This window comes from Pteronotus mesoamericanus, unplaced genomic scaffold (assembly GCF_021234165.1).
Source record: "Pteronotus mesoamericanus isolate MK-2021 breed Mesoamerican mustached bat unplaced genomic scaffold, CSHL_Meso_final contig_347, whole genome shotgun sequence".
In the NCBI taxonomy this organism is placed as follows: Eukaryota; Metazoa; Chordata; class Mammalia; order Chiroptera; family Mormoopidae; genus Pteronotus; species Pteronotus mesoamericanus.
The window spans coordinates 18,902,181-19,474,636 of NW_026555137.1; the positions used below are offsets into that span (position 1 = coordinate 18,902,181).

A 572,456-nucleotide genomic window follows, 5' to 3' on the forward strand; every position below is an offset into this window, starting at 1 on the left:
GGTCCCTTTTGAAAGGGGTTAATAGCAGACCATCTGGTGGGTAATCACACAGAGCACCAGAGAGAACAACGCATCCCTAAGCGAACAGATAACATTAGGCAGTTATTATCCTCCATACATTCATTCGCCTCCCTCCTGGAGCATGATGTCGTCTCTGGGTGGCATTCTGGCTTCCTGGGTAGCCAGCCAGGCGTGAGGTCGCAGAGTTCAGCAGCCCCCGAGAGTTCAGCCTTTCCCGGGCGCCTTTGCAGCGGGAGCCGTACTGCATCACTAAAGGGAGTTTCCCTGCAACATAACTTGAGTGCAGCGATGCAAGCATAGAAGCATATAGTGTCTATTTTTTATTTTTATGATTAGGGATCCCTGTGTGTGCAGGTGAGATGCTCGGACACTGCTGTCCCCGGGCAGGTTGTTCTCCGTGTCATCCTGCTTGGACAGGCTGCTGAGACCGCGAGGAAGCTCACCGCCCTTGGCTTCGACTCAGCACCGGTTTTCCCTGGCTTCTGGGGTAGGAGCCACATGATAGGCTACGGGATAAAAGCCACAAATTACAGAGAAATAACTCCCTGTCGACTACCAGTTCCTGCCATTATATAAAGGGACCGCTGAGTGGCATTGGATGGCGTCGGGCAGCTCCGGCCAGTGAAGAATTTTCTTTACAGGCTTCTGGGCAATTTAGTGCCATTAACAACAATCTGCCCTTTCTTCGCTGTGGCCCGTCATTTTGTCACAGAGCCGTCATTTCAGGTGACCAGTTCTCTTCTCACAGCAATACCCTCTGTCCTCGAGATGCCTTCCTACTCAGTCATGCTGGGGCAGGGATGCCAGGGCAGTGACACGGTGACACGCTCACCCCAGGGCTCACTTCCTTTGTTTATAAAACCAGCCTAGCAGGGCGGGCTGCGGTGTCACGCAGGTAAAAGCAGTTAGCGGACCGCCTGCAGGGGAATGAGGATGGGCGGCGGGAATTTTCCACGGAGAGGTGACGTTCCGATATGATGGATTATCTGTTTCAGTTCCACGGAGGTCCGTGAACCGCTCACAGTCCAGGAAAGCTGGTCCTCTGCCCTTGGCAGTGAATGGCAGGTCTTTGCGGCAGCCACGATTGCAATGGTTAAGTGCCGCTCTATATTTAGCAGGCCACTTGCCTGCGGCGCGCTCTCCCTTTGTCCTTGCACCGACTAAAAAAGTTGACCTTCCAGGCAAGCTCTTGCCTGTGGGACCCATAATAACTGTAATATACAAAACGTTGCGCTGGAGAGGGCAACTGAAAAAATAAAATAAAGATGCTCTTTCATTCAACTCCGACAAATGCAGAGGCAGGAGAGAACTTTAGTGAGCTCAGGGCCCCTGAGGATTCCAAGTGGATGTGAGACCGGAGCGAAGTTTTAGGATCGGAGCCTCTGGCAAAGGGCCCTAGAACTCACACCTCATTTTCTCTATCTCCTTATTTTTGTCCTGTCGCTGTTTTCTTCTTTTGTTCTTCCTTTTCCTCCTCCCTCCCTCCCTGTTCTCACTCACGAGGTTCCGGTTGTACTTTGCGCAGTGCGCAAGGCGCCAGGATTAATTCCAAAGGCTGTTAAACCCAAACTCCCCATCCCTGTCAGAGGGCTGGGCTCACAAAGGGGCAGGCAGTCGTAACTCGGCATCGCGTGGGGCGCCGGGGAGGGCCGCGCAAGCGGGGGGCGCCGAGCTGAACCGTTGTCCTCCCCTGTGGGGGAAACTGCAGGGGCAGAGGGGCCATCTCCCTGCCTGCCCCTCTCCAAGGCGCCAGCGGCCACACGCGGTCCACTGAACCCTGCAGCCGGCGCGGCCCGGCCCTGTCCTGGCTTCCTCCGCGCGCCCGGCTCAGGCTGCGGTCATAGCGCCTGCACCTCCTCTTAGAGGTGGAGGGAAGGTCTAGGGCTTGGGAACCACAGGAAGAGAATAATCATACTCCATTATTTGAGGCAAATATTCTAAAACTTATTACCGCCATTTGCAAGGAGTGAGAGCTCTGAGAAATTAGGATGTGCCTCCCAGCTGCCAGAAATCAAGTAGAAACTGCTTATGGAGTGAGCAAAGAGATATCTAGAATTAAGTGCGCTTTGCTTGTCTAAAGTGAGTCTTCTAAATAAGGGAGTTTGCCCCTGTCCCAAAGCTGGCTAGGAAGTTAGAAGATGTTTTAGGGTATCTGTACACAGTCACGAATAAATCTGTCATTGGTAAAAATGACATGGCACCACGGTCCTCAGTATCTTGTGACTCTGCTAGTGCATTACCGTGTGATGGATTAGGTACGTAGAGATGTAATGTTCTTTTTTTAATGATTTTTTATTTTTCAATTACAGTTGATGTACTATGTTATGTTAATTTCAGATGTACAACCCAGTAATTAGACACTTATATAACTTACAAAGCGATCACCTTGATAGATCTAGTACCCATCTGACACCATCCATAGTTATTGGGTGCACCAAAAAAATCTGTTACATTTTTTTCTATACAATAAAAGACATTTTTTTCATTTGCACCAATAACTTTACTGATTTGGACATTTTGAGTATGTCAGCTCTCTCCTACTATTGGCTTCTAGTGGGTCGAGGCCAGGGGCGCTGCTAAACATCTTCCAATGCATGAGACAGCCCCACAGCAAAGAATTATTTGCCCAAAATGTCAATAGTACCAAGAAACTTCACAAACCACTTTTGACACCTTTGATCAATCTCAGCACTTTCTTCATACACTGCACTAATCTTTTTTATGTGTGTGTTTCAATTGCATTTTTATCTTTCTCGAAATAATAAAGCAGGATGTGCCAAAAGTGTTGTGCATCTTCTTCATCTCCAATATTAAAATGGCTGCACAAAAATTCACCAAGTTTGATGTTTTTTTAAAATGCACACTGATGTGACAGCTGTTACAATACAATCTAACAAAATTGTTTCAAAAATGAAGTTAAAAACAACTAAGCACCATAGAGCCATCCTTCGGAAAAAACATAATGGACTTTGTGGACCACCCAGAACCGCACTATCACTGACTATAGTCCCTAAGCTGAACTTCACATCGCATAACTCTTCTGTAGCTGCCACTTTGTACTTCTTAATCCCTTCACCTTTTCCATGTATCCCCCCAACTGCCCTCCCATCTGGCAACCATCAAAATGTTCTCTGTATCTGTGACTCTGTTTCTGTTCTGCTTGTTTGTTTTTTAGATGCCACATATAAGTGAAATAACGCAGCATTTGTCTTTTTCTGCCCAATTTATTTCACTCAGCACAGTACCCTCTGGGCCCATCCCTGATGCTGCAGATGGCAAGATTTCATTCTTTATTATGGCTGAGTCGTAGTCCATTGTATATATGCACCACTTCATCTTTATCCATTCATCTATTGAAGGACACTTAGGTGCTTCTGTATCTTAGCTATTGTAAATAATGCTGCCATGAACATAGGGATGTGTATGTCTTTTGATTTAGTATTTTTGGTTTCTATGGATAAAGACTCAGAAGTGGAATTGCTGGATCTTTCTTTGTTTATTGTTATATAGCCTTTGTTTCAAAGTCTGTTTTGTCTGGTATAAGTATTGCTAACCCAGCTTTTTTTGTTTGTTTGCTTTCCATTTTCATGAAATATCTTTTCCCATTCCTTCATTTTCAGTCTGTGTGTGCCTTTCAATCTGAAGTGAGCCTCTTGTAGACAGCATACGTAAGGGTATTGTTATGTTACCCATTCAGCCACGTTTTGTTTGTCTCCATGTATTGGGTAGAGCTGCTACTTTTCCTGGTCTTGTAGAGTGGCCCAATGTAGTAGGTGTCCTGTAGGGCCAGTGGTGCGGCTTCCCCCGTCACCCAAGCTGGGTGCTCCAGGTGCGCTCCGGCGTGATCTGTGTGCACCCTCCTGTTGTAGCCGAACCCTGATTGTTGTTCACATGTCAATGGGAGGGATTTACCCCCAGGCTGATAACTTCAAAGACGGGCCATGACCAGTGTGGAGAATGTGCTATGCAGGTGTCAAAGCCATGGAGCAGGGTCCCCCTTCAGCGGGGCTCTGGTGCCCACTGGGTCCGCCCTGGAGTACACTGCTGGCGGACATGTTTGGGTGGTGCTCCGATACGGTCTGGAACTGGCCACTGGGTGTGCTGGCTCTGGGACCTCCTGGAAGGTGCAGACCAAGGTCAGCCACCACCTGGGCCCTGTCTGGGGCCACCTGGCGTGATCTGCAGATGGCTGCTACCTGTGGAGTTTGGAGGTGCTCGGGAGATGCCCAGCTGTAAACCAAGGCTGGCTGCCTCTAGTGCCCGGCCCGGGGCCACCTATAGAAAGGCCACTTACATTAATGTTTCTCTCCCTCTCTTTCTCCCTCCCTTCCCCTCTCTAAAAATAAATAAATAGAATCTTTAAAAATAAAAGAAAGGCCACTTAGCTGAGGTCAGATGATGCTTGTTTGAGAGATTTTAGGCAAGTCTGCAGCATGAGCCACACACAGGCCTTTCAGAAGGAAAGGCCACTGGAAATGGCTTGGGTGGGCTCGTAAATTCAGTGAGGTGGGGCCTCAGGGGAGCAACAGGGCAGGCGCACAGCGATAGCCAGGTCGAGGAAAGCTCAGATATGGCGCCCACCCGCCGACTCTCGGGGGGTGCTCAGCAAAGGAGCAATGGCCTCTGCCGCACTTCTGTCTGGGAGAAAGCTCCCCTCGCAGCCTCACCCTGAAGTCAGACAGCCCAGCGCCTCCCTTCAGGCCCCGGCACCTGTCACGCTGCTGCCCCTGAGCTGACCCCACACTGGAGCTCAGAGTGTGTGAGTCTGAGTAAGTCTGTGTGTAGGCCCTTTAAAAGGAACGCCTGGGATTCTAGAAGCCTCTGTCTCACTCAGCCACAATCCCCACTGGGTTTCACAGTCAAGAGTTATGGGGACTTTATTCCCGGCACTGGAACCCTGGTTTGGGGGACCTGGTGTGAGCCTGGGACCCCTTTCTCCTGGGAGGGTCTTCCACACTGAGATACTCCTCCTGATTTTTAACTACCACATGAGGGTGTGGGACCAGCCCATTCCATGTCTCCGCCCCCACTACCAGCCTCTATATGGTTTCTTCTGTATATCTTTAGTTAGAGGACTTCTGTTCAGCTAGACGTCAGGCAGTTCTGAATGTTCTGAAGGTGATTGTTCTGTAGTTTAGTTGCAATTTTGATGCGGTTGTGGGAGGAAGAGACTACTGCTTTTATCTAGGCTGTCATCTTGACCAGAAGCCAAGGTATAACTTTCTTTTCTGAAAATGAATTTTCCCGAGCCCTGAAGTCGCCACGGAATTCTGCCTGGTCAAGAAGATTTGGTTTCTTTCACATTAGAAGCCCATCCTCCTTTGGTGAATCCAGGCTTCATGCTCGAGCAAATGGAAGTCCGCACTCTCTGTGGGTCCTGCCCTTCCTTTCCCATCTCCCAGGATGGGGCCTGAGTGCGGGGTCTCCTGCTTCAGTGCTGTCATCGGGGTCCTACTGACCCCACTGGCAGGATTATCACTCTTAATCTTTGTAAGGTGGCCTCTAGTCCCAGTGCACGTGCTGCATGTCTCCTGGGTCCCACCTGGTGGATGCCAGCACTTGCAACCCTGCCTGTGCCACGCACTGCAATGTCCTCTTGCCAACCCCAGGCCCTTCCAGTGACCAGCCCCCTCCACAGTCCTGGGACCCCCACGAGCCACACAGGGACATGTGTATGCCCCCCCCCGGCGCAGGCCTCGGGTGAGAGGGCTTTTCTCCTGGCAGCCTGCCCTGCTGCCATTTCTATGCCGCCCCGTGGCTGGACGCCTTTGGAGGTGGTTTCCTCCTGAGAGTTCCAAACAGGATGTACATGGCAAGTCCAATCAAGCCTCCCGTATCTGTCATCTGCCACCCCGTGCGCACCCACAGCTACCTGCACACACATGGGGGCCAGGGTGGGTCTCCGCTGCAATCCGTCCAGCATCCTTCCCAGGCCAGGAAGGGGGTCTGTCTGTGGCTTCCTTCAACCTACCCTGTGTTTGCTCCTCATCCTCATTACCTATGGGCTAGATTTCAAACTGAGGTTCCAAGAAGCCTGGATTCGCCGGGATTTGCGAATCCCTGTTTCCACCCAGAAAAGCCTGGTTCTAGCCTTTTGCACCTGTCGTCTCTGACAAAGGGCTTCCAGGTGCTTTGGAGTCGCGGGTGGCCATTATTCCCGCGACCTTTGCTTGGTGCCAGTCCTCCCCCGACGCCGCCGGGGAGATGGTCTCAGTCTCAGTGCGCGGGCAGTCAGAGCACAGCCAAAGAGTCAGGAATGGAACGGCTTTCGGGTCATTTTTCCAAATGCCAGTCAACCCTCCCAGCTCTCTGACCGACTAGATGTGCCCTCCCTGGGGCTTGCTGGCTCCTTCCTGTTGTCCCCAGACTCTTGCCGCCTGTTCTGTGGGGAGTGGCTGTGGTGGCAAGATGCCCATCCCTGTTCCCCGCAGCGGTTCTGCCACTAGAGGACACAAGGGAGCAGCAGAGTGACGTGCTGCCACCATCCCTGTTCTCGTCTGGGTCGGAGGAGACCTGTGCCTCCTATCTGTTAGGGCAGAATTCAAACACATAGATTCAATAGAAAGTACCGAAATCTGAGCTAACTGACCAACGGGTGAACCTAGAGGGAGAAAAAAGAGCTGTTCAGGATAATATCTGAGAAACAAGGATGTGTATATTCAGTTAAGAAAAGAATGCCTACGTGGGAGTGCTACGTTGGGTAAAAAGTTTTAAAGCCTCTGAGGGCAACGTCTCTAACAGGTTATTAACATGTCTTATCTTTTCCTGACTGACCAGTAGGCAGTTAGTACGTCTGTCAGCTGTGACTCCATAAGCAAGTACGTCGTGACAATACAACAAAGCGCCACAAGCCTGTCAGGCGAGAGTCACTAACAAGAGCAAAGCTCTGTGTCCTTCAACGATGGACACATGTTCTAGTGTGGTCTAAAACTTGGAGCAACATGCATTTTTTAAAATAAGTCTAGTAAATATTTATATACACACACATATATAAATATATGTAAATACAATGAAGGAGAGTATACCAAAACATATCTCTTTGGGATATGGTTATCTTAAAGGTTTTGTTCTTTGGGTTTTTTTTTAAGACACAAAAGCCCCAGGAAGAACCTTTGACTTTGCCCTAACTGCCTAAAAGAACCTAGGTAGAGGACCTGCTCCAGGAAGATAGATAGTATCGCGGGTGTTTGTGGTGCCATATGAACCTGTGGAGGCGGACAGGGAGCAGCCTAGCAAGGGCCCTCTGAGCTAAACCCCTCTGCCTCCCATTGTTAAAGACGGCCCAGAAAACGTGTGTTTACCAAATGTTTGCTTTCGCATCTCATCTCCCCTTTGAACTGCCTTCCTCCTCCTTGAAGTTCCAAACCCCTGCCCCGCTTCTCCTAAGCTCAAGGTGGCATGAAGCCTCAACTGCAATAGATTTGTCACCTGGTCCCTTGTCTTAGGGAACCCCCGTTCACACATACCTAATTAAATTTGGTTGTTTCTCCCTGTTAGCGTACCTTATGTCATTTTAATTATTTGACCAGCCAAAAGAACTAAGAGGGGAAAGGGAAAATTTTCCCACTCCCACAACATTATATATATGAAAACATGTAATATATGAAAACATATTACCTCTTTCTAGTTCCTTCCTTAGATTTGTAGGAGCTAAATCTCCAAAACATAGAGAAACGTACTGTTGAGAAGAAGCAAGCTCCAAGGGGCAGGAGTCACCACCCTCTGACGCGGCACTCCTCAAAAGGCGCCTTTCGATGGGCTCACCTTGAGACGGCCTTGTGGTGCACACGGACGGGCTTGTAGCCCCGCCGTCCTCCCGCTTCTGGGCATTGCTCCTTCTGCTCCAAGAGCGTTGGTGTAGCGGGAGCTGCCTTGGCCCTCGGCGGCCAAGGGCCCCAGACACACACCAGGTCCGGGTCCCGCTCCAGAGTTTTCCAACCTGGAGCCAGATCGAGAAATTCAGCGTCCCTGGGGCGAGGCGAGGAATCCCCATTTCATCACTTTCGTCTCTGTGACTTGGAGAAGTTATTCACCTTTCTGTGTCTCCGTTTGCTCGTCTGTGAAATAGGGACAGCGAGAGAATTTACCTGATTAGGGTGGTTGTGGAGCCGAATTAGCCGGTACACCTAAGGCGCTAAAAGTGTGCATTGCCCGTAATAAGCTTGCAGTTGTGAGACGCGGGAGCCACCTCCACTGCTGTGCCCTGCCTGCTGGGGAAAGATGGTCAGAGCCGGCGACAGCTGCAGCCGGCAGCAGCAGGGCCGGGGGAAGGGAGGGGTCCTCGGGTCCCCGCGCGTCTGGATTTGCTGCCTCTTAGGCCAGGCTCATTCCAGTTCCCGGGGTTGTTAGACCTCCCATAAAGTTCTGGTTTTGCCTTAGCTCTGTGCTCTTCATGCTTCTACTTTTAACTTCTGCCCTTTTAAATACGACAACATTTACAATGAGTTTCTTAACAACAGCATATAGTTGGATCTTGCTTTTCTACCCAGTGACAATAATGACAATGACCGTCTTTTATACTAAATTTACACTAAATTGTTATAGAAGCTTGCATACATGCTCCTTCGTTATATGAGGCTTAGAACACAAATTGGCTACTGAAGAGCTTGCACTTAGCTTAGTGCAGCTAAGACTAGAACCTCAGCGCTAGAAATCCCATTTGTTCCCAACAACACAGTTGTTCTAATAGAAAATGTGCCCAGGCCGTATAAAGCAAAAGTTAATAGGTAGGAACTGATGGCAAAGATTTTGCGAAGAGATCACTTCCACCAGGAAGAAAGTTTCCCTAGTTCGCTTCCCTAGTTCTGTTCCACCCTCGGGAGAGTAACCTTCCCCACTGGCTTCTACTTGATAACTTCCGTTTTATCCGGACCCAGCCTCTACGGGAAGCAAAGGTCAAGCCCTGTCCATTGCGGAGCCTGTGGCGGGTGGGTGAGGTGCAGTGTATGTTTCTGCCGCACCCGCCACAGCCCCTGCTTCCTGACCTCAGATGGGCCCCCAAGAATCCCACCAAAGGAGAAATTACGAAACCCCTCCTTGGACTCCTCAGGAAGTTAGCCACCATTGGAATGACCCTCGATGTGGGTATTGAAAGCATTCCAGGGAGATACTGGCTGGCATTCTGAGTTACAACTCTTGACCACGGTCTCATGCGTTTCCCCTCTGCCGTGTTAACTGAACACCTTCTCTGCACGCATCGCAGGCCTGGGGGCGCCGCGGTGAACAGGGCGGAGCGGGTGCCTGCTGCCCAGGCGAGCGTCTGATGAAGCACAGTGCACTCGGGTGGGTGCTGGGGGTCCATGTGGGGCCGGGCGCCAGCTTCAGGGCTGGGGACCCGGGAGTGAGCAGCTCAGCCCTTCCCCCACCAGGGACAGCAGCGGGGAACGGAAAGCGCCCTCAGAGCAGGCAGCGGGCGGCAGTTCTCTGTCCCCTGCTTTTCCGCGTTCCTCTCAGCGCCACCTCTCCACGCCCTCCTAGGATGTCCCAGCTATAGAGGCTGAAATAAAATAATCCCCTTCCAGGGCTTACACCGGCCCCAGGGGGTTTCCTGGAGGGAGGTGGGGAGAACCTCAGAGGATATTTAGTCCCACTCCTTCTGGACTCACTTGTAGAAAGCGAGGCTCCCCTAGGCTGTAACTCGGCTCCAGATCAGCAGGGCGTGGCGCAGGCAACACTGAAACCGGGCCCCCAATTCCCTTCCCCGGGTTCCTTCGGGCTGGTCCGTTGCACGTGCCGGGGTAGCTGATGATGGACGTATCCGACAGAGATGCTCAGTGACTGGCCTGTAAGTAAGAATGGACATTTTTTCATATGAAACAGTGTTTTTGACTAGAAATTAATTAAATGTAAAAAGACACACAGGAAGTTGGCATAAGAAATACGATCGTCTCCAGGGACCATTAATGATCAAAACTTAAATCTCGAAAACCATCACGATTTAGATTTGTTCCTTACAATTGATACTTGGTTTAGGGATTATATGTATATATTCTGGAGTTAAGTCATTGCCAATAAGCAGTCATACCTACTTAGGATTTAAAAATGCGTAACCCAATGATGTTGGGTTTGGAGGGAGGTTATTTATTATCTGTGTATTTATTTATAACTGTATCTTTTCCCCTTTTTATTGAATTTATTGGAGGGGCGCTGGTTAACAAAATTATGCAGGTTTCAGGCGCACGGTCCTACCACCCAGCCTCAGTACATCCTATTATTTGCTCACCGCCCCAAGTCAAGTCTCCTTCCGTCACCATCTGTCCCCCTTTTACCCTCTTCTATCTCGCCCCCACCCCCTCAGCTTGGCAGTCATCGCACTGTTGTCCCTATCCGTGAGTTTTCTTCCTTTTTTCCTTTTTTGCTCATTCCCTCCACCTTTCCCCCTCCCGCGCCCCTCCCCCCTCCTCTGAGCCTGCCCTCTATCTACAAGTCTGTCTCTAAGTTCATTTTGTTCATTTGATTCCACATGTGAGTTAAATCATATTATGTATTTGTTACTTACACTTTTACTTATTTTAAAAACTCTTCTCCACGACGGGCACGTGATGGACTGCAGAGTTAGGAAGGAAGCCTATGGAGCTTCCTCGGCGCCGGCGTCCCGCGGCCGCAACAGCGGCCGGCCGCTGAGCAGCCGGAGTCCAAGGGCGACTCGGATCTCCGGAGGGACGGAGGCGGGCCGGTGGGAGGCGGGCCGGTGGGCCCCGCACGCCTCGGCTCCCGGTTTGTGACTTGGGGAGCTGTTCTCTGCGGAGAGCAGCCCTTCCTGGCGGATGGACGGTCAGGGCCGCACACGGGGCCCGTGGACGGCCGAGCGAGCGTGTCCGCCGCTTGGCTGTGACGGGAGTGTAGCTTGTGAATGTCCGGGAGACACTGTCCTCCTCCCTGAGCACCGAAGGGTCCGTGCACTTCAGGGTCAGCACCCTGTTCCTCTCTCGCCATTAAGTCCGTTTGTGCTGCCAGACAGAGAATTCGGCAGAAGCAACAGCTTTGGGTAATTTAACTCATAAACATGAAACCTGTAAAGGCTGTTCAAACTAATGCAACGCGCCCCCCGAAATGTGCAGTCAGGGACACTTGATGCCTGCGCCCCTGTGCCTCCGCATCCCCGATGGAGGCTGGACCGTCTCCGCCGCCCCGGAGCCCCTCCCCGGTCAGTTGCTGTTCTGTTTTCCAATAACGTAGCTTAAATTCACCTGATCTAGAATTTTTTATAAATTAAATCATACATTATAGGCTCACCTTTTTACCTGTTTTTTTTTTTTTTCACATGATGTAATGATTTTGAGATTCATTCATGTTGTGTTTGTAGTTCATTCCTTTTTATCCTGGAGCAGGATTCACACGAAACGTGAAATATGTTCACTGCTTGATGTTCATTCAAGTTGTTTCTTTTTCTTTTTCTTTCTCTTTTTTTAATCCTCCTCAGAAGATCTTTTTTTCATTGCTTTCAGTGAGAGAAGGAAAGAAGAAAGAGAGAGAAGCATCAACTTGTTGCTCTCTGATACACCCTGACTGGGGATCAAACCCACAACCTTTCAGTCAATGAGATGATGCTCCAACCAACTGCCACCCAGGACCATTCAACTGGTTTCTTATTTGGAGCTATTATGAACTTTCTTTTACAAATCTTTTTGGGGACACGTCTTTTAATTTCTTTTGAAGTAATGCATAAGAGTGAAATTGCTGAGCCACAGGAGAGATATGTTTAACTTTTTCTGCAAATTGCCAAAATTTCTGAAGTGGTTGTATTATTTGATGCTCCAGCTAGCAGTATATAAGAATTCCATTTGCTTGTCATCCGACCAGCATTTGGTGTGATCAGATTTCTATCTGTTTCTTTTCTTTGCCTTTCTGGTGATTGGGCAGTGGTATCTCAAGATGGATTTACTTAGTATCTTCATGATAAATAATAATTCTGAGCATCTCCTTTCATGCTTATAGACATTTGTATATTTTTTTGTGAAGTATCTTTTTGCTCAATTTTTATTGGATTGTTTGTTTTTTTAATATCGATTTATGGGAGTTCTTTATATATTCTGGTTATATATATCAGATATGTGTGTTGCAAATGTTTTTAAAGTCTGTGTCTTACCTTTTATATTCTTAATGGTGTCTTTTGAGACAGTATTTTTAATTTGATGAAATTTAATTGACTAATATTTTTCTTTTATGGGTTGTACTTTTGAGGGCCTAAGAAATCTTAGTCTACTCCAAGTTCTCATAGATCTTCCATTTTATTTTTATAAGTTTTATGGCTTTATGTTTAAGCATATGATTCATACCAAATTAGTATTTGTGAAGAGTATAAAATAGGAGTCAAGGTTCATGTTTCCCTATATATGTATTCAGTTATTTCAGCCCCATTTGCTGAAGACTTATTTCTTTATTGAACTGTTTTGGTGTCTTTGTTGACAATTATTTTTTAATAAATGAATTTATTTTTGGACTTTATCTTTATACCAATACCACAAAATCTTAAATACTATACATTTATAATGAGTCTTAAAATCCGAGAAGCTGTTCTCCTGAATTCTTTTTCAAGATTGGTTTAGCTCACCTAGGACCTGGCATTGCTGTAGAAATTTTAGAACGAGCTTGTCAGTATCTGCAAAGATGCTGCTGGGAATCAGTTTGGGGTTGTGTTGCACCTGTAGATTCGGGAGACCGACATAGTAAAAAAGTTGTCTTCCAATCCATGAACACATTACATATGTACATATACTCAGAGCTTTTAAAAAATTCCTTTCTGTAATCCTTTGTAGTTTTATCACAGAGGGCTTGCGCTTCTTTTGTTAAATTTATTCCTAGGTGTTTGATATTTTTTATATTTTTATAAAAGCTATTGTTTTTACATTTAACTCTCTAATTGTGCCTATTATGTAAAAGTACAGTATTTTTGTGCATTGACCTTATGTAAGCTTATTGCACTCATTTATTATTTCTAGAGTTTGCTTTTTAGATTCCGTAGCACTACTGTGTACGCAATCATGTCCTCTGTAAATAAACAGTTTCACTCCTGTTTTCCAGTCTATACGCCCTTCAGTGGTTTCCCTTGCCTCTATTCCAACTTTGAGTACAAGTGGACAGATTCCATAGTCTTGCCTCTTCCTGACCTTCTAAGGAAAGCATTCAATAGTTTACCATTGAAGGCCAGCGAAATATACCGCCCAAAATATAGCGCTTTGGTACGTTATTTTGGGCAGTAGGCACTTGGAAACAGTGAATGCAGGGACAGGATCTCAACTTTCACCAGCCTCCCTGGGGAGCTGCTTCAACCAGAGAAGATCAACGCATCCCCGGCAAGGAGACTAGAGGTCAACGCCACACCAGGCAGACTTTGCCACGGACTCTCAGACCTCCCACCTAATTCTTCCAGGGACCCATTCGTCTCTCCTAGAAATCATTTCCTCTCTCCTAAGACGCCCATGTCTCCCTTTATGATGGTGTTTAAGCCTGAATTCTAAGCTGCCTAGGAAGTTACCCATTTTCCCCTGGGTACTTCCCGTGTATGCATAAGGCAGACGTGTATATAAACTTCTGTGTTTCTCTTGTGAACACCTTTTACGACAGGGATCTCAGCCCGGAGCTGAGAAGGGTAGAGGGGAAGCTCCTTTTCCTCCCCACACCTATCCAGCTAGAAGTGGGCATGAGGTGCCTTGTGCTTTGCTGTGCAAGTAGCAAAGCCTGCGGGGAGGCGGCCTGTCTTGACTTCTCACGCCGAGGGAGGGTGTAGGGAAGGACGGAGAGGAGAGGCTGGGGGACCTCACGGCCTGCACGTCCTGCACGTGGCAGGTGGGAAGCTGTGTGTTGAGTAAACGAATGTGTGGCCTGCAAAATTGGGAACTCACCTGTCTGGTGGAGAGTGTGGGCGGATGGACACAGCCCAGGCTGGACACTAGGAGGGAGTCCCTTCACTATGAACCTCAGGGCTGTTAAACTGACCTGCAGCGACCTCGGGACTGACAGTAGAAATGAACGGTTTTGCCAAATAACTTCGCACAGGATCTTTGTGAGGAAAAACTGAGGCCGCAGATGGAACAGGGAGGAAATGAAAGCAGAGGGCAAACATAAGACAATGTAGTTATTTTATGTGTGAAGCAGGCTTTTCCAGTTTAGGAATTAGGCTCGTTTCTCACCTTCATATCTTCACTGTCTTCCACTGTAAATCTATGTACAGCAGCAACCTCATATCTGGAAACATGTTAATTTCCCCGAGTCATATAAAAAATTTGTAATGGAATCCAATCTACCACCCGTGCCTCTTTGTAGTGTCTAATCCCTGAAACGAAATTACTGTTTTTCAGCACGTTCTCTCCTTTACGACAATACAGATTAGAGTCTCTCCCCTCTCGTCGCTCCACTGACTTCGTCCCTGTCTTCATTAAGACACTTTCCCGAGGCCTGGACTCTGCTTCTCTGTCTCTCCCCGCTCCTGTGGGGTTGCCAGATTCAACACAGGATCACTGCTGGAATGTGAAATTCAATAAACAGGGAGTAAATGTTTCGCCTTAGGATATCCTCGGCAGTATTTGGCCTTGGGTTTTATTTGCTCAACCTGGCAGCCCTGATCGAGACGAGGCGCCTAGGGATCCTGAACAGGTGAATGAAGAGCTTGAGCTCTGAGGCACAGGATGGAGCAGGCTGCATTTCCGTTACAACCAACATTCACTCTGTTGTTTTTTTTCCATGAAGACTTTTTTCTTTATGTGATTGTTGACAGTATCACAGATGTCACCATTTTCCCCTCCCTTTGCTGACCTCCGCCCAGCCCCCGCCCCCTTCCCTCCAGCCCTCACCACACTGCTCTCTGTGTCGTGGCGAGTCACCTCTGTGCGCCCTTTGGCTAATTCCTTTGCCTTCTTCCAGCCGGTTTCCCTTCCCCCTCCCCTCTGACAGCTGTCCGTATGTTCTGGGTGTCCATGCCTGTGTTTTATTCTAATTTTTTTTTAAGTGGAAAAGGACAATCAAGCTACGAGAGTAACAATATCTATAAACAGACTTTGATGTTTAAGTTAAATTAAATACCATTGCAGATGAGTGAATCTGGCATAGATGCTGGTGTTCTACAATCTAATAATTAGAGTCTAGTGATAAATTATTCATCACAAGTGGGAATTATTCATCTTGTATTTCTATAATTAAATAAAGCATTCATGCATGTAGTTGGCAGAGAGGACATCTCAGGGGGCGTAGGGAGCAGAGGCCCTTGCCCTCCAGGCCCTCATTGGTGGGCAACGGGGTACCTGCTGCGTGTCCCCCATTTCCAACACCGGAACCTGACGGAGACGTGCTTCTCTTGTCCCTTGAGCCACACCGGCCCTTAAGGTGTCTGTGGTTAACTTGCTAGAGTTCTAAATATTTGGAAATGAGCTGCCTTCAAAAGGTCCCCGTAGAAGACGCCGGGTCTCTGGAAAGGGGGAGGTAATTTGCCCCCTCCTCGCCCCTTGCAGAGGCCACTGCTGTTCCTTTCTCTGTACCCACGGCCTATTGCTGTGCGACTTTGCAGCCGGCACTACCGAGAGCTTACTTCTCTGCCCGTGACTCAGGGGGAGAGTTGTCTCTTGCTGTGAGCAGTAAAAATGCAGCAAAACTGATGCACCAGATCCCAGTTAGGTCTTGAAAGGTCTTGTGTGCGTTCTCTCCCTTCCTCCCTCTGTCTCTCCCCCCCCCCACCCCACCCCCACCTTCAGCCCAGCGGCCATGTGGACAATGGGTCTGGCCCCCTTGGAGGATCAGAGCATGCAGGACGCGGAGGCGCCCTCCGTAACACTCGCCTTGACCGGTCGCCTCCAGTGAACCTGCAGCTGACCAGAGATGGGGGAGCAAGTCCAGCCAAGGCCAGCGGGGCACAGCCCAGCCCCTCAGAACTGTCCAGTCCCCACACAGACGCGTGACTCCATCACTTCACTAATTTTGGTGGTGGTTTATTCCATAGAAATAGGTCATTGATATAAAAACCGGTACCTAGAAGTGAGGGGCTCCCGCAATAAAATCCTGAAATAGGAGGCATTGAGCTGGAGACGGAGCGATGGGCCAGTGACCATCTGTTGTAGTTCTCAGCGCTTGGAAACAGACTAAGTCGGGCCGGGAAGCCAGGGGGCTGTGCGGCGGCTTCTGCAGCCCTGCTTCCCTTCCGCGGGACCTTCTCCCAGAATTTACCACGACCACAGCCAGCTCCTGCTTCACGGGACTCAGCAGCTGCGGGGGAAGGGAGAAAGGAAAGGCCATCCGAGTCAGAAAGCTTAAAAATAACTATCCTTTCAGGGTTGCGTGACAATGAAGGTTAATTAGATTGGTTTCTTTACATGTGACCTGAAGGCACGAGGAGGCCGGGCCACACCTGGATGGGAAGCTGCAGGGGAAGGACGAGGAGGTTGAACAGCCTGAGAGCCCCAGTGTGGCAATGACCCCAGAGGGAGGAGGAGGGATGGGCGACACCAGGTCCCAAGGGACCCCGAATGGAGCGCGTGCACGATTGTGCACGGCCCAGGAGAGACAAGCCACGCACTCGGGCAGTTTTTGGATCCCACCTGCGCTCTCTGTCTGACCCAGCCTGGCTTATCCTGCCGAGGGATGAGGTGCAGCTATGTTGGGGTGTGACTGTCCCTGCAGAGCTGGCCCTGGGATGCCACTGCACTGGAAGTCAGGCGACGACACCAGAAACCATAGCCTGGGCACTTCGGGGGCAGATGTGCACTTGCCTGAGCTGACAGGACCTGGGGGCTCGCACGTCCTCTAAGAGCAAGAACTGCCGAGCTCTCTAGAAAGGACATCGTGGGAATCACTCTCTAAGCCACTTATTTGTCCTTTCTTCAAGTTCTCCAAAAAGTTTTTTAATTTATCTCTGTAATCTAGAAAAAAAGTATGACTCAACAATTTTGTCAAATGTGACCCAAATTGTGCATCTGTGGAATCTATTTCTGTGAGAGGTCCAGAAACAACCCCCACAGAGGAGCCCTGAATGACGGGCAATTTCCCGCGGCTGCGGCACCACTGCCCTTCGAGACGGGAGAGGAATTAAGATCTCGCACAGACACAGGGTCAGCTAATGTGCAAAACATCTGGTTCCAGTCGTTCACTTCGCGTTTCTGGCTCTGGCCACCGCTTTGCCGCAACCTCTGTTATGACTTCACTCGATCCGTTACTGACCCAGATAAAATTGGCCATTTCCGAGAGAGAAGCTTGAAGCGCGAGCCTGCACAGGTGCACCCGGCGCGGCTCAGCAAACGGGAGGCGTCCTGTGGTCGGCTTTTCAGTGACTGAGTTTCCCATCCCTTCCATCCTGCATCCAGTCCAGGCGGAGCGGGGGTGAACACAAAATGTAAATCACACTAGCATAGTTTTAGGAGTTAGAAGAAACAGCAGCAGGTCTCTGATTATAGCTCTGCATCTGTGGGAAGAAGAGCAGATTCTCCCAGGACAGAGGCATTGTGATGCCTTTGACGCTGGAAAATAATAAATGCAGAAAAACATAAAAGTGGAGGTTGACCATGTTTATGCTTATTAGAGGATCAGTGTATCAGAGTAAAAGATATGAAAAGAATTTAAAATCATAAAAAACCATGAAATGTAGTGTAGTGTTATTTTAAGTGTACTTCTTTTGCATCTGCATTACCGGAGTTTACCTTTTTGATATACGAATTCCTTTGTGAAGCCATGTAACTCTTTTCCATTCTGTAGGAGAAACGTACCGAAGCGTTGGCCCCAGGCGTGTGCAGCTTGAATCCTAGTCCCACACTGCGTGAGCCCGATGCTTCGCTTATCATTCCTGAGCCCGTTTCCTCAGTGAGGCAGTGCAGGTGATACTGACCACCAGAGGTGAACACACCTTGGGTGTTTAGAAATAGTAGCCATTGTGATAATGGCTCATTCATTTGACAATATTAAAAAGTCTTCTAAGAACCAAGTGCTGTTTAAGGCAAGGAAAATACAGCCCACTTCATAGAGTTCTAGCCTTTTACATTGTTGGCATCCGGGTTGGGTGGAGCTGGCAGAGTAGATGGGAGTTTGTTTCAAGATCCTGAGTTACCTCCTCGGCTTCCTCACGTTTCCTGACAAAGCGCTCTAATAAGGTCATGTATCCCAGCCTCTCTTGCCTTGTAACATCAAGACCAAGTGAAGGTGCCCTCAGTCTCCTGGCTGGAGACAGCCATAGGGCGGGAGAGGACCACTTTCGCCGTGGAACAGAGGCTACGTCCTGACGTGGGGGGGCGGTTCCTGCTGCGGCCGCTGTCGTTTTCTAACCACCTTGCCTGCTTGTGATGAAGGCATTTACCTTATGCCATGCTGACGTTCTGCCATGGAGAAGAATGTATTTTCAACACCTGTACCATTTTTATAAGTAGATAATCATCTCTTATACTTGCTGGCTTGGTGTGATGATAGAGCAAAACCTGTTTCCTCTCATTGAAAATTAGAACACAGCTCAGTCGGCCATGTTTTTTTCTTCCACAGTAGAAAGGTAAGTGTGCAAAGAGCTGGCAAGTGTGTGTCTCTGGCAAGTAAGAGAAGCAGGGGTTTAACTGCACAGTTTCCAAAAGGAAGCTTCATTCGTCTCATTATAATTGATCAGAGTTGTATGAAATTTTATTTAGTAAAGGTGTCTTAACTTACTGGATAAATATGGAGCTAAAAATTAAACTGTTAAGTACCCATGGGAAGGTTGGATACTTAAAGTCACCCTTTTTTTGGTTTTTAATGAACAAAACTATATCCCTTTTATTTGTTTTATTTAAATTCAGGTTACATATGTATTAACATTTTGAGATTCAAGTTATATTTTTAAAAATTCAGAATGAGACACAACTGACATATTAAATGTGTTCTTCCCTGAATTGTGTTATTCTGTGTTTTCTTTACTTTTTAAATATCTTTATGCCAATCTGTGTTTTCCAAGGTAATATTCCAGCAATAAGTATGCATAATCTTTATAATGAGAAAAAGATTATAAAAATAAAGGTAGCATATATACATGACATTTATTTTCATAAATTACTTTAATTTTATATGAATGTTTTCAAAACAATGTGAACACTCAAGATAAACTCAGAAACAAGGCTGGGAATCATGTGATTGAGTTTCCCAAACTTCACTCATTTGTACATCAACTTTATGCTTTTTTTTTTTGGCCAAAATCTGTGCATGTCCTTTATCATATGTATTTTAAACCCTGCCTTTTTGACTTCAAAAGATTAATTGAAAATGAAATGTTATATCTCAATCCCACCTGGAAAATGATCATAATTTGCCATGAAGAAAAGGAAAGCCTAAGATAAATACAATTAGCATAATAATGTTAAATTCCAGGCAAATACCATTTCTATTCCAAGGTTCTGATCATGAGGAGTGTTCACTTTTTGTTTAAAAAGGAAATTTATCAAGAGTTTGAGGGGGATAAAGACAGCCTAGCACCAAACTAAGGTTTTCTCTTGCTAATAATTAAAAATGCTCAAGGAGAACTGAAAAGGGAATTCCATTATGAAAGCATGAATCTGTATTACTTAATGTTCTTGCTACTTACAGACATTTCCCATGCAACTATAGCTCCCATGCCTTGGGAACTGTTGGTCTAAACCAGCTTGGGCAAATGGAATATTAGTGCCTTCTAAAAGGCCTCCAGAATTGGCAATTTCACTATTTGTTCAAAGGATATTCTCCACAACTTACTAGTTTGAAAGCGTCCATCAGATCATACTGCTTCCTTGCTAACCCTCCATGGGTTGATCCGGGTTGACCCTTGTTCCCAGAGTAAACCCACACCGGCCTACGAGCTGTCCTCCGTCTGCAGCCACAGCTCCTGCGGGTCTCACGCGAGCCCACTATGCTCTCGCCACCTACAAAACGCCAGCTTCTTTCCCACTTGAGCTCTTTTCCTGAGCTGTGCTGTTTGCTCTGCCTGGAGCGCTCTTCCTCCTGTACTTTAAAAGTCTGCTGGTATCAAGGGAGTGCCCACCTGAGACTGCCACAGCCCAGAGGGAAGGAAGCAAAGCGCAGAGGTCAGGCGAGGTGAGGACTGCTGTCCTAGAGCGCCCAGGCTCTGGGCTGTGTGACAATAGAGACCGCTGCCTGCTTCACCCCTTGCGGTGCCCTAGTGTCCGGAACCAACCGCCCGTCAGGCTGGGCGCTGGCCTTCTCTCTGCAAAACAGCATTCATTGCTGTTGGGAGTTCCCACAATGAAGTCCAAAATATGATACCCAGTGAAATGGTCACTTTAATACATTATTAAATAGGAAAATGGTTTTAAATGTTTGGAGGAAAATTTGGAACACCTTAAATATTTACACTAAAATATGGAAGACGCAAACTACGCTGTCCTCCAGGGTTCACCTGCGGTGGGGGAAGGGAGAGGAGAGGAACATTGAGGAAGGGGGTGTCGAGATTGTTGTAAGTCAAATAAAAAGGAAAAAAAATGGCTGAACTGAAATTTGTGTGCACGTACACATGTTTGTGTGTCTATACATACATTTATACATACACATACACACATATACGTGTATGTGTGCGAATGTGAGGGAGCAGGGAGGGAGCACTGGAACAGTTGGCTACAAACTGGGAAAGAAGAAAGTTCAACCTCTGTCTCACATTAAGAACAGTTTTTAAGTCCTCTGCACCTCTTTGACCCAGCAATTCCATTTCTGACGAAAACCAGAGATGTAAACAAAGGTTTGTTTGCAAGGATGTTAATTTGAAGGGGATGCATTCTGATTAAAACCACAACAAAACAAACGTGCAACGCGATGGCTTGAGTTCAGTAAAACGTGGCGCCTCGAGACGGCCGATCACCGCGCACCGCCGACAGCCTTCGTTTAACGAGTGTTCAGGTCCCTGGGGAAGGGCTCGGTACAGGGTGGTTTAAAGCAGAGTCAACACCCTACATGGTCTTATCAGTTTTATAAAAAATATCTGTGGCTTGAAGTATCGGCAAGAAGGGGGGAACAAGTCGACCTGGCTCTTCGCAGAGGTTGTGAAGAAGAGGCCACTCAGAGCTGTTTCAAGGTTCCCTCGGACGACAGTCTTTTCCCAGAACCACAGAGGCTGTGTGCTCTGCTCCTACTTTGCAGAGAAAGCTGAGTGTGAATGAGGAAGAAAAAGGAAAACCAGCAAAGCAGAGCTGGTTCTGTCTGCAAAGACATACCCCGGCCCGAGGGCATCCGTGTAAAGTCACCGAGGCCTCGAGTCAGGAAATTGAGGACAAACGGTGTCTTGGGTGTCACATGGCAGAGAAGCTTCATCTGCTTCTCCGTGGAGTGAACTGACCCAGACTCGGGTTTCCTCCATCGTAACCGCCTTGGAAGGCCCCGCCGACTCCCGCCTTCTCTCTCACTCTTGCCTGCGACTTGTCCGCATTTCCTGCCGGGCCCGAAGCCGCAGCTCACGTCTCACATCGCATAGCGCTCGCACTCGGCCTCCCAGACGTCTCTGTAAAGTGGCAGTGCCATTTCAAATTCTATTTTTACCCTGTGCTCTTTGCAAGTCCCAGGGCATTTTGTGTAGCAGCCACTCAAAAGAAGGCCCGCATTCCCCCTCGGGTGATGACTCACTGGCGGCCTAATGTGTCCCTGGTACCGGAGCCCGATGGCCAAGCCCGCATCTCCAGCTCACCCTCGGCTCCGGGAAAGCTTATTGCCTTGATGACGTCCGTGGTGTTCATAATTTATACGGAAGTTATTTCTAAAAGATATAGGACAGTGGTAACAATACGCATGTGTATTTATTTATTTATTGCATACCGTCAGTAGACCGTGCATTTTCAGTGGGTGTGTGATATCACCACTCACTGGGTGTAATAAGCAAGGGGATAATGTATCTTGATAGGGTTTTGAGGTTCAAATGATACATGTAAAAGACTTGTTCATTTTATATATTTTAATTTAACCAAAAAGAAAAATCTGTAAGCAAATATGAAATCCTAGTTAATGATATGCCTGCTGACTTTTTTTTTTTTGAGGAGGAGTGTCTGATGTCTTCAACTTACCTTTGAATGCATAAAAAGAAGATGAATCAATAGTTGGATAGAGTGATGGAGATGTGGATAGGCTTATCGTAAGTACATTCTAATTGTTGAATCTAAGTGGTTCAATGTAAAGTTATTTCATTTTTTGTGTATTTACAATTTTTTAAATAGCAAAATAGGGGACAGAAGCATCAGGAGATGTCACCAAACCACTTGTGTTGAGGTTTTAGCAGGGTGTGTCGGAAGAGGTCTCCGGACCTCTTGGGCGTCTTGGCGCCCCCTAGAGGTGAGGCCCAGCTTTCCCGGTGCCAGCCGGCCGTTGGCGCAAGTCGCCTGGGATCTTCACTTTTTACTGACATTGATTATTAGATCTAATAATGTTGCATGTTGCACACCCATTTTCTAGTTGTCCTTTTTTTAATTAACACTATTTGGATAGGCAATACCTCTACATGGCATGAGATTCAAAAGGTACCAAAAGGACATGAAAGAAGGTAAGACCCCCGCAACTCTCTGGGCCTCCAGCTGAGTGACTCTGCGGGGGCCCCAGGCCAGCAGTGTTTCGTGTATCCTGCCAGGTGTGTTGTGTGCGCATCTGTGTAACTGTTTTGCACAGATCATTGTAAATTATACATGCTGTTCTGCACTTGGGTTTTCTTTTTCGTTTATAAATATATTTCAACCCTGACTCTGTACTCGGATCTATGGAACTGACTAGCTCTTTGTAACAACTGCATGGAATTCCACTGCATCACTGAGCTGTGACGTTCTCAACCCATCCTCTTTAGATGGCTCTTTAGGTTGTTTCAAGTGTTTTTCTATCACAAGCAATGCTGTGATTAATGCTCACAGATTCCACATGTGCGTGTGTGTGCATGTGCGTGTGTGTGGTCATTTTGCACATGTATGAGTGTCTTGGAGAGCCGGTTCTGCTGAGCGGAATGACTAGGTCGAAGGACACGTGACTTCATACCTTTGAAAGCTTTTGCCAAATGTTCCTTCAGGAAGGTGGCCCTGCGACCCCATCCTCACCAGCGCACACACTATCAGGCGTTTTTATCTTTGCTCCCTGATAGGTGAAAAATGCTATCTCAACAAAACTACTTTGCATTTAAAGATACCATTAGAACCGTCCACCTCTCCGAATCCACATCACTATCTGTTAAGTGCAATTTTGTTCCTGTTGCCCACGTTACTGGTGAGAACAGCGAGGTCAGAGCTGGCTGGTGTGCAGAAGATCACACAGCCGGAAGGACAAGGCTCACTCTGCTGTATTTATGTGCCAACCCCCAGAATCGCTGGTAAAGGGTGCTTCCAGGGCAGGCAACGTCCCCCGCACTTAGGGCTCCCCCGGCAGGAGGGCAGAGAGGCTTCCTGTGCCCCAGAAGAGGGCCAGGACACGAGCGAGTGGACACGACCAAGGTGTGGGACAAGGGCAGGTCACGGGCAGGCCTGCAAAGGATGTGCTCCTCAGCCTAGTCACCGGACAGGGCCCAAGGCCGCAGCAGTGACAGGGGGGCAGGGAACCGCACCGCACTCTGTCCCCCCGTCCTGTCCAAGGCTGAGTTGAAGTGAGGTCCCCTACACCTCCCCTCTACTCTAGACTCACTGTCCCTAACAGTGCCATCGCTGAATGGTCACGCTGGAAACTTTGATGAAGTTTAAATTTCTCACAGGGATATAACACGTCAAATATAGTCTCAGAGGTTTCCCTGGAAGGTCACCGGCGGCCCCCAGGAGGTCCTCCGAAGCCCAGACCGGCCCCTCTGGCAGCCACGTGGGAGCCCAAGTCCCGGCTGTTAAGCACCCTCATTGTCCTGTCCCTAAGACTGACCTCCAGATGGGCTGAATTGCAGGGTGATCATTTCCAAAGGTTTAATTTTTTGGTTTCACAATATGATTTCCTATTTCCATGGTTTCCTTAGGAGAAAATTAGGAGCAGTTCCGCAAATGTCCAGACAGGAAACACGTGGCAGCAGATCATCAGATGTAGCCCTAACGGTCAGAGACTTGAATTTAGTGTCCTGTTATGGCTTTGCATCATGTGCATTCAGACACCTTTTTATTTTTGTTGTAAAAAATGTGTTATTGTTGATGCTATTACAGTTGCCCCAGTTTTCCCCCTTTGCCCACCTCCACCCTCCACCTTCTTTAACCAGTCCCTCTGGCAGCTGGCAGTCTGTCCAGGTTTCTGTGCCTCTGACTCTGTTTTGCTCTTTAGTTTGTTAGATTTCACATATAAGTGAAATCACATGGTACTTCTGTTTCACTGACTGGCTTGTATCACTTAGCATAATAGTCTCCAGGTCCCTCCATACTGATGCAAAAGATGAGAGTTCCTTTTTTTTCTTTTTTTTGCTGTTGCACATAATGAGCCATAGTTTTTTTATCCACTTGTCTATCGATGGGTACTTAGGCTGTTTCCAGATCCTGACTATTGTAAATAAAGCTGCTATGAACATAAGGGTACATATATTCTTTTCAGTTAGTGTTCCAGATTCTTAGGATATATTCCCAGAAGTTGAATTACTGGATCAAGAGGAGACCCTGAACAGCCTCTGCAATCTTGAGAAAGAAGAACAAAATTGGAGGAATCACAATACCTGATATCAAACTATACTAAAAGGCCACTGTAATCAAAACAGGCTTGTATTCACATTAAGAATAGATATATGGAGGAGAACAGAGAGCCCAGAAAGAAACCCATGCCTTTATGGTCAATATTTGACGAAGGAGGCAAGAGTATCTAATGGAGTAAGGACAGCCTCTTCAATGAAAGGTATTGGGAAAGGTAGACTGGTACTTGCAAAGAAACTGAAATTAGACCACTGCCTCACACCAACACCAGAATAAACTCAAAATGGATGAAAGACAAATACAAGCTGCTATACCATAAAAATCCTAGAGAAAAACATAGGCAGTAAAATTTCAGACATCTAGTGTAGCAATATTTTTGCTGCTATATCTCCTAAGGCAAGGGGAATAAAGGAAGGAATAAACAAATGGGTCAACATCAAACTAAAAAGTTTCTGCACAGCTAAAGAAACCACCATCAAATGAAAAAAGAACCAAGTGTATAGGGGAACATGTTTGTCAATGAGACATCAGACAAGGGTTTACTTTCCAAAATATATAAAGAACTTATGTGACTCAACACCAGAAACAAACAACCCAATTAAAAGATGGTCAAAGTACCTGACTAGACACTTTCCCAAAGAAGACATACAGATGACCCATAGACATATGAAAAAATGCTCAACATCAGTAGCTATCAGGGAGATGTGAATTAAAACCACAATGAGATATCACCTCACACCTACCAAAATGGCCGCCATTAATAAATCAACAAACGACACGTGCTAGTGAGGATATAGAGAAAAGGGAGCCCTCGTGCACCGTTGGTGGGAATGCAGGCAGCTGTAGCCATTTGGACACATTTTGAAAAACACCTATGCTCTAAGTTTGTGCTGCCTGTGTTGATTTTTCCTTAGTACCGACATCACTAGTATTATTAAATAGAAACATGCTTTAAGAATTTATTTACTGGAGTAATATATTAATGCAAGAGTGTTCCTGTGCTTGAATAATTACTAGATTACTAAATGTCCCTACCATGCAGGCTGTGCCTCTGTTCCTTCACTTGTGAGTCTAGATGAAGAATTCTGACTTAATGCTCGGGAGAGTTGATTAAGTCAGCGACTTGCAACCTTTTCCATCTCGTGCACATGAACTAATTACTAAATTTCTGCAGCACACCAAAACACATGTTATATTGTATGCCAATCTGACAAAACATGTAGATCTAATTTTGATTCATTCACACTGGCTACTGTGTTGGCTCTCGTCATGTTTAATTTGACAACCTAAGGGAAAAGAGGTCAGTGCCCCCACCTAAACAGCCAGGAATTGCACGTTTGAAAAATTCTTGCAGCTCCCTGGTTTGAAAATCGCTGGATTAAATCACGATTTAATTTCCAAACTGCCCTTTCTGGCAAGTCAAAGTCTAATTTAGAGGAAAAACTAAGTAATACAGAGTAAAACCGTAACCCATTTTCATGCTATACCTCTGTCCTGAAGCTGACCTCTGTTTTGCCTCTGCAGGGCACCTGCAAATCGCAGAGGAGGCGGGGACTGTGAGCGTCTGAAGGGCGGTGAGGTGGGCGGAGCCCCTGATGCTCGTCCCGGAGGAGCAGCGGCTCCGCAACGACCCTACCACTGACCCGGCCAGCCTGCCTCGGCGAGGACCTGAAGCTGGGCGGGGCGGGGCGGGGCGGGGCGGGGCAGACGCGGCAGGGACCAAGGTCCCCGCGGAGGCCCAAACTGTGTTGCAAGTCACACTGTCCACTCACTGCCACCCCTGCCCCAGGACCTGGAGGGTTTGGGGCAGGAAAGTCCAGCCCAGGGCTCACCAGAGCACTTCCTTTTGGAATACAGAATCCTAGATTTTCCTATAATTTGCATTCATTTTTAACTTTATATCCTTTCTGGTGCTATATAAAAAGCCTCAATTTCTCCATGTATTTGTATCGTCTAGGAATATCCCGATCAGTGATAGAACAAAAAGAAGAATTTACACCTTCTAGCAATTAATGCATCACTAATGACATCATTGGCCTCACTTACCTAGTGCAGTTGACTGGCTTTCCCTGTAAGGTTTGCATTTCTGAGCAGGTGGCTGTCCACCGTATTCCCTTATCGGCCTCTTAATGTGTCTGAAGTCTGCAGCGATGCCCCTTTTTCTCCATTATTGACAATTTGTGTGCTATTTTGTTATTATTTTTTGTGTGTGTGGCAAGTCTGGCCACAGATTTATCAAATGTATTGATCTTTAACCAACTCTCGGTTTCACTGATTCTCTTTATTATGTTTCTGTTTTCAGCTTTTTTGAATTCTGCTCTTTAATTCGTTTAAGAGTTTTTCCTCGTGTAATGTAAGCATACAGCTACAACTCTTTCCGAAGCACTGTTTCAGCAGCATGTCACAGATTTTGATGTTGTGTTCTCATTATCATTCAGATCAAAATGTTTTCTGATTTTTCTTGACAATTTCTCCTTGATTCTTGAGTTACTTAGGAGTTTGTTTTTTAACTTTTAAATATTTGAATATTTTCTAGAAATCTTGCAGTTATTAATTTCTAGTTTAATTTCATATGGCCAGAAAGTGTACTTTAAATTATTTTAATTCTTTTAAATTTATTAAGATTTGTTTTATTGTTCAGGATATGGCCTATGTTTGCACATGTCCCACATGCCTTGAAACATATGTGTTCTGCTACTGTGGGTGTGAGTGTTCCGTACTGTCGCTGAGACCAGTGAGGCTGACAGGCCGCTGTGGGTGTGAGTGTTCCGTACTGTCGCTGAGACCAGTGAGGCTCACAGGCCGCTGTGGGTGTGACTGTTCCGTACTGTCGCTGAGACCATGAGGCTCACAGGCCGCTGTGGGTGTGAGTGTTCCGTACTGTCGCTGAGACCAGTGAGGCTCACAGGCCGCTGTGGGTGTGAGTGTTCCGTACTGTCGCTGAGACCAGTGAGGCTGACAGGCCGCTGTGGGTGTGAGTGTTCCGTACTGTCGCTGAGACCAGTGAGGCTGACAGGCCGCTGTGGGTGTGAGTGTTCCGTACTGTCGCTGAGACCAGTGAGGCTGACAGGCCGCTGTGGGTGTGAGTGTTCCGTACTGTCGCTGAGACCAGTGAGGCTGACAGGCCGCTGTGGGTGTGAGTGTTCCGTACTGTCGCTGAGACCAGTGAGGCTCACAGGCCGCTGTGGGTGTGAGTGTTCCGTACTGTCGCTGAGACCAGTGAGGCTCACAGGCCGCTGTGGGTGTGAGTGTTCCGTACTGTCGCTGAGACCAGTGAGGCTCACAGGCCGCTGTGGGTGTGAGTGTTCCGTACTGTCGCTGAGACCATGAGGCTGACAGGCCGCTGTGGGTGTGAGTGTTCTGTACTGTCGCTGAGACCAGTGAGGCCAAGAATGTTGTTCACGTTTTTGTATCCTTGCCAATTTTCTGTCCACTTTCTCTATAATTACTGCAAGAAAAATGTATGCTCTTTCAAAATTCCAATTATTGTCACTGATATCCAACATTAAATTAGAAGTATTAGGCAGTACAATAAGATAAAAGTTATAATGGAAAAGTAATTAGGATAAAAGGGCCACAAATATCATTATTCACAGATAAAATGACTTTTTACATATAAAAGTCTAAAATCATCTATAGGCAAATTATTAGACTAAATAAAAAGCAATGTTGCTTAATGTTAGATCAATATACAAGAAAATTGCTTCCCATATACCAGTGACAATGAATTCAAAAAGGTAACTTTCAAAAGTCATAATCTATAAAAGGAAAAAAAATAAAAGACAATGAAGAAAAAAGCTAACAGAAAATACAGAGGAAATGATAAAACTTTATTAAAAGATAGTGAAGACCTAAATAAATGAAACTATTATGTTCATGGATGAAAAGCAAAATTCACAGAAATTAACTCTTTCCAAACAAATTAGTAAATTCCATAAAATACCAATCCCAATTCCTAAGAGATATCTACCAGGACAAATTTTTATCACCAGGTGTCTTTTTCTAAAAAGTCTTAACTGTTCTTAGTAATTTGGTCTTCCACATGTATTTTAAATAACTTGCTACATTCAATTACATGCAGAAACTTGCACACACATATACACAGTCTGTTGCCAAATCTGTGTGTGTGCACAGGATAAACTATATTATAGTTTTAATGTGTGCAAGTATTAGTATTATTGTGCAACTTGCTTGTCCCCCCCTTGGTAATTAAAGTTCACTCCTGCTTAGGCACTACCACTCCAGCTCGCTCGTTTCAGTTGCTAGATCGTATACGGAACCGCGATTTATGTGCTCATTCTCTTGACAGCTCCGTGTTTCTGCTAACAAACAAATGAGTGACGGGCATCCATTCGGTCATTTCTGTCAGCCCGTCCCTGAGCGCTGGCGCTGCTCCAAGGCGTGTGGCTGAGAACCAATGAAGGTCTGCCCAACGCGGGGCTTGTATTTGGGAGGAGGCAATAAACTTAATTTTTTAAAATTGTACGTTAAAGGTCAGTATCTAATGGTTAAAGTATATATGTGAGTATGTATTTATAATAAAACTATGTCTAAGGAATGGTAAATACTAACTCAAGAATATGGTTATTTCTGACACGTTGGGGAGAGTGGGATTGAGGAGGGGCGAGAACTCAACTATGACTATTCCAGATGTTCCCGTTTGGCAGAGATGAGTGTTGGGTGCGTGAGTGTTGGTTCTTTTACATCATGTTTCAAATATTCGTCCTTTAGCCCTGGCTGGTGTGGCTCAGCAGACTGAGTGGCAGCCTGCTAACCAAGAGGTCGCTGGTTCGATTCTCAGTCAGGGCACATGCCTGGGTGTGGGCCAGGTCCCCAGTAGGGGGTGGGCAACAGGTAACCACACACTGATATTTCTCTCCCTCCCTTCCTCCCCGCTTTTCCTTCTCTAAAAATAAATAAAGAAAATCTTTTTAAAAATAAAAAATTAAGTCTACATTTAAATTTTTTAAAAATTTAATTTCTTGATTATCAACATTTTTATACCTCAAAATTCAAAAAATACAATACATTATACAATAAAAACTTTATCTCTATTTATTGAATATGTGTATACCTACAAGATATAGCTCTAATAATGGAATGCCCTCCCTTAAGAGATGCATGCATTTTGAATTTATCATTTGTAATTCATAATTTCTATAGATCCACCAAATTGCCCTTCATAGAAGATACACCCATTTAGATTACCACAGGCAATAAATGACAGTGCCAGTTTCCCCATATTTTAGTTAACATAATATGTTATGCAACTTTAGAATTTAAAGAAAAATTAAAAGTAAAGATGACTTTGGTTGAATTGTGGGAAATGAACGTGAGGGGACATAGCCTGAGGGCAAAGAAACTATTTAGAAAGTTACTACTATTCTCGAGAGAAATATGAAGTAGCAATAAGAATGAAAAAAATGGATGGTTTTGAGAGGTGGTTAATAGCTATGTTTGACAAGATTTGGTCACTTATTTTAACACATAAATATTAATTTTGTCATGTATAAAATAAAAAAATGGAAACAATCTTATTTTCAAAAATAAGAGATGCTTTAATTCTATGCTTAAATTTCTATGATTGTAGGTTATGAAGCAATTAAAAATTAAACTTGGACATATCTGATGAGAAAGCATTCTTAATGTAACGCTAAATCAAATACAAAACTGAAAATAGAATATGATCTCCATTTTGCTGTTATGCCTCTGTTACTGTTTTTCAAGGAAATGCATCAAAATAGTAACATTACTTTCTTCTGAATGGATAGAGTATAGCTGATTTTAATTTTTGCTTTATGCTCTACCCTTGCTTCACAAACATACTATTTTGTATAAGACAAAAAGCAAATCCATTGCACTGCAAGAATTGTAATACAAGAAACCTTTCCAGTTTCATATCAGTGACTTCTAAGTCATGGCCATCTTTACTTACCTTTCTTAAGAGCTAGTTTATCTTTCAGAATTTCAAACTGTGGTTGAGTTAGGTTGCCTGTGGAGAGGAGATCATGGTGCCTGTGAGGTGCAAGGCCAGAGGGAGCCTGGCACGGCGTAAGTGGCGGGCATAAGTCCCCCAGTTACATGAAGGCGCTCTTACGGAGCTTTCCTGAAGCTCACAGTGTGAGCTCTTCTACCAATTGAACCAGGACACATTTTAAGTCCTATTAGGTCTATAATTGTACGGGTCTACCAAAAATCTGATTTATTATGTAAGACACATGAGGTGAAAGCATTCTGAAAAATTTGTGGGGTTTTTTATGGTTTCTGCACTTATTTCCCTGAAGTGATACAGTCTTTTTAGTAAATTTACATTTGAAATTTAGAAATGCAAATGAGACTCTTTTGCCAAGTGTGTCATTTTTGAGGTAGAAAATGTGCTTATGGACATTAATGGGTTAGGTTGTCTAACTTAGGTAATAATTGGCTGTGGGCTAGTGCTTCTTACCTCTTTGACCCACGGAAGTAAAGCATCATAAGGACATAAAATAAGGGGCTAAGGTCAGGAATAACTTGTCCTATTAATATTTTAAAACAAAATTTCTTTTTTAAAAGACTGTCCTAAACATTTGCCTTTATTATGTTCCCAAAATATGGACACTTCAGTTCCAGATTATTAACCACCTTCTTTGTTTCATTAAACATTAACCGTCTTCATTGTTTCATTAATCATGAAATCACAGGTTTTGTCCAACACCACACTGAGTTTTTTTAACAGCGAGAACCTAAGGTGCCTTTGCATATAAGCCTTTGTGAAGCACCCAAAACAAAATATACTCTCCCTTTTCCAATCGCTGTGGCCCAGTCCCTCTTTTCCGCTTCATCTCTGTTGTGACTTATGGGGTAACCGCCTTACCTTAGGAGCCGTCTTTGACTATAGAAGAGAACAACATAAAACAACCACATGTAGGGAGACAATCAAGGCCTTCAGTTTATTGACATCTTAGCTACAGTGGAGGCCAGAATGGCTTATGAACCTTGGTGCCTGGGGAGGTACATCTGTGTGTTTGTGGTTAGACAACAAGCCATTAACAAAAGAGCAGAGACATAAATCATCTCATTGGGACCTGAAAATGTTACCAAACCCAACTAGTAGGGGGCGTCCTACAGCTCAACGCCTACCAGGCAAAACTCCAAAGACAGAGTTCAGTGGAAAGGAAAGGTATGTTTTATTTAACAATCAAAAAAGGCTACTTAAATATTTGTCGTTGCAAGTACAACATAGGTTCAAGAACTGAAAATAATGCAAGAACAAAAATCTGTTTAAAGAGCTGACTATTATTACCAAGGTTTTTGGCAATAATGGCAAGTTTCTTCCTGAAAGCCCATCCCCTCTAGGACACCCAAAGCAAAATCACTCTGTCACCCCCTGCTCAGTTCAAGGTTGCTCCAGGAACCTCTTTTCCCACCCAAAGTACTATAAACGTAGGCGGCTTAGCTGGTCTCCAGGGCTGTCTAGCTCCAGGCATCCTGCAGAGCCTGGGTTCCCAGGCCTCTGCTCACAGGCCCACACTGGCCACTGCTGGCAGACCCACTGACGACCGTTGACACTTACTGCCCCCCACAGCTGGAGGAGGAGGAAGAGCCAACTGAGTTTTTGCTTCCCTGCACACTCCTTTAAAAAGTCCTCTCCCGGAATCCCATGTGTGCCAAAGGCCAGTGGGAGTGTCCAGCTTTCCAACCAGTGAGGACCAGCCGTGCTCCTCTTCTGGCCACTACATTTAGCAAGGGGCAAAGTCTCCAGTCACCTGGGCTCTGTGCAAGCTCTCTTCTCTGGCGGCCCCTCCCTTCACAGAGAGGACAAGCCACTTCTAACCTTCAATTTCCCCTTGGGGTTTTCTCCCTGTTCCCTGCCTTCTCTCGGCAATTTATCCTGACCCCTCTGTTAAAAAAGAGAGCTGTTTTTCTTAACAGGATGTGACACTTGCAACGAGCTGTTTGAACCAAGAGCTGAAGTCTATTACTAGGCCAGACTTCTGCAGGTGATGCCAGAATTGTTGCTATGCAATGCTCAACAGAAACAGGAAAGTGTTGAACATTCCATAGCAACAACGGAATGTTCTCCTTCCCTTCGGTAATACAAGATTTTTAAGAGTCATAGTAATAATATGCTTTTAAGGATATGGAGTAGATAATGATAATATTTCTAGAACTGAAATGTATCTTTCATATTAAAATAAAATAAAAGAATTCCCTTGTAGAATATACAAAGTATTATGGCATCCTAAGAATGCAATTGTAAACATCCATTAAACTTCCTTAGAACAGAATGAATCAATGGAAAAAATACAGTTGTTGTTAACGGTCACTTAAAATATAACCCTTAGAAGTATTAGCATTTAGGAAAAAGGCTTGGCTAGTTTTTACTTTCAAAGGAACAAAATTACCTCTTACTGTATAATATGAGTCTCAACAAAATTGTTAGTGAAAAAGATTCTTAAATTCAATTAGTTTCCATTCATGAATACTGTTGAATATGCGTTCTAAGTGCTAAAGTTTAAATGGAATAATACCAGATTAAGTGTTGGCCTTCATATAAGCACTTGGTACATGCATGGAGTACTCTCAGCCTATCAAGTATTTTCTTTGAAATGTTAATATTTTTAAAAGGTCTTACCTTTCAGTGATAGAGAGTGTAATATTGAAAGATGAATTAATATGACATCTGGGATTTGCCTCAAAATAACCTGAAGGGAAGGCAACCGAGAAGGGACTGGTAAGATGAGATCGGCCCGCGTGGGTAATGTCAAAGCTCAGGCATGTGTACGTGGGGGTTTGTCTCACTGCTTCCTCTACTTTTGCTTATGTTTGAGATTTTCTATAGAAAAAAGATTTTAAAAGTATGCCCTTTGAGGTTCATAACTAGAAACAACTCACAAAGCCCTTATGGAATGTCAAGCATGGCTCTAAGCCCTTGACCCATCTAATGCTTAGAGGAGCCTCAGTGAGATAAATTCTGTTATTACTCCAGTTTATATTTGGAGGACTGGAGGTGCAGGAAGTTCAGGAATGCGTCCAAGGCAGCGTAGTTATAAGGTGGCCGTGCAGGGACGGCATCCTGGGCAGGGTGGCTCCAGGGTGTGGCGCTTTAGCCCCGTGGCCAAGGGCGCCGCCCGGCTTGGCCCCGACAGGCAGGGCAGCGCCCCAGGCAGGCGCGGTGCTGCACGGCTCGCCGCCCCCGTCCTCCCGCCACATCCCCTCCCTGGACCCTCCTGGGATGACCCGCTCCAGTTTAAGAAGCATCTTTTAAAAAAAATTTTATTTATTATTTAGAGAGGGGTGAAGGGAAGGAGAAAGAGAGGGAGGGAAACATCAGTGTGTGGTTGCCTCTCATGTGCCCCCTAGTGGGGACCTGGCCCACATACCAGGTTTGTGCCCTGACTGGGGATTGAACCAGTGACCCTTAGCTTCGGCAGTCTGGTGCTCAATCCATGAGCCACTCCAGCTAGGCCAAGGAAGCATCTTGAAGGACTCATTTCCAGGGCTTTGGTATGTCTGTGGGTTTCCTGCTTGTTTTTTCCCACAAGCCCCGTGTCAAATGCATTGGCTATAGCCGCGGGCCAGGCGTCCACTGCCGGCCTGTGCTTCGCGCCGCTCTCCCTCCTGTCCTCGCGCAGCTCTGCGTCCGCCTCGGCTTCAGCAGTGCTCGGGTTTAAAGGATTTCACCGTTTTGGTGATCGTTTTCTTCTTTTGTCCTTTCATACCTTTAAAGCTTTTTGTAACATTTAAATTTAGTTTTTTCCTTATTTTATTATTTCCCATTTTTCCTATACTCATCTGTTCTGAACAGTTTTACCATTCTTTATTTTAAAATTCTATTTATGCAAATATATATTTTAAATTTCTTTATGTAAAATGATACTTAGTTTAAATTTTGCTTCCGTGAAATAATATTTATTTTAAATTTGATTTACTTTGGCAATTTAGAAGACTTTAAAAAATCCTCGCTTGAGGCTATGTTTATTGATTTTAGAGAGAGAGGAAGGGGGAGAGAGAGAGAGAAAGAGAGAAGCATTTATCAGTTGCCTCTTGCGTGTGCCCTGACCAGGGATTGAACCCACAGCCTTTTGGTGTACAGGACAGCACTCCAACCAACTGAGCCACCTGGCCAGGGCTAGGGCACTCAGTTGTGTAAGCTTCTATTTATGATTCTGCTTTCTTAGTCATGTCATTGTTCTGTACACAACGGCAAAAGGAAGCTGGCTGGCTTCTCCTGGCTCTCGACCCCAAACGCGACAGAAGCAACAGGCAGTTACCGCAGGCCTGGGGCACTGACGGAGGCACCGAGAGAGGAGGGACCCTGAGGGGCACCACGGGGCGGGGAGAACGTGTCGCTGGCCCTGCTCCCGGTGTGCTGCGGGGCGGGCCCAGCCTGGCTGTCACCGTCCCCGCCCCGCAGCTGCAGCAGCCTCGTGCCAGTGGGCAGCAGGGACACCTGAGAGCCGTGACCAGCCCAAAGCTGTTTCCATTGACACCCGAGCCAGCCCCAGAGCTGCAGCCTGGGCAGAAAGTGACCCTCGCGATTCGATCTGCAGTTTTCTTCTTTTCGAGTCCGTTTCGTACCTGAGGTATAACTCTCCTAGTCGTGGCTGCGTAAGGGCTCAGAGCTAAATCCCCAGGTGTTGGCCTTTTAGGTGTAGGGGATGGTGGAGAGTTGCCAGAGGGGGTTCTGAAGCCTGAAGTATGGATGATAAAAGAAACTGAAGATCTCTACGAAACCTGGGTTTGTTTGTTTGTTTGCTTATGGCAGGGGAGGCAGTAATGTACCATATTTTGCTGTGTATAATGAGCAAGTTTTTGCTTAAATTTTTTTAGAGAAAAATAAGGATGCACATTATACATGGGTATAATGATTACATATCATGGGTATAATAATCAAAAACATGGGTGTGCATTATATACGGCGAAACACGGCTATGAGCTCAGTGTCAGGTTTGGAGGAGATGAGGGCCTGTCGTGCGTGACCCCCAGGTGACAATGCAGTCTGGGAACTCAGAGGAGAGCGTGCCAGGCTGTGGACACAGGGAAGCAGACAGGGGGGTGGAAGTGAGAAAGGGTAACCACCCGCGCCAGGATGGCAGAAGGGCAGAGAAGACCAGGCGTGGAGACAGCGCACAGGCCCAGATCAAACGGGGCCAGAGTGTTTGCACACAGAGAGGCCGGTGGGAGGGAGGCGGGTGCTCGCCTCACTGGGCCTTAGTGATTTAGAAAACTGCGAGTGGAAATCGTCAGCCTTGAGGCCAAGTTGACACTGGGCTTGAAGGGCAAGGGAATCATTTGGAGAAATCACTGTGGCAACTGCAATTTGAACAGGAAACAAGTCTAAGAGAACCAAGCAGAATGAGAGGTCAAAAGATCAGCAGAGAAAGTAAGTTGGCTGAGAGAACGACTTCCTGAGTGTGGATAACAGCGGGGGCCGCCCTTCTTTTGCCTGGCGGATGCATCTAATCAGTGGTTCTGCTCCCCCTGCCCGGCATCTGATGAGATTTCACAGATGGTCGGCCTCCCGGGGCCCTTTCCTCCTGTGTGTGCTGTGGTTTGAGCCGATCCAGAAACTCTGGTCTGACGATACCCTCCGCGGCAGACAGGAGCACAGCCAGGGCTCCGGGCCCTCCCCACACGGTCTCTCCGGAGCTCGTCTCTCGGACGAGCCCCACCCCTTCCCTGGCCGCCATCCCAAGCTCCCAGCACCCTCGGCATTTGGTGCGACAGACTCCGGAGGAGCCCCACAGACACGGTTTCGAGAGATGCTGGTATTCCAGATGATACAGAGGAAGTGACATGCTCCACTGTGTCCTCAGTGGTTCTGCAGCCGTTACCTCTCTTGATCCAAATTAGCAGAAAGTGGCGATGCTGCTGAAAATGAAGACACCGAGTGTCATGAAGCCCAAAGTCACAACACCACTCAGCAACAGGGTAAAACCTAAAAACTCCGGTCTCCTGGCTTGTTGGGTTATGTCTTTTGTTTTTGTTGTTGTTGTTTGTTTTATTATTTTATTGTTACACAGAAAGGACCACTAGAATTAGAGGTAAAGTGAATGCTCTCCAAAATTGCTGCTTCCAGAGCTATTATTTAACATTTCTGAGAGCAGGCGCCCAAGAGAAGCTGGATGTTCCTACCCCGGCTGGAAGGGTCGGATGCCTGAGTCCCCATGGAGCATGAGCTCAGAGCTGCTAAAGGTGATAGCGCAGGACACAGCGCTGTTTCTCATGGATAGTGCTTCCCCATTCCCTGGGGACCTCGGAGCTTGTGGCAGACATCCACTCACCTGTTTCCATGAGGAGACAACGCCCCTCTTCCAAGTACCCCGGCCCCCATTACAGCTCTTGTGGCAGTTACAGAAGCTGGAGGGAAGGGGGACCCCCAACCTGCTCAAAGTCGGGGCCATCTGGCCTTAAGTACATGCACTCGCAGGCCAAGTGTGGTTAGATTTTCACAGAGGTGTTACCAAGACACATGTTATCATCCAGCTCGGTGTCCCTTGCAATGAGGCCAGGGTACCATGTGTCTCAGAGCCACCTGGGTGCCCAGTAAAAATGAAGTTCCCTTGTTGCCACTTCAGTGCTACTGAGTCAGACAGGATCTCTGAGCAGCAGGGACCCGGAACCTGAAGTTAGAGAAGCTCCTCTGACTGTTGTGCTGCTCAAATGAGAAAACCCAGGTCCAACTTATCGCTGCGATGGTGCTGACACCACCCAGAAAGGCAGGGAGACCTGCCTGAGGCCACACAGCCCCCTCCGGGCAGAGCTGCAGCTCAGTCGCAGGGCCCTGAGCCAGCTGCACGCTTTTTTTCATGCGAAACCCTCTGTGAGCTGCCGGGGCTGCGGTCTTCCTGAACCTCGGGTGTCATCACAGTAGCTGTCATCGGTGACCGTGCTCCGCCAGACAAACAGGTGTGCTGACTGTTCCAGGAAATTGAGCCTCACTATATGCCAAGTGAGGGAAAAGGAAAATTGGCAAGCAAGGCTATCAAAACTACTGGGAGTTACTAAGTTTATCATTGAGAGCTGCAGACAACATGGCCCACGCTGAGGCCATTCACATTACATGCATGATCTTACTTAGGGTTCGCAACAACCGTTCTGCAACACAGACGCCTCCTTCCACCCGTAGTTTCGTTAAGGAGGCACAGAGAGGTGGGGCGGCTTCTGTGCGCTGGTTGGGGGGCAGCAACGGCACTTCTGTCCTAAGGTTGTCAGCCGGTCCCACCGTGTAGAAGGAAGTTATTTCAAGAACTCACGTTCTAACTACATAAACAACCCTGGTAACAGACATCTTTGTATGTATTTTAAAATGTTTTAGAGGATATTTTTGCTTTAGCAGATTAAGCCATTTAGGGAGCATCATGGGGCTTTCTTTGCTTATCCACAGATTCCGTGATCCACCGTGCTGTTTGGAAGAAAAAGTAATTATCCAGAGACAGCCATATCCCTCTAACTGAGAGCCATGCTTGCTTTAGAATGTTAGTCTGGTGACTGATAGAGACGAAATAATCTGGTCCTCTTGGGAAATGTGCTGACGCTTTACTTACCACTGAAGAGGTTTGGGGGCTGGCAAAATATTCCCTGGCCCTTAGATTTACGATACCATAAGGACATCATAGTGTCTTTTAATTATTCTTCAGAAAAGTGAGACAAAAAGAAAGTTAAACAGAGGCTCACCCACACAAAGGTGATGATCTCTCTCCTGGGATTAATAATCTCCATCTTTCCCTGCCCAGCCCATACATGGGATCAATTCCTTCTTGGCCTCTCAGGAATAGCTGGTTGTTTCTCATATAATTTTCTTACGGCATTGGAAATGTGATTGATTTCCTAGTTAATATCGCACTTATTTGTAATTATCTCCAATAATGGTTACCCCTTTAAATATGTACAATCTCATCAACAGGAGTTTAAACATAACCATAATGATCAGCATCGATTCAGGACCAACAAAATAGGTAAAATTCTGTCACATTGACTTCTACCATCTTTTTTTCTGGATTTTGAGAAACAGGGCCAGGAGACCGACTGTGAGAAGTGACCACAGGAGACGCACGCGCAATTCATTTACGAGCCGACACTCTCCAGCTCGCGGTAGAGGGCTCTCTGGGATACTTGAATCCATTGAGCAGGTCGTACTTTCTCTATTTTATTTTTAGTAGTCTTATTGAAGCATGACTTCGTACAATAAAAAGCACCTACTTTAAGTGTTAAATTTGGTGAGTTTAGAATATATATAAAGTCATGTAAGACCACGATAATCCAAATATACAACATTTCACCACCCCTCCAAGTCCCCCATGCCCTGCTCTCCTGCTTTTGACAGGCCAGGTGACAGCTGCCACGCCAGCCCGTGTGGAGGTTAACAGGGGCCGCGGGCCTCCGCTGCGTTGTGTGGAGAGTGTTATGGACCAGGTCTTGCCAGCGAGAAAGGAAAGGTCACGTCTTCACACTTGAGACTTCTTTCTCTTCTCTGAGAAAATAAACACTAAATGCCAGAAAGCCAGTGTTTGGTTGTGTGTGGATGTCCAGGTTATTTTCAGTGCCTGAAACAGAACTTTCTTGAGGTATCTTGAAGCTGCACATGTCTGGTAGGAATCCTTATTCAATGTATGGATGCTTTACTGCTGGAAATAGAGCTTTTTACAGCACCTCGGCTCCATGCAGGGCACCCTGGGTGGGGGTGATGGCCCACAGGGGAGTGAGGCTGGGTGGCCAGCTGCACACAGGCCTTGGGCCCCGCAGATTTGGGTCCCAGCCCCAGCTTTGCTCTCCACGTGACCTTGAGAAAGTCATTTGAGCCGTCGTTATTCTCCTCTGTAAAATGGTAATGATATTGTCACCTCACAAGACGATTATGAGGGTTGGAAGGATCGACACCAAGGCCTGGAGCGCAAGAGGCCGGCTGTAGATAACACATGCGCGGCGGCATCGGGAGCGCGCCACCGTGCCGCGTGGGCAGCAGGGCTCGGAGCCCCATCATTGCTTCAGGGCGGGCAGGTGAGCAGCGCCCATGCTGCGTGTCCACCTGCCAGTCACGTGTGACCAGGCTGCCGCCACCCTGCCAAGCCGTCTCTTCCTCTGGTCTGCTCCCTCCTCCCATGAGGTGGACAACGTCACTTCGCCCCGGGGACCCTGGGAGGAAACCTGCTGTATGCATGGTCTGACCAGGAGTTTTTGACCTTAGTGTAAACTGTCCTCTTCTTTTGGAGCAACAAAACCCAATTTTCTTTATTTTTTATTTGAAAATGTATGTAGTTTCACAGTTGCCTATGTGGAAATGTGTAGAAAGCCATATGTTAAGCCACTTCTTAATCTCGAGACCCAAAGGAGCCATTTGTCTCAGGGCTCTCTCCTTGCAACGCTTTTTTCTTGTTGTTGGCAGGGGGTGGGGGGGAGGACTATTTTTTAAAAATATTTTTTTTTAATTTACAAAGGATTATACATTATTTTAAAGAAAACAGTGGTTAATCAATTTAATAATTTTTTTTCAGTCCCTGACTCTGTGTTAAAAACTGAGAGGGGTAGAAACAGCCACAAGGCCGGATCCTCCCTGCAAAGGAGCTGGGCTGGGGGGAGCGGGCCTGGCACCGGGGAACAAGCAGAGGGTGGCAGCGTGGGAACAGCGGGAAGGATGCAGGAAGCGACTTGGTAACCTCAAGTCGGTGACGGGGCGGGGGAATTGAGTAAGGACTCCTACAGGAGGTGGCATTGGAGTCAGACCTCAAAGGTGGGGTGGGGCTTCATCAGGGGACGATGGAGACAGGAGCGTGGTCCAAATGAAAGGAAAGACGACGGCAGTGTGCATGCGGCGCATGCGGGCTGGGCCTGGGGACGCTGCGCTGCCTCACGGTCGGACAAGTGCTTCGTGGGGGTCGACGACAGGCACAGCCACCGAAGAGAGCTGGTCATGTGGTAAGTTCTCTGGGAGTGTCACCCCCATGGCAGTCATGTGATTAAAAGAGTCACCTGAGGATGTGTGTATTTACCCGATGGCAATGCCAGAAAGACACCGCAAACCAGAGTGTGACCCGGCAGTACGGTGAGGATGCGTATGTGAGGGTGTTACGCTGTGAGCAGAATGCGGGCGATGCCGCACAGCTTGGCGCCCACTCCGTGCGCTCGGTGGGTGAGAGGTCCTGGAGGCAGACAGCGGGGGCCGCCGTGGGCAGGCCACAGGGAGGCACGTGTTCACTTGCGGCCCAGTAGTAACACGGAGCTCCAGGTGGTGGCTGCAGCACCCAGCCCCCACCGTGTCACCTCCTCTGTATTTTTAACGTCCCGTTGACCGATGGCCATGACTGTACTACCCTGTCGCCACCTCCACCATCATCTAGTCTTCATTTTCCTGTTCATGGTATGGCAGTGTTTCTCAGCCTTTCCCATCATTGCTCCTCCTAAGGGAAAAATTGAAATTAAATGTAATTTTTAAATTAAATTTAAATTTATGTGTAATGAGAGAAATTAAACACTAAAGAAAAAGACTTTCTTGGGTAGAGTGTCTCTGGAGGGCTACAAGCCAGTGTCCTATCTCAGATACTTTTAATCCACCCCCAGCATTAAGACTTGGATTTTACCCCTTGGTAGTGTTACTGTCCTTACTGAAGAAAATGCACCGTCTACTGAGCATATGTAATAAACAGATAAATACACGTGCACTTCGTTGCAAGCTGTCCGAAATTTTTCTAGAAATAACTTCCGTATAAATTATGAACACCACAGACGTCATCAATGCAATAAGCTTTCCCGGAGCTGAGGGTGAGCTGGAGATGCGGGCTTGGCCATCGGGCTCCGGTACCAGGGACACATTAGGCCGCCAGTGAGTCATCACCCGAGGGGGAATGCGGGCCTTCTTTTGAGTGGCTGCTACACAAAATGCCCTGGGACTTGCAAAGAGCACAGGGTAAAAATAGAATTTGAAATGGCACTGCCACTTTACAGAGACGTCTGGGAGGCCGAGTGCGAGCGCTCTGTGATATGAGACGTGAGCTGCGGCTTCGGGCCCGGCCGGAAATGTGGACAAGTCGCAGGCAAGAGTGAGAGAGAAGGCGGGAGTCGGCGGGGCCTTCCAAGGCGATTACGATGGAGGAAACCCGAGTCTGGGTCAGTTCACTCCACGGAGAAGCAGATGAAGCTTCTCTGCCATGTGACACCCAAGACACGGTTCGTCCTCAATTTCCTGACTCGAGGTCTCAGTGACTTTACACGGATGCCCTCGGGACGGGGTATGTCTTTGCAGACAGAACCAGCTCTGCTTTGCTGGTTTTCCTTTTTCTTCCTCATTCACACTCAGCTTTCTCTGCAAAGTAGGAGCAGAGCACACAGCCTCTGTGGTTCTGGGAAAAGACTGTCGTCCGAGGGAACCTTGAAACAGCTCTGAGTGGCCTCTTCTTCACAACCTCTGCGAAGAGCCAGGTCGACTTGTTCCCCCTTCTTGCTGATACTTCAAGGCACAGATATTTTTTATAAAACTGATAAGACCATGTAGGGTGTTGACTCTGCTTTAAACCACCCTGTACGGAGCCCTTCCCCAGGGACCTGAACACTCGTTAAACGAAGGCTGTCGGCGGCGCGCGGTGATCGCCCGTCTCGAGGCGCCACGTTTTACTGAACTCAAGCCATCGCGTTGCACGTTTCTTTTGTTGTGGTTTTAATCAGAATGCATCCCCTTCAAATTAACATCCTTGCAAACAAACCTTTGTTTACATCTCTGGTTTTCGTCAGAAATGGAATTGCTGGGTCAAAAAGGTGCAGAGGACTTAAAAACTGTTCTTAACGTGAGACAGAGGTTGAACTTTCTTCTTTCCCAGTTTGTAGCCAACTGATCCAGTGCTCCCTCCCTGCTCCCTCACATTCGCACACATACACGTATATGTGTGTATGTGTATGTATAAATGTATGTATAGACACACAAACATGTGTACGTGCACACAAATTTCAGTTCAGCCATTTTTTTCTTTTTGTTTTGCTTCTTGTCTCTTCATTAACATTCCTGCCTTGTCCCATCCCCCACCCCGGGCTAACCCTCGTGGACAGCAGAGTTTGCATCCTTCCATACTTTAATGTAAATGTTTTAAAATTCCAACTTTTTCAAACATTTAAAACCAACTTATTATTTTACTAATGATGTATTAAAGTGACTATTTCACTGGATATTATTTCTTATTTCTAGTGAGTTCAAGCTTTTTTAATATCATTAATTCTTTATATTACTCTTTTTTTAAGAACAGATTTTCTATTTTTGTTTTAGCCCAATTGCTTTGCATTTGGATGCATTTATTTTTTAATTAATTTTAAAGTGTCAAATAGATTGCAAATATTTTTTCTGTTTTTTGTGTACATTTAAAATTTGACCATTTTTTTCTTACTGTGGTAAAATATACATAACATAAAATTTACTCTCCAAACCATTTTTAAGTGTGCAGTTCATTGGCATTAAGTACCTTCGTATTGTTCGACCAACACCAACATCTGTCTCCAGAGCTCTTTTCATCTTGCGAAGCTAAAACCCTGTGCCTGGTAATCGATAACTCCCCCTTCAGCCTCCCTCAGCCCCTGGCAACCACCGTCCTGTTCTCTGTCTCTGTGAGTTCAACTTTACATATATATCTCACGTATAACTGAGATGACGCAGTATTTGTTTCCTATGTTAGCTTATTTTGCTTAGCATAAGTCCCTCCAGGTTCATCCATGTTGTCACAAATGGCAGGATTTCCTTTTTTTTTAAGGCTGAATATTACATTGTGTATATATACCACATTTTCTTTCTTTCCCCTCCCCTTCTTTCCTTCCTTCCTCCTTTCCTTCCTTCCCTCCCTCCTTCCTTCCTGCCTGCCTGCCTGTCTGCCTGCCTTCCTCCTCACACTAGGACATGCTTATTGATTTTCAGAGAGAGGGCAAGGGAGGGAGAGAGGGAGAGAAACATCGATGCAAGAGAGAAACGTTGATTGGTTGGTTACTTCTTGTTCATGCCCCGACAGGGGACCAAACCTACAACCTAGGTGTGTGCCCTGACTGGGAATCAAACTTGAGACCTTTCAGTTTGAAGGACATGCTCCAACCAACTGAGCCACACCGGCAGGGTCCACATTTCTTTATTCACTCCTCTGTCAGTAGACATTAGGATGTTTCCATGCCATGGCTACAATGAATAAAGCTGCAGTGAGTACTGGGATACAGGTATTACTTCAAGACAGTGATTTTATTTCCTTTTGATCTATACCCAGAAGTGGAATTGCTGATCTCATATTAGTTCTGCCTTTAATTTCTGGAGGAACTTTCGTATTGTGCCAATTTACACTTCCACCCACAGTACACAAGTTCCCTTTTCTCCACACCCTCACGAACACTTACCTTATATTTTTTTGATAACAGCCATTCTAACAGGTGTGAAATTATATTTCATCGTGGTTCCGATTTGCATTCCTCTGACGATTAGCGATCTTGAGCACCTGTTCAATGTACCTGCTGACATCCGAATGTCTTCTTTGGAAAAATTACCATTTAAAAAAATAATTCTCTATTTTTATTTTTACTTTTTAATTGAATATATTGAAGTAACACTGGTTAATATTTAGGTTTCAGGTATACAATTCTGTGACACATCATCTGTATACTGTACTGTGTGTTCATCCCTCAAGTCAAGTCTCCTGCCGACACCACTTATCCCTGCCTTTGCCTTCCTCTCCCTGCGCCCATTGCCCTGCCTCTGGTCGTCACCATGCTGTTGAAAATGACCATTTTTTAACCTAGAGAATTTCATTAATTTTCATTAATTTTATTCATCTTCACCTTTATGCTTTCTTTACTCTAAGATTATATAAATATTTATATTTACTTTTTCTGACATCGGGGGCATGGACAAAGATTTCTTTTTTATTATACTTATTGGGGCGACATTAGTTAAAACATTATATAAATTTCAGGGGCACAGCTTTATAATGCAGAATCTACATGTTCTGTTGCGTGCTCACCACGTGAGGTCTAGTTGCCTTCCATACCTTGTATTTGACACCATTTACCTTCTTTGTTTTCCCCCACCCCTTCCCTGCTGTAAACCACCATTCTGTGGTCTGTAAATATGAGGTTTTTTGTTTTGTTTTGTTCATTTGTTGCTTTTGTTATATATCCCACATATGAGTCAAATCATATGGTTATGTGTTAACACTTAAAACTTATTCAGAAATTAATATTTTAAATTATATGAGCTGGGGGTCTAATTTTATATAATAATGCATATATTTTTTTAAGAATTAAGAAGTCCTTCTGAGCATAAATATTCTCTTCTTCAGCTCTGCTCCTTCAACTTTGAGGTTTTATTTATATTATCTCTGAATCAATAATTAATACTCATAATTGAGTTAATGAAGTCTTGTGTAATGTGTTACCTCTCCCATTAAAGACTCAATTTCCAGAAAACAGTTTAACCAAGATGTGGAGGTATTTTTTAGTTGGAGCGACTTGCATATTTTTGTCCAAATAAATGCCAGTAGAGCCAGCCTTGGTCAAACCAGTGGCCCGTTCATCTCGTCTTTGACAATCTCTCCAAGGGGCAGGTTATGAAGGATGATAGGATCGTCTCTTCATGACACAGTCCTTCCAAGTTGTGGGGTTTCTTGAAACATCGTCCAGTACCAACTAGTAACCCATTGGATCCATGTGACTTGGTGCATGTTTCCTAAATTCTTTGCACCTCGGTTTCTTCACTTGTAAAGCAGGGATAATAAGACATACGAATGCCAGCTCTTTCTGTTGTGAGGACTGCCGATGTTATCTGCAGACAGCATGTAGTACTGGGCCTGCCTGTTAGCTGTTATTATTAACCCTTATCAGACTTCAAGTTTACCTGCACACTAATTTCTATACTTAAGGCCTTTGTACGCTCTCGCTCAACATTACGTTCCTGTTGCGCCAAGCTGCACCAAGCTCCGACACACTCATTCCCTCATGTCAGCATCTTTGAACACTGGTCCCTTGGCCTGGAATGGCCCACCTCACCCGCTGCCACCTCATCTTCCCTGTGCCCTTCCTTCCAGTTGTCCTTCAGGACCAGCGCAGGCCTCCTGTCCTCTGCGATGTTTTCCCCAACCACCCAGCCCCTTCTCTCCCCACCTGATAGTCCCCTGTGGTTCTGTGACCCCTTTCATGATTCCTCAGTACCCGGCACCGTCTTCTATCATAACATTCACTCACTCATTCACTCATTAATTCACTCATTTAAGAAACACTTACTGAGCAGCTCCATGTGCCAAACAATCCTCACACCACTGAACATCAGTCCCCGGGTTCGGGAGGGCGTGGAGAAATGGCAGCTAGATGAAGAGACTCCTGCCAACACCCTGCCCTTTGGCTTCACACTCTGGACTCCTCTTTGAAGCCCCCACAATCCTCCCGCGGATTCTAACTGCTCTGCAATCTACTTGGAGCCTAAAGGTGTAAGGATTCTCCTCACTGGAAAATAATGAGAAGGTGATAATGTACCTTGGACATATTATTCTCTTCCTGGGAGAAATACATTACTTATCAATTCACCAAATAAGTGCGAGACAGTATTTCCCATGAACCTAATTAAAATAAATTTTAAAAGGCTTTCCTGCTGCTATCCTCACAGGAAACCTTACTGATGGTTAGGATTCAGATGTTTCCTAGCCCCTGTCCCGATCTGGTAGAAGGCGTGGAAAGAATTTGACAAACCAAAGAGATTCCGTTCCCTGCCCTGACCCTCATGCACACACGACCACGCTCCTCTTGGGGGTGTGCCTGCACAGCCCCCCAGAGAGCCCCGCCCAGGGCTGGACGGCAGCGAATAGGGCCATGCCCTTCATAGGCCTTTGAGCTCCTTAACTAGGATCTGGTCCTGACCCCCCAGTGTGCTCCGGGGTTCTCGGAGTTTCCAGGAACAAAGGATTTTCAGCATTATGGCTGAGTCCACGTTGCTCAGTGTGTTTCCAGAACAGAAACCGAGAGAGAAGCATTTCTGTCCTAAATGTAACTGGGACCATGCTCAAAAGCGCCCTGGCTCTGGGTACAGGGCCTGTTGGCTTGTGCTCCCTCTAGTGGCTCTCAGGAGAACAACACAAATGTTTGGGCTGAAACATGGCAGCAGTTACTATTCTGAACTTTGTTTTCCTTGAGAGTTAGGGCTGGGCATGTTTTAAATGGTCAGTTATTTCAAATTTGAGGAAAAATAGTAGGAAAACCCTACCTTGCAGTTTAACATGAGAGAAAAGGTAAATTGGGAATTTAACTTTCCTTCTTGGATCTTTTTAAAAACAATTTCACATGCTTTTAACTTGAAAAAGTAAAAGTTACAATTTGAACATAACGTGCATATCAATGCAAAATTCTAATGCACAGCCTTCTCTCTGAATTTCCAGTCGATCCAGATACAGCACCATGCAACCGTGCTTCCGAATGCAGCGTGACGCGGGGAGGGGGCCGCCGCTGTGCACCTGCTCTCGTGGTGTGGTCGCCAGCGCCCCGCGCCCCGCTCCCCGCCCCGGCCCCTGATCTGCGGAGCTCTGCCTGCCGGCGCCGCACTAACGCAGTGCCTGGGGCCTCAGCGTGCTCGGTGCCTCTGCCCACGTCTCCTGCTGCAGAGTCTGCCGTTGAGCGGCAGCCCCTCCACAGTCCTTGGAACCGCCTGCAGGGAGGCAGGCAGTCGCCAGGCAGGCCAGCAAGGGCCCCACCGTGCGCCGCGCTCCTTTCATTACACAGCAGAGGTTTGAAAATGCATAAACAGTTCCCCACACCCTTTGCCACTAGACAGATGGCTGGCGCGGCCGGACGTCCTTTGATGCAGTTGGATCAGTGCTCACATCCACTATGTGATGGCTAATTGGATGTGTCACCTTGGCTGCGCTGAGGGACGCCCGCGTTGCCTGGAAAACAAGGTTTCTGGGTATGTCTCTGAGGGTGTCTCCGGGTGAGGTCAGCTTCCCTCCGCCACCGGGGTGGGCCCCACTCCGGGAGGGCCTTGATGGCGCAAGAGGGAGGTGGAAAGGAGAAGTCTCTCCCTCCCTCCATGGGCCGAGGAGGTCGTCAGCTCCTGCCCTGGTCGCCGGCATCCCTCGATCTCCAGCCTGTGGACTCAGGGGCAACTCACACCACTGGCTGCGCGGTTCTCAGGCCTTCGAATGGGACTGGGTTTGTCACCAGCTTGCCGGGGCCTCCAGCTTTCCCCCAGCAGATGGCGGGCCTTCTCAGCCTCCATAGTCGTGCGTGAGCCAGTTCCTATTTTACATATATGTAACTAATATGTCCTCAAGGGTGTATGTATATATACACGCATATATGTATATATGGGTTAGCCAAAAGGTTTAGTTTTTTCCATATGATGGCTCTAGTAGTGCTTAGTTGTCTTTAACGTCATTTGAAACAATTTTATTAGCTTGTACTGTGACAGCTGTCATGTCAGTGTGTATTTAAAAAAACTTATAAAAATTGGTGAATTTTTGTGCAGCCATTTTAATACTGATAGAAGAAGATAGGCAACATTTTCAGGTTTTTTTGCTTTATTATTTCAAGAAAAGTAAAGTGTGACTGAAATGCAAAAAAAGGTGGTGCAGTGTATGGAGAAGGTTCTGTGACTGATCAACGTGTCAAAAGTGGTTTGCAAAGTTCCTTGGTACTAGTGACATTCTGGGCAAATAATTCTTTGCTGTGGGGCTCTCTCATGCATTGGAAGATGTTTAGCAGCAGCCCTGGCCTCTACCCACTAGAAGCCAGTAGCGGGAGACAGCTGCATACCCTAAGTATCCAAATCAATAAAGCTATTGGTGAAAATGAAAAAAAATGTGTCTTTTATTTTACAGAAAAAAGTAAATGGACTTTTCGGCCAACTCAGTGTATCGTGTTGGTTCTGTGTCTCTGGAGACTCTAACACCCTGCACAGCGTCCGTATCTCCCTTGTGTCCCGAGTCCCCTCACACGCCTTGTGCTGGGGTCAGTCTTTCAAGGTACTTTGTAAAGACCTGAGTCATATACTTGTGGAAAGGCATCGGACTATGTGACCAATTTACCAAAAAAGCATCCAATAGAATTCAGCAAAAAAAAAAAAAAAAAAAAAAAAAAAAATCAATACCAACAACTGGGGTTTTGAGAAATTGGACCTGAGATAGTTGTGTCAGGGAGGGACAGCCAAGGCAGCTGAAAGGACATGGGGATGGAGAGGAGGGGACCTATCTCCACAAGTGCTGACATGTTAGAGCGATGCCCCTTCCTTCCGGGGCTCCTCCCCCGCCCTCAGCCTCTCTCTCAAACAGTGGGCCTTGGGCGTTGTTTTATCTAATTATCTTCATCAGTGCAATTTCGCTCTCAGTGATCTTCTCTTCTCCTTCAACACTCACCTCCAATGGGGCTGCTGCTTTTCCTGTGGACGCAGTGGGGACACTGGGGACTAAGAGAGCCCAGCCACAGTCTAGGGCGTCCTAAGTATATGGGGTTATTACAAGATTTGTGAAACGATTTTCTTTACAAAGCAGCAGTGACTTCGGTAAGTTATTCTAAGCCTTTTGGCAAAGACTGATGTCACTTGTGCAAGGGGAAGTCTTAGACTTGCCTGGTGGCACTCTGAGACGCGCTGGGGTTGGCCGTGTGGGGCGCCCGCACTCGAAGCCCCCTGTGGAGGGACGGGGTTCATCCGGACAAGAGCCGCGCTGGCAGCAGAGTGCTGGCAGCACACGGAGTGTTGCCACCTGCCAGCGGATGCTTGGCTGGCTCAGCTAATAGGCGTGAGCTGGACGCTGTGACTGCCATTCATTTCAGAGCCCCGAGCATGCAGAGGTTAGCCTCAAGGTCACACCGATGCTAGGTGACACCTGGGGAAGCCAGGGGAGGCCTCAGCCCCATCCGGATGCTTGTCACGGAAAAAGACAGGATTCAAGAGCGTGACAGAGGATTTAGCAAAACACAGCAAATTTGTTAAAGCCACAGCACACGCGCGAGAAGTGAGAACGGGTGACCTTGGAGAACAGGACGCACGATGGGGTCTGGATGGGAAGTTTTTACGCGGCTTGGGTAAGGTGAGGGGCAGGGTTGTGCTCGGCGTCTGAGGCTGGTGGGGTGATGCCTTTGCGGCTAGTCCTTGTCCCTCCTCTCCAGAGAGTGATTTTTTTGTCCTCCCAATTACAAGAAATTGAGGAGGGGAAGCGGGAGAACAGGAGGTCAGTGAAGGTCACATCTGTGATGTTCCAGCCAGAACAGAAAAGCGGGGGAGAGCTTGAGGCCTTTGCTCCCTGTTCTGACCTTCCTGCCTCAACACTGGTGGGGACCTCGGGTTGTGACTAGAAGCTGTTTGGTCCCAGATCCACGCTCTGACTCCCCAACATCCCCTCCCCCACCACACACGTCCTCACATGGGACAGGGCACAAGTCACTGGCTCTGGTGCCATCAGGGTGTCCACTTGCTCTCAGTTTGCTGCCTGAAGCTGTCAAGTCTTGTTTGATTGGCTCTATCATTTGGGCCTCTGCAATTTCTCTCGTGCTGGTATTTGGACAATCTTAAAGCATTTCTACTGATTGCGCCTTTTTCCCCCCATGTGTAGGACAGAGCATACGCAGCTGTTTAACTGCTTGTACAGGTCACATTGCCCAGAGGACTGAGACATCCTGTCCGTGCACAGCTGCCCTCCCAGGTTGGGACATGCCAGCCTGCAGGGCAGGGACACCGCAAGGTGAGGGGTCTGGGACCCCGAAGTGACTGGGGAGGGAGAGCTGTGGTGGGCATGCTTGGGGACAGAGGAGGCTGAGAGAGTGACAAGGACTCTGAAGTCAATCCGTCTTTGGTCTAAATCTCCGTTCTTCCGTTCACATAACCAGGTGGCACCAGCAAAGTCACTACCTTCTCTGAGCCTGGGCGTCCACAGAGCCAGGCTCTGCTGTGCCCGTAGCTGGCAGCTGCCCATGTAGCCCAGGCCTCACCTGGAGGGGGGGCGGGGTGCTCAGCGAATTCAGTACAATGAATGAATTAATGCGTGAATGAATGAGCAACACCAGAGGCCTGGCCAGCCTAGGGCACATTCAGTAGATGACAGCTGTCTTCTCTTTTCTTCCTCCCCCTCCTTTGGTGCTGTCTTCCCCGCGTACCTGAGGTTACCTGCGCTGTGCAGCGGTTCATGGAGCCTGTGCAGATGGTCGGAGATGACCTTTCTTACTGAAAGGGTCACAATGAGACACAGGGGCTCAGGGTCCTTGTTGAGGAGCCACGGTCCCCAGGCAAGGACAGGTGCTCCAGCCTGTAGCCTCCGGATGTCCCTCGGGCTCCCCTGTATCCCTGCTAGGATGCTTTTCCAACAAGGACACTAGGAGGCTCGCTATCTTACCCACAGCTGGAGGGACGAAGCCCCGGAAGGCAGGGCGCAGGGCCTAGGAGGCCACGCTGCACCCCGCTCCTACCTCCCTGGGCTCCCATCGGCAGCACCGCGAGCTTCGGTCCTTTTGCCAGCAGGAACCCCACACCAATGCCCACTCCCTCCTGCCAAGCGGGCTGGCTCCAAGGGCTGCTGCCGCCTGTGGAAAACGCAAGTCCTTTCTGTCCCCTTCCTAACGTGGGTCACTGCCACAGCCAGGCAGAACGTGGCCAGGCCCACAGCTGGCTGGAGAAAGCCCTGAGAAGGTGTAGAATGAATGGCCAGTGAGTCTGGACTCCTGATTGCCTCCCTCTTCACACCAAACTCACAGGACACGGTTTGCACAAAGAACAAAGGAAAATGGTAACAGTTGCTTCTTCTTGTTGGAAGGAATGTGAGAGGGATGCCACTTGCAAACTACCAAGGTTGCTTTAGAGAAGTGAGCTGGGACCCCCCTCCCCACCCCCCAATGTGTGCATCTGTGATTTGGGGAATTAATTTTAGCCAGAAATTTAAACTGGCCCCCACTCTGAAGCCATTAAAGAGTTCAAGGAGGTTCACACAAAATCATTAAAATGCAGAATAAAATGCCCGCCTGGCCCTTCTCAGAGTCCCATTGCCCCTTCCGGCCGCACACCTTTTCCACAGCCTCTCTGTAGGGCCGCGTCAGTCAGTGGTGGCTGCTCCTGCCGTAGCTTCAGCCACTGCAGGGCCCTGCGACTCAGTCCTGACTCGCTCCCTTCCCCCTCTCTTTCTCACCTGCATGAAAGAAAACTGCACTTTCTCAGCTTTTAAAATGCTTCTTTCCCTGATATGCAGGGTGGAGTGAAACAGGTTCACAGTTGTTCCTATGGAAAATAACACAATAATAAATAACAATGTAAGAACACACTGTTGTGTTTTGCACACTCACAACTGTAAGCCTACGTTTCCCACCCTGCATTCTCTCCTTCCCTTTTCTCCCTCTTTCCGGTTATACAGTCTCCCCAAAGGCAGGCCCAGCGATGGGTGGCTTTGCCAGCGCAGGCGCCATGAGCTTAGGGTAAAAGGGTTCAAGTCTAACAGTGTGATTCTGTGTTCCTACCAGGGCTGGGGAGAGGGACAGTATCCCGTCACGGGGACCACTGCTCCAGCCCTGTCCTTGCCACGCGTCCTGCACGGTGCCTGGACTCCTCAGAACCCGTGGTGTTTCACTCCAGGCCCCATGCTCTGGGTCATAACTGCTGTCCACTGTGGCATCACAGAGCCGCAATAGCCGTGGGTTTACCCCTTGAATGGCTCTATGCAATCTAGGGACACGGGTAAGATAAGAAAGAGACTTTTTAAAACCTCTGATAAAGAAGAACTCAGCAAGACATGTACTGAGCTCAGTGCAGCCCCATCTGCACCCAGAGGGGCCATGGCGGCTGTTTCTGCCCCAGCGGCATGTGTTGAGGTTTGGGGGCTGGCACCTGTTTTGTTGGAACAACAAAGACAGCCCACAGCCTTGGGTGTGGGAAGGGGTCACTGTTATGTGACAAAGTGAGGACTCAGGGGCCAGTCTTAAACTGAAGGAAAGTAAACCCCCTTCCTTTATGTGGCGCCAAGTCATGGAGATGCAAGGAGCCTCCCTGGATGGAAGAGGGTGAGCGAATGCAGAGCAGAGGGTTCAGCCCAGGGGGACCCTGTGCCTGCAGCCTTTTGTAGCAGGTGCAGACCCCTCTTTGTGCCGTATTTCCCCTCAGTCTATTCTTAGAGGCTGAAGTCCAATGGTCACAGTGAACGACAGGCGAGACCTTAGTCCTTGGAATGCTGGTAAACGTGCTCTCTTGGTGTGGGGGAGTGGGTATCAAAAGCTCTGAGTTGTAGCATTTGCCAATTTCTCTGGTGTAAATACTTCCATAGAGGCCTCTTTTAAGTTACCAATGATTTAACATCTTGCTTAAAAATCCTTCATTACTTAACAATGTGTCCTTGTGAGCTAGCACAAGCTGAGCAAGGCCACCTCCTCTTGACCTCCTGCCCTATCCCGGCCAAAGTGCACACTGCAGGCTGCAGGTAGGGATAGGTGTGTCGTGAGCAGCAGCCCCTCATCATCAGGGGAGGCCATCTGGGGCGAGGAGCTGGAGCAGATCAGGTTTCAGGTGCTAAGCTCGAGGGGGCTCAAGGCCCTGAGGTCTGGGCCACGCCCAGTGGTGGGTGTAGCTGGCTGGCTCAGGCTCCTTGAGGCTGCCTGAGACACACCCAGGAGCTCTGCCAGCAAGTGCATTCCCGCTGGAAGAGGGCAAGGGAATGCAGAGCAGGGGGTTTTCATCCCTCTCGAATTCAGCCTCCATTGGAATACTTAGACCAGGAAATTGGCAAAAGCTACACATCAAAGCCCTTTCTCCTAGAACCACGCCTAGTCCACCGGCAGGTGGAGACTGTCCCAGTGGGGGAAACAGAGGTGAGCAAAGCAGATCCTGCCCCAATTTCGTGTTCTCATTTTGTCCCCAAGCCGCCTTGTCAGCCACTTGCAGGAAGTTTTATTCTCCCCGTTTTCCTGTACCAATGACTAAGGAATTGGGAGAAGAAAATGAGGGATGAACACAAAGGCTCTTGAGAAGTCAGCTTCATAAAGAAGAGTCTGGAGCTCAGGTGATGAGAGGGAAATAATTCTTACAGAGTGGGTGACAGACGATCGGTGAGGACGGGAAGGGTCCCGGGTGTGGGCAGGTGGAGCAGGAAGCCGGTCGCCGGGAATCATGTCCACCTGGCCTGTCTGCTTGCGACATGCTAACACCTGGCTTGCGAGGGGCCGCGAGCAGGGCTCGGTGCCTGCACTTGAACTCTGCATTGCAACCGTGTGCTGGACACACACATGGCTGCCTGCGGTCTCATTTCGCTTTTTGTGTTTGCTTCAAGAGAGCTTTGCTTTGGTTTTCTGGATGCAAAATGTGTGTCCTCCAGCAAGCTCTGTGTGGCTTCAGGGCAGCTGGAGAGGCTTGGAGAAGTGGAAGTATGACTGCCCCGTGACTGGGGCTGAGAAAAACGCACCAGGCCACTGATTTTTGCAAATTGTCCTAAAGCCTCATTCATTCTGGAATTGATAACAATCTGGAACGGCTGGGCGATTCGGCCAGGCGAACTGCCGTCTGCTTGCCTTATTATCCCTTGTGACTAAGGAGGCCGCGGATCGTAATGGGAAACTTAACTCGGGAACACATTTTAAAGAGTGTCAGCAATTCACATTCCCATAGAAACTAGAATGTGCAAACTACACTTTCATGACAATAGGCTCAGCGGTCCAAGTCGAAACTCCTGATAGTACACGCTATGGGGAAGAAGCCTTCAGCGGAAACGGTGCGCAGTTCAAATTCTCACAACTTCTCACTGGCCTTTCCCATCTTGCTCGGACACGATTCAGTGTAATGACTGGAGACTACAGGCAAGAGCCCTACAAACGGGCCAACACACAAGGGCGTGTGCGTGAGCCCTTGACCACTACCGACCGCGAACACGCCTCAGCCTCTTTTCAGTCTTTGATCTGGGGTTCCTGTGTTCCCCCAATTTTTATTTTTTGTTTGTAAAATACGAAAAATGATTTGTTAAGAAAAAATTACAATTAAAGGAAAAAACTTGTACAGCTTAACTGGTATCAGAAGAGAGTTCTCGTCTGTGAAAGTGCTGATTAACTATAAATAATGGGGGGGGAACCAACCTCTCTCGCTGGGAGAAGCATTTCGGGACAATCACACACGGACGCCTGTGTGTGATTTCCTGAGGGAACTGAGGGAAAAGGGAGTTATTTATGAACTCCCTTCTCTGAGGAAAAGCTGCGGTGGCTTCTGTCTTTGAGGGACTCTTCGGTGAAATGAGTGGGGCCGGCAGCCGTTGCTTTGAGCACCAAGGCTCTGTGGCGTTAGAAGCACATCATCCTCACAGGAGGCACACGTGGGCTCTTCCTGAGGCAGCCCCCCCGCCCCCTCCCCCATCCCAGAAACTGTCCTGCACAGAAGGTGGGGGCCAGGGCCGAGGTTGGTCAGTGGGCGTGAGCACTGAGGACAAATCGGACAGTCAGCCCACGGTCAGGACCCACCTCACGCCCAGCCGTCCCGGTGGAGACGCCCTGACGGGGCGGCTGCCGTGGGGAGCGGAGTCCACGCTCTGCTGGCCTCAGCGCTGGGAGCGGCCAGAACCCACGGTCCCATCCCAGGCCGGGCTCACGCAGAGCAGCGCTCGTGGCTTCCTGCCCCAGGCATCTGTGGAGGGAACCGAGGCCGCCCTGGGTGGCCGCTGAGGGCAGGTGAAGCGTTCGCGCGCTTGTCTCCCCTGTGGCCGCGCAGCGCCTCCTGCTCAGCTGTCGAGAAGGAACTGATGAAACCGGCGGCTCTCAGCTTGCTTTCTGTCCCCACTTCTCCTGCAGATGAAGGATGTCACCGAGCGCTCGGGCTGAGGAATGGGGTCTCCAAACCCCTTCCTCTCTACTTTCCGCGGGGCGGGAACAAGATGGCGGCGCCCCATCGTCCGGAGAAGCGGAGCTGAGGCGGCCCGCGGGCGGGAGAGGAGGTAAGAACCGTGAGAACGAGGAGAGCAGCCCGTGTGGGTCTGAGTGCGCCGGCGCTCGGAGACCCTTGATAAGGGCCCCTGGGGTCCGTTCGGGCACCTTCGCAAGGTGTTTGGACGAGGATTTGAAAGAAACGAGGACTGTGTTTTTAAAGAAAGAGGTGGAAAGTGGGTTTTATGGCTGGGTGCACCTGACAGGAAGGCCTCGTGTCAAAGCAACCGTGGTCACAGTGACTGACATGCAGCAGGTCATTAAAAGAAATGAGGACCTGGTGACAGGTGGGTGCTGAGCATTCGGACCTGCACCTGCGGTTGTCCCAGGAGGGCGGCGAGAGCCACCAGGACCGGGACGAAGGAGGAGGCTTTCCAGGAGGGACTCTCGATAACTCACTGGGTCCGCTGCACAGTCAAGGGAGCTTCCGAAGTAAGCGTGTCACCTGCTCGGGTCACCTCAGAGGAAAAGGGCCCCTCCCTGCCCTAGCGTGTAACAGGGGTTCTTCCTATTCTGGGTTTCCTGACAAGCATTTGAAAAAGGAACGATGTTGACCGTGTACTTCACAGAGATGGGAGTGAGAGGTGGCTGGGGTGGCGGGTCGGGTGGGTAGTGGGGCGCGGGTTGGGCTGGGTGAGAAAGCCCAGAGGCCACTGAGACCCTGGCATTGCCGCAAGTTGCTCACACGTCTCCTCCGGGCTCTCTCTAGAATCTCAGTGTTGGCGCTGTGTGAACACTGCCACTGCTTTATAAAGACAATACGAATAGAAGATTGTTTAGATCATTTTTGTCAGTTTTTATTTTCTGTGCCACATTCTAATATGTAGCATATTTCAAGTATTGATAAGATGACTGATAATATTTGCATTTCATTGCATGTAAATACTTTTAGTTGTCATTATAAAAGATAATGGGATGGCCTATGGGTAAGGAAGAAGAAAAAAAGTATATTCTGGACACTAAAATAGAATCTGTGTGCGTGTGGTTTGTAAATGCAGACACAAGTCAGCAGACGCGTGGCCAGTTTTCAAGGACAAGTTTTATTGCTATAGTTGGAGTTGTCAGTTGCTGATTTTCCACTTCTTTCTACTTTCTTATTCCCTTACTGTCTGACAAGGGGTTAAACCCTTTCCCCTCAATGCGGTGTTTCTCTCCCCACCTCATCCTTTACACCAGTTAAAGAGAAAAAAATAAATCTGTATCTGCACCTACACCTGTATCTCTATCCTCGCTGTGATGATCACAAGAACTTTTTCAAAGATGAGAACGCTACATTTTCATGTCTCTAAAGAATTATCCAAAACTAATCACCATGCCCTGCCTCAGCCTTTCAAACAAATTTGTCTCTCTGTTGTTTATGCTCAAGAGCATGTGTAGAGAACTGAGGAGAGGCCTGCAGGCGAGAGCCCGGGGCTCTGATGTGGGTCTGAACAGCAGGGGGGTGCTAAGGGAAGCCCCACCCAATGAGAAAAGCAGAGGCTGGTGGTGCTCAGAGCCCTCGACAGCAGGAGAGTCTGCCACCGTCGCCTGCGTTTTGGTAGACTCAGTGGCAGGCAGAGGAGCGAGGGAGCTGTGCAGTGGACCGAAGGAAGCTTCCAGGTGTGCTGGTTGGAGGCTGCTGGCCCAGGGAAGCAGGAAGCCGCTAATGAGGGCATCCTATGTGGTTGAATGGGGAACGTGTCTGGCGCTCTTTGGCTCCTCCTCAGTTGGAAGCAGGGGGAAAAATTAAGGAGGCTGTCAGTTATCAATCAAGACTCGGCCATTGGGGCCCACTGTCACAGGGGTCACTGTCTGGCTCCCGGGAATGTCCCAGGAGACAGCAGTCTGCCTCACCGCAGGTTGGCTTCCTGGACTGGCGATTGTGCACAGAGCTTGTTTTCCTGGGCAGGGCACTGCAGGTGTGGGTCAGACGTTTGTTCTTCGTGCTCAGTCTGGCCAATGTCCGTTTGTCCATCCAGCTGCGAGAAGCTGGAAGCAGAGCTTTGCTCTAAAACTGGCCTCAGAGCTGAAATTTCTGACAGCACAGAGCTCAGACTGGACTCTCAGCCAGCGTGCCTCCACTCCGCCTGTGTCAGCTGCGAAGCCCCATGGAGGCTCCAGGGCTGGATCAAGCTCCTGCTCTGACTACCCAGCCCAGGCACTTGCTGGTTATTGTGGGGGGCAGGGTTGGGAGCGTTTCCTCTGAGCCCCACTTCCACTCTGTGGCCCAGGGGGAGCCCACAGCCACTGTGGTGCTCAGCGGGGAGAGAAAACACTCCCCTCTGGTAGGTGGCGGTAACTGCCCTGTAATTTACCCAGGAAGAGTGCTGTGCACTGGGCGCCAGGCAGAGGCACCTGAAAATCACCTGCAGCCTTGAGCACATTGAATGGGGCCCCAACCTCCCTCTCCATCAGAGTGAGGGGCAGATGTGCTCTTCCTCCCATTTTAGGTCAAACTCTGGGATTCCCAGCTTCTGAATAATCAGAGATTCTCTCGAAGCTAGAAACACAGTATCTGATTGGGTGGCTAATTAAAGAGCACTGGTGAAGCGATTGATTTAAAGATTCATTTCATGACTAAATGAAAACAAGGGAACAAATGATCTAGTTAAACAGCGTCCCTGTCTGAGTGGTGACCATGGTCCTCATCCCTGGTCCTCGAACCTCCTGTTTCCTGTCCTGTGAGGAGACAGGGCCAGGAGCGAGGTGCTGGCTGCGTTGGTGGAGGCGTGGCCTCTGCTGCCGCAGTGAGCGAGGAGGAGAGTGGGGGCGCACACCAGCATTCGGGCATTTTCTCCCCTGATAGCTTCTGTGTTCTCTGAAGTGGAAGGTGAGGTGATTTACTGAGAGTGGGGAAAAATGCACAGGGAGAATATAAAAGGTTTGAATTTTTTTGTTTCCTTTGTGTTTTGACGGAAGGAACAGAATGTTTACTGGGGAGGAGAGGATCTACCTCGTTAGTTTGGAGAGGCATCAGCCTTAGAATTTCCATTTCAGAACAAAGCTGTTCCAGTTCCTTCCATCTGACAGGTCTGGGTTTGATCTCCTCTGCTTGCAAATGATATTTCATGTGTGCATTTCTTTGTTTAAGGGTGGCCCTTCTGCCAGGGCACTGGTGGCTCAAAGGAGCTGGCTTCCTCCCGAGGGTTCATGGTGCTTCTCTGGTTTTGAGCACCTAGCCAGACATGTGGGTGACCCATCCAGCCACGCAGCCCGGGGCTCTCCTCTCGACGGAACCCTGGCTGACAACCCCTGTGACTGCGCCTATAATCTATAACCCACAAACACCACACCAACTGTCCACTCCTGCTTTGGGGGCCATCAGTTACGGTCATGATGTCCCCTCCCTGTACCCATGTTGTCTGCCATTTGTCTCCTTGTGCAGGGTACCCTGATGGGCTGCCGATGCATCAGGAGGAGTCCATATGCCATCATGTGCTCCTGCAAATGGCCTATCCATCCCCTCACCTTGATTTCCTTCTGAGGCTCAGTATTCCTGGGTCTCCTGGGATCTCTGGCGTCTTCTGCCTGGGGCACAGTGCTCAGGTCTGTTTTTGCTGATCCTGTCCTCCGTGACCCAGGGAATCCATCCTTCAAGTGCAGCAGGTCTCATCCATGGGACACACTTCTCCTTATTGTAAGGACTCTCTGTAGAGCTCCTTCCAGGTAGTACAGCTTAAGTTAACATCAATGCTCATCACCCATGTCACCTTGGTAAAAAGTCCTTTCTCCCCAAGCCGAGATGCCCATGTTGTCTGGAGACACAGCTCAGCCCTCTTCAGTGCTGCCCATCCTGTCTGCTACTGACCAGGCATGGAGGGCCGTGGCCCACTGTGGATTTTCCGTGTCTTCATTTGGGCCTGCTCAGAGGAGGGGCACATTCGTACATGGCACGTGACTAGCCTGTGCTCTGCCTTCAGTGACCTGGGGATGTCACCTCTAGTTGTCTCAGGCTTCTCCTTCTCCAGTGAGTGCGTGAGGCATTTTGTGCCAGCTGAGCTCTTGGGAAACAGCAGCAACCATGCCAAGGAAAACCCACAGCCGGCAAGGACCCAGTACCCACTCAGGTGTTGGTGGGCACAGTCTCTGGTTGCCCATTCATCTCATACACACGTCAAGCTTGCAGGGACACTGCAGCACGGGGAGGGAGAGGGATGACAGGCCTCTGTCCCTCGAGCTGCTCACAGGCTACGGGGGAGACACCATCTCAACTCTACGTGTACCATTTGGCAAGGGCCGGAGTAGCACAACTGTCCTTCACTTCTGAGTGACAGGACACTGTCACAATATGGTGGGGCTGGGCTTGGCCATGAAGAAATAAAGGGAGTCTGGGACAAAGGGAAGGACCGTGGGGTGACTCTGGGCTCCAGGGGCCTCGACCGTGTGGAGGGAGGCCCAGAGTGAGGGGTCAGGCAAGCTATGGGGTTACATTTCTGTGTGGCTTGAAGTTCATGTTAAGGAATTTGGTATTTTCTGTAAACAAACGAGCACCACTTCAACAGTTTTAAAGTAGCAAGTGATAACGATTAGACTTGTGTTGATAATGTTGAGTACTGTTGTGCGCCTTGTCGTGGTGTCCTCTGGTGGATCCTTCTGGAACCAGATGACTCTGAAGTGCCTTTCAGCCCTGAGATTCTGTGAGTCTAAGACATGAACTGTTCCCTACTGTATTAGTCAGCATTCTCCAGAAAAACAGAATCAGTGGGAGGTAAAGATAGATATAGACATATCTAGCTAGCTAGCTACCTACATGGGTGGTCAGGTAGATAGATAGATTTATTTTAAGGAACTGGCCCATAGGATTGTGGAGACTAGCATATCGCTTGCCATACCTGCCTAGAGACCAGTAGGTAAAGGCAGATGTGCGAATAAGATGAGGCTCCTGGCTCAAAGCCAGGATGATTTCGTGGTAGAAAGACCAGATTTTGGACCTGGCTTTGAATCTCAGCTCTGCTGTTGATTATTTGCATGGCCTTGGACAGTCACTTAATTTCCCTCTGCCTCAGTGATGTCTTAACTTCAAAATAGGAGTGATGATAATTATCATGACTTCACAGGGCTTCCCTGAGGACTGAGCGCTCACCAAGACTCCTGTATGTTCTTAGGTACAGCCCGTAAGTGCTTAGAGCTCTGCCTGGCACATGTAAAAACCAGGGTTGGCTGTTTTATTAAGGGTCTAAGTCAGTAAATATTATAGAATTGAAAAGAAAGTGTGGAATTAGGCACTGTAGTGACTTCCCAGTATTGACACAAAATTGTAGGGATGAGAGTCTGAATGTCCACCCCTTCCTGGACCCTGAAAATAGATCCAGATCACATGTACAGCCAATCGAGAAGACCAAATGCCCAGTCTTGGTCACAACTCTGTCTCGCATCCTAACTGAGCCATTGTCACTATGTGTTTTGTCTACTGAGCCCTCCCTGGACTTTGCAGCTTCCTCCCGACACAGCCTTTGCTCTTATTTTCTTTCTGGATGTGCCCCTCTGACATACTTACTGGTCTTTCTTTCTGGAGAACAAAGTCACGCATAAGCTGCTGCTGCTCCACGCATCACGGTGTCCAGTGAGCCGTACTTGGGTCCCATGGGACTGAGCATGCAGCCAGCTTCTCTCTGACAGTGGAAGAATGGACAGGTAGTGGCTCGAGACATCATTCATCTTTCAAAGTATCTGAAAGCCAACTTCCTATTGTCTTCCATTTTTTAAGGCATTGAAAGGCAACCTATATATAAATAAAAGGGAGGATGTTTTAAACACTTTCATAAAGATTACTGTGAAGAAAGTGTATGTGATGTTCATAAGCCAGTTTGAAAGTATGCCTGTTGGTTACTTTAGACCCTCTATTTTCTCCATCTTTTAAACTAGTGATGTCAAAAGCCAATAGTGGAAGGTCTGTCCTTACACTTTAACCCATGACTGAACTACAGGGCAAGCTTTTGCACAGCTCAAAGTCAAGACCAGCCCAGGACTCAGATCCTCCTAAGTATTTGAAATGTCACAGATCAAGAAAACTGTCAATATGTTTTGTGCTTTTGCATTGAGAAACATAGGTTTCTAATGGCTTGAGTGCTAGGTAGAACTCAGATGGACCTCCACACTGGAACGTGGCCATGTTGGAAAGCTTGTCCCCAACCCCGTCCCATCTGTGACTCAGAGGGACAGAGGGTTACAGTCACCTCTCCACATGTCTGAACGCCCTTCACCACTTCCCAGACAGCTGCCCTTCGGCCACCGCTCATCCTTGGATGCATGCGCTGACAGGAGGGCCTGTCCTTGGAAGAACAGACCCAGAGAAGAGGCCCACACACGTCTGGGAATATGCTTGGGGCTAGCTGAGTAGGGAATTCCCAGCTCCTGAGTCCCGGAGAGGGATCTAGGGCCAGGCCCCTTGGTCCAGCCGTCTCTTCACCCCAAGGCTGGGGCAGGGAGAGTCCATACAGTGTGAGGCGAGAGCAGAGCCCACCTAGAGGAAGCTGTGGGTGCAAGAACCCCCCTAGCCCAGGTGTAACTGTTCTCAAGTGGTATATTCTCAGTCCTGCATGATTCTCTTCTCAGTTTGTCCTTGCATTAAAAAAAAAAAAAAAGTTGCTTTATGTATTTTGAGCTACAGTTTTGAAACTTGAACATTTGTTTCACTTATGTCATACTTTTAATATGTAGTATCTATGTGACATGAGGAGACCAGCCCCTATCTCCCACGGTGAAGTCTGTTAGCAGCAGAAGCTGCATTTACATGGGCTAGCAGTAATGAGGCAGTATCCCTTCTCTTCCTACTGGGGTGGGGTCAGAAAAACAGCTGAAACAGAGGTCTAAATAAGATTCAGAGGCTCAGAGCATCGTGAGAAAGTGTCCAGGTTTCAACAGAAAGTTTCTCATCATACCAAGAGCCAGTAGGATCTTAAACTGAACAAGAGAAGACACCAATTACAAGGCAGAAATTGGCAGAGTGGATTTAGAAAACATAACCCAATTATATGCCGTTTACAAGAAATACTTCAAATATATCAGTACAGTAAAACAACAGAAAGAAGGTATATCACACAAACATGAACCAAGGCAAAGCAGGAGTGGCTATATTATCAGAAAAAGTCGGCCTCAGAGCACAGAGTGGTCCATTAACATACTGATAAAGGGTTAATTTACCATGAAAACATAACAATTCTAAGTGTGTATGCACCAAATCGCCAAGCTGCAAACTATGTGAAGTAGAAAGTGCTGGAAATTTCAAGGAGAAGTGGACTAATTCATAATTAGTCTCAACAGCTGACAGAGCAGAGCAGCTAGAAGAAAGTCAATGAGGATGGGGAAGAAGTGACAACACACTCACCCCACAGCATCTAACTGATGTTACAGAACATCCAGCAATAGCACGGTTTGCATCCTTTCAAGCACTCTGCCAGTAGGATGAAAAGAGAGGCTCCAGTCTAGAGAAAATATTTGCAAACTATACATTTAACAAAGGACTACATCTAGAAAATGATCTCAAAAATCAAGCCATCCCAAACAATCCAATTAGAAAATAGGCAAAAGTCTCCAAAAGACATTTCGCTGAGGAAATGGCAAACATGCACTGGAAAGGATGCTCAGAATCATTAGCCCTTAGGGTCAAAGGTGCTTAGGGCCACATGAGATAGCATGGCACTCTTGTTTAAATAGGTAAAATGAAAAATAGTAAGAACACCAAATGTTGGCAAGAATGCAGAGAAACTCAACTGCTCCTACTCGGTGGGCGGGGGTATAAAATGGTATAGCCACCCTAGAAAACAACTTGACAGTTTCTGAAGAAACACTGTAACTGTATACCATCCTGTAACTGTCCCTGGGAAATCATCCCAGAGAAAGGAAGGCACATTTACATAATAACCTGTGCACAGATATTTACAGCGATTTCATTTGTAGTAACAAAACACTGGGAACGACTCCAATATCCTTCAGTGGGTGAAGGTTAAATTGTGGCGCATCCAGACCATGAAACTCCCCCAGCGATAAAAAGGAATGAACTGTTGGTACATATGCAACCTGGATGGAGCTCCAGAGAATGATGCTGAGTGGAGAAAAAAAAAAAAAAAGGCCATTCCCAAAAAGTTATGTGCTGTACTTCCAGGAGGCGACAGCAGCACAGGAATGGAGAAAAGGTGGGCAGTGGCTGGGGCTGCGAGGGCGGCAGGAAGTGAACGGGTCCAGAAGCGGCACCAGGAGGGGCCCTGAGGTTCTGGGACAGCCCTGCATCTTGGCTGGAGTGAGGTTGGCGTCTAGAGTGAGGTGGACCGGTGCTCTGCGGGGTGTTGCCCTCAGGGGAACCGCCCAAGAGTCTGTGGGTCACCGCGGATGACCATTTACAACTGCATGTGTCTATACTGTTATCTTGGAATAACAGATGCAACGGTTAATTAAAAAAGGTCTGGTCCAGCAAAGTTTAGCCCAAATTCTGTAGGCCCTAGAAAAAATTCACCTCGGAGTATATAGGCAGGAGTTTGGAAGGAAAGAAGCAAAGGCTGTGTTTAGTAGCTATTTTTTTTTTGTACTTCTTTTTTCAACCATACACAATTGACTTTATTATTATGTTTATTTAATTTATTTAAACTAAAAAAAACAACAAAACTGTTCACTCATTTCTCCCCCCATCCCCCGCCTCTGGCAATTACCAATCTATTACCAATTTTCTGTATCTACAACCTTAATATATATATATATAAATACATGAGTGTGTGTGTGTATATATATACATACACATATATTGCACATATAAAAGAGATCTCGTGGTATTTGTTTTTCTCTGACTTATTTTGCTTAGCATAATACCTTCTAGGTCCATCTATGTTGTCACAAGTAGATTTCATTCTTTTATTTTTTCATTTGACCTTATTTTAAAAAATTTATTGCGATGACATTGGTTAATAAAATTCTATAATACATCATCTGTTTATTGTTTTGTGTGTTTACCACCCAAAGTCTAGTCTCGTACCATCACCCTATATCTCCCCCTCTGCCCTCTCCTACCTTCCCTTACCTCCCTTTCCTCTGGTGATCACCATACTGTTATCTAGTAAGGTTTTTTGTTTGTTTGTTTTGCTTAATCCCTTCACCTTTCATTCTTTTTAATGGCTGAATAAAATTTCATTAAATATACGCTCACTACAGTTTGTTTATTCATTCATCTACTGATGGGCATTTAGGTTTTTTTCATGTCTTGGCCATTATAAATAATGCTGCAATGCCTATCGGGGTCATATATCTTTTTCAAGTTACTGTTTTTATTTTCTTTGAAAAAATACCCGAAAGTGAAATTTTAGATCACATGATAGTTCTATTTTCTAATTTTTTTAGGCATCTCCCTACTGTTTTCCGCTCTGGCTGCACCAGTCTGCATTCCCACCAACAGTGTACAACGGTTCCCATTTCTCCACATCCTCGCCAACATGTTACTTCTTTTGATAGTAGCCTTTTAAAATAATAACCATTGATATTTTGATAACAGTCATTACCTTTATGATGATAGTCATCCTCACAGGCCAGAGGCGATGTCTCATTGTGGTTTTGATTTGCATTTCCCTGATTGTTAGTGATCTTGAGCATCATCACCTGTGCCTGTTGGCCATTTGCATGTCTTCTTTGGAAAAATGTCTATTCAGATGTGCTTTTTAAATCAGATTGGTTGGTGTTTTTGCTATACAATTGTATGAGTTCTTTACATGTCTTAGACATTAGCTCCTTAGCAGATGAATGATTTGCCCATATGTTCCCCCTCTCAGTATGTTGCCTTTTCATTTTGTTGACAGTTCCCTTTGCTCTGTAGAAGCCTTTTAGTTGGATGTGGTCCCGCTTGTTTTTGCTTGTGTTGCGTTCGTTTTTGGTGTCAGATCCATAAAATCATCACTGAGACCTGTGTCAGGGAGCCCCTGCCTGTTTCCTTCTAGGAGTTTCATGGTTCCAGGTCTTATATTCAAGTCTTTAACTCATTTTCAGTTGATTTTGGTGTGTGGTGTAAAATAGCGATCTAGCTTCCTTTTTTGGCATGACGCCGTCCAGCTTTCTGAGCACCACTTATTAAAGAGGCTGTCCTTTTCCCCCATTGTATATTCTAGGCTCCTTTGTACTAAATTAATTGCTCATATTGCTTGGGTTTCTTTCTGGACTCCCTTTTCTGTCCCACTGATCTCTGTGTCTGTCTTTATGAAAATACCACACTGTTTTGATTGCTATGGCTTTGTAGTATAATTCATAGAAGGTCACGTGATGTGTCCCGCTCTGTTCTTTTTTTCCTCAGGATTGTTTGGCTATTTGAGGTGTTTTTTTTTTTTTTTTAATTTAGTCATTATTTTAAATTATCTTAATGACTTTTTAAGTGATTTTTTTCCTAGTGGAACACAGAAACCTGTAAGTGATTTTTGAAAATCAAAAGATCTTTACAACTACAGATACCCCGCCACAAACCCCTTGTTAGAAAACCATTCTTGAAATCTTATCTTCATATCTTAAATAATATTTTGCATCCTATTGTTTTTTAGTCATGTAGCAATTTAAATGATGTGCAAACTATGTATGTATAGATGAAAAAACTCAAAGCTGGACATCTTTCTTCTTCTGACATTAATACCCTGGACATGAAAATAAATCCAGCTATTCCTAAAAGATATTAAATAATTCCTTAGGATGTGAATATTAAATGCATTCTTTCATCTTCTTTCATATTATGGTTATTTATAAAGACCATCAAAGGCAACATTCTCATTCCTTTTGCTCACTGAACATTTTAATACCTACACTTGACCTTGTGCTGACTCAGATTACATGATTTAGCTTGTTTCTTTTCCTCCCCGTTCAAAGCTCTGTTAAATTGCCTGTAGTTAATAAACCCACGATGGCAGAGAAATTGTATCTTGAACTGCGACGCTGGGCAGAAGCGATGCCGCCTACCCGCCGAGAGCTCGCCCTGGGTGTTCCGGGCCTTCGGTGACAACGCAGCTCCCCCCAGCCTGTACTGTTGTTTCACTGCCTGTTTGTGCTCCTCAAGACCCCGTCATGTGAGGACACTCAGGGTGGGACGATTTTTGGGCCGCACCTCTGTGACTTTGCAGGCAGCTACTAAAAAAAAAAAAGCATTGAAATATTGATGTCTTGTGTCTGGCAGAAAAGAATGTTCGTGTCCTCTAAGGTCATGAGCTTTTGATAGGCAGCTCTTTCATTTCTGCCTGAAACTCCAAACACAGGAGGCATCTTGAAAAGGTATATCATTGACTTAATATAAATTAAATGTAACCCCCCACCCTTCACCGCCAGATCCTTTACTTTATTCTCACAGGTAAAATGCTTACTTCATAATTGATTGATAAAGCTTTGGATCTTAAAATAGAGGCAGTTTTAGAGTTGGTATTTTCTTTGTTCAGAAATATGATCGATTATAAATAAAGGACAGTAAACATGTGATTGGCTTCCAAGACACTTCAGAATTTCCCCCCAATTTGTAATTTTTGACTTGGGTTTGGACAGATACATGTGTTCACACACATGCGTGTGTTAAATGTGTAGTCTTGAACAAAGCTCACCATGTGACTCTGACCCCCAAACTTGACAACCAATATTATGAAATGTATTTTAAAAATTCAGATGTGTTTCCTAAGAAGATAATTTGAGTATTAAGTATCAGTGACACACACCCTAATGTCCTTCAATAAATGGTTATTGCCTAAATTGCAGAGTAAAATATAGAAACATAGAAAATAATCTCAGGGGTCATGAAAACATTCAATGTTTATAGGCCCTCCTACCAGGAATTCCCATAATGCTCATCACAAATCTGACACTTTGTGACACAAGGGACTGGGTCTCTTCACCGACAAATAGGTACTCAGAGCCTGGCCCTGTGTCTGACCATCGTGGGTAAACATTTGCGGAGGTGGATAAGGTAAGTGCTCAGCATGGCTCCTGGGTTTCTGATTTGGGAGCCTGATTGGATGGTGATGACATTAACTAATAGAAAGTATGCAGTAGGGACTGAAAGGGTGAGGAAAAGATAATGAATCTGAGACAGCCATGGGAATGTAAAGAGGAATGAATATTCCACAGTGTTGAATGCTGCCAAGAAATAAATATAAAAAAGGCCAGAAAGTCAAGGTCATCACAGATGATCAGAAAGTTGCTGGTTACCCTGGGGAGTGAGGGAACAGAATCCAGCTCTGTATCCACCCCCTACTAGATTCTGGCATAACTGCGTGGCCTGCCAAGGTGTACTTTCCTCCGCAGCTTCGGTCACCTTTTAGCACGCTATCTGCCTTGTATTTTTTTATCTGTCCTTCTATGGAGTCCAGCAGCACTGCCCAGTGAGTGGCATGTGGGAAGCTCTGCATTGCCTGGCAGTGAGCCACTTGGGATCATGGGCTACTCATTCCCCCAGCTGGAGGGGCACAACTGAACTCAATTTCCTAAGATACAAGGGGTCCCAAGGTCTTGAAGTGCTGAGCAACTGGTGTGTCCTAGTCCTCACCTCAGCTGGTTTCTAAACTCAAGACACGGTGATGCAGGACCAGGGGTGTTTACTCTCCTGTGTGAGGTTACTCTCGTTTCTGCCTGCCAAACAGGAGACCAGCATGGGCTGCTGTCTCTGTGGCTCACCGTCCCATAGCGACCTGCCCAAACACACCTGTCTGCAGGGTACTAGGAGGACGAGGGACAAGGGTGACTAAGGTCCTTCCCTCTTTGAGCTCACCAGGAAATGGCTGAAGTCACTCTAGGACAAAAAGAATGCCGGAGTGAGGCCGAGGCGCCTGCCCGCGTCCCCCGCCCCACCGCCCCGGAGCCTGGCAACACACCTTGAAATAGAAGACATCATATTGGCAGTGAGAAAGGTCACTGGGAAGGCCAGTTATCAGAGGGGGTCTCATCATCCGTGTCCACACGCTCTCCTAAGCATGGCGACTTGGTTTCCATGGTGATTAGAACCTGGGAATGAAGAGGTCACTTGGGGACCAGAGTCCATAGTTACATGGATCAGAGGGGATGCTCACGAAATGAAGTGACTACTAAGCCAAGGAACTACTGAAGCCCCAGAGTAGGGGAGCTGGTGACCTAGTTCATAGGCCACTAACACCCCAAAGCAGTGGGGTCCCTCTCAAATGACGGAGCAACACATTCTCTATGGAAAGGGAATCTGACCAGTCAAGAGGGGCAGGAGTGCCCAGCCTATTCTTGAATTGGGTGCGGAGAGTTTGAGCTCAGCATGAACAAGGAGCAGAGACTCCAGCAGGTCCTAACCGCAAGGTGAAGCCCCCGCTCTGCTCCGTGGAGCCTGCACTGGGCCGTCCCACAGCCCACCCTGAACCCGCTGCCGGATGCTCAGGGGGAACATCAGCTCCATGACAACAGCAGCAGCTGTGTCTCGTCTCTCACTGCTGGATCTCGGTGACTACGTCAGCGCCTGCCCATGGTCATCGCCCAGCTAATATTCAATGGAATGAGTGAATGAATTTCTGAATTGAAAAATAAATAAGGATTAGGGAGGGGAAAGGACAGAGAACCTCTTCTCTTACACCAGGAGAGCAACACAACACTTTCTGATGACCACCGTTGTGGGTTTAGTGATTGGGTTGTAAAATGTGTGTATTACCACTTAACAACATTACATTGCAGCTTCTTACTAGAGTTTACCTTCTCCTCCTTTTATGACCTTGCCTTACAGAATTGAGCCGATGACCCTTTACTCCATGCAAGACCCTCACTTCCTTCTCTGTTACCTGCTCAGCTCTCACCCCCACGCCAGCAGCTTCACTCACTTTATTGCATGCACGGCCTCACCACTCACAGCCTAGGTGTTCGCCGGCGTGTGCATCCGCGGACACACAGGTGGCATGCGCGGGCACAGTGTGGGGTCGCACCCACGCCACACCAATTTTTAACTGTTGTAAATATTGCCCCTGTGTATGGCCTTGAAAAATACATAGGGCTCATTGACATATGTTTTAAGTTGTACTTATTAATGATATTGGAAAATACAGCTTTTTTCCTCATTTTTCTTCATTCTACTTTGTGTGGGGTTTTTTTGTTGTTGTTTTGGATTTTTTTTGTTTGTTTTGCAAACCATCCAAGCTGCCTTCACTGCTTCTGGCTGCTACGAAATGTCCCATTGTCTGCATGTAACATTGTACTTACCTGCTCCTCCGAGCCAGACCTCCCTCTGCTGCCATCAGCACTGCCAGCATAGTTAGGAATGTCCTCGTCTGTCCTTATGGAGCTGTGCACTGATTTCTGAGGGGCATACCAAGACGGAATTGCTAGGGAGAGCGGTACTCACCTCTGATTGCATTACGGGCTAATACTTATTTTCTGTTAAGGCTCCACCCATTTGCATGCTCCCCAGCAGCGATGAGGACTCCAACCCTCTGATTGTCTCTGGAACTTGGAATTACTTACCTTTAGAAAAATTGGGTAGAGTGGTTTTGCACTGTTACTTTAACTTCTGCATCTCTAATTTCTAGTGAATTTGAACCTGTCTTGAAACACTTGTTAGTTATTCAGCTTTTCAGTTCTATGGATTGTGTCTTTTTATCCTTTGTCAGTATTCTAAAGGGTTTCCCTTTATTTTCATGAATTTCTTAAGTATGCCAGATGTGAATCCCTTGTAAGTTTTTGGAGACGGAAACTGTTTTTCCATCCGCTAACATTGCTTTCTCAATATTTGTGCAAAGTGGGACCAGCTTTGTGTCCTGGTACTCGTAGAAACTCATGTCCAGGACAGCACCCATGCTGGTAACTGAAACTCCTGCCCCTCTGGAAAGGCGGCATCATAAAAGAGGGGACCCAGGGGTAACCGGCACTGAACACTCGTGACATTCCAGACATCCAGGTGCCTGCTTGGATCAGCGGATAGTCTGATGGGAGACACACACACAAGGAAAGACTCACCCAGACAATGAAAACATGATTACATGACATACTTCCTATTAGATAATAGGGCCACCCAGTAGGGCTCTGGAGCAAACACACCATTTACAGCACATCCCTCCCCTGAGTGCCGCCTGATGACCTGGTGGTGGGGGTGAAGGCTCTCAAGCCACGTTGCTTGCAACACGTCAGGCTGGGCCGGGTCCCGCAGGCCTTTATACCCAGGGCTGAAAACCACCCTTCAAGCCCAGGGCTGGACCTGTGCCCTGAGCCCCACCCCCTGAAAGGAGGCCTGTGTTCGAACCGCTCTGCCCCACGCAGCTCTGATGGAAGGAAGGAACCACCGGGGGACTCTGCGCAAAGTGGGCTCAGGAGGCCTCCCTGCCCGCAGCCTCCCAGCAGGAGCCTGGCCTGGGGGCTGTGTGCTTGTCTCATCCCGCAGAGCAGCTCACCGAGGCTCGTCACTTCAGCCCCCAGCCCGGCTGACCCAAAGGATGGGAGTGCCCTTGGGCTCACTCGCAGGGACAGGTGCTGCTTAGTTACACACAGCCACACTTCCTGAAACGCTTTACTTAAATGTTTGAAATGAAGGTAGCAGCTCAAAGAGAGCAGCTGTTCCCTCTCTGCAAGTCCCTCCGTACACTGCCTCCTGCCTCCCTCCCTCCCTCTTGGCCTTCCGTAAAGTCAGACGCTCAACTCTAATTTTTAAAGAAACAAACGCGTGAGCTTTCCAGGCTGCCTGCCTTTCCAGGCCCCTCTGTCCCAAGGCCTGTGCACTGCTTCTGGAGACACCAGAGGGGCGCGCGAGCAAACCGGTGGAGGCGGGTTCATTTCTTGACCTTTTTCTGTCTTTGGTTAAAAAACAAACGGGGCAAAAGGACAAGTTAGATCTGCACGTTTACGTAACGTTTGAGGTTATCTGTGGTTACAAACAGACCCGGCGTCATTCTCTCACATGTAAGACGGTCAGTGTAACACCCTCTCCTTTCTCTGTAGACGTGTGTCTGTCTAGCCCAGGCCAGTCAGTTGGAGCTATGCCCCATAAACCAAAAGGTCATGGGTTTGATCCCCAGTCAGGGCGTGCGTGGGAGGCAGCAGGTTGATGTTTCTCTCTCACTCTTCTCTCCCCCCATCCCCGCCCTTCCTCCTCTCTAAAAACAATGAAAAAATGTCCCTATCTGAGGATAAAAAAAAGAAAGTATCTGTCTAGGTCCTCTTTGGGAGACTGGCCTGGGGATGCCGGGCTGGAGCAAACTGCGAGAGCGATGCGTGGCTCATTGCTATGTGAACCACTAGGTGGTTCAGCTATGATGCCTGGGCTTAAGCGGGTCAGAGCCTCTCTCTCTCTCTCTCTATACACACACACATAGCCTATACATGACAAGGCTGAACTAGAACTGAGTTCTTGATAATTCCATCAAGGTCCTAAAGACATTTTGAGTTTTCAGCAGTGGCCATCAAAGGGGACTCACTTTCTCCAATCTGTGGCCTAAAGTCCCTTTGCTGTTTTAATGTGGCCATTGTCAGGGGACACTGATTAACAGGATGATGTAAGAGTCTTCAGCAGAGTCCGGGGAACCTGGGGCTGACAGCCAGTCACCATCTAAGGAGGAGTCCAGCTTCAGTTGCGGGGTAAGAAGAGTGGAATGTGTTGCGCCTGGGGACACAGCACAGGTTTTAGTGTTTACTTTTTCTCTGTGAGAAGGACTTCAGGGCCAGTGCAGTGAGGCAATGCTTTGCTGCTCCACAGTATGACAGACTCGTTCACTACCAAAAGTTTCCTTCTTGTTTTACTTGTTCAATGCATTGTATGAAGTTAGGACTCTGTTTCTCAACCCGGTACACACATTGCCTATCCTTGTTTGGCAGGTTGTGTGTGTGTGTCTTGACTAGTGCTTATTTAATTCTCTTCTTAATAATTCTCTTACTAAAGAAAACAGAGCGGTGCCGTGGTACTTTTTACCTTTGCTCAGTTAATGAGAATGTGGTAGAGTTACCAGTGTTCTCCAGATACGCTTTAGGTAAGGTTGCCAGATAAAATGCAGGACACCCAGTTAAATCTGAAGTTCAGAAAAGCAATGAATAATATTTTAAAATATAAAAGCATGCCCCAAAGACTGCAAAGGACACACTTAAACATATTTCTGAATAAATTTGAGTGAGTGTCCAGTGTCTTATTTGCTATGTCTGGAAACCTTACTCTAGGCCCATTAGTAAGGGCCTTACTAAGCTATGAGTTAGACTCACATTAGCCTTTGCATCACAGTTTGCAAGTGACTTTCTTATTGTCGGTGAGGAGTGACCGTTTCCACAGAGAGGGAGACGGGGGTGAGGGGGACGATGTGAAAGCCTGGGGCCGGGGCCAGGGAGGCCCTGCTGACTCGGGTCATGACCTGTTGGTTGTCCTCAGCTGGACGCTTGAGCTGGCCCAGCCGCATGTCTGTACCTCCGGTCCAGGGCTCGTGCTGTTTCTCAGCCTCTCTGGGACCCTGGGCTTCACACACGCCCCACAGGGCACTGGACAGAGGAGGATGGGCTCCCAGACCCTGGCCCCAGGGGCTGCCTCTGCTTCCACCCGGAGAGCAACGCCTCAGTCTCCGTGTCAGCGTGATATGCTGCAGGGATCCGGTGTTTGGGGACTTAAATTAAAAAACGAAGACCCTTAACCATCAGTGTATGTACTTCCAAGGGTTCTCGCTGTTCTGAGTGTTCAGGAGTCTTTAATGGACGCTGCAGAGAACAGAGAGGAGTGAGGCTCGATGTCCGAAGAAAGCTCAGAGACTTGAGCACGCGTGGACATTACCCCATTCTGCCAGCGAAAACTGACTTGCTCCTCTGTCCGTGAGCTTTATTTTCCTCGTGTGGGTGTGATAGGACATGCTTCCCTTCCACACAATGAAATACTGCACCAAAGGAAGTGTTCTGGGAGTGCTAATGAAGTTTTATGGTGGGCAGCTCGGGGTGGGAGCTGGACAGAGAGGAGAGATTCGTGGGCGCCTGGGGCAGCAGAACCAGAGACGGAGGCAGCTTCTAAGCAGCATTCCTGCGTCCGAGCCTTCGAATGCCTTGCTGCTCCCAATTATGAAACTCATCCACTGCCAACATTCCTTTCTTGTTGTATTCGTTCACTATGTTTTCAGGAGCTAGAACTCTGTTTCTCGGCCCTGGGTCCATATTACACTGGGGAGCTTTTAAATAACATGATGCCCGATGCCCGGGCCTCAGTCCTGGGGCCTGTGACTTGGCAGGGGTGAGGTGAGGCCCAGGCATGGGCACTATTTAAAAGCTTCCATTTCCTTCCAACATGCCCACAGCTGAGGACTATGCAGCATGTGATCCAGCATGAGGACCAGCCTGGGCGCGAGGAGAAATCTCCCACCTGCTCAGGTAGCTTCGTCTGCGCCATTGACAGGGCCTTCCCTCTGGAGACGGAGGGCAGTAGCCTAAGCTCCAGGCTAAGGCCAACTGCCACAGTGGGCAGTGGGTCCCCCCCGATCCCCACATGATGTCGCTGTCCCTTCAGTCTCTTTTGTCATCGCATGTTCTCTCCTCACTACTCCATCACACACACAAGCAGGCTGATAGGGCCCTGTCCTCACAGTAACCCCTGTTGAGGCCACGCCCACTTAGACCCCCGCCCGAGATCTCTGCTGTCTGTCAGCCCAGAGTTCGTGGGTTCTCTGCACTTGAGGTCCGTGTGTCTTCTATGTTACGATACATTTTTACACTGAAGAAAGAACCGATGCAATGTTTGTGTAATTTATGCAGCCTCATAATAAAATAAACATGTGTAATCCTGCTGTCAAACTTAAAATTGTAGTATTACTACCCCAGGTTTGCTTCCCAGTCACTTTTTTTTTATCTCTAAGTACTTTGAAACAAGTTGAATAGGTATACAAGACTGTCTATAGTATTTGTGCCTGGTAACCAGATGTAAAGAATAACAGGACACTGAATACCCATGGACGCTGTGTCAGTGGTACCTCATTCCCAGTCTATTCACGCTCCTCTGGGCCCCCGTCCCACCTGCTGCCCCCACCCAGGTGAGCACCTGTTGCATCCTGTGTTCGGCATGCGCTTGCTTTCTGCAGCCGCATCCTTCAGCAGTGTTTACTGTGCCAGATTTTTGACCTTTATCCAAGCTTCTCTTACCTGCCTCTAATCAAGCTTCCATTAAATCACCAGCCTGCCACCCCACGGCCACCCTCCAGTCTCCTGCTCTCAGCCTCCCAGCCCCGGGCCCCTGGGTTTTACTCTCCCTGAGAACACAGGGTGTGTCCTGTCCTGTGGAGTCAGAACAACTGGCCAGTTTTCCACCTTCTGCGCAAGAAAAGCCCAGTTCTTCCCTACTACGCTCCTCCTTTGCGTTCACACGGAACACCTTCTTTCTGACACATCTGGTCCCCAAATATGTGGTTTCCCCACGTCACACAATTCTGTGCGACCCCAGCTGGGTGTCCTGCAATGTAACTCAATTGTGACACTATCTACCTGGACAGAACATCGGATCCCACAGGTTGATAGCTCGGCCCCACAGAATTGCCCCTCCCTCCTTCGGAAGCCAGTCCAAGGCCAGGCGGTCCCCTGGGCTTCAGAACAGTTGGCTGTAAATCACGGTTCCCACTGAGCCCTCGTCAGGTTCACGGACTTTGCTAGAGTGGCTCACAGGACTCAGGAAAGCGGTTTACCTACACGCACCACTTTCTCCTAAAATGGCATGAGAAAGAATGCAGACAAACAGCCCGACGGCCGACAAGTGCAGGGCTGAAGACAAAATTTCTTCATCGATATTTTCATTACCGATACACGTTAACTTATTCCTCTCATTTTATTTTTTCCCTATATTATCTATTACCTCTTTTTTTTCTTCCTTTTCTATCTTTTAAAGGTTTTTCATTTAATTGTGGTTTTATTGTTTCATCTTGTCCCCCAATAGTTTGGAAGATATATTTTCTATTTCCAATCTTTTAAGCTTTTAAGTACATGTATTTAAACGTAACGCACGTTCCGTGGCTACGTAAACCGTCACCCACACCCCGCCTCTTGCAGCGTGACGTCACTCCCCTTGTCACTCTCTCTCCTGCTCTTGCTTCTCTGATGTCATCTGATTTTCAATCAGATTGTGATGATTGGTTTTTACTGAACAATCGGGACTCATGGTAACTCAACGTGGATGCTTTATTACTCTTTCTTGTGTCCCACAACTCCCTCTTTTGGGAAAACATTCATTTGACTAGAGTATTTTTTCTAGTAACTTTTCAGAGAGGATATGTTCTCAGTAACCTTTACTCTTTCCATGTGCAAGATTACCTTTATCTTGCTGGCTGAAGCCTCACATGTGACGAATGATTTAGTTGACTAGAGAATTCTGGGTTCCAGGTCTTCCTCCCAATGTCTCTGGATTGACCTCCCCTGTGTGGCCACGGCGCCGCACCCACGCGCTGGCCATCCTTCCGCAGGCGTGATGCGCCCTCCGCTGCCGGCCGGCCTCCGGCCAGCCCCCGTTCTCCCCTCCCTGCTTCCCGGCACCCGGGTTTCCCTTGGCGTACCCACTCTCCCCACCCCCTCCATGTGCTTTGGAGAAAGCTGAGGATCTCCCGGCCCCCGATCCCCATCACAGCTTCAGGGAGGAGGCCCCGGAGCCAGGGAACGCGCTGCCCTCCTTCAGGCCCCTCGCTGGTGCGGTGTGGACGCCTGTCCTAAAATACTGGACTAGGTTAGAATCCTGTTCTTGGTTAGGCTTCTGAGAGTCTGAAACAAAATGTTGCTCTCTCTCCCTTTTTATAAAGCAAAGGACATAGTTCCACCTGAGGCGGGCAATTTATAAGCCAGTTTTAGAAAAAAACCTAATTCTGTGAATAGCGTAACAGAAATGGAAAGAAAACATCTCCTTGGTGACATTTTTGGGCTACCAAATCCACAGCCCTTGGAAGTTGTCCCGTCACCGGACTTTTCTTAGGACCACCCCTGTACCCCCAAGACTGAGTTGTGTTCTGCATCACTTTTCAGGGGATGCGGCTAACAGCAGGCTCCAAGAAAGCAGCTTGTTCTTTTCTTCTTGGAAGTTTTAGAAATATCCCTTTATCTTTGCAGTTCTGAAATGCCTGCACGCAATGATTCGATCTCTTTCTTCCATCCAGCAAGTACCTGGTGAACCTTTTTATTCTCATGATTCATTCAGTCCTTTAGTCACTAACAAGCTTTTAGCAAACACTATGTACCAGGTAGCTGTGTACCGCACGAAGGATACAGCAGTGAATAGGCGAACGTCCCCGTTCTCATGGAGAGAGAGTACACAAATAAATGTGCAGTATAATGTGTGTGGTACAATCGCAGGTATTCACAAGGGCTTTGAGTTGAAATAAAGCAAGGTAAGGAAACAGACTGTGAGTGGAGGCAACGCATCGCCACTTGGGTGGTCAGAGAAGATGTTCCTCCAAGGTGGCATTTGAGCAAAGACCTAAATGACATGAGAAGGGGTCCTTTAAGATGTCTGGAAACGGTGGTCTTAGCAGAGTAATTGTAGAGTCGGGGAGCTGGAATCAGCTTTGTTTGTTCAAGGAAGACAAAGAGCACTGGAGTGACCAGAGCGGCGGGTGAAAGTGGGAGGAGGAGCCGGGCCTGCGGTCAGCACCGGGCGGCTCTGGGAGCGTGAGGCGGAGGAGGAGCTTCAATGTCAGCGCCAGCGTAAGGGGCAGCCAGGCAGCCGGGGAGTGGCACCCGCTAACTGCAGGGAAACAAAATGGCACGTTGCCCACATAGAGACCTGGCCGCGCTGGTGCTCCTGACTGGGGAGAGGGGAGCGTGGAGAAGCTAGGGGGCTCCTGGGGGCGGGTCGCGATGAGGGCCTGGGTCGGCACGGCGGGGCGGGGTCGCCGGAGAGCATTCTGGGCCCCCGTGAAGAGGGCTCGGGTGACTTGCTGCGGGCAGTCGACTTTGCCCGAGATGTGAATGTGCTCAATGTTTCTGGTTTACCCATCTGTGCACTTGCTTTTTTCTCTACCTTTTCAAAAATCATCCCTGTTAATGGTTTTCGTTTCCTTCTGTATGTCTCTTTTGTCCTTTTAAAGAACTCCAGATGGTACAGGTGACATGCACATCTCAGCCTGCCATTCTTATCCAATCTTAAGATCTATTTTTGGGGGGAAAAAACTCAAACAGAACACTTAGACTATGACTTAGTAAGACTGCTTTAAACTCTTTGCTTTTGCCTCAACCCCTGTTTTTCAAGGTATATACAGGGTGTGGCAAAAGTAGGTCTGCAGTTGTAAATATGGAAAATAATACATAATTAACAAATAATAATACAAGAAGAAACTCTGTGTTTTGTGCATGTACTCACAACTGTAAGTCTACTTTTGCCCCACCTGTGCACTGAGAAAGCATTTGGGAGGGGTGCTGAGGCTCTGATTAATATGTAAAATATTTGCACGAAGACTGGGGGTTTCGTGGTGCCATGGAAGCGTTGCCCTAAAAGCTATCGACGAGCAGTTGGCTGCACGGCTGTCCTGCCCTCACGGAGGCCTCCAAGGTGAGAAAGAAAAGCAGGAACCTCTCAACCCTTATCCGAGGAAAGGGGTGAGGATGGAGTCAGTTCATCATCTTCCTTTCTCAGGCCATGAGCAGAATCATCGGCTGACTTGACTTGGCTACGCGCATTCAAGTGAGATCAGGTCATTGGAACAATGAATTTGTCAGGCAGACGTGTGTGCACCGGGGAGGAAGGGACGATGCCGCATGTGTCTGCAGTAATGGGGGCTGCCCAGGAAGGACACTGCTTCATCGTAGCTTTCCAGACACACTGAGACGGCGTCAGGCCCTTACGCAGGAGTGGGCTGCAGCGTGCGCTCCTCATCCAAGGTCGAAGCAGACGGCACCCCTGGGTCCCCCTCCCTGCCCCCATTCCACCTGGTGCTTGGGGCCACGTGGGAGCTTTTCAGTCACCTATACAAGCAAAGAGACCCAATTCCACATGCGAGCCACATTTAAATGAGCTCTTCAGGTGGACAATGCTGTTGTTTTCCTGCTAAATCTGCTTTCATTGCAAGTACTAGACTGGGACACACAATGACGTCCTCTTGCACACGTTGGCGGGGTGTGGATAAATTTCAGCTGGGATCTTCCAAAATGGCACAGACTTGCACAGGGCGGGGAAAAGTGGCAGGCGCTGCATTGCCACCTGAGCGCGGCCTCAGTTTTGTCCATTTTTGTGCCAGGGAGGGGTGGGTACCAGAAGAAGCCGAGGAAATCACACAGAATACATGTCTGCAGGTGCCCGGAGTCAGAAGCAAGAACTTGTTTTCAACCAAATCCTTTTTTAATTACTTTTGCCCTTAAATGCCTGGGAGGCCCAGCGTCTGGCCAGGCCTGACAGGCGCTCAAGCTGACGAGACCCCGCAGTCCAGGTGCGGGACGCTGGGCAAGGGGAGGACCTTGGCCCTGGCGCTGCCTTTCTCTCAGGGACTGAGGTCCCTGTCCCTGCAGAGGGCAGGGGGCAGGGGACGGGGATGGTCTAGGGCTGGGTTGTCCATTAAATTTAGCAAATATTAATTAAATGCTTACCTTGTACCAGGCCTGATCTGAAACACTGAGGGTATAGCAGTGAACACAGCAGACTAAATCCCTATTCTCATGGAGCTTACATTCCATTATCTAAACAAAGCAAAGCAGAGGTCTTGGGCTGGGGGTTGGTGGGGGGATCTTCAGAGGGCAGCAAGGAGGCTAGTGTGGCTGCAGGTCAGTGAAGGTAAAGCAGATAAGAGTAGATAACGAGGTCAGAGAGAGCAGAGGGGCTGTCTTAGTCTTTGTTTTTTTTTAAGGTCTGAGACAATACCACTGGAGAATTCCAAGCAGGGGAGCAACCATCAGATTTGTATTTGAAGAGGATACTCTGGATGTTCCGTTAGAAGCAGACTCTGGGGGTGGAGGGCAAGGGTAAAGTCAGGGAGAGTAATTGGTAGATTATTGCAGTGACCTAGGAAGGAGGCAAGAGTGGCTTGGAGTGGGGCGGGAGGGGGCGGTAGAAGGCCTAAGAGCAGAGCTAGCGTGACTTTTCCATGGTTTGGCTATGGGGTGGGAGGGACACAGGCCTTTAAGAATGACTTCGAGGACTTGAGCCTGAGCCGCTGGGAGGATGAAGTGGCTGTCAATATAGTAAAGACTGTAGGAAGTGGCAGGGAAGGCTGCGAGTTTGATTTTTTTTCTGGACATGCTAAGCTTGTGATCCCCATTAGACGCTTGTAGAGATGGCCATTAGGGAGGTCGAGAATGTACTAGAATGTCAAATGGGTGAGAAAGGCCCTTCTACCCTATGTCCACTCCTTTCAGAAGGAAGATTACAGTTTTATGTTTCTCAAGTTCTTAAATCTATACACCATAACCCCCACCCCGCCCAATTTGCCAATGACCCCAGGCTTAAGGCTCAGTTTTTCTTTTTTTTTTTTAAAGATTTTATTTATTTATTTTTAGAGAGAGGGGAAGGGGGAGGAGAAAGAGAGGGAAAGAAACATCATTGTGTGGTTGTACCCACCTACTGGGGACCTGGCCCGTAACCCACACAGGTGCCCTGACTGGGAATCAAGCCGGTGACCCTTTGCTTTGCAGGCCGGCTCTCAATCCACTGAGCCACACCAGCCAGGACATAAGGTTCAACTTTTCTGTGACTCAGAAGAGTTAGCAAGTTTTATGTTATGATATTATCTTTTTCCATCCTAAGAATTGAGTGCCTGCATTTCTCACTTCCAGGAGGAGCATCTAATCAAGATATTTCCAGGTGCAGACCCTGTACAAATCCCCAAAGAGGGATTTGATCTGCATCTGCAGTCGCTGCAGACAGACAGCTGTTCCTCAGCAGCTTGGGAGGCAGAGAAGGAAGGGTGAGAGCAGAGCCATGGCAATGTTTAGTTGTAGACCTTTGGCTGATAGAAACCTTGACTTTACAGCATAGAAAACAAAGCCCACTTCACAGGGAACGTAATTAAGAGAGCTGAGTGAGGCAAGGTATGTGAGCATGTCTCATAAGCTATTGCCCAAATGTGAAGGATAACATGGGTCTTAAGATTGAACTTCTTTCCCTGACATTCTAAGAAATTAGAGGACTGGATCAAGGTTCCCACGCTATTTAGCTGTAGTGACATCCAGCGTCAGCACCTCCTACCTTTTGGGTCAGTGTTCCTTCTCCAACTTCAGATGAAAAATGCCGGCATTCACAGAAGCACTTGTGCCTCTAGGGCACCCCAGAGTGCAGGTGGCTGCACGGTGGGGTACCAGTGGGGTTCAGAACAAGGAGTTCACATCACATTTTGAGCGAAGTTAGAACAATTTGCCAAGTGGGCAGCTGGCATATTGAAATCAGTGCATACATAGAAATGTCAAATGGATGCTTTTGTTTGGCACAAAGAGGTTTGAAGACATTTGGGAAGATGCTGTGATGACACAGAGCTGCTCAAAGTCACTGGGTGTCCTCATTTTTACACAGTAACAAATGTCCAAGCTTTGATTGATATGAATATCCTGTGAACGGTAACATGATGCCCAATGCAGTAAAAGTGAGTCATGATGCAGATCCATCACACGGGACAACGTTGATGGTGTGAAAAGTCAACCAGGACGGGGTCACAGTTCAAACACTTGTTCTAGAACTAGGTTCCCTTCCTGAACAGCTGAGTGATTGGTCTTCTCTCACACTCTCTGCAAAGTAATGAGTTCAGTAAGGTGAGCACACAAAGCGTGAGCGCTCCCTGTTGCTGCAGGGAGAACAGCTGCCTATATATGCCCTTCTTTTTGGTGACGGTGAGAACATGGGAAGACAGAGTGTGGTGACAGTTCATTTTATGTGTCAACTTGACAGTACATGGGGTGCCCAGGTGTTTGGTCCAATATTTTTCTGGGTGTTTCTGTGAGTGTGTTTTTAGGTGACTCTAACATTTAGATCAGGACACTGAGTAAAGCAGATTATCCTCCATAATGTGGGTGGGCCTCATCCAGTCAGTTGAAGGACTGAGCAGAACAAAAGACTGGCCCTCCACCCAGCAAGGGAGAATTCTTCCACCTGCTGGCCTTCGGGACATCATCTCTGCAGATTTTGGACTTACCAGCTCCATCACTGTATGAGCCAATTCCTTATAAGTGTCTCATAAACTCTTGAGGAAATTCCCAGAGATGAAGCAAGAGGACTTTTTATTTATTGTACTATTTTGAATATGATCTGAAAGCTAAATCTAAACTAACAATAGAAAAGAAAGGACATAAGTGTCTTGGAGATTCCAGAATACATATATGGCAAATCTGTGAAATGATTAACTGTTGATTTGTTTCTTTGACATGAAGCATTGCTTATGTAGATTTACCCTCTGCCACCAAATGGTCCAGGAGAATTCTTATGTAAATCTGCACTGAAGGACTCTGCAAAGGAGGGAGGCTGGGCCATAGCCCACTGATTTGCTTCTGTCTTCTGACAATTCTCCGAGTGATTATTTGGGGAAAAAAAACACTGAATCGATTTTACTTCAGCTTAATCAATCACATTTTGGCCAGAGTTTGTTCCAAATGGCTTTTGACTGTTTTCCAAGCCCCAAGCCACTTTCCATGAATAGATGTTCCACACGAGATATGGAAGAGTTTGCGCTATGGGTTCTAAAAGCCACTTTAAAAGCAGAGTTCTAAAAATCTTTTTCTCAGCAGGAGCGGTAGGATTGAATTGAGGAAATAACCCCAGCTGGGCACTGAAGAGAGCAGAACGTTATGACCATGTATACTGGGTCAGATATAGGCATAGAAAAAAAAACACACAACAAAACTGGGTCAGATAAAGGAGTAGAAATAAATGAGAATCTAGAAACGCAGTGAACAACCAGAGGCTCCGTACTTGAAAATCTAAATTTCCGCGATTGCACAAAACCTCCCAGGAGCCTGTAGTAACAAGCACGTTGGCAATGGCACTTGAGTGGCCAGGTGGAGGTGGACTTGGGGGTGTTACCAGGAAACATGGGCTGCAGCAGGGTTCCAAACAGGACGCTGGAGCCAGGGGACAAAGAGGGGGAGGCTCGGGTGGGATCGTTTCCCTGGACCCTCTCGGCAGCGGGGTTCGTCACTTCCTGATAACACACAACAGGGGGTATAGCTTATACTATTTTAATTTGTTGCACAGACAAAAATACGTATTGATGTGTATTTATATGAACTGATATGCCATTCATATGATGAACCATTAACAAAAACCTCTTTGGCTATTATTAGATGTTCCAGACCCAGGTAGGCCCAAGGGGTGATGGCTGGAGGGTGGCGGTGCTGGGCCAACAGTGCCCCTTGTGGCCAAGCGCCTGAGCCCATGGGCAGGGTGCCTGGGGCCCTGCTAGGGCCTCCTGATTCACCCGGAGGGGCCCTCAGGGCTGCCGGAGGGGATTCAGCAGATACAGTGAGTGGGACCCAGCATGGGGACTAGGGTATCTTCTTTGCAACTCCATTAACTATTCCCTTTTCAGAAGTCAGAGCCAAGAATGGCAGGACCTCTGTGGCCTTGATTAGGTGCTTCCAATGCTTGGTGTCACTTCTGCTTGCGAAGCGACTTTAGTAACATGCGCTGGGATGGTTGTAACTGCCAAAGCTACTCAAGGGTCTCTTCCTTCCCAGCCTCCTCTGTCCTTGCACTCTTAGAAGGCGGCCTGCAGAGCTTTCTCCCTCTGCCCCCGGCACAAGGCGAAGCTTTTACGCCTGTTCTGTGCAACTCCAAGCAACTTAACAGAAGTTCCTTGACCTTTTATTAATTTTGAAATAAGATCTGATTACCACATTAGCTCCATAGCCAGAGTCACCCCAAGGGCCATGTCACTATTAGAAGGAAGCTGCTCAGAGAAAGACCACAGAGCGCTGCTGCCCGAAGCTGATGGCTGCGTGAACCAGCCTTTCCATTCCAGACCGTGGATGTAAGGATGCGCTGCAGAAAAATCAGTGCATGTTTGTGAAAACATTTAATGAGATAAGAGTTTGGGTTCAATGGCGTGATTGTCCCCAGCCAAGGCACTTTCCCTCCAGAAATGGGTCTCTTCCTTTCTAAGGATAATGGGTTGTTCTGTTTATCAAGAGGTCTTAATTATTCAGAAGCTACTTACTCTGCCTCTGCACTTCTTGGCTGTTCTTCCTCTCCACTGCCCACCTCTGGCAGTCTTTTCCCCGATGCCAAGTAGAGTAGGTCACAGGTTTTCCACTCTGCCCTTGGGCACAAAGAAAAATGGCTTTTGTAATCCTCTCCCCCACTTTCTAGTTTCAGGGTGGAATGTAAACTTCCCATTAGCAATATATCTGTCTCATCCAGTTTACACAGTCTCCTTTTGTGCTAAAACAATTGCTCCCCAAGTTCAAGACCTTCTCTGTCTCCTCTAAGGAAGAACCCTGGATGGTGTTGACAGTCACTGACAGCGTCCCTGTTCAGTGCAGGGCTCTCTGGCCCCATTGCACAATAGGGGGCTGGGCTGGGCTGGGCCGGGCTGGAACGAGCGTCCTCCAAGGTGCCACTGGCTCCATCTGGCCTTTTGGGTGTGATGGCATCCGTTGCCCCTAGTCGTCAAGAGTCCCATCCACAGGGGCCTCCTCCTGTGGACCTTGGGACCCTGGCAATGCCAGGGTCTTCTCGGCCTTGGGCTTGTGGCCGGCTCTGGGCAGGAAGGGGCTAATGCGCGTGTCTTCTCTCCGTGTCTCCGTCTCTGTCTCACCTGGAAGTCGCTAGGTGTTCTGTCCATCAGCATTCTCATCGGCTGCCAGACATGTGACCAAAGGAACTTCAGAAACCCCCAGCCTTTCTTTCTCGTGCCCAGGGAAACATGTCACGAGCCCTACTGTTCTTGATGTCCCCTCTACTCACGAGGGAGTTTCTGTAGCCCCTTGACCCCCGCCTTGGCCTCAAATCCAGGGAGCCTCAAATCTGGGGAGAAATGAAAACGTCGACCTTCACCTTCTTTGCTCTGCATTTGCTTCTCTTTGACCTCCCTCAGTCCAGGCCCAGGGGCGGCTGGGGGGCCCCCTCTCCTTCCTGTCTGGACAAGACCTCCCTGAGGGCACACGTGCCTCCACCTTTCCTAGAGCGACTGGCTTCACCAGAGCTCGGGCCCAGCTGCTGCAGGGGAAGAGTCGCTGAAGAGGAGGGAATGCAGACACGCTGGCTGAAAGGGTCAAAGGCTAATCTTTCCTGTATAATCTCTGGGAAGAGGAAAAAAGATAAGATTCAAACCATTCCCTTCCGTTATTTACCAGCAGTTCTGAATAATTGACAGAACATTAATTAAAACTTGTTTAGCCCTGGCTGGGTGGCTCCGTTAGTTGAAGTGTCATCCCACTAACCAAGGGGTTGAGGGTTTGATTCTCGGTCAGGGCACAGGCCTGGGTTGCGGGTCTGATGCCTGGTCGGGTTTCACAGGGTAGGCAACCAATCGGTGTGTCTCTCTTACATCAGTGTTTTTCTCTCTCTGTCTCTCTCTGTCTCCTCCCCTCCTTTCTTACTTCCTCTCTAAAATCAATTAAAAAAATAATAGTATCCTGGGATGAGGATTAAAAAAACGAAACTGTTGGTTTTAATGCAGTTTTAAATAATGTGAGAATCCCATTGTCTATACATTGTCTCCTCTCCTCCGGATCATCGAGAATTGGTTATAACTGCCATTTTAAACAAATCATTATTAAAGTAGCCCCTTGGAACCTCGTACCTGGAGGCAACTCATCAATCTCGGCAGCAGGAAGAGGAGGCAGCGGTGGAGGTGGAGGTATGCGTTTCCATCCCCGGGCTTCCCCGCATCCAGCCCCCAGGAGCGTGCAGCTGGGACGCAGGGAGCCTGGCCCTGACAAGGCTCACAAATCCTGGCATTTGCCCAGACACCCTCCTGCTTTTGTTCGAACCTTCTGAGAGCTGAGCCTTTGGGCTTGTGGTTCAGCATTCTGATTTCTGAAACCCGCTTCTGTTCTCATCGGAATGGAATCTGTCGTTTTGGCCTTTGACACCAAGTCTTAGACTCAGAACCGTTTCCCTTTGGGCGCGACTTTGCTTTCCTCCCCTAAAACTCTGCAAGAATAAGCGCCTCCTCTGGAGCGTGTGAGCTGGACATGCCTGCTTGGCCTGCCTACACTTGGGAGACTGGGAAGAACTGTAGGCCAAGGTACCCATCACGCCACAGTGACAGCTGTCTCCAGGGAAAGCACCTCACGCATTCTTGCCAGACTCCGAACCCCAGAAACTCTGAATGAGCACGTGGAAAACAAATGCAAGATCCAAGTGCCTGCATAGGATCATGAAAAGGACATCGGAAGAGATCTTGAAATCTTGCAGCACCACGCACTTTGTGGTTTAAAGAACCATAGCAAGGCGTTTTGGAAGTTCGTGGAATTACCGCCTAGGGTTTTCTGGCTATCTGTGACCATGTACGCACCTCAGAAATGCCATCCTGCGGCGGGTGGCGAGGCCGGGGTGACGAGGGGCGGGGCAGAGGAGACGCGCCCTCGCAGGAGGCTGTCCCAGTCGGCAGTGGTCACAGCAGCGTTCTCCAGCGGCAGCGCTTCGCGCCTCACCAGGAGCCCGCTGAGAGCCTGCACCGCTAAACGTAAGCTCATGCCCGTTTCCCCCAACGGCGTGTCGCTCTGTGTAGGGACTGTACAGGGACGGGTCTGACCAACGACCAGTGCTGTGTTTGACCAGAGTCGGGACCAATACATTCTTGGACAATGTAATTAAATGAACAGAGTCACTCAGTTCTGCAATAAGGCTCAGATTCTTAATTTGAGGTGCATAGCTCATCTTCAGACAGTCTGTGAACTTGAAACCATACTCAAAATTGAATGTATGTGTATTGTGTACACATAAAGGCCCCCAGGGCCCTGGGGGAATATTTTAGTTTTGGGCAGCAGACTCTCAAAGAGGTTTAAGGAACAGGGTATGAGGAGAAGCTGTGTGTGTACACTGCCTTTATCCCCGGTTCCCCCGGGGGATCCTGATGTCACTGGGCCTGAGCAGACACAGAAGCTGGAAATGCTCCAAACAGAAGCTTTGGCATCGCCGCAGAGAGAGAAATGGCACCGTGTGGTCATGATGGAGGGGCTGTGACTCTCCGGAACCTGCTGGATAACGAGACACACACCAGTCACCGCGAGGCCGAGGCCGAGGGCGCCGGGATCCGAGACCTCCCCACGCGTGCGGAGGAACTGGGAACAGACCTCTGGCCCTCTCCTTCCTCCTTCTCTATGTACTGGTTTGTCTCACTCAACTCCACGTGGCAGCCCTTTCTCAAGGAATCTGTGAAGAATTATCAGGGGAAATGGAGTTGAATAGATTTTCAAATGAAAGTGGTTTAATCTGCTTTAATGGACACAGATGGAGCTAGGTTTTGCCATCTGTCAGCAGAAGGGGCGTCTTCGGAGGGCAGGAGATCTGGGACGCTGGGGGCATTTAAGCGGATACGAACTTTCCCCCTCCCAGAGCTGCCACAGGGGCGGGCCCTCGTGGGAAAGGCAGCACGTGACTCCGCAAGTCCTTCGGGGAAACAGATTTATGTCATTGTTAGGTGCCTTACATTGACTCCTGGTGCACGTGGAGGGCAAAGTCACGAAGTGAGTAATACTTAGAGAATATATGTTTGTTTGCGGCGTTGTTTTTGAAGCCAGCTTTCTGCACCTCCCAATACGTGTTTTGGTTAAAACTGGGAGCGGTGTATTTCGCGGAGCCCCCATGCACTGACCCAAGTTGACAAGTCTGAGATGCGCGGGGCGGGGCAGGCAGGGGCCAGCCTCGAATTTCAGGCCTAAGGTAGGTGTTTCACAGGACAGATGAAGTGCGTGTCCAGGTGAGAAATAACCTCTCAGGAATGGAAGGAGCATTATACTCACAATTTTTTAAGAAATTAAGGCTGTGGCTGTATTCGCATTTAATTTGCAACATAGAAGGCAACCACTTCCTCCTCTAAGTTCTTACAGAATGTTCTTTGTGTGTAATTTATGCACCCTGTACTTTGTACCTTTTATTTTAGTCATTTGAGCACGTCACTTGTCTCCTACCGCTTTGCAAATGCTTTGAGGCCTAACTTTCAGCTCTTGATCATTCAGAGTGCCTGAAAAATCTTGCAAAATCTTGCAAAGGTACAAGGGAATTATGTTTCTCCTGAAACTGACTTTTTTTTTTTGTTTTAGTTTTATGTGATTATACAAAGATGCCAGATGCTAGAATTATACAGCAAGGAGGAGAGACAGAGCCAGGTAGGGGCGGGAGGGAGCATGAAGAGAGTGCGCGCACTGTATTGGGGCGGCGGGTCCGCGCCTGGCCGCTGGCTGTGGGCACAAACAGATGGAAACGCCAGGGGCCTCGCACACACACAACGTTTGTATTTATGTATGTATGTATGTATGTATGTATGTATGTATTCCTCAGCCAAGGACATGTTTATTGATTTTGGGGAGAGAGGAAGGGGAGGGGGAGGAGAGAGAGAAACATCGATGTGAGACAGAAACATTGACCAGTTTCCTCCTGCACACATCCTGCTGGGGATGGAACACGCAACCTAGGCATGTGCTCTGACGGGGGGTTCACACCTGCCAACTTTTTGATGTACGGGAGGATGCTTCAGTCAACTGAGCCACCTGGCCAAGGCTTGTTTTTTTTTAATATAATTAAAAGTTTGCTTTTTGCTCCTGAAATACCCAAAGAGATGTTCCCTGTAGGGTAGCTGTTCTCCAAGTGGAGACTCAAGGACCCCTGCTCCCCTGCCTGTGACATCATCAGTCCCTAGCCCCAGAGCAAAGGGAGGGCATGCTAAGGGTTTTTCAGAAGTTTTAGGGACAAGCCTCGAGTAGCACACACAACTACTACTCTCATTCCATTGACAAGGATGCATTAGGTGGCTTCCCATTTAAGGGAGACGGAGATGATGTGACCTCTCTCTGCCACAGGGACCAAATACCCCTCTTCTCACCGTAGGCAGGACATGCCCACCCTTTCCCTTAAGACAACTACTCAAGAGTTGCACCAAGTCACTGCATCCAGCTCAAAGTCCAGGACTTCCCAGGGACATGCTAATTTTTCAAGTTTCTTTTTCCTCAAATTCGAATGTGATTGTTTAAAGCAATCGTTGACTAAAAAGCCAAGTTATCTGGGTCCCTGCACACACTCAAGGTCCTGTCGTGGATTAGGGACAGGATGGCAGCGACGCTACTTCCTGGAAAAAGAAAGTAGCGTGATCGGCGCCACTGGCCCAGAGCAATGCTGAAATCCTGCAGGGCGGGCACTGGGAGGGCTCCCCACCCTGTGTGTGGGGGGCGGGGCGGGGAATCTTTGCCTAAACCCGGTTCTGCGCTTTGGGTGGGAGCCCCTTGTCCACTGTTGCCCTGACCCTTGGCCCACCCCTGCCGGAGGTTCGCCCTTTCGATGTCCTCCCTGGCTACAGCTGGAGTCCGTGTTGCGGAGGATGTTTCCCGGAAGTCTGTAAGGCTTTTCCAGCCCGCTTCCTGTTCTCTAGTCTGGGCCCAAAGACTGTAGGAAGTGTCGTGTTTTCTTTGAGTACATTTTGTCCTAAAAATTGATCTGTTGGCTTCCAACTGGTACAGTGTGCCACGGACTACGCGCAGAATTCTTTCTTAAACACGGCTTTCAGGTCTCCCTTGCTGTTTTGCTTCCTCATCCACATCCTTCTATCAATTTAATGGCAGCTACTCTGAGTCTATTAGGTAGGGAATTCCATGTATATTAATCTGAAAAGATTCCCTTGATCCTCCTTTTTCAGAGCCCTTAAAGTCTAATTTCTTACTCTTTGGGGTCTAGAAGCAACTGGTTTTCCCAATCCTGCAAGGCTCCAAATTTCTAGACTCTGTTTTGTTTCTTTTTTTCCTTGCAAAGACATTCTCTCTTTAGTTTTTCACATTATGCCTTACCAAACAGGGATGGTGGCCACTAACACGGAGGAATACTTTGAAGCACATAGCTGCAGCCCAAATGTCATAACCGTCTCAGAGGTCTTAGCTGATCGGATCAATCATCTGCAGGGTCACAGTGAGGGCTTTTATACTGCATGTTATACAGTGTCCGAGATCTACTCGTCTGCCTGCTGTTGGTTAATCCAGCAACAGAGTTCATGTAGTTACTGAACGCCGGGGGAGACAGAAAAATGGAGGATGTGGACTCGGAATGATGGAGGTTACTATCTATTGGGGTAAGATAGAACAAATGCAGTGCGTGGGGGTGCCTCTCTGTCCATTCATTTATCTATCTATCTATCTATCTATCTATCTGTCAGTTGTGACCCAGGTGTCTTCCATAAGCATGTTGGAGACATATATCACAGTGACTAAATTTTCCGAACCCAAAATTAGGGCGTCTTTTTTTAACAATAGGAGTATATCTTTTTAGAACAATAGAACAGGGTATTCAAAGTCAAGACTAACTCAGAAGATCCAGGACGTTTTGTTGCTGCACACACTGCCTGCGCTGAAATGCTGGGGTTGCGGGAAGGCCGCACATTGGAGCCCTTGAGAGACCGACTGAGGGGACTTGTCATGGAAGTCACTCCCCCGGCAGCCTTGTAACCTCATCTGAGCCCGAAATGGGAACCACTGGGAACAAAAAGTGAAAACAGATTTTTAAAATTGTGTGCAGGACATTCCTTACATATCTTATTGTTCAATTCTAGTCTTATTCGTTCACTTGTTCCTTTATTTTCTTATTCATTTATAAAATCTGTTTTTTAGAAAGACCCCCTTGAGCATTATTTGGGGTGTGAAGGTCAGAATGAGAACAAAAATGTCTACCTCACACACCTTTTAGCCTAGTCGGGGGACAGGTTTTACTCAAATAATCTTATAAATTAACGTGTAAGAAAGCGCTGGTAAGGGTTATAGGGGCAATTAGAGAGCACTGTAGGGTTGTGCAGAAAGACCCGATCCAGTTTGGGGAGGGTCACAAAAGGCTTCCTGGAAGGAGAGCGTCTCGGCAGGGCAGGGGGTGCGAGGCAGCTGAAGGCATTGACAAGGTCACAGAGGTCAGAGGAGGCACGGCCTCCCAGGCAGGCAGGTGTCTTCGGCAACATCCTGTGGACAAAAGCAAGTGAAACGCACTCCACGGGCTCTGTGAGGCTGATGTGGATGAAGAACGGATGCAGAGAGCGAGCAGGAAGCAGCCGGGTGCGCGAGGGGCAGGCCTGGGCCTCTGACTTACAGAAGGGAGACGCCACTCCCTGGAGGGTGTACACAGGAGGGAGAGCAAGAGGATCGGCTCCCCAGGAAGGGCCGCGCTCGCTGAGGGGGCAGAAAGGGGTAAGCTTGGGGAGGCCAGTGGGACGCTGCCTCAGCAGTGACAGTGGCAGCTGTTGACAAGGCCCCGCACGACCTGGCCCCGTCTGCCTCCCCTCTTCCTGCCACAGCGCCCCCCCCCGCCCCCGCCCCGCGCAGGCTGCAGCAGCCCACCTCTGGGCCCTTGCGCCAGGGCTTCTTTCTCGTTTCTTCTCCTCCTCCACACCTGCTCCTCCTCCTCCTTTTCCTCCTTATTTCTATTCATTTTTTCAAAACGAGTGTGTGAGTTATCAAATCTAAGAAGCCTTCCCTGACACCTCCCTGAAGCTCCACCACCTTCTTGACGCTTCCCCGGCGTGGACTTGGGATTGCCTTCCACATGCTTCCCCGAGTCATCGGGATACACTGCTCAGGGCCCACATTACTCTGTATGGCCATTGTTTGCTTATTTCTTGTTTGTTTATTACACAGTGGGTTTGCTAAGGGTAGAAAGTATAGCTTACTTGTATTACTGGATTCCATCACAAACCTAGCACATGTGTGCACTCAGTAAATGTTTACTTAATTAATTGTAAAATAGACAAATATCTTAATATCCTAAATATGTCAAGGTACTTGGAACTTTTGTGAAGAATACATCCTTTTTATTTCAAAAAAACATGTTTTTAGTAAAGTAATAATTAAAAGTTAATGAAGTAAAAAATAATCCTTAGAAAAAGATGAAGGATATATTCCTTATTAAGAAGCAGCAGTTGATTAGCTTGGCTTGCCATGCAGAATCCATTTTAATGAACTTACTCATTGAGGTTTTATTATGGGTAGAAAATGAAAAATACATAGCCTCATTTAGGCAATGAGTCACCTTCTGACACAGCATGAAGATACACCGGCTGATGCTGCAGTTACCCTAGTCTCAGAATTAAAATCACTCAAAAATGAAGAAAATGCCAACTAAGCACCATGAAGCCAGTGCATGATCATTTCCATCACTGACCTCTTTCTTCCACGTTGACCCGGGAACCCAAGGGAAGCCAGCTGAAAAAACTAATCCAACATAGTGAATTTCTAAGGGTAGCTTGATAGATGCGTAGAATGTAGCAGGTCTTAGCAAATTAATGAAAAACTTGAAAAGCCAGGTAGGTAATATCTGTAAAGGTATCAGAGAGCTGTAGAAGAAAGAATGATTAGGTGAATTTATATTCCAGAGGAACCAAACTGTTCTAAGGTGAGCTGATAGTTGCCAGCTGTTCCCCACCCCCTGAGTAAGGTCTGGGGGCATTTGCTAGTTCTAGGTGCAAGTAGATGATTGGAAATGGCAGGAGGAGAGGGCCTCTGCCCAAGATCGGTGAGATCAGTGAAGCATTCAGGGACCGAGCAGAGCCAGAGGAGGGCACGTAAGAACCTGGAAGAGCCCCCGGTTCCCCCCGGGAGATTTGCTGGGTTCTGGCTTTGGATGGGAGGCTGGGGAGCCCGGTGAAAAGCTTCTAAAGACAGAAGGAGCCCTTACGCAGTCTCTGGGGGATTAGGCACCAAAGCCCGACTGGCAGAGAGGTCCTGTCTAAAGAACAGGGTCTCTTAAGATATTTAGCAGCTTTAAAAACCGTGTGTGGGGGAGGCATAAGGCCTACGCTGGGGAGCTCCGAAGGGCAGAGGTGGATTTCCTGCAGCCTTTAAAACTCGGGGGACCAGCGCCTGCGAAGCTTCCAGTGAAAGGCCAGGAGGATATAACCAAGGAAACGGGGAAAACAGATGGAGAATTTTGCTAATACTGCAACATAGTCCCAAATCAGTTTACTCCCTGACTGGATTACAGCAATCAATTAATTCCTCACTCTATCTGCCTAATAACAACAACAACAGGAAAAAAAAAAAAAAAAAAGGGAAAACCCTTCCCTGCTGGAGATATGATCATCTGGAGGTTCTGTAATGTTTCAAATCACAGTGTCTGGGATACAATAAAAAAATTATTAGATGTGTACATAAGCAGGACAATGTGCTGGGCCATCAGGAGAAAAAACGGATGATGGAAGCATATCCATAGTCGACCTGGATATCAGAGCCGATCAACAGGGACTTTCCGTAGCTCTGATTAATATGTTAATAATCACCAGAGAAGCACTTTCAAAAATGTTGATACTCAGTTCACACAGAGGAGTTTCTCATTGGGGGATGTGGAGAGAAGCTCAGAAATCAGTTTTTTAAAAATGGTTCCATGGGCTTTTAAGGCACACCTGTCTTTAAGGAATGTAGCTCACTGAGATTCTGCATCAACCTCATTAAGAGTGTTCACTACAATGTAGATTCCCAGGCTCACTGTCAGGGAACCCCTTAGTGTGAATAGAATATGAGAGTCTGCATTTTATTTTAATTTTTTTCTTTCAGTTTGGGGATGTGATTGACATGCAATACTGTATAGAAGTTCAACGTGTACAGAATAATGACTTGACATTTGTATATATCGTGAAATGAATACCACGAGCTTAGTTAACATCCATCACCTCATGTAATTACAAATTACATTTTCTTGTGACAAGTACTTTTAAAATTTACTCTCTTAGCATGCTTTCAAATATACCAGAGAGCACTGTTAACTGTAGTCATCATATTGCACATCATGTCCTCAGTACATATTTATCTTATAACTGGAAGATCATACTTTTGACCACCTTTACCAATTCTCGTACTCCCCACTCTCATCCCCAGCCCTACCTCTGGCAACCACAGCCCTGATCGCTTTTTCTATGAGATTTCTTTTTTAGATTCCATGTATAGGTCAGACCACACAGTAATTGACTTTCTCTAACTTCTTTCACTTAGTATAATGCCCTCAAGTTTCTTTCTTGGTCTTGCAAATGGCAAGATTTCCTTCTTCATGGTGGAATTGTATTCCTTTGTGTGTGTGTGTATCACTTTTTAATTATTCAATCATCTATCAATAGATATTGTCATGCCCAGAAGTGGAATTGCTGGATTATGTCCTAGCTCTAGTTTTAATTTTTTTTGTGGAAACTTCATACTATTTTCCATAGTGGCTGCACCAATTTACATTCCCACTAACAGTGCACGAGGATTCTCTTTTCTCCTCAACAGTATTTGACATCTCTTGTCTTTTTGATGGTAGCCATTGTAACAGGCGTGAGGTGATGTCTCACTATGGGTTTGATTTGCATTTGATCAGTGCCATTGAGCACTTTTTATGTACTTGTGGGCCATTTGAATATCTTCTTTGGAAAAGAAGGTCTATTCAGATCCTTTGCCCATTTCAAAATTGGATTATTTTTTTTCTGTTGAGTCGTATGAGCTCTTTACATATTTTGCATATTAACTCCTTGTCAAATACATGGTTTGCAAATATTTTATTTGATTCCATGGGTGCCTTTTCATTTTATTGATCATTTCTTTTGCTGTGCAGAAACGTTTTTAGTTTGATGTGTCCTACTTGTTTATTTTTTATTTTGTTGCTTGTGCTTTAAGCGCCATATCCAAGAAATCATCATCAAGTTCCACGTCAAGAAACTTGTTCCCTTCGTGTTTCAGGAGTTTTATGTTTTTAGGTCTTATATATAAGTCTTTAAATCTGAAGACTTACAAAGTTTGCGAATCACCAGTACAGAGGATTTTTGAATGAAATGTTTCCACTATTGCTTTGGTGATTCTGGATATTTTGAAATTTTCCAGACAGAACTTGCATCTGGGTCTCACTTAAATGCTGGGGGTAGCCACCGCTCCTACATTCTCTGCTTCGTAAACTACGTGCTGCAGGCTGATAGGAGCCAATGTGTTCATGCACAACCTGTGGGCTCTTTGAGTGACAGTGTTTGCCAATGAAAACTTTTGCATAAATAAACGGAAAAGTAGTGCCCCTGCTTTTGCTATTAGGTTATACTGAAAGTAGCACCACACATGCACAGAGTCATGCAAACAACATTTACTAGCATGTGCTGCAAAACATGTATATGGCCTACTCTCCAAGTTAGATGAAACTTCCAGCAATCTGTTTTTTCAGGTGCTCCCAGCACATCTAACACTCACTCCTGGCAGAAGCGTAATAATCTAGAGCAGGATTCCATTATCCATGGCAACTATACATCCTTATACCCACTGGCTAGAAATAAACTGGCAAACCTTGGATACTATCTCTAAGGAGAAAGGCTACCAGTTCTGTATAACCAGTTTATGCAAAGGTGAGAGGATCTCTGAAATATTGTATCCAATCCACACATCTTCAATTTTTATAATTCCTCCATGGGGGTACATTCCTAACACTCATCATGCTATTGAACAACAAACAATTTCACCTATAGCAGCCCACTTCTGATATTCACTGGGCCAGAAATCAGAGCCTCTGATGTTGATTGGCACGTGGTGGCAGGAGAGCCTGTGACCCCCGTATGCATGTGGCCTTTGTGCTGCCATGCTGGCTGATCACAGCTGACTGCGAGGGGAGATGGCTGGCCCTAGGGTCCCCCAGGAAGTGCGCATGCGCATCACAGCTGAAATGTTTAATGTGAGTCACAGCCATCGGAACAAGATTTAAAGAGGTGCTTGTAGACTCAGGAGTGCTGGGTGGCAGGGAGGGAAGGGAGAAGATAAAAGTGGTCCTCATAGCATCTGGTGAAGTGGGGCTGTGATTGTGACAGCTAAGTGCCACCATCCAAAAACACCCTGAGACCTTAGGGCAGTGTTACATTGGACAAGTGGAAACTTCATGGAAGTGACAATAATTGCTATTGCTGATATTTACTGAGCACTAAACCCAGTCTCTTCACTGTGCTAAATTCTAGCATGCTCGAACTTACTTAATCTTTATATAACTATAACGTTGATGTGAAAACAATTAAGGCTGGGAAAAGTTAAATAACGTCCTCAAGGTTATCTAGCTTGTGAGTGAAGAAGCCAGTATTTAAAGCATTTTATCTGATTGCAAACCCCATGCTATTTATTTAAGATATTTTTAAAGGGGAGTGATATGGTTTAACAACTGCATGTATAGAAGTTATGTAGAGATTTTAGGTAACATGAATCTCGATATGTGTCAGCAGTTTAATGTTGTTGTTGAGAGAAAGCGGGGGAGGGGAAAGAAGGAAGGAAGGAAGGAAATACAAAGCAAATGGATTCCACCTTTAGCTACATTGCTAATAATAGCTCATATCTGTTAAGTACTGGCCTTGGCCATGTCCTAGGCCCAAATCTATGTACTTTACATGTATTAACTCATTTTATCTTCACAACTATCTTACAAGCCATCCCCTTGGTACAGATGAGGAAACCGAGGCTCAGAAAGGTGAGAGACCCGGCCTAGGGTTACAGCGGCCAGAATGCAGTGCGTAAACGGGAGAGGCGTCTATTCACTTCTGCCTGGACCTTCCCTTGGGCTCAGTAAATATGTCTGCAACAGCAAAGGGGAGGAACCCGAGTTCATGACTCGTCCATCATTATGCACAGGAGTGGTCCTCAACGGTGTGCGTGAAGTCCGCCCAGGGGGAGACGGGGGCGCTCCCAGGCCCCCACTCCACTCTCAGGATGAGTCAGATGGTCATTTCATAAACCGCCGTCCTGGACGATGAGGACGCCAGGTGCTCGTCTGAGGATGCTCTGAGGGCACCAGGTGGAGGGGTCCCCATGGCCGTCCAAGACCGGCTTAAGGTAGGGTATTTCAAAACCACTTGTCCCAGAGCCTCAGAACAAGGGATTAAGAAAAAAGCTTTCAGAGAGAGAGAGAGAGAGAGAAAGAGAGAGAGAGAGATGCACCTTGTCTCACAGGCTCTCACAAAAAACAGGTGAAGAATATTAATTTTTATTTATACACTTAGATATTACTTGTTACCATTTCTTTACAATGGCTTTGTTGCTTTTATGATCATACCAGCTAGAAATAATAATACATCCAGCAGAAGATACTTTAGAGGGATATTGCAACACCGGAAAGCTACATAATAGACTTTGTTTTTAGGTTCACAGCAAAACTGAAGGGAAAGTCCCTGCCGCCCCTGCCCCCGCCCCCACCGACGGCCTCCCTGCCCACCTCAATGCCCTGCATTAGGAGTATGTGTCTTGCAACTAATGAGCTAACACTCGCACATCAATCATTGTCAACCGAAGTGCATAGTTTACACTAGGGTTTACTCTCGGGATTGCACAAGCTGATGACATGTATCCAGCATTATAGTATCATACAGAGTAGTTTCACTGCGCTAAAAATGCCCTGTGCTCACTCATTGATTTCACCTCCCTGCCACTCACCCCGCCCCGCCGCGGAATCCCTGGTGTCCACTGATCTGGCAGTAAAAACTGTCTCCAGAGCTTTGCCTCTTCCACAATGTCATATAGTAGCAACCAATAGTATATAATCTTTCAGGTTGGCATTTTTCACTTGGAAATATACATTTAAAATTTCTCCACGTGTTTTCCTGACTTGGTAGTTTATTAATTTTTATCACCGAATAATATACCACTGTCTGGATGTATCACAGTTTGTTTATCCATTCACCTATGGAAGGATATCTTGGTTGGTTCCATGTTTTGTCAATTATGAGTAAAGCCGCTGTAAATATTTTTATGCAGGTCTTTGGGTGGACATGGTTTTCAGCTCAATTTAGAGAAACAGAAAGGCATGCAATTGTTGGATCATGTGGCAAAATACGTTTGTTTTTTGTAAGAAATTGCAAGACTGTCTTCCAAAGTGGCTGCACCGTTTTGCATCTATACCAGCCACGAAGGAGCGTTCCTGTTGCTCCGCATTTCTGCGTTGAATTCATTCCAGCAGGTGTGCAGTGAGCAGTGCCTCACTCATTGTTTTAATTTGCAATTCCCTGATAGCATATGGTGTTGAGCATCATTTCATATGCTCATTGGCCATCTGTATATCATCTTTGAACATATTCATTTGGATATTTTGCCAATTTTTAAATTGGGTGGTTCATTTTCTTATTGCTGAGTGTTTAGTGTTCTTATTTTGGATAATAGTCCTTTATCAGATGTCTTTTGCACATGTTTTCTCAGTTTGTGGTTTGTCATATCATTGTTTTGACAGGGTCTTTTCCAGGGGCAGTGTTTAATTTTAATGAAGTCCAACTTACCAACTTTTTCTTTCATGGATCTAAAACATCATCAGGAAACATAAGGTTGCCTAGATTTTCTCCTATGTTATATCTTCTAAGACTTTTATAGTTTTGCATTTTATACTTAGGCTTATGATCATTGTTTTGTATTTGATGTCCAGTTGTTCCAGCACCATTTGTTGATAAGACTATCCCTTCTCCATTGCATGGACTTTGCTCTCTTTTTTAGACATCACTTGACTTTATTTGTGTGGGTCTCTTTCTGGGCTCTGTTTTGTTGCACTGATCTATTTGTTTGTTTTTCCACACTACCGACCGCACTGTATTGTTTATTGTAGCTTTACAGTAAGTCTTGAAGTTGGGTAGTTTCAGTCCTCCAACTTTGTTCTTCAATATTTGTTGGCTTTTTAGGGTCTTTTGCTTCTCCTATAAAAGTTAGAATTAGTTGCTTGATATAAACAAAATAACTTGTTGAAATTTTGATTGAGATTACGTCGAATCTATACATCAAGTTGGAAAGAATTGATATCTTAACAATATTATCTTCCTACCAAAGAACATGAAATATCTCTTCATTCATCTTCTTTTATTCATCAGAATTTTGTAACGTTCCTCACTTGGATCTTGCACATATATTTACACCTAAATATTTCATTTTTTGGTGTAATGTAGGTGGTATTATGTTTTAAATTTCAAATTACAATTGTTCATTGCTGGTATGTAGGAAGTTGCTTGACTTTGGTGCACTGACCTGCAAACTTGCTGTAATCAATATTTGTTCCTGGTCGGTTTTTAGTTGATTGAGGTTTTCTACATAATCGTGTTATCTGTGAACAAAGGAAATTTTACTTCTTTCTTCCCGATATACAATTTCAATTCCCTTTTCTTATCCGATTGCAGCTGCTGGGACTTGCAGCACACTCCTGAAAGGAGTAGTGAGAGAACATGACCTTGCATTGCTCCTGATCCTAGCAAGGAAGCTTCTCGTTTCTTTCCATCATGTTAGAGTTTTGTAGATGTCTGTTATTAATTTGAGAAAGTTCTCTTCTATCCCTAGTTTATTTTAACATTAAAAAGTACACAAATTGCTTGTACAATTTGATTCTAATTTTTGTGAAAAATATACATTGGAAAAAAGGCACAGAAGGGAGTACATTTATAATTTGTAGTAGTCATTTTTGGCCGGATAATGGGTATTTTTTCTTTACACATTTCTGTATTTCCTAAACTTTCCCTAATGAACCTATACGTATTTTTTTACAACAGAAAAATAACTATGTAAAGCGATTAGGTGTTCTAGAGAGATGGCTTATGGACAGGAAAAAAAAAAAAAAGATTAAAGCCCTACTTAAATGGAATTTAAGAAGAGAGGTCTGCTTTAGCAAATGTGTCCTCAATGAGAATGTAAGTTCTCGGAGGGCCAGGCCTGACCCCAGATCCCCACAGCGTACATAACAGGTCAATTCACCTGTGTCTCAGCTTTGCCTGCCAACTGCCATTTATTTATTTGATATTCTGAGCGTGGTTCTCGTGGATAGGGAACCAGGTTTCCGTCTTTCCAAGTAGTTTTGCTTGGAGAGTATTTTACCGTATTTTAGAATGAGGAGAGAGAGGCAGATGGAGAAGTCGCAAGGGAACTGAACTGCTGAACCGGGAGCAGTAGGACCTGACAAGTCTTGGCCCAGGGTAGGAGGAGCGCGGGCGCCTGGTGCCGCTCCGGAGCCGGAGCCGAGCGCACGGGCAGCAGCGCCCCCGCCTGGCTCTTGAGCGCCCGGCCGGCGCACACGGCCCGCCCAGGTGCCTCGAGAGCGCACGCAGCTGCCAGCGCTCTCCTGGTCCGCGGCTCCCGCGCCCGCGGCGTGCTGGGGCGGCGGCGAAGGTGAGGGGCGCGGCGGCCGCACGGCCCTGCCGCCGCCTGGCTGCAGGGCGCCGGGACGGGCCGGAGCCGGGCTGAGCCGCGCCCACGCCGCGCGCCGCGGAGGGGAGGCGCTGGGGACGGCGGCGCGGGCGCGCACAGGCGGCGCGGGGCGGCGCGGACCCTCGGCGGGCAGCGCGCCCTCCTCTCCCGGGTCCGCGGCTGTCGGCAGGTCGGGCCGGCGGCCCCTCTGCCTCAAGTCTGGGCGCTCCCGGCTGCACTCTGCCGCTGCCTATGGGGATCCGAGAGTTTCCCGGCGGCGCGCCCCGGGGCAAAAGCATCGCCCTGTGAGTAGCGCCTGGTGCGGGTGCGCGGGCGGGTGGCCCTTCGCAGCCGGGACGCCGGGAGGTCTGGGGCTCGGGAAGGGAAGGCGCGCGGAGGGGCTTCTAGGGAAGTTCAAGACATCCTGTCCCTGACCACTCGCCCCAACCTGCCTTGCCCCGAGGCGCCCGGGGCTGGACACCAGAGACGGCACCCGACGCCGAGGCTGCCGCGAGCTGGGTGGGCGGCGAGCGGCGGGAGGGAAGCGCTGGCCCTGCGGTGGTACCTGCCCCAGGAGGCCGAGCCGCGCCCTTGCTCTTCTTCAGGTCGCTTCTCACCGAAATCCCCCCTCTCTTCCTCCCGGCCCACCTGCCGGGCCTCAGTGGCATGAGGAGGTCACCGGACGTCAGCCCCCGGAGACTGTCCGACATCAGCCCCCAGCTCCGGCAGCTCAAGTACTTGGTGGTGGACGAGGCGATCAAGGAGGACCTGAAATGGTCGCGCTCAGTGGAGGACCTCACCAGCGGGCCCGCGGGGCTCACGTCCATCGAGGAGCGGATCCTGCGCATCACTGGCTACTATGGCTACCAGCCCTGGGCGGCGAGCTACAAAAGTAAGACCCCTCACATCACTTCCCCCGACGCCGGTGCGCCTCCCCTTCGGTGGTCCCCCCAGCCCCCGGAGCGCACGCAGCGACGCGTGCGGCCGCCCTTCCCCCCACGACTGCCCGGCCCCAAGTTTCCCTCGCCTCTCCAGCCTTGCCCCCTGCTCTGTCACAGTCCGGGAGACATTGGAAACAGTGTGTCCTGCACTGTAGGCTTCCCTGCAGAGCTGGAAGTGTCACTGGGGAGTCAGGCTCAGCGAGGCTGCAGATGTAGCTGGCCTGGATTTTAACTCTTCCCTGGGTCCTCCAGGCCCTGCTGGTGGAGGGCAATTCTTGGGCCTGCCTTTTAGCTCAGTCACTCCCTTTGCCCCAGGTCTTCATCTGCCCTCCGTGCTGAGCTTCTGTTGGGAGCTTTCTAGATTTGGGAGGTGGTGAGTGGCTGGGGCCAGGTGGAGCAGCTGAAACTTTCCTCGGCCAGCGAGCCCCAGGTGATGGTTTTGGCAGTGCCACGGTCAGTTGTCCAGGCGTTACCTGTGTGATCCCGGCTCACGGGGCCACTTCCTTCGCTCGCCCTGGGAGAAGCCGACTACAAGGAACTCCAGATGTCCGTGGCTGTAAACCGTAAATAGGTGGTTGTGTCCCGATTGTTTGTTTTATGGGCTAATGGAGGCTGCCTAGAGCCAGTCAGTGGAAGGAATGAGCCTCACTTGGTTCTATTTGTAAAAAAGCCTAGCAGCTTAATGATTCCGAGATTTGTTTTTACCCTTTGTCCCCTGGAATTGGAACATACTTTGTTGGTCCTTAGGGGGAAAAGAAACCCAGCTTTTGTAAATCAATCATATTCAGCTCTAAAAATACGTCTACCTTTAGTTTGTTTTCCTAAAACCCTGGATTGCAAGCCAAAGGTCAATGGCATGCTAGCCGCTAGCTGGCGACGTTCAAGTTATTTGCAGGAAGAAACATAGGATTTCAAATGTTTTCTTTTCATGCCCTTATTTGTTGGGAGAGGTCTGTGGCGATTGCATTTAACTCTGTGTAAACCTTTAAAGGTTACCTGGGCCTCCTGCTTCTGCTGCTGGAGGGGTAGCTGCCACAGTGGTTTGGGACTGCAGGAGGAAGGCAAGCCCCAAGGTCCCTTGTCAACTGAAAAACCCTAGCACGAAACGACAGGAGTGCCCCAGAAACCCACGGGAAGCCATTTCTCTTGGAGATGGGGATGGGACACTCAAAGTATTCTTCTGCTTTTAAAATTTCTGTTGGGAATTTCCTATCTCTCATTTCTGGTCTCTGCTTTCTGAATGACGGCAGACGGTGGTATAAATTACAGCCTCCAGGAACTTAAGGTTTACCGTTGTGAGTCCATTTGTGGCTGGCCCCTTGTGCTCCGCAGAGATGCTCACCGAGGTGGGTGACTTGGGGGGCATACAGCGGCGACGGCTGTGTTTGGTGCATGCGTATTCTGTCACCGAGACAGGGACAGGCCTTTTGGGAATAAGTCCCTTGTGCCACCGGCGGTCTTCTTCAGGTCCCCCTGCTGAGGCTTCCCTGGAGCAAACATCAGCAGGCGGCAGCGGGGGTCGCTGCGCTGGGGTAAAATCACCTCGCTCTGCTCTCTGTGCCTGTGAGGAGTCTTCTTTATTCCCAGGCATTCCCTTTTTACTAAAATGCTTTCGACGACAACTGACATTTTGATGAATTAATTGGATTTTAAGTTTAAATTTAGAGAAACTAATGTTTTATTAATACAGCCAAAGACTTTTTAAGAGCAGTACTCCAGCTTTTTTGTCATTTTACCCAAGTAGGAGAAAAATAATGAAGATGCTTCTCTGTATATTGGTATCAGTTAGTTATTTTGTGTGTTGGTCAACATTCACACCTAAGGAGCAGGGAGAAATGATGATTACAAAATACCTGTTATTGTCATGGTCTCCAGAGCCATCCATGGGACGCTGTAAGGCTTCCTCCTGGGCATTATGTCACCTTCTAGTCATCTTTCAGTGTGGCCTGTCTCTGTTCCCACTAAAGTAGTTGCCGGTGACAGTTTCTAGACTCTTTGACAGGTATGAGTGAGTTGCCCTTGTAGCAGCAGAAATTATTTGAATGACCAAGTATGCATCCCTCTCCATTTACCTTTTAGACCTTGTGCTGGGCAGTAAAGATAAACAAGGTCATTGTGAACAGTGCAGACATTTCTTTGCTCGGTATTCTCAGCCCAGTCCATGAGATTAGCAAGTCGCACTATGGACCAGGGACTATGTGTCTGAAAGCCTCTGGGTCTGAGAGGGATGGTCTGTGTGGAACATTCTACCGAGAGTTAAACTATTAACAAGCTGGTTGGAAGGGTCGAGTTCCTCTTCTCAATGGCTGACGTGCTCTGAGCACCAAACGCCTGGGCACGTTCTGGGCGGTTCCTCAGGGTCCCAGCCACGGGCGCACCCAGAGCGCAGGGAGCAGGCCTGGTCAGGGCCAGGTGCCTGTCGCTGAGAGGGTGGGGCCTGCAGGCGGGAGGGCCTCTCAGCCCCCGGCAGTGGTCAGCGGACTTCTGTTTCGAAGCGCTTCACCCCGTCCTTTCTCTTCCCCGGCACGTGTCGCCCTTGACGGTCTGAACCACAGACTAGACCAGAATTCTGGATGGCGCGCTTTGGTGGGGCCCATGGGTGTTCAGCCTCAGCACTGTTGGCGATTGGTACTGAATAGTTCCTTGCTGTGGGGGGCTGCCCTGGGCATGGCAGGGTGCTGAGCGGCATCCCCGGCCCCTGGCGTCCCCCCACCGTGACAACCAAAAATGTTTCCAGCCTGTGCCCAGAGTCCCCTGGGCGCGTGCCTCTGCGTGAGGGCCCCTCCCGAGGCTCCCCCGGCTTGGGCTCCCGGCGGCCCTCTTCCTGTGGGGCCCAGGGGGCCTGGCAGGCCCGCCCTGTGGAATCCCGGCCTCTCTCCCTCCTGGGCCACTTAGGGTTTCCTGGCCTGCCCGTTAGAATAAAGAGTTTCTGAAAGGGCCTGTCTGTCTCTTCCACACCCACTCACCATAAATTGATACTTGAGAGGAAGTGCTTTAGAATCAGGACAATTTGGTTCGTTTTTCTTAATGACTTCCTTTCCCCTCCCACCTTGTAGCAGAGCGGAAGGGAAAGGACTGGGCTGCCTTCTGGTACAGCCCCCAAGGAGGTGGCGGCTGTGGAAGGGAGGGCAGGGGGCAGAGATCGGGGGCAGGCCTCCCGGTGGTGGACGGCCCGGCGGAAGCTGAAGCGTGGGGACTGGCGGATTTTGCCACAGGGGCGATGGCAGTGGCGTATCTGGGAGATGCTGCAGACAGCCTCCTAAGTGGGATGAAGGAGAATCTGTAAACGCTCCTTTATTTTCACACATTCATTTAGCAAACTTTTCTGGAGCATTGACTCTGTGCTGGAACACAGGCGGGAGACGGGGAGGCGGAGACGGGGAGGCGGAGACGGGGAGGCGGGTGCTGCCCAGGGGTGCCTTGGTCAAGAGCCAGCGCGACAGACGCCTGCATCTAGGAAATGGATGCCTCATGCCCGCTTAGGAGACATGTGTTGTTACATTGCAAAAAGTTTCCCTAAAGGGTGTTTTCAAGAAGTGAGCTCGCAGACATTTTTCTAGCAAAGAAACCTTTTAGGAGCAGCTTTGGGAGGTCATGTTTAGTGCTTAAAATGAGGTATTACTGTCGTTAGTGGTACTGATACAATGCAGTGCTGTATGTTCAGATAAAAATGACTTCAAAAATGCTGGTGTGTTTAGTTTTCAGTCATTTGGAGAGTGCAGGGTGGGCAGGTCTCAAGTGACCGCCACCCCCTCTCTAGCTGGGCGGTCACCTCCACCTGCCATTGGAGACTTGAACCTCGGCTGGGAGCATGCGGGTGACTGAGCTCTGAGTAACTCACCTGGTGAGAGGAGATCTCAGGATTCAAGATCCTCTAGGTTTAAAATGTTAGAAAGCATTCACAGAGGGCGTGGGAGCGGGTTGTGGAGAAAGACCCTCTTCCAGCGCTCGGTGCACCTGCGACAGCGCGGCGCTGAGTGCGGGGCGCCAAGTGTCCTCACCGGTGGCAACTGGAACGGCAGCACATAACATACTTGATTTCATGGTGCGCAGCTTCTGTCTGCTCCTCCCAAGAGGTAAAGGTCAGGTCAGCAATTCAGAATGATCCAGTTGTCAGAGACCCAGTTTATAATTTGGTTGTAAAAGTTTATTTTAGAATGGAGGCTGGCATATGAAATACTAGATTGAAAAGATTTTAAAACAAAAAAATTGGAGGGACTGTGGGCGGGGTGGCATGACCATAAAGCCTAACAGTTTCTCTTGTCTCAGGGAGTAAGTTTTATTCCTGAATATAAATACATGCTGATGACGTAAAAAATAGTTTTCTGAGACAGCCACATATTGAAATGCAGAACAGTTAGTTTTTAAAGGAAACTCAGGGCTCCTCAGTACACGCTGATGACCCGCAGGTGCTGGAAAGCCTTTGCGCCTGGTCGTGCAGGGCGGCTGGTCCGCGTTCTCACCTTTAGGAAGCCTGGTGTTCCCGTCCTGAACAATGGCCAGGCAGGGAGCGGTCTCATTGTTTTCAGGAGCCTATCCTGGGTCTCTACAAAGCAGGGAGTCTGAAACCCTCGTGCTGGGAGCCTGCCCTCTCTTGAGGCAGCTGGAAGAATACGGGTGGGTTGCACTAACAAATGAATCCACACGTGGGTGAGCCGAGCCATTGGACTCTGTTAGGCGTCTTACTGAGTGTCGATAAGGAGCCTCATTGGAATTCCGTCCCTGACTGAAGGGAGGGAGGACCTCAGTGCCTTCAGCGCCGTGCGGAGAAGCAGAGGAAAGGGACCCACGGGGTGCCGCATTCGCAGCCGAGCTTCGCCCCTTGTACAGAGGTCCCGAGACCTGGCCCGGGTCAGCCTCTGTCATCTATGAAATGGGGGGCAACGCCGGCCCGTTGCAGGACTGTCGTGAGGAGTAAATGAAGTAAATTGTATATATATATATAGTATCTAGCCTTTTGCCCGGCGTCTGTACATGTGCCTTTATTTTCATTTATTCATTTAGCAAACTCTCGGTGCCCGAACCCGGAGGTTGGTGATGGAAAACACAGCCTTTGTCCTCCAATCCCACAGGCTAGCGGGAGAGAAAGGACATTTGAAGTGACAGTACGGGGGATCGGGGCCGGCTGGGCTGCTGGGAGAGCGCTTTCTGAGGGCCCCGAGCCCAGCGCAGCCGCTGGAGAGGAATAAGCCTCGGGTGGGGGCGGGCAGGGCTCACGCCCCAGGCGGACGAACTGAGTGTGCACAGCGGTGGCGTCCGCGACTCCTGGATGGTGATTCAGCTTGAGTGCAGCACGGTGGCACGGGTGTCACAGAGGAAGCTGTGAGCAGAAACCGCCTCTGCCGGTAGGTTGTGCCTTAGTCACCTGACGTGCCACCCAGAGGAGCACTGGGGCTGTCACGTCCCTCATGCGGGTCCCGGGGCAGGTGCTGCATCCTCCCGGGCACTGCCCTGCACGTGTTAGGTCTGGTGAGTGTCCTTGCTGGGCTGCCGTAGAGCGGTCACTTCTCATGTGTATTGTCACAGCTAGTGTGAGTGTGTGGCTGACACTCGCAGGTGACAGGGCCCTCTACTGTGCCTGCAGCCTTCAGTGGGACACTTGGCACAGGGTGATTCTCTCCCCAGTCACCCGATGTCTCTGGCGCCTGAGTCAATCAACACTTGTTAAATGTGATAATGAAAGTCGATTCACACACACACACGCACACCCGCTTCCAGCATCCATGGTTCTGCGGGGTCTCCCAGTGTTATCCTGCATGGATCACTTCTGGCTGCTATTCTCAGTCACAAGCTGGGACGCCCAGGTGTTGCTCGGTCCCCTCTCTTCCCCTGCACTCTGCCTAAAGCCCCCACCAGCGGTCTCCCTGCCAGTGTGCACGCCGGCCAGCCTCCTAGACAGTGTTGTGTCTAGTTTTGATATCCTCTCTTGAAAAGGGGTGTGGAAAAATGAACAGGGCCCAGGGAAGAAGAGGAATTGGCCAGCGGGCCTTGAGAAGGTGTTCTACAGGCAAGAGCAGAGTACTGGGGGGATGGGGAGGGGGCGGAAGGGAAACAAGCGAAGGCCTTGTCTTTATGAGATGACGGGAGCCATGCTTTGGGATCGCCTTCCCAGCCCACCAGGCCCCTTCACCCCCTGCACCGTGTGCTCAGGGTGGGCCCCGGACCCACCTCCGCAAATTGGAGAGCAGGGTCTAGCCTGGGGTGGTCTGTGAGTGTAGGAGATGCTGGCTGGTGGCTGTTCTGGCTTCCATGTGGGTGGAGAAACAGGGAAAGTGGGTCTAAATAGAAGAATAAGGCAGTTTGTGAAGCTGCCCACGGGAGCCTGGACCACTTCCAGGGCCCCCGCAGGTCCTGTCTCGCTCCCGGCCAGCGTCTTGCTGCAGCTCCTCCGAGTGCCCGAGCCTGCGCGGCGGCGGCACAGCTGTCCTGTGCACAGGGAGCAGGGCCCAGTTCCTTCCCGGGGCAATGGGGTACCCCTGTTGGGGCAGGCTTTCCGAGCCGCTCTCCTCAGGCCCGCGCAGACCAAGACAAGGACGAGCATACCTAGGAATTTTCTGTTGGAAATAGGACAGGGCTTCCTGCTGCTGAGATGCAGATGACCCAGAACCTCGCCGCCGGGGGGCACCCAGAAACCCGTGGGACCAGGTGTCTACTCCTCCGGGTCAGGCGGGGAGGCGGGTTTTTTTCTTAACATGATGTCTTTGTATCAGTTCAGTGGTGAGTGAGCCTTGATCAGTAGGATGATAGACCAGTTATATCGCCTCATTGCAGAGCCTAGAGAGGGACTGTAGTATCTAGGAACCTGGTCACTTCTGGTTAATGATGGTGACAGGCCCTCGGACAGTTGTCCGGGACATGGGCACATGTTTTTCTCTTGCAGCTTGAGTTGGCCTTGATTTATGATGGCACTGGGATTGCGGGAAGGCAATCGCTCCTCTCGGGTGATTTACTGCGCAGGAGGCTGGAGGTCATTTTGGACACCCAGGACTTCTCAGAACAGTTGTCTGGTTTGACAAATGTTCTCTGTGACATTCAGATTTTCTCCTTGTAAGTCTGCAGTGTCTCATCTACTTGACGAGGTAAGACTCTGTTAGGAAATTATTTTTACACTTCTTCACCATCCGCTTCATAACAGTGTAGAGTTATAAAAATCTGAGTACGTCCTCCAAGTTTTATTCCAAAGGGTCAGAAGAACAGTGTATCTTACTGAATGTCGACTTTGATTCCTTATTTTTCTATTTACAAGGTGAACCTGCTTTTTTACGGCAAATGTATATTAAGATGTTCTCTTCTTAAAAAAAGGAATAGACTTATGATCGTAGGTATGAAACAGTGCTGGCATGTGACGCCTAGGAAGGACTTGAGGTCCCTCCTCTATGCATTTTAAAAGAGCCGGATTGGCTGTTGAGATAGTTTGAAGACCATTTAAATGCTATGACCTGGAACAACAGATTTCAAGAGTTTATCCAAACTCTTTTACTTTTAAGTCAGCATTTTGTTTTATTAAATATTCACCCTACAATTCTTTTGTAGGTTTATCCGATTTTATGCATTGGGTGTGTTTACAAAGTTACAAGTAAATAAAATTGATTTAATTGGAGTTTATTGTAAACACACAAGGAGAACTGGGCCTTGCTCTGTGCGTGTGTGTGTGTGTGTGTGTGTGTGTGTATAGTTGTGTTTGTTCCCCTTGCGAGCTGCACTGCACCTTGTGATTCTCCCTGAATCTATCCAGCGACTTCACTGCGGTGGCTGGAAGGTGGCAGGAGGAACCGGTGCACCAGGCAGGGGCTTCAGAAAATCAGCGCATGAAATTTCAGACACTACTCATGAAAAGGTTCATTTGTCAATATTGGGACAAAGTGAACAGTGAAAACTACTGTGAATGCGTCATATTGATTCGCCCACCCAGCAGCTTACCCACCCACCCATCCGTCCATCCATCCATCCATCCATCCGTCTATCCATCCAGTCAGCCAGCAAGTTGTTCACTGCTTCTAAGAGGCAGTAAATATATTCACGTCTAAGACAACGTATACGGAGTATGTAGCACAGTTACTATTTCCTAGAAAATTATATAGTGGGGAGACAAGGCAGACACATGCTGGGCCAACTCCATGTTTCTTGTTGGCCCTGCCCTAACCGAGTAACTCGGGCTGTGTTGCTCAGCCTCACACCAAACGCTGTATTGTGCACATTATTGCATGGCAGCTTATTGGAGGGTACCGCCGGCCGCTCGCTAGCAACAGGACAGAGTGTTGGGCCCCTGAGAGCGTCTCTTTCCCTTCCTTTTCCTCTAAAAACTTGAGCTCTGCTGCTTTAATCAGAGTTCTAATTTGTTCATTTGATGTATCCTAGCCAGTCAGCCCTTCTTTCTCTTTCATGAAATCATGTGACAACAAAGCCCTTTGACTGGATTGATGAGATTAAGCTGCTAGCCCAGAACTATCTCCCTCCCGTTTCTGCTGCCTGTGCTGTTTCTTCCCCGCTCTGAGCAAGCCAGCCTGAGTCCCAGCGTTTTTCTCCCTCTAACAAGGGGCCTAGCAGAAATAGCGGTGCATTTCAACGGAGCGGGGGTTTGCTCCCAGCTCTACCTGTTCTTCCCCGCACTGCTGCACATTCTGTTCCGAGCTTTTCCCCCGCATTCCTTTAGGAGGAGATGCCCACATCCATAGACACTCTCCTTTAAAGCTGTTCTCTTGGCTGTTCAGCTCGGGAACTACGTGAACCATCCAACTGACACAGAGGAGAAAGGCGCAGTGGCCCTAAGAGGCATCTCTGCCTTAATGTAGTAATACAACTCACAACATCCAGCTCCGTGTGTCTGCCACTTTCCAAGGCCTGGCGTTCTGCTCTGCAGTTTCTTCCCTGTGTGTGGGAGTGTCTGAGACTCAGAGACCTGGCGGAGCTAAACTGCAGGATGAGGCTGGGTTGTTGGAGCACAGGTCTCACCGAGCCCTCTCCCCCACACCCCTGGCTCACCTCTTTCCTTGACCCCTAGCTTTCCTGTGGCCTGACCCCGTGGAAGTCCATGCACAGACAGAAGGCTATGCATCTTTGGAACTGATGGTCCCTAATGGCCCCAGAGCAACCCAGAGTCACTGGAATCAATCCCCAGGGTCCTGGATTGCTCTGCTGCTTTCTGGTTGATGTGGCTCCTTTAGGGGAGGGAGGAAGCTTGAGACGCCAGGGTTCCCCAGCCACCTTGTACCTGATCACGGGCCAGGAGGTGATAATAGTTTTCTTCCAGTGACTTGGATTTCTTGTCCCAGTGCTGGAGCAGCCTCATCGTCTATGTAGAGGCATCTGTGTTGCTTTGGGGAAAACATCGTATAAAGAAAAACCGCTAACCCCGTTCCTTTCTGTGACACCTGGTGCTCTCTGTATAGCACGTTACTTCTCACATGTCTGGCCACCAGCACGGGTCCTCCCTCAGCTCTGCATGTGGACCAGGACCACCAGGCATCTCCATGTGACTTCAGCTGCTTGGGATGCTTGGCAGAATTCCCTTGTGGGGACCCTGGGAAGACATTATTGTCGCTGTTTCTGGATAGAGAAACAAGACGCTGAGTGATAAAGAGACCGCATGAGGATGATGTTATTTTGTCTCAAAGTGAATACTTGAGACTTGGGGACCATGTTAGAAGTTACGGGGGTTCCTATGTTAAAAGGGAAGGTATTCTCTTTAATAATAAGCAAAAGGAGACCTCTCGGGACCTGCCGTGGACGGGAGACGCAGGAGAGCTGCGGTGAGGAACAATCGATCGGTTTCAGAATGAAGTATGTTCAAGGTCAGAGGCGTGCCCGGTGGAGGGCACGAGTGGGGGTCCGAATGGCGACAGTTTTCGTGAGACGCAACTGTGAAGGTGCTAAATCTGAGGCAGGAGAGGTGACAGCTACTTTATAGGGCTGCGAGGGACAGGGGGTAGCCGTCCCAGGTGAACACTGGCACTCAGCTCTGCTGGGTGGATGCCCAGGAGGGACGTTCCTGGGTCAGCGTTGCAGTGGACAGACTTCAGTGGGGCCTCCAGCGACCCCACTTCTGATGGCCCGCGAACATTCCCTCTTCATGCGTGTGGGCGGGGCCTGGAACCGCCACTAGCCCAGGGGGCGCGGCACGTGATGGGACAGCCCTAACCTGAGACCGTGCTGGGTCGCGTGGACTCCATCCTGCCAGCAGACCCTCTGTCCGTCTCCCCTCTCCCTTGCCAGCCTGGACCAGACAGCTGACAGGGTCCGGCCCGTGTGGCAGAGAACTGCAGGTGGCGTGTAACAGTTGAGAGTGGCCTCTGGCCAACAGCCAGCAGAACAATGAAAGCTTTCAGTCCTCCGACCCTGGGGACCTGGAGGCCACCCGACAGCCACCCAGGCGGAGAACAAGGCCTTCCCTGGCCGGGCCCGTGACGAGCTCCAGCGCGGCCGACACCAGGGTCTCAGCTCCGTGTCTGGGGGGAGCGGGCAGCAGGCCAGGGACCTGTCTACCCCGGTGGCTGGGGACGGCATCAGGCATCGGGCTACCTGAACTCTGGTCCCGGTTCTGCTGTTAACTGGGCGTCCTTGACCAGGTCCCTTAGTCCAGCCTGGTCATACCTTTTGGTGAAGAGATTTGGCAAGATCACATTCTGAGGCCCCACCAGCACATTTTAATGAGTCTACGATTTATCTACATCTGAGAATATCGTTTGTTCTGTACCTGAGGGTTGAGAGGTTAAAAATAATTAGGAGGCTAAACAAACCTGTGTTTTATCTAGAGAATTAACGCAATCTGAGTCGCTGCTTCAGTCTGTAGGAGACAAAGCCCACAGCTGGACTCCCTGGTATTAAGTCAGCAGAAAGGGAAAAACCTGGATAAAAGGGTTCCTTTTAATCCCACCACTTTTATTCTCGGTTTCTTTTGCTATGTTGACCAAAAATCTATCAACTGCATCTTTGATTAATTATGTTGGACACTAAAACATGGTAGATTTCTTGGTTGCATTTCAGAGCTTTGAAGATAACAGATAACAGTTTGGGTTTATAGAGCAACCCTCAAAGAACACGTGGGTTTCCGTGGGGTGGCTGGGTCTCCACCTTTGGGGACAGAAGGGGCGACGGGGAGGCCTAACTCCGGCCTCGCGGGCTGGCTCAGTGAGACACTCACTGGGCTCTGACTGCATTGTTTGAAAAGCTGCATCACGGTGGCAGCCACCTGAGAGCCCGGGTGCAGCGCTGGGCGGCGGGTGCCAACAGAGTCAGCCGGGCGGGCGCTGCCCTCGCAGGTGAGAGGTGACAGCAGAGAAACGTTGAAAGGTGGCCAAGGGGCCCCGCTTCAGGAGTTGCTCCTTTGAGAACAATTGCAAAAGGGAGCTCCTGCCATCCCCAGCCTGGCTACGCAGTGCTTTCCACCCTGGGCAGGCCCTAGTGAGCGGCGTGTCGGACGGGAGCGACTCAGCAGGCCTGGGCTTCGTCCCTCTCTGCTGCGGCAGCAGGAGCTTCCTTTGATGTCTTGGGGGAAGTGGCTGATGCTGGCGTCTGGCTTTTCTTCCTCACCGCAGACAGGTGCTGTAACTTCCCGCCGGGCCAGCTGTGGATGGTAGAAGGCTGGGGCGAGGACTGTCGAACGGTCCATTCATAGAAGCCCGGTGTATTCCCGTGGTTCTCAGAGCCCCGGTGATGTTCGCAAGCTTTGTACACTTAGTCTGGATTTGGAACACTGTCGTGTAAGTTGTTTGCCATTCTGCACCTGCTGCTGAGAAGGAGGGGTAGGATGTTCTGTGTGCCCGGGCTGTGAAATGGATACACGTTTTATGCTTCCGACTAAATGTGGGCTCTGTCCATGGGCCTCCTAAGTAAGGTTCCAGGAAAGCCGCAGGCCCTGGATCGCTCTCCAGTTCCTCATTTCCGAGACACTTTCGCTGCTTGTGTTTCTTTTACATTTGCTACTAGATCTTTTCTATGCATTTGAGTTCCTTATTCTGAAAAGAAATATTCACAGATCCACTCATATAATCTAGATAATTCCCTGATAATAACCAATCAGCAAAACGGGTTATACTGTTGAGTTGTCTAAACCCGTGTATGTTTACCTTGCTTTAGAAGCAACCATTAGATAAGAAGAAAACAGATTTTACTGGAAATATTTTAATGAGCCATTTTCAAAAATACATTCTTACTGAAATAAAAATCCATCATGAAATGTATGCTGTAAGTGTACAGCCAGATGAATTTTTACCAAATGGATGATTCCCATATCCAGGCCAAGAAACCGAGTGCTACGGGTGTGCAAGCTGTTTATTTGTGGCCCCTGGGTCGGAGCCCTCCCTGCTCAATCTTAAAGCGATCAAAAAAGCCATAAGTTTTCACTCTGATACAAAGGCAGCTGCCTGCAGGGGTGGGAGATCCCCTCCTGAAAATCTGGCCCCTGCTCTGTGTGAGGAAGCTGTGTCTAGAACTGGTACTTCATTCCAATGACCAAGATATCTTCCAGACATCCTAACATGGGACCTCATCAGGCTTCGTGGGAGCTTTAGGTTTGCTTCATCATCTTAACGTCCCTCTCAGAGAACTATCTTCCGGGCAGACCTCTGTGCTGAGATCCCTTCCATTCACACGTGTTTGTCCGCCTGTGTCGGAGATGCCGCCACACTTGCATCAGAGTTACTCTAAAGTTCTGCTCGGACGGGGCCAAGTCTGGCCGTCTCTGTATCTGGTCTCTGGATTGCTTTATTTCTTGACAGAGTGGTTTCTCCCTGCTTTTTGTGAATCCTGTAACATTGGATTGGATACTGGCTATTGGGTGTACATAACCAGAAGAGACCGTGTTATACCTTATCGGTGCTCAGAAATGGACCCACATCTTCTGTGTCAGGCTGTGAGTGTGTGCGTGTGGTGGGGGCGGGGTGGGGGGTGGTGAGTCAGCCTGGCTGGCAGTTGACTGAGCTGGGGGCAGTTTAACCCTCCCCAGCAGCACTGGGTCTTTGCTTGTGTCCTGGGGAAGAGGTTTGTCCCTTCACCCCAGAGAGAGCTGGCTTTGCTGCCCTTCCTGCCCCAGAGGCAGTAGGTTGCTTTCCTCGGCCCAGGGTAAGTGGGCGCACTGCCCTGTGGCACCACTTGTAAGAGAGAAGGGTTGGGGACGAGGGCAGGGCAGCCCCCGGTCACCTCCCCCAAGCCTGAGCCACCCTGACCAGCTCTCCCTGTGCCCTGCCCCGCCCACACTCCTTCAAGTGAGCCGCCTGCTGGAGGCCCCGGGTGGGGGCGGCTCCACTGTGCCTGAGACTCCCAGCTCTCCCAAGCCGGTCACCAGTCCGCACTCTGCCTTGAAGAATTCATTAGAAGGGCAGCTGGTTTCTCCCTGCCCACGGGTACGGAAGCCGCCCCTTCCTCCCTTGCTCTGCCAGCGGTGACTCGGGGGGCGTGCTTCGCCTCAGCTCGGGCACTCGTCACTCTGGGTTCCACTTTTCTCTCTTTCCTGGTGACTTCTGGTCTCTGATGGGCTCCGTAAATATTGTAGTTTTGTAGATTATCCACCTCTTTCTTGTTTGGGTAATGGTCTTCTTGATCCTAAGGAGAAGTAGAACTGGTTCTAAGTTTTAAATTAATACTAATTATGTGTGTGTGTTGGTGTTGGGAAACTCTGTCAGCTTACCGAGACGTAGGAGGTAGTCCGCACCGCCACGCACTGCGATCCTCCCTCAGCTGCGGCGGCCTCTCTGGGCTCCCAGGCTGGCCTCGGGCAGACAAGCGCTCCGGTTTTAGGAAACATCTTTTCTCTTTTGCTAATTGTTTGCAAAGTGGGAGCAAAGTGACACCTCCAGCTCAGTTCAAGGGAGGAAGTATTTACTGGTTAAGTTTTTCTAAGGTACTGCCCCGTCCGTATCATAGCACCTTTGTTAAATGCCTCGCAGCCCACGCCTGTCATTCTTAAAACTCACCTGTCAAAGCAAGAGAGGAGGGTGTGGGGGCGTTCAGGGCACACCTTCTTGAGTGCCATCCAGTGCCAATGTCTCCTTGCAGACTGGCGTTTTGTCACGACAATACCTGCCCCTTAGTATTTAGTAATCTCGGCCTCTACGCCCATCTGCCCAGGAATCCAGCCGCTCACACATTGGGCACCAAATACCTTCGCCCCGTCAGCACAAGGCGCTCCCCTGGTTTCCTAGGTGGAGGGAGCGTGCAGACCCTGCCCCGATGGGACAGGAGGCAGGAATGGGAATGTCCCCGGGACAACCCGGCCCCAGCAAAGGAGATGCAGGCGGTGTAGGCAGTGACGCCTCTGATAAGGGCTGGGGCCTGGTCACACAAAGCAGCTGAACACAAGCCGAATGGAAGGGCTGAGATGTCCACTCCGCCAAAAATCCAGGATCTTTGTGATTTTAGAAAAAAGGTGAGGAGAAAGCTCGTCCGTGGCTGTGCGTCCGCGGCTGTCTGCCCCTGCCAAGCCCCGGCCCATCAGACTGGCCCTCCACTCACGCCTGCCCAGTGGTAGGAAGACTAAGGCTTTTCCTGTGCATGTGAAGCATCATTTACTTTGTATCAGCACTGAATGTCCCTGCTGGAGTTGTCCAAGGTTTGGAAGAGCTAGTTTGAGATTCTCTCTCAGAGGCAGAGCAGGGCTTCTGACGTGTTCAGAAAAGGGACGAGACGGGACCAGATTTTCGTTCTGGAGAATCCACTCTGAAGCAGAACGGAGGCTGGGCTGAAAGACGGCCCAGTGAGGAAGCTAAATTCTACACTTTAGGCAGAAGAAAAGAAAGGTCCCAGTGAAGGCTCGGTGTGTGGGGGTGTGGGAGGTGGGCCGGACGTGCGCCGGGCCGGGTGGGAGCGACAGCACGCAGTGAGCGCGGGACGGGGATGGGGCCGTCTGTCGTGGGCGAGGGCGGGCCCTCAGGGCAGGACCGCCCGTAGTTAGCTGAGGCAGTTTTCAGAATTCAGCGGAGAGGTGTGGGTTAATTGCAGTTTTCAAGCTCTAGGTGAACCAGTGCCATTGATCTCATTGATTACTTGGGGTCATTGGTGACAAGTAACAGGTACTGAATCTGTGAATCACAGGCAAAAAGGTAATTTCTGCGCAAGCGCTGCAGACACACATAAACATGGGGAGACCGAGTGGCCAGGCCTGGGAGATGCACCCGATGCTGGGGCTCCAGGTGCTCAGAGGCCGAGACCCCAGCAAGGTTCACACCTGAGAAGCAGGCCTGCAGCTGGCGAATCTGACCTCCAGTGGGCCCCGCTGTCTTGGCTTCAGTATTTACAGGCATTGGAGTGGCTGATCCCGGGTCACGTGACCTTCCTCTGGCTACACCAGGAAGAAGGACGTTGACTCTCGTGCCTCTGGCTCAGGTGGTTGGAAGCCGAACTGGGGGCAAGCTCAGAATGTCACCTTCTGTCAGGGCTGTACACAGTGGGAATCCTCTCCCCCCAGCCCCAACCCCACAGGTGGATTTGGGGATATACTAGAGGGGATGGATGCTGGGAAATAACAAAAGGGTCCCTATGCCTAAGGAAGGTCAGTGGGGAGCAAATGACTAAAAAATGGATTAATGCACAGATGGACAGATGGACAGATATACGGGCATAAAGGAACTAGTGTAGGAAAATGAAGAGTCAAAACACAAGAGGAGGACAGAGAAAAGAATGCAGGGTCACAGAAGCAAGGAAAGGGAAGAAGGATGAGCAGCAATGGTTACTGACAGCATTCGATGCCACGGAGCCGTCAGGGAAGATGAGGGGTAGAAAGCATCTGTTTGGTTTACCAGGGGGCGGTTGGCGGCCTGAGCCCCCAGGCCCCCTCACCCATGTAGAATGTGGCACAGCAAGTACCTCCGTCTGGGTCTTTGTTACAAGGCTTCCCTTTCTTTCAAGTTGCTAGGGCCTAAAAGTAGAAGCTGGTGCTTTGTGCATCGAGCTAAATAATTAAATACAGCTTCCTGCCTAATTGGCGTAGACACCGGAGTAACGAAGTGTTGCTGGGAGCGTTGTGGATCCCTGCTGCACAGAAGAGGTGAGGTCCCAGCGGGTGTTGGTACCGTCTTCACATGGCGTGATGCAGCCTGTGTGTCACGGACAGTTGCAGGTGGCCCTCGCCATGGCTGAGGTGTCACAGTGCCTGGGTCGTCACGGTCGCTTAGCTCCCACTCCTGATACCTACAGGGTCCCCTGTGGGAGAACCATCTACAGAAATCAGCGTGAATCCTGATTCATTCTAGAAGGCTGGTTCACTGAAGCTTTCTTGCGACTGAACTTTTTTTTGAAGGCAGAGTGTGATAAACTCAGGGAGGAAGGAGGACCTGAGAAGCTGTGGAAACCACCAAAACTCAGAGGTCAAAGGCCACAATAGGCCTGGTTTCTATATTTAAAACTATTTTTTAAACTGTCAAAGTATTCCCTGGCCAGGTGGCCCAATTGGTTGGAGCGTCATTCTATACACCAAAAGGCTGTGGGATCCTCAGTCAGGGCACAGACAGGAAGCGACTGATCGATGTTTCTCTCTCTCTCTTTGTCCCCGCTTCCTCTCTCTCTGAAATCAGCAAATGTGTCCTAGTGAGGATTAAAAAAAATTGTCCAAGTAGCATGTTAAATTTAAGCAATGCATACAAGTGGTAACATAAAATAACTACCCTCTCCCAGTTTTCTGAAGCTACGCCCTAAAGGTAACCACTATTTATATTCTATATTTTGATGCCGAATTGATTTTATCATGGACATCCACACCCAGACACATTCACACCTATGCGTTTTCCTAGAATGGGATCATAATTGGCAGCGGTCTGCAGCTTGCTCTTTATTACACACCATGCATCTGTTTCAATGTCAGTACCTGTCAGTCATACAGCGAAACAGCAGTAGGTGAACACGGAACTCACTTCCTCTAACTGGGCGTGAAGGAGACACAGAGAAAGGCCAAGAGATGCAGAGACACAGGCACAGAGAACGGGAAGGAAACATGGTTTAAGGGTCCGGCTGATCCTGCTTGTCCTCATCCCCGCGTGTGCACGGAGCGTGCGCTGAGCCAGCCGCACTGAGAAGGGTTCTGCCACCCCAGGATTCCCAAGCACAAGCCGTCTCCTTCATCTGCGACTCCTCTGAGAAGATAGCAATCCGATACAGTTTTGACCAAATCAAACCGAACTCCCACATGAGCTGTCTTGCCATGGGTCCCCTGTTTGCACAGTATCATTTATTCAAGGCGCTCTCTGTTGAGACAGGGACAGTTAAGTTTTTCCAGTCTTTACTATTATTAAAATTTCAGTAACCATCCCTGTACACTTACCTTATATATTTGCCTGGTTTTTCTGTGAGACAGGTACTTAGAAATACAATTGCCGGGTCAAAGGGAATGCACGTTAATATTACTGGTAGGATAAGATCCTGTCACTACAAAATGCTTTTGTACCAACTCGACATGAGGATGCGGATCAGCCATCAGCTCATCCTCATTGTCTCTCTCCTGTGGACCACCCCCGTCGCGTGTGCTTGCACTAAGCCTTGGCAGCCGGAGCGTTGGGCCGCGCACTGTTCTCTCCCGCACAGCTCGTGGGGCGGTAGCCCGGGACCGGCCCGCGAGCATCCCTTCCTGCCTCTCTGTCACTGTGGTATTTCTACCTCTGGGTGACCCACGGCTATTTCAGTTATACTCACAGCACATCGGGGCCTTTGTCTAGAAAACAAATTGACCTTGCATTGTAACTTTGTTACTGGAATAAGTGACCAGGCTTAAAATCTTGTAAGCAAACTTGCTGGGAAGAACTAAGAGATGTGTGTTGAGAGCCGCTACATAACAACCACCATGGAATAATGATTTATTTAAGGGGACTCTCTCTATTGGACCAGCCCTGTTCAGGGAGCCCCAGGAAGGCGAGGGTCACTGAGCAAATGGACCAGGGCCTCACCCATGGTCTGGGCTCACAACACAGTTGTGGAATAAATTAATCAATTAAAGCCTTGTGGGTTTTAAAACCCCAGTTGTACCACAACTTGGACACTCAAACGATTATGAGAGCCATGCTGTGGCCAGCTTGAGCCCCATCCCTGAGGGCACCGGCGCAACCATTGCTCCGCCTGTTTTTCGATCTCTAAGGGAATTTCCTTTATAAATTGCATCAAAAGAATACTTTTTTATTTGTTCTTTTTTTTAAATCCTCACCCAAGGATATGTTTTTATTGATTTTTGAGAGAGAGAGAGAGAGAGAGAGTCAGTGATGTGAGAGAAACATTGGTTGTCTCTCCAACAGGGACTGAACCCACAACCTAGGCATGTGCCTGGACCGGGAACTGAACCTACAACCTTTTCTGGTGTATGGGGTGGTGCTCCAACCAACTGAGCCACCCAGCCAGAATGACAAATCATTAACCTTTGAGCCTAGGTTTTTTTGACAACATTATTGATGTATAGTTCATACATAAAAACTTCTGTGTACAGTTGGGTGAGTGTGGACACAGGCACACACCTGTGTGACCCTCACTGCAGTCCAGGTACCAGACATGGCCGTGACCTCCAAGAGTTTTGTTGCACCCTTTGTTTTGTTTTCTGGTGAGGACGCATGAACCCCTCTCAGCAACTTCTAAGCGCTCCCTGCTGCAGTGTTAACTGCGGGCACCGTGCTGTGCAGCTGATTTCCAGACCTCGGTTGTCTTGTGTAGCCGGAACGTACGCCTGCTGAGCGCACCGCCCCATCTCCCTCTCCCCGAGCCCCCGGGAACCGCGACTGTGCGCTCTGCGTCCGAGCCGCACGCGTTTAGGCACCTCGCGGGAGTGGAGTCCTGCGGGGTCTGCCGCCGGGGCTGGCTTGCCTCATGGGGCACCATGTCCTCCGGGCTCACCCACGTCATGAATGGCAGGGTTCCCGCCTTTCATAAAGCACAAAATGGAAGCAAACCAGATGTCCATGGATAGTACGTAGAGGCTAGGTTTTTATAAATATATATTTTTTAAAGATTTTATTTAGAGGGGAACGTAGGGGAAAAAGGAAAGAAACATCAACGCAAGAGAGAAGCATCGATCGGTTGCCTCTCACATGCACCCCAACCAGGGACCAGGCCCGCAGCCAGGCGTGTGCCCTGACTGGGAATCGAACCAGGGACCTTTTGGTTTGTGGGATAATGCTCAATGCACTGAGCTGTATTGACCAGAGCAGGCTAGAGTTGTTTTTGTTTTAAAGAAAATAGCCACACATGAGTCTAAGGTATTACTTCTGGCGATGAAAATGGGGACTGTAATGATGTGCTCTGGAACATTCAAACCAAACCTGCCTACGCAACAGGAAGGCAGCAAATCCCCTTTGGCTCATAAACTGATTCTAAGGGCGGTCGATAGATCTCCATCCGTGGTCAGTGGTCCAAAGGGAAGTCAGTAGTTCTCTGAGTGAAAAGTGCCATAATCTTGTTCACAGGTATTTCCCCCAATTTTCAAAGGAAGATTCCACATTATTTTTTCATAGTCTCATTACATTCTTAATTATTTTGTCCTTTAAAGCTCAGTTAGCCAATACACAAATAATGTTTAGTTGAAATGACAGTAGATGTGGCCATTGTGTCTATAGGTCATTTTCCATTTATTGTTTCTACTAGGTTTTTGTTTTTTCAATTGTGTAGTATTATATCCCTGATATAAAAAAATGGCTGCATGATGCACCTGTGATTCATCAAAATGTGGGAGCAGGGATAAGAGACCAGCATAAATGCTACAGTGTAGGGTAACAATGTCTTAGTGTAAAGAATGCGGGGGACTCTATTACAAATACAGAATAAGTCTGTGTGGGCTGGGCCTGTATATTTGTTAATGTGATAACTCTGCATAAGCAAATGAAAGGAAGAGTATGAAAAAGATGAATCTCAATGAATAGCTAAAATTGAAATTTATAGAACTATTTCATTGGCCTCTGGGCACAAATGTGTCATAATGAAACTTTACAAATATTGAGAGAGAGATTTCTTAAGTTCAGGTTCAGTTTTTAAAGTGTTTCCTTATTTTTCTTTGGGGTTTCCTCCATAGTCTTTTTTTTTTTTTTTTAATTCCTCCAGGGAACTGTCAAGTACAGGTCAAGACTACTAGGAAAATTACATGATTTTTTTTTAAAGACACTTCAGAGAATTTTTTTTTAGGATTTTTTTTTTTTTTTTTTTTTTTTTTTTTTAGAGAGAGGGGAAGGGAAGGAGAAAGGGAGAGAAACATCAGTGTGTGGTTGCCTCTCACACACACCCCACTGGGGACCTGGCCTGCAACCCAGACCTGTGTCCTGACTGGGAATCGAACTGGTGACCCTTAGGTTCACAGGCTGGCACTCAATCCACTGAGCCATACCAGCCAGGGTTTTTTTGTTTGTTTGTTTGTTTGTTTGTTTGTTTTAAAGTTTCCTGAATTTAATACATCATTCATGTGTCTCTACACTCCATTCTGTTTTACAATATGTAAAAGTCTCTAAGTACTAGTCTAATTACATGCCATGTTTTACTATGTAGTGCTTACATCTAGAGATAAATATCTTTTATGTATTCACATCTAAATCAGCAGCAAGTACAAAACTGTCCTTTCACAGTGACATCTCTGGCCACTAAAGGAAATTTTTTTTCTTTTTGAGATAATGCTTGATTTTTTCCCCAGATTTATTGGGATAAAATCAACATATAACATTGTGTAAGTTGAAGGCATACAGCGTGATGATTTCATACTCACGTATGTTGTGAAATGATTACCACAATCGGGTTCGTCAGCACACCCATCACCTCACATAATTACGCCTTTTTGTGTGTCGTGGGAACGTTTAAGATCTCGTCTCTCAGCAGCGTTCAGGTCCATGATGCAGTGTCGTTACCTCCGTCACAGCCCACACACGAGATGCGTAGAGCTTATTCCCCTCGTCCGTGGGCGTCGGCGCCCCGAGCGGCGTCCCCAAGGGGGATGAGGTGAAAGGCCGCTCCGTGAAGCCACTGGGCCTGGGACAAGGCCCTGCGATTTCGCGTGGGCGGCCCCGCGTGCGCATCTCAGGGACGGGGCCAGCGTGCTGAGCTGCCCGGGCCTGCCGCCTTGGGGGCCACCGTCGCTGGCACCTTCTGTGGAAGGTGGGCCTTCAGACTCCGTAAGCAGACGAGCTGCGGTGCAGACGGCCCGGCGGTCAGATGTCCCGCTTCCCAGCGGCCACTCGTTTTCCTCCACAGCTGGAGTGGGAAATCGGTGACTCGGCGAGCGGTGACGCAGACGGGCGTGCTCCAGGGCAGCGAGGAGGGGACGGGGTCCGTGGCCCGATCCCGAACTTGGGCTGGTGAGGGACACTGGCTGTCCTTCGAGGTTCCTTCAGTGAGATGTGTCTCCACAAAATGCAGAACCCCCTTCAGGGTGAAGGAGGTTTGGAAGCAGCGATGCGCACGGGACGGCGCTGTGTGAGCGCAGCAGGTGGGGGCGCAGGCCAGGGTGGGGGCGCGCCTGCCCCGGCCCCCAGCGGGCTCAGTTGCCACGCGGGGGCAGCACGCAGGCTCCTGGTCACCCAGGCTGGGGCGGGTTTGGAGGGGTAGGTCCTGCCGTGACCTGGCTTCACCATGGCTACTGGATCCACTCTCCGGCTGCTGAGAATCCTCCAGGGCCTAGGTGCCCGCAGAGAGAGGCCAGTGCCGAACGTTCCAGGCCTCGGTGTCCTCCTCCAGTGCTCACGGGGTCTCATCACTCAGGATCTTTGCGCAGCTTAAGTAGGGGGTGTCACTGGCAGCTTGATTGGGCCACTGATAGGACATTGGATGTTTAGACCATCTGTTGCATCCCTGAATTGGATGGGCACTGAGATCGTGTGGTATAAGGGAACCCAAGCTGCTGATCCTGGTGAGGTAGGAGACAGCCCAACCCAGATACAGGGGTCCACAAGAGACCCCGAGGGCACTGAACAGGCCCAGGCAGAGGTGCCCTGGGTCCTGCCGGCTGCAAAGGTGTTCGTTAAAACCATGGTGGCCTCACATGAGGCCTGGAGGGGACAGTGTGTTAGTCCCAGCGCCCTCTCTCGGTCCACACACAGGTGAGAAAGCTGGGCAGCGTTAGCGTCCGGGGCACGAGGAACAGCCACCCAGTTCCGCCACACTGACCGGTCCGCAGCAGGCACACCCCGTGGAGGGAGAGGAAAAGGACGACTTGGAAAATGGCATCAGCCAAGAAATGGTCCCCTCCCACGCCCTTCCTGCCTTAAATGACACCACCAACCAAAAACCTCACAGAAAACAGACTCTTGGACAAATTTATCTAGAAGAGCATCTGCTATCATGCCCTATCCCTCTGCCTCACATCACGGTTGCTCATGGGGACAGTTGCCTCCCGGGACATCCCCTATTTCTATTTGTCTGTCTGTCTGTGCTCTGTCTTCCCTCACTGAAAAGGAAGCTTGGGTTTTCCCCGTCGTATCTCCAGTATCTAGAATGTTGTCTGACTTTAAGGATCGCCTGAACAGACCCAGCAAGCTTCTGACGATGGCAGCCCCCAAATAAGGAAGTAGGAAAGATTTCTAATGGACACACTTGTCCCTGGACAGTTTGCGGTGCGGAGTGGACACAGGTCTCTTGGTGAGACATGTCCCCATGGATCTCCGCCCTCGCCCAGTGCAATGCTACGCCTCTCAGATCGAGGGTCCTGGCTGCAGTGGGCCGGGGTTTAGACAGGAGGCGACACGCTGACGAGCTAAAGGCCCACGGGGTGCGGTCCCACGCTGCGGCGCGCCCCAGGAGTCAGCGGAGGCTTCAGGAGGGCTGCCCTTCCCAGGAAGGGGCCCCGTTGTGAGTGACAGGGACCCCCTGTGTCCTGGAAACGGTGAGTTCTCAAAGTGCAGAGACTGGGGTGGTAGGGTCATCACTTTAAAGTGGGCTGACAAGCACATCAGAACAGCGGGCCTTGCTTCTACCGTCTGTCCTCGGGGGGTTCCAGGACTGGGCACCGTAAGAGCGGGAGGCAAACGGAGTCGTGGAGGTGAGCGTCCGAGAGCGGCCCCGCCCCGTCTGTGCTGACTCGGTGTCTGGCCCGGAGCAGGTGGCCCGGCTTCACAACTCCTGTGACCCTACCGTCCCATCACTGTCCCTTAATTGTGCCATCATTTATTGCTGTGTGTATTAGTTTTCTGGGGCTGCCATAACTTATTACCACAAATGTGGTGGCATAGGATTTATTGCAGCAAACAGAAATCGATTCTCTCGCAGTTCTGGAGGCCTGAAGGTCAGTGTCAGTTTTGCTGGGCTGAAGTCGGTGTCCACCCAGCAGTGCTCACTGGAGGTTCTGGGCAACATCCACTGTCTGCCCTGTCCAGCTCCCAGAGGCCACTGGCAACCTCTGCCTCTGTGGTCCCACTGCCATCTCCCTGCGCAGCCTCTGGCCTTCCCCCCTTCTGAGGACACTTGAGACAACATGTAGGCTCGCCCAGATAATCAAGGATGACCTCCTCATCCTAAGGATTTTAATTGGAACCCTTAAATGCAAAAACTTTGAAAGAGGACATTTCACAGATTCTGCAAATTAGGACAGCGCAGCGGCGCGTCTGAGGCAGCTATTACCGGCCCGCCCTCCCAGGGCGCCCCAGTCTCAAGGTGGGGAACGTGCTGCTTGGTGTCCTGCTCTGTGCAAGGTACTGCGCTAGGTTTAACAGAGAAACAAAGCTATATAAATACAGTCAGAGCCTCGAGGAACGTACAGTTTAGTTGGAGAACAGAGACACGCAGGCATGAAGGACACAGCTAACAAGAGGGAAGAATGAAAAAATGGTGGTGTCAGGTGCGGGAACGGAGCCGCCAGGTGGACTTGAGGGGTGGGTGGGTGAGAGAGCCGGGACCGGAGGCGCTCAGAGAAAGCCTCGGGGATCGTGAAGGTGAACCGTGGAGGCTGGGGCGCTTCTGGTGGACAGACGGCGGGGGATTGTAGGTTAGGGAAAGATGCCTACACAAGAGCTTACACGCCAGGTTGTAGGAAGGAGACTCTTCTGAAGGCAAGTGTGCTGGGAAGGAGGCTGGGGTGAAGTCACACCGGGAGGGAATCGGCAGACAGACGGAGGGGGCTTTACAGTTCGCACTGGGCACTTGGAAAACTTCATTTGTTGAATAGGTCATTCATTCACATAGCTCAGAGTTCGCAAAGCTCAGGAGAGCACACAGTATTGTTAATGGTATATGGTCCTTATTTATCCTGCTAGAGACAAATATTGTGCCTCTCTCTCCCCCCCCTTACACACACATGCACACACGCACACTCACGATGGCATATTTTGGGTTGGTCAAAAAGTCTGTTTAGTTTTTTCTGTACAGTGACTCTGGTAGTGCTCACTTGTCTTTGACTTCATTTGAGACCATTTTGTTAGACTGTATTGTGACAGCTGTCATTATCAGCGTGCATTAAACGAAAACTTAACAGAATTGGTGAATTTTTGTGCAGCCATTTCCATATTGAAGGTGGAAGAAAATACACAACATTTTCAGCATATTATGCTTTATTATTTCAAAAATGGTAAAAACACAACTAAAATGAAGAAAACGATTTGTAAAGTGTATGGGGAAGGTGCTGTGACTGATCGAACATGTCAAAAGTGGTTTGTGAAGTTTCTTGGTACTATTGGCATTTTAGCCGAATGATTCTTTGCTGTGATGCTGCCTTATGCACTGGAAGATGTTTAGGAACACCTTTGGCCTCTACCCACTAGAAGCCAATAGCAGGAGAGAGCCGACGTACTGAAAAGATCCAAATCAATAAAGTTATTGGTGAAAATGAAAAATGTATCCTTTAATTTATGGAAAAAAAATAAACTGACTTTCTGGCCAACCCAATACATCCACACATAATGGATCTCTTTATTCATTTTTTTTAAAAAATTATTTTTATATTTTTATCCTTACCCAAGGACATGCCCATTCACTTTAGAGAGAAGGGAAGGGAGGGGGAGAGAGGGGGAGAAAAGCATCGATCAGTTGCCTCTCATGCATGCCCCAGCTGGAGAGTAAACCTGCAACCTGGGTATATGCCCTGACTGAGAATCGAACCCTCATTCTTTTGGTTTACAGGATGACGCCCAACCCACTGAGCCACAGCGGCCAGGATTCTTATCCGTTTTATAGCTGCATGATATTCTATTGTGTGGCAGAACCGTAATCTCTTAAGCAGCCCATATGGATGAATAGTTAGACTGCTTCTCATCTTCTGAGATCACAAACAATGCTGGAAAGAATAGCCAGTTCATGTTGCATTCTGTGTTTATGAGTTACTGTATCTGTACAATATATTCCTAGAAGTGAAATTCCTGGTCAAAGAATGTCCATGTAATATCGATACAGTTATTGCCAAATTGTCCTTGATAAGAGTTTTATCAGTTGGTACTCCCAACAGCAAAGAATGAAAGTACCTTGTCCCCATTACGTTATAAACATGGTGAAATCTAACCAATCTTTGCTAATCTAATTGGTAAAAAGTAGAATCCTTTGATGGACTTCTAATCTGCATTTCTCCTTTTATGAGTGAGTTTAAGTATCTTTTCATATATTTATGAGCTATTTGAATTTCCTTTTCTGTGAGTTCTTTGTATTCAGTTGATAGCCTCTGAAAATTGATTTCCCACCATTATTTAAAATATACATCCCAAATGTGTGACAGCATTGGGCATGCCCCCAGATTCCATACAGCCTCCCCTGCCGAGGCGTGGAGCTTGTCCCTCGGTGCCTGGGACTTGGATCTGGCTTTGTGACTTGCTTTGGCCAGTAGACTGGAGGCGGTGACGAGTGAGCGAGGCTTCGGGAGGGCCTGTAGCTGTCTCTCCCATCCCCCGCCGCCTCGGAAGGGCCGTGCACAGAAACCAGGCCGGCCTCTTCAAGGGCGGGAGATTACAAACTTGAGGCTTGCGGGTTTCGTCCTCCTGGGCCTCCGGGCGACAGCGGTGGCAGGACTGCACCCGGCAGGCGCGGCAGCGCAAGACCCGCGAGGCCGAGCCAGCCTGAGTCGCCGGCTCAGAGCGTGGGAGCCAGTCGCGGCTCTTGTTTTAAGCCCTTCATAGGTAGGGGTTTCCCCCCCCCTGAACTAGATAACTGAAATAAAAATAAAATTATTAATTTGTGATGAAAATTACGTATAATTTTCTCAGTAGGTATTATCTTTTGACTATCCATTGGTGCTTTGGCCAAAGAGAAAATTTTTTTAATAATCACATTTTATGAGTCCTCTTTTGTTGTTCTTGCTCTTGGTGTCTGGTTTTTGTGCTAGTTAGAAAAGCTTCTTTCACACAATGTTCGAAAAAGCAGGTACCTGTGCCTTCTTCTGGTTATTTGCTTATTACCTGTAAATGTTGGACCCATTTTGCCTGCGTGGCCTGTGGGCCACGGGTCTGACCTGATGGACGTTTTCTGCGGCGTCAGTGGCAGGTGACAGCGGCAGTCGGTTTTGTTTCCTTCGTTCCCCAAGTTTGGCTTGGCCTTGCTGTTGCTGTTAAACACATTGAGGCTCACGGCCATGCTTAGCGGCTGAAGTTTGTCCTCCGGAATTTCCCTCGAGAAGGGACGATGGGCCTGCAGCCTCCCCGGTAGGATGGGCCATCTCTCCTTTCCTTGAGGACCGTGTAGTTGTTGTCCCGCTCTGTTCTGACGTTGACTGTGGCCAGCCGGGGCTCTGTGTCGCTGTTATAAGTGGCTTGATTATTCCCCCTGACTGTCCCAAGGTTTTCTCCCCACTTTGAAATACAGTGATGCTGCTGGTGTGCTTTAGAGTTGACTTGTCTGTGTCGGCTTCTCCTGGGACGTACTGTAGCCTCTCAGAGTGATAGATCAAGCCTTCTTTCATATCAGATACACCTTTAAATATTTGCTCTGCCCCTTCCTTCAGTGTTCGTCCTCTGGGGCAGCAAGAGTATGCATGTTGACGCTCCTTTGCCACCTTTCACACCTGTCTTTTTCTCCCGAAGCCCACGGACTCTTCCTGGATTTTCTTTCATTTTGTTGGTGATTTTTCATGTCTGACCGAGTCCTGTGCTTTCGTCAGTAGTTCTTTTTCCTTGTGTTTTTTACCATTTTAAATATATTTCTGTGATGATTTTATTTCCTTCTACTTTTTTTCTGATCTCAAAAACAAAATTTCTCCAGAGGTGCTCTCACACCTCAGTGTGTTCTTTTAAATGCGTGGAACAACGGTCGCACCCTCCATCTGCCCCACCCAAGCACTGCTGTGTGACTGCTCCGTGCCTGCCTCTGCCTTCGCTGGGCCTTTCTTCCTTTTCGATGATGTATCGCTGAAGCAGGTGGGTCTCCTACAGCAGGGAGCTGGGGGCTAGGTGGCCACAGGCGATGTACCAGGAAAGCTAAGTGTTCCTTATGACCAGGGACTTATGTTTAAGTTCACTTGGGTTTTATTCCTCCCTACCTAGTGGGGCTGAGCAGTGTGGGTGTTCACTGTGTCAAGTCTCTCCCCGACCTTTGCCACAGAGGTCAGTGCTCCCCACACGCAGGTTCAGGCCCGCTCCCCCACCCCCATCCCCCCCCCCCCCGCCTGCCTCCTGCATCCACAGCTGGCCCGGGGCCTGCCACCCGCCACCCCTCTGCTGTGGCACAGAGTCCTGAAGGTGCTGCATCTCTGGAGACGCCTCCCAGCTTTGAGAATTACGCTTTGCTGGCTCTTTCTGATCCTCAGCCTCGGATTTCTCTCTCCCCTCCCTTCCCACGGGCGCCCCTGTTCACGGGCCGTTGACATATGGAGGCTTTCCACTGGTGCTTGCAATCGGGGACTTCAACTCTTAGGTTCACCAAAAATGGAGGGTTTTATTTCCCCTGATTCTTTTCATTGCTTTGGGACGGCTTCCAAGAAGATAAGGGGAAAATATTGACTTTATGCCATCTCAAGAGGAAAAAGAAAAAACAACAGTGAAAGACAGTGGCCGTCCCAAAGGGAAGGCTTTGACCTTTGGACATGAGTAATGGATGGCCACTGAAGGGCTTTGACACTGAAGGGCAGTGAAAACAAATGGAGGAGAATCTGGAGGATTGATCGCTGGTTGCGTTGTTAAGGATCAGTACAAAATAAAGACACACTGGAGCCTGGAGATAAGCCTGAGACCCGAGGTAACACCCACGCGCGAGACAGTAATGGCCTGGACTGAGCCTGCTCACAGGGTTGCCGAGGGAGGAAAAACTACAGGAAATACTGAGAAGGGAAAATCAATAATGCTAGAGGGTATATTAGATTTGATGGGGGAAGAGGAGTTAAGAATGATTTAAAGCTTGAAACTACGTGAGAAATAGGATAAATGAGGCTGCGGATGGGCGGCCAGGATTGCCCTGAGGCTTAATACTTCTGATAACAGAGGATAAGGTTACCCTCTGAGCCGGAGCTTAGAAGTCAACGCAGAAGTGCTCGCAGGGGATCTGTACAGCCTTTAAAGTGGCAGATCGGAGAGCCACGGTGTGAGGCGGCGCAATGTCCTTCCTGTCACGTTCCGAGGGGCAGCGAGCTGGCTCACTGCTCGTCGTGGCCCCTGTGCCTCCGTCCCCGGGGGAGGAGCAGGAAGCCCCGCTAGCCTGCTAGCGTGTCTGGTGGCCGGCGTCTGGCCAGCCGTTGTCTCAGCGGGAATGAGGTTTAGGAGGGAGGTGGCGCTGCTCACACACGGGTGTAGGGCATCCAAGGAGCTTCCGGGGCGGAGGGGAGCAGAAACTCCAGCCAAGGGGCGGAGCGGACAGGGTGGCAGGAGCAGGGCACTCGCTCAGAGGAGAGCCTGAGGGGCGGGAAGGGGATTGGAAAGGCGCAGCGACCAGAGAGGAAAGGCGCAGCTCCCGTGAGCACCCGGGGGCCGTGGCTGCCGAGAAAGCCCGGGCGCGCCCAAGCTGTGTCCCTGAGAACCGCACTCACCGACGTCGCGACGGTGACGAGCCCGCCGAACTTTCTCAGTATTAGGCTGCGTCCGAACACGGCTCCAAAGCAGAGTATCTTTGAAAGAAAGACTGAGTCTGACAAAACTGGGGGTGGGCCAGGAAGGGGCCGGGGCAGGGGCCGCGGCGAGCCATGCCCTGCCTCCCTCAGAAGTTGGTCCTGGAGAAGAGGGCGACAAGGAGAAACTGTTGCCAGGAGTCTCAGACAACTGAAGGGCCCTTGTGGCCGGTCTACTTCCCTCCCACCTGTGCCTGGGGCTTTCACGGGCCAGGCGCTCAATGCCTGAGTGCCTCTGTAGCCGGGGTGGCCACAGGCCATCGTTTTGGGCAATGCAGCACACATGGGCGTGCCTGGGAAAGGAGTCTCTTGCTGAATAGAAAAGAGAAGCCCCCCGAGAGAAAGTTCTGGATCATCTGCGCCCCCTCCCACCCTGCTGAGATTTGGACACGGCGCCACAGCCCTCCTGCGGCCAGGAGGGTGAGAAGCGCCCGGATCAGGGCGGCAGGGCAGGGAGGTGGCAGCAGCCTGCGTCCTGGCTGACACTTGCAGCAGCCGCAGTAGCCTGGGACCCTGTCTCTCCAGACCCCTTCGTGCCTAAGAAAAGCCACCGTGTCTGTCTCAGCCAGTGCCGGCTGGCTTCCTGTGATTGGCGGCTGAATTCATTCCTATCTGAGACACCTACACAATTCTGAGTTGCAGGAAGAAAGATTTAAGTTCAATCAAGAACTTTCTGCTGATCAGAGTAGTTCAGAATGGAATGGACTTCCTTTCTCTTGTTTTCTGGGACAGCTCTTCCTCCGCTCCACCCCCAGCTCGGGTCCCCGTTTGACACATGTCCCCGCCAGCTCTCCAGTCACCCAGGCCTAAAACTCCGAGTCACCTCCATTCATCCTCCGACTGCCTGCACGACTCATGGTTGGGCACTCGGGTTGGTTCTGTCCTGTAACATCGTGGGATGTGGATTGTGATCGAAAGCAAACAAACGATGACGGCATGCGTGATGTGCGTGATCGTGTGTTCGCGTCAGCCCTTCTCCCTCCCACTTCTCGCTGCTTTGGCTGAGGTTCTTGCCGTCTCTCACATGAGCTGCTAAGGGGCATTTCTCACTCATCTCCCGGCCCCCACCCTTCCTGTGAATGGTGAGTCATCCTTCTGACAGGCACATCTCTTCCTGTTTCTTCTCTGTTTAAAACCCTGCAAAGTGCCTCTCCACCACCCAAACTATTAAGTTTGTTTAAAAGTTAAAGGTGAATGTGACTGGTCCTATTGCCCTGGAATTGGCAACAAGAGTCTACATGTCAAAGTCAGCAAACGTTGGACCAGGACACCCCACCCATCCCTGCTCACCCCACATGCAGCTGCCGTGGGCAACCAGAGGCCCCGGAGCCGGTCCTGCAGGTGCCTGCCACCCCAGCCATGCAGGGGGCCAGGGTGTGACTGGAGGGGCAGCTGCCGCTGCTCTGGCGGTGGCCAGTGCGCGTGCCGAGACTGACCCCTGAGAGGGGGCATCTGTGTGGGCACTGGGCCTGTTTGAGCCGGACACGGGGGCAGAGGGATGGCAGTGGGGAGCAGCGCGCATGCCCTGAGAGTGACTGATGAGGAGTGAGATGTCCCAGAAAGTGAGTCGATGTGACACGTCTTGCCAGTGCGTCTCCAAGGAGACTGCCTGCCCGGGAGGGGGCTCCAGAGCAGCAGCTGTGGGCAGGCGCCTGGGGGGGAGGGCGGAAGAGCGGGAGCAGAAGCCGAGGCTTTCCCATCAGGATCTGTGTGGTGGGGACACTCGTAGGGCTCCCCGGGGACCGCAGCCAGGTGCCCCACACTGAGTTCACACTCAGAGGCATCCGCCACTTCCATTAACCGCGATGGCCAGCAAGGTGGATCTCAGCTGCCCCAGTTAAAAGTAGAGGCCTTTGTCCAGTCCCCGCCCTCTTCTTACCCTGAGGGGCCAAGATGCTAAGAAAGGCCGGTGGCAGGGGAGGGTAAAGCGACTCAGTCCCCACTCCAAGCCTTGCAGTCCAAGGTCCAGCTTTCTGAAGGGGAGGAGACTGTCTTGTATCAGACAGGAAACCGAGTTTAAACTGGGCTAGTTTACTGATGAGAGGAGGCTGAGTGGTCAAGGAAGGTGAGGTGTAACACAGGCGTGACAGGAAGAAGTGACACCCTTTATTCCGCTAACCTGCATGCTGAGTCCTGCTGGATGTGGCTTCTGTCACCTCTCTGGCCTCGATTGTCCCCTCCTTTCAGGATACCCTGGATTCTCGCCTCCCTAAATTGTGATGTTTTCTGAGTATCTCAGTTATCTATTGCTGCGTCACAAACCACATCAAAACTCAGTGGCAGAAAAACGACCCCTCCCTGGTGACTGCTCGTGGCTGCGGGTTGGCCGGCTGTGCTGGGGAGTCTGCTGCGGTCAGGTCGGGGCCGGGACTGGACACGTCTGGAGCTCAGCCAGGACGCCGAGGAGACTGGTCCCTTTCCCCAGTTGTAGGACCTCTTTAGGTAGCTTCTCCGCATGGCTGCTCTGAAGTGGGGGAAGGGGGGGCGGGGCGACTGGAACCTGCCCCTTAGGGGCCCGGCCGGTGATGGGATCGATCGCTACTGCTGAGCCATCGTGCTGAGGGCTCCACCATGTATGTTTCTGATTTCTTCCCTATAATGATCCTTCTGACTGACCCCTCGTACCTGGGCCCTAAGCCTTCTATAACAGCACTTGGCAACGCGCGCTAGGTCAGGTCCCTTTCTTCTGTGGGTCCTGAACATAGGTTTGGGTTTAGTTGCCACTTTCCTCCTCGTCAGACTGTCATCTCCCAAACAGTCATGCCGTCGTCACTCTCGTTTCTGTAACGCTGGCAGGAGGAACGGACAAGTGCACAGCAGGCTCGTAGTGAGTGTTCACCGAGGGAGGGCACAAAGGACCGAACGGACAAACGTCCCGGCTCCTGCCTGTGCAGCCTGTTCCAATGGGGCCGCAGGACTGTCGCGAGCATTTTTGTAGGACATGCTCCTGCGAGGTGACCAGGTGACACTCGAGGTCCTCTTCAACTTTTATGAATCTTGGTCAACCAAGGGGAGGGTTTCGAGGCAAGGCTGAGAGGGTGTATTGCAGGAGAAGGAGCATGTGGAAATATTCTTAGTATTGTAAAATACAAAAGCAAAATATTGTCAGGCTGTTGATTTCAACATACCGATCAAGAGAGGTACCACAGGACTTAAGATCAAGGCTACCCAAGAATTTCTGGAGGGGAGAGAGTTAAAAGTTAGTTCCAAGTTCCAGAATATAAAATAATAAAAATACAAGCAAGTTCTTTTGACCTCACTGGTTTGACTTGACCGTGGAACACTAAACACACATGGGAGCTGCTGCCCCAAGCTGGGCCCTTTTTGCTATGGGAGAAAATAGAAAAACATTTCAGACAACTGTATATATATATATTTTTTTAAATTTTTGAACTGTGGATATGACCAGGTACCTCCAAAATGAACAAAAATAATGAAAAAAACAAACAAACAAACAAAACACAGCCCTTGCTCCCTGAAGGAGGATGTTGCCTTTCCGTGGCCAGTCATCTCCGGAGGCTGTTACAAAATCACACTCGCCTGTGTAGCTGATTGACTAGTTTTTAATGGGATTTGCACGTGTGGCTAACCCGAAAACTTATTCTCATTTTCTGATCATCTAATTTATTTCCAAATATAAAGTAGCATGCAATAGCCATGCATTTCAAGTGGCTTCTCGCTGATTTAGGGGTTTTTTGTTTGTTTGTTTTTGTTTTTTAAAGAAGGAGGCTTAGTGTATTCTGTAGTTCCTTCATTCAGTAGTTTGATAGCCAGATACTTGAAAATACTTAGAGACTTTCTGCCTTAGCTGCAGCCACTGGCAGAGGAAGAAGAGCAGTAAGTACACAGGATGGAAGTCTCTCCCTGGTGGCTTTTGCATTCCCATGGCCCAGGGGGAAGCATCTCATTGGGGAGTGGGGAGCGGGGAGTGCTAGCAGCAACCAGTAGTAAAGGGGGAAAAAGAGAAAATTTTAAAAGATTTTTATTCTCACCTGAGCTTATGTTTATTGATTTTAGAGAGAGAGGAAGGGGGAGAGAGAGCCGCCTGTATGTGCTGACCGGGACTGATCCCCCAACCTTTCGGTGTGTGGGACAATGTGCTAATCAAATGAGCCACCCGGACAGGGCTAAAGATATAATTTTTTTCAGTAACAAGTAACACTGGGAAACTAATGCTGCAGTACCTCCTAGAGTACTGTGAACATCAGTCAAGTTTTAAGGCTAAATGGAGACAAATAACTACAAGTTTGAAAGTTCCATGGAGGAACAGAACTTTTATTGCTGGCAGAGACCTTCCAGATGGAGCCGTCTCATGTTCTGAGTCTCTGCTGAGTCCCACAGAGGGTGAGTGACGCAGGCAGAGGTGGGGGGGATGTTGAGTGGGTGCCAGGGCTGCGACGCGGTCCCTCCTTCTCAGCCGTGCCTGCCGCCCGGTGTCCCTTGGGAATTTTGAAAGCACTGATGCCTGGCCCACCCCAGAAAATCTGATATAGTCGCTCAGGGGTGACCCGGACACCGGTCAACGGATTGCCACACTTCCGTTGCAGTCTGCTTTCCACAGCGTCACACGTTTCACGTGGCACTTTTTAGGTGGCAGGATGCAGACGTTGTCACTGCAGTGTTTCCATTCAGCCCACGACTGCTGCCCTATTACGTCCTTGCCTCCTGCAGACTACTCTCTGGGGGCCTGAACGAGAAGGTCAGAGCCAAGAGCACAGCCGGCCTCCCTGCGAGGAGGCTGCAGGTGTGTCCTTGCACGGCTTGCTCATCGGCCCGCAGAGCTCCCCGGCCACGTGCCCTCGGCTCGCCTTCCTCCGCCAGTGTTTCCCTCGCTTCCTCCCACCCGTGGCCTGGCCAGGAGGTGACACGGTGAGAAAGCTGCTGCTTGGCCTTCATGCAAGGCACTTAAACACCTGTCCCTTCTTTCTTTATCCTCTAATACAGAGGATGACCTTTTCCCCCAGGCAGGTGGCCCGCTCACCGTAACACAGGACTGCGCATTGGAAAGGCCCTTGGAGGGCATCCGTCAGGCCCTTCTCTGCTGGCCTGGCGGAGGCTCTGCAGCTCGGATTTGATACCACAGCGGAAGGAGCCGGTTCCCTCCCCACCGCCATTCGGCTGTTGGGCGACGCTAGCCATTGACGGTCCCTTTGGGTTCCATCACTTCTCACGTCACCCCAGCAGGGCTCCCTCAGTATAGACGCCAGCGTTAGGTCCCAGGTCGCTTTGTGCTTCCGGGGAGGACAGGCTTAGAAGAGGGGCCAGAGCAGAGGCCCGCTGCTAGCGTCCCCTTGGGAGGGCTGGTGCGTAAGGCACACCTGGAATGGGATGCCTGACAAGCTGGAAGTTCTTCGACCTTGACCTTGGGTAATTCATTTTCTCCATCCGCCTGGGAACATCAAGTGCTTCCTGGGCGAGGGCAGGGTCGCTAGGTGACCAGAGGAAGCCTGTGCCCCTCCGGGACCCCACACACTAGCACCGCCTCCCCAGGGCCGAGCCCACAGAGGCGTGCACCTGCCCAGAGGACTCCGTGCCTTGCAGGTGGGAGAGAGACAAAGCCTGCCTGACCGTCCCTAAGTTCCCCGGGAGGCTGTTTGTGAGAGAAGACGCTGGGTAGAACCCTTCTTCAAAAGGAACCGAAGGCCAGCGGTGCTGTTCGATTAGCTTCAGCCAAGGACGAGGGGCCGCAATCCATCCAGTGCCGGGGCAGGCCTGGATCTGATGAAAACCGAGAGGAGTGGAATTTGACCTCTGAACCCAGCCCCCCCCCCCGCCCCCGCCTCGGTCGCCTGCCTCCGGGCGGTTGTGTCTGCCACGCCACCACCCTTCTTTCCCAGCCCAGGGACCGGGCGTCTCATGGCCCCCACTGTCTGAGCTTCTCTGAGCCCCTGCGTGCGCCTTGTTGCCCGGTGTGCGGAGGGCAGACCAGCGGGTGGCACATCTGCAGACTTGAGGATGCCCAGCTCACACCGTGCGGGGTGCTGCTGGGGAGGCCTTCCCCAGCGCCACCCCCGCCTCCCACACCCGATTCACGTCTTCCTCTCAGTCTCCTAGGGGCCACTTTCTGTCAGATGACAGCTCTGTAGCTGTTATAACGGTGTGTCACGACCCGGTGACGATGAAGTGCATTTGAGCCGGGACAGAGAGTGTCTTCGCCCTGCGCAGAGGTGCTGACAGCGTGAGAAGGAAGCAAGTGGCAGAGGGGGCAGAAGAGCCTTCCGGCCTGTTCCCGCCGGAACTGGGTGAGGCCACAGAGGGATTGTGCTGCAGATCCTCACGGGGCCGTTCGTTCGTTCGTTCGTTCTGGTTGTTGTAGGAACCTTGTTAAGTACAGAAATGTCTACGTTAGACCATTAAACCATCTGTCTGCCCACCACACAGAAAACCATTGTAACATTTTATTTTGGTGCATATCCTTACGAGTGTTTTTCTCTGAAAAGTCTACAGTTTATGTAATGTGGATTTGTATGTTTGTTTAATTTTAGCATATTATTCAGAGCACTTTCCAGTTATCCTTAACTAGTCCTCCAGAATGTGATTTTACATGGTTGCCTTGTATGTGTTTATCCATGTCCACATTGCTGGAAGTTTATTTTTTATTTCCAATTCTTGTATGAGAAGCATCTTGCTAGGCATTCATGTCCATGAACGTCTAGGCACACTTGTCACATTTACGGAGCCCCTGCTGTACCTGACGCTCCTAGTTGGTGATCAGGCAAAATTAAGGCAAGTGGAATCCTGGCCTTTGCAGGGTCTCATCGTAAAAGGCACTGAGTTCTTCGATGGTTTCTACACAAGGTCAGAGCTGGTGTGTTAGCATTTTGCCCTGTGCATTTTTCTCGTGTACTTCCAACCTTGAAAAGTGGCTTCTCTTGGCATGTCAGAGGTGACACATCCCTGGATTACTAAGGAAGGCCGCGCTGGTCATGATGCAGTCAGCAGCACAATTGTTGACACCTCAGGCAGAACCCAAACACTCGATTTTCAAGATGCTCTTGGAGCCCCACCGTGCGTCCCCTTTTATACCTGAGCCTGCAGCTGAGCGGGGACTGGAATAGGAATGTTGCGTTTTTTGGCGTGGCAGTGATGAATTAATCCCCGCGCCACGCGCTGGCCTCAAGACAGAGAACGCTGTGACTTGCATAGCAAACCGGCTTTGCATTCAAAAGAGTGACAGTGAATTTTGTGCGAAGCTGCAGTCTCTGTCAGCGGCACTGGGGTGTCGTCCCCAGGCCTCAGCAATGCACCTGCCAGCTCCTGCCAGAGCTCTGAGGCCACCTCCACATTTGCTGTTGTAAACATGCCTTGGTGTCATAGGGTCCGCTCTTTCTCTATCGTGACTATGGGCTACTCACAGGGTGCCTTTCACCTGCCTGAACTGCTCGGCCTCCTGCCTCTCCCCAGGGAGGGAGCCTTTTGGAAGGTGGGGCCCCTGCCAGCCCCTAGGGCCCCTTTAGGGCAGGTCCGCTCCGGCAGGGGAGGCCGGGGAGGCTGGGGGTGAGGGCAGAGTCCCGCAGGCTAGCGCGGCTGCCAGCGAGCTGTTTGGCCTTGCAGATTGGGAGGTGAAGGTCATGTTTGTCTCATGCCAGTGACTAGGTGCCGGGGTGTTTTAATTACATAGCTGTAGGTCGGTCATTCCTTGGAACCGCGTTACTACCCCACGTTCACACTTGAAATCTACTCGCAGGGCAGCTGGAGATGCTCAGTTAGCAGCCGCATCTCTTCCAGTGTCCAATGGGCTGATTCCTCTGTGGCCTGTACCCCAGATCTGACTTTCCCACCATGAGGAGGGTGTCGAGGAGGGTGTCGCCCACTCACAGCAGGTGGAAGGAATTGTCATTGTTTCTAAAGAGTTCGCACAAGCGAATGACACTCTTCATCAGCATGCTGTGAACTTTCCCAGTGGCCCGGCCATATCCGTGTCCTTGAAGCCTCTTACTGCCCTCAGGATCCGCCGCCCAGACGTCCAGAGAGGCCGGGCTCCAGCCCCCGGAGCTGAGGGCTTTGCTGTGGGCCACACTGGGCCCGCTTGGAACTCTTTCACGATTGTTGATCTCCCACAGGAGAAGCGCAGCCATCAGGAGGCACATGTGGGATGGGGCTCAAAGCAGGTGCCTTGCCACCCAGGAGCTGCCACCAGCAGTCCCTTCTGAAGTGGCCTGTGGTTGAATGAAGGCTGGGATCCACTTCTTTACCCATCCAGTCCGGCCAGTCAGAAGAAGTCTTATACCAGAAATTTTTTAAATTAAATTCATTGGGGTGACATTGGTTAATAGCGTAAGTTTCAGGTGTAGAATTCTGTAATATATCATCTTTGTATCACATTGTGTGCTTGCCACCAAAGCCCAGTCTCCCTCTGTCATCGTATATTTGACCCCTTTACCCTCTTCTCCCTCCCTCCTGCCTCTTCGCCTCTGGTCACTACGATACTGTTGTCTGTGTCTATGAGTTTTTGTTTGTTCCTTCATTGCTTCCTGTTTCATATCCGGCATGTGAGTGAAGTCATACGGTTCTTGACCTTTTCTATTTTGCTTCGCATGATACTCTCAGGATCCCTCCATGTTGTCACAAATGGCCGTGTTACATCTCTCCTTATGGCTGAGGAGGAGTCCACTGTCCGTACGACAAGTGCACCACACCCTCCTTATGTGGTCATCCATCAGAGGGTGCTCTGGTGTCTCCATGTCTTGGACACTGTGAAAAATGTTGTAGTGAACATAGGGGTGCATATATCTTTACAAATAAATGCTTTCAAAATTGTCAGGTAGGTCCCCAGGAGGGGGCTTGCTGAGTCATATGGTAGCCCTTTGTTAAGAATCTCTGAAAATCAGCTTTAATTTAGTCTGAATAACAGTGGCCCATGTCTCAACAAAATTTTTCACTCTAGAGTGTGCAAGGCATTTATTTATTCTGAAGCTTGAGATAGGTTCCATTCCTATTGAAAAAAAAATAATAAGTTCTTCGGTGTTTCCATATTAAATTGTGTTTTGGACTTGAAAAGAAAAAGAAAGCTAAACCTTGCCTCCAAACTGAAGCCTCCATTTCCGATGCTGAACGGCAAGTTCAGGGACACGGGGTGTGTTACTTCCCCAGGGCTGCCTAAGCACATACCACCAACCAGGCGCTTAGAACAGCAGAACATGCCGCCTCCCACCTTGGAGCCTAGAGATCAGGGAGCCGGCGGGCTGGCTCCTTCCAGAGACTGGGGAAAGGTCCGTGCCAGACCCGTCTTCTGGTTCTGGCAGTGCCGGCCGCCCTTGGTGTTTCTCAGCTGTGGACACATCGCTCAGTTCTGCCCTGTCCTCACTGTGTTCTCTCTGTGGTTTTGTGTCTTCTTATAGGGACGCCTGGCAGGCCGCCTTATGGGCCCATCGTGACCTCAGTTGAACTACTCACCTCTGCGAGAACCCTATTTCCAAATAAGGTCTCAACCTGAGGTGCTGGGGGTTAGGGCCTCAGCATGTCTTTCTCGGGGACACAATTCAGCCCACAGCCTAGAGCCTGCACGCTGTGGCCAATCTTACAAGAGGGTGTCTTACTTCCCCTCCTTTTTGCAGTTGTCATCTCTGGTTTCCAGGGGCTGTGTAAGGAATTCTGTGCATATGCGGGTAGTTTTAATGTCATTTCATTTGATAAGAATGATGTTTTTCGATGATCTGACCAGTGGACTATTACGGATGTGAACAGCCAAGCGTCTCGGTGCCTGCTCTTCAGCCTTCGTTTCCGTAAGAAGGAAATGTGTAAAACGGGGCGCTGAACATCAGGGTGTGCGGCCCCCCATCCTGTTCAATAGCTTAACCTTGCGTGAGTGGTTACGTTCATGCTGGTCGGTTAGGACCTGTATGTACTGTGCCCGGTTTGAGAGCCTTGCCCTGCTCTCTGCTCCTCCATGGACGCTTCAGTGCCCAGGGGCCGTATGAGGGCGCAGGGCTCCTCGTGGCGGGACGCGTGCACGCGTAGTTGGCCCGCGGTGGACGCCCGCCGTGGTTCCCCCCGGGAGGCCCGGCTCGGGCGGCAGGGCCCCTCCCGACCTGGGCACTGTCTCCGCTTGTCCTTCTGCCTTCCTTTCTTCTCCCCAGTGCCCTTCCTGCCTCTCCGCGGCCCCCTGCAGTCCCCCCTCCTGGCGCCCCCCACCCTGGTTGACAGTGGGAGGAGGCTCATTACCTGGGGCCGGTTTCTCCCTGCTTCTTCAAAGACAAGCTGCCACATGAAAGGCACAGCTCATTAAGTGCTGAGCATGGACTTCCCGCAGGACATGGCTGGTGTCAGAAGGCATGGCGCTCTACCAGCTCTGCTCACACCGGCTCGGACACAGCCACTGACAAAGGCCGGGGACTGTTTTCCTCTCACTGCACCTGAGTTCCAGAAACAGCCCGTTCAGGGCTGGGGAGGGGCCGTGACGGCATCAGACTCAGCCCCTCCCGTGGCTGCTCTGCTGCTGTCTGGGCTGGGGCGCCGGCTCGTCACGGTGTCTGCGCCCAGCAGGACTGGGTGGGGCGGGGAGGCATCTCTGCCCAGCGGTGGGCCCCCTGACAGGGCTGTCGGCGCCCCCTCGTGGCTTCTGCTGACCTTGATAGGTCACCCTCCCTCTAAGCGAGGCTTGGAGATATGTTTCCGGTGGGCCGGTTTGCTACCTCTCCAAACCCAGGGTCCTGTACATGGGGACGTGGGGAGAGGGGTGGCGGGCAGACACGGGTGGACTCTGCCGCAGCCTGGCCAGCCCGCGGTGACACCGGCACCAGGCTCAGCACCACAGACCCTCTGTCTCGTCCTGACCGCTGAGGGACATCGCGCCCGGCCACCCTCCAGGGCCGCCAGGGAAGGGATGCGGTCGGGACGCTCGGGGAGCTCTTTCGAAGAGGCCGCCACTTCAAGGGCCCAAAGGAAGAGAAGACCTCCCACCTCAGGTCCCGCCCACCTGGGATTTAGAGGAGGTTTAGATGAGGCTTTAGACTCCAGAATGGGTGAAGACTCTTAGGCTTCTGTGATGGGGTTGAGTCTACTTTGCATGTGAGAAGGACATGAAATTGGGAGGCGGGGGACAGAGTGTTCCAGGCTGAATGGAATCCCCCAAAATTTGTATATTGAAGTTCTAACCCCCAGTACCTCAGAATGTATTTTTAGACATGGGATTTTTAAAGAGGTGGTTAAATTAAAATGAGGCCTTTAGGGTGGAGCCTAATCCAGTCTGACGAGGGTCCTTGGGAGTCGAGAACTTGGAACACAGAGACAAGGAGGAAGCACTCGGGAGGACCCTGGGAGAGGTCCACGCCATCTACACGCGGAGGAGGGAGGGTCACGAGAAACCCGCCCCGCCGACCCCTTGGACTCAGACTTCCAGCCTCTGAACTGTGAGAAAATAAATTCATGTGTTTAAGCCACCCACCCATGGTTGTTATGGCAGCCCTAGCAAAGGAGTACAGGTTTTAGGTTTCTAAACTAGTGTTAATGTTTAGCTGGGCTTGTTCCATGACACTAAACAAGCAGAGTTGCTTTGTCATCCTTGTGGATGTGGCACCCTCTTCACGCATATCTAGACCCTCCTTCAGAGGCAGAACGTCTGAATCCAGCGCTGTCCCAGCCCGGCTTCCCGGTGCAGGGCACTGGGAGGAACGCGTGGGACTCCACGGCTTGTCACATGTGACACTGACGTCCCGCCCCTTGTCCTGACCCTGCAGACTCCTTAGGAGGAAGAGCAGGTACCCAGAGAGAAGGAGAGCCTCTTCCCACACTCGCCACCTCGGTTCTCTCTGACTACAACTGATCCTCTTTACAAAGAGGAAGAGCCGTTTCTGAGAGCTGGTGGCAAACAAAATACTGACGTGGCACTTGGTGACAGCCATAAATGAGAGGAGGAAACAGTCATAACTCAGGTCAAGTCCTATGATAACAAGTAGAGTTGTCAGAGGCGTCGGGTCCCCTCTGGGGCTCCCTGGTGTCAGCAAGGGGGCCACCGTCAGCCTCGCACTGGGCCTCACGAGTTTGGGTCCCAACTGCGTGAGAGGACACCTAGGGGCGTCCTGGGAAGGACCCACCACCCACGTATACCCTGGCTGTCCCGGGGCTGCCACCCGATGGGAAGGGACATCTCCCACTGCCCCAAGAGCTTGCTGGGGCCTATGGGTCACACACGGCCTCCGCGCATCAGTAGCATATGTGGCGCCATCACCCCAAGTCTGAGGCTCGCTGCGGCCATCGCCCCTCTCCCAGGCGTGGTGCCCCATCGGACGTGTTTGAGGCAGAGGGAAAAAACTGGTCGTTGAAGCCAGCGTTGCTGGCTCCAGACTTGCGACCGCATGCTTGACAGGGAGCTGTGTGGCGTGACGGTTGCCCATGAGCTTTGAGAGGCTGCCAGGGCCCCAGCCGCACCGCCATTTCCCCAGGGCCACACGGGCAGAGCGTGACACTGCATCGGGGGACTGGTCTGTGGGTCAGACAGCATCGTATGACCAAGAGCATTTCCCCTGGTGCCTGGCAGGTTATTAAAACACTTCACATGAGCTCTTGGTTTTTTAAAATGTCCCCCCTTCTCCAAGGCAGGTGTAAAAAGTAAAGGGATTGGGTGCATAGTCAGGTGTGAATCCCAGCTTCGCCACCTGTGGCCGTGTGACCTTCTCTCTGCCTCAGCTTACTCGTCTTGAAAATGTGAACAGTGCTACTGGCGACCTCACGTGGTTATTTCGGGAAAGGAATGGGCTAAACGTGACCAGAGTGATGAGCTCAGCAGTGGCCATCACCACCACCGTCGCCACCTTCATCATGACGATGGTCATCGCCCCCACCGTCGCCGCCTTCATCATGACGATGGCCATCGCCACCACCGTCGCCGCCTTCATCATGACGATGGCCATCGCCACCACCGTCACCGCCTTCATCATGACGATGGCCATCGCCACCACCGTCGCCGCCTTCATCATGACGATGGCCATCGCCACCACCGTCGCCGCCTTCATCATGACGATGGTCATCGCCGTCGCCGTCGCCATCTTCATCGTCATCACAACAGAAGGAGGGGAGGTCCGTGGCCAGGAAAGGTTTTCCGTGTTTCTCTGCTCAGAGGCATAACTTGGTGGGTGGATTAGTGAAAGGGGCATCCTGGTAACATACGTGATGAAATTTAATTGTCACTTAATGCTGATGATTAGCTGTGGCTCCCTTATTTTAGGGAGGAGGAAAGTAAGACTTAGGCAGCAGAGCCATTTAGCCATGTCACAGTGACAGAGGTGAGCCTCATCCCAGGTGGCCTGGCCCACTGCCCCCTGCCCCGCCCCCCAGAGTGAAAGAGGAACCTCAGACTCATCATAGCTCCACGTCCGAATGTCACCACCTTTGTCCCTGGCGAGGGACAAATGTGCCTTAGGGCCTAAAAAGACCATGTCACCTTAGTCACTATATAGCTAGGTGGCTCAGGGTCACATCTGCAGGCCCCTCGGTCATCAGAGAAATGTGACTGCCATGCCACCTGTGGTGCCTACGATCGTGCATGTGTTGGTGCTGAGATTGGCAGCCTGAGAGAGGCCCAGGCGAGGGCGGGGGCAGAGCCATGGGACTTGAGACCACCATCCGGGCTGCTGCAGCCAAGGGAAGGTGCTGCGGGGAACTGAGCAGGTCCCGGAGAGGTGGCAGTGCCCTGGGCCATCCGGAGCAGTGGCCTGAGATGGGGGGCGGTCTGCGCGTGCATGTGCAGTGGATGATCCGGTCCCACCCACCTGACCACTGCGGGTCGAGCCTGACACGCGGAGCAGGGCGTGCCCGCGCTGCCGCGGCTGCAGACGGACCTCGAGAAGTAAGACCCGATGTTCGCGACTCTTCGTTCACACCCCAGGCCCTCGGGAACTGGGCGTGCAGCGTCCTGTCACGTGCGGTTCCTGTTGTCCGGAGGTCGCTGTGGCCGCGGGGATGGGGCAGCGAGGGGCTGGCTTAGCGGCCGTGAGTGGCAGGTCCTGGTTTTGTCATTTCCTTTTTTCCCCCCAACCAGGGCAAACTGTCCTTTATGACGTGGCTGGTACACAATTTTCCCAGGCCCCATTGCAGACCTGGCTAGACCATTGACTGAAGGAACAATTCTAATCACTCTCCCATCGGCGTGTTGATTTTTAACCTTTTTCCAGGCCTCTGGCTAAGCCTAAGTCCTTGCTTGCACCTCAGTGTGTTTGCTCGTTAGAGGAACTTCCTCTGATGGCAGCGTTCTCTTCATTCTCCGAAGAAGTTAGTTTTTCAGGAAAGAGCGAGACCCATTCTACAGGCGGGTGATTATTACCTTGAGGGATATACTTCTTCCTGGTTACACTGAGCGGCCGCCCTGTGAACAGGCTGGGCTCCCCTCCTCACCCCCCGCCCCACACGGTGCCTGTCAGTGGCCCTGGGTGTGTTTCCGCACTTCGGATCCACCGTCTGCCTTCACTCGTGTTCAGTTCTCTCTCATAAAGGAGACAGCTTATTTCTTTCTTCTTATTTCTTTGCTTCTGTCAACTCTTGGAATTAATTTCTTCGCCTTTTGAGAAGGGGCTTGAACACACTGAGCCTCCAGCAGGGGCCCCTGAGTTCCCTTTGGTTCACAGCTCAGTGTATTCCGTGCCTCAGGTAAACCCTACAACACGGAGCTGGGCGTTTACCATGCATGGGAGGTGTAGGCCTGAGTCATTTTGAGATTATAGTATGTGAAGAGAAGTGCCACGTAGAACAGCACCGAGGGACATCTGTGTCATCAGGGCCTAATCTGTGTGTCACAGGTGCCAAAGCTAAAAGAGAGGAGGGCCCCCAGCATACGCCAGAGCGGGCGTGGGGGGGCCGCGGGGGCCGGCCGGGCGAGCCGGCTGCAGAGCGGAGGCCCCAAGCCTCTCCGGAGAGTGTCAGTCCTAGAAGAGCCAAACGGAAAATCCCAGACCCCACCCCCAGAGGTCCAGAGCCGGCCAGATGGGGCGGGGCCTAGGAGTCTACCTAGTAACAACTGCCCTGCCCCTGGCTGACAATGGTGGTCCACAAGCCCTATTTTGTGAAACGCTGCCTTAAACGGTCACTAAAGGATTTCTGTGCATGGAGGAGATAAAGGCAGGCCTTCTGGTGTTAAAAGCGAAGTGGCTGAGGCACGGTAGATGCTGGCAGTTTCCGGTGGCCTGTCTCTGTCATCGACGGAGGCGCTGCCCGCTGGAGCCGTCGGCCTGTGTGAGCTTGCAGGCGTCGGATGAAATTCGCTGCATTGCGTGGTGTCTGCGGCAGAGCGGTGTCTAAGGAGCTAAAATAACCTTTGCTAATCCCCGTCCCATCAGTGTGGAGGGTGGTGTGTTGGGAGGGAATGAAGATAAAAGTTTCTCTCCATTTGAGAAATGAGGAAATGCAATGCCAGTGGGGCCACTGTTACGGTCCGTTGGTGACGGAACGGGGACTCGCAGAGCTCACGGGAGGGGAAGGGCTGCGGGCTCTGCCGTCCGAGCTGCTGGGCTGGTGAGCGTCAAAGGGGAGCAACGCACCATCTGCTCGGGGAGCGGCCCGGTGCCTGGCTCAGGGCGCGTGGCTTTGGAATCCAGAGCAGACGCGGGCTGTGGGGGGAGCGGTGACAAGCTCCCGTGTGCCATTTGCAGGTACGGGCTGCCAGCCGGGGAGGACTGGGCACCTTTTCACGCTCTGGTGTACCGGCCTCTGCCTCGCGTGCGGCAGCCCTCCTCATTCCAAAGGGGGCGTGCGGCGTGTGGCACTAAATGGCGTGGACCGCGTGTGTGTGCTGTGAGCGTTTTCTACGTGTGCGAGACGGAGATCGGCTGTCAAAGCCGTGAGAAGGAGAAAGAAAAAGGCCACCACAGCAGCTGCCGTCGTTGCCATAATGAGCCAGGGCAAAAAAGAACATACTGGGTTACACAGTATTTCTTACTTGAAAAGAAGAAAGAAAAAGAGAAGGAGGGGGAGGAGGAAGGAAATATAACAATTCTTTAAGGAAATCTAAATTTTTAAGGCACAAATATTTTAAGTAGTTTGGCTTTTTATTACAAATATAGCAAAGCTTTCTTGTAGGGAAAAAAATCGAAACTGCATATTCAGATAAACAAGAAAAAATAGAAATCATCACTAATTGTATTACCCAGTGTTAAACACAGTTACCCTTTTACTGCATTTCTTAATAACTCTTACCGTGTTTTTCTTTTACACTTTTATTTTGGAAAATTTCAGTCTGAACACAAAAGTAGGGAGCAGAGTCACATTTGTCACATGTCTGGCATGAAGCACCTACTGGCGTTTGGCTGTCCTTTGAGTGTACATTGAGAGGCATTCCTTGTTCCACAATTAATGTCCTGCCGTGAGTTTATTGTGACTCCCATGTATTGGACATTATTTTTAACCTGAAATGCAGCACCGCGCATCATCGCATGGTATGGCAGTTGTTAAATTTTAAAGAGAAGTTACCATGCAGATGTGCTGCTGGCAGCATTTGGACCGTTGATCTGACAGCGGGTTTACAGCAGATACAGGAGCGGCTTTCTGGAAGCACCCTTGTTAACGGCACAGCAGGGCAACATCCAGGGTGCCTTTGTGAAAGGGACTCTGTGCGTGCCCGTGGCTGGCCCGGCAGTGTCCAGGCCACCTGCCTCCCCGCGGGCCCGAGAGCGGGCTTCCTCCCCGCGTCCCGGCACCTGGCTTCCCTCGGGCTGTGCTGTGGAATGGGGCCCTCGCCTTAAGTAGTTGCGAGGATTCTTTTCTCTTCCCACACCAGCTGCTTTGTGCAAGGAATGGTTTCGGACGGCTGAATAAATCATCCACCTCCACATGCCCATGGGGCTACAGAGCTGCCACTCTGGCTCTCAGAGGGAAGCAGACCGCTGTCGCAGCTCTGTCACCTTCTGACATACCCAACGTGCGCCTGGTTCTTTCGTCACCTGCAGGGGGGAGGGAAGAAGCTGCATTGGACAGTAGGGTCCTGCTGTTGTGTTGTCTTTTTCTGTGGCAATAATGAGGCACTTGCATTAAAAAAATTCACTGGGGGCTGCTCTGTACTGTGTATTTTGGACACTGTCACTATGTGCTGGTAAGTCACACTCCTGTTGCCATGATCCATGAAGCACAGTGGCCAATTGCTTGCAGAGATTGCGGCACCAAGTCCTTCCGGGGCTTAAGCGCTCAACGGCAGCCGATTCCGTGGTTGTTGGCGCCCATGGTGCGGCAGGCGCGGCTCCGAGCTCTGCGTGCGGGTACAGGTTTTACAGCACTTGGTAAAATACGTGATTGTCAAGCCAGGGTGTGTAGGGTCAGTGGATGCTTCTGGTGGGACATTGAACGTGAGAGGGGCTGGTGACCCCGGCGGGCGGAAGTGGGCAAGTGGGGAGGGGCTGCGCGGGTGCAGGTTCAGAGGCAGGAGGTGGTAGCGGCCCTCGGGGTTCCTTCTCAGCTCTGTGGCCAGGTGTCCCTCCCACAGGGTGTCCGTGCATCAGGGAAGTGCTTCTGCCCGTGGCTGGGAAGTGTCCCATGCTGGACGCCGGGGAGGCTGTTCCCGGTGCTGGAGGCCGGCGGGGTCTGCAGCCCAGCCAGCAAGCCTCCAGAAGGAGGGGCGTAGAAGAAGCTGCCAGGGCAAAGCGGAGATGCTGGATGTGGGAAGCCGGTCAGAGGGTCCGGCGCTCTCACAGCCCATTGGCCACTCGGTCCCCGTGGCCCCGCCCACACGGAGATGGGAGGTGGCTTTTGTATTTGGAGCCCCAGCTTCATTCATCGATGCAGACACTGCAGGTTCTTAGTTTGCAAAGAAGCCTTTCTAAGGAGATGTGTTATGGGGGGTGGAGGGGGGGGTCCTCTTTGGTGTGTGCAGAACAGGCTGGTCTTCCAAAGGACCTGGTTGTGACCGCGAGCCACCCCTCCGCGCAAGACAATGAAGCAGATGGTGACCCCAAAAGTGGCTGGTCTTCCCAGACAGAACCTCGGTAGCTCAGGGACTGCAGGGTCCCCGGGGGGCCGAGGGCTCCCAAGTGTGGGGCACGTGAATTGTTTACATCGCCAGGCTGAGCTACTGAAGTGTCACTTTCTCGTTCGTGATCACTGTGGCCTTTGTGATGGTTGTGGGTGATCCCCTCTGTTTGCTTCATCCAGGAAGTCGGACGGGTGGGGAGGGCCACTCTGTTGGTGGTTGTGAAGCCATAAACGAGGTAAATGGGGTCACTCTGGGCAAAGGTCCTAGAAGGTGGTCTCAGAAGTCTCGGCATTGAACCTGCTCTGCACGAGGACACTCGTGACTCAGCCTCGGTTTCCTAATCTGTGAAGTGAAAGAAGCAGCTCCGTGTGGACATCCAGTGTCCCTTCACATTGGGAGATTTTTAACTCCCCTGAATGGTGAGAAAAGTGATGTGAGGCTAAAGACCCAGGGGAGCAACAGAAGCAAGCACGCGGTGAGTTATTCAGGCCACCCCGAGCCCAAGCTGCCAGGCAGCGTGATGTGAAGAGAAAGGACGCTCTGTGCTGACGTCAGGCAGCCTTTGCCCCCTCACTGCGGCAGGTGGCGGCAGCAGCGGGCCCGTTATGGAGCCTTACCGAGGAGGACAGACGCGGAGGCACTGTGCTCTGTGCTCAGTCACGTTGCACATCGTGGGGGAGCGCAGGCGAGGTGACGCGGACAGCAGAGGGACACTGGGCTCCGTGCACTGCGAGTGACATTCAGTGGCTGGTGGTGCTGTTCACGCTGAGACTCGCCCTCTTTGCTCGCGGCGTTAACGCAGCTGGTTGGCGGCTCCTTGCGGGCGGCGGTTTCGGGTTTGAGCCAGGTGCAGGGACCGACAGGGGTGACAACTGGAAATCTGAAGGAATCCCATGGCCACTGTCTTGTTCTGTCCTTTGATTGGTGAGGAAACCAGTGGCCGCAGTGGCATCGGTCTCGTCACCTTCAACTTCAGGTGACCTGGTGTGGCTGAGGGGGGCTCACAGAGCAAACAGAACTGCCACCTTCCCACCAGGTCCCCAGCAGGTGTGGCTTCTGGCGGGGAGAAAGGCCCGTGGTCTGGGTGCCGCTTGGTGAGTCCTCACTCAGCCTCATGACCGCAGACGACCTGCTCTTCTTGATGGCTGGGTGGGGCTGGGCAGTTGGAAGGGGTGTGGAGGGCATTGCGCATTTATGCTGCACTTGCTGCAGGCCAGACGCCAGGTTGGGCCCTAGGGACCCCACCAGGGGCTGCCTGCTCCTCCAAAGCCCCTGGTGCAGCTTTGTGTGTGTTTCTGTTGAAGGACACCTTATTTAACCCGTGGGTAGACCTCACTATTGTGCTTCCTAGATGTTGCATTTCTCACAGACTGAACACCGGACCCTCGACCGGCAGAGAGACTAGGACGCGCGTTACTGTGGCGTTCCGGGCCTGAGCCCGCGGTCGGCCTGTGTGTGCTGATCCCTGGCACTGGACGCGTGGCCCGCAGCCCAGGGCTCATGCCCCAGCAGGCTTCTCTGCACGTGCAGCAGTGTCCCGGCCTCTTGGACGTGAGAGCACAGATGGCGGCTCAGAGCCAGGTTTGGGGGCCATTTAAACACCACAGGCACAAGGATGTGAAAAATGTGGCACCGACGAGACTGCAAAAAGGACGCTCCCCTGCAGTGTGAGAACTGAAATAGGCCGAGCCCACCTGAGCAGGTGGGTGAGTCGGGTTCCCCTGCTCTGCGACACCCGCCAACAACCAAGGAACCAGCGGGTGTTGATGTTGAGGCTACAGGTAGGTTGTAGTGAGTAGGTGGATTCACAAATACCTAATCTGCAAATAATGAAGACTGATTACATTTGAATGCAGTATTTTTAAAAACCCAAATTGATGCCCCCCAATCCGTAGTGCACAAGTTTGCCTCCTGCCCAGATGCCCACGGCCACTGGTGCAGCTCCCACTCGCTCGGCCCCTGACTGTCTCCGAGTCTCTGCCAGGCCCTTTTCAAGGGTCTTGATGGTGCCCCCACCCCCACCCCCCATAGCAGTTTATTTCTGCCCAAAAGAACCGTGGCGAGGTCACCTCTAAGGGTGCCCACCTCATTTACCACGCCACCTATGGCCCTCAGGAGTGTGGAAGGACTTGGCAACAATAATTCCAGGTGTTAATCCACCTCCCCTGGACATAAATCGAGATGCAGGGAGGGGTGGTCTCGCCTGACCTCCCCCAGAGAGTCTGGGCTCTGACCACCTGCCCAGAGGGGCTGCTGGGTGCGCTGGCTCAGCCCCGCTCAGCGCCCCCTCGGGAGCACGTTCATTCTGGTGACAAGGCCTGCGTCCCTGTCCCCATCCACAGCCTGCCATCCTCCTGCTAGAGCCGGTCCTCCGCAGCCCGGCTTGTGAGCACCTCACGGGAGGCCCCTGTTGCTCACCAGCGACGCTGCCTTCCCTCTGAGACCCCGCTCCTCCCACCGCCACAGCCACCGTGCTTGGCTGTTCTTGCCTTTGTATTTGGTAACAATTAAGGAAGGACAGGAAGCTGAGGAGGGAACAAGAGTAGAGCCCATGCGTCCTTCACCTCGTGTTGGCGCCGACATCATGCATAACTGGTGTCATAGCTGGAAAGTGGACACCAGCGTGATCCAGGACCCTATTCAGGCGTCACCAGCCTTGCCCGGACTCGGTGCCTGCGAAGCCACCACCAGTCTCGGTTCAGAACCCACCTCACCACAGCGGTCTGCCTCCCTCTTGCAGCCCCTGCCTCCTGCCGCCCCAGCCGCTGGCGGCCGCTGAGCTCCTCTCCGTCTGCGTGACTATGTCATTTCGAGGATGCTGTACGGGTGATGCCGTGTGGCTCATGGTCTCTGAGCCCGGCTGCTTCCCCTGAGTGGAGCTGTTACTGGGCCTCGAGTGTGGGGTTCTCGAGCCCCAGCGCCACAGGCAAGGACACTGACCGAGGACAAGGTCAGGCCTGCGGAGTCCACCGAGAAGGGCTTGGGCACATGGGAGCCGGCCGTTCAAGGGATGGCGAGCCCCCCAGGGAGCTTATCTGGGGGTCTTGCGGTGGGGGTGGGGCGCTCGGGAATGAGGGTGAGGTCAGGATCATCCGTGAAATAATGCTTGTGCAAATATTCTAGCGACCATTTAATTGACAAAACAAGTATTTTGCCAACATGATGGGAACGATGTTCCCATCATGCATCCTTTTTTTTTTTTAAGGATGCGGTGAGGTTGATTTCAACTGGGGAGTTTGACTGAGGGCAGGGAGCCGTGCTCAGGCCTCTGTGACGGAGCCCAGTGTTGCCCCCACGCGGACTCAGCGCCCAGGAGGCCCGGCCAGCTCTCCGTGTGTCACAGGCCCACTACTTTCCTTTTCCTTTTTTTTTATCGTCACCCACGGACTTTTTTTTTTCATGCTTTTGGAGAGAGGAAGGGAAGGAGAAACAAGGATGGGAGAAAGAAACACAGATTGGTTGCCACCTGCATGTGCCCGGGGCGGGGATCAAACCTGCAGCCTACGTACGTACGTGCCCTGCCTGGGACGCGAACTGCAGTCCCTCAGTTCCAGGACGAAGCTCCAACCCGCTGAGCCGCACCAGCCAGAGCCAGGCTCGTCACCTTCTGCCTCTGACTGGGATTCCGGGCCGTGGCCGCCTCGCAGTCGCTTGACCGTTCTCCCGTTCAGGAACACACGGGCTGTTACTCCACAAACAGTGTGGGGCTCTGACAGATAAAGCTGCTGTGAACCCCCACGCACAGGTTTTGTGTGGACAGAGCTCCCTTTTCTCTGGACCGAATGCTGAGAGTGCAGTTTCCGGGTTACGTGGCAAGGATGTGTTTTGTTGTTTAAGAAACAAACTCCCTCCCAGAGGGGCGTGGCCCTGGACGTCCCGCCAGCCGTGCATGAGTGGCCAGCGGCCCTGTCCTCGTCAGCGCTGGGTCGCCACTTTTCGCTCGGCTGTTCTAATGGGCGGTAGCAGCTTGTCGGGGTTTGCCGCTGCGCTCCCCCGGGCGGGTGACACCGGGCGGCCTCTCACGTGCGGGCGGCCACTCACGTTCTCGTGGATGAAGTGCGCGCGTCTCTTTTGTCCATTTTCTTTTTCAATATTTTAAACATATCATTTTATTCCTTTAATATTTATATACCAAGCTTTTATTTTAAAGGGGCATACAAAATATGTTTAAACTTTAAAATAATTTTACTAAACCTGTTGGGGTGACACTGGTTAATAGAAGTATGTAGGCGTCAAGGGTACGTCCCACAATACCTCGTCTGTACCCTGCAGTGTGTGCCGTGCTGGAGAGGCCGTGAGACAAGAAAACCCACGTCCCCTGCTGGTGGCAGTGTGACCTGGTGCGGCCACTGTGCAGAACAGTCTGAAGGCTCCTCAAAAAATTAAGAATAGAGTTACCATATGACCCAGCAGCCTCTCTTTGGGTATCTACCCCCAAAAATGGAAAACATTGACTTCTTGTGGATGGTTTTTTTACTGTTCAGCGTGAGAGTTGTTTTCTTCACTCTGGCTTTGAGTCCTTGGTCAGCTCCCCGCGTGCACCGAGGACCCTGGGCGAGGCCCTGACCAGGGCCGGGGCACCCAGCGATGAGCCATGCCGGGCCCTGATGTCCCTGCCTGCTCAGAGCCTACGCCCAGCGGGAGGCGACACTGCCTAGAGGTTTTAGGGCCGCAGAGGAGGACTGGGGGGCTCAGGGAGCACAGCTTGGTGAGAGGGACCTGACCTCGGAGCCAGGGGCTGCCGGGGCTGAGGCAGAGGTGGCTGGGGCGGGGAGGGGTGCTTCTGACAAAAGTACAATCAAGACAAAAGAAGCACTGGTTCTTCCTTTCTCTACCTGACCCTTGACTGAACTTGGAAACAAGTGCCTTATGACAGGGGTAAGGCAATAGTTTCATTTAGGACAGACTTGGGTTCATAAATATCCCTCATACAAATTTGATGTTTGGAAATGGAGTAATTTCACAAAATATGCACAACCTCATATTTGTTCAGGACCTCTGTAGAAGCATAGCAGGTTTCAAGAGTATACAACCTGGCCCTGACTGGTGTGGCTCAGTGGGTTGGGTGTTGTCCTGAAAACCAAAAGTTTGCTGGTTCGATTTCCGGTCAGGCACATGCCTGGGTTGCATGCCAGGTCCCTGGTTGGGGACCTGCAAGAGGCAACTGATCAGTGTTTCTCTCACGCATTGACATTTCTCTCCTTCTCTTTCTCCCTCCCTTCCCCTCTCTCTAAAAATAAATAAAATCTTTAAAAAAAGAAATATACGATCAGAAAGGCTTTGACTGCAATGCACTCTACTTCTTAACATGTATCCCTTCCTTCACAGATAGAATTACTCTCAACCTGTCCTTTCTCAACTGCATCTTAATTAACATCTCTGTGCGGGGTTGCTGACTTCATACTTCCCGTGCCAGCTGCTTCAGAAAGCACTTCATCAACAGAATGCGATGAGTCAGCGTCCAATATCCATAGCCTCAAATTAAAGTGAAAACTCCACTGGTGTCCTCAGTGATAAGCAATACATAAGGGCCATTTTTCTCAATTGAAATTTAGACGCCAAGAGAAGAGCCCCAGGAGGCGGGACAGCGGAGCCTGTGTGGCTTTCCTGGGACCTCTGCTCCCTGACCCTACGTCAGACCGCGTGGTCTGACACCAGGGCACGGTGTGATCGGGACTGTGACAGGAAGTTCAGGAAATAGGGTGACCGCGCCTAAGGCCTTGGCTTGCTCCTCGCTGTGGCCCCAGAGCGCCCCCTGCCTTTGCTCGGGCGGTTCGCCCCTCTGTGCTGCATTCAGGGGAAGTCAGGTCAGGGGCTGGGCCGCAGGGGCTGGTGGCAGGGACCGGCTCTTTGTCCAGCGGGCGGGCCCGAGGGCTGTGTAAGTCCTCTCTGTGCCCCTGAGCTCCCAGCACTGGCCATGTCTTTCTGCAGAGTGGAGCCCAAACCCGGGACGAGCAGCACGAATCCTGCAAAGTGCCGGGTGCCCCCGCGAGGCCGGGGATGACACGGTGGCCCTGGTGGCACCGGGAGAAGAGGAAGACTCCGCCGGGAATCCCTCTAACTCCCCGCCCGAGTGGAACAGTCAGACCCCTCCGTGACGATGGGACACCGAGTTTTCTGGTCCAGATGGGCCGCCCCTCTCGGAAATAAGACAAGTAGTGCCCAGCACGGGGGCGTGGTTTGCAGAGAGAAGTCGAGCCGCCAAGACTTTCCCGGCAGTTTCTCTCTGTTCCATGAGGGTTTTTTTTTTCTTTTTCCTTTTGTAATGGGAGTTAAAAATTACAGGAATCAGGCGATACTTTTTGCTTTTACCTGATCTTCCTACATTGATCGAATCTATTTTGGGAAACTCTCTCCACTGCTTCCCAGCTTAGAAATATAAAAGATCAATTTGTCCTTATTTTCTTAATAGTTTGTGTAGGCGTGTAGTACTTTTGGGACCATTAAGGAGAACATACTGCTTTGATTCTTAGACCTTTACCTTTCTCCTCCCGCTTCCCATCACACTGGCTGGGGCACGTGCAAGTTCACAGGGCACATTTCGGCACGCCCCTTCGGCGTCTGCCGGACGTTCTGGGGGTGCTTTGTGAAGACCTGTTAAATGGCGACATAGATAGTTCTCTCAGCTGAAGCCATCAACGTAAGAGTGGAAGGCAGAGGATATGGGATGCACCGCTGCCCGCCGAGCTGTGTGGCCACGTACCCGTAACTGGTCCGAGACAGCCCGTGGCCCTGCCACGGGGACTCCACAGGTGGGTGGGTGTTTCATCAGCTGCCCCCACCTGCCTTTTAAACTTCCCTTTCAGTATGGGCCAGTGGTTACAGAGGCAGGCTCTGGAGCCAGGCTGTGTGCGTTAGGCTCTGCCTTCACTGCTTCTAACTACGTGACCCTGGGCAAGTCGCCTACAACCTCTAAGCCTGGCGTCCTGGTCTCAGCTGGGTAGTGTGGCGATGGTGCTTCCCTGGAAAGGTTGGTGGGGACAGAAAATGTGTTTATGTAGGTAAAGCTCTGCAAATGCAATACGTGCGCATTGCATCTTAGCTACTACTCTTTCATACTGCCCTTAATATTATTTTTGTTTTTCTTATAACTTTTTACTTTTATCAAAACAGTATATGTACCTTAAAAGAAATGTCAGCAGTTCTTTGTGGCTTGTGTGTTTTAGCCAATTTCTCCCCACTCGCACCAGGAAAACATTGCCGCTTCCTACTCTTGTCTTTTGTTGTTGTTGTTGTTGTTGTGAGTCACTTCCATTCTGAATATTATTCCAGTTTTTTAAATAACTGTTTAATTTCCAAAGATAGAAAATAAGGACTTAGCTTTCACACTGTCCACATCCTCTAGATCAGGGGACCCCAACCCCCGGGCCGTGGACCGGTACGTCTGCGGCCTGTTGGAAACCAGACCATGCACAGCAGAGGTGAGCGGCGGCTGAGAGTGAGCCAAGCTCTGCTCCCATTACGGCCTGAGCTCCGCCTCCCAGGCCTGTTGCGCCGTCCTCCCCTCCCCCACTGTGGAAAAATTGCCTTCTGTGAAACCAGTCCCTGGTGCCAGAAAGGTTGGGGACCGCTGCTCTAGACAGGAAGTCAACCGCTAGATTTTGAATTAGCTGGGGTGTTTTACATACGTGTCTAAGCCCGAGTCATCTTGTGTTGTATTTTTTCTCGTTTAACTTTTTTCCCTTAAAGTTTGTAATGAGATAATTTTAGTTGTTGCTTATTTTTCTATTTGCTCATCACTAACTGAGCCCACACTCTCCAACAGACATGGGAGTCTCCCCTCGATGGATTCAAACTTCTAGCACATCTATTGGTTTTACTTGTTCCTTGGAGGCGCTGTGCCGGGAGCCCTCCGCTCTGCGCCGGTCAGGACGGCGGCCCTCAGGCCTCCGGGACGTCCCTCCGTCATCGCCATCACCATCGTCACCACCATACCGTCACCACCGTCACCACCCCCGTCCCGGGGGCCCCCTTTACCTCTCTGCTGTATCAGATCCCCTGTTTCCTGATCTCATCGTCCTTTGTTTGCTACCTTATTTTCTTGAACCACGCCCTCCAGTAGCTTCCCGAGGAGTCGTGTAAGGTTGGTACAATTTTTGTGAACCTGTATGTATGCAAATGCCTTTCTACCAACCTCTTCTTGACTAACAGGTTGGCTAAGTGTCGAATTCGAGGTAAGAAGCCACCTCCCCTCTGAGGAGGAAGGCAGGCTGCACTGAGCCCTGGGGAGCCGGAAGCTTCTCTGGGCTCCCACCTCCTGACCTTGTGGCCTTTCCCTCCGGGCAGCTCTTAGGGCAGTACTTTTGTCTTCGATATGTGACACTGCACAAATGTCCTTTCTCTTTTTGAGTCGCTTATTACTCAGATGTCAGACTGCTGTATTAATTTAATAAGTTTCTTACATTTTATCTGTTATTTTCCAAATGTCTATCTTTCAGGGAGATTTCTCCAAATGTATCTTTTAGCTTTTCTCTTAATTTCTTTCCTCCTGATAACATACTTCAGTTTTAAAAGCACTCTTTTATATTTTTGTTTCCATTTTTCTCATCTCTCAAAGCCTTGAAGTTTACTAATTGAGAAATATTTTTCAAGCTTTCTTCTGCTTTCCTGCATTGATCCTGTTTCTTCCAAACTCCTTTCTTTGTTGCTCTTTTGTGTTAGACATTTTCCTTCCAGCATCTGATGATGTTTGCTCTTCATTCACATTTAAGACAGAGGCACGGAAAGGCAATATGGGAGCTCCAGGTGCATTGGGGGCATTTATCAAACAGTGAGCTTCACGCCACGGTCACTGGCTGGGAGTCGGGGGTCTCCTGGAAGGACTCCACTTTCTCAGTGGCCAGAAATCTTTTCTTTTGTTTAGGTCACTCTCTCCAGAAAGCAGTCATCCAGCTCTCTGCCGGAAACATATGGACCTGGCTGCTACTTTTAAGGCAACGAGTGGGGAAGGAGGCTGAGAAGGGCTGTACCATTGGACGTGTAAACTTGCACTTGATCCCTCCCTTTCAGATGCGCGGCTGTACTTGGTGTCCCGGAGATCTTGTCTGGCTGCGCAATGGTCTAGAGTCTAGAATTCTTCTCTTTTTTTAATCCTCACCCAAGGACATGCTTACTGATTTTAGGGAGAAGGGGAGGGAGGGAGAAAGAGGGAGAGAAATGCGGATGTGAGAGAGAGACATGGGTCAGTTGCCTCTTGTACGTGCCGCAACCAGGGACCGAAGCCGCCAGTTCCGTGCGCTCTGCCCCATCTGTTCCTCGCCTTCAGAAGCACCCGGTGCTCATAACAACAGAGCGCCTCGGGTTCTCTCACAGCAGCGTACCTGCCCCCTGGCTCGCCCCCTTTCCAGTGCACGTCCTCACCCCGGGCAGACCTCCAGCTTTCTTCGGTCTGCTAAGCCAGTCACCATTTATCCATTGGTCTTTCTGCTTCTAAAATTACATGGGCAACTCCTGACTGTTGGGAGTTTCTCTCCTCTTCTCTCAGTCCTTGTGGGGTTTTGCCCTTGCTATGCTTCTGCTATCATTTAAGTGAGATTTCCAGAGAAATCGAGGTAAAACAAGGGTTTACCCTGCCCAGCCTTACCAGAAGCGCCCCCCCCCCGCCCCGCTTAGTGTCCCGAGGATGGCGTCACCGCTGCGGCATGCCTGGGGATTGTCAGAGCAGGACACTGGATGGGAGTCTGTGGGGCAGTGCCCTCCAAGGATGGAAGTCCCATCCTAGGGGTGTACAGAGTGTGTTAGGAAGATACTAGAATTTCTATTTATGTTTTTAATGTAAAAAAAAAAAAAGAATTAAGCCTTACTAATACTGTCACTATGATAAGCTTCATGGTGCTCCTGGCTGGATACAGCTGTCAAGGTGGCCATGGGTGATGCACGGTGCACAGGACGCACCGATACGGGGGGTCCAGGGGAACGAGTCCCGCACGGCAGGTGCGTGGGGGGCTCCTCCTCCTCCTCTCTCCCGGAGGGCTGATCGCATGCTTGGCGATGGTGCCACACGTTTCCTTTTCTGGCTGCCTTTATAAAAACAACACTGAAATAATGTATATACTTCACTTCATAAGGGGGTAGAGAATTTCTGTGGAAGTCTTTTGTTCCATGCTGACATTCTCTGGTTACTTTGTGACAAAGTACTTAGGAATGTTATTGAACTGAAGGATGTTATAACTGTGTGTATTTTTACTGAAAAGCAAGCAGTATAAACTGTGGCCTTTTCTGTTACAACAAGGGCTGTCAGAGTATCACACCAAGGAGCTTTTACAAATAAACACAATCTAATTAAGGCAAAGGTGATGTTTTGACAATGGCTAAGAAAGTAACTTCTTTTTTGCCCTGGCTGGTGTGGCTCAGTGGATTGAGCGCCAGCCTGTGAACCAAAGGGTTGCGGGTTTGATTCCCAGGCAGAGCACATGCCTGGGTTTCAGGCCAGGTCCCCAGTAGAGGGCGCACAATGAGGCAACCACACACTGATGTTTCTCCCTCTCTTTGTCTCTCCCTTTCCCTCTCTCTAAAAATAAATAAATAAAATCTCTAAGAAAGTATTTCAAAAAAGAAAATAACATTTTTAAAAAGAAAATGGTTGTCTATAGTGAACATTTTGAAACCAAATGTTTTCAAATGTTTCTGGTAATATGTGAATATTTAGATTGAAAATAATGTATGACATTAAATTCCTACCTACATACTTAAAAAAAGCTTGTAAACAAGTTTTCTAACTATTTGAAAATATTTCAAATGAGTTTCAGTAAGTTATGAACCACTTTGTGAAAATATAAAAATATCTTACCTTTTGATTATTTAGTAACTGACTTCAAGAAAAATGGAAATTTACTAACTGAATTATAACAAAATCTTTTCCTAAGTGGTGATCGAGATTGAAAAAATGAATATCATTATTTAATAAGAGCAAAGATACAGTGCATTTTTATCACCAAATTTTTGCATAATATATTTTTTCAGTCATGAGTAAGTGTCCAAGTAAACTTAATTTATAATCAGATCTTGGATTACTATGTCATAAGATAGTAAATTAAGATTTTAAAAAATAATGCTATATTCACAGTATTAAGGATAGCAATAGATTTTACTGGTAATAAAGAAAATAAAAGGTTTAAATATTGTTTATGTCCTCTTTAGTGCTTTAATTTTAAAAAATATGTATGTTTCAGTAGTTTTATGTTGGATGTATTAGCATTCTTTCATTAATACATTAATTAAAGTGATATGTATATACTGGACGCACATACTGAGATTTTAGTTTTAGTTTTTGGGTGTATGAGCTAAATAAAAAATGAAGACTGTGAGTTTAAATCTCAGCTTTGTCCCTTGTCAGCATTGCAAACATGGGAAACTTAGTATCCGTTTTGTTTCCTCAACCCAGGCAACATACACACAGTATCAAGTGCTTAATTAAATACCCAACGAGTAGCAACTGCTCTGTCAGTGGCATCAACTAATAATCGCAAAGTGACAGTGATGGTGACGACGACACCGCCTGTAGGGACAGGAAGGCCCGACACGTGCGCCGGCCTGTCCGGCAGAAACACGAGGGCCGCGCCCCGCGCTCTTTCTGAAGCCAGTGCCGTGCGCTCCCTCCTGCCTTCCTCCTATCACAGGCCAAGCTTTGTGTTAAATAGTGCGGAGCTGAAGAGAGATGGCAAACGTTGGGACAAAGTGCTGTCCCTGCCCCTGCTCTCACGTTGGTGGCTGTGCCCGGCTTTCCTGGGAGCAGCCCGCCATTGTCACCTCAGGTCCCTTCGCCAGGGAGCCGCTGACGGGGGCTGTGCCGTCGGAACCAGGCTGTCAGTCTGACCCAAAAGCGTTCCAGGCAGATAGCGCCCCGTTAGGCAGGCCCTCCTACGTAGAGTATCTTTAAGGACAAGCTGGGCTGAATTTTCTTTTTTAGACTCTACAAGTCTTTGAACTAATTATACTTTCTTCTTTGCTCTGGCCACCAGGAAGCTCAAGAACTAACCTGGCCTGTGTTTTCCAGCTCCGCAGGAACCTCTCCGTGTGCACTTGAGGCTGCCCCTCGCTGCAGCCCCTGCAAAAACATATTATTACTCTTTTCTCTTTGCCCTAATGCGTTTGTGTATTTACTTTTATGTTACCCTTTTACATATTTTTATGAAGTACCTCAAATTCTTGGGACCAGGTTGAATACAGTAAAGAAAACCTGTTAATCCCCCCAATATGAAGAAAAAGAACCTCTCTTCCCTTTGAGTGTTTCGCAGCTGACTGCTGCAGCTTTCATTGCGCTGTAAGACCGGCGTGCTGTGGAGACGTTTGTAAAGTCAGCAGCAGAGCAAGGTGGCCTTGACCCCCAGGACTGCGAGCGACCTTCCTGGCGCAGGAGCCCTGGGTGCTCCTTGGAAAAGAACGTGGGGAGGCTGGCCTGTGGGCCGAGCGCGGGAGGGACCCATCCTCCACTCGCTCCCCTCAAGGCCGCGTGCCCCGGCACACTCAGGAGTACAGTAAATAAATACCGTCGGATTTGGTGTCCGGGCCCGTCTCTGACAACCTACTTACGTAACTCCTCCTCCAAGGGTTCGTCCAGGTGGACACCAGCCCAGGGCCGGGAGTGGAAGGGGGTGACGAGCAGACAGGAGGGGACGTGAGAGGGCAGCCTCTGCGGGTCCCTATGGAGTGGCCTGAGAGCGGGTTTCCCCCTTCAGGGCTTGCTCTCTGTACCCTGGAGGCGTTCACTAATAGGCTTCATCACCCAGACGCACTGTGGCAAGCCTGTGTCTTGTCTGATGGGTCATTTGTTATTCACGTGGGGAATTCTTTGCTCATCAAAGCCCAGAACTAATTTCAAATGAAAGAAAAGGCAGGTCAAAGGGCATAGTTGATCTTTTCACCAAACCCACCAAACACATGGGTGTAACTCTCAGTCAGAATGGCTTGGGCGGTCCTTTTGGGCCATGGTAGAGGGTGGCTCGCCTTCAGAAGGGGAATAAGTGTGTTGGAGTTGAAATTTACCTTCTTTAACTTTGTGAGGAACTTACTTTGAAGCCCCAGCCCACTAGCTAAAGTCATGGATTTGTTCATAATATGTTGATTAGAAATCTTTTTTTAAATCTGCAAGGCATCCTGTAGCAGAGTTTTATCCCATGCAAATAGCCATTCCTACTTAATCATTGAGATTTAGGACTAAGAGGGCCTTTGAGAGGTTCTCTAATACCCTCTTTTCGCATATAAGGAAATGGAGACCCAGACTCTTAAGTAACTTGTGTAGGATCTCGCGGCTCAGGGCACAGAGTGGAAACCAGATTCAAAGTCTAGCCCATTGTTTATTTTCAACAACATGCCGCCTCCCACAAACCTCTGCTCCTGGGCCTCCAGCGTGAGGCTGTCCGCCCTGGGGATTCTGCACCTGCTGCAGGCGCAGCCTGCGACCACAGAAGGATTAGTGGCTCTACTGAAACCGTGGCCCCTAATCTTACCTCTCAGGAGCACAGATGACTCACCGCCCAACCTGCCGCTGGCTGCTGGCATGAATCAGAGCGAACCATTTAGAGCGTTCTCATTGTGCAAAAAGGCTGTCAGTTGCCTGGTTACCGGAGTGACAAATGTAAAGTAATTGTGCTTCTGTATGGCATGGGGGAGGGGCACTTCACTGTCACTGCCAAGTCTGAGGAGTGGAGTCCAAAGCCCCATCTCCCGCAACTGTGAAGCACGGGCCGCTTTCGGTGGGCTCGCCTCGCCACGGTGTCAGCCGCTGTGTGTGCCGTGCGCGCCATGCGGAGACCGCGGGGGAGCAGTGAGCAGTGATCTTGGTATCAAAAACAATGGTAGAGCGCCTTCCGCGAGCCCTTGCTGTGAATCAGACAGGGTGCCAAGTGCCTCTAGAAGAGCATTTGAGGCATCGCTCTCACTGCCCCCATTTTACATTTGAGGTAACGGGGGGTGAGGAGGGTTATCCAAGGTGGCAGACCCCAGAGGAGGTAGAGGATGAATTTCTACTCAGGTTGGTCTCACTCTAGAGTGGAAGCTCCAGCCACACCCTTCAGCCCCTCAGTAAAGATGCTGTGGCAGGCGGTGGCGTGTGTGAAGTAACCCTCCCGCGGAAGCACCTGGCCCGGATTCTGAACCACTGGGCGCTGGTGGAGTCGAGTCCAGAATAGAAGCCATCAGCTGACTCCTCCGCTCTCCTCGGAAGAGCCTGCTTAGCAAGGCAAGCTCACCCGGCCCTTGGCCCCGCTTCCTCCCCGTCCCACAGTTCCGTGCAGTCTTCTGTCGGGGGAGGCTTCCTGGTGTAGATCCGGAAGCACTTTATGGGAATGAAGTGACCGAGTCGGAGCCCCGACTCAACCGCCGGCCCCTATGAGACTTTGGAAAAGGTAGGTCACTGGACCTCAATTTCTTCATCTCAAAATTGGAAGATTTTCAAAGAGGTGATTTCTAAGGTTCTTCTAGTGCTTAAAACATAAGTCCCCAAATAATAAAATGCATCACAAGCTAATGGCAACAAGGTAGGCTCCGGAGACAGCTCACCTTGGTTCGAATCCCTGCACCGACATTTCTAGATGTATGTTCTTCTGCAAGCCTCAGGTGTCCCATTGTAAAGATAGAAAGGCCCACCTCGTACAGTCGTCGTAAATAGCCATGACCGTCACCACCATCGCCGCTGTCGTCATCACGGGTGGATGAGAGGGGATCACAACACTCTAGAACCCAACGCTAGGAATGCACCTAGAATGTGCCACGTGCGCATTCTGTCCATGGACAGAGCCCGACATAGCGACACAGAGGCCCGTGGCCTAAGGATTTACAGCCGTGTTTCTTATGAGAGCGGAGAGAGATTTGCTGAGGGAGCCGGAACCGGAGCCCTGTATGGAGGACCGGCGTGGTGGGAAGCTGCAGGGGCCGGGGGTGGGCGCCCCGTGAGACGTCCCAACCCCCGCCTGGCCGGAGAGTCGGCCTGCGCATCCCTGGGGCTGCCGCTTACTGTAAATGCAGTCTCAGCGGGCCCGACCCCTCCTCTTGTGTGAGACGATTGCTCATCTGTGATGGGGCAGTGGCTTTGATCTATGATAACTTAGCCCAGGGTCTCCCGCTCCGTAGTTTTTACGTACTTTCCAAAGCCTTGAGGATGGAGGTTTTTCTCTTAACAAGTCCCAGGGTCCCAGCCGCAGAAGTGGGGGAACATCAAGGTTCCTCGCTGATGATCTCTGGTAAAGAGCACAGGTCTGACAGCCAGCAGCCGGTCACCCCATTGCTGGTTAGCTCCCTGGCCTCCCCAAGCCCACGCGTCCTGGGAGGGGCTGTGCCTCTGACCTTACCCCTCCCCCGCCCAGGGGGCGGGACACAGTGCAGGGGCCGGCACCTGCCCAGCCTCTGCCTGTCCAGCGCCGGCAGCCTCTGGGTTGCACCCCCGGTGGGGCACGTTTTTCTCCCATTCCTTCCTGGGCACGTCAGGAACGGTACAGCCGGAGTGAAGCGGAGGCGAAATGAAGCCTTCCCATCTGCTCCCGGTTCTGAAGCCCCGCCTGGAGCTTCCGGCCGAGCTAAATTGAACCTCCTTCACCTGCGGGCGCTTCACTGTCCTGTAGGAGCAGATAGAGCACTTTATCAACAGTGCATGTGCAGGCACCCTTGCGCTCCCAGAACTGCAGCGCTTGGCCGTCTGCTGTGGGGTTGGAGATGTAGTCACTGCAGCTCAGGAATGGGGAGCCGGGAGGCCTCCTCAGGGGGGGCCTGGAGGGTTTGTGCCCCCCCGCCCCCCCGCCACGCACACTGTTGTCACAATGCTCCTTTTCTGTAGCATGCCGCTTCTGGCCCCTGCCTGTCCTCTTAGCCACACCGTTAGCCCCTGGTCCGTGCCTGGCGTGGGGGGTGGGGGAGAGCCCTCCCTCCTTCAGGCCTCGCAGCCCCACCCAAGGATGCGCCACGTGCTCACGCAGCAGGGGGTAACGAAATGTGTCCTTCCCTCCAGCATCCCCTCGGGCAGCGCGGTTTGGGGCCGAGAGGCACTGACTGGTGTAGCTGGAGGTTGATTGCAGGGACAGCTCTGCAGCGACGTTTGAGGGGAGCCCAGAAGACTTCGCTGGGCGCACTCCCCAGTCTTGCTCAGCTCTGCTGGCCTTGCCGTGTCTGCTCTGACTTTGACTTTGACTTTGACTTCGACGTGGCTGCTGTCAGAGGGCACAGGTGCACCATCTCCACGGTCTTCCCAGACCCTGTAGTGGACAATGTTTAACGTAACGGTCCTGCTGTCCTACAGCTTAAAATGCTCCAGTGGCTCCCCATTGCCTGCAGTGTCGGGGACCAAAGGTTTGGGCGGGGTACCTAAGGTCACCAGTGACCTCCGTGGCGTCCTCGGCCACACCCGCCTTGGCTTTGCTCCCCACCTGAGCTGCCTTGGCGTTTCCCAGACACCATGCTCCTCCTGGCCCTCATCTTTGCCTCCGTCCTGTCTTCTGCGATTCATCGCTAGTGTCACCGGCACGTCAAGGCCTTCCTGATCCCACTCCCAGAGGACGTCTTTCTGTCCTGGGCCCATTCCTTCCTCCTCCGTAACAGACCTGCGTCTGCCCTCTCTTTTCTTCGTGCCCTCCCTTCTGATCCTTTTATTTTGTGAAATGCAATCGTCTGAGATGGGAATGAACAACTGTTCACCTGTTCGTTGCTTTGTGTCCGTTTCAAATTACAAAGCTGAAGCATATGGATGATGCGTGTACCGATAAACAACATACCGGTTGTTCTGCGTCTTTAGGTTATAATGTATCACAGTGTAAACATTGCTCTGCAGTTTAATTTTCCCTCAATAGTTCAGTTTTGTGGTCTACCCATGCTGACCCATGTCGTTCTGGGTCAATGATTTGAGCTGCGTCTGTCATTTTTCATGCTATGAATACACACATTTCAGTCATCTTCCTGCAGATACTGTTTCAAATGCCTTGTGTCTTTCAGGTTTCACTGTTTTGTCATCTGTGTTGCAAATATGACAACCTTTAATTACAATTAACATATTTTTTTCTTCTGCCAGGCAGTAAACCCCTTCGAGGCAGACATCACGTTTGGCTTGGGTTTGTGTCCCCACACGTCATGGGTGTGACTCCACAAGTAGAGCAGACACAGAACAGTCATTCACTGAAATAATGTAACGTAACTGAGGGGTGTGGAGGGACCTCTGCAGGAGATGCTGCGTCTGACATCGGCACTGACTTTCTCCTCAGGACAGTGTTTCTGCCAGGAAATCACAGCAGGTGCCAGAGCCGTGCTGTCTAACAAAACTTGGTGCCAGAAGGAAAATGTTCTCCATCTGCACTGTTGGCCTCGGCCGCCTTAGTCCCACGTGACTACTGAGCACTAAAAAAGGGGCAAGTTGTATTGAGAAACTGAATTTTAAATTTGAACTTAGGTTAAAATAGCCCTCTATGGCTAGTGGCTGCTGTATTGGAGAGTTTTAGAGGCGGGTTTAAAGAAACGTCTAAGCACAGATACTGCGTGGCCTCTCTTATATGAGGACTCTAGAAAGTGGAAGTCACAGAGGCACAGAGCAGCGTGGTGGTTGTAGGGACTGGGGGGGGCAGGGGAGGTGGCAGAGGTTGGCCAGAGGGCGCAGGCTTCACTTATGCAGAATGAGTCTGTCTGGAGGCCTAATGTGTGCACAGCAGGGGGACCACAGTTAACGGGATGTGCACTTGAAGTGTGCACAGTAGATCGTAGCTGTTCTTGCCACATACAAAGAAGCGGTCGTGAGGTGAGGACAATGTTAATTAGCCACAATATGTATGCTCAGCCAAGCGTCATGTTGTACTTCTTAACGGTATGCGACATATTTGTCAATTACATCTCAATAAAGGAAACATAAAGGAAGAGAATAGATTTTTAAAATTTTACCAAAAAAAGGTCTAATATCTGCTGATATTAGAAAACACAATATTTTTTGTTGGTGTGGCTTTAAATGAATTCCCATACTTGGGAATCATGACTAACTTAGCAAATTATCAAGGGCCAGCCTTCCGGTTGCCACAGTTTGTTCTTCTGTCGGGAGCCCTGTGGGGCCTACTTTGCAGGACCATGGGCCGAGGAAAGATGCTCTGCAAAGCCTTCCAGCCTCCTGTCTGTTTTGTTAATGGTGATGTTAAACCTCGGTTCTTGAGTTTGGCTAAGAAAGAATTCAGAGTCAATAACTTTAACGTGGGAAGTTTATATAGAAAGTCACAGAGGTAAAGTGGTGAGCCAGCTGTCCTGCTCGAGATCAGCAGACAAGTTACAGAGGCAGAAGAAGGGCCCTTGGGGCTTTGGAGAGAGAAGGCAAAGGTGACGTGCCGACGGAAGAAGAGGGGAGATACGGGCATGCTCTAGAGAGCGCGCACCGTGTCCTTTGCCTTAAGGGTTTTTATCTGTTTTCTAAAGGCAGGGATTTTAGGGGAGGTCCCAGGGGAGGATCTCACGGACTGCTTCCAGGTGCGCCCTTTCAGGGCCGTGGCTTCCAGTGATTGGGTGGCACCAGACAGGGGGTCATTAGTCAGTGCAGTTGGTCCTGAGGTCAGCTGTGGCATCGCTTGTCTCTTTTGGCTGCTTTTCTGGGCCTGGAGCTGAAACACAGCTGAGATCTAAATGTCATCTCTAGTTGGACCAGAACTCAGTCTCTGTGGTCAGCAGACCCGGGGCTTTTGTTACAGAGACTCTTCGATGCGGGTCAGGGCCTCGTTGTGTCAAAGGCTTAATGCTTAAGGGAGTGGGCGTGCAAGGGCTCGTGCGGGAGTCGAATGAGGCTTCTCTCCCACCCCCTCGTTCCTCCTCTCAGGGGGTCTAAACCAGTGTGAAAGGCCAGCGGGGCTAGACTGCATGAGGGGTGACATGCTAGGGGAGGGAAGGCCACCCTCGGGGCCCGGTCCTCGCCTACAATCCTCGTTTCCTCTCGTGTCCCCTGTTGCTGGGTACCTGAGACTGCCTGCCCTGGTGACACTCCGTCCCTGGCCTGTCGCTCCTGCTCTGCTCGTGCCTGTTGAACGGCCTCCTCCGTCAGTTTAAGGCGGCAGCCATGGCCCTTCTCATCGACCCATTCGTACTGTGTCCTGGGCATCGGGGATTTGGGCCTGACTTCCGGCTCTTGGCTTCAGGTGCCAAGGAGAGAAGGCAGATGGGACAGATGCAACTCCGGGCACGCTGTGTGTCTGAGCTGTGTCCTGCGCACATTGGGGTGGCCCCGCCTTCCCCACTGAACCCTGTTTGCCCAGCGGCTTAGAGTGTGAGCTGCAGGATGTGGCGGCACCGATTCTCAACGCCCACCTGCAGCACAGCTCCTCAACACTTACTTTCCTCGGCTTTCTTTTTCAGGGACTTCTGGACTTGTCGCCCGGTGTCCCCCTCCGGCCGGCCCCATCCATGCTCCATCCGTTGGGCGTATTGTGAGGACAGTTTTCCAGAGTGGCGGGGATCCTGTTCCTTTGCCCTCCACGCCCGCCATGAGCCCCTTCATTCTTAGAGTCCCTGCTCTGACTGTGAGGCCACTCAGGCTTGCTCTGCACGCAGACTGCGTCCTGCTCGGCCGGGCGGCTCACTGGCGCTGCGGCCTGCACCCCGCGGCCTCTGCTTCCTGTGCGCAGTGCCTGCCCTGCTTCGGCGGCAGCCCCCGCCCTTCCACCCGCTGGGACCGTCCCCCAGCCCCTGGCTCAGAGGCTGCACCCACCGGGCCTCTGTCCCAAGCTCATTCAGACCTGGATTTTGTGTTTGTGCTGCCTTATGTCGTTTTTATCTGCAGCTATTTCCTTTCTAGACTTTAGAATTCATGAAGACAGGGCGGGCGTCTTCAGCTCTGTATCTCTCTGCACCAAACACGGCAGATGGCAAAGATTAGTTAAAATGAATGAATAAATTCATGGAGATGTGTCAGCATTTAGGATACGACTCTCTCTTTAAAGCAGACTCCTTTTATGAGAATAACCCCGCGGCACACACTCACAATGCGACAGTTTTGCTAGCAAAGCCCTTTGTTTTTAAAATCACAAAATGCATCCTCTTAGTCACCAAAAAACCCCTAATCCGTATATAACAAGTGTAGTTAAAGATTTTAAAAGTGAATATGAACCCTCGCAGGGAATAACAAGGGCTCTAACTCAGCAAATAATCGATGAGCGCAAGAGGACAGCACAGGCTGCTTTTCATTTTATTGGTGAAAAACAGCTTCCCATTTTGATTTAATAAGCACATATGTAGTTAATTAGGATTGCAGTCCAACTCAGAAGCTCAGAAGCTAACGATGGATTTTTTTAAGTCTTTGCCATTCACATTGGTTTTGCTGTAGATTTTGGTTTGGTGTTATCACGTATAGGAAGGGAGCCTACAACTCTTGTTCCCAATTTTAGGCAGTGGCAGGGGACGTCCGGCTGGTTGGCAAGGCTCTCTGAAATCAGAAATATATTTATTGACATCCTGCTGTGCGTGGCCCGGGACTAGGAGCCATAGAGAATTACCGAGAAGGACACAGGGACACCCATCACATCACACAGGAGGGGTTTTATAAGCCATTGCTGTGTGGGAGGAATGCTATTGATTTCCGGATTAGCCTGCAAAAGCTGTCGAGTGCCCCTCTGTGACCAAAAGCGGTAGTAGAGCAGAAGCTAAGAAAGATCTGAATTCACAGCAAATGGAAAGTTAAGAAGTCCAGCTGTTTCTGCTTTTTGTAGTGGGAAAGTGAATTAGCGCATTACGGAGCTTACGAATGAAGCGCGCAGTCAGACCTTCGTCACAGCCTGTGGGGGCCCGGCCGGAGGGGCGAGGGACTGGGGGAAGGCGATTTGCACACTCGCGGTGGCTGTTGTTGCGGTAATTGGTGCCCAGGGAGGACGGCTGCTACTGTGCCAGTGACAATGACCTTCCCCTCGAGGGGTGACACTGCAGGGGGAGGCGAAGAGAAGGGACAGGCCGTAAGCCAGGAGGCGGGCGCAGACAACAGGTCGCGCGCAGAGGCTGGCTCCTGGGAAATGGAGCCCAGCCCGGGGAGATGGGCCCTCAAGCCTGTGTGGCCACAGGACAAGCCTCGGATAAAACCGTTTTCTTGCACGGGGGTGCCTGCGAGGGGCCCCCTGGATCCGGGTGAGCAGCAAGGCAGAGGTCTGCCAGCCCCCGTGTGTGACCTCCAGGGGTTCAGTCCTGCCTCGTGACACCCGAGGGCTCTGAATGAGCCTGTGAGCCTGTTTCTTACCGCAGCAGGGCACAGCCGCGACGCAGGGGTGCCCCGGCCTCACAGGCTGCTGGCCGAGCCGGCCGCGCCGCCAGATGGGCCCTGCCCTGCCCGGAGACCAGCCCGGGCACCCCGCTCCTTCCTTCCTGCCGCCGTGCCGGAGCCTGCGCCTCCAACACGGAGTGGACGGCTCCTGACAGGACGGTCGCCGGTCCTGCCATCGCACGTCTCCACACGCACGCACGGCACGCTGTGTGGCCCCCACCCCTCGGCTTCCTGGCAGTGACCCTGAAGGGGGCTGGGCGGGCACCTCTCAGCAAGGCTGCGGCTCCCAGGGGCTACTGGGGCGGGGACAGAGGCTGTAGAGACGGCGCGACTGTTGACGGCCCATCATTTCTACATCCTAAAGTTTAAGGAAATGTTTCCCATTCAGTGGAAAAGAGTTTATCAAGCGAGATGGCAGCCCGTGGACTGACTCCACCGTGTCCTGCTGTATGTGGTCGGAACATACACTCCGCTGAGGCCCTGACTTGGGGGAATTGAGTGCCAAATGATGGTCCATTTGGGGGGTGTCCGTCGTGTGCCCCCCGGCTGTCACCATCACGCTGCCCCAAAGCTCTCCGGGCTTGGTACGGGCGGCGGACGGAGGGCCAGCCAGCCTGGATCCACGCGCCCTCCCGGCCCTGCGGAGCAGCCCTGTCCCTGCGGGAGGGGCGCCTCTGCCCGGGACGAGCTGCGCTCCCGGCCGCGGGGCGGCCCCCGTCAGCGAGGTCGCCGCATGGGCAGATAGCCTTGCACCTTCCTATTTTCAAAAGCAGGCTTTTCCTTTCAGAATAGTCCCTGATTTACAGTAAAAGTTGTGTGTTATACGGAGTTCCCGCACGCCCTACCCCGTTCCCCTGTTAATAACATGCCTGCGTACAGTCCCTCGGTCACAGTTGATGGCCTATATAGACACGTTATTATTAATACAAGCCTGTACGTTATTCGTGATTCCCCAGTCATTCCCTAAGGCCCTCGTCCTGCCCTGGGATCGCGCCCTGGGATCGCGCCCTGGGATCGCGCCCGGGACCCCGCGTGACCATTGGGCGCCGCGCCTCCTTCCTCTCGCCGGGGCTGTGACGGTCGCCCAGGCGTCCCTGGGTTGGATGCCGGCCCTCTCCGAGGGGACTGGGTGGGGACGCTGCAGCAGCCCCTCGGTCGGCCTCTGTCTGATGGTCTCCTCGGGGTCAGACCGGGTTGCGTGCGGGTTCGGACAGGGGGACCCCGACACCACTGTCATGCCCTTGCGTCAGGGTCCAGGCCCCCAGCGTGACCGCACAGCTGATGCTGGCCTTGCTGGCTGAGGGAATGCTCTCTCTGCAGAGCTCCCCTCCGCCCCTCTTGCTACGCTGCCCTCTTTGAAAGGACGTCCCCATGTGCAGCTCACCCTGAAGGAGTGGGGGGCTGCGGTCTCCCTCCCCGCAGGCCGTGCGTCTGCCTGAATCACTTGGAGTTCCACAGGGGAGAGTCGCCTCTGCCCCCCCTGAGCAACTCGGCCCTTACGTCGGCGGGACTCACTCACTGTGTGCTCTGAGTTGTCATCCAGCGAGCGCTCTGTCTGCACGCGCGACTGTCCCGGCTCCGTCCCTCCCTCCGCAGCCCCGTGTCACTTTGGCTCACCTCGGTCACGGTGTGGTGTTTCTGGTGCAGTGGTGGTTTTGTGTTGAGCATTTCTTTCTTCCCGGTATATTTTGTATATTTCCTGCCCCTGTCCAAGAATCAGCCATTTCTCTGAGGAGCCCTGGCTCCTTTGTTGGAGAAGGGTGCTAGAAACCCCAGTGCGTCTGCATTTATAACAATAAACTGTTCGTGGCAAATGAAAAATAAAGCAGATGAACTGTGACGACATTTACCTTTAGTCTGTGCAGGCTTTGGGGGCCGTGGAGAACGTTTAGTCCAGGCCGACCGTTTGTCGCAAGAGGACCCAAGGCCAGGCTGTCCCTCCTGCATGAGCTCCCATCTGAAGTCGGTGAGAGAGCCGGGGGCTTCTTTTGATTTTTTTCTGTGGGGGAAGAGATGGCATATGGCTGATGGCTTTTTCCACCTGTTAGGGGAAAAAAACAGACGATTCCATAATTGGGATTTTACAATGAGCCTTATGAAACTGAAGTTAGAGATTGTCTACCACCAATATACACCATCCAGCAAATTAAAGACCCAAACATAAAAAAACAAACAAACAAAAAAACCAAACTTTAAATTTATTAGAAGAAATGTGGCAGGATATCCACGCGATCTTGGCGTAGGAACATCTTCTTAAACAAAACACACGAAAGAGAAAAACCCATGAAGGGAAAACATTATTAAATATAACCATGTAAGCATTTAAAACCTCTGTATCACAAAAGACAACATGGACCTTGTTACAGCCCAGGAGACAGCACGATAGAAGACTGTATCGAGAACGCCTGCACATCAGTAAACCAAGAAGGGGAAAATTGAGAAATACACGCATTCAGTTCACAAAATCAGAGTGATCTCAGCCTCACTAATAGGTCAGGGAGTGCAGCGGGGACGTGCCGTGGAGCGCTGTGATTTCACAGTCATCAGACTCTCCACGAATTCGGCAGCACGAGGCCAGGAAGAGCCAGCGACGTCAGAGACAGTGGCGCCGGGCACCGTGACGGAGACCCGTGGCCGTGGCTGCTGGGGGGCGATCCGACAGAACCTCAGAGCGCGGCGACTGTGCTTCCTGCGACCTGGAAACCTCGGTGCTGGCGCCTGTCCTGGAGGATTGCAGACAGACTCCCATGGGGAGGACGAGGAAGAATGTTCTTACATCGTCGTCACGGCTACTGTCTGTCAGTAGAAGATGAGTCAGTGAGATATAGGTGCTTATAATGGAACATTTAAACAGCATTCAAAAGGGGTGGCGGAGGCCTGTGTTTTTATTTATTTTCTATCTGCATTTCAAGATGGATGTATCCCAGATATTTCTCAGTTAAAACAAGTTGCAGGATGAAACACAACAGTAACTATAATTGTAATGAAACACAGAACAATGCAATAACTTTTTGATGTGTATATTCATGTGGATAAAGTATCATTCAAAGGTGGGTAGTAACACTCAAAATATAATATTGGTTATCGTTGGGGGAACGGAGCAAAATATATTGAGATGGTCTGATTTTTAATAAGGAAAATGGCTTGCTATATTAATGATGAAATTAAAACAATTTTGAAAGGAAAGAAAAAATTGTTCAAAAAGATATTACAGAAAAGGAAAATAACAAATTTTAGCTCTTAAGAAATGGAGATATGTTATTCTCACCATATATGCCAAAATTCCACGAGCTGCCATTTAGTGCCAAAGGGAAAATTGCTGTCTCAGTGAGAAATCAGGTGATTTTCTGGTAAAAGTACCTATTTCGTGCCTGAGTCGCTGTGCCTCTCCCTTCTCGCCCTTGTTCTCAGGTGGCTTTTCTCTCATAGAGTTCCTGAATTATCCCTCACTTGCAAGTTTACAACTCACTCAATATGCAGTATGACAGAAATTTGTTAATCACAGAAGGAGTGATCTTTAAATTAAAGGACTTTATTTAAGAGGACTCAGAAGGAATTTTTAGCAGGAAATTTTTTTAGTCTTGATTAAAAGAATAAAATGGAAGAAGTAAAAATCCTTGAGACCTTTCAAAACAAGTTTAAAGACAGATCTGTCTTTCCCATTGATTCCTCCAAGCTGGAGTGGCACCTCAGGGTTTTGGGAACCCCAGGACACTTGGCAGGTCTCCAGGAACCAAGACTTAAGTCATCATCACGTTCTGAGACAAAACAGGGCGAATAACAAAGAAGCAGGTTTTTCCCTATTCTCCTCTGTATCTTGTGGCAAAGCCGTTTCCGTGAGTCCTGCCTCGGAGGGTGTATGGTGCAGGCTTCTGGGGACTTGAAGGACCCCCACGAGACCTCCGTGCCGACCCTGAAGCATGCGGAGCCTGAGCTGCTTGGGGCCTCTACTGGCCAGGGCAGTCCCGCCCCTGCCAGAGCTGCCTTCCTCACTGAAGCGCCCGTACCTGGAGGATTGTTCCAGCCTCCCACTGGTCTAATTCTTATTTATTCATCAGGGGGAGAGAAAATAAAGCAGCGGGTGCTGCGGTGACGACTCGATAATGGGGATGTTGGCAGCGGTGGTGGTTTGGAGAGCAGACAGCGTGTTTAAAAATCTCCTCTGTGACAGTATGGGAACATGAATGTTCATCTATAAGCAAATTCCAATGTGGATGCGTCGCTAAGCCCGTGCCACGTGCAACCAGATCTTAGGGGGCAGCGGGGGCCTCCTGGCTGGATTCTTGACGTGAGAGTTTCAGGAATGACCGTTTCCATCCTAGTCCCTGCGCCAGAAGGGTGGAGGGAGGCCCGGGTTGCTGAGCACGGCTCTGCAGCTCCTGTGGCCGAGTGACAGGAGACTGGGACCCTCAGCCCGACGGCCACCAACCACGTAGCTCTGAGCATGTGTTTGCAGCTCACTCCCTCGGGGAAGTGGTCACCCGCTGAGACGACCCCCATGGCTCCTCTCTGCTGCTCCGGTCTAGGACGATGGCCGGGTTCTGGGAGACTTGAGGAGGTGTTCTCAGCACTTCGGAAGAGGGAGAGTGGAAGCGTTTTCCTGGTGCTTGTCCGGGAGGCAAGATGCAGGAGAGGCTTGAACCTGCTGCGCCAGCCTCCTCTCTCCTCCACCTCAAGACGGGGACCCCAACATCCCTCTTCTGGAGGCCCCATTTCCTCCTGGGAAACATTTTCTGTGAACCATGCATTCAGACACAGAACCTTCTAAGTACAGCTGTCCTTATTTTGGTGACAAATGAAAATGGAGCCTCTGCTGAAAATGTGGGCGAGACGGCGCTTTCTGTGGCTTCAGCAGCTGCGTCACCGGGAGAATCCCCCAAACCTGCTCCGCGATCCAGCTCCCGGCCCTGTGCTTCCCCGACGTGAGGAGGGTGCAGGCCCCTTCAGAGGGGAAAGATTCTCATTCATGCCCCACGTTTTCTTAGTTGCTGTAAACCTGGAGGTGCCCACGGCCTCACCATAGGGCTGTTTGCTGTCCCCGTGTGGTCTAAGGTGTGCATGTGGTAACTCAGCGTCCCCCACTTTTCTCTGCTTAAGCTACTAAAACAAAGTAAATGCAAAAACAAAACCAAAACATCCCGTACCTCAAAGACGCCATTCATTCATTCCTTGTACAAGAATTTATTGAGCATGCGGCTACATGACCGGCAGTGGGATACATCCGTGAACAGATCAGTCGCCTCTCCTTGTAGAGCTTATGTTCTAGGCGTCGGGCTGGCAGGCTTTTTCTGTAAAGGGCCAGGGAGTAAATATTGTCATCTTCGTGTGCTATACAGTCTCTGTCACAGCTACTCTGCCGTTGTCACGTCAAAGCAGCCACAGACACGGTAGCCATCGAGGAATGGCTCTCGCTGGGTCCGGTAAAACTGTATAACAACAGGTGTTGGGCCAGATTTGCTTCAGCGGCTATAGTTTGCTGACACCGATTCTAGACAATAAACTGGAAAGCTGATAAAGAGGCGAGTAGGTTGTAGTTACACAGTAAATGCTAAGGAGAGAGGAAGTGCTGAGCAGGGGAAGGGCGGCTGGGAGTTGCTGAGGGGACGAGGGCTGCGATTTTGAGTGGACTGAGAAGGTGGTGGCTCAGCAAAGGCTTGAAAAGTGGGGGAGCCGGGTAGCACACGGAGGGAAGCGTGTGGTAGGCAGAGGGAACCGCCGGGCAAGGACGCTGCTGTAGGAGGCGTCCTGGTTCTGCCTGTGAGTGCGAGACAGGAGGGAGAGGAAGCCGGGACCAGAGCGGGGCCTGAGGGCAGGAAAGGAGGCCAGTGGGGGCTGTGCCCCTGCCCTGAGGGGAGCGGGGACCCTCTGCAGGTGCCATCTGGCCTTTGCCCATGGGGCTGTTCGCTGTGAGCCCCTCACGTGGGTTCCTCTGCTCCTTACAAACTGTCGAAGCAGCGGGGGACCCCCAGGGCTGGGGCCTGAGGCCTCACTGCACTCGGAAGGTTTGGGGCCATGGGTGGTCCTTGGGGCTCTCTGAACAGACTTTCCATGACATTTTAACATGACGAAAGATGAAAGTTTGAAAATATTGAGTCTCTCTAGAGGATTCACAGATTTCCTGGGAGTGCACAGAGGAGCCCATCTGACTGGCGTGGCCTGCAAGGCGCGCACCTCCTCACACGTGGGTTCGTGCGCAATTCCACCTGGGGGTGTGAGGTGCCTAGGTTCAGTCCCAGATTAGAACTGAAGAGACAAAGGTACTTAAGGAAAAACCAGACTTAATAATTAAGGATTGATGAGACGAGCTTTCTGCTCAGAGCAGGTGCCTGGGGCTCTGCGGTCGCCGGACACCCAGCATGTGCCGCCTGCACACGCCCTTTCTTCTCCTCCTTTCTCTCCCTTCGAGCCACTTTCTCCCCTAAAAGCAGCGTGTGGCCCCCAGGCTCCCTCTCTGGGGGGTCATTCAGCAAATGCCAGCAGAGGGCGGCGTCAGTCCAGGGGTTAAAGTCAGGGAAGAGGACACAGACTGTCAGGTGGTGATGTCCTGGAGCCAAAAGACCGATCTGGCACCTGTTCCTGAGTCACATGCAGTCGGGTTCCCTGGAAACCTGCCCCGGCCCTTCTGAGGCCGGCGGTGGGCGGGCGTTCCGCCCTGTCTTCCTCTTCCATCCTCTCCATCCTCTGGGTCAAATCTGTTGTTTTTTAAGACTGTCAGAAAGTCCCCGTTCCTCCTGGCTGCTTGCTGGCCCGGAGCTGAGGTCCTTCATCCTGCTCTGCCCCGTCCTTGCCCTCCCCGCTGCCTGGGCCCGGCCGTCCCCTCCCTCCTCCTCAGCCGCAGGCCCGCGCTGGGGGGCGCCCTGGAGCGGTCGCCGGTGGGCGCTCCTGCCTGCCTTCCCGGGGATGGCGCGTGCTGCCGCCGCTGCCACTGGCCGCCCCCGGCACCCTCAGGAGCCCTGCGCTCACACTGGAGCTCAGTCGCCTCCAAACCGTGACTCCAGGCCCCAGGAATGCCGCCTGCTTGATTTCTCTTCCCAGTTCCCAGGGACAAGGAGGGAGATTGGGAGCCAGGCCTTCGTGTAGTTCTGCGACCGAGTCCTGTTTTTCTCTTGCCCCTTTTTATGGAGGGAAAGGGTAAAAGTTCATTTTTGGATATCATATCCCTTGCCTACACAGTTTACATTGAAGTAAGTATTCTAAAAAGCATTTTTTTTCCTGCTTTATTTCACCTCTGTTTTGCATGGATCTATTTCTTTTTGATCCACCAAGTTCCTGCCTCTTGATCAAAAGCAGACCAGAATTCCTCCGTTTAATTTTTTAAGGAAAGAGGCATCTGAGTTAGAAATGGCTTTCTCTCCTGTATATTTCCGATGTGTGTTGCAAAACATTCCAGCCTCCACACTGGATGCCACCGGCAACTCTGCAGACCCTTGTGGAATTTAATTATCTTGGATTCTTGTTATCAATTTATTTCCTGTTCGAGCTGGCTCAAGTGCGGCACTGGTGATTTCATTACATCGGTGGTTGTTTCCACATCGGCTGGAAGGATGACATGCAGTCACACTGAGCTTCTCTAAACCGGCAATTCTTTTAATTTGCTTAGCCCAGTCTAAGGCTGTTGTCTGCCTCTTCGATGATGGCAAATAAGCCGGCACTCGCTGTGGCCCAGCCTCAGGCATGACGTTCGTCCCGCTGACTTCCTCAGCCTTGCGAGCTGCCACGTGCAGCCGAAGGTGCTGTTGGCTGAATGGGTTTCACTTTTCAGGGTTCAGGTGCATAAAGAACCCGTGCCGCTCAATTTGATATGGGAAGCCGTTCCTGGAGACTGCTGCCCTGTAAGGAGCTTAGTCTTCATTGTGAGACATTGGTAAGAGCCTAAAGTTACCGTGGTGAGGCCAAGACCGCTGCCTTGGTGTGTGTGTGTTCACTCAAGAGTTTGTTTGCAGGTCCTGTCGACCCTGTGAGGTGTGTGCGTGAGCGTGCACGGACCTGCATGTGTGCACACATGTGTGCACGTGTGGTCCGAAAAGGTTTCCTCGCCTCACATCTAGGAAAGAAGGAGTCCGCTACCTCCTAGCATTTCTTTCATTTTTGATTTCTGTGCATGCTGCAGTGATATGCACAGAATTATTGCCTTTGTCACCAGTAGAAATAGCATTTTCCTATCACGTCCCAGTAGTCAGAGATACTGGTTTATACAAGTCAATACTTCAGGGTCTGAGGACGTGTTAGGCCTCTGTGAGATCTTTTTCTGGAATGCACGCACTAAGCACGTGTGTTATCATGCCGCGGAACTCTTTAGTAATTTGATAAGTGTATTTCAATACAATTGATTAATTTTGTAATCCTAAGTGCTTTATATGAAGAGGTTGAAAACACGTTTCTGGAAAGGAGCCCAGAGGCTTCAGCAGTCTGCCAAAGAGGCCTGTGGCACTCGGCGGCTAAGGAGCCCTGGCCTGGGGCCCCTGCCGTGGCCTGCCAGCCTTTGTTGTCCCCTCACGTCCCTAACCCCTCCCCCATGGCCAGGAAAGAAGGTGGGCGGCAGGCGGCACAGCTCGGGGTACACAGGTGGGCTCCAGACTCAGATAGCCAGGCCCGACAATTGCTGGCTCCGTGGCACCTTAGGCAAGTCACCGAACCCCGTGACACCTCACTTCATCAACTCCCAGACTGTAGCAATGCCTGTCCGTGCCCTGCAGAGCTGCCAGTGAGGACTACGCAAAGCAGCCGGCGCGCGTGCATGCGGTCCTCAGGACGCTCCCCAGTCGCGTGGACGCTGCATTAGTGAACGCAGAACCGGGGCCGAGGAGGGGGCAGCGCGACTCGGAATCAAAATACGAGTGCAGCCAGGTCTCATCGTCTGCGATAGTTACGCTCTGCAATGTCACCGGGAGCGCCGGGTTGGGGAAGACAGAAGCAGAAGTGGAGGGTTAGAGTCCTGCCAGCTGCTGGTCTGGGCGCTGTCATTGACTGACAGTAACCTTGGTTCGCGTGACCTTCTGTTGAAAGACACCATATTTACATACAGTGGGGGCCTGTTAGCGCTGCACTGTAGCTCGTGCCTGTTCGTGGCTTCCCTAACACGTATTTTCCCCAGCAAGCACGTCACAGCCCCTTGGATCAGTAGACAGCCCTTCCTGGTGATGTTAAACAGCAGCGTCACCAACAAGATGCACAGAAATTCAAAAACCATAGCACTCGGTAGAGCACCACAGGGATTTTGTTGGCGGAACGAGAGCTGAGCCAGAAGGCCAGCATGGCCCGTGTGGGGCCTGGGCCGGGAGTGTGGGTGTTGGCACCTCAGCTGCCTCGCTTGCTCTGTGTTCACCCGCTAATGACCCAGAAGGACCTCCAGTACTGATTGAGGAGCCACGAGTAAATGCCAGCAAGTAGGTGAGCTTGCAGGTATGGAATCTGGGAAGTTCGCAGCAAGACAGCGAAGGGCCGGGACGCAGCCTGCCCCCTCCCCTGCCCCATTCAGCCCGCTCTGAGGAGAAACACGGGAGCGGTAGGGAGGCCGTCCCCAGGCCTCTCTGCTGATCATCGCCGTCCCTCCTGCCAACATGGTCTCCCTCTTCCCCTTCCTTCTTGCCTTCCACACGTCGTACCACGGGCCGGTCTGCTTGGTGTGCAGAGGTTGCAGTCCTTCAGCCATCGCCGCTCCCCAGCACCAGGTGCTGGGATACGAGTGAAACACTTGTCAGGAGCCGAGTCTGGTCGGAGGCCTCTGGACACGCGCTCTGACCTGCCCTCCCACGCTTGCAGGCAAGGCCATTCAGGAGACACGGGGGTGCAAGCATCTCTGCCAGAAACTCAGTTCAAGTTCACGTCCTGGACACAGAACTTGTCTTGGCAATGTGGTTCATGGGACATTCTTTAATTTTCCTAGAAATATCTTAAGGCTTCTATTTTTTTTTCTTTCTAATGTAATTTCACGTTGGTTTTCTCTGCTGATTACACGCTGCCTCTCTGGAGAGAAATCAGTGCCAGGCATCACTTGCTTTGATAATTCAAGAAGTAGCATCTACCTATTGGAAGGTGCAAGAAGACCAAAAGCACCTTCCATCCAGCATGTGTTCCCACCTGGCCAGGTGGAAGCCGGCTTCGATCTGGCTCAGAGCTTTGGCCTGGCACGTGTCTGCCAGAACCAGAACCAGGACCAAACCACAGAGGCGCATTGCAGCCAGGTCTGAGGGGGAGCTTTCTGACAGCTGCTGCTCCCTTCGCAAGGTGGGGCCCTCTCTGATTCTAGGATTTTCTGGCAGATGTCAAGATGGCCAGGAAGGATGCAGCCTTCTTAACTGTGTAGCTACAAGATTGACGGGGTAAGGTCTGGGGCTTACTTCCTGTGTTAGTCGGGGTTCTCCGAGAAACAGCCATTAGGATGTACATGTGTGTGTGTGTGTGTGCACACGTGCATATGTATATCATGTGTGTAGTGTACAGTCTTTTTTCTATTCAGTCCTTCAACTGATTGGATGAGGCCCACCCACACGATAGAGGGTCATCTGCTTTACTTGAAACCTGTAGATTTAAATGCTAACCACATCTAAAAACACAGCAGCATCTAGACTGGTGTTTGACTGAATAGCTGGGCACCAGGGCCTCTTCAGGTGGACACTTCACCACCACCCTGCCCCCCTCACTAAGTGTCTTCGGACCCAACACCCATGGCTCAGCCGCTGTGATTAGCATTCAAGCCGCACATTTCTACTGTCGGAAGGATTTAGGGGCTGGGTAAAATTGCAACTGTGAAATCTGTCAATGCCAAGAGCCAGGGGTTGGCCGGTGACACAGCCCAATGGCCCCGCCAAGGCTACGCTGAGTTGCATTGGGGCTGATGACCGTGCTCCAATCGGGTGCTTGCCCGGTGAGCGTGGCAACAGCAAGGCGGACACCGGGTTGACGGTGCAGCTCCCGTGGCGCCACAGCCCGAGCAGGAGAGGCTCGAAATCCCAGCTGTGAACATCAGGTACTTCATTCTTTACTGGGGGATTTCATTATGATTTGCCTCTGACCATCTGACCTCCAGTTTAATGTTTCGGGTGCCTATTCACTATGTATCGGCTTCAAAGATTTCCTTTTCTTCTGTAGTTGCTTATTTACCCTTGGACCGATTCTCTAGTCTATTTCCGTTTCCATCAGAGCAAAATGCTTTCTTTGTACTTAGAAATCCAGATAAAACCATAGGCAGAGGCTGGCTATTGTTACGAAGCCCTCGCTTTTTCTGAAGTTAAAAATCAAATATTCAGGCAGAACATTGCAGTTGGAGGGTTAGTTTGCTAAAAGTTTGTGAAATACCACCCTTTAGAAGTCCATTCTTCCTCCTTCACTGAGTACCAGGAACATTAGTTTTCAGAAGATTCTAATTAGCCGCAATTCCTCAGTGCTACAGAATTTTTTGTTGTGAATCATTTTCTTTCTTCTGAATAGAATAGGAGCCTGAGATTGTAGGCTGGGAAATGGCCTCAAAAGCTGGGCACAGCCTGACTCCTCCCAGCCCTGGGAACTCACTGCACCAGTGCTAGGCTTGTCCTGCTGAGAAAGGCATTCAGAGCTCACCTTTCAAAGGCACCACTCAGCAAATGGCCTAGCACATTCAATGGCTCCTCCAGGATCCTAGAGACTCACAATTGAAGGGGCAAATCAGCAGCTGGCTCTCAGGAAGCCTTGGAAAGGCACAGCCGTGGTGATTCTAGATTCTGGAAAGGACCTCTCTGCAGCTGCTCCTTTCACAGTGATGAAATTGAGGCTGAGGGGGCCCCTGGGATGCATCCGGCCACCTGATTGGCCTCCACGGCAGAACGGGTCCTCCACACAGGTCTTCTGATGCCAAGGCAGACTCACCCCGGCAACATTACCCTCGGGACCTTGGGCATCAAGGTCACCTTTGAGGCCAGCAGATCCCCAGGTGGTACTCTGGGAAGAGGTGCCCTAGTGCTGGCAGTGAGAGGAGGGAGCAGGCAGTGGGGGTGAGGAAGGGGTTCTGCTCTTGGGTTCTAACCTGTCCTCTGGATATGCTCCCCCACCGTCTCTAAGGAAAAGCCCCTAACCCACGTGTCACTCCTTCTTTGAAATGAAATATCTTATATCCCAACTGGATGTATTGAGTAATGAGTCGTTGCCCCATTGTTCGTTCACCCGAGCCACCTGGACGTTTATGTGACAGTGCCGAGCAGCATGATGACCGGGCCCGCCACCCGGAGTGTGACCCCGCCGGCCGCAGGCGCCCGATGGTGCCATTAGGCCACGATGTCTGTCGGGCTGTTGGAACCTCGGGGAGAGCTCGAGGCCTCTCGTGCTGCTTTGGGAGTCCGCTGGGCGTGGCGCCTCCCTTTGGTCAGCCCTGGCCTTGCCCTCCACACATACCTACTTCAGGCTGCGTGGTTGCGTTTCTCCCATCCTAGGGCCAGCTAGAACGTTCCTTTCCTCAAGCTTTCAACTGCCCCCACCCCCTCAAAATTGAAAGATGTTGCTGGTGAGATGTAATGTGACCAGCCTCCGATGTATACGGTCCTGCGAGTGTGTTTGTGCCCAGCTCCCCGTATATGCGATGGCCTCGGCGCGTGCAGGCCCACGCCCTCATGCAGACCCTGACCCTAACTGTAACCCTTGACCGCCGCCCCCCCCCCGCACCCCGACCCATCAGCCGCACGCTCAGGCCTTGCAGCGAAGTTCGTTGCCTAGTAACTCCGTCACCGAGGAGTGATGGTGGTCACTCTGCTCCACGGAGGACGTGAGAATGTTTCCCGCACAGGAATGTAGCTGGACATTTCTCAATGCACTTACCAGAAGAAATGCTCAGTGACTCTACACCCTCTGCTCGGCCCTTCTGAGTCTGACTCTTTCTCAGACGCTGAAAAGTCAGCCGCCGCCCGGAAGTAGCCCGGCCCCGTGGGGGCGTCAGAGACGCGAACGCACCGGCTCGACGCTGCGCCGCAGGGGCAGTGGGCCGCGGAGCGAGACTGCACGCTCGGGCTCCGGGGAAGTCTGAGAAGGTTGGCGGGGGGGGGGGGGGGGCCTGGGCTGAGATTCTAAGACAGTGAGGAAGTAGTTCAGCAGGGAGTCGGGGAGGGGCTGTGAGAGAGCCGCCCAGGAAGGAGGCCCAGGGGGAAAGGACAGGCCTGGGTGTGATGTCTCCTCCGCTCCTCCAACGAGAGGAGCCAGGGCCCCGGGAGACACGCCGCCGGCGCCACGGGCGGGCAGAAGAGCCCGCAGTGTCCCGGGTGAGGGCCGGTCCCGCCCCCGGAGAATCAGGGCCTTGATGGGGGTAGGTCGCAGGGCACAGGAGCCAATGGCAAGAGCTCCCAAGGGACAAAGGTGGAGCAATTTGAATAACAAAATGCGCAAGGCAGTATTCCATGATAACCCAAAGTACAAAAGAAATATGGAAATGTTCATACTGTTATAAATGACTAATTTAACAAATAAATGGGAGAGAGAGGCGTATCTCCCTCAGAGAACAATTCCAACTGATTTATGCAGACACTTTGCCTGCAGGGAGTGGAGCCTCGCCCACCACCCTCAAGTGGGGGCTGCACCTGGTGATGTCTTTGCAAAGAGGAGACTATATTAGGGGACAGGGGCGTGGAACGGTCGACTTTACAGTAGAGAAACCTGACACAGTCTCAGCCAAGTGCTCAGATCAACGTCACAGCGATAAGCCATGTTGGTGGCATGTGTCCCGGATATACAACGTGATGCGAAGGGCTCTTCCCTGTGGTCTTCCTTCCCCAAACCCATAACCCCCGCCTAGTCGTGACAGAGCCCCGATGAGGGACGTTCCGCACAGTACCTGGCCAGGACTTCTCCAGAGTGTCAAGGTCATCGAAATCCAGGAGAGCCTGAAAACTGACACAGCCAGGAGCAGCCTGAGGAGACATGAGGGCTCAGTGTGATGCGGTGTCCTGGGTGGGATTCTGGAAAGAAAGAGGACATGAGGTAAAGCTAAGGAAATCTGAGTAATATATGGGTGTCAGTGACTAATAATAAACCCGTATTAACTCAACAAGTGCGACAAACGTCTCAGAGTAATATAAAATGTTCACAGCTAGAGAAACTAGGTAAAGGGAACCCTCCGTATTTTCAATTTTTCTATAAATCAAAGCTATCTGAAAAATTTCCTTTTAAAAAGCATGAGACATTAGAGGCACGGCCCCTAGCTCAGTGTAGCTGGAGCAGAGAGAGTGAGGGGGAAAGTGCTGAGGGAGGTCGATGAGCAGGAGAGAAAAGAAGCGGCAGGTCTCAGAGGGCCTCCCGCACCCAGTTCAGGGCCTCAGGCGACTCGGCACACACACCAGCGGGGCACGGAAGGTTCTGAGAGACGCAGGGAGGGAGATGCTCGGTTTTGTTTCCATCCCGACAGGGTGTGACAGTGGAGGGCGGGGCACTCGGGCGGCCACAGCCGGACCGGATGGCTGCTCTCTGATCGAAGCAAGAAGAGCTGAGGGCCGACCGAATATGGTCCCAGGCGATGGGCAGGAAGCAACAAATGCGACCGATACTGAAGCAATAAAACTAATAAAACTTGGTAGCTAGTTGTTTGGACAAAGAAAGGGAAATTTTGTTTGTTTATTCATTTAACAAAAAGTTTGGGGGACCCTACCATGTTTTAGCTCTGGGAATTTAGCAGTGAAGAAAAAAGATAATGTTCCCCCACTCTGAGCTTGGATTCTAAGGCGGGGGTGGGGTGGGGAGACAAATGATGAAAGAATAAGCTGATGTGAAAGCAAGACGGTTCCAAGTGGTGGCGGCAAGCCCGTGGTGCAGCCAGCGTCATCAGGTGGCAGCTGAGAAGGTGCCCACAGGTGAGGCACAGCCAGGACACACAACCGCCCCAGCACTGGCCTAAGTGCACGCCAGGGCCACCGGCTGGAATTGCTCACTGCCTCCAGGCCAGCTCTAAATATCTGCCATCTTTTCTCTAGGGCCAGATAATTTCCCTTGCAAAAGCTCATCTCCAAAGCAGTAACTCCTCCTGGGCTCATTCTTATCTATAAAATGGATCCACATACCTAACTCTAATTTGGAGGAGAGAATAAAACTAGATTATTGCTTGACATCACCAACGTTTGGCTACTTTTTGACCTACGGAAATGGCAATTCCACAGAGATCACCTGATAGGTGTATAAACATGGTGTGGTACCATGCAATTGTAACAACTATAGCATCACATGTAAACATAGACTTTCTGCGTTTTAGAAGGGGGCGCTGGGAGACCCTGAGAAAAGCTGGCCCCTAACAGTTACTGCCCTAATAGACATTGCTTTTGGTCTGTGCCGCTGTGAGGTCTGAGATCTGCCAGGGAACAAGACCAACTAAATCTTATCACTCTGCCAGTTGTCTGCTTTTGTGAGAGGAGTAGATGATGTCAGCGTGTTGCTTTCCTAGCCTGTTGCCCTCATTTGTGCCAAGGGAGGCAGGATGGAAGAGGAAAGGCCAGAATGTGTGCAAGAACTTGCTGGGAGTCGACACCATTTGCGCCCTGAAGAGCCACAGCAAGACGGCCTCTGTGCTGGTCTCCTCTTTCCGATTATCTCCTTCCTACAAGCCCACCCACTTTCTCGGCCCCTCCTCCCCCACAGGATCCCATCCACATTCTCAATCATACAGCCAGTACTCGTTCAGACCTGCTGTGTTCAGAGGACCGTGGTCCCCACTCCATTTGTTTTTCTTTGTTCTTTGAAGAAGAGAACTTCGAAGAACATGTGGGGGTGGCGGTGACTCACATGTGGGCTCAGAAAGGACCCCGGCCTCCTCTGGGTCTGCTCCACCGCCTCGCGCGTTCCGGGCTGGGTGTCCATGAAGGGCCATGTGGCTGCTGATGTCACAGCTGTTCCTCAGGAAGAGTCCCAGGACAGCAGCCTCCAGAATGGCCCTTTCCTTCTCTAGCCGCTTGTTCGCTTCCTGTTTTTTAAATTGTAGGTGTCACGTATGAAAGCCCATGAGTCCAGCAGTTTTAGGACGTTTGTAGACAAGAATCCCCTCCGTCTATTTTCCCGTCCTTTAGGAGGCGACCCACTTCTTGTTGCTGACTCCTCTGGTCTTTCAATTTAATTTAATTAATTTAGTGATCCTCACCTAAGGACATTTTTTCATTGCTTTTAGAGAGAGAGCAGGTGGGGGCGGGGGGGACATCGATTTGCTGCCTCTTGGAGGCTCCCTGACTGGGAATCAAACCCGTCGCTTCTTGGCATGTGGGACGGCGCTCCAGCCAACAAGCCACACTGGCCAGGGCTCCTCTGGTGCTCAGTTCTGTGTGTCTGCACAGCACACCGCGCTCATCCTTCCCAAGGCTTCTGCCTACGGCGTCACCTGCCGAGTTCGTGCCACACGAGTGGAGCATGTAACTGCCTTTCCTCTGCGCGCCCCCGGTGCCCCAGGCAGCTCCCCAGGCACCCCTCCTCCTAAGTCATCCGTGTCATAATTTTTGAAGATCACTATCCCTGTGTATGTCATTGACATCTTACTTACTTTTAAATGATAAAAAAAATTACAGCGGCTATCCCTTCCCTGAGCAACTGTTGTTATCTTTTTCCTGAAATTAATCGTTGTATTTTTTGCCTTGCTTCATTTTCTGTGAACTGTCATATATTCAGCTTCGAACTCTTCACTAACTTTTTAAACTGGGTTCAAGAGTTTAGGACACAGAAACACCGCGACAGTTTTACGTTCCTAGAGAAATCCGTCTCGGAGCTCGCGCTCTGGCTGCGGCACGGAGCCACCCCGGTGTCTCGTTCCGGGTGTCACCCCTTCCCTCCTGACCTCTGCGCCCCCACCTCCCCCTCTCTTGGGCGCCCTCCTTTCCTCGTGGGACGTACAGAGACATCTTGTACATCTGAGCATGTCTTTAATCTGTTTTATTATCCACGGAGCATTTAGCTAGGGTTAGCAATAATGATCTTTGAGAACTTGGAAGGCCTTACTCTCATGTCTTTTAGCTTCAAGGTTGCTATTGGGAAGTTTGAAGCCAGTTTAATTCCTGAGACTTTTTTCCCTTTTTTTAAAAAATTGTTCTTCTCTGGAAGCTAACAGTATCTTCTGTAATTTCCAAATGATACGCCTTGGGGTGAGTTTATTTCCATTTCTCAACTTTATTTTTCAGTTACAGTTTACATTCAGTAGTATTTTGCATTAGCTTCAGGTACACCTCATGGTGAACCGGAAGTCGTATGCTTTTTACAAAGGATTTTCCAGGATTCCCAGGGCCCACCTGGCGCCATGCACAGCTGTTGCAACATTATTGACTCTCTTCCCCTGGGCTGCACTTCACATCCCTGTAGCTGGTTTTTAATTGCCGATTTGTGCTTCTCAGTCCCTTCGCCTCTTTCGCCCAGTCCCCCAAACGCCCTCCCCTCGGCAACCATCAAGTCGCCAAGTCTGTTCTCTTGTTCTCCGGTACCAAGGAGTGTGTTTCAGTTTTGTTTGCTTTGTTCTTTAGATTCCTATGTGGGTTTATTTTCATCCATTAGACTGAGCAGTTATAAATACCATGTTTCTGTTGTTGTAGTATATTTTCTTGAACTGTATCATAGGTTATTTCTTCCCTTCCATTTTCCTCTTTTGGAATATCTTTTATTTGAACGCTGGCTTTCCTAGCATTTGAATGCTGGTCCTGTAGTTATCTTTGCTTTTCTCTCTTTTTTTTTTTTTTTTTTTGCCACCTCTTTGTACTTCTAGTCTACTTTCTAGGCTCTTCAGCATATTTTCCAACACTTCCCCTGAGTTTTCACCTTCTGTCCTGTGGACCAGCCCTAGAGTAGAAGGCGCTTGGCTTTCAAGGAGCTGGAAGGAGGCCCCGTGTCTGGCAGGGGTGGCCAGGATGGGGACACAGAGCCAGGGGTCAGGTCATGCAGGGGCGCGTAGGCCAAGGTAAGGACAGTGTGTTTTTTATTCCAAATGTGATAGGAAGCCACTGAGGACTTGAGTAGGAAAGAGACAGGTTTGGATTCGAGTTTTAAAGGGACCGTGCTGGCTGCTTTCTTCTGCTCTGCTTTGCGGTTACCCGCGCGAGAGGCCACGGTGGCTCCAACTAGTGGAGGGGTGAGCAGGGGCCACCCACAGGATGTCCTCACGGGTTGGCACCGGAGTATGAAAGACGGGCCTTGGGGAAATGGAGGAAGAGTTTTAGATCTGAGATGGGAAGGTGAGGAAGGACCAGGCTGGGAGTGGGGGAAAGAGACTGGAGCTCAGCTCCGTTCCGAGTCACCGCCTGGACGTGTAAGTGGAGAGGCGCTCAGGGCGGGGGTCTGTGCTGGAGGCATAAGCCGGGGCCATCAGCTTGTAGCAGCTCTTGGAAGCTCAGGATGGACGAAGTCACCTGTGGAGAGAGTCAGAGAGGAAAGGGGACAGGCCAGGGAGGGACCCGGAGCCTGAGGAGGTGCCAGTGGCAGAGAGGAGACCCAGGAGCAGGTATCCTGGAAGTGAGGAATAAAGTCATTCAGGAAGGTACATAAGTCGCACCCCGGCTGGTAAGGAGCATGTGGTCTGCCCGGGAAGAGGGCTTCTAAGCAGATAAAAGACAGGCGGGCCGAGAAAGCGGCCTATGAACCACGTGGAGGCCAAGGAAGAAGCCCCACAGCCCCCGGGAAGCCTCCCAGAGCGACTCATGCTGTGTTCAGTGCTTCTAGAAACTTCGGAGTGAGAAAGCGGGCAGCAGGCACTGTCCCCAAGGTAGTGGAAGAGACAGCATGGTCACGAGACCTCTGACACGTCTCAAATGGAAGAGGCCGTGTAGCCGAAAGAACGCAGGCATCTGGCTTCCAGGCTTTTCCCGGGGCCGCAGTGGGGCTGCAGCCCTGGGGGGCGTGGCCCTCAGCTGGGGCATAGGTCGGTGCGCCAACCTTGGGGCCTTGCCGCTTCCAGGGCGTTGCAGGGCGGTTGGCAGCCACGGGGACCCCAGCAGGCTCAGGTGGCCTTGAAGATTCTAGGGAGCGCACTCTGTCCTGGGACCCGTTTGAAAAGAGACTCGAGGGCCGGCCGTGTAGGAGGCGCTCAGAGGTGACTCATTCAACCAGATGGGCAACTGTGGGCCGACGTGCACAGCCAGCGACCACCTGGAGTGGCCCCAGGGGCCTTTCAAGGTGTGACTAACCTCTCGTGGGTGGACACATACGTGCCATCTCTGTGGGGGTATGGGGCAGCTCAGTAAGACAGAATCGCCTCCTTTGGTGATGGCCTCGCCGCGTCATCAGCCAAAGAGCTAACTAACCCTCTGCAGTTAGTCATGAGGGGTCGGACAGGCTTCCCTACTGCGTAGCCAGCGGCCCCACCTCCTCCTCAGGGTCATCACTGTCCGATGTCGCTGCAGAGGTCCGTCGCCTCCACGCTGCTCTGTCTGAACGGCAGCTGCCGTGGCACCTGCCCCCACAATCTCCGTGGAAGGGAAGGAGGGGTGTGGAGGGATTTTTTTCAGCCTTGGGAATAGGGACCCCACGGCTGCTCAAGTCAACGGGCCAGAACCCAGCCGGGGGCTCCCAGCCTCAACTGCAGAAGAGACTGATAGGCCCCAGGGAGTCTTTGTGCCTCTTCAGGGACAGAAAATGCAACAGAGGGCATGCGTTCACCTATCTATCTAGTCGGTCTGTCTACCTATTGATTGCCTTTCTGTCTGTCTGTCTATCTATCTATTATCTGTCTATCTACATATACAACGATATGCACTCACTGCAGATCTACATGACAACCGCAAAATTATAGTGCCTTCGAGAATTGTTCTTATAAAACTCTTCTAATAAGTTGCCCATTTTGTAACAAAGGTTCTGTTTCTAAAGCAAAGTGGCCCTACACCTTACTTGAGGGTAATGAGATCATGTTCTACTATACTTAATGATTCTTGTGAAGCCTCAGTCTCCATTATAAGTACACAGTCCCCGGCACAATACAAAAACATGTAGGTATTCAGTAATCATATTGATGAGTAGGTCCTTGGATGGATGGATGATGGGTGGACAGAACAAATCGGAAATCATTTTTGTCGTTTTGGAAAACTTAAAAGGCTTCCTCTGTAGTCAGTATAGTGAATGTTGTTAAAATAAGAGTTTTCTCAAGTGTTTTTTCTTTAATCTGTTCTCCTTTACTTGCAACAAGAATTGTATTCAGTGGGCATGTACCTTTAATACTTTATTTTGCTTGGCCCCTTGTAGTGGATTGAACTGTGTACCCTCTGAACTCATGTCCACTTGGAATCTTAGAACGTGACCTTATTTGGAAATGTGGTCTTTACAGATACAGTTAATTAAGGGTCTCGAAGTGAACTCCTCTTGGGTTTAGGGTAGACCCTATATCTAGTAGCTCGTGCCCCTATAAGAGGGGGAGAGGACACAGAGAAGAAGGCCCCGTGAAGAAGGAGGCAGAGGGCGTGTGATGCGCCTACACGCCGGAGGCCGCCGAGGGCGGCCACAGCGGAAGCCGGGAGCAGCGCGTGGGGCAGGCAGCCCCGCTGAGGCAGCCGGAGGAGCCAGCCTGCTGCCCCGGGCGTGCGGCTTCTAGCCTCTTGAATTGTGAGAGAATAAATGTCTGTCATTTTAAGCCACATTTTTGTGGTGATTTATTTTGATGGTTCTAGGAAACTAATACATCCCTTGATCAGCCCCATTGAAATGTCCTTTTATTTTTTTTCTCAAAAATTCTTTACTTCTGATTTCTTACGCGGATAATACCTCTTTAGTTTTCCGTCTAGCCTGGCCTCAGCACAGGAAGGCCTGTCCATGCTTTGCCTAAACAAACCCTTTCCTCCCCCTCCCAGGGGCTTCCTTCCTTGGCCTACATTATGCTCTGGGGGTCACTCTTTACATGCTCCCCATTCAAGACAAGGCAAAGCTGAAACGTCCTAGGACTTCCCTTGGTCCCTGGGCTCCTCAGGACATGGCGGGGGGGTCCCAGTCAGTGTCCGCTGAGCTCAGTTCATCATCTTGTACGTGCACGTCTACCGCGACTGCTTCAGGTGGGCCCGGGACTGCAGAGCTAGGCCAGCTGCCCAGCAACCCCTTTTCCCCTTAATTTTTATTTATTGACTTTAGAAAGAGAAAGGGAGAGAAAGAGAGAGAGAGAGAAACATTGATCCATTGCTCCACCCATCCATGCACTCAGTGGTTGATTCTTGGATGTACTCTGAGTAGGGATCAAACCTGTAACCTTGGTTTATCAGGACGGCGCTCTAACCTATTGAGCAACCTGGCCAGGGCTAAATCCCCCTCCCTTATTGCCAGACTCTAGGCAGCTGTTACTGTCAGAGTCAGAGGAAAAGGTGCATAATAAAGGAAGGGTACAATAAACAGTCCATTTGGACCTCCAGTGTGTGGATCATTATTGAGTCATTTATGTCAAAATTAATTATTTGCTTGAGCGTGGTTGTAAGAGAACACTGAAGAAATGGTGGCGTGGGTTACATGCTCTGATGATACAGCACCAATTTTGTATTATTCTATGAAGTTAATTGCATCTCTGCAAAAAGGCTCCTACAACTACAAGATGAAAAAACATTGTGTTCATAGTTTTTAAGATATGAAGGTTGGCAACTACTGATGTAAAAAGAACCAAAAGAAGAAAAAGGTACAAAATGACAGTGGTGATCCCCTCCTTCTCCAGGAGAAAAAAAAAACTATGTGCCTTTTTTGATGTGTTGCTAATGTTAAAAACAATCAGACATTGTATAAGCAATGGCACCACGCTACCCATACATGGAAAAGAACAAAAACGTCCATAATCCCAACATGCTAACACTACTGTGACTTAATTTTACTTCACGTTCTCCCAGATTTTATTCTCATCTCTGTGTTTTTCATGGTTAACACATTCCCCCCTTTTTTCTGTGTTCATCTTTTTGGAGATTCTGTTTTTATGAAAGTAGTGGGCGTACTTAGTAACACGCACTGAAGAATTTGCTGCGAAGGGCGCTGCAGTTCTTCACCCGCCCTCCCGCCTCCGGTCTCACATCCCACTGGAACGATTTTGCTGGTTAGCGTCTCTGCTGGTTACTTCCATCCGTCTAAACAATATGCTTATGACTTCATTGATTGTCATCATGAACTATTTTAAATACACCAAAAGTTACAAAAATGTAGTATAACCACCATCCCTCTCTATTGAATTCTATTTTGCCTTCTCCCTTGCTTTGGTTTTTTTAAGGAAAAAAATGTTGCAGAGACTTTCCGCGCCCCCATCTCCACCCCAGTTCCCATCACTTTGCGTCTCCCTCCGCTCCACAGCGCAAACAGACCCTTGAACTTGAGGTTCGTTTTCCCACAGCTGTTCTCCAACACTGTGGTTTCAGATTCCTTTGACATGCTTAAAACTTATTAAGGACCCCCCCCAATCGTTTATATGGATTATAACTGTCCAGAGTTAGAGTGTTTGAAACAAAGACTGAGAAACTTTAGAAATATGTATGTATTTATTTGAAATTATAATAAACCCATTACACATTTATACTTTAAATAGCATTTTTATAAAGAAGTAAAAGAAGAATGACATTGTCTTAACATTTTGAAAATTTCTTTCTGTCTGGCTTAATAAAAGACAACTGGATGCTCATATCCGCATCCACACTGAACTAGTGTGATGTCTGTCATATGTCGTGTGCCTGTGGGAAACTGTTGTACATATACGGTGGCGCAGGAGTAGAGGAAAGGTCTTAGTGTTCTTATGAAAGTAGCTTTGCCCTCACAGAACCTGTGAAAAGGTCTCTTCGGGACCCTTTGATATCAGCTGTTTTGTGGCATCAGGAGGTACCTATCACCATAAACTATATAAAATTATTGTTTTCCTTCTGTACATATCCTTATGAAATTTGCTCTGTTCTCTCACCATTATTTTTTATGTTTATGAACTTGCAACACAAGTTCAAATTCATTTGTTTTAAAGTTGTATAGCACATCATTCTATGAATATATCATACTTTTCCTAGTCTCTTGTTGATAGATGTTTGGATTGCTTTTAGTTTTTCCATTACCAACAAATTTGCGATAAACATTCTTGTTCTTGTCTTTTTGTGAGACTTTGTAGGAAAGGGAGCTAAATAAGCAATCGTCCTACGGACAGGAGTAGATATCGCGGATTTGTCTGGATGTTGCCAAGGTGCTCTCCAGAGGGGCCGTGCACGTTCACACACCCCTGTGTGTGAGAGCGGCTGCCGTTCCCAAGGTTCACGTGCTGTATCATTCATTTCCCGTTCTGGTCAGTGTGATGGGTATACATTTACATTTCATTACTGTTTTAATTTGTACTTCCCAAGTACTACTAACACACTTATTAGTCATTTCTGTTCCTTGCCTTTGAATTTTCTGTACATTTCCTTTGCCCATTTTTGTCAGTTGGGTTTTATTATTTTCCTATGAGCTTGTCAGGCTCTTAACAAACATTTATTTCTAATCCTTTCTTGGCCATATGGATGACAAATATGTATGTTTGTAAGTGGAACATTTATTTACTTGAGAAGCATATGGAGCTTAAGAGCACAGACCGGCTCGATTCAAACCCCTGCCTGTAACGCTCTGTGTGCTGGCCCTGTTTCCCAGTTGCCTGCGTTGCAGACCGTACTCCTAAGTGGCCTTGTCCAGGTCACTTAACGCCTTTGTGCTTCAGAGTTGTTCTGAGTTTTAAATGAGTTACGTTAGGGAAAGCACTTAAACAGTGCCTGCCGCAGAGGAGGCGTTTTACGTGTGTCGCTGTCGTTACAGGGAGTGACGGTGCTCCTTGTCATCCTCCCCCGCCCCCTCTCCAGGGGCGGCCAGTGGGCTGCAGGCGCACAGCCTCTCGGTCCGTGCGTCCCTGTATTCACCTTACGGGTATACACTTATGAACACTACAGTTTGCATAAAGAGAATCAGGTTACACTGGTCGTTCTGTAACTTGTTTTTAGTCAATATTGCTAATGTATTTCAAATCTCACAATCATAATGTTGATTTGGACTGAAATATAGGCTACTCACTAAGGTAGTGATTTTGATATAGTAACTCATTTAATGTTCACAGAGGTCCTCTGAAGTAGGTGCTATTGTGCTCCTTGTTTATAGGTGGAGAAACTGAAGAACAGAGAGGTTAAGTAACTTGCCCAGATCACACAGCTATTACGCGCCAGAGCCAGGACTCTCAAGCAGGCGGCCTGGCTTGAGAACCTGCCCTCGTATCTGCCAGCTTGATACTCAGAACAAGGCACAGAGGAGAGGGGACCATGCCGTAATCAATGTGCAGCAGCGGACCACCCAGCTGAATCAAAACCTGCTGTTGTGCCCTTTACATTTCAAGTTTTTAAAAGAGAAATAGAGAATCATAGGGACACTTGAGGCCTTCCTACATCCCCAGAAATAATCACCATTACAAACCAAGTGTTTATTACTTCCTTGCATATTTTATGCTTTACCACATATCTCTGAGTCCTCACAAATTATATAACATCATTGTATATATGTATGTAAATACCATATGTAAATGTATGTAAATACCGTGAACTCTGCACTAGCATTCAGTGACCTCCTTGCTGACCTAACATTATTTTCTGTATTTACTTACATTGATACCTAGATATGTTCTTATCTGCTGCATGGCGTTTTGCTCCATTACAGCTCAATAATATGCTTAGTCTATCGTTTCCCCATTGGTAGCATTTGAGCTGTTTCCAGTGTTTGCTACTTAAAGTGCATTGCAGAAAACATTTTGTGTATGTTTCGTTGTGCAAGAGTTTCTTTGGTTGGTACTGGGAAGTGGAAATCAGGTCAGAAGTTATGAGTGAGCATATGCACCTCTGAAAAGATACTTCCAAATGGCTAATATCTAATTATCTATAGCAAATTAGATAATATCTAATAATATCTCCAAAGCGTCTGTGCCCCACTAACCGTACACTGGAAATGTACAAGCAGCGTGTGAGGGTTCTTTAGTCTGTATCCTTACTAACACTGGGTCCTGAAAATGAGATCATTTTGCCAATCTTATGTGTACAGAATGGATGCCATCATCAACAGTTTTAGTTAGCAATTCCCTGCTCACTAGTGAAGGTGACAGTATTTTCACAGCTTTGGTGACTATTTTAGATGTCCTCTGAAAAATTACTTCTCATTGTCTGCCTATCTTTCCAGTGAGTTGTTTTTCTATACTGATTTGTAATTTCGTATATAGCCTGGGTAAGTCCTTTGCCAGTTAGTTACCTGTATTACAAAGTCTCCCATGCTGTGGTTTTTATATGTACTTTGTTTATGGGTCTTTTTTTTAATTTGTTTAAGTTCCTATTTACAATACTTTTACTATAGTTTATGTATACATATTTCTTACCTAAGAAATACTTCTCTACGTAAAGGCTCTGGCCACAGTCTCCAGTGTGTGGGGGGGGTGGGTGGATTCCCACACCGCCCCCAATTCTCAGATGCCAGCGGGACGTCCTGCAACTCAGCCCAGCTCACACGTTATCTCCCAGAGGTGGCATCAGATCCCACAGGTTACGGGCTCTGTCCCACAAGACATCCTCCACAAGTCCAGGTTGTCCCCCATGCTTCCGTATGACTGGCTATAAACCAGTGTCTCAGGACCCCTCCTTGGGTTTGATTAATGGACTAAAGCAGCTCAAAGAACTCAGGAAAACCGTCTGCTCACTGGATTACCAGTTTATTACAAAGGATGTTAAAGGTATGAATCAACAGCCAGGTGAAGAGATACGTTGGGCAAGGTCCCAAACAAAGAAGCTCCTGCCCTTGTGTGGTTTGGGGCCGGCAGGGTGGCGCATGGGAGCATTCTGGTTCGTCAGTGTGAAAGTTTTTTGAACCCCTTCTTTTGGGTTTTTATGAAGGCTTCATTAAATAGATTTTGTCACTCCATATAAAGTTTAGAATAGGTTTGGCAGTATCTACGTAATAACTTGCTGGGAATGTGGCTTGGATTGCATGGAATCTATAAATCACGTTGGGGAGAGCTGGCATGTTGGTAAAATATTGTCTTCCTACCAGTGAACATGGAATATCTATTTATCTAAATTATTTATCTGTTTTTTTAGTGGATTTCTTAATTTTCTCTATACAAGCTCATATTGTATCATTTGTAAATAGGGGTAGTTTTACCTCTGTCTCACCAACTTGGGTGACTTTTATTTCTTTTTCTTGGACAGTTGCCCTGGCTAGAACCTCTAGTATAATCTTAGAAGTGTGATAATACATATCTATGTCTTGTTTCTGATCGTCACAGGAAAGTATTCAGTCTTCATTGTTAAATATGATGTTAGCTATAGGATTTCATGGATGCCCTTACCAGGCTGATGAAGTTCCCTTGTATTCCTGGTTCACCGAGGGCTTTTATTGTGAAATGGTATCAGATTCTGTGAAATTTGTTTTGCATCTATTGAGATGATCATTTTTTTGTTTTTTATTTTAGTGATATGGTATATTATATTAATTACTTTTAGATGTTAAACCAACCTTGCATTCCTGAGATAAAACCCACTTAGCAATGTTGTACAGTGCTTTTTATATATATTGCTGGTTTTTGTTTCCTAGTATTTCGTTGAGCCTTCTTACACTCATTTTCAATACCAGTATTGGTATGTACTTTTCTGTTCCTATGATTTCTTTGGTTTTGGTACCAGGGTAATGCTGGCCTCATAGAATAAGTTGGGAAGTGTTCCTCCTCTTTTTAAGGAACAATTTGTGAATGAGTGCATTGATTTTTCTTTAAATGTTTTCATAGAATTCAGCTGAAGCCATCTGGGCCTGAGCTTTTCTTTGTGGATAGTTTTGGGGATTTTTTGTTTGTTAATTTTTACTAAATGAATCTCTGTAGTCATTATTCTATTCAGAGGGTCTGTTTCTTCTTGATCAGTTTCAGTTGTTTTTGTCTTTTTAGTAATTTTTCATTTCATCTGCATTAATTTATTGACGTACAGTTGTTCATAGTATTCTTTTATAATCCTTTTTTCCCCTATAAAGTTAGTTGTACTGTCCCCTTTGTACATTTCTCCTTCTGCTGACGAGTTTTCTCTCTGTCTTCTTGGCCAATCTAGCTAAAGGTTTGTTCATTTGGTTAGCTTCTTAAAAGGAACAGCTTTCAATTTCTTCAATTTTTCTTTATTTTTATTCTCTATGTCATTAAATTTTACTTTAATCTTTATCTTTTCCTTCCTTCTTCTTGTTTTAAATTCAGTTTAGTTTAGTTTGTCCTTTGTGCCATGTCTTATGGTAAAAGATTAGATTATTGATGTGTCATCTGTTTTCTTTCTTAATACAGGCACTTTCAACTACGAACTCCCCTCTAAGCATGGCTTCAGCTGCACTCATTATGTTTGTATAAGCTGTGTCTTCCTTTTCAGTCATCTCAAAGAATTTTCTAATTTTTCTTTTGATTCCTTCTTTATTTAGGAGTATTTTGATTAATTTCCACATATTTGTGGCTTTCCCACCAAATTTTCTTTTTGTCATTGATTTTTAATTTTTAATTTCACGTCAGAGTCATTATAAAACATACTTTGTATTATTTCAATACTTTAGACTTGGTCAAGATTTGTTTTATGGCCTAGTATGTGGTCTCTATTGAACATGCTCCATGTGTACCTGAGAAGAATGTCTGTTCCATTGCTGTTGGATAGACGTATGTTAGGTGTAGCTGGTTTTTTAAAGTGTAATCCTTATTATATTTTTTCCATTGCCATTTAGCCCCTTTACACCCCTTCCCCCGAGCAGTCACCTCTCTGTTGTCCACGTCCATGAGTCCGTTTTCCTTTGTGCTCCACCCCTCCACCCCCCGAGCTCCCCCGCCACTAGCTGTCATCTGTTACCCATCTTCGAGTCTGTCTCTGTTCTTCTCGTTGTTCATTCTGTTCGTTAGATTCCACAAATGAGTGAAATCGTATGGTATTTGTCTTCCTCTGACTAGCTTATTTCATTTAGCATAATGTTCTCCAGGTCTATCCACACAGTTGCAAAGGATAAAATTTTCTTTTTTATGACCGACTAGAATTCCATTGTGTAAATGTCCCGTAGTTGTTTTATCCACCTATTGATGGACACTTGGGCTGCTTCCATATCGTGGCGATTTTAATGTTGTTCAAGTCTTCTATGTCTTGGCTGAGCTTATGCCTGGTTTCGCATCCCTTATTAAAAGCAGGGTATTGAAGTCTCTAATGATGACGTTGAACTCACTACTTCTTCCCTTGCGTCTGTTAGTTTCTGCATCATGCATTGTGGAGTTCTGTTATTAGGTGGGACATTTGGCTGAGAAATTGACTGTTGAGCCTTGGATCTGTAAATGCTACAATAAGAAGGGCTTTACCCAGGGGTTAATTTAATATTTAATAGACCAAAAACAGTCGCTTGCTTTAATTCCCATTTACAGAGCAGGGTTTGGGGAGCTCCTCAAAGGCCGTTCACAGCTCTTTATGCCCCGATTCAGTGGGGTCCCCACAGGCCTGCTCGAGCAGTGGGTCCGCCCGGCGGGGTGTGTCGCGTGCACAACCGCACACTCCCCACGGGACCTGAGCCGCACCCACCACAATCCCATTTAATAGCTTTTTCTATAGTAGTCGTGCTGTGGCTAGTTGTGTTCATTTTATGTGGTTAATTAGATGGGATTTTCATGTTTGCTATTTTCCTAAAGATTTTATTTACTTTTACAGAGAAGGTAAAGGGAGGGAGAAAGAGAGGAAGAGAATCATCAATGTGCAAGGGAAGCATAGATTGGTTGTCCCTCCCACACTCCCATCTGGGGACCCAGACACGTGCCCAGACCAGAATCGAACTGCCAGACCCTTCGTTTCACCGTTTGACGCCCAACCCACTGAGCCACACCGGTCAGGGCTCCATGTGTGCTATTAAATGGAGCTAAAACGTGAAAAGTGTTTGACTCAACTGCCTTAGAAACTGCGTCCAAACAGATCCCAGGGTAAATCGCACGCCATTTGGGCGCCCTGGCCTCGGGGACATGGGTCACCGGTTAGCAGGGTTCCCCCTCCATCCACAGTCAGGGATCGGGGTGCGTCTACCCCTACCAGTTGAGGGAGTAGATGCTCCAAACCGGAGTAGCCCATGAGGAGATTCAGTATCAAAGGACTGAAGGTTGTGTTTTAGCTTATTTGAGAAAAAATTAAAAAGTAGACCAGGAAAAATCGGACTGTGTCTCAAGCAACCAGAAGATGACACGCGAGTACCTGTGAGAGAGGAGGGACAGGAGGGATGCTGGCGCAGTGGCGCGTCTTGAGGGTTTATGATACAACTGAAGTGCTCACAGTCGCTGGGGTCGGGGGTGGGGTGCGGAAAAGGAGGATGTGAAAGAGGGTGTGGGATCTGCCGATAAAATGGGCTTGTTTTTAAAAAGAAATCGGTTTCCGGTTTGACATTTACGTTTTCAGGTCTAGGAAGAGTCAGGACTTGAGAATAGAAAATTGACTTTTATATATATATTCTTTCATTGCTTTTTTTTAGAATAAGGTTTATATATCATAATATATGATTCTGCTATGCATGCTATGAAAATAGATCATATTCTTCTTTGGTGGGATGTGAATGTTAACATAAAGGTTTAAGAACCTTTATGCTAACATGTGACCTTTTGCAAATAAAGATTTTCTGTCTTTTGGATCTAAGGACCACAGCTTAATAACAGTCATTTTGACAGTGCCATGTGAACATAATCTTTTAGCTTCAAAATTAACGGTTTCTCTAAAAGAATGAGAGTTTAGATAAGTGTGCTTCCATTTAAGCAAATCCAATGAATAAAAATGAAAATGAAAATGACGTTAACACATCTCAGTTGTGTAAAATGTGGAGTCACATGATCGTGAGGTCAATGACACGACCTCGGCCTCACCAGCCGGGCAGCAAGCCGGTGGGGGGGCAGCCAGAGGTCCCCTGAGGTGAGAGTCAAATCTGTCTTGTCCTGCTTCATCTGGGCACTGCCTGGGGGCCCTGTTCTGCTTTGGCTTAAATATTAATGGGTACAGTTTGGGGTCCTGGCTGGAAAAAATTAATTGTGTAAGTAATTAATCCCAAGGGGCTGGCCCTTCCACAGTGCCCTTTTTAAGGACATATAAAGAGAACCGCGGTGAGTTACTGGGACCATGGTTTTCTCTCTAACTTCCTGGTCCCCAAGCCTCTTCCCTCAGAGCAGCCCCAGTAGGAGGGGCCCCCATCGCAGTCCCTTAGGCCCCCCACCCCGGCCTCACACATGTGGGTGTGCGTGCAGGCGCTGCGCCCTCTCTGTTTTGGGGTCCCACACGCCCTCCGGCGGGGGCTCCACACAGCGGCAGCTGCCCCCTGTAGTCTTTTCCTTCCGGAGTCCTCAGAGGCAGGGACGGGAGGACACTGGGAATGCCCGGGGCCACCCTGCTGGGCCTTCCCGCCGAGGGAAGTCGGATGCTGACGCTGTCAGTTATGCGCTGGGCCTCCTCCCCCCTCTGCACTTCCTGCCACCTCCCCCAGGGACAGACCGGGTCGTCCCCGCCTCACTTCTCACAGGGAGCAGGACGGGGCCCAGAATGAGGCCAGGTGCCCTTACCCCTCCCCCCCAGCACACAGTGACATTTACGCCACCCCAGGGTCGCGCTGTGTGTGCCCCATCCATGCAGGTCACGAGGGGAGGCCTCATTCCATGAGTCAGTTTTCGTGCGAGACAAGCTGGCGCCTTAAAGCGCCATAGGTTTTACAAATAACGTATCATGAAAATCTTTTAAAATGCGTGCTGTTCGGCTCTGCTTCCTCGTAGTCTGGGTTGTGAACGCCAGGCCCAGGGATCGTCCTGGCTGCAGCCCGTTTCAGTAAGGCTGTGAGGACACCGCGGGCGCCGCTGGGGTTTCTTAGTCAACATCCTGCAGGCGGCTGCTGCCCCTCAGGCGCCTGGAACTCTGTATTTGTGGTTGTATATTTGCCTTGTTTATTTGTCTTGCTCTGAGGCTTCCACCTGGCTGTCGTTGCAATGCCCAGCCTACCTCCCTTTAGCAGACGATGTCTGTTGACAGTTCTGATCCGCTGTGGTAGAAGAAGATGCCAGGTGCTGAAAAGCCATGTAAGAATCTTACTAGAATTTTACCTAAACTGGTCAGTAGTGTCTGAATGAGGGTGTGGAACATGCTTTACGGTGGGGCCGCCACGTGGCTTCCCTGCACACCCCCGGGCTTCTCTGCACACTGATCGGGGTTTGATCGGGAGGCTTGCTTGGACTCACAGGACGAAAGCGACTTGGTGCAGTTTTTGAGGCTGGTCCTCACGGAGCCTCGCGGCTCCTGCTCTCACCCTCACAGAACCCTGAGGCCTCCACATGACGGAGTGTAGGCATCCTCGTGGAAGAAGGGGAATCTCATCGGCAGAGGGAGGGCCCAGCCAGTACCCCGCCCCGCCTGTCACGTAGGGAGGGGACATCCGCCCCAGATCTGCAAGAGGGCTGATGGCAAAACCCACCAAACCACTGCCCAAATGACTGGTCTACAGAATCATGAGCAAATAAAATGAGTGTAGTTTTAAGCCTCCGTGCTTTGGGGTGGTTTGATGCACAGCAATAAGTCACTCATACAGATGACCTGTGTCATGCGTCGGCAAATAAAGTACCTGTGTAATAGTGCAAGACCTTTGAAATGCCAGAGGCGGCCTTGCTTATTCCCAAACTTGAGAGCTGGGTTTCAGGTAACTGAGAGGCCTGACACATTAGAAAACTCTCATGGCTGTTATAGGGATGTTTAAGCATTTTAAAGATAATTAACAACTCGTTATGAGATTGAAAGGAGCGGGGAGATGAGCTTAAAAGCGTTAGTAGTCTTTGCCAACTGAAATCAACCAGAAATGAAAGTGCAGCCTTTATAAATGTGGAAGGAAGGCTGCTGTGAACGAGGGTTTCAAGGTGAAAAATTCCACACACACCAAACTTTCTGAAACAGTCATTGTCCTTGTGCCCCAGCCCCTGGTCAGTGGCTCCGTCTGGAAAGTCGTGTGATAAGACGACGTCCCCTGCTGTGGGCAGATGCCACGGAGGCGCCGCGAAGGGTGCGGGGCTGAGGAAGCCAGCCCTGCCCCGCCCCTCGTTCTGGGAGGCCCCCGTGTTAACACCAAAGCCGCCATCAGCCGCAACAGAAGCTATCCCAGGGCTCCTGACATGCACGTCAGCAGACAAAGGACCTGGAGTGAAAGCAGGAACTAAGTATCCCAGAAAAACGCAGACCCAGTAACCAGGTTCCCCAGGGAAGGTCACGGAAAGGTTCCAGCTCCCGATCCACCGCCTCCTCCCCTGCATCCTCCCAACACGGCCGGCCCGCGTGATCCCTCGGACGTCAGGCCAGAGCCTTGGGACTCAGGGAAGAGATGTTTTGACAAAGCTCTGAGGGAGGTGGCAGAGGGAACCCTGCCAGTCTTTTGGGTAAGAACATTCCAGGAGCAGAAGCAGAGGCACGAAGCTCCCGAGGCCAGAGTGTGTCTGAGACGCCATGGGGCCACTGAGGTCACACCAGGGACCGAGGGGGCCCACAGCAGAAAAGGAGTCAGAGAGGCGTGTGTGAGTGTGTGTGTCCCCGTGTTTGCGTGTGGGGAGCCGTCGTGCACTTGGGGCACCTGGGCTTCTGTCCTGAGTGAGATGCGGAAGCCCTGAGGGTTCCCTCAGAGCGAGAGGATCTGACCGGCATTGTCAGAGGCTCTCCCTGCCTGCTGTGCCCAGAGCCAGGCCGTGCGGAGCCAGCAGCCTTAGCCAAGAGTAGCGTCTCCCTGGCGGGCGTCGAGGAGCCCAGCCCAGCCCCCACAGTCCTGAAGGCGTTCAGCTCTTGGGCCCCACCAGCCCCACTTTAACCCAGCCTTGCATCTTCCTGCCATTTTCTCCTGCCTGGCTGGGATTTCACGGCGGACCAGTCGGCAGGGCGCACTGTGCCGGCCCGGCTGCCACTCTGTGCTCAGGGGCCACCACGTCCGCAGCGGACGCTGGCTGAAATGGCCGTTAGCGCAGCAACGCCCCCCTGCTGCCCACAGACGCCCCTCTCCTCCCACGCGGCGCTGGCCGGTTCCTGGGCCCCGTGGGCAGCTGCTGGCATCCGCCCGTGTGACCCAAACTTGCCCGTGTGTCCCCAGAGGCTCCGAGCCCCGTGCACACAGGTCCCTGGCAGGCTGCCCAGCCGCCTGCTCCAGCAGTGACATGCAAGCGCAGCCACCAAAATAGGAAACGACCCTGACGCCCTCATTTGCCAGTAGCCTTTGACCTTACGTCGTCTATGTCCCGAGGGATCTGTCCATGTGCACGCCAGCCAGGTAGCCCTGATTTTAAACCAGAAAGTTTGTATCCCAGTGTGTCCTGGTTTTGGAGCATGTTGGCTAATTTCAGGTTTAGAAAAATATGGGCAGCATATCCATGTCATTCCTCATCCCTGAGACAAATACAACAGAATGTTGGGCGTGGCCACAGTTCCTTTTTAATTAACATTATGGATAATTTCCATGTGTGTTTCATCTAATCAGGTCCACAGGATTGGTCTAACCATCCACGTTAGTTAACATCTTTTTCCGTTTTTAACATGGAAAGAACTTGTTTATTTTCTGTAGCATTCTTGTAATGTAACTGACATCTTTTTTATGTTATTGCATGACCGGCCTGTTCATTGTAGCAATTCCATGTGATGGCCACTTTTAAAAGGATGCTAACGCTCCTCTCAGCCTTCTGGGTTTGCGCATAGAGTCACCGAGGGAGACGGCAGTGCTGACAGGGACCCGCCGGCTTCCACTCAACCTTGCCTTTGGGAGATGACAAAAGAGATGCAGAGAACTTACCTGTCCCACCTGACGCCGTGCCCCAGCTTGCCGTCCTCTCCTGACTCGGCCAGAAAGTCCATTAAGTGCACGCTGACTAGACCGTACCCCTGGCAGTTCCTTCCCAAGTTGTCCTGCTCTGTCCTCGGTGCAGTGGGGACCGGCGAGCAGCAGGGCAGGGTCTAGGCTTTCATTGATAAACAGCCGCACGCGAGCACTGGCCGGTGCCAGGTGCTGGGCAAAGCCTTTTTTATTCACTCACCTGTCTCCTTTGAGAACCTACATGTCAGGCTCTGCTTAAGGCACCTGAGATTCCCTGTGAAACAAAATCACCCCAAATCTCTACCCTCACGATGCTTATTTTAGAACCGTGGTCACAGAGGCGGTCCCATCAGAGCCCCCGGGGCAGAGATCACGTCGCCTCTGTCTCTGTGGCGTCCATCAGAGAACCCGCAAGTGTGCAGGGCAGCGAGCGACCCTTTCGCTACAAAATTCACGCGTTTCCGAATGCTTGGCGTTTCCCTTACCTTTCGTAAGCAGAGAGCATTCATGGAGCAGATACTAGGAATGATCAGTGTGACACATCTGCCTCCCCGACTCTCACTGTGACGGCTGCAATAAACAATTTGGCAGGATATTTAATAATTTAGTAGGCATTTCATGCTACGCAGCGTTGTGTGTGTACCAGTGTTTCACTGAGCAGGTAACACCTTGAGAGGGAGAAAGCCGGATGCTTTAAAAGGCGTACAGCTTCTGAATGAAGTGTACAGGGCCCGCCATAGAATTTCCGAACCTGGTACCTCCCAAACCCGGTGCCTCCTGCTGGTGTTTCTCATTAGGGTGTAATCCGTGGCCCCAGGCCACCCGGTCCACTCCTGATGCCGTACTGCTGCCTACATGATGGGAACGACAATGAAAGATCCTGCTGTCCCGCGTCAGCCGAGTGTCCCTGCATTCAAAGGGCACGACGTCTGGCGCGGAGCAGAGAGATGAACCGGGGCGTGAACGCGAGTGAGGCCGTGCACGGGGGACGGAGAGAACTCACGGCAGCGCGTCGGAGCGGCCATCATTGTTTCTCAAGTCAGATTTATGTCAGTAACCCCTGCAATTAATTCAGCAGCCGTGGATATCGGAGGCCGTGTGTCTTCTGGGCTGTTGCAAACTCCAGGGATTTCTAGACTGACAGGACCATCTTCGTAGTGTTAGTTTATTTTGTACTTTTTTCTGCCTTTTCTGAGTAGCTGTGCTCTGAGTTTGCATTTATTTAGCTCCGAAGAAGGTTGCATTTGATAAAAGCAGCTTGCTGTGGCCGCACGCTTCCTTCTGTCTTTTTTTTTTTTTTCCAGATACATACAGAATTTCTGTTAGTGACAATTACCCATGCCAGCCACTCGGGTCCTTGATTCAATCAACAGGCATTTGGTGAGCCCCTGTCAGACACTGGTGGACCTAAGGCAGCAAAGCGCAGCGAGTCCCTGCCCTCATCGGGGGGCGAGGCACTAAGCTACCATCAGCCGATCGTGGACTGTGTCCGGCAGCGTTTAACACCGTGGGGAAAAATGAAGCCAGCTGAGGCACGGTGGGGAGGGAAGGGGACTTGCTGTGTATTGTGGGGGGGGCAGGGGAGGGAAGCTGATAAGATGATAATAGGACAGAGGCCTGAAGGAAGAGAAAAGGGCGGGGGCTGCAGGCACAGGGAGAAAGGCGTCCCCGGCAGAAGGGGAGCCAGTGCAGCTGCCGAGACCCGGCTGCGCCTGAAGGGTCTGAGGGGCAGCAGGAAGCCAGGTGGCAGGAGGGTGAGTCCAGACACAGGTGTGAGGGAGCACGCGGCCAGCCATGGGGCCTTGGAAGTTGCGGTGGGGCCCTTGGCTTGGTGGGGAGGGACAGAAGGTGCTAGAAGGCTTTAATTAGAAGAGGGGCATGAACGAACAGGTGTTATAAGAATCACTGCAGTTGTTATTGCAGGAGGACAAGACAGGGCACTGGGAGACATGGTGGCTCTTGTCACAGTCCAAGACAGACCACGTGCTGGCAAAGAGCGGGTGCGGAGCGACTCCATTCACTTACCTGTTTCACGGACACGCATTTGCACTCTTCCTACCAGGATGCAAATGCCAGAGGGGCAGGTGTGCTGACTGCTGCTTCTGCTGTCCCCCCATGAACCCCTGGAACCAATAGATAAACAAAAAGCCAGAACACGGTGACAAAGATGAGAAGGCAGGAGGCCAGAGACTGTAAAGAAGCAAACCTCCTAGCCCACGGTCACAGTAATACCTTCGCCAACTCCTGGTTCCTTTAAAGACACTAGAAAATTGTTCTGAAATCCTCTGACCTGGAGCAATTTAAATCACTTCATCTTGTCTGACAAACACATTACACACCACTTTTATTTCAGATGCTGAGAGTAAGCACAATAAAAATCCAAGAAATAGCAAAAACTCTTTGGGCTCACAATTTGTTTTTTCCCTCACCTTTAGTCTTGCATCCTGCATGCCCCAGGGAAGGAAAGTCCCATATGCCATCACTTGCTTTAATTTATGTTTATTAGCATTTCAATGAGGTGATACACACATAACCTAAGAGGCGTCTTCCTGACCGGGATTAGGTGCACCGTTCAGTGGCGGCAAGCTTGGCCGCGCTGCTGTGCGAGCTTTCGTTGCTCTTCCTGAGGAGCCTGCTGGGCCTGGAGGCCAGGCTGAGTCCCTGGTTAGCAGAACTCTCCGTCCGGCCGTCTGCTGTCTTCCTACCGATGCCGTTGGTGCTGTATTGTAAGAGACTCCCTTCCCCTCTCATGTTCTGGAGGTCACCCGCTCTCCACAGATATTCGTCATAACCCTGCTCTCTACAAATAAACATCCCCCCAGCCTTGGCTTCCTCTTTCTGGCATAGGTCAAGGTCACAAGGTCAGAGAACTGCTTAGTGGTAGAAGCAAATCCAGTTCTCTTTTCATTGCCCTGCGAGCTCCCGTCTGTCCCCGTGGCAAGCTCTTTTTCTTGGGCTTCACCACCAGTTGACAACGACTGAACTCCAGGCACTTCCTAAAGCAATGACAGAGGGAGTTCATCACTTAAGGGAAGGGGCCAGGCACACAGACGTGTGTACTTGAAACGCAAATGACAGATCTGTGGCCAGAGCCATGACAGCTCAACATGTGCAGAGTTGCATGTGGGGTCATCGCGTCCTGATTCGCGGAAGGACAGCTTGTGTAGGTGTGGGAGGCCAGCGGTTCTCGTCACAGTGGGCCAGCGAGGGAGGACGGGGTGGTGCTCCCGTGGAATTTTAGGAGTCGGGGCTCCCGCGTGGGAGGTGATCCTTCTCAGAGGAGTGGAGAAGACGCAGAGAGTGTGGAGAGAGCAAAGTGCAGGACCGGAGGCCACGCCTACTCATCTAATCCAAGCGGAGAGCAGAGCGCAGTCCCGGAACCGGGTGAGGTTGGGGCGCCGTCACGCAAGTTCATGATACAGGTTCGTGCAGTGGGAAAGGCCGCTGCCCGCCACTGTGGACATCTAAGAAGGGGAATACAGGGGACACTGGGGAGAACTTCCTTCACCACGTCTGGGCACTTTGGGGAGGAGCAGAGGCGGCAGAAAGAAAAGCCAAATGGGGTGTTGACCTAGAGTCTGGGCTGGCGCTGAAAAACCCGAGGCCGCTGACGCTCACTGGGGCCAGACGTCAGCCGTGGTGTTGAGACCGCGGGAGTCGCAGAAGTAATGAACTCCGCTTGAAGAATGTCATTTCACATGCCGGTGAGATACATGGATAGGAGACTATTTAATACATGGACATTAAGTGATGAGTGAGAAGCTGAGGTTAGTGATATAAATCTGAGATGTATGCTGCAATGTAAAACAATGGAGACACACAATTTAGGCAAAAGAGTGAACTAAAAGCAGAACTTGGGGAAAAGAAACATCTCAGGAAAGGGAACACACACACTGGTCAGAAGAAAATTTGTCAGCAGCAATGGCTCCCCGACAGGTAAGGTGACATAAGAAACATCCAAACCCGTAAAAATTTTTATGAGTTTATTTGAGCCAAACTGACAACAATTGACAATTGCCAAGAAGAAAATCTCAACGGATTGAGAAAATGCTCTGGCAAATGGTAGCTTTACCCCTTATTTTATACATCAGATTGAAAAAGGAAGACATAAGGGGGTTACACGAAATTCATTGGTGGTAGATTAGGGAGGCGGGAGAAAGCAAAGGCGGGGGCGCCACTCTGATTGGATAAAAAGTAACACAAATAGACAACATACTCCTTATACAGTGGTGGCCACAAGATAGCTAACAGGTAACAATTAACACCATAACAGTAACAATGAGCGGGTTTGTGGTCTCTGCTGCGGTGTGGTGGAGGGTCTAGAAAAAAAAGAAATTGCCCTGACAGTCCAAAGGTGTGCTATCGTGGATGCAGACAGACATAGACCGGCTCAGTTAAGGTAGAGATTGGCCCTCATCGAGAAAGATGCCCGCCTAGGTCATGGCTACCAGCCATGACTCGCTTTTAGTTAGAAAGTTTTAATCTCAGACCATCCTGGGTGGTTACGTTGGTCTTTGAGTTTGTAAGTCCGCCACACGAGCTTATCGGGTTAATATGTGGCCCCTTTTTTGTCCACAGGTGCAAAGGCTCATTCTGGGGAGAGCCACAGAAGTGGCTCCAAGAGTCTTGTTCTTAGAAAAAGCACACATTTTCATACACATACAAAAACGTGGGGATGTTTGCACAGAAACCAGACTTCAGTGCGAGTTAGCAGCAGCGTGCTGGGACGGCGCGGAGCGGTGAGGGTGGCGGCGTCCTCGGACGCGGGTGGACTGAGCGGGCACGCGGAGGCGTGGGCGGCGAGGGCCCGGCCCCCCACGTGGTGCAGCGGGAAGGGGGCCATGAAAGGGGCCCGTGCCTGGCAGCGCGAACTCGGAGAACAACGCGAAAGAAAGCAGCAAACGTCGTCATTTCAATAAGTTGCTCCTTGATTGTTTTCCTTTGATAAGCAAAATAAAAAAGCTGTGAAATTGTATGCGTCATGGGTTGCCAAGTGGTGCCAGGAGCCAGCTGTATTTTACATGCATTATCCGAGTGGCAGCGTTATCCGCCCTGACAGGGGGTGGGGGTGCTGCACACCCCCTTGTCCAGCCCCCTTCCCAGCAGAGGACCTGCCGGCTTCTGCTGAGAAGATGAGCGCTGGGGAGAGGAGACACTTCCGCTTCCTACCCGTAAATCTACAAACCCACCTGCCCCCCACCCCTCACCCACCACCCACCGTGCCCTCCCCACAGAGCAGGCGGCCCCCTCCCCTGTGGCTGGAAACCTGTCCCCTTTCCTCCTTCAGCATGTCTGCCTCAGCCTTCAAATTCAGCTCCTTTCATTAGCACTTAAAGGAGCCTCCAGGCTCTTAGGCTCAGAAACAGAAGCCCCCTTGACTCCTCCCTCTGCCCTATTCTCACCCTGTTCTCAAAGTAGCTCTGACCTCCTCCTGCATCTCCTCACCTCCATGCCTTCCTGCTTCCTGTCCCACCTGCCTCCTCCCCTACTCCTCCCCAAAATTAGTCCCTCAAACCACCAGAGACCACTGTGCTGATGAGTGTGACCAGGATCTGCATTGTCCCTCGGTCCCAGCAGTGCCCAGCCCTGTGGCCAGCAGCCTCCTCCGCCAGTGTCCACACTCTCCGTGGCCCTGGTCTTTCTGCCATCCCTCCCGAAGCTACTCCTCACCAGGAGCTGCTCCTCAGATTCCTGTGCAGGCTCACGGTTCTCAGTCTGACCGTGAAGTAGTCATATTCCTTGGGACTGGAGCTTAAGTGTTTTTCTTACTCTGTGCTGTCTCTGTGGCTAACTCTCAGAATAGGCTCTGACTTGTTTTTCTATAGCTAGTTAATTTACATTTTTTTCTTAGAAGGCTTAGAAGTGAGGATCCGGAGCTTAGAGATCACCTATTCCAAAACCTGACTTTGCACAAGAAAGGTCAGACCCCCGGAGGAGGCCATAATGGACCTACCAGCTCGGAATTGAGGTCCCGTCACTCTCATTTAAGAGTTTTTTCCCTCCTCCCCACCCTGAGATCTGCAAAGTGAGCTTAAAAACAGCTGCGATGCTGGCGGGTGTGGCTCAGCTGGTTGGAGTGTTGGCCCGTAGACCAAAAGGTCATGGGTTTGATTCCTGGTCAAGACACACATCCAGGTTGAGGGTACACTCCCTGATCAGGTACATACAAGAAGGCAACCAATCGATGTTTCTCCCTGTCTGTCTGTCTGTCTCTGTCCCTCTCCCCTGCCTTCCTCTCTCTCTAAAAGCAATGGGGGAAGAAAAAGTCCTCAGGTGAGGATAAAAAATAAAAGTAATAATTTTTAAAAAGCTCCAAATTCCAACTGCCCTTTTAGCAGAAAATAAATCACAAGCTGATCCTAAAATTCAAATGGAAACGCAAGGGGCTCTGTATAGCCTAAACAATCTTGGGGGCGCGGGCGAGAACAAAGCTGAAGGACTTACATGTTCCAGTTTTCAAACTAACTGCAAAGAAACAGTAACCAACACAGTGTGGTGTTGGCATAAGGGTAGACATATAGATCAAGGGTGTAGAACTGAAAATCCAGAAATAAAACCTTACGTCTATGGTCAACTGCTCTTCAATAAGCATGCCAAGAGGATTCAAAAGAGAAGGGATAGTGTCTTCTACAAATGAATGTCCACATGGGGAAAAATGAAACTGGACTCTTATGTCCCAACATATACAAGAATTAATTCAAGATGCTTGTGGGAGCTAAAACTATTAAGACTCTTAGAAGGAAACATAAGGGTGGAGCTTCATGATCTTGGATTGGGCAAGCCTTATTCAATACGCTACAGAGAGCACAAGCAACCAAAGGACCAATCGGACCATCAAAATTAAAGACTTTTCTCTATCAAAAGACACTGTCAAGAAAGGGAAAACACAGCCTAGAGAATAGGGAAAAATATTTGCAAACCGTATATCTGATAAGGGACTAGTATCTAGAATTTACACTCAACAGCATTCATCATTAGAGAAATGTAAATTAACATCTCTAGTTACCATTTCACACCCACTTGGAACCGCTAGAGTACAATGTCTTAATAAGCAGAAGAAAACAGGTGTTGGTGAGGATGTGGAGAAGTTGGAACCTTCACGTACTGCTAGCAGAAAGGTAAAATGGCACAGTCCCTGTGGAAGATAGCTTGGCAGCTCCTCAAAACTCTATATAGATTATATAGAGTGTATAGATAGATAGATTCAGATATATATACATGTATATATACATATATACATGTATATATACATATATACACATACACACACTTATATGTGAATTATATATATGAGTATATATTCAAGAGAGTTGAAAGCATATGTTCACACAAAAACCTATCAACTGATGTTCACAGCAGCATTATTCATAACAGTCAAAAAGCGAAACCACCTAAATGCCCCCCGGCAGATGAACGGAGCCACAGTCCACAGCTTATCTGCGGCGGCCCTCGCGTGTCCAGCCGCTGAAAGGATGGAGCGCAAGATACATGCGGCAGCACAGTGAGCCCTGAGAGCCCTCCGTGAACGGGAGAAATCAGACACAAAAGACCATGTTATATGATTAAATCTATATGAAATGTCTAAAACAGGCAAATCCACACAGAAAGGAAGCAGATTGGTGATCGCCCCGGCTAGGGACGGGGGCGCTGGGAGACAGGGCTCACAGGCTCGGGGGCTCTTTGGGGGCCGAGGAAATACTCTCAGAGAGCGGCGGCAAGAGTTGCCTGACACTGTGAATGCACCGCGAACCGCCGAACTGCATACTGTGAAATGGTGGCTTGTGTGTTACATGAATGTTAACTCAGTGAAAAAATACAGAAAAAGAAAAAGACCCGCAGAGCAGCATCGAGCCCTTCACTCCTCCATCCTCCTTACCCCACGGTGGTTCCACGCCAGTTCCAGGCTTCCTGGGCACCCCCTTACAAGTTCCTTTCCTTCCCACCCCGACTTCCCCATGTTTGGTCACCACCTCCTCACCGGTCCCCCTTCCTCTTGCCCCTCACCAAATAGTGTGGCACCTCAGAGCCAAATTTATTTTCATACAGTTTTCCCCTCAAAGTTCTCAAACTCTCCATGAACCTCCACGGGCACATGACAGGCCATGACCAATTCATAAACAACTTGCAGGCCAAGCACCCACCCGTACCTGGTTGGAATTCGGGACACATCTGTGCCCTAGAAGCCCCCTCACAGGAGGGGAGGGGGGGTCCCCAGGCAGCCCATAAAAACACATTTAATCTTCAGATAACGGAAAGTCCTAATAGCGCTACAGAGCCAAATCATCACACAACAGCGTTTTGTTGGGACCCGGAGCTCACGGTTCTAGCTCGTCGCCCGGCAGCAAACTGCAACCAAAGGACCACCGTGCATTGTAACCACAGCGCGTCTCTCTGGCTGCACTGACCTGTTCTTCAGCCCCAAGTCCCTGTTCTGTGCACCGCAGGTTCCTGGTGCTTTTAACCGGGCTCTGCTCCATTATAAGACAGGATACGCCATCAGCTCTGCAGCATCCAGGTCTGGCCCATGGACGGGCCGGGAATTCCACTCTCCATCAGTGTGGCGCCTTTCGTATTTGTTCCACACGGCCAGAGGCAGTCGATGTGTATGTGATTCACAGAATAAGTCACGCTTCCAGCAGAGGGGTCCTCGTAAAACCTGGTAAACTGTAGCTCGCGCTTCTGTAACTCTTGTTCCTCAGCTGCTTCTGTCACTTTTTGAACAAGACAATCTCTCAGGAAGTAACACTGAATGGCTTCACGTGTGCCTAGAAGCCCTGCAGAAACCCTGGCTTCCTGCGCTATTTAATGCTAAAGCTTCAGCTCACTGCCTGTCTCGGGCTGAGAGGAACGGCTGTGTCACAAAAGTCCCCAGCCAAGACGCTGCAGCGGGAGACAGTGTTCGCTTTGACGCTTTTTGTTTTGTTTCCTTTAGTTCCCAGTCAAAGGTGCTGCCCCGTTGTTATGTAGGTTTGTGCGTGGAAGCCTTTTGTCAAATTTGTTCAGTGATAGTTTAGTTTAGATACAGGTTTAGTTTAGATAGAGGTTTGCATCCAAGGGAGCTGCCCAATGGCCCCTTTGAACCCTTATCTCTCTCTTGATCCTGAACAGTCAAATAGCCTTTGGAAGAATATTAAAGTGTTTTTTGTTTTTTGTTTTTTTTAAAATTCAAATTACCTATTGGGTAGGAAGAAGAGAAGAGATAAGAAGACATTTTTCCTCGTTCTGTTTCCTCCTTAATTTTTCTTTCTTAGTCTACAGAAAAAGACAAAGATATGCTAATGGTAATGTTGGCTTGGGCAGAAGTCTGCTGTCCTGGGAGGCTCCCCCAGGGCTCTCTGGTGTCCAGAGATTTTAAATGCCGGTGTCCAGAGTGTGACTTCACACAGTGGGTCTCGGTGAAGGGGCCAGACGTGGCCTTGTTCTTGCTGAAGCTCTGCCACACTGGTGCCCCGTCCCCGGCTCCCCTTGGTGCTTCTCCAGTCTTCTGTGTGCTTGGCTTGGCGTGAGTTATGTGATGCTCATGGGCATTTGATCTGGCTGCTTTCTGCTGGTCTGTCCCATTCTCCTCCACCCACGTGCGCCCCCCCCCACAGTCTCTGACACAAAATTATACCCACACAGCCCTGGGAACGACTGAGTCTGCACTGTGTCCATGCGTCTCCTGCAGCCTCATCGTGAGGCAGAGCGGCCCCCAGATTTCCAGTTGCTTCTCATGAAGGTTGAATGAGCTGGGACTTCTTCCCAGGAATTTCTCATCGGAGTAGGCCCTTGGTCTGGCAGCTCTGCATTCTTGTCGTGAAGGGCTGCTGGCTCTGAGTTGCTGTAGGTTTATGTTTCAAAGGGAAATGCATTGTGAGGCAGGATGTGAAGTAGCTTTTCAGTACAGGCGACATTTTAAAGTACGTAAGTGATTATCACTCTGTAAGCCAATTTTCCTAATTGCTGGTCATAGTTATTGCTGAGGACTAGCCACTGCCCCCCCGCATAGAGGTGTGGGGGGTGGAGGGGAGAGCAGATGGTGCACGAAGAGTCTTTTGCGTCCTCGATCTTATGCGTACCTAGCGGTCCGGCCACCCACAGGGTCGCGTTCAGTTGTTTGCAGGACACCCAGTAAATGAGAGGCCCAGATTTGAGCTCAATTGTGGCATTCCAAAGGTCTAGTCTACTCAGTGAAAAACAACATACTTTTCCAGGCCTGGGACCAACTAACTTTTACAGTGTTATATACCTTAAGAAATGTATATATTTTTAAAGAAGCCACTCTAAGGACATTGTGCCTTATGAAAGCTTCCAGAGTCACCTCTGTTTGTGGGAGGAAAATTAGGAAAGATCACAGGGAACCTCCTGATGGCTGAACAGAACCCCCTGCTTCCAGTCTGGTCCCAGACCTCTCAGCTCCAGGTGTTCGGGTATTCTAGTCCAATGGAGCACAAAAGTTTCTAGAATATCAGTTAGGTGGGAAACGGATTTCAGAAATGATCTGGTGGTCCTTGAAACTGGTTGGACATATCGCAGCACCCTCAGATTGGAGCACCTCCCTGGATTTGTCCTGAGGATTTTCACCCTTTGAAGGACCAAGGGCCATACCAGAAGGGGACATTCTAGAACCAGCCCAGATTGGCAGGAGCTGCAAAGGGCGGAGTACAGACCACCAGGAGCCGGGTCTCTGGCTATGTCCTGAGGAAGAGCCAGTTCTCTGCTTGTAAGGAAGGTTTGCCCTGGCTGGGTCTGGGGAGGTTTTCCGCTCCGCTCTAAGTCTCTGGCAGAAGGATGCTCCCGTGTACATGAGATACATCTGCGTGGAAAGTGGGGGCCCACTGTGGAGATTCCCCATCTACGACAATAATAAGGAATCACCCAGGCCCAGATCTTTAGAATCAACATGAGAGCCTTCAACAATTGGCTTTTGTGTTCCAAGACTTTTTGGGGTTTTGGGCCAACCAGATTTGGAGATGGTGCTCTCGCAACAGCTCCTGTGCTGTGTCCCCTTTCCCTCTGATCTTCGTTGGAATGGGTGTCATCGTTTTGCCTTGAGTATGGGCCTAGGTGACAACCAGTTTTGAGGTGTAAGTTGTATCCAGGCCATCCTGGACCCAGACTTCGATGTCCCACATGACAAAGTTGCTTTTAATTGAAAGGTCGTTAACCTTGTACCCCCATTAATGACATTCCTTGAGCAGGACGCCTCCTGTCGGGGATTCTGTTACTCATGAGTCCTGTGCTGGTTTGAGTGTGATGTCTGGGCCGTCCTGTAGGGGCATGTCTGTGTGACAAGCGAGCCACCGTAGGCCCATTTGGGTTCAGACTCCTCTTCAGGGAGTTTCCGGTGCTCTCTGAGTCTGAGAAGGGACAATTTCTGCTCCTTAGCTGAGAAATTACCTGGGAAGAGTTGGTGTGTTAGCATAACTATTAGTTTGAAACCATATAGGAGCACCTGTTTTGTAGGTCAAAACCAGTCAACTATCAGCAATTTTATATGTTTTAAAAGACAGTGCCCTGGCTGGTGCGGCTCAGTGGATTGAGCACCAGCCTGCAAAGCAAAGGGTCGCCGGTTCGCTTCCCAATCAGGGCACAGGCCTGGGTTGCAGGCCAGCTCCCCAGTAGGGGGCGCATGAGAGGCAAGCACACATTGATGTTTCTCTCCCTCTCTTTCTTCCTCCTTTCCCCTCTAAAAATAAATAAATAAATAATATTTTTAAAAAAAACTTTAAATAAATAAATAAATAAATAAAAGAATATAAGCTCCTGGAGACCAGGAGGTGTCCTGTCCATCTTCTTTCATACCCTTCCGTCACTGCGTCCTAGCACAGTGCGCGGTCAGATCATTGGAGAAATGAGTGAATGAATGAGTGAATGAATGAATGAACGAATGAACAGAGGAAAGAAGAAAAGAGCTTGGTCCCTGTTTGAATCGCCCATGTCTAACTCTATGCTGCACCCATCTCCCGGAAATCAGATGGCCCTCCGTGACACCCGGACGGTGGCCTGGAGATGGCGAGGGGCCCTGCTCGTCTCCTCGGCTTACCACGTGTGGCGAGCGGGGAGAAGGAGCTGGGCGCATTGGGTTAGAGGGTGAGGGGCCGAGAGCTATGCGCAGAGTTAGACCTCGTTTTCTAGCCAGCTGGGAGTTTTCCAGGGTGTTGAAGCAGAAGAGTTAGCAGAATGTATCTGTATTTTAAAATAAAATGTGCTGTTAACTTGATGGTCAGAATGCTCATATTGAGAGGAGGGATACAGGGGCCTCTCGGGAAGGGGTAATTTATGGGCATTCAGCCCACACAGTCTTTCTCACCACGCAGCAGAAGCCCGGGCGCACGTGATAAGAATCGCAGGTTGTGGGAGTGCTGGTTTTCCCTGGCTGGGCGTGTGTGGAGGCAATGAGAGGTGCGTCTGGGTTGCGCCCACCTGTCCCGGCCGAGGGGTGGCCAGCTGCCATTCAGCGCCGTGGTTAGGTTTTAGGAGAGCCCGCGGGGGCTGCTAGGAATGGAAAGGCAGCGGACCGTGCGCGCGCAGGTTTGTGCGGAGGCCCCGGCTGTGTGCAGCGCCCTCTGCCAGGCGGTGAGCTCCGGGCTCTCGCCACAGGCCTGTCCAGACAGGAGGTGGCTCCTGGCAGGATGAGCAGTGGGGGTTTCTCTGCTGTCATCAGTGGCTCTCCCGCTGCTCATTCCATTTCACATTCAAAGTCCTTGGGGAACGTTGGAGACTGGTCTCTGAGCTTGACGTGACCTGCTTGAGGAAGCTTGATGAAGAAAAGGAGAAGTTTCTCTCCTTTTCTGCCCAAATCCCTGGGCCAAATCCCCCTCCTCCTGTGTTGCCTCTGTGTGCGCCCTTTTTGCTGGGGGTGAGCAGAGGGGTCCCTTTCTTACGGTCGGTCACACAAAATAATAATTTCTTGCCTGCCTTTAGAGGCTTGCAGACGCTCTCACTCTGTGACCATGACTGAGCACTGTGCTAGCTGGTGCGGTGCTGCCGGCTGGGCCTAGCTGCTCGGTGCCTCGCTCGGTGCCGGGGCGGGAATTACTGACAGTCCGCACGGTCGCCCCTTTACACGTGGAGAGGGACGCGGGTTGCCCCGAGTGAAGCGCCCTGCCCAGTGTCGCTCAGCCAGCTGGTGAGCTCCCCTGGCCAGCACCAGTGGTTCTCGACACCTCCTGCTCCGCCGTGTCGTGCTCTCTTCACCGTGTCCCCAGCGGCCGCGCTGGCATAAACCAGATTGTCCCCTGGGGGCTCTCGGCCCACCTCGAAGCCAATCCACAGTCCTTGCCTGTGACTGGCCCTCACCCACCTCCCGCCCCCTCCCTCTGCTCTCTGCTGCCACCCCGTTACAGCCACGGGGCTTCCGTGCTGACGGGGGACACAGCCGAGGTCATCGCTCTCTCCGGCCTTAGCATGCCTTGTCCCCCTGCCCGGACTGCGCTTGTCCAGGTAGGTACGTGGCTCAGGGCCCCCGCGCCCACCTCCTCATCCTGGTATTTCTAGATTTATTCCTTCATGCTGCCGCCCCTCCTCCCAGGAGAATGGAAGCTCCATGAACACAGGGGCTTTATGTCTCACTGTCTGCGTTCTAGCGCCTATAATGCTGCCAGGCATGTAGAAAGGATTCAGTAAACACTTTTGGGATAAATGAATGACTGGACATGGAGGGACCTTTCTTCAGAATCTGCTCTTGTAATTTATTTGCTCTAATCATACAGAAGCCATAGGCTTACATTTTTCAGTGTAGTTCGTCTAGTATTTTTTGAGCAAGCCTTTTGTGGTTGGCTGTGTTGTAGGGTCTAACAAAGGTCTAGGGGCCCTTGTGTGTTCATAAGGAGCTTCTGAGTTCTGGAGGGACACTGTAGGTCCGTCAGGGTTCCCAGTAATTGTCCCTGTGTTCCGGGGACTGGAGGCCTGCACACAGAGGGTTCTGATTGGTCGGCGTGGGATTCTGAAAGGGCAGGGATCTGAGAGTCACGTGCAGAGCATGCGTTTCCCACTTGCGCGTGTTGCTCAGCCATTTCCCTCAAGTTCGCTGGTCAGACCCTGCAGGCACCCGAGGTCACGTCACCTAGAAGTCAGTGTAGGAGAGAGATGGAGAGAAGGCAGAGCTCACTGTGGAAGCAGGTGATTCAAGAAGCTTCCTGGAAACGGAGTGGAAGTGACGAGGTTCCTGGTGGGTGACAAAGCCCAGGGAATCGGAATGACCGCAGTGAACAGCCAGGCAGATCACCAGCCCCGCAGTCACAGTGTCCGGGGAGGGCCAACGCTGGTGCATGTCACATGGTCCCCCTGCTGCCTGCAGGGCGGTCGCAGTGGCCCGGGGGCTGGTCGTGGTCTGGACAGAGCTTCCCAGCACCTTTGGCTTCAGGAAGACACAGGGAATGGGACCACGTGCACTGGGTAGAGAAGAGGCCACTTGCCACTGGAGAGAGGGGCCTGGTCCTCCGTCTGCCCAGGGGTCAGTGCCCCAGCACCCTTGTCACCGCGCAGGCAGTGAGTGGGGAGCCGCAGTGCCGAGGGTGGAAGTGAGGAAGGGAGAGGAGGCACCTGCTTCACCGGCGAGGCGGGCGGGGAAGGTGGGAAGGATCGCCGAGGTCAGCCCCGCAGCTGAGGCCTGGGGCTGGAGAACTGCCGCGGGGTGCCTTTGTAGATGGCATATATTTCTAAGAGTGTGGGAGGGCAGAGTGCTGCCAAATCTTGTTTGAGACCTAGACGTGGAGCAGCTGCTACATTATAAACAAGCCTCTGGTCTGTCTGCTGCCGCCGTTCTGTCAGCCACAGAGGAGGCTGCTGCCTCTGCCCTGGGTCCGCTGTGAGTGCCCACCGAGCTCCGCTCCCACCGTCCGCCCATCCGTCCATCCATCAGCCAGTGTCTCTGGTGTCTCTGGGCTCTGGGCACAGCGTGCGGCGTGCTCCGGGCTGGAGATACAGGCTCCAGTGGGCATGTGCCCCGATCACAGCCCTCAGGGCTCAGCAAAGAGACAGTGGGACACAGAGACGTTTGCTTCACAGAGTCCACCGAGTGCAACTGTGACTTCACATTTGCTTTGGGTGTTTCCTTTCAGTTTGCTTTTCAATTACACAAGTAATACATGAACATGTCTGCATCGTAAACATTTCACACTACACAAAATATATGAAATAAAAAGCCAGAGTGCCCTCGGTCCATCCCCACTAACCCACCTCGCCGCCTCCTCAGGAATAACCACTGTGGTTCACGTGGCTTCTGATCTGCCAGACCTCTCTCGGTCTATGCGTATCCATCACTAATGAGCATCCAGAACTCTGCGGATTTCTTGGGAGTGGGGATAGTTATGTGGACTTCTTCCTTATACATTACTTGATAACTTGCTTGTTTCACTCACTCTAGATGCCCGCCTCTCTCCGTGTCTTCCTGAAACTGTCGCATTAGCGTCCCGTGGATGACTGGGCCACGTCGACCTGACTGCCTGGCTTAGTATCAGCACAGCGACGTCAGCGTCAATGCCCACCTGGTCCCCAGGCTCCCTGCCCCGAGCCTGCCAGGGGCGGGGGTGGGGGAAGAGGGAACGGCCCTAGGCTCTCTGACTGAGCAGCGAGGTTCCTGCCCCATTAAGGCTGCTGTGTCATGCCCTGGGGTCACGCCCACAGAGGGCTCAGCGCCTCTTGTGAGCAGGTGGGACACACCCAGAGGAAGTCTCTTGAGGCTGTTGTCCTGAGGACATTGTCTTGGGTTGTAGGACGTCCTTTCTTTAGGCTTTTCTCCACCCCACCTTCTGCAGTTCCTGTGTGGAAGCATCGGCAAGATTTCCTAAATGCAGGAAAGTGAGGTATTGAAGGTTACCCTTGGGGTCCTCCCTTCTCTCCCCCACCCCCTTGGAGCTCTCTTAGGTTAGACTATTGCAAAGTGGAGGACCCCCTCCCCCCGTAGCTCCCTCCCATGGTTTTCTGCCATTTCCAAACACCCAAGGGGATGGCGTGGTTGCGAACAGGCTGTCGGGACCAGCGTGGTACCCTGAACAGGTGTGACCTGGCCTCGCGGCTGCAGGCCTGTGCTGCCTGGAGTGTGAAGTGCTACAAATGAAAACGAATGTGAGCCGCGAAGAGGCCTCTCTGCCCCCCAGCGGGCGCAGCCGCCCCGCTCCCTGTCTCCGAGCTCACAGCCTCATCCGTTCGTGCTGCCGGCGTGGCCCCGCTGGCGCCGGACTGGCGCCCTGAGGATGAAGCCAGGGGTCTGGGCCAGGCCGTACCCCAGAGAGCTGGAGCGGGGGACCCCGTCAGCGCCTTGGGCCTCAGTTTTCTAATTTCCGAGAAGTTTCTCAGGCTCTCATGAGAGGGTAGCTTGAGATCCTATGTGCACGTCATCTCTGAAACTCTGTGAAGACCAACCGTGGGAGCATAAGGGACAGCTGTAGTCACATCCTATGTAGCTCTTTGAGGCTTGCCTCCCAACGCGTGTGCCAGAACGTGTGTTGGAGAGCAAAAGGCTTCTTCTGACCCAGCCTTGAGCTCGCCCACTCCCAGGGGACTTTCCTGCCTTCCTCCCATCCCACCCTGTGAGACGATGTGCGTACAGAACACTCGGCACAGGGAGAGGCCCAGACACGTGGGTGGGTGACCTGGGCCAGCCCCGCCCTCTCCTCCCACCAGCCCCACCTTCAGGGCACTGTTGTCCAGCGATTCTGTGTTCCTGTCATTATTAGTCATTTCACGGACAAAGACCAAGCCTTTCTTTCTGTGGTTTCTCCCCTAAAACTGTGAAAGGTCCCACTGGACATGCCGCAAACACCCTGGGGTGGAGTGTGTCCTTCATGGGATGTGTCCCTGAAGGAGGGGCTCAGAGGAGGTCCCCGAGCCGCTTGCTTGTCTGAGAGGAGGGTAGGGAGCTGGCTGCTGCCCCTTCTCCAGCCCCAGGCCGTCCAGCGCCTTCCTCCCAGCTTAAGTGGGAGTCCAGTCCAGCTGAGAAAGAAGGAAACACCAGCCGCGCAATGTGCTCTGAGCAGAAATGAAGACGATTTCTCTTCATGCTTCCACTCCCCCACGCACATGGCGACAAGACAATCAGAACCGGCTGGGAGGCAGAGGAGCAGGGCCGCAGCTGGAGGGGGGTCCGCAGCTGCGCGATGTTTTTCCCAGATGCAAACTTGTTGGCCAGGCCTGGGCCGTGCTCCCTCAGCTCTGTCCAAACAGCAGACCACCCAGGCGCAGGGCAGTGGCGCCCCCCACAGTCCGGGCCTGCAGGCGCTGCGCCCGGTGCCAGGCCAGCCTTCCAGGAGGACCGGTCTCACTAGGGTCCCCTGTACCTAATTTCCTGCAGCAGGAACCTGCCCTCACCTCTGGGGGCTGAGTTGCTGCCCCAAATTTGATTCTGTTTCCACCAGAGTCTTCAACTGAGAGAGAAGTCTTAGAAGCCTATTACTTGGAAAACAGATGATGGAGTTTATGCTGATTCTGCCTCTGCCTGCATTTCTGGAGGGAGGCCCACTAAATGATAATCAGCTTCAGAATCCAGCTGGAACTGGTGTAAATGGATTTGCCTTTGAAATGCTCTAACTTGGTGCTTCATGCGGTGGTTGGAAGCTGCACTTCAAGGGGCAAAGCACCATGTGCTCACAGCAGCTCACACCAGCTCAGTCTCAGATCAGTGATGCTGACAGGCGACTCCGGCACTATAGGCAAGTCCCGCCTGATGCCGGTTGTGTTAGCGGTTTCCATAGAAACAGCATGCGGTCGACAGTTCCTATTCTGGGACGGCCATATCTAATCCTTAGGGGGACTCTGAGCGGACCCTGAGCCCCAGAGGTCCGAGGGCTTCTGATTTCCAGCCCGCCTCTCTCAGCAGTTTGTGACTTGACAGAAGCATAGGACTGGGTGTGACGAAACAGCTTGGTGGGGGCTCTGATGGCACCAGGGCCCTTGTGGAGGTAGAGTTTTATCTGAAGGGGCAGGACTGTCAAGTGGTGGCTTGAAATGAGAGGAGGTGTCAATGGCTAGGTCGCTCTGTCTACATGCATTCACATGTCTGTGCATGTGCACCCACATACATCTACACGTGTGTGTCCATATACATCTCACGCGTACACATAACCGCCAGGGGGTGGGGAAACGTAAGCTCCTTTCGCACGACAGCCCTCATTTTCATACCTGGTCTCAAGGCCGTCGGCGACAGTACCACTTCGTCTCCCACTGGACCTGGGAGGTGGCACTAGGGCCGCCACAGGGCTGAGGCTCGGCAACCTACTGCACACCCGCCCGCACGGCTGGGTGTGGGGAGCGGGCTTTCACCAGCTGCGGTTTTACCTGGTGAGGATGAGGGAGGGGGAGCGGAGACAGCCAAGAACATGTGTATAATGATGCGCCGTGTGGTCCCCGCTGGATCCGGGGGGGAAGAGTGGGCACGAAAGGGGCGGGGACATGAGTGGGGGTAGGATGGGTGGGCGCTGGGTCGGGAGAGGGACGCGACCCTGCGCCCCGCGGTTCAGCCCACTCAGCACCAATTGTCTGGAGACTGGGGATTTCTTGGGCAAATCTCACTGAAACAAGACGGTTTGATTTGTAAGAAGATGGGGCGGAGCGCAGAGGGCAGCCTGCCGTCAAGGTGACCACGGCGTCCCCGGGCCGGCTGCCCAGGTTGAGTCCGCAGCCCTTCCCTGGAGGAACTGGGGCAGGTGGTCCAATCTCCTGTTGGCTCGCCTGCAAAGCGGGACGGATCCGAGTAGCCATCACAGAGAGGGGGTAGGGTGAAGGGTCAGTGTGTGTGACGCACTGAGACATGTGCTTGGCACATAATAAATGCTCATAGAACGTTAGCTGTCCTCTTGGGCTGGGCGAACGCTCATGCTGGGGAGCAGCGGTGGTAACCCCTGGGCCAGGGGAGCTCCGCAAGGCTCCTTCTCTGTGACGTGTTTGTGTCCCCCTAGGCCTGAAGGTCATCTCCAGTCGCTGCACGCTCCGCAAGCAGCCCGTGTTTGCGAAGCCAGCCCTGAGCACCTTCCCTCACGTTTTGTTCGACATGCACGTGTTCTGAACACGTCCCCTCTCCCCTTCTCAGTGTTCCCTGCACAACTCTCAGTGTCTCAGCTTTTTCCCAAACTCCTGCATTTCCTGAGGGATCAGAACATGTTAGCGAACGGCCTGCTTCTCTTTCCCACGGCCCCTTCGCTCACCGGGCAGCGGCCAGGTCCTCCCTGTCTCACTCCTGGCGAAGAGCCGGGGCGAAGCTGCCCTCAGAGAGGGACTCCGGAAGGAAGTGCCAGTCGTGGCGGCGTGAGGCGCCCTATGGATGGCGCCTCGATGTCCTCGTCATTGCCACACTTCACTCAGCCAGCTCTTCACTACAAGGGGAGTAGCTCCATATCTGTTTTCACAGCTCTGACTCCCTCCATGGCCGGAACATGAATACCTTCCTTTGTGAGACGTTTGGGGAGCTCCATGCTGCTCTGCGTGGCTGGGACGAAGGACCCCAGGGCCAGCAGTGGGAAGCAGGACTGGACCGGCCAATGGGAGCTGGATCTCCCGTGTGGAGACTCAGGAATCAGAGGGGCATTTTCTGCTGAGATGTAACAGGACTCCCTTCTGGAGCTCAGCGAAGGCATTGTCACAGTGGTGAGGTAGACGGAGCTGCAGGCAGCAGGCCTGGGAGAGGCCACAGGCGGCTACAAAGCCACCTCACTTATCTAATAACACAGTGATGGCAGCACCTTCTCCCGGGACGAAGCACACCCAGTCCTGACAGCTGAGGGCCACAGGTATCGCTGAGCCCAGTTCACAGAGGCATCACTGGGCTCAGAGAAATGAAGGGACAGCAGTGTGTCAGAGCTGAGAGCAGAGCCAAAGCCCCTCCTCCCCCCACCGAGTACCACCTACTACCTGTAGCCTCCCCATCCAGGGATAAGCTATGGAACCTGAACTAGGTCAGTGGCTGTGGAAATTGAGAGCAGAAGGTTGAACTGGTAGGACTTGGTGATTGGATCTGAGGCGGAAGAAGTGAAGGAAGAAGGAACCCAGCGTGACTCCCAGGGTTTGGGTTTATCTGACTGGTTAATAGTGATACAATTTATGAATTCAGGCCACCCTAGAAAATGCAGGCTTGGTGAAATGGTCGTCTTCCATACATAAAAGAGAGGAAGAGACTAGTCAGTGTCTACATGCGGAAGGCATTTGCCCAGTGGACGTGAAGGCGGAGGTGGTGGAGGTGGTGATGATGATGATGCGGAGGTGGAGGTGGTGGAGGTGGTTATACCGGAGGCGGTGATGGTGGTGGAGGTGGAGGTGGTGATGGCGGTAGCAGGCCGCATAGATGCAAAAGCAGTAGCAGTATAAGCAAGTCATCGTCTCCCTGATCATCCTCACACACTTCCCACCTTCTCTGGCCAAGAGGGAAGTCGTGCTGCCCAAAAAGGCAGAAATCATGTGCATTCAGTGATTGGGGTCTGAGTCTGTTACCGGCCGACTAAACAGAATCCACTGTCGAATCCTTAGCCGCGGGTCCTGGGAAGGAACAAAGACAAGATAGGATAACACCTGTGGGATACATGTCCGTTTTCCTGACACAAACTTGGAGACGCCTAAAAAAACCTAATCAAACTTGGAAGCTGGTTTTGCCAAGATGCCTTCCCTGCACTTTGATTTGAAGAGCAATGCAATGAAGACCACAGAGCTCGTTCTTTTCCTGCGTGATCACCTCCGCAGAGAGTGTCTGGGATGGAGGCACCCACACAGTGTAGGAGCAAAGCTGATGGTCAGGAACTACTGGGTGACAAACGAACTAATGGGGAAGACCAAGAGGCTGCAGAATGTAAAATGAAAACATCTTGCACCTTTGAGTTGACCTGGGTTTATCACAAGCTTGATTTAGGAATATTCGCTAAATTCACAGTTCAGAGCATCCTAAAATCTATTGAGGGAATTAATAGAAAGAATGTACTTAAAAGTGTCACTGTGTAGGATGTGAACATCCAATATATTCTGAATGGTTAGGTGTGCAAACCTTAGTTCTTAATCAAGTAAATATAAATTAGGGTTGTGGTGTTCATAAAACATGACAGCTAAGTAACAAAAGGCAAGAAGGAAGCCACGTGAAAACAAGTGAACCCCATTATCATCACCATTGCACACTTACTTTTTCTAAATAACGGTGATCTTTGGGTCAAGATTCTGAAGGAAACCTTTGTGGAAGAGACCAGACCTCAGATACCCGAGTTCACCTTCCAGCAGCCCCAGGAAACAGCCCCAGCCTCCGCTCCGTCCTGCACTGACAGTTACGACGGACATGGTTGTGTGTGTGCGCCGTGTCACCCTCTCACACCTGTCTGTCTGTCCTTCAAGTGGTATTTTTGTGTGAAACCCACCAAAAAATGAAAAGGGTGGCTGGGAAGCTCGTGTTGCCTGCAGAGAGATAATCAGAAAGGACCGGTGAGTATTCTCCCTGAGAATCCCTGGCAGATGTTGGTCAGTTCCTCCATGTATTTTTCTAGGAAATGTGCAGAATCTTCCCTGAATCTCTTTGTTCCCATGACTCTAAACAGTTCTGGAACAACTTGGTGGTCTAACTAGGAAATCAATAGATTAAAAGTGTGGACACGCAGGCACTTGCTGCTCTATGGGGGGGTGGGGAGGAGCGGGGAAACGGGGTTCCTGTCCTGGCCTAGAACAGTGAACTCAGACCTGGTCTCCCTGTGCTTCGTGCAGGGGCTGGATTCGGTGCATGTTTCTCTCTGCAGAGCACGTAACATCAGCCAGGAAGGGCTGTGCCAGCGAGGGGCAGGGGCCCGGCTCAGCCACTGTGTCATCCACGCCCTCTGTCGCATATCCTCAGAGCGTTTGCTGGAGCTGTTCTTTGGTGATGACCAGTCTCATCAGCCTCCTCTCTCATCCCTCTTCATGTCACCGCCTGCATGGCACTTGGGTCTTCTTCCAGCCCCTGAACATGAGCTCCTTCCCACCGGATGGTCTCCACCCATGCCTCCCCTTCTGCTGGGACTGCTTTGCAGTCTAACCTTTCTGTCCTGAAGTAGCCCAATCCCCCTCATCCCCTGGGTCTCAGACAAGGCCTCCTTGAGCCACTGGAGCAGGGCAGGTGCCCGTGGGACAGGCTCAGCCTCCGTGCCCCCCAGCACTCCTGCCTGCAGTGGTCACCCACGACGGGGCTGAGCCCGCCCTCCATCACATGCTGAGAGCTCCGTGTGGGCACAGAGCCCCTGCCCCCTCGCTGGGTAAATATTCTCATCCAGTGAACACTTACTCCTGGTTGCATTTACAAAAGCAGCAGGGCTTCATCAACGCGGCCTGGACACATCTGAGAACAGGGTAAGGTGGAGATAATAATAGGGCCGTCACCTGGTTGAGGTCACGGTCATGCCACTATATTACGTAGAATGTCTGTAGTTGGTCTACAACAAATTAAAGTTGATTTGGGAAGTTAGCAACCATGTTCCGTTCTCAGCAAAGTTACTCTGAGTTTATACGGGTTGTTGTGAGGATTAAGTAAGGAATGTATGTTCTTGGCACATAGTAAGTGCTCAGTAAATGTTGGTTGTTTCCCGGAGCCCAGCAAGGTCCTTATAGCATCCCTCCAGATCTCTCTGTGCCTGGGAATTCTCAGGCCTGTTGGTTGAGGGTGGAAGCATGGTGTTAAAATTTAGCATAAAGCCAGGGTACATTCCCCTTCCACATCATTAGGACAGAAAATGTATTGGAAGGCCCATAGGCTAAATAACAGCAGAGATTCCTCATCCCTAAGAATCGACTAACCGAGGGCAAAACTTCCTTTTTTTTTTTTTTTTTTTTTTTTTTGCAGCAATATCTAGATAAACTTAAAATAGGCCAAATGCATTTTCTGCCTCAGATTCAGGAAGCCTCAGGCTCGGTCTGGAGGAGGCCCACTCTGCTCCGCACGGAGGAGCTGGTCTCCGATGCCCTCACTGCTTTACACGTGGGGCTGCCACGCACTGCCCTGCGAGCCGCCATGGACATTTCCGCAGTCAGCTCACAGCCCTTCAGAGAGGACCAGCTCCCGCCGACGGTTTCGTAGAGAATGCGCTCCCGTCTCCAGGTGGGAGGAAGAGAGGAGCCTCAGGCCTTCCCTCCGCCGGAAGGAGGTGCGCTGTCGGGTGGGAAGCTGGAGCTGGGAGGCGGGTCCGCTACGATCCTCCTGAAGACGGGAGAACCGGCTCTCAGACCCGACTCCTGCTGGACCAGGTTTGTTTGGGAGGATTTGTTGTTGTTGACTGTTTTTTGGTCCAGACTCTTTGCTTTGGGAAAGAGCAATGCCACCAAGAGTGTCCTGGATGCCCGAGCTGGAGGGGGACCGAAGGCCTTTTCCAGAAGGGCCCCAGCTCGTGTGCCTTTCGGCCCCTGCACATGACTTCCTCCTCATGGTGGACACACAACAAGCGAGTGCCTGAGCTGCGACATGTTCCGTGGCCCAGGAGGTGAGACTCACACTGTCACCCAAGCTGGGACGGCCACCTGTGATGAGCAGCGCAGGCCGCTCCATGGCCCTCCTTCCTCCTGCGGTGACGGACCCCCACCTCCGAACAAGCCCAGAGTCACGCCGCCCGGGCAGCTGCCGGCTTCCCGCCCAGGGATCCCAGACCGCAGCAGCTGCGGGCCGGGCTTGTGGAAAAGTACTCGGCAGGCAGGAAGCGCATGCAGATGGCCAAGCAAACTCCTGCGTCTGCTTGTAACTGAATGAGCAGCCAAACAAATGGGAAAGAAATAAAAGAGCAGAGCGTGGGAAAATGCACTGACATCAGTCTTACCTGCCTATCCAGTGACGCGAGGCAGTCATGTGTGACGCTACTAAGACATGCAAGGGCTTTGGAAAAATACAAAATGCACACGTGAGATTAGATTCACTGTGCCTAAGCGGGAGCTGCGGGAGGGGCAGACCAGGTGAACGCAGGCGTCTGGTCAGTACGTGAGAGACAGCAGTGGGGTCCAGCTCTCCCGTCCCTGGAAAGGTGACGAATCAAGGACCTGTGCTTGTCGCCTACATTGCTCCCCACCCCCACCCTTCCCCAGTGCTCCCTGATGTTGCCTTGGCAATTCCACCTAATTATTATTCATAAGAGAAATGCACTGCACCTGAGCATCTGCCTCTCATCGCAGCTACTTCTGGCCTCCACGACCACACTTGGAGACCGAGGGTCCGCAGCGTGGGTGGGTCAGGGAGCTGGACTTCAGGGCTGTGCTTAAGCAGAAGTTCTGGGAGACTCTGCCTTCTGATCAGGAGGCCTCCGCGACAGTGACTCATAAGCGTCCTCAGGCTGGGTCGTGGCCCCACGTGGATGGGTACAACCCAGGATATCCAGCACCAGAGAGGTAGTCCTCACACGTTGGAGTTTTAGTCATTGGCTACACTTATTCATACTAAGCTGAGCACTGAGTTCCGTTCTCTGCCGATGCCAGAGCCTCCATCTGGGGCAGAGCCTGCTTCCCCACGTACTTCTTTGTGAATAGAAGCACCCAGCATTAAGCTGCATGATTATTTCCACATGTGCGTTGTCTCTCTACGGGAAAGGGTTTTACTTGCCCCTCATTAACGTCAGCATGGCCACCGACGTGCTCTGGCCAATGGCGTGTGAGTGGCAGGGCCACGTGCCCATCTGAGCATGCGTGCGCTGGCCTGGGCCCACGCCCGCCGCCGAGACTGGCAGCCTTGCAAGTAGAGAAGGGTCAGCACCCGAGCCCAGAACCAGGCCAACGGCTGGCCCACCGCCGGTGTGAGAAGTGGGCAAAAAATAAAACCCTGCTTCTGTTAGCTACCGAAATTCTGCAATAACCCTGCCAATCTCCCATCATCAACGCCAGAAATAGACAACATTGGCTTTGGTTCTAGGAAATGTACAAGCAGGGACCAATATCAGAGGCTGGAAGGATGTCAACCTATGTTATACAGCGGTGAAAACTGGTAAAATTGTCATCTGAAGTATCCTGGAGGGCAGTGTCCCTAATGTATCTGTAGCTTTAGGCAAAAAAGTAGGAAAACAAAATAGTAATAGGAAGGTTTGACGGCTCTTGGGTGTAGTTAGCAGGTATGAGGAAAGAAAGAGCTACTCTGTCTGCAGTCAGAGTTGAAAGGGAATAGTGTCCAGAAATTCAGACACTTGCACGCAATTAAATGATGCCAAAGGTAAAAGGTAGCCCTGGTTCATGTGGCTCGGTTGGTTGGAGCATCGTCCCATAAAATGTGGGTTCAATTCCCGATCAGAGCACATACCTAGGTTGTGGGTTTGATCTCCTATTGAGGCACATACGGGAGGCAACCAGTCGATGTTTTTCTCTTCAATATCTAGCTCTCTGTCTCTCTCTCACTGTCTCTCAAAACAATGAAAAAATGTCCTCAGGTGAGGATTCAAAAAAAAAAAAGGTAAAAGGTCAAACTGCGTAAGCCTTTGAAATGACAACACCCAATTAAACGTTAGCCTTGTGCAGGGGCCTGCATTAGCGATGTGGCCACAATGCCTTCTGTTAAAACAGCCGAGTTCAGTCAGGTGGCCAGTAGTAAGTCTCTTCCTTTGGGCACAATGGCCCAAGGAAAAGAGACCGAGGCTGTGGCTGTGCCCGGGAGGGGCCCACGGCGCACTCGGTCACGTCTGGAAGGAGCGGCTCAGAAATGCAGGCGTGGTAACTGGCAGTGGGGCTTGCTGCAATCGAATGGGTGCAGATGTTACTAGATTTTGAAAGCGTGACAGTGAAAAGCCACCAGCTTGGGCCAAAGGAGACTGTCAGCCCAGATTTAAAACCTCCCCTGGGTGGGGGTGATGAAAGCATGATGGCAGCATGAGACATCCCTGGTTTTGTCCCCCCTCCAACTACAAAAGTTCAGCACCCACCCATGAACACGTGTGTGCCCCTGTGGGAGGTGTGGGACCCAGCCCCATACGCCAAGGGGCCCGCGAGGGGTCCTGCCCAGCGGACTTCGGTGCCAGCGGTGGAAACTGAGCAGACTGTGGGCCAGCTGTGGCCCCGTCACCGAGGTCCCAGACCACTACCAGGGGTGGTCACCGATGGACGGGTGAGCCTCTGTGAAAGCCCCGGTTTCTGGAGGAGAAGTCTCAGTACCCCTTTGGAGAAAATAAACAAAAGAGCAAAAAGAAACAAGATTGTACGCAAGGGAGCGGTAGGAGAAGCAGCGCGGCTTTACCAGCATCCCGCCTCCCTCAGGGCAACGCGGGTTAGGGCGGAACCAGATGGGCAGTGATCTTGCCCATGGTTCCTCCCCTGGGGGAAAGGGAGAGCCGGGGAGTGACGCCCAGCGTCCCCAGCTGTGCAGGACTCTGCCAGAGCGACCCAGTCCTGTCTCTCCTGAGATCCAGATGATTAAGTCGGGAGCTCCATGACTGGGGGGAGGGAGCGGAGCGGAGAGCAGCACATAAGATTCCCAGCGGGCATTAAAGGGGCACAGTCCCTGCTGGTGCCGTTCTGGCTTCACCAGGAAGCTCGCCCACGGGCCATGGGGAAAATCTTGCCCAAGCGTCCTCCCAAATGGTCCACGGGCACCCCAATGCGCCACAGGCCAAACCTGCTCCTTCCCCCACCCCGCCCTGCACTGGTTCCCTGCGCAGGAGTGAGCGCTGGTAGACAGCAGGAGCACGTGCAGAAAGCCAGCTGGGTCTGCAGCAGTGGGAGAAGCCATAAATTGGACCTCTACTGCCACCCCCAGGAACGCAAAAGAAGGGCTCTCAGCCCCCAGCCCTGGTGCCCTGGACGGGCAGAGAAGCTGAGAATCTGGCCACAAGAGGGGGCAGAAAGTGTGCCTGAGCCATACCTTAGGCTAAAGGGACCTAGCAGACATCTATAGAATATTCCATTCTGCAGAATCAGAACAGACGTTCTTCTCCAAGCGCACATGGAATATTCTCCAGGGAACATCATATGATGAACCACAAAATAAGTCTTAGCAAACTTAAGATTGAAATCATACCAAGTATCTTTTCTCACCACAATGGTATTAAGCTAGAAATTAATAATGAGGAAATCTGGAAATTCTAGAAGTATGTGGAAATATAACAACACACTCCTGAATAACCAATGGGTCAAAGAAGAAATCAAAAAAGGAAATTTTAAAAAATCTCAAAATAAATGAAAATGGGAACACAACATATCAAAACCAATGGGATACTTCAAAGGCACCTCTAAGAGGAAGCTGATAGTGATAATTAAGTTTATTAAGAAAACTATCTCAAATAACCTAAATTTATACCTCAGGGAACTAGAAAAAGAATAAACTAATCCCAAAATTAGCAAAGGAAGGAAATAACAAAGATCAGAAATAAATGAAATAGAGACCATAAAAATAATTTTAAAAAATCAACAAAACCAAAAGCTGTTTTTCTGAAAAGAGAAAGAAAATTGACAAACCTTTAGCTAGACTGAGAAAGAAATAGAGAAGACTCAAATAAAAAATCAGAAATGAAAATGGAGACATTTCGATTGATACCAGGAATACAAGGTCTGGCAGAAGTAACGCCTGCTGGAGTGTGGTTGGTATGGTAATGAAACGAGTGCAATAATTTATAGTTTTAATTTGAACATTTCACCTAAAATGTAAAAGGTGTGCTTGAGTATGATATCGTCAACTTACAGAATTAAATGCTTATGATTTTGTAATAAAAGATTTTGTAATAAAAATGGGCGCTATTTGTACCATACCCCACATATAGGATCATGAGAGACTAGTATGAATAATTACACACCAACAAATGGAATAACGTAGGAAAAACAGATAAATTCCTAGAATCATACAATGTACCAAGCAAGACTGAATCATGGAAAAATAGAAAATATGAGCAGACCAATAATGGGTGCAGAGAATGAACCAGTAATAAAAAAAAAAAAAAAACCTCCCAACAAAGAAGAGACCAGGACCAGATAGATTCACTGGTGAATTTTAGCAAACATTTAAAGAATTAACACTCATCCTTTTCAAACTTTTCCAAAGAACTGAAGAGGTGGCAGTACTCCCAAACATTTATGAGGCCGGTATTACCCTCAGACCAAAGCCAGTTAAGGACACTGCAAGAAGAAAACTACAAATATTCCTGATGAATATAGATGCAAAAATTCTCAACAAAATGTTAGCCAGCTGAATTCCATAGCACATTAAAAGGATCATTCACCACAACCAAGTGGAATTCATCCCTGGGATGCAAGGATGGTTCGCCATGCACGCAACTCAATAAATGTGATAAACCACATTAATAGAATGAAAGATGAAGATCATATGATCCTCTTAATAGATGCAGAAAAAGTATTTGACAAAAAACAACATCTTTCATTATTAAAACTCTCAGCAAAGTGGGCATAGAAAAGGCATACCTCAACGTACCAAAGGCCATATATGACAGACCCACAGCTAACGTCGTATTCAACGATAGAAAGCAGAAAGCTTTTCCTCTAGGATCAGGAACAAGTTCCACTCTCACCACTTGGATTCAGCATTGCCCTGGGAGGCTTAGCTGGAGCAATCAGATAAGGCAAAGTACAGGAGGCCTTGAAATCAGAAAGAAAGAAGTGAAATTGTCTTTATTTGCAGGTGATTGATCTTATATATATAAAAAAGTGTCAAGATTCAACCCCAAACTCTGAGAGCTAATCAACGAATTCAGTGAAGTTGCAGGGTATAAAATCAGCCCACAAAAAGCAGTTGTGTTCCTGTGCCTGAGCAGTGAAGGGTCCGCGCTGAGCCTGGCGGGCCACCTGTGCGTTGAGCTTCAAGTGCCCGGGCTTGGTTGAGCTTCCACGGGCTCTACTCTTCCTGTCTCCCTCCTATGCAAGTTCTCGTGTTTAAGAAGTCAGTGGCCAACCCCAGGTAGTATGGTGACTGGAAAAGTATACTCCATCCACGTGGGTGGGCACTGCACAGTTAGGGGCAGGCAGTGGGGAGGGAGGGAGTGGGACCAGTAATCCAATCCACCGCGTCACATACCCTGTCACCTACAGGGGAGAGCATCTTGATTGAATCAGTATCATGTATGTGACTGTGAAATTAAGCACAGCAGAGGAAAAAGAACACAGAGCTCCTATTTACATAGACTTGGCTCCATGCATTTCTAACTCTAGGGCCGCAGTCATTTCATTCCATTCCCTGAGCCGCATTTCCTTAGCTATAAAAGAAGGTTTACAAATCAACTGAGAAAGCCTAAGAAGGCAGCTTGCACACAGCAGGTAAGCAGAAAAAAACTGTTCCTCTTCCGTCCTTTGATTCCCAGGAGCAGAGTATAGAGTATAAATGAATCGGACTAGCCAGAGCGAACAAATTATTTTACATTCCCGGTATGGAGTAGCTGGAAAATCTGCCTTGCCTGTTTGGACACTTGCCTGGCAGAACTCACTGCAGTCAGCAGTGCCTGTCAGTCTCTCCCTTTCCAGGTGTGAACGGTGAGGGTGATGAGCAGAGCTCTCCAAGAAGAAAGGCTGCTTAAAGCCTGTTATCCACTGAAGTAAGCAACTGAAAAGTCTTTTCTAATGCATCTTGAATTAAAAATATTGATCCCTTCCAGTAAAACCTCACATGCCCAGAAAAATCCATTGCATTTTGTCTTTTTTAAAAAAAATTAAAAGGTACAACACACTAATGAGGTCCCTGGTTGCTCTTTGGAACAGTGCTTTTTGGCGTCTGGATTTCCCTAAATCTCCATCTCTGGAGATGGCTGGGGCTCCTGGATTACGGACGCCGTTGTTCTCATCATTTGCGGGCTTTGCTCAGGCAGTGGGTGGCCTGACAGAGCCTCTTGCTCATGGAGGGTTTGAAATGCCTGGCAGAAATTGCGGGGGAAGAACATGCTCCGTGGGAATGTCTCCCTGCCCTGACCCCACTGCACCAGGCAGCCCCGCGCACCAAAGTGGCGTGTCTGCAGCGGGGCCACAGCTGGCTGTGAGCCACCTTCTTCTCACGAACATTTCCCTCAGCAGGAGTGAGTCACGCCTTGGCCCAAGACCAGGATCCAGACCTTGTCACATCGCCTGGGGGGCTTGTGAAAGTAACACTCTGCTACAGACCTTTCCTTAGAGTCTTAGGGCAGGGAGAAATTTTAGAGATCGGTTAGGAGTAGAGACTATGGATGAAGATAGATGTCCTTTCTGGAATCTTCGCTTTAGAGCCATAGCTTAAGCCTCGATCCTTTGCCACCATCGGTCTCAGAGAGGCAGGGCATGAGCGTGCATGGAAGCGGGCCCCGGAGCCGGCCGCAGCGGAGCGGGCAGTGCGGCAGGGCCTCAGAGCCGCGGGCACGGACGAGCCTTAAAGCCCAGAGGCGCCCTTTCCCTCTCTCACAGCCGTTTCTCTGTGCAGGTGGTTTCCCTCTTACAGATTACGCGGACCTCTAGCACCTCTCTCTGTGTGTTCCCAAATTCGTTTTTCGTCCTAATAAACATTTATTGAGGGACAGCCGTGTGCCAGGACTGGTCTAGACGCCAGGATTCGAAGCGAGCACGTCCTGCGGGCTCCCGAGCAGTGGCCCGGGGAGGAGGAGAGGGCCGGGCGCTGTGCCCGGGGCACTCTCGGCGGGCGCAGTGGACGGCGCCTGGGCTCTGGGGTCAGGAGGCGGTGGCCTCACGGGACCAGGGACAGCTCCCTGGGGAAGAGGGGGTGTGAGCTGGCTCTGAACAGGGGCGAGGACTGATGGGCAGCGGGGCAGGGCCCGAGGCCCCCGCCAGAGCACAACCCTGCCCAGGGACCAGCCCCTAGGCCAGGATGGCAGGCAGCTGGCGGGACGAGGACGGCCATGGAAATTAGCCTGGGAAGGGATGGTAGTTCCAGAAGCTTGAAGGTCTTAGAGCTCAGGGTAGGGAACTTGAGGACGAGGTGGAGAAAGGCGGAGGTTTCTGAATAGAGGAAAGACAAAATATTCCAGCCTATAGCCTGTAGGTTGGATAGATAGTAGGATATCACTTCAGATCCCCTAATCCCTGCAGAGCTCTTGGGCACCTGGACATGCCTTGGCAGCCACAGGAATAGGAAGCAGAGATTGAATCTTGGAGATATTTCCAAGGTGAAGGTCAGTGTCGCAATGGGCAGAAAAAGGCCATGACAGCCACACCGAACTCTCAGGTCCACAACGGGAGCCACTAGTAGGAACACCAGTGCCAGGGCGAGGTGCTGCCCCGGGGGGCAGGAGCCGCGGAGGTTTGGGTTCGAGGTAATGTGTTAGGTCTTAGCATAGTATCTTACGCAGTAGGCACTCAGTAAACATTTGCTGAACGAATGGACAGATGAATGAACTTGTGTTTGAATACGTAATGAATGCAAAAAATACAATAAATTCAATCTTTCTAGTAATCAAAAGAATGCAAAATACAATAACCATGTACGGCAGATTCTCGAATAATATTGTTTCATTCAATGTAATTTCAACGTTGATAAGATGCCGTAGGAACTTAACTCTTGTTAAATTGGTAAAATTGGTTTTGTTTCACTTAAATTTCACTTCAAGTCACAGTACCTATGATGACATGAAGCGAGGACTTGCTGTACAATTTTTTGGCAAGTAACCCAGATTAAAAACCTGGCTAGGATGCTGCGAAACAGGCAGTTCCTTGGAAAGATGATGGGGGTATGAATTTAGCCACAAAGAGCTCACCATCCTTGGACACGGCAGCTAGTTTCAGCGACTAGTCCAGAGCGCAGTCCCAACCTCAGAATAGTTGTTTGCTCAGGTTCAAAAATTATAAATGATCTAGGTAGGATATTGATCAACTTCATTAACTTATATTCCTAGAACAGAATTATGTTTGAAAAGATGGAAAGACTCTTAATTTTATAATTCTGTGGAATCTCTGGACTAAGCTCGATAGCACTAACAGTGCTCATCTCTGGATGGTGTGCATTTACAACATTGTCACAGGAACCTGGGGGAGCAGAAAAGTTCAAGTTGAAAGTATTACATAGTTTTATGACTAGAGGAAAGAAAACCACTATCTTTTTATAGAGAGCAAGTTTCACTTTTGGAATTCAGCCCCTGCTGCTACAGGCTTGTTTGGTTGGCTGGTGAAAAGCCTTCTGTGTTTTTTGAGGGCTCCTCTCTGCTCAGCCCTCAGGGAAGAGTGCGGGGACCCTGGAGACCCTGGCTCCCTCCTCTGGCCTCAGAAAGTGCAGGGCACCCAGTCCCTCCCAACTCCTGGCGCCTGCTTTCTCCAGCAGCCTGGCGGGAGCCGCATCTGCAGATGAAGCCCCAGAGCTGAGAAGCAGAGCAGCTGAGAATTCCTCCAGAGAAAGAAAAATGGAGGGAACAATGAGATGGGGCCTTGGCAACACAGTGAGACATTGAGGGGAGGCCAGCCTGTCCCTCCGGTCCCACGGAACCTCTGTCACGGTCCTGAGGGAGACAGGCGCGTAGGAGGAGGAGAGCCCCCCTTGAAGCGGCCGTGAGCTACACGCAGGCCGTCCTTCCCACGGCGCCCGGCCTCCTCTGCGTGCCCTGGCCGCCTGGTTGAGTCTGCTCAGGCCCACCAGATGTATTCCTATCACAAAAACAATGCACCGAACTCCTCCTTCCTCTCACAAAAGTCATATAGAATTAGAAATTCTCTTCTATGCCTGTTTGCAGAAGAAACCCCAAACAACCACTCTCTTTTATTGTATTTGGAATTCCACCCAGTACTTTGGAGAAGTATACAACTTGATTTTTTATGGCGGGTTCCGGGAATAGCGTTATCTGCTGGGCTTCAAGTGTCAGAGGGAAGCAAGGAAGTTGGACCATGATTCCCACGTTTATCTGCTCTGTCCGACTGCAGATTAAACCTCCACGGTCATAAGAATATGCACTAGGTCTTGGACCCAGGACACAAAAGGATTAGGAGGGAGCCAGCGCAAACCTGGAAGCCCTTCTGGAGATGCTTTGCCTTCTGCCGGCCTTTCCAGGAAATTTGCTTCCCAGCGGGGAAGCTCCAGATACACCCAGTACAGGCTAATATCTGTGTGTGTCACGTCCCGTTGAGCCGGCTCCGACTCCTGGTGGCCCTGCGACTGCGTCACGTCCACAGTGTCCTGTCCTCACCACCCTATCATCAGCCTCTGTAGACTCAGCCTGTAGCTTCTTTCATGGAGTCAACCTTCTCAAACTCCGTCTCCCTGTTTCCTGCGGCTTTGCGTTTTTCCCAGGCTTATTGTCTTTTCTAAAGAAATGCCTCCTCATGACGTGCCCGAAGTAGGACAGCTCTGGGAGCTGTCTTTTTTGTCATTTTTGTCTCCAGTGATGTTTCAGGCTGCCTCGCGCCAGGACCCACTTGGTCATCTCTCTGGGTCTGTAGACATCTCCTCTGCCTCCGTATTTCAGACAAATCCATTGCTTTTCCTATTGGCTTTTTTCACTAGTGTTTATTACTTATAGTCTCTTAATTTATGAGAAATTTTAAGAAAAGACAATAGAAGAAGGGACTGATATATGTAGATACAGCACGGGAGGGTATAATTAGGGATGAAGGCATTTAACTGTGTAATTAAAGAATGCCTGGTGCAATTGTATCATAACTGCTGATTTCAAATGCTTATCAAAACAGTTTTATATTTATTAATTTTAATTATAACAAGTGTGTGTTTGGTTTCTCAAATTAATGTATATTAAAAAACTAAAAAACGCTACGGAACCCTACAGTGAAGTCTTCCTCTTTTCATGGCTCTGGTTTGCGGCACATGGCGACAGGCAAGCCGCTCCTCACCGAGCGTCACGACAGACACGGGCTCTCTCCCCCATGCAGCGCTGCGCTGGGCTGTGCTGCGCAGCCGGCCCTCCAGGAGCTTTGCAGCGTCTGCCAGTCCCCGCAGTGTAAACGCTCCCACCTCACTGGCCTCCAGTGGGACAGCACCAGGCGGGTGTTTCGGAGACACACATGGTAGTTCGTGGCCTGCGGGAGTGGGCGTGAGCTCAACCCTGCATGCCATTCATAGGTCTCTGCTGTGTGGTGAAAGGTTATACCATGTGTATTTATTACTGATGGAAATATATTGAGTTTTTGCTTAAGTTTGGAAAGGAAGACAAATTTGAAAAATGTGCACTTGAATTTCAGGGAAAGGCTTATAGTCCTTTTCTTTTTTTTTTTTAAGAAAGATTGTTTGGGTCCTCTGGTTGGGTGGCTCAGTTGGTTGGAGCATCGCCCCTACACCAAAAAGTTGTGGATTTGATCCCCAGTCAGGGCGTGTACTTGGGTTGTGGGTTTGATCCCCAGTCCAGACATGTACTGAAGGCAACCGATTGATGTTCCTCTCTCACATTGATGTTTCTCTCTCTTCTGCTCTCTCTCCCTCTCACTCTCTTTCCCTTCTGAGCATATATATGTATTTGCTTATTCGCTCCTTTGGGAAGAGAAGGGAGTGAATAACTTCATATTCAGTATGACTGATTTACCTTTAATTATAAACCGATGCCCTTATAAGAGGGTTATTTTAATTGAAGACATTAGTTCGAGGAGAGAACTGCAGGACGCTGTGTGATAGCTGAGATACCTGTGAGTCGTGACCGATTTGCTTCCCCCACCCTTCCTTGGACAAAACCGCGGAGCTCTCCTTGGGTTCGGTACACTTGGCATTGAAAATAATGTCCCAGTTTGTGGAGACTATAGGTCCTTGTTTTAGTGTGTTAAAGAAATTTCAGCCTCAGAACTAGAGACGTAAACATCTGCGAGCATTTTAGGTTGAAATGAGAAGGGATGCCCTTTCTGGGACATTTAGGAGAGAACTGAGAGGAGGAATTTTTCATCATTTAAACGTGCAGACACAAGGTGGCGCTACAGGAGTGCCTTTTATGCATCTGTTTCTTGTTTTATTTAAGTGTTTAGAAATGAGTAGTTTAAAATGTGATGTGCATTTTGCTACACGTTGGTGCTTGACTGTTTAAAGGATCCTTATACCAGAGATAGGTGCTGAGTAAATATAAAAACTGGTAGAAAAGTGTTCGTATGGGCTGTAAAATGAACGGGTCGACCTGAAAAGGTCGTGGGCGCGGCTTCGGAGCCCTGACTCCTGTCCCTGAAGAGAAGCATGTTCACCTTGCGTGTGGCTGCCTGGTGCTCGGGTTGGATTTTGCCCCAGTAAGGAAGAGGGTAAGAATCTCCGGGAGGGACCTCGACATTGTTCTCAGGCCCCTGTACGCACTGAACGGGCTGCTCAGAGGACCGGAAGCCTGGCTGGCTGTTCTCTGACCGCCACCCCAAACACGTCCCTGGAGGTGTCCCTCTGCCGTGTTCACCCTCGACTTCTCTTTCCGCCTGTGGCAGGGTTTCGGACCCCAGTTTGTTGCCCTAAATTGCCGCTCACTTCTGAAGCCCAAGTGATGGGGAGTGCGGCCAGCCCAGGAGCACGTCGCCGGCCCCCACTTAGCAGCTGTGAGAGGGAGGCAGCAGAAGAGGGAGGAGTGAGGAAGCCGAGCTCAGGGGCCGAGGTGACACACTAGGGCTGGGGGGCTGGGGCACCCCCGACGGAGAGCCCTTTCCCTGTTGCCCCTCCTTCCAGCGGAGTGAGCACCGGTTATTCTCCAAGAGACTGAGTCCAGGGACCTTGGAGTGAACTGTCTAAAGAGTAGTGTGCTGGTTGGCTTTGCTGGGGGGTGGAGGCAAGAGTCGGCAGAAATGCCCGTTACCACTGGAAGTTTCTGCTGAGACAAGGCCCGTGTGATCTCCACGCACGCCGACGGCAGCGACCCACGACCGAGCTCACGGCTGGGTGGGAGGGCAGAGCTATTTCCAGGGGGTTCGCAGAAGCCACGTGGCATGGGGGGGTGTGCCAGGTTCGGGGAAGCGAGTGCCTACTGTTACAGTAGCACACCTCCCGCACACAGCGCTGAGCTGCCGCCAGGGCCTGGTGCAGGAGGCGGGGGCCCTTACCACCGGCCCCCAGTGCCTCCCGGTCGCGCTGAGGGTTGTTTTCTCTATGCGTGTAAACTATCAGCCGCCACAGCACCGTGAAAACATCAGCGATGGAAAACATAACCAAGGGTCCTTAAAGCATTTACTAAGTTTATCATTTGCTAAATCTAATAAATTCTGCCAAATGCCTTTAAAATGTTGTATTTTTATGTGTCTTAGTATAATACTCAAGCAGTTTCTAGTGTTTGATCTCTTTGGGTTCAAGCACAGGATGGAGTACAGTTGACCTTTGAACAATGGGGGTTCAAACTGTACAGGTCAATAGAAAAATCCACGTGTAAGTGGATCCATGCAGTTCAAATTCCCATTGTTCAAGGTCAACTGTACGTAAGATAAACTTAGAAACTAAAATGTCTGAGGCTTAGCCATTCATTGTTCACAGCTCTTCAATAGGGAAACAAAAAGCAATATCCACAGATTTTTCCACCCCTACCCCCCTGACACACACACACATACAGTCTTCAACAATTAAAAAGCAAAAATGTGACTTTTTTCCCCCTGATTTCTGGTCATCTTATTTTCATTAATTATAAGGATGAAAAATTACATTCTCAATGCAGAGCAAATATAATATATTTTTAAAGAGAAACCTGAAAATGTCAGCTACTTAGTAAAACTTAATAGTAATTAGAAGTATTAATAATTAAACTACTTCAGAGTTGGCTTTAACATAAGCCTTGTGGTAATGAAGAATTTCACTGGTTACTCAAAAGCATTTCTACGTTGTCATGACGTCATCGAGAGCCTTGGCCTATGACCAGTTACCCGCTTTCTTCTTCTGTAAGTTGTTTGCCTCACATCGTGCCCACCACAGATGAGAGGCACTATTTTAATTCACAAGCAAATGGCTGTATGTGTTTCAATAATGATTTTGGGAAATCCGACTTTGATGGCCTCATGTTGGGACCGCGTGGCATCGTTTTGAGTGTGATGTTAGCACGTGCAGCATCAAGCACTGATTTCCTCTCCAGGCCTTCCTGCAATGCTGTCCCCTTCCACCCGTGGAGGGAATTAGGAAAAGCAAAGTGATAACGTGAGTGAAGAAGCTGACGGCCAGCCTGTGGTCCTCCAAGTCTGGGGCAAAGGGGTCAGCCCCCCCGTGTCCGGACTGCAGCGGCTGCAGCTATGATCTGAGAGCATTTGGTTCAAAAGACTGTTCTTCGTTTAATCACCACGGTGACTTGAGTTATCTGAGACAGCCGAGTCCCAGTCATGGAGTCCCAGGAACGGTGGGTCCCTTGAGGCTGACCTCTCAGGCTCTCCCTCTGCAGGTGGCTGTCTGTGAGTCTGACTTCCGGTATTCGATGGCGTTGCTTCAGAGACCGAGCCAGCAGCTGCGGTGCAGTGCCATCGAGTGCATGGGGTTTTCCTGCGGAGGGTCTTCAGCGTTCATTTTACCAACAACTCTGAACGCTTGCTGGGTACCAGCCACCGTGGGAGGCCAGAGAAGCCAGGAGCTCCAGGGGCAGCAGGCTGCTAGATGGTCCTGAATGCTTTCCAGGCAGTGCCGTCCTGTAGGGCGGGGCAGTAAAGGACAGAATTTTGTCCAAGTCTCAGAATTTACAATCATTAATTACATGTCTTCTACCCAGTATTCCTGCTAAGCTTCACACACAGCACTTAGCTTAGCAGGTAATGCAGGTAAAACATGGTAGTGATTTGCACACGTTTGAAGGCAAATAGAGAGGTAGAGTTTGGCTTCCTTCTTCCTGTCTCTCCACCAACCTAGGAACTGCTGCCCCCTAGAGGTTGAAATAAGTCATTACCCTGTAGCACAGTGGACGGGTGAGCAACTAGTGAACACAGAGGTGAGAGAGAGTTCTGGAAAGAATGGAGCCGGAGGAATTGTGAATCTGAGACTCGCAACGCTGTTGACGGAGCCTCTGTGTGTGCGTGTGTGTGCACGGGTGTGTGTACACGCAGGCACTGGATCCCTGTCAGCTGTGTCGGTGCATAAGCGAACCCCCGGTAACCCCCCGAGGTGGCAGGGCCCCCGGCCAGGTTCTGGGCTTTGTGTTTCACAGTCTGTCAGTCCCACTGAAATTTGGGTGGGGGGTGTCTCGGACAGTAATCTGGTGTGGCACTGTACGTCACCCCGCCCACCCTGCCTCCCGCCCTGCACGCAGTGTCGAGTGACGAGGCCACCTCTGCTCACCTGTCGTAGCCTCACACCTGCCCTGGCACCTAGGTCCTTTCTCTCCACCTCGTGTTACCCTGCTTGGATCAGTCAAGATGGCCCAGTTTATGCTGCAGTGACAAATGACCTAAAATCTCAGCAGCCAATGACAGGCTTGTTTCTCACTTAAGCTGCAGGTCTGCGTTGGGTGGGTGTCAGCTCTCTCCCTCCTCATCTTTATTGAAGACCCCATCACATTTCAGCTCCCAAGGCAGATCCTATGGCTGTGCCTGACCGCATGTGCTCAGGAGTGTACTTTTCTGCCCTCACTGGCGTGGCTCAGTGGGTTGGGCATCATCCCACAAAGTGAAAGGTCGCTGGTTCGATTCCTGGTCAGAGCACATGCCTGGGTTGCAAGTTCATTCAGTCCCTGGTTCGGGTGCAGCATTAGAGGCAATGGATCGATGTTTCTCTCCCCTATCGATGCTTCCTCCTCTTTCTCCCTCCCCTCTCTCTAAATATAAATAATAAAATCTTTAAAAAGGAGAAAAGTGTGCTCCTCCACTGGAGGGGCACACCAAGTCCCGAGCCTGTGCAGATGCCCATGGGGCAAGGAGGCATGACCTACCGCAGGCAAAGGTGGCTGATGCTTGAGCAACGGGACAGTGTGGCTCTCCGCTCAAGGCTTTCCCAGCTCCCGACTGACCATTGGTGAGAAGTGTCGCATCCCTAACCCTAATGTCCTGTTCTTTCTTGTCTCCAGTCCACTTTCCAAGATGCCAACAAAGTTACTGTCCTGGAAAACAGCTCTGAGCCAGTCACTTCAGAAAGAATTTTCATCGTGTTCATTGCTCACAAATCATGATCAGAATTATTTTGCACGGCACCCACAGCATTCTCAGATTGGGGGTAACCCACCTCTCCACCTCAGCCTGCACCCCAGCCCGCGGCACCCTGCACTCGGTACACAGAACTACTTAGCTCCTCCGGGGACATGAAGCGCGTGGACAAGGGTGTGGCTCTGGGGTTGCTTGCTGGTGGCGTGATCCTGGGCAAGGAGCTCCACTGATCAGGGATGACAATAGTATTTGCCTCGGGGGGCTGTGCCATGGTGACTGAGCTCGTGTGTGACGGGCTTTGTGCCTGGGCTCTGGGACGCTCGGTGCATGGGAACGGTTGTTTCCACTGTGGGGACTGGGTTTATCACGTCCTCTTCCTGAGCACACCTTTTAGATCGCGCATCTCAACCCGATCTCTTCTTCTGCCTTGCCCACACCCGGCTCACCTGGACTCTCAACATCCCATGTGTCTTTTTGTTTTAACTGTATTTTTATTGGAGCGATTGTAAATGTGCATGCGGTTATAAGAAATAACACAGAGAGATCCCATGTACCCTTCACCCAGGTTCCCCCGTGGTAATGACTCACAAAACCATAGTACAATATCACAACCAGGAGATGAATGTTGATACAATGCACTGATCTTATTCGATGTCACCAGTCTGACTTGTACTCATTTGCTTTTGTATGTGCACGCATGCATGCATGCCTGTGTGTGTAGTTGTATATCATTTTATCATCAGTGTGGGTTCATATAAACAACACAGTCAAGATCGAGTGACAACAGCCCCAGCTCAGCATCTCTGGCTGCCCTTTCGTAAGCCCACCCACCTCCCTCCCGCACAACCCCTGACCCCTGGCAACCACTGATCTGTTCTCCATTTGTGTGACGTTATCATTTCAGACCTGCTATATAAATGGAATCATACAGCATGCAACCTCTGGATTGGCTTTCGTCACTCCGCCATTCCCTGAGGCTCATCCAGGTTGCTATGCGTGTTAGTGATTTTTCCCTTTTGATTGCTGCCCCCCCTGCACCTTGCAGTGGCTCCAAGGCACCTTCTCAATTGGAACCCATCACTTCTGTGCTCACTTACTAACCTTTATAACCCTCTGTGATTCAAAGCTATTTAAGAACTTTGTTTTATAATTACATAGCTCTTCGGAGCTTCTGTTGTACTTTGCATGCATTATTTCACATAATTTCACGTAAATGCCTCGCTCGTGCCATTGCACACATCTTTTTTTAAAAAATATTATTTATTTAATTTTTAGAGAGGGGAAAGGGAGGGAGGGAGGGAGGGAAGCATCCATGTGTGGTTGCCTCTCACATGCCCCCAGCTGGGGACCTGGCCTGCAACCCAGGCATGTGCCCCAACTAGGAATCGAACCGGTGACCCTTCGGTTCGCAGTCAGGCACTCAATCCACTGAGCCACACCAGCCAGAGCTCACTCTGTACACCTTGGTGAAACAGAGAGCTGTCATCGCTTCTCGAACATCGTGCACAGGCCCCTCACGTAGTGGCTGCAGTCCTCTGAGACCCTTGTAACACCCTCTCCTGGGCGTGATGCAAGCAGATGGAACAAACCTGTCATTTCAGTGCAGCGGAGGGGCAGGTGTTCCTGACTCCATGTCAAAGAAAAACTGTAGACCAAGGAGAATAGAAAAAGAGTAAGATAATATCACAAATAAATGGATTTAAAAGCCTTCTTTGAGGGATGATAAATTAAGGGTTTCAGTATACAAGTATTATAATAAAAGCAGAGTATTAAAAATATGGTGCCCTAGATTTTCTTTGAAGGGAATAAATTGAACACAGGTTTACAGCAGAAGAGACTTGTAAAATGTTCCATTTTAGCATAACTTGGAAGAATTATGTGATGCCTAAGAATGCACGAGACGTGTCTAAATAAGTATTGGTTGAGCATCACATACACATCACAAGTTTATAGGCTGAAGGTCTAACGTGGCGTGAGCCAACTACACCTGGTGGTTCCCAGCGTGCACCTGAGAATCACCCGTCACTGCTCCTTGCAGGGGCCAGCGCGCCCTGCAGGCCTGATCAGGGTGCAGTCCCAGGGGGAGGCTCAGAGGGAAAGATGGAAGAGATCGAGAGCAAGCACCGGTGGCTGTGTCAACGCTGCAAAACTGGGCAACGGGAACCGGATCGGAATCGAGGCCAGAAAAAGTAAAATCGAGACGGGCCGGGAATGAGGTGTAGTCAGAAGCTCGGGGAGTCAGGAGGGAAGGGAGAAGGTCCAAAGCTCTTGCTCTGCAGGGAGCTGGGGCACTGGGGGAGCGGGGGGTGATTTGATGCCCAGCTGTCTGCTGCAAATGTAGAGCAGGCCACCTGTTACCTTCGCTGTCTCTGTGCCCCCTGCTAAGGACGCAGGAAGATTCCAGCACAGAAAGCCACGGCTGCCATGGAACGTGTCTTCAGGACGACTCTGGTCAGGGAAGGGCACCCCCAGCTTCTGTGGGTTGGAAGGGGCCTCTCCAAGAGTCAGAACCCGGGGCACGGACGACGGATGAGGATCAGGGCGGTGTCATCAGTGCTGGAGGAACCTGGGATTGAACACGGCAGCATCGGGGACAGCGCTGAGAACTGAATTCCATGAGGAAATACATGAAGGGGAGGCGGTATCTGAGCTTAATTGTAAAATATAAATAGGAAGCAAGTGGGGAAGGGGATTCCAGACAAAGAGCTTAAGGAAGGCCTGTTACATTCAGGGCATTGTGACAGCTCCCCAGAGCTGTTCAGGGAGAAGTAGGGAGCACGCTTGGTTTCCACAACTCACTTTGGGAGGCTGGAGAGCAAGGCCTCACCTCACACCCTCTTCCCCTTGTCACAAAGCCTAGGACACCTCAGCAGACTCGGAACTTAGGGGCGGCCTCTAAAGGCAATGCGCAGCGTGGGGAGGAGATATTCGGAAGTTGCTCTTGAAAGATCTCCGAAGCGGCCCACAGAACACAGCACGCAGACACCCGGCTTTGCAGAGGGTTCGGCGCAAACACGTTGGGCTTCGGCAGCGGCCAGTGTTTCCGCTGCTGACATGACACTCGGAATAAAGTGGAGGGTTTGCATCGATGCTCATCAAGATGCCAGCAAGAGAGTGGAACTGTAGCTACGGAGCAGGAGGGGCTATTTACAACATATTTAAAGAATCTGTATGAAGAAAAGGAAAAAAGGCACACCATTTACATTAACATGACCCCCCAAAACATACAGCTTGTATTGCCAGCACCTGACCCAACATCTGGCACTTAGCAGGCATGAAAAAGTGAGTGAGTGAGTGAGTGAGCGAGCGAGCGAGCGAACTGCATCGGTACACGGAATGGTGTCAAAGAAGCTCATTAGAGGGGGATTAAACTACCCAGGCATCTTACCAGCCTGAAGGTCCTTAATGTGCTGGGAGGACTCACCATACAGTCAGATTCAGATGTTTCTACGGCCCAAGGGTACAGAGCAAATCAGCAAAGGGAGGAGGCACGTGGTCCCAGCCTGGACGAAACCAGCTGCAGCTCCAAAGGGTTTTCCCTCAGCCGAGTCACACAGGACACACTTGAGCCCCAGAGCAGTGAACTGTGACAAGGTGTGACATGCCATCTGCAGGGAAGTGTAGGGGCCTCCGCGCCCAGGGCCTCTCTCGGGGGGCTGCTCCTGGGGGCACCTCTGCTTCACACGCACCAAGATGCCAGCGTCCCAGGTTTAAACCCCGCTGATGGTGGCTCGTCCGACGCTCAGATCTGAGCTCCAGATGCTGCTGGGGGCCGGCCACCTGAGCAGGCCTTTCTGAGGGGCAGCCTCGGGCCTGCTGGACTCACGCCTCGTCTGCAAGGTGCCGCACGCCAAGGACAGGTGGCCTCCTCATGTGCCTGTGGCAACCCTACGTAATCCCCCAAATGGCTGTTTCTTACAAGTTGCTCGAAAGCTGCTGGTCACATAGCTAAAATCTGTCACTACATTATTGCATGGATTTCCAGATTCCTTCTTCCTGGAGGCACTGAGACAAGTTTTAAGACACGTGATATGTAACCTCTGACATCCCCCACCCCCAGCCCAGGGTCCTGTACAAGGCTGAGGGAGACAGCAGAGCTGTGGTCACTCTTCCCAAAATGGTGCTGAATGCCCCAAAAAGATACCTTAAAGAAAAAAGAAAGACCTCCAAGTAAAGGCACTCTATAACATTCTATGGAAGTGCCATTTTGGACACACTTGTAATATAGGACACACATACAGTTTTTATACCAATCTGTCCTCTTTTTCATGAATAAAAGAGAATAGATGCCCTGGCCACGTGGCTCAGTTGGTTGCAGCATCATTCCATGAACCAAAAGGTTATGGGTTCAATTCCCAGTCAGGGCACATACCTGGGTTGTGGGTTCGACCCCCTGGTAAGGGTGCGTACAGGAGACAACCAATCAGTGTTTCTCTCTCACATGGATATTTCTCTCCCCCCCCCATCCCCATCCTCATCATCTCTCTCTAAAGTCAATAAGAAAACATCCTTGGGTGAGGAGTGACAAAGTAAGAGCCGGGGGTGTGCTTGGTGGAGGGAGCCAGTCAGCAGCACCCTGCCTTGTGCAGAGCTTGCCTCTGGGTCCCAGACACCCAGCTCAGGGGAGACGCTGTGCTGGCCCACAGGGCCCACAGCCACGGCAGAGGCGCCACCGGCCTCGGGACGGGTGGGGGCCTCTGTGGTGAGGGCAGGTTTCCGGGTCTGGAGGGGGCGTGGGACGTGGGACTCCGGCGCCAGGCCTGGGCGCCTCCTCTGGGAAACGGGTCCCTGCTACGCCGAACGGGACTGTCTCCTGCGGACAGCCTGCGGTGGAGAGCAGTTTGGTCTTGGGAGGTGAGCCCAGGCTCCGTGGGCAACACGTTTATGCCGGGCTTGTAAAGATAGCATGGCCCTGGGTGTGGGGACCCTGTGGCTGGAAGTCGTACGCCTACTCTGTGGTCAGCAGACTAGACGTGGTCCCTTTCCCACCACATTGGTCACCACAGCGCTTGCCGTGTCTGTGGGTCTGGGTACCTGACCTCAGCATGGCTGCTTGTGGTTTGACGTGTTGCTGTGGTGAAAAGATCCACATGTGTATCCAACACGGAGGGACCTCTCATTCACAGGAGTCACGGAGGACATGAGCAGTGGCCTGGTGCTGGGCGCGTGCTTAGGCAGCTCGGCCTAAGGCAGCCGAGGGCAAAGGGCCCCCGGCCCTTCCACCGGGCGGTGAAGGGTGGACGTGGCTCCTCAGGAATCGAGCTTCTGAAGGGACGTGGCTGCGCGTGGCAGGGAGAGGGCCCTACCCCTGAACGCATGCCCGTTCTTGAGTGAAGTCACAGCTTCACGAGCGTAAATACCCCTGAAAATCCTTCTCCATCCCCGGCAGCACCCCACACAGGGGGCACCGGTGCCCCGAAGTTCCATGGTGAGTGTGACACCGTTGGGTGGGTGCAGCTGCCGGCTGGCGTCTGGCTCCCCAAGGTGGCAGCAGGAGCAGGGGCGGGCGAAGCTCTGCGGTGCCTCTCCTGACACACGGCTCCTTGGGCAGCAGGTCCCTCGGGCCTCCCTGCTGGTAGGAGCAGATTACCAGTCTGCTCTGTGGTTCTTAGCAGCGTGTCTCTATCTGGGCGAGGGCTCCCGTCATTGGACCCTCCAGGCTGTGTTTGCTCCTCGCTTGTGTTTAGGCATCTATGGCCTCTGGTATTTATGGTTCAGGCACATGTTTTTACGTAGGAGTAAATGTTAGCATCAACTGGGTAGCTATTTCCACTCTTGCAGTTCTTGTAGCAGTTAAATTACAAAATTTTTCTTTCCTTAATTAGCTTCTGATTCACTTAATAAATATTTACTAAGATTCTTTGCTGGAGTCTAGGAATAGAGAGATAAATAAATCAGGGCTTCTCTCTCAGGGAGCTTGGAGAATAGTGGAGGAGACACGTGGAGAAGAATCGATGTAACATAGCTCAGTAAGTATAATAATAGGGAGGTGTCTGGTGGGCTGTCCAGTGAAGTGACACAGAAAACATAAGGACAATCGGCCAAGAGGACAAGGAATATACGGCGCTGGGGGTGGGGGTGTGCACGCCAGGAGCAGGAACGGCTTTGGAAAGCTGAGTCACACTAGCTTTATAACCACCTCAGCTGTACTGGTCTCTCCATGTGATACTCATTCTGCTCTGTCTGAATACGAGTTTTATTCATAGTATCCTCCAGGCTAACAAAAGAAATAAACCGCACCAGACTGGGAGCCAGCTTCCCTCACAGTGGCCCGGGGCGGGGGTTCGCTGTGTCCTGAGCGAGTGCCCCGGAACCTCGTGGGGACACTAGTCTGACGTCCTTATGCCACTGCAGGGCTGTGAGTAGCACAGTGGGACGCTAAGGCTCTCCCAGTGCCATCAGGAATGAAACCCACTGCGGGTGGCCCCTTGCTGATGGAGGTCAGGACCTCAGTGGATCAGACTCCTAGGCAGCTCTGGAGTATTCTGAATTTATGGGTCGACTGACACAGTCTTCCGATCTTCAGTACCTCTTATTTTTGCCCTCGTGATCAGCGTCTGGCCATCCTTAACGACAAATCTCTCCCCTGTGGCCTGGCCTGCCGCTGCTTTTCCTAAGGGGAGGCCGCCTCGAGAGAGGCGACCTGTCTGTGGTGGCGGCATCATCTTCCTCTGGGCTCCTTTGCCACCCACGTTGTCTCTTTTCGCATCTTATGGTAATTTTGGTCTTCAGTTGTATTTAGTTACCTACTGAGATGATACCCCAGCTTTCTTTCTAATTTTATTTGCATGGGGTCTGTTTTAACAACTTTTAACTCTCAGTTTTCTTATGTCATTTTGTTTTAAGTGAACTTCCTACAGACATGAAGTTGAATCTTTTTTCCCCCTTCTGATGGTTTCTATGTTTGTTTAGTTTAACCATTTAAATTACTGACAGTAACTGATTTTCGAACAGGTTTCTGCAACTTTATGTTACATTTTGCAGTTAATGCATTTTTCTTCTTTCCTGAATTCCACTGCATAAATGAAGTTCTCCTCAGTTTTTTCTGATGAGATATATTCATCTGATAACTGTCACTAAACTTAGAGCCACCAGTTGTTTGGACTTGCCGGCAATGAAAACTTTGTTCTAATGCCCCTTCAGTCTCTCCAATCCTGCTACCTAGACCTGAGATTTTGCTATTGCCTGGATTTCAGTTCTGAATTTTTATGGCTATACTTTATCTTTTCTTCCACCCTACTTTTTTTTTCTTAAAACTGAAATAAAAGTTACCAAAGGATTTTCTCATTTTCCTTCCGAGGGTTCTTACAAGCTTCAATATGGTTTTTCTCCTCTTCTCATTTAAGGGATTTCTCTACATGTTTTTGGGTGGGTCTCAGTGTGGCAAAGCTCCCGACACCTTGTGTGCCCGAGGAGACTTGCCTCATGTTCAAGTGGCAGTTGGGCTGGGTATAAAACTTCAGTGCAAAGGCCCTGAAAGACGCTGCTCCACTATCTCCTTAGTGCTGCTGCTGGGGGTTCTGTAATCATTTTATTCTAGTTCCTTTGTGGGTAACCTGCTCATTTTCTAAAGAAACAAATTTTCTTCTTGTCTTTAATGTTGTTAAGTTTTACTCTGTTTAAGGATGGATTTATCCTTCTCTCTCCAATTTGCACTTTTAAATTCTGGGAAATTTTAAGTTTTGCCCTTTCTGGGGTTTTGTGGTTTCTTGGTGTTGGTTTTGTTTGTTTGTTTGTGTGTTTGTTTGTTTGTTTGTTTTTGTCCTCCTAGAATTCATATTAGCAAATATTGGTACTTCTAGCTCTATTTTCCATGTCTCTTGGCTTTTCTTTTGTATTTTCTGCTTCTAACTTGCTTTTTATCCCATATATTGTTTTTATTTTTATTTTAAGTGTTATAATAGGAATAGCTAGTATTTTTACTTAGTTCTGTGTGATGGGTCCACATTGTTGCCTCACACTTATCTTCTTAAGTGGCGTTATCATACTTACTTTAAAGTTTTTCTACATCTGTTTTAATAATACTTCTGCTTTGGATGGTGTATATTGTTCAGATTTTTGTCTGTTAACAGTATTTGTCCTCCTGAGTTAGGGAGTTATTTTGACTTGTGAGCTCATGTCTCCCTTAGAGGATCAGGAAGTCTAAGGATTATTTTGGTAAAGGGGGAGCAGTCAGCTTAGTCCAGGGGAACTTGAGGGAGGGCTTGGGCCTCATGGAGCCACTCCCGACTGTCCCCCATCCGCCCCCACCCCCGTTCCACCTATACATCCTCAGAGCAGCAGCTCTCAGGCCTCAGCTGCGCAGCAGGTTCACTGGAGACGCAGCCCCCGCCCCAGGCTCCCCTGGGGCGGCCGGGGCGGGCCTCTGCATCTGCGTGTCCATCCACTTCCCCGGGGAATGCTGCCTGGAACCAGGACGGCACTCAGAGAAGCGCTGAGCTGGGGGGAGGTCCTGAGGGCCAGAGGGGGAAGGAGGGGTTTTCCAAGGGTGGCTGACAAGTGTTCACCCGTCTTCTTCAAACATCCGCCCCAGCAAGGCTGGGCACCGCCAGGCTGTCCTCCCACCCGCCCCCACCGTCCACTGCCCACTCCAGCGGCCTGGCTCAGGCTGCTGAGGGCTGCAGTGTGGCCGGGGCAGTGACGCTGTCCCAGGCGGCGAGGGAGACAGGCAGGGTAGGGGAAGGTACTGCTGCCCCCCGCTGCCCCCAGTTGCCCCTCCCCGGGGGGCTCCAGCAAACCTTGGACCCGCCCAGGAGCTCTCCCAGGCTTGCTCTCCTTTAAGGCTGGGATGTGAGCGCCTCACCCTCGCCCTCCAGCGCTGGTTTGCAGGGGGGGCGCATGGTCCGTGGAGCTCTCCAGTGTGAGCTCTGACGCTGCCTGCACTCAGAAACCCCGTTCAACACATTCTTCTCCAAGGTGGACCTGAGACAGAAAAGCCGCACGTTAGGAGGAGCAGGAGGGGAGTGACACGGGTCAGAGAGCCTTGTGACGCTGGCCTCCCCGAGGGCAGGGCCTGCCCCCAGGGCATTAGGAAGCCCGACAACGCACTCAGGCAGGAGACATTGCCTGATTCCCGTTCTGAGAAGGTCACTCTGCACTTTTGTAAAGAATGGATGGTGGCTGGACAAAAATTAAAGTAGGAAGACCAGGTCAGAGGCTCACGTGATAACCTAAGGGATGAAATGGGGCTTAGGACTATGGTGGTGATGAAGCCAGAGAGGAAAGAACAAATGAAAAATAAATTTTGGTGACTGATAAATGATGATTCATCCAAACAATGGAGTAATATTCAGTTCTAAAAAGAAATGAGTTACCAAGCCATCAAAAGACATGGATGTGCCCTGAGCAGTGTGGCTCAGTTGGTGGGCCATCGTCCCACAAAGTGCAAGGTCACTGGATCGATTCCCAGCCAGGACACGTGCCTGGGTCGTGGGTCCCACCCCTGGTCAGGGCGTGTGCAGGAAGCAACCAATCGATGTTTCTCTCACATATCAGTGTTTCTCTCTCTTTCTCCCTCCCTTCCCTCTCTCTAAAAATAAGTAAATAAAATCTTTTTTAAAAGTACATGACGTCACTGAAATGCGTATTACTGGGTGAGAGAAACCAAGCTGAAAAGGCTACGTTCTGGATGAGGACCGCTCTAGGACACTTTCGAAAAGGCAAAACTCTGGAGACAGCATCACGGTCAGTGGTCGCCCGGGGGTGGGGGTGGAGGGAGGAGCAGGCGGAACACAGGCTTTTCAGGGCAGTGAAAATACCCTGTGGCGCTGGAATGGTGGACACGTGTCCTTCTCCTGTTGGAAAGTACCCCCAACACGAGCCCTCACGTAAACTATCGACACGGAGGGAGGCTGATGTGTCCGTGTGGGTCCGTGTGTTCTAAGGGCTGTCCCGCCCGGGGGGCGGGGGGCGGTGGTAGAGGGGGAGGCCGTGCATCTGTGGAGACGGGGAGTATGGCATCTCCGTGCCTTCTGCCCAGCTTTGCTGTGCGCCTAAAACGGCTCCAGAAAAACAAAGTCTGTTTAAAATATATTTTGGAGGTAGATGTGGCGGGATGTGCTGGTGGACTGGATATGGGGGTGGGAGAAAGAAAGAAGCCAGGATGCGTTGGCGGTGTGTGGCCGGCGCACCCGGAAGGAGACCGGTGCCGCTGGCTGAGAGGGACATTCGGGGGGCCCTGCAGGTGCGTGCGGTGGCGCGGGGCTGGCGGGAGGGAGAACCGCGGCTCTGTTTAGTACAGGTGAAGGTGCTCAGCACCCACGCAGAGGCGCCAGGTAGGGGTCAGCAGGTGGAGGGTGGACTCATCCGAGGGATTTTGTGGACAGGAAAGTGGGGGCCTAGGGCCGAGTCCCTAAAACATCTCCATCTCTGCTGATGTCCGGGCGCAGCAGGCGCACGGCTGGGAGGGCTCGGCGAGAAGGCGGCAGCGTGAGGTGGGAAGGTGGACCAAGTGAGCTTCCAGGCCCCGCTTCGGAGGGCCTGTCTGTCCCGAAGTCTAATCTGCATGCTTACTCTTTCCCTACAGCTTCGACATGTTTAGTTTTTATGTGGCGTTAGAGACCAGGGGTGGCTCTGAGCCTGGGGACGTGCCTACCGGCTGTTGCAATGTAATAGGTTTATGGCATTTACGTGGTTGGCCTCAACGCGGGAATTCGGTCCCGAGAACTCCCTGGCAGCTGGACTCCCATCTGTCCACTTTGGCAACTTCCTCCAAGAACCAAACACTCATCCCTGAAACGGTGACTCTCGGGACATACATTTCACATGCTCCCCCTCCCCCTCCCCCTCGCTGCCACAGCAGCTCCCCTGGGGCTGAGTTCTTGGGGGGCATCTTGGGAGCAAGGCGGGCTGCCCCACATCACTGGCCAGACCAGTGGCCCGGAGCTGCCCTTCCGGTGCATGTTGAGCGTGTTGAGATTCCCTGTGGGAAGTAAGCCCAACGGAGACACACTTAAAGTGTAAATGAGTGAACACTTTGTATTTTGCCATGTAGCATTTATTGCAACTCCCCAGGACAGCCCAGTCTCAACCTAGAAACCGAGTCCTTTCAGCAGGATGACAGGCAAGCACGTCGTACCGGGGGCTCTTTGCGCTTTCTTCCACAGTCCTGGCGCTGGCTTCCCCCTACAGAAAGCCCCGGGCCGCCCGACGCCTGCACCTGCTGAGCCCGCGGGCATGGCCCTCACGCAGCCCATCTGGCCAGGAGTGAGCCTGGTCTCTGGTAGAACTTGACTCACCCACACCTACTGCTCAGACCACGAGGCCTACACAACTGCATTTATTCTGTAAAGACTCAGCTAATTGCATTTGAACCGCACACACACGTAAGTGATAACTATCCACACTTCCTGGGGCAGAATATGTATGAATGTAAACTCACTGTAAATAGAGCAACCAGCTTTCTTTGAGTTTTTAAAGCTCTGGCCTAATTTGATGGCCAGTTAGCAGGGAAATGGGGTACTGGCCTGAGGTCTGCGGGGTTCGAAGAGCTGGCTGGTGACCTTGACCTTCTCTGGGCTTCTCTGTGTCTCCAGCCCACTGTGCTGCACTGTTACCTCCTCCATTTCTGTCGGTTCACGTGTCCGTACTTCATCTAACTCTGTGCTCCCTGCACTTAAACGGCCTCTCTGTGATCCCAAGGTTTTAGAAACATGCTGTTTGCTTTCTCTCTCATATTCTCCCCCCACCCCCGCTGTGTCTCACCCCATTGGACAATCTCATCGGACGCATCCCGTGTCTGCCAGACTGGAGTCTCACTCGGGCTGTTTAAAGGTGGGTCAGGTAGGGAGACGATTCCAGAGAGGTGACAGCAGTGGCAGTGTCAGGGGTCCATCTGTCTATATCCTCACATTAGAGGGAAAGAATAACTAGATATCAATGACAGAAACCCACAGGCGTGTGTAACAAAAGGCAGCGAAAAGCCATCCCCAGGACCCAGGCACGCAGGCGGCTGCGGGGACGGCGGACGAACCGCAGGTCCTCCAGGTGCTGACGTCTGCGAGGCAAAGAAAGGCGCACTGGGGCCGCTGCCCGGGTTGCAAGGACAGGCGGACTCCGCGTGTTCCCCGTCGATGCTAGACTGCTCTAAGAACTGCACCAGAACAGGGTGGGGTTTAGCTCCCGCCTGCCCCATGTCAGGCCAAGCAGCCGAGGGGGCAAGGACTGACGGGGCGGGAACCTTCGAGCTGGTGGATGCTTGGAACTGACCCGCAGGGTCCCCTCCTGGGGTGGGGCCCACACGGGGGGACAGCTGGGGACCCACAGGGAGGGAGAAAAGAGGGATCCCAAACCACAGCTGGGGAGGGCGCAGAGCCTGCAGAGCCAGCGCCGCGCGAGTAACTATGCAGGCTCAGCCGGAGAAGAGCCGGAGGAGCTGGAGAAGCATTCCTGCACCTCATCTCAGCCTACAAATCAGGAAAAGCAACTTTATAGACAAAGGAGCAACGGAGAAATATTAAAGGCAAATCCCATACAAAGCTATTTTAAGGAAGAGACTAAGGAGCAGAATTAAAACCCTACACGGCAGAAGTGTGCTGGAAGGACAGGCCCGCAGCAGAACCAAACTTGACCCAGCTTTTCAAAAGAGTGGGCGGTTATATAAGACATGAAGAAACAACATAATCGGAATTAGCGCCCCCCAGAATGAGGGGATGACTCAGGAGGGAACTGGGAATGAAAGGTCATTTCAGAAATTAAGATTAATCTAAAAGGAACATAAAAAAAAACATAACATAGCACCTTAGGGGAAATAGAAGCTATGAAAGAGAAAAGTGTGGAAAGTCAAAAAAAAATGAAGAGAGAAAAAGAATTTGAGAAAAGATGGAAAATATTGAAGATGAGCCAAAAAAAAAAAAAAAAAAAAGGTCAACACATGCCTAATAGCAGTTCCTTAAGAAAAAACCAAAGCAGTGGAACGGAATAAATACTGAAAACTATAAATCAAGAAAACTTTCTTGAGATGCAGAAAAATCGAAACTACATATGAAAAGAGCACACTGGGTGTCTGAGAAGAATGACTCCAGAATGATGAATACAGTTGACATTTTCTTATCAAACAAGTGGATTTTAGAGAAAAAAATAAATCCTTTGAGCACATAGAAAATAAGAGTATCTGATTTAAAAAGGTAAGAAAAAGAGGTTATCACCAACTTTTCAAAAGGAATACCAGGAGCACATAGGGTGACATACTAATCTCCTGCTGGAAAGAAAGCCTGATCGAAGGACACAAACAAGTATAAAGCACACAAACTCTTATCAACATGCAAGAACGGAGGGATATTGTCCCATGCGCACTTCCTGAGGAATCTTCTAGAACATTAGCTCAGGCGACTAAGTGGCGAGAGAGACCTTGGCAGGAGGACTGGTGCTGGCGCCAACGCGGAGGGTGGCGTGTGTCTGACAACAGTGGAGCGCACGCAGACACAGCGTGGATGTGTCCCGTGACCCAGCGGGTGGCAGCGTCAGGCGTGCTGTTCAGGCTTCTGCGGGTGAAATACAAGATAAAAGCACATGAGTAACGACCGTGGTCTGTTTTCATTCTCTCATCACCTGGAGTCGTCGAGAACCCACGTTCTGTGTGTGTAAGAGATTGGATAGTACAGGCCAACGTAAATCAAAGCCCTGAAGTCTCGGGTTTCAGCTGAAAGTCTCAATATGAACTCATGGGTTTTATGTGTGTCCATCTACCCACTTTGCATTAACAAGTTCTTCGTTCAGTGGCCAACCATTAGCCATGCGCATCCCGCACGCACTGGTGGAACCCAGGGCCTCTTAAAGAAATGGCTGGCCCCAGGTCTGGGAGGGGGATGAACACCCAAGGCGAGCCTTAGGCCTCTGGTAACGCCAGGCCGCGAGGCAGCCGTCCGAGGCCACAGGGCCCTGCAGGGGCACCGGAAGCCGCGGACTCCAGGCTGATGGGGACTTCCTCTCCGCCACGCCCCACCCCAGCCACCTGTTGCCTCCGAGCATCCGCAGCCCGACCCGGCTCTGGTCAGCGCCTCCGCACTGGTCCTCCCAGGACCTGTGCGGGGGCCTTTGCTCTCTCCCCACTGTCGTCCTTGTTGACTCTCCCTGGCTCTACGGGGCCCACACCTGACTCTTCAAATATTCGTTCTGCGGGCAGGATTCCGCTCCTGGGAGACAGGCTTCGAGCGCCCCAGCTCGCTGAACCCGGGGGCCCCGTCCTCCCCTGACATGCGCTCCTGGTGCCCGCGGTGCAGACTGGCAGTAACATGCAACACTGAGCGAGCTCCTCAGAGTGAAGGGAGCTCGGGAGTTCCGGCCACATGCCCCCCGCCCCTGGGAGCTCAGAGGGCTTCGTCCTCCCTGCCCCCCAGGAGAGGAGGGGATTTCTCCACTTCCAGGAGCACAGCCAGGCCTCTGGCCTCACAAGAAACCTTCAGCAGCAGGAGGGGAGGATGTGAGGACCCTGGGCCAACACCCTCTTGGATCTTTTCTTTCTGCAGGAAGGCCATCTCTCCTGTGCCCCTGGTGTGCCAGACTGGGCTGGGTACAGACTGCCTTCCCGCGCCTCCGCCGCCTGGCACACTTCTGTCCACACCCACAGCCCCACGCTCGTGCAGAGCTGAAGGGGGCCCGGGGCACAGGAAACTTGGAGTGAGCAGCGAGGCCACTTCTCTCTGCCCTGGACCTTCCTTTGGGGAAAATACCTCTTCCCTTGGGGCTTCTCTGTACGTGCCCTTTCCAGCCACTGACGCCTTTATACTTCAAGGGGGTCAAGGACAAGGACCAGGGATGTCAGAGCGAGAAGTCAGAGGGGTTGTTGAGGCTCAGTGCGGCCTGCTGGGAGGGTGGCAGAGGACAGGGGCCAGAGCTTCATGTCAAGGGCACGCCCGTTTGCTTACGGTCCTGGGAACCCGCGTGTGGCGTGGAGATGGCTTGCGGTGGCCGCGTTCCTCCTACCTGATGGCGACGTGCCTGCCCGCGTCCTCCTGGGTCTCCATGCAGTGCCAACGGTAGTGACACTCTGCCCGAGGCGGACGCCCCAGGGTGTAACAGGTGAACGAGCCCTGGCCGAGGCCCCGCGCCGCCCCCTCGAAGCGCCAGGCCCCGCACCGCAGCTGCCGGAGGGATCTGCACGCCCCACCTCCGCTTTGCTCCTTGGGGAGTAGCGATCGCTCTCGCCCTAGCAGGTGGCTCGACGCCTTTGCCCAGAAAGACTGCTCGGTTTCTGAGGCCTCGCACCAGTTTGAACTTTCATCGGGGTTTTTCCTTGCCGTATTTGGCATTTCTGGCACAAACTGCCTCCTGTCATTGGATGGTGACATTAATACGGTCACTCTCTCCTGCCCGCCGGCATACATGGTCCTGCAGCACACAGCCCACTGGCTGGGTGCTGGGTCCCAGGGAGGAGGAGCAGGAGGGAGCTGTGTGGCCGCCAGCACCGGGGACAGTGGCAGGCAGGTGGGGAGAGGGAGGCCGAGGCAGGACAGGAGGAGGGACAGAGCGCAAGGAGGGGACTTGGGTCTTCTTGGTTGATGGACGGAGAAGGACAGGGAGCACAGACGGGTGAGGCGCAGGGATGCACCGACAGTGCCTGGTGGGTGGCTTCCGAGCAGCAACCTCAGTCCACTTGCTGTGGGACGCGTGCGTCTCGCTGGATTTCCAAGAGGAAGCCCTTCCTGGAGGGGAGGACCGTGAACCAACAGGTTTTCCAGTGTCCCTCACACGGGCCGGCGGGCTTCTTTGTAAACTCGTCCCCTGAGCTCGGCACGGCCGCCCCGCCGCTCAGCCCTACGAGGGCGCCGCGCTGAGCTCCCCTGCGTCTCAGGTGCCCCGGCTCTCACTCCAGCTGTAACTGGCACTACAGTGAAGGTGGCAGCCAACAGTTTAGAACCTCCGGCGCCGCTCTTCCTCCGTCGTGTCTCACTGCGTCCCCACCGCACGTCTCTGGGGAAGGTGCGGCAGGCATTGCGGGCTCTCACGCGAGGCCGGAGGGGCCCGGAGGCCCAGAGGGGTGGAGGAGAGGCCCAGGGCCCCACAGGCCGCGTGGGCCGGAGCCTGGCCGGACGGCGGCTCCTCCGGGTGCCCCGCCCAGGCAGAAGGCAGTGGGCAAGCGCTCACGCGCGGCCCCCGCCAGCCCCTGCGGGCGGGCGTCTCCCCCCAGGTCGCCCAGTGCGGCCGTCCCCCGTCATCCGCGGTTTCCCTCTCCGCAGCTTCAGTCACCCATGGCGAACCGTGGTCCGCGAATATGAAATAGAAAATTCCAGAAATAAGTAGTGCATCCGTTTTCAAGTGTACGCCCATCTGAGTAGTGGGATGAATCTCGTGGTGTCCTGCTCCGTCCTGCCCGGGACACGAACCACCCCTCTGCCCAGAGCCCCTGAGCTCCGTACACTCCCGCCTGCTAGTCACTCGGCGGCCTCCCGGGTTATCCGGTTCTCTGTGCCTGGGCACCATAGCACTTGTGTTCAGCGGCCCTGATTTACTCACCCATGGCCTCCAACGCCAGGACGTGCTGCCGGCAACTCAGAGGGGCCGTGAAGTGCGTCCTTGAAGGGAGAAGGGGAAAGATGTCAACTTAATAAGGCGTTCCATCACCTCACATCCTCACAAGAAGGGAAAGTGAGGGAGACCACATTCGCATAACTTTTCTTACAGTATATTGTTGTAGCTGTTCTATTTTATTGTTAATTATCATTGTTAATCTCTTACTCTGCCCAAATTATAAATTAAACTTGATCACAGGTCTGTAAGGATAGGAAGAAGCACAGGACACACAGGGTCCGGTTCTGTCCCCCAGGGGACTTGGAAGGTGCCCCGTGGATACAGAGCCGTTTGGGTTCGCCCTGGTGTGCGGCCATAGACATCCGTCCCCAGAGCCACCGCTGTCGTGGACCCTCAGGACTACAGAACGGCTGTCCCTGCCCGAGCGCCCATGCAGCACCATAAGGTGATGACCACTCTGCGCAGCAGGGAAGCCAGGGGAAGGTCGATATTGACGTGGTCCCTGTGCCCAGAAACCACAGCATTTAACCCCCGCGCTTGGTGAGGTAGATGTTATGGATGCCATCACAGAGACGACAAAGCCGGGGCGTGGTGAGGCCGACTGGCCCACGGTTCCCCAGGGTGCTGTCCTGCAGCCCAGCCTGCGTTCTCTCCCTGGGTCCAGAGCTCAGCACATGTCTTCTGGAAAGAGCAGATAGGAAACCTTTCAGGCTCCGTGGGCCACATGGCCCCTGTCCCAACTGCTCGGCTCTGCCGCTGTGGCCCTAAGCAGCCAGTGACAACACCTAAGCAAGGGGTGTGGCTGTGGACCCCTGAAGCTGTGCTTACAAAATAATCGGAGGCCAGATTGGCCACTGACCCGAGGTTACCAGCCCCGGCCCGGCCCGCCAGTTCCTTGCAGCCAGGATGTCACCAACCACTCTGCCCTCAAACTGTGCCGCAGCCTCAGCCCCGGAGGTGACTTTCAGGGGATCTCGGAGGGTCTGCATGACCCCCGCCTCAAGCTATGGGGCTTCTCGGGGCACCTGCGATGGCCGGGGTGCTCCCCCGGGGTCTTCACGGCTGGGGGCCCTGCAGGACCCTGTGGCCCCAATGCGGGATCACCCCCACAGCCCCAGCCAGGCTGCCTCTCCATCAGCCTCTGCCCGGAATCCACGAGGCGAGCTGCAGAGCTGGCGCGGACCGGGAGTGTGTGACATTGCGGCCATCACACAGCTGTGATCCTCTGAACGGCTGTTCTAAGCGGACAGGACGGGACAGCCTGCCAGGAGTCACTGTTATTTACAGCAGTGGCTGTTAATGGCTCTTGGCCCGTGGCGCGCAGTGTCTCGGATCCTGCTGACCGCTGCCAGGAAGGCCGAGCGAGGGCTCAGGGCTGCGATTGGCTGTCCCTGTGGGCGGCGAGGCTGGGACAATGGCAGGGGGGAGCCTCTGGGCCCCCCAGAGATGGCTTTGGGGTCTCAGGGAGCTAACCACCTCATCGAGGGAGACCACCCGTGGGGCCTCCCTCCGACTGCTCACTGTGGGCTGGAGCGGACGCATGCCAGGCCGCCCACCCCTGCCTGCTGCGAGCCTGGGGTCTGTCCGTGCTCGCGGGGGAGGGGCGCGAGGCGTGGCTGTCGTGGGGCGCGCCTTGCCTCTCTCTGCAGCTCAGAGTCTCAGGTGTGTCTACCACTCAGTGTCTCAGGTGTATGGGCACTTCGGTGCCACAGGTGCATCTGCCACTCGGTGCCGCAGGTGTTCTGCCTCTTGGTGCAGCCACTGAAGTCACACCCCTGGGCCTCACCCCAGCTCTGTAGTCAGCTAACAACGTGACCTTGGACAAGTCATTCCCCTCCCTGGGCCTCAGGCTCCCCGCTGGGGCGTCAGGGCTCGGACGTTCTGTGGTTCTGCTGCGATGAGCGGCTGAAGGAGTGCTGGCCTCTGCCTGGAAGCTTTGCTGGGTCCCCACTGCCCCTGACTGCAACGTCCGGAGAGTAAAGCCTCCGACGGGGTGTCCTTCCTGCTCGCAGACGCCTTGTTAACCACGGGGCCTGTTGTCCTGCCCTCCTGATTTTGGACTTGCCAGCCCCACCGTCACGTGAGCCAGCTCCTTAAAATAGCTCTCAATAGAGAGATAGATGGACAGAGACAGATACCATGTCGCTATTGGTTCTATTTCTCTAAAGGACTCTGACTAATAAGTACCTCCTCCCACCTGGGACAGGGCAAAGGAACAGAGCTCTAGGAGCCAGACATGAAGCCGTGCGTGCTGGGTGCACCGCAGAGCAGAGCGGACGCCGGGGGCCTCGCCCCCGCGGGCGCAGACCCCGGCTCGCTCAGGGAAGGGCACTTGGAGCGGTTCCTGTGGTCTCACCAAACAGCGTCTCCTTTCCTCCCCGTCACTTGGACGTGGCCCTGCCATGGGGACAGTCGCCCTCTCAGGATCTTGGCCAAGCCGTTCCTTGTTGGGTGAAGCCAAGAACACAATTAAGAAATTTAATTTGCAAACTCATGCTTAGCTCACTTAGAAGTTCCCTTCCGTCCTGTAACGATATAAATAGGTTAAGGACCTCACAGCCACAGGACCCCTCACTCTGCTCACTCTTCCCTAACCTAGTGGTCCGCAAAGCGTGGTCCTCCCACGGGCAGCCTTAGCGGCACCGGGGGCTTGTCAGAAACGCACGTTCCCAGGCCTCGGTCCTGACCGCCGGTGTCATCGGGCACAGGCACCCCGGCCGCAGCGAGCGCCGCAGGACCCCGATGTCTGCCTCCCAAGTCCCGCTGCACAGCTCGGCCCTCTGAGGAGTGCTGACGCTCCGGGCCAGCCCCGCGGGTCCTGCTGGCTTGGAGGCATGGGGACAGCCTGGCCACGGGACTCTGCAGGCTCCCCGGCGACACACGGCCGGGCTGTTTTGCACAATGGAGTGACGTGATGTGACGTATGTTGAGACGGATGTAAGTGCCTTAGCAGCGGGGAGGGGCCGGGCAGCCCCCAGTTTTACCCCCAGCATCGAGGACAGGCCTGGCGCTGTGTGACCTGTGATACTTAGTTCAGGAGAGGACAAATTAGCGCTCTGATTAATGACCAAACTGCCGACAACACCTCGGTGGCCGTGCTGGGCCCCGGTCTTCCACGCAGAGGGCAGAGCTCTGCCGCTCAAAGGAGGAAGGGGAGGGGGGGACAGCCCCTCCTTGCCTCGTCTCCATTTGATATGAAGCCCCTGAGCGCTGGGCGCCATGCGGGAACTTCCCGTGTCCCCATCTCGGTGAGCCCTCACCAGCACCTCATGAGGCAGATGACCTGTTCCCGTGGCAGAGGTGCACCCCGAGGCTCCAAGAGGTTAAGTCACTTGCTGCGGAAGCTGTTTGGGCTTAACCTCAGCCTGGCCGATGCCCAGGCAAAGCTGTTCCTGCTGCCTGTACGTGGGAGCGGAGCAGGGGTGGGTTCCGAGTGCGGGCTGACACAGTATTCGGGTGCCTGCGTGTTCACCCCCAAGGCCAACGAGCTGGCCCCGGGGAAGCGACCTGACAGTCGGGGCTGCTGAGGACACGGGTGAGTGGTGAAGGCACCGTCACAGCGAGCCCAGGGTGGCAGGCGATGCCGTGGGAGCCGCCGACCTGGCAGCTGCAAGGCTGCGGCGCACGCCCAGCGCCCCTGCTTTCTCGCCGTGCGGCCCCGGAAGCATGGCTGTCTTCTCTGAATCTTCTCTGTGTAAAACACGAGGGTTCTCGTCCCTGCCTGGGACTGGCACTTTGTGATGGGCTGTGTCTGTGGAGATCCCGGGGCCCAGCAGCGCCGGCATCGCCCCGAGGCCGTGAGCCGCGCCTTCACTCGCCTCCTAAGCCACAACCCCCCACGCCACCCCAAGCCTGGTTAGCTCAAACCAGTCTGCCCCACTCAAGTCGCCCCCAGCGAACATGCACAGGCCTTAGGGTGTGTGAAGTTGGGGTCCAGAACCTGAGGCAACTCTTGTCAATCCTGATGCCTGCAACCCACCTGGAGCCTGCGAGGAATGTCCACTCCAGTGGCAAGGTTCCGGTCCTGTCCACAGGCCCGGGTCCCAGGACTTTGCCTTCTGAGCACATCCTGCCGGTCAGTGCCTGCGAAGCAGACGGTCCGCCAAGGTCGCCCCAAGGCACAGGCTCAGAACAGCCACCTGCCCCCTGCAAACTGTCGCTCAGGGCGCACGGAGCATGGTATGCGTGTTTCCCAGGCCACTGTAGAAAGCACCGCCTTGGTGGCTGAGAGCGACAGGCATGCACGGCCCGGGTGCCAGAAGTCAGGACGGGGGTGGGCAGGGCCGCGCTCTCCCACGGTTGCGCGGGGAGAACCCTCCTGCGCCTTCCAGCAGCTGGCATCTCGGGCCCGGCTGGGCCCTGGCAGTGAACTCCAGCCCCCGCCTCTGTCTGCTGCCGGCTGTCCTCCTCTGTGCCTGTCTCCGTGTCTCTTCTCATGCCCCAGAGACGCTGGGCACAGGATGAGGGCCCGCCCTACTCCAGCGTGGCTGTGCCTTAGCCACGGCCACCTGTAACCATCCTGCTTCCCACCGAGTCGTACTGGAGGTACTGCGGGTTAGGACTTCAACATACCTTTTAGGGACGCAACTCAACCCCAACAAAGGGCCAGGCACGAGGGAACTCGTAATGTTCGGGAGGGAGGGGGCACAAGAGAGGTGGCGGGAAGGGGCGAGGAGCCCAAAGCCCTGGGGCTGGCGCAGGGAGGCCGTGGCCGGCCGTGGTCCCGCGCAGGCTGGGTGCTCTCTACACGGGCTCCTCTCCATTCTCCCCAACCCCTTTTTCTCCCTGTGGACTCTCTTGCTATTTCCCTCGTGTCTGCAGAGCACACAGCCCGCCAAGCAAGAGAGCAGAATGTCACAGACTTTTGTCTGGCCTGGTTTTTTATTGAACAAACCCAGGCCACTTTGTTCCACCAGTAGCCACGCTTCGCGGAGCTGGGAACCGCTGCCACCACCGCCCTGCTGCCCTCCCCGTGTGAAGCCATTCACGGGCGAGGCTCTGCACAGTGCATGCACGGTGCACGCGGGGCCGTGCCCACGCACACCGCACCCCCTGCAGGGACTTAGGAAGGGAGGGGCCAGGGCTCCATCGAGTGAGCGGGCTCTGGCCTTCACGAAGGCGGAGGATGGGGGTGCCGTTTCTCCGGAAAACCCTGCGACTGTGACAAGCATCCACCTCGGCTGCCGTTGCTTTCACTATTCCTACCGCCTCTCCCTGAAATGTATGCAAGTTAGTGCTCAGCTTCCCCGAGTGGCATTAAGTGTCCTGGAGGCCAAAGGTCCAGGTCCTGCCTGTGGACCCAGTGCTCCTTAAGCCCTGGTCAGAGCCTCCCCTGGGGCGGCCAGGCAGACCGGAGTCCAGGGCGCTGGGCAGCCAGTGCCTCTGTCCCCCCCTCCGCCAGCCTCGACCGTGCCCAGGCTGTCCCACGCGGCCCGGGGCGGGGGCTGCGCTCCCTGGCCTGGCCACTCCACTCTCTCTTCCTCCAACCTCTCCTGGAGTCAGGACCAACCTGGGAGTCACCAAAAAGGCAATGCTTTTTCGCTCAGCAAGTATCTATCTACTGAGTGCAAGCTTTGTGCAGGGCAAATGTGTTTGTTCCCAGGTTATACATACTACTGTGAGAAAGTTCTAGAGCTGAGTCCTGACCTCATACTTGGCCACCTCCTTGGGAATACAGGGGACATCTTGATTGTCACAACGGGGAGTCGGATGGGTTGCTGCGGCCTCTGATCACCGAGGTCAGGAGGCTGCTGCAGACGCTGCAGGGTGCGGACCAGCCCCGGCAGCAGGGAGTGCGGGCCTCGTTGCGGAGATGCTGAGGCGGAGGCAGCCCGGTCGGGGAGCTTCTCCAGAAGCTGCCACCCACCTCCGCCCCTGCCACTGCCCCGCTGACCCCTCGCCTCCCCTCCCTCGACCTGCCTGCTGTGCTCTGGCCCGTCGGCCTTGCTCCCATCCTCAGTGTGTCCGTCTCAGGGCCCCGCGTCCGCGGCGCCCTCTGCCTAGAGACTTGCCCTCCAGGGGTCGCCCCAGAGCCTGCCTTGGTGTCCCTCGGGTCTCAGCTTCAGGGCCGCCTCAGCAGCGAGGCCTTCCCTGACCACCCAGTCTAAAGCGCCCCAGCGGCTCCGTGTCATACCTCCCGCCTTGCTCTCTGCTGGCCGTTAGCAGTCTGACCTTGGTTATTTATGTGCATGGTGTGGGCCCCGCTGCTGAAGGGACGCTCCCTGAGGACAGGACCCCTGGGGGTCACGTCCCCTGCCCAGCTCTGGGTAAGTGCTGGCCAACCGAAGCAGCCAGCGACCTGTCAACATCCACCAGGTTCCTCTGTTTAGTGACGGGCTGGTCTTCCTGTGTCCCACGTGCTGCGCCATCCCATAGACACGCTGGGTCAGCCACACCTGCAGCACCGCTGTGCTCGCGCTCGCCGGTGGGCTCGGAAATCTCACGTACCAGTGAGCTCCTAGCACCTCGCACCTGTGGACCCGGCTCTCGCCCCACCCCAGCTTACCCAGCGCCCGGAACCAAGGACCGACCCTCCCTGGTACCACGTCTCCCCTGGGCACAGGTTGGCATCTGACAGCTGCCTGCATGGATTTCCATGTCCCGACCTCACTGACCTCCAGCCTCTGCACTGGCCACGAGCCCCCACCTTCCTCCCAGAGTCCAGGCTCCCGCCTCCCCTTCCTCAGGTACCGCCTGCCCTCCCACCTGGTTCCCGAGCTGAGGCCTCACGATGCCTGGCAACGCGCTCAGTGCCACAGCCCCAGGAACGCACCAGTCATTTTTAAATACTGTTTTGGATTTTAGACTCACAGGATATTGCAAAAAAGAGTATGCGGTGATCCTGTCTGCCCTTTGTCCAGCTTCCCCCAGGGGTAACATCTTATGAACCGCAGTACAGGACTAAAACCAGGAAATTGTCACTGGGAAGATACTGTTTACCAGGTTAGAGACCTCATTCAGCTTCCCCAGCATCATTTTCATGCTAATAAGTGCTTGTGTCCCATTAACTAAGGGTTAGGATATCTTGTTTATCAAGGAGAGGAGCTCCTTGTCCAGTAGTCCCTCGAGAGCTAGGGAGGGGCTGGAGTAGAAACTATGCTTTTAGCTCCTGCTTGGAAGTTCCTGAGGGAGAATCATGAAAATACTAAACACGTGATGATATTATCACATGCCTGGCGTTGATCTCAGTACTTTATGTGTGTTATCTCATTTATCCTTACAGAAGTGCTGTGAGGTGGATACCGCTAGCCTCATCCCGGGATTACAAATGAGGAACAAGAGGCACAGGAGGGTTAAGTGGCTGACCCCAAGTCACACAGCAGTTGGGAGGGGCGCCAGAACCAGGGCTGGCAGCCTGGGGGAGGGGGCGTTACACGTAGACATTGCCCCTTCGCTCCTTGCACTGTGAACCCACATTTCCTAACACGGGCGCACACAGCCTGCTGTGCACACGGCCAGGGGTGCACATGGCCAGGCAGACACGTGGCCATGGTTGCACACAGCTAGGGGAGCACACGGCCGGGGAGCACACGGCCAGGGGAGCACACGGCCGGGGAGCCCACGGACAGGGGAGCCCACGGCCGGGGAGCACACGGCCAGGGGTGCACACGGCCGGGGAGCACACGGCCGGGGGAGCACACGGCCAGGGGAGCACACGGCCGGGGAGCACACGGCCGGGGGAGCACACGGCCGGGGAGCACACGGCCGGGGGAGCACACGGCCGGGGGAGCACACGGCCGGGGAGCACACGGCCGGGGAGCACACGGCCGGGGGGAGCACACGGCCAGGGGAGCACACGGCCGGGGAGCACACGGCCGGGGGAGCACACGGCCGGGGAGCACACGGCCGGGGGAGCACACGGCCGGGGAGCACACGGCCGGGGGAGCACACGGCCGGGGAGCACACGGCCGGGGGAGCACACGGCCGGGGAGCACACGGCCGGGGGAGCACACGGCCGGGGGAGCACACGGCCGGGGAGCACACGGCCGGGGAGCACACGGCCGGGGGAGCACACGGCCGGGGAGCACACGGACAGGGGAGCACACGGCCAGGGGAGCACACGGCCAGGGGAGCCCACGGACAGGGGAGCCCACAGCCACTGGTGGCAGAACAGAAGCAGTGACTCAGCCAGATGCCAGATTTGAGGAGGGTGGAATATCGTCACAACAGAGCAACCGTGATAAGGATCAGAAGGCAAAAGTCCTCGGGAACCTTTGGGATAAATGTGGAATTTTAAAAAACCTTTGGCTTAATCATGGTGCATTCTGACCACAGCCGCTGCCTTCAGGAGCTGCCCAGGCACCAGGAGGCCATCAGGACTCTTTCGTGGAGGGGGTGGGCAAAAGGCGCCCGCGGTGTGAGCGGTTGTCTCGCCGGACCCCGGGGAAGGCGCCAGTGGGTGTGCGTAAGGGGGGGAAGACTTCCCGCTGCGGTCAGCATCTGGGGCCTCCAGGCAAAGGGGAAGAGGGCGCCCTCAGTAATGACATCAGGGAGTCTCCTCCAGACCTGACCTGGACCACGGCTGGACTGGGGAGCGGAGCCTGGGCTGACGCAGGCCCCTCTCCACCTCCCCCCCATCAGGGACCCCAGTGCGGGCACCGCCTGAGCCACCCTCCGTGGTGGTCCTGCGAGCCGCCTTCTCCCTGTGCTGGCGGCCTCCGTGCAGCACCTGCGTTGCCATTACACGTTTGTGACAAAGATGTGGGGGGGTCAGTAAACATGCCATTACATGTTTGTGACAAGGATGTGGGGGTCAGAATCCTGGGGCACACCCCGTGCACACGCCACGGGCCAGCAAGTAAGGCCCCACGGGACCCGATGGAGACCAGGCCGTGGCACCTGCTGACCCTCCACCCTGCCTTCTTCTGTGACCACACCTGGCCTTGCACCAGTGGGTGAAACGCCTGTGGTTTTACCCACTTCGCAAACATAATGATCAAAAATAGCAGCTATTTATTGAGCACCTGCTATGTGCCGAACATGTGCCTTCCAGATACCACTTGACGGACTTGCCCCGATGTCTCCACGGGAGATGGTTGGTTATAGTCCCCACTTAGCTCCTGAGGTTCAGAACAGCCCCCAGGGACTGGAACGCATCCCAGTCCCCTGCACTTAGTGTGTGAACACCTCTGTGCCCACAGAAGTCCGCACCCCAGCCAGTGGTCCCGCAAGGACCCCAGATACCACGACTGCCGTCCCCTGCACGAATGGGCAGCCTGGGAAAATGTCTGTGTGCCGTGTCGTCAGCAAGAGATGCCTGTAGACCTGACCCGGGGAGCTGCCCCGAGCCTCACCCACCAAGAGCGGTATCTTCCCCTAAGCACAGGAAAGCGTCTCCAGAAAAGGCGCTGGCACCAAGAACACTGTCAGGAAACGCTGGGCAGCGGCTGAGGAGCCACGGCCGAGGCCCTGGCCCAGCAGAGTCAGTCCTGGAGGGGGCGGCGGGGGATGGGAGGCCTCTCGTGGGCGGAGACGCCAGCAGACCGCGTGGGAGGATTTCACTGCTTCCCCATCCTCTGTTTTTCAGTGATCTGTGAATTTCAGAATTTTCTTAGGCTCGGGGAACAGGCGCACAGTCTCTGTATCTTAGCGGGGATGTCACCATAGTTACCTCATCCAATAAGCTTTTTCATTTAGTAGCCTCTCACTTCAATGTATTATTTTATTAAACTCTAATCAAGGAAACTCTGCAGTATCTACCCTGGGAAAAGCCTCTTCATTTTGATTAAAAAAAAAAAAACACCCAATCTTTATTAACTATTTTTTTCTCTCACCGTTCCCAGACGAAGTAGGACAAGTTCATTGTTATTTTTCATTCTTAAAATTCATCTTAATTACCTCTCAGGCACCATGTGCATGAAAAAAATTTTTTCATCCTTTTGGAAAGAAAAGGAGACCAGAGCAAGATAAAGTGGTCAGCTAGGTGCACCCTGCACCCCTGCTTAACTCCTCCCTGGTCTTGGAAGAAGCAGCGGCTCCACACTGCTGGCTAGAGTGGGCGGGTAAGTCGGAAGGTCTGGAAGGCCGTCCACGGTTCCCAGGCAGCCAGGGACCATGGCTCAGAGCTCCACGTGTGCAGGGCGCGGATCCAGGACTACGAGGCTCCAAGCGCAACGGGTCTCCAAGCCAGGAAGGCCAGCACGGCCCCGGGGCCCCATCAGGACAGCCAGGTCCGTGTGAAGAGCCAGGTCGCAGGGAGCGGACCTCTGTTTGTTCCCTGGGTGCAGTGCATGGTCGGTACCTTGGGCCAGGCTCCTGCACTTGGCCCCTTCCTCCCTCGGTGTCTCCCTACACATGCTGCCAGACCCTCCCTCCACTCAGCTCTGAGCCCGTCCCTCCCTCCAGAGGTTCCCCAGGCCCCTGCCAGAGAGGCTGAGGGACCAGGAGGCAGAGCGTGGCCCTTTCCTGGGGCATCGCTGTGTCCTCCCGCGCCGTGTGCTGAAGTCCCGCACCGAGCCCAGGTGCCAGGAGGCTGAGGGCTCTGCTCGCTTCCGCTTCGTGTGCTGGTGCTGCCGTTCTAACAGAGGGAGAATTTCACAGAAGGTGCTGATCACTAGAGGTTCCAAGTGTTAAAGGTAGTTAATTTTGGAGAAGAGGAAGCTGGTGCATCTCTTCATCCAGGGTCTGGATTCTCCCGTCCTCTATGGAAAAACCAGTTTCCAAGCAAAGACAAGGAGACATTCTCTGACGTCTTGAGTGGGATGTTGTGAAGGGAGGCAGCCACAGGAGTCCTGGGTCCCACTTACGAAACTGTGAGGACCCCGCAGCTCCCTCGGCCCTCAGTGTGCAGAACACGCTGGTCCCTCGGGCACCCCATTTCCACCGCCTTTGGAAGGACAGCCTCCCCACTGGGACGCGGGGACAGTCCTTCAGACCGGCACTCCTAAGAGCCACCCTCGCACTCGGGCAGCCCACAGGACAGAACCCACCTGCGTGGGGGGACAGGCAGCCAAGGGGACAGCCTCCTGTGTCGTGAGCCACCTGCGTCAGAACAGGGCAGCTCAGCCAGGGCCGCTGTTAAAATGCAGGTTCCTGGGCCTCGCCCCGGACAGGCTGGATCAGAGCTTCTGCCAGGGAGACCAGGAAGCTGCTAAAAAATGAAGTCGCTCCAGGCTCTCACTGTTCTCTGAGCCCCGGCGGCCGCTGTTCCCCAGGCTGCGGCAGACCTTTGCCCACCTCCAGGGGGCGATGACGGGGATGTTGTCTTCAGAGGACTATCCGTGGGGTCTGGAATGTTGGTTTGAGTTCTGGTCCTTCTGGTTTCAGGGTAATCGGGCCAGGTGCTAATCGCAGATGAGTCGAGATGGTCTGTGTGCCTGTCAAGGCTCGGGGGCTTTGCTGGTGTGCACACGCTATAGTACAAGTAATGTTTGCGCTCTACTTTCTCGCCACCGAACCAGAAAATCTGCTCGTGGTTGCTTTTTAGTTCGACTCATCGGAGACATCCTTGACACATCGGCTTTTTCACCCATTTCAGAAACTAAATCCATACCCCAAGAACATGGAGATTGGGATGTGGATGCCTGTTCCAAAAGGGGGTTCCTGGAGTGTTCACGCAGCAAGAGCACCGTCCCCAAGGACCATCCTCTGAAAGATGGTCCTTAGTAGGCTGTGCATTTTCCGGTGGGTTTGGAGTCCCACTGTGTGCTTGGGACGAGCTGCTGATGACACAGAGTGTGAGGCCCGGGTGGTAGAGACGGCAGCCCGCCCCCACCCCGCCCCTGAGCTCCCACCTCCAGTGCCTGCAGCTGCTTGGGACGGGACCTCTTCGTGTGATTTAATAATAACCACACGGTGCACATTTGTTTGGCTGTTCTCAACGAGCATTTACGTAGTTTTTCTCATTGACCTTCACTGCAGTCCTATGCAATGGGCCAGCCCGCTTCTACCATCTCCTTTTATTTTTGAATAGATTATTTTTTAGAGTAGTTTTAGATCCATGGCAAAATTGAGCAGGAAGTGCAGAGATTTCCCAGAATGTCACAGAGCTGGACAACCATGTCCTTTCTGGGACATGGAAGCTGATGCACAGCTGTGTGGGGTGGCTCAGGGGGCGCGGCCCGGCTGCAGCTCGAGACTCCTGCCTGGCCCACCGCCCTCCGCTGGGCCGCTCCTGTGGATTTCAGACCCGGGCGGGGTGGAACTAGGCTCTGCTTTCAGTGAGCAGAAGAGTTTTAGGGAATGTTCTGATTAGGCTGAAGGTCCACATCTGTTTTGTTTTTTTTTAATCTTCATTGAGAACATGTTGTTTCCATTGCTTTTTAGAAGGTGCGGGCCGGAGAGGGGGGAGAGATCAATGTGACAGAGAAATGTCAATCGGCCACCTTTTGTATGTGCCACGACTGGGGATCGAACCTACAGCCTTTCGGTGTACCGGACGATGCTCCAACCAAGCGAGCCACCCAGCAAGGGCAAGGCCCACATTCCGGGTTCCCATCTCAATGAAGCTAATAGACGGGAGCTTAAATCTAAGGCAAAAAAAAAAAAAAAAAAGGCTTTGTTTTCAAAGTTAATCCTTCATTCTTGGGACAACAGGGTTAATGCAAATGTTCAGAAGCCCTTCACTGATACCCAGCTTTCTTACCAGTACGGGGTTGAACCACATCCATGCGGAAACACGGTTTTTATATGCGCCTAAGGGCATGGCATTAACTCTCTTGGGGTTTTACAATTCAGGGTCAGATAAAGACGCGAATAAAGGGAGTGGGGGGCCCTGTGGGGAATGGAGCCGCGTCACCTGAGCCCGACTACAGCAGTGGCATCAGGACACTTTGTAGCAATGAGCAGCCGCAGGAGGAAGCTCCTTCCCCGCCCTCCCTCCCTCAGCTCCGGGACCTTGTGTTTGCGGTCCCTTAGACGCACCGCAGGAGCAAGCTTCGCCAGTTCCGCAGCAGCATGCGGAGGTCTAGGTTAGGATTGCTCGGACTGGCCTGCTCTGTTAAATTCATTCCTAGTCCCCTGTCACCCACCAGAAAGTGAGGACGAGCAGGCGGGCGCATGGTGACAGCCGGGGCTCCCATTCGGTGCATCTGTTGTTCCGCGTGTGACCGCAGATGGTCGCTTTGCCACCTGAGAAGAAGGTGGCTGATTCTTCACTAGACGTCCTGGAGAGGCCTGTGCAGTCCGGGGCCACTGCGTCCTGTGTTTCCTCGGGCCCGCGTTTGAGCTCAGTGGAGTAGGGACAGCAGGGCGGCTGCCTTGATCCCCAGGGTTTCTTAAGCCCTGAAGAAGGACGGGGTCAGCGGGAGGAAAGGCGTCACATCTGCGCTTCTGTAAACCATGTAACTGCTTTTATTTTTATAAAGTCACACTCACCGCCTTTTCCCTGGTGTTGCCTGGATTTTAAGGTGAACAATTCTCTTAAGAAAATACATGCTGTTTTTTACATATACAAATATTTCAGAGGGGTGTATTTTAATTTTTAGGAAAGGATTCTTCTCGGTGTATTGTCACTGAGAAAATCCGAGGCGCCTGGGGCGTGGCGTGGAGCGGGGCTGCGGTGGGCGCGCACGCGGCCAGGGCGGATCAGGCCCGGCCTGTGAGCCGGCACTGCCGTGCTGGGCGGGCTGGTGGTCGCGGAGGTCCCGTCTCTCTATCGGCCATGCCTGCACCCAGGGTCTCTCACCAGGTGGGAGAGGACTGGCTGTAGCTCACGGGTCTCACTTAGCAACAGCGACTGTGGCCATGGGGACGCATTTGCCTTCTATTTATAAATCTCCTAGTTTAGGTGCAGAGCCCCTCCTTTGAACCCCGGCAGAGCCACGAGGGCACCCTGCTCCCGCCTCCTCCATTCGTCCCTCATTCGCTGTTGGACGACATTCTATGTGCTGAGAACAGGTAGAACGGTTTCTCCTTTTTATTTGTCGATTTACCTACTTTCATTGATATAAGAGAGATCAGACACAGTAAAAAAAGACATTCAGTTCAAATCAAGTCGGTATTGGCTAATTTCTAGCCTGTGTGTTAGATGTTGTGAAACTGTATCTAGCATAGCTTTTTGGCAGTTGAGTCTCTACCATCCTGGAACAGAGTTTTAAACAACTAAATGCGCACATGGCTGTGTCCTTTATCACCAGGAATAGGGTCATTTGTGAATCATGATGGTCATTCCTTGTTGCTCTCATTCCATTTACCACTTTTCTACTTGCCATGGAAAACGGGATCTTTCTAAGTAAATATTCAGCCTCCTAGCAGACCACCCTTCCTCTGTGTACGAGCGATGTTTCAAGGGCCCCAGCCTTGTTAGAAAGCCTACAGAGCCTCGTGAGCCTCGCGGGGTGGCGGGGGTGGGGGGCGGTGAGCCTCCACGGGCCCTCAGGCCGACGGCTCCCACTTCCAGCGCGGATGGAGGACGCAGCCTGAGGACTGAGTCTTCAGTGGGCAGGAAGTGTCAAGCTTTCCAGCCTGTGAGGTCCAGCATTTTGTCTCTTTTTCATCAGCACGCACTTAGCGCCCATGGTGTGTTGTTTGGCACATAGAGGGGACCAGTTAGTGCAGCCACCAGAGAAGAGCAGAAGGGACCAGGGACCCTGAGGTCCGTCTGGCTCTGGGAGGACCCCAGGCTTGCATACAGCTTCTGGGGTCTATGTTTCTTTGTCCCTAGGAGGGGACTGAGGATATAGCCCCAGGGACACTGCCCTAAGTGTGGTAGTTCCTTGCTGCTCAAGGTGTGGTCCTCAGACACGTGACATTGATATCACATGGGAATGTGTCAGAAATGCAGAATCCCAGAGCCCGTCCCAGACAGACCTCCTGAGTCAGAACCTGCATTTTAACAAGACCCTGGTGTTTGATTTACACCCGATGTCTGAGACGCGTCCTCTCTAGAACCTACCTCGGAGAACCAGAGAGCGAGCAGCCGTGTGGCCGGAGCCCAGCTACGAAGCCATCATGCATCCGAGCAACAGGTCGGGGGAGCATAAGACTCGGCGTGGCGATCTGGCAAATTCAGAGGAAGGAGGAGCATTCAGCCTAGAGTGGTCAGGAAAGCGTCCTGTCAGCTGCTTCAGGAAGGTTGGGTGGCGCTTGAGACAATGTTCAGGAGGCCAGACCACTGCCTGGTAGGGAAGGAAGACTCCCCTGCGTCCCGGGCTCAGGGAATCGCCAGCCGTCGCTGAAGAGCAAGCACGGTCCCAGGCACTTGGAGTGACAGTTCAGTCCAAAGAGGAGAAAGAGGAGCCCAAAGTGCATGGTTGGGAGACTAGCAAGTGTCTTTCATTTGGAACTCTGAATTCGGCCGTTCTAAAGGACCCCTGTGTTATTCACTAAGCAGCTTGTGTTTTGCCTAAAGCTGAAGGAGCCGCCAGATGGAGATGCGTTGGGGTGGCCTCTGTCCCAGAGCTGGAGAGGCCCTGCCCTCCTGCCACCCTGCAAAGCCCACCCTGCTTTATAGAAGAGCATCCAGGGTACAACAGGGGCTGGGAAGGGGAGGTCTGAGGTATCCTCACATGTGCACCTAAGGCGTGGATTCTAAAGACACCCGATGCTTTGGTGTGTGTTGAACTTCTGATCTCCGCTATTAGAGCGTCCACTTTATTATACGTTCACCCTGTTATTACTGGATTAAGATGAGATTGCCCCTTGTAACTCAAGCGCTGATTTTTTTTACTCCTTTCCCTGGGTTTTCAGAGTCCTGCTGGTTTTCATCTTCACTCTTTGGGAAAAGAAGACTTTCAGCAAAGCCTCCTGTGTTACATGCTCACTGGCGAGGCTGGGGGCTGTGTGGATGTGTCGTCGGAGAGCCGCCTTTCACGGGAGGGTCCTCCCGAGAGAGAGAGAGACAAAGGGGGACCCCACTGCACTCAGCTGCAGGGACGACAGCCAGCCAACGTGCTCACCTGCCAGTGTCCGCTTGTGGCTCAAACATGCACCGGCCCCCACGCTGAGTCATCCGTTGCTTGCCGGTGTTGACCAGCGGCTGCCGGGCTTGGCTGGCGAGGCTGAGCAGGCTTGGCCCTGGCCGGTGTGCCTCACTTGGCTGGCGTGTCGACCTGGAACTGAAAGGTTGCCGGTTCAGTCCCCAGTCTAGGGGCATACAGGAGGCAACCAATCAATGCCTCTCTCTCACATTGATGTTTCTCTCTCTTCCTTCCTCTCTCTCTAAAAGCAATGAAAAAAATTATCCTTGGATGAGGATTAAAGAAAAAAAAGACTAAGCAAACTTTGAACTGACCAGCGTTTGTTACTAAACGGTGGCTGACACGCAGAGCCACCCACCTCATCTCGGGGCGCTCAGCAAGCCCCCAGCAGACGCTGACCGGGCCCCCTGCCCTGAGCACCCGACAACCAGGGCGCCCCTGCTAGCCCCGCCCTCCCCTCCTCGTCTTGCCCGCCCCGGGGCACGCCTGCCCCTGTTTGAGCCTCCGCACTTGAAAGCCGTGCAGCCCTGAGAAGCACTTTGTAGCCGACCAGGCCTGGGAAGGGAGGGAACAAGCGGGAAGGAGCGAGCAGAGGACGCAGGGTCGGAACCTCCTCCCGCCTGCCGCTTCCTCTGCCGCCCCCGCTCCCCAGGCCCGGCCTTCCCAAACCAGGGCCCAAGGCCACCGTCCTCCAGGCCTGCACAGCCGGCCCAGCCGCCTCCGCTCGCTCCATCCCTGCGACACGTCCTCCCTTCCTTGTGTCCCCTCTGGCTGCTCTTCCCATTTCTCCCCCAGCTCTTTGAAAGAAAGCCTTGCCGATTCTTCTTTCAGGTTTCCCATTTTCAAAGGGACCCTCCTGACACCCACCCAACGAGCACATCACCCACTCCTTCCTAGTCCTTGCTCAGTTCGGTTCTCCCTGACCTGTGAGCCCCCCGAGGGCAGAGGCCCCAGGCCTTCAAGGGCAGACTCAGCAGATGTGATTCAAGGTGGGGGAAGAGATTTTATCTGGTGACTGTGGAGAGGAGGGGACGCGTTGAGCTCGTTCTGCTTTGTGCAGAGGGGACTGCGGCATTTTAAAAAGAGACAGGGTGGCGGGGGAGGGCGTTGGGGGCTGGGGAGAGTCAGGGGAGGGAAAGGTACAAGAAGCAGGAAGTGGGGGATCCATGTGAAACCAGGTCTTAGCTAACTGGCACCTATTGTAAAGGCTGGGAGACAGGGCCCTGTCCTCGGGTGTTAGCTGGGACGAACAGGAAGTGGCCTAGCAGCCTTGAACTTTCTCAGGCAGGCCCTTTAAGGGGGCCCCGGTCATCCCAGGGCTGTGGCCTCAAGCTGTTTGCACCCAGATCAATGTTTGTTCATGACTTGATAGACCAGGGCAGAGGCCTCAGTGAGAACAGGGCTCAGCAGATCCTGGCCAGAGTTTGGTCAAAGAGAATCTTTGTGCATCCCCAGCCGCCAGCTCAGCGCTGGCACATAGCAGGTGTTCGGTAAACGCCGACTGAATCAGTGAACAAATGAGTGAGTGACTAACAGGAGGGGAAACCCCCCCCCGTTCTACACCCTGGGGGGAGGGGTGCAGGGAGCCGCTCTCCGCCCTGGAAACCCAGGATGCAGGGGCGGCGGTCCTGGCACGAGGAGCGTCTGCAGAGATGCTTCATAGTCCTCCGTGACCTGGGCTCCATAGCGTTGCGTTGAGGGAAAATACATTTCGAAAGAACCAGCCTCAGGTTGGAACATGAGCATGTTTGAAGCAGTAACACATCTGTTGTGTTGAAAGACCAACCAGAAAGACAGAGGCAGCTGAAGGACACCCACATTTTTTATTCTCAACATCAGACCGACTCCAGATAAGCAACGCAGACCGGAGTCAGAGCTACTGCTGGGCTGTTAGAAACCTCTGCCACGTCTTCCCCTCAACATACTGCAAATTCAGGAAGATGCGTCGATGCGTGGAAACCACCTGCACTCCCGGCCGGGAGAGCTAGTTAGTGGGTGGTCATCCCAGTCAGCTGAGCAATTTCACAGGAAGAGGAGAGGAAAGGTCTAGAACAGCCATCCACAGGTGTTCAGATACAATGATGAGCACCTTCTGCTCAAGTAAGAAAGGTGTCCCTGCAGAGGCCTTTCGCTCACTTCCATGCCGGTTACCTGGACTGTGTATCTCTTTTACCGAGGAAGCCGAGGAGGGAGCAGGTGGGAAGATACGCCTTTCGTGGCTGTTGTGTGGGGCAGGCAAGAATCTGCTCCAGCAATGCAGGGCTGGGGGCTCGGCCTGTGCGAGAATGGAGCAGAAACCCAGCCACTCCTCCTGAGGGAACATTCTAGAAAAGCGAGTGCCAGAAATCCCAGTAGCTGAGCCTTTCAGAGAAAATTCGTGAGGACACACAGTCCATCTTCAGGGGTTTGTTCAAGAAGTGGGTGCTAACGCCAGAAGTTTGCCGAGCAGCAGAGGCGGACAGCTAAGGAATCATGACCCGTCCAGGAGAGAAATAGATTGAGACAAACAATCACAGCAACGCCTGGGGCGGGGGAGGAGGTGTTCGTAAGTGCTGGGCTGGGGAAACGGGTCTGTGGTCTAGTAAGTGACGATGGGCGACCGGGTTCAGCCAGCTTTTGTTTCGTGTTTTTGGTTTTTATTGCAGACCATCTCTAATGCACATTGTGAACCTTCCCAGGGGGAGGGCACGTCTTGGGTAGCATATCCCACAGCCCCCGCCCCTGGTACCGAGTGTTGCTGGGAACACACGCTGGGAGCTGCAGGTGCCACCTGGGTTCTGCGCACACGTAGTGTTGACGGAAGCACACAAGAGGCCAGCTCTGCCTTGGAGGATCAGGGAGGGCTTCTCAGAGGAGGGGGCATCTGATCTGCATCTTCAGAAGTGAGGAGGAGGAGGGGCTTCCATCCACAGGGAGGCGTAGGTGCCGGGAGAGTACCTGCGGTGTCACGGGGCCGGGCCTAGAAGACAGGGACGTGAGAAGCGGGGGTGCACGAGCGAGTTCGAGTTCACGCTGGGGAAGTGAGTCTCCCTGGCCAGGGTGTGGGGTTCATCCTCTGGGTTGCTGGTTCTCGGTCCTCAGAGACGCTGGGAAACTCTGGGAACACAGAGGCCAAGGCTCACCTCGCCCCCAAGGTTGTCCCGTCAGCCACAGCTGCAGGCTCAGGGTGTGAATTTCCAACGGATCAGACGGGCAGCCAGTGTTAAATCTCCTGCTGTGTATAGGGGGGCGGGTACCATGGGGGTTAAATGAAAAGTTGGGGTCCTTCCCCCTCCTTTTTTCTGCCTTCCGCCGGTCCTCGTCCCAACGTTTGTACCAGTACCTTTGACGGGTGAATAACATTCCATTCTGCAGATATTCCACGTTTTCTTTATTCCCTCATCCGCTGATGGACACCTGGGATGTTTCCATTTGGGGCTGTTAAGAATAACGCTGCTAAGGACATTCGTGTCCTAGTCTTCATAGGGACTCAATGAAAGGGACGTATGTTTCCTTTCTCCTGGGTACCCATCTAGAGGTAGAATTGAGGGCCAGACGATGAAATGATGATGTTTAACCTTTTGGGGGACCGTCAGGCTGCCTTCTAACGTGGCTGCGCACTGGACAGTGTTGCCATCAGTCATGACGGCTTCCCCGCCCTCTCTCCACACGCTCGCCAGCGTCCTCGCGGGCTGTGGCGTGGGATCTCATTGTGGTGTGATTGGCATTTTCCTGATGTCTGTTGATACCGAGCATCTTTTTATGTGCCTTTGGCCATCTGTATAGGCAGCTTCCATAAGTGTGCATATGTATTCAGGAAAAAAAAAAAACAACTAAAGAGGCGACCAGTCCCCCCCACCTAACTACCATAAATAAAAATAGGGATTCATTCACTTTCTCCTTGAGACTTTTCTAAAAGAGAAGGTCGTCCTCTTTTTCCCATAAGTGAAGTTGATTCTTCACGTTCGTGATGGTGAGGAATGAGAGATTGCCACTTGCCTCTGCCTCCCTTTCTGACAAACTGCCGGGCGCCATTGGCCTGACGCACCTTCCCTCCCCGCGCAAATGCCCCTCCTCCCGGGAACGTGCCCTGGGGCTGGGAAGCGCTCCCTCTTGGGTCTTTTTACCTTAGGACTGAGACTTTTTCCCTTAGGGCACAGCTTCCTGTCCAGAAAACAGAGTCCCTTTAAAGGCACCGTGAATGTCCTGAATCTTGTCCACAGTGTCACACTGAAGCCGGAGAACGAGAGGCCTCTTTGCTGTCGCACGGAAGCCTCTCTGTAAGCGCCAGCCCTGTCGATCTGAAGTGCCGGCTCCGAGCAACCTCAGCTGCGAGCAGCTCCTCGCTGGCCCGCGGGCGCCGCCGGAGGCAAACTTAGGTCGCTGCCACATACTGCTCCCAGGACAGCCTTTGGGCTTTTGTTTCTCTTTCATCCTCCTAATTTTACTCCTTCTTGGCCCAAGGGAAGGCCGATGGGCTAGGTGATTCCCGAGGCGCCTCACACCCCAGGGATGCTGTGCTTTCAAACGGTGCCCAGGCCCTGCCTCACCTGGGCACAGGCGGGTGTCTGTAAGCTGCACCCAGAGCCCACCAGCGAGTGGGGCAAGCTGTCACCCGGGGGCAGCAGGGGCCCCACGCTGCGAATGGATCAACGCAGTGTGATTCCCGCACATCCCATCCCTGCTGCTCAGGCGCCTAGAGACCCTTCCTGCGGATCCATACTTCTGGGCGAAACAAACTGATGCTTCCCTATATCATTTCTGGGCCAGGCCGTAGACAAATATTTTACAATGAAAGTGATTTTTTTTTTGTTCTAGTGTATGGTAACACCTTAAGCTTTTGTGTTGCATTAGCTCCAAGGGCAGCTGAGTGGGGCCCTTTGAGCTTTGCTTCTTCCACCTCGTTCATGAATCAAATAAGCCCCCAGGGGCTGCAGGTGCCGTGCGCCCCGCAGGCTGCAAGCGCCACCGCCGGAGGCGGACCTCCCCGCTGCGGGCACCCTGCCTGCCTCAGGTGTCTTGGGTTACTGCTGATCCCAGATGAGGAGCCTGCTATCTATAGAGCATTCGATGCCAGCCCAGTTTAAATAAGCCGTCAAGGTTAAAACAAAAATCGATGAGCCTCTCCTGTTTTTCCCATAAGCTGGCTTCCCAAAGAGCAGCGGCCACCAGGGCCGGCCCTCCGTGCGGGGAGCGTGGAACCTGAGGCGTGGACATGGACGCGCATAGGTCTTTTCCTTTTCATGGTGCGATTTTTGTTCACTGCTTCCATGTTTGTAGTTTGACAAAAAGAGTGGGCTTAAAGGAGGGGCTGAGGTGAAGACGGAAGTGGGCACGTTTTAGATGGTAGGAAGGAAAGCTGGAGAGAAGGGGTAGGGTGGAATTGTGGCACCATTTGTCCATCTGAGCTTTCGGAGGTAGAGAGAACACACCAGACCAAACAACTCTGTGCTGAGTATTTGTATTAATAAGCAATACGTATGGGTACACACAACTCCATTGATAACACTGAGTCTAACAGTAATTTCTAACCCATGCCCTGGAGCTGATGACTGGTCAATATGCCAAAAGAGTGAAAACAATGCGTTGTGGGCTATTCTGCTGTTTTTCCACCCTCGTGGGAACGCAGGCCTCCCTCCTGGGCTGGAGCCTCTGTACGCCAAGTACCTGCCATCGCGAGGCACCTGGGCGCCACAGAGCCCAGCCGGGGCGCCTGGAGGTGGCAGCCCTCCTACCTGAGACACACGCAGACACAGTAGCCCTTCACTCAAGTGCAGTCGAGGGCAAAATAAAACTCCAGCTAGGCACAAACGGAGAGGCGAGGGAGCCGGCCAGGAGGGAGCCCGCCGAGGCAGCATCAAAGAGACGAGCATCCTGAAGAAGCCGCCAGAAAGCGGGTGCCTGCCCGAGGGAGGGCTGGTGACTGTCACCCACACGGGAGCTCACCGCCGCGTCCCCTCACTCCTGCAGGAAGAAGCCGACGCTGTTGTCAACAGCAGCTTGCTCGTTCTCCACTTCTGTGCTAGCGTGTTCTGAAGACGGCCCAGCAAGGACCCAAAAAGGACGCGAGGACACAAAGCAGTAACAATACGGAAAAGGGGCCTGCGTTTGCCTTTGATGTTTTAACAGACACTTCTAAAAAGACCGGGAGCCAACGACTTTACAAGCATGAATCTGAAAGAGTTTTATATAAAAAAGAACAGGAATTGCCTAAATATTTTGAAGGAAAAAGCCGTCGCACCGTTAGGGAAGCCCTCCTGCGCCGGAGGCCATGGCCTCTTTCATCGGCGTTGGTGTCTGTTGACGGGAGACCTGCCTTCGGGCCGTTCGTTCCGGCTCTCCCCACACATCAGAACTGGTCGCAGCTCATCCCCTGTGGGGCTGGACTCCTAAAAGAGGACGACCTTCTCTTTTAGAAAAGTCTCAAGGGGAAAGTGAATGAATCCCTATTTTTATTTATGGTAGTTAGGTGGGGGCGGACTGGTCGCCTCTTTAGTTTGTTTTTTTTTTCTGAATACATATGCACACATACCCACACATATACAAGGGTGAACCCCCCAAAAGAATGGAATTATCTTTTGGAGGGCGGGCCCCTGGTAGTTAGTACAGGCCTCCCCCGCTAGGTGAGTGTTCTGGGAGCCCATCTGGGTCAGTGCACCAGCTGGTGTTGCTGTGAGAGGCTGCGTTTGGCTTCAGGGAATTTTTTGAAGACCTTTTCAGTGCATTTGCCCATTTCACGATGGGTGACTTACGAGCGCTGAATGTTCAGCAGTTTTTGACCAAAAACGGTATGACCCTGGTGCCCCACCCCCCATATTCACCCGATCTCACCAGAGCGACATTTTTTTTTATGTTCCCTGTTGAAAAAAGTCCTCAAAGGGAAACATTTTGCCAATGTGGAAGAGGTGAAACAAAAAACAGCAGAAACACTGCAAGGCATCAAAATCAATGAGTTCAAAAACTGCTTTGAGCCATGGAAAAAATGTCTCGATAGGTGTATTGCAGCAAATAGAGACTGCTTTGAAGGTGGCTGAAGTTTAAACATGTAAGACTAAATACACAATTTTTATAAATAAATTCTGGGGGTTTGGGGTCACCCCTCATACACACACACACACACACACACACACACACACACCCCACCCTCCCGCATACGTGTACCTCTCCATACCCCACCTGGAGCTGCAGAGGATACGGGAGGCTTGCCCCTTGCTCTACGCTGTCCAGTCATTTTGGGAAGAAGACGTGACAATCCCGACCTTTAGCTGCTTCTTGCTTTTGTCCACATTCTGTGGGACCTTCTCTTTCAGCACCGAAGCAAGAGAACAGCCTTTGGCCTTCAAGACGGTTTTGGTTTGTTTACTCTTGCAGAAAGTGAGGCGTGTTCCTCATATCCAGTTAAATTTCAAAACATCTCTGACCCTTTGTCCTGCACCCCCCACGCTGTGTCCCCTGCCATTCCTGATGTGTTTGTCCCCAGGCTTCCACGTGCCCTGGCTGGTCCACAAACATCGTGTGCGAAACAAGGGAGAAAGTGGCAATTCCTGACGCTTCTCCTTCGGAGGACCCACCTGGAGCGCTGTGTGTGCTGGGGCTGGCGGGTCGCCGGGTGACCTGTCCCCGTAGGACCCGCGCTCTCGCCCGGTGGGCTCACGGAGACGTTCAGTGGGCAGTGCTCGGTGGTAAAGGTCTCAGCGTGTCCCGCCTGGATGTCACGGGTCGGCACCCACCTTCCTGGTCACCGAGCAGCGAGCCCCTCCCCCACACCAGAACAAGCACTTTCCGCGCCAAGGCCCCGGCCTCCTGGCCTCCTGCAGCCTGAGGCTCCCAGGGGGGCAGCTGTGCCAGGGGTCGCTCCCTCTGCTCTGAGCCCGTGGCCACTCCTGGGCTGGGGAGCCCGGTGCACCCCTACCCAGAAGAACGTTTCCCCCGTGGCCAGAACGAGCCCAGACCGACTTCAGAGAGGCAGGCTTGGCCGCAGAAGGACGTTAGTCACTGGAATTCCGCAGCCTCCCCGTCTCGGGGCGGCAGGACAGTGGGCCCGGGGCCGGCTGTGTGAGCAGGCCCGCGCCGAGTGGGGGGCAAGGGTACGAGGGGAGAAGGGAGCTGTCGCTGAGGAGGGCCATGGGGCAGCCGTGGGAGGGAAACATGGGAGGTGGGCACCTCCTTGTGACGCGCGGTGCCAGCCCTGTAAGGACACACGCCACACAGCCTCCCTGCCCCTGTGGGCGTCTGGTGTGTTTAGGACCCACGGGGGGCCGAGCTGGCCGGGACGCGCGGCTCAGTGGGCTCCTAGTGCTGCCAGCCTAAGCGGGAACCGGGGAGGAGAGCCAGGCTCTCGGCGAGGAAGGAGCCAGTGGGGACGGTGGGAGGGGCGGGGGCCGGGGGCCACAGCACAGAGTGGGTGTGTGCGGCCGGGCTGCTCTCGCCAACGGGCAGGACTCTCCTGGTCCTGGCGGCGCTGTTCCCTCCAAAGCCAGGTCAGGAAGCCAGCCCCACAGCCCCTGCCCGCCGGGCGCGGCATAGGCTCCTCCGGACCCAGCCTCTGGTCTGCCTGCACCGCCGGCTCCTGTGCCTTCCTGCCCGGGCAGTTCCTTTCTTATTCCTCAGCGGTGCTAACGGAGGCCCTGTTCTGAGCAGGGCCCTGCCGCACGGCACTGCAGCCCAGCAGGAAGCTGAAGCAAGTTTACGCGTGACCGCGGGGCTGGGCAGAGAAGCGTAAGGGCGGCCCTGGCCTGAGAGCCGGACGTCTGAAACTGTATGCCCAGCCTGAGCCCCCTGTGTCCTCTCGGAGGTGACCCAGCCTGTGGGTCCTGGCGCGCCCTGCACTCAGGAACAAGAGGGTGGAGCAGCTCCTGCCCAAAAGCACACGTCCTCCTTCGTTCGAAGCCACATGTGACAGCCAGTCCCCTTGATGCACCCTTGGAAACAGACCCCAGCCGAAGGCGTTGACCAGGATCCGATGTAGGTCAGTGTTCTAGTCCTGCCCACCGGACGGGGAGCCAAGGACGGGGACCGGAGTCCAGCTGTGGTCGATGAGTCATCCGGAGCACAAGCAGGCAGCTATTTCTGAACTAAATGGCATCAGATCTGCCTCCTCACCTTGAGTCCGCTGTCCTGGCCTCCGAAGGACTTCCACCGAGACGAAGCCGGCAGGAGGAGAGCCCTGGGCAGAAGGGCCCGGGTAGGTACCAGCAGGGCCCTCCCTCCTGGTACCAGGGGGGCAGAAAGGACAGGGTAAGAGGAGGGAGGAGCAGGCAGTCCTAGAAAGCGCTAGAATTCTGGGTCCTGTGAGTCCATCCTCCCTCCCTGCTGTGAGCCCCTGCTCTCTGAGCCCCACACTGTGTGAGACACTGGAGAGTCACAAACCAGAGAGGGCCCCGCCTGGTTAAGGAGTCTGGAGGGAGAGACCAGAAATCGTGACTGATGTGTTTTGCGTGCTTACTGTTCACCAGGTCCTATTAGGGGCGCTTGACACTGTAAGGTATCTGCTAGTGTGATCTCTCTTTTAAAGATGAAGTGGCTGAGTGCGGAGAGATCAAGCAACTCGCCCCACGAAGCCGTGCAGAGGCAGCGGCCCCTCCGCGCCGACTCGGAGTCGGGAGCTGGCCTGCCCGTTTCCCGAGGCTGGTGCACGCCTGTGACTGGGGACCAGACATCGAGCTGTCCCTCTACGCCCTGATCCGCAGGGGCACCCAGCTAGGTCTCTGAAGGTCCCAGGAGAGGGAGGCGCCGCCACCCAGCTGTCCCCCCAGGGGCTCCCTCCTGGCCATGCTGCTGTCCCTGGGCAGCTGCCCCTGCTCAGCTCCCGCCAGCCATGACCTGGTCCTGCAGGGGACCGCGCCCTGGCCTCTGCCCCCGAGCGCAGGACCCACAAAGGAAGGAACCAGACATCGCGTCCACATCCCTGTGTCTCTCCTTTTGTTCATCATGGTCCCAGCTCGGGGCCCAGCAGGACCCAGAGCCAGCCACTGTCCAGTGACTGTGGAGCAGCCACGGAGGGACCCGAAGGGCGTGCGTCTGGACGCCCACCGGTCACACCCAGGGACCCTGCCTCTTGGTGTTTTGCCTGGAGTCACCCAACCTTGACACTCCTTCCTAGAGAGAGAGGAGAAGTCCAGCTGGGACCCTGGCGAGCCTGAGTTGGTCCTGGCGGTGCCGTTCGCTGAGGAAGAGGTGTGTGCAGGTGGGAGGGGCCACCGAGCACCCTGCCCAATGGGTCCCTGCCCCTGCACTTGGAGTTACCGAAAAGGTTGTCCATTATTCCTGCCAGGTCGGGAAACGAGCTGCCCGGTGGTAAGAATTAATTTCTCTGAATTGTGAGACTTTCTCCCATGGTAGAAGCACCAACGCTCACTCCCTCTGAAGGCCCCAGAATGCTGCAGGCTGGCGTGTTTGGGTAGAACTCCATTTCTCCTTCCTGGAACTACTTTAAGTCTTTATTTGTGAACACTGGGAACCACAAAAATAATTTGCTTTTGTTTCTATTTTATACCATAAAGGACTATGAAACAGGATTAATATTTCAAAGTGAATTAATTGAAGTGGTCTGTTTTCTGACTATTGGAAATATTAGCTGGCTTTTAAATTTTTTAGTATTTATTTTGAATGAATTAAGAGCTTCATATAACTTACAAAGCATATAGTATTTAAAAGTATTTTTCAAACCACATGGATGGACCATGAGTGGATCATAATAAAACCAACTTAGTTGAGTAAAGTCAGCATTTCTTTTGCAGTGAAAGAGTAGAACAGAATGAAATAAAGATAATAGAATAGAGTAGAGGTGCTAACATGTGGTAAGGTAGTATTTTATCAACCATTCAGATAAGTTATAATGTATTTGTACATGGAAATGTATTTCCCAATTTTTACATTGATACATAATTTACAAACAATAAAATTCATCCTCTTTAATGTATAATTCTAAGAATTTTGCTAAATATTAAGGCATTTCTGACTATGTCAAAAAAGTGAGAAAACCACTTACAGCAATAGTCTCTTTACTAACTGGAGATATGCATGAAGCAGATACCTAAAAAAAACAAAAAGACAGACATTTATTGGGCGCTTGCATTGTGGCCTGCCCAGTAGAATAAGTGTGGACAGGCCAGTTTAAGATCTTTTGTGGCAGTGACAGTTGTCTTATCTCGGAAAATTTTAAAACCACACAGGACCTTAAAGAGTATCCAGCCCATGGTTTCCAAAACTTTCTTTTTACAGTGAGGACGTTTTTATAAAGCAGATCTAATATGGAACCCAACAGGTCAAAGTAGAGTTGCTTTGCACAGTGACCAGGAAACACAGTTTGAACATGACAATGGGCTCTACCCTCCTGGGCCCAAGTAGGGAAACTGAGGCCAGAGAGGCCGAGGGACCCCTGGAGCTGGCTACTGTGGCTGGCAGAGCTGGAGCTCAGGTCAAGCTGCTGGCTGCCCTTCAAGGCATTTCCACGCTGCCTTGGCCTCTGGAGACTCATAAACCACGGACCCTCAGCCACGGGAGCGGACGCCTCCTGGGACAGAGCCGCGGACGGCGGACACTCACGCCGGGCGTCATAGGAAAGCCAGGACCAGCCGGGGTGGGCGTGAGTCCAGGAAGGCAGAGCAGGTTGTGGGGGCAACACAGGCTATTTGGAGAGGCTAAATACAGGCTCAGTGCCCACAGCCCCCAGGCCGTGAGGAACCAACCAGCACCCCAGTTCCCAGTGTTTCTCCAGGGCTGCCTGCCTCTCTCCCTAAAGGGCCAGGCTGGGCCCCGCCTGCGGGGTGCAGCGAAACACAGCCCCCTCGTGGCAGAAGGAGCAAGCGTTCCACTGTGCCCCTCACCCTGGCACCCCCTTTGTCTTTGGTTTGCAGGTGGGACTGGGGGCAGGCAAGGCGGCTGTTGGGGGAGGGCCAGCGAGTATAAAACCCCTGCGTGTGTTCTGGGAGTCTCGCATCCAGGCTGGTACTCCGTGTCTGGTCCGGGAACTCACTTCAGTGTTCGGGCTGTGATGCTAAGAACACAAAACCCAGCGACTGCTTACGAGTGTGACTTTGCACATCCCTGAGTGAGGTCACGAGAGCCTGACTCCAGCACAGAGCTCTAAATGGTCGGAACCCTCCGAACACTGGTGTGCACTTGCACCAGTCCCTGGTGCGATCATTTCTAGAATAATGTTTTATTTATGTGAGTTTTTAAATATGTGCCCCTACTCCCAGAAGGGGTGGGCACTGAGGAGTATCTGTACTCAGATGGTCAGGCAGGAACTCCTGATTTAAAGGGGGCGTTGGAAGGCTGTGGGTTTTTCCCCAGAGGTCGAGGGAAGAGCACAGAGAGGGAGGGCTAAGGTTTTTTGGTTGAAACAGGAGGGAGGAGAGCACACAAGGCAACGAGAGTCGAATACAGAAAAAAAGAAACAGCGCTGAGCGCTTAAAGTTAAGGGACGGAGTGGAGGTGACGATTGGTCCCTCCTCTTTGATAAGCAGAAGTCAGCAGACGGGAGGAGGTGAGGACCTCTTGGATGGCAACAGGTCGTGGGGGCGGGGGAGGTTAGATAATTAAATACTAAATTAAGTAATATTTGATTGTTATCTATTTGACTTGTAACATTGCAATAAATAGAAAGTAGATATTTAACAAACAAAAAGAGCACTATTTATTCGGTATGTTCATTGGGACCTGCCCCGTAGAAGGAGTGTGGACCGGCCAGGCTGAGGAGCTGGGGTGCACGCTTCAGTGGCACGTGCACTAGAAACAGGAGGCCTCGGGGAGACCCCAGGAGCTTAGGTCCCCCAGGATGTGCCATGAGCATGAAATCTACCAAAGTCACATTCAAATGAAAGGTGATAACGTGACGTGTATCTCTTTCGCAAAGGGAAACAGGTGGAATTTTGTCGTTTTACACTTATGATACAGCTGCGCCCTCTTACCCACAAGGGGCATGTTCCAAGACCTGAAACCACAGCTGGGAGCGAGCTCTGTATACACTGTTTGTTCCTATCCATACATACCTATGGTCAAGCTTGATTTATAAGTCTGGCACAGTAATAGGTTAACAACAATCACTAATAATACAATAAAACAATTACAAGCGTATACTGTAATAAAAATCATGTGAATGTGATCGTTCTCTCTCAAAGTCACACTCTCCCTTGTGATGATGCGAGATGTCACAGTGCCCATGTGCTGAGTTGAAGCGGATGGGTAGACTTTTTTTCCATAATTTTCTATTTAATACTTTCAAACCACTGTTGTGCAGGTAACTAACGTCATGGAAAGGAAAACCAACAGGTGGGGGGTGCTGCTCTGTAAGAGAACAACAGGCAGGTATTAGTACAGGTTTTTTATTTGTCAGACTTGGCTTTAAACCCCTGCTTGGCCAACTACACACGCTATGGCCTAGGAAATTTTATTTAACCTCTCTTAGCCTCAGTTTCCCCAGATGGAAAACAAGGTGGCAACAATCTTTTAGAGCTTTTGTAAGAAATGAAATGATGTATGTGAAACATTTAATGCAGTACATGATACATAGGAAGTGCTCAAAAAATGGGTGCTGTTAGGTGATGCTTGTTTTAGTGCCAGTGTATGGAATTGCTGATGGAAGGACTCTATGAGACGGCACGTAGGAATATTATGTTTTAATTAAAAGGCCCTCTAAAATATAAGAGATTCTTTTGCTTTAAGCTTATCTGTTCTTAATTCTCACAAGGAAAGGGTGGCTTAATGATTTCCTGTGGTGTCATCTCTATGAGTCTTGGGGCAAGTTCCCTGAGACAGGTCTATGGTGTGGAGGCTACCACTAGAGGGCGCTGCAGAGACCCTAAAAACCCCTCCTTGGATAGAACCCCGAGAAACCAACCCTGAGAGCCCTGGCTTCTGGGGACTCGGGGGCCATTCTGTTCCTTACGGCTGTTCAAGAGGGCAAGGAAAGCAAGAACCCCACAAGAGACACTTCCAGGAGCGGCTTCTGCCAGAGGCCTGGGGGCACGCAGGCGGGTGCCCCCAGAGGCAGCTGGCAGGGGCCGAGCGAGGGGGCCCTGTTGCTCTAAGGTCGCTACCCACCTTCCCCACTGCACTGAGTGAGCTCTTGGGGGGCGAGAATGACGTCATACAGGAGAAGGTCACCTTCGAGACAGGAAGCCAGGCAGAGTGGGAGGACCTGACACCCTGGGTAAGGACTTCACAGTCACCACAAAACCGGCCTTGCGTCCCCGCGGACCCTCCAGATTCCCAGCAGCGCCCAGGACCGAGACAGGTGGCTGGGCGTGTGCGGATGAGAGGCCACACCGCCCTGTGCACCCCGGCTGCCAGCGCAGCGGCAGGACGAGGTGCGCCGTCGTGGCACGGCTGCCCCTGGGGACTGGGGGCCGCTCGGGGGGCCGCTCGGGGCTCCGCTGGGCAGCGATGCAGCGGGCGTGTCACTGCCTTTTAACCAGCATCATCGGCCGGGAACCCACGGCCGGGTCTGCGGGGAGCGGAGGCCGGGGCCTGCCCTGCTGCAGCGGCAGCGAGATCCCGAGACCCCGGAGCCCCCTCAGGGACGCTGTCTCTGCCTCCCAGGGCCTCGGGCTCCCGGGGCTGGGGCAGTGACTGGGGCAGGAGCAGGATCTCCCAGAACCTTTGTTTTCTTGTGGCTGTTTTGCTTCCGTGGACTCTGCTGCTTCATCCCCAAAAAAGAGCGGATCCCGGGGCCACACAAACTAACATGCTCCTACACTGCAGACTCTGTCATGGAAGTTCCTGCAGGCGCGGGGTGCTTTCTTTTTTCTGGCTCTTGCCTGTCAGCCAACAACTCAGGACTCAGCGTGGCAAGGAGTCAGCTCTCCACCCAGAGGCAAACACCTCCTTTTCTAAACTTGTGGAGCGCTGAGGTCAAGTTCTCAGGGCCCCCCGCAGCGTTCTGGTCCAGCTCAGGGCTGATTCAGGGGCTGGGGCTGCCCCTCAGCCTGCCCCACAGGGGCAGCCAGGACTAGGCTGGGAGGGAGAGCCGGCTGCGGGCTGGGCGTCTCGGGCGGGGGTGGAGCAGGTGAGCCCGGGGTGGGCGTGGGGAGCGCACTTGGCCGTGACGTCGGAGTTCGCAGCAGCCCAGGCGGGAGGCTGTGCGCGTGTGGAGTGGCTGCGCGGCCGCCGCCGGGAAGATGTGCTCCGCGGGGCAGCCGCCGCAGTGAGCTCAGCGACGGGAGCGGGAGCTGGCAGCCGGGGCAGGGCCTGGGCGGCGAGCCTCGCGCGGCTGCTCGGGGAGGCCGCCGGCACCGAGGGCGCTCGCCGGCCCCAGGATGTAGGCGACTGTGGCTCCTGCAGGCGGACCGCTCACCATGAAGAAGCACTCGGCCAGGGTGGCCCCGCTCAGCGCCTGCAACAGTCCAGTCCTGACCCTCACCAAAGTGGAAGGTAACGCCTGGGGTGGGGGCGGGGCCTGGACCCCGGCAGGGTCGTCCCCTTTCCTGGCACCAGGCCCTGGGCTGCCTGGCCTGGGGGCTGCTGTTCCCCGGAGGCGTCCTGCAGTGCAGCTGCCTGTGGGGGTGGCACCTGGCGTCTCCGCGGCTGCCCTGAGCTGCTGCTGCTGCAGGGTCCGCGGGGCTGCCCCCGGTGCTGCGGCCAGCACGCACCGGCTGCTTCCTGCACAGCCCCCCACACATCTGGTGGCAGCGGCCGCGGCAACACCCGCGGCAGCACCCGCGGTGGCCTCAGCTCCATCCTGGCCTGTGGCGCTGGGTTCGCCCAGCCACTCACCGGTGGCCCCACACTCATGCACACTTGCTTCCCAGGTTTGGAGCATCCCCCTCCCCCAGGCAAGTCCAGGTGTTGCTGGGCGCCCCCCCCCCCGCAGGCAGAGGCGGCTCCCTTGGCTCTCAGCCTGCAGCCCCAGCTCTCTGGGAACCCCCCGGGACAAGCAGGGGAGAGGAACGCCACCACCTGCCTGTAAACACGTTCTTGCCCCCACTCAGCAGCTGTGAGGCAGAGACCAGGGGAAGGAGCCTGCCACGGAGCCTCACTCAGACACAGCCTGAGTGGGAGCAACCTTGCTTCCCGACATGGAAGGGGAGGGCAGAGAGCGACCCCTCTCAGCCCCTAACTCCTCCTCCCAGGAGGCAGTGGGGTGGCCAGGAATCCCAGCGCTGGCCAGGTGGGCCAGGTGAGGGCCGGGAGGGCCAGCCCGCGAGCGGCGGGGAGGGGACCTCTGTGCCCGCAGACCCAGGCCCTCCCTCGCTTTCCCTGGGCTAAGAGCCCAGTGCAGGCCCTGAGCGCGGGGTGGCCCTGGGGCCGCCCCTGGAATCGGGGCCCCTGTGCGATGTTCCGAGGCCCGTTTCCCCGCGCGAGTTCCCGCCCGTTACCGGGAGACCGAGGGCCGGTGAGGGCTGACGTGCCCCGGGGTGGACGTCTGCCCCCTGTGCGCAGAGGCCTGCCTGCAGCCACACGGCGCCCTGTCCCCATCCTCCAGATGAGGACCCTGAGGCCCGAGGGTGGGCCGGCCTCGGCTGGTGGGCGGCCTGAGCAGGACTGGAGTCCTGGACGGCGACTCCCCGACCCCTGCTTTCCAGAACATCATTTTGTACCACCTTGCGACTCCTTACCAATTTGTCATCGTTTTCTATCTTTAGGAGGTTAATTTTTTTCCCTTCATGTAGCTGTCTCCTCCCCCTTTCCACCCCAGTCTTGGGAAAGACTTGGTATCAGTTGTCTATGCCTGAATTGAGCGCATAGTTACCTCTCCCGGGAGGAGGGGGGCATTCCCGGCCTTGACGGGGACTTTGCCCGGGTGTACCTGTGAGCTGGGAGAGGCGGGGTCAGCTTTGCCTCTCCCTGAGGGAAGCTGGAAGGTTTGCTTGCTCACGGGGCCCTCAAGGGAAGTTCCTTACCCCACCCCCACCCCTGCCATGTAAGGAAGGCAGGTGGGATCTCCTCTCTAGCTTGTGTAGGATGAGCTGAGCTACACTGCCCTGGACAGGGGTGGGGAGGCCGCCAGGCTGGGCCCTGTGACCTCAGGTGGCTGCAGCAGGCAGTGGGTGACATACCAGGCACAGGTAGGGGACCCCCTGCCCCCTTCCCTGGGGCTATTGCCCAGGTGAGCTTGGAGTCTCCTTTTCACGCCAACAACCTTAGCGAACCGTGGGCTTGACGTTTTAACCAGCTTTGGCACAGGAGGACCTGTGGGTGACGGGAAGTGGATTAAACTGATCGCTGGCCCGATCAGGGGCCTAGACCGCCCTCTTCCCCCAGGCAGGGTGACCTGCCTGGACATGGGGAAGCAAAGCTAATGCCCTCCCTCAGCAGGCTTTGCCGTGAGCAGGGTGGCCGCCGTGCCCAGCAGGGGCCTGGCACACAGTAGGCACTTCACACATGCCTGGCCGTCCTCCGGCTGCGGGCTGTCTCGCACCTTCAGCGCCTCCTTGCTGCCCTCAAAGACTAGGTATGTGGGTGAAAAAAAAATACAATAAAGATTAAATTGAAAAGAAAAAAAAGAGTAGGTGTATGGGGTCAGGATCTAGAAGCAGCTGCCGAGTTCCAGGACACGAGGAAGCTGCCAGTCCCTTTCTCTGTAGGAAACCTATGGTCCATCAGCCAAGGACACGCCGGACCTGAGGAAACCTGCCCCCCTAACACTGGGGCTGGCAGGTGGCTCTGCGTCTCTGCCTGGTGCTTTTCCTTGTTTTGGTTCAGTTGGACGTTTGGTCTATTTTCTGAAAGCATTTGCATCCTGTGCGCTTGTTTGGGGAGTGTTGAATCATCTCTTTGCCCCGGATGCACAGGGCACGGTGGCACCGTACTGTGGCTGTCTCTGCGTGGCCAGCAGACAGGCTGCATCCCGGAACGCAGCCAGGGAGCGCTCTTTGTTAGCCTGTGGAGTGTGCCTTCCGGGGGGAGGCACGAAAGCGCCAGCATGTGGTACCTATAAAACCAAAATAGAAAGCGCAGCGCGGGGTGGGACTCAAACGCAGGAGGAGGGCAAGGCAGCCTCGCTTACCCGACCGATACTTCACCCGACCCTGCCTACTCGGTGCCCTGCTGAGCAAGGCCCTGGAACTCTGAGAACAACAGTAGTAGCTTCATTCTCCTAAGAAGTTTCAGTCTAGTGGGAAAGGCATGTAGATTACCCAGTACCCGGTAGTACGTTCTGGTTTAGAGCCAAGAACAAAGTGGCGCAGGGACACTGATACTGAGGAATCCGAGGTGGCCTTCTGAGGTAGAGGCCTTGCACCTGGAGCGAGGAACCTGTCAGGCCTGGAGGGAGCGGGGGGCTGCCTGGCACAGAGCGGGGGTGGCTGTGACGGGCTTGGCCAGGAAGCGCCCGGAGGAGGCTGCCGTTGGGCCCCCAGTGGGGCTTGGGGCTTGAGGCTTGGACAGCGGTTTCCAGCCCAGTTGGTGGCGTCTGTCCTGTCTGGCAGCGCGTCTTGTTTTCATGTCCTTCCTGGCTTTCACATCGAACGCAGATGCTGACTATTGATCAGTAACACATCCTCGTAGAGTGGTATTTACTTCTACAGTCACATGTTCCATGAAATGACGTTCGGGAGGAATCGGTCGTTGAGAGCAGTAGGCCGAACTCTCCCGAGCGGCCGGCAGTGAGGAGTGTTGCGGGAAGAGCGAGGGCCGTGGGGCTGGACGGGCTGCAGGTGGTGCCCACATCTCAGTGGAGCCAAGTAACTTCGGCAGACGATTAGGGCTCTCTGGGCACTTAGCTTGGGGCAGTGGCTCTATTATTTCTATTCCCCCCAAAGGAAGGGTGGGTGTGTTGTCCCAATTTACAGATGGGGAAACCGAGGTCCAGGGAAGTCATTCATGCAGCGTCCAGCAGGTGCCAGGCAAGGGTGCCAGGCTTTACGACCATGTCGTCCTGACCCTCAAACATTGCAAAACCTCGGCACAACTGAGTTTCATTTGAGCGGCAGTGACAAGGACAGCTGCTCATGGCACTTTGCAAGTGCTCAGGAAATGTTTGCTCCCTGAGCTGCCACCGCAGCGCGCCTTGGAGCCCCGGAGGACTGCCTGGGCTCACGGGGCCCGCTGCTGTGGGCAGCATCCCTGTGCTTCTGCTCCAGGACAGCCAGCCGGTCTCAGCTGCCCCCGGGGTCGGTCTGGCTACATTGTCCCCATTCATCGGACAAGACTGTCTTCCTGGGATGTTCAGTTACTGCGTGTGGCCCAGTCTGAGAGGTGTGTTGAGAAGTACGGTGCTGGGGGGTTCCCACACCCCAAAATATTTCCCAGGTTGCCTTGCCCTAGGCCTGCAACCTCAATGACAGAAGTCATTCGTGTAGTGATCAAATATGTTACCTAATATGTGTGAGTGAATAAACCAGAAGTTCCTGTGGATGTTCAGGGGAGTTAAATATCATCCTTGACCCATCAGGGCTTCCAAACAAGTAAGAAATATCACAAATGCACAAAGTCATGATTACATGTTGAGAAGCAATTGTTTATAATCCCATAAAGGAGTACAAAGTCAGCGGTGCGTGTCCGCAGAGGGCGAGAGAGCCCGCTTTGGCTGGGGCGCGGAGGCCACGAGGCAGCCCTCTGCCACCGGCAGCCCCGCTTTGCCAAAATGACACGCTCTCAAGGCACACTCTTCCCTGCCGAGCCTGGATGTGGCCCCGGTCCTTCCCGTCACCCACCTGCAGGCGGTGACGACGCAGGGGCGCTGACCTCCCTGGGAGCGTTCCCAGGGGGCCGCGATGCGGAGGCTCCTCTGCGGTCATAGGCGGGCGGTGGGGGCACAGCGTTCCTGGCACCCGTAACTCCGCGGACAAAGGCGCAGCGTTAGGAAAGAGGTGATCTGGCGGGGACCGGCAGGTGCTGTTAAGAACTGGGGGAGGGCAGGGCTGGGGTCGAGGCCGACCTGGGGCAAATGCAGCGGCCGCAGGAGAGTGGATTGAAACAGGAAGGGGAAGCTGTCAAAGAGGAGAAAGACGCCGTCTAAGCCTGTGGCCACCTTAGAGAGCCGTGGCTCAAGATGGGTCATCCAATAGACTTCATCCATCACAGTTAATATTTTCATTAAAGGAACTAGGAGAGAATCAAAATACTAAAGCGTAGCACATGCGATAAGAGTCAAGGTTGAGCCCTGGCTGGTGTGACTCAGCTGGGTGAGCGTCATCCCGTACACCAAAAGGTTGCGGGTTCGATTCCCAGTCAGGACACGTAACTAGATTGCAGGTTCAATCCCTGGTCAGGGTACGAGTGGAAGCCTCTCTCACATCAGTGTTTCCTCTCTCTCACTCTCTCTCAAATCAATAAATATATCTTAGGTGAGGATTTTAAAAAAAGAATCAAGGTTGACCTTTGGCACTTCAGAGGTCTCAGTGCGTGCATGCGCCCTCAGCAAGGGCAACAGTGAGAATAGTTTGAGAAACTGCAGGGGAGTGTCCAGTGGAAAGAGAGAGGGAACCATGCTAGGAGGTGACTGCAGTGCCCAAACTTGGGCTAATGGTCACAATCGTGTGGTGACATTTGCTTCACACTCGTCATGAGCCCTTGACCGGCACTGCCCAGTTCTGTCCTCAGACACCCCTGTGTCCTGGAGTGTGTGCCCACCGTGTGGGCGAGGAACGGACGGAGTCCAGGGCCATTAGGCGAGTCGCTCTGCAGGTCCCTGCTGCATGGCGTGCCGGTGTCCTGCCCTCTGCACCTCCCACGGCGAGGACAAGGCCAGGACGGAGGGGGAGGGGCAGGCCGTGGTGGCAGAGGGAGGGAGGAGGGCTGGAAAGGGAGCATCGAGACGCTCTGAAGACGGAGCCCGAACGCAGCAGTGGGGGGCCCCCCCGAGGGACAGGTGGGAAGTCGGCCTGGACGCAGCGGGTGCGAGGCCTCGGCGGGGACGGGTGTGTGGCAGGCAAGGGGGTGGGAGGAGGCGTGGTGAGGCCTGGGTGACGACGCAGGTGAGACGGCAGAGAAGCTCCGGCGTCATCGGACGCACACCGAACCGACAGCCACGTGTCACAGGGAGGGCGGGAGGCAGGAGAGAGGCTGAATAGGCGAAGCAGCAGCGTGGAAACCGCAGGAGGATCCCAGAACGAGGCAGCGGGTCGGATGGCAGATACCGCCAGGGCGTGGGGGGCGGGAGGTGCAGAAACTGTTGTGAGTGGGGGCTGGTCTGTGGGCCAGATTGCAGGGGCGGGTGTTGGCGAGGGGGCAGGAAAGCGGGGCCAGGAGCGTGGCTCAGTGTCTGGTGGATGGAGGGGTGGGAGGGTTTCGCTGTCTTTAGCGGGAAGGGCAGAGATTTTTCCAGAGCCAGGAGTTCTGTAAACGGAGGGATGGACGCTGTCCCCCGCAAGCCTTGGACGCAAGACAGGTCTAACATGTCCCCAAAAGGAGGGTGAAGATACAGCATTGGCCTGGAGGAGGCAGAGGGCACAGGAGGAAAGAGAGGGGTAGCTGGTCCCAAAAAGGAGGGGCCGGAAGGGCCCGGTGACGTCAGAGACTGGGAGTGTGGAGGAGCGGGCGGGGCGGGGGGCCTTTGCAGGGTCGGAAGTGGGACTTTCCGCAAGGGTGCTGGACGGGACTGGAGGCTGGCACAGGAGGCAGAGGGTTCAGAAGGCCTGTATCAGGGGAGCCAGGAGAGATGTAATTCGTAAAAGCCTTTTTGGCGAGCGTTTCGTTTTCACTGGTTGAGACATTGCGTGACAGGGGGAAGCGTGCACAGGGGGGAACGCTGGCCCAGGGTCAGGGCGGCGGTCACTCCCTGCTGCCCGCCCGCCGGCGGTCAGCCGGACGTGTGCCCTCCCCTCTGGGAGCCCAGTCTCCTCGCTTCTGAAAATAAAGGGGATTAGAATGGGTCTCACCCTGGCTGGGGGTCAGCAGTTGGAGCATCGCCCCGTAAACCAAAAGGCTGTGGGTTCGATGCCCAGTCAGGGCACGTGCCAAGGTTGCGGCTTTGGTTTCCGGTCAGGGCGCGTGCGAGAGGCGGCCAACTGCTCTCCCATCGGCGCTTCTCTCCCTCCCTTTCCCTCTCTCTAAAATCAATGGGCGTGTCCTCAGGTGAGGATTTTTTTTAAAAATGGGTCTCTCATTGGCTCTGCAAGCAGAAACGTGATGAGTCATTAAGTTGCTTCCTCAGGAACAGAGATTGGTTTCCCTGCAGAGCAGTGAGGGAGGGAAACCCGGGACAATAAGAAATGTGACCTGTGTGTGCCTGTGTGTGCATACCTGTGTGTGCATGCACGTGTGCTTTGTGTGCATGTGTGTTTTCACATGCATATGCATGTGGGTGGGCTTGCGTACACATGTGTCTGTGTGCTTGCATGTGTGAGAGTGGGTATCTGTGTGTGCCTTTGCACGTGTGTGCCTGTACACATGTGTGCTTGCATGTGCCAGTGTGTCCAGGCAGAGGCACGCTCTTGCCAGCGATGGTTGGCATGTGGGCAGTGGGGGAGCCAGCCGCGTGAGTGCTTGCTCCGTGGGTCTTCAGCAGCAGGAAGCCACTGGACTCAGAGAGGCCCGGGCCGAGGGTGGTGCAGAAAGAGGCACAGAAAGACCCAGAGAGAGCCGTGCTACCTCCAAGCCTTGCCCCGGGCCAGCACCGGGGTTTTCACGGAAAAGCCTCATGGGTTGGACGGAGCTCAGCCGTCGCCCCCAGAAGGTGCCGGAGGCTCGTCCCCGGTGGGTAATGAAGCTGAGGAGGACAGTTCAGCACGTCAGGGCAGACCACACTTCTGTCCTTGACTGAGCGAGCTTAGTCCTGCCTCAGATGCACAGCTGTGCTGTGCACTGGAGGTGCATTCTCGAAAACAGTGCTTTGTTCCCCAAGATAAACTGTGCAATAGCCCATGCCGTCCGTTAAAATACTGCTCTGTTCTCCTGCTCCCTCCGGGGAAAGGCTCCCGCTCGCCCCTCCCCGCAGAGCCCAGGCTGCCGGAGGGCAACTTGTGCCCGCCCCGCCCTCTTGTAAAACCCTCGCTCCCCTGGCAGTGGCGACTGCCAGCCCCCGTGAGGGCTGGGGGAGTCCTCCCGCAGACAGGGGAAAACACGGGAAAGAGGGGAGAACGTGTTTGTGCTCGTGCGCGGGTCGTGAGCCATGGTGAGCGCCTGCTGTGTACAGAGGCCTGCCGTGCCCGGGCCAGAGATGGGAGATCCCAGGAGGCTGCAGGATCCCACCGACAGGGCCTGGGATTCAAGCCGATCCCGCAGGCTCAAGTGTTTGGAGACCACGAACTGGAGCAGGGGCCTTGCTCCGGCAGACTCGCTCCTCCTCTCCACGGGCGGGCGCTGTCTAAGCTCACCTGCCTCCAGCCATTTCCTCACAAGTCACGTTCGCCTGAGCCCGCAGACCTCCCAGGCTTGCCTGACCCCACTGCAGACTGGTGTCATTTGCACGCTCAGGCATTGTTCCGGGACCCCAAGGAGCTGCGGGGTGGGAGGAGGTGCCAGCCCAGGAGCCTGTTTACTGAGAGGGTGGAGGAAGCGGGGACTGGCCCAGGCCTAGGCCCGAGTGAGACCAGCTCTCAGACCGCTGAGGGAAGAGCTTCGGGGGGTCCAGAGAGGCCACCAGCACCTCACTCCGCCCCCTGAGCAGTGGCCCAGGCCTCTCTCCACACCAGGGGAAATCATTTTGGTTTTTACGAACAACTTTGTGGCGGCCTCATTGCATCCTGGCTCTACCCGCCGCCCCGGGCACCGCTCCCGGCACGGGCTTCGGGACTGCAAGGCGGCCCCTAGCGTCCTGCCCTCGGCCTCCAGCGGTGGCTCCGCCTCCCCGGAGCCTGTCCAGCGCACCCTCTGTCCTCGCAGGCTCGGCCACCACCTGCTGCTCAGGGGCGGCCCTGGGCCTGGGCCTGGGCCTGGGCCTGCCGCCTTCCTGAGCACAGCGCCGTCTCTGCCGTCACACCCAGAGGGAGTCTCTCAGCCACCATGACAAAGAACCACAAACAGGCAACTTAAACTACAGACGTTTATTTTCTCACAGATCTGGAGGCTGCAAGTTCAAGATCAAGGTGCCAGCGAATTTGGTTTCTGGTGAAGATTCTCCTCCGGGCTCATCGACGGCCACCTGCTCACTGGTCCTCACAGGACCTTCCCTCCCTGTGCCGATGGAGGGAGCCCGTGAGCGCGCCCCCTGCTCACTGCCTCTTCTCCTGAGGCCACCAAGCCTCTCAGACCAGGGCCCACCCTTGTGACCTCACTTGACCTGATTACTTCCTTAGAGGCTCCATCTCTGAATGCAGCCACGCTGAGGGGAAGGGCGTCATATGAATATAGGGGACGGGGGATAAAAATATTCGGCCTGTGACGTGGCAAGGTGGCAAATCCCAGCCAGAGGCGCCCCCCATACTCAGGTTCTCCCAAATTTACAAATGGGCCTGTGCTCTGGAAGCCTGAGGTCCCCCTTCAGCGATGGCAGTCCCGACGCGGCCCTGATCCACTCTCAGAGGGGACAATGAGGACGCTGTCCAATCCAGCTGCCGCTTTGGAGCCAGCAGGTGCTTGCAGGCGCGTCTCAGCCACTTGCCGCTCTGTGACCTGGACGGAACACCTCTTCGGGCTTCGGCTGTCCAGTCTGAGAAACGGGCAGTCACGCCATCTGCCAGCATCCTCGCAGGTGAAAAAAGGCACCAAGACTCCAGCCAGAGAGCACGACACAGACACTGGGCATTTGGCTGTCACCTGTCCCTCTACTCCCTTGTGCCCCCTTCTCCTCCCTCACTCAGGTTCCGCATCCAGCGGTGATTGTGGATTCTGTTCTGTCCCCGGGACCGGTGCTCATCAGGAGTGTGACTGGGGCCTCAGCCATGTGTGAGGAATGGGGATATTTTCTGACCCCAAGTCCCGGAATCCCAGTAGGCAGCCTGGCAAGTACAGGTGGGGTCACGGGTCGGGGTACGTAAATGAGGATGGCCATGGGACATCCAGGCCTGCGGTGGCCTTGACATGTGACAGCCTCTCCTTCCCTTTCCTACAAACCACTGCTTTAAAAAAATCGCACATAAATTTACTGAGCAAGTATTTAATGAATAGAGGAGATAAACAAAGCCCAAAGTGCATTTTTGGGAGATGAATTACACTTGCCAACGGCCATAAGCAAAAGCTTCCTTCCAAGCTCCTCGTTTTACAGAAGCTCAGTAGTTGGGGGGCCAAGCCTGACCTGACATGCGCGTCAGTGACCAATGAACGAACACTTGTTCACCCGGCCCTCTTCCCCGGGGCAGTCCTGGCCGGGGGCGGGGCTCCAGCCCCCAGAGCAACTGTGAGCAGCGTCCTGATTGGACGCAGGTGGAAGCACTGAAGCCGCTGTCAGTCGGGCTAGGCAAGCTCTTCTGGGCGAGGCCGTGCCTGCCTCTGCCCCACAGCAGGTGCCAACAAATGTCTGTCAGATGAGCGGCCAAAAAACTGACCTCGTCCACCTAAGAGAGATGAAAGCACGTAAGTCACACAGCGACCTGTGTGTGAGTATTCACAGCAGCAGTGTTCCCTGCAGCCCAAAACTGGAAATAGTGCCCATGCCCACCAGCAGGTGGAAGGATGAGCACAGTGCAGAATCTCTGCCCGAGGGAATACTATGCAGCCATGAAGAAGACCAGCCTGCTGACACAGACTACGACGTGGGCGGAGCCTGGAGACACCGGGACAAGTGAAAAAGGCCAGATGCAAAGGCCTGCTGTTCTGTGAAATATCCAGAAAAGCCAACTCTGTAGAGAGAGAATGCAGATTTGTGGCAGCCTGAAGTTGGGGGCAGAAATGGGGAAGGATCAGAGATCGGCATGAAGACTCATTGGTAGATGATGGAAATGCTCGAAGGCTGGACAGTGGCAATAGCTTCCCAATCCTGTAAATTTACTAAAACTCCGTAAGTGAATTTTATGGTTAAGAAAATTATGCCTCAGAAAGAGCTTTAAAAGTAACTGTACAGATCCTATTGACAGAGATGTCATTGGGAGGCCCCATTCTCCGTCTCTCCATTCTCGGTGCAATGCTAACTGCTTTGCTTTCGGGAGGGTGGGACATGCCAGCGGGTGGCTGGTCTTTGATCCCAGCTGCAGGCCCCCGTCCTCTGAGACTCGGGCGCATTCTAAGTACCAACCTCCTGGACACTGTTTCATAGACTCACCAAGGCTATTGTCGGGCAAACTCAAAAGAGAAACATTTGTGTTCTCTTGAAAGCTTGAAGAGCCATTTTATGAGAACTTGAAGAAGAGAGTAAATGATTTTCCAATTTTTCTTGCTTTCTCCATAAATGACTTTCAAAAAATAAACATAAAAAGCACCAATTCACCATTTTCTCAGGGAAAGTGGTTGCCAGCTCATGAGACCAAGGACGTGCCTTGGTCCCGAATGACTCGGCAGCTACCCCGACTGTCCAGCTGGCCTGTTGTGACCTTTCCTGCTCCTGAGCAGTCAGAGCCTGCAGCACGGCCTCTGCTGGGCCGAGAGGCGCGGATGCTTTTATACCCCCGGCAGGGGACAGGCATCGCGCGTGGCTTGGCAGGTAGCGGACTGCCGCGTGGTTTCAGGAGGTTGCCTGACTCTGAGGCAGAGCTCAGGGCGGAAGCTCACGCACAGTTTGGTTACATCTCATCGTGCCATGTGCAGGAGAGGATGCCTTTCTCTCTCTCTCTCTCTCTCTCACACACACACACACGCTCTCCTATCTCCAAAACACTCAATGGAAGCAACTCAGGCAACAGAGCAGGGGAGAGCCCGCCTGCCCCCAGCGTTTCTTGGTAATGAAGTGGCGTAACCAGAGCCTTTCTGGGCGACAGCAGAAGGGAGATGCTTGATTCCACAGTGACGGCCCCTGTCGGCACAACCGGTGTGTAATCCAGTTTGCGTTGCTCCCAGAGCTGTTGGCTGAAGTGCTGGGTTGGAATGGAAGGTACAAGGTCATAAACAGCGGGGTCGTGCGTGGGGAGGGGTATCGGGAGTGAGGGTGACAGACAGCATCTCTCATGGCCGCGCAGGAGTGGCCAGAGGGGCTGGGCTGGAGCAGGAAGCGGGGCCAGGCTCACTCAGCATCCACTGCCGTCAGAAAGGGGGGCAGACATCAAACCGGAGTCACTGGGCTTGCGGTTTGGGAGAGGAGGGGAGGGAAACCAGAGTTCCCTGTGCTTGGAGATGTGAGGGGCTTTCGCGAAAGGAAACCGCCCTCTCAAAATTCATTCTCCCTAAATCTGAGCACCAAGAGGACAGCTCATTGCCAATGACCCTGAGAATGGTGCACCTTGGGAGGCGCATTTGCTGCATTTCAAACAGCGGAGAACAAACGCGTCTCCTATTCAAATTTCTTGTCGCTCTACATGTATTCTTTAATTGTCCCTGTTTGTTACGGACAGTGGGGTGTGTGCTTCCTAAATAAAGTAGCATTGACAACTGAATTTACTCTACCAGGGGCGTCCAGCCTTTCGGCATCTCTGGGCCACACTGGAATAAGAAGAATTGTCTTGTGCCACACATTAAATACATTGTGACATGTAATCACAAAAAAACTCATAATGTTTTAAGTAACTTTACGAATTTGTGTTGGGCCGCATCCATAGCCATCCTGGGCTGCACGCGGCCCGCGGGCTGCAGCTTGGACAGCCCTGTCCCTTTGGCCAACCTGGCTGAATATCCAACCTGCTTCATGTCTGAGCAGAGCAAGACGGGGTGTCACAGTAGTCACGGGGTCTCACTGTCTTCCTCGCCGGTCCTGAGCAGACCATGTGTCTTCCTGACCCTGAACTCTGCTCCTCCTGTCGCTCAGAGCGTTTCTGTCCTTCCAGGCCCAGGCCTCGCTCTGCCTTCTCTGCCCTTTTCACTGTTACCACCACAGCCCACGCCGGCGGCACGGTCTTCGGAGTCTCCACAACAGCCCAGGTCTCTCCATTTAGCGCGTAATGGTGCTGTAATCCTTTCATAGGGCCTCTTGAGATTCCCAGACTGACTGTGAGTTCCTGAAGAACAGTAGTCATGGTTTATATTCATCGATTGACCGCCCAGCTCCTGGCACAGGGCGCGTGCTTCCCGGTGACTTCCTGGACAACTGAGGGACGCCGAGGGTGCGGCGCACTCTCTGCAGCCCTGCGGGAATCACAAGGTGCTTGCTGTTGTGCGGGAGGGTGCATGAGTGGTGGATGAAAGTGCAGTATGATCCGGGGGGGGGGGGGGAGGTGCAGAGCCACGAAAGATGGGAAAATGCAGCAGGGTATCAACAGTAGTATCTCAGGGCACTAAGGTTATTATAGATTGTTTTTTATTTATGCTATTCAGTACTTTGGAAAGTATTTGTAAAGAATATTTTTAGTTCAGCCCTGGCTGGTGTGGCTCAGTGGATTGATTGCTGGCCTGTGAACCAATGGGTCGCCTATTCGATTCCCAGGCAGGGCACGTGCCTGGGTTGCGGGTCAGGTCCCCAGTAGGGGGCACGCGAGAGGCAACCATACGATGATGTTTCTCTCCCTCTTTCTCCCTCCCTTCCCCTCTTTCTAAAAATAAATAAATATACTCTTTAAAAAAAGAATATTTTTAGTTCACATGAGGTAGATCTAGTTTAACAGAAGTGTTAGGAATGAGCAAGGTAATGAAATTGATAAATGATGGTTATTGTCAGAGGCAGTGAAATAGAAAGTTTTCTATGAATTAGGTCTGGGTGTCTATGGTTTTTGTGGGTTTATTCCAGTGTTTCCCACTGTGAGCTCGCAGGGACACTGGTCCCACCACAGGCATCGCATTGAAACAGGGGAAGCACCGGCTCTGTTGTTGCTTTTTGGAAATTCACAAAGTCGAACCCGTCTCTGACCTACCTAGTGTTTTCCAAACTTTTCCAATCATGGAATTCTTTTTCTTATAATGCCTGTTAACTGCATTGCACTTGGGAAATACTGTCCTATCTTATTTTTAAATAATAGTGTAGATTTCCGTTTCGAGTGTCTCGTCCTTTTGCTTGGGTATTATTACTGGTCCCTTGGTTAAATGACCCAGACAGCGTAGGGATTAGAGGATAACTTGTTGAATCCAAATCTGTAGGAGCCTTTCAGCAAGACAATGTTACATGATTTGGTGGTTTTTTCTTTTCACCGTAACAGCTACGCAGCATGTCATCACTTAATTCCGTAAGTTTTTTTAAACTTTTTCTACACGTTTGCTGTCTTTATTTATTTATTTATTTATTTAATTGTTCGAATACATTTGTCTCCACCTCCGGCCACCACTTTCCCCTGCCCCCCTCCCCCACCTCCCGCCCTCAATCCTCCCCCACTTTGGCTTTGTCCATGGGTCCTTTACACATGTTCCTTGACTTGACCCTTCCTTCCCTTTCCTCGCCCCTCCTCCCTCCTGCCCTCTTGATTCTGTTGGTCTCTTTTTTCTTTCAGTGTTGCTGGTTGTATTTTCTTTGCTTGTCTGTTTTGTTGGTTAGGTTCCATGTATAGGTGAGATCATATGGTATTTGTCTTTCGCCCCCTGGCTTATTTCACTGAGCATCATGCTCTCCAGTACCATCCATGCTGTCGCGGAGAGTAGTAGCTCTTCCTTTCTTCCTGCTGCATAGTATTCCATGTGTAAATGTACTGTAGTTTTTTGACCCACTCATTAATTCCGTAAGTTTAAAACTTTATTTTCTGTAATGAAGAACCAAGTAGAAAAACACACTGTGTGCCGAAATTCCTTCAGCCTCGTCCGGAGTCCATTCTTAACAGGGAGTTAGAACTGTGAAGCCGCATTTTATTTCTACACAGACTTCCAGCTCTATAGTTATCTTTCCAGAGTGAGTTTCTGACAGGGAGGAGGTGGTCGGGAAACCGCCCTCACCCTGAAGGCGGCTTGACAGTGATCGTAATGAGGGGTCACAGAGGATAACCCCCAATGTCAGGTCACCCACGTGTACATACTGACGCTGAATTAGCCTTAATCACGGGGATTCCGCCAACAGTAGAGGCCTGGTGGCTGCCCGCCTCCGTCCTCTGTCCTCCTCTGCTTCTCCCTGCCCTGCAGCCCCGACACAGACAGACAGACGGCCTGCCGGAAGCCCAGGGGTGGTTAGGCATTGGGTTCCCCGAGGGCTTTCTGACCAGGACCAACACACATGAAAGTAACAGGAAGAGGGAGGTTATATATTAACAAAGGCAATGAAGCATAATATAGAGGGCATCGAGCAGGATGTGGGCCAAAAAAGGACAGTATGTCTCCTTGACTAACCATATAAAGCTTGGGATTACCTTTAGCAAAAACGGATCATCCAGGGCTGGCCGTGAATGATAACATTAACTGACACCTGTGTCATAGAGGGTCTTGAACCAGGATTTTGCCCCACAGGATTATTATGTGCCAGAAAGCATGACAGACAAAACTTGGTTTAATGTGGTTAAAGCTCCTTAAAGAATTATTAAGTTTAAACAAAATACATAGAGTGTGTTTGACCCCAGAAGTTTTGCGCTCCCTCCTGCACCGCTGCAGCGGAGCCGGCCCCTGAGCGCTGTGTGCCCGCGGCGCTGCTTGCCCGGTCAGACGGCAAGGGCGCGTTCCCCTCTCCTGCACCTTGCATCCATCCACGGCTCCACCTCACGCAGGCACAGCTCTGTGTGGCTTTCCACCTGACTGACACGCACGCCGTCATGAATGAAAACCCAGCAGCCGGGAAGAGCGCCTCTCCCACCTTCTCGTGGTCTGCGGGAACAACGCGGCCGCAGCCTGGCTGCGGAAGTCGCACAGCTGGAGCGCAGCGGGCAAGCGGGCCTTTCACACACCAGCCACCTGAGGCTGAGGTGTTTAAGTGGGACTGAAGGCCGTGGGCAGGAAGCCAGTCAGAGCCAATAAAGAGATAAGAGGTGAAAGTCGATTTCTGCCAGACATGCCAAATGAGATGAGAATCTTGGCATCCATCCATGCCTTTAAGTGACAGACAGGGAGGGGCTTCCGTCTGGGCGCTGGGAGCTTGCAGAGCCCAAGGCCTGGGGCCCCCTCGGGTAGGAACCTAGCCCCTGGCGCCTCCCCGGGCCCAGGAGCACAGCAGCTCGGGCGCAGACACAGACTGCAGGAAGCTGCTCCCCATCCATGTGTCCTGGGGAAGGGTTTCCCAGGGCGTGAAATGCAGATTCTGGGTCTGGGGCTCTGGGGTTCAGCCTGACACTATGCGTTCCCAGCAAGCTGGGCATGGGAAGGGGCTGATGCTGCCAGTCCGTGGGCCTTGCTTGGGGATCAAGTTTCTAGAGGATAAGAAATCCAACAGAAAGGTCTTCTATTTAAGTTTTATTTTAGGAAGAGCCCCCTCCGCACCCTCTCCCCGGGGTGGCTGGCTATGATCCTGCCAGTCGGGTGGGTGCCCTGCTCTTTAAGTTCTGTTTCAGGGAGCCGTCCGGCCCCCGTGCACAGGGCAGTGGGTGCCACGCCCTGGGCGCGGGGAAGGCGGGAGCCCACTGACCTGACCGCCTTCTCTCCGCAGGGGAGGAGCGCCCCCGGGACGGCCCGGGCCCCGCAGAGGCCGCAGCGGGGGCGGAGGCCGGGAGGGCCAGCCGCCGCTGCTGCAGGTGCTCGGGGCCGCGGCTGCGCAAGCTGACCTGGGGCCTGGCGGTGGTGCTGTGCGTGTGCGCCTCCTGGGCCGGCTCCACGCAGCTGGCCAAGCTGACCTTCCGGACGTTCGACGCGCCCTTCACCCTGACCTGGTTCGCCACCACCTGGAACTGCTTGTTCTTCCTGCTGTACTATGCGGGCCACGTGTGCAAGGCCGCGGAGAGGCAGTCGGTGAGGCAGCGGTACAGGTAGGCCTCCCGGGCGTTGGGGGGAGGGGGGACGGTGCCCGGGCTCTGCTGCTCTCCCAGGGCCAATGCTCTGATGCGGGCGCCGGGACAGGCCAGGGGCGGTGCTGACAAGTCACAGGGTCACCTGAGGTCTTGGTGGGATGGGACTCGAATTCTCTCTCCCCTCAGGGTGGTGAGTACCTACCTGCTCCTCCGCCCCTCGGTCCTGGGAGCTCCTTTACATGCAACAGGAGAAGGTGGCATCTTCCACAGTGGCCTAGGGCAGATCCCCAGAGAGGGCGGAAGTGGGGGGCTCAGTGGCCCCATTTCCCTCCTCAGCCGGGGACGGGTGGAACCAGGTGACTCGGCTGCTTCCTGCGCTCAGCGCCTCTCAGATGTTCTTGCAAGGATGTGACTTCTCGTCCCCCTTCCAACCCCTGCCGCCACCCCTTAGCTCATGTGACAGCACCGCTCCCAACGCCAGGCCGTGTGGCTATGAAAATCAAAGCAGCATCTGGACTTGGCTGACTTTATTTTCTCACGTGGAGTCCCCTGCTTTGGTGTCCGTCTCAGAAGGAGCCTGGAAGCTTGGCCCCAGCCCCTCGCCTCCCCAGCCCTCCTCCGGCGTCGCGTTGTTGGTGTTGGACCCTGCTCCCCACCAGTGCCCGTGACTGGGGCTCACGGCAGCCCACCACGGAGGCCTTCCGTGGGCGACAGGGCTTCCTGCTGGCCCAAATCAGACCTACTGAGGAAAAAGTAAAACAAAACAAGAAAGAACACTGGCCAAGGCGGTCAGGTAGGCCCTGGAAACTCACCTCTCAGAGGTCAGTCCCAGAGGTGGGAGAAATTTGAAAGCTGAAGGATCTCCACCCCTCCTCCACTGAACATGCCCCTTCTACAGTCGCCTTGTCCCATCCCCCATCCTCTTCAGGCTCAGCTGTGTCCCAAAGTTTCCCTTAGAAGTCACAGGATTGCTGAGCACATCGCTGGGGCCAAGGAGTGGGCGGGCCTGGGAACGGAGGTCTGGACTCAGCTCCGAGTCTCCCTGGAAGCCCACTGAACGTCACCGCGCATCACAGTTGGGGGTGTGCGAACGCCTTTGACGCCTCGGGGGTTCGGCCGGGCCCCTGTGAGAAGCCGGGCTGTAAGTCAGGGCACCGCTTCCAGAGGAGGGGCCGGATGGAGCGCTGCTGAGTCCCAGGCCAGCCTCACGTGTCTCCTTAGTGAAGAGGGTTCGGAGTGACTTCTGGAGACAAGGCATGTGGGGGCCGAAAGCCAGACTGGAACCCAGGCCCAGGCAGGCTCCCTGTTGACTCAGCCAGAAATGGCTGAAGAGACGCTTCCCATGCCACCTCTGAACCTGTGCTCAGCTTCCCTCGGGTGCCAACCAAAGGCAGACTGAAACAAATCGCTGAGAACCTTTGATAGGGCCCAAGATTGTCCTAAGGCAAGAGAAAAAGAAGGGTCTGCTCTTAGTCACAGAGAAAAGCAAACATTCAGCAAACAGCCTATTTAGCAGTTAAGTAGCCCTGAGCGAACTTAATTTGTAATCAGGAGTTTTGCCTTTCTCTGCACTGACTATGATCTGACACTGCAGCCGCCAGCAGAAGTGAACAGTGAGCTTATGTGCCCATTCTCGATGGAGATTTCGGCCCAGTTCACTGTGCTGAAAACAATGCGCTTTAAGGTCAAGGAAGGGAAAAAATGAGAGGTCCTGGAAGTTGACTAGTTAAACATAGAACGCTAGCAACACCTGACTCTAGCACACTCTTCCTGTAAAAAGTATATGATAGGAGGAGACTCAAGAAAGGATTACGGTGACTGACCGTCAGCTGGAGAACAGGGGAGGGGAGGAGAGGGGTTGTAATCAGAGCTTGACTAGCAAAGCCAGTTAGACCTCATCCAGTTTCTGTGATAAAGCTTAGCCGCTCCTCTCTAGGCCGTCCGTGCGCGAGGAAGCTGCGAAGCCCTGTGGCTAAGCGGGGCAGCTAGTGTGCCCACTCCTCGCTGCGTGTGTGTCAGGTCGCACACACCCTGGCGGCTGAAGAGAGGCTCTTTCTCCAAAAAGGGGGAGAGAGGTTCTCATGTCACAGGCCTAGGAAGTCACGGCCCTGTCCGTCATCCCACTGAGAGTTCTCGAAACAGACGTTTAAAGGATTGCCAGACATCAAGGAAAACTGAAGTTACATCTTCATTTTTGTGCTTTGTTGAAATTAATGCTGGATTGCGGAAGATCTGGAGCCAGCCAGGGAGGGGTGTCCCCAGCTGAAAGTGCTCCGGCGGGGAGCCGGGGTCGGGAGGAGAAAGGGGGAGAGCCTCCTCACAGAGAGGGAGGCTGGGCAGGCCCACCTGCCTGCCGTGTGGTCCTGGGGGGTGGAGGGGGCGTGGTCAGGTGGAAGTTTCTTCTCTCCAGCCCTCCCCGCTCCAGCGACTTCCCCAGCGGGAGCTAGAAAAGCCAGCCAGAGCAGAGAGAATAAGGCACAGAGCCCCTCCCACCTGAGGGTCACCCGATCCTTGTCAGAGGGCTGGCACCAGTTCTGTAGGTCTGAGTGGGTCTGAGATTCCGCTTGCTTAATGCGCTTCTGGGGTGCGGGCGCTGCCGCCCCTGAGCTGCATTTTGACTGTGAAGGCCCTGGAGCTGTTGAGTCTCAGGTGCAGGTTTTAAAAATGCTGACACTCTGACCAAATGTCAGCAGCAAGATTCCCCGCACCAGGTAGAAGTACCAAGTGACTCGCTGGGGACCCTGAGGTTGTTTGAGCCCCCTGGTCCTCTGCCGCTTGTGAGGGAGGGGGTTCTGTGGGCAAGTCATTTACACCCTGGGCAGCTCTGATGCCCGTTTGTAAGTAGAGGGCGATGGTCACGCACCTGTTCGCACGAGAGGTTGCTGTATGATCCAACCCGCGAGCCCTGTAAACTGTGAAATGCTGTAAAGATGGGAGGAACCACCGCCTCGCATGGTGACCTCTCTGTGGGTGGCATCGAAGAATGAACCCCTGCCTGGGGCAGCGGCTGCCTCGGGCGGGTCTCAGACGAGTGCTGGCCCCTCCGTGTCAACCTGAGGCCCGGCGGGCAGACAGGGCCTCCTAGCACGGCCTCCTCGAGACCAGGCGCCGCTGTGGGGGGTCAGTGTGGACGCGAAAACCTCCAGCCCAGCTGTCCTGGGTTTCAGCCCCCCGCCGTGGTCACCCCACGGAGCACCCCACGGAGCACCCCAGAGAAACGCGAGCTCCTCCTTCCCCCAGATGACCCCGCCCACCCCACCTTCCCCATCCTGGCTGATGGCCGGCCTCAGGGGTGCCCTGAGGGGGTGACAGTGCCCAGGGCGAGGGAGGGCTCTGGCCACAGAGATGCAGGTGGGTGGTGCGGCCGCTACAGGCGTGACCTGAGGGGCTCAGCCCCCAGGAGTCTCCTGCACAGCTGGGCCGCGGGGGAGGCGCAGGGAAAGGGCTGTGGGCACTCAGGCCCCGGAGGTGGCCACTGCTGCAGAAAGCAGCCCCGGGTTGGGCCCCTTGCCCTTGTCCGAGGGTCTGCCAGGGCCTCCTCCCAGCGGTGGCCTCTTTTCATAAGCAAGTGCTGGGAAACCCTCCTGCCTGCATCTGCCAAAAAGAGTGCAGCCGCAGCGGGGGCAGGAGCTCTCCTCTGCCTGTCTCCTCGCGCGCCCGCCGCCCGCCGCCCCTGCCCTGGAAGCGCAGAGAAGCACCCGAACGCACAGCAGGGGAGCGCAGGCCTGACGCCTCTCATCCTAACTCCTCCCTGGCCCTGTGCGCGCGCATGTACCTGTGTGTGTGCACGCGTGTGTGCGGTGTGTGCAGGTTTACCGGGAACCGCAGGGAGTCTGCAGCTGTGACATTCGAAGTCTAAGGAGCAGAGCGCGGCGATTGCACTCGGGTGGCGTGTTCGTTCTGGACGTGTTGTTGCGCCTCTTTTGGGGGCGGGGCACTGGGGACACGATTACGAGTGGTCCCTGTGCCTAGGAGCCCGCAGCCCCGTAGGGGAGTCAGAAAGCTGAACAAGGTCAGGGCTGTGCGGGGCCGGGGGAGGGGGAGCGGCCCAGGTGCTCGGACCTGGGGCAGGGTGGCAAGGTCATTGTCAGAGGAAATGCCTGAGGAACAGTCCCTTTAAAGACGAGCATTTGGCCATTTGGCGCTGTAGGTGCTGAGTCCCTGAGCAGAGCAGCATGGGGCGGAGGGCGTGGCACCCACGGGGCTGTGACTCGGTGTTAGGGAGTGACGAGTGACGGGGACGGAGGAGAGCGGAGAGCTGGGCAGGAGCGGCCCTGTGAGCCTCATGCCCTGCGGAGAGGCCTCGCCGCTGGCCTGCCGGCCGGGGGCCGCGGAGGGATCAGGCGGAGCAGAGCAGCGATTGGCCTGGACCCCTGGAAGCCCACTGCACTGCCATTCTGGGGACCCGGAAAAGAGAGCGGGCTGTAAGGGGGAGGGAGGCGGGCGGCAGGCGGCAGGAAAGAGGCTGGTCCCCCCAGCTCCTGCCCAGACGGGGCCCAGAGGACTTCAGAGGAGCAAGAGTCAGGCTGAGGCGGGAGAAGCGCCGTGGGCACAGGACCTAGGGGCGGGGCCTTCACGCTCCAAGCGGGGGGGACGCCCTGGACGTTGGGAGCAGAGGACTGAGAATCAGAGCCGTTTCCGGAAGCAGGACCCAGAGCACTTTCGTGTCACTGGTTACAGACTGCGTTCCCTTTTCACATCAGAGGCGCGATGACTCTCAGAGTTGTTGTCCATGTCGTTTGTTGTTGCTGTTGCCGTTGGGGGCTGGGACACCTAGTTCCTGAGCAAGAGCAAGAACTCTGGCTGTACATCTTGAAACATTACAAAGCCGGGTCTGTTGCTTTGAATGGGTGCTTCTCCGCCAGCCGGCAGCAGATTCCAGTGCTGGTACAGAGCGTTTCAGTTGCCGTTTTCTCACCAAACGCAGGCATTCTGAGTAGGCGGAGGCCTTCTTTCCAGAAACGTCGGTCGGTGTTTCTCAGGCCTGCGGGGAACCCAAGGCTTCGCCAAGGCCGCCCTCGTTAGCGATGCCACCGCGTGTCCTTGCCGTTTTGACCCTGAGCCCAAACATGCTCTGACCTGCTGCTCCGTCCGTAGCTCTCCATCGGGCGAGGCCACCCGGGCGCAAGGCGGCCGGGACCCTCCATCCCGGAGGGTAGAGATACTCATATACCCCACAGAGCCGGCCGGGGTCGACCATGGGTTCGCACTCTTTGAGATGCTGGGGACACAGCTGTGACCAGCACAAGTGGCAGCGCCTGCCTTTGTGAAGCTACAGAGAAAGATGAGGCTGGACCAGAGGGGTGAGGGCCGGTGGGGAGGCCCTGAGGTCAGGCTGGGGCTTCTTTGTCTGTCTGAAAGCGCCTGTGGTTACCCCAGCATCTCCCTGCCCCATCCACAAACAGGCACCGGAGTTTGCCCTCCTCGTTAAACACTAACTTTCAAGGTCGCGCTTTTCTGAACAAAAGGGATGAGCCGTCGCCAGCAGGAGAAGGACAGCCCCTGGGCTGTTGTTTTGGAAGAATTCTCGTTGGCTGTAGGTAAAGGGACGGGAGAAGGTGGAGGGGAGAGAGTCTGGGGCAGGAATGGAGTCCGTAAGGAAGTATCTGCTCTTTTTTTTTTTTAAGGTTTCATTTATTTAATCATTTTTAGAGAGGGGGAGGGAGGGAGAAAAACATCATGTGTGGTTGCTTCTCGTGTGCCCCCTACTGGGGACCTGGCCAGCAACCCGGGCATGTGCCCTGACTGGGAATTGAACCGGTGACCTTTTGGTTCACAGGCTCGCGCTCAACCCACTGAACTACACCAGGCAGAGCTGTGGCTGCTGCTTTTAAACTGGTTGTGGGCAGCAGTCTGGAAAGTTCCTGCATAAGCAGGAGGCGGTGCTGTCTGGTGGTCAGCTCATCTCTCCAGGTAGTAATGAAAATAGCCTCCTGGAAGTTAAGGCAAAGTGTCCCCATGCACTCAGGGACGCGAGCAGCCTTTGGTTGGTGTCGGCCCACAGGTGTTAGCTGACTAATCTCTCTCGCCTCTTCCACCACCCCCAGCCCGCTGTAATTCAGTTAGGACAGCTCAGAATTTTTCTCTCCCCACCACCCCGCCGACTCATGCACGGTTTATCCCTGCAAGCGTGCATCCCTACGGTGAGCCGTCGTGACGGCCAACCCTGACCGCGCCGGTGGGCAGCGAGGTTCCCAGCGTGCTCCCCGCCTTGAGATGCTCACAACCTAGGGGTGGACCCGCCCTCAGACCCCAGGAGACAGGAGCCCCCGGGGCAAGGAGGCCTCACCAGCTTGGCCTCAGCAGGATCCAGTAGCTTTGGTCCAGCCACCAGCTCAGAGGATCCAAGGGACAGGGAAAGAGGCGAAATGCCCTGTGCTCTTGTGCCCCTTTGCCTCCACTTGTGCCCCACTGGAACCAGCACGCCAGAGACACCGAACGAACGTTTTGGCCAAGCCAACCCAGTATTCCATTCCTCATAGGCTTTCCTCAGCCAAGGAGTTGGGAGCCTACGGGAAAAGCCATCGCTGGGGATTGTTACGCCTGCTCTTTCAAGCAAAATCAAACTCAATCCTCTTACATAGACAGTGCCTGTGCTGAATGCTTCACAGCCACCAAAGCTCATCTGATCCGCGTCAGGCGCGAGCCCCAGCAGCCTGGGCCACCTGCCCAGGCAGCCTCGGGACGGGAGGGTCTCCCCCCCCCCCCCCCCCGTCATCTACTCCCCGCCCCCTGCAGGTCTGGGGTTGCGTGGGTTGGGGATCAGCGCTGAGCGCCCCTGGGAAATTTCAGATGTGGTTTCTGGCCGAGGCCAGCATAGCCTAGGAGAGACCCCAGCTATTGGTGGGGCCCCATGTATTGGAACCAGCAGAACTGACCCTGGGAAGCTGTCAGTCCCTGGAAGTGCATGTCAGCTGGATGGCCGCACCCCATTCCATCCCGCCAACTTGTCACAAAAGACAAAAATCAGACTGGCCAGAAGAAACTGCCTTTTCTGATGTTTGTGCAAATCCTATTCTTGCACTTTCTGGACCTTTTTAAATAGAATTATCGTAATTACATTTGCCTCCCTGGCTGTTTTCTACATTAAGTAGAGCAGAAACAGAATGATTTATGTATTTAATGTAACATTTAGGAGTACATCGGGATCCTTTCTCGCATCTAAGTGCCTCACTTTATGACACGTTTAATGAGTTACTCTCAATCACACATACATTATTAATTTATAACAAAATAAATTAAAAGCGCTGGAAGCTACGGCTCCCCTGCTGCGGGAACACGTCAGTGGAGCATTTTATGGCATTATTTTGCTACGTGCTTCTCTTGCGTTGCGAGAGGGAGGATGGGGGTTTTTCAAAGAAAGGTTTTAAGTGCTCCACTCACAGAATGGAGACAGGCTTGTTAATATTTTATTATGAATTACTGTTGGGGGATTGGGTTTTTAAGTGTGTTTTGGTTATTTTTAAGCATCTGGCTTTTGAAAGTTGGGTGAAAGTTGGCATGTTGAAGCCCAGCCCAGAGAGGCCCTTGTTTCTGGTGAAGATGTTTTTGCCCAAGCGGGAAGTGGAGAGAACAGCACGGTGGCCTGAGGGACAGGAGCACCTGTGCCTCTTGCAGGATCCTTCTGGGGGGCGTGAGAGGCTGCATAGATCGTCCTCGGAGAGGAGGGACAGAGCCATGAGGGCTCCTGGCCACGCCCCCGCTCGTGGGGGCCTCAGCAAGCCCCTGGCGCTCAGTGGCAGAGGTGGGGGCCCGCCGAGACCCCGGCCCATCCTGCCCCAGGGTGGGCTTGTGAGGGAGATCGGACACATCTCCCAGCCTCCCTCCTGAGCGGGCCAAGTAGCTTCTCTCCAAAGTGGCACGTGTCACTCAAGGCAGGCCAGGCGCAGGTGGGCATTTCCCACCCTCCTCTTTCCTGCTCTGCCGGCTGCAGGTATAGGGTTTCCGGGACTCGAGGGCAAGGGCCTCACCCAGAAGGAGAATCCCCACATGGTGACATGCTGCCTGTCTTCCAACAGCTCTCTGATGCCCCCCTGAACTGAGGGACTGACCCAGGAGTTAGCCTCGTGGCCATTAGCACGGTCCCCATCCCGCCACCACGGCCCACGAGGTTAGTGTCCACCTGCAAGCCTACGTCTCCAAACCCGTGCCCTTGGACGTCCTCAGTACCCAAAAGCTTCGTGTGGCTTTATGTTTATTCTGAATATAAGAAGAAATTTAAAAGTGTATCTGGGCAAGAAACGACCGCCTCTATTCACAAGGACAGGGATCGTGTCTGTCTTACTCACCTGCGGGCCCCTGGCACCGAGCTCAGTGCCTGGCACAGAGTCCATGCGGGGGGCAGCGGGAGGAGGCGCTGGAAGAAGGGAGGGAGGGGAGGGAAGATGTTTTCCCATGGGCATGGCCAGTGTTGTCATCCTCGCTGCTACAGCAGAGGCGCCCTCCAAGGGGCAGCCCTGGAAGAGACCCCCATCCTTACAGCAAGCCGTTCCCCTGCCAGTCAGAACAGGAAACAGACCCGGCTCTGGAAGAGCGCTTTAGTCATAAAGGAGTTTTAGAAAAGAAGCGTTTGGTTATCAGACATTTTTGGGAAACTGGTCAGGTCTGCAATGAGTAGCCCCAGCCCAGGGGTTGGCCGTCGTGCTGTCTGCTTGAGGCCGGCGTAGGGACCCACCTCGCCAGGGTTCAGGGTGGCGTTCAGGCTGGCTAGAACTCCGCCTTCCCCAGCGCGGCACCCTCACGGCCGCCCCAAGCAGAGGCGTGTATGGGGTTTCAGCATTTAAGGTCTTAAAGAGCCTTGCAGACATTTAACCTGCTACGGGATTTGAGATTTTACATCTGTTCTGATTGCTGTTGCTGTTTAACAAGCTGCCCCAAACTTTAGTGGCATGAACACCCCTTTCGTTACATCCTGGGATTCTGTGCCTCAGGAATTCCCACGTGGCACCGGGAATGGCTTCTCTCCGCCCCACGGTGCCAGGAGCCTCCTCGGACGGGTTCGCCGGACGGGGTACCACAGCCGCTGGGGCCACAATCCTCTGGGCATCTCCCCTGTTGTCCGCTGTCCCCGCTGGCTCAGCAGGGACTGCCGCCTGAGCACCCGCACGGGGCCTCTGCGGGTGCCTGGGCTCCCTCACTGTGTCGTGGCCCAGGTCGTCAGACTGCTGGCCGGTGGCTCGGAGCCCCAGCCTGCATGTGGCAGTAGGCACGGGGCCTTGCTTCTTCTAGGACCCCGCCGCAGAAGTCACCAGTGGCACAGCCACTGGGTCCTTTCTGTCCCACCTGCCTGGTTTCCAGGGGGACATAGATTTCCCCTCCATGGGAGAGTGGCAAGACCCCCGGAGGATGGGGTTGTGGAGTGGGAGGTCTTTGGAAAACACGATCTGCCACAACATCATGTCTGAGCTGCCCTTGTCAGAGGGAGGCGGAGTCCCCAGGCTGCACGGGGCGGCCGGCGCTGGAGGCTCGGGGTCCAGGAGGCAGGAGGTCTGGCGACCCTGGAGGATGATTCTACCAGGGAAGCGGTGGGGCCTCAGGGCACCCAGGCCATGGAGCCCTGTCTTCTCTGCAGGCTGCTGGGCCTGGGCCTGCTCCCCTTCAAGCCGCCTGGACCCAGCAGGCTCCAGGCCCCAGCCCGCCCAGCCCTCAGCAGCTGCCTCGGCCGTGGCCTTTCTCGGGGAAGCAAGGCCCTTGTCAGTAAAGAGGAAAATAATGTCAGCCTGGAGGGAGAAGCCTAACGAAAGTGAGAGCAAATGAGGCAGAGAGGGGAGCCCCGCCCTGCAACTGGTGGACAACACGGACAGAAGCCTGGGGTGCTCCCTGTCCGGGGTGCCCCCTGATGCCTTTCTCTGCACCGACCTTTCCCCTCGTAAATACGTGAGTTGTTTCCGTGCGAACATCGCCGGAGGACGCAGTGTTGCAGGCCCCTGGCAGCACGGTCATTTACAGCCCAGGCACATCCTCTCACGCAGCAACTGCCAGGGGACCTCGCGCTGATGAAGCCACACGGAAGGCGAGAACAGCCATCTGCAGGCCTATGGCGTGTCACCGTGGCTCCGTGCACTGAGCGCTCTGCGAGTGGGGCCTTTGGTAGCTGCCGTGAGTGCTCCAGCCTGGTGTGCGGGTGAGGAGTGAGGCCAGGCAGCGCTGCGGTGGGAGTCGGGGCAGGGCACAGGATAGGCGACCGAGGTGGCAGGATGCGAGGGTCTCCAAGGGGTCAAATCACAGCCGAGTCCACGGCCTGGCCGCGGCTCCCAGGGCTGGAAACCAACGTGTAAAAGCAAATGGGGTGCAGGGCCGGCACGGGCCCCTAAACGTCCCCAAGGCCCCGCGCGCCGGGAACAGAAGAGAGGGAGGGAGAACCAGAGCGATGGTTCGATTTTGTCAATTGCTGGGCTGGTTAGCTGGTTGATGAGTGAATTGGCTTGGTTGGTTGCTTGGCTAGTTAGTTTTTGGTTTGGGGGTGTTTTGCAAGGAAACGCTACATAGAAAAAAGAGTCAAGAGTCGCCCTGGCTTCGTTCAGAAGGCACCAATCTTTGTCCCAGTCATATTTCTCTTCCTCTTGATCAGACACTAAGGCCTGAAATGTAAATCTGCACCTGCCAGAAGTACCACAGCCCAGCCCAGAAACGGGGTTCTGGTCTTTGCTGCCACTTTGGTGACAGAAGTCATCCCACACTTCGTGCCCTTCCAGGGTCAGGAACCCCCACTCAGAGTGCAGACCAGGCAAAAACATCGCCTGGCGGCCATCGTGTGGCCTGTCGCTGCGGGGGAGGGGCGCTCTGGTTCCTCCCGACGGAATCACGTGTCTGGCAGAGGGGAGCGGCGGGGCTGCCGCTGCGGGTGAGGCTTAGGGGGTGCGCCAGGAAGCAAGCAGCCCCCGCGCGTGAGTCACACACTCCCGACGGCCTGGAGGAAGCTACTGACGGCCACGGGGTACTGTGTGTCCCCTGGGAGTGGCAGGGCCCCGGCCGGGGGTCTGTGGCCCCTATGTCTGCCAGCTCCGCCTGCTGTTCCCCTGAGAGGGCCCGGCTTCGCCTCGCACAGGGGCCCACCCTTGCCACCGGCTCCAAGCACAAGGACTCACATCCTCCCCCTAAGCTTCCCTCTCCCTCTTTGTGTACTTCTAGCTACTTCCTAGTTCTTCCTCTGCCCCACATGGAAGCTTCCCGCCCCCTAGTGGGAAAGAGGAGCCCCTCACGCCGTGTCCCCCTGCAGCGGGCGGCCCGCCACGTGTGCGTCTCGCAGCGCGGGCGCCGTCGGGCAGGAGGGGCGCCTGGCCCCGGCCTCGCGGGTCTGAGCAGACTCCCGAGGTCCCACCTCCTGCGGTGCACATGGCAGCCCCTTCGGGGCGGGGGGCCTCCCCACCCAGTACCTACCGAGGGCATCCTGGCGCGGCGTGGAGGGCGCCGTCCCTTGGCGTCACCCCGCCCGTCTGCCGTGGGTTGGGGCAGCGAGTCTGCGGGGAGGGGACATTGACAGCCCTGCCCCCAGCCAGGGCCCTGTATTGGTCACATCAGTGTGTGGAACGCGTGTGTTTTGACTGCAGAGCTGCTTGGTCTTCAAGGCGTTAATGTGCACAGGGCAGAGGACGTGCAGTGTCTCCCAGCAGCGAGTCACAGAGCCCTCGGTCCACTGCCCGTAACCCAGGGACGGGCATCCCCAGAAGCTCATGTTTGGAGATGGTATTTATTCAATTATTCCAACAACAATAAGAAAAGAAGTGCATGGACCCCTAAGCTGAAGGGAGATTCGCCACGGGGCAGCTGGTGGGCCTGGGGGTAGAACACAGTAGAACCCTTGGCTGGGGCAAAAGGCACAGCAGGAGGAGGGCGGGGGGAGCTGGGCGGGGCCCGCGGAGGAGGCTGGGGATGCGCCTCGCCCGCACAGGAGGCAGTGCCAGCCAGCCCCAGGGGGACCCAGGGGCAAGTGGGCTATTCAACCTCCCCCCTCGCTGGGGGCCTCGTTAAGCTAACCTTCGGGCCTCTGATACGCAGCCGGCCTTCTTGAGGGTCATTTCCTCGCTCGGGAGGCAAAGGCAGTAACTAGGAGTGACGGTACTTGACCAAAAAGGAAAACAGCTCAGTGAGAGGAGGTTGCAAGGACACGGGAGGGAGGGCCAGTGTCCTCCTGCAGTTTAGGGGAGGGGAGCACGTGCTCGCTGGGGGCGGAGAGACAGGAAGAGGCCGTTCGAGTTGGGCCCTTGAGGCTGATGGTGGGAGTCCCAGCCACACAGAAACCATCTGAGAGAAGAGAGCCCATTTACAAGCTCAACAAAAACCATTTTAAATCCCTAGTAAAAAAAAAATAACCAAATTTTATAGAACATTAAACTCTCCTTACACTCAACAACATAAAAACGTCAAGCCTCCCTGAGTTCATTTCTGAACTTAATGCTATCCCGATGAAACCACCGAAAGGTTGGTGTTAGAAGTGGACAGGAAACCCAGAAACCCCTGAAAAAAAAGGGAGTCCAGGGGCCAGCTGATCTAGAGGTTAGACTCTGCCAGGGAGCCTCGGGGTTAGAGCCGTGTGGAGCTGACACGTGTTATAATTGTCCGTATGACCGGCACGTAGAAACACGCCAGAACATCCAGAAGGAGCCTGAGACAAATTGCTTTGGCAGATGACACACGTGGTATCTCACATAGTGAAGGGAAGATGAACTGTTTCATAAGCAATGTTGAGACAACTGGGAAGCCATCTAGGAGAAAAAATAAATTTGACTCATACCTCCTACTTATCTAAGCCTAGATAAATACAAACGGAGTTTTGGTGTGAAACCTGCAATTTTATGAGTACTAGATAAAAACATGGGATAATTCTTTTTTATTTATTTTTTATCCTCACCTGAAGACATTTTTTCTGTTGTTTTAGAGAGGGGGAGAGAGAGAGAGAAACATTGATTGGTTACCTTCTCGTATGCACCCTAATCAGGGATCAAACCTGTAACTTGGGTATGTGCCCTGATGGGGAATCAAACCCACAACTTTTTGGTCTGTGGGATGGCACTCCAACCAACTGAGCCACACCAGCCAGGGCAAAACCAGGGATTATTATTTTATTACCTTCTTTTTATTGCTTTTCTCACAGTGATACAAAGTCTAAAATTTTTTTAATTTAATGAATTATAAATTAAACTAAATTTTTTTTTGAAAGTTGAAAGGCCACTGCTTGGCAAAAGAATAAAAATCACTGTAAGCAAAGTGAAAAAAAACAAACTGGGAAACAGAAAAATATTTACAGTTTATATAATAGAGAGTTAAGCAATCTCATAAAGAGCCCTTAGAAATCAACATGAAAGTGACCAAGAGCTCAGTACAAAAGTGTGCAAAGTGTATAAGGAGTAGTTCATAGGCAAGAAAGTGGAAATGACCATAAATGTTTGGAAAAAATGCTCCATGTCACTTATCATGTGAGAAATGTGAATTAAATCCAATTTTTGTACACGTCAGGTCAACAGATGATCAAATGAAAAGAGGCTTTGATAAGCCACTGTGCGGCAAGGCTGCGAGGAACCGGCACTTCGGTGCGTTGCTGGTGGAGTGTAATTGGTGCACCTGCCCAAAGGCACGGACGCGCACCACTCTGACCTAGAACTTCGCTTACAGGAATTTACGTCAGAAGACGTAAAAGTCAGCACGGGTCAGGAAGTCTACACAAGGCAGCAGCGCTCATCGTTTGTAATTAGCTAAAGATTAGGGGCAACCTAAATGCTCATCAGTGAGGGGCTGGCTGAAGAGGTTACGATCCAAGGGGACAGCGGAACGCGCTTCAGCTGTAGGCGGGGACAGGTGCTTACCACCTGTGTCAGCCAGCGCCACTTCCCATCCCCTTTTTGACCCGTCTCCCACCTCTCTGTCCTTGGTTCCCATCTAAAGTGCCGTCATGGGTGCTGAATGGACTTGCCACATATCGAAGACGTTCTCTCAGACATGACCCCGCCCCTCTGCCCGCCGACACGGTGGCCCTCAGGCGCTTGGTTTGGTGATCCCGCGGACGTGAGGGCGAGCACAGCTTGGCCCTCACACGTGCTGTCATGCGCGGATAAAGTGGTACAATGGTTTGGGAGGACAATTGGGCAATGTCTATTAAATTTTAAAAAGCCATTAACCAATCAATTCCACATCTAGAAATGCCTGCTGTTCACACCCACACGTATAAGGATGTCCACTGCATGCGTCACAGCTTTGAGTCCAGGGCTCTGAGTCAACACTGAGTGACAGTAAGAAAGCAGGTCCCGCTGCTTGCTTCTGCGGGGGTTTGTCGCTCTGCCCTCCATGCAAGCGCACCGGTGCAGCTAACTTTAGCATCCGATGGCTGATTTTACAGCAGTAGAAAAAACATCAATTGCTGGTCAGTCCGTGAAACAGGAGGGCCCTTCAGCTGGAAACCAGAGCCAGTGACCTTGAATTCAGCCATGCCTTCTGTCTTCCAGGCCACAGTCTAGAACACTAGTTTCCCGGTGACAATAATGTGGTGCCCAGGATACTAGACATGTCAGGACGAAAGCAATGAGATTCATCATGTTTATGTTCTATGTGACCTAAATAACTGAAGAAAAATCACCTAAAGAAAAAAAAGACATTACTTTTTCATCTTAAAGGACCGAAATAAAAAGTAAAAGGCTAGGAGAAACAGGGAATCATGGGGTGCGTGGTTGTTTTAAAATATATCTGAAAATCCTTTGATATCTTTCCCTGCCAGAGGTAGAGCTTAATTTTCCTCCCCTTAAGTACGGGCTGAACTCTGCTACTGAACAGAACCTGGTGGGAGTGAGGTAGGTGATAGGTCGTCGCCTCCCTTGCTCTCTCTTGCATCATGGCTCCGGGGGAAGCCTGCTGCCCTGCTGTGCGCCTGGCGGCCTGAGGAGACCCCTGAGCGAGGCATGGAGGGCTCCCGCCAGCCCCTGCCGACATCTTCACAGCAACTACATGAGAGGCTCAGAGCCATACCACCCCCAAGTTCCTGACTCTCAGAAATTGTAAGAGGATAAATGCACTGTTTTGTTTTTTTTTTAAGCTGCAGAGTTTGGGGATAACATGTAAGGCAGTGATAGCTGTTCAATACAAAGAGGGAAAAGCAGTTTGAGGCTAATAAACAAGGTGCTTTGTCAATGACTGGCTCCCCATCCCTTGCTCAGGCAATGATGTTATCAAGCCCATCACCAAAGACCCCATGTCCCGAAGGCTCGCTGCGCCAAGCAGTGCCACCGCTGCAGGCAGGGCTGGATGCTGGCTTAGGCTCCAGCCTTTGCTGTGATGGAATAATCTGAAAAATTTCAGTTCCAAGAATCTCCCAGTGCTTTTCAGATAGCATTTGATTGCCCTGTGTTTTACATTTCCATCTCTCGTATCCGTCATCACCAAAAAGATGTGATTGTTGGCATTTGCATACAATTTCCTCGTTAAACTGCATCAATTTAAATAAAATACCCAAGGCTTTGGCAGATTAGATAGACAGGCAGGCAGATGGGTAGGGGGATTGAGAGAGAGAGAGAGAGAGAGAGAGAGGGAGAGAGAGAGAGAGGGAGGGAGAGAGAGAGACACAATGACAAGAACATATCTCCCAGAAATATTGTTCAGTGAAAAAGCAAAATAGACTACTAATTATATTTGTAAAAAAAAAATTAAAAGAAAAAAGAATAGATCTTTGTATTGCTTACATATTCATTAAAAATCCCTAGAAGAATAAACAAGAAACTAAAAACAGTGGTTACTTGTTAGTGGGGTTGGAACAGACCAAATGGTTGAATGGTATTACGTAGCCACAGGGAAATGCAGACATTGTAAAAAGTAAACAGAGTGAGGGGCGCCTAGAGCATCACTCTGACCATCGCCCAGGTGCTGACGCACCCTGAGGGCTTTCCGAGAGCACAGAAAACAGCAGGAGAGGCACGAGCCACGGCTGAGGGCCCACCCAGGGCATGGACTCCCCGGGAGGAGCTACGCCTGTGAGAGACATAGGCACTTTTTTGGTGGTTCTGAGTGAGACCATAACAAGAAAGGCTGAGGCCACCCCGCTGCCGGAAGGTGACAGGATGGATGCTGGAGACAGAAAGTAGAATTGCCCCCCGTAGAAGTAGAATCATGACCCTTCTGCTTCTTCTTTGCGGAGCTTGGAGGCTCTGCTGGCACTTGGGCCTCTGAGCTTCTCCCATTTCCAAAACCAGGCAGAGGCTGCTCATGTATCGAGCGGAGTGGACACGTTCCACAGGTACCACGTCGCTCTCTCTCCTGGGGCTCTCTGGGTTTGTCGGCTTATGCAAAGGCTGGCCTTGACTTCTGTATTGTATTGTATTGTATTGTATTGTATTGTATTGTATTGTATTGTACTTTGACTTTTGATTTAATGACCCAGGAGTAACTGAACTTGGCTTGACCGCGTTCCCATGGGCTGGTCGTCTCCTTTCTGTGTTTGGTTCCTTCGAAGCCCAGTGTGCGCCTTTCCTGTCCTTGCAGTGTCCACACTGTCCTCCGTCGTCACAGCTCTTGCGGGAGCCGTCGCAGCCTCCATCCCGCTTCGCTGGACCGGCCCCACCCACCAGCAGTGGCTCCGCTGGGCCCAGCGTCCCCGTTCCCGGAGCCGCCTGTGGTGCAGGGGTGGGTTTCACTCGCTTTTTCTTTCTTTAATCCTCACCCGAGGATGTGTTTTTATTGATTTTAGAGAGAGGGGAAGGGGGAGAGAAAGAGAAAGAAGCATCGATGTGATAGAGAAACGGTGATTGGTTGCCTCGACCGGAGACTGAGCCTACAACCTAGGCACACGCCCTGACTGGGAACCAAAACCGTAGCCTTTTGGTGCACAGGATGACTCCACCCGGCCAGAGGTGGGCTTTACTCTTTAGGTACCAAGCCATCTTCTCTGATCCCAGAAGGATAATCTTCAACTGGAGCCATGAGAACTCTTCCGGGAGAAGTTAGATTCTGCTAAAGGAGAACTACACTTGGCCACTCTAAACCTCTTCACGTCCTCAGGCCCAAGTTCGTTCTATCCCAGCGTCATGAGAAAGCTTGCAGACGTGATTGTGAAAGACACTGTATGAACAGGAAACATTCTGGAAGATCATTCGTCAGTTTTCCAAATGGTGACTCACTATGAAACAGGCATAACATTGACTCACAGTAAAACTCATACATAGATTATTACATGCTTTGTGAGCACTTAATAAAGACAGGCATAACTAGAAGCCAGGGTGGTTCATTTACAAAAACGTGCCCAATTAGTGTGTAATCTTTGTCAACATGTTTTAATTAATCATTGCCAACCTGGAGGGAGATATCCAATGTCAACACCTTTGAACTGTCCTATTCAAACATTTGTCAGTAACTAAGATGTACAGATGGGGTGGAAGGCTTTGTAACCCCATCATAGAATCTTTTATATGCTGTATTTTTAAATGTCATAATTAATTACAACCTGCTGCTTCATTGAAGGCACTGTAAAGAGAATGAAAGGATAAGCCTCAGAGTGGGAGAAAATATTTGCAAATCGGCTGATGAAGACCTGGCATCCAAAATGCAAAAAGAACTTTTATAACTCAACAATAGGACCACCTCACACCCGTTAGCATGACTACTATCAACAACAACAAGAACACAAAAAATAACAAGTACTGACGAAGATGTAGGGAAATTGGAACCCTTGGGCACTGTTGGTAGGCATGTAAAAGGGTACAGCCACTGTGGAAAACCGTACAGAGGTTCCTTAAAAATAGATTTACCATTTGATTGAGCAATTCTAGTTCTGGACATATACCAAAGGAATTGAAAGCAGGGTTTCAAAGAGATTTGTGTACACCCATGTTCATAGCAGCATTATTCACAATAGCCAAGGAATGGAGGCAACCCAAGTGCCCAGTGATGGACGAATGAAGAAGCCAACTGTGGTCCGTACAAAGGAATGCTATTCAGTCTTAAAAGGAAGGTAATTCTGACACAACATAAATGAACCTTGACAACATTATGCTAAGTGAAATAAGCCCATGACAAGAAGGAAAATACTGTACGATTCCACTGTTATGAGACATCTGGAATAATCAAAAACGAAGAAATCAAATGTAGAATGGTGGTTGCAGGGGTTGGGGAAGGGGGAAATGGGGATTTATTATTTAATGGGTACAGAGTTTCAGTTTTACAAGATGAAAGAGCTATAGAGATGAAGGTAGCAATGGTTGGACAACATTACAAATATATTTAATCCACTGAATTGTATACTTAAAACTGGTTAAGCTTGTAAATTGTATGTGTATTTTACTATAATGAAAAACAAATTGAAAAAGAAAAATAAGAAAATACAATTTAAAAGTAGGCAAAATAAGTGAACAGACCCTCAGGAAAGAAGATGCACAGAGGGCAAATAAGTATATAAAAGGATGCTCAACATCCTGTCATCAGAGAATTGCAAAATAAAACAAGAGAGCACTACATACCTGTCAGAATGGCTAACGTTCAGAACCCTGACACCACCAAATGCTGACGAGGACCTGAGCAACAGGGCCTCTCACTCGCTGTTGGTGACGCTGCAAAACGGCGCAGCCACTTTGGAAGACAGGTAGTTAGTTTCTTGCCAACCCAAACGTACTCTCACCGTGGGCCCCAGGAACTGCACCCTCTGGTGTTTACCCATAAAATGAAAATGTGTGTCCACACACTTCACACAGGGGTGTTCACAGCAGCTTTATCCCTATTTACCGGAACTTGGAAGCAACCAAGGGGTCCTTGGCAGACACGAAGGAACCTTAAACGCATGCTGCTCAGTCAGAGCGTCCCATCTGAAAGGCCGTGTCCCATGATTCCAGACGTACACATCCTGGCCCAGGCAAAACTGTAGCTGCAGTCAACAGATTAGTGTTGGGGGGGCGGGGGGAGCAGCGAGAGTGCTGGAGAGACAGGTAATTGAAGCGCAGGCGAGTTAAGGGGAGAGGAACTACTCTGTATGACACTATGACGGAGGGTACACGTCACTACGTGTTTGTAAAGACAAAAAACCCAAAGCTCTACGACACAGAGAGTGAACCCCTACTTTGAGCTTTAGAATTTACGTGTCGATACTGGCTCATTGATTGTAACAACGGTACCACCAATGCAAGGTGTTAATTATGGGAGAGTGTATTTGGAAACGCTCCATACTCTCTGCTCAATTTTCCGGTGTAGTAGAACCTAAAACTGCTCTAAAAAATAAAGTGTCCGTTTTTTTTAAATGTCAAAATTAAAAGTAGAAAGATATTTAATTGGGGACTTCTCTGAAAAGAAAACTAAAATATGAAAATAAGCCTTTTTAAACTTTAGTTTGTAAATACAACAGTAAATTCTTATAATGAATGAGAAGGGAATCAAGTCTTTTGGGAGATGGAATATTCTCTCTCTTGATTGTAGCAGGAGTTTCACGGTTGTATGAACTTATCAAAACTTATGGATATTTACAGCTTAAAATGTATTCATCCTGTTGTATGTAAGTTATACCTTAAATGAATTGAATATTTTAATTTAAAAATTTAAATTAATTTAAAATATTAAACATTTAATATTTTAAGTGAGGTGAGTGATTTAGGGGTGTTATTTTTATGCCAAAATTGTATAAACGTACAGTATATCATTCTTGATTTCATGTTTGATTTGCATGGAATGAACCTAAAGAGAATTATTTTTACAAGAGCTTTATCGATTTTTCCCAGGTCTCCGCTAAATTCTTGAAATTTAGACTATTCTCATTTAAACATCTTTGAGGACATCATCCTTGTGAAATGTCTTTTCTTTAGTTGCTCCATCTTCTCAACCCACTGACCCTCGTTGACCAGTGGCTTCAGTGGTACTTCCTCATCACTGCCCTTGGATTACTGCTTGTGTGTTTTTGGTTTGGCAAGATTTGCCATTCGCCTCGCAGCTGATAATGCTGCATTCGCCCTCCGCCCGAGAAGACGGGCGGGGATGCTGACTCGAAGGGTGGCCAGAGGCGCCCGCGTTGAATGGCGGAAGATGCTGCTTGAGTGGGAAGGACTTTAGTATTGCGTTTGAGCTGGTTCACTGGGGAGTGATTTCACGTTAGCGTGAGTTTTGCTTCCCTAGGCAACTGTGTAACGGCAGGCACAGCAGTAACAGAGGGGGGAGGGGGCGAAGCAGGATGCATTCTCGAAGTCAGACATGCAGATGAAACGAAGCCGAACCCATGGCTGAAACGGGGGGTGGCCCTGTCGGATTCGGACCGATGTGGACAAGGTGGACATGAGCGGCCGAAACCACTGAGGGGAGCTGTGATTGACATTGCCCGTGACAGTGACCCCTGGAAATTCAAACAGCGATTTCAAATGCTCAGGGCCAGCGGCCCCTGCGGCTTGCGGCGCCTGCGCTTCCAGGACAGGTCTTGGTTCCACCTCGTTTACACATCGAGCCCGCAGCCCCGGCAGCCCTGTGAGCGGCTGGCGGCTGCCTTGTCTGGGTTCCCGAAGCCACCCTGCTGGCTGCTGGAGGTGAGCTGTGCTGCGCTCCGCCCACGTGGGACCCTGCGGCACAACGTGCCCTGTTCCGAGGTCCGCTCTTAGAAGGGGTTTGATAAATTCCGTGTCGGAGGAGGGTGCGGGGGGCCAGAGAGGAGAGAGGGATGAACAGCCATTCACGCAAAGAATGGCTGCCGGAGCTGAGAATGCTGATCCTGGATGAAGCGAGACCGCAGGCAAGACTTCAGGCCTTCAAAGTGAAAAAGGAGAATTCGAGCATTTTGCTGTAGACAGATGACCTCTAAGAGTCCCTCCTCCTGGAGGATCCTGATTCTCCCTGTTGTACAAGATTAAATCTTCACTCTCAAAGACTTTATCTCACACGTTCTAATTCCTTTTCCTTCACACTGCGGACACCTTAAGCAAGAGCGCATCAGAGCAGCTTCGAAGCAGGCTCATCGCTTGCCGCCTCCCATTAGCTGATTGGAAGCAATGACAAAGGGACAGGACAAACGAGGGTTTTGACTCAGTCTGAGCTGAGCCACCTGCAGGCCGGCGAGCTGCCGAGCCCGTTCCTGCGCCTGCAGACGCAGGCTGTGGGCGCAGCCTGGGGGCAGCACCGAAGCCGCCTCGTAGGCCACCTCCCTTGTCCAGGCAGAGCCGGGATGTTGCACTGTCTGGTGGCTGTTCTCTGTTAGTCACTCTGCTTGCTGCATCATGATCTCTTTGTTTTGATGCTAATCTCCTTACCCAGGGAAATTGCAGCTCCAATGCAGTGAAATCAAGTTAATTTTGTCCCTTTCACTGAGAATTCATTTTAACAGAGAGTGGGCAGCAGCATTCTGAGGGACTCCTAAAGCAAAAGTTTGCTAAGGAAATGGATAGTGTGGTTAAGTAGGCAGGTGTGCGGTGTTTAACCTCTATGTTGCGCCTTTGGAAGCCCATCTACTTACTGGAAGTTGGCGTGGCAATTTAGTGTTCTCTGTTCTGTACAAAAGGCTCTTTGGTACCGTTTACTGTGTCTCCGCAGTTCCCAGAGTTCAGTGCGTCAGCCTACGGAGCCGGGTCAAGTGCAGATTCTGGGTTCTGGGTCCAGGCTTTCGGATGCCCCCTCCCCGGACAGGGCCCAGGGCTCTGAAGTATAATCAGCGCTGCAGGTGATTCACATTTTGTGAAAGGCTGCTGTGTGGACTCCGAAGCAAAACCTGACTTATTCTTCTTTAGTATGTTCTCACTTAAAGAAAAACTCTACCACCCTGGCCCGGTGGCTCAGCTGGTTATAGCCTTGTCCTGATATGCCCAGGTTGCGGAGTCCGTCCCCAGGCGGGGCACTTACACAGAGGAGTCAACCACTGAATGCATCAACACGTGGAACAACAAAGCGATGTTTCTCTCCTTTCCTGTCTCTCTCAAATCGGTAAATTAAAAAAAATTAAATGAGAAAAACTCTACTAGTTTAGACCAAAGGAGTGAAGTTTTCCTTTGTAATTCAATTACGAATTCATTGGGAACTATCTGGAATAAGGAGAAGGTCCCTGGGGGTATGTCGTTGAGCTCTGTGCTCCGTGAATTTACTCGGGATCCCAGACAGCCTGCTGGACCGAGGTTTGGGCCTTCGATCCCAGTGTCCTTCGTTTAGGGTCTTGGGTTTTTGGTGGTAGAGACGAACTGGACGAGGCTGGGGATTAAATTGGGGCTTGGGATATGGAATTCAGATATCTGAGTACCATGGACAATTCACCACCTTTTTCACCTATTGAGATGAGGAAACAAAACCTTAACTCATAGGAGGATTGGACGGGAGACGACACCATTTTGTGAGTGAGCAGGTGGCTCACGGGCGAGGCCCCAGACCCTGGTCCCTCAGGGCCGCACAGCCGTCCAGAGTGGGGCCAGGACACTGCTAAACGTCCTCTGCTTCCCCCTCACCTGCAGCCCCCAATAGACACAGCGCACTGCCCTTAACAGGACGCGCCTAAAAGTCACAACGCCAGTGTGGGCAGATTTTCCTGTCTTTTACATGAGGCCAAACCAAGAAAAATGGAAAGGTTTATGGGAAAAAATTCTTTTTCTCTTAAACATGAAAGTAATTTTATTGAGCCCAATTTTGGTGAATGCAATGTGAACCAGGGCTCGGGACTGGAGACCATCCACAGTGCGCCCACACCCTGCTCGCGGTGAGAGGAAGGGGCGTGGCCAGCCTGGAACCCCCTTGGCGGCCTGCTGGCAAGAATGAGGGGTCACTATAGGACACTATTGCAACCCCCCTGGAGGACGTGCGTGCATAAGGAAATTGAGACAAATTAAATAATTTCTTCTTAAAGATGTTTATTTATTTATTTTTAGAGGGGAAAGGAGGGAGAAAGGGAAACATCAGTGTGTGGTTGCCTCTAGAGCACCCCCTACTGGGGACCTGGCCCACAACAGGCATGTGCCCGACTGGGATCAAACCTGCAACCCTTTGGTTCGCAGGCCAGTGTTCAAGCGACTGAACCACACCAGCCAGGGCAAATTAGAGAATTTAATGTGGTGGAGCTGGCAGGTCGGAGACCCCAGTCCGGGTCTGCGAGCAAGAAATCTGTGCCCATGTCCTCACGAGATGGCCCTCTCTCCAGCCTCTAAGCCGTCCCCCCAGGACTGTTATAGTCTGGCTAGGTAAAGAGGGGGCTCTTGGTGTCGAACAAGTATTTCCTTAGCGCCTACTGTGCGCCAAGCTCTGTGTGGGGTGTGGCGGCTGAGTGATGACAAGGCCTGGGCGTCCCTGCTGTGGCGCCGGCCCGATCTCTGCCTGGGCCTTTCCTCCGAGGCCTGGTTTTCTCGCCTGTGAGACGGGGCGAATGAGGCTGGCCTACAGGGCCGTTCGCTGCGACTGTAAGAGATAATTCTAGAATAAGCGCATTAATGAAGAGCGCCTGCAGAAGCCCTGGCCCAGCGCCTGGAGGGCGGTGGGCGCTCAGCGATGGTGGTGAGGGCTGCGGTGGCCGCTTTAGCGCCCGGCTCTTCTTGAAGGAGGAAGAAACAGCTCCGCTTCCTTCCTTATTATTCTGGCCGCATGACTCCCCTTCCTGGTCCCCGGCGTCCTCTGGCATCGGATTTTGGCCGACTCAGGGCCCGAGAGAGCCAAAGGAAGCCTCGCTCACGCCCTCCCTTCGGCCGAGTTCCCGCGGCTGAGCGGCGGCGCGGGGAAGCTCCCGCGCTGGCGGTGGCCCCAGGGCAGGGGGAGGGTCCCGCGGTGCCGGCCCCACCTTCTCCTGCGCTCCCGGGCGGGGTCACTGGAACTCAGTCTGCGCCAGGGAAACTGGGTGGTTTGTGTCCTAACGTTAATTAGATAAAGCTGCGCTATTATCAGGCGGGTGGCTTTTGACGGAAGGGTTTGGCCTTGGAACAAGAGCGGGCTGCGCATATTGCCAGCTTTGGGTTACAGTTGGCGTTTGGAGCAGGTGTGCCCCTGGTCACCGGGCTTTGCTTTGGTTACTTTGCCGACAGGATCAAACACACACAAGATTGCTGGTGACGGAAGAGAGTTGCTGTGTACACTAACTCAGGTGACAGCCCCTGGCGCCCGCCCCGAGGCGCTCCCCGCCGGCAGGGCAGGCCGGCTCCGCGGGAGGAGGGTGGAGGCAGGAGGGGCACCGGTGGGCAACCCAGGCGGTGGGGCAGGTTTCGGTGCTGCCGACCGAGAGGGGCCCGAGTGCTTACAAAATAGAAGAATTTGGAAACAGTGATGTTAAGGAGAGCTGGAAGAATTTGAAAGGAGAGCGGAAATTTCTAGCACAAAGTTTAATTCTGATTAAGATCATTGTTTAGTATGCAAAATAAACCCTCGGTTCCACCTTCCCGGTGAAACCCTGGGTAAAATTGATCTTGCTGGTTTCTGTGTTGTGCGCTGTATGCTCAGAGCCCTGGGCAGCGGGGCTCGGAGCCTGAGCGACGGTTGAGTAGTTCTCAGAGTGGGTTCCCGGGGCAGCTGCGTCCGCCCCGCAGGAACTCGTTGGAAATGTATACCTTTCTGTGCTACATTTTTAGACTTGCCCTGAACTCATGAATTTTCTCTTGAATTTATGAATTTTCTCTTCAACCAAGTATAAGGAAACATCAGTCATAATTCAAACATTGCCGTCACCATGACTTTGATGTGCTTCCTTACATGCTGGCATTTGCATATGTTAATGTAGCTGAGATGAAAAGTACATAAAATCTTGTATCCTGGTATTTTTCATTGAACAATGTTGTTTTTAGTGATACATAGTCTTCACAGTCATTATTTTAATGATAGCAGGATATTGGAATATGGTTTCTAAACAATACAGCAGGTTTGAGAGCCAGCTCCTTTCACTGTGCGCAAAGCGGCGATGTGTTTGGTGGGGCCAGTTATCGGGGTCCGAGGCCCTGCCATCTTCGCCTGGAGGCTTTTCCCAGCAGCACCCCCAGTGCACCTCAGCCCCTCCCATAGGGCTCCCCACTTCCAGCTCCACATATTTTAATGTAGATTCTTTTTTTATAATTGAGTGTATTGGGGGGTCATACGTTACTAAAATTATATTATGAGGGGAGACCCCCAAAACAGAATTGATTGATTAAAATTGTGTATTCTTACATGTTTAAACCTCAATCACCTTCAAAGTGCTCTCCATGTAATGCAATCCACCTCTTGAGATGTTTTTTCCACTCATCAATTTTGATGCCCTTTGCTGCTTCTGCCATTTTTTGGTTTCACCTTCTCCACATTAGCAAAACATTTCCCTTTAAGGACTTTTCTCATCCAGGGAAACAGAAGTTGCTCAGGGTGAGATCAGGTGAATAAGGAGGGTGGGGCTCGGGGGTCGTGCCATTTTTGGTCAGAAACCAGTGAACACTCAGCGTAGCGTGGGCATGTGTGCTTGTAAATCTCCCATTATGAAACTGGCAAACACGCTGAAAGAGGCTTCAGAGAAAATTCACAGAAGCAAACGCAGCCTCTCACAACACCACCAGCTGGTGCACTGATCCAGATGGGCTCCTAGCACACTCACCCAGCGGGGGAGGCCTGTACTGCAAGGGGTCTGCCCTCCAGAAGATAATTCTGGGTTTTCTTGGGTCCCCAACACAGATTTCAGGTTCCAGTTCTGTAACATATTATTTGTATATTGTTTTGTGTCTTCACCAGCCCAAGTCAAGTCTCCTTCCATCCCCCCTTGTGTCCCCGCTTTACCCTCGCCCACCTCCCCCCACCCCACCCCCTTCCCCTCTGGTCATGACCATGCTGTTGTCCATGTCTATGAAAATACAAGTTCTAACCTTCCTGATGCCTGTGGCCCAAAGCCAAGTATGTTGGTACAGAGGAAACTTTTTAACTTTTTATTAAGAACAATTTCAAACATTGACAGCGCATACAGCATAGTACCACCAACCTCCCCACGGGCCCGTTTATATAGTTTTCAACTCACGGCTGGTTGTGTGTCATCGGTTCCCCTGCCCTCGCTTGCTGCTGTGTTAATTAGGCACAAATCCCAGACCTCAGGTGGCGTCATTCAGGAATATTTCGGCACGCATCTCCAAAACGCAAGGGCTGCTGTGCCACCATCGCCACCATCGGCCGCAGAACTTGACCATCTTCCCAAACCGAAGTGCCAAACCTGGCAAACGCTAACTCGCGTTTCCCCTCCCCCAGCCCTGGGTAACCGCCGGGGGAACTTCTGTTTCTATTTACATATTTGATTACTCTTGTTAATTCGTGCCGGTGGAATCATACAATGTTTGTCTTTTTGTGACTGAATTATTTCCCTGGGCAACGTGCATCTTACGTCACTTATTAATGCCAGGTAGCACTCGGCATAATTAATGGTATGTCTCCAATGTTTATTCATGGGCTGTCATATACTGTAATTTCCTTCCTTTTTAAAGCTAAGTAATAGTCCAGAGTGTGTGTATAGACCACATTTTGCTTATCCATTCTTCTATTGATGGACATTTGGGATGCTTCCACCTCGTGGCTATTGTGAATACTGCTATGTACAAATATGTGGGTGTGCAAATATATCTGTGAGACCCTGCTTCACTTCTTTTGGATATATATGTGGAATTATGACAATTCAATTTTTAACTTTTTGAGGACCCGCCATGCCGTTTTCTATAGCATCTGCTCCATTTTGCAGTTCCTCCAGCAGTACACACGGTTCCAATTCTCCATATTGTCATCGACACTTGCTGTTTCCTCGGGTTTTTTTTAATAGTAGTCATCCTAGTGGGTGTGTGGTGATACCTCTTTGTGGTTTTGATTTGCATTTTCTCAGTGATTAGTGATGTTAAACATTGTTTCATATGCTTACTGGCCATCTGTATATTATCTTTGGAGAAATGTTAATTCAAGCCATTTGACCATTCTTTAATCAGGTTATTTTTTGTTGTTGCTGAGTTATAGGAGTTTCTTTAAATATATATTCTGGATATTAAGCCATTACCAAATATATATGATTTGCAAATATTTTCTCCGAGTCCTTAGGTTGCCTTGTTTGATTGTGGCCTTTGATGCGCGGAAGTTTGTATTTTTCTTAAAGTCCAGTTTATCTACTTTTGCTTTTGTGCCTGTGCCTTTGTCGGCATATCCAAGAAATCATTGCCAAATCCAATGTCACGAGGCTTTCTCTCTCTTTTTTCTTCCAAAAGTTGTAAAGTTTTACATCTTACATTTGGGTGTTTGATCCATTTTGAGTTCTTTTTTTATGTAGGATAAGGTAAGGATCCAAATTCATTCTTTTGCACCTGGTTTCCCAGCACCATTTGTTGAAGAGAATGTCATTTCCCCAACTAATGGTCCTGGCTTCCTTGTGGAAATCATTTGACCATATTCTAAGTTTGTCCAGGAGGTATCCAGCCATGTAAGATGAAAAATACATTTATTGAAGAAGATACAAGATACAAGAAACATTGTACATAGGACAGTGATGCCTCAGACCCCTTCAAAGTAGGCACCTTAGGACCTCAGACAATTCTCCCAGTTCCATCAGCTACCCCGTCGTGTTTGCCTAAATCTTATCGCTGGTCTGAAATTTCTTCCCTTTCAAAGATGATTTTAGTTTTGGGAAAAGCCAGATGTCACAGGGCGCCATATCTTGGCTGTAGTGGGGCTGAGTCACCTGGGAGATTTGATGTTTTGCCAGAAACCTTTGCACAGGATGTGACCCATGAGCAGGCACGTCGTTGTGATGAAGCTGCCGGTCACCAGCTGCCCACAGCTGCAGCCTTCTGAATCGTCTGAATAGTTTCCATAACATAGTGTCTGTATATTGTTTTGTGTGTTCACCAGCCCAAGTCGAGTCTCCTTCCATCACCATGGAATATTCAGCTTAATGTAAAATTTGATGCAGATTTTTTGCCCTCCTTACGCTGTCGTTTTGAATGTGAGAGCCACGCAGTTCCCATGCTCACCTCACAGCATCCACCGCCCCCACTGACCGGTGCAGTGGGGTTGTCGTTGCTCATGCATGCCCACTCCAGTCCACTCTCCTTGGCTGCCCGTATTCACTTCTACAGATCTCATATTTAACATTTTAAACAGCAAGCATCCCACCGTAAGCGACTGGGTCGAGCCCTTGGACAGAAGTTGAACATCCCCTGGTACAGAACTGTTACCAGGAGTGACAAAAGGCCCTCACCCTTTGCACAACTGGTTAGAAGTCACTTAGATCCTCAAAACCATGGCTACTGAGCGCTAGCACTGGCGGGGCTCCTTCGAAGAAACTGAGCAGGACAGAATAGACCCACCTGGTGGCCCATTTTCATGGCAAAGTGCAAGGCTAGCCCATGCTGCGTAGTCAACATGATCTGTCTGGGCTACTTTCTACCCTTCATTTAGTACCTCCAGCCCAATTTGTCCAACCCCCACCCATCTCTCCACAGCCGTCTCACAGCCCCAAAACTGCTCCCCCTGGTGGGCTGCAGGGCACACTGCATGCATGACCCTCCAGGCTTCGTGTAGGCGCACAGACCTATGCCCATTTGCACTCTTTCTCCCAGGAGAAGTTGAGTTTCCAGGACTGTGCTGATTTTAAAATCCCCATTAAAGTGTGAGACCCCCCAGCAAATACCTCTGTTCTCCTGTGTGGATTTATTTCAGTCGGTTCGGTCATGCAAACGTCTTGGCGCCTCTCAATGCCAAGAAACCGTCTCCCCGTCCTTGTCTTGTGCCTGTGAGTCGGAAAATCACCCCAGCTTCGGAGAGGGCGCAGCCAGCCTAGAGGGAGCAGGTCCACCCCCCACCGTCAATAAAGGGGTTCTCAGACCCTCTTGACTTCTCAGAGATAAAGACAAATAAATACATCTTCAAGTTGTCTGCATGTCAAGAGAGAGGCTGGCGTTTGGGGGTGAGGCACGGTCAGAGATACAATGAAGAGCTGTAGACCGAACGTCCTCGCGGAGGTGACCTGTGGCAGCGGGACACTTCCAAACCATAACGCCCGCTGCTCAGATGGCGTTCTCTCCGCTCCGGCCCCCCAGAGTCCTGGGAGCAGCTGGTGACCGCCCACAAGTCTCACTGCACGTTCCAGGGCCCAGCCTTCCTGACCGTGATGGACGGCCCGCCACTCCCAGCCACATCGGGGCCGCCCGGGGGCAGGGGTGTGATCAACGCCCAGACGGCGGCTCTCATCTTGCTTAGGGGAGGCTCCGCGTCCCGCAACCCCGATTTCACGCAGGACCTTGGGCAGGCAAAGGCGGCCTGTCCCTCGGGCGGAAGGGTCGTCTCCCCAGCAACGTGGCCCACAGTCGGGTAATGCGTGGTGAGCCGCAGCCTGCGGCGCGCCCTCCGGGGTCCTGATACGATGCCTGAGGAACGTCCGTGCGAAACTAAAAATTGGATGAAGGTCACGTCATAGGCTTCCTAAAATAGCTAGCAGGAGACTGGCTGCCCGTGTAAAGATGGGAGCACTAGGAGCCGATTTACTCCACTGAGTGATCCAGTGGGCACCTCGGGGATAGGTTTTGCACGCAAGTTTAGCCGCATGCCAGGCAGGCACGAGGGCTGATAAAAGGGACCGTCACTGTACCACGTACAGAACACCAACAGGGCGATCGTTCTTTATTCTTCAGACAGTAAGAAAAAAGTCACTGAATGATCACTGAAATTTTGTGAAGCCTCTCAGGATAGAAGCTGAAAACACATCAAGTCTGGTCTTGCTGATTAACCGGATTCCTTCCTGGGATTAGTAGTAACTGCCCTGCCTTCTCTGGTTCAGAGCTTCCTCCTGCAAAGTAGAAATGCTTTCTTCTTTTATCTTTAATTTTATAGGGGCGTGTGAGGTCCTTTGAGACCCATAAGGGAAAATGGAAAAGATGCTATAAAATTAAAGTGTTATTTGTTGTGGGGTACTATTTAAAATAAAATCTGGCCTAAAGCAAAACCTCAACCATCAGAGATTTCAGTCTCAAGTTTCGCCATAGCATTAATAGACTTTGCTTACAAAGAAAAACTAACATATTGCTAGCGTACCATCGTACCGATGAATAATGGTAATGCCTTGACCTTCGATTAACTCAGTGGTTGAGCTCCGCTTCATAAATGTGTGAGGACACAAGCAGAAAGTGATAGACTCACCATTCATAGTTAAGAATCCCTGGCTGACCGTTCGATTGGAATGGTCTAGAACTGGATGCTTCCGACAGGGTGGGAAGCAGGACGATGAGAGAGCAGTGAGCAGAATCAGCAATACTTCTGCATGCAGGTGGGAAAGAGGTCATAGGGGGTTATTCTATCAGCAGGGGAATTCCCTTCAACTGTAGACGACAGGACCGGGAAGGTAAGAAGTAGCCCGTGAAGAACCCCTTCAGCGCCACCTCCGCATCACACTGGGGGATCGCTTCCTGCCGGCGGCGTGTTTCTGTGCCCCTTCCCGGCGTGTGAAGCCTCCCCGAGACAGGTGGGCCAGAGGGCGGGGTGAGGGCTGGGGGCCAGCACCGGCCAATCCAGCTACCGTCAAACGGGTTGTGAACAAAGCAAGAGGCAGAGGCAGGTGGCCTCAGCGCTCTCAGGGAGTCTTCCACCCTGAGAGTCTGTCCCGTGACTTCATCCGGCAGCTTTCTTGCCCTTCTTGATCTTTAGAAAACAGTGTCAGGTCCTTTTGCACCCACGTGTTGGCCGCCCTTCTTTCCTGTCTGTAGTGGTGGCCTTTGGGCTCCACCTGAAACGTCACCGGGCGGCAGGTGCCATCTTGTGAGACCTGGCTGTCTGCCCCTGTTCGTTGTTGCTCTGGCCTGGCGGCAGCTGCCAATCCAAACAACCGGGGAGCTGCCCCGGCTGAGCCACGGGGTCAGCGCAGGACCAGAATTATCACGTGGCCTCCGAAGTCCTCAGGGGACCTGGGATGGACCACGCCGCGTGGGCTGGGCCTAGACTGCACAACGCGGAGTGACTGCACGTGGCCTTTCCTGCGCCTGCCTCAGCCTCTTCCTGCTGCCCCTCCGATACCGCCTGCATCCCAGACCTGCCCATATTGGCCCACCCTGGCTGCCCGGCCTGTTTTTCTGTAGATGAAGATCCCTCCGTCTATGCATTGATCTTGTTATCTCCAAAGCAGACACCTGACTTCCAGCAGCGTCTTCACCTATTTTCACTGCCCTTCACGTAGGCTGTTGCCTGTGAGGCGTCAGAGTCTGGGCGGTGGGTTGCTTTGCCTCGCCCTGGACCAGCGCCCCGCGGAAGGGCTGGCGCAGGTGTGAGCGAGCCATGAATTACGTGAAACAGACTATAAATGGTGAGGGTTTCGGGGCAGGTCACAGTGAAGGCCGGAGTGGCTCAAAGGCTTCCAGCGGGAGGCTGCAGCCCATGCACAAGGAGGGGAGGGTCTGGAGTCAGGTGGGAACGGGCAGGGGAGACACGTGAAGGACACCAGGCCTTGGTGAGTGATGGTGAATTCATGGAAGGACGTCTGCGGCTGTCGGGGACGTGGGGGCAGCAAACAGCAGTCCAGGCTCCCGGCCGTGGAGCCCAGGGAGCCGCCCTGGCAGACATCCGAGTCAAGGAAGCGCTAAGATGGCCAGCAGGTGCACCGTTGAACACTCTCCACTCATCCTGTACCATTTACTGACATTTGTGTACAAAGTAGTATTTTGGCGACCTACCTTACAGAGATGATGATGATCCTAGCTGATATTTATTTCATATTTAAACTATGCCAGGCGCTATCCTATATGCTGTGCTTGGTCTAAATAACGGGAGCCCCGTGGGAGCCCCATGGAGGAGATGCCTTCATTTTCCTCACAGTTGTCGTCTCTGGCCCAGGATGAGCCGTCTGCGGACTGGCAGAGACAGGAGCTGAGTCCGGGCGGCCTGGGCCAGAGCCCACACTCCGGCCCGTTCAAACCTGAGGCCCCACTGGGGAGGAGACGGGGAATGGGCATTGATTTGGCATTTTATGACTCTTCTTAAGAGTCGGTTACATGGAATACTTGAGACAACTGTAATCAGGAAAAATTCTCTTTCAAACAATCTAGGTCTCTCATGTCAGAAATGCCATACAGCACACACCCCAGGTCCTCTGGCATGACATGGCCTTGGGCCCGAATGAGCCCGCGGCGCCCGTCCTCTCTCACCCGCAGGGAGACTTGCCCACCAGCATGTGTGCGTGCTCAGAGCAGAGGCCACGGGCTGCTGGCGCCAGCCGGGGGGACGGTGGTGCCGGGAGGGACCGTGCCCGGAGCGCCTCCCAGCATCTCCATGGCTTCCCTGCGTGAGGCGCGTTTCACGTTGTACCTGACATTGCTGCTCGTTGTGCGTGCTCTCTGACCAGCTCAGAGAAAGCTCCGTGAAGTCAGGGCACGTCCTGCTGCTCTGCAGGTGCCGTGAGGGCCTAGCCCAGAGCCCGAGACGCAGGGGATCATCGAACACAGGCACAGGCACGGGCGTGCAGTGCCCGGGGGACAGGCGGGCGGCCGCGGCCACAGCTCTCCGGCAAGCAGGCCCACCGGGAGGCAGCTCACGCTCTGTGCCCCTGTTTCCGTTCCGTAAGTGGCTTACGGGCTCGAAGAAGCCAGGGGAGAAGAAGGTGCTATGTAGATGACAGGTAGGGATTTGATGTGAACTAAATGAAAACGGAGGACGATCTTCTTTGAACGAGAGTGGAATCCAGCGAGGGCCGTGTATAAATAACGCCTGGTGCCCACACAGGCCACCCTCGGCCGCTGGCCACCGGCATTGGCAGAGCGGGCAGGTGGAGCGAGCACAGGGGTCCGCGCAGAGGGGCCAGCAGCAGTTTCGGGGTGTTTCTCTCTCGTGCTGGGCTCTGAACACAGGAACCTTAAAGTAGCGATCACTCGTTGCTCAGGGGCAACAAGGGAAGAGCAGGGTTATTGTTACAGGGACAATGCCGCCTCCTCTCAGGTCACTGGGAGCGGGAGGGGCCCGTCTGAGAGAAGGGAAGGGGGTCTTCATAGGACTTCCCGTCGCACACAGTCCAGTGATGGGGGCAAGCCCGGCTCCGGGACTCTGTGTGGCTGGGGGGTGGGGCGGCCAGGGCAGGGCTCCCTGGGGCCCTCGGAGCACATGCGTGAATCTTGGGCCCCCTGTCGACATCTGCTGGGCGAGAGGGAGTAACTTAGTGTGAACTTGGAGGTGACCCCTCCTCATAAAACACCACGCCCAGCACAGTAGATTCCCACAGTGTGGCTTGTAACACCGTTGATTCATGAGGGCGGGCAAAGCGCCACCCAGCGCGTTGCGGGAGGAAGGACGGGCGGAGGACCCTGGGTGGCAGTCTGTCCCCTGGCCTGTTGCTGGGTTTCTTGTAATCTTGAGCAAGTTCCGACTTCCTTCAGTATCCAGCTGCCTCATCAAGAAAATGGGAGGAGATTCTTTACAGCTCCCTTGTTTCTTTTCTGCTTAATGTTTTATTCATCAGTTTATGCAACCTTTTATTCATTCTTCCTCTTAGTTTTATTGAGGCATAATTGACATAGAACTTATTTGTTCTCTCAAAAAACAGCCATCGAGTGTCTAAGATGCACCAGACACGGTTCTAGTCTCTGGAGATGACCCAGCAAACAAGACCAGGTGCCTGCCCTCAGGGGGCATGTGTTCTTGTGAGGATGGCAGTGAACAGACACATGCAAACATGTGAACATCAGCACATACATGCACATTAGCACACATATGCATACACAGAGGTACATATAGACACCTACATACACAGGTACGCATAGACACCTACATACACAGAGGTGCATATAGGCATATATGTACATAGAGGTACAAATAGGCACATGTCCATGAGTGTGTGCACACACATACATGCACACAGGTACATGCAAACATACATACACAGAGGAGCACATGTGTATATTCATTGAGGTGCAGGCACATATACACAGATGCACATGAACAAACACACATGCCCACAGGTGTCCATAAAGCACACATACATGCACGCTGGTGTACATGGGAACACATGTACATACACAGGTGCACATATACAGGTGCATATAGGCTCACATGTGCATACAACAGGTGCACATAGTCACAATGCATACAACAGGTGCACATGAACACATGTACATGCACACTATTCCACATAGGCACACATATGCACATTCATATACCCACATGTACACTTACACAATGCACATTCAAATACACACATACACATTCACGTGTACATCGGCGCTCACACATACATACCCTCACACACCACCCACATCCAAATACACTCATGTACACATGTGTGCACGTATGTTATACATATACATAGGTGTATGTGCGCCCTTGCAATTTCACATGATGTGGGTGCTTGGAAGCAAACCGTTGGAAAAGAGTCTGGGGCAATGACAAGCCTAAACAGGAGAAGGGCCGAAGCAGCGCCGCGGGAGGCGCACAGGGCGGCGGGGGCGGCCGTGGGAGGAGCCCCGGGCTCGGCTTGGCTGCCAGGGGGTGGGGGGTGCTGCGTGAGGCTGCGGAAGGGGAGGACTTAGAGCGCTGCGTCTGTGAATTTGCCAGACTTTCACACGGTGTTCTTTGAGGGAGCATATGTCTGATCCAGTTTTCTAGTTTTAATGATAAGGACATAAAACTGAGTGGGTTGAGCACTCAGCCCGGCCAACAGCCACGCTGGGGCCCCGCCGCCAGCCTCCCACCAGGGCCCTTTCAGCGCCAGGTCACACTGTTCCTCCGGGCCACTAGCTTCCCCGGCTCCAGAGCCCATGCTGCGGCTGCCCGGAGCCATGCACCCAGAGTGGACCCAGTCCACGGCCCTGTGGGGGTAAACTGAGGCATCCTGGCAAAGACACGCTCCCGAGGCATCTCTTCAGTTGCAGGCGGTTGCCTGGCACTGCTCTTCCCAGCAGATGGGTCGGCCACTCCTCCCCAACAGAATCTGGAGATGCTGTGACAAAGTCACTGGGCCCAGAGGGGATGGGTAAAATGAGGGCGATCCTGCTTTCATATGCAAGAGCGAGGCCCTCCAGACGCACGTGTTCCTGGAGACTCCGCCCAGGTCTCCCTCTCTGAGGGGGCACGTGCAGGAGCTGGCCTTTTAAAGGGATGAGTGTCTCCCAAAATATGATCAGCGGTCCACCTACCGCTAAGTCACTTGGGACCTTGTTACAGTTCAGAGTCCTGGGTCCCACCGAACTTGCTCAATCATAATTTCTGGGGGTCTCTTGCTTTGAAGTGTCCTCTGACTGACCTGTTTCCAAATCTGACTCCTTGGTTTCAGCCACTGAATGTTCCCGTCTGGTTGAGTCACCATAATTAACCCAGCTAAGTATACTGGATATTCTTACCCAGAAAGTGCTGGATTGTGAAATTTTTGGCACGGGTTGGAACGCCAGGGCCCCTGAGGGCCGCAGACATGGGCCTTGGGCAGAAGTGGGACCTCGCTCATCTGCCCCTCCCACGCCTGCCCCGTGAGGCACTGTTGGCTCGTGAGGCCGCCAGAGCCCCGAGCACCACGGCAGGGCCCGCAGACTTTCCCAAAAGGGCCACACAGCGGAAACGCGGCTTCTGTTGCAACCGCCGAGCTCTGCCCTTGCAGAGTGCGTGCCGTCGTGGGGGGCGAGAACGGATGAGCGTGGCCGCGTGTCGATCGCGCCTCCGCACTGAGTGGCACCGGCCGCGTTTGGCCCTGAGCCGGGGTCCACAGACAGGCCCATCTGAGGTGTCCCATGTCTAGAACCAAAACGTGCAATTCCTGACAAAGGCCCCGGCCGGGAGGGGTGTGCTCGTTGTGTCCGGCGTAGCCACACGTGGCCTGTGCTGTGACTCAGAGGCGTGGGCCACAGTTGTGTGTCGCCGACACCTAGGTGTCCCGAACAAGAGTGCCGACAGCCGCTCAAATTCCGCACCAGAGGGTTGCGGTTTGTGATGGGGCGGCCGTGCGGTCCCCACCCTCGAGAGTGTGTACGGAGGAGGGTGACAGCGACGGTGACACAGGCAGAACCGACGTCAGGTGGACCTTGGGCGACCCTGGAGCGACGTGTCCTGCTCAGTGTTCTGTGGTGGGGAAGGTGGTCTCTCAGTGCTTTCAGATATTCTGAGCGATCGTGTACAAAGGGGACCGCACTACTGTCTTTTAATTGCTTTCGAGGGCAGAATTAGGAGTCTCCAGGAGGGCTGCGCTTTGCTGGCGTGGTCATGAATACAGACCACGGGCATGAATACAGACGGAGGGGCCGTTTTCTTGAGTTCAAGTCCTGAGGTGCGCACACTCACGGGCCCCGCAGCCGTTAGCTGTCATTGTTCATTTGATGCTGTTGCCACACAAAGGCTCCGTACGGGAAGGACGTCTCAGTCTGAGAGCCCGTCACCAGTGGAATGGCCTCCCCCCCGCCCTGAATGGTGGCTTCTGGCTCCTGCAGGTGGCTTGTTCTGAATTCTACATTGTCATTTGGGTGCTTTTTTCCTAAGATAACTTTTTGTGGGGCTCGATCGAACTGATGGGGTTTTTAAAACGCAGGTGGCCAAGGCCAAGGGTAAACAAGTGTGTGGTTCCCAGCTTTGTCCGCCACTCGGCTGAGGGCTCTGGGCTGCCGTGCTGGGGGCAGGGGTCTGAGCGGGCTGCAGCGGGCCGTCCACGCGGCGCGCTTCAAGGAGACCCCACACAGGATGGGATGGGGTGGAGGACAGAGGGCGCCGCAAGAGTGAAGGGCCAGGCCCAGCTGGGGAGAGGGAGTGGACAGGACACACCCGGGCTACCATGGAGCGAGTGGGCCTCGTGAGTCGGCGCCCCTCGCAGACCTGCTCGGGAACCGCAGAAGGAAAAACTGATGGCCAAAGACTGTCTCACGGTTGAGAACAACAAAGACTAAAAACGCTAATCTGCGAATTGGTCCCATGGGCAGTTATACTATCAGAACTTGGCTTTGCTCCCCGTGAGCGATGCATTGTTATTTCACACACGTTAGGGAGGCTTTCCTGGACGAGGCAGCACGTCAGACACCGTCGCCAGGCCATCCTTGCTCAGGTGACAAGCGGCCGTGCCTGACGGCGGCCATCCTCGACCCCTGGCTGTGGCCCCTGGCCCAGGCCGGCCGGGCGCTGCCTTTACCCACCAGGAGCCACTTCCCTTCCAGAGAGAACGTACTCGTGTTCTCAGGGCAGCGCGTCCTCACGTGCTTCCAGCCCGGGCCCCGTGAAAGGCCCTGCTCTGTTTCCAGCTGCAGCTTCACCCACAGTGAGGATGCTCGTCAGTCGTTGGGGTAACGATCTTTCCCGGTCCTTGTTAGCCACCTTCTTTCAGGGGCCGAAACACCTTCGTGGAACAGAGAGGGGCTCTAAGTAGAGTCACTAATGGCCGTGTTGTAACCTTTCTACTGAGATTCATCATGGAAGGAACTCGCCCGGTAACCCAGGCAGGCTCTGCCCGTCTGTTGCTCGGCAGCCAGTGGCCAGAAGGCGGCCCAGGGAAGCCCCCACCAGAAGTCCTGGCGCGGCGTTCCCTGAACTGCGCGCTTTGTGCAGAGGGGGATGAGAACAGGGCTGGGGAGCAGTGAACCCCGGACAGACAGGACGCAGGGCCGCTCTCCCAATGGCGGAGAGTCCCCTTACTTGGTGGGATGTTATGAATAGCCCCATGTCTGAGCCCTCGCCGGGTGCCCGCACGGTGCTCAGCCCAGACAGGCGTTTCATCTCATTGGCAGTTAGTTACGTGGGAGGGAAGCACTATTGCCATCTCCTTTTTAAAGACGGAGAAACTGAGGCTCAGAGAGGCTGAATATCTTGTCGGTTATCACCGGGGAGATTTGAACCTGTGTGGCTCCAGCCGCTGCCTTGCTTACCCACTACACCATCCTCACCCAGAGCCAGAGACTGCCAGCGTGGCAGGGCTGCTGGGACGCCACCGTGAGTGCCCGCTGTCCCCCATGGCAGCTGTGCTCAGTGCCAAATGTCCTAAAGGCAGGTGTCGGCAGAGGTCACGGTGCAGGTGGCAGAGTGCCTTCCCGGGCTGGTGCGCCCTTACATGAGTGTTATAGGCTCACCCGTGTGCCCTCAGCTCCACCTGTTGAGGTTTGATCCCCCAGGACCTCAGAGTGTGACTCCCGGCGGAAAAGGGGCCTTTAAAGAGGCAACGGAGTTAAAATGAGGTCCCGTGGTTGGGCCCTAATGCCATCTGACGGGGGTCCTCACGAGAAGAGGAGACGGGGACACAGACACACGCAGAGGGAAGGCCGTGCGAAGACACAGGGAGGGGGCGCCATCTACCACCCCGGGAGAGGGGCCTCGGAGGGAACCGGCCCCACCGGCAGCACCTGGATCGGGGACTCGAAGCATCTGAGCCTGGAGGACAGGAACGTCTGCCGCGGTCTGCCGTCTGAGCAGCCCCTTCGGCAGCGTCTGTGGCAGCCAGAGCAGCCGCCTCCGCACGGCCTGAGGCTCCTGTCTGGCCTTCGTCCCCAGGCGTTGGAGGGGAGGCGGGGCCTGAAGTCAGTCTGGCTCCGCTGCGTGTGCCACTGCAAAACGGATTCAGCGAAGTGTTAAAACAGGCTGGTGGGAAGTCTCAGAACAAAAAACGAAATAACTGATAGTTTAAAATGGACTCTTGAGACACCCATCATGGAATATGCAAACAATGAGGGCAGCTCAGTTTTTTTTTGAGCGGGAAAGGGTCTGCAATAATAGGTAAAATAACCCACACCTCCAAGGTGACCTTCAAAACGGCTCCGCCTTTCTCTTGGAAATAGACGCCCTGCCTTGTCAGATCCTGTGAATCGGTCCTGTCAAGCCTGTGTGGAGGCCCAGGCTGTGTGCTTTGTCTTGGGATTACAGTGCATTGTGAAGGCCCGGCCAACCGCTGGCTCATCGGTCATTCACCCTGTCAAACTGCCGTCAGAGCAACGGCGCACTTGTCCCCAGGGACGAGGCTGGGCTGGGGCGCTCAGTTGCTTCCGCAAGCATCCATTTCCTTGTCGAGGAGCAGCCAGGGGAGGAAGGGCCTCTCCCGACACCGTTTGGATTGTTGTGCCCGGACGCACACAGGCCCTTGTCAGTCGCTCTCTGCAGGACAGAACACACATAGCGCCCAGCGAGCTTTCTTAAGGAGGCTTTAGGTAGCCCCAAAATCTGTAATAATAACAGGTGGTAATAGCATTTCTTAAACACCTACTATGTACCATCTCATCTAAGCACCTTACACAAAGCAATTCATTGAACAACCATACAAGGTTGCATACTATTGTCATTATTCCCATTTCACAGGCAATGACGTTGAGACACAGAGAGGTGAGGTCACTGGCCCCGGTCACCGTCCTGCGCAGGACTGGGGCCCGGGCAGGGTGACCCTGGAACCTGTGCCTGTAGCGGCAGCAACAGAGAAGGGCTGCAGAGCAGGGGCAGCTCCGCTCAGGAAGTGTCTGAAAGGGACTGTTTACTTTGCCTCTAGGCTTAAACTCCAGACCCTTCACTTGCATCGCCTTTGGGTTGGGAGACAGTGGCCCTCGTGTTGAGGCTGGGGCAGGGCAAATCCCGATGTCACCAAATGTGCAAGGGCAGCGTCTGTGCCACAGCACACACTCCCCTGCGCCCGGGCCAGGCACCACACCTGGGGCAGCGGAGACCCTGGGAGGGCTCACAGCGTTAGGACTCTGAGGCGATTGAATACAATCTAGAATTTGGTAGAACTTTAAATGCTCAAGGTATAAATCATTACACAGTTAGTACTTTCAAAAAACCCCTGGTGACTCTTGCCTGCAGTTTAGCGACTATTAATAATAAGTCAGACTAATGAAATGCAGTCAGACGCATCGCTGTGTCTACTGCGATTTGGTACAAAATGCTAAGTACGTGCTCCGTCTGTGTCTCTTGGCAGCGTGAGAGGTTAGACTAAGCCTCGGGGTATTTTCCTGAAACTGAAGCCTTTCCCCTTTGAAGGGAGGGCGTGGGAAGGTGGAGGAAGGATAGTCCAGACGGAGCTTCCACCGCGTCAGCCACTGCGGTGACAGCTGAACTCACGCCATCTTCTCCGACCGCCATCACGGTCCTCTAAGGTTGCTCTCCAAACGCTCATTTTCCCGATGAGGAAGTTAAGGACCCCAGAGATTCCAGAAGGTGCTCCTATGCCCCCCGGGGACAAGTAGTGAAGCAGAGTTTAGTCTTCATCTCTCTGGCTTCAGAAGGTGCTCCTCTGTGTTCCACGCTGGCCACTCAGCCTCCTGATCAAGGCAGTAAGACCCAACGCCACGGTGGCTGTGGTGCTACGCGGTTCAAACAGGGCTGTGCCCTCTGGCTCATCAGAAGCCGCTGGCTTCCCCGATTTTGTGGGCAGAGGATCACAGGCATCGCAGTGCCGTAGCCCAGAGAGAGAACGGGGCAGAGAAAGTGCCCCGTGATGAGCCCCATTCTGTGAGCCTGACATAGCCCCCGGCACCCTGAAAGGCTAATTAATTGACGCCCCGTGATGTCTTTGTAGTAAGTCACACAGGAGAGGACTGTCCCCCCAGGTGTCCTGGGAACCTTTCTCACCAGGACTTAGAGACAATACGCAGATCTGTTCGGTGCAAGAAACTCTTTTCTCCCCAGCCTGCTCCAACAGGTAGAAATACTGGATAAACAGCCACAAGAGTTTAAATAAAGTACATGCTGTTTTTGAAATCAAGGCGGGGGAAGGGCCAGGTGCCAGAAATGAAAAGTAGCAAATATCCGAACTGCCCACGGGACCCTCAGGCTTCACTGCACGCCCCGGGTGAGCCTACGGGCCTCCGGTGCGACTGGGACTGGGACTGCAGCCCCGTGAAGGAGGCTGGACCTGCGAAGGGCCTCCCACCTGTGCGACAGGCCACCAGAGCAGCTCTGCCTGCACAACCGGGGGCGGCCCGCAAACAGGTTGCCCACCCTTGGTGCATAAGAAAGTTAAGTCGCCTGTTAGAGATCTGACCCCAGGCCCATGCTGCGTGCAGGTATGGAGTTTAAATACTCTTAAACCAAGCAGATATTAACCAAAAGCCACCCAAGTCTGGGGAAATCCATCGTAGGATCCATAAAAAACATGGGGACAGCTCCACAATACAGTATATATGGTATTTTCACAAATACTCCCAGTTAAAATGAGCCCATCAAAATTTATAAATCACAAAGTAAAAAAAAAAAAAAAATGCCATTAAAGAGGAAGTTAGCACACCACAACGAGTGGTGGAATTCACACCCTGGAAACTACTGAACAAAGGCAGTTCATTAAAACTCTGCTTAAAACGTTCAGAGACAAAGGAGAAGACGGCATTGTATGTGGGGACAAAATTCAAAGCTAACCATGTAAACATTCTAGAAATTGATGAGTTAAACAGTAAACCAGATGCAGCTGAAAAGAGAATTAGTGAACCAAATGTTTATTCTGAGAAAATCATCCTGAATAAAACACAGAAACACAAAGAGATGGGAAATAGAAAGAGAGAGAAAGGGTGAAAGGAGACCATGGAATGTTAAGAAATAAAAAACTACAACATTCCTCTAGTAAGAGCCCCCAAAATAGAAAATGGGGAGCAGGTTTTTAAGTATATTTTACTGATTATGCTATTACAGTTGTCCCATTTTTTTTCTCCCTTTTATCCCCCCCACACTCAGCGCCCCGTTTCCTCCAGCATCCCCACCCCCTTAGTTCATGTCCATAGGTTGTACATATAAGTTCTTTGGCTTCTCCTATACTATTCTGTACCATTCGTATATTCCATTTCCTATACTATTCTTAACCTCCCCTTGTCTATTTTATACCTACCAATTATGCTGCTTTTTCCCTGTACCTTTTCCTCCCATTTCCCCCCTTTGCCCTTCCAGCTGATAACGCTCCATGTGATCTCCATTTCTATGATGCTGTTCCTGTTCTAATTGTTTGCTTAGTTTTTGTTTTTGTTTTTCAGGTTCAGTTGTTGATAGTTGTGAGTTTGTTATCATTCTACTGTTCATAGTTTTTGATCTTCTTCTTTTTCTTAGATAAGCCCCTTTAATATTTCATATAATAAGGGCTTGGTAATGATGAACTCCTTTAACTTGACCTTATCTGGGAAGCACTTTATCTGCCCTTCCATTCTAAATGAGAGCTTTGTTGGAGAGAGTGATCTTAGAAACAGGTCCTTGCCTTCCATGACTTTGAATACTCCTTGCCAGTCCCTTCTTTCCTGTGAGGTTTCTTCTGAGAAATCAGCTGATAGTCTTATGGGAACTCTCTTGTAGGTAACTCACTTCTTTTCTCTTGCTGCTTTTAAGATTCTCTCCTTATCTTTAATCTTGGGTAATTTAACTATGATGTGTCTTGGTGTGGTCCTCCTTGGGTCCAATTTATTTGGGATTCTCTGTGCTTCCTGGACTTGTATGTCTATTCCCTTCACCAGATTGGGAAAATTTTCTTTCATTATTGTTTCAAATAAGTTTTCAATTTCTTGCTCTTTCTCTTCTCCTTCTGGCACCCCTATGATTCGGACATTGGAACACTTAAAGTTGTTCCAGAGGTTCCTAAACCTCTCCTCTTTTTTTTTTTTTTTTTTTTGAATTCTTATTTCTTCATTCTGTTCAGTTGAATGTTTATTTCTTCCTTGTGTTCCAAATCATTGACTCGAGTCCCAGTTTCCTTCCTTTTATTGTTGGTTCCCTCTATTTATTTTTTATTTTACTTTGCATGGCCTTCACGTCTTCCTCTATCTTGCGTCCGTACTCAATCATTTCTATGAGCATCCTGATTACTAGTGCTTTGAACTCTGCATCTGATACATTGGCTGTCTCCTCATTGCTTAGTTCTTTTTCTGGAGTTTTGATGTGTTCTTTCATTTTGGCCATATTTCTTTGTCTTGGCACACCAGTCTGGATAAACGTTTCTTCTTTAACTCCTTGGTTGTCGGACTTCCATACAGTTCAATTTTCTGGCAGTTATGGTTGTTTTTAAATTGGTTGTTATCCTTCTTTTGGTTGTGCAAGGAAGCAAATGTATCTACCTACACCTCTATCTTTGCCAGAAGCTCTCAGGAGATGAAATTTGTAAAAGAATAATGATAAGAAAAAATTTCCAGAAATGGTGTAAGATATGAATCTTCAGATTAAAAAGTACAGAAAAAAAAAGAATAGTCTCTTCTCCACCAGAAATTTGACAAAGCCAAGAGCTTATTACTATGGCTGTTGGGGGTGAGGGACCAGAGGGACCAGCTTGGCCCCATGCCCGATCCTCCCCCACGACACCTGCACTAATCACTGGCCAGAAAGGCAGAGGCGGCACCTGCCCCTCCATGCAGGTGGCTAGAGGAGAACTTCTCAGATGCTAGCGTGCACCCAGGCCACCAGAGGGGCCTGTTAAAATGCAAATTCTGACCTCAAGAAGGAGGTCTCAGGTACAGGCCGGGAGTCCCCATTTCTAACCAGCCCCAGGCAGTGTGGCCACCGGCGCCGCCGATCCCTGGACCAAAACTACATGGACCGTGGTTAGAGCTTGGGGGCAGGGGCGTTGGGGTGCCGGCCAGCAGAGGGACCTTCGTGACTGGTGAGAAGCCATCATGATTTGTGGGCATCTCAGTCAGGGTCCCCTTGCATCCAGGAGGCAAAACGACTGCATTTTTTCCTGGTACTTTCCACAGGCACTTTAGACCAAAACCAGAAAGCATCAGGAACGGGCGGGGGACGAGGCAAGAGCACGGGCCGAGGTGGGGTGAGAGCCACGGGGACGTGGGGGGAAGGGCGCGGCCCTGCTGGCTTGGTTCTGGGAACCTCAGGTGGCACTCGGACTGCAGGTCTGGTGGCTTGTGCGCATGTGTCCCGGGAGGAGGCGGGCAGAGACCCGTGCAGCCTCGAGGCCCCCGTCCCTGCCGGTGTCGCCCTGTGTCTGCCTGCTGCCCTCCGTGCTGCGTGGCAGCCTCGAATCACACGTGAACCAGGACAAGCACAGCCGTGGGGGCGGCTGCTGGTCCCTTCCCAGCCCGGCTGAGGACGGCAGGGAAGCAGCCTGGCTTCTGAGCTGTGGCCACTGCCGACGAGGAGGGCCCTGATTCTGGGCACGGAGAACACGGTCAGAGCAGATTCGGGGCTCCTGAAACCATCTGCTCCTGAACTGCTGCCAAGAAATGACGAAAACAGCTGTGATACTTGGCGGAAGCTGCTGAGAGCCTGGAGTGGACGTTAGGCTCCGGACACAAGTGCGTGGCATTCCCCAATGCCCTGCCCGAGGTGGGAAGGGGCCGAGCATTTGCTCGGGGGCCCACATGAGGCTGGTGTGAATAGGTTCCGAGTGAAGGCACACGCTGCTGCTCGCTCGGGAGGCCCCTGTGAAAGCGTCGCGTAGACCTGACCCGCCCCCGCCGCCTCCCCGCCCCCACCCCGGGCCTGGCCTCTACCCGTGGGGTGACTTCCAGCTTGAGATTTTTAAGCTACTAGGGTATGAATCACATACTCATAGAGTGTTGATATAAAAGGAACCTAGAGTTCATTTGAACTGGTCCTGCGCTTCACAGGTGAGAAACTGAGGGCTAGAGACACACAGCTAATGAATTTTTAGATTTAAGACTCTAAGCCTATTATCAAGTTCCAAAAGGGCAGTCAAGCAGAATCCTGCCTCTAGACACTTCTGCCACCCTCGGCAGACAGGCACCACTTTACATCAAAAACCTCCACCTTCCTAGAAAATGGAGACCAGCGTTCTCAGCCAGAGCTGGCTGGAACCGAGCATTTCAGGCTCTGGGCGAGCAGAAAGGAACACAGACAGGAAGTGCGGTGAGATGGGAAATAGGAGGGCCTGTCAGAAGCCCCAGGGGTACAGAGGACCCCGGGGAGCAAGAGCTCAGCAGTTCCATGGGTGCAGGTCTAAGTCTAGGGTGGGAGGAAGCCGGAGCAGGACCTCGGGCGTACCCTGGAATTTTCTCTGAGCTACGGAAACACCCCAAAGAAAGGACAACTTTCAGCCATTTTTGAACCCTGAGTCTCAGAGAGCCACCAGTGACCTATGTCTTCAAGGGTGAACAACGCATCACGTGTCTGCAATCCACAGCACAGGGTCACGCAGTACATATTTAGAAAGTCTCTGAGGTCTGGTCTGATTTATTTTAAAAAGGAGCCCGTGGTGTGTGCCGTAGAAATCCCTCCAACTCTGAAGAAGTCCGTGCTGTTCGTTTGGATGGAAGCAGTTCTGGCTGTGTGAGTGGTGTGTGGGACAGAGAGCGAGACAGACAGACAGACACACAAAGGGCAACACTGCCTTCCAGGCGGGTGAGCCGTACCTGCAGCCCAGCGTCCTGGCACCAGCCTTGCAAAGCTTTACACTGAGTACACATGCGGTCGACCCAGAACGGCACATTGTGGGATCACCCCGTAAGCACTTCTGTCCTTGAGATACAGCAAAAATCTGTTTCAACTTCTGTAGACGCAGTCTCCTTAGTTAACAACCCTGATTTTTCAACCCGTATTGAGTTTGTGACATCTTTGTTTTACGGCGAGTTTGAGGTCAGGAAAACACAGCCTGTTCATCTGACACTGACTTGCACAAATCTTTCCACCTCTTTGGTTTGAAGAAAGCCTGTTTGGAAAGCAGAAATGTGTTGATAAATGTATGCTGGTGGTTTTAAATAGTTTTGACACGGCTCCTGAAAATAGCCTAGAGCGTTGCCCACACATCTGCATAATTAGTGGCAGGAAATGCACCCTAAACCCAGAGGCCCCTTCCTGCAAAACCCAGGGAGACAGAGCCCGTGACTCCCAGCTGCACGCAGGGCCCTGGGGCCCCGAGCCTGGAAACCACAGCGGCGGTGGACTCTCTGTCCCTGTGTCCCCAGCGGCAGCCACTCCCTCCGTGGGGAAGATGCTCCCCTGCCCCTGGCGTGCCCACCATGGTTCGGGTGCCGCTGAACTAAACGTGGGGAGCAGGGAGGGGAATCGGAGCCCTAATTCCACACCGAGCCCCGCCACCAGCTGGCTCTGCCGCCCCGGCAGAGCTCAGATCTGTCGCCTCTGAGCCCGAGCGACGTCTGACGTCAGAAGCTAGGTCTCTCACATCCCGGCCAGCACAGCAGGGCCAGTTTTACAGGATGGCCACTTGCTGAACTTCCTAGCAGGTTAAACGCGCAGATGTTGGCAGAACAGGCCTGCATGTCGAGAGCTGAGTTTTGCTCACTTGCTCGCCCCTTGTCCGTCGGGCGCTGTCCTAGGTCCTGGCGGGCACAACGGTGACTCAGACACGGGCTCCTTCTTTTTTCATGTTTAACTTCATTTTCCTTGTTGACACTGCTACAGATGTCTCTGTCCTGCCCCCGCCCCGGCTTTGCTCACCTCCACCCAGCCCCCGCCCCCTCCCTCGGCCACCACGGCACTGTTGTGTGTGTCTATGGGTGGCGCATCTACAATCTTTAGCTAATCTCTACAGGAAGAGAGCGGTGGCCTGTGGGAAGAGAACCCGATACAAACAGTATTTATGAAACTCCGTGGAGTTGCGAGGGGCCGGGCATGGACTAGGACGGGCGGGTGTGCGGATGCTGGAGGAGAGGTGGCTGGAGGCCAAGGAGGAAGCCCCGGAGGACATAGGTGCCTGATATCTCCACGAAGGGGACAGCAAGGCAGGGTGACTCTGAACTTCTGAAGCCCGAGGAGCACTGCGCTGGGCAGGACCGAGTCCAGCCCAGAACAGATAAACGCCTCGCTTCCAAAGGAGGCGGAGCCCCGCCTGCGTGCTCGTGGCCCCCGCTGGGCTGGCCGCAGCCAGCTTTAGCAGACAGCTCGTCAGGACAGGCTATGGTCGTGCTCCTCTGAGAAAGACCTGGGGCAGCAGGTGGTGCCAGCCTGAGTGACAGAGGGACTAGCGTGAGGTGGACAGCCTTGCGGAGTCCCCATAATGTAACATAACATGGCCCATTATGCCAGCCCTGGGCGCCTGGGCCGGCCCTGCGAGGCGGCTGATGAAATAGGGCGCTGCACGCTGCACGGCTCCCTGCAGAGCCTGGGCTTCGAACGCTGCCGTCCTGGCCGCTGACCTGTGCCAAACGCCACTGCCTGTCACAGTGATGGAGGCAGAGTGCGCTGGCCATGGGCACAGGCCTCCGCCTCCAGTCTCAGACTCGCCATCACAAGGGTGGGCTAGGGAGGGCGGGCTTTTGATCAGATTTCAGGAATTTCTGCCAGTGGGCCTTGCGCACTGGTAGAATCCGATTCCTGAAAGGCAGTGTTGGGAGAACAAGAGTGCACCCAGCTTGGGAACACTGGGTCCTTCTCTTGGTGAACGATTAATAGAAGGTCTTCCTCGTGGGGAGCTAGGTGTACTCCTTCCTACGCTCCGAAGCCCCAAATGACAGCCCACTAGGAAGACGGTGGGACAGGCCAGTGGACGCATGCCATGTCTGCTACAGTGGCGGGGTCAGCTCTGGGGCTCGGCGGGCACCACTTGACCATACATCACCCAGCATCCTTATGAAGTCCGGGCCGCAGCTGCCTTCTGACGGCCAGGAAAGGCTCACAGGACAGCCCGCGCCTTCTCCACTGTGACAAATGTGTGGTCGGGCCATGAGTTGTAAGCCCGTGATCCTGGTTCCACACGTGCCAGCTCAGTGGAACTCAGCACGAGCCGTCGCTGACATGGAATCGGTGAAACGGCGCAGCACAGCAGCAGAGCCCAGCAGCTGTTCTCTTTGGGACTCAGTGAATGGTGCTCGGCGCTGGGCCCTCTGCTCCGCGGGGGCGTGCTTTGTTGAAGCCTGACATTTCCGGAGCCACCAGTTCCACGCCGGCACTAACGACCCTCGTTTAGAGCCTGTTTATGCCCTCCCTGCGCGGGAGTGAAATCCCATCTGGCAACAGAAGGTCCCACGGTGTCTCCGCTAGAGAAAGCCTCACGGCCAGTCTGCTGGGTGAAGTGGACTGTCACAAGCAGGGGTCCTCAGGGCGGCTTTATTCCATGCTGCAGATTCTGTGTGAACTCTCTAGAACAGGCAGCGTGGCTTCTGTATGGGGACGCTGTTTCACACGCGGAGGAAATGCATGCGGTAATTCTGAAGGCCTCCCCTTCCGAGGTGGCCGACTGCTTCAGTTTGGCACTTCGGTCTCCACGTGTAAATGGAAGCTATTGGCCATCCTGTCTTTGCTGCTCCAATACCCCTCCTCCTCCCCTGCCCGAGGCATGAGACGCAACGTTGCTTCCTTGTAACGGGCAGGTTCTCCAGAAGCCCCTTGGTCAGGGCCTCACGCATGGAGTGGGCACGTTTCAGATTGGCTGCCGTTTGCGTGGGCGTGCGACACCGCCAGCTGGGCCCCAAACAAAGAACAGATTCCTGCGCAGGAGGCTGGGAAATTCCTAGTTAGTGGGACATGCAGGCAATCTGCTTCATAAACGTTCCCTCGCCAAGACATAGTGAAGGCTGGATCGTTCCGGGGAAAATCTCAGGGAGCCAGATGCGCTGCCCGCTGGGAGCGCCCCCATTTCTCTCGGGTCCCTTTCTGAAAAGGGCATCACCACAAACATCAGGGCAGAACTATGCTCTTTTGCCTCTAAATGTCTCAGGCATGTGTTTTCAGAGCTGGCCAATAGCTAGGTAGGTAGGTGGATGGATGGATGGATAGATGTAGGTAAGTAGACAGACAGACAGACAGATAAGATACAATTTCAGTCAGTCACACAGACAATCGCTGGACTCACTGCTAACAAAAAACTCTAGTAGTTGCTTAGAAAACCTACAATGTAGGAATCAAGCTAATAAAATGATTCATCTTGTCCAGTTATGCTATACAAGGTAACCTTCTTCATTCTGTTTTTAGGCACGTCTTTACAGTGCGATTCCAGAACACAAGGACCCCTGGGCTCGGCCAGGGCCTGCTAGGGCGGGAGGATGTGCGACACTGAGCGCCCAGCGCAAACGCAGGTCCCCTTTCTTACGAGCAGCAGCGGGCTTACGTGAGAAAGCCCTTTCCATGAAATTTTCCAAAGATGTCGGAATATTTTCAAAATAAAAGCCTAATTCGTAGCTTTGGTAACGGGGCTCTGCGGCTTATATCAGCTCAAAGCTCTAAATAAATGCAAATGCAAAAAAAAAAACAAAAACTGCAAGATGTAAACATCTGCCAGGCAGCAGCGTACTACCTGTCGCTGGATGCCGCTGGATGCCATTTGGCCTGTCAGAAAGCTTTTATTTCCTAATCTCAGAATCTCCAATTGGAACACATTCAGGTTCCTAGAGCCCGACCTCCCGGCCAGCGCTGCAGTTCGTACCCTCACACCACCGTGCGCTGTGCGCGCCGGCCCTGCACGCGGGCCTCAGGCGGTGCTCCCAGACCCTCCTGCCGTAGAGGCCTGCGCCATGTGCTGACGCCCCTGCCTGCACAGCGAGCACCCCGTACACCCCAGGGGCTGGAGCCTGCGTCTGTACGACGCAGTTGACTGCACAGAGGTGCCCTCCCCCGGAGAGTCACAGTGGGCTTCATAAACTTCTCTTGGGTCATCTATGCGCCCCCCTGCCCACATTCTGTTATGGAGGCATTGTTCATATGGGAGAATTCTGAAATTTCTGTAAAGCTATAAGCATGAACGTGTCTGTCATCTTTTTATTACAATAGGAAAAACAGAGTGATACCGTATCTAGTTGTGGCTGGCTGTTTGGTAAGAGGTAGGGGTAAGCCGATGGGAGCGGGCAGAGCCGGGGACCAAGGGGGCGTTTCAAGGAGGAACAATGGACCGTCCCAGAGGCTCCCAAGAGTCAGGTGAATACCGGGAGGGGCCTCCTGGATTTAGCAACTCACGGTTGTGAGTGATCACTCCGGGGGCTTGGGCGAGTGGCGCTCGCAGACCGGAACCAGTGCTGAAGGGCGCAGTGGTGCTGAAGCCGTTTGGCTCCGGGGCAGGGGGGAGGCTGAAGGGATGCTTGCTTTCGCTCTGGGGGATGTTCTAAGGTTAGGAAGCTTAGGTTTAAATGGTGATGGTAAGGACCCTGAAGAGAGAAGGCGTCTTGGGGGCGTTCACAGAGGAGGGACTTGAGAGCGTCATTTAACCTGCCTGGGCTCCAGCGCCCTGGCGTGTGGCCTGTAGGGCTCCTCGGTCTGGTTTTCGAACTGCGCTCTCAAGGCTGTTCTCAAAATACTTGGGTTTCTGCTTCAGCCACAGAGCCTGGACCACTCCCTTAGGTGTTCTTAAATAATTTTTATTTTTAGCAGTTTAACACGTGTACATAGTTTAGAAAAGCAAAGTAACAGTTAAAAAATTATTATTAAAAAGCAGAAACTCCTGCTCCACACCCGCTCACTCCCGCCACTCGCGGTCCCTGTGGGCAGTTCAGCTGGTATTTATACCCGTTCACCTGCGTTAAATTCTTAGCTCCGTGTTTCTTAAGCGTGGACGCCCCCTGATTTCTGTCCCACCCCACCCCCTTGCCTGAGTCTTTTCCCTTCGACATGGTGCTGTCCCGGTTCTTGGGGGACAGTGGTTTCATTGTTACATGGTTGCGAATGGTGTTCCCTGACTCCGCCTCCCCTGGGGAACGACCTGGCATCTGTCCCGCCAGCCGTACTTGCCCCTTGTGTCTCATTTACCCTGATTTCCGCTCATGATGGCTGTTTCCTTCTAAGTAGTCCACCACCTCAGAAACCAACCAGTGCTTTCCCTGTGCTTCCTGACCCCGGCTTTCCTGGGGACTCCCTCGAGGATGTCCCCCTGGGACTGGCTTCTCGCTGTGGGAGCCCTGCCTCCTGCTGCCACGGCTTCCTCTCCAGCTGACATGGATCAGGTCACAGTTTCGGGTCTTAAAACAGTGCAGGGCTCTCCAGCGGGAGGGGGAGGGGGAGGGGAGCAGTCATCCTGGTCTCATTAGAACTAAGATCCACTCAGCCGAGCTGCGGTCCCGCGTCCGAGACCTCAAAGGGTCAGCGGGGGGGCCCCGGGCCCAGAATCCCGCCTGTTCCCCTGCGGCACAGTCCCCGCCCCCACCCACGCCCGGCCAGCAGCCTGGGCCGTCGCCCCGCAGCCCTGTGCGGGCCCCGCCGCCTGTCCCCCCTTCTCCAGCCATCACGACTCGGCGGATCAAACGCAGATTCTCGGGGTGACTTTGGATGGCTCCTGTCACAACGTGGATCGTTTTTTGTGACAGTGAGTCAGAGGGGACTTGGAAATCCTATTGGCGCGTGTGCCCTTGTGAAAGGTAACCTCTCAGCTGAAATACGTTGACATCAATGGCAGGAAAGGACACTCGTGTTTCCTGTAGGTCCTCCTCAAGGGACTGGCATCATTCTGTAGCCACTGCAGTCACAGACACGGAGGCAGCCGTCCCTGGTCCCCGTCCCTGGAGAAGGAAAACTGTTCTGTGAACAGGCGCGTGAGAAGACCCCGTAGAACACGCAGCTGAAAATTGTGTGGCAAACGGAAATACCAGCCTGTTGGTTAGATGAGAGTTTCATTTATATAAAGCCATCATGGGATCAGGGCAATGGAACTGATTTCAAGGTAAATTCAGTGATTTGAATGTTTTACCTGATGTTGGTTTGTTTAGAAGCAACATAGGACTGAGTCCAATGAAAGGCAATGTCGTTTTTTGTTTCTTCTATGGATTGATGGTAATGAAAAACAAAATTAAATTAAAAATCACACCAAATCTCTTCTGACTCTTTTTCTTAAATTCTCCTCCTTCTCTGCTGTACTTTACTATTAAGTGACAGCTGTTCCCCGCCCTGGCTGGTTTGGTGTTCTAGGTACCGTATTTTGCCATATATAATGTGCACCCACGTTTTTGGCCCAAACTTTTGGGAAAAAAATCTTTCCTTCTAATTTTTTTAATCCAATGTATTTATTTATTTTAAAAACAAAACCAAATATCATATTCCAGGGTATTATTTTGCATACGGATATAGTTATTGCTTTCTAGAGCTATACTTTTATTTTTTTTAAGATTTTATTTATTTGTATTGATTTATTTTTAGGCAGAGGGGAAGGGAGGGAGAAAGAAAGGGAGAGGAACATCAGTGTGTAGCTGCTTCTCACGCGCCCCCCACTGGGGACCTGTGCCTGGACCAACCCAGGCACGTGCCCTGACTGGGAATTGAACTGGCGACCCTTTGGTTCAAAGGCCGGCACTCAATCCACTGAGCCACACCAGCCAGGGCTAGAGTTACACTTTTAATGCGTAAGCATAAATTAAAGAATTAAAAGCATTTATATAGATACAGAATTAGTACGGCCTATGTTTAATGCACATCTTTATTTTTCCCTCAAAAATTTGGGCAATACAGTGCACATTATACACACCAAAATACGGTACTACGGCTCTTTCATTGACTGCTGTCCTCACTGGTACACCAGCTGTGCTGGTCCCCGTCTGAGACTGGATGGCGACCGACCGCTGGAGGGGGTGGCAGCTGTAGGGGAGGGGTGGTTTGAGGTGGGTGACGGCTGGAGGGGCAGTGATGGCTTTAGGGGCAGCGACAGCTACTAGGGGCTGGTGGCCAGAGGGGCGGTGGCGGCCGGAGGGGCGCTGGCTGGAGGAGCAGCTCGTCCTCCCTCGTCACCTCCTGGCCTGGCGCGTCAGGCCCCCCAGAGCAGCGGCCTCCGCTCCCCGCAGCCAGGGTGGCGGAGAGCTGCCTGTGGCCCGGGCTCCCCTCCGGGCGCTGCCTCGCTGCCCACGGCGCCTCTGCTGCCTTCCCCTAAGGCGTGGAGCGTTGGCTTGCTGTCTTAGCTGCTTTTTCAAATATCAGTGGTGCTGCCCCTAGAACTAGAATGGCATCAAAAAAACTTCCCTCTACTCCGGTTTCTTCATCTCACTCTCAAGGTGCCGAAGCTCGGATCCGCTTTTCCGCCTGTTAGGCTCTTAGCGCGGACACATGAACATCCACGCGGTGGAACAAGGAACGCGGAAAACAGCCTCGTGGAGACAATGCAATCGTTCACACTCCCATAGTGCCGTAGCGAAAATGAGTTAGGGGGACCCCAGGAAGGCTTGCTCCTGCCTAGTCACAAAGACAGTTCCAGTTTGGGGCAAACTTATAAAATATGTTTCGATGAGTTCTCTTCAAGTATCTACCCCCCTTCTTAAAAAAAAAAAAAAAAAAGGCTAGGGACTAGTGCCTCCCTTCTCTTTCTAAGCAAGTGACAGATTCCCTCAGCCAGCCCCCGCGGAATGGCCCCGCTTCAGGTCAGACAGCCCATCCCAGCAGCCGCTTCTGTCTTGAACCATCAGTTGGAAACTGAACAGGATAGGCAGACATCAGATCATTGTGTGGCATTTTTCTCCAATGGACTAAAGCCATCGATTGAAGAGCTTTAATTGAGAGCTATTGATAAATCATAATGGTAAACAAAAAGAGACCCTACTCCTTCCTCTACGCACTTTACAAAACACGGGGTACAGGAAAATCTGCGAGCATAATAACACTGCCTTCTTTCCTGTTTCAGGGAGTGCTGTCGGTTTTTTGGAGACAATGGCTTGACTTTGAAGGTGTTTTTTACCAAGGCGGCCCCTTTTGGTGTTCTGTGGACACTCACAAACTACCTGTACTTACACGCAATAAAGAAAATCAACACCACGGACGCCTCCGTGCTCTTCTGCTGCAACAAGGCCTTTGTGTTCTTGCTCTCGTGGATCGTTCTCAGGGACAGGTTCATGGGCGTAAGGGTAAGTTCCGCGCTCCCTGTCTCCCCGGCCCCCGCACGCGTGCCCACCATTCCCGCCCCCCGGCCTGCTCAGCCCCACGTGCCAGCCGGAAGCCTAGGCAGCTGGCCACGCCCCTTCCCATTCGCAACAGAACAGGGGCCCGGCGGAGGCCCCGCTTTGCCCAGCTTCTGGCTTGCAAACCACGCCAGACAAGCATTCGTTAAAGCACCTTTCATTGCAACATCCCAACGAGCATTCCCTACAGTGTGTGCCAGTCGGGGACCCAGCCTGGGGTCGGGGTGTGCCCCCCGCCCCGCCCCCGCGAGCTCAGCCCTCGCTCTCTGCTAACACTGTCGCTGTCCGTGCGGGATGGAGCCGCAAGACACAGAGTCCTCCGCCGGCCCCACGCGTGCAGCCCCGGCAGGCCCTGGGTCTGGACCGTGCGCACGGAGACAGAGTGAACCCAACACGCTTGTGCTAAATCCAACTGTGGAAGGACAGATCAGGGGAGAGTGAAATGGCCCCCCTTGCATTACCTTTTGTTATTACAACCGAGACTTAGTAAATTCTTTTGAAATTAAATCCAAGTTAGGTTAGTCCAGTCTTAGCACCATTGTATGAAATACGTAAATGCCGATCAAATAGACGCAGAAATATAGAGGGACTAGCCCTGAATAAAAAGACAAGGTGACATTTAATCTTGACCAAATCCTGGTGGTTTCTGCTCGCTCCCTCTAGTGGCCAGGAGCTGCTATTGCCCTGTGTGCCCCTTGCCACAAACAAGGACGAAAAGAGGACTGGGCCACAGCTTTAGCCCTCTTGTAGGCAGAGCATGTGTCACTCCTCCCTGCCCCTGAGCCCACGCAGGGCAGGACAAGGACCGAGCAGAGCGCTGTGCTGGCTCCCAGCAAGGGACTGACGCCAGGCCCCATCATGTCCTTCGCTCATTGTCCTGGGAATAATGACATCACCCTAATGGTGGATTCCCGCCCACCTACTAACTCAAACAGCAGTGGGGACGTGAGTCAACCGCTGGGCAGTATTTTTAGCTTGCGTGGGTTGGGGGGGATTTTGTTTTGAGGCTTAGTGTTAATTCTGGAATTAAAAACTCACTGCGCTACCACCCAAAAAAGTGTTCAGCAAATCAACGATCTGATTCATCTTCCCAAATAAGGCAGGTAGTCCCAGCAGTAGTGCAGACAGCTTTCCCGGCAGGACCCCCACGACATGGACGTCCTGGGGCCCGTTGCCACCAACTCGCACCCTTTGTTACTTTATTTTGATGCAAAGAGCCAAGGGAATTCATGGAACTTTCTGGTGTGACTCTGACGTGCAAAGCAAATCCCAAATGAGACCGTGTTCCTGGGAAGAGATGCTGTAAGGTTCATTCTGCACGTAAGCACAAGAAAACAGAAATGTGCTGAGGCTGAGGGAAGGAGGTGCGGAGATACCTGAACCCTCCTAGATGCACAGAGGGCAATGTGGCCCGTCAGACCTTACCCTTGTTCCCACGCGTGGCTGAGGGGGTTCCCCCACGGCCCTGCGCTGATACACTCCGGCCGTTGAATACCGATCAGCGTGCTGGATCGAGGCCCTGGCACTAGGCCAGGCTGGAGCACAGGTCCGAAGAGCCGGCATGGACGAGGGAGCTTTGGTCTCTAACAGTCATCACTCCTCTTAAAAGGATGTGACCTGTCCCCTGAGAGCGCCCACTCTAAGCCATGGTGGGCCTCCCTCCGTCATCTTCAAGAATTCAGAGAGCTGGCAAAACCTGTGAGACCCCAGCTGCCGGCCGGAGTGACTGAGCTTCCCCTTGATTCGCAGGGGGCGATGTTCGCCCAAGGTAATGTCTTCCTGGGTTGCGGATTCTCTTAGACTTTGCTCAGACGCTGGGTTACCTGGCACCTTCCGCTGGGTCGCTTCCAAGGACTGGAGAGAACTGACATTGTCCCCGTCCTGGGGGCTGAGCATACACGCCCGAGGCCCCCAGACGTAAAGGGGCCCGAGCGTCAGGTTGTGGAGCAGGTGGCAGAGGGGACCCGGGTGATTAAGACAGTCGCTCAGATCACAGGGCTGCCCTTCCTGGGACATGTGAACGGGCCCAGGTCACGCGGACAGAACGGAAAGAGTACAGCGGGTTTCCTAGTGCGGGGCAAGCCCAGCCACTTGTGGCCACGGAGGTGACTGTCAGAAGGAGCCTGCGCTGGCCTGTGTCACCCTGCGACCCTGAGCTTACGTGTGCCGTTCACGTTTCCTGGCTCCAGACTCAGGGACTCTGACGCGGCAGGCACGCGGCAGCCCAGGGTCAAGTCTGGGTCTCGGTTCTACCCTCACACACTGTTGGGCCTGGAGCAAGTCACTTAACATCCCTGAGCCTTAGGGACCTTGTTTCAAAACAGAGCATTAGTGCTCATCTTCTAGAACAGCTGTGACGAGGAGACGACCTGCCTGGTCCGGGAAACTCAGTACGTGTGCGCTTGTCTCAATTAGAGGGGTCGGGGGATCGGCCCGTTCTCTGGGTGGCAGTGACCTTGAAGGAGGCAGTTCTGTGTAAGGAGAGCAGCCACAGAGTGACAGCAGTCAGGCCTCTGGGGCATGACACACGGCCCCTTCCAAAGCTGAAGCCCACCCAGCTGTCATCGGCAGCTGGATGAAGAAAGAGGTGACTAGGTGAGCCCAGCCCAGTCCACATCTCAGGGGAAACCGAAGACGGGATCGCCTGGCGGTTCAGAGGTTGTTCCTAACCGTCCAGCACAGCTCAGGCCTTCAAACCAGGGGGGTGTCACGAAGGAGCGGGAAGGCCAGCTAAGGCCGCCCACGTGGGGATCCTGGATTTTTTCCATGACCACTTCAAGCTCAGGCAGGGGCCCTCCCAGAATGGTGGCTCCGGCCTCTGACTCTGACTCCCTTCTGTTAGGAAGGCTGTCCCCTGCCACCCAAGCACAGCACAGGAGGCCACAGAGCCTGGGGGAGGCCTGGGGGCCACCGCCCAGCCCCTTTTTCAGTCTCCGATGTAAGAGGGATGCACTAGAGGATCTCCAAAGTCTCCCCAAATGCTAATATTGTTTGAGTCCATTAGAAGTCCAGGAGACTTCTGGTCAAAGTGGAGGCGTAGGGAGACACACTTCGCTTCCTCACAGAACCACAGAAAGCATTACAACTAAAACTCAAAACAAGTAACATCCAGAACCGTCAGAAAACCGAGCTGTATGGAAGTCCTTTAAAACCAAGGATTTAAAGAAGCCACACTCATCCAGATGCGTAGGCGGAGCGGAGTCGCAGAGACAGATGGAGAGGCGTGGAGACACGGTGTGGCACGGAGAGGTGGCGCAGCCGCAGAGCAGACGATCCCACACTCACGTGTGGCGGGTAAAAATCAGAGGGATGCCTCGGGGGCGAGCGATCCCCGCCCCAGGCCAGACCCATGGCCCAGGCTTCCAGCACCAGGAAGTGAAATCCCCTTAAGTTCTGGCTGTGAAAACCAGGGGTGGGTTGCGGTGGCGGAAGAAACTGCCAGATTTTCAGGAGACTTGACTTAAAGGAACACCGTGGGCTTAGAACGTACGCAAAACCACCCGCTCTGGGATTCACCAGGGCAGCAGCTGGAAGGGCGCCAGTCTCTTATGGGAAGTGGGTGAAGTGACTAGAAACGGGGCGAGTGCCAGGCAAACCTCCAGAAGCCAGGCAGCAGCACTGTCCCCTCTTCAAGTCCTCCCCCCACACAGAGCCACAGAGCCATGAAGTGGGTGGCCTCACCCTCGCGATTACATAAGACTCTCCCCACAACAATGGACAGGTGCCTTTGCTACATTAGGCCACGCTACTAAGACAGGGAGTCAAAATAGTTATACCTAATACACAGAAACAAACGCGGAGGCTGCCAAATTGAGGAGACAAAGAAACATGGCCCAAATGAAAGAACAGAACAAACCCCAGAAAAAGAACTAAATGAAATGGAGATAACCAGCCTATCAGATGCGGAGTTCAAAACACTGATCAGGAGGCTCAGAGAACTCATTGAGTATGGCAACAACATAAAGGAAGAAATGAAGGTTACATTAAGTGAAATAAAGAAAAATCTACAGGGAACTATAGAGGGGAGGGAGCTGGGATTCAGATCAACAACTTGGAACATAAGGAAGAAATAAACATTCAACCATATCAGCAAGAAGAAAAAATAATTTAAAAAAACAAGGATAGTATAAGGAGCCTCTGGAACATCTCTAATCGTATTAACATCTGAATCATAGGGATGCCAGAAGGAGAAGAGAAAGAGCAAAAAATTGAAAACTTATTTGAAAAGATAAAGAAAATTTCCATAATTTGACCAAAAAAAAATAGACATACAAGTCCAGGAAGCACAGAGTGCCAAACAAGTTGGACCCAAAAGGACCACACCAAGACACATCATAATTAAAATGCCAAAGGTTAAAGATAAAGAGAGAATCTTAAAAGCAACAAGAGAAAAGAAGAGAGTTACCTATAAGGGAGTTCCCCTAAGATTATCAGCTGATTTCTCAGAAGAAACTTTGCAGACTAGAAGGGACTGGCAAGAAGTATTCAAAGTGATGAAAAGCAAGGACCTACAACCTAGATTACTCTGTCCAGCAAAGCTATCATTTGGAATGGAAGGGCAGACAAAGTGCTTCCCAGACCAGGTAAAGCTAAAGGAGTTCATCATCACCAAGCCCTTATTACAAGAACTGTTAAAGGGACTTATTTAAGAAAAAGAAGAAAATCAAAACTATGAACATTAAAATGGCAACAAATTCACAACTACCAAGAGCTGAATCTAATAAAACAAACTAAGCAAACAACCAGAACAGGAAGAGCATCATAGGTATGGAGATCACATGGAGGGTTATATGCTGGGAGGGGAAGGGGGAGTATGGGGGAAAAGTAGAGGGATTAAGAAGCATAACTGGTAGGAACAAAATAGACAGGGGGAGGTTAAGAATAGTATAGAAAATGGAGAAGCCAGAGAACGTACACGCATGACCCGTGGACAGGAACTAAGGGGGGCATTGCTGGAGGGAAGGGGGGTACCAGGCTGAGGGGGAGAAAGGGGAACAGTTGGGACAACTGTAATATCATAGATCAATAATTTTTTAAAAGGAAGTGTCCAGGAAGGAAAATTATTGAAGAAGGATATTTAAAAATTAGCCGAGTCTTTCCTTTTTTCATTTTCCAAAACTATACAGATCTAAAATGTATAGGCCATCACATGTTCGGCAAGAGCAGGGAGCGGCGCTCGCTGGGGGGGTTCCCCAACTTAGACTTCTCTGGAGCTGCCCTGGCCTCCCCATTCCCTCCTTGATGCTCTGGCTCAGGCCTGGCTTCCCTTCCCCCGCAGCCTGGCCTCTGAGACGGAGGTCACCGGGGCGCTGGGTCCCAGCCCAGGGCTGGGCAGGGAATGACGGCAGAGCCCCGCGCCCGGGGAGGGCACCGGCCGGCTTCCGGTCTCCCACGCCTGTGCTGCTTCCTCTTCTCCAGCTACCGCTTCCCCAGCTGAGGCCGGGACGGCGGCTCTCGCCCCTCTTGATCCCCATCTGCCTGGATCCCCGAGTCCTTGCTGGAGAACAGTTCAGTGGGGTGCGTCGGGGGGGGCTGGGGGCGCAGGAACGTGTGGGAAAGAAGCGTGGGATTGGGGAAGTTCAGTTATCTTTATCTCACCCTCAGACTCGCTCGGGGTCGCCCTGCTGCAGGAGGCGAGGGCCATGTGGGACCAGGGGACCAGCGTGACTGGCCTTCCTGGAGAGGCCACCTTGGGGCATGACCCCTGACATGTTACGGCGCAAAATGTACAGTGCGCGCTTACTCTTTAAGGATAGACTGCACCGTTCAACGGATTGCCAGGCTGATGCCCAGAGAGTGGGTGCCCCGCAGCCTGCGTGGCCACCCCAGTGACTGTGCCGGGACCCCCTCCCCGAGGCACCGATGAGGGGACCACAGTCTCCCAGTGCCGCCCGTCAGAATGAACTCACAGGGCCACGCCTCCCCACATGTTGACCAGGAGGTCGGTGGCCTCCCCAAACTTCAGCCCCAAGTTGGAAAGACTCAGGTCCCTCTGGAGATGCATCGAGTCATCTGACATTTAGCTCCTTTCTTCCCTCCCTCTCTCTCTCCCTCCTTTTTCCGATTCCTTTTGTCTCTGGCTCCGAGCTCCATCTTTGCAGGACCTGGTCTTCTGGAGCCAGCCCCGCCCCAGGCCCCGCCTCTGCCCCTCCACCCCCCACTCCCCTGCCAGCGTGTTCACCTGCCCTTTCTTGTTTTCTTGGGAGAAAATCGCTGTTGACTTGCTGCTGCTTTCTCTTGATGAAGAGTTGTACACAGTGCACGTGGCATTTGAACATGAAATGTATGCAATGTGCTGGCTGAAACCACTAACCCAGAAAGAACGGCAGACAGACTAGGGCGCGTCTCTAGTGGAGGGCAGCGCCTCTGGGCGCTCAGTGTTTTGGTCGGATAGTCATCACGTGAGAATACGGCCGGAGGGGCCCGCTAGAATGAGCGCATAACTCAGACACTGTTTGAGACTCAGCTCTATTACCTTCATCAGCCTAACAGTTTGATATTTAAACCATGAAGGAAACTTCCGTTCAAATCTCCGAGTACAGTCAACGATGGCTCACTATGTGATCCCTACTTTCCTGTTTAGATACTTAAACACTGACTTTGCAATCAGACCGACCTGAGATTTGTCCCCCTCCTCTGCCACACACCCGCTCTGTGACTTTGGGCAAGTTCCTTAACCTCTCTGAACTGTTTTCATGTCTATGAAATGAAATGAAAGTATCTACCTATTTCGAGTGTAAAAGAGAAAATGCGTAGAAAACACTTATCCCGGGACCATGCAGTAATTCAGCTATTTGACGCTGTCAGAAGTAGCCGAGGTCAGTTCTGGATGATCCGTAGAGGGTGGAACGCTCTGCGAACCCAGGAGCGCAGACCTGTGTGCACGCGTCTGTTCTGCCCTCTGCCCCTGCTCCCCCCAGCGACGCCGATGGAGCTCCGTGGCCCCGCAGGTTAGAACTCGGCTTACCTTTCGAGCTACATCTTTCCCTCGGGAAATGCTACCTGAAGGACTTTATCTCCTGGGCACCCCGGCACTTGTACTTCGCACACGGCAATGGGAGCCTCTCCCTGGCACCCCCAGGGGCGCCTGTATCCGGAAGCCTGAGACCGAGGGGGCCGTCGGGGAGGCGCCTGTGCAGCTAAGAAAAGAAGGGGCGCCTCTAGGGTTGGGGCACGGTCTGTGGCCCTGGCAGGCAGGTGACCAGGTCCCTGTCAGAGGACCCTACTGCTGGTGAGGGAGCTGGGGCCGGGCTGTGCGGCCCTCACTGTGCCTGGCTGTCACGATGGAAAATACAGAGAAGCGAGGTCGCAGAAGGTGATGCCAGGTGCCACCCGGGTGCTGCCTGCCAGGCCCTGTCAGGGCCAGAGAGCCATCGCTGGGGTTACGGCCACTGCCTTCTCAGGTTTTCCAGAATCAGGGCGACTGGCCACCATGTGGCGCTAACTGCAGCACCCTCCTTGCTGCCAGCTGCTTCGGGTTCTTGGGTCGTGCCCGGCTTTGTCTCCATCTAAACAGGAACAAACGTTTAGATGGGGTGGGGCGGGGCACAGCCTTTGCTTGCTGTTCCCCAAAGGAAGATGGAAAAGCAGACCCCACTGTCCCCTCAGTCACTGAACTCCCGTGGGCATTTCGACTTCACTGGCACTAGGTGGCCCCCGAGTCCCCCCACCCCACCGCCCTGACCACCATCCGCTTCTTCTCCTCCAGATTGTGGCCGCCATCCTTGCCATCGCGGGGATCGTGATGATGACCTACGCCGATGGCTTCCACAGCCACTCTGTCATCGGCATAGCGCTGGTGGTGGGCTCTGCGTCCACGTCCGCCCTCTACAAGGTACGGCCGGGCGCGGCTCCGGGAGCTCCCGCAGCGAGCGAGATCGCAGCTGTCGTGAGGCCGGTGGCCCCGGGGCCCCTCTGGCGCCCCCGTGCAGGCCCTGCGCACACATGCGCCGGGCAGGCTGAGGCTCTGCCGGGCGGGCGGCGGCCCCCAGGCCTGCCCGTCAGTGGTCGAACCTTCGCAGCCTCTGGGGTGAAACGGGTGCTGGCGGTGGACCTTCTGAGTGAGATTAGCGAGGCCGTTGTTCCGCGAGGACTGGAGCAAGGCCAGGGGCCCCGAATGGCCGGCTCAGTGGTGGGGAAGATCGTTTCCCAGCAGATCGGACACGAAGGTTTCCGTATCTGGTGCGGCTTTGTCGCTTACATTTTTTGTGACATGATTTTGCGGCCACCAGTCCTCAGACGCACGGGTCCCCGTGCGTTTTAGGCAGCGTTAGGCACAGTGCTATATCCCGGGGACCATAAAATGTTTTTGGCAGAGTGTTGGGAGCCCTTGCACAGCATGTCCTAACTGCAGGTCTGGGGGGAAGTGACTTTTTCTGCCCGCACGCGCGCACACGTTTCTCCCCGCTCGCTCCCTCCGCTCCTGTTCTCCTTAGGGCCTCGTGGGAGAACGCGGATACCGTCTGCCCTCCAGGCTGGGGACGGGCCTGGAGGACTCCCTGAGAAACGAGTCCTTCGTTTTGAGACTTATTGGCCCTTCATGGATCCAGAGAAAATTCAATATTCTAGAAAGTTAGAGGAAAAGGCGTTTTCCCAGCTCTGTGCCTGACAGTCTATGGTTTTACCTTCAGGAGCTCCCGGCCCTTGCTGCCCACAGACAGGCACACACAACTCTTCCTCCTCGGAAACACGCGGCAGTCCCCGCGTTCAGGGGCTTCAAAGCCACCGTCCAATGGTGGATCAAAAGGCCTCGCCCAGAATATTTGCATGTTTATGGATATGAAGTAAAGGCTTATTTCAAAAAAAAAAAAAAAGGCCTCGCCCGGCCTCACTGGGCGGCTGCGCGCTGGTGGGAACGGGAGCGTGTGGGGCGCGGCCCACAGTGGACGCGGGTCCTCTGATCGACGCTTCCGTCTCCCGCTCTCCGCGGTGCACGTCCAGGGGGCCGGGGGTGGGGGCCGCACACAGCTACCGGCTCCCTGCACAGAGACCCGGCAATACCCGAGGGAGGCGCGAATGGGCTGAAAAAGGAAGAAGCAGGGAAAGGGGGCGGAACAAGAATGCAGAGCCTCAGCCGAGACCGCCAGCTCGCGCCACACAGGCCGCGCCGCGGGCAGCTCCGGCCCCGCAGTCACATCTGTCGCTCTCCTTCTGGCCTTCCACGGAGGGCCGGTGGGCAGGCGCCTCCTGCTGAAGCCCACGCGGGGCCTGCGAGGGGCAGGGCACAGCCTCCAGCCACGGAGCCGCGTCTCTCCACCTTCCAGCTGCAGAAAACGCCCCCGCAGCGCTGCCCTTTCTCTGGGGTTTTCAGCCCGCCCTGTAGAAAGTCGGAGATCAATTCCGGGGGCCTGAGAGGAGTGGGTGGTGGAGGCCGGTGTTCTCCGGCGCGCGTGTGGGCCTGTGTGTGTAGCCGCCTCACCTTCAGATGCTTGCAGCTGGGGCGCGGCGTCGTGCACGCGATGCCGACCTGTGGGACCCCGGTTCCTGGGGCGGGAGAGCCGCTCTGCACGGGATGCTGCCGAGGTTCGCTGCGGGCTCGGCAGGCACAGGCCAGGCCCCGCCGCCTCCGAAGTCCTGGGCAGCAGGGCGGGCTTGTTGCAGGCTGTCCGCCCGGCGCTCCAGCCCAGGCACTGGCTGCCCCATGGCCCCGCGGTGGCCGCGCCTTCACCCCCACTCCTGCTCCTTCGCAGGTCCTGTTCAAGCTCCTCCTGGGCAGTGCCAAGTTCGGAGAGGCCGCCTTATTCTTGTCCGTCCTGGGTGTGTTTAACCTCGTCTTCGTCACCTGCATCCCTGTCGTCCTCTACTTCACCAAGGTGGAGTACTGGAGCCCGTTCACCGCCATTCCCTGGGGAAACCTCTGCGGATTCGCCATCCTCCTATTGAGTAAGTGGCACCAGCAGCCGCCGGGGCTCCCCGGAGGCTGCGATTGCGGGGCGGGGTCCGCGCAGCCCACGGAGAGCCTGGTGCCCCCTGGCCACGAGGGAGGAGGATGGTGTCCTGCCACCCTTGGCCCCCGTGCTTTCCAAGGTCCTTGTGTTTCACAAAGTGAAGCCCTGGCGACGAAGATTCTGGATCCTAATTCCAGCAGCACCGTGGCGGCCGTGGTGCCTGTGGCCGCTGTGGCTCTAGGGGGGTGGGCGGGTAGTGCCGCGGCTGCAGGGCACCTGGCGACGCCACACACTCCTCGTGGGCTGCGGGGGAGCCGGTCTGTCGCCCCTGCCGAGCGCTAGAACATTATGATAGAGCGTCAGCCCCAGGGCCGGCAACACTGTCAGCGTTCAGCACAGGTCACCCCTTGTCACCACGGTTAGCCATCCCCGTCGTGACCCAATAAACGCCTGGTGCCAAGGAGCCGTGACCAGGAGAGGCCTCAGTGTTTCCGCCTGAAAGTGCAGCCCCAGCCCCGTCCACACGGCCAGCCCAGGGGCCTGGCCGGCGCCTCCGCATTGTTCCCTTTCCGAATTCCCTCCTTCAGAGCTCAGGGGAGAGCGGAGTGGACAGGATGTTTGTCCTTAGCCCCCAAGTCCCGGAGCCTCTGCAGGAACCTGAGCTCGCTGGCTCAGAGCGAAGGGCAGCGGTCGGAGGGTCGGGGTCAGGCCGCGGCCGAGGTGAGCCAGGGCCCGTCGCGAGTAACACCTGCTTCTTATTCTTATTTCAGCATTCAATGTCGTATTAAACTTCGGAATTGCTGTTACATATCCCACTCTGATGTCTCTTGGGATCGTCCTCAGTGTACCTGTGAATGCAGGTAAGTCTCCATGGCTTCTATATCTGCTTGTAACAGACACGCGCACTCAGCGCACACGCGCGCCCGCGCACTCACGTAGATCCCTGCTGTGCCTGGTGGGCAGCGCGTGTCTGACCTTCTGTACAGGAAGAAAGCACATAGGTAAAACATTGGTGTTTGTTATACATGCAGTATTTTCTCCATAATGGATCGATTTTCACTTACCACACAAGATACAGAAAGTCTAAAGCCCTCTTAGTTTTAAATGGTGTGGGGACCAGAGTATCATTAATATTAATAGTAAGAGTCGAAAGAATGTGTGGCAGAATAAATGTTAACGTTGGTGAGTGACTTCCTAGGGAGGAAGTTTGCTCAGGGCACGGGGGGCGTGGCGCAGAGATGGGCTGTAAACTGAAGACCGCGGACTTTCCAGGGGGCCAGGGCCTTTGTTTCCCACGGGGACTCAGCGCCCCCGAGCTGGCAGCTCTTCCCGAGACTTGTCCTCTCCTGCCGCCCGCCTCCTCCCTTTCCCTGGCTTAGGCCGGAACGAATTTGGGATTTTCCTCTCGGGGTCCCCCCGCCTCACCCCGACCTCCCCGTGTAGCGTGTGCTTGGCCAGGAAGGGGTTTGTCAATTGCTTCTCCCCGTGTACTCACCCCCGGGCCTGGCACAGCTGCCCCCAGAGCCATTTCTGGGACCCCTCCCCTTCCCACCCCCCCACACCCCCACCCCCACCCCCGCCCCCCGCCACTCACCCACTCACAGGCCAGTAGCAGTTAGTCCCCCGGGGAGCGGCAACCATGTACCTGTTGAATATGCCGCTGATGCACCTGCAGGCACAGGCAAAGCAGCTCCTGGTTTCTAGGCCTTTCCCTGTGACTTGGTTTCTCCCCGCTTCTGTACCCCACGTCCGTGCGCGCCTCACCGGGGCGGGCTCTCCGGCAGTGCCCCCGGGCAGCCTGGCTGGGCATCGGGGCCGGCAGCCCTCTGCCACGTGGAGGACGGTGGTCCCAACTCATCGCCTCCCCTACCGCCTGGTTGGTGTGAGAACCGAATGAAATAATCTAGGAGGCAGCACTTCCAAAGGCAGATGGCCCGTGACTTCGGGGACGCCGGCACAAAGCGGCCCGGCCGGTCAGCCTGCAGGGAGGCTTCTGAAAAGTAACTTACCGCCCGACCCTCCCTGCATCTTCTCCCGTCTCCGTGGTCGCGCAGCCCTCTCAGCGCAAGAGGCAGGTCCAGGCGGCCCCCGCGCGGAAGCTCCCTAGGAGAGAGATCAGAATCACTTCTTACTACTTACCTGCAACAGAAGAGGTTTCATAAGGCGTCGAGGGCAGAAGCAAAGGTGTCCTCTGTGGCCTGACCTGTCGGAGCAGGGCCAGCACTTGGCTCGGCCACTCCCTGACCCCTGTCACCTGTGCAGCTCAGGTGACCTGTTGGCTGACCACCCCCACCTGTTGAATTACAGAATGCTCTCCCAATATCAAAAGTTAAAGTGTTTCTCAGTTATAGTGGGATAAAAGAGGCACTTTAATTTCACAGAGGTTTTTTTTTTCAGGTTTAACTTTTACTCTTCCTAGTCTTTTTGGCCCACCCGCTAGACAAGGTGAGAGTCAGGGGGCAGGAAGTAGAGGGACAGGGGGCAGGTGACCACCAGGCCTCAAACTAGGCAGCCCGGGAGCCGCCCCCACGTGGAGACGGGGCGGGCAACTGTCCGGCCGGCCGGTTCTCAGGACCTGTGCGCACTGAGGAGCGCAAGCCCGGTCTCACAGGACGGTGGGATGGAAAGGCAGCCGGGGTTAAAGGGCAGCTCCGAATTCGCTCTCCCTGGATTAGGAAGGAAGGAGGGAGGGGGAAAGGGAAGGAAAGGAAAGGAACAAACCCTTGACATCCACACACTTTTGCTCTCTTGGCCATGAGGACAACGATGGTCTGGGTTTTCGTTCAGTGACGTGGCGTGAAGCCTGTCTCCCGTTTCATTCCCTCCCCTGACAGGAACGAGCCATGAGCTGCCTAGGCCTCTAATAACCCTATGAAGTCAACGGTGACGCAGGCGGCATTCGAGCCTCACACCAGCAACGTCCTGGGGTGGACCAAACATGTATATTTATGGTCTTCACAAACCCAGTTCAACTTCGGTCTTCAGAACATATAGATGTGCGTCTATGGTGAAATAATGCTCTTAAATTATAACAATAAAGTGTGCCATTGTAGAAAATGTGAAAAGTACCAAAAATATAAAGAAACTGTCACCGTTTCATCATCTGCTGCTCAAAGGGAGTCAAGCTTTGGTACATACAGGATGGGGCAAAAATAGGTTTACAGTTGTGAGTACATGAAACAGAGTTTATTCCTGTGTTGTTATTTATTATTGCATTATCTTCCGCACAACAACGGCAACCCTACTTTTGCCCCCACCCCGTATGTGTGCCTAACAGACCAGTGTCCGATCTCAGGCTGGTTGGGACACAAACACGGGTACCAGGCTTCCGGGGCGTGGTGGTGGGGGAGGGGGATGCGCAGGAGGCGCCGCTGCCCGCCTGGAGCAGACCAGCGTGGCCCAAGGCCGCAGCGCGCGCGAGGACCCACACCCGCTGAGCGACCGCGCTCTCTGTCCCTGCAGTGGTCGACCACTACACCAGTACGATCGTCTTCAACGGGGTCCGGGTCATCGCCATCATCATCATCGGCCTGGGCTTCCTTCTGCTGCTCCTGCCCGAGGAGTGGGACGTCTGGCTGATCCAGCTGCTCACCCGCCTCAAAGTGAGGAAGAAGGAGGAGGCGGCGGAGGGCGGCGCCGACCCCGGCTCGGGGCCCCCGAACAAGAGGAGAGGCCGCCCCTCCTTTGCCCGCTGACGACAGTCTCTGGGACTCTCTGGGACGCTCACGCCAATGATCGGGAGGTCTCTTCCCGACAGAACCTCAGTTGGTAAGGTGTACATACCTGTACAGTTTTGGTAACCTCGGTAAGTTACACGGTATTTATTGGCATGTCCAATTTGCTTGCTCTTGTTCACATCAGACCTTCCACTTAAGGCACCAACTCAACACGAGAGAAAAAAGGAGAACCTTCGCTCTTTTTAAATGAATGTAAAACAAGTTAAAACTGTCCTTGCCCAGGTCGTTTCGGAGGGCAGGCGTTCGTGAGGAGGCAGGGCGAACGTTTTGAATCTTAGCAACCGAAAATTACATTGCACACTGTGATTACTTTCCAGCTATGGTAGGTCATATTTTTTTTTAATATCAGAGCTTTACTCTTAATTTTAAGGGATCTCAATGAACCAAAAGATTACTTAGTTTGGGTGGTTCGATGGATGTGAATTGGTGATGCAGCAAAGGAGAGTGGATGTCAAAAACCGTCTGTAGGACGAGGCGGCGGCGGCAGCTGGCGGGGGCCAGGCCTGAGCCAGGTGGCGTCAGGGGGCGGGTATCCTGCGCCCCCGCCAACCTGCTCTCACGTGTCTGTGTAAGGTCACGCCAGAGAAATTACAGTGCCTTCTACAGAATTTCGTCTTTACCTGTGTGAAGCGAGGTGACTTCATAAGTCACTGGCGCCGTCTTATAATTTAAATGTAGAAACCTTTAGAAACAAACACAACTATATATTATGTGTGTGTGTACAAAAGTGACAAAGCGGTGACCGGTGTCATGGAATGCGGTTCTCAGTGTGCGATGCGCACACGAGGCAGGCTCCGCAGGAGGGGCCGCTGGGTGGCTTTTACTTCACGACCAAGACCGAGAAATTATTTACGGAACCTGTACATCTTTTTATGAAACTTTTAAGCACCAGGCTGTTTACTTACACAACTTAGCTCTGCCAGAAAATTCTATCTGTGATAGATCTGTAAAGAGGGACAAGGGGGTTAGAGTTTACTATTTTTGAAGTTTACATTGTTACATACGAAATGGAAACCTTATTTTGAAATGTTGTCATAACCCAAAGGTGCACTCTGTAACCATGGAGTCTTTCGTTCCATAGGGGCAATGGGCATTCATGACCTGAACTTTTTAGCAAATTACTATTCTCAGTTTCCATTACCTGTTTGGCCAAACAAATTAATAAACTATTTAAAAAGAAGCATTTAGTGCTGTCTTGTTGGCCGCGTGGCTGCATTCCTGCTCCGCTGGCTCTGGCTTCCTTGTTCGCCTTCCACTTCCTCCAGCAGGTGCCACCGCCCTTCCCGCCGGGCACCCAGAGCCACCGCCCGCATCGGGAAGAACATCTCACTATGCAGACCGACTGGCCCTTCACAAGGGCGACACGTGGCTCAGTCAGCCAGGCCTGGCTGCGCTTCCTCCCCCCGCCGCCCACATGCGGCACGTGCCCTCTCTCCGCCAGGGGCCTGCCCTCGGCTCAGCCCCGGCCGCATCCGGCTCCCTCCCCTTCTCAGACAGGCTCCACCACCCAGCGGACGCTGGGCTCTCGTAGCTGCCTCAGAGTGCCAGCCTGGGTCCCCCGACCGACAAGGTCCCCCAACTCGGCTTCCACACCTGACTTCCGCCTCGGGCGTCCTCACCTAACCCGGCCCCACGGAGAACGCGGTTTACGGCTTTGATGGTGGCTCCCCCGCTGTTCAGGCGGGGGGCTGGCGGCTGTGAGGTCCCACGTCTCTCACCCTGCAGCTGCAAGGGCTGGGTTTGCTAAGGGGGGCGTGAGCAGAGAGGTGACGAGTCTCTTTAGGGCACCTGTCCTGCCCCCCACACCTAGAGCATCTACACACCACGCGCCCGCTGCTACGTGGGGTCAGAACCAGGAGGGCTACCTGCCCAGAGCAGGGCTCTCCCTGCCCGGTGAGCCCAGGTGTGCACTCTGAGGGGCAGTAGCCCCTGGACCAGTCACCCCCGCGACTCTCTCTGGGCTCCAAACCCTCCAGTTACCCCAAGGAGCCAAGCAGACCTATCCTGCGTAAGCCATAACGTGAAAAATTAGCAAACCCTACATTCAAGCAGATTCACCTCATTCTCCCACTGGGCAGGAAAGCCTACGAAGACCCAAAAGAACTGAAAGCGGGGCTCAAAAAGGTCCTTGTACACCCGTGGTCACAGCGGCATTATCCACACCCAGTGGCCCAGGTGGGAGCAACCCCAGTGTCCGCCAGGGGAAGAATGGATGAGCACGCGGTCCAGCCATATAATGTCGATGTCGTGTACGAGAATAAGAAATGGTAAGGCAGGAGCTGAGACCTGGTGACAGGCACTTTGCCTTTCATATACATAGTTGGAGGTAGTATTGTTATTAGATTGCATTTTAACATATTAATTAGAGGAGTTTACTTTTTCTCGTTTTATTGAGATATAATGATATACGACATATCAGTTTCAGGTGTAAACATAGTGATTTGATATTTGTATGTATATTGCAAAATGATCACAACAGTAAGTTTAGTTAACATCTGTCACCTCACACAGTTTTTTGTGCGATGAGAACTTTTCATCTCTATTCTTAGCCACTTTCGAATACACAATATTGTTAACTATAGTTACCCTGTTGCACGTTACATCCTATGACTTACTTATAACCAGAAGTTTGTGCCTTTTAGCCACCCTCAGCCGCCTCCCACCCCCTACCCCCACTCCCTGTTTATGAATTTGGCTTATTTAGATTCCACCGTGAGCAAGGTTGTATGATATTTGTCTCTGACTTATTTCACTTATAAATGCCCCCTGGGTCCATGCAGGTTGCTGCAAATGGCAAGATTTCATTCTTTTTCCTGGCTGAATATTCTATGTTATGTGCGCACCATGTGTTGGATAAAGAACATTCATCCAGCAATGAGCACGAAGTTGCCTCCATGTCTCAGCTCTTGTAAACAACGCTGCCCTGAACACGGCTGTGCAGATGTCTCTCCGAGAGAGGGGTTTTGTTTCTTTCAGACATATACCCAGAAGTGGAATTGCTAGATCCTATGGTAGTTCTATTTTTGATTTTTTAAGGAGCCTGTATACTGTTTTCCATAGTGACTACACAATTTGCATTCTCTTTATTTAACTACATTTTAAAGGCATTTAAGGCAACATTTTTAAATTGGGAGGTTTCACATAAAAATGAAGTCTCTTGAATGACTTCTCTTGAAAGAAGTTTCCAGAAAATTAGGCCTACATTGCATAAGCAAAAATCAGCTGACCCTTGTTGTGGGCACAGCCTTCAGCCACGCCGTGTTCACTAGTACCTGCGGGTGCGTCCGCACCGGCCTGGGCTCCGCTGGCCTTTGAGGATACGCCTCCCGCCGTGTGCAGTTTGGGGCACAAGGGCACGAGGTAATAGGCAAACCCAGATGGAGGCGAATACGGACACACGCCAGCGGTGCGGGGAGGTGCGTGTCCGTCAGCGTCTGCGGCAGAAGATAGGGCTAGAGGGGTAGGCAGAGCCCAAATCATGGATTCTCTTTCCGGCGCCCACCTTTTTCTGACTGTCACACAAACTGACCCGGACTGAGAGGCGTGCGTGGCGAACAGCCCACGGGAGGCAGGCGCTCCTCCTTCACTGCGCAGCGCGGTGGGGCTCCAGGGGGCGCGGGCCGCGGACGGCTGTCTCCATCTCCCAAGAAGAGCGGAAAGGGGGCGCTCGCGCACGCCCGGCTGGTGGAGCGGGAGGGTCCTGCAGCCGCACCGCGGGTGCGCGGGCGCTGCGCTCAGACAATTAGCTAATGGAAGGGAGGGCCGGTTGCTTTCAATACAGAGAGGTGACCGGATCAATCCAGCAGGCAGCGACACAGACGGCAAAGAATCAATACGGAGGGCGCTTCAGCTCCCAGGCGGACAGGGGTCCGCGTGCGTCTCCGGTGAAAAGTCGGCAGCAGCAAAGTCAAAACTAAAAATAGAAACTCTTTTAACTTATGGGAACTCGGAAGTGTATGCTATACAGCTGATTTTATTAATGTTAGAATTAATAATAGATGTTTGCAGGAAACACTACATATTTCCAAACAATTCGACCATTGGGAATCCTGAGACTCTTTTAGGCTGTTGCTCGGTTATTTTACATGTCACTTATGATGAGAAATCAATTCTAAAAAATCTCTATAAATGTTCCGGAGTCTATATCTGTACTTACCATTTCGTCTGTACTAAATAGTTGGTCACTGTCAACCTGAATCTGGGAATCCTTCTGAAGATTTAATACTAAAAACTAAAGTGATTGCTTCATCACCTCTGGTATTTTGGTAGGATGCATTATTCTACTAATTAAGTGGAATATTCAGTACCGTTTCAGCTTTGCAGCAACGAGAAGACATGCAGCCATTGCGAAGAGCCCGCGGCTTCCCTCTCAGTTCAGGCTCCGCCGGGCGCCCTGTGTGGGGGAGCGGGGAGAGGCTCCTTAGGTCGGCCCTGCGGGCAGGCCCGCCGCCCGCGCTCTCGGCCGTGGCCCCCGGGAAACCCTGGTGCGGCCACTCTTCTGAGGCTCAGCACGCCGCCTCCGCGAGGGCCTTCTCGACGTCCAAAATCTGTCCCTGGTAAGGGCCATCCACGGAGCCCATCAATTTATTTAACCAGAATTCTCTTAAATGACTAGCCAGTAAGTCACCTAAAAGGCCCTGAAATGGGACATAGGGCAGCACAGCGTTTTGTCGTAGTCAGCTATTGAAACAATAGTGCTGCACCCAAAAACCACCTCGTGCCCTGGCTGGGCGGGTCAGCTGCTTGGAGCATCAGCCTGTGCACCAAAGGTTGCGGGTTCAATCCCCCATCAGGGCACATACGGGAGGCGCGCTCTCTCTCTCTCTCTCTCTCGCTCTCTCTCTCTCTCTCTCTCGCTCTCTCTCTCTCTCTCTCTCTCATCCCCGGGTGAGGATTAAAATATATATCTATACCTAAAAATCCACCTCGCACTCAGTGGTTTATGACGAGCAGGTGTCGGCTCAAGCCGCCTGCCCTGCAGGGCGCGCCACTGGGCGGCGGAGGCTGGGCTTGCGGAGCCGCGGCAGGCGACGCTCCCTCGGGCTCAGCACCCGGCCGCCGGCGGAGCTCGCTCCCGCGCAGGCGCAGGTCTTTCCACGGATGCAGCTGCTCTGGCGGGTTTTTTGTTTTCTGCGCTGTTTCCGCCTTTTGTGGTTGTAACAGCATTTCATACGATTCCATTTTTTTCCTTTCTTAGCAAATCAGTTATACTTACTAACTTTTTTAGTGGTTGCCCTACAGTTTGTAATATGCATTCACAACTAACCCACCCACGTTCAAACAAAACTATACCACGATACAAGCAGTGTGAGCACCTTACAATAAAATAACCCTAGTTCTTCTACTCATCTGTGCCATTGATCTTTCATTTCACTTATATATAAGCATATATAGACAAATAGGTAAACGCAAGGTATGTAATGAGGTATACACAGTTGAATACACTGTTAGCTGTTGCCTTTTGGTGGGCCCTGTGGTCATGTTCCCGAAAGCCAGCCACGCTGCCCCGGGTGCAGTGCACACGCGTTCAGTGCCGCGGGGGAGCGCCCGGCGCGGAGCGGCTGCCGGCCCGCGGTTAGGTCTCCGCCTTTCGGGGAGCCTGTGCCCCTGCCCGGCCGACGCCTCCAGGGGTTTTCTCTCCTGCCGTCCGGGGACAGGATGGCTCCCGTGGCAGGAGCTGGCCTCTCCCTTCGCCCAGCGAGTTAGGCCCTGAGGATGGTTGACCGCCTTCTCCTGGGCGCAGCCTGCGAAGAACAGAGGCCCTGGGTATTTGACAATGGTTCCTTTTCCCCTCTGGGGCGGGACAACTGAGGGCATTTTCCCGGGTATTTGCTGATCAAACTCCAGGAGGTAAATCTCACAGTGCGGTGGGGCCCCTAGGCCGGTGCCCAGGAGTTTTGAAGTTGGCCTCCTGGGCACTGAGCTTCCCGCACGTGTCAGTTGCACTTCGGTTTAGACCTGCCCGGTTCCCATGGCGGTTTCCGCCTGTCTGGCTCTGTCTGCTCTGATGAGTTCTCTTGGTGTCTGTCTGCCTGCCTGCCTCTCCAGGGTTGGGGCGGTGGTTTGCTCGGGGGCCATATACCTCTCGTACAGATCCTAGAAAAGCTCATTTTTAGCCTGTTCAGCTGCTACTTGCTGCTGGGAGGGAGTGGAGGCTTCCAAGCTCCTTACAGGCACAGCTGGAAACCAGAAGGGCTTTCTTTCCTTTTTCAAAAAACCTTAAGAAATACTTTCTTTAAAGGGTGAAAGTGGTCAAAAGGCACAAACCTCAGTCACAAAATCAGTAAGTCCTGGGCCCTGGCTGGTGTGGCTCAATGGATTGAGTACCAGTCTGTGAACCAAAAGCAAAACATCACTGGTTCAATTCCCAGTCAGGGCCCATGCCGGGGTTGCGGGCCAGCCTCCAGCAGGGGGCGCATGAGAGGCAACGTATCGCTGTGTCTCTCACACATTGATGTTTTTCTCCTTCCTTTCCCCTCTCTCTCAAATAAATAATTAAATAAATAAATAAAAATAAATAAGTCCTGGGAGGTACAGCACAGTGACTGCGGTTATACTAGTGTCTTGCATGTTTAAAAGTTGCTGAGAGTAAATCTTAAAAGTTTGTATCACAAGGAGAAAAGTTCTGTAACTGTGTGGTGATGGATGTTAACTAGACTCATCATGGGGTCATTTCACAAGACGCAAATGTTAAATCATTATGTCGCGTACCTGAAACAAATATATTGTATGTCAATTATATCTTCATTTTATAAACTAAATAAAACTTAAAAAAATACTGAGGTGAAGCAAAACAACTGATTACAGAAAACACAAATTGTGCAGACCTAGATGTGTCTGCCAATTGACCTCTGACCCCTCAATGACTGGGCTGCGGGCTGCAGGCTCCTCCCCCTCCCCCGCTGTGGCCCCCTCCCTCATCTTGGCCTCACACAGGTTTTCAGCCTCGCCCTCCCCGCCCCGCCCCTCCCCACCCCCTCCCCATAGAGGTGCCCCCTCAAGTGCTCCCACTCTGATTCACGGTTCTGAGCCTACCCCTCACAGCCACCAACTTTTATTTTTCACCATAAGATGAGCCCTTCCCTTTTGGGCAGTGTGTTCCCTTCCCAGCCACGGCCAGAGATGCGGGACTCAATCTTCTTCACCCCTGTGGGTCTGAGGATGTGCAGAGATGTAACCAGGTTCCCAGTGAGGAATGCGCTGTCATTGGCGAGGGGCAAAATGCACCCGCTCCAGTGAAGCCCCCTCCAGTAGGTTCAATGATCAGCCCACACAGAACACACGATGCCTCGCAGCTGGCGATGGGAGAGTCGCGCCCGTCTGGGGAGCGCAGCCGTGTGCGTGGTCACTTCTAGTGCCCCCAGCGCTTGTCCTTACTCCGCTCGGCATTCACTAGACCCGTAAGATGTGCTCAGCCGTTCATACCTTCCTGTTCTCCTGACCTTGTTCTGTCTTTTCACACAAACATTTCACACTTATTTCTTTCATAAATACGTTAACATTGGAGTCTGCATAACGGGAATAATTCCTGTCTTTTCGAAACTTAGAAATTAATGAGGACAGTCAAGGCCGCCAGCCTTGGGAGATGGCTGGCTCTCGGGGGCAGACTTTGTGCTGTTTTGACCTGGAGCGGGGGCAGGGAGTGCTTGGGGACGACTCCACAAAGGACATACTTTTTTTTTTTTTTTAGTTGGCCCTAACAGGATGAATAGGGACATTAGAAACTGGGCAGCTCAGATGAAGGGGAAACAGGAGAGAAGCGGACGTTAGGGGCAAGATTAGAAACGGCAAACAGCTCATGTAGAGTGATGGGCATCGGCAGGGGAGTGTCGGACATAAGATCAGAACAGGCTGAGTCCCAGTGGGGGTCTTCAGTGCCACGCTGAGGCATGAGGGAGGTCGCTGGTCAGCATTAGAAAGCCCCTGGAAGTGACTGAGCGAGTAGCATGACTGCAGGCTGTCTGGTTCATTCCCGCCCGACATCCCAGTCTGCGGAGATCCCTTTGGTCCTGAGTCTGTCATTGAAACTCTGAGCCGTCTCCTGCACTCCCATATCCCCTGCAGGTTTGATACGCGCCCTCAGATATGCTTCTTCATTCAGTTACAAAAGATACAAAGATCATAGTCCTAGTTACAACCCAAAGCGACCTCCCCACGGTTGGTGATGACTCATTCTTTGGGCTTCACGTCTCCCAACACTGGATACCCATGAATAATAGCATCCAGCCCTCAGCTCACAACAACGGTATCTGATATTATTGATGGCTTGTGTCTGTGCACACAGTTTACACTCATTACTTACATAACCCTTTCACCAGCCTATGAGATGAGGTGACTGGCATTTGCTAAAACATCCCATCTTTCCTGTCCTGCACTTTAGTCTCAGCCTTATTATTTAGTTTTCAATCAACCTCCAAAGAAAGTATGAAACTTATCAAGTAGATCCTTCTCAAAATCTTCAGGCAAATGTAGCTCCTTTAATATCAATCTGGTTAATATAAAGCCTCAGATAATGCACAAGATTAATTAGAAACCTCACTTTTATTTGTGCCTATTGAGGCTACATAAAAAGTTTAAAATCTGGCACAGGGGAATAGTGACATAGAGTTTAAACTTAGCCAAGAAGCATGATTTTTATCTACGTGAACCTGAATTTTATGAAAAATTTAAAATCTAACAATGCCAGCAGGAGCCTTTGGTTGCCTAGGTAATAAAGAAGGTTTCCATGGAAACCCATGGATCTGTATCAAAGAAACCCCTTGAATTTTAGTGGTATGGAAGAGTATCATCTGAGAAATACTAAATAGTTATTGGCAACTGAAACTTTCCTGGTGATGCTTAGACTTCTATGCTCACATCTGTTAACAGTGGTGGTTGTTTTTGCCAGGAAAACAACATTTAGATATGCAAGTAATATGCAAGTAACAGCTAAGTACTCTTAGCTCATTTCCTCCTTACTCCACCATTTCAATCCCCAGATATATTTTGATCCTTATTGTAGAGAAAGAAGAGAATATGTTAACACTTTTGCATTAAGTGTGATTAGTTAAGTTACAAAGTTTTTCTTACTGATTTCTTACCAGTGAAACTAGTAAATGGGTCTATGGCCAGGCTAGCATTCTATGATCTTTCTTCCAAGTACCAGAGACTAAGAGTGTAATGAAAGCCAAGGGGTCTATTTCAGAATATGCTTTCTGTTTCAGAGAAAAGTTCTTAGAAGAATGCGCTGCTCCGTATTCGGGGAAGTTCAGGGAACACTTGTTACCTGAAAGCTTGTCTAGCATTACATTGATGACTGCTCCTTATAAGCTGATTCACAAGGAGGCAGAGCATCAGTTATGGATTTCCTTGCAGACAGGCTGTGATTCACAGCAAGTAAGTATAGAGAGGTGAGTGACTTGCCTAAACTCATGTAGCTAGTAGACAGCAGACCCCGGACTTGAACGAGTCTGTTATAGGGAATAGGAGATGCCAGGTTGTGTGAGATTCAGGGAAGAGGCCATGTTGACTTGGCTATGTTTTAGCTGCCATATTTGGCCTTCCGTTGGGTTTCTAAATGATCTGTTCTTTAAGAGCCAGACCTTAAATGATTAGGGGGTTATAGAGTGAACAATGGCTCTAGTAGCACTTAGTTGTCTTGTCTTGGACTTCATTCAAAACAATTTTGTTAGATTGTATTGTGACAGCTGTCATATCGGCATGCATGTAGAAAATACTTACCAAAATCAGTGAATTTTTGTGTAGCCATGTTAATATTAAAGATGGAAGAAAATATGCAACAGTTTTGGCACATTATGCTTTATTGTTTCAAGAAAGGTAAAAACACAACTGAGACACACAAAAAATTTGTGAAGTGTACAGAGACAGTGCTGTGACTGATGGAAACTGTCAAAAGTGGTTTGTGAAGTTCTGTGCTGGAGATTTCTCACTGGACAGTGATGCTCCACGGTCAGGTAGACCAGTTGAAGTTGATAGCGATCAAATAGAGACATTAATTGGGAACAATCAACGTTCTACCACCCAGGAGATAGCCAACATACTCAAAATATCCAAATCAATAAAGTTATGGGGAAAATTAAAAATGTGTCTTTTATTTTATGGAAAACAAAACAAATAGACTTTTTGTCCAACCCAGTAGTTGCCAGGGAGGCTGCTGTCCCTGCCTTGTGTGCACACACATTAAAGCTCAAGCATCCAGAATCACAGAGTGACTGTCAGTGGCCTAAAAGGAAATCCAGGTGACAAGGAGAGGGTGCTCATAACCTTTAGGAGCCCAGACATTAAGGGCAGGAGTGGGGAGAGAGAGGGTCCCGCCCATGTGTTTGTCAATATCCCCAAACAGGAGTGAGAAGGGGGCACCTTGAATCCAATTACAAAATGGGCTGCTTGCTCAGCACCAATGGCTTTTAGCTTTTTCACAGAGTTGAGAAGACCAGGGAAGGCAAAATAGAAGGATTTGCTTGAAGGATCTAATGGCAGCGATGCTCAGATTGGTAGAAAAACACAGACATCGGGACTGAGTCAAAAAGAATTCTGAGGACTGGGCTCTAAATGTAAAGAAGTGTTAGAGATACCTTCACTTCCGCTTTTACTGTCCTACTTCTGTGCGTATAGTGTGATGCGATTTTTAAAATGCATGCCTAAATGTGTCTAAATAGGTTTAATATGTTTAAGGTAAGAATCCTAGGTAATACAAAGCTTTGGATTGTCAGTGCCTTTTTCCTTTCTTATTGGTACATAAAATAATGGTGCAAAATATGATCACTACATCAAAGATTTGATGAAACATAGTATTATTCTTTTTAAAACTTCTCTCCCTTTATGTCCAAGATCAAGTGACCTCTAAATATAGTGATCCTATAACTAACATTTATCTTTTTCTTTTTCCTATAACACTTAGAGAATTTACTTTTTTATGTTTAGTGCTTGAATGCACATTCCCATAAGGGTGGGAACTTTCATCTGTTTTGTTCCCAGATGTCTCCCAGCCCCTAAAGCAGTGTTGGGAACATAGTAAATTCTCAATATTTATTGAATGAATGAAATCTTTGTGTGTGCTAGGCACTGTGCTAAGCACTTTGCAGGCCTCATTTCATTTCACTTCCAAAAGAAACCCAAGGTGGATATTGCTATCATCCACCAATGTAGACAAAGGTTCAGCAACTGCCCAAGGTCGCACAGCTTGACACCGGGCGAGGTAGGACTCAAGCTCAGTCTGGCTCCAAACCCGCACTCACCCACTACACTTTGCTGCCCCTAATATTGCCCATGCTCCCCTTCTTCGTTTCTCTGGGCTCCCGCGGTACTTGGTACATGCTTCCATCATTGCTTTTATTGCTCATCATTAGAGGATGTAATGGCCTAAGTCCCCTACTAGACCACGCCTCTCAAGGGCCAAGACCTTATGTCTTTAGACAATGCCCCCCCCACCCCCTGACTAGCATAGCACTTGGCACTGCACAGGCGCTTTTCATCTGTGAAATAAATAGGCTGGGTGAGTGTAGGGCGGGGAGCATGGCCCAAGTTCCCAAGGTTCCTAACTGGCAGACAAAGGACTTGTGGAACAGAGGAAAAGGAACAGCTTAGAAAGAGCAGCTGCTCCAGAGAGGGAATCCTGGGGCCAGTTTTGAACCTGTCAGAGCAACAGGAAGACAAACAAGCAGAGAGGCCCACCAGGGACTTGGAAAGAGAAAACTGGCCTGAAGGTTCTTTTAGGACTAAAACATAGACTTGCAAGTCTTTCTGATTGAAGTGATGCTATGAGAGTGAATCCGCTTACCCAGAAACACGACGCAAAGAAGAAAAGGACATGGTGGAGCATACCTATAGGTAACGGGAGAAAAAGACAGAGCTCAGAGATCTAAGGAAATCCAGAAGGATCTCTGCAGTGGCACTGGCATCAGAGACATCTTTCTCCTGTTTGTGTCCCTGAGTAGGTGTCTCTGATAGCTGCTTTGTAAAGCAGTTTGATTATAAATAAAAGTCTGTGGGCAGCCACAGAAAAACAACTCACGCGTGTTTGGTGCTGCCGGGTCTGCCTGGCTCTGTGCACCAGCGGCTTGGGATCTGCTTAGTTCAGGCCAGAGCACACCCACCTGGAGCCTCCTCTGGGCAACGACAGCAGCCAGCACAGCCTGGCTCCCCTCTCTGCACCCTCACTCCTCTTGGCCGCCCCCTGTCTCCAGACAAAGGCTGGGAGATTACGCCCCCTTTGTGCCATCTGACGGCACCCACTTTCTTTTACTTGCCCACAGTCTTCAAGATTTTAGAAGGTGAATTTGGCCATTGCATTTCTAATCCTGCATTGTTTCCCCCCCCTTATCAACACCTCAACATTTCTCTTTCCTAGTTTTTTCTCTGTTGGCTGAACGACTGTGTCTTAACGGGTGGGACCCCTTGGGGGCAAGGGCAGGCACTATTACTGCAGTTCATTTAACCTCATTGGTAACACTTCGTGCCTTCGGCTCACCACCGACTAGGAGGGACTGCTTAGCTGCACAGGTGGCAGTTAGCATGGCAGACCACTGACTTTTGACCCGGAAGAGCACATAAGATGTTAAATCCATTAAAAATTTAGTCATCGCATTATACATGTTCTGTATAACCATTACTTTTACCTCTGTGTAGTAAACGTGAACTTTCTCAGGCCAGTTACTCTATTGTCTTTATTTAAAAATTGGGATGTGTATCATTCATACAGAAAAGACACACCTGTAGGACTCACTTAAAGGATAATTATAAACACACACCCCAGTCCAGACATGGGACACTGTCAGCCCCTCAGAACACCCCTCTGCACCCCCTCCTGACCACATCCCATTTCTCTTAATAGTTCTGCTCCTTGTGCATACAGCCTGAACTTTAGAGGTGAGTTTTGCCAGTTTTTGAACCCGTCGTAAGTGCGAACACACGGCTTCTGTTCTTTGCTTGACTTGCCTCTGTCACGCAATCTTGAGACTGATCATGTCATCTAAACGGCCGGAGTTGGCTCCTTTTCACTGCTGCGCCGTATTTCACAGGATGGCTAGACCGCAACTCCTTTCCATTGTCGATGTGAGTTTGAGTTGTATTGTAGATGCACAGGTAGGGGAGAGGCTGCAGGATTACTAGATAACACCACGCTGTCTTCCAGGGCGAGCGCATCGGTTCACAGCACCGTCCCCGGACTGTCCTTCATCCTGTTAACGGGTCACTGCGGTCCCGGCCGTCCGTCAGCCTCCGTCCGTGCGGGTGTCCAACAACATGGCGTTGCCGCGTTCACCTTCCTCCCTGCGGGTGCTGTTAGCGATGCGCATGTGTGTACGGGGATTCCTTGGAGTCCTCCCTTGGTGCTGTGCTTCTTTATGCCTTTTGCCTATTTTTAAAATTAGGTGCTCTATTTCTTACTGACGTGTAGGTATTCTTCCTTCATTATATGTTTTGCGCACTTCTTCTACAATGCAGTTTTGTCTTTTCCACTTAATTTTAATGTAGTTGAATTTCTTTTCCTTTATGGCTAAAAAAAAAAAAAAATCTTCTCGACACCCTACTCATAAAAAAAAAAAATTCTTCCGTACAGGTCCACGTAACTTATCTGAAACCCGCGGAGCCTCCCGCCACTCAGTCACGTTTTTCACCCAACGAGCTCCGAAGAGAGCCCGGCCGGTGCGGCTCCGCGGCCCGGCGCCACGCCCTGTCGCGGAACCGCTGCGGGTTGGATCCCTCCCGTGGGCGTGTGCGAGAGGCAACCGATCCTCTCCCATCAGTGTTTCTCACCCCCACCCCCTCTCTAAAAAGCAATGAAAAAAGTGTCCTCAGGTGGGGATAAAAAAGAGGTTCTGAAGAGTTTGGTCCAGTTCTCCCGCCTCAGGCGCAGCTTCCCCGGGAAGCCTCCCCGGAAGAGCCGCCCCGGGAGGAGGACTCGCATCGTCAGCCTTCGGCCGGTGCGGGGCGAGACACACAGACCTGTAGATTCGGAAAGGGGCGGAGTTCGTCACGCGTTTGAAAATCTGCCGGGGACCGACGCCGAGGCGGAGAGCCAGCGGGCCCCGCCCCCTCGGACCCCAGGCACCGCCCCCTCGCCCGGCGGGGCGGAAGTCACTCCACAGGTGCGAGAGAGGAGCCGGAAGTCCCGCCCCCCCGGGCCGACTACGGCAGGCGGTGAGGCTCCGTGTGAGGCCGGCGAGGACGCCGCTCGAGTTGCTGGTTTGAGCCGCAGGCTCCGGGCGAGGCGACCCTCCGGCGGTGCCCGGACTCGGCGCCGCGGCCCCTTCCTCCGGTTAGTGCCGAAGAGGACCAGCTCTGGGCAGGGGGGGAGGTAAGTTCGCTGTTGGCCGGCCGGCGGGCGCGTGCGGGGTGGACCTGGGAGATCGCCGGCTGTCCGGAGCTGCGGTTCCTCGCCTGCGCGGCGGGTAGACGCCTCGCCCTCCTCGGTCATTTTGCTCCGTGCACTAATATGGAGAGCAGATTGGTTCAGACAGCACCTGGCAAAAAGGGCACCGCTACCCTCGTTTTACCGATGGGGAAATGGCTCGAGAGAACAAGGGCGCGACCCTCAGTGACAGCGAGAGCCCGGGTTCGGACTCGGTCCCAAGCCCGCTGCCGCGGTGGGCGGGGTCAGACCGCGCGGGGAGCCCCGGACGCCGGCTTGTCGGTGCTGCGGAGGTCGGTTGAGTAATTGCAGCTGCCCCGCCGAAGTCCTAGGCATAACTGTGAAAAGCTGGCGTTGGCGGAACCACCGCGCGTTTGCCTGGCCGCGCCGCCTCGTTCATGGCAGTTGTTGCTTTGGCCGGCAGCTCGAGCCCGCTGGGATGGCAGCCCCGTCCATGAAGGAGAGGCAGGCCTGCTGGGGAGCCCGGGATGAGTACTGGAAGTGTTTGGACGAGAACGAGGAGGACGCTTCGAAGTGCAAGAAGCTAAGAGGCTCCTTTGAATCAAGTTGTCCCCAGCAGTGGGTAAGTCATGCTTGGACATATTTCTCTTTGATGTTGAAACACACAGAGGGTACCGTGCGCGTCCCAGGCTGTGAAGTGAAGCGCAGTCTCAAGCGTGTGAAGTCAGCAGAGGCTGTGAGAGGCAGAGGAAACTTCGCCTGGTCATCCAGTCTCGTTTTATGCCGTTGTATCAGGCCGACCTTCGGAAGAAGTCACTTGGCGCTTTAAGGATCATTGAAAAACCAAGCACATGAACATAGCCCCCCAAAACCCCAACCCACTGGACTAGTAGACTTCTCCAGGATGTTCCTAGGGTCGCATTTAATCTTGGGCAGGAGCAGGCAAATCTGTTGTCCTAGAGCTACTGTCCACAAATGAAGGGTTCCCAGTTGCCCACCCAAAACCACAGTCATGTACCCAAAGTGTAAGGAGAGTCTAGACAGTAAAAGGAAACGTTCATGTGGTAGATTCTGCCACGAGCTGCCCCCAAGGCCACCCCGACAGGCGCTCCTGCTTTGTCTGTCCTTAGTATGGGAGGGGCTGGAAAAGGGAACTGCTCTCATCCTTCATCAGCACCCGTCAAACGCGAGCGTGGTTGCTGTTGACTTCCCGAGGAGGCAGCTGGAGCTCAGAGCATCAAGGATTTGCTCAGTGTTGGCCCCTGTGCGGCAAAGCTGTGCGTTCACCTCAGGCCCAGCTGGCTGGCGTGGGATTTGAACCGGATTCCTCTCTCACAGCATCGTGCCGCCCCAAAGGACTGCAGGTCCTTTGAGAAAAGATCATTTTACAGGTGAAGTGGTCTTCACCTTCTCACCCCCTATTGTTAGAGGAGCCTGAGGCTTGAAGGAGACCACGGGAAGGCTGTGAAGGAGGGTGGAGTCCTACTGGAGGGCTGGGCTGGGAATGAGGCCTGTGAACAGAAATCGCATTACATGGCCTCCTCTTCTGTACAGCCAGCCCGGTGCAGCCTGTCTCAGGATAACTATGAAGGTCAAATGTCCAACTTGACATGTATACCAAAAACTGATCAATGTGGGGCTTGATGTTGGATTAGATGATTTGGGGGGAAAAAAAAATTACACATTTCTGGTTTTCCCCTTATATAGAGTCATTGAGAGTCACTCCTGGCTTAAGAAGTTGGGGAAAAGCACGGGAGTTTGGGCTGACGTCAGACCTGACTCCTGTTAGGCCCTGATGCTATTGCTGCCCATGCTGCCGCCCTTTCACTCTGCTCTCCGGCCTGTGCTCACTGACAACAAGGTGGGACTGTGGACAGGGCAGGGCCTGGGGCTCTGGAGGCAGGGGTGAGTGACGGAGTTGAAGAGCCAGCCCTCTGAGTCAGGCATGGCCGGCGGGTTGGCCCGTCCCGCCTTCCCCCACCCCGACATCGTCCCAGGAGGGCCTCGTCGCGCTGAGGCCTGTCTTCTGATAGCCCAGCCATAATTTTCTGCTCAGGTTATGTGTCAGAACCAGGTGAAGATTAAAAACAAAAACAAAAACAAAAAAACAAAAACGCTCTGGCTGGCATGATTGAGTGGATTGAGTACCAGTCTGGGAATCAAACGGTCGCTGGTTCGATTCCCAGTCAGGGCACATGCCTGGGTGGCAGGTCAGGTTCCCCAGTAGGGGGTGCGCAAGAGGCAACCTCACATTGATGTTTCTCTCCCTCTCTTTCTGCCTCCCTCCCTTTCTTTCTAAAAATAAATAAAGTCTTTAAAAAATAAATAAATAAATAAATCTACGCACTAGCCCTCACCTCAGAACTACTGAATTTCCGGAAACAGAACCCGAACTTCTTTTAAAAGGGCTCTGGCTCTGCAGGTGATTCTGGAGGGTAAGCACAGTTGGGAACCACTGCCGCGGCTTTTGTCAGTCACATTGCAGCCCCGTTCTTACGCTCCGCCAGTTTCTCCCCTGACACCCTGTGCTCTTTCTCCAGCCCAGTGGCTAACAGGCCCTCCCTCTCCCCTGCTTTCGGGGCAGCTTGTGTCCTCTGCATCATGAGAGGTTTGCTGCAGCCAGCCGGCTGCTGCTTTGTCCTGTGTCTCTGTTACTCATACACAGGTCGAGTGCGCTGCCAGAGGCCCGCCTCCTCTCCGGGCACTGCGCCCTAGTCACAGCTAACGCTTCCCGAGTGCGTGCTCTATCTCATGTACTCGTCACAGTAACGGTTGCTCGGCTGTGGAGACAAGGGCACAGTCACGTGTAAGTGCAGAGCCTGGATTTGAGCTCACAGTCTGGGTCCAGACCGTGTGCTATCCCTGCTCCACACGCTTCTTCCTGCACAGTCATGTGAGAAAAGGGCCTATGAAAGCAGCCTGCACCAGCCTCATGTTCCAGAAACGTAGTCGTACTTTGAGTCTGTTTACACACAGAAGCCTGTCTCCTGGGTCCCCATAGAGCTCACTCCCCCCGTCTTCCCCGTCTCCAGCAGCCGCTGCTCCTGGGAGTGCCTTCCTGTCGGTCTGGTAAACGCCAGCGCTCTCTGGAGTCCCTTCTGCGCCACCCCCAGGTCCCCGCCAGTCTTGTCTCCAGCCTTGGCCTGAGGTGGATGCCCGCACCTGCACCGGCAGCCTGGCCCCTCCTCCACCCCCACAAGCACCTGCTGAGGGTCTGCGTGTTCGCAGGGAGCAGCCTCTGCATGGACAGGACTTGACCTCCCCGGCGGGCCTGTCCTCCCGCGCTCCCACCTCAGGGAGACCCAGCGGCCGGCAGCAATCCCAGTGTGAGGTGAGGGCCTGTGCCCCGGGGCCGAGAGGGGGGAGAGAGACAAGTGTCGGGGTGGCCAGTGCCGCAGCCGCCGAGGTAGGTCCTCGAGAGGAAATGCGTGCGGGGAGCAGCTCAGCCGTGGACAAGCTGGGACTGAAATGTCGACAGGACCTCTAAGTGGAAGTGCCCATTAGGCCGTTGGAGATGGGATCGGAAATGCAGAGATCTGCTGCTTGCCACAGGGTTAAGACATTGCGTACTGCTCCTGTGGTGTCCCTTACCTGTGACAGCCGCCCCACCCGCGGCTGCCTGAGACCTCCAGAAATCCGCTGCCGGCCGTCGGGTTTGTTAACGTGCCGCAGCCAGGGAGACCGCACACCCGAGCGACTGGGGGCCTCCCACCCGGCAACGCGGAGGCGACCAGGGATGGGGGCGGCTGGAGCCGAGGCGACCCGGAAGCCTAGGGGTCTGCGATGGGCTCAGAGCAGAACGGGGCTGTGCAGAGCAGGCCCTCGTCAGCCCAGGTGAGAAGTGGGTGCGGGACCCCGCAGAGGGGCGAGCTGCACGCGCGCCCTGCAGAGACCCCTGGGGGAGCCCAGGGCCGCCGTCGGGCGGCTGTGTCGGGCCTCCTGGCCGGAGCCTGTCTCCCACTCTCCCTGCTGAGTCTTCAAGGAGCGGAGTTGCCATGGTCTGCGACGGGGAGAGAGCAGGGTTTCTCGGCGAACGACAAGGCGCAGGCTCTCAAAGGGCCCCTTAGGAAGGGCCACAGCCGCTCTGCACTGCTCTGCCTGTGTCTCATCCCAGCGTGACACGGGGGCGGGCGGGTGCCTGCACCTCAGTCTGAGCTAGTTTTCACTTCCTGGGGCACCGCTGAAATATTTCAGATTTAATCCTAAGAAAAGCTTCGAACAAAAGAACTAGTGTTTTCTATTCTGACAGGGAAAACGCGCGGTGTCCTGCCTTTGCCGCGTCTGCAGAGCAGCTCAGGGTCCGACACTGCGGGCTCTGACTGGCCTCGATTTCCTGCCGCTGGGGTTGTGCTGCTTCAGGGTGTGGGGCTTTACAGTACTTCAGATTCTCTATTTTTAAACTCACCCGTCCCCCTCCCGCCCCCCCCCACCCCTCCGCAACCATCAGCTTGTTCTCTGTGCTGGGGGTCCGTTTATGTCTTGCTTTGCTAATGCATCTGTTTTGTTTTTAAAATTCCACACGTAAGTGAAATCATACAGTAGTTCTGTGTGACTTATTTCACTCCGCCTAATGCCCTCTGGGCCCACCCACGTTGTTGCAAATGGCAAGATTTCATGTTCTTACTGCTGAGTAATACCCCGCTGTGTATAGGGAGTACTAACTCCTCCTCTATCCACGGGTCTGTCGATGGACGCCCAGGCTGCTCCCCTTACCGTAGCTGTTGTAAATAATGCTGCAATGGACATAGGGGTGCATATAGTTTTTTGAGTTAGTGTTTTCATTTTATTTGGATAAATACCCATAAGTGGAATTGCTGGGTCATAAGGCAGTTCTATTAATTTTTTTGAGGTAATTCCACACTGCTCTCCACAATGTCTGCTCCAGTCTGCACTCCCACCAGCAGTGCACGAGGGCTCCCTTTGCTCCACATCCTCGCCAGCACTTGTTGTTTATGGATTTATTGATAGTCATTCTGACAGGTGTGAGGTGATAGCTCCCTGTGGTTTTCATTTGCACTTTTCTGATGATTAGTGATGTTGACTACCTTTCATATACCTGCTGGCCATCTCTGTCCTCTTTGGAAAAATAACCGTTCTTTTTAAATATAGAGAATTTACTTTTCATTAAGTTTATTATTCTTTACCTCTATGCTTTCTTTAAGATTATATAAATATTTATATTTACTATTTTTCCAGAAAATGCTTTGTACTATTGAATCCTATTTGCTAATATTTTGAGAATTTTTGCATCAAGGATATTGGCCTGTAATTTTCTTTCTTTTGTAATGTCTTTGTCTGGTTTTGGTGTCCGAGCAGTACTGGCTTCATAGAGTGAATTTGCAAGCGTTCTTTCTTCTATGATTTTTTGAAACAGTTTAAGAGCATAGGCATTAATTCTCCCTTAAATGTTTGGTAGAATTCACCTTTGAAGTTATCTGGTCCTGGATTTTTGTTTTTTGGTAGTTTTCTGATTACTGCTTCAGTTTCATTACTAGTAACGTGTGTTGGCAGATTTTCTATTAATTTCTGTTCAGATTTTCCATTTTTTCCTGGTTCAGTCTTACAAGGTTATAAGCTCCTAGAAATTTATTCTAAACAGAATTTGTTGGCATAATATTCTTTAATGATTTCTTAATATTTCTGTGGTGTTGGTTGGAACTTCTTTCATTTATGATTTTATCTATTTGGGCTCTTTTTTCCTGATGAGTTTGGCTAAAGGTATGTCAATTTTGTTTATCTTTTCAAAGAACTAGCTCTTAGTTTCTTTGATCTTTCTTTTCTTATTTCTATGTTGTTTATTTCTGCTCTGGTCTTAATTATTTCCTTCTATTTATTTTGAGTTTTGTTCTTTTTTAGTTCTTTTAACTGTAGACTTAGTTTATTTGGGATTTTTCTTGAGATGGGCCTGGATAGCTATAAACTTCCCTCTTAGAACTGCTGTTGCTGCATCCATACATTTTGAAAAGTCATGTTTTCATTCTCACTTGTCTCAAGGTAGTTATTTATTTTCTGTTTGATTTCGATTATGTTTCTTAAGAAGATGCATGGCTTATTCAAGTGTTCAACAGAATCTGTAATCCAAATGAGCTAATGACTTACTGGTCTACACCCATGTCCAAGACTTTCATACATCAAATGCACTGATTTGAAATGGTTCCGCAATGTAAATGACTTATACTACTTATGCAATTTCTGTTGAATAATGTGTTACATTTAAATCTGTACTTTCACCTATCTAAGCTGCATAACTTGTCCTATTTCAAATCCTTTTTTTTTCCTCAACAGATAAAATATTTTGATAAAAGAAGAGACTACTTAAAATTTAAAGAAAAATTTGAAGCAGGACAATTCCAGCCTTCAAAATCAACTGCAAAGTCATAAGCTGTTCCTGACCTTTTCAGAGAGGTAGACGCGTTCTCTCTGGACATTCAAACATGCCCCAGTTGATTGCGGGACCATGGTGGTTTGAACCATGGCAAACACCAGTGCCACCTACCTCTGCACAGCTGACAACTGAAGCGATCACAGCGCCGGAGAGCCCGTCGCTCAGACTGTGAAGAAGTGACATAAAATACAATCGTATGAAATAAGATCTGTGTTCGTTTAGTGAGAAGTCAGTATTTTAAGAAAAAAATTAAAGCCTATTATTTAAAAAGTACCTATTGTTTTTTTGTTGGAGGATGGGAGTAGGGAAATATTACTATAGATACTGGAAAAAATAGGTTGTCATTATGTGTCCTAGTAGTTACCATTTTAATACTGGCACAAAAAGAAAAATGATTGGAAGAACTTTAAATATACGGGTAAAACAATGGAGACCATCTATTAAAAACTTAGCTAATATACTCAACAATGACACAATGAATGTCTCCCTTGCACAAAAAGGAATCAGTAACAAGGTAAGGATGTCCTCTGTCACTTCTCCTGTTCACCACTGTATTGGTTTCCTAGTTACTTCACTAAGACAAAGAAATAAAAAGCATGCAAATTGGAAAGGATGAAATAAAACCGACTCTATTCATAGATGACAGTGTTATTTCTAAAGAGAATCCCCCCAATTCAACAAAAAAAAACTAATAAGTCTTAAAAAGTGGCAGGATACAAGGTCAGAATACAAAGGAAAATCATATTCTTGTGTGCTAGCAATGAACAATGGGAATTTTAAAAAAATATATCAGTTACAGTAACACTAAAAAAATTTTTAAAAGGAATACATAGGTATACAGCTTACAATGTTCCACACCTATAAAAACAAACAGTTGATATCAGACAATGTCTAGTAAATTGGCAATACATACTATGTTCATGGATTAGATGACTCACTATTGTGAAGATATTGTTAAATTCTCATTTTGTTCTCTGCGGTGAATGCAATCCCAATCAAACCTAACAAGCTTTTTTTTGTAGATAAGGACTAGTAACAACCTGATTCTAAAATTTATATGAACAAGCAAAGTACCTAAAAGCACCAAAGTGGTTCTGAAAAGAACAGAGTTGGAGGATTTACATTATGTGATTACTACCGAATCAAGACGGTATGGTGTTGGCCAAAGGACAGACATGGAGTTCTGTAGACCAGGACGGAGTCCAGCTTCATACCCACACAGAGAGTTGGCGTGAACACAAAGGTAAAGGCAACTGAATGGAGAAAGGACAAGCTTTTCAACAAATGGTCGAAAATTGGATGTCTATACACGACAAAATGAACCTTGACATATATGTCACACCTTATTTTTTAAAAAATGGATTATAGACTTAAATATAAAACTATAAAACTTCTAGAAGAAAATGTGGAGAAACTGCATGATTTCAGGTTTGAAAATGAATTTTCAGAATATCAAAAGCAAAATCCATAAAGGGAAAAAAGCTGCATTGGGGTTTATCAAAATTAAAACTTTTTGCTCTGTGAAAGATTCTAAGAGAATAAAAAAATCACAGAGTGGGAGAAAATATTTGCAAATCACATAACAAAAAGAACTTGTATCCAGAATAAAGAACTCTTAAAACACTTAAAAAACCAAATCACCCAAGTTAAAAAAATGGGCATCATGTTGTAATAACCAGTATTAAGTATTATGCAAAGATGCTTCATACTATTAGTAGAGTACTGCACATTAAAACCATGATCATCTATCACTACATGCCTACTAGGATGAATTAAAAGTTGACAATACCAAGGGCTGATGAAGATGCACAGCAACAGAAACTCACTCCACCCTGGGGGGAATGCAAAATGTTGAAGCCCCTTTGGAAAACAGTTGGGAGGTTTTTTATAAACATGTTTGCCTTATGACCCAGCAGTCCCACTCCTAGGTATTTCACCAAATGAATTGAAACCAAAACCTGTATGTGAATGTTCCTAACAGTATTCCTAATTGCCCAAAACTGGAAACAACCCGGGTGCCTGCAACAGAGGAACAGATGAACTGTGGTACATTTATACGATACCATGCAGCAATAAGAAACAAGCAGCTGAGTCACCCAATAACACAGGTGGACCTTAAATGAATTTTGCTACGTGAAAGAAGCCAGACCCCAAAGGCTATGTGTTACCTGCTTCCATTTACGATTCTGGAAAAGGCAGAACGAGTATAGGAGGCGGGTCCATGGTTGCTAGTAATTGGGAATGGGGAAAGGGGTAGGCAAGGTGACAAGCTGTTGGCAGTGGCACTGAGGGCGGGACCGTGGGGGAGCACCTGTCCAAGGCTGCAGCGTCGGTCTGAGCGTGGGAACGCACCGGACAAACCCAAAGGGTGGGGCTCTGGTGGTACTGGAGCCACATTCAGAAGTGTCAGGGTCGTGACGCACAACGAAGGACTGGAAGCCTCTGGGGCTGGGAGAGGGTATCAGTGGGAGAGCAGACGCCTGCATAGACATGTTTTGTAGTCCAGCGAACGCACCGTTACGTGTTAATGCCTTAGTTCTGATAAAGATCCACGTCCATGGTTCTGTAAGGCCCTATTAGAGCCACCGGGGAACTATGTACTATCTTTGCAACTCTTCGGCAAATTGAAAATTATATCAGTAAAGCTACAGAAGAAAAAAAATACAGATAACGAACTCTGAAATTTAAATATTAATAAAAAGGACCCAGACACAATTGAAATGCACTGCTAGGTGCTGATAGTTACCATTCATTAAATAATGAAGTAATCCCAACATCAAACAAAAAAAGTCACAACAGAGCAGTTAGTCTCAACTGTCACGGGTTCCATGATATGCAAGAGGAAGTCACCTCCTTCAGGTCCATATTGGCAGCCATCAGACTCTTTCTAACCACCACTGAACTCTGAGCAAAGGTGGCACAGGAACATTTCATTTAAAAACTTCGTATGAATGATTATGATCTAGTTCCTGGCTTTAAAAATAAGTTAAAGCCTATCACCTGAGCATTATGAACTTTCTAGGGAAGCTGGCTCAGCACCGTGCCAGGCCCGCGCCCCCTGACAGTAAGTGGGCAGAGCTGCACAAAGGCCAAGGGCCCTTCTTCACACAGCACCCTTGCTCCCTTGTGCCATGAGGAGACGGCGGTCACTGACGTCAGCCGACGTGAACTGCCACACTCCACAGCACACTTCTGACAACGCTAATTTCTAGGAAAGAGAAGATGTTCTGAAAATACGTATTTTTTATTTTCACAATTGCTTAAAACATTTTACTAAAGGAGCTATACAATTTAATGTTTAAAGAGGACAATACATAATATACTTAAGGCACATGAAAAAGTTTGGCATTAAATTGTAAGAAAATATACAAATTATCCCAGTAAATTCACAATCTGTTTCATTAATCCAAATAGTTTCTTTTAAAAAAAAAAATGTGGCAATAGCACCAATAACATCCCAGAAAAGGCGTGGCCCTCACGGCTGCGTGCCCGCGTGCCTCCGGAGCTGCTGTCGGGTGTATTCCCAGATCAGCAGCGCTCCACTCACGTGCACGTTAAGCGAACGGATGATGCCCTGTTGAGGAATTTCCACACAGACATCCAATTGCTGGATCAGATTTGCTGGGATTCCCTCACGTTCATTTCTGATGAAAAATGGGAAAAGAAAGGTTACTTTTCTTGAGATGAGTAGTGTTTTCCTCAAGTATTCTGAATGTTACTGGAAGAGAGAGATTTAACAAAATAAATTCTAAATTACCAGGAAAATAAGAGGATAAAAAAGGATTTAGGGGTTAATTCTCTGTTCACCTGACCATCCCAAACAGGTAGAATCAAATGAAAGTAGGGGGCTTTCCACGAACATAGCAAATCAAAGGTCAAGTAGTATGGGGAGTCCAGGTCAACTAAAATCGGAAACATTTTCTAGGCTGAGACTGAGAGGAGCCACTGTCCTCCGAGAACTCCTCACCCCAGCAGCAGCAGGGACTTCTCAGGAAAGCAGTACTGGGTCAGGCCCACACTCCTGGCAGTCTGCTCCGCGCCGATGGCCGTGTAGCCCTGTGCTTTCTTCTGCTGCAGGTAATCTATCAGCTGAGGGGGCTTCACCTTCATCATTTTAAAAGAGCAGAATGTTAAATCAGTAATAGTCCTGCTCGGAGTAAAATCAGTTGAAAAAAACTTTCATTAAACTAAGCTTGCTTAAAAGTCTTAAAAAGTAAAGGATAGAATTACACATAAACAAGAACTCCCCCAACATCATAGAAATTTATAAAAATTATTCCTACATCAACAGTGAGTTGCAGCAGGACACGTTTTACTTATTGAAAAGGATTGCACATGACTGATTTCTAAACACACAGCCATGTGAAAGATAAAGGAATAGGAGGACAGAGTTTGATTGTATTTTCCTTACTTATTTTTGAGCTCTTAAAGGCTGGACTACTATAAATCACTGCAAATGAACTGCTCCAGGAAGATGGAGAGTTTGGCAAATAACATTTTTAATAACAAATCACTTTCCACCCACCTCCACTAAAGGAAGCCACTGTTCCGCTGAGACACTGAGGTGCTGGAACTGCTTGTCGTTGACACATTGAAGGTTGCCGACGACCAGCACCGAGGCCCCAAATACCTCGCAGGTGCGACACAGTCCTGCACAGAACAAGCTAGAGTCACTGTCCTCAGCACAAGGCTGAGCACATTACATCCCATACAGCCCTCTGGAGTGTCCCAGGAGGGTTGCATGTGGAAGACAGCCAAACATGGCGGTGCACCCTGGAGTACCACAATTTTACCTCCTAAATTGGTTGGTTTATCAATGAGTGAGGCCACTACAATCAGTCTGCCGATGGACTTCCCAAGCTTGGAAGCACGATCCTGAAATACTAGCTCCAGGTCTAAATCAGGAGCATTATTTTTCCACGGGATTATCTTCTTCTGAACATCAGTCCACTCGGATTGGTTGTCCGCTTCACTTGAGTTAGAGCCTGGTAAGGAAAACAACAATTCTAAATATAAGCCAATCTCTCTCTCACATATTGTATATGTTATATATATTTTATTTATATATTTTATAAGTTTAAAATGATAGGATCAGGTTCATTAACTAAAGAATTTGACTTAGATTCAGACACAATTGCCATTTCAAAAGTGAGTTTTTAAGTTTTCAAATTCAACTCTACTAACCAATGTATTATAATATCTCATAGAAACATCAGATACTATTTATTAGACACACTTTGTTTTTTACACTTTAGTATCTCCAAAATTGAGAAGCATCTTAGAATCCATTGGCTGTCATAGTTTGCTAGTATTTTTTTGTACATGTACATAAAATAATGTGTATCTTACAAACAATAATGCATTAAATTAGAATTTTCTGCAGAAATATATTTCTGAATTTTAAAATCCTTGACAGAAATATATAGTGGAAAAGCAATGGATATTAATTAACAATATTTCAAAGAAAAGAGACGCCACTAGCTTTACATGGTGAAGCTGATCAGGCTCTCTCTGGCTTTTTATGGCAAAGCCAACGGTCACCTACAAGTACCAGTCAAAACCATACCGCGCTTTGCCACTGTCTTCTAAGTGGAGAAGCAGAGTTCACCATGTCAATGAAAAAGTGGTATCACCAACCACCTCTAAGTAACTTAAATCAGTAAGTCTGAGCAAGTCAACAACAGGGAAAATAAAACAAAAACTCTTTGTACCTATGTCCTGCTGAGCCCAGTCACCTGGTTTGAGTTCATGAAGCTGAGTTGGACAATGGTAGCCCTGAAGTCCAGCAGCTGAAGGAAGGTCAGTGAACCTGGTGAATTTCTCTATGGCGATCCACTCGTCCTCAACAAGGCCTGAGAGGCGCGGAAGGATGTGAAATATGGTCTGAAAAGAAAATGGTAAAATCTAAATTTTTTTCTCTTAAGAGTAACAAAGAAATACATGTTTAAAGCACAACTTATTACTATACTAATGTAGATTCCCAAACTATCATATCTGATCAAATTACACACTTTCTATCTTGTAGCAACTGTCTATATAAACACACCATCTTTCCTAAGAAACCAGGGGCTTAATTTTGGAGACCTCGAGAGCAGGCTGCTCCCTCTGCTGTCCCCAAGTGTATGCAGTAAACGACTCTGCCCTCACGGAAGCAAAACGTGTTTGGAATCAGTACTGATATGGGACAGCATTTGGAAAAATGCTACTTATGGATCACCACCTTCTCCATTAGTGCTCAAGTTCAAGCTCTTTTGATGCCAAATCTTCACTCGAAATTGAAGCCATTTAGCCTTTCTTGGCTTCAACGTCACCACTTGCGAAGTGTGGATAAACTCAGGTTAAAATAGCACGTGAAGAAAAGTGTGTGGTAAACTACCCAATGTGACACCACAACAAACAACAACTATTGAGCCATCACATAAACGATGCTTGCTTTCTTACCTATGAGGACTGAGAACAAGAGTCTCCAAAGCTGAGCAGGCACATAAGAAGCAGAAGCACAAGTGACAAGAGATTTTAAAATGAAACAAATTTAGAACAACATGTAAGTCTTCATATAAGTCTTTAGAATGAATATGAATGAACATGGTTTTCTTCGTACAATATCTGTGTAAATTTAAATGAGCATATGATTGCAACTAGATCTTTTAATAGGTACTAATATAGGTACACATGTATAAAGAGAGTTCTTGTGCAGCATGATTTTATTTACACATGTAGCTGCGATTCATATCACGAATAAAGAATAAAATCAGCAAAACGTGAGAGTGGGGCCAGGGTGGGAAGGAGGAAAGCAAGGGGCTCCCTCCTGCTGGAAACCTGAGCGGAGAGGCTGACCTAACGCTAGAGGGCAACGAGAGGTCCTGCAGAAAAATGTCAAGAAAAGGGTTCTGGGCGCTGCAGGCCACGAAACAGAGCATGTTCGAGTGTCTGAAAAATCTTACACAGTGTTTGAGATGAAGCAACAGAAAGTGCACAGTAATGTTCTAGGATGAACATCTCACAATATACATATCTGTATTTTTAAAGGCCAGCCTATTAGTAATCCACCAAAGTAATTCATTTGTGCACAGCAGCTGAAGATACTGATACTTCCGAGTTCTTTAGAAGAAAAGAACAAGGTCAAATGTTTTAGCTCAAAGGGAGAAAGTAACACACTTTCTACAAATTTTAGTACTTTAGATCTGAAGTTAATTGACTTACATGCTAGTTGTAATAATCATTTTTATAGTTCTTAAAATTACATAAGCACATTCGGTAAGTGGTGTATCATTTGCTATACAATTTCAGTCGCCCAGAACCTAGAAAGGCAATTAACAAAAAAGTAGATCTTTTTGTTCTTTTGTTAACAACAGGCTTCATTACAACAAAAATCTCAGCTGCACAAATGTTCTCACTCACTTCCTTTTAATGTCAGAACAGATTTCTGTTCAGAGTTAAACATTCCCCCTTCCAGGGTCTACAAGCCTGACCCTGCCTGATAAACAGAGTGAAAATGACCAGCCAGTTGTCACTGCTCAAGAGTGAAATGCAAGCAAGTCATCTGCATAAAGTGACAAAACTGAACTTACAACTTGACAGGGTTACGGTGAAGTTTGCAAGCAAGGGGAAAGTTAGGCTAATCATAACCCTTCAACGACTATGGCAAAAAGGGAGCTTCGAGGTAAATGATGCAGGAGAGAATTTCCACATGACAGTCTCGGCTCACCTCCAGGCAGTAATCCTCGAGTGGGTGAAAGGTCGCAAAAAAGAAATGGTCTTGGATGCGTTGCCAATTCTTCTTGGCGTTCCTAAGGATTGAGGATACAGAATGAGGTGCAGAGAAGGGGGGAAAGTCAGGTGTCTTACGGAGGTACTGCAGAATTTAGAACAAATGGAAAATATTGTGAATTTTATCCTGAGATTTGTACCAAGATCAATATACTTTAAAAACTGACACTACACTGGTCTTTTAAAATGAAACACAAAAACAGGCAAATAACTCAAAGTCATACAACAAATAATGCTTCGATAAGAATGTGACCCAGGTCTGCATGTAAAGTGCGGGGCTCAACCTAGCAGGGTGGGCAGAGGCCTGGGTTCCGTCCAACGCCGATGGTCAACAGACAATGACAGGAAAGCGCGGCAACGGCCTGCCAGGCAGACCGCTTAACTGCCAGGGAATGGAATTCTAAAAGGGAGCTCTGTAAGAGCTCTGGGGTGGAATCCTTAGGATCTGGCAGGAAAGACTTTTTTAGGAGAGAAAACCATCATGTGATTCCCTTTTTCTACTCTGAAAATTCACAATGCATAGCCAAACTTAGCAACTTTCATAAACCAATTGAATATGATCGGGTCTTGAATTCTTAACCCATCTGTCATATTTTAAAAGGCAAAAGAGGCAAGGATGAAAATACTACAACATGCCTGGCAGGCTTCAGTTTAAATTCACAACCGACAGGCCAGGAGCTGTGTGAGCAAGCCCAGGCGGCGTCGGGCAAGGCCACGCCCTGGGCCCTCACACCCTCACTCCCCAGAGTACCCAGCCCCCGGCGGCTGCCCTGCCCGGCAGCAGAGCGGACAGCCGCCCCTCCCGCCTCTCAGGGTGAGGGACAGAGACCTGCCCCCCCGCCCCCCACCTGTCCGCCTTTCCCTTTGCTCTCCAGTCTCCTTAAAGGCCAGTGCCCCGGGTGTGCCCTAGGCCCCTCCTCCCATAGTTTCGCGTCCCCCTCGCCTTGCCCCCAGCCCCCAGCGCCTGTGGGCAGGGACTCAGGAGGTAAGGGGGCACAGGCACACACCGGAAGAGATAATGGAGAACCCCGTTTCCGGGAGGAACAGCTCTGGGGGAGAAGAGGAGGGCAGCAGACTGTTTTGCTCCCAGGGGCACCTGTCTGCACCGCTCAGTTCCCTGACACCTACTTAAACGCTAAGCTTATTGAAAATAAAGCTAAAGCCCTCCTTGGACAGCCTATCCGCCACCAACTACGGTTCTTCCTACGCTTTACAGAGACGTGGTTAGAGAATTACCTGCACAGCTTGGCTGTGTCTACCTTCCTCATCACCCATTTTTTAAAAAATTAAAGACATGAATTATTTCAAATATTGAAAAAGAAAATAGACATCAAGGAGCCTGTCACAGGACTTGGCAAGCAAGAACATGTGGTCCCGCCACTTTGCCTCATGTTAACTTGGTCCTGCCCAGCAGAGGCACTGGAGTGGCCCCAGGTCCCGTGGTGTCTCTAGCTCTTACTCCGCAGTCCCTCCAGCCTGTGCGCTGGCCCCACACGGACCCAGCCCACAGCCCTGCTCCCCTCCTGCCTGCCCCTGGCCGCTCCTCACACCTTCGAAGCTGCACAAGCGAACTGGGTGACGTCCCTCTGGAGCCTGAACTGGGAGGGCTCCCCAGTTCGCTGCCCAGAAGCCCCCCGCGACCTGCCCCGCCCCTCCCAGCCAGGGCTGCGGCTGCCCTGCCCCCCTCAGTCGCCTCCTTGTCTGTCCCCTGGGTGCACAGCCGCACCCCCGCCTCCAGAGGTCCCCAACACTCTCTTTTACCCGGAAGTCACTTCCTCCACTCTGCACCTGCCTGCTTCCTGCTCACCCTGCCGACCGCAGCTTAAACCAAACCAGAGTCAACACTACGCTCCCGGCACAGCCCACCACAGGACTGGCCATGATTCAGACCTTGTTTTAACGGGAGCAATTATTCATTTGGTGTCCGTCTCCACCTGACTGAACTCCACGAAGACAGGAACGCCACCCGCCTGCCTGCCGCTGGCCCCCGGCCCCCGGCCCCGGCCTGCGCTGTCACAGAGCCGACGCTGGGGCCTGGGTGTTGGGAGCTGCCTCCCGCTGGCCTTCCCTATTCCTGCTGGTTCTCTCTCCGACCTGGTACTAGGATTTTAAGAAGAACATGTTATTTCTCAAAAGAGTGTTTTATTGCTTAATAAAAAATACGGGCTGAGCTCATTGTTTTTAGAAATCAAAACACAGCTACCAAGAATTTTGAGCATGATCACCAACCAAAACACCTCAGCACCAAACAGTAAGTCACGATTTGGTCCCAGAGAAAACTGCACACCGGACACACCAGCCCGACCTGCCAGGAGGAGCTCCGCCAAGGCCCCCGAACCACCTCCCCCCGTCCCCGAGGAAAGGCCAGCCGCGGCCCGTGGCTCGTTCCTGAGCCCTCACTCCAACCAAGTTGCGCGCCATTCAGAGGGAGGAGTGTGTCCTATTAAAATAGTAATACGATTTCATTAAATTGTGCATCAAAGTACGATTAGGAACAGCTTTTGCAGTTTGAGTGTGACTTACTACATAATACAAATGCTAGCCAGAAAAATATTAATGTCCAAACCTACTCTTGTAGATTCAGCCAAGCATTCACCAAATGTAGGAAATGACCAGTGTGTACACTCCACAAACCGAGAAGGAAGGAGATGTTTAAGGTCAGTTGAAAAAGGTCCAGAGTTCCAGTTGCCGGAATACGCCAGGGAAGCCAGGAGTTGTAGGCAACGCCACAAGGAATTGCTGACCACAATGACTTTGTTGGGACCCGCAGGCGAGGCTGTTTCCCACACTCTGCATGACATGCCAGAGCAGCTCGCCCCTCCCTGCGCCCCATCCCCCGTCTCTACCTTGTCCTGTCCCCCCACCTAACACGCTTCTCCTTCTAGTCGCCGCCCGTTTGTCGCATGCAACTGTATTTTAAGATCTGTTTGCTGAACTGAGTATCTTTCTCCTGAGCCCACAAACCTCCTACCCACTCATCACCCAAATGCCTCTTTTCCACAAATGTAGCAAAAAGTAAGGTGGGCCCTGATGGATGTGGCTCAGTGGGCATCATCCTACGAAACAAAAGGCCGGTTCAATTCCCGGTCAGGACACATGCCTGGGTTGCGGGTTCAGTCCCCAGTCAGGACGCATATGAGAGGCAATTGAACGATTTCTCTCTCATTGATGTTTCTCTGCCTTTCTTCCTCCCTTCCCCTCTCTCTAAAAATAAATAAAATCTTAAAAAAAAAAAAAACAACAGTAAGGTGGATAGAGGGCCACAGTGCGTGGCCACGGAGATCCTTCAGCCGTGGCACCACACGAGGCTGGGCCACGACTTGCAGAGGGTCCTGTTTGTGCCGTGCGCTAATTGAGGGTCAAGGCAAAGACCGACAACAGGGCGCCTCTGATTCTCCAAACACTCTCTAGTGTGCCGGTCACGCTGCTGCCGACCTCTGCCTGTTAGTTTGTGTAAGTTAGTAAGTGCTTTTGAACATGCTAAGGAAAACCTTTTAGGGGATTCCTACCGCCTGGGTCTCTGCAATGTATAAAATCTGGCATTCCTGGATGGTGACAATCAGTACTAACGGTGAAATAAACCACCACCACCTTCGGTTCGAGGCAGGCAGTCCAGACACCAGGACACCAGGGCCTGCGGGTGCGGCAACCCCCCGACAGAAGGGGCTTTGTGAGGCACTGGGTCACGCGCCGCTCCCGGCCCATCCACAGCAGCCGTGTTCCAGGAGGTCAGCGTGGAGCCGCCAGCCATCCGAACTGTGAGCACGCCGCACGCCGCACAGGGGCCGCCTCAGCTCAGCCTTGCCCGGCTCTGCGCGCCCGCGTGACGTCCCAAGGAGCTGAGACGGGGCGCCTGCTCCCCACCGCCCTCTGCGCCACTGGGAGGACACTGCCGGCCACGGGTCCTTACCCTGCTCCGTGCATGTTCTCCACTTGGTTGAGGCTGGATTCGATCACAGGCGTCAAAGCCTCCAGTTCTTCCACCTGCCACCTCTTACACATGCCCCAGATTTTCTTCAGGGCCACCAGCGCGTAGAGGCGGACGCTGAAGTTGTGGCTGAAGCCCCACCGCAGCACAAGGGTCAGCGCGCGCTTCAGCAGCAGCTTCTGAAAAGAGCAGAGGAGAGCTCTTCACAGGGCCATTTGACCCCTGACTGATGACCGAGGAGGACAAGGCCGACACTGACGTCACTGCGCTTGCCCTAGCGGACCTCCTGCCCCGGAGCCAGGCTGGACGCGCTGGCACGGCGGCCCCCAAGGGGGACACACCCCGTGCTCCGGAGTCGCTCGCGGCGCCACGGCAGTTCCCCACCCCCAGGACCGGGCAGCGCGGTCGGCGCGTTTCCAGGCTGACCACTCTGCAGCCCCAGGGTTTGAAAACCACGGCGCTATCCCCAGCTTGTCTCGGGCTGAAGTTAGACGCACCCTTCAGGAGCCCTGCCTCCCGAATGCGGGAGGCGCGGCCGCAGCCCAGTGCCCCTCCCCATCGGAACTCTGAACCTCTCTGCCATCCTTGGCGGGGACCTTGCGCCCGCAGAGCCCTGCAGGGCAGCAGGGGAATTAGGAAATGGGGACAGCAGAGTTTACGCTTCCCCTGGTCCCGGCCTGTGAGCTCGCAGCCGGGGGAGGTTCCCCGATTCTAAAATGGGCACGGCTCAGCGACAGCGAAGGGAAGTGACGTGTTAACGTGGCCTCGGATGGGCTCAAACGTCTAAAGAACTGTCAGGCGCCCCCTCGATGTTCCTATCGAGGGGTCACCTGTGACGTGACCTGGGCCACATCCAGGTAACCGCCCTCGGGAAGCTTCTACGGACTGACCGAAAACCACCACGCTTTCTCTGGGGACAAACTACAGGTGTAGAGAATCCTTGTTATTACAGTTCTTTACTTGACATGTCATCAACATTTACCGAAGGTCACCCTACGGCCAGGGTGGGGAGGACACCGCTGCGACAGAGGTGTACACACACACACACACACGCGCGCGCACGCACACACACAGGCACCCGCTGTGATGGACGACATTAACAAGTGTCGCCTGTGGCGAGCAGGTCGGGCAGCGTGGTCAGTCGGGCCCGGCTCAGCAGGGGCCGCGGGGCAGAGGGGAACTGCGCTCCCCGGGGTGGCGGGGAGGGTGGGGAGACCAGCAGCAGCAGCAGCACAGAGCGCGGCAGCTCCCGGGGGACACACGGTCGAGCCCAGAAGGCGGGAAGCAGGGCGGTGCTCCCGTCACCCTCCGCCTCCAGGGTCAGGGCGGAGCTCGCGTTTGTTCACTGCAGACCCCGGGCCCGGGATGCCAGGGAGACACGCGGGAGGCACAGGGCAGCTGCGGACGGGAGGGAAGGCGGGAGGGAAGCCGGGAGGAAGAGCGCCCGCCCCACGGAGCCCGCAGCCTGCTGGCTCGGTCCTCAGCCCACCCGCGAGGCCTCCGCTCACCCCAGACCCCAAGCCCGTGTGCTGCCCCTCGCTGGCCCTGCTGCTCCCGTCCCCCCCGGCCTCTTCTCCCTCCCAACCGCACATCCACGCACATCCACTCTCGGGCCTCCTAACTGGCTGGCGTCCCCACCTCCCCGCCCAGGAGCGCGGCTGCACCCCACCGCCGCCCCCGGCCTCAGTGTGGCTTCCAGGCGGTTCCACCTTGTCCTAAAATCTCTCGCTGCGTCTTCTCTAACACCCCACGCGGGCATTCCAGCTCCTGGCCCAAGGCGCCTCTCTCCCCGCAGCTGAGCACACGCGTGTCGCCGCAGGGCGTCCACCCAGTAGCCACCTCCCGCTGCCCAGCACCGGCGAACCCCCACTCCTGGCCTTGCCCCTCTCAGACTGTGCTCCCAGCCCCCCGCGGCGCCTTCCCCCGCCTCCTCCCCCGCGTTCTAAGTGCCAGTGTCCCCTGCCTTCTGGGCTGGGCGCCCTCATTTTCTCAGCCGGCACCCTCCCTGCGGGCGACCGCGTCGCGACCCTGGCTCCCATCCACCCACGGTTCCCAGGCTGTGGGCCACGGCTACTTCTCGTCTTGCAGTCGGACTTGCTCCTGAGAGGATCGCAGGCCCCAACACAGAGATCCTGGCCCTTGCACACGGATGGAACTGTTAGGCAGGACAGGCAGTAAACTCAGGCAGCGCAGGGGAGGGGGCGCGTCCCACCGGCTGACTCGGCGGCCCTGAGCCCCGTCCGATAGGAGTGTCGGCGCCGGATGTCATGAGCAGGGACAGCAGAGGAGGAGCAGGGTCCCCCGGGCTCTGCTGGGAAGGGGGGCTTCTGCAGGAATTTCACTCACCGAGACGGACAGCCTTTACAGGTGAGAGAGAAAGCCCTTGTAGTTGTACATTAGTCCCAAGGTTTAGAAGGGGAGAAGGAGGGCACCTAAAAGCTGACTCAAGTAAATAACCCCTGAACCCGACAGTCGGCGCACTCAGATTAGCGGGTGCTCGCTTGCAGCTCTGTGCGCGTGTGTGTTTCGTAGATAAACGTGCATCCCATTTCCTCTGAGTTCGTCTCTTGGGGCGAGACAAGAACCGAGGAACAAGCTCGGGGGCGGGGGGCGGGGGCCGTGGAGGAGCTCCTGGCTCGGGCCTCTCCCCGGAACCAACGACAGCACAACATCGCAGCCGGGACATTGACACCACCCAGCCTGCCCACGCGACGGCGGCTCCCCGTCTGCCTTGGAGCCACGAGTGCACGCACGCGCACAGTGGGCTCCTGTTACGTTCCACGTGACGTCTCCACGTGGGTTCCTGCGGCCACCGTCACAGTCAGTGCGCCGCGGAGCCGTCCCCACGCCCGGGGTCCCTCCCGTGCCCGTTGCAACCTGACCGCCCCCTCCCCGCACGCCTCCCCACAGCTGCTTTTGGCAAGACGGGCAGTGTTTTGAAAAATATTTCAATTTTATGTTTTATTTTTTTGAAACATATCTGAATTTTACTCTGTCGGAGTTTAGCTGCAGACACAGAACCTGGCCACTTAGGCAGAACGGGGCCTTTATCACAGAAGCACAGGGAGCACAAGAGGAGCGGACTCCGGGCTCTCAGCCGAGCCACCGGGAGCTGAGCCACGAACCAGCTGCCTCCCCGGTCACGACCAAGAGCCTCCCCGACAGCCTGCACCAGGCCAGGCCTCCCGTGAGCACAGGCTCAGGGCTGCGCCCCGCCTCTCCGCCCACAAAGCTAGGGCGCCAGGGCCCCATGAAACCCGACTCGATGCGGCACACGCCTCCACGACTGCCCTCCAACGGCTGCCCCCGCGCTTGTCACCTGAAGCCCTGGCTGCAGGAATATTTGACAACAGAGGCTGCGGCTCCCCAGCCCGGCAGCCCAGGGCTCCCCGGCCCAGCGCGTCCTCAGCCGCTGCCTCGTGCCAGGTGCACCCGCGTCCGGCGCGCCTGGTGCTCTGCGGGCCCTCGGGCCTCCCTGTCATTCTGATGGGCGGCGCGCGCTTTGCCCCATGGGCCCCTCGGGTGTCTGAGCTGTGATGCTAAAATGAGGGCAGCTGCCCAGTTGTATTTCCTATTCAGGCCCCTCCCCGAGCTCCAGACCCCAGCGCCGACTGCGCCCTCCAGCACCACGCGGATCCCTCACAGGTAACAAGCCTGAAGCCTGGGCGGGACCGCCCGCCTGCATTCCCTGTCCCCGCAGTCTGCTCCGCCTCCTGCCACGCTCCCTAATTCTGTGACAGGCACTTCCCCACACAGGTGGCCCAAGTCATTTCCGCTTCTCATCTGTCCCATCTAATCCATCCCCACGCTGTGGTGTTTCTCCTGACCCGTCCCTGTCACATTGGTTGGCCTGCCACCCCCATGCCACCGCCCCATCAGGTGACGCCCTCTCCGATCACAGCTGCTCTGCTGCCCCGACACCCCGTTCCACACCCGCACGCACAACACACCCAACTGGCGTCACATTTCTGGGAAAACCCTGCCGCAGAGCAGAATGCCCTTCCACAAAGGGCCAATTCCCCACATCCTGAGTACTTGCTACCTGTCGTGCCCCGTGAGCTGCGGAAAGGGGGGTTTAAAACTATCAGTTCACTTGACCCAGTAGGAGGTGACGCTGAGGTTTGAACCCAGGGCCGTCTGGCTCTATGGCTCATTCTCTCGGGCACCATGACCTCCCTGATGTGCTCACAGAGGCCCTTCCTGAGCTGGACCTGCTCCCTCTCCAGCCCAACGAGTGCCTTCCACGTCCTTGACCTTGCCGCACACCCTTCACCTGCCTGCTGACCTTCCCGGTCGGGAGGTCTTTGTGCTAAGGGAGGCTCAGCGGTCTCCACGGGCAGCTCCTGCGCCGGGGCACACGGCACGTTCCGCTTGGCACGTCCCTGCAGACAGACCTGCTGTGTGCGCCCCGCAGCTGCGGTCTAGCGTTGGGCTTAGGAACAGGAAGCACTAGAAATCTTTTGATCCTGAACTCTGACAGGTATAAAGAGGGGCCAAAGACGGTGCAGCCACTGAGGGGAACAGCGTGGAGGGTCCTGAGCAAACTGAAAAAGGAGCTGCCACGCCCCCCAGCAAGGCCAGCGCTGGGTATTTATCCACACACAGCACAAACACGGGTTTGAAAAGACATAGGCACCCCTGCGTTCACTGCGCCACTACTTCCGACCACCAAGACGTGGGAGCAGCCCAGGTGTCCACGGACAGACGAGTGGATCCCGAAGACGTGGTGCACATACACAGTGGAATGCGATGCAGCCGCCAAAAAAGGGAACCCTACCACTTGCGACAGCACGGACGGACCTGGAGGGGACTGTGCTGAGTGAAATACATCAAGAGAGACACATACCGTAGGATTCCACTCTTACGTGGGCCCTAAAACAAAACAAACAAACAGAAACAAAAACAGACTGGGAAGCAGAGATCCAACTGAGGACTGACGGGGGCGGGGGTGGGGGAGGGAAGAAGCTGCACAGTCCGGAACCGGCGCGATGACCTAGCGCGGGGACTGCGAGGCGCAGCGAGCTCAGCTCACACACCGTGTGTACATGTCCCGTCACTATGCTGTGCCCCTGAAACTAATGCAACATAAAACATAAGGGCCAGAGACGATTCTGAAGAGAGAAACTGCTGTCTCTGAGCAGGCGGCGCTTCTGTGCTCTTTACAGTAAGTAGGCAGCGTCCGTCCACGTCAGGCGACAGGGAACGGAAGGAACACTGTCCAAGCGCCGGGGGACAGGCCCCGCCCCCCACCCAGGCGTCTCGCCAGTCTTCACAGCCTTCGTCCTCAGCGTGTGCTCTGTTCCGCGCTCCTGCGCTTTCCTCACGCCCTCTTCCCGTCCCAGGGTCCCATCCCCGTCACGTGCCCGTTAGTGGCCCTGCCCCCACCCTCCTCTTGGCTGTGACAGTGTCCGGAACTCTCCTTGTTTTGATGACCTTGTCAGGTCTGAGGCACAGAGCTCAGGGATCGTGAAGGCTGCCCCCTGACTGGATTTGGGTGATGTTATTCATGAATTGACAGGGGCCACGGTGTTGCGGGGGTGGGGGGGCCCACGGATGCCACTCTCCTCACACCACACCGAGGGGACACACCACCAGCGTGACTTACCACTGTCTCAGGCCGCCCACCAAGAAGCCGCCCCCGACACCCACACCCCACTCTCCGGAAGCAGGTGCCGCGTGCAAGCCTCACTAGCGGTGGGGGTTCGCTCCCCGTCCTGAGTGGTATTCTGCACAGGGCGTTTGTCATCTCTGATTTACTTATTCACTTACCCCTCCGTTTACTTTTGTTAGCATGGGCTCATAGATATTTATTTTATACTCTGAGTTGTAATCCAATATTACTTTACTTATTTTGTTGCTCAAGTTGTTTCAGTCTTAGCCATCAGGAACCCATCCCACATGTGTGTCTGTGTGTGTCTGTGCGTGCACACATGTGTGAAACACTTCCTGGCACTGTAAGTTTATCCTAGAGAACGGTGTTAGAAACCAAGATCTGGGTGTGGGGTACACATTACTTGTTCAGCGAATAAAACCCACAATCCGACGGCTGCACCAACTCAGGGCACCGCCTGGGCTGCGCGGCCCGGTCACTGGACGCTGCGCCTGCCCCGACCTTGGGGTCCTGCTTCGGACAACGGCGGCCCCTCCTCACCTTGCCACCAGGCGCGCCCGGCGCGCAGCTGACAGGCCAACGCACAGCGCGGGCACATTGGGCCCCCTTTTCTCTCACTTCCCAGAGAGCATGTGGACCCGGACCGCTGTCCGGAGGGACAGCAGGGTTGAAGCTCATCTGACTGCTCAGCACAGACCACACACCCAGGTTCCGTGACAGAGGACACACTCTGAAGAAAATGGAAAGTCTTAAACGACTGTTGCCAAGAAGTCTTTAAACAGAAACACATTTATCAAATACCAATGGTCTTTACAAATTGCAAATGGAGACTCACAAAGGGAAATAGCTTGGTCTTCACTTAGGTATCCCAGTTTAGATTCCCGACCCCCCCCCCCCCCCACCCGGAAGATTGTGAAATTGAGATTATTCTATTCCTTTAATCAGCATTGCTTTTTTGGATGTTTTGACACTTAAAATAAACCTAAAATATCTCACATACAGCAAGTACACAAAGAGCTTCATTGAAAAACACCACGTTGTTTATATCCAGATCTAACCGACATCTCCTAAGGTGGGTTCCTCATCAGAATCCGTCTAAACCAACCCCGAGCTCTCAGCACCGCCCCCCCCAGCCGTGACGCAGCGCACCTGTCCCCTCTCAGGAGCCTGCAAGCCAAGCTCTCTCTGCGCACATTTAAAAGGGAACATGGCACTAAAAGTTATTGGGTGCCAGCGCTTCCTTGATCTTACCAGTTCCTGGAAGTGACACACTGCCGTGCGGCTGAACGACACTGTAAGGCGCCACCAGTTTTAAGATTATCGGGATCTTAGAGGTTACCAGGTGGTGGGGAGAAGGGTCTGTCTTAGGATCAGTGAGACAGGTTAACAACTACATTCGACTCCTACCACTGTTTAAAGACAATAACACTTTGAGAAATTCTAGGAAACCGTTTTCCCCTCTATTTTTACTTCACTTTGAACACTAAACAACGCTTATTTCATGCGCTACGTCTCTCCTAAAGCTTACAGCATATCAGCACCTTCTCCACAGATTCAACAGCCAGAATCGACCTGCAAACCTACCCGGCAGGTTTTCCTACATTCTTCAGTGACCATAGTGACTGACCAGAACGAGCGAAGGTCTCTGCTTCCCAGTAACCCACCGGAGAGACTGCCCGGAACCCGAGAAAGAAGTGGCCTCGCATGCCTCGTGATGACAGTCATTTACACCGACCTTCAATTACCCAGTAGCTTTTAGCATTGAGACCAGAAATGTCTTTGTATGAGTGTTTGTTCAATAACGATGCCAGTCAAGGAAGAGTTAAATGCCATGAGAATTCCTATTTAAATAATATTTAAAGACTTGTATAAAATTAATAATAGTATCATTAAAAATTGCCCGCGAGCGTGTCTGGTGATGCAGCGCGTCCCTCAGTGCATACGTGTGCGAGAGGGAACACCTCGCTGCACATTTATGTCCAAGTGTGGGGGCATCGTAGGGGGTAGTGGAAGGGAAGAGGAGAAATTGCAAAAACATAAGGAATACTCTACATTTACAAAACTGGTACCGATATATAAAATTCTACTTTGACAGTCAAGTTGGAACTCTTCTTAAAATTTAAACTTACCTTTTCTGGAATATTTTGAGTAATGATGTCCAAATGCGACAACACTGATAAGAAGGTACAAATGCTTGTTTTAAGGTTTTCTTCACCCTGAAAAAATAATCAGATAAACAGGACAGTCATTCAAGGCCCCCTGCAGTCGGCCGACACCACGGGGCTCGGGAGGAAGGCGGTCCGCCCTGCACAGCGCGGCCTGCGGGGCACGGGGTCAGAGGCGAAGGAAGAGAAGGAACTTCCCAGAGCCAAACGCCCACACAGGGCAACCAGCAGACACCACGAGGGACTAACCAGCCCCCTGTGAAGGGACAGGTGGCGTCGCGGCGCATCCCTCCAGGAGAGGCAAGGCCGGCAGGGTGAGAGGGCCTGGCCAGAGGGGAGCAGGGAGGAGGGAGGACAGCTGGCGAATGAGCAAGACAAAGACACGGAGGTGAGTGGAAGGCAAAGGCAGCGCCGCGGCGAACCCCAAGGCCAGGGCTCAGGCATCAAGGGGGACCCTGCGGATGACTTGGAAGAGCCACGCGGAAACGCCGTGTGAGAGTGTGAAAGCGGAACTCAGACGCCTTCCCAACGGTCACGTGGGTGACACATGGACAGGCGCCAGACAGACTGGGAAGAGACGCGCGGCAGCTCAGGGCGGTGGGCGGGCGCCGGTGAAGCTCGGCGTGGGAGTCGGACGCGCGGGACGCCGCCGGTGACCGGGCAGGGTCAGCGGGAGGGCGGGCTCAGTGTGAGCTCTACAAACAAGGACGGGCATGCGTTTACAGCCGTGGGGCCACTGGTGAAGGAGAGACTGAGTATGGAAAACACACTGGGAGCACAAGGAAAAGGAGCCGGAGAGCAAGCAGGGGACCGCGCCTGTTCAGCGGCAGGAGGAGGAAGTGTCGGGTAGACGCGTGGGGCTGCTGCTGAGAAGACAAAGACTCCTCTCTGGTGACTTCTATTGTCACTAAGAAATAACAGGGCCACCTGCTTCAAACAAAGGAAGAAGAGGGTGCAGTGGCCATCTGCCCTTTTTCCAGATATTCAGCCCGAACGTCCTTCCACGTCCAGGGCCTCTCCACCTCGCAGTTCGTGGGAGGCTGACAGTGGCAGCCAGTCATTTTCCCAGCCGCCCAGCCACCCTGCCGCTAAAGAGAAGGCGCCTGGCCAGGACCCAGAGGCACCGCCCCAAATCCTGAATCGAGAACTCAACCTAGAAAGGCAGAGCCCACGGAGGACAACTCCATGCAGGCGGCGGAGGCCGCAGCGCGGCTGTGACTGCACCGTGTGCCTGGGGCAGAAGCACTGGCCCCAGCGGACCGGCCTCTGTGCCTGGAGTCCAGGGGCCGCCACGTCCCCCTGCGCCTCATTCTCTCCTCTTTTCCAGCCCGATCCTGTGGTGTCCTGGCGGCGCCAGCCTGCGTTCTGGGCCTCCTGCGAGCTGCCTGATGCCCTCCTCCCCGACGGCTCGTCCTCGGTCCTGCTCTGACTCAGTCGGCCAAACTTGTTGCATTTCCTCACAATGAAAAACCCTGCTTGATGTCCACAGCGAAAGATTTGAAGAGAACGTACCAGGTCTGAAAGCTCTTTGTGAACACGGGGGACAAGCGGCTGGATTACTGGGGACACGAGAGACGGGACGGCTCAGGAGTCCAGAATCAGCCCGGCCCCACGGAGGGCGGATGGAACAAACGAGATCAATGGAGCCACAGGTCTGAGAAGCACGTCAAGAGAAACGGACGGACAGAAGAATGCTGCTTTTCACTCACGGACACGAAGCGAAGGACATGCCAGAGAGGAAGCTGGGGGTGTGAAACGGAAAGCGCTTCTGCACAAGGGACGTGCCCTGTCCTCCACGGCTGCGGATGACGTGGCTCCTGGAGCCTGGGAGAATGGCGGTCAACAGGAAATGGACAGTTTAGGGAGTGAGATCTCATCGATTCTGCTGCACGTGCGGGGGGCTGGGGACGCTGAGACAGCGGAGGCGGGGTCACAGCGCAGGCAATGGAGAAACAGGAGCTCAGGGCTGAACGAGGGAGAGAAGGCGAGCACGGCAGGACCAGAGGCAGTCGGCGCCCGAGGGCGGGCAGAGGCACACCGCGGGGACAGCCAGCGGCGGGGCAGGCAGCCGCCAGTGTGAACGGCCGCTGGGACGGGAGGCAGGCGAAGCAAAAGGAGAAAGGCCCGCTGCTCAGGAAGCACTGGGTTGTGCAAGCCCTGGAGACACGTGGACCCAGCGGAGAGGGGAAGGCAAAGGTCACTTGTTCCTGAAGTTTAATCGTGAAGAAAAGACACCACACAGTGGCTGGAAGGACAAAAGTTCAACAGATTAAGAGTGAGGATTTCAGAGTGCAGCCGGTAAAGGAAATGCAAACACCACTCCTTCCCCTGAAACAGGAAGGAGGAAACAGGAAAGGAAGCAGCAGAAAGCAGAAGGCAGGTCACAAAGGGAGCGCGAGCTTGGGACCAGCAGAGCTAGTGTGTAGAAACAATTAGTTATTTGTCGGGAAGCCAGGGTTGTACGCTCTATCACTAATCTTAGTATCAACTTCTTATAAATGATTTCAAGACACAAGCAATGTTGGGGAGGGCGGAGCCCAGGTGTGGAGGAGGCACAGGCGAAGTAAGAATGGGAAGGAACTGACAAGTGTCTTTAGTTGGGCCGAAGGGGCTCCCTCCCAGTCCCTCTACTTTGGTTATGTTTGAAATTTACCTACTAAAAATTTCTTTAAAATGTAAGGAATGCACTTAGTTCTTTACCATTCTTATCTCTAAGAGCGAAGACATTTCTTGGTAGGTAAGACTGGAGAGTGCACCCATTTCTCTCACTTCCTGATAACAGAAGACTTTTCCATCTTTATTTCGTTAGAAGGGAAGAGCTCTCAGACACACAATGGTACACTCAAGATAAGCCAGGGTTTCTGTCTCCTACATTAGTTCAAATCTTGCGAAACACAATTCAGGATGTCAATACATTGGGGACAAGACAACGGGTAGTCACAAAACAACTAATTGGAGCAATCTCCCAGCACGGCCCCCTTCTTTCTTAATTAAAAAAAATGAAAAATCTTTACTTACATAAGAAAAGCAATCCCAGAACTTCGGAAGAAATTGAGGGAATTTATGAAGGATCAATATAATGATCCATTCTATGTAATACTTTATGGATGCCTGATTATTGATGAAACCAGCCTGGAAAATCTTGTCAATGATTCTATTCAAGAAATTCTGAGAAAAAAAAATCCACAAATTAAATTGAGTTATGGTTATCAATTGTTTTAAATTTCTTTTTAATGAGATATAATTAACATATAATATTGTATAAATTTAAGGGATAAAAATGTCGACTTGGTACATTTACATATCATGATATGATGATCACCACGGCATTAGCTAACGCCCCTATCACATCAAGTGATTATCATTTCTTTTTGTGGTGGGAACAATTAAGATACAATCTCTTAGCAACTGTGAAGATGGTTATTAATTTTAATTTTAAAAATAGTCACCATTAAAAAAACAGCTTCAAGTTTCATTGTCAGTAACTATTGAATCTACCACTCTGCCAACAATGACCCTAGTGACTGTTGACTGAGATATGATGACGAGGGAGGTACTTGTCCTGAGCACTTCACGTTTTACTTGCACCATTCTGTGAGAAAGGTTATTATCCTCTGAGAAAAGACAAGTCTCAGAAAAGTTAACTAACTGCCCCGAAGGCGCATAGCTAGTGAGCAGCGGAGGTCGGACTCAGACCAAGATGTGCCAGGATGCCTGGACGGCAAGCTTGGACCCAGGGCGCTGGAGTCGGCAGGGGTGGGGGGGCGAGGCCGGGCCTCCTGCCTCTTTCCTTGGACAGACTCCCACCCCCGCCCACACCGCCTCCCCAGCTCTGGCCAGGACCCCAACTCCAAAATCAGCCCCCCAACACCGTCCTCTCTGAAGTCGCACTTCCACCTGGGTAACTGAACGTCTCTGAGTAACAGGTAAAAAGCACTCTCTCCTTATATAAGCTCATAAGAATATTTATTATGTATTTTTCTTTATTTTAAAGTTGAAAAATCTTAAAAGAATTTCTAACGGGTAGAAGAGGAGCAGAAGAGCCCGTTTTATGCCCCCGCGACAGCATGGAGTGGAGCGTGACCGTAGGCTCGACTGTTTGGAACGCCACCCCCGCTCCCGGCTGAGCCACCTGTTTCCTGAAGGTGCACTTCATGGTTTCTGGACTTCAGACAACACGGAACACTAACACCCCAAAACAGCTTAGCTGCTGAAAGCTAGGAGTTATGTATTTAGATTTCCTAATCAAATGGCATATGAAACTTCAAATACTTAACAGCATTGCATTACAATATTGAACTGGGGCCAGGCAAATCAATGTCTGATTTATTTCTGCGACACCTAATGGCCTAAGTATTCTTTGTTAAAAAAAGTTCTGAATAACTTCAATTTTAAGAACTGATGTATAAATTTTAAGCAGGTTATTTCTCCATTTTAAAATAACACATGACAGTGTCTATTAAATAGTTTATTCATGTGGAAACATTATGATTAAAGGTACAAATATAATAAGTATTATACCTGATCAAATCTGGGGAAAAGCACGAGTAGAATCTGCCAGATTCGGTTCTTCACTCTGTGCTGTTGAGAATTCACATAGTACCGAGTTCTAGACGTGGACACCAGTTCATCCTGGGGGCAGGGAGGGAATTAATATTGAAATACTTGGTGAATTTGTGATTCATGAAAACAGTCCATGGTGACTTCAAACTTAGAAGGTTTAAACTGGACACAGGAGCCTCTTGTCCTCCAAGGGGCAGAAAGGAGGGGAAGAGAGACACTCGTTCAGTTTCCTTTCAAAACAATGCATTTAGTTGCTTCGCTTATCTGCTTTGAAAATTAGAAAAGAAACGATGTAATTGCAGTCAGTACAAAAGTCTTCGGAAGGACACGCTATTGCGCGGTGGCTGGTTAAGGGGGGCACAGGGCCGTGCGGCGGGAAGGGACGGAGGTATCGGACGTGCATCTCAAGGCGCCAACATGGGCACTGCTTCTGTGTCACTCTGTCCTGTGTGAGTTCAAAATAAGTTCAAAATACGCATCTGCCATTGGACAGACACACCAGGAAGATGGGAGGCCATGGGAGACGGGCGGGCACTGCCGTCGCCAGGCAGAGAGCCACGGCCGCGCGAGCCCCCGCGCCGGCAGGCATCACGTCCAACACAGGGCGCGTTTCAGCCCCGCCTGGTGGGCTCCCTGCTACTGTCAATTCTACTCATCCTTCAGGAAACGAGCAAAACGCTGCTTCCCCTGAGACAGCTCTCCTGGCACCAACCAAGCAAAGGAGGACATTTTTGCATAACAATACCTTCCAGGTTTTATAGCATAAAGCGGACAAATGCATGACGAGCCCTGCATTTCAGTGCCGGTGACCTCAGGGGGTTGCACGGTCACCAGCTACATTTGGCGCCAAGCACGCCTTCTACCTCGGCTTCGCGTTCAGAGGTGAGCACTGTACTTGGGTTTTTACCTCTTTCTTCTCCCAGCTTTACTAAACCTGCTCTTCAGCCAGCACCACGTTCATGAGTAAGTAAATTTGCAGACGGCCAGTTTCTAATTTTTTACCTTTTTACTCTATTTTTTACATAAAACAATGTATGGATACATCACTCTAAGTACAACTGGCTTTGACTGGTATTGGAAAATATCCAGAATAGAGGTCAGATAGTACAGGGAAAACATTGTTGTTCTCCAAACCAAACTTGAGCTGGACAATTACTAACCAACATTTAACTGAAAATTTAGAACATAAACCTCATGTTTTTTCTTGATAAAAAATATTTAGAAATACATATTTTGTCATCACAAAGAACAAATGTTGAATTTTGACTTAAGTAAACAAAGATACTTCAAAGTAAAAAAAAGCATATTTACTTTATCCAGTAGCTTGATTGCAAGATCTTCCATAAACGACTTATGAGACATATTTGAGCCATCTAATAAACACAGGAATTTGACAGCACAAATTCTGACATAATGGTCCTCTCTTTTGGTACTAAAAAGTATAAAAAGATAGACTGGGTTAATACATTTTCAAAACATAAAAATGCCTCAAATATTAGTTTCAAAATATCATAACAAATAGCAAAACCTTCCAAAGTTTTCTAAAATTAAGTAGATCCATAATTAATGACAATGCTTTTTAATTCAGTATAGATGGTAGAAGATAGGAAGTGAATATATCAAAAGACGGCCTATACTGAAAGTCTGAATAGGAACAAATTCACCCAGATCTGTAGGAAAACCACGCGCACACAGCTGACTCTGGGCGAATGGTATCTTATCAGTGGACAAAACGGAGGCAGCTATTCCTGAGTGAGGACCATGGACAGCTCCACCCGCCAACCCTTGGGGACAAGGCTCCGCCTCCAGTGCCTCCACAGCTGCACCTCAAGTGCACCCTCTGGGCACGAAGGGCTTATTCAGGAGGCACCGTGTGCTCTCAGCTTCCCAGCATTTTCAGTTTGCAAATGTGGAAAGATAAAGTAAGTGAATTTCCAAAGCTCATTGTAACTGTTATAATGTAAACAAATGTCATTTTAATTTAACAACAAAACACTTCTCTACTAGAAATCAAGGTTATTTTGGAACCATCAACTAAAAAATTGTACTTTTTTTGCTACACTAAACTGGTCAAGGGAAAAAAGATCAATTAGAACAATTAACAATGAAAGTGTATATTTTTATTATTTTTTTTAAGATTTTATTTTCACTTATTTTTACAGAGAGGGGAAGGGAGAGGGAAGGAGTGGGAGAGAAATATCAATGTGCGAGAGAAACATCCATCGTTGCTTCTCGCACGCCCCCAACTGGGGAGCTGGCCTGCAACCCAGGCATGTGCCCTGAGCAGGAAATGAACCAGTGACCTTTCAGTCTGCAGGTCAGCATTCAGTGCACTGAGCCACTCCAGCCAGGGGAGAAAAATGTATATTTTTAATGAAGAGTGAAAGATAAAACATAGCGATGGCACTTAGAATAATAAACACTGTGATAACCATACACAACTATCATTTGTTGTCCTAAACTCTAAAATCAAAGTGAATAAATACAACACCATCTTCTTTATAAATACCTAGACACATGTTTTTTTTTTAATTAATTATTTATTTATTTGTAGAGAGAGGGTAAGGGAAGGAGAAAGAGGGGGAGAGAAGTATAAATGTGACAGAGAAACATCAATCAGTTGCTTCTTGCACACGTGCCAACTAGGGACTGAACCCACAAACAGCCACGTTCCCTGACTGGGAATTGAACCAGTGACCTTTTGTTTTCCTGGACAGCACCCAACAAACTGAGTCTCATAGGTCATGGCTAGACAAACAGATTTTTTTGAAAATTATGTTAAAAAAATAAAACTTGCCCTGGCCAGGTGGCTCAGTTAGTTGGAGCATTGTATGTACACTAAAAGGTTGTGGGTTTGATTCCCAGTCGGGGCACACACATAGATTGTAGGTTCAATCCCCAGCCGAGGCACATATGGGACGCAAATGATTGTTCTTTCTCTCTCTCACTCCCTTCCTCGTTCTTTAAAATCAATGGACATATCCTCGGGTGAGGATTAAAAAAATTATAATAAAAAAAAAACTTTTTAAAAAGCTATTTCGATGAGCTCCAAAAGCATTAATCCAAAGATTAGATGAATAGTCTTATCCTAGAAATCAAAATTTTAGGCCTTGTTCCAAGAGTAATATTATTTTTGTGTAAGAATATTGACTTGTTATATGGTGACTTTTGGCCTAAAATAAAATAAAATAAAATACAATGTGTGTGCTGATAATCACCCTCCAAGCCAAAGTAGAATAGAGGTTTTATGTTCCCCATAGTCATTTCCTTGTTTATGTTGGATTTTGCACTCTAAGTTTTTTAAAGTTTATCAAATTTTAGTAAATAGTGACAGATCTGAAGAAAACAGATTAGTGGAATATAATTTCTAACATACTCTTGATGGCTCATTCAGCATAAGAGTAGACATTTATTAACTTTAACAAATACAGAAAGGTTTTCATATAACAATAAATTTTGAACGTCCCACTTATGACAAGATGTGAAAAACCCCTAGTACTTACTTTTCAATAACAACATTTGCTGCACAATCGTGTCCAAGATTTTCTATAAAGGTCTGTACGTCCTGAATGAGTCTTTCCATAAAAAACATTTGACAAAAACAACAGGTTTTAGACAAAAAAAAAAAAAAACTAAAGCCCCAAATTCGAAGTTAACTGACACTTTATATTCTGCTCATCGAAAGCCCCAAAATAAAAACAATTCTGCCCATGTAGATACTTAATATAAGTTAGGACAGGTTGAGATGACAGCATCTTTACCTCTGATCACGCCTAAACGCTGTTCCGAATATACAAGCTTCAAGGACCAGCTCACTGTAATGTTTAGCATTTGACAAAGGCCCTTGGGATACATTTGAAGCAGGAACTACCCAGGACTGGCAGCAGTGAGTTACCAGTGTATTGAAGACTCCAGTTTTTATAGCAGACATTTCAATCATCTTGTACATAATCTGGAATGAAAAACAACGGTCATCAATGTGAATGTTCATTTCGCAATAGCAACAGCGTTTGACCGCTGGTGGTGTTCACCGGGAACTCTGCAGGAGAAGCCACGCCCACACAGAGTGAAAGGAAGGAACAGTCTGGTCTCTTTGCATTTTGTCTGAAGCCTCCCTTCCCCTCAGGCAGCGAAGACCTCGGTCTCTAAGTATGTGCTGGGCTTCAGGAAAGGACTGAGAGGCAGCGGGGACAGGAGGGGCAGCAGGGTCATACAGGGCTGTGCATCCCCTTCCCCCTTGAGTAAAGGCTTGTGTGAGTTCCCAGGCTTGATGTCATTCCATCATGCTGTGTTCCCTGGTGCGATCAGTGGTCGTAAACCCAAATGCCTCCAGAAACCAGAAGGACCCTGGGATCGGGTTATTGTCACAGACGTATGTCTTATACAAGGAAAGCGACGGCACAAATGCAATGGCCAATGGCGCCTGACGTCTGCCCCTGGCGTCCAGTGGACACGGGGGGTGGCGTGGACTGGCGAGGGGGCACGGGCCGGGGCTGCGGCCACGGAGGGACGGCCAGGGCTTCCAGGGCGCCCCATGTTCCAAGAGCTTCGCGCACATTTCCCAATTCTGAAATGTGACAACTCATTCCAAATGGTACACATGATATGAACCAAGTAACATACGTTCGTGGAACAGATGTGGTTCATGGGCTACCGTCTCACCTGCTCTGTGGCATCTAAGATTTCCTTGTTCTCGCTCGTGACACTGAAGAAGGTTCAAAACATTGACTGACTGAATAAATAACAACAAATCTAATACGCAGTTCCAAATAGAACTCTTCTCCCTCATGTGCCATGAGGTCACACGAATTAAAAGGGAAACCACTTTTTAAATTCAATTTATTGGGTGACATTCGTTAATAAGATTATATAGGTTTCAAGTGTACTTTTTATCTAAAGCCGTCAAATTCGTAGAAACGGGAAGGAGAATGGTTGCCAGGGGAGGGGGACGGGGGTGCCAACGGGCACAGTGTTCGGGTTCTGCACGGCGAAAACGTGCTGGAGCTCTGCCACCGCGACGCGGACATGCTTAACGTTCCTTAACAGACGTAATACAGGTAAGACGGTACATTTTACATCATGTGTTTTTTTACCCCCATTAAAAGAAAGTTACCTCTTTTATTTTGAAATATGCCTGGCCCTTGATTTTTGCAGCGATGGTAAGAACTTTGGTATCAAAAACAAACTGAACAAAAGCTTTTAAGTTAGACCAGAATGTCAGCTGAGTGTTGCTTAGAGAAGATATAATCTTCCACGCCATGTCAAAAGCCTCTATGCAGACTGATTCAGAAGAGGCCAGAAGCTGGTAGGAAAAAAAAAAAAAAAAGAGGGAAATCCATAATTATCATTTAGTTGCAGAAACTGACTTCACTCCCATAGCGACGCTTCAATTCGCGGCTCGCAGTCCCTTACCTGGGGCACCAGCAGCTTCATGCAGCGGAACACAGGTAAGACCTGGTCAGAAGGGAGAACGGTGAGGGCGTCCAGTGCGGACTGCAACGTCCCCGCGGGCACCCGCACGGCCGGCAGAGGGCGCCCCAGGAGCTCCCCCTCTGAAGGGGGCGTGCCAGTGTGATCCTTTTTCAACAGAAAGGAGAGGCAGACCCACTGGTCGTGAATATACTGTGCAGCTATCTTGCCCCATCCTTGGGAGGAGGATGATTCTTCAAAAAAACTGAAACAAAAATAAAGTCACTGCCACCCTTCCTCAGTCTGTCTCAGTCATTCGCACGTGGACACCGCCCTTTCGAGGGCAGACCTGAGCAGTCATTACTAAACATCCTGTCTACCAAAACACAAGGAAACCACACGAACCTCGATTTTTTCGAACTACCCTAAAAGCAGGTATCTTCATTCACTAAAAACTAACTGCGGAAGGTTCCTGGGTTCCCAGGAGGGAGAGGACGAACATGCTAACACATGACCCCCTGAGCGGAGCCCCACCTCCGAGTTCCTGGAGCCCTGTCCGCAGCGTTAGGACGGCTCCCCAGCGTGAGCAGTAAAGGGGCCTCGGCGGACGCACGGCGCCCCGCGGGGCCGACACACCTGCTTTGCTCCTCCGGGCACGGCTTCCGCAGCATCTGGTTGAGCTGAAGGGAGGCCAGGAACCTCTCCATGGGCCCAGCGTCCAGCGGGTCTGGCTGCAGCTCCGGCTCCTGGTCCATGGCCTCGCACACCGCGGCCAGGGCCGCCATACTGACCGCCCTCTGAACCTGCCTCGCCAGCGCCGGCTCCTGAGGAGGAAACGCAGCGCCGTTCTTTACCAGGACCCAGTCTCAGCCGGTCGGGGCCAAGCTGCCCCGCCGTGACGACCCGGGCCCCCTTGCTCTCTTCCTGCACCTGGACATCAGAGGGCACAAAGGAAACCCAGTGCATGCTGCGCACACAGTCTGATGCTGCTCCACCGACTGGCTGTGCACGAACACACAGACAGCGGCGGTGAGCACCCAGGGGACAGAGGAGACGGTCAGGTAGGGGCCCGGAGCAGCGCACGCCAGGCCCCCGCCTGCCTGAGTTAGGGCTCTCAGCCTCTTGCTACTCAACTACACGGCTACATCCGACAGCCCTACCATGCACCTTAGTGTAACTGTTTGACTGAAGTATGTTTTAAATAGGCTCCCGGTGCACAAGTAAATAACTCCTTCAATGAGCCGTTTTGGAGGTGACATGGCAGAGCCATCAAGGGCTGGACTCGGGAGCCACCTGCAGGTCTGGCTCCTGCTCTGCACATAGGACAGCGTGACTGTGGACACGCTGCACCTCAGTGCCCTGTCTGTGACGCGGGGCAGCCCTGCTGGGCTGCCGCGGAGATTGGGAGTGGGGGGCTTCCCGCGAAGCGCCCGGGGCTCCGCCTGGAGGAGCAAAGGGAGGAGGCCAGGACGGCCCGGCCCGGCTCCCCGCTCAGAGCAAGTCAACCAGGGGCTCGGTGACCCGAAACCACGGAGCAGGGGCACGGGCAGGCACGCAACACAGCTGCACCTGGAGACCAGAGCCGCCCCGCGACTGCGGCCAGCAGTGGCACGTGCCAGGAGGGGCTTCCCGCGGCTGATTCCACGCCCCCCCTCAGCCCCTAAAACATACCCTGTATCTCTACAGGTAAGTCTTCCATAGCAACGCTGCCAACACGGAAATACAACTTACGGCTACTTGTGAGCCAGTATGGTCCCTGGCGGCCTTCATGTCATTCAGAGGGTGACTGAAGGAAGCAAGCCTGCCTTTAAGGGTCGCTGTGTGCGGTTCGTGATCGTGGCCTTTCTTGTCTCTAACGTACTAATTTATACTAGACAGGATGTTGTCGTTTTTCAGGGCAGTTCTTCAAGACTTTCAATTAGGTGACTAAAGCAATCAAGCAGCTTCATTATTTTAATTAGCAGCCTGGACTATGAGTCAGGTCAACTTCATTCAACACTTACCATGTGTTGCATGAAAAGAGCGAACATTCACGGAGCACTTTCTGTGCCCCAGGCGCGGCTCTAACCTGAGTCAGCCTGCTCTAATTCTCACCTCAACCCAGTAACCCTCATTTTGTGATTGCGGTGCGTGAGGCCCACAGAAGCTGAGAGAGTTCCCTGAGGCCACAGAGCTGGCAGGATAAAGCGGGAGTCACCCCCAGGGGTCTCAGCTCCAAAGCCTGTGTGTGTCCCCACACTGGGCCTCATTACAGCACGTTTAAGAAAGGCCCCCAGGTGCCGAAATCTAGGGGAGAGACACAGATACATAATCACCCCAGACGCAGAGGGTGACGTAAACACTGTAATGGAGGCACCAGGTGCATCAGGAAGACGAAGGAAAGGATGAGACACTGACCGAGACGGCCGCTGAGAAAACGCGGCCTGAGCCGGGCCACGCAGGCTACCGGCAGGTACATGTTGGAGGGAGGACACTCCCAGGGGAAGGGCCGATGGAGGGACACGGGCCGCCGGCCCATGAAACCTGCCTGGTGGCCTAGAGCGATGCAGCCCAGAGGAAGGCAGCGGGTGATGCAGTGGGACAAGGAGGCAGAGCGCCGGTCTGGAGGGCTCTGGACACCAGACCGGTGACTGTGGAAATGCAGGGCCCCTCACCCGTGCACGAGCAGAGGACCTAGTGCAGATCTGCCTCTGGGGTCTAAACAGCGTCAAGGCTGAAGACAGCGCACCTTTGTCAGATGTCTAGTACGATGGGCACCCTAGTCCTCATCAGATACGACGAGCACAGGATGCTACTTTAAAAATAGGGTTTCAGCAGATGCTTTTTATATCAAAATACTCTATAATAATAAGATCCCTATGCATTCCACGTCAGCCTCATCCAAAAGGCCACAAACCCTGAATCACGGAGCATTACCTGTCCGCTGTCCTCGTCCTGAAGATGCCGAATGCATGCGTCTCTCAAAAGAGAAACTACTCTCCAGGTGGGGTTGCCTCTCTTCCACCCCACCTCCCGATGGAGGTGCGTGAGCTCCGTGAAGACCTGCAGATACAGGTGGCCACGATCCAGGTCTGAAACCTAAGAGGGACGATAAGACGCTCAGCAAGTGGGGTCCATGATGTTCACAAACTACCAGAGTGCGGACAGGGAATAGTTTGCTCCCAGGGACTAAAACCACACATTGATGAGAGAAAACCTCATTTCCCCCAAGAAGCCGTCCATCCTCTCCCCACGCGGGCACGGTCCCCACCGGCAGTGCGCGCACAGGGACCCCGCCTTCGGCACAGTCACCGCGCAAACCGTGGTTGACTCCCCGTCGTCAGAGCGATGATACCTCCTGTTGCAGGCAGGTTCCCACGCTCCGCTCTCACGCGGAAGGCGACCACCCCGCTTTGCTAAGCTGCCGACCCAGGCTCCGGGAGGTTAAGCGGCTTGCGCGGCACCTCAGGGCCAGACGGGGGAGGGGCAGAACCAACCGCTTTTTGACCCCGGGACCGGGCAGGCCGGGTGCGGTCCGGTTCCACCGCTCGCCAGCCCTGTGAGCCCCATCAAGCCGCTCAAGCTCCTCAAGCCTCGGCTCCTTGTCCGTACAACAGGGAGGGTGACATCTATCTGTCACCGGGCTTTTGAAAGAACTGGACGTGCACGAAGCAGACCGTCACGGAGTGGTCACTGTCAGGCCCTGACCGTCACTGCCTTCCGGCGACTGTGCCCTCGGGGGCCTTCCATGGCACGTGGGAGGCGCGTGCTTCATCAATGTCATCAGTGAGCAGCCCTGCCTGCCAGGTGCTCTGCCAGGTGTGAGGACAATCCCTATGGTCGGGGCGTCAGCAGCTGGTTGGACGACAGTGCATTCACGGAGAGGGGCCCGCTGGGAGGTTTCGGGAGGGGTGAGAGCGGTCCGTTGCGAACACCTAAGTGTAAGACATGCAACGCGAGTTGTCGATAGCAAGTGGCTGGAAGGGTGTGAAGGTAGAAGAGGCGTCGGGGGGAGACACAGACAGGCGGGTCCCTGGCAAACGCGAAGCCGGGCGGCAGATGAGGTCACGGGGTCAGAGGGGACAATGAGAGGAGAAGGGGCTGGGCCCAGCTGCGAGCTCCTGCTCTCCAGGCTACACCGTGGGGGACGGACGTTCAGTGGTGGCCAGAGAGTCGGGGAAGCCAGGACAGGGTGACGTCGAAGAAGCGCAAGAAGACAGTTTCAAGGGGGTGTGGTCAGCAGTGTCCAGTGGGGCCAAGGACGCAGGAAAAACCTGTGTGAACAGCATCCGTTAGCCTGTGACAAAGGGTGACTGAGCTCAGAGGTGGTCATTTCTGCATCCGTGGGGACAGAGGCAGAAGCCAGGTGAGAACAGGCCGGCGGGGGGGCCGGTCGGGGCCGGGGCAGGGATCGGCCCCAAACAGGGCGCTGGAGGACTGGGGCTGAGACAAGGGCCTCGGAGAGCTGTTCTCGTGCTCCTGGGAAGGACCCACAAGGACAGGTTGAAAACGCGCGAGAGGGTGCCCAGGAGAAGCTGGAACGGGGTGAGCGCGGACTCCTGGGCCTGTGGGGGCCCGAGGCCGGCGTGCTCGGTGCCCCTGACAGCCTGGAGCTGGGGCGCATCCCGCCCCAGGGCACAGCCTCCCGGAGGCAAACGGGCCGCAGCTCCTGGGAGCCAGCCTCGTGTGGGGCGGGCGCCCCCTCGACGCAGAGACCCCGCGTCGGCTTGGAAGCAGCAGCTGAGACCGGGACACCGTGTGGGCCGCTGCGCCCGCCCCTGAGGACCGGAGGCGAGGGAAGAGGGGGAAGGGGTTTTAGTTAAACTCTGGGCTACCCAACAAACGCACTTAAGCAGGGATTCCAGTACCTGATTTACTAAAATGGGCCTATCTAAGACAACTTTAAACTACCAAACACTGAGTTTACTCTTCAAAAATCTTTGCTTCTAAAAGATAAGATCACATTAACCTTTCCATGTTTAAAGTTATTTTTAGCTTCAAATTCCAAACAAACTATGTTATATAACAGGCACAACGGGGTTTTTTTATAGTTCTTTTGTGTCTAAAAATTTCCATAATCAATATGTAATGATACTGATAGTAATGCAATATTGGAGCAAAACAAAGTTACCATTTTAGTTCAGCTAAAAATAAACACTCTCCACCACAACTTTCGTTTACTTAAATACTTCTCACTCACAGGGTTTCTTCTTCACAGTTCCTTGCTTTCCTGTCGTAACATCTCACATTTTTCAGTATAAATCTTGCCTTTATATTTCACACCCGCTTATCAGCTATTAAACAAATGTACTTAATTGGCTATTCTAACAAAAGCTGTTAAAATAGGTACATTTTCTAACATTATTGACAATTTAACAATTCTAATTGCCTCAACATTTCTCCCTAGGGAATTCTACCAGAAAAGACAATTATGAATAGGCATTTCTATAAGAATTGGTATTTTAAAAATATTCTCGAAGAAGGGGAAGAACTAAATTTCCTCACATGTCCCAGGAAGAAGATCGATGTGGAGAGTGAGACAAAGGAAAGAGGCACATCCACCAGGCGCCCTCTCGCCTCTGACCCCTTGTCCTGCCCCCGACTCCTGTCGGGGTCCCTTACGGGGCTTTAGAGATACCGACTTAGCGACACCTGGCCCCTGCCCCAAGCTGCCAAATCAGTCTGCCTTGGCCTTGGCCTTGGCCTGCCTTGGGACCGAGCACGCGCTGCCGGGCCACGTGCTGCAAGGACGCTGCACGCTGGAGCTCTCTCAACCCGGGGGCGGGGGGCACGCGGAACCTCGCCGTGCAGAGACGGAAACTGAGGCCCGGCAGAGCAACCTGGCCTCCCCAGCGTCGCGGCTACCGCCTGGCGGGGACGGGGACTAGCGACTCCACGGCCTCTGCTGCCTGCCCCCTTGCACGGCTTCCCGAGAAACCACCGCATCGCAGTCACTTCCTTCCGCGTTGCACGCCGTCCCCGAGTCAGTGCTCGCTGCGCTATCGACGGAAAGAACGAGAAGTCACCCCGGGGGACACTTACGCTGCTCAGTTCATGCATAGTGAGCCTCCTGAGGAGAAACTGGGAGATGCTCTCGGCCGTGGACGCGACGAAGTCCTGGAGGAGCAGAGACACCTCATCTGTACGGGAAAGAGCGCAACGGAGTGAGACAAGTGAGCAGCTTGGTACAAAACACTCCTGCCTGCCTAGTAAAGACACAACTACGTGAAGCACGTGGGTGAGTCACCTACCAAAAACAGGTTCCGATAAGACAACAGCCATCCGTACTGTGGGGGGCTGCGGTTAACCCGGGAGACCCTGTGGGGCTCACGTTCCGGGCGAGCCGCAGCGGCCAGCCCGGCCAGAGGGTTTGAAGCAGCTGTTTAAAGACCTGAAAGGTCAAAAGTGGCAGGCGGATGAGACAGAAGCAACCCCAGCAGCTGGGAGTTTTCCCTGGCCCTCCGCAGGCGGGGCCCAGGCCCAGGAGCGGCCCAGAAGCGGGGGCGCGACCGTCAGAGCAGGAGAGGCGCACCCCAGCACCCAGACCGCGCCTCCGGGAGGCCCACGGGGAGGCGCTCGGGACAGCGGCCCTGGGACCGCAGGCCGCACGTTCAGCAGGCCAGCCGCCGACAGAGCACAAGGGGCTTGGGGCAGGTGGCACTGCTGGGACCCAAAAACACACTGCAGGGAGCCAGCACCCGCAGAGGCTGGGTCGGAACCAAGGCCTCATCCCGGCCAGGCTGACCGTGGGCTGAACTAATGCCACCGGGACCCAGGGACTTAAAGGAGACCCAGAGTCGCATCCCAGAGCACTCAAGACACCTAGACACGCCCACCATGACCAGGCACATGAAGCATCAGGAATGCCCAGAAAAAGACCACCTACCAACAACTCAGAGGTGCCGTTCACGTCAGAACAATGTGAAGAAGACTTTAACGTTGCTATTTATAAGAATGCTCCAACAGTCAGTCAAGAACACTCTTGAAAGAAATGGAAAAATAGAAAATTTCAGCAAAGAAATGGAAGTTCAACATGAAAAGCAAATGGAAATTTTGTAATTGAAAAGTACAATAACTAAAACAACAAACAAAAGAAAACACAACTCACTGGATGGGGTCCATACAGGAAGGAGATGCAAGAGAAAAGTCAGTGAACTTGGAAACAGATCAATGAAACAGGCAATCTGAACAACAGATGAAAAAAGTGATTGAAGAACAAGCAGGGCCTCGGAGACCTGTGGGGTCGCAATAAAGGTCTAATACTCGCGCCCCGAGATCCCCGGAGGAGAAGAGGTTGGTGCTGAAAAACATAACTGAGTAAACCACTGGCTGAATGCTTCCCAAGTTCAAGAGGTTCCGGGAACCTAAAAACTAATAAGCACAAAGCAAGTCATGCCCAGACACAGTTTAACCAAACTGCTGAAAACTAAATACGAAGAAACACCCTTGAAAGCAGAGAAAAACAACACATCACTTCAGGGATGAGACACCACAGAGCCAGAGAAAAACTGAACATCTTTGAACTGCGGGAGAAAATGATCTATCAAGTGAGAACTTTATATCCAGTGAAAATGTTCTTCAGAAGTGAAATAAAGACATCCTCTGATGAAGGAAAACTAAGAGAATTCATTGCCAACAACAAGACTGTTGTAAAAGAAATGCTAAAAGGTGTTTTGTTTTGTTTTGTTTTGTTAAACAAAATGAAGATGATGTCAGGCAAACACAGGAACAGAGGAATGAACAAAGAGCAAAAGACCTGTCAATAAACAGGTAGATGGAATAGGCTCTTCTCTTGAGTTCTTTAAAATCTGTTTAGTGGTTGAAAGCAAAACATCTAACCCTGTCTGGTAGCGTTTTCAACAGATGTAGATATAAGACAACTATAACATTGTGCGGGGAGAGGGAAGGCGGGTAAGGGTCCTATATCCACTTCACGTGGTAAAATGTGAATTCTACCTGAGTGTGAAAAGGTAGATGCACACACTGTAGAGGAGATTAGCAGAATACAAAACATAAAATGACAGGCCTAAATCCAAACATATACAGTAATTAGATTAAATGCAAATAGTCTACACCAGTGACTGTCAGAATGGATGAAAAACCATGACCCAGCTATATGCCGTCTAAAGAGATTCACTTTGAATACAATAATCTAAATACAATAAGAATAAAAGGCCAGAAACAAAAATAGTATGCAAATTCTAATCAAAGTAGGAGTGGTCACATTGCTATCAGACAAAGCATTGTTCAGAGTAGAGACAACAACCAGGGATGTAAAGGGACATCACATGACTTCACACAACCGTTCGTGGACACACCAAACAACAGGACTTCAAACTCATGAGGCGAAACTGGCAAAGCCCAAAGGAGAAAAAGGCAAATCCCAAATTGGAGATGTCAACATTCCTCTCTCAGTAATAGAGAAAAACAGAAACTCCACAAGGAATATAACACTGAAAACTCCACGAAACTCTTGGCTATAAATGACATTTATCGAACACTCTACCCAACAGCAGCAGCACACACAATATTTTCAGTTACATGGAACATTCACCAAGGGACACACCCGGGATCATAAAACAAACCTTAGTGAAGTTTTAAAAACCGAAATTGTACAACGTATGCTTTCTAACTACAATGGAATTAAGTCAAAAAGCAATAACAGAAAGATAAACGCCAACTCAACACCTTGCCTAGGATAAGTTAAAAGGTATCTCACTGAAACTACCCAAAAACAGAACTTCGCATCTTTTCTCCAAAACCTTCTCTTAGTCTTCTTTCTCAGTTAAAAGTATTTCCAACCTGTGCAGCTTCTCCAAAAATCGAGCACCTTTGAGTCCTCTCCTTTCTCACAGTCCGCATCCCACCCGTCCGCAAACCCTGCCGGCGGAACCTCAGAGCACGTCCCAAATCTGAGCTCTCAGCGCCCGAGGCCCAGGCCTGGCTTGAGCCCAGCAGCGTCTGTTCTGGTCTCTGTTCCTGCCCCTCCGGCTCCTGCTCGACACTAGAGCTGGACTGTGCTTCTTATGATTTAAGCCAGGCCTCACTGCTGCTCAGCGCAAATTCTCTCTTAAAACGGGCCGCCAAGTCCTACATAACAGCCAACCCCCCACCCTGACAAAATTCACCTCTAATCACTCCCCCCGCCCCCTGCCCCCACAGCCACCTCCGATGGCCCGCACTCCCCCGGGGTCTCGCCTGGCCTCCCTCCCTCATCCTTTGAGTCTCTGCTTAAATGTCCCCTTCAGAGCGAGCCCTCCAGCCGGCCTGCCCGCCTAGCTCTGCACCCCTGCACCTCCACCCGGCTCACTGTCCACTTTCGCGTCTGCTTTTCCATCCCCCCATGGGACCGCCCTGTGCGTTCCATGGTTAAGGCCTGTAACGTCTCCTCCCTCGCCCCAGAGCGCAGGCTGCGTGGGCAGGGACCCTGGGTCCTCCTTCACGGCGACTCAGTGCCCGACTCGGTGCTTGGCCGCCGCCTGCTGAACGGACCTCCGACGCAGGCCCGGGTTCCCGTCCTCCCCTACGAGGCAAACACCTTCCGAGCCCAGGCCCGGCCTGAGCACCGGCACCGGGTGAACGCGGGGCAAACGCAGCTACCCGGCCACGCCCCGAACCATCCCCGCCGCCTCACATCTCTTCTCCCGCGGGTCGTTCCAGCTTGGACAGGTTTGGAAAGGAAAAGAAAACGAAAGGAAAACCGGAGGACGAAGAGGGAAGCCCCTGTCGTTTGTGTTCAAAAAGATAAAAGAAGCTGTTACGGGGTCTCTATTTTGTATATTAAAGATTTCCATAATGTACCACTGAAAATTAAATTTAAACAATTTTAAAACACAATACAGGCAGGCTGCCCAGGAGAGCAGCACACGGCCCGCGTCTCACCTGGAGAGCGCGCACGCCCAGTATTCCTGAGCTCCCTCTTAGCGGTCCGATGGCCCGTGTCCAGGTAATTAACCCCTAGCCTATTTGCTCATTCGTAAAACTGAAGTAACTGTTTTCTGCTTCTCTCATCAAAGACACCTTGCAGGATTTAAGACCTAAAGTTAATTAAAACTTCATATGGTTTAGCAGCTACACAGCGGTCGGCTGCTCTCCAGCATGACGGGCATTCCACTGAGGCGTCCCCGGTGGTACGGGGGGTGCGCACGGCGTCGGGGGCAACGAGGCTCCTGCATGCTTCCTGTGAGAACGCGAAGTGTGTGCACAGCTCCCTGCTAACACCCTCTTTCTGGGTCTCGTAAAGCTGAACGTGCACATACAAGGGGGACCCAAAATAACCCGGAATTTATAAAAATTGTGTATTTATTCTTTTACGTTTAAACTTCAGCCACCTTTAAAGTGCTCTCCATTTGATGCAATACACCTAGTGAGATGTTTTTTCCACGGCTCAAAACAGTTTTTGAACTTGTCGATCTTGATGCCTTTTAGTCCTTCTGCCATTTTTTGTTTCACTTCTTCCGCATCGGCAAAACGTTTCCCTTTGAGGACTTTTTCCAACCACGGAAACCAAGAAAGTCACGTGGGGTGAGATTGGGTGAATTGGGGGATATGATGGTCATGCTCTTTCTGGTCAAAAACTGCTGAACACTCAGCGCAGTGTGGGCTGGTGCGCTCGTAAATCACCCATCATAAAATGGGCAAATGTGCCGAGTCTTCAAAAAAAAAAATTCACTGAAGTCAAACGCAGCCTCTCACAACAACGCCAGCTGGTGTACTGATCCCGATGGGTTCCTAGAACACTCACCCAGCAGGGGAAGCCTATACCACAAGGGGCCCACCCTCCAGAAAATAATTCCATGTTTTGGGGGGTCCACCTTGGTACCGTCAAAATGAGCACACACCCTGGGGAGGCTCACACACCACCCAGGAGACGCACACGCAGGGTCCATGCAGCACTGCACGCAACAGTAACCCACCAAACGCAACCCGAGGCCCTGCGACAGGAAGGGCAGGACTGCGCTGCCACCACACGGTGGCAGTTACGCAACGGGAGTAACCACGTCGGAGGCAGCACACGGACGGATCCCCAAAACACGCTGCAGAAAGTCACGGAAGACTTCTTCCGTGAAGCGCCATTTCTAGAGTTCACACGCAAGAGAACAAGACAGTATGTTGTTGAAAACTATCCACATATGTGGTAAAACCATTTTTAAAGTGTACGAACGTGATCAAGAGAAAAGTCAAAATAAGAAGACAAAAGCAGCGGACGGGGGAGCAGCAGGTAACTTCGCTCTTCGGTTGGGTGGTGCGTTCCCAGGTGTTCATTTTGCGCCGTGACGTATATAACCTCCTGCGAATCAAACGTCGCAGCAGCCTTCCAGAGGCCTCGCGGCCCAGTCCCACCCCGGGAGGCGCTGAGCCTGGTGAGACAATGGCGGGGCGGGGAGGGGGCGCGAACAGCAGCTCGCGGGCGCCCTCACGCAGCTCATGTCCCTCGCCCATGCAAACGGACACAGCAGGAGAGTTTTTAAAGGCACGTATCGCACGGGCCACTTGCGAGAGGTACCTGGCGGAGTCAGGTCCGTGAATACAGGAAGCACAATGGTGGGCGCCGGGGGGCGGGCGGGGGAGGCAACGGGAGGTTCTGCCGGTTGGGGGCAGTGTCAGTTTGCGCAGGAAGGGCGCTCTGTGGGCGGGCGGCGGCGGCGGCAGCGGCTGGGCATATGAATGTGCAGGGCCACTGGCAGGCAGGCTTGCGATGGCTGACAGGGTGAGTGTGTTTACTTTACCACAAAAAACAGTAAAAGAGAGCTGTTGGGCCACACACACACACACACACACACACACACACACACAAAATACACAAGAAATGAATCCAAATGTGTGCCCTTACAGAACTGAAACTCTTATAAAACGTCACTGTTCTAGGTACAGCATTTGGTTCTGCGACCAGTATCAAATAAATCAGAACCTGGAAGCTGGCTTTACTATTCCATGAGCACGTATTAAAATCTAACCTCATCGACAGTGTCCTCAGGTGTAAACCAATACCAGTGTTCCTCTAGAATGTTTTTTTAATTTAAAATGTCTTCAATTCCAAATGGAATCAGTGGGGAAGGATGGAGAACCAAGGTGCACGCACCAGCGTGCTCCTCTGCAAGGCCCACTGCGCTCTCAGCTGCTGACTGGCATGCGTCTCAGTTCAAGCGGGGAAGAAAGAGCTCAGCGCTTTTACCGATGTACGACCGCGATCCTTTCTACAGGAAGCATTTTCTACCTAGAAGGCACTCAGAGGTCAACATATTTACAAACAAAATGGCTGTCATCCTCCTGCTTTAGCTTACTTTCCGCAATATCTAGCCAACGGCAATGAGACATGGATCTTGCTTAAACACACATGACGTAGTGATCATTTCCAATGGTCTAAAAATCAATGAGCAAGCATAAATTTAAAAAATAGCAGCAAGTGAAGTCACCCTGTAAAGCAGCAGCAACCAACAGCTGTGCGCCTGGCTGCTCGCTGCGCTGGGGCGGAGACCAGCGAACAGCTGCTGCCTTTTTCAAAGGCCAGGAACCTCCTTTCGTTCTACACACCAGCAGTACGCAAGCAAGGCCCCCGCAGAAGCCACTCACCCTCCCCATCCAGGGCGCTGGGGCCTCTGGCCTCGTGCAGCAGCGTCACCAGCAGCTGGAGGCACCTGTCGGTCTTCGGCACAGGCATGTAGGCGTTGTAGCCGAGCTTTGCGAGTGCGTCCAGGAGAGGGTCCAAGAACGTCCGCAGCACATTCTGCATCCTCCGCTTTTCACTAGACATGAAAAACACGCCCAGATCAAGCATTTCAAAGGCATGAAGAAATTATTTTCCAACTATAATTTGTGGAGTTGGTTGACTGATGGACTCAGCGAGGCAGAATCGCTCTGGTGGACAATCCGACCACCCAGTGCCTCCTAGGACCAACCATCGCCGCCACCGCACCCCGCATCTGCGCGCCAACCCCCCGGCCCGTGGCCTCCCGGGGAGAAGAGCCGGCGCTAGGGAGGGCACAGGGAAGAACCCGCGTGCGCGCAGCTCTGCACACGAGTACAAAGGAAATCCTGTGCCAGTCTCACTTGCAAATTAAAATGCTGAGACCCCATTCCCACAGTTGAAAACAAAAACAAATGCTAGTGAAGGAGATGAGACATGTTAACAAAAAAAATACATAAAGAATTAAGGATTTATAGAAAACTGTTACAAACAACTTCGGTACTAAAACTGTCCAGAAAATAGATTTAATGGGAACCACATTAACTGCATATCCTGCAAATACAAGACCTAAGGAAGCAGCTTTTGCAACAGTTACAACCTGAGAGAGCCAACCCACTCACACTCTCAAAATATAACTGAGATTGTTTTATCTTTATTCCCTTTTTAAGTTCACACCTTTAACAAAGGGATTAAATCCAGTCAATTTCTTCACCTAATCTTATGCTAGGATCTTAAAACATATTTTTCTAATATTCTTATATAAAATCAGTAATTATTGTAACAGTCTAACTTACCAACCTAACGGCCTTTAGTACCATTAATTTACTCTTAATTTATAATTAATTTGTTGCCAATGTTCCAGTTTCCTCCTTTAATGCAATACATGTGGTCAATTCCATACCAATCGTGGACAAGTCTGAATATCCACCATAAATCTGAGCAGCCTTTTTATTTTTCCTTTTCTGGAAGCTCTGTTTCCAAGTTCAGAAGCGCTTACCTGTGCCGCGTCTTCATTCCTTCCACGTCCACGGCCAGCAGGACCATCAGAGCAACAAGCTTGGCCTCACCCCAGCCGGGCACCCAGCCGCTCGCTCCTGCTTCAGAGACGACAGTCGGGGTTGCGAAGCGGAACAAAACCCTTCACCGGGGAGGCTTCCAACACAAGGGGCTTACGGACTATGCGGCTACATACACTGAAAATGACCGCTGGGCTGAGTGTGGCAGCTGACAGTGCGGCCATGGAGGGAGATGAGAGTCCCAGACAGAGGAGGGGCAGGTCAGGGGCCTCGGGCAGGACAGCGGCTCCCCTCCAGGAAACGGAAGGGAGCCAGCGACACGGGGACACGGGGGGCGGGAATGACCGAGACGAGGTCACAGGGACAGGTGGAACGACAAGGGGGCCTGTGGGCGTTGAAAAGGATTTCCGTCTTTCCCCCCCGGGCAGGAGGAAGCCACGCGGGGCACCGGGAGCGGGCAGGGGCGCCTCGCTCTCGTGCACGCCACAGACGGCGCGGGTTTTACAAGTCGAAGGTCTGTGGCAGGCGAGTGTACCAGCGCCGTTTTCCAACAGCATCTGCTCGCTTGGCGTCTGTCGCATTTTGGTCATTCTTGCAACGTTTCCAGCTCTTCCATCATGATCTATGATCAGTGATCTCTGATGCCACTATTGCAATTGTTCGGGGGTACAACCACACCCAGGTTAGGCGGCAAACTTACTCCATAAAGGCTGTGTGTTCTGACTGCCCCACTGACATGGCCCCCAGTTCCCATGGGCCTCCCTGTCCCCTGGGACACAGCCACACTGACATCAGGCCAATTAACAACCCGGCACTGGCCTCTACGTGTTCAAGTGTAAGGGTCACAAGGCTCTCACATTAAATCAAAGCTAGGATGCATTAGGCTTAGCGAGGACGGCGTATCACAGCATAGATGGGCCGAAAGCTAGGCCTCTCGCACCAAGCAATAAGCCAAGTTGTAAGGGCAAAGAAAAGTTCTCGAAGGAAACTAAAGGTGCTACCCCAGTGAACACACAAAGGATAAGAAAACAACACTGTCTTTTGGTTCACACGGAGAAAGCTCTAGGGGTCTGGATGGAAGATCAGGCCAGCCAGAACATTCCCGTAAGCCACTGCCCAACCCAGAGCATGGTCTTAACCCCTCAATTCTGTGAAGGCTGAAGAGGCGAGGAGGCTGCAGAAGAAAAGTCTGGGTCTGGCCGAGGTTGGCTCATGAGTTCCAAGGAAACAATCTATCTCTACAACATCAAAGCACAAGGTAAAGCAGCAAGTGCTGACGAAGAAGCTGCAGCAAGTTCTCCAGAAGATCTGGTCGGATACTTAGTGAAGGTGGCTACACTAAACAACAGGTTTTAATGTAGATGAAGTAGGCTTACATTGACAGAGGGTCCTACTTAGGACCTTCATAGCTGGAGAGGAGAAGCCAGTGCCTGGCCTCAACGCCTCAAAGGACGGGCTGACTCTCCCGTGAGGGGCGAATGCAGCTGATGACTTTAGGTTGAGCCAGTGCTCACTTACCTTTCAGGAAATCCCAAGGCCCTTGGGAACTAAGCTAGATCTGCTCCGCCTGTGCTCTCCACGTGGAACGGCAAGGCCTCGGGGACAGCACACCCGTTCACAACATGGCTTACGGAGGCTTAAGCCCATCTGAGATCTACTGCTCAGAAAAAAGATTCCTTTCCAACTCTCACGGCTCACTGACAACGCCCTGGTCACCGCGAGCTCTGATGGAGGGGGCGAGCAGCGGGGTCGGTGTTGTTTTCACGCCTGCTAACCCAGCGCCCACGCTGCAGCCCACGCACCCGGGAGCGATCTCGACTTTCAGGTCTTATCACTTAAGAAATACACTGCCTAAGGCTGTGTATGGATCTGGGCAGAGGAAACTGAACCTTCCGGAAAGGATTCACTCTTCTAGATGCCATTACGAACATTGGTGATTCATGGGAAGAGGTCAAAACGTCAACACTGACAGGAGTTTGGGAGAAGCTAATTCCACCCCTCTGGGTGACTTCGAGGGGTCCAAGACTTCAGAGGGGGAAGTGACGGAAGATGTGGTAGGATCGGCAAGAGAACTAGGATTAGAAGTGAAGTCTGAAGACAGGGCTTATTTGCTACAATCTCATGACAAAACTTTAATGGATGAGGAGTTGCTTCTTGTGGCTGAGCAAAGAAAGAAGTGTCTTGAGTTGGAATCTATTCCTGCTGAAGATGCAGTGAAAATTGTTGAAATGACAACAAAGCATTCAGAATACTACATAAGCTCAGTTGATAAAGCAACAGCAGGGTTCGAGAGGACTGACTCCACTTTAGAAAGGAGTTCCACCGTGGGTGAGTGCTATCAAACAGCGCCGCGTGCTACCGAGAAATTGCTCATGGGAAAGAGTCGCCAATGCCTCAAAAGTCATTGCTGCCTGATTCTAAGAAACTGCCACAGCCACCCAACCTTCAGAAACCACCACCCTAATCAGGCAGCGGCCCCCGGCATCGCGGCCAGCCCCTCGTCAGCAGAAAGACTGCAACTCACTGGCGGCTCAGGTGATGGTCAGCGTGGGCTTTCCAGACACAACGCTACTGCACACTTGAGAGACCAGAGCGCAGTGAAACCTAACTTTACGTGGCTCCCTTAATTGAGACGGTCTGGAGCCGAACCCCCGACGTCTCTGAGTTCTCCCCCTACACGTAGAAGGGAAGGAGAAATTTGTAAGATCAAAATTTGTACGTATTTCTCTCTCGGTACAACGTGGGAAAAGACTGTAGGGGAAGCAAGAGTAGATGCCAGGTGACCAGTGAAGGGGCAAGTCTGGTTTTCAGCGCAGAGGAGCGAATCCCTGAGACGCACCCAGAAAAGGGGTAGAGACGGGCACAGAGGCTCCTGCACCCCAAGGCCCGGGCCTGCGCGCGCACGCGCTGCGTGGCGTCTTGAGAGTCCGCTACCTCTCGGAAAGTCTAAGGCATCTTCTGCAAAATCAAATGAATAAAACCTGCCGCTTTCCCTGGCTTTATTATAAAAATTAAATAACATACACAAAGTTCCTAGAACAGCCTTTGGTGGAGAGAACTTGGTTGACTCATAAAAATTAATATTTTGCTATCTCAGAAAGCCAGTTAAATAAAAAGAAGTCATGAGTAGATTTCTTTTTTAATCATGGTATATTACTGCAGTAAAATTATACTCTTCACATCAACTCCGAAGAAAAATTTAGGTAAGAAACCTAGTTTTCTAGCCCAGTGATTCAAATACTTAAAACATTTTTACAGTATTCTAATATATTTTGGAAGTAATTTAATATATTTTAATATAAATTTACTGGTCTAGTACCAGAGACCAACAATACTAAAAATATATATATATATATATATATATATATATATATATATTTGCATGTAGGTAAACTCAGTTTAAAAGATAACACAAAAGAATAAACTTTATTACATATTATTTTTAAAATGCTATAAAGGCCATTTACTTTCCATCAGTAAGAAATTTGTTTTTTTTTTTAAATCTAAATATTGGTGCTATTTCAAAAAATTTAGTAGGTTAAATTTATAAGCGTTACAAAGATGAATCTTTTACCCACATTTTTACTCATAATAATGCTTTATATCCCACGTTGACATTAAAAATTCATTCATAAATGAAGACTAAAATGACATCAAATGCCTTTATAGTATTGAGTTCCCCGTATTTTCTAGCAATCATATAATCAAGACCTCACAGGGGACAGGGGAGGGCGTGGGGACATTTGGGGCTCTGTGGGAGAATGAAATATTTTCTCTCCCAGTGCACGTGCGCGCCTTCTCCTGCCACGTGAGCCGGAGGCCCCGGGGCTGCACTCCTACGCTTGGGGTGGACCGCGCACGCCGGGGCCTTCAAAGCGGCCAACCGGGCAGTTCTCACTTGCCTTCAGCAAAGCTCCAAGGGCAGACTTCTCGAAGCACAGACCCTTCCTGAAATCCTAGCAATTTTAGAAGCTCCGTGGATTCTTACTGATGGTTATCTGAAAATCCTGCTTCATCCAATTTTAAATGTTTAGTCAGACCTGATGCTGTTATATACTCTCTGTTATATGGCAAGCTCTATTTCAGGGGTTTACTCTATGTTTAGGGTGTTAGGGACTAAAATTCATTTACTTTTATAGGCCCAGCAAAAGAATCTTCCAAGTGATGGCACAGAAAATCTACTAGACAACAGAAGAAATAAAACACAAAAGAGAATGGTTGAAGAAAAAAGAACAGACACCCTGAAGTACTTTGGAAGGATAATTATCTGATCATTTGAGAGCCAGTCCATGATCAGATTAAAGAAATCAGTAAATGAAAATGACTCAGTCTGAGCCAGACCTAGGCAGTTTAAGACACGGTAATTCAGAGATGCAATTTCCCCAAATGATCACTGATGATGCTGATGAGGAGGAAGCAATGGAAATGTCAACAGAACCCTAATTATCGGATCTGCAGCTAGTTCCTCCCCTGCGCAGACTCACATGCATCCCCCAAAGAAGCCGCAAGACTTACCTTTGCTGAGTATCTGCCAAAAAGGAAAACTAACAAAACCATCTTTTCAAACAATTTTTCCCTAAAATTACTTTGCATAATCAGTCCGTACTAAAGGTAGCACTGTGGAAACAAACAAAAGATGAACGGATATAGCTCCAAGCATTTCTGCTCAGAGGCCCCCGAAAGACCTCTGCAGGCTCCAGCCCACAATAAACTTGGTAATTGTAGAGTAAACTAATAGATTTTTTTTGTGTCCAGTTCCTACCCTTGGCCACTTATTAGTTTATTAAAGCATATAAAATAGTTTAAGATTTCAAATCCTAAAACAGATAAAGTACAAGTTAGGGAGCAGTATTTTCATATCCTGTTATTTGCAGTATTTGGCTGAAAAACAGGTCTACATCAGAAAACTGACATTTGGTAAAGCCCATATCTTGATCTGAAAACTAGTTAAAAGCTCTCTGAAAGCATTTTGGTTATACTGGTCCAGAAAAATGATTTCAGACTTACCTTCCCAAGCAGGTGGCTTAATATGCTCTTCAACTAGGTTCTTTACATAAGCATTTAAGGAGCATGCTGTCTCTGGAAGTCCAACGGAGCTACAAGCCGAGGGTCGCCCAAAACAGCTTTCATTAACACGCAACCAATCACAGAGCTAGAAAAGACAATAGTTATTACCGTATTTTAAAAACCCAACCAAAGGGTTTCTAATTTCCCAAAGCCAATTTTTTCTTCCATAATAAACTAGATTTAAATGACTGAATAAAGCAAAGTAATAAATATTTATTGTCATTACTGGGTTGAGTAGATAGTGTGAGCAGAAAAAAGTGTGTATTTTCTAATCTCCATCTCAGCTTTAATAAACTTCATTAACGGACAAGAATTTTTAAAATACCTAATATCAAATGCACATTCTGACAAGGTATTCTACATAACATCTCCATGAAAAAATAACACATTATGTAATACAAGTTATAACCTTAAACTAAAATTCATTCTGGCTTCACATACTAAACCAAGGATGTCTATTTTTGAGAGAATGTAGAATTTGAAATATAAGTTATAATTAAAGTTCCTACCTCCTCAAAAGTTTATTTTATATCATGTGTGCATTTTAAAATATATTAATTTAAAAGAGAAATTCTGTCCTAGCTCTTCTCCATAATGTCTTTTAGGAGATTTGCAAAACTAAGTCACAGAACTTCACAGAATTCATCTTTGATCACATGCAATTGTGAATTTTGTTTTGAAATCTATGTTCTCAACTTTCTTTTTACAATATATCTTAATAAGCAAATTCATACATGAATTTGAACATGAAGTAAATAATTATGTATTTTTTCAAGGTAAAAAATTTTTAAAAATATTTTTTGCATCCATTAAGGTAACCCAAAATTACATGTAAGGAGAACAAAATAATAATGAACAAAATAATAATACATCACTTCATGAATGACTAAATGGGTCAGGACTAAAATTGACACCCACACGAACCAATGAATGAGCAGCTCAACAGCTCTGAAGGAAGCTGATGTGTGTAGGCCTTTACCAAGCAGGTTGTCTTAAAATACAAAGTGTCTAACAGTGAGATCGGCTAGTATTCATCTCTCCACAGTACGCACTTTTTCTTTATATTCCTCTCAAACTGACCAGACAGAGTGTCTTAGTTATTGCTATATAACATACGTGGTTTTCCAAGTCTCATATGTCCACAAGCACAATCCTATTAGAACAAAATTACTGAAGTAAACTTAAACTCATATCTGATTCTTTCCCTCTATCAAATCTATCACAAAATTCAGAATGTTTCCCTTCAAAGGGTCTCTTCATGTCAGACTTATGGCTTCAGTGGCATCTGCCTGGCAGCCCCAGGCACACAGGTTCCCTTGATTTCCCATTAAAATACAAGTCACAAAAGTCTATTTGGGCCCTGTCAAGAGAACGAAGACAAGCCAAAGGCTCAGGGAAAATATTTGCAAGAGACACATCTGACAAAGGACTGGTATCCAACTTACACTCTTAAAAGTTAATAAGGAAACAAATAACCCAATTAAAAATGGGCAAAAGAGCTGAAGACACTTCACGAAGAGCTTAAGAGTATACAGGTGGCTAACAGCATATGAAAAAATGCTCAATGTCATATCTCGTTACATATTGCTAATTAAAACCACAATGAGCTACCACTGCACACCTAATGGAACGGCAGAACTCCCAAAGCCTGACAACACAAATGCTGGTGGGGACGTGGAGCCACAGGAACCCCCATTCTTTGCTGGTGGGGCTGCAAAGTGGTGCAGCCACTGTGGAAGAGGGTGGTTTCTCACAAAACTAAATATGCTCTTACGACGCAATCCAGCAACTGTGCTCCCTGGTATTTACTCAAATGAGTTGAAAGTTATGTCCGCAAAAAACTTTCACATGAATGTTTGTAGCAGCTTTATTCATAATTGCCAGAACTGAGAAGCAACCAAGATACGCTTCCGTAGGTGAGTGGGTAAATAAACTGTGGTACATCAGAAGATGGAATACTATTCAGTGATAAAAAGAAACACACCATCCAACCATGAAAAGACACGGGAGGACCTTAGGGTGCACGGGAGGGAGAAGCCAGTCTGAAAAGCTTCCTAACGTATGACTGCAACTATATGACAGGCTGAAAGAGGCAAATCTGCAGAGGCATAGGGGGCTTGGGGCGGGGGTGAACAGGCAGAGAATTGGGGGGGGGGGTAGGGCAGTGAAACTATTCCGTATGACACTGTAACAGTGGACGCATGCGGTTACACATTCGCCAAAGCCTACAAAATGCACAACACAAAGAGTGAACCCTATGTGAGCTGTGGACGTGAGTTAATACTAATGCTTCTACTGTAACAGATGTACCTTGCAAACGCAAGATGTGAAGAATAGGGGTAAATGTGCGGGCCCAGGGGAGGCACGAGAAGTCTCAGAGGGCTATGAGAAGTCTCTGTACTTTCTGTTCGATTTTTCTGTAAACCTAAAACTGCACTAAAAAAATAAAGTAATTAATTTAAAAAATTACTTAGGTTGGGCTATATGAAATTGCCATTTCTGTAAGTTAAAAATGACTAAATATCCATGATTCTATATGATTCATCATCATACCGCAGATTTATACTATATAGCAAAAGTTGTAGAATACAGCCAAGTCTACCTTAAGGTACATAGACATACACGTGTGCTCTTATTATTAAACAAACAAAAGGTATTAAAATTGGGGCTCACGTACAAACCGCAGTGGTCACAGTCTTTTGCTCACCACCGTATTCCGAAAACTTAGCACAAAGGCTGGTGTGTAGAAGGTGCACAATAAAGCATCCAGTAAATACAATAAATTCAAGACATTGAGAGATAAGTAAAACATACTAAAAGAAAGTAAACGAAGAAAAAATGAAGACAAATAATGAAGTAGACAACTGAAAAATTAAGTGAAACAAATAAAGAAATCTAAGGTCTGGGTCCTTAAAAAGAAAGAAACGATTAAAGGTCTGGCTCATTGAACCAAAGGAACAGACAATAGCAGTCGCTGGTATTTTTACACTTACATGGGCTAAGCACAGCCTGAAACACTTTACCTGCATTTGCTCATTGAAACCTGACAGCTCATTCCCTACACCAAATAAATTCCAGAGGGGTTAACCACAGCTTACAAACTACACCTATCAAAGCAACAAATAGACCTTATCTGGATACTTAAACAAAGTTGAATATTTGAACAAAGTGCAAGAAACAAACAGAGAAACACACTTATTGGACATGTGGAAAAGGGTAAACACTGGATATTTGAAATCAAGAAATTGTTAACATTTTCAGGTGAAAAAGGGCCTGTTTTGTATCCTTTTAAAGTTCTTATTTTTTTAGCAGTACATAAGTGAAATACTTATAGATGAGATAAAGTTTGAAATAAAAGTCTAGCAGAAGGAACTGATTAAATAAATTCCAAAACATTTAATCAACTGAATTTTTAGGTATCACATATGGGAGAATTAATTAGCAACATGTTAACATGCTCAAATATATGTAAAAATGAAAAACAAAATTCAAAACAGCAATTTTAATTTTGTAAATCGCATATACCAATATATCATTTTAAATATACATATATAGTGAGAAGGCAAGAGTGAAAATATATGTATATTCAAAAAAATTAAGAATTAAACCAAAAAATATGTGGGCATTACAGGTGATTACTATTTTCTTAATGGTTCTGTGTTTTTCAGATTCCACATAATTACATGCATTATGGTCAAGAATATAAGATAAAATTCTAATTCTTAAAGGCCCCAATGTGCCGCTCGCCATTCCTTCTGCCACTACCCTATTCTATGTCCTCCTTATTTTATGCCTGAGTTACTTTAACGCAGCCCCAGCTGATTTCTCTTGCTTCTCTCCATGCAGACAGAGCCAGAACTATCTCCTAAAGAGACAGCCCCACCCCGAGCCTCAGTGATCAAGCACTGGAGAAACACAAAATATTTTTTTTAAAAAAAAAGGTTCCTGGACTAAAAACACACGTAACCTACAGGGAACACAGATCAGAACTCAACCGCGTGTATGATGGGTGGGAGCTAGAATCAGTAGGGTGAATGGAGCCCCGGGACTTAAAGGAAACAAAGAGGAGGGGTCAGGGGAGGCCTGCAGAGGGGCTGGCCAGGCCCCAACTGACAGCAAGGCCCTGACACGTTGTGGGGGGCGGGGGGGCAGGGACAGGGATGGGCAAAAACAGGGTGTCTCGCAGCAGGCACGTGGGGGCCACCGCCAAGCAGTGGTGCAGGAAAGCAAGACGCTTAGGGTCTCAAGATGAATCAGATGCATAATGCCAGAAGGTTTACAAATTCCCGAGATGCCAGGCATGGGCAAGTGGGTGGGTGAAAGCGCTTCTGGCGGGAAAGAGAGAGGGGGCGGAGTTACCTGCTGTTCCGGTGCCCAGCAGCGGCTCAGCCCCTCCGTCTCCCGGGACAGAGCCCCGCCCCCCAGCACGGCCTCCTCCTCTCCCCGGGGGTCCCTCTCCCCTCCAGCTTCCCTGTCTCTCCCTGCGACCCCAGCAGCATCATCCGTTCCGCTCAAAGCAACTGTACCATTTTAAAAGATCTTTGTTGATAGATAACGAAGCAATCATTACACTTTGCATGAACGGCTAGTGATGAGTTCAGTTAGAAAACATTTTCTATAAGGGTTTTGGAGACCTTCTCATGAGTCACCTTCAGTCTCACCTCTGTCCACAGCGGTGTCCCTCGCGCTAAGGACTCCTCTTGTCTCAGCGACGTGAGAAAAGCTGAGACGTCGGAAAGCGACACTTTCTCCTGCAGCCGGGCGGGGAGGGGGGAGTTTCCTTAAGTTACTCATTTTAAAATTTTTAACTGAATAAAATAAAATCACTCTAAGAGCAATCTAGTATTCCGTTTAAAGTATAATTTAGGGCAATCTAAAGAAAGCTGTTTTTTAAAAAGAAAATATTATTGAACTTTTAAAATGAAGATACTGATTGCAAACAACCAACACATTATATAAAAGATTATTTTATAAGCCTATTTTCCTTAAAATCAAGGTTACTCTCTTAGAGACAAGATAGTCCCAATCTAAAAGCAAAAACAAAGACATTCTATGAGAAATTTCTCATTATTTAAATCAAAGTGATTCGTACTTTTCAAAGCTACAGAAATGACCCTGCGCCTTAAGAAAGCCAGCTGGGTCGTTCAGTCCCTTAAGGCGGTAAGTCTTGAATTAGCATCGCAGGCCTGCTAGTGTGTTGATCTTGTCTGCTAACCCTAACCCACTCCTCAGAGTGAAGAATCCCGAGTAAAGAAGAGGCACTGACCACATCAACCAAGTTCATGGCTGCCCGGAGAAGGAAGCACTGCGCCGCCCCCCTCAGCAGGATCTGGTGCGTGATCGTGGTGCACTGGAGCACATCCCTGCAGGGACACAGCAGGGGTCAGTCCCACGTTCCCAAGGAGGGCGGTTCCGGCAACTGGTAATTACTGACAAGCCAATGTATAATATCTACCATTACGAATGCAGAGTCACCGCCCGCAGAATTTCAAAGCTTTTCTTTTCCATTAAGGTCTCTAAGAAAGCTCAACTTTAATACAAAACAAATCTTTTTTAAAAATAATGAGACTATAAATGAAGATAATTTTACATTTTTAGAAATACTTAGTCATCAATATTCTGGTTTGATCTAGTTTCCTATATATCAATGTATTTTTTAAAAACTTCCTGGTCTTATTTTAAAGTGGTCAAAGTGCAACAGCATGTATTATGGCACATATTTAAATTAGTAATTTGTAAAACAACATAAGTTCAACTATACGGATAGATTTTTTCCTATACTTTTTTCTTATAAAACTAAGAGCTCAAAAAATCCCAATGCCAATATTAACTAAAACTATTCACTACAGAAAATCAGAGGGGAAAACCAAATCAATGGATGGAGAGTGATGTCAAAAAATCACAGGTGAACACACACAGGTTAAATTACCTGAGGGCCAGAAGCCCTTCCAGACCCAGGGCTTTGCATCTTGGGACACTGGCCAGAGCCTTAGACAGAAACAAAATGGGAACAGCACACCAGTGTCTACTGGTCATCTTCTGAATAAAACTTAACAAAAAACTACCTGGAAGAAAAAGTTTTAAAATATCATTGCTGCCAACAGCCACATGACAACATGCTCAACATCGTTAGACATTAGGCAGGAAATTCAAATCAAAAACCGTAACGAGATGACCCTCACGCCCACTGAGACGGCCGTCGTCACAAGGACCGACAACAGCGAGCGCTGCCCAGGACGATGGGACACCGCCGCTGGGGACCGAACTCGGCGCGGCCGGTGCGCAGAGCAGCCTAGTAGCTCCTCTGACGTAACCCACGCATTCCGCCCCTAGGTGTGTACTCAGGAGCGTGCACAGCATATGTTCACATAAAAGCACCCATGTGAATATCCATCGCAGCACAATCCAAATGTCTACCAACTGATGAATGGATACATGAGAAGTATCCAGACAACGGAATATTGTTCGGCCACAAAAAGGAGTGCAATACTGATGCATGTTATAACATAGATAAATCTGAAAAACATTAAGCTAAGTGCAAGGAGCCAGGTGTAAAATAAAAGACCACATGTCATATGGGTCCATACATCCACCCTGTCTAGGCAAGTCTACAGAGACGGAGAGCAGAGGCGCGTCTGGCAGCAGCCGGAGGAGGGAGGCGAGGGACGTGGTGTGAACGAGCCTGGGGTGTCTTGGGGGGGAGATGATGAGAGTATTCTGGAATTTGTGAATACGCTAAAACCCAACAAACACTGTAAAGGGGTGGATGCTACGGTATGTGAATTATTTCTCAATAAAGCTACTGAAAAAAATCAATGTTATTTTAATTATATTCCTATTTAGTAACATAAATACATATTCTATTCTGTTGTAGAGATTCTAATAACCATGAAGCTATTTTTTTAAAGGTAAAAGATTAATATTTTACTGTTAAAAGCCATTCTTCTGTGAGAGCTGTTAAAAAAAAACAAAGTGAGAAATATTGATGGTAACTGGCCTCTGGTATCTGCAAATAATGACATTAAGTTTTTCTCAGAGGGCATTTCTTACCTACTCTGGATCTATTCACTGCAAGTTACTTTGCTACTTTGAAACACACAGGGATGATGCTCCATTCTGCCTTCTCTGCTAATGCATGCCTTTTAAAGGCCCTCAAGTCACGCAGTTAGTGAACGTCTGTGTCCTCAGATCCTCACTTTTGGATGACTTTTAGGAAATCCTTTCAGGGTAGCACATGTATTTCATGTCTTCCAAAGTAGCTGGCAGAAAACCAGGTGCACTTAAGAGAGTCACCTTCTAGAAATCCCTGACAGAAAAAACTACTAAGTAAAAACTGAGTAAACATTTGAGCTGCCCTCTCTTCTGTTGGACTAATTAAGTTCCCACTTTTTGCCAAGCACCTCCCTTGTGGCACAGGAAGCTGGCAATAGCCAGGCTTCCACCGCAAATTCATTCAACATGTTTACAGGTGCCTACTATGTGCAATAGCCAGGCTTCCACTTCAAATTCATTCAACACATTCACAAGTGCCTACTATGTGCAATAGCCAGGCTTCCACTTCAAATTCATCCAACACGTTTACAAGTGCCTACTAGTGCAAACCACACCAAATTCATTCAACACATTCACAAGTGCCTACTATGTGCAATAGCCAGGCTTCCACTTCAAATTCATCCAACACGTTTACAAGTGCCTACTATGTGCAATAGCCAGGCTTCCACTTCAAATTCATCCAACACGTTTACAAGTGCCTACTATGGGCCTGGCATCAGCCACATACAAACACCAGGCACGGGTCCCTAGGGGGCGCTGACCGCCACCATCTCAGCCACATGGTTGACATTGGGGCTGTTTCCACTTTTAACTGGCATGAATAATGCTGCTATAAATATTCACATACATATTTTTGCATGAACAATGCTTCCAGTTCTAGAGTGCACACCCAGGATGCAAGGTCTTAAACAAAAAGCAAGTGTATTTTTCTATCAATGTTCCTAAGTCAGGATCTATAAAGGGTCAGCTTCACCACAATGCATAGCCTGTTTACAACTTTTTCCTAAACCCAGGTTCTTTCTTCCTTAGCCTAGTTTACTGATTTTTGGAGTTCAAGAGAAATAGTTAGAAAAGATGGCGCACTACAGCACACGTTCTAAAATTACTCCCATGCACTCTCGCCAACTCTGGTAATAAGTCACGTACGAACGTGTGCTCCGTTACAGAGCACACCTGTGTGAGTCTGACAGTGTGCACCGCCTGGCAAAAGGAAACTAGTTTGATAATACTGAGTATAATAGTCAAAGGATGGTGCTTATAGCCAACATACTAAAATACATTTTTAACGCTACTCAATTTTTTTTAAAGTCTTCAACTGCACATACTCTTTAGTTCTTCTGGAAGAAGAGAAATGTAAGTGACTAGAAACTTCTGTAATTTCAATCCCAGTGGAGAGCCACTTCCTATCGGCTGGCCTGGGGACCTAGGGACAAAGGAAAAAGACACGTATTTAAAATCTCTTCACAAATAAGCATACGGAAACTAAATGGACTGTAGCCCCAAATTCTCTTAGCATTAAAACAATAAGACTATGCTCTATTTATGAACCTTTTGATTTCTCAAATATTAGTAAAATATCGAGGAACCTTCTGACCACAAACACAGCAGGATCTTCCAGGGAAATGGATATGCGCCCGTAACACGCCAGACTGAGCGGGATGGGGTTCCTTTTCCTAACACTTTCCCCAACACAGACCCGCGAATCGTGCTAAGTAGTATCATTTTTTTAAAAGCCTAAAAATGATCATTTAAAACTATTTTATTACCTCCAATATATAATCCAATGCTCTTTAACCTCTAGATATTAAATAAAAAGAAATAACATTCCCAGAAAGACATATTACTAATTAGTTACTTTTGCAAGAGCATGTAATTGTTAACATCTACTAAAGTCACTTCTCTTTTTCCTCCTTTATGGTTCTTCCAGAAACATTATCTATTAACCGAACAGGTCCGAGTGCTAGCAAACAGAAGGCACGACAGAGGCGCCTGGCACGACAGAGGCGCCTGGCACGCCCTTTGAGAGCACCAAGCTGGTTTCGCTGCTCTCCCACTGTCTCAGTGCTTCAGAAAACTGTCCGACAGTAATGAGCTATTTAAAAACGAAAAATAGTTGGCAAGTCCAGCATTGCTATGCTCCTTCAATATTTATCAAATGGGACTAAATACTAATATAAGGTAGCACAGACTGTTTTATACTTTTTAAGGAAACAGGCAGTGGGAGGTTTTTTCCTGTTTAGATGTGTGCCAAACAGAAGACTCGCAAGTATAAACAGAGTCAAAATTAGAAAGATGACAATTTCAAAAGCAAAGGAAATTTTTACAGGGATCGCTCAAGAGGAGAAACAACGTCAAAAAATGAGAAGGCACAACACTGGCAGACTCTTCACACCGTCAACCTTTTCGAAGGCTAAAGGTGGCAAAGGCTTAATGCGCCCGGGAAGATGGCTGCCACCGGCAGGTGTGGGAAGGGGGCGTCAGAAGGAACCCGCGGTGCTGGCTGGAACTGGGTGCATCGGTGTGAACGCACAGTTTTCAATACGGGCGGTGAAGGGACAGACAGACGCTGAGACAGACGCAGACCAAGCCTGCTCAGCAGACAGAGCTCAGAAACAGATGCCCACGCACAGCGAGAGGCGCCCATTAGGCCAACGCGGTAAAACGTTAACAGGTGGGGAATATGGATGAAAGGTTAAGCGGGAATTCTTTGTGTCATTCTCAGAACTTTTCTGTAAGTCACAATAAAACATTAACAGTGTTGGTTAGCTCAGGTCACTACCATTCCCAAGAGGGCAGGGAGCAGGGGGAGAAAGGAAGGGAGGTAAGACGTCCGCCCCAAAGCCCAGGAACGGAAGGCGGAAGGGCTCAGGTAGGAAAGGAAACGAGAGAAAAGAAGAAACACTCGATACAACAGCAGAAAGGCAGGAAGAATAGCAAACAGAAGAGGAGACATGATAAGAAAAAGGTGAATGTCTATTAGGTAACATATATTATGACCAAATGCATCAAGCAATCTGGTCATTTTTATAAACATGTTAAATATATATATCAAATAAATATTACAGCATTGCTGCCAAGAAACATATTTGTTTACCTGCTATATAGAGAGCTCTCTGAAAGTGCATCCATTAACGGTCCAATAATAAACTAAAAAAAAAAAGAAAAAGTATTTGGAGTTGAGTTGTGACTGTAATTTTGAAGCCTGCTTGCCTACGGCCAACTGCACGTCCTACAACAGGGCAGCAGACCGGCTGTGACAAGCAGAGCCGGCCTCTTAACACCACGGGCTACGTTACGCCAGACAGTGGGGGAGGGTCCCTTAGTTCCACCAGAATCACCAAATAAGCACGGAATACTCTTACCTGGTAAACATGTATAAAATAGAGTTCACGTTGGGTCAGGAAGGAAGAAGGGAACCCAAAGAAGAAACACTTGGTGGAAATAAAGGTAGTAACAAAGAAAAATCGAAAAGATACCCAAGAGAAAATGTAAGCCCCTCTGCCTGGCAGACAGTGGCGGAGGAGGGTTACATCTTCAAAAATATTCCAGACATCGGTCAAAGCAGCAAGCTCACAGGGCGCAAGGGAAGCAGGGAAACGATGCGCAGCTAAGGCCAAGCACGCACGGGAGGACCGGGAAGGGACAAGGAAAATGGCACTGGCCCCGACCGACGCAGGCTACTGTACGCCAGGTGAGCGCTCAGGATCTGAGAGGCAGTGGTAGTAACTAATACACTGTTCTCCTTATACTCTCAATAAAGCCAGGATAGCATGTTGTCAGACAACTGGGGAAGTTTACTCAGCTTACTCTCAACGGGCAAATCGCTACACCCAAGCAGGTGGTCACGTGACTCCTAAGGCACATACTAAAAGCCTTAAAATCGCAGCTGGGATTCTCACAGTCTCTTTGCTCTGTGATTTCTGACAAGTGGACGTAGAGATGCTAGTAAATACACAACATCATTATTTTACACGTAGGATAAAAATAGCTCAAAAGGCAATTTCTGCTTCCTGTAGCAGGTAATGTTAATTCATTGACCGAAACTGGGGAAACAGATCACTAACGAGCTTCTCCTACACCAGCGTGCATCCTCGGACTTACGGTGTTTATAATCCTGCTACCAAAGAACCATTTTCACAGTGGAAATGATGCTGGCAGCCTGCTGAAAACTACGCTGCAGTAGGCCTTTCCCAAAAGGACAGCAAAGCTCAGAGAGCGAGGACTTGGTGAACGCAGATCTACAAAATGTTCTTTGCTGCTACAGAGGCCTGGTGTATTGTTCGACAAGCGCATAAATGCCGTGGATGCCTTCACCCCTCATCTCTGGACATGGGGAAGACCGGAAGGAAGGGCTGTTGTTACCTCAGAAAATTCTTGTGAAAATGGAAGCACCTTCATTTCGTAGAGCTCCAAAAAGTGGACAACGCCTTCCTTGGTCAGGATTTTGTTCTCACTTTCGAACATCCTTTTGTAAATACACAAGTGCCAGGAGGGGTGAAGGAGCCACCGTCCCGCGCGGAACGTCTCAGGCTGACACTGGACCGCCGCATTCTGTTGCTCCGGGTGGACTGTATATTCATAAGCACACACACATACACGGCACATTAACTTCACCGCCCACTACAAAGTGAGTTTGTGTTTAATCCTATCCAAGGGTGTTTAATAACTGAATAGCCGAGATGACGTAGTGGTCAGTATTCCACCTTCGGGCAGTTCCATTCAGAAAGACGACAAGCAAACGTCGCAGCTGCCACGGCACACAAAAATTAAATGGAACCCCTGCAGGAAGGTGAGAACTTCAGATGTGGGGCGATTCCAGCCAATTCTCCCCCCCCCCCCGCCGCCTGATTCAATCCACGTTTCATTTAGAAATCGGAAGCCGTCACTCCCTCCTCTGCTGGCAACCCTGCGTGGCTCCTCCCGGCTCTCAGGATAAAGCCTGAACGGGTTACGGAGCAGGACCACTGCGCCTACCTCCGCCCCCAACACCCTCCACACTGCGCCCGCTGGCCCCCCGCCTGCCCCTCGCTGAGCTGCCCGGCGCGGGGCTTCTGCACACAGGGCTGTGCCCCGCACCCTGTGTTTCGTGCCACCCGCCTCCCCAAGGCAAGGCCCCTCACTGTCCACCCCACCGTGGCCCCTGTCTGTTGCTCGCATAAAACTTACCATCAGAATTATTGCTTCATGGAAAACACAAAAATCAAGTGAAAAATAGTACATCTGACTCACCGCTTGAGCCCAGTGCTTAGCATAAACTGGATACTAAGTATCTATTAAGTATCTAATTGAGTGGGGGGAAATGGGATAAATATGTAACTTAGAGATATTTTTAACTCTTTAGACATATCTTTTAATTTTATTTAAAAAAATTCAGCATTTTAAATTCATAGTATTCCATAAATAAATGGCTCCGTTATTTGTACTTCACACCAAGATTCTCGTTCAGTGCTTTGACAGTGGTAATTTTTCAAAACCTGTCACTGCGATTTGATTTTGTTTGCCAAGAGCTATGGGCAAAATGTCGTAATAAGAGAACCATTTTAATAGCAAATCCCTAAGTGAACTCGCAACAGGATTCAATTAAATTCTAGCCCCGGGTGCGACAATAGATTCTTACGGTCTGTGAGAAATCCTCAAAACAACCAGGCAATCATCTGAATAAAGCTCAATTCCTAAGGGGTTAAACTATTACCGTTGTAATTTTCTGGAGTAGGTGCTAAAACCCTTTACATGGGTTAATTCTTGTGTAAACACAATAACATAGGATTTTATCATTCATACAAATATAAACACTGCTAGCTGGCATTTAGCTGTTTTGTTAATTTAAACTTAATTCCATAAAATAACTTTAGGAGGCTCCAGCTTTGTTTTATTTCTCCTAGAAAGCTCCCATAGTACAATACTGATTAAGGGCTTAAAACCATATTTAAAACTATATATTGGAATTTCCTCTTCAGAATAAGTCCAAGATGCAGAACTGAAACCACAAAAAAGTAACTCTAACAAACAACGAAACAGATCTATTCAGAGAATAAGAATGGAAAGCAGTTAAAATACATAGTATCAAAGGGCTACTATTAAAAATGTAGAACACACCATCATTAAAACGTTGCCAAAGAGCCCTTATCTTTCAAGAGTATATGCTGAAATAACCCCAGAGTAAGTGATATGCTGTCTAGGGATGCGCCTCTGGATGCGTGGGGGGCGGGGGGCGGGGGGGGGGGGCAAGAGAGGCTGGCTGCCTGTGGCAGAAGCCAAAGGCTGGCCCCAGCTGGGCGCGGCTGGGACTGGGCGGGGGGGCTCGCCTCCTCCTGTAAACGTTTGAAATGTCCCATAATCAAAAGTTTAGAAAATTGCCTATACTTCTAAATGAGAGAAAACTCCGCTGCCCTTTAAAATTACGTTCTCGAGACTACCTATGGGAGACGCGTGCATGCATTTGGATGTGCTGCTAAGTGAGGAAAAAGCACTGTAAACCGTCAGTGCAGAAGGGATGGATCTGGAAAGTTAACAGCAGATCTTATTTCTTTACACTTATGATTTCTCCCAATCCACTATAATAAGAGTTAGTAATAAAATCAGAGGGGAAGAAATACAAATGTTATTAAAGAAACAAACTAAAAGTAACCATTACCGTTTTCCTCTGACACTGAATATTCAAACAGATTGTTTAGCTTTGGTAAAACTGGCTTTATAACATGTATCTGAAAACAAAAGCAAAATGACATATGAAATGAAAGTTCACCTTTAAAAACTTAAGGGAATTTTCATCTGTTTACATAACAGTAGGTTTTGTTTCCCACCCTCATGTAAAAATAAGCAGAAGGTGCCTGATTCTTCCCAGTTTTAAGTAACATAAATTCAAGTACCTAAGAGTGTAAAAAAGCTAATGATTATAACCTGGAAAATAGTGACAGTGATATTACATTTATACAGTGACTATCATACTCCTTGTCATGAAATCCTCAACCGCCCTGGGAAACAGGGCTGATAACACTAGCATATTACAAAGCGGAGAGGATACCGAAATACATTATCTTGTGACTCAAGTTGCTCAAAGCCACACATTTAGAAGTAGAGCCAGTTCAGAGTTCAATGTTCTTCATACTTAGACTATGTTGCAGGTACAAGTCTAATTTATATATCCTTCCAAATGTAGGTAAATCAGAGTTTCTAAATGAGCAGTGGGGGCTCTTATTTAGAAATGCTTTTTTCTTTATTCCTCATCTTTGCAAATATATATACACATATGTATGTATAAACATACATGAGTAACCATTTCAGCCCACAAGCAACGCTTGCTGCGCATTCGAGCAGACGCCTCAGTGAGCGCACAGCTGGCTGGCCCCGGGTGGTCTGCAGCTTACAGGCTGGGAAGCCCGGGACCAGGGTTCCCACGCACGGTCCCCAGAGCGGCAGCACAGGTGTCTCCTGGGAAAGTATAAACCACTCCAATGTGCGGGCGCCCCCTCAGACCCACTGAATCAGAAACTCTGGGGACAGGACCCAGGCCTTTATACTTTAGCAAGCCACCTGGGTGATTTGAATGAATGTTCAAGTCTGAGAATCACTGCAATAGATTAAGTCCCGCAGGAGGTTCCTCTCAACTGAAAAACTCTATGATTGTACAAAAACTCATTCAAAAAAGTCAGCTGGAAAGGACTGTTGAAGTTGCCATTCTTAGGACCACCGGTGTAAGAGTAAAAGAGAAAAGCAAAGCTACAAAATTAAAGGGCAAATACTTACTTAATAACAATTCACTGCAGCATTGCTTTAAGTAACATTTTCCTAAGTGTGTATTTCTTTGGAGGTTATTGATAAGGTGGAGAAACTAACCCTTCAGGTGTAAACTCCAGAGAAGATCAAATAAGACTAAACTCTCTGAATGATAACTTAATTAAAAGTGTTCTTTGACTTCCTGGGTTTACCTTCAATTTTAAATTTGCACTTATCCCAGAAAACAAAGTACACCTGTGTTCTTTTAGGCTCTAGCCAAGTTGGTCTTTTTGCATTGCTTTTACAGAAGGTCTAAAAAAATAAGCGCTGGATCCATGTGGGACTTGGTAAAATACAAAAACGCTTACCTGGTTCCCTTCTAGAGTTTCCATAATTAAAATATAGTTTTCCCAAAACTTCAGAAGTTCATCTCTTTTCTTCTCAGACCACCAAAACAGACTTGGACCTGTTATAATTTTAGAAAGAAAACTGGTTGGCAAAGTTTCTTAACAATAGTACTTCTTAAAGTTATGCCACTGTTACCGAAAGCTGCCCCACTCCCTAGGAGGGGCCCCTATTGAAGCCTAGACAGGAGGCCCGGGGAAACAAGAATCTCAGAAGAAGGTTTATGTATACACACGTCTTAGTGTTTTAGCGCTCTGGGCAAGGATAACACACCTGAACAGAAATGCTACTTCCTCTCCCTAAGAACCTCGCTGTATCAATAAAGGACTTTTCAAAGGCAAAAACCCAGTAGAACAGAGAAAACCAAGCAGACTCAAGAAAGCAAGTATTAAGTTGGCACAAGGAAAGCCAAGAAAATGTTGATTTACAAAATCGCCCCCAACCTAAGGAATTGGCACAACGGTTACTTCTGTAAGTGGAGCTGAAAGCAAAGCTGAGCTGAAGAGGACTTTTGCGGTGCATCTAAGAAACAGTCAGGTCCCAGGTGCCTTTCCTGAGGCTTTTATCCCAAACAGGAAAGAGACTGGAATCTAGTCTCTGGAGAAGGTAAAACAGCAGCCTCTGAACTGCGATGTGCTGGACACAGCTGGGGTGCGGGAGAGCGCCCCATAAAACGAGACCCCTCTCCGCACCCCATCACCACGGCAGCCGCGCAGGTCCCAGGCCGCGGACGAGGCCTGCACTGCCCAGCCGGGGACCGGAGGCCTCTGGGGACCCTGGCAGCCCAGGAAGGAAGGCCTGGAGACACGTGCATCAGAGAGCGCCTGACAGCAATGTTTACAGTCCACAGGCACCACTCCTGAGCTTCAAGCCGTCAGATTTTGGGTTCCTGATTCTTACATACAATCAGGTGTCAAAGGCTCACCAGGCCGTCTAGAGAAACCTTGATGTGAAAGATCAAGACCAAACCAAACAAACAAAAGGAAATTGGGAGAAAACAAAGCTATGCAGGAAAAAGAAAACCTTAAAAAAAAAAATGCTTTCACCAACATCTTCAAGGGAGGTAAGAGAGGATAGCGCAGTGATGTTGTAAGAACAGGACATTATTAAAAAGGACATTCCAAGAACAAAAAGGAACTCATGACAAGTAAAACTCTGATAGCAAAAACAAGAAACTCAGAGAAAGAATTGGAAATGAAGTTCAGAAAATCCCCCAGGACGTAGAGCAAACAAACAAAATTACAGAAAATAAGAGAGAAAAGCTCCTTTGATGACCTATCCAGCAGATTCAAAATCCTTATAGCACAAAGTAAAAAGGAAGGAAAATCCAGGGAGTTCAAGAAAAAAGCTCCCAAAAGCGAAGGCCACAATTTCCGAGTAGAAGAGGCCCAGCAAGCGCCCCGCACAGGGTGCCAGGACCTCGGGGCACACCAGGAATGCAGACCCTCCAGCCGCCACGGAGGAGAAGCAGACCCCGCCAGTGAACACCATTCAGGCTGGTTTCAGACTTTGCAACAGCAACGATGAATGTTCTCCCTTTTGAGACAACAGATCAGCGCCTTTAACATTTCGGGTGAAAATGTTTTCTAAGCTAGAATCCTCCCCGCAACCACACCAGCCATCAAATGTGCGGTCAAAACAGAGGCACCTGGACCGCACGGTGTCAGCTCCCACCACGGATGCAGAAAACCCCAACAAGAGAACGTCACTACCATCCTGACAAAGACATGAAGCCGGAGAATCCGCGACATCCTACACTTCTGAGCGCCCTCATCACGATGCTATTCTGAAGGGCAGAAGGCTTCTCGGAAAGCAGGCAGGACACGTAAACTGTTCCACCGTTAGCTGAGCCCAAGAGGAAAAGGCGGCCACCAAAAGGGCAGTTAAAAAAAAAAACAAAAACACGAACATTTGATGAGTTCCTAAAGGCCAGGGGTAGGCTAGCTTGATGGTTAGAAACCTGCGAATGCTGGGGGGGGGGGGGGGGGTCCAGACCACTCACCAGCTCTTCCCTCAGGCCTCCCCCGGTGCCCGGGGGAAGGGCTGTGGACCGGAGCGGGCGGGCTCGCAGAGAGAATGCGCGGCAACAAGTGAGTAAATCGGAAAAAGAGGGAAGCGAGGGCTCCAGGATGCCGCCAACCCCAACCCCGGACTCAGGTGACGGGAACGACCCCTGGCCGAGGGCGAAGGCGAAGGCAGACGTCAGCCAGCGGTGCCCCAGGCTGGCCCAGGAAGGGGGCTCTGGGGGTGGTGCGGGGAACTTGATCCTATGCCTGATGATCTGAATTCGTACAGGAAAGACTTAGGGAACTAGCAAGGAATCTGGGGCCGAACAGCTGGTAAGAAATAAGGAGAGAACAAATTTTGAAATGACACAATTCTAGGAAAGTCTTGCAGGTAGGACAGCACCATAGTGCATATTCCATAGATCGATCACCGGCGAACAGTATTTTCACAATCGGTGTTGTAAATGCTGACCTCCCATGAATGGAAATTATTAACTATGGCAATGGATTTTACGATATAACTAGGTTATTTCAAGACATGGGGGTAACCCCCAAAATAACTGGCTGAAGAGTAAAGGTGTCAGTGCCCGGAAGTGGAGAGCAACGCAGCTGCAGAGGCCGCTGCCGATTCCAACGCTGCAGGACGGCTTTCAGCTGAAACAGGAGGAACTGGCTACTGAGACAGCTTTTGAAGCAATCTGTCTTGGACTTTGACAGCTCAAAACAGGCCTTAAGCTCATGGAAGTATATTTTCACACGTTTCAGTGAGCAAACCAATCAAGAGCAGCATGCCAAACTGAAGGGAGGCCTTGTTGTTTCATCTGCTCTTGTTCCGTAATAGAGTAATAGGAAGCACCGCTCAAAATGCTAAAATTTAAAATCGGACTCATTCTATCGAATCAATGGCAAAAATACCCTCAATAGATCGACTTAAGGACCATACGTTTAACAAATATTAGTAAATCCTGCTCCTAAATTACCAAGTGAAATTTCAAAAAAAAAGAAAAAAAAAGTGAGTTTCTACGGCAGAATCCTAACACTCAAGACAGTTCGCATGTCAGTACAGGTACATAATCTTCCTTTCAGTCTGATGGCCGCTAACCCTTCATTTCTACAGAATGGGCCCTCCAGGATAGAGTGCACATTTGGTTTTGTGAAATCCTGCGCGGGTCCGATTCCAAATTACGCCACGGACGCAGCAGTCCACCTGCTCGGGGTCGGGGCTGGGAAATGCACCGTTCTGGGCTGCAGGGCCTTGTGTCACGTCATAAAACGCCCTCTAGATGAGGGTCCCCAGGTTTTCGGGCGCTATGGCGACCACGGGAATAACCGAATTCGCTCTGGATGGAAGAGACGACCTCGAGGGGCTGGTATTCGGACCCCGGAGGCCTCCGTCCCAGAAAGCCAGGCAGGGTTGGGCTGGAGGTCAGAAAGGCGAGTACCGTTTCCTTCCCGGGGTCCGCAGATGCCATCGGCGCCTGGCTCAGCCGACACCTCCACCGCCCGCTGCAGCAGGTAGCGCGCGCGCTTGCGCGTCAGCGCGTCCTCGGCCAGCGCCAGCCCCGCCTGCACCGTCCGCCAGAACGGCGCGCAGCGTCGCGCGTCGGGGCCTGCCGGGCGCTCGCCGGGCTCGGGCAGCAGCCGCTCGGCCAGGGCGCTCAGCACCTGCAGCCTCGGACCCACGCGGCCCGGCTCCGAGGGCGCCAGCAGCCCGCCCCACACGGTCCGCAGCACCGCCCCGCCGCTCTGGCCCAGAGCCGGCAGCAGCCTCCCGGCCGCCAGCGCCGCCGCCTCCCCGTCCCCGGCCAGGGCCAGAGAGAGCGCGGCCTGCGCCACGCGCTCCAGCAGCTGTCCGTCCTCCCGGGGCCGCAGGCAGGGCCCCACGGCCGCCAGCACCTCCACGGCCGCCTCGGCGCTCCCCTCGAGGCCGGGGGCCGGCCTCGCGGCCGGCAAGTCACGCAGCGCCTCCTCGGCCAGCGTGGTCGCCAGCTGCGGGCCCCCCGCGAGGCGCGCGCACGAGCGGAGGGCCGCGCCCGCCGCCCTCAGCAGGCGCCGGCGGTGCGCGGCCGGCGGGTCGGAGTCCGCGGCTCCCGCGGGGCGCGCGCGCAGGCCCCGCATTAGCGGCACCAGGTACCCGGCGGCGACCTCGCGCACCGCGTCTGGGAGCGCGTCCCCGCCGCCGCGCGCCGTCTCGTCCTCGAGCCGCTGCAGGAGAAAGCGCAGCGTCTCTACGCGCTCCGCGGACGCCTCCCCGCGGCACAGCGTCCCGAGCAGGACCCGGGGGTCCCGGCTCTGCGCGAGCAACGCTTCCGCAAGCACCCACTCCATTTGCCGCGCGCGCCGCCGACACCTGGCGCCCAAAGGAGGTCGCGCGTGCGCGGCTGGCCCAAGCGAGGAAGTGCGCGTGCGCGGCTGGCCCAGGGGCGCGCCCGCAGGGACCCGGCGGCAGCCCAGCCCCGGTCAAGCTCTGCGCGGCGCGGACTCGGTCCACCAGCCGTGCCAGGAGCCTCGGTCCTCTCCCCCTGGTTGACTAGGTTTTTAATAAAACGTCCGTGTCGTATCTACGCCAGCCCCTTCGATTCCTAACCCGAGACCGGCCTGCCCGAGGGCCCTCCACAGTCAGGTGTGCCTGGGAGGCACTGCCGCACAGGGAAGTTGTCCATCACCATCGCTTGAAGTTTATCCTCAAGAAGTTGCGGGCTGCGGCCGCCCGCAAGGAAACGGACACGGTGGGGTCTGTCTGAAATGGGTTGCTGACATCTGCATACAAATAAATGACAAAAACACAAAAATGACTTAGAGGCTTGGAAAAGCACTATAGCTCCGTGCCAGGAATAGGGCTGAAAACGAGGCCCACGCCCACGCTTGAAGTCAAATGCCCACGCGACCCTGGCGTGCAGACCTGCCCACACAGTGCTGCGCTCCCGCAGGCGGTCTAAGATGCAGTCCACGTGTCAGTATTTTCTGTGTATCTCGCAGCATCCATTGCTCAATACAGGAGCAGGAAACTGTGTTAGCAGGCACGGCACCGGTTGGGTTCCTGGCCCGGTCCCAGGCAAACCGTGCCCGTGGGCTGGGTCTTCCCCGCGTCTCATCGCGAAGACCCCCTTCCTTCCTGGAGAAAACACACTCCGCCCTAGAGGGCTTGCCATGGACACAGCACAAGGGGTGAGGCGTGATTTAAAGTTTTTAAATTTAGAGTTATTTAAAATCATTTAATTTTTATATTTTGAATTTATATGTGATTTAAGTGGAAACTTAACTGACATGACATATGCAAGGCTTCCCGCCCCACCTCCACCCCCAACATTTCAGTCATTCACTCTTCCATTGATTGGTATAAATGGTTCTATTGTTCTATTCCATTTAGAATGTGTCAGCAAACATCAATTGCTTTCAGGATATAATGTGCTATAAATATCGGTTTCCCTCAACAGTAGGTTCTTCCTGTATCTATCAACACAAGTGGGCAACAGTCCTGAGCGCTTAACAAATAAAGACATGCAAATGTAGCACCTGAAAACATGTTCAATACCATTCGTCATTAGAGATGGGCAGATTGAATCTTCAGTGAGATGCCGCTTCACACCCATTAGAATGGCTAAAATTTAAAAGATTGAAAGCACCACCTGACAAGGACCGAGGATGCGGAGACCGTTAACACCCACAGGACTGGTGGGTGTGTAAATGACCCAATCACTTTGCAAAGTTGTTTCTAAAACAGTTAAAATATACCTACTTTATGAGTCAGCATTTCCACCCCTGGGTGTTTGCCTGAAGTAAATAAAAATATATGCTAACAAAAATGCTTGCACAAGAATGTTTTTGGCAGCATTACTCATTATAACCAAGAGCTTGTAACAACCTAATGTCCATCAGTTATGAATGGATAAACAAATTGTGATCTAGTCACATAATATTGCTATTCAGCAATAAGAGATAATGAATCACTAACCTATGCAACATGCATAAATGTCAGAAACATTGTGTTGAACAAAAAAGCCAGGGATGCCAAGTTTACATATTGCATGGTTCCATTCACATGACATTAAACAATAAGCCGCCCATTGGATAAAAATTAGAGGAGCAGTTGTCTACTACACACAGCACAGATTGACTAAAACAGGGCACAGGGAACTTTCCAAGGTGATGGAAATGACTTTTTTTTTAATCCTTACCAGAGCATATGTGTATTGATTTTTAGAGAGAGAGACACATCAATGAGAGACAAACATTGATCAGTTGCCTCCTGTACATGCCCTGGTGGGGGGATTGAACCCACAACCTAGGTATGTGCCCTGACCGGAATCGAACCTGCAACATTTTGATGTACAACACAGCACTCCAACCAACTCTACCACCTGGCCAGGGTGAAATATTTTATCTTGATTAGGGTGATGGCTTCACAGGTTTCACATTTGCCAAAACTCCTTAACGGGATGCTTAAGATCTATGCATTATGCTGCATGTGAGCTTTGCTTCCATTTGAAAACATCACTTGTTAAGAAAATAATACCAAGTTGTTCCCTGTAGGTGTGCCCTGTTACCTACAGACTGAAGCCATCCTGTAGCGCAGGCGCTGAAGAAGGCTCCTAGGGACGTGGTGGACGCCAGCCGCCCCGTGACCCAGCGGTTACGCCCTCTGCCTGGGTACTTCCTGTGCCGGCCTCTTTCCTGGCCCGCCGAGGCAGCGCTGGTCTCCTAACTGCAAAACTGCGCTTCTTCATCCTTGCCTAACCTGACTCTGTTGAGGATTTCTGCTTCAAACACTGTCTTCCTCGGGTCTCTGTCAATAGTTTCCTCCTGATTTTTCTTTTTCCTACTTCCCCAGCTGTCTGCTCTCATCTCTTTGGAGGAAGACCCCACTTCCTCTTCCTGCCCTGTTTTTGTGGCTGTTTCTAGAGTTATCTCTTCAGGACTCTGTTCTGTCACTCTATACATTTTCCCTAAGTAACTTGATTAAAACTATCCATTCAGCCACCACTTACATACGAACGATGACACAAATCTGCATCTCTAGCCCAGATTTCTCTCTCCCACCAGAGGCCTCCATCTGAACATCACGTGGGGCAAATTGCACCTCCCGATCCCTGCTCCCCTGTGGCCATCACTCCCCATCACGGACTTCTTCCCGGGTATCGCCTGTTTAGGAGACCGTTCCTCATTCGCTTGGTTGCCCAAGTCAAAAAACATGGGAGGCGGCAGGTTTCCTCCCACTTCCTCGTCGCATGGAGTTGCTCCTTAAATCAGCCCATGAGACTTTCAAAATCTCTTAGTTTAACTGCTTTTAGATTAGCTCTTAGATTCAACTGTCGTGTCCCCTCCTCTGTGTCCTCCACCGACACCTTACTTTTAGACTCTTCGCCTGTATTCACAGGTTTACAGCAATAACCTCCTGCCTCGCTCGCTCTCCAATACACGCTTCGTACCGCGTCCAGGGTGAATTTCCTAAAATCGCACCCTCAGCGACGCGCACCCCTCAGAAGACGCTTGACTTTCTTAGTATGACATCCAAGATGCCCGGTGAGGTGGCCCCTGCTACTTCCCCGCCCCCATCAAACTCATGCCCCATGTACACCTGGAGTCTGAAGTCCCTAAAGCTCCATGTGCTCTTGCTCTGCCTTTTGAATGCCCTTCCACCTTCTGGAAAGGCCTTGCTCCACCTGACTAGTTCTTTATTTTTTTCAAGATACAGTTCAAACGTCATTTCTCCAGAAGTCATTTCTTACTAGCTCACTCCTGCCACCAACACTCACCCCACCTATGTTATCCCAAACACCCTATCGCTAACATGCCATTTGTCACACTGGGTCCTAATGGCAGGTTTACATCTCTGCCGCTGCCCCCACCCCCCTGCCCCAGCCCTGAGCAATTTGAGAGCTGGGCAGGGCTTATGCAGCAGGTCTTTTGTCACGGTAGTACCTGCACTTGTAGCTCTATCACGCTCAACAAATGCTTACTGAGTGAATAGCTGGCTCCTGCTTCTCAGCAAAGACCCAGGTTCCCAGGCATCTCAGACACCATTCCCAATGCTGCTAGACATCCCGACTTCTGCTTCAGCGTTCCCCCAGCTTCACTTCGTAGAAATCATGGCTAACAGTTACTTATCAGACTCATTACCTTTATATATATAATCACATTTTATTCTCAAAACAACTCAGAAATGAAGTGCTATTCATTTTACAAGGGAGGAAACTGAGAATAGACAGCTTAAATAAACTGCTCCAATGCCACCAAAAAACAGAGGCAGCAGAGCTGTCTGGTTAGGAGCTGTGCGTACTGCTGTATCACCTCCCAAACATCAGGAAAGAAAAGCACCCAGTTACTGCCCACCTAACCTGCACACCCCAAGGTGCAGCATGTTGAAGGCCCTCAGTAAATTATTGCTGTGCGGGTGAATAAATATGCACATCCCTGCCATGGCTTAGGAAGCTCCTTAAGAATCAGGATTTTGCTTTAACTCATTTTGTATCCTCCACTCCAAACATTGTACCAGAAACATAGTAGCTACTCAATGAGTACTTAATACTGGATGAGTAATGATACATTTTTATAGTGATAGTGTTATAAGTTCGTCAGTCAGAAAATTTCCACTGACATAATTACTCTTGAAACATGGGCTTCTTGAAAGCAGAAGTCCTTGCCACCTGGTTCAGCGTGTGACACCCACAATGCTGCTCTGACGGACAGAGGCGACTAGCGTGGGACTTGCCAGCTACCTCGTGCTCCTCGGGAAGGTGAACGGCTACATCAGAGGTGACGTGTGAACAGGGTTTACAGTAGGCTTCTTCCCCTACTCCTTGCAGGTTTCCTGCTTCCTCGTAACGGAATTTGGGTTGAACGTCAAGAACAGGCGCCGGGATGGACGCGTCCTACCCCTCCCGCCCTCTGTCCAGCCCTGCCTTCGCTCTAGCCCTGCGTCCATGCATTGGGTTCCCTCCCGCATCCCTGACACCCAAAGGCAGCCTTGCTCTGTTTCCTCCGGAAACAAATATGTCCAGTTCTGAGAAGCAGCTCTGCCCTTGCCTTGCCTCATGGCTGTGAGTGTCCAGTGGTGGCCTCTAGGAGCCGGTCCCCAGGCGGCTCCCCCTCCTGGCCCTCGGGCTCTCAGAGCCGAGCGTGCATCCTGCTCTGGCTCTGACGACACCCCAACGATTCGAGTCTGCGGTGCCAGTTGCCTGCCCCTGCCATGCTCGACCTTCCCCGGCGATCTCTGCAGAGGGCTATCCTTGGTGCCCCTCTCCTCCGGAGCAGTGTGCCTGTAAATGTGATTGCACAGCAGCACCTCGGAATTTTAATCCACTCTTCTCACTTTCCCTACTTAAAATGGGGGCTGCTTCCCTCCTAGTCCGGGTAAGGGAGGGAGGAGCAGGTTACTGGGAAAGAGGAAGTGTGCGTTAGGGAACATGGCCCAGGTGACCTCTCTCAAACGGCTCCTTCCTATTTGCAAGGACTCCTGTTTGCAAGGACTCGGTTCCCTGTGGTTGAGGCGCCTGCAGGGACTTCATCTGCCTGCCCTGAGGGTCCAGAGCACCAGCGCGTGGTGAGTGCCAAAGGGCCAGGAGACGCCCACAGGAAACAGGGATTGATGGACGTGCTGACCTTTGAGTTCCCAGGGCCCAAAGCCACCGAAAAAGTCCTTCAGGGCGTGCACTTTGTATGCGTTCAGGCTCTGGAAGGAATGCGCAGTCGCCTAACAGAAACTCTGATCCACTTAGAAGCTGCCGTTTCTCGGACAGAAGAGGGCGCCCTTGCCAATGCAATGTGCTCGGCCACCCTTTCAGCTGAACGTCCCCAGTCACCACGTGGAAGACGACGGAGGAAGAGAGAGAACAGCACGGATTACGCAGCGGGATTCCAGCCGGCTCCTTCTGGGGGTCAACAAATGGGCGCCGCTGGGCTCTCCGGCTGTGGCGTCCCGCGAACGCCCGCAGGGTCTCCGTGGAGGACATCGCATAGCAGCATCAGTAACAGGTCCTTGCGAAGGGCGCCCTCTAGAAAACAAATTCCCTGTGGACGTCCAGGGCGGCCACGTTAGGGACTAACCCGGTTCCTACCCGCCCTGCTCGCAGGTTCACGGCTCCCTGCTGTTGTTCCCGATGGCAAAGGTGGCAACCCCCGGGGGCAACGGCTCATGCTTGGGCAGTATGGGGGAGGAAAAATAAATTTAAAATTTGTTTTAATTTATAAAAATTTAATTCTTCAGGCTGTAATAATAATCAAATTAACATGAGGCAGATTAATAGGAGAAAATAACCGAGTTTATCGCATATGCCCATATGGGGATTTCCTAAGAATAGGGGACCCCAGGACATGGGGGTGGGGGGGTTGGGGGGTCCAGCCTTGGACAGACTAGGCCAATGAAATGCTCACCAATAAGAGCAGCTACCCGAGTAGCTTTTCCTGGCATTTTGGAAGCTTCCTTTCCCTGCTGGGGAAGTAGGCGCCATTAGGGAGGGTGTGGTGTACGGGTTGAAATCTTCCTACCTGAGCTCAGAGCCGAGGGACGTTAGCAGAAGTTGCTCACCCCTCATTGGGGCGCAATAGGCTCTTAAGGGGGGCTACGGAGACAGTTTTCAAGGTTTCGTGCAGAGATAGGTTCATTTTTCCTGCTCATTTAGAGAAGTGTTTCTCAGGCGGGGCCTTCGGCCTTCCCCTGGGTCCCCAGCCTGCTGGTCAGCACTGCAGACTTGGACTTGCCAGCCCCCATATTTGCTTGAACCAGTTCCCTGTAACAACTCTCCTTCTCTCTACTTATATGCACATTATCTTCTTGATTCTGTTTCTCTGGAGACCACTGATGTGTACATAAGAGTTCCCAAACTGTGAAGTACTTCTAAAAACATTGTTTACTAAAGACAATGTGGCTTAAAGTAAAAAAAGAACTGGTATGTTTGCTGAACGAATCAAGAAGTTCATTTTATTTTATTTTTCATACTCTCCCAAGGACACTCTCACTGATTTTTGAGAGAGGGAAGGGGAGGGAGTGGAACCTTGATGTGAGAGAGAAACATCAGTCAGATGCCTCTCCTACTGCGCCCCAACCGGGAAGCGAACCTGCAACCCAGGCACATACCCTCACCGGGAATCGAACCTGTGACCTTTTGGTTGACAGGACAACACTCCCACCAACTGAGCCACACCAGCTGGGGCATCCAAAAGTTCATTTGAAAGTTTGGTGTGTTTTTAAGTTGGTAATACCCTATTTTTCTAATGATCGGTAATTTTGTTGTGTAAGTTGTGGTGCTCTCCTGGGCCAATAATTACTTCTGTGCTCCTGGGTGTGCAGGAAACAGGTGCTGTTTAACTATTTCACTTTTTTCCATCAGCTAATCAACCGAGATGAATTTGTTCACATCCTTCCATTGTGTCCTCCCTACACAGTTCACGAGAAGCAGTGTGGCCGCAGGTTTACCTCCCTGCCCCGTCCCGGAGCCAGCACGTACCCAGGCGAAGGTAAAGCTGGGGGCGGGGGTAGTGATGGAAGGCGCGGGTAGGAGAGAGATGGCCCCTTAGCAAAGGACCTACAAAAGACACTCTAGTAGGACATTGAATTTTAAGTATGAAAGGCTGTATTGTTTTTAGATACTCTACCCAGAGACCAGACTTTGGAAAAGGCCTCTTCAAAACTGAAGACCACCTCTCTCCCCACACACAGAGCATTCGACCCCTTACCCAGCGGCGGATGGTGAGAACCAAAATAGGCTGAACATTCTAACTTCACATTAAACCCAAAGCTTCCACAGGTGAGAGCTTTTCTAAACGAAGGCGTCTATTGAGCCACATGCTCCGACCAGCCCTACGTCCTGGGGCGTGTGGTCTACACCAGCAGCTCAGGGCTGGACGGAGGGACAGCATGTCCGCCGTCCTGGGGTGGATGGGCGCTTTCATACATTGTGTCTGGGGAAGAAAGATGCAAGTCATTTGGCATGAATTTGCATTGGCTACAGATATGGGAGCAGGAAAAAGCTGACAGGGGGCCGTTCTAGGATAGGTGCGTGGTCTGTGAGGGAGAAATATCTGCCACTTTTGATCGGTTACAGGCAACAGTTGGAAGTTCATGTGCACGTGGGAGGCGGTGGAGCCTGGTGGCCGCCTGGAGGTTGGTTCAGAGCTCCAGCAAACACTTGGAAATGTGAGCAGGCTTCGCTGGCTGGCCCTCAGCTCTTAACTGGTTAACTATTCCTTTCTCTCTCCCTCCCTCTCCAGAGGCTGTCATTTAATTTAGGGCACCTCCAAGTTGTTCTCTTTGTCATTCAGGGTCCCAGATCCAAGAGGAAGAAAACTTTGGGGGCCGGTGGAGTGGGAGAAGAAGGGAGAGGTGTGAGTAAAAGTGTTAAAAAGAACAAAAAACCAGGGGGACGATGACATCAGCAAGTTGTTGCACAAAGTACCGCTACCGCCCACCCACTCACGACACCAAATCCTTTCTGCAAAGCGCTGGAGCCGCCTGTAGCAGAAGTAAAGGAAATAGTCCTTGATGTTGTCTGCGTCCAATTTTGAAATCTAGTTATCAGGAAAGTAGCACTAAATCTAGCATTTGGTCCGTTGCTTTTTAGAGCTGACATCCAGGGAAGTGTGCACATCCGCACGCATTCAGCAGGACCATGGTTCTCTGTAAATGGGGACGCCTGTGGTCAGTCCCGGGGGCAGAGCTTGCTGCTACTCACAGCTTTGCCCTCGTTGACATCAGGGGCCTTACGAAAAATGAGTTGCCTTTGCCTGGGGTCTTAGCGCATGTGTGATTCCACTTGTAAGAGGAGTCAGGCTCATGGAGATAGAAGCTAGAAGAGGGGTTGAAAGGAACTGGGGGTGGGGTGGGAAACGGGGACTTGTTGGTTAATGGGCAGCCTATCCTCGAAGACGGGGCTGGCAGAAAGAGTCCAGACCGATGCAGGCATTCTGGGGGGGTCCGGGGACCAAGGGTCCACAGCCCACGGTGGGTTCTTGGCTTTGCGCAGGAAAGAATTCAGAGACAAGCCAGCACAGAGTTTAAAGTGAAAGTGAGTTTACCAGTAAAGTGATGAGACAGAAAATGGGCTATTCCACAGGCAGAGCAGCACCCCCTTTAGCAAAATTTGCTTCATTTAATTGAGGGGCTGGGTATTCAATGAGGGAGGAGAATATTCAGGATCTTCCTGGGAAAGGGGTCGGGCCTCCTTGGAAGGGCTCCACGGCCATTGCGTGTCCTTATACGGGCTCCCCGCTTCCAATCACGGCCGCGTGGGTGTGTTGGCAGCCATGCTAACGTACTCCGATGACCGCATAATGGGGCTCGGAGTTACCATTGGGTGAAGTTAGTTGCCATGTTGGATCGAGTTAGTGTCTGCCGGTTCTAAGACATAAATCCGGCGGGGGTTGGTCTTGCTCTCTTCTTGACAGTTCCCGTAGCTTTTATCGATTGCAGCTGTTTGACCATATACCCTAGCTCAAGGTCAGTGAGCACATCATGAAATCAGGCTGGTCCATCCACCCTGCAGATATCTGAGTGCCTGCAATGTGCCAGGCACTGTGTCGGGAGCACTCAGTGTCACTGTCCTCAAGGAGCTTCAGCCCAAATAGTTTTATGAATCACTAACGACTGTTTTGATAACTACTGCGCAGGGGAAGATGAGAGCATGCCCAGGCCCCACAGCCAGCGGCCCCAGCTGGTCTGGGTGGTTGGGCTGGCTTCCCTGATAGATGGTCTGCCTGCTGATACATAGGCAGTGCCCCCCAGGGACATCACAAGGACACCCCGAAACAGGAGGCAGCAGGAGGTGTGGAGGGCAGAGGGGCGGGGCTGAGCGGGCGTGGCTGGGAGAGCGAGGCAGGCCTATAGGCTGTGTTGAGAATCCCAGGCTTCCTTCTGTGTGGGAGGCCACTGTGGGGTTTTTTCAGAAGAAGCCGGGAATGTTAAACGATGTGATTTGCATGCTTTAAAAGTGTAGCCCTTACAGGGAAAGAGCAGGTCTGCAAAGGTGCAGCCGAAAGCCTTCACGAGCTCCCCAGCCAACAGTTAACACTCAAAGGCTATTTCTTTTCTTTTTTTTTTTTAATGCGGTAAAATACACATCACATAAATTCACCCTCTTCAACATTTGTAACTGGCCAGTGCAGCAGCATTAAGCAGTCATGTTGTTGCTTTCCACTTGCAAATCTGAGACTCTGTCCCCACGAAACTCTAAGTCCCCGTTTTTTCCTTCCCCCCAGCCCCTGACGCCGACTCTTCCCCCTCCTGTCTCTAGGGACCTCGTATAGGTGGCATTGTGCAGTATGTGTCCATTTGTGACCGGGGTATTTCATTTGGCGGAGCGTCTTCAAGGTCCATCCATGGTGTGGCCCATGTCAGGCTTTCCTTTCTTTTTAAGGCTCAATGATATTTTATTGTATAAGAGACGCCGTTCTGCGTATCCATTCGTCCACCGATGGGCTCCGGGGCTGCTGCCACCCCGGGCTCCTGTGAGGGATGCTGCTGGGCACACGGGTGCACACGTATCTCTTTGAGCCCCTGCTTTCCATTTTTTTGAGTAGATCCTCTCAAAGGCTATTTTCTGAACCACCTCTCCAGGAGCAACACTGCCCCAAACACTGTGAAAAATGGATACGGTGTGGGCTCTGCCATCCCAGTGTAGACGGGGCGGGGGGGCTGAGGGGAGGCCCCGTCTCTGCAGCTTCTGGTGGAGTCGATGCGGGGGGAGCCGATGCGCTGGAGAGACAGGGCTGGCTAGCAGCTGGGTTAGCTCAGTAAAAGCTGGGGAGCCACGGGAGGAGGGTGTGTGTGTGTGTGTGTGTGTGTGTGTGTGTGTGTGTGTTTGCTTGTTTGATTTGTTCAAAGTCAAGATAAATTAGAAGTAGACAGACAACAGGAAAGGAATTGGGCTACTGGAAAATGATTTGGGGTCCACAAGCAGGATGAATTGGAACGGGCATAACTGGGGACAAAGGGCCCAGGTAAAAGGCCATAGCAACAGCCCAGTGAGGAAAAGCCGGGGTTTTAAGTGGCCTGGCATCCATGCGGATGGAAAGAAAGGCGTTTTTCTTCAGGTGCTGTCGGCTGTGGTCAGCACCGCCCGCACCTGGGCGGTCTCAGGACGGTCTGGTGTCTGTGCCCACATCCTGCCTGTCTTTTCCGCCTCTGTCAGAGGTCGAAGGCCTGTCCTCGAGGGCTGCCTCCCCGTTATCTGAGGGACGCCTCCGCCCTCTGCAGCGCCTGCTGCGCCCCCCACCCAGGCCCCGCTCGCGGGGCTGGGGACGGACAGCCCTTCCGGGAGTGACTCCCGCCCGGCAGCCCCAGGAGCCTCGGCGCGGCTCGGTCCCTTCAGCGGTCGTTAGTGCACCTTTTAGATTTAGAAACAGCAGCACTTTGTAAAGACTCATTTTTCCTGCTTCCTTCAGGCAGAAAGTGTCAATCCCAAACCCTCACGCCGGATGACACAGTGTCGCAGAGCTTAGCCCTCTTTCTCCCCTCATCGTGGCCTCATAGCCATTCCTCTAAAAACGCCGAAGCGCCAGATGTCACCGTCCCGACTCACACAGCGAACAGAAGGCAATGAGTAGAGTCCCTAACCATACATTTTTTTTCTTTTCCAATTACAGTTTGCAGTCAATAATATTTTATATCAGCTTCAGGTGTACAGCATAGTGGTTGGATAATCATGTACTTTACAAGGTGGCCTCCTTGCTATTTCAAGTGTCCACCTGGCATTGGACACGTAACTGAGTCCCTAACCACAGTAACAGCATGACGTCAAGCTGGGGGCGGGAAAGTGTCCGTGAGCTGGACGGTGACTGAGAGATACAGAACTCAAACCGTCCCCTGCTCCCCACCAAAGTAGTATCGTGTCGAAGCTTGAAATGAACATCCTCTGAGGGGTCCTCAGGTCCTGGGCTCATCTTAAATTTTCAGGGGCATCCAACCTTTTGGCGTCTCTGGGCCACCCTGGAAGAAGAGCTGTCTTAGGCCACACATTAAATACCTTGCAACACATAATCACAAAAAAATCTCATAACATTTTAAGTAAACTTAAAATTTTGTGTTGGGCCACATTCACAACCATCCTGGGCTGCATGCGGCCCACGGGTCGCGGGTGAACACCCTGAAAGATCTCTTTTAAAGCCTTCTTTGGGAATACAAGAAATCAAGGTAAAAAAAATTCTACCTTAACATTTTGTTCACTTGGTACCACTAAGAATTCTAAGAAAAATTGAGCCATGTGACAATAAAAACTTCACTGTGTCATTTACTTATTCTTATTTGTGGTACTCATTGCAGAATCAGGTGGCTCACAAACGTCTATAATTGGTTGCGCTCAGAAGTAACGGAGAGATGCCCAGGTGTATAGAACACTTGGGAACGCCCGCTGAGCCGTGAACATGACACACACTTACCCCTCCACTGGCTGAGTTCAAAAATTGACACCATTCAAGGACATCATATGGCTTTCGCCTACGTTCACCGATCGCTCGTATTTTACCATTTATGCTTTCCCTTTTTTTCTCTTTCCCCGTCCATGTGATACATACATGTATGTGTGTGCACGCACTGAACCATTTGAAAGTAAATTGTGGGCGTCATGCCACACCACCCTAAATGCTTCAGTGTGTGTCTTCTAAGAACAAAAGCATTGCCTTTTGTAATCCCAATGCTATTATCATACCCAAGAATAATGACATTGATATGGTCAAGGAACACTTTTCAAAAAGGTGAAGTTATGAGTCTTATCCAGTTATAAAACAAACATGTGTGAAAGGTTTTATTTAACTCATGATTAACGAGGGACCTGTAAGACGTCACAACCAGTTCAAAAGTAAATCCAGGAACAGACACATTCGTAGATGGGGATTGTCGAAAGGAGTGAGCGAATGGCGGCAGCACTGTCTTCGAGTCCCAGGGCAGAGATTGTTTTGCATTGTTATCTTTTGCATTGCTCTGTTATCCACAATTTAATGAGTTATAAAATAGATCAAAGGCAAGGGGAGGTGCCGAGCCCTCTAGAATCTCAGAATTAGACAACCCTAAGGGGTGTGCTGCAGACCAGAGTGAACGAACTTTTTCCATAAGGGCTGAAGAGGAAATGCTTTAGTTTTTGCAAGCCATATGGTATTTGTTACAACGACTCAACTCTGCTGTTGAACATGAAAGTAACCATAGTCGAGCCCTGCAGGAATGACTGTAGCTTCGTGCCAATAAAACTTTATTTATAAACACAGATGGTCGGCCATAGCTGGCCCACAGGCTGTAATCTGCTGACCCTGCTCTCAAGAATGCGCTTTTCCACGGGAGTACAAATTTCCTCCAACAGATACAAGATATTGGATGCCATGATGGGTTGAACTGGGCTCCCCGCCTCAGAATTCACAGTTGAAGGTAGTTGAAGTCCTAACCCCCAGGACCTCAGAATATGACTGTACTTGGGGACAGGGCCTTCGAAGAGGCATCAAATGAGGTCATCAGGGCGGGCCTTAATCCACTATGACAGGGGTCCCCATGAGAAGGGGAGACTAGGCTGCAGACACAGCGAGAAGGTGGCCATCCACACACCGGGGAGGGAGGCCTCAGAAGATGTTGTGAGGGGAGGCATTTCTGTGGTTTAGGCCACCCAGTGAGCGGTGCTTTGTTAGGGCCTCAGAAGCCGGCTAACACAGGCGTCTTTCCCTGTTGCAAAGATGGCTATCCACCCATGGGCCAAGTGAGTAGGATAAGCCAATTTCTTCCTGAAGTCGCTATGTCAAATGCAGTAGTCCCCAGAAGCGCTTCAGGGTGGAGGCGGGGGAGAGGTTTCTGTGTCAACCAGGTCAGCAACGCCAGCACACCTCACTTCCCTCCTGAGACGCCACTGCAATCCCAGTATGTCCCGCGGCAGCATCCCTTCTAACTGGGCATAAGCAGGGTCTCCTAAGCCTGGAATGTCTTTTGTTTTTTAGAGAGACGAGCCTGGGTAATAAAACCAGTGGCCTTAAAACATGCTCTGGAGACATGAGTGTGAGCAAAAAACGTGGCAGAGGCTGAGAAGCCAAAGGTGCCTGTGGACCGACGCGGGGGAAGGGGAGGATTCAGAGGCCGGAGGAGAGAGGGCAAGCGCGCTCCGGGAGGGGCAAGGGCCCAGGCCTGCGCCACCCGCGGTGCCGGAGCAAGGCAGGTCCCGAAGGAGCATCTGCCCCTGCTTCCGGAAGGGTCCGATGCCTCCGGTACCCGGTTTCCGCATAAGGAGTGGTATTCAGACACCTGGTCCTCGGTGTCTTCCTCTGGGACCCCGTGATGACCTCCCACCAGAACCTGAAAGCCCTCACTGCTCTTTCTATGAATTAAATTATGTTAATGAGGTAAAAGCCGGGATGATGCACGCGATGTCAGCCCCAAGCCACCAGATGGCGCGCGGAATCCACCATGCAGCCTCCGGCCTCGGGCTGGAACCGGCGCTGGCGCGGCCGCGGGAGCTGCCTTCTCCCGGCCTGTTAACCCAGCTCCTCCTGTCCTCTCCCTCCCGGGGACACGCCCGCAGCACTTCCCCTGGCCTGAGGTTTCTGAGGCCGGCCGCTCCCTGCACATTTGTTTTCAGGGCCACTGGGGGTGGGGAGCACTTCGCTTCCATTCTGGAACCCACCACCCTGGTGAAATAGAATCGCTAGGAAAAAAATCTCTCCAGGATTGTGTATTAGGGCAACCACAGGTCTGGCAGGAAAGCCAGGGCCGCGCGCACTGTTCCGCTGGTATTCTGACTGCTCGCACGGTGGGCGCAAGGCTTTTACGTAATCGCCACCCTCAGCCCGGGAGTCAATGGTGTTACTCAGCCCACTGGGCATGAAAGGAAGCCTTGCACGGGGGTGGCTGCTGCTGGCCCGGAGCGCTGGGATGAGCCGTGGGGCTGCAGGCCAAGGGACACGGGCCACCCATGCGGTGAAATAATCCCCCACAAGTGCAGCGCCCGGAGTGGAAATGAGAGCAGAGCAAACAGTCGTTCCAGGCCGCTTACTAAGTGGCACGACAGCCACTGGGTCTAAAGTGTGCCGGCCTTGGATTTGGGGTGTGTACCCAGACACAGGAAATGACTGAAAAGAGCAACTGGAACACTATTGTTGTCCAGCTCTGAGCTTTGTTCTTATTTTCGTAGCAATGAATAATTAATAACTTAGTTTTTGAATGCAAAGTGCACTTTGATGGCTGCGTGAAGCTTGCAGAAGAGCTCTGAGAGTATTTCCTTTTTTGTTTCTCTTTCTGAAGTAGGACCCCGGCAGGGAAGGAGCGATATTCAAAGACATTATGGCCTACACCTTTGACCCATCAGAGGTTTGTGTGACTAAGGAAAAGCAGAATTTACTGTTTATTTTGGCACTTATTAATATGCCAGACACGCTGTGGTGTGTTTTCTAAGTACTTTCTCTCTTTTTAAAGATTTTATGTACTTATTTTTAGAAAGAGGGTACGGGAGGGAGAGAAACATGGATCTGCGAGTGAACCATCCATCAGTTGCTTCTCATACAGTCCCAACCGGGGACCGAATCTGCAACCCAGACATGGGCCCTGACCGAGAATCGAACTGGCGGCCTTTTTGCTTTGCAGGACAGCACTCCACCAACTGAGCTGCACCGGTCAGGGCAGTACTTTCTTATTTAATCTTCATGGCAACAATTCGGCGTCTGGCATTGGCCTAGTTTTTCAGATGAGGAACCTGGGCTCAGAGAGCTTACCAGCAAGTAGCTTGCCAAAAGCCACACAGCTAGTAAATGGGAAAGCTTCTACGTGTGCCTGGCTGCAAAGCCTGGGTTCGGTCTCCTTCACCGTGGCATTTCATGGACTCACAGAAGCTCCGCATTGGGAAGGGTCCAGAGATGGACCCCTGTAAACAATGCAGCAACCCTTTTCCCATAACTTGAAAGTCAAACAAGCGTAAATGTGCGTGAAATCAAAAAGCTGATTGAAAAAAAAAATAGGAGCAAGACTTCATAATGAGACAGAGGGCCTAAAATAAACATGAATGTAATAAATTTGTTTCAGTGTTCTTTAAAAATGATACATATACATATATATGTTGGCGTGGGCGGGATGGCTAATATTAATATTCTGAAGTCATGTGCACCGTAATTAAAAGTGACTCAAAAGAGTGCTATTATGTCATCCCCCCAACACCCCAGGTCCCGGAAGGACTGAGTCGCGGTAAAAGCTCCCTCCCTGCCGGACAAACTGCACTAAGTGGAGGAAGGGTAGGGGACCGGCCTCAGGCCGCACGAGTTGGTGGTCGAGCTCGAAATAGAACCAGCACTGAGTGTCTCCCTTGTGCCTCAGCCCTGCTTGTCCTTGTCCTTGCCACCTCACACATCTCGTCATGACCCGCTCTGTGTGAACTTGTTGAGGAAACTCAAAACCAGGTTTCAGTTTTCATTACATACCGGAAACTTGGCGTGAAATCGCGCCAGAGTTCACTGCGGTCTGTGAACCCCCCAGGCAGACGGAGCCAGGTTTCTGCCCGGCGTCTGCCCCCACCGTAGCCTGGAGAGATTCATGGGCCTGGGCGGGGACCAGGTACGTCGGCTATGTCCCAGGTGCACGCTGGCCGGAAGTGACACTGGGCACCCAGGCGCCCCCTGGGCAGGTCACAGCTGCTGCCTCAAGTCCCTCTCAGCTCCAGGCAGGACGACTTGGGGGCCAGGGGAAAGGAAGGGCTGATTTAGGACCCGCGCACATTCATTTGCAAATGGAGGTGTGGAAGTTGCAGGAAAGATTTATGTTGGTAATTAAGCAATCAGGGCTGGTGAAGCGCTGGAGTTGGAATTCTTGTAAAACTTGGGCCGGGGGCGGGCGAGGCCCATTGGAGAACTGTCTTCTTGTTTAGCATCTTCAGAAACAGTCTGGGTTTCTGTAGCGCTTTCCGTTACCTACCTGGTGACTTCTCAAAGCCCTCGTGTAAGGCGGGCCCCGGCGCCGGCTCGTTTGCGCCCCCCAAAGGCTGTCCTGTCAGCTTCCATGCAGAGCACGGGCTGCACCAGCCCCGTCTGCCCACTGCACCTCCCCCGCCCCCCGGCTTTCAAAGGAAGGGCCGGAAGGTGTCCTTCACATGGCCCCGGCCAGGTGCAAAGTGTTTTATTGTAAATTGTTAAGGCCCTCTGTACAGTCAGCGAGGAATGATCCAGTTTCATGAAAGGAACTAGAGAGTTATGGAGAAACCAGGTACAAAGACCATCCAAAGATCCTGCACGAAGGCCAAACTCCTGTGTAGAAAACTCACGGCCCTTTTCCCTCGCTGGCTGGCAAGGGTGGGCGCATACCCACGAGGCTGGGGAAGGGAAATAAGGAGAAAGGCGAACGCCTGGCCAAGTCCAAACAGGGGAGTTTGTCCTTGATTAATTAATAGCTGCTTCGTCTCTAAATAGATTGTTTTATATTTAGAGACGCTCACGTATCTGCAGATGTGCACTGTAATGAGGAACGTCTCTTTGAGAATGGTGGGCTGTGGCTTTCTTGTTTCCCTTCATGGCAGAGTCTAAATGAATATTCAGTCCTAGGACTTAGAGCGTAGTAAACACACCTTATGCAAGAACTTACTATTTTGAACATTCAAGGGGCAGCTTGCTTATGGGAAATACTGAAAAACTCAGCTTTTTTTTTTTTCCCTATGTTTGTCCCCTTCCAGGGCTTTAAAATTCTCTTGCAATTCTTTGGTTCTCTGAGAGAGGGCCTGAGTGTGGGCGTGTCTCCGCTGAGCCAGGGACACCAGGGCTGGTTTTCAATGATTGCGCACGTAGGCTGGTCGGGGGGAGGGGAGGGTAAGAGCTGACGTGTCCCCCCACATCTTTGCAGTGGGTGTCTGTAACACCTGTACACAAACCTAGTGCAGGGGACCTGATGAGGCACAAAAGCACCAAGTAGCCCATATCTGTCTGGTTCAGAGAGGACAGAAAATGCCCAGCAGGAGGCAGGAGGAGTTCAGTGGGGGCCTCTTTGGAAGCTGTGGCCAGGTGAGGAAAGTTCAAAGAGAAGGGGAGCTGGTCTTGCGGGGTCGTGAAACAAGCCGGTGGCGGAGGTGAAGGGGGACCCAGGGATCAGCTTGCAGGCGCGTAGATGCCCTGTCCCTCCTGGGAGTTCGCTGAGGCGCATGAGTCCCGGGGGCACGTCCACGTGTGCTCGTTTACTCAAGAGGACACTTTCTTGTCCTCAAAATATGGAAACAATAAAAAAATAAATGTTTAATGAAATGGTCAAACGTGTAGCCCTGGCAGGTGTGGGTCAGTGAACTGAGCGCTGGCCTGCAAACCAAAAGGTGGCCGGGTCAGTTCCCAGCCAGGGCACAGGCCTGGGCTGCAGGCCAGGTGTCCAGCAGGGGGCGCGGGAGAGGCCACCACACATTGATGTTTCTCTCCCTCTCTTTCTCCCTCCTTTCCCCTCTCTCTAAAAATAAAGATAAAACAAAGTGTAACACACTCACGTACCAACCATGACTGAACTCAGCTCTTACTGTGCGTAGTCACTGATGGATGCAGAACACTTCTTCTCATTGGTCTCCAGCCCATCTTCTAGGCAACCTGAGGCGGGGGCCTGCCTGCCGGTGCCCCTGGTTTCCCGGTGCCGTTCAGCATGGTCCCTCAGAGGTGCTGGCAGCAACCAGCCAGGTCCAGTGTCCGAAGGCAGGGAAGGTGCCGCTGGCAGGCTGCCACCCACTCACCTGCAGCCCCAAGAGGTTCCCTGGGAACAGAGCAAACACCCGTAGACCTGCAGACCAGAAGGCTGAGACCGACCGGCGACTCTCCTAGGTCTTCCCACGAACACCCCCTGAAATGCTCAGTTCGCCTCTCTGCCCCCTATTCTAATTCCCGCCTGTCGGCGCTTCTGTCTCCCCGAGGCAAAAGCTACCCCAGCGTTATGGAGTGGAATGCCATCATTTTCATGGACTGTGAAGCTAAAACAAATTTTCAAAGAAACATTGTGCCTCTGGCCCAAGAGATGTGTTGACATCTGAGCTCAGAAATTCCTGGGTGGCGGTCGGAAGGGAGACCGCTGAGTCGGATCCCATCGTGGGAGGCAGAGAGGCGTGTGTCGAAGGAGGTGCCCTCGTGGGGGCGGGGAGCCTGGGGGGCAAAGAGGAGGTCAGTGTCAAGCTCCAGAAGGCCCAGTGGCAGCCCAGGGCTCTCACCAGAAGAGTGGGCTGGACTCTGCGTGGCCTCCTCACGGGGTTCTCGGCTGGGGACACAGACCCTTAAAGCCTGGGCGGTCCTCGTAGGGGTGGTCAGAGGACACACAGAGAGAGGACAGGGAAGAAGGCTCCCGGAAGGGGCCAGGCCAGGTCCCCAGTGGAAGAGCCCTCATTTGCCTCACAACTGAACTGAACAGCCATGCCTGAGTCACCCAGACATGCCTCAGAGCCCTAGCCTGTTAGCACTGAAAAGGACGAGAAATACTCCATTTCATCTCCTCCCTGTGCAGTTGGGGAAAGTGAAGTTCAAAGTGTTTAAATGGCTCGCAGGAGGTCATACGCCTTGTCAGTGCCGGAGTTATATTTTTAACATTAATAATATCATCAAGACTATTAATAAAGTTGCTACCTATATCAGCATGATAGTTGAATCCCAAAACTTTCTGCTAAAGTAAAACAGACATGGAAGTGTAATTGCGAGCAGGAACGATGTCGCTTATAAACAAAGATAAGAAAAGCGCAGTGGGGAAAAGACGGGCAGCGGCCAGATCCCTGTTTTGACCCAGAGAGCAAATCTTGCTGTTCCCACGTTGGTCTGCATGTTCGAGGCAATTAGCTGTAGTGTGAGCTCTCGCATTACTTTACCAAACACGACTCAGGATTCCTGCCTGATGGTCCCTGAGAACACTTGCACCATCTTATGTAAAACAGAAAAAATCCTCACACCACTTGATCTGCCCTGGCTGACTTACCTGCCTAGAAGCAGGAAACTTCGCGTCCTTATAAAGACGCGCAGCAGAGCCGGGAAACGCCAAGGCCAGTGTGCAGAGCGCGACGTTCGGGAGAGGCGGGTGGATGAGCGGGCCAGGGGCAGCCCAGGCCACCGCGGCTTTCCCAGGTCTCACCGGGGAGGAGGAGGATGGCCGTGCATCCGGCTGTGTTCCCACGAGGGTCAGCTCCGCGGGGGCTCTCAGGCTGCCTCCTCTGCTCCGCGTCCTCAAGGGGCAAAACACTAGGCGCTCAATTTGACTGGGCAATGAGAAAAGAAAAGCTCCAGTTCCAAACCTGCCTGCTCGTTGTCCCAGGTACCGACTTCCTGCCGATCTGCTGTGAATTATCCAGGGGAAGTGAGTCTGTCGAGCGACACAAATGACTCATCTGACAGAGCTTCTTGCATTTCTCATGCAGCTGAAATGGGGCCAAAGCCTCCACTAGCAGTGGAGATGGGAGCACACGGAGCCTCATGTCGCGGGACCCCGGAGCCGAGTCCCGAGTCACGGTCACCCCGAAGCCCCGGCAGCGGGAAGGTCTGTGTACCTGCCCGTCCCCAGGTGTTTACAGTGAACAGTGGGTTCTACGAGGAAATTCTAATGACAGCTGAATACATTTTAATTGACTAACTAATCACCAAAATTATGAGTGAGAACACTGCAGAATCTTACATATACATGTATTTAAAATGCTATATAAATTATAAATGTTTACAATATTATATAGGAAACTTTTAAAATAAAGAAATATTTTCTATTGTGTTATTACACCATTACACAATTATTATCAATTCATGTCACCTTACTATAAGCTACGCTGATCATATATATTATGTTATCTTAACTATTGATAACTATTGCTATTTCTAATACTTCGGTGTTTTTTTCCTCCCTCTCTGTCTTTCTTTCTGTAAAGATACATACACATACACCCACCATAAGTATCTCTTTTTCTAATTGACTTCAATAAGATCAATAACCGTGAGGCAGAGAAAAAAGGTAACAAAAGCTTTTTCAGCTCTACTGAGGTATAATTGGCAAATAAAATTGCAATATATCTAAAGCATATGACGTGATAATTTGATATACGTGTACACTGTGAAAGGATTCTCACAATTGAGTTAACACATCCATCACTTCGTTTCTTTCTTTATCAGTGAGAAGCCTTAAATTGTGCTCTCTTGGCAAATTATATCATAGTGTTATCAGCTATAGTCACCACGTTATACATTAGATCCTTAGACCTTCTTCATCTTGTAGTTGAAAGTTTATAGCCTTTTACCACCTTCTCCCCATTCCCCCACCCCCAGCCCCAGGAACTCCCATACTACTCTTTTCTTCTGTGGGTTTGACCCTTTTGTTTTTAGATTCCACATATAAGTGCTCCCGTGCAGAACTGGTCTCTGTCTGCCCTCCAGATCACCCATTTGCAAACGGCCCTTTTTAAGGCTGAATAATATTCTGATATAGATATAAATATAGATACAGAGCTAGCGCTGGAGATAGAGATATCCTCCTTCCTTCCTTTTTGCGTCTGTCAAAGGACATGTAGGCTGTTTCCGTGCCCTGTCTGTTGTGAATGATGCTGCCGTGGTCACAGAAGCACAGGTGTCGCTCTGAGAGGGCGACTTTGTTTCCGCTGGCTCTGTGCCCCCAGAAGTCGACTGCTGGGCCCACAGGCGCTCGGTCTTCAGTTCCTCCACGAGCCTCCGCGCTGCTCTCCGCAGAGGCGGAGCCGGTGTCCATCCTACCAGCAGTGCGCAGGGCTCCCCTCCTCCACGTGCGCACTAGCATTTGCGGTCTCTGTCGTTTTGATAATAGACATCTTTACAGACGTGAGATGGTGTCTCATTGTGGTTTTCATTTTCCTGATGATTAGTAATGTTAAACACCTTTCCATATAACTGTGGGCCATTCGTACGTCCTCTTTGGAGAAAGGTCTTTTCCAGTCCTATGTCCATTTTAAAAATTGGGTTATTTGGGGTTTTTTGCTAATGAATTGTAATGAATTGTATCCCATTTCCTTGTATATTTTGGATGGTAACCCCTTATAAGGTATGTAATTTACAAATACTTTCTCCCAGTCTATAGATGCCTTTTCATTTTGTTGTCGGTTTCCTTTTCTGTACAGGAGCTTTTAGTTTGATGTAGCCCCATTTGTTTATTTTTGCTTCCGTTGCCTTTGCTTGTCATGTCAAAGCCAAAGAATCATTGCCATGACCAATGTCAAGGAGACTTTCTCCTATGTTTTCTTCTATAATTTCAGGTCTTACCTTTATGTCTTTGATTCATTTTAAGTTAATTTTTTGTGTATGGTGTAAGTAGAGATCCAGTTTCATTCTTCTGCATGTGTAGATCTAGTTTTCTCAATACTGTTTATTGAAGGTAATAAATACCATTTATTATCCTTTCCCCATTGTATATTCTTTGTTGATAATTAGTTGACCATATATGCGTGGGTTTATTTCTGGACTATTCTGTTCCATTGACCTATGCGTCTGCTTTAATTCCAACATCATGCTGCTCTGATTACAATAGCTTTGTAATTTAATTTGAAATCAGAAAGTGTGATGCCTCTACGTTTGTTCTTCTGTCTCAGACGTGCTGTGGCTTTTTGGGGTCTTTTGTCTTTTCATACAAATACTAGGCTTGTTTTCCTTATTTCTGTGAAAAAATGCCATTGGAATTTTGATAGGGATTGTATTAAATCTAGATTGCTTTGGGTAGTACAGACATTTTAACAATATTAATTTTTCCAACCTAGAGCATGGAATGTCTTTCTATTTATTCGTGCCTTCTCCAATTTCTTCCGCCAATATCTAATGTTTTTCAATATATACATCTTTCACCTTTTTCAAATAATCCTCAGCCGAGGACATGTTTATCGATTTCAGAGACGGGAGGAGAGAGAGGGACATTGATGAGAGAGAGAAACACCTGCCCCAACCTGACTGGGCATCGAACAGTAACCTAGGAACGTGCCCTGACTGGAAATTGGACCTGCAACCCTTTTGGTGTGTGGGATGATGCACCCATCAACTGGGCCACCCAGCCAGCAGTCGTTCACCTTTTCGATTAAATTCATTTCTAGGTACAATATTTTCTTTTTCTGATGCTTATGATAAATGGCATTGTTCTCTTAATTTTTCTTTCCAGCACATCATTGTTAGTGTGTAGAGCTACAACTGATTTTTGTACATTGACTTAGTATTCTGCAACTTTACTAAATTTCTTCATTCTAACCGTTTTTTGATGGAGTCTTTAGGGTTTTCTATATATAATACCATGTCGTGCAAACAGAGAAAATTTTAGTTCTTCTTTTCTCACAGAAGTGTTATTGTAATGCATGGACTGAATCAGCAGAAAGCGCACAGGTAGGAGCAGGAAGCTGTGCCCACATCATGGACTAAACATACTCTGCCCTTCAGCACAGTCAGGGGCTGGGTGCACTGAACTTCCGGGGTATGTAAAACAGAAGATTTCATCAGCCATTCAAAGACATAGACTTTAAATGCAATTACTGTATGTAATTAGCTGTTTCATCTTCAGTGCCCGTGAATTTGGAATTTAATCTCTGATTGCACGGAAGAGAATATTAAGCAGCTTACTCCATACAGGGCGGTGCAGCTGTTTGCTGATGGCCAGATAATGTGACCACCGCGGACAAATGTTAGGGAGAGAAGGATGGAGACAAGACGGTGACTCTTCTGAAATACCTCGTATCTTCGAACTCGCATGGAAGACACGGCTCGAGGGCCCTCCCTTTGAAGACTCCCCCTACCCCCTTGGCCATCCAGGCAGAGCCCGTCATCCGCACCTCACGGTCAGACCCTGCCGCTGCCACCGGACGGGGTGCGCCCTGCTCCGCTTACCGGGCCGCGAGCCCTTTGAGCGCAGGGCCGTGTGTTACTAAACGTGGTTTCGACCGCAGAGCACAGCGCCTGGGCCACCGCCGCACCCCACGGGTGGACAGATGAGCGACAGGCAAGGGCCAGGTCTACAAAAATAAGCAGTTTATGAAAACAGTTGTTTCTGTGTCCCTAAAGAAAAATGAGCCATTTAAATGATATTTCCTTATCAGTCCTTTTCCAAGGTGAACCTTCAGCAAAACCCAACCTGTTCATAGGTTAGGTGGTGTCCTTCTAGCATTCTTGCCGGATGCCCATAATCACCACAGGCGAATTCATGGAGACCTACGTTTTCTCTGCGAAGCCTCCGTTGGCAGGACACCTGGGGGCATCTGTGTATAGACAGCAAAGACCAGCGATGTCAGGAGCTGAGCTTCGAGTTTCTGAAAAGAAACGATGCACCACCCTCATTTGCAGCCCCAACCCTCAAATTCAGATTGTTGTCCGTGGAAATCAGGCTCTTTCATGCACCATCGAGGAAAGCCTTCCAAGGACCCATGCACAGGAGACTGTGCTGGGACAAGATGAATTATTTGTGTGGAAGGCTGCTTGTGTGCCCCCTCTCTGTGCATCCCACTATGGAGGAAGTCCAACCGTGTTTCCAGCAAGGCCAAAAGGAAAGCGAGTGTCCAGGGTTTCCACGCCATCTGGAAGCTCAGTCCGTTGGAGCACATGTGGTCTGCCACCGTCGCGGTGACAGGGCGTGCAAATGCACAGGGTGAGTGCATCTGGGGCGGGCCAGCGAGAAGGAGGGAGAGCGTGCTTCTTTGTTCCCTGGGATTATGTTAGCTTGGGTTCAGGGTTGACTGGGTACCTTTTCAAAAGAACCAATCAACTTTCCAAGCTTTTGGTTGGCCCACCCTCCAGCCAATCCATTGTTCCCCAGGCTACATGGACAGGCCTCTTTGGTCTGGCACCTCCCTCTGTGCCATTTTGACTTCCGCTGTGCGTGTGCCTGCGCCTCTGCCCACCCCCCAGCAGTCTGGTACTGGAGGGAGAAGGGAGGGGAGGAAAATCCCCTTGGAGCACAATGCTGTGGTCCCTTAGAGTGTGAAAAGCTGTAGCTTCCTGAAGAAGCAAACAGCCTCATATTCCCCATTTTATGAAGCTCGGTGTCTAATTCCCTTTGCTCTCTTTCCTTTATTAATATTAGCTACTACCTACAGTAACAAGGTCACCAATAAGTGACTTCGTAACAATATTTACAAATATATGAATAAAGATAGCCCATCAAGTTCAACGGAAGCTTCGTGTATTGATCTTAGTTCTAGTTTTGGTTTGTAACGTATCTATAAAGTTATTGTTAGTTATTATTAAAAATATAAGCTTCCTAAGGACAAGAAATATGTCTGTTGTCCTCTGGACCATAGGTGCTCAAAAAAGACTTTCTGAGGGACTCAATCCATGGTGTGGTAGCCATTGGGATAGCAATTTGCTATTAAAAAGTTGTGAGCTCCTTTCCAGGAGAAATGTCTCAGTGAACCAACCACAGAAAGACCATAGATATCATAGGCATGAAAAGATTTATCATTCTTTGGTAATTATTTTTTTTTATTCCCAAAGGGATAAAGAAACTGCTAACATTTGCAGAAAACCCAAAGCAAGAAATTTCCCCCCCCAAAATCTGTCTAAGTGTTCCCAGGTGAGGTTTTCCTTTGGCACCGGGGGCTCCTTGCAGAGCGTGGCGCGCCCCCAGCCCGCTCCGGGGCGCTGCCCCAGACCGCGCGGGCCCCCGAGGCAGGGCCGCAGCTGGTGGGCCGGTGGCCAGCGGGGAGAAAGCCGCAGGGCACTCCAGGCCGGGCCGAATGTGCACGCGTGTATCCACGGACACGGGCAGCAGCCCGGGGCTGGTATGTGATGCTCCATGTCACTCCCTCTGCCGATGTTAGAGACAGCCAACTTTCTCCCCCACAAAACCCCCCACCATGGTTTCTAAAGGCCAGGGCCTCCACGGACGACATGAAAGGTTTGTGATTTCCACATGGAGAGATTCGCCAAATGACTCAGAGAAAGATGCATTCCCAAATCAGCCTGCTCTCCAGTGTCAAGTTGCAAGAAAGGGGACATTCCAGCTTCTCTGCGCCCAGTCTCTGGGCCCCAGTCCCTTTGAGAAAGGAGAGCTCTGGATACTGGGTCGGTTTATAGGATCCTCAGAGCGGTGAGCCCAGGCCTCTGCCGTCTCTTCCCAGGGACCCCAGACCCTGGGGACTCGAGCAAGCCGAGCCCAGGCCTGGGTGCCACTCCCCCTGTGTGCACGAGTGTGTGGTCTGCACGTGTGCATTGCGCACACACACGGGTGTGCACGGGTGTCCATGGGCACGCACATGCTGGGGGAGGGGCGGTGTGGCGAGGGAGGGATGCTTCGAGCAAGGAGAGGAGATTCGAGGCCACAGCGGTGGCCACTCTTCTGGGACAGGGTCTGTAACCTGCGTAGACTTTGGTTTTTGATCTATAAGGAGGTGATAGTAACAAACACTATACTGTGTCCACAGCAGAGGCCGGGGGAGCCTCCCTACTTGCCGCGGGCTGCGAAGGCGCTACCCCTGCGGGCGCCCTTCATCTGTGAGCGCACCGCCGTACCCCACCCCCGCCCCCATGAGACCGCACCGCAAAGCCAAGTGCCCGCAGCTGGGGCGGCCCTTTAAGGTGGAATTTGGGCTCTTCAGATCAGACCGTCTGTCATGGTCATGGTGGCCTTCGGTGTTCCACTCGCTGTCCTTCCCACTCACCAAGCCTATACATTGATCACTGATACATTCAGCCTGGAAACTGAAAGGATGCGTGTTTATCAGTCTCCTTGAGAATCCTCCCCGGAAGCAGCGACTGAGGTGTCCCGATCACTTCGGTGCTGGCGCTCCCTAAGGGGTGGGAGGGGGAGCCCAGGTCCGCGCTGTCCCGGCACCTTGCCGGTTCTCTGCCTCTGGCCCCACAGCAACGGTCGGCTGCTCCTTGCTGCCTTTTGGGTCCCGCCAGAGGACAGTGCAGCCGGAGGACGGCACACCTGGCAGGTCTAAGTGGGTGCAGGGAGGAAAGCTCGCCTGTGCGCACCCAGCTAAGCGAGGGAAAATCGAGGGTGTCCAATGGTCCTTGAACCTCTCACACTCCACTGGGCAGGGGCAACGAGGACCAGGGTCTGCCCGGGCCGGCCCTGTCGCTGCAGCGGAGCAGACCTGTGCAGGGAAGGGCAGAGGCTGCGTGGAGAGCGGGTTTCCATCCCAGGTCTAGAGCCACGCTGGCCGCACCAGCAAAGTCGTTTACCTTCTCTGGACTTTGGAGTTCTCACTCACAATCAACAAGGAGCTTGGATTTCACTAAATCTCTAAAAATTCCTCTCAATTCTACAATCCAGTGATTTTAAACCTCTCCCCTTCTGGGCAGCTCAGTTTCCATTCCCCCCGAGGTGAACCACTGGAACCTCCTTTGGTGGGAGGACCCCCGGAGGCTGGGCTCTGAAGGCACAAGATTGGCAGAATGGAGACCAAGTGGTTACCTCGGCCGGCGGAACGCGGGGCGTGCGCTCAGAGCCGGGGCCAAAGGCCACGGGCTCCCAGGGCCCCTCGCGTGATTCCGAAGGCCGGGACCCGCGTCCCCACGAGCTGGTGGCGAGAGGCTCCCTCCCGCCATGGCATCTGGTGCTCACGCGGGGGAGTGGCTTTTCCCCAAAGGCTCCACCACGGTTGCTCACCACGAAGCGAATTTAGTAACAACTCTTCCCCGCCCACCTCCCAAAACACCAAAGGACTTCTTTCCGAATTTAAGCTGCTTCAACCGTGCAAAGTGATTAATTGCTATAGCAACTGCACAAGCACGTGAGGGAGGGTCGGAGCGCAGGGGAGGCAGCGGAACCTCAGTGAGCCCCGTGCGCGGGCGGAGGAGAAGGAAGGGCTGTTAGCTCGAGGCTCTTTCACCCACCTGGATATGGTAGTTTTCAGTGAAAAATATACCAAGATGAAAGTGGAGATCCAGTTACCAGGTCAGCAAATGAAGACATGGGGAAAACGAGGAGATAGTTTTCATGTGAGCCTCGGTTGACAATGGCTCTCAGCAAGCAGGGGACGCTCAAGGTCACGGCCCACACGTTCTTCTGTCTCGCCGACTCTCTGAGAGCAAGGTCAGAGAGCACAGCGGCCGTGGCGGCGGATTCCAGCCAGTCTCCAGCAGCCGTTTGTTCTATGAAATGTCACACTGTAACAGGATAATTGGAGGGTTTGGATAAGCTGGTGAGGGAATAAGGGTTTTCCTAAGGAAGATAAAAGCAGAGAGGCAGCTCTCAGCACTAAGCTGCCCCGTTTCTTCAAAAATAGGGCCTCTCACATGCAGAAGCAGAAATCTAAACCTCCTTAAATCCCCTCGAATGTTTTGAATAGAACAAACACGTATTTCATGAAAGAAACACATTTTAAAAGATCACAGCAACAGGGCGCAGCAGCTGCTTGGTCACCTAAGTGCTTTTGGAAAAGGAAAAGAGCTATTCAGCATTAAAGATTCAGGAATGTCTGTTGACATATTAAGGAAACAACCTCAGGGGACAGCTGACAAGGCTCCAAGAAGCATTACCAAGGGAACAGTGACGCAAAGGCGCCCGTTCTCTGAGGCTGGCACGCTGCCAGGCTCCCTGGCCTGCCGGCTGATGTCATGCTAATTTCTATCTGGGTTAGCGTTGCTTAGATATCAACTCGGGCGGCTCAGCCAGCTGCAATCAATACAGGCTCCTTCCATAGAAGCGAGTAAAGGGGGAACATGTGTACACGTACGTATATGGAGAGAGAGAGGCAGGGAGAATACTCCAGAGCCTGGTGCTGAAATCCTACGCATTGTGCCAAAAACGGGAAAGGAAAAGAGAAGAGGTTTCACTAGAAGAAGCACCTTAACACACTCGTGTCTTCCTGCCAAGTCAGTCCAGTTGTCTATGAAAGATACTGCTCGTCCATGACACTCACATTTTTTAAAGTGTAGCTGAAGGATACGCCTAATTCCCAGCTGAGCGAGAGGGTGATGGGAGACAACCGGAGACATTACGTGGGAATGTGAATATAATGATTTTTTTCATTATTGAACCAATGGGCTGATTCCTCTTAAACCTATGCGTAAAATACCGCTCTTGAAAATTTCTTTTTTCAAGACCACTGCTTTTCAATTAATTTAGAATAAATAAGAATAATCATCATGCGAATTTTCATGTCTTGGATGGAATGCTTATGTCAAGTGTCCTCTATAATGTGTTGAGGGTCCTTCATCAGGGAGTGATGAAGAAGATCCCATTTTATTTTATTTTTTTAATGCTCACCCGAGGATATGTTTTCAATGATATTTTTAGAGAGAGAGAGAGGAAAGGAGAGAGAGAGAGAGAGAGAGAGAGGAACATCCACATGAGAGAAACATCAATTGGTTGCCTTCCACATGAGCCCCGACAGTGGGTCAAACCCGCAGCCTAGGTATGTGCCCTGACCAGGAACCGAACCCACAAGCTTTGGGTGTACGGGACAGTTCTCCAACTAACTGAGCCACCTGGCCAGGGCAAGAAGAGTCCATTTTAAAAACTCACTTCCATTATGCGTATTCTTATTTACTTACTAGATGATCCTTGGAAGGAAGGAATCTACGGGAAGTAAAAGCATCCTGGGTTTCAAGTCTTCAGAATATAAATAAAAAAATCCACATTTTTTAAAAAAAGGTCGAGGAGTCGGGAGAGAAGAAGGATGAACGCCAGCAGAGATAGTGGCAGGCTTATTTTTGCAAGAACAGTGAATTGGAGATAATGATGATGTCATAGCACATTAGCTACATGAATGAAGCCCACAAGGAGGGCATCGACGTGATAAAAGTGACACATTATTAGTCTTTAAATATTTTAAGCGCGTCTGAGGTAGGCTTTTCTTTTCCCTTTTTCTCACCCTGAAGGAAGTTTAAGCTGCAGGGAGTCTCTAAACCATTTGACTTGGTATGAAAAGTTGATGGGTAGGTTTGTATTTTGTCCGAGGTGGGCTCCTAGCTTTCATTAAACTCTCAAAGGGATCGAAGAGCCCCCCCAAAAAGTTAAAACTGATGAATTCTAAGGAGTTAACGATCCTCCAGAAATTCGACCTCCGGTCTCCTCCGCCTCCCAGTGAGATAATTTATTTACAGGTAGAGAACGTGGGGAACAGAAGGCCAAGCTTGCTTGCCCTAGGTCAGCGAGGCAGCCAGTCCCCGTGACCTGTGACTCGCGATCGGAGGGCCTCCTTGCAGGAGTTTCTGGGCACGGCCTCTGGCCGGGATTGTCCCGTTAGAGCCGTGCTCACGGGGAAGGGCTGGCGGAAGCTGAGCTCCCGTTCAGCGCGGCTGGCACACCGCGCTCTGCATCCTTGCCCGCCGTGCCCGCCCCACACCCGTCCCCTGCCCTCGCTCGCTCCTGCCGCCCAAGTCTCACACAAACGAGGCCAAGGCTAAGCAGAAGACGCACCGCCATATTTTAACATCTTAACAGTCTCCCATAAGAGTGTCATTTTCGTATCGCCTTTCTCTGATAAGGCAAAGTTTGCTTTGGAGCCTTGAAACACTTTATATCTGATAGAAAGGACACAGAACAGGAAAACAGGAAAACACAGATATGAAGGAACTTCCCAACATCGTCGAAAGATGATGCACTTCAGTCTCTCGACTCACGGCCCGGTCTGTTCCAGCTCCGGCCTGGCTCCCTGGGCCCAGTTCCCCTGTGCCCAGGTCGCGCAGGAGAGAGCACGGTGGCTTCGGGACGGAGCTGAGAAAAGGCAGCGGGCTCGAAGGCGTGAGAATGGGCGTTGCGTTTCTTCTTTGAAACACTCATATTTAACATCATTGTTATAGCTATAAACTAATACTTGTTCCTTGCAGAAAATTTAGAAAAAGCAAAAGGAAAAAGAAAAAGGAAAAAAAAAATCACTGCCATCCCTCCCTCCCAGGTCTTCTCCTAAATGAACAAATGCCCGGTTGTTAGGACGCGCCCCCTATTTCTAACTGTGAATCTGAAGTCGTAAACTCAGTTCCTCTGCAAGGAATGCGAGCGATAAAACCGTTCTTGCCTGGCTCACAGGGCTGTTACATAACGCAGGTAAGGTTATGGATTTGAAAAGGAGACTCCTTTGTTTGCCACAAACTTCTACGTTACAAAGGCAAGGGATTCGTAGTGTTACCCGTGGAGATTGTCCTGCCACCATCGTACTCACAGCTGCTAAAATGACCCCCTTAAAAACGTGGCTTCTCAAGCTAATTCCTGCTCTGGAACTTACCATGGACCCCCATGGCCTATTCTTGAAATCTAAGAGTCCCCTGTCGACTTTCCTCAATTCAGAACTCAGTCTTGTCTTAAAGGCCACAAACTGGTATTTCACACCAATTCTATTCCATCCAAGTAAATCTTAACGTCATTGACACACATATTGCTTGTTTTATGTTCTGGAACTTTCTATATGTTTTCCCTCCCGTAGGACATGTTAGCCCCCCTTAAAATGCAGATTACTTCAAATGCTTCACTTCAGGCCATTTCCACGAAAAGGCCACATGCTGGGGGAATTGGGGTAACCTATTCAGAGCTTGTGTTATACATGATAATCACATGACATGCCTCTTAAATTTACATCCATCTTGTGATTTTCCCTTCGGAAATTTTTGTTATCATTCACTAGATCCTTTCCTAAAATGCTTAAAAAATAGATTTTGCACAAACATAGGACATGAATGTTATTTGTTGTGCATGGATTTGCTAAGAAATGGGGTGAACCACAGCTGTTATTTTTTCCACATATTCTTCTCAATCTGTCATGCATTGACTGTGTTTTATAAATATGTGGTATATTTAGAAATATATTGTGCACATACCTTGCATGTTTTCTATTGAAGTCATGCTAAAAATATAGCATCCGGTTATTACCATGGCTTTCAAACACAACAAGGTCCCCTCATGTAAAAATTCCAGGGAAGTCCACAGTCCAGACCAGGCGGTTATACCAGAAGTTTCATTTCCTGTTTCTCACTTTGCCATGATCATATATGTCTCTGTGCCATGTGAAAGTTGTGCTTCAAGCATTTCATATACAAAAACATCTTAGGCGTGTGGCTCCGAGCACGATGATTTCCTCACATTGCTCCATGTTATAGCATGTGTGTTTAACTCGACACAGAGAGACCAGAGAAGCAAGCAGCAGGTTCGCTCGTCACAGGAATGTGCTTTCTGACGAGTCAACAACTCCACGTTGAGATAATGCTGCTGGAACGCTTCTAGGAACTGCACGTTCTGAGGTGTGCAAGTCACAAACTCAGCTGGCTTTTAGGCCACCCAGAGTGCTTGCTGCTTTCCGTATAGGTGACCACAGCTCTGCGCTGAGGTTTAGAACCTGGGAGAGAATTTACGACCGGCATGGCTTTGTGTCTGTAATGAGCGACTCGGGGGACTGAGCAGAGGGCAGGAGACAGGGCGTAGAGTTTAAATATCAGTCCTTTAAAAAAACCAAAATTGTTTGTTCTTTCTCAGTCAAAAAATAAGGCGATGGTTAAACAAGGAAAATGAGTTGATGTTCTTTTTTTTCTATATTATCTTCAGTTTTATAAAATGCACCTGTCAGTTTCTTTTAACTAAGGGCAAAATTAGCCTAGGAAACCCAGACTTCAGATCTCATATTTTCGACAGATAGAACCATTGCAATGACAACCACTATTATCACACTATTATTATTTATTACATGTTTATTTCCTGCATTAATCAGATCTTAGTACATTATCAGTGGACTCTTCCTGGCAGGAGGGAGGCCTGCTCGGCGGGGGCCTCTGCGCAGCATCTCCCAGCGCGGACTGTGCTGCTGTGTTCTGAGCAGCTGCGTGAATCTGGCTGAGCGGGAATTCTCACGTGACCGAGGGTGGCCCAGACTCCCCACAATCTCAGTTCCTCTGTGTGCCTTGCAGAGAGTCACAGGGGACTCTGGAAGTCAGCTCTGGGGGCTCCACGGCAGGCTGCTGACCTAGGACTCAACTTTGGGGTAAAACTCTGAAGGAACTTTGCAAGGGGCTCTCTCCCTCATGTGTGCATGAAAAATGCATCCCCCAGTTTATGGGAGCAATTTGGGCCATCTCTCAAGCTAGCCTTGCTGGTTGCCATTGAGAGAGAAAAAAAAAAGAACCCAAAACTCAGCTATGTGATCACATGTCCACCTTTTGAGATAGCAGCATATTAGTAACCACTGGCTCCTTGGTGATCTGTGTCAGGACAATAAGACCTTTGTGCCCACAGTTTGTTCTTTCAAAGCCCTTGGCCCATCATCTCCTTTTGCCTGTTCAGTGGCCCCGCGAGGGATGGACGGCAGGGACAGTCCCCACCCCCTCTCCACAGCAGGGGGCCCACCCAGGTTTCAGGGTTGGGCTGGAATTGAAACCTCAATTTCCCAGCTCACTTTTCTCTCTTGTAGCCCATGTGCTCTCTTGATTATCACCCACCACGCTTCCCTCCACCCCAACCTGATGGGGGGGGGCGGGGGGAGACTTTTTCCAGAGTATACTCTGGAAGAAACTCTATATCTTAAAAACATGAATTAATTTGCAATCATTATATTTTCAACATCCATCAATTATTTTTCTATTGTGTGCCTATTGTTCTCCTAAACATGATGACAGATCAGAAAAATCTCTAAGACCGCCTTCCAATCCACAAGTAGCTCATTGTGGTGGGCAGGTTCCCGGCCGACCCCAGCCCCCCACGTGGGCTTCCAACCAATAGAATGCATCAAAGGGGATGGGGTATTGTTCCTGTGATTTCATTATGCAACGTGGCAAAGCTGAAGGGATTTTGTAGATGTAATTAAGATCTCTAATCAGTTGTCATTAAGTTAATGAAAAGAGAGATTAGGCTGGGTGGGTCTGACCTAATCAGATGAGCCCTTTAAAAGAAGTCCGCGACTCTAAGCAGCAGATCCCTCTCCCTTAAGATGCAGAGAGCCAGGACAGCCGCAGCTCTGAGGGAGCAAGTTCTGCCCTGTGAGCCTGGGAGGGGACCGCGAGCCTCCCTGAGACCCCAGCTCCGCTGACACCCTGCGGTCCTGTGAGGCCCCGTGCAGGGGGCCCAGCCGACTTGCGGAAGCTCTGAGATAATAAGTGGTTGTGTTTTTAAGGTGCTAAGTTTGCAGATATTTGCTACACAGCAGTAAAAGACAAATATACTTGCCCTGACCGGTGAGACCCACTGGGCTGGGTGTGGTCCCACAAACTGAAGGGTCGCTGGTTTGATTCCTGGTCAGGTCACATGCTTAGGTTGCAGGCAAGTTTCCCCCTTGGGGGATGTGCAAGAGGCAACCTATTGATGTTTCTCTCCCTCTCTTTCTCCCTCCCTTCCCCTTTCTAAAAGTAAATAAATAATAATCTTCTAAAAAAATTTTAAAAAATACATACTTAGTAATCTAGGAAGGAGCTACTACTCAACCTAATTTAGCAAGTGTCTGTCATATCTAAGATTTGTTAAAAAATATTTTAGCTTCTTGGAGTATTACATCAATAAGATGTAAAGGTGATATGTAGCACTAATCATTATACTGTGGTCCTAAAACCAGTTGTTATTTAGAAACAACAGTGACAGCTACATTTTGCTCTCTCTTTCCTTCCTTCTGATAGGACGGCCCCATTGCCAATGTCAGCAGTCACACGTAGGAGCGTCACAAACTATTTCAAGGTGGAGTTTTAAGTTTTTCTCCAGCTGGAGCTGTCACCTCGAAGAGGAAGAGCTGGGTTCTGTGCAGAGTGACAGGAAAAGCCTCCTCCAGGACCTGGCGTGGGGCCCACGCCTGCTCGGTGCCTGTGGACCCCTCAGGGTGGCGCCTACAGCAGAGCCCATGTTAGGTGAGCAGGAAAGCAGTGAGCCCGTGGCAGGTGCTCAGCAAATGTCACACATACAAAAGTGGCATCAGCTGTGGAAAACAATCATCAACTTAAAAATTTCAGGTGCGCCCCGGCTGGTGTGTGGTTCAGTGGATTGAGCGCCAGCTTGAGAATCAAAAGGCCGCTGGTTTGATTCCCAGTCAGGGCACATGCCTGGGTGGCAGGCCAGGTCCCCAGTAGGGGGTGCAGGTGAGGCAACCACACATTGATGTTTTTCTCTCTCCCTCCTTCCCCTCTCTCTAAAAATAAATAAATAAAATATTTTTTACACTATCAGGTGAAGTGGTTTGTCTATAAACATTTACTGGTGGCTTTGACCTGAGAGCTTACATTTCAGTGACCCTTCCTAATGTTAATTTTACTACTAAAAGGGTGGAATTTTCTTGCAGCCATTGTGATGGCCAGTGAGGAGGATGGGGCGGGGGGCGACCCAAAAGCCCCGCTGGGTGGCAGGCGTCTCAGGCCTGCTTGGAGATGTCCTGGTCCACTGGGGAGACAAACTCGGAGACATAATACAGCACCAAGCGGAGCTCACCGGCAGGCGCAAAGGAGAGTGTGTGTTTCTGCATGTACCCTCCCACCCCGGGAGCCGCTTTGAAGTCAAATGCAAAAATGATATTAATGAAACAGGTTGGGGCGAGAAGTCAACAGGCCAGAGCCTCGGGCGGTGGCCCTGGGGTAGCTGATGGGACCCCAAAAACAGGCTTCAGCACCTGCTGCTACTAACTGTGTGAACTTGGCCGGGTCACTTTGCCCCCGAGGCTTTGGTCCCTCCAGTGAAGACTAGGGACGTGTAGCGCACCTGCCTCTGGCGGGGCACGGGGGCAGGGCCACCGTGAGAAGGAAGAGGAGAGTTCATGGCTGTGTGTGTGAGGCGGCGGGCGCTCAGCTAACCCTGACGATGAGGATGCACAGGGGTAACCCTAGAAGGTAAATGGCAGGAGTGACTGGTCGGATGTCACAATGTCTGCGGATGGCTTCGCAATCTGACTCTGATTCCAGAAAATTCCACACTCCTCCTCATGACCCCACGCACAGCAGGTCCGCGCGTTGGAACAGGGCGAGGACACAGGCTGAAGCCGCCGTGGGCGCGCCGCCACTTGCCTGTGGTCGCTGTCCCTGCCTGGGGTGGCAGTGGCACTGGGGTGGCAGTGGCTTCCCCTCATTCCCCTCGTCCCCTTGTCACCGCGCCCTGGGGCTCCAGTCTCCCTCTGCAGTGGCCCGACAGGGGTCCTCTGTGCACCTCTTCCTGTGCTTCCGTTGCGGCTGGACTCGCCCTGACTCACAAGCTGCTGACTGTCTTCCAGCACCGAGGGCAGACACCGCAGAAGTCACAGGGCCGGGCTCGCTGCTGCCCGGTCACCGCGCTGGCTGGGCAGCCAGAGGAAAGAGCCCTCCAACTCCTCTGAATTTAAAATCCCCAAGGGACGGCCCCATGGAGAAAACAACACCAGGAACGTGGGGCTGTAGGCGCCGCGCACACGTGGGGTCGGAGACAGACCCCGACCTTCCCGGGGAGGGGGGGACCCTTTCTGGCTGGCGCCCCTGATGTGTGTTTCCTACAATTCTACAACAAAGATCCAGGAACACGAGAAAAGGAAACCGAGAAAATGTGTCCTGGTGATCCAAATTTAAGCCAAGAACAGGACAGGCAACGTGAGCCAAATAGAAACGAGGCCAAGAGCACTTTCTTGGGGCCCCGCTTTTGCTTTTTTTTTTTTTTTAAACTGCCCAAACCTGTTTAACTGCTTAGCGTGAGCTATAGTGCTGGGATCCAGCTCACAACGGAAAGGACATTTAATTAGCTCCGGCACCTTCACCTTCGATCGTAGGTCAATGTAGACAAATGGCACATTATCAGCGATCGCTACCAACTGAGTTTTGAAAAAAAGGAGAGAAAGGGAGGGAGGGGGAGAAAGGGAGAGGAAGGGAGAGAGGGAGAAACAGATGATATGCTTTAATTAAGAGTTATACTGAGAGAGGTCCCCCATAGCAGCTGCAGAGAGCAACCCCAGTAAAAGCCGGGGTTGCATGATGCGCGGGCACGGACCGCTTCGAGCCGTGCTCCCCACAGCACGTTCCCAGTCACTTAGGATTAAATTTCTTAATTAGGATCTGAAAGGTGCTAATAACAGCCCACGTTTGTATACTGCTTTATAGTCTGCAAAGCAGGTGCATAATTATTCTTATATTGGATTGTTCACGGCCTTGCTGCAAGGAAGATGTTACCGAATCATTTCGCAAGTGAGGACACTGCTGAGGCCTGCGAGGCTGCCGCCTGCAGGAGGACACAAAGTTTCCCGTGTCCAAGCCAGAGCCTGACTCTCAGTCTCGTGACTTTCCCCCAAACCCTGGGAAAATGGCGACGAGCAAACACATGGAGGGAAACTGAGGCACGGACTAGAGTAGCGGCTTGGCTGAACGGCACAACTGAGACCACTAGCTCTCCCTCGGAACACCTTAGCGTCTCAGCTTACGAGAATCGACACGACTATGGAAGACAAGAAAGACCTCCAGGAAGCGAAGGGTGGGGATCTGCCTTCCCTTCCTCGTGGAAAAGGCTGCGCATCAGGAAAGCAGCACACCCAGCGGAAACCAGGAGGGGCCAGCTGTGCCTTCGAGCCCGCCAGGTGCCAGCACAGTGTCCTGCGTCCTGTGGACAGTGTCATCATAGAGCTTCGGGGAAGAGAGCGGGGCCCAGCCCCGGAGAGCGGCCCTGCGCAGCCCGGTGTGTCTGCATCACGGAGGGAGGCACGTCTCCGCCGGGGACCGGGAGCTACGTGACGCAAGCCTAGGCCCTGGAAGGGAGGGAAGCCCGGGCAGAGCCGGGATCTGACTGCAAGGGTGGGCTGGCCTGTACTCTGGCTCTCCCTGGCCGCCGGGGCGTGCCCTCCTGGGCCCGCCCGCTGCTCCCGAGGATGCCGGAGCGGCTGGCAGCCCGGCCAGCAGGGCCCGAGCCCCCGGGAGCGGCCCCTCCCAGCAGGCAGCAGGCCCGGGCCCGGGAAGCACGTCCTGCCCAAAGGTTTTTCTTTCCTGCCCGAGTGAAATCCCACAGCAAGGCCCCAATCCCAACTACTGGACATGCCGCGCGGAGGGCGTATGTTTTTCCGCTCGCAAGTACTTTGGTTGCATTTTACTGTTTTTCCTCCCTAGGTATTAAGCCGTCTCCATGATGTGCGATGTCCCTCTTTTCTAGAATTTCCAGGAAGCACAACTGCCTCCCACGTGTTAGATTTAATGTAATTCAAACCAAAGTTTGAGGCTATTTCTCCCAATTCAGGAAAAATTGTGAGCTTGGCAACCCAAATGGAAAGAGACAAAAAAAAAAAAAAATGGGAGTGGATTTTGGGGGTGTTTTTCTCATTTTGGTGGTATGTATATGTTTCAAAAAGTGTATAGAGAATTCAGCTCAAAAAGCAACTGCTTGGAGAGATAGAAACTCGTGTAATTCATGTTGTGCATAATGGATTTGGCAAGCCCGAGCACAGAAATTTCCAGAAGTGTTTGCGTGGCAGCAGTCCTTAGCCAATTCACATTTTTTAGCTGTCCTGGCCAACCGCCCAGCCTACAGAAAAAGTCTTGTATCTCCACAAGTTTGGCTGGCCTCTCTGACGAGTTTCCAAACTGCATGGCAACATTGGATGCGCTTATTTTTAAGTGCCAAAAAAACTCCTGCTACTTATATTGTTACTAAATACCAGATGTGCTTAATAAAGAGCCAGCAGAGCCAAACCGAGAGTAATCAAATAACCTATCATTAACATTTTCTAAAAACAAAAAATGCAATTGGAACACCAGATTACTGTTTTTCTTTGTTTGCTTCACGCCCTATTACTGGAACCCCTAGGGTGATGGGAACAGGGCTGGGGCCGAGAGGCCAGCTCTGGCAGCGAGGGAGACGCTGTTTACAGTCACACCCTGCACATCTGAGCCGTGTGTGAGAAAGCCAGGCCCCGCAGACTCCCCCCCGCCCCCCGCTCATGGCCCCCCCCCAGGGGGCTCTGTGGGCTGGGGCTTTTTGCCCACTGGAAAGCCCTGGAAAGTTGAGGTGCACTTGGATTTGACCTTGAAGGGGAGAGATGTAGAGGGGACGGGTGGGTGAGGTGGGCTTAGCCAATGAGAGGACATGCGAGAGCTGGAGGCTGTGCCTCTGCTGCTGGAAGGAGGCAGAGGCCTTCTGGAAGGCTCCGGGAGGCCCGGGGTGGGGGGGGGGCGGGGGCTGTGCGGCTCTGTCAGAGCCCTGGCTGGATTTTGCTCAGCAGGCCTTAAAGGGTTTCTTAATACAAAACCTCCAATCCCATTTCTTCCATCCTCATCACTATAGTTCCTTCCTTCCTTCCTTCCCTTTTTCTTTTCTTCCTTTTCTATCTTTCCTGTAGTTTTTGGGGAATCCAGTGGGAAGAAAACTGTCGCCGGCAGAGCCTGTCCTCTTGCTCTGTTCAAAGTCACATCTCCTCCCCGCCTGACACCCTGGTGCCTAGAGTCTCCAAGCCTCTATGCCTCCCATTTTTCTAGTCCCTCCCCCGGACTCAGAGTTGAGAAGACCAACCTTCCCACCTCAAGGTCTGAGGCCCCGGTAGATGGCAAGCGCAGGGGGAGGGGCAGTTAGAGGCAACGTGAAATCCTGTGGATGGAGGTGGGATCTCGCCCTAAGAAATCTGAGAATTAATAACTGTTCTGAAAATATTTGTTACCTGCCTTAAGACAACTGTATAAATAGAGGAATATATGACTCAACCCTTGAGAGCTGTTTGGAGAAAACTGTTACTAAAAATGCATTATAATCCAGCCGTGCCTCGAACGCTGCATGCCGAGCCAGACTCAGCGAGAAGATGGCAGCGTTTCTCGGCTGCGCGGAGTCGCTAGGTAGACAGACCACGAGCTGGGTCTAATTAGCAATGGCGTGCTTTGAAAATATTTAAGTGGCTGTGAGTAGTAAAATAACATGGAGCTGATGTCTACATATTTTGAAGTTTCCTTCCAACTATAGTCACGTGCGTCTTACACATCAGATGTGTTCCTGAAAAGTCGGTGTGGATCCACACGCTAAGTGGGACTGCGCCGTAAACACTCTCCAGAGCCCCCTGACGTGGAGGACACACCCTCCCTGAAGAGGCCGCAGAGCGAGCCGGACCCCCGAGGGACGGTGCTCCGCCTGGTTCGGATGCCCCCTGCCCCGGCCCGGCTGGGCCTCTGAGGACGCAGTTGGCACGAGCAGCATTTCACTCTCATTGTTGTGTCACGGGAGGAAAGGGCCGGTCCCCGAGAAGGGTCAAAAGCGGGCTGTTTTGTTCTCCAGCAGCAAAACAGAGAGGCCACAGGAAACCACCCAAGCGACAAGCTCTGCTGAGGGCAAGTGGGTCTGAAAACAAAAGTGGAGAGTCGTCTCCTTGGAGCTGTTTATGTTACATAACCCAAATAAACACAGCCGAGCACGGCCCGTCGCGGGCCAGGGCCAGGACCGCAGGGCCCCAGGCAGGCCGAGGGCGGCTCCTCCAGCCTCTGGTCAGAAGTGGCTTCTTTCAAACAACAACAATAATCATACACGGGGACACAGTTCAGCAGGGTATCCCGAATGCAGGCCGCAGGGAGGAGTCATTCTGGGACGGGTAAGGTGCCTCTCTTTCTCTAGCTAAAGAGGCAGATCCTCATCAGAGCGACGAGAAGACGCAAAGCTGACACCAGGGTGGCACTTTGATTCGCAGAGGAAGGGCCCCGGCCACGGGAGAGCCAGCAGGAGCACAGGGCGGTCCCGGGGGCAGGGGCGGGGGCAGCAGCTGGCTTTCTGGACTCCAGCCTCGGGGCGTCGGGGGCCGGTTTGCGTGGCATCTGGGTGAAGAGTGAAAGTGTGAAAGCTACCAACTCAGTAAACGAGCCCAGGCCCAGAGGCCCGCGTCGGAGCGAAATCAGTCCTGAAATTGAGAGCAGGCGAGAACCTTCTGGCACATCCTCGCTCAGCAGCAGCCTGCAGTCCCCTGCGGCAGCAGCGCCTGCGGTCTGCCAGGGGACGAGAATAGACGCGAACATCGAGAGCACAGCCTCGCACGGGCTGATGGCACCGGTTGCCAACAGTGGCCCATTAGTAGGCTATGGGGACTTGCGAGGGGACCTTCTCTCTACGAGGCTGGTGTTTCAAAATCCATCTTGCTTCAAGGCTCAGCGGGGAGGAGCTGGGAGGTGCCCGTCACCCGGACGTGCCGCGACCGCTCGCCCTCTGCGCCTGCCCCTCACGCACCACGGGACAGGGAGACCGCCATCCACCCTGCTCCTGGCACGTTCAAGTTTCAGACAGTTGCTATGAAAGCCGCCCTCCAAATTCGTCCTTCCCAGTGCCCTTGCCAGTCCGTGCAGGACCAGGGGGCCCGGGCACGGTGGCTCAGCGACACACTGCCCTGCCCCTTCGCTCCATGGCTGTGTCCCTACTGACAGCTGTCTCTCCCTGCCCCTGCTCTCGAGGGAGGACCATGGCTCCCAGTCCCCTCCCAAGCATGTTGAGGCAGGACCGCTAATGGAAGTGACTTAAAGCCCTGGGCAAACAGAAAGGTCAAGATCAGGTGCGCAGGGACGCCCGCCCTGCCTACCGCAGGAGCCACGAGCCCCTGGAAACGCTGCACTGACAGGTCGCCCTGCGGGCTGCACAGCTGGGCTGTTGCTGTGGGGAGTTTGCCATTGCAGGAACCACTGAAATCCAGGCATGTCCAAACGTATGTTCCCTGTAGAACACATCAGGTGATGAGCTGGAGAGGCGGCGAGGCTGCCAGGACGCGCCCGTGGGCCCCTAGGGCTTGGCACCCCTTTCCCGAGGGGAGGGCAGTGCGCAGAGTCAACACGGCTGGGTCAAGCTCGAGTCTGCCTCAGTGAAACCCTGGGGATCCCTTCTCGAAAAACAGCGGGGACAGGGTGACAGCTGTGGAAGGCTGCCACAGAAAAGGGTCCCTGGGGGCGCCCTCTGCGTGCGGGTGGCTGCGATGAGCCGTGCAGAGGACGGGCGGCGGGAGTGGGGGCAGCCGGGCCCGGGTGAACCGCAAGCAGTCAGCGAGCAGAAGCACCGCGCAGGCGTGGAATCGGACAGTGACGGCGACGGTGACGCTGACACCCGTGATTGCCGTTGGCAGCGGGGCCTGTGGAACGAAAGGCTGCGGAGCCCCGAGGGGCCCTTACCAGCACCGTCCACCCCGCGGGAAAGCTCAGGGCTCCCTCACCTGTTTCGTTTGGGGTGTTTTAAACAAAACACAGATCAGGTTTTATGGTTGCCAGATATGTGCGGCTCCTTTCAAATCTGGTTTATTCTGTGAGCAAATGCGGGGGCTGGACAGAAAGACAAGAAAGATGGGGAAACCTCCGCCTGGAGGGGCGATGCCATGAGGTGAAAGGTGAAAGCGACCACAGGACGCCCCGGGTGCGTGGGAGCCGCCGCCTCTGGAGCTCCGGGCGGGTCCCTTCTGAGGAAGCCCCCGGACTCGACTGCTGGCTCAGCCATTGCCTCGGAGCGTGAACTGCACACTTAGTTTACAGTTTGGAGACGCAGTGGCCTCGCCCGTAAGCTGGAGTCAATGACCTGCCTGTCGCGATGGTTAGGGGCGGTCAAAGGAAGCAGGTAACCACAGGCAGCACGATACGTGGGAGCTGAAACAGCAGAATCCGAGTCTGTGCGTGGCGTGACCTCTTACCTCCCAGGGCATTGACCCTCCCAGGCCCCTGACAGGGGCGGTTCTGGAGGCCTCCTGGCTCACCCCAGGAGCAGGGGCACGGAGCCCAGAAGTCAGCTGCCCCTTCCCCTGAGAGCCGGGGACAGGGCCCAGTCGCCTCTGCGCCCCAGTAGCCAGAGCACTGGCTGGGGCGGCGTGGCTGTCCGGCGCTCACCGTTGACCGACCTGCATCCGTGTCCCTTGGGCCTCCCCGCTGCAGGAGGACACACCCTCTCCCCGACCCCAAACCCCGGGGAACCGAGGGCCCAGAAAGAGCACAAACGGCAGGACCGTGGGCACCAGGGAGAAGGAGGCTTGTTATGTTCTTTCTGGATGAATCGGTCGGCGGCAGCTGCCACGGCAAGTCGCAGGCCTGCAGCCAGAGGGCTGCGCTGGGGCTGTCTCGACGTGCTCTCTGGAACGTCAAGGCTGTCACTGTCACCTTTGTGCGCCCTGCCCTTTCCTCGGGACTCACAGAGGTCGCTCTTTGCAGCCCTTGGGTTCCGTGTCGCTTTGGTGCTGAAATCTGAGGCCACGTGGCAGCTGGGTCGGAACAAGCCCGCTGCTGCCGTAGCCTCGGAGGGCAGAGCAGGGGTGGCGCTGGCCCCAAGCTGGCCCCGTGGCGCTTTCGCGGTGGCACTACCCTTGGCAGACGTTTTATCCGTGCTCTTTATCGCAAGCCCGCCAGGCAAATGACAGCAGAATCGCAAGCTTGAATGGGCTTGTCTGACAGGCCAACTTTCATCCTGGGCGCTGCTGCCTGCCTTTTAGAAAGGAACTCTGAGCAGAAGATGGTAATTTCACACTGATTCCTTGCTGTAATTTGCTTTGGGTTTTAAAATGTCGCGTTTCGATCACCCTCGCTGCGTGTGGCGAGGGAGAGGACGGGCCATGCGTGTGGTTAATGTATTTGTAATAGGCACACACAAAGGCCCCGCTTAGCTCTGAAGCAACAGCCCTAGAGACTGACCAGCAGGCCGAGGAGCTCCGCCAGGTACAAGCCAGCACACTCGAAGAATCTGTAATGACTTACCGCTCCACCAGCAGCAGCAGGCTGCTGCCTGAAGCCTTGCGTGGGGCGGCTCCATTATTCAAGCACTTATTAGAATATCTTTATCTCCCTGGGTTGCGTGAAGCAGTTGGGGTGGTTTTGGGCAAACTCCCAAAGGAGGAGGGTCTGAACCCTGGAGAGACCTGTGAACAGAGCGAGGCTCGGACGAGGTCTAGCTGACTGCGAAGCCCCTCTCAGGAGCGGGTAGGTGAACAGGCGTGGAGGGCGGCCGGGCACTGAGCCTCAGCCGGCGAGGCTGGCGGGGCTGCGCTTGGAGGGACGGAAGGACAGAGGCCCATGGACACGGTTGTGCCCAGCGTGGCGGCAGGAAGTGACGACTCTCCTCGATCCGTAAATCTGCCGGGGACGCATCCCATCCGTCCCTGCATCGCCTGTCTGCACGTGCCTGGAGACCGCACTGCTGGGCACCTGACCATTCTTCCTGCCGATGGCCTGGAACGCTTCCGGTACGCGTGGTTCAATGACAGGTTTTGACTTTGCGATGCTGCGGAAGCGATACACATTCCAGGGAGACTGTACTCTGAACTTCGAACTCCAATCTTTCCCCAGGTGAGCGATATGCCAACGACACCCTCTTGTGGTGCCGGGCAGCAGGCCGGGTCACCGCTCCCCGTTCGCCGCCTGTCACGGAGGTCAACAACAGAGGCAGGGTTGGCCGACCTTTCGGCATCTCTGGGCCATGCTGGAAGAAGGAGAGTTGTCTTGGACCACACATTCCATACACTGACACGTAATCACACACACAAAAAATCTCACAATGTTTTAGTAAATTTACAATTCTGTGTTGGGCCTCACTCACAGCCATCCTGGGCCGCATGTGGCCCGCGGGCCCCAGGTTGGACACCCCTGGATGTGTTTTCTGTGTCAGATCATCCTACCCACCTGTGGGCTAGTGCGAGCATGCTGAGCACGTGTGAGGTAGGCTGGGCTAAGGTATGACGTTTGGTAGGTGTATTTCGTGCATTTTCAATTTGTCCTGGGATGATCGGGACGTAACGCCGTTGCAAGGCGGGGCGCCTCGGAACCTTGCTCCTCACCCAGCTTACATGGTCCCTGAGGCCAGGACGCCACCTCCAGTGCCTCCACGGGCCCTGCGGCCCTTCCTGGGGCTCAGCCCAAACCAGGACTCGGTGGCCGCCGGGAGCACATCTGAGGCCTCCGCTCGGGGGCTTCAGAAGCGCCAACGAGCTTGCACAAGGCCAGGCAGAGCATTTCTAGGTGAAGAAACCCCAGCTCGTTCTTGGTGGGATATCAGTGAAGGTTTATCGAATGGGTGGGGTTTGCACCTTTGGCAGGTCATGCGAAGACAGGACCGGGGCCCAGTATGTAGGGTGGGGACAGAGCAAAGGGGACCATGCCATGAGACGGGACGGACGCTCCAGAGAGAAGGCCCGGAGCTGCTCTTGAGAAGCCGGGCAACCAGGTCGGTCTCAGGTATGGTATTTGGGAGGTGACGTTTGCTTCCCAGGGCCCCGGGCTCATTTTGAGAACTTGCTCCATTTGTGGGGGGTTCTCTGTTTCATTTCCAAATCTGCATGCAACCTTCTTGCGGCCTCCAGGGCTCGGCGAGGTCTGCAGAGATCGACTGTGGGGTCGGGGACCGGGAGAGGGTGGCGTCAGCCCTGGATGCAGGGGGGCAGCAGGGAGGGTGGTGAAGAAGACGGTCTCCCGCCGGCTTCGGTCCCAGCCCGCCCGGGGCACGCGGTGAGCTGGCCTCTGCGGCCCTGCCTGCGGGACAGGTGACCGGGACGGCCCCCCATCGAACTGTCCAGAAAACCAAGCAAACAGATGATGGACGTGGCCGACTGGGGCAGTGCCTGGCTCGGTGATGGCTCAGGGGACACCGCCCCGTCACCTGGATCAGAAGGCGACTCTCCCGGGCTGTCCCACCCGCACACTGGCAGACTGCGGGCGGGGATGCGGCGGCCAGGTCCCCTCGCGGCTCCACCCACGCTCCCTGGCCCCTGCTCTGAGGGCAGACACGCCGACCTCGTCAGCCACCGCGAGCATCAAGGAGAAGACGAGAGCGACCGTGATTCGTGAGCGATGACGAGCTGTCCCGAGGGAACAGCAGGTGCCCTGGGGGAAGGACACCCTGGGGATCCTGTCCCCTGAGAGCTGTCCCTTCAGGGAGCTGATTACCGGGGCCTGATCGTGCTTCCAATTAATGGAAGCGATGCTTCAACAGCCACCTAAGGGCTTGTTAGCGGCCCCTAAGCAAATTGTGACTCTCCCATTGTGATGGTCAGTTCGAAGTGTCAACGTGATGGGGCCACTGTGTCCAGGCCACCGTGTCTAGCTATGTGGACAAACATTGTTCCACATGTTCCTGTAAAGGTGCTTTTGGGTGAAATTAAAGTGTAAATCATTGGACTTCGAATACAGCCTATAGCTTTCCCAGCGTGGGTGGGCCCCGCCCGATCAGTTGAAGGCCCAGCCAGAACAAAAGTCTGACTAGAACCAGAGCCAGAGGGAGTTCGGCCGTCAGACCGCCTGTGGGCGTGAAGTGCAGCACCTACCCAGGCAGCCTCCTTAACTGCAGGAGACAATTCCTTCAAACCGACATCATCTGTCTGTCTCTCCACACATTCTCTCGGTTCTGTCTCTCCGGAGGTCTCTGACTCATAGACCTATAAATACCTCAAGCCCTCAGCTAGCTCTGTACTATGTACTAAACATGAATTTCATGGGTACCGCTCTCAAACACGGCCAGCCAGTCTTCAGCCTGATCGCTCCGCCTCGCCCGGTCCTTCCCATGGAACCCGCATGGAGTGTTTATACGTAAACCCTTTTGCCAGCAGGCCCCCCCTTCCCTCTTCCTCCTGACGGGCTCTGGTGCTTCCCCCAGGGCCCTGCATGGTGTACTGTGTTCTCCTGGGGGACCTGTGAATATAATCAAGTCTTTCAACTTTATCACTCATTCTCTCTTGACTTGCTCTGGTCTTCCCACCCCTCAGCCGAGGTAACATGGTCAGACAGACTGACTACAGCCGAGCACTGGAAAAGCGCTGGGCTGCCCTCCAGAGATGGAGGAGCAGGACTTTGTCCCATCGTGTGTCACTCTGCAGATACCACCATGCTATTCTGTGTGAGATCTGGGGCTGACAGAACTGACAGTCAGCTCCTCAAGCAGCTGGGGCCCGAAGAACTGTCCCTTGCATAAAACAGACTTCGTCATCGTTGTCATAAACAGGACCTGGCCCTACAGAGGGCCCAAGTGAGCGGTGTTCTCGGTGATAGCGAGCGGTCATCCGCAGGAAGCGTCCAGCCGCGCCTCAGACACACCTGCGCCTGGGGCAGCTCATTTGCCTCACCCTGGGGGGAGGTCACTGCTCAGGAGAGAGTTAACTCGCCCTGGGGACTCATAAAGTCACAGAATGACACGGTTACAGACCTCAGCACTTCCGAGCCCGGGAGGGAGCTAACAGGTCGCCTGGGCCCAGCACCCCCTATTTTAAGAATGAAAAATAACCCCAATTAAAACAAAGACTTTCACTCACCCACTGTTTCTACGATGGAACCCCAGATGCGTGCAAATGGGAAGACGGAATCAAAGAGAAGCTTTTTGCCTACGACCCATGTTCATCTTGTGGGATTTCCTACTGAGTGAGTGGCTGAAGTCTGGAATGTCCGTACATCCACCTGCCCATCGTGTGCCTGCCTGTCCATCCCCGCGTTCCCTACTGCTCGCTCTGAGAAAGCGAGGCAGCTGCACAGAGGCCGGAGCTGCGGTTTGCTCCCCCTCTCTACTACATCCCTGGTGTCTTTCTCTCCCACGGGGACGAGCGTCCCAGCGGGGCACAGCGCACGTGTCTGTGGGACAAAGGCCAGCGGCGGCCAGTGGCCCTCAGGTGTTTTTGAAACTCCCCAAGTCTGACAGAGCATCTGAGGGAAGGGAACTTAGTGAAGGTCCCCAAAATAACAAAGGGCTAAAAACAAACCCTTCTCTTGTCCTCACAACACCTTCCAGTGTCCGAACTGGGGGCGAAGGGATGCAGCTGAGGACAAAGAAATATAAATAGACCCCCCTAGAAACTGCCAGGCCAGGGAGACTCGCCACCTGGCTTCTGCTGGGGGTCGCTGAGATAGTTTGCCGCTACGGCTGATTGGGAGAGGAACGAGGTGGAGCTGTGATCCATGATGATGTTCCTTTTTACAGGAGCTAAGATAAGGGTAATTAAATCTTGGGCTCCAGGCCCTAGGAACTGAGCTCCGCAGAAGGGCAAGAATTAATTTAATTCCACGGGCGCAACCCCGCCCTGCGCTCCAACACTGTGGGATAACGGACCAGGTGCATGATGGGAAGACGGAGGGAAAGCAGACAGATTTGTTCCAAGCACCAGGTATTAACCACCACGCCAATCAGGGGCTCGAACTCCGCTGGCCTCAAGGCTGATGCAGCGTGGCAAATCCAGAGCCTCAGACGGCTCTTCTCTGCACTTGGTTTATTACACACAATCTGTACAGGGGCTGTTTTCACACTTAATGGCAATCCTGAATCACTATCTATTTCCCATCTTCGCCTGCAAAACAGCAACCCCGAGCTAGTGCTTGCCATAAATACCGGGCCCCATAAAGCCACTGCTGTATAGATTTGCCTTTTTGTGCGTGAGTGTCTGATTCACTAGCGCCTTGGCAGCCTTCCAGGCTCCGGGAGAGGAAAAAACCATCCTGAGCACCCCAACAGCCTCATTTTGATCTGTGGTACCCAGCAACTCATTTCCACTTCACAGGCTCTGCTGTGAAAGACAAATCCCAGACGCGGAAGGGGCGGGGGAGAGGAGGGCGAGGGCCGGCTGGGAGGAAGGGTGGTGGAGGGGGCGAGGGAGGGAAGATGAAAGCAGAAAAGGGCCGCATTTATTAAGCTGTTTTTCTTTTGGTGAAAAGAAGCATTTATCAGTGATTTCATAGATCATGTGAGAGGTGGCTTCCTGCCAATTTCCAAGAATGCAAACAACCCACTGACATCATATGCTAAAAATAGCCTGGGCTTTGCTTTAGGTGAATAAATAACCCCAGGAAAGGACTAGGTTCTCTTCAGTTACATGTTTATTATGCTCAGGCTGTCAGGCTTGTGTAATCAGTAAAATCAAGCTCCGCTCCAAGGAGAAACGGGGCGCAAAGAAGCCCTCAAACCATTTCGGGCGATGGGCGCGGGGGCCGTCGCCGTTGCCTCTGCGGAAGGCCAGCGGAGCCTGGCGGGTGGCAGGGGGTGGCGGTGGGGGGGGGGCGGAGGGGGCGATCCGGTTGTCGCAGGTCTTCAAAGCCCTGGCGTGTGTGTTGCATTTCCTCACAAATAAGGAGAGGTCACTCCAAACAACCGCAGGCTCAGGTGTGGTCGTGAGCTTTTTGCGAGGCCGGGGCAGTGCTGGGCGGCAACGGGGTCAAGCGGGGGCGAGGGCTTGGCGAGGACGGCCAAGGCTTGCTGGGTTCTGCAGGCTGCAGGCCGGCAGCGAAGGGCGCTCATCCCATGGCGACTGGACAGCCTCCCCCCCAGCTCCAGGCCTCTGTGGCCCTGGTTCCCCCCCACCCCCATGCCCCAGAGCTTTTGTGTTTAACACGTGGTGTCCTGGGGAAGCCACCTGAAGAATTAAGATTTGTAATGAGACCTGATACTTCTGCCCAAGGGCCCGCACCACCCTCCTCCCTGCGCAGCCGCCGCAGGCTCACAAGGGGGAGGGGGCGCCATCCTCAGGGGCTCGGAGGTACTTGGAGGAAGGGGCAGCTGGAGGGAGAAGAAAGGACAAGAAAATTAGTGCAAGGAGATAAGGAGCCTGAGAATCAAAATAGCTACTGGAAGGTGTTGGATCCCTACTCACATCTGCAAGATTTCTCTTCACAGTCAGGGATACAATAGAGGTGGTTACTATGGAAACGGGTGTAAAGGCAGCGCAGAGAAAGGAGAGGGCTGGATATAAAGAGGAAAAGGCCCATAACACTTTTAAGCCATCAAAGAGGAATACTACGGCACTTCTCGTCTCCTGCAGGGAAAGAAAGTTATTGAGCCCAGAGAACCCTGAATGCTACCATCCCGGGAGGGGGCGGGGGCTCTCAGACACCATAATCCTTCCCCCACCAGCCCGGCTAGGGACCCTGCTTCCTGCAGCTCAGATCCTCGACCGAAAAAGCATTTCCAGGTTGCTCGGGGGGTGGAACACGCAGGAGACTGCATGCTCCGCGGGGTTTGGCCATGGCTTTTGGGAACGACCTTGGAGAGCAGGTCATTCTTTTGGTTGTTCATCGCCTACCCTCCTCCCAGAGAGGAATGACGAAGCACTTTGCTCAAGACAGAAGACATAGTGCCGTTTAAGGCAGAGACATTCCTGAGCATCAAGAGCTCCATGTGCCACTGGACAAGAAGCGTGACCTCAGCCAGTGCCATCCCAGCCGCGACCTCAGCCGCATCCCAGCGGGGACAGGTGCAGACAGAGGCCCAAGCCGCATTCACACCTGGACAGTTTGTGCAGTGCGGGCACGCATGGGGCAAAAGCATGTCCTCGGCCCAAAGAGCGATTTAACAGGTCGCTCATCTTTCATCCCAGGACCCTCAGGCGCGGGCCTGTGGGCGTCTGTGCGCGCCCGCAGAATGGGGTGTGAGCCGCAGGCGGAACCTACAGCTTCCCAGTGGCACATGAAAGAAGAAACGGATACAACACATTTTAATGCAATTTATTTACTTCCAATATATACAAAAATACGATCATTTTGTTATATCCTTTTTTTCCCTGCTAAATCTTTGAAAGCTGGAGTGTGTTTTACACTTAGAATACATCTCAGTGGCTCACATTTCAAGGGCTCATATTCCCACACGTGGCTAATGGCTGCTGTATTGGGCAGCATGGCTCTAGAATGTTCCATTAGAGGTATGAGAAATACAGAGTAAGACTAGAAAACAGGTCTGTTTGGCTCAGACACTAATTCTAACCACTTGCCTGAATCACACTGGGAGCAAACACACACGCACGCACGCGTGCACGCACCCGCAGAACAGGTGGTCCATCTCAACATTTCTCTTTGCTGTTGAACAGTGACCGTCCTGTGACTGTGATGAAGAATTTCCATTGAACAATCTTGATCCACAATCCAGTGAAATTAGACAGACCCTGTTCAAGCCCCATGGAGTCGCCTTCTGAGATGGTTCCTTAGCCTTCCTGAGTTTTCCTCAATTGCGAAACGGGAGTCCCGTTAGGTCACACGGCTGCTTTTAGGGTTAAGTAATAAACTGCCCAACGCCGTGTCTGACATGTAATAGGTGCGTTCACTCAAAGCACTAAGTAGGCGTTTATTGAGCGCTTACTGTGTACAAAGCATTGTTCTAGACATGGAGACAACAAGGCAGGTCCCTTTCAGGTGGAAGCCTGAGTCTAGAGGAACAGAAAGGTAGTCCGAACTGATATGAGCGAGGGCAATGGCAGGTCCGTGCGGAGCCCGAGCGGAGCCCGAGAGGAGCCCTGCCTCCGCGGGGGCGGCCGGGAGGACTGTGGAGAGGGTGGTTCCCGGGCCGGCGCATAGGAGGGCGGGCAATGGCAGGAGGAGGAAGGCAAAGCGACAGCAACAGCCTGAAGCCGCGCTCTCGGCCTCAGAATCCCCGGCCTGGTTAAGCAGCCTCTTGCTGGCTGACAGGATGGGGTTCAGGCTGGGCCTGAGCCCCCCGAGTGGGCAGCGCCCCTGCCGCCACCCTTAGACAAGCAGCCCCGGACCCTGCCTGACTCCCTGCCTCCCCTCCAAGGTGGGAAATGGTAGATCGCAAAAAGGGCTCCGTTCTAAGATGAGTGTAAGCATCATGAGTCAGGAGCACTTCCCTGTTACTGTTCTGGTCGTTGCTGGTTCTTTTAAAGTTGAAAGTTTAGCATATACCCCGACATCCCGTCTGCAAAGGACCAGCGTGTCCTTGTGAGGATGGCCTGTGTGTCTGCTGGGGACAGACGGATGGTCCGGCTGGCCAGCCTGCTGCCCCCAGGGCCCATCCAACGCACCCCCGGGCCCCGCTGGGCAGGTGGGAAGAAAAACGGAACAGTGTGTTTCCGGCGAATATGGGAGCCGCTGATGGGACTTACAGCCCCGGACGGGCGAGGAGCCTGCACCAGCCTGCAGGCAGGGGAGGCCAGGCCCGCGTTCCCATGGGCCCAAAGCGCGGGCATTAGGTAGCCGAGCTCCTAAACGGAGGCGAGACTGAGCTCCAGACCCCTCATTCGTGCCCAGGGACGGAAACCTCACATGCTGCTCCTAGGGACTTGGGCTTCTCCTTGCCTTTCTTATTGTTTCCAGATGTCAGAGCAGGAACACGCCTTCCCAGCCGGACTGCTCTCTCCTCCGGTTGATTTGTCTCCTGACAGCTCATCACACGGTCCTGAGCCTCCCAGGGAACATTGACAGCAGACGCCCTGGGGTCACTAACCATCCAGCTGCCAGGGACCGTCCTTGGTTGTAGCACCAAATGGCCCCGTATCCCGGGAAAGCTCCTGGGCTGACTGGGACAGTGGGCCACTGGCTCTTTGGAGAGCCACAGAGCCAGGAGGAGAGACCGCGGCCATGATGTCAGAGGAGGGCCTTCCTCTCACGACGAAGGGCCTGGTTAGCGAGGAACAGCCAAGCGCTGGCGGGAGAGGAGCTGGTCAAGAGACGCACATCCAAAGGGGAAACAGCTTCGCCTGCCCCACTGCGCAGAGCTGCCTGGCATCAAAAGAGCCTGTGGCGCCCTGGCCCGCTGGCAGCCACAGTGTCTGAACTTCCCGCAGGCAACGAAGGGGCACAGGAGGGGGTGGTGGGAGAGAGGTGGGGCTTCGTGTGCTGACCCGTGTCCAGATCCGTGCCCTGAGCCCTGCCTGTGTGCACAGAGGTGGACTGACAATGTCTGACAACGGCCTCTCTGGGGCAAGGTGGAGCCTTGTTTGGCAGCGTTTGCCAATTTCTTTGGTGTAAATGCTTGACAGCTGATCTCCAGCTACCGACGTGATGTCACTGAGTGAAGTGGGGACAGATGCGCACATTTGACTCTGGTGAGCCGTGCAAAATGTGTCCTGTCCTCTGCGTGTGTGGCTGTGCCCACGGCGTGCTGCAGCGAGCCCGGCCCGGGACCCTGCCACGAGGCTCGCACTGCATGCCGAGGTGCGGGCAGGGGTTGGGAGCCACTCGGCGGTTCCAGAAACCCAATTCACTCTCGGTACCTTAACCACGTGCACTGAGATTGGTCCAGAAACAGGAGCTGTAAGTGACGGGAGCGACTCTGAGAATTTGAATGGATCCAGTTGTAGAAGGCGTGGGGCTGCTTCTACCGTGAGCTGAGGCGGAATCAGACCTGCAGCCTCCTGTGCAGCGTGGGAAGTGGGGACATCGCATGATGTGCGCCGGGAAAAAGTGTGACAGGAAAGAAACCCTTCTTCTTCCCTCTTAGAAAACATTACCTTTGTGGGTATAGCCTAGAATCAATTATTAAACTCCCCTTTTGGACAAAGCAGAACTTGTAAACTGTATGGAGGATTGTTCATTTCACTTAATGAGGAAAAAAAAAGATGTTGGACCAACTTGATGAAGACAGTAAGTCAAACTTAGATGCTTTGGCATTTGATGTTGCTGAAACTACAAATCTTAGTACGAAGCTTTTTACACTTAAAATATGCAAAATGAAAACAAAATTTAGTAGTGAAAGTAAAATTAAATATTTAATGACATAATTAAGTCTTATTAATGGTGTATGTTCTTTAGTTTGCAGATTAAATATTCACAACGATTACCATCTCTTTCATCTTTATTACTTATGCAATGTGTTTTTCATAATTATTTGTTAGGTATTTTCATTAACATTTGATGAATATTAATAGTTAAAATAAAAACGACTTTACGTTTCTGCTGTAATGACTCTATGGTGATAACAATATATAACTGTTTATAATGCGCTCTGCTGGTTAACATTCACATCACTGGTTTTGCTGCCACAGAGTGGAAACATGGGTCTTTGTGATAAAAGACAATCGTCACATTCTTCCATTAGTCCTTTTTTTACTTATTTATATTTTTATTTATTTAATCTACTGCTCTTAATATAGCTTCACTGTGGGAGAAGTATGAATTGCAAACGTACAACTAAAACTAATAAGTAGTATTTTAAGTTTATTCCTATTCCATGTTAACGACGGCTTGCCTATCCCTTTGGACGTCCTTACTTTTTTCCCATTTTTACCTTGTCACCTCTCTGTTTCAGTCCATCAGAGTTTATACAGCTCGGACACACTCTCTGTCCATGACATTTAAGGCTTAGGCAGATGGCCTCACAGATTTTTTTCCTTCCGTGACAAAGGATGCCGGCTCTCCATCCTGGACAGTGTGAAACAAACGCATCTAGACTTCCTAATTTTCCATTTCGACAGCGACTGCAGAGAGCAAGCGGGAATGGGTCCAATCCACGAGGGCGTGAAAGGCATGTGGCGACCATCCGTCCTGCACCGCGGGTGGCGGCCACATTGCCTGAAAACTCATCACTTCCGGGCAGCCGGGGGGCTGTGTCCTGTCCACCCCCGCCTCTGGCTCTCGCTCCGTGGATGGCTGACCACCGCCATGGCATTTCCGGAAACCTTCAGTCGTGCTAATCAGAACAGCACGCCGGTTGCCTTTCCTCCAGAAGCCTTTTCTCTTCTGCAGAGACATCCGCATCCTTAAAGCCACAGCCTGCTCCTCGGAGCTCAGAACCCCTCAAGTGTAGGGCAGGTGGCGGGAGGGTGGCCAGCCATGAACGACCTCCAGGTAGTTTATAGTTTAAGTTCAGAAGGACCTGGGCTCATCTCAATAGCGACTACAATTTCACAAGAACATTTTGGCCCTATCAGAGTGCTTTTTCTGACTCATGAGAACCCTGCCAAGTGGGAGACATTACCCCGTGTTTTTGATAAGCAGAAACCCGTGTCTTGGGTGAACACAGCTGGGATTCAAAGCCAGGTCTTTCCGAGAAAATCCTGTGCCCTTCTCGCCACAGCTCGATACTACCTCCCTCGCCAGCTGTCCTTTGCTGTGGTTGTGTAGGACATGATTCCAGATAAATCTCCTTGTAAGAAAAGCTGAACGCCCACAGGCTCGGGGAGAGGAAGAGGTCCCTCCTTGATCATGAAGCCAGTGCATGAGGCTAGTGGGCAGGGTGATGCCACTGCATGTGTCCCCAGTCCACAGCCCTGACCTGTACCCAACCGTGTGCCCTGGATCAGAAAACTGTGCTCCACTGAGGTTTTTATGTGCGAGCACTGGCCTCGCCGGCCAAGGTGTCATCCCGCGCTGTGAGAAAGGCCAGGCTCAGATGCCTGTGTGCTCCCCGGCCCCTTACAAACGTCTGTCCTGGACTATCTAGACCTCGAATCGTAATAGCGTGTTTAACCATTTCTCCTAAACACTTTCCAGCTCTGGCTATTTCCAGTAACAACATCTGCTCTCGTGGCCACCGAGAGCCTGGTGTGTGTGGAGGGCGCTGACAAAGGCGGTGAAAACCTGGAGACGGGGCTGAATGGGTGCCAAGCCCTCAGAAAGCCTGCCGGCCCACGGGCAGAGCCAGGACATATCTTCAAAGTGTCACTCGGGCCTTGGTTTCCCCCTCCTTCATTGAGCACATACATCAAGCGAAAAGCACATGTGGGCTCCACAAGGACAAATATGGGATTCCTGAGCCCCAGGGTGAGCCGCGCAGCCGGCGGTGCCGACCGCACACGGTGATGTCAGAGGCCTGCCCCTCGCTCCCTCCCGTAATGTCTCTCCTTGCCCAGCCGCAATGTGACCATGCTTTATTACCTATTGAGCCAGCACCATATTTGGCTCTGCACGTAAGATTGATAGAGTCTCCTGTCACCAGCCTCGCTCGGGTGGCAGCGCTCCAGGCCTCCTCCTCGCCCCTCCCTCCTTCCCCCACCTTCCGTCAGCCCGGAGGCTCTGCACAGGCCGCCCATCCGCCGCTCTGGCCCCGTTTGGAGAAGCGGCTCTGGGAGAGGAGAGAGCTGATGACAGACACCCGGTTGGCCTCCACGCTCGGCACTGGCAGGGCCCGGTGACTCATCTCTGACATGCAAGCCGCTGACAGCAGTGGGCCTTCTGGAATCATCTCCCTCCCCACCTGCCCTTAGCTCTCGGTCCTCAGAGGACAGGCCTATGATTCACGGCATTCGGTGGGTGGGGTAGAGTCAAGAGGCGAGGGTCAATTATACTGCCTGGTGGGAAAAGGTCCAATTTGGAGTGCAGAGGAGGGTGAAACAGCTGGAAACCACGTTCATTGTGTGTCCCACAGTGAGTCACTAAAGCCTCCTAGTGACTCGATTTTGTGTGAGTCCTGTAGAACTGTTGTGGCACCAGACAAAGAAGACACTTTGCAAAGTTGAAAGACAGAGAGGCAGAGGGACCTTGTCCCAGTCCCAAGGTAGGATGTCCAGTCCTTGCTCTGTGACAAGGACGGTGACCTTGGTGATGTGCCCTGAAACTGACACCCATCACATGAAGGCCATGTTCATGGCAACCAACACAGTGAGTATCTGATTTATTAACTAACTGAAGGTGCAGAGAGGTTTTGGGAGCTAAACCTGGAGGCTGGGGCCTGAAACTGCAGATGCAGAAGGAAGCGAGCTGAGTTCCCCCGCCATGGAGCTTGAGGTTCAGTGGGTGGAACTGTGCTGCTTCCAAAACAACCAACCAGTTCTCCAATCCTCTGACACCAAAGGGGTGTCCCACAATTCACCCCAATCGTGACACTCACTGCTTGGAGTCAGTGCGGACGCCACTGGCTAACGGCTCGGTCCCACAGGACTGTCCAGGCTTCAGACACCAGCGGCAATGTGGTCTCTGGGCTGCCTGCTCCTCTGCCTGCTGACAACTGAATCAATGGTTCCCACGACCGGCCCTCAGGCTCCGTAACTCACAACAAGGACTGACAGAATTCAGGAAAGCATTATCTTTACGATGACAGCTGATTATGAGGGATAGAAATGAATAGGCAGGCAAAGAAGCAAAGCCCAGGAGGGTCCCCAGCACCGGGGCCTCAGTGGAGCTGGGGTGCGCCACCCTCCTGGCACAGGACGGTGTTCACCAACTCGGAAGCTCCTCCAGCCCGCAGTTGAGGGCTTCCTGTGGAGGCGAGATTGGTGAAAGCACTGGGCGTTGGTGGTTGAGCTCGGTCGCCAGCCCCTCCATCTCCTCTGGAAGTGAGGGTGAGGCAAGGTGGGGCTGGAAACTTCTAACCAGGTGTTGCTTCCGGGGGGAACCCCTAGGAGTCCTCTCATTGGCATAAAGCAGGACCGGTCGAAGGGGTTTGTTATGAATAATGCTCCTATTGCTCAGAAAATCCCAAGGCTTTAATAACTCTGCATCTCTATGGTCTTGGACAAGTTATCCGCACCTCTGAGCCTCCATCCATAAATGGCGTTAATAACTGCAGCACTTCCAGGTTACTATGGGATATGAGACACTTAAGATGATGCCTTGCGCATGTTAAGTGCTCAAAAAACTTAAGCTATAATATCGGGTGGCGATGATGGCGAGTAAGGAAATTTCAGGAGAGTGGGAAGTTGTGTGTGGCTGAAGCACTTGATATACTGGCCCTAGCTACCTCGTGATCTGTGAGACACAGGCTCACTCAGGCGGCTCCATGCAGACCACCAGAGGACTGGCTCTCAGACAATTGCTTAATGGCCTGTGGGGGACCTGTCCCCTTCCTGCCACGGGAACCGCAGGGCTCCTGTCTCCCAGACAGCTTCCTCGAGGCCCAGACATTTTGCCTCGTTTGGTTGGCACGGAATCCAAATTTGACAATGCTCTTCATTAGAAAGAGCTAATTTTTGGAACAACGGCCATAAAATAAACCAAAAACATTTTTAAACAAGAGAAAAACACTTTGCATCTAATCAAAACAGGAGGGAGAGGGCCAAGTTCGTATGAGTAGGTCTTCCAGCTTCTGGCCTCCAAACAGCGCTCAGAGAGGCTGGCGCTCAGGGGCCTGGCCTCCTGGAGGGAGGCCATGGCGACCTGAGGCCTGGAGGCGGCCTGCTCATTGGGAGGCTCGTTGATCGCACAGGGCCCTGGGGCCGTCTTGGGCATGTGGGCTGAGCGGAGCGGCGGCCTGGCACAGAGGACGCTCAGGTGGGCCACTGACCAGCACTGGCCCTTCCCTCCCTCCCACCAGGGAAGAGGTGGCCAGGAGCAGGGGAAGATCCCAGGCCGATTGACACTCCCCCACCCCTACGCAGCCTCTTTCCCTCCCTCCCTGCAAAGACATGCCAGCATTTTGGGAAGCCCCAAGCATGGAGCCTCGGGGCTGCAGCGGTCTGTCATCTACATCTCTGAAGTGTCCTGGGCACTCTCTGTGAGCCTGGGGCCAGAGGGGCAGGGCCAGGCCCTGCCAGGCCTGAGCACAGCTCTCGGGACTCCTGTGATGACGCTCCCAACACTGGGGCCAGGGCTGGGGCGAACACAGCCACAGGCCCCTGCTCCCTCTAGCCCCAGGCCCCACACAGGCCACGCCTGGCCGAGGCTTTGGTCTCAGTGTCACCTCTGTGAGAGGAGGAGATGCCAGCAGGCTGGGGCCTTGCAGGGCCATTTGCCGGCTCCGTGGCCCGCAGCCTGGAGACTCACACGAGGGCTCTCAAGCACAGAGAAAATGAGATTCTCGCTCACGCGCCCAGCTGTGGAGCGAGCGCTTCGCTCTCCTTCCGGGGCTCTTCAGGAAGGCAAGGCAGACGCTTAGGGTCTCCCTTGGGGCTCAGCATAATGGAGGACAAAATCCAACACACACAAGCTGCCAGCTCTGCCCAGGAGGTGCCAGCCCCGCGGTCACCTGCAGGCTGTGCCCAGCCAGCAAGGCTGTGAGGACAGCGGGGAGTCCAGGTGGGGGGAGGCAAACCTGAAGCTGGAGCAGGTTCGCATCTCCACAGTGCCTGGCCCAGCAGCTGGGTGTGAAGGAAACAGAGCCGCAGGCAAAGCCTGGCAAGGAGGCTGGGAGGGGATGGCAGGGACCAGACCTCAGTGTTTTCTGTGTGCGGAGATCTGCTTGTGACTCGCAGATGCCTCGGCCAGGGCGGGGGGCGAGGGGGTTGGACCCTGAGGGACAGAGTCATTTAAAGCCCTCCCCTCCTGTGCTTATTTGGTAGGTGGCTGAGGGGGGGGGTCATCCTTTGGGGATCGGTGGCCTACAGGGAGCTTGGAGGAGGAATACCCTCCACAGTAGGGGCACAGGATGGTTGGATGGGAACTGGGGGAGACTTCCTGGCAGGACGAGGAGGAGGGGGAGTGGAGAAGCAGAGGATGGCAGGACACTCCAGGCCCAGCCCCTGGAGCACAGCCACTGCGATGAAACATGCTGTGGTCCACGCAGCTTCATGGTCACACGGCCCACACAGTCTCACAGGCCCTGGGTTTGGAATTGAATGCCCTGTGGTCTTCATTGTGAAATTCGTAATTTTATCTTTGAATATGTGTTTTAACCAGGGGCCCTGCTGTTTCATTTTGCACGGGGTCCCACCACTCATGAACCCAGCCCGCCTGGGTCTAGGGAACGACAGGAAGTTAGGGTTGGGTGGGGGAGGGGGGCGCAGTGGCCGAGTTGCTGAAGAGATAAGCAGTGGTTAAATTCCTGAGGTCCCCAAATGCCATATCAAGGAGCTCAGGCTTTATCCCAGAAAGGAGAGGATGAAGGGGATGGAGTTGCAAGGTTTGCATTTCCACCCAGAGCCCTCAGGGCAAAGGATACAGGGGTCAACCAAGAGGCTGGGAGGACCAGGCCAGACACCAGCGGCAGGGAGGAGGGGCGGTGGAGAGAAACGGGGGGGGGGGGGGGGCTGGAGAGGAGGCCGACACGGAGGAGAGTGAGGAGGCGAGGGTGCCTCCCAGCTTTCTGGCCTGAGCCCGGGTCACCGGGGGACCCCACTAACAGAAAGATGTTGTCTGTTTTCTTGGTTTTTCTGTTTATGCTAAGAACATGTCAGCATTGTTCACATGCGTCAATGAGAGGTTTTCCAATATAAAAATAACTTATCCTTTAAGATGAGAAAAAGAAAGCAGGCAGGGGGAAAGGTAATCCAGTCCCACATTCATTTACCTGTGTGTGTTGGGGGTGAGATCCAATTTGTTGCTGAGAGGGTGGGGCGCGCACGGAAGAGGGGTCGAGAGAGGCATCCCTAAAAATTTGTGCTGCACAGACAGCTGCCACAGTCAACCTGCGACTTTGTTTGCTTTTTTCTGTCCTGAATACCGATTATTTTTTCTTTTGCTAGAAACCCTGCATCAACCTTGAAAATATCATTCGCGTTGGTGAACACATTCTGGGTGTTTGGAAGTCTGTGCTTCAGATATGACCTCAAGACACCCTTGCTCCAAAAACAGCCGCCGACAGGTCTCAGCCCGGATGGGCAAGCGTCCAGTCGATCAGAGGCTTGGGGAAGGGAGGAGAAGTCGTCCAAAGTTAATGCATTTATCTGAGGCCCTTTGATCTGGAATCAGGCTGCTGATCTGGTGAGGCCGGACGAGCCGGAACCTTTACAGGCTTCCCTCCGACATCCTGGGACCTGGGCTTTGAATAACGTAATGTTGCAAGTGAAAAGCACCCTGAAATATGAATGAAAGATTTTAAAAAGAAAAAAAAGGCTTTGTTCAAATTGGACATTGGGAAACTGGCTTCCTCTGAGCCAATTTATTTCATGGCAAGATAAACTAAATTCAGCTGGGAAAAAAGCCCGAATCAAACCAGCACTCATAGAAGGCATTAATGAAATATTACCCTTAATAAATAATAATTATTTGACAGATATTTAATAGCATTTTCCTGTTTATAAAAGTAATACATGCAGATTGTGGAAATTTTGAAGATACAGAAAAGTAGATGATAAAAAATAAAATTACCCATAAACTACCACTCAGAGATAATATTGTTCACATATTGAGGTGTTTCCTCTCAGCCTGTTTCTACGCACACATTTGTATGTTCTTTTCAAAGTTGTTCTAAAGCATTTTAAAGATAGAAATCATGGGTTAAACTACAATGCTCATTTGAAAGCCAGATTGATTTAGTAACCATATTTTAAACCCATTTTTCTTCTAATTGAAGAAATAAAGTATATTCACTAAGGAAAACTTGTGAAACACAAGAAAGCACAAAGGGAAACAACAAAAATCACTTGGATTCCAACTAAAGAAAACTATGAATAATGTTTTGGTATGTACCTTCTTGTATGTTTTTCCATGTGTATATGTGCCTTTCTTATATTTATTAAAAACATCAAACAGCATACCCTGCTTTGCTGTTTGTATTTTTACTGAGTGACACAGAATAAATATTTTTCATAAAAAGAAGTGTTCTCCTATAACATAGTGTTGAATGGCTTCCCCCACAGTACACCTCAGGATAGATGTATGATAATGTTTCTCACCAATCACTTATTGTGGAATTTGTTAGGTTGTTTGTAATTTTTCTTTATATAAACAATGTATGACTAACATGCCTGTGGATAACATCTGATTATTTTCTCATAGCAAATTCTCAAAAATAAAATTATATTAAAGTATATATATATATATATGATAGATAATGCTACATTGCCTCCAGAAAAGTTACACCAATTTATACTTTTACTAGTTCAAGCTTTTGGAAACATGACTTAGTGGCCAATATAATCACCTCTGTTCTGCTGTTTGGGAGAATTAGGGCGGGAGCCAGCATCGCGCGCGGGCTTCGCGGCAAGTCTGCGAGATGAGTTACCCTCACGTAGATCAGGCATTCGGTTCTACCTGTGTTTTGTGTGCCCTCTCATTTAATTCTCACAACAACCCAGACAGGAGCTATTTTCCATTCCGTTTCCAGGTGAGGAAAGGAAGGCTCGAATCTCTGCCACGCCGCTCGCCCGCCCACGTTTCTCCACGGCCTCCGCGGGAGAGCCCAGCCAAGAGACTGCCCAGAACCCGCTCCTACCAGCGTCGGACGTGTCCAGCCCTGCAAGAACAAACCATCCATTTAAAATAAATCGGTGAGAGAAAGCTTCTCTCTTTAGACACATGCAACATAAAAGATCTTGCCCCTGGATTGATTCTTCAGATAAAAATAGCTCCATAACTCTGCCCTCTTTTCTTAAGGACCAGGCGAGGGGGAAGGGCGGGGGGTGAAGAAGAGGCAACTTCTGCCTGAGAGGACTGCGCGAGGCGTGAGAGCCTGTCTTCTAGGCCAAGGCCGGCAGGCTTCCCGCTTTGACTCAGACGTGGGGAATTTGCTTTGGTTTCCTGACTGGGTTGCCTTGTTTATCAGCCACAGGGCAAGAAACATGCCACAGCAACGAAAGAAAGTTGACATGTCATACTGTGGAAAAGGGAGTTGTTCACGAGGCTGAGTCATGGCCGTGCTGCAAGTGGAATGAGACACCCCACAGAAATTCAGAGCAGGTCGCCAGACTGCGGGGTGAGTAACAAAGCGAAGCCGGTCTGTGGGTGCCCCAGCACACCCTGAGTGTTACGAAATTCCTGGATGGTGAAGAACTGCAATGAAAACGTTCAGCGTAGATCTACACTCACCCTTCCTGTGTCGCAAAGATCGGTTTCAAGGCTGCACGGAAGTGGGGCATTGGACAGTCTGGGGAACCTTATCGATAGACCTTCACCTTCATACACATTGTGGTGGAGTCTGAGTTCTGCATTTTTCTGTTTTTTCCCCCCATCAGCTGCCCTTGTTGACATCCGTGCGTTCGTTCTTTGAAACGACGGGGGCCAACCGGGAGCCCGGCAGCCTGGCAGGCAAGCGCAGCGAAGCAGAAGACAGCGGAGCTCGTCTGCCTGGCAGGAGAGCCCGGAGCCCGTTCCCCCGGCCACCCACCAGCAAGCCCCCTGAGGTGGAGCGCGCCACCACGTGCCCGCATGCGCCCTAGCTAGCAAGTTCATCATTCTGTGCCTCAGCTTCCTCTTCTGTCAAATAGGGTCCCTAGTAGGTGAAACAAAGACGGGGTCACCGGTCCTTGGCTTATGACAAGGAGCCAGGAGTGCCAGCACCATGATCCGGCTGACTGAATTCCGCTGCCACGCCATGTGCCACAGTCCGCTGTCCAGCTGCCCTCAACGTGTGGGGAGGGGGGAGAGCTCTGGGTCAGCATTCGAAGATGTCAGTTCAGAGTCTCTACCACTTATTATGTACTTGCTGCAGGCACTGAATACCAGTGGTAATAGCAGTAGTAATAGGAATAACAGCCCACTTATTTTCTGCTTTGCCTATTATACCAACTTAAGCTTCACAGTAACTTACTGAGATAGGTGGTATTTTTCTCCTTATTTTACAGATGAAGCCATGAGGCTTAGGGAGGATATGTCATTTGCTCAAGGTCCTACAGCTTATAACTGGGAAGTGGGAATTCACCCCGGCAAGCTCTCCCCAGAGCCCCGATCCTAACCGCAATTCTACCTTAACTTCCCTAACGTGGCTTTTCTGCACAAGAGAACCTTATTATTTGATTGGTGGGTGTAAAGGGCACTAACTTCCCTGTCTGTTCAGCAGATATTCTGGGGTGGCTCCGCCCTCATCCTGTCCCAGGAGGGTCTATTCAGGCCGTGGATGAAGGGCCGTGGCCAGAACCATCTAACCCCCGGCCGAGGCTGGTCCAAGCGGAGGCCGGTCAGCTAAGGTCCTCCTTTTGAGTGATGTACACACACGCAAGGATGAATCTTTCTGCTGGAGGTGCTTGCCTGGGGCTGCCGGGGCACATGTCCTGGAGCATGGATAAGGGCCTTTCTTTGACATAAGAGAAGTAGTCTGCAGATAAAAGGAACAGAAAAAGATCATCGGAAGTAAACTGCGCATGGCCACTCAGGATCCCTGGCTGCAGGCCAGAGGCCCTGGGTCTGTTCGTTATTGCCTCAAATCTGTCACCAACCCAGTGTGTCAACTATGTAAACCGATAGAGTCTCATGTTTGCCGGAGTTTGAGTTGTTTTGATCACCCCCGACAGAGCCGGGAAGGAGCGTGAGATTTAGCTGCAGGCAAAAAGGGCGCAAATGTGGGGTGGTCTACCCATTAGGGACTACGATAGTATTAAATGAGATAATACTTTAAAAAACCATGTTACTAGGAAATTATAGTAGACATGACTGTCCTTCAAAAAGCATTCGGTCCAGCTCTGGCCAGGCTGCTCATTGGCTGGGCATCATCCTGGCCAGGACACATACCCAGGTTGTGATTCTGAGCCCCAGTCGGGGCACATTTGGGGGGCAACTGATCGATGTCTCTCTCACATTGATGTCTCTCTCTGTCTCTGTCTCTGTCCCTCTCCCTTCCTCTCTCTTTAAAATCATTAAAGGCTTATCCTTGGGTAAGGATTAAAAAAAAAAATGAGGCCCAAACTCCTCATTTTACAGACGTGGAAACTGATCTGCAGGTCGATGAGGTGACTTGCTTGATGACAGGCAGCGAGCTGAGGAGGAGCTTGGGGTCTGGCTGAATCGAGGTGGCCTCGGACCGTTGCCAACGCCCTTCTCGTCGCCCACTCTGCCTGCTTGGGCAGGGGTGGGAGGGGGGGCGGTTGTGAGCAGCAGACGGATTCACAGAGAAATGAATGTGTACATAAAGGGTGGACGGTGAACAGATAAATTGGTAGATGGATGAATAAAGACTGATCCACAGGTGGAAGAGGTAGAAACAGATGGAGTGGAAGATTTAATTGTCTGATATAAAAGCCTTTAGAAAATTGAGATCAAACTAATCGACGGCATAGTTGAAAAAACACTGGACTGCGAGAAAAGTCTAGATTGTTCTCCCGGCCCTGGGCTCACCCACTGTGCACCTTGGGGAAGTCCCGGAGCCTCTGTTGAATCTCAATTCGATGTATAAAAGGGGGTCATGAGCATGCAGTGAGAAGCATAGATGAGAACGCTGCTCGCGGTGAAGGGGTGGAGAGTGCGAAGGATTCCCGCCTGGTCGTGAAGTCCACCACAGTCGCCTCTGCGTCCTGCCGGGGGCTCCTGAGGACGGGGGTTGTCCTCATCCCTTTTGTGCGCCAGCACCAGGTGCTCAATAGGTATTTTTAAGGTACATGAACAGATTAGCAGCGTGGTTTTTATATAAGCGCTGTTCCTCACCACCATGACCCAGCCCGGCACGTGGACTCATCCAATCAACACAGACACTGAATTAAACCAAAATTGACACACGCCCCCAGGGACAGGGCGGCGCGGGAGTGTCCACGGGCACGCTGGCTCAAAGAGCATCATCTTGATGATGCTGGGGACTGGCTGACTCTTCTTCACCTCCTATAACCTCCAGCCCAGTTCTATCTGCTTGTTTTTCCTTTCTTTTAGCACATTCACATCTCCTCGCATCTTAGAAATGCCCTCTAAAAATATATACATGTGAGGAGGAAAAAAGACAGTAGGTGCTTACTTCACATAATACATAGAAATCAATTCTAGTTACATTGCCTATTTAAATGTCAAAAGAAAACTTTTCAAACTTTTTAACCATGGAACGGGAAGAGAGCTTTTTTAAAAGCCAGACCAAAAAAAACATGTAATACTAATAAAAGATTGATACAGTTAAATTCATTAAACTTTCAAATTCCTGTTCATCAGAAGGCCAATTTAATTAAGAGGGTAAACGTGTGGGTGTTCGGTGCTCTTGGTGTTACCAACCCACAGGTGAGGTGTTTGGCCAAAGGTTGCAGCCACGCCCGGCATGACAATCGGTCAGGATGACACATATCTGGCAGGACCTCGCTGTTCCCACGAGGACTTTATCTAGGTGACTTAGGGACTGGGGATGGCCTGTGGGTGAGCATGTGCAAATCCTTGGCTACCTATGGAATGTAACGCACATGCCCACACGGCTGTCGTAAACGCCTTGAAGAAATGGGGTATATCTCGTATCTCTGAACATTTAGGGCCTTGGGCCAGGTCTGCCACAAACACACAAAGGCCCTCAGCACATGAAGGGACAGAAGAGAGGGCTTTCGCCAGGGATTTCTCATGGTTCCATGTTCATTAACTGGTGGCTGTCCTCTATGGTTACAACCATCGCACCCAAAAAACAAGGCCATGAGGAGAACGCCCCCCCCCGTCGCAGTGACATCATTTTACAAAAACTGCATTTTACAGTTTGCAAAACGCTTCCAAGTTAACATCTCATCTGAATCTCACAGCAACCAAGTGAGATCAGGTGTTATTCCTATTCTTCTCCAGATGAGGAGACCGGAGGTCAGAGCGGTTGTGACTCATGCAAAACCACACAGCTGGTCAAGCCAGGGCTTGGAAGTCAAGGTAAAGACAACAGAGCGAGAAGGATTAGTTTGTCATTAAACATACCTACAGAAAGAGGGTGAAGTGAAGAAGGCTCTTAGGTTTTTAACGGGGATGGTTGTGCCCTCAATATTTGTCCAAGGCCCTCCTTCAACTTGGGCGAAATCGTTAACAACAGAGCGACACTGGCAGCCACCTCTGATCACAGGCCAGCACTAAGCGCTCTGCATGCATTATCTCACTTAGTTTCACAACAGCTCCATGAGGTAAGTACTATTTTTGTCCCTAATTGACAAAGGAAGAAACTGAGGGACAAAGAGATGAAGTCATACATCCAAAGTCACCTGCTGGTAAGTAGCAGGCTGAAGACCAAGCTGCCTGACTCCAGACCCCTCGCCACCAACACTCCCCTCAACCGACTCGCACGGGGCTTTCCCGGCTGCCCTCCTGGACTCCTGGGCCTTTGTACGACCGGCTGGCTCGCACCAGCTGAGTTTGATGCACGAAGAGCTCTCGGCGACAACAGTCCCTCCGCCAGCCTGTGCCCCACAATATAAATGGCGCAGCAGATGCAACTCCCAAGTCTCTCGTTCAGGGTGGAGGCCTCCTTCCCTCAGTGGCCCGTGGGCGTGGCCACTGAGGGCCCGCAGCTGCCACGCTGGGAGCTGCCCATACGAGGTGGGAGTCGCCCCGGTCCTTCTCCCCGACTTCCTGGGAGCAGCCACATCCGGTGCCTGGTGGGCGCAGAGGCCCAGCCTTCTGGCCTCACTGGAGCCAACTGCCAAGGGCTGTCCAGCGCCAGAGTCCCCACGGGACTGAGCGAGGCTGTGTGCGGCCTCACAGTTCGAGGCCTCCCTCTCCCCAGCTCTGCTCCCTCCGCTCCCCAGCAGGCGCTGTCCCCCACTGCAGTCCCCCGTAGACGCCCGGCAAGCACGCTGCTGCCTCAGACTAGGGCCCCCGGCGTCCCCCCAACTCAGACCCTGCTCACACGTCTGTGCCTCATCCCGAGTGGCAGCGAGGCCTCGGGCAGGTGTGCTCCCGCCTCTCCCGGTGCATCCCTTCTTCTGCCCACCCAGTCGCTGGCACCGACTCCACATACGGGCCCTTTTACTTTGATCCCTGCCGTCCACCAGAATTTGCAGCCGTTCATTACTAAGCTTAGGGGTGTCACCTCTACCTTCGGCCAAAAACAGACTGTGTTCTCCCTGCGAAGTGTCTCCTACTCTGACAACGCCTCAGCGAGCACCAGCCTGGCACCCAGGGGCTGCCGGTCCTGTTCCTGACTGTCGCCTTGGGGCAACAGGCGCGCCGGAAAGGCCTGCGCACAGCACCGGGGCGTGGGCAGGGGCGGAGGGGCCTCCGGTCTGGACGACGGTGTGACCCACACCCGTCGATCCAGGCGTCCTTGGCCGGTGCCCCACAGTGTCCCTCACCTCAGACCCTCGTTTCCCCCCCCCGCCACGGCGCCTCCGTAAAGCCTGACAGCCTCTCCCTCTCCTGCCTCTTTCGCTTCAATCTGCTGTGCACTTTGCCGGCAGGTGTGTCTCCCTCAGTGAAGCTCTCCTCATACCCTCCCGCTGGGGAGGCCCACGTCTCGCGCAAGCGTGTCAGAGCTCCGGGCGTGGCCGGGACCCACGCGGGCTGTGCCCGACCACCGGCAGGCTGCCCTGTCTGGCCTCTGTGAGGCCGCGTGTTCCCTCTTCTTCAAACGCCCCGACGGGTCCTGACCCAGACGATGGGCCCCACAGCCTGGGCTGCACTCCCCCGACAACTTCCCCGTGGCCTCCCGTAGCGGACGGTTGTTTCTGTGCTCGGTCCCTCGTCCCTGGGGGACCCTTGGTCATTCCCCTCCCCTGCTCCCTCCTGTCCTACCAGTCTTTATAGTCCCCAAATCCATGGCAACGTGATAATAAACACTCCCGGAAACACGCCTTGGGAGGAGAAGGAGGATTTCCAGCCTCAGGTAGAGCAGAGGGAAGATGTGGTCCCTGCTTTGCCCCAACAAGAGAGAAAATCGCAATTTTGAAACGATGATATTCAAACAGGAGACTAAATCCAAGGCAGAGAGGGGTCCTACAAAAATACAGTGTAGGCGCTATAGAAATCCAAGATAAGCAGAAGGCAAATGCACAATGTCTCGAGAAAAGGGTGCATATTTTACTGGAAGGACTCACAACCTTCTGCCATTTCCTAGGCTGCAGGCCACAGGCCACCCCTCCTGGCCTGTGGGGCTGGACTCGGGGCCGGCTCCGTGGGCGCCGCCCGCTCCCCCCGCCAGCTCAGGCCGCCGTCCTGACCCACGCCCGCCCAGGGCCCCAGCGCCCAGACAGTGATATCATTATCAGGCTGCAAAAATAACCGTCTCACATGCAAAGACACTTCCCCCCTCTTTCCTTGGAGTCGAGTTCCCCTAACAAATGGCTAGAAGCTTCTGAGAGGAAGGAAAGCTCAGCTGAGCTTCAGAGATAACGAGAAAGAGGGACGAGATTCTGAGTTGGGGAGGGAGCCCAGCGGCGCGCGAGCTGCCCGTGGGCCGGTTGACCCAGTCCTCCCCCGCCGGGCTTCTGTCCTTCTGCTCTGTGTCACGGGGGCTTCTCCGGGACGGGCAGCCCTGTGTCAGGGCTGGCTCTCCCATCCCGGGCCTGGCCAGGGCGGTGAGGCGGGAGGGGGCTTCTCTCCCCTCCTTTCTCTCACAAGTTAATGTCAATGCTGGCACAGACCCAGTGTCTCAGAGTCAAGCCGCCCAGGATGGGTGGCGTCCTGAGGAACGCTCCGGCACAAAGTCACAGTCAGCAAGGGAGCGCACGTGGACAGCGGCATTGGGAAGAAGGCTTTGCACGCTGCAGACAATTCACCCTGGCAAATACGTGTCCACAACATCCCTTGTTTCTTTATTGCAGACCTGCCTTTGCAGACAGATGGTCAGGAGAGGCCCTGGTCCAGGCCTCACATTTTAAAGGCCCCCCCGCCCTACCACACACGCACTGAGATACACACGCGTGCTCCATCACTTGACGGGGAGGGCTCAGCGCAGACACTGCTACCTGCCACCCGAAATATATACTCTTGGGGCCAGTTCTGCTTGGGCCCCAGGGACCCCGCTTCCCATTTGTGGTCCTTGAGCTAAAAGGCACTGAGAAGACATGTGTGCCCCACAGCCGCCCCCAGAAATGACCATGGCTCTGGCGGGGAGAGAGGACAGGAGCCGCAGAAGTGCTGGGAACAGAGACAAGACGACCTCATTACCTTGCCACAGTCTTCCTCCCCTGCAGCGGGGAGGTAATAAAGTCTTGCACGATGGATTATTTCCCAACAGACCCACAAGCCCATTCTCTTGTTTCTCTTCATATCCCCATGCAGGGTTCCGGGGAACTGAGGATTACACACAGTATGTGCAACAGTTGTGTATACATTTTGGCTAACATGTTGCAATATTACATAACTGATATTTCTCTTATTCTTGTGTATAAATATAGTTCTAGAAATAGCAAGTGATGGGTAAAACCAGTTTTTGACATTAACAACTGAACGGACTTTTCCAGAATTGCACATAGTTTTTATTTTTATAAAAATATGCACTAAAATGTAATTAAATCACTTGAAAAATCTAAAATCCTTTCAGATCTATTTAAATGTTTTTATTTCAACTTTTGATATTTACTAAGTAATTTGTATTTTGCATTTTGGTTGCAATAGATCATTTTGAATATTTTGGAAGAAAAACAGCTTTTCTGAAATCATACCTAAAATAATTAAATTTTAACTTCTTACATTAACATATTAATGAAAATATACTCAAATTTTGTATATTTTAATATAATTACATTTATTTTTTTAACATGTTAGGTTATTGCTGCCAGTGAAACACAGAATGTGACAATCTTGATTATAAGAACATAATTATTTTGCTGAAACAAAGGCAAGAAATAAACTTTATTAAATAAATACATAATTTTTAAATGTATATGTTCCTTCTTATTACTCATCTAAACATTGCAAGCCAAACAATATCCCAGGCAGGCTTACAAACTATCACAGTCCTCTCCATTTGATATTTTGCTAATTTCAGTCATTGCAAAGCAAAAGCTCTACAAATGTTTTCCTGTTTTGTGCTGTGCAGATGTATCAAAGTGGATGGCTTTCCGACGCTAGACGCAGGACTCCCGAGCCCGGACCCGGCTAGCAGCTGCGCTGATAGCTGCCGCCGCAGGGTTTTCTGATTTTGACTGAGGGCTTTTCTGGGACAGGCACCTACTAAGTGCTTTGGCGTATGCTCGCTAACCTCCCCACAGCCCTGTTGGGCAGGTGCTAGCCGGGTTTAGAGGAGGAGGCCGGGACCTGGAGGAGCCTGGGACCTGGAAGAGCCCCCGGCCACGCCCGTCCCCTGCCCGCCGCCCGACCCTTAGGCCGAGGCTGTACTTGTGTCGCCTCTTCTGTAGGCCTTTTAAAATATCGGGATTAATGAGTCAGTTATGTTTCGAGCTCGTTGGGTAATCTAAACACGCTGCATGCTCTGTGCACATAGGGGCTTTCTAAATTACATTATGAGCACAATCGTATTTGTAAAACCTTTGAAGCAACTAACATGCCTAACATTTAACTGCATTAATAACTGAGTTAATAAATGTTGGTATAGCCATTCAATGGAATATTAGGCAGGAAATGAAAATGATGGTGATGAAGACTACAATAACATGGAAAATACCTATGACAGATACAATATTAAATGAAAAAAATTGCATATAAAATTTATACGTATCACAAGTCAGAATTATGTAAAAATTGGTGTTTCATATTTTCAGACTGTGTCTCCTTGGGAGGCGTCCTTCTGGAAACCACATAGGTGAGTGCTGGATTGCTTGGCTATAATGCAGAGAGGCACATGAAAACAGACACATTTGCAGGAAAAAGAAAATACAACTAAATGCTAATAAAAGTTGCATTTAACAGTAGGTATTAACAATGTATTAGAATAGTTTTCCCGCTTATTTGTTTTATTTTTAAAATGACATGGGATTAGGTGAGTTTCCCACTGGAAAGTATTATTTATTTAGAATTCACTTTTTTCTGAAACCGACAAGGATGCATCCGGGCGTGATTTCGTGTGATCTGCGAGCGGGCACACCACCCGACGTCCCCAGGCCTGTGCGTTCTTCAAGATGAAAGCTACCTGTCTAAGAAGCCGCTCCCCGGGCCGCTTGCTGTTGGCAAGATGTATTTTAGAGATCAAACACTCAGGGCTTTGTCTTATAAATTAGGAGGAGCCAAGATGAAAAGAACCGAGGGTCTCGAGGCTTTAATGCAAACTCTGCAGACAGAAAAGTTCTATCACTTTCTGAGGGAAACGCTGCCCATCAAAAGCTCTCTGAGGACAGGGAGCCACCCCACTTGGTCAGAGATCTTGAGATAAAAGCAGGTGCGATCAGAAGCTGGCCTTCTGCAGTGATCACAGCTCCTAAGCCTCTGAGAGACTCCTGGTGCTCTCCGAGGGATGTGCCAAAGCAGAAGCAAGCCCTGGCGGACCATGAGAACGTCTGGGGACAGGTAGGCAGGACCCTCAGGAGGGCCTGGGACGGAACTCTCTTTGAGAGCGCTGGCCACGGGCCATAACTCGGTTACATAGCTTCTCCTATGCCTGTCTCGCCTTTTAACATCGAGGGCACGGAAGTCTTACCCAACGGAAAACCCTTAATCTCCATCCTCTCCTCTCATCTCCCTTCCGCGTGCCAGCTACCATGCTAAACACCAAGGATGCACAGGCCCTCGGGGACCTTGAGGTCTGTGCTTCCCCCTGAAAACAAGGTCCTCGGGTTGCCGGGAGCTTGCGGGAAACGCAGGCCCTCCCGCCGCACCCTAGGCCTACCGGCTCTGAATCTGGATTTTAACAGGTTCCCTGGATATTATTGGGCAAGCCCAGCCTCTATGATGCAATGACAAGGTTGGGGTTGGCGTTGCTACTTAGCTTTCATGTGCTATTTTTGCTTATTTGACAAATATCACCCAGAAGGATATGTGACTGTCATGGGATCCCCAGGCTCAGTCACCAGGACAGTGATTGCCTATGAGAGCGGAAAGTCCCTTCTGGAAGGCTCTGTGGAGCGGACAGGCGGGGCGGGGAGCAGAGAGGAGAGGAAGTGGACCGGGCTCCTGCGGAGGGCGTCAGGCGAAGGGGAGGAGCGGGGCTGGGCGTGTTCACCTGGCAGTGGGGGGCCTGGCCCCCAGCAAACTGGCCTCCCTGGTGGCTGCAGCAGAGCGCGACACACCTCCCAAGGCGCTGCCCGAGCTTTGCCTCCAACCCAAGGTTGTGCGCTCGCTCAGCCACGGAGCGGAGGAGGCCCTCAAGGGCACTGGGACTTGCAGCAGCTGCCGGAGGAAGGGTCCTCAGGGATCACAGGAGCTTGTTTGCAGAGGAGAAACTTTTGTTTTTGCCCCCATCAGCCTTCCCTCTACCTAAATATATTAAATTCGAGGCAGCCCACTTGTTTCAGAAAGGGTGCTTCAGGAATAAAGAGGATTTGGGAGTGTTGACCAAGGCTATTCACTTCTTGGCGTGGCCCCAGACCTTACTGGAATCAAGAAGTGGCAGGAGCGTCCAAACTGGGATTCGGAGGCCAAGGCGAACAGTCTCCAGGTCTCCAGGATTCCCAGGCACGGCCAGAGCGAATCCCTCACCCTACGAGCATTACCAAGTGGGCTGGGGGTCTGCCCTCCTCCCAGCTCTCCTTTCTCTGTTGTGCTGGGTGGGAACCAACTCTTGACTTTAGAAGGTACTGGGAGAGGCATAGATAAAGCTTATGTCTTTCTTCCATAGGAAACTACATGTACAGCAGCCCCCAACCACCACCACCTCTTAACCGCGGTTTGGCTTTCCGAGGTTTCAGTGACTGCAAAAACATTAAATGGAATAGTCCGGAAATAAGCAATTCATCAGCTTTAAATTGCATGCCTTTCTGACTAGTGTGATGGCATCTCATACTGTCTCTCCCCATCCTGCCTGGACCACGAATCACCCCTTTGTCTGCAGCTCCTACCCTGTAGACGCTCCCCACCCACCCTCAGACCTGTCATCAGCAAGCGGCCACGGCCACATGACATTTATCACTGAATACTGTTATAATGGTTATGTTTCATTGGTGGTGTTAGTCGCTTACTGTGCTTAATTTATATAAACTTTATCGTGTGTGTGTGTGTGTGTGTGTGTGTGTGTGTGTGTGTGTAGGAAAACGCTTAGTATGTACAGGGTTCGGAGCTAGCTTTGGTTTCCGGCATCCACGGGGGTCTTGAGACATATCCCCTGTAGGGGGGGGAGGCATTTGCGCTGACATTTTACATGTTATAACAGACCTAATATTTTTTGGCAGGTGCAGAAAGAGTCAAGCGCATTTACTCCAGATGGAAATAAAAACAGTGAGTTTCTTTTTTTTCCTCTGGTCTATGAAGAAACAATTTATAAGGTACCAGCCTCTTGTATCGAACAGCTGTACTCTCCAAACTATACACAGACCATCAAGAATCAGTCGGAAGAGCCAAGTGGAAGACAAAATTCCTAAGGAAACTGAACAGCCTGGCATGAGGGAGGAAATATCTGAAAACCCTGCGGTGTTTAACTGTGGTGCACCCGGCACTGGTAGAAAGACAGATCACATTGCTCCTGGAGGAATGTGGCAATTCGTCAACCCACACGGACTCGGGCGCCCACACTCTGCTAAGTCAAAACCCAATAAAACCCTTATTTTGCATTATGAAGGCAGAAAAGCATAGTATTGCTGAACATCGACGTGGGTTAAATTCACACGGATTCTTCCCGAGCCCCCACGGCCCCTTCTAGGATGTATGTGAAAGGCTTGCTCCTTTGGGACCAGCGGCTGCACATTCACGCCTCCCCTGAAAGGCCTGGGGGGTGGACCGAGAACCCTGAGAAGGACCCTTTCCAAGAGGGTCTTCAGACCCGTGTCCCCCCACGCTGTGCCTCTGGTGAGTTCTTGGCAGACAATGGCTTTTACTTATAGGCACACACCTTGGATGACTTCTGCATTAGTCTCGTCGGGCGGCTGAAACAAAGTGCCACAGAGTGGCTTCAACAGCAGGCGCCTCCTGCTTACAGTCCGGGAGGCTGGCAGACTCCTTTCCTGGGGACAACCCGGCAGCTGTCTTCCCGCCGTGTCCTCAAGTGGCTGAGAGCCATCTTACCTCCTCTTCCTGGGAACACCAATGCCCTCCTTGGGGCCCCACCCTCATGACCTCATCGAAAGTCAATCATGGCCAAAGGCCCCGCCTCCACATACCTTTACACGGAGGGTCAGGGCTTCATTGTGTGATTTGGGTGGGGGGCAAAATACGACGTGGGCTAGCGTTGCAGCGGACATCATCGGAGCCCTCTGCAACAGGTGTCTGATGACAAATACTCAGTCGTTCATGGACACACACTTCTGGGCCACCATGTTGGTTATATTACTTTGGACACAAGCAACCGAGACACAGTTTTACTTAAAGCTGCAACTTCCCATTGGCCTTAAAATAAAAGCCCTTAACAGGGCCTGTAACAATACTTAAAATTCAGGGTTGTTGCTTTTCCAAGCCTCCCCTACCAACTTTGTTTTGCTTTTCCTCACTCCGTCTAAGGTCCCCCCGTCGAATGTGCGACCCTGAGTGTGTCGGCCAGCAGTGGTGCGTGTGCCCGCACACACTCACCCACCCACCCACCGTTTCGCTGACCCTTCTGGCCCCAGGGCTCAGACGCGACACTCCCGTGGAGCAGGGCCACCCTTCCTGCGCGGCCGGGAAGCCGTGTGAAGACGCCAGTGCTCGGGCTGGAGCGCAGGACGGGGGGATCGCTGTGGGAAGACCCGGTGGGCGCACGAGGCTGGGGGGCCAGGTGGGCCAGAAGCAGCCTTGGCGGTGCCTGCAACTGGCGCTCGCGTGGCGAATGGACAACGTCGTGTGTTACACGGCTCGTAGGCAATTCAACATCGATTTTCTTACAAAGAGGAATCGAGTCTAAATATTTTAAAGACCTTTTCATCGAAGGTAGCTCTGAGGACATGTAAACAACACGAGAGCAGAACTTAAGCTCCCTGCCCCGTCCTTCAGCGTGTGCTCAGAAGGCTGCTTCGATGCCTCCCTCAGTTGTTTTCACAGCGGGGTCTCACACACACCTCCCTCACGCTCCCCCCGAATGACTTTCAAGTGCGCACGGGAAGTCCGTGACACAGCCGTGGGCCATCTGGCTTCGGAGCCAGGCGTGTGTGAGTGCACCTGAGTGCCTGTGTGTGCCCCTGTATGCATGTGCGACCACTTTGTGTGCCCATGTGTGCATGCTTGTGTGTGCTGTGTGTGCATGGCCATGGGCCTGTGTGTGTGCTCGTGTGTGCGTGCCTGTGCCTTCTTGTGTGCATGGGAGCGTGCCCATGTCTGTGCCTGTGTGTGTGTGCATGTGTGCTTTCCTGTGTGTGTATTTGTGCTTGCGTGTGTGCTGGGAAAGGGGACCTGGCAGGACAAGGCGAGCGAGCTGTGTTCCCAAACACAGGCAGTGCCTCAGCTCTGACGCAGACACGCCCCATGGGGCCGGGGGAGCGCAAGGCCGGTGACATCGTTCGCCAGGAATCCCTTTCACCCACGGCAGACGGAGTATAAAAATACCTCCAGCGGGCATCTTTCCCAAAAGGGGAGCTGGTTCACTTTTAAATGCTGCCTATTTAAATAAGACCATGTCCACTGAAGGAGGACGGGTCTTAAACTTCACTGAAGTTTGTTTCCCAGGGTTCCAGGCAGGAAGGAGCGCCAAGATGCCTGCGGGGAACCCAGAGGGGAATGTTGACGTCTCTGTCCTGCTGCAGAGGCGAGGGTGGGCGGTGCGGGTGGACGGAGGGGAGGAGAAGTTCTCCTCCGGCCTGGATGCCAGGCCCCCCGTGAGGCCCGGGGCCAGCCCAGCAGCTGGCCGCCCCATCCCGCCCGGGGCCCCTCCTGACAGACCCCCGCCCACCGGGCTCCGGCTTCCTGCCGCAGCCACTGGGGCACCTTGTCCGCTCCTCCACCGGCCTTATTTTCAAGCCACCCAAAAATAACAGCATTTGATACCAGGCCTCTGAAGGCTTTGGCTGGGGTCATGTTTCCAAATTCTTGACTTAAGGATTGTAAATGAGAACTCTCTCTCTCTCTCTCTCTTTTTTTTTTTCCAGCCAGGCTATTTTTTCCCTTTTTTTTTTCTCGAGATGTTGGGAGAACCCCAACCAAGGAATCAGTGCTTAATGGGTCACAGGGTATGAATAGTAGTGTTGAGACATAACACAGGACTCTTTGTACTATCAGGGAACTGAACCTAAAAAAAAAAAAAAAAAAAAAAAAAGGAAGAAAGCTTCCAAACAGACCAGTTAGCATACCAGCAGGGGCTCTGCGGGGGAGAGCACCATCGCTGAGCACAAGTTCCTTCTATATTTGTCCACTACCGACGTCTATTTACAGCCTGGCTGCGCACACAGACACCCTAGTCATCCAATGGGGACTCACAAAAAATCATTCCGCATGGATTTTTGTGCTGCTGATGGTTCGTAGACATAAATTCAGCAAATAAAGTGAGCATTGAAGGGCACATCCTGAGCTCTGGGTTAGCAGCCCAAGCCCCTGAGGGCTGCCTGGCCGTTTCTTTATCAACCTGGCGCGAGCTCTTTTTGTGCCCAAGGCGGGGACAAACATAACTGGTCATAGCAGCTGGCTCTCAGTGGCATGTGGTGCTTTGAAAATTAAGAGATAAAATCCAAGAGCTTCTTTTCTTTGAGGCACTATTTAAATATGTGATACTATCCTAATGAAACTAAATTTTCATCATGAGATCAGTTCTTCGGTGAAGTTATATGGAATGAACCAAAGTATCTATGAATTGGGTACCAGTCATTGTAGTTGGAGACCCCGAGGGATCCTGAAAATTGATTAATTATGACAGGCCTGATGGTATATTTCTGGGTGGCTGTGGCAAGCCTTAGGTGGCATTATAAGGATGCCAATCTTTACGTGACAGTGAAATTGATCGGCTCTAACACAAGCACTATCCCACCCGTGGAAGGGTTCAGGCTGAAGGGCGTGTGACTTAGCAGCTGACAAGTGCAATAATTCTCAGAATTTTGTGGCTCAGAATATGTGCTGGCTACTGAGAACTGGGTTTTTAGAAATAGAAAGTTCAGGTTACAAGCCTACTGGGCAGAAACTCGAACTCCTGGTGCTGGCCACACGCCCTGGGCTGTCAGGGGTGGCCAAGGTTTTGGCCACTCAGTGTCCTATGTTTAAATTCTGAGCCTGTAAGCAAAAAAAGGGTTGGAAGGGTTCCCTTACCTTTGGAAACTGCAAAATAAAATCTCCTTTGGCAAAGAGCCTCTTTCTTTGTGGGCTTTCCTACAGGCTTCTTGGGCAGGATTTGCCTCTGGCTGCCCTGCTCCCTCCTCCGCCTCCATCTTTTGGTGGGTGATGGGGGGGGGGCGGGGGCGGGAAGCTGTAGGGTTAGCACTCTCACTCAAGTTGTTGGGCTAACCGAAAAATGAAAACACAATAGCGGGGGGCAAAGTGGGGTCCATGCTGTGCCGTGGAGATACCTCAGAGGTGGTTCTACCCACTAGCGAGGTTTAGTATTTCAGTAGCTGGTGTTTGAGTTCGGTTGCCAGGGAAGAGGAGCAAAGAAGGGCACAGGCAGCCCTGTTTGGTCCTAGTGCCCCTGAGCTCAGGTGCAGCCCCATTCTGGAGCTGAGGACCGCGCACTGAGCACGCAGCCGGCCGCTGAGGCAGTGCCGAGAACTTATATGTCTCAATGTGTGCACATTCCCCAGGAGGCTGCTGCTGTTCTCATGCCCAGTCTACGTAAGGGACCAGAGCTTTGCAAATAACTGTGCAAGAGCTAATTACACTGTGGAGGCTGGATTTGAACCCACGCTTGTTCATGTTAAAATCTGGGCTAGCCCTGGCTGGTGTGGCTCAGTGGGTTGGGCACTGTCCCACAAACCAACAGGTCGCCAGTTCGATTCCCAGTCAGGGCACATGTCTGGGTTGCGGGCCAGGTCCCTCGCTGGAGGTATGTGAGAGGCAACCGATTCACATGTCTCTCACAATCGGTGTTTCCCTCCCTCTCTTTCTTCCTCCCTTCCCCTCTTTGTAAAAATAAATAATTTTTTTTTAATCTAGGCTATTACTGACTTCGCTAAACTCCCTTTCCCCATACCTTTTACCCTCAGTCTGGCACAATGCATCTGGGACCCAAGGATGTCTCCGGCGGAGGGTGAAGTCAGAGAAAGAAGCCCTGGGGATGAAGGCGATAGTGTCACACACACCTAAGACCTGGTCCCGGAGGGGAGGGCTCCTGGCTCCAGTCCGTGCTGCACGCGCCTGCACCCCGCTGGACAGAGGCTGGGAGCAGTGAACAGCCAGTTCAAGCCCAGATCTCCCCCGCGAGGCAAAGGCTTCCAGTGCCTGGGCCTCCTGGCTCGCTGGCCTGCGGGCAGTAGGAAGCAGACCTGGGCCAGGGGCTTGCCTTTAATCCATGCCTGGTGGACGCCTGGTGGATGTGTGGTGCTTGCCCTGGGGGTGCGTGGCAGACACGTGGGGGGTCCAAAGCTGATACACGGTGCATGAAGAAAGCTGCCTGGTCCTGAAGTTACCGAGCTTGATGTGAGAGTTGAGTTCACTCTCTCTCAATGCCGTAAACCGATGAAAGGAAAACCTGCATTTCGTGGCATTTGTACACACCCATTAAATAGTATTTAAAAGTATCCGAACTGGTAAAGATAAAGCGAGAGCTCTGTGTCTCCGCCTCCTGGGGGCCTCCGCTAGCTGACGTCCTCCAGCGGTGACACCTGCCGCGGCCTCTAAAATGTTGAGCTTGGAGACACCAACTTCCAGCCCTAAATTGTGCCACCTCTGAGCCTGCAGGGAACAAAGAGCCCTGAAATCTCTACCCCCTTCGACCCCAACACAACCCGAAGCCTGGAATAAACACCCTAACTGGCCATTTTGGATGCTTTCCTTGGGTTTATCGCTCCTGTTTCCAGTTCTGAAACCTCTTGATCTGCGCTGTCCCCAGGAGGCTGAGCTTCCTCGGGGCCTGGATCATGCCTTACTCCTTGATGCCAGGGCACCCAGCTCGGTGCCCGGTGCCTGCACGTGAGCAAGTGCGCGTTGAATGGGGGGGTTGGCGGAACAATGAACGGGAGGCTGTGCTCCTGCAGCACAGACCCACGCGTGGATGCACAGGGTGAACGGCCACGGCGCCTCCTGAGCACGCAGGCGCACGCGCTCCCCGTCTCTGCCTGGCACCCAGGGCCTTGCCCTGGGGCTCCCGTCTGATGTGCTTTTGTATCGCCGGCTTCCGTCCTGGGAGCCGGGGAGGAGGAAGGTTTTATGTTTGCCCTGAGGTGTGTCCCAGTTTACCAGCAAGTCATTTCTATTCACTTAACTGGCCCTTTCAGGTAAATGACCCATATTTTTGGCCTTGGAGTCCTCTTCCCCATCCCCTCGCCCCTGCTCTAAACTGGATCAGCCTCCGAGCCTTATCAACTCCTTCTTGGAAGTGTCTCGTCTACTAGCTCCTTCTCTGCTGTCCTCCTGGGCCGGCGCCCCTGCATGGGACTGACCCAGTGGCCCGTCAGCAGCTCCGTTCCATTCTTTACCAAAACCTCTGCCAGGGCCACCTGACAGGTGCCATCAAGAACCCTGGAGCCTCCCCGCGCGTGAGCTTCTGGGCCCGGAAGTCCTGCCTCACCCCATTCACTCAAACTTGACTTCCCACCACCTCATGGTAATTGTGCTTCAGTTATGGGAGTCATGATTCTTCTCGGGCCCCACGTACGCGGCGCTGATTTCTGCTCTGCCCGATGTCATCCCTGTCCCCCGCCGCGTGCCTCCTCTCAGCCTCCCCTGGCCAATTTTCTCACGAAGGCTTCCTTCGCCAGCTGCTGCTGCGCCGTCCCCTCTCCGAACCACGCGCCCAACGTGAGGATCAGGCCCCCGCATCTGCGCAGACGCTGCCTTAGGTCACAGCCACACTTTTGAGAGCTTTAGCCTGAAACTTCCAAACAGGTTCTATGGTCTTTGAGAACGGGATCTGAGTTGTATTTATCTTGCGTTCCTCACAGCACCTGCACGGCGGAGAACTTACAGGAGTTGTGTGATATGCTTGTGTTTGGTCTTTGCGGAGGAAAATGAGACAAGCGTTAATCAAGAAATATGAGACATATTTTATCTGGGAAAAATTGGGGTTTGCAAAGGGGGTTTTGTTTGCCATGGCTGCTGCTACTACTTCTTTCATTTCTGCTTTTTCTTTTGCCCCTGCTTTCTCCTTTTCTGTTCATCAAATCTCACTCTCGTGGTCCAGTTCCTATTCCAGAGACTACAAGACTGCTAGATCTTAAAAAATTACAATAACCTAAACTTCTCAGTGCCTCAGCATATAGGATGCATACAATAAATATTTGTCAAATGAATTAATTTTGGGGACTTCTGGTATCTAGAATCCTTAAAACTCCACAGTATTAAAGACAAATACCTTCTTCTTTGTTCTTCATGCCAAAACACCAGTCTTTCAATGTTTTAGTCCTCTAAGCACTTTATCCATCATTGTTTTTTGATTTCCCTTCTTTCTTCCACCACGATTCTGCCCTATTCAATCATGCAGTGTCCTCTTAAAGGAAATTATTTGGCTTTTAAAAGACTCTTTTATGAAATACAGGTCCCCAATCATTAATTACAATTGTTGGACATTATCATATTTGCTACAACAAGAGTTAATCCACTGAGATTAATCAGTGAAAAATGCGCAATTTATGAAATGACCTCTGTAGACCCTAAGAGAAAAATTTAACACAGCGAGAGATGAGGTTGTTGGTGTCTTTATTATTAGGGTCTCCAAAGGTGATTATATGTATTTCTAAAAATCGCCTTGCCTTCCGGTGGGAGCCACAGGGAGTCAGGGGAGGCGTGGCCATTGCTATTTCCCCTGAAGCCCCCTGAACGCCCCCTGCATCTGCAATGGAAGCTGAATAATGTCACAGGCCAGCCTGCCGTTGGATCACCCTGCCACAAGCTCCGGCAGAGCTGAGGACTTCATGAACGCCCCATGAGAAAACCTAGACAGAAATCAGGAAGAAGAAATAGGAACTGCGTATCCCACAGGCTGTCCTGCTCCACGCATGGACAGTCTGTATTTTACAGCTAATAATTTATGTTTTCTTTGTGATAGTAAGTCCACATTTTAGTCAGCGTAGCAATCAACACAATTGATTCATAAAAGCAAAATTGCCTAATCAATGGACTAGAAATACAGCCACTGTGAATATAAATTCTTTCCTCTTCTAATGATCCCAAGCTAATCATTTCAGCCCTTCTGGCTCATCTTCCTGATTAGGCCGCGATAATAAAGACAACAGGGACATGTGACTCCTCCACTAGCAAACTGAGCAAGAGGAGGGGACGGTGGATAAACAAAGGCTGGGGATGGTCTCAGCCGTTCCGGGACACATCATAGTCTGTCCTGCCCTGATAAGACCCCAAAGTATTACTTCTAAACACTGAAAAGGGGTGGGGGTAGGGGGTAAAAAGATGGGATTTAGAGTTAGAAGACCTGGATTTAAATAGAGGCTTCTCTAGTAACTCTAACTTTAAAGTCACTTGACTTTTTCTTTGCCTGAGTTTTCTGTTCTGTAAAAGAGCTTCTAACACATTTGTTTTGTAGGCTGTTTTGAGGATTAGATGACCTGAGAGAAGCAAAGGCCTTGTACATCACAAAGTATTGCGTGTGTGTTCAGGAGAAGAATGTTTTTCTTCTGCACAGTTTAGAATTACGGCCTGTTTATGGCGCCGCACCTTTGTTAACTCCAGCAACGTTTTGCCCCTGAAGACCTCTGTCCTTAGCCCAGCATGAAGCTCAGGCCACAGGAAAAGCGCAGGGTTTTGCTCTCACGCTCTCGGGTCCAGCGTGGGGCGCAGGTCCCTGGCGCTCAGACAGGGGAAGCTGCTCACCTCGCAGGGCGGTGGGAGCGCGGGTGTGCCCGCGGCCCGGCAGCCCGGAACGGCGCAGAGACAGCCTGTGCTCGCAGGTCCATGCGCTTTGCAGCGAGGGTGCAGCGGTCCCCTCCCCTGCTCACTGTGACACGCCCGTGCCAGTCCCTGCAGTGGGCGCACACAAGGAGGAGCGGGCAAAAGAGGCATTTCACGGCTTGCTACTAAGGCCTGCCACTTGCGGGGGGCGGGGGGGGGAGGGAGGGGCGGTGCGCGTGTGTGTGTGTGTGTGTGTGTGTAACAACCAGTCGCAGGTCAGACTCTCAGACAGCCCCGCACCTGGGCTGCCCCGGCGTGCCTCCCAGCCACCTTCCTCCGCATTCTTTGTCCCTCCCCAGCCACCCCCCTCAGAACGGCGAGACACGCTCCCTTCAGAGTCCAGCGGCTCAAAGCCGCTCCCTCAGTGGCAGAGAGGCCCATGCATCGGAGACAAGGACGCCCGACACGAGGACAGGTCAGCCAGTCGGCCAGCCACATCCCTCCCTGTGGACTGACGGCCCTGCCATCCATGGGGGGAGCACCCCTCCTTCTGGGCAGCTGTGCCCGCGTTGGATCGGATCTGCTGCCTGTGACCCCGAGACCGTTCAGCTCAGTGCGAGTGTGCATGGCACCGTACCCACAGGGTTCTGTGTGGCAGGTGCCCCTGGCTTGCGTAACGCCTCCCCCTGCTTTGGAGGTGGACGTGGAGCGCTAAGGTGTCTCCAACCATTCAGTCCACCCCGGGCCGCTGTAGAGCAGCCGCTAGTTGTGCTGGGATTGATCCCACCCTCGGCGTCAGGGAAGACCCTAAACTAGACCGCAGGCAGGGCAATCCGCCTCCTTCCCTGGGATTGGTTAGGGCATGGGGAGGCCTAAGCCAGTCAGAGCAGGCTATTTCCTTAGCCACATGATGACGTCAGGACCAAGCCAATCAGAGAGAAGCTTAGCATTCTTTTTCTTCCCCCCCCCCCCGAAGGGATCTTCTGTTCTTCCTTCTTGGATGTGAACGAGGAAGCGTGTCAACCATCTTGAACTTGGAGGGAAGCTTGCTAGAAGGTAACATCAGCACCAGGAAGGCAGATCCACGGGAACCAGGGAGAGAGGAGGCAGAAGTGAGTCAGACCCGAAGCTGGTCTGCCTGTGGGCTTTTCAGTCCCAAGAGCCAATAAGTTCCTTTTACAGTTTAAGCCTTTGTGAATGGAATGTTTTGTGACTTTGCATTTGAAAGCGTCATAACAGCATTATCGTGGTCCAGGTTGGCCAGAGCAGGAGAAGAAACCTCAGAAAGGGACCGCAGTGGTTAATTGTACATGCCAACTTGGCTAGGCTAGGGTACCCAATTGTTTGGTCAAATACCCATCTAGAAGTTGCTTTAAGGTATTTTCAGATGTAATTAACATTTAAATCAGACTAAAGCAGATTGCTCTACATAATATAGGTGGGCCTCATCCAATCAGTTGAAGGCCTTACGAACCAGGACTGAGGTTTCCTGAAGATCCTCTAGACTGCAACAGAAAACACCCTGTTTAACTTTCCAGCCTGCCGATTTCAGACTCAAGACTATACCATCAGCTTATCCACGAAAGCTTAGCCCTAAGATTTTAGATGTCAGCTCCCACCATCCCATGAGCCCATTTATCGAAATAAATACCCGCCTACCTATCTCTAGCTATATAAAATATATGTCACAGGATGAGTCAGATGAATAGGACGGAGCCCGGGACCTCCGAAAAGTGAGATAAGGAAGCAGTGGAGGGTGGTCAGTGAGGCGAGACAAGGAAGGAAGGGGTTTCTGGAAGCCAACTGAAGACACTGTCTTTTCACAACTCTCTAACCCCAGCCCTCAGCCCAGTGCTAGGGCTGACTACCAGGCTGGCTACCTAAATTCAGCAGGTTCTTCCCATCTGCCACACATCATCTTGTACCTGTTACATACGCCTGTCAATTCATTCCCTCAACAACACTGTGAGCTTCACAGATAATTATGTTGAGATTAGACGGTTCAATACTAAGGTTAAAAAGAGGTAGAGCTGGAATTTAAGCGCAAACAGTCTGATTCCAGAGCTCACACGCTTTACCACGAGAGAGATTTGTGAAGAGAAAGATTAAGTGAACCAGTGAGTGAATGAGAGTAAATATGACCAGATGTTGGTTCTCTTCATGTAATTTTTTCTCTCCAGTCCCTCAACTCTTGCCCGTACCATCTCTTTTCCTGCTTGTGATTCTTCTCATCCATGATGAGTTTCGACCTAATTCCATGGAAGTCCTCAGCTTCCCCGTCACCCATTAACTCACAGATGAACGACCCCTGGCTCACCCTGGTCTCAGCTGACCCTCAACTCGGGTAGCTCATCAGCAAGACCTTGAATGAGTTCCTTCCATTGCTGTAAATTTGTCGTGTCCATGATCTCTGAGGGTCCATGTGCAGAGAACTGTGATTTACAAGAAAATGTAATGATATTTTACAAATCCGACATATTTACTGAAGTCAAAAATCAATGAAGATGTCCTTTTTTATTTTTCATCACACATCACTTTTTGGATTATTTTTAAAAAGGCAATATGTTCAAACATAGCCTCACACGCCCGCCCCCTTTCCTACCTGCCAGCAGCCACACAAATACCATCCAAACTTTTAACGCCACGAATGGACTTACACAAACCATTTTGGTGGCTAGTACGTAGGCTAGTCCTTCACTAAATGAATCTGAGCACAGAACCTTTTAAGAAAAATATTCATTTCCTTTACTTGTGGCCTGCATTTTTATTTTGTCTCCAATAGGGACATACATCCCCCAAGGTGATGGCAACTTCACGGAGCATCTGGCCTGTGCTTTACCCAGACTCTGGCCTCAGAGACAACACATTTTCTATGACGACAGCAGGGGGAGCCCCTTTCTCTCCAGTGTGTCAAAGCTCTTTGCTATCACCCCTTTTAATGTAACCAAAAGCCTGTATTTTTAGTGGTACGATTCACTGCGCCCCAGGACCTAATGGGTATCACATACACCCAGTGCTTTCTCATGGCAGGTTGGTCATTGAGCAACCAAAAAGCTGCCATAGAGATTTCCCAGTTTGATTCCTTAGCCCCACAGAGGTAAGTACACAGTAATTTTTTAAAAAATATAAGTAAGGAATAGAAGCACAAATGTGAACTGAGTCACCTGAAATGACCACACAAAGCCCAAGAACATCCAGAGGTTTCCTGACCTTTATTGCAGTGTTTTTGTGTATCGAGAACAGAAGTGGACCGTTCTGAGTGTTTTTATAAACACGTGAATTTGCATCTCTCGACAGAGTTCCCTCTCAGAGATCTTTGGTGACTGCCACTCAGCTGGGCCACCAGGAGCAGTCACAGGAAAAGAACAAGAATAACTTCCCAGGAATCAAATTTCACCCTGGAAAGGCTTCCGTGTTCCTCGATAAAACAATATAAGGAGCAGACTATTTTGTATGATTCCCATCTCTAGCTTCTGAAATGGTTTCTGTGCCTGTTATCTGGAAAAACGAATTCATTGGTGAAGGAAGTTGTTGGTGGGCTTGTGTCTAGGTGTCCGCCAGCCTGGAGAAAGGCTTTATTTACTTATTTTAGCTTCCCATTCTTTAGTCACCACAACCACTTTTTAAACAGTGCCTAAAACTGCAGCATGACACTGTCCACAGTGAAGCTCCTTGCACCCACTCCAAGGCTGGTAGTGAATGTCATCTCAATGGTGTTAAAGAAAAAAGAAGGAAGGGAGGGAGGGAGGAAAGAAAAAGAACAGGGGCCATGCCTGTTATTGTTCTGGAGATATTATTGTAGAGTATGATATTGAAGAATTAACAAAAATGGAAAGTTAATTAATTCAGTGGCACCTCAAGTGCCCTATGGTACTATGGTGAGAGGGGGGAAAAAACTTTTTTTCTAGTTTAAATTAAGGTTTCTCGATTAACAACAACAACAACAAAAAAGGCAACTCCCCTTCAGCAGGCAGTTGCTCCAGCGCTTGCTAGTCCCCATATGGGCATGTCCTGAAGCCTGCTTAATAAGTACATTTTATGAACATGCACCGTGCATTAGTGTGCTTTCTGCTAAGACGGATGCCCCTGAAACAGGTCTGTTTACTCCACCCGCACGGAACATTTGCCTTATTATAGCCATGGTCTTTGGAGGGGGGGGGGGGTAAAGGCTGCATCTTGACTTCCAAAAAGGGAGTGACATTTGGGGCAGCTCTCGTCCTGTGCCCTCTCCGTCTTCGCGGGCGCGCCCAGCACGGCGGGCGGCGTCAGGGTCCTGGCAGGCGCGACCCGGCTGCTGCTGACGCGCGTTTGATCTTTTCTGGGCCGCAGGGCTCGCCGCCCAGGGCTGGTGCGCACGGGCCCGCGGCCTCGCCGGCGGGAGCCGGGCCTCTGCCTTTATTTGGTTCAGCGCGCGGGGCTGGCGTCAGAGCCTCCACGTGCCTCCCGGCCGCGGTCCCCTAATTATAGCAGTGGCAGCTGCGCGGGCCCGGCTGGCGCTTGGGGACTTGCTGGGGCGGGGGCGGGGGGGCCGAGCGGGGCGGCCGCCGCTCCCGGGTCCCACCGCCTGGGACCCCGCCGCCAGGCTCCACTGTGCGCAAAGCGGACGCGGGGTGAGGCGCTGCTCGGCCCGGCGCGCGCAGCCCAGGAAAAGTTCTAGAATCCGGGGCATGCTGGAAGCCGCCGGCGGTGGAAGTAAGGTCGCCTCTTCCCTCCGGTAAACACGGCCCGGCAGCGCTGGCAGCTGTTTTCGTCCCCAAAGGGGCGGGGGGCGGGGGGGAGGGCGGGAGGGGGCGGGGAACCCTCCCGAGCAACAATGACAAGTTAAAAAACAAAACAACTACAATTTGACCACTCTGACCTCGCCTCCGGTGTTTTCAACTAGCCTGTGATTTGTGTGAAGATAGTGGCTCCCGTGTGATGGGTGCACTACGAGTGACCTTGGACTTGGGACTGTGCTCCCAGGTCGGAAACCAACCAGGTCCCAGGTGCACGTGCTAGCAAGACTCACTGGTCCGGGGGAGAAGTTACCCTAATTCTGTTTCCCAGCCCCCTGGAAGGAAACAAGCTCTTGGGGGTGGTGCACTCTTGTCAGGAGGCGCCCTTGTCACTAGCTGACCTGCCTACCTGTGGCGGACCTTCGGCGCCAGAGCCCATAGGATGTGCCTCACTTAATGTAAGTGTTAGATAGTAACAGCGACAACCACGTGGGGTTGATTGAGGGAATATTATTCCAGAACTTCTCTCATGCTTGTCACCCTCCTGTGAAAATCTGGTTTTGATGATATGTGGGGTATATTAAATCTTTATCTTCTGTCACACACACAAAGCGAATTGTAGTTGGGAGGCACAGATAATAAAAACGGGGCAAGAGGCTTCTCGTGTGGGTTAAGGCACCCAAGGCCTTTTTCTGCTTGGCAGCAGACACAGCCTCCGAGGCTCCGGAGAACGAGGCCCTCAGCCAAGGCCGCATGTAAAGAAACGCTGACTTATTCAGACCTGGGCAGTCCCCACTCCTAGTGTCCACTTCTCTGCAGAACTCAGTCCTATGGTCAATGTTTTTACATCATACGCTAAAAGAAGGTGCATCTCGGCAACGAGGCTCACTTTTAAAGTCTTTCCACGCATTGAAAGGAATTTAGACCCTGACTGCCAGTGAAATGTTTATGAATTTTTTTCCTGTCGATACAGCCATTTACAGTTCAAATATGGAATACAGTTCAAACAGGAAAGATGTTTTCTAAATGGCAGAAAAGTAGGCAGCGACCTTACCCTTCGTCAGCCAGCGTCGTCACCCGAGCACCTACACAGCAAAACACGCCTCGTGCTGTGCGGGATGCCTGTCCCCTCACGGGCGTCTGGATGTTCACTGATGGCAACGACATGGTAATTACTAAGGAAAAGGGGTAAGTGATGGGGCCTGCAGGTGATGTAACACTGCTCATCTCCCCGCAAATATAAACTATTTTTAGAAATATTCAAATGTGGCATTAGTACTCCCTGCTGGCTGTCTTATCTCAGCATCAAGGGCTTCTGCTGAATGGCTTGGAGGCTCTTCAGGTTATGCAACCTAACTTCTAAAGCCCATTCAAAGGATGAGACCAACCAGGGCACGGATGCCTGCGATTACACAGCAAGGGCGGTGCCAGAACGTTGGAGTCCGGTCTCCAGACCCCAGCTGCCCTAGGAGGAGGTCACCCGCGAGGATTTCATGGCTGATTTTGTGATAAATTTTACATGCCCCAAAGACTCGTATTATGATTTTGAGTTTTAAAGGGCTAATCTACATTTTTTCCAAATCAGTTGTATTATGGAAGAAACTTTATACCATTGTAATAGGGTTGTTCTATTAAGGAGATTTCACTCAATTCTCAATCTGGTTTTCAGAAACAAAATGAAATAGCTTTAAGACCCAATGTCTAAATGATGCCAAGTAATGATTTGCCTATGGTATACTTTTTGTCCTAAAATAACTTTCTGTGGCTTGAACAGATTGTTTTATGCTGCTCAGTGCCACGAAGGAGTACACACTATTCCGTGATAAGGACCACTGCAGGCATGGATTTCATGTTCTGTAACTAAAAAACAACAAAGGGAGTTAGAAAAGCTGTTTTCAGTTGTGTTGTGTTGTCATGAGGAAGGAGCAGGGAACAGACATGGGTTTACACGAAGTTTCACTGTTAAATTAGGTACAAATTAATTTAATGGTAAAGAGGGATAGTGTGGATATCCCTAATTATGGATTTATCGGGGGGTTAATAAAGAAATCCATAGATAACCCATAAACCCAGTCATTTGCCATCTCCCAACCCCTTAATTTACAAATGGACTTTTTGTATTTCTTTGTGCCTTTTAAATTACTCTGAGGAATTCAAAACTTTTGAGGAAAATGCAGGCTGTCAACAGAAACAGCAAGGTAATTGAAAACCTGGGAAGTCACACCCACAATTTTTATTGGATTGTAACCACTGGTATCATAATCAATACTGTTGCTGTCGGAGGCCTAACCAGCAGCACTCAAGGAGTTAAACAGCATCCCCAGCCCCCTCATTTCTAGAACCTCAGAGGGTGAAGTAGGTAAATATGCACTCTATTCTTTGGTGACTCTGAACTTGGTCTGTGACAGGGTAAGGCGTGTCTTCTCACACTGTTCCCATGAAGAAAAGGCAAGCCAATGAGAGTGACTCAGGACTTCTAGTGGCCTCACACACAACTGAGTGTTTTTCTGAATGATTCCACGTATACACTTTGGAATCAGGAAGAGAAACATTTTACTCTTCACTAGCCAAATAAAACCATCTATAAATCATATGCAAAACGATTTTGAGTAACAAGGGACTTAAAAGTTGTTCCATATTTTCCCTTTAACTTTTTTCCCCTTTAGGGTATAAACAAAGACATCTGCTGCATCAAGACTCTGTTGTTTTGTTTTTTTCTAAACTGGAAACTGAATGCAATCCTAAGTTTACTTTGGAAGGAGCTTTTGAAATTTAAAAATGACTTCTACAAGCTGTACCACTTTAAATTTCAGTAAAAATAAAATCTAGCATTTTTAAGTTAAAAAAGGTTAATATTTCTTTTAATTATGAAACATTGTGTTGTGTATTATAATCTGTAATTAACTTAGAATACTGTTTGTTGAAAACTGCCTTAGACTACTAAAAACCATTATTAAAATATAGTGATCAGTCCCCTAAGTTACTGGACCACCCCTAATGAATTTATATCCAACTACACATTAACTGTTGCTATTTACTTTAAAACACAGCGTGTCTAAGCCCTGGCTGGGTAGCTCCACTGGTTAGAGCATCATCCCAATACGTCCAGGATGTGGGTTCGATCTCTGGTCAGGGCACACATAAGCAGCAAACAATGAATGCACAAAAAACAAATCAATGTCTCTCTTTCTCCAAAGTAATAATAATAATAATTTTAAAAACATAGGTTTATGCATGACCGCCCTATCCTCTAACTCCTTAGAGAAGTTGCATAACTTCCTTTCATAGAAAAGTCTGCTAAGCCATTGATCAGTAAAGAGTAAAAGCTGCAGACACCTAGAAATTTCTTACTATGTGATAGGAGAGCAGAGTTTATAAATGTGTCTCCTGATTTCCGCCTTTCATCTCTAATGATTAATTCCGGTGTCAGGATATCAATAAAGCGCCTACGTGGCGTTCTGTGACTCCACTCCAAAGCTCTGTGAAGGGCAGGCTCTTCCCTCTCTTTTGTCTTCGGTGCCTGTCATGCCTGGGGCCCCACAGGGCTGTCTCCCTCCAAAGCTTTCCAGAGAGCAGCTCCGTGTCTTGACAGTCTTTTCGATGTCGTCACTATTTTCTCCTTCCAACCTACTATTGCAGCATGGCTGGCTCTACTGCAAGTTGAACAATAAACAAGTGCTTTCTGGCTGTACTTTGCTCCGCTCCCCGCTTCATGTTTACCCTATCCAGTTGCCCTTTCCCCAGCCCCTGGCACTTTTTTTTCCCCTCCTACCATCAGTTGCCTTTTCGTTGTGTCTTTTATCTCCTGTTCTGCAGTTCCAGTCAAACCCCAACCCCAAACCCACACATCCTTGAGTCGCATTGCCATTAGTGATTAAAGCACCAGCCATTCTGACCTTACTTTAAAAAATTAAAAAAAGGCCTCAGAAAATGTTCAGTGCTCCCAATTTTATTTTTATTTAATGCTAAAAGTTAAAGAAAAAAAAGTACTGTAAATCTGACAAATGACAGAATGCAGGTGATATTTCCACAGCGTGATTTTAAAATATAATAATGTTGATATCTGAGATTACACTCACTTCAGTTAACATGAGTTTCATCATATATAGAAAAAGTATCACCTTCAACTTAAAAAAAAAGTAAAGGTTAAAAGGTGGCACACTTTTTAAAATACTTGGCGGCCAAGGAAAGGTATATAATAAAAGTTGTAAACCATGTGTATGTTCTCATAACTTTTAATGTGAGGCCACATGAAAGACAGTACATCTGTTAAATCCTATAAATCGGTAAAGCAAAAAAGGGAAAGCTTCAACACCCATCCCCTAATATTTTGAGTATTAAAAGCACAGCTGAAATATTAGGATTTGAAATCTGATACTGCCCATGTACAGTAAGTAGCTTTCTGACATTCTTATCCAGCTGGGGAGCATCTCTGTACTGTCATCGGGCACCACAAAAGATCAAGCCCATGTCCCCGTGTTAACTTTTTAACTTAGGAGAATGCCAGAAAAACAACCCAGATCAACACTTTCCAGCTGCAAGTCTTCCACGAAGGCCACCCAGGGGCCAGGCCGACTGATGGGAATCGCAGTTTTTAACAGGAGTAACCTCCACACACAGCCCCTGAAAGCTGTGCGTTTTCTTCCTCTTAACCATCATCAGCACAGAGAAGGGTAGGCTGTCTTTTCCACAGCTGGATAAACTTATTCAAAACAGCAGGATGGTTCTTCATTGTTTTTTTGGAAAGCTATCTGCATTAAGATTGCAAAACATACAGATAGCTACCACAAATTAGGTCAAATGACTGATAAACTTGTAACATCGAAGAGGTCAAATTCCAGTTTATAATAAAGTGCCTAGATACACATTTATACAACAGACCATAATAGTTGAGTTCCTTACAAATGTCTTTATGGGCATGTAAAACTGACTCTGTTTCTGCATGTGTACATTTACATAAGAGAAACCAGTCTGATCTGAGTCATAGCTACCCCAATTAAAAAAAAAAGTAATAACAAACTGGTTAATCATGCAAGTCTGTTGGTCATATAACAATGACTTGTAACATGAATTTGCACAGCATTAATAGGTGCACTCATTAAAAACACTACGAAAAATACTGTATTTGGTGCAGTATCTGATTTTCAAGTGTTAATAACCCGACCATTAAAAAATATTTGAGCCATTTTAAAAAGACAAAAACAGAACTAAAAAATAACCCAAAGTGGCTAACAATCTATATTTTCAAATTAAAATAGAAGCTGGGTTGTGAACGATACACATAAGTTGTAATAGACCTTGAAGCGATGATTCAGCCTAATTATAGGGCCAAGTTACAAACACCTGAACATAAAACGACTTAAAATAGTGTTCCTGTGGATGTTAAAACAGCACAAAAGAAAAACCAGTATCGCTCTGAGACAACTATTTCTAATAACTGATGATTTATTGGTTTAAAAAAATCATTTTACTGATGCAAAATAGTGATCAAAAGAAATGTTTACAAAAGGCTTCTAAAAATAGTTTGAGAGGTGGGGCCTGTCTATTATGTAAAACCTTTTCTTTAATTTTCACTAGTTTCTCATTTTTCCCCAGAAGAACTGTATTATTCACTTGGTATTTCAAACACACGTAAGAAGGAAATTACAGGCTTCCTCCACCCCCTCGGGGCTGTCGCTGGTGCGCCCACGGGCAGTCCTGGCAGCACCAGGTGCTGTTACTGTCACTGTACCACGCTGTAGTCAGCACTCCTGAGACACGGTGTAGCTGAGAGCATCAACAGCAATAGCACTACAGGTAAATGATCAAAAAACAAAACACAAAACAGAAACGAAAGCAATCCCACAATCTCCAAGTTCACCTGGACTGTAACTTCTCTTGCAACGCTTTTCCAAGGAAATGACAACAGCAACAACAACAGAGCTCCGGGGTGTTTACAAGGATGGAGTGGCGCTGCAGAGCCCGGCCCTGCTCAAAGATGGCAGTGCCACCTCGTCCACGCCACCATCGCCACCGCCTTCTGTCACTGAATTGTGTATTATGTAACCAACTAGCATGCAGCATTATAATCTTACAACTGATTACGTGGGCGGCGAACAGTGGTCAACTTCGCCTTCAAGAAAAAATTCCCCTCAAAACCAGTCCCAAAAATCTCTCAGCAGCAACTCTCAGGCAGTCCTCAATGTCCCAACAACTGAACTTTAAGAACAAAAGAGAGAAAGACTCAGTATCTAATGTTCTGGGGTAAAACTGGTATTTCCCAGTGGCGTGCCCACTTCACAACAGTGCCCCTTGCACTCACTTCCTTTCCTTCTCCACCAGTTGGCCTCCAGCCTGAGAAAGGGGCCAGCAACAAGGAATAACAGACAGTAAGGCAATCTTACAATGTCAGAAAATGTATTTGGCTTTTTTTTTTTTTTTCTTTTTAAAGTAAGTGCATACAAACACAGCTAGAAGCATTTCGGGTTTTGCCAAGTGCTCTAAAAAAGCAGCGCAAGTCACAGCCTACATTGAACGGTAACTGTCACCAGGATAATAAAGCACAGAGATATGCTAATAACGTTAACAAAAGAAGAAAATGCCTTTTTAAGTACATACCTTTTGTCGTCAAAAAAAATATAGAAACACAATGTATTCAAAAAATCAAAATTATACAGCCATGTTTATGAAGTCTACATTTCCCTTGTCTTGGATATATATATATATGGAGATATATATACAATTCAAGCAGTTTTAGTTAAGGGTAATGATTGGGTTTTTCTGAAACTGGAAAGTCACGAGTCTCTTTCTTTTTTCACTTTCACATCTCCAGCAAGGATGGTTGCGATCTCCCCTTGCATAAAGGCCCAGGGGACATTGGAGCCCACAAGAGGGCATTTTTCCCCACTGGGACAATAGACCTCTCCACTAGCGCCCTGCTGTTTGATGCTCTGTCTGGAGCAAGGGAAGCAGAACTTGTGTGACGGGACCGACGGGCACTGCACAAAGTGGGTGTCCTCCAGCCGCTCGTGGCAGAGCGTGCAGCACAGGGGCGCGCTGGCTGCCAGAGAGGAGTCCGGGAGGCCGGCGGGGTGCACTGGCTCCAGTCCTCCCGTGCCGCCTGCCCCCGGGCCCCCCACCTCTCTGGGGCCTAGCCTTCTTTGGTTCATTGAGGACGGAGAGGGTGGGCTGCTGCTATTCCTCCTGGTCGTGGAGTGAACCTGGTTGGCATCCTTCGAGGCGTGACTGCCCCCTGCATTGTCTGCTACTAAGATCAGGGCTGCCATGGGGGACTGGCCATTCTGGGCTGCTTCAGGCGGTGTGGTCCGGTTGGAATGAGGTGAGGCAGTGGGTGGCGGTGGCGATACAAAAGAGGATGTGGGATTGATGGGGATCTTGAGCCCTTCGGTGGACGTGGACAGCCACGGCTGTGCCTCTCCGTTGAGTTTAGGGGGCCCGACTTCACCTTCTGGCTCTGGAGAGGGCTTCCTTTTCCTTGCTGTTCTTGCAACTGAAAAAAACAAGCAAATAAAAGGAAAAAAGGAGGAAATAAATGAACACGCACTGAAAAAGATTAACTAACATGAAACAAAACTCACTAAAGCGGTTCTACCATCTAAAAGCCTGTATCTAAAAACACATGAGTTTCAAATACACGTGCAAGTTAAAACACTTATGGGCTGGCTCTGAGGCTCGACAGCAGTTTTTAAAATGCCTCAGAAAATGGCTCATATACAACTGCCTGTTTCTACACATGCATGCTTGTCCCCAGATTTAACTGTGAATGTGAGTGTTAAGGTCCCCCAACAGGTTAAAAGGTGACTGGTGCCCTCCTGCTCCCATCCAAGAATGTGCTGGGAAAGGAAAACCCTGTGTCAGTGCCTATCAGCCCAGTCTGACTCATCTCTGTTGTGCTGCTTCAGCACATGAACACGTTGCCACTAAGCACTGGTTCCGCCTGGGGCAGAGCAGGAAGTTGGGTGTTTGTTGTTTCTGGGCTAGGGTAAAATGGTGAATGGAATGAGAACACCACCCCCCACCCCACCACTGCCAAAGTTCTCCGTCCCTTTCTCCCCTAGATCCCCTCACTCCACTGCCGCCCCTACCTGCTTTAGACCCGTTGGCCCCGTTGGCCTCGAACCCCAACAACCTGCCTGCAGTCAGGGCCGGCTCCTTCTTAAACTTGCTCTCGAAGGGCCCCGAGTGGCCGTGCTGGTGCAGCGCCAGCAGCGTGTCCCGCACGGTCTTGGGTCGGTTGACCCAGTCTTGCTCTCCGGACGCGCGGCCTTTGCCCGCGCCCTCCGCGCCCAGCTCGGAGGCCCCAGCGGCGGAAGACAGGCTGTCGGCCGGGCCGCGGTGTGCAGGCGGCGGCGGCTTCTCCTTAGCCGCCGCCTCGCGCTGCTCGTGCTCCGCGGCCGCGCAGCTCGACACGGACGCGGGCCGCTTGTGCGCGCCCAGCTCGGCGGGCGGCGCGGAGCTCAGGCTGGCGGCTGCAGCCCCGGACACAGCGGCCAGCGAGGCCGCAGCTCGGCCACTGAGGCCGAGCGCGGCTGGCAGAGGCGCGGCCGAGCCGTTCATGAGCGGCACGAGCGTGGGCGGCACGGCGTGGCCGCGCCGCGGGTTCGGGCTCTGGCGGTTCAGCTCCGGCGGCTCCTCCAGCTTGGAGAAGCCGTTGGGCACCAGAATGCCGTTCACGGGCGGCGGCTGCGGCGTCGGCGGCTGGGCCAGGCCCGCGGCCGGCCGGGCGCCCCCAAAGTCGGGGCCCAGGCGTGGAGGCCGTTCGGCGGCGGCCAGCGGGTAGCGCTCCAGCGCCTGCGGGGCGCGCGGGGCCGCCTCCGGGCCGGCGTGGCCGAGCTGCTGCTGCTGCTGCAGGAGGAGGTCCTTGGCCGAGAGCGGCGGCGGCTTGGCTGCAGCCGGAGCGGCGGCGGCGCCGGGCGGGGAGCGGCCCTCCGGGAAACAGCCGTGCGCCCGCTTGAGCTGCCGTGCCGTCTCGATGACGAACTCGACGCGGTCGGCACCCTCGTAGTTGACGCAGCCGCGGCACACGGGCTCCGTGAAGTCCCAGATCATGGCCCAAGGCATGCGGGGCAGATCACACAAGTAGCACGACTGCCGCCGGGACGCGGCCGCCACCGCCACCGCCGCGGCCATGTCCGCGGAGCCCGCGGAGGAGGGGGCGCCGCCGCTCGCCGCCGGCCCCGCGCGCGCCCTCCTGCCCCCCCAACCCCGCGGCTCCCCCACCAGCGGCGGCGGCGGCCGCAGGGGCGGCAGGGGCGGCGGCAAAAGCAGAGCCCGCGCGGGCTCGGCGCCCGCGCAGCGCCCCCGGGGCACGAGGGGCGGCGGGCGCGGGGCGAGGGGCTGCAAGCGCGGCAGCACGGCCCCCCGGCGGGCGCGGGCGGGCGGCGGGCGCGACGGCGGGGGCTCGGCCGGGGCCGCGGCAGGCCTCCAGACCGGAGCGAAGACGGGCCGCGCGGGCGCGGGCGAGCGCAGCAGGTCGCGACGGCGGCGGGCGCGGAGTGCGGGGCGGGGGGCGGGGAGGACGGGGGGCGGGGGCCGGGGGGCGGCCGCCGGAGCAGGCTCAGCCCGAGCGGCGGGGCATGCCGCGCCGGAGCGGCGGCGGCCGGGCGGCGTGGAGCCGGAGCACGGCACGAGCCCCGCGTCGCTCCGCTGCTCCCTCACAGCTCCGGGCGTCGCCGCTCTCCAGCGCGCGCGTCAGCGCCCAGCCCGCCTCAGCTCCGCCGCCGCCGTCGCTGCTGCTGCTGCCGCCGCGCTGCTCCACTTCTACAGACTTGATTCTTCGACAGCCTCGCACAGCGCCTGCGCGGGCTCCCTCCCCTCGTGCGCGCGCGCCTGCCTGCCCTGCCCCGCGCGCACCCGCGCGCGCCCCTCCCCCGCGCGGAGACTCCTTGGAGAGCCTGCTTCGTGCCTCGCGGGTCGCGCGTCTCAGCTGAAGGCGCTACAAGTGCGGTCCGTTCTCTTGTAATCGCCCGGCGACTTCAATTCAGTAGGGACTCCCTCTACCTTGGCCCGTTTGGATAAAATCGTGTTTTTAAAGGGGGGCTACTTTGTGATTTGGTTCTAACTGTACTGTCTGTAAGCACCGTGGCTCACAGGGTTTTTTTAGGAGTTAGGCTGTTCAGTAGTGCTTTACACTCGCCTGTGTCTTGGGGCGGGGTACCCGCCGCCGACCCCCTTAAGTTTTTCTAACACTGAAGAACGACTTCCCAAGCCTGGGACCTTCTGGACAGGGGCCGGGGCGAAGAGCGACCCCCGAGACCGAGCTCTCCTGTCTGCTATACCTTCCCTTTTCACCGAACGCGGTCCTCGCGGCGCCAGCACCCGGCCGCTTATGTAGGTCTGAGGCGGGCGCGTGACGTGGGCGCGAGGCCGAAGCCCGCGTGCGCCGCTGCCCAGTGCGCACGCTCCGCGCGGACGTGACTCGGCGGTGCTGGCGCTGGCGGCCTCATTGAGCGAACGCACATTCCAGGGATCCGAGCCTGCGGCCAGCGCGCTGCGTCACTGCGCAGCCCCCGCCCCTCGGCGGCCCTGCGCTTCCAAGCCCCGCCCCCCGGCGGCCCTCCTTCTGCAGGCCCTGCTTCTGGGCCCCGCGTTGGTTCGAGGTGGTTTGGCGTGGCGCGGGCCGTGGGGCGAGCGGCTGGCCGCGCCGCCGCTCGCGGGCGACGTCTGGGGTGGGCGCGGATGTGCGCGCGCCATGCGGCCCGGCCCAGGCTCAGCGCCGGTGGGGGAGTCCGCCCCCGGCGTGAACAGCAAGCCCGGCGCGCCCTGCCATGGTTGGCAGCCCCTGCTCTGCCCGGGCTGAACTGAGCACTTGAGTTTCACACTTGCATCAGGAGGAGGAGCTGGTGTGTGTTATAGTAAATCACTTTTGGCCGGTCGTTAGTCTTACTGACTAATAGATGCAGCCTTAGTCACTCTCAGTTGGGACTTTGACACTTCAACTCTGCAAGGACGGCCCCCGGAGCCGCTTTTGTTGGAAGACGGACCCACATGGCTCCTTGAGACTGGAATGAGCTGGTTAAGTGTGGGAAGAACAGGGTACTAATTATATTATCTTTCCTACCGCTGGATTGGTAGGTGGAGAGAGAAAAAAAATCGTGCTGACGTTTCTCTCTAGTTGTTGCTATTGAAAATGCCAGGTTGCTTCAAAGGATTAACCACAAGGAAGAGGAAAAACACCCTTAGAAAAACAGTGGAGGGAGCTGCTTAAAGCACATGAAAAAACCTGTCCGCAGTGGCACAGAAAACGTAATGCCAGACCTAAATGTTTTTCAGGCTAACGCTGAACCTCTTCTCTTGGGGATTTCCAGAGAAGGTGCGCTTGCCATGGAGGTCTCCCCCTGTTCCGGATCCTGCCTCGCAGTTGCAATGCTGCCTGACGCCTGCCTAGCTGGGGAAGCACCTGGGGACAGTGGGTTTGGTAACTCCCAGTCCCTGCGGTAGTCCCTCTTTGGGGGACCTGTCCCTTTGGTCACTCTCCATGGAGAATGTGCCGCGTTCTAGCACATGACTTGGCCCATCTGGTCCAAAGGGGATGAGGCCTAGTCTTTGTGCCACAGAGAGATGAGCCATCTCAGCAGCCCCAAGAGATGGCCCCACTAGGCAGCCACAGAAACATTACAAAACTAGGTGTTAGAGCCATGGCCTAATTATACTCATTTACCTGCAAGCGGCACTAATGCCCTCAAGGGAAAGCCCAAAGTAGAAATACTGAAAGGCAAGCTCTGCCTTGGGAGGTACTAAGTAAGGATTTCTGTAGAACAGAGCTTTTCTTCTCCAAATGGAAGGCAGTTCCTTCTTATTCTACACTACCAGTTTAATGTTGAAACAGGGCTGTGTAACTTCCCTAATGAAATACCCTTAGGAAAATGGAAAGGCTAGTTTATGGTCTCTCTGGCCATAAAAGGATCCAGGATCAAGGGGGTTAAGGCTGGCGCTGGATCCTGGGCAGCAATTCCTTATATTGTATCAAGTCTTTCCTGCTGCCTGGCCTTTCATGTAGCTCTGAAGCAGCTTTATCGATGTATGCTAAGTAAACACAGCTTTGTTTTTGTCTCCCACCCCCGCCGTCCCTCCCAGCGCTGCCTGGAGCTGGATACCTTCCAAAGCATGGCTGCAGCAGTCACCGCCTCCTCGGAGCACAGGAGCGGGGTTTCTAGGGTGAGGCAATGCGTCTGCAATTCGCAGAGACAAGGCAGTAATTGTAATTGTAGTTCATCATGTGATGACTTATGAAAGAGGAAGTCAGTATGTTTTAGTCACGTAGACTCTGCCCTCCTGCTTCAGGCCCCAGGTCCTCTCAGAAGAGAATTATGATAAGCTCTGCCATTCACAGTCAAGGTTACCAGCGTGGCTGCAGGGGGCTCCCACCCATTCCTCCCGGAACGGGCAGGCTGAGGGCCTTGTGCGGGGCGATGGGGCCGTGGGCTGAGCCTGGCTTTTAACCAGAACGCTGAAATGCTGCCATTCGACTTAAGAACTAAAGGAAATGTTCTATGGGGAACACTCCCACTGAGTGTCTAGAGGAAGCAACAGCCCTTTCCAGCCCTAATTTCTAAGATTAAAAAAAAAGACAAATAAAAATCACAATTTAGAAACAAAAGGAAAGCCATTCAGTATGGTACTGATACGGTAAGAGAAGTAATGGGAAGGTAAACCAGACAGAGCAGCTCTAAGCAGCAGCTCCTGGGAAGGACAGACCTGACCTTCCACACTGTCTCCGTGGGCTTGCGGGGTGGGCGTGGTAACCGTCTAAAATCTGAGCCTGCTTCCTGCAGCCACAAAGCTCTAGTGCTGACCGTTGACAGGGCCCCGTGAAGAAATGGTTCCTCCTAGAGGGCCTGCAGCTGGGGGAGAGTGCCTCCCCCGGCCCCCAGCAACGTGTGGGTGGGCACTGCGAGGGAACCGGTGTTCCCAGGACTGCTGAGTTCATACCTTCACCCTACATCCACGTGTGGAATCGCAGCCTTCATTCTTTAGAGAGCACTCTCTATTAATAGCATGATGTTGCAACCGTACGAGAGCTGCTTAAACTCTGACCTTGGCATATTTGAAGGAGAAAAAAAATGCAGTGACGCGGCCTTTGGATTTCTGTGGCTACCATCCTGGGCTCCTTGTAGTTGAGCAAAGTGCCATAAGACTGAAGGAACCCGTGTGATATTCAGGCATTTTTCCACTTTAAAAAAGATATAAATATGTATTTGAACATTTGTTTATATGAATTCATCTACACATACTATGCAGAGTCAGGACATAAATAGACCTTATGTAAGAGATATAAGAGCCTTCTAAGCAATAGCATTTTATGAGATAATCTTGTTTTTCAAATTGCAAATAGGCTTTTTTAGAAATACTTCCCCTTTGTTGGACCTCTCCCTGTAGCCTGCCTCCCCTGGGCACAGAAAGTCTTCAGATAGCGAAAGCCTTTCGCATGTGGAGGAGATGACTCTCCGTGGAGGGTCTGAGAATCAGGCCAAATAAAGTCCAGGGAGCTCTCACATCAGCCACACATCATGCCCAGAAGCTATTCGTCACCAGCCTCTGTGCAAACGTATGTACAGGTCCCCATTAGAGTAAAATTTGGGGTCTTGATGTAGGTTAACTGCTTTACTGTGTCAGAATTTAACGAGCTGAGTAAAAAAAAAAAAAAAAAAACACAAAGGAGAGATTGAGGTCACACTCGCTCAGTCTGCAAGGAAATTTGTAGGAGAACTGGAAGGGATTCAACAGCCGTTGGATGCCAGAAGCCTCCTATTGACTTTTTGGAAAGAGCATGATGAAATGCACTTTTCTGGAATAATATCTGGATGAGGGTTTAACTTATATTTAAGACACTAAAATCTTTTAAAACATATCACTAGGAAGACAATGACAAAACAGTGAATAACTTCACATGTTTGAAAATATTAAAATGGTAAATTTCCTCTCAGCTTAACATTTTAACTTTCCTACTCATACGTTCAGTAGCGAGGGAACTGAAAAAAAAGAAATGTTATAATTCTAAAAGGTTAAAAATAATATAACTTTGTATTTATTTTATCTTCATATGGACATTTTTAAAAACTATTTCAAGCATAAATTCTATTATTTGCCATCTTTCTTAAGAAACTAAAAACTTAGGCTTTAAAAGGTTAAGTGATTTGCCTAAAATAACACTGAAGGCAAGCGTCAGAACTGAAATCCAGGTGTGAGTCCTATTGTCTAACAATAACATTTTGTTGGCATTTTGCACTTAAAAAAAAAAATCACGTAAGCACAAGAGTGTTAACATTTGTGAGTGTTAATAAAAAGTGTTAAGATTTGCCTATCTATATTTATATTTATAGGAAAAGAAGAAAACCCATGGGTATTTCATAGGACACACAATCCAAAGACAAGGGTTTGGTTACAGCAGGGTGGAGAGGTGAGGGACGGTGGCTCCCACACCATGCGTCCTTCCATGGCAACTCTCCTGTGTTGGTCTTCATGAACCTTAAGAAAAACTTGTGTTGTTGGGATAAAAGATTCAGTTCTGGGCTTTAGTCTGGTGAGGAAATGGTTTGCGTACTCACCAAACTGGAATACTGCACCCTTAACTCTTCATGACCCATATCCTTAAAAACAGAGAGGAAGGTCTCATGAAATCATTTAATTGCTATTGTAGGACTCCAATCCTGGCAACTTTGCACTGAGACAAATGTGTATCCTGGGCTACAGTGCACTAAAAAGAAAAAAGCATGAAGTCATATTTCATAGAACTCCATGGAGTTACAAGAAGCAAAACAATCAAAACTTCTTACATAAATTTTCATTGTTAATTGTTTGTATTTCTTATGAAATAGAAATTAGCCAAGGTGCACTGGACTTTCTCTTGATAAAATGTATGTTTTGTAGAAGAACAATCTGCAGGAAAATTTGGTCTTTACCAATAGGATTTCAGTAATCTGTTCTGGAGTCAAATTTGCTCTAGTCTAATCTGGCCAAAAAAAAAAAAAAATAGCATTGTTATTTAAAACAATTATGTGTATAGGTGGTATTCCAATAATATCCAAAGATCTAAACATTTAACAAAATTTTTTCTTCAAACTTTTTTTGGGGGTGTCAGTTTTATGTACAACAGAGAGCTCCCTGCAGAAGGAAAAAGGAAAGCAAAAAAGATTAATTGTGGACTGTAACTTATTAATTGGAGTGAATATCTGGATGCATTGACCACGTGGTAAAGCCTTTGCCAAAGGGAGTGCAAAACCATTGAGAGAAATAAGATTCGCACTCAGAACTGAAGTTCATACAGAGAAGAAGAGAGCTAAGCACACGGGAACTGACAGCCTGCGTCTGAGTCCCAGCCAAGACTACTGGTGGATAGAAGTAGAGAAATAGATTTCCTAAAATGACTAAAAAGCTTGTCACAGACAGCTAAACCCCAAATACCAATGAACTTTGATGTACTTGTTGGCAAGCAGCCTCAGCCCTTCGAGCAAATTCCTGAGTTGAGAAAGTTGGTTCTGAAACCTGCCTGGGGACTACATACATTGAACTTCCTAGGCAGTGGCAATTAGCTCTCAGCACTTAAGAGGTAGCTATGTTTAAACCATTTTTCAGATTGTTTCTATTGTTTCTACCAATCTAATTTGCATGATCAAAGCAATGCATTATTCTCGACAATGACTTAGAACATCAGTGTCTGACTCTTCACTTTAGAAATTTGGTAAACTGAGCCATCAAGACAATAAGGACTTTGTCTTGAGACCAAGAAAATAGGCAGTTAAACAAGAGCTAGATTTCAGTTTTCTTCAAGCTGCAGTTCTCTCTTTAGCCCACTGGTGGGGCTACCTCCTATTCCTGTCGTCTTCACAGGTTCCTTTTTACATACAGGCCAATACCTGCACAGGAGATGGCCAAGCCTCTCTTCACCCACCTGGCACAAGCCCTGAAGCAGGTCACTTGGACACTCAGGCTCGTGGTGTTTTTCTTTTTCTTTTTTCATGTTTGTTAATTTATTGATTTTCAAGAAAGAGGGAGAGAGAGAGAGAGATTGATTTGCTGTTCCAATTACTCACGCATTCATTGGTTGCTTCTTGCATGTTCCCTGACGGGAGATTGAACCTGCAACCCTGGCCCGCCGGGCTGACGCTCCACCCCACTGGGCTGCCGGGCTGGGGCTGGGCCCGTGTGTGGAGTGGGCCAGGGGATGCTGAGCCTGAGGCCATTTCTGCTGTGAGCTTCCGTGTGATGCGTGGGGCCACGGGAGTCCAGGAGAGGCCGACACGCCCAAGCCCGGCATTCTTCTGACACAGAGAGTGTTACAAAACAATGCAGAAAAATGACCAGTAACTGCCTGCCCATTATCTGGGGGCACTGTGCCATCCAAAGAAAGCTGCGAAGTTAAATGGCTACCGGATCATCACCTCATCTGAGAACATTGTGTCTGCTTGGTTTGGGCTCAGATCCCAGGCTAGGAGTGTCTAAACCACGGCCTATACTTAGTTTGAGTTATCCAGGGCAAAACATCTGTTATCAGCATTAATGTGCCAAACTAAAGTGTTTCAAGGCTTATGGAAAATATTTCCACATGAGACTGCCTTATTTTATATACATACATACATATATGTATATGTATATGTATATGTATACATATGTGATGGGCAAAGAGTCACCATACTACGCGCAGGCCTTTCAGATGACCTAAGAGGGTCTCGGTGGAAGAAGGAAAAAAACAACAGGTCGTATGCTGACAAGCACTGAGCTGAATAGGTCAGCAGGATGTGGAAGCTTGTTTTGAGGTTTTTTGGTATTCTCGCCCAGGATTCTACTGCTTAATAGCTGTGTGGCTTCTTTGTTGGCTATAAACTGAATTTATAAAGGATGTTATGAGAGTAAGTTCTAGGAATTCTGATGTTTCAAAATTTGTTGTGACTTTGTTAACTAGTGAATTTATATTTATAAACTTCTATCTGACTTGTGTTTATTTGGGTCTGATTATGAAAAAACAATGAAGTTTGTTCAATTCTATGTTTTCCCAAAGTGGTGGTGGTGGGAAACACTCGTGTAACATGTCATTTCAACTATTCTTTTAAAAATAAAAATAAAAAAAGAGCCATGTTCTTGACTTTTCATCTGAAGGTTACTCTTCCCTTTTAAGTGAGGGTTCCAGAGCCTGACTCCCAGATTCCTTGACTTCAGAGGGAAGAGAGGGACAAGCAGCCCCTTTTAGCTGTAACGGGAGACGCTCTTTAAAAGCCTGGAATGCTGAAGCCCTCCTACACTGAAAACATGTCAGGACAGGCCTTTCTGGGATGCTGTCAAGCGGTTTGGGCTCAGAATTCTGCATTCCGTACTTTTGAAATTGTTTTCTGTTGGCAGACGACCTCTTGATTATTTTCATGTGCTGGGTGTTCAGGCCAACCTCTCCGGTTCCAAGTAATTAAAAAAAAACAAAACAAAAAAAACAGCAGGACTCACACTCTGCATAGTGCCCATATTGTAGCAGGCCGTTATGGGCAGTGCAAGTGCTGGGTCAAGCCTACGGGCCTTGCCACGGGTCAGAACCAAAGTCAGTTCAAAGGCGGACACGTGTTCCCTCGAGGGTGGCGTTCTCCTGTTCGTTAGTAGTGTCACCATGTGAAGGGATGAAAAATTATAGTTACTGCAGAAAGTGTTCCCATTTTAGGAGCTGTCGTTTCCCCGGTGAAACTGAACAGCGACGTCCATTTTCTTTTGGACAAAGGCTGGGAGTGGATTAAGGGACAAATCGACGGCGGAACCAGGGAAAGGGGGTTCGTTCTCCTGACTGAGAAAGAGGCCGCTTCTGCCTCAGGCCGCAGAGCTACGTTAGACGCGAACCAGCCGGCTGTCATGCTGCCCAGAGCTGCTGTTTTCAGGTAGTTCTGATTCACGGATTGGAGCTTCGCACTACGTGAGTATGTTATACGGTACAGGCCTGGCTAGGCTGACAGTAAAGGCTCTGCCCCCTGACTTCCCACCACCAAGAGATCATTTTATGGGCGCCACTATCTGTGAGCCGCACACAGAGGTGGGCCGCTGAAAACCCTGCCAACACTTGCCTTGTTACAGGCCACATGTTAGCAGATGTTTCGGTATTTCTTGACCACCAGCGGCATTCCCGACGTGCCCCGAAACAGAGAGGCATGATCTTGGGTGATGGTTAAAAAAAAAAAGGTCTCATCTCATTTCACTTTGTGGGAATTATTTTTTATTTGTCTGTTTTATTGGGAAATTTCCCAGAGGCTTCTATATGATGAGAAACTAGCCTGGAAGAAGACAAACAGGACAGGCGTAGCAGAGTCAGGGTTCTCTTAAAATATTTCCTTTTGCAGACCAAGAATACAACTTGTAAATCATTTTTATGCTTCTATTATGGTACATAAATTATGATATCTTAGGAGAAGCCAATAAAGCCGGCATAGGGAAGAAAGTCAGTTTCTTTCTTACGCTTTCCATAGGTAGTATAATTTAAACAATTCTATGGTAGAGTTTCAACACCTCCGAATGAGCACTGTTGTTTACGAAGTAAGAACAGTAATCCTCACGTAAAAGGGCGTATTGCTACCCTAGACCGCAGGTGGTGTTATTAAATACACAGGCAAAGTCTAAGGTCATAAGGAACTAACAATTAACCAGAAATACGATCTGTCACAGTCGTTTAATGGGTAACCTACCTAATATATGCCACTTGTATTATTGTGAGTGTTGGGGGGTCTATTGTCAAACTCACAGCAGTTACATAGTCAGCTTAGAAATATTGTAATTATATTCCTGTTTAAGCATTCAGTGAAACCAACAAACCAGAAAGAAAGTGAAAATTTCCTCATAATATTGCTTTCTGTTGCCTGCTTTGAAACATGCATTACCAAGTTGGATCGCTCAATTTCATACCTACTCCTGAATATAATTGGTCTCCCCAAACTTGTACTGTCAAAATGGGGGATTCTATACTGCTAGTGTGAGTGGTTCTAAGACCTCCTTACATCATCCTCGACGTCACGCTTGCCTGCGGATTTTGTCATGTGGAGGTGATCGGAAGGAGCTTGGGCACACTCGACAGCCAGCTGGCAGGGGCAGCGAGGAGGAGGGGTGATGAGTTGGTGGGGGCAGGGGGAAGAATATAGTCAAAGATTTCCCAGTCAGAAACGGGACACCATTAAAATCTGGAAGTGGGCTCAGTTTTTTATTGTAAAACAAATACAAATACACGAATACGGTAAGAGATTTACACAGACAGCCCAATTCTGCGGGAGAACTTTCCAAGGAGTTTCCCACAGAGAATATGTGCCCTGTCTCCTTTACAGTTAGCACTTCTGAGGACGAAGCACTGAATTCTATATTCACCCAAAGGAAAAATGAACAACAGGGCAGCCACCAAGTCTGAACCACAAAGAACAAACTACTTGGTTAGAATTTGGAAGGGTGAGCCTTGGCCCACGGGCAGGAACTCTAACGTGTATCGGAGAGCCGTGACTCTAGCCCCTCTGTGAACCAATCTGAGAAACAGCATCTGGAAAAGCTAAAACATCCCAGTGCCACAAGTGAATACAAGATGAACAACGACAAACAAGGTTTGGAGGTCACTGGCTACTCAGAGTAAATAAGTGGGTGGATTCCAGTCTTTGGACAAAAACTGTTGTTAAATTTCCCTGCTGTTGGATGTGGTGAGGAAGCCTGAATCACAAAACAATGCATGCAGATTGGAATCGTTCTCTTGCACAGTTTCACATATTTAAGTGTGTTTGTTTACATTTCTCCAAATTTAAATTGACTCGGGAAAGCGCAGTCTCTGAAGGCAGGGACTCCCAATTTGAGACCTTCCTCTACAAGCTCAGATGGCTTGATTTTCCATGTGGCCAGGACTCCTGCTGAAGCTTCCAGCAGTCTTCAGAAAAGCCAGCGAGATACCCTTGGGCTGAATGAATGAGAACTTTCTGGAGAGCGGAAGGCTGGTGGAGGTCCAGCTGGAAAAACATATGGCAGCAGAGGCGGAAAGAGCGCTTCATGACCGGGAGCTTTATAAAAAATGTCTGCAGGCTCAAGGCAGCCGTTACAACCTAAGATCTTACTAAGCATGATGGATGTTCTTACTTCTAGGACGGCCTCCAATTCGCCTGGACCGCGGCCAGCCCAGCATCCTCAGGCGCCCCTTGGGTGGTGCGTGCATAAGAGCAGCGTCTCACCACGTCCCACCTCCAAGGCCCTGAGTCCGTGCCTGTGCCGCCCCGTCCCCTCCCCCCTGCCCCCCAGAGCACAGGAGATGGCAGATTTTTGTGTTGTCTTGAAAGGAAAACAAAGTTTGCAAGTCTCTGTAGACAGTGGCTTGTAATAGATGGGTCAGGAGGGAAAATGGCTGTGGTCAGTTCTCTGCTTCGCCACACATGAACTCAAGACGGAGCGTTTTTGGGCTACACAGCAAGGCAGACCGAGCCCTGGGCGGGAGCCAACCCTGAGGAGACGGCTTCTCGGGTAAACGCACAGCCTGGAGATTTTACATCACTTCCTCCCCGCCCAACGTCACTTCCAAAATAATGGGGAGGAATATTTGGTTTTCCCATGTCCACTCTCTACAATAATCATCACTCTTTGCTAATAACCATTTGTATCTCTCACTGTTGGACTGCTGTATCCCTTAGAAAAGAGAGAGATTAGGAGGAAGTTACTCAGAATGTTTAAAAAAAACACCCTTGATAAAGTCTGTAATTTACCACAGGATTGTTAAAAAATACTAGGAAGAGTCTCTAGAATACTTGAATGGTATTAGGTTTTTTAAAAACGTAACCAACACATACTTTTTAAAGATGCCTGCATCTCATGGAGAGGTAGGCCCATAGCCATCCATCCACAGCATAGCCATCGCTGACGTTACTGTTTTTCTTCGACAGATAATCCTGTCACCCTTCAACTTCTCCGGCAGCCGGATTCACCACCGTTTTCCTTAAGCTGTGGCTGCGGTAGAAGCAGCAGTTACTGCAGTTGCAAAAGTCAGGGCCTCACTTTCCCACCCGATTATCCTGACGGTTCTCTCCGCCCGGTACTCACGTCTCCAAGCTGTGCGTTTTCATTGCTGGACAGAGAGAGGCCCAGAGGTCAGTCACACCTGCTCCGCGCTGATAAAGCAGTATCATTAACTTTTGGTAAAAAAAAAAAAAAAAAAAGAAGCAGCAAACTACCCGCTGTGTTTGGGCTGTGATTTTCCCTTTAGGAACCCAAAGCAAAAACTGAGATGACCAATGTGTGTGTGTGTGTATATATGTGCGTAAATTATTATTACTACTATATTATAAAAAATTGTTATATATTATTAAATATTCATATACTCCATGTATGAAATATATAGTACTTTAAAAGTGTATATTTAAAACAATGTCAGGTAGTATGCTACTTGTTTGTGAAGAGTTTTCTGTCTGTCTATCGAAAGAGGGAGATGTGTATCCAAGACCACCCTGGCCCAATGGGGAAAGGCTTGGAAACCTGGCATTTCTAATGGTCAGAGAGAGAGAACAAAGTCACCCTTTCTTGGGTAAAGCTTTCCTCTTTGGGGGCACCAGAAGTGCAGAAATAGCTCTGGGCTGGGGTGTGGCTAAATGTTAGTTTTTCCTGCGGTTCCGGCTTCCCCTGGCCGCCAGCTCTGTCCCCCGGGGCAGTCCCTCTGAGGTGTCAGTCACGGCAAAGTAACACATGCTCTGCGCTGCCACACTACTGTGTAAACACAGGCAAATCGCTTTTCTGTGCTTCGTTCATTTGCTTCTATAAACGGATACCATACCAACAACAAAAACAACTGCCAAGTACCTGTGAGATTTACTAATATGTCCCGAGACCCCTCGGCGTGGGTCAGTCTCAGGCAGTGGTTAAGTGTGCAGGGCCTGCAGGCAGAGAGCCAGGAATTTCATTCCAGTGCTGCTGCTTTTGCCCGCTGTGGGATCCTAGGCAAGTTACCTCAACTTTCCGTGCCTCAGTTTTCTTATCTGTAAAGTGGGTATAAGACAATGGTTACCGCAGAGTTTGGTGAGAGGATCACATGACATGTGAGGTGCCTTGAACACTGCAAGGCACAGCCAGAGCCCTCCGCTGGCACTGACTTTTGTTCTAGTAGGTCCTTCCAGACTAGGCTGAAGCAGGCCCTTGTCCTTGGCCAGACACAGGGCCTTCCTTTAGGAACACCCCTCGCTGCTTATAGTGCCACACTCCCCCGGGAAGTCGGTACCACCACCGCTGCCCGTGACCTCATGTGGACCATCCCGAAGAGACTTCTCTCTCCCGGCCTTCCTGATCGTCTGCCCTTTTGATAGTGCTCCTTGGATCCTCTCCTTCCCTTTGGCTGTTAAAGTCATATCCTCTACCTACTGAACCCAAAGAAGTAAGAACTTAGGGAGGCCCTCTGCGTGTGTTTTGTCTCTGTCACCCCCCGCCTAGCCCCTTCACTCAGGCTGGAGGTTTCAGGCCTCAGCACGCAGTAGACGCTCAGTGAATGTCTGTGGCCCGCCCTGGGACAGCGAAGTTGAAGGGCTCTGCGTCCCTTGTCCCTCTGTGTCATCGTTGCTCTTCCTGGGTTCAGCTACCATATAGTAAACCCTTTAAGGGTTTCTGACTTCTTATCATCTTTTCTTTCATTTGAGACTTGAAATTCTTTATGGTTAAGTTTAACCTGTTTCAGGTTTCCAAAATGTTTTTTTTTCGGGGGGGGGGGCGGGCGTAATTTTTAAGGTCTAAATTTCACCTTATTCAGAAAACAGACTTAGGAATGAAGCCACCACAACATCAAAACCACACACAATTGTTCTGAAAACAACTCTTCTTGGGATGTACCAGAGGCCCTTTAACAAGGGGATCATATTCTATGAGAGGTGCAACCCAAGAATATGCATGTAAAAAATAAAGTCCTTCCTTAAACACAGTAAAACATGGTAACTGTTGGTTTTATCTCACCCTGAATCCCTCTGCAACACATCTCGACTCAGGGTCACATCAACCGAACAAGGCCAGGTACCTATGAAAATCAAGGTTAATTAAAAGATTAGCTTATAACATTAAAAAAGAGTGACCTCTCCTTACACATATATACACATTTTCTGAAGTCAAGTGTACGTGACCTTTTTTTTAAATGCTCCCTATTGGATTATCCATACCATTAGACGCAATAAGGCCCATGATACTTTTAGGGACCCGTAAAGATATCTTAATTTCTTTTAAAATCAGAAGGGAGAAAATTATATAACCATAATGAATATATAAGAATTTATTGTAGATTATATTTGTCTTTCTACCACTGCAGTGGTAGGCTATAACTTTTCATTTAATTTTTTTAATGGAGGAACCGGCCTACAAAGGGAAACATGCCTGTGGCATTTCCAGGAACCACGGAAGTCAGAAGGCAGCCTTAGCAAAGACAACTGACTTTGTTTAGGTTCACATATTCAGAGTAGGCATTCCTGGAATGTTTTTATATGTTTAATTTCTACATCGCCCTGGACTTAGTCTGTGGTTTTCTAGGTTTTTTTTCTATTTATATTGGTCCCTCAGAGACCTCATCCATTTCGCTGCTTTTGTTCACCGTCTTTATAATAATGACTTCCAAATCTCTGTCCGTGTCAAATTCTAACGTTGACCTTTTGACTGCCCATTGGGCATTTCCACTTGCGTATCTCATCGCCAGCTCAAAACCAACAGACTTGTAACGGAGCTCACCTCCCCCTGCTCTTCAGCTCTCCATTTTTCTGTCTCAGAATTACTACTAATACTGTAGTCACGAAAGAGCCAACCTTTGGCTCGTCTCGCCTTTCACTCCCTTATCTGAAGATCTGGCTGAGCCCTAGGCCCCTCCCCCGCCCCGTGTCCCTGGTTGTGTCCCTGGTTGAGGCCCGCGGGCCATCCTTCAGGCTAGCTTTTCCTGCCCCTCACCATCAGTTCCTGACGCAGGCTCCCGGCCGACGTCTCTGCTTTCCAGCTTCCGCCTACAGCAGGTCTCCTGACCGTGCCAGGATAGATCTTAGCATTGCTTCATCATTTTCCTCCTCTGCTCCCAAATTCCACCTCTTCAACCCAAAGTTCTCACCCAGTTCCTAAGGCCTTGCTCAGGTGAGTCTCTCCACTGTGGCCAGTGTGTCTCCCTACGCATTAACACCCATCAAAGGTGACAGTTAAGGACTCCCTTCACTCTCCCATGACTTGGATTTGCTGTTTCTGTCTTTACTTCGCATTCTTCTCTTCATTCACGCATTTGTTCTGTACTTTGAGAGACTACTCTGTCCCAGGCACTTGAAAAGTCCCCTTGCTACCTATTCCAATCCTACACGGCTTTCAAAGCTCAGGTCATATAGTCCCATGGTCACCGGTCCCTCTCCTCCGATCTCCCAGGGTACATGTCGACGGTGTCCTAGAACTTAACACTTGGTTACAGAGGTGGCATGGGAGTTCTTGACTGTGTCATGTATGCTACTTGTCTGAGTTTTGTGAAAGTTGTGACCTATCTTCCCTCCCACCCAGCTGCCCCTGACACCTAGCCCAAGGCTGGGAATTAATGATAACCACTATTTTTCAGGTGCTTACTATGCTATGATCTAGGCCCTTGACTGTGTTATATACTTTATATATACTCATCTCTGTGAGGATGATATTATCACCCCCTTTTTACAGGGAGGAAAACTGAGGCTCAGAAAAATGAACATATAAACATATGTTGACTTGGCGAAGTTTACGCAGTCGTTAAAGAGCTAAACTGGAATTTAAGTCTAGGCCAGACATAATTCAAAAACTATGCTCCCACCCTTTTTGTTAAATTAACTACTTTTTAGTTGATTTGTAAATACTGACATCAACTCACTCTCTTCTCATTGTCATTTACGTTTGTTTTCTTCTCTCCCATTGTAGCTTGAAGGCCTGGGATTCTATTCTTTAAAGGCTCTCCTCTTACATCAGACCCTTCTAGAATCTCATCAGAACCACCCACCAGATACTGGTTATTTGGGATATATGTATATGGAGCAGCACACATTGAGCCCACATGTGTACCCACCCAGCAGCAGTAGTATATTTTGTAAATTAAGACCCAAGACTTGAAAAACATTAAAGAACAATGCGAACAGAAATAAGGAATGTTAAAGTAGTATCTCAGAATGAACACATATATAAAAGTTCACAACCAGGAACTCTTCATTTGGGTTTGAAGTAATGTTAAGTCATTAATAGTATGTTTCTCTGTTTTCCATGATTAGTTTCTATGAAGCCTAAACATCAGATTGTGGAGCATATCTAGACCAGTAAAAAGCCTTCTATAACATTAAAAAATAAAATATTAAATTGTTTAACTACATAGTAATTTTATGTTAAGAACACTTTGGGGGGTTGAAAAACCCTTGGGATATTTGTGGCAAGGCATCATTGCAAACAAAATTTGTGGCACCCCCCAGGCTTCTAGAACATGCCCTCTCATTGCTGGAAGACGAAGTATTTGCTTACTAGCCCTTCAGTGCAACTTGCCACTTGTGACAGAAACTGCTACCTCTCTCCCAGTGTAGATCCTCTTTTCTTTCTTGATAACAGAAACTAGTTTTTAGCTGGGCTCGTAGCCCTAGCGGCTGTTCACCAATTCATGTCTTCTTGCGCACAACTGGACATCGTTTCCGAGCCTCCCTTGTGGCTATGCACAGCCATGTGCTTGAGTCCTGGCTACTGGTGAATGGAAGTCGTATGTGTCACTCCCAGTTGTGGCCCACAGAAACCCCCCTTGCCGATTCTCCACGCTCTTTCCCCTCTTACAACTTGATGCAGACGAATAGGAAGATTGTGGAAGACAAGTGTTGAAGATGGCAGAGGAACAAGATAGAAGACACCTGGGGCCCCTAGTCACTGTTTGGAGGAGAACCACCTGCTCATCAAAAACACTATTTTGGACTCTGTGAGTGAGAAATAAATTTATGTCATGTTTGAGCCATTGATCATTTTTTGGTTCCAATAATAAGCTACAAGTACCTTACTAACACAGACATCAGAAGTTAAAAGCCATGTTTCCTAGCTTCACTTGCTCAATGTGGCCAGGTAACTAATTTCTGGCCAGTGAGATGTAAGCAGAGTGTTTTGCATGACTTTGCAGGAGGCTGCCTAAAGGAAGCTGATTTGGGTGGAGCAGGGAACGTTTGGTCTTCCTCACTTCC

The 572,456-nt window shown here is 51.2% G+C and overlaps 4 protein-coding genes across 6 annotated transcripts; 2 read left to right on the top strand and 2 right to left on the bottom strand.

The window, feature by feature from the left end:
- Nucleotides 1-99,710: 99,710 nt before the first annotated feature.
- SLC35F3 (solute carrier family 35 member F3) lies at nt 99,711-371,852 on the top strand. Of its 2 annotated transcripts, XM_054576487.1 has the most exons (8): nt 99,711-99,763; nt 100,121-100,350; nt 304,496-304,811; nt 357,997-358,216; nt 365,979-366,104; nt 367,960-368,152; nt 368,928-369,017; nt 371,620-371,852. In XM_054576487.1, the coding sequence occupies exons 1-8, from the start codon at nt 99,711-99,713 to the stop codon at nt 371,850-371,852; spliced, it is 1,461 nt and encodes a 486-aa protein (XP_054432462.1). The 2 variants fall into 2 exon arrangements, with proteins under 2 accessions (XP_054432462.1, XP_054432463.1); XM_054576488.1 differs by lacking the exons at nt 99,711-99,763; nt 100,121-100,350 and adding an exon at nt 288,421-288,540.
- A 14,168-nt stretch (nt 371,853-386,020) lies between these two features.
- Nucleotides 386,021-392,860, top strand: LOC129073075 (cytochrome c oxidase assembly factor 6 homolog). Its single transcript, XM_054576758.1, has 3 exons — nt 386,021-386,190; nt 386,669-386,827; nt 392,491-392,860. The coding sequence occupies exons 2-3, from the start codon at nt 386,684-386,686 to the stop codon at nt 392,584-392,586; spliced, it is 240 nt and encodes a 79-aa protein (XP_054432733.1). The 5' UTR covers nt 386,021-386,190; nt 386,669-386,683; the 3' UTR covers nt 392,587-392,860.
- Nucleotides 392,861-395,901: 3,041 nt separating this feature from the next.
- Nucleotides 395,902-460,323, bottom strand: TARBP1 (TAR (HIV-1) RNA binding protein 1). Its single transcript, XM_054576757.1, has 30 exons — nt 459,409-460,323; nt 455,924-456,021; nt 454,474-454,543; nt 452,202-452,407; nt 450,934-450,986; nt 449,165-449,262; nt 446,716-446,851; nt 446,053-446,149; nt 445,448-445,537; nt 440,727-440,871; nt 435,701-435,797; nt 434,589-434,761; nt 428,058-428,155; nt 424,953-425,114; nt 422,673-422,860; nt 422,040-422,301; nt 421,741-421,929; nt 420,389-420,579; nt 420,131-420,202; nt 417,939-418,059; nt 416,586-416,696; nt 415,083-415,232; nt 412,029-412,115; nt 404,271-404,467; nt 400,299-400,380; nt 398,302-398,473; nt 397,384-397,575; nt 397,116-397,240; nt 396,558-396,694; nt 395,902-396,234 (listed from the first exon to the last, which is right to left on the bottom strand). The coding sequence occupies exons 1-30, from the start codon at nt 460,292-460,294 to the stop codon at nt 396,066-396,068; spliced, it is 4,854 nt and encodes a 1,617-aa protein (XP_054432732.1). The 5' UTR covers nt 460,295-460,323; the 3' UTR covers nt 395,902-396,065.
- Nucleotides 460,324-550,257: 89,934 nt separating this feature from the next.
- On the bottom strand, nt 550,258-555,726 carry IRF2BP2 (interferon regulatory factor 2 binding protein 2). Of its 2 annotated transcripts, none has more exons than XM_054576759.1 (2): nt 554,409-555,726; nt 550,258-553,813 (listed from the first exon to the last, which is right to left on the bottom strand). In XM_054576759.1, exons 1-2 carry the CDS (start codon nt 555,451-555,453, stop codon nt 553,098-553,100), a joined length of 1,761 nt encoding a protein of 586 aa, XP_054432734.1. In that variant the 5' UTR covers nt 555,454-555,726; the 3' UTR covers nt 550,258-553,097. The 2 variants fall into 2 exon arrangements, with proteins under 2 accessions (XP_054432734.1, XP_054432735.1); XM_054576760.1 differs by having other exon boundaries at nt 554,457-555,725.
- Between the last annotated feature and the right edge of the window lie 16,730 nt (nt 555,727-572,456).

Coding starts and splice junctions, on each gene's coding strand:
- LOC129073075 (XM_054576758.1), top strand. CDS start 386,684: ATGGCAGCCCCGTCCATGAAGGAGAGGCAGGCCTGCTGGGGAGCCCGG. Junction 386,828..392,490: donor CAAGTTGTCCCCAGCAGTGG/GTAAGTCATGCT, acceptor TTTCCTCAACAG/ATAAAATATTTTGATAAAAG.
- TARBP1 (XM_054576757.1), bottom strand. CDS start 460,294: ATGGAGTGGGTGCTTGCGGAAGCGTTGCTCGCGCAGAGCCGGGACCCC. Junction 434,762..435,700: donor GGAATGAAGACGCGGCACAG/GTAAGCGCTTCT, acceptor TTTCATGTCTAG/TGAAAAGCGGAGGATGCAGA. Junction 398,474..400,298: donor TCGAGGATTACTGCCTGGAG/GTGAGCCGAGAC, acceptor TTTTCTTTTCAG/ACCATATTTCACATCCTTCC.
- IRF2BP2 (XM_054576759.1), bottom strand. CDS start 555,453: ATGGCCGCGGCGGTGGCGGTGGCGGCCGCGTCCCGGCGGCAGTCGTGC. Junction 553,814..554,408: donor GGCCAACGGGTCTAAAGCAG/GTAGGGGCGGCA, acceptor TGTTTTTTTCAG/TTGCAAGAACAGCAAGGAAA.
- SLC35F3 (XM_054576487.1), top strand. CDS start 99,711: ATGGGGATCCGAGAGTTTCCCGGCGGCGCGCCCCGGGGCAAAAGCATC. Junction 99,764..100,120: donor CGGGGCAAAAGCATCGCCCT/GTGAGTAGCGCC, acceptor GCCGGGCCTCAG/TGGCATGAGGAGGTCACCGG. Junction 366,105..367,959: donor CCACGTCCGCCCTCTACAAG/GTACGGCCGGGC, acceptor GCTCCTTCGCAG/GTCCTGTTCAAGCTCCTCCT.